Source organism: Ranitomeya variabilis, chromosome 6, assembly GCF_051348905.1.
Source record: "Ranitomeya variabilis isolate aRanVar5 chromosome 6, aRanVar5.hap1, whole genome shotgun sequence".
NCBI lineage: Eukaryota > Metazoa > Chordata > Amphibia > Anura > Dendrobatidae > Ranitomeya > Ranitomeya variabilis.
Window position 1 is genome coordinate 242856159 of NC_135237.1, and position 576716 is coordinate 243432874.

At 45.3% G+C, this 576716-nt stretch overlaps 3 protein-coding genes across 5 annotated transcripts; 2 read left to right on the forward strand and 1 right to left on the reverse strand.

Annotated features, from left to right (window-relative positions):
* Positions 1-6661: 6661 nt before the first annotated feature.
* Positions 6662-317233, reverse strand: LOC143782267 (uncharacterized). The gene is made up of 19 exons (XM_077269539.1): positions 317120-317233; positions 300782-300852; positions 299274-299342; positions 253867-253897; positions 248717-248803; positions 241616-241746; positions 189742-189864; positions 156542-156572; positions 142371-142496; positions 139861-139903; positions 123552-123588; positions 123287-123376; positions 123157-123213; positions 113726-113827; positions 57290-57371; positions 43919-44032; positions 43755-43808; positions 25867-26121; positions 6662-7116 (listed from the first exon to the last, which is right to left on the reverse strand). The coding sequence occupies exons 2-19, from the start codon at positions 300836-300838 to the stop codon at positions 7031-7033; spliced, it is 1575 nt and encodes a 524-aa protein (XP_077125654.1). The 5' UTR covers positions 300839-300852; positions 317120-317233; the 3' UTR covers positions 6662-7030.
* Positions 32047-40022, forward strand: LOC143782102 (uncharacterized). The gene is made up of 4 exons (XM_077269216.1): positions 32047-32399; positions 32567-32729; positions 33503-33930; positions 39877-40022. Exons 1-4 carry the CDS (start codon positions 32303-32305, stop codon positions 40020-40022), a joined length of 834 nt encoding a protein of 277 aa, XP_077125331.1. The 5' UTR covers positions 32047-32302.
* Positions 317234-332819: 15586 nt separating the features above from the next.
* Positions 332820-481502, forward strand: BAG1 (BAG cochaperone 1). 3 transcript variants are annotated; one of them, XM_077269543.1, is made up of 7 exons: positions 332820-333178; positions 401054-401182; positions 415292-415374; positions 465313-465426; positions 465637-465744; positions 477069-477131; positions 479337-481502. In XM_077269543.1, exons 2-7 carry the CDS (start codon positions 401125-401127, stop codon positions 479424-479426), a joined length of 516 nt encoding a protein of 171 aa, XP_077125658.1. In that variant the 5' UTR covers positions 332820-333178; positions 401054-401124; the 3' UTR covers positions 479427-481502. The 3 variants fall into 3 exon arrangements, with proteins under 3 accessions (XP_077125658.1, XP_077125656.1, XP_077125655.1); XM_077269541.1 differs by lacking the exon at positions 332820-333178 and adding an exon at positions 398061-398197; XM_077269540.1 differs by lacking the exon at positions 332820-333178 and adding an exon at positions 398235-398394.
* The last annotated feature ends 95214 nt before the right edge of the window (positions 481503-576716 follow it).

The following is a 576716-nucleotide window of genomic DNA, read 5'->3' on the forward strand; positions in this document are numbered from 1 at the left end:
GATTACATCCCCTAGTCAGTTTATCTGTGTTACTTGTCATCAAATCACAACCAGGGATCAGTGGTCACATGATGTGCAAATGTCACTGCGGAGGCAAATGACTGGCTGCAGTGGTCACATAATCAATCAGCTTTACCTCATAACAGGATTTTTAGATGATTCACCAGTGTAGTGTTGCTACAACAGAGGGGGATTTATGTTTTTTGTAATTCTATGGAAATCATTGCTGCTAATAATATTTTATGTTTAAATAGATCCAATGTGGTGACAGATTTCCTTTAAACTATTAATATATGCATACAGGCTACATAATGCTGGAAAAGCCCTACCTGTATGTTTCATATTAGCTGTGTTGCTGTTGAGAAATAATCTTTTAGCCCTTTATGTAAATGACCTCTTCCAGGCTCTGGGGCAGATGGTGCCTGGAAGAAAACACTGCCCACCCAGAGCTTGTTTTACATGAAGGGGAGTTACCAGGGAGACAAGTAACCAACACAGAACAGAAAAAAATAAATTGGTCTTCATGCAAACACATTTTTTGCTTGGCTCTCAGCTCTGCTGTATTGTAAAAATATTGCAACCCTATGTGCCTGTGAGATGGAAGCTGGAGCTGAAAGGAACCTGCAGATGTGTCAGTTATCACACACAGCTCTGCAATGAGAGCAGGAGAGCAAAGACTGGCCATAACACATCACACTGGTAACTTTGCCTTATACTTAAAGCAAGCTCTGGAGGCTGAATTATCTCCAGGCACCATCCACCCAAGAGCCTGGAAGAGCTCATTTACAGCTCTCACAAAAATTAAGAGACCTCCACATCAAAACCCTGTGAAGGGCAGCGCAATCTCCAGACCTGAACCCCATTGGAAACCTCTGGAATGTAATCAAGAGGATGATGGATAGTCACAAGCCATCAAACAAAGAACTGCTACAATGTTTGTGCCAGAAGCAGTGTCAAAGACTGGTGGAAAGCATGCCAAGACGCATGAAAGCTGTGATTAAAAATCATAGTTATTCCACAAAATATTGAATTCTGAACTCTTACTGAGTTACAACATTAGTATTGTTGTTTATTAAAGGAGTTGTCCACTACAATAAAAAAATTTTTTTTCATAAATCTTGCTATTATGTGCCACTGAAAACATCCACTGTCTTTATTTTAGCAATATTACCTCTTATGCTGTAGCAGCACATCTTCAGTGCTGGATCCAGCTCTCATGGGGTTAATCGACAACTTCCTTTCTCCTGAGTTATTGTGCTCCAATACTACAAGCTCCATGATGCATTGCACTACCACTAAGCACGAACCTACCACACCCACTCCAAAACACACCCAAACCCCTCCCTCCTCTCTCTTCAAAAAGATTTGTCATGTCATTTCTGTCCAACCTCCTCTTACATTTGTCCAACCCACACTCCATTACACATAGATAGATAGATAGGGGATGGATAGATAGACAGATATATAGATATATCTGTATGTATTTCCATAGATATGTCCATATCCATGTTTCTAAACCCCTTCACCACTGGAGCTTTTTTCGTTTATCGCTCCCCTTCTTTCCAGGGCCATAATTTTTCCATCAATATGGCCATGTGAGGGCTTGTCTTTTGCGGGACAAGTTCTACTTTTGAACGACACCATTGGTTTTACCATGTCGTGTAACAGAAAATGTGAAAAAAAAGTCAAAGTGCGATGAAATTGCAAAAAAGTGCAATCCCACACTTGTTTTTTTGCTTGGCTTTTTTGCTAGGTTCACTAAATGCTAAGGCCGTGTGCACACGTTGTGGATTCGATTGCAGATCCGCAGGGTTTTTTGCTGCACAGAATTGCATCAAATCCGCAGTGTAGTGCACAACCAATAAGTCTACGGGAGCCGCAGACTTGTTGTGCACATGCTGCGGAAAAGGCCGCACCGAAACGCAGCTTTTTTTTCCCGCAGCATGTCACTTCTTTTGTGCCGAACTGCAGCATTTCTGCACCCATAGACTTTCATTGAGTCGGGCACATCCGCAGCAAAACCGCAGATGTAAAAAGATCTGCAGTTTAGATGTGGGTCTGAGAAACGCTACAGTTCGGGAGGATGGAAGTGTGTGGGCGGTGACGGTGTGCGTGTATGTGTGCGCGGGCGGGGTCTGTTCGGATGTGTGCGACGCTGTGCGGGACTGTTCAGGTGTGAGCGGGGTCTGCGGGCTGTTAGGATGTGTGCGGGTGTGTGCCTGGCTGTTCGGGACTGTTTGGATGTCTGCGGCGCAGTGTGGGACTGTTCGGGTGTGTGCGGGACTGTTCGGGTGTGTGCGGGGGGTCTTTTGGGGTGTGTGTGCAGGCATCATCCAATGGGACTACTGTATCCAATCTGCAGCTAATTCGGATGTAATCCGGACAGTGGACACGCACCCTACACTATCTATACATCTATCAATAGATATATCTATCCACATATATCTATAGATAGATAAAGGAATAGATAGATGTATGCATCTATAGATCTATCTATATGTAGCTCTGTCTATCCATTTCATCTATCATCTATATGTCTATCTGTGTAATTGAGTGTGGGTTGGACAAATGTAAAAGAGGAGGTTGGACAGAAATGACATCACAGATTTTTTTGTTTTGTTCAATAATACGTGTTTATTTAGCTTTCAAAAACGCATACAAAAACGCACAAAAAACCGCACCAAAAAAAATAAAAAAAATGCATGAAAAGTGCGCAAAAACTGCACCAAAAACTGCATCATAACCGCACCAAAAACTGCATCATAACCGCACCAAAAACTGCATCAAAACCGCACCAAAAACTGCATCAAAACCGCACCAAAAACTGCATCAAAACCGCACCAAAAACTGCATAAAAAAAGCATCAAAAACCTGAATCAAAACCAAGCAAAAAACCGCACCAAATACTGCAGCAAAAACTGAATCAAAACCGCGCAAAAATCGCACCAAGAACAGCATCAAAACCACAAAAAACCCGCATCAAAACCGCGCAAAAACATGAAAAAAAACGTGAAAAAAATGCATCCAAAACGCAGCTGCGTTTTCCGCAAGCAGATGCAGATTTTGTGTAGACAATTCTGCACCCAAATCTGCAACGTGTGCATACTGCATAAAACTGACCTGCCATTATGATTCTCCAGGTCATTACGAGTTCATAGACACCAAACAAGTCTAGTTTTTTTTTTACCCCTTAGATAAAAAGTATTTCAAAACTTTGCTAAAAAGAAATAAAATAATTGCGCCATTTTCCGATACCCGTAGCGTCTATATGTTCGGAGATATCGGGTCCGGTGAGGGCTAATTTTTTGCGCGCCGAGCTGACGTTTTTAATGATACCACTTTTGTGCAGATACGTTGTTTTGATCGCCCATTATTGCATTTTAATGCAATGTCGCGGCGACCAAAAAAACAATTTTGGCTTTTGATTTTTTTTTTCTTGCTATGCCGTTTAGCGATCATGTACATATTTTTTTTGTTGTATTGAAAACAGCTGACATGTTGCGGCTTTGAAGTGAGCTCACCGCCGAAGCCCACCTCAAAGAGTGGGGATACTGCCAGCTGACGTACTGTTCCTTCAGCTGGCAGAAAGGGGTTAATGAACAATATGTTTCAGTAAAAAAAAAAAATATGGCGTGGGCTCCCGCGAAATTTTCTGCGCCAGAGGGGGAAAGCAGACGGCCGGGGGCCAATATTTGTAGCCTGCTATGAATATCAGCCCACAGCTGTCTGCGTAGCCTTTACTGGCTATTAAAATAGGGTGACCCCCAAAAAATGACATGGGGTCCCCCTATATTTTATAGCCAGAAAGGCTAACTGCGGGCTGACATTCATAGCTTAAGAGAGAGGCCATGGATATTGCCCCCCCCGGCTACAAATACCAGTCCGCAGCCGCCCCAGAAATGGCGTATCTGTAACATGCGCCAATTCCGGCACTTAGCCCCTCTCTTCCCACTCCCGTGTAGCGGTGGGATATGGGGTAATAAGGGGTTAATGTCACCTTGCTATTGTAAGGTGACATTAAGCCGGGTTAATAACGGTGAGGCGTCAATAAGACACCTATCCGTTATTAATCCAATAGTAATAAAGGGTTAATAAAACACACACACATTAGGAAAAAAGTATTTTAATATTCTTCATTTAACCATACTTGCCATACTTCAGCGCCTGTAAAAAACGTAAAATAATAAACCGTATACTACCTGTCCGCCGTAGTCCAATTAACAACGAGTGTCCCACGACGATCTCCCCTATAGAACAGTGACATCGGGTGATGTCACTGCTCTATAGGACCTTCAGTGACACACTGACATGAGACAATGGCTCCTGCTGTGTATCACTGAGAGGTTACTATAGTTCACTGGTCTCACTTTATGGCAAAAAGCTGCGTGGGAACTTTCTCACACAGCAATGCCAAAAGTGAGACTAGGGACTATTTTCTCACAGGGGCGTAGGAATACATTGTGAGGAATACATTGTGGAAGGATACCTTCCATCATTGTAGTCCTGGAGCCCCTGGAGAGCAGTCGCATCAGCTGATGCTCCTGCTCTCCACGGGAGATCGTCGTGGGACACTCGTTTTAATTGGATTTCTGCGGATCAGGGAGTGTTTCTTTTTTTAAATTTTTTTTACAGATGACACTGGCTTCGGGGTACAAAGTGATAAGTGATGGTGAGTATGTAATCTATGTTATATGTACTGTATGTCTGTACTGTATGTGGCATGTCACATGTTGCATGTCGCATGCTGCATGTCATCGCATGGTGCATGTCGCATGCTGCATGTTGTCACATGTTGCATGTCGCATGTTGTCACATGTCGCATGGTGCATGATGTCACATGTTGCATGTCGTCGCATGCTGCATGTCGTCGAATGTCGCATGTTGTCGCATGCCGTCACATGTCGCATGATGTCACATGTTGCATGTCGTCACATGGTGCATGTTGTTGCATGCTGCATGTCGTCACATGTCGCATATTGTCACATGTTGCATGTCGCATGCTGCATTTCGCATGGTGCATGTGATCGCATGTCATCACATGGTGCATGTCGCATGTCACATGTCGTCGCATGTCGCATGGTGCATGTCGTCGCATGGCGCATGTTGTCAAATGTCATCACATGTTGCATGCTGCATGTCATCGCATGGCGCATGTCGTCGCATGCTGCATGTCGTCGCATGGTGCATGTCGTCACATGGTACATGTCGCATGCTGCATGTTCTGTATGTGTGTTGTATGTATGTATGTATTGTATATGTGTGTGTTTTTTTTTAACATTCAACACATTAGCCGGATGATGGGACTACTACTGTCCCATCATTGGCTAATGTGTCACTCACCGTCACTGTAGCAGGCAGAGCCCGATGGGACTTTTAGTCCCATCGGTCGATGCCTGCACACAGATGCCGCCACCACCACCACACAGCCCCGCAGACCCCCCCACACACTCCAGCACCTTCGGCACAGACCTTCACCGCGCAGACCCCCGCCGTCGCAGCGCCCGCCGATGCACCGGCCGCCGCCACGGCATCGGCCGCCGATGCACCAGCCGCACATCTATTCTCGGCACATGAGCGCGGCCGGCCAGCAGATCCCAGCACACAGACACCAGCACAGCCCCGCCCACCCCCAGCACCCCCAGCACAGCCCCGCAGGCAGCCCACAGCCCAGTCACTCTTGAGTGACTGCTGACTGTGCGGCTGGGTCACGCCTGTTGCTGACGTCACGTCAATTTCCAGAGTCGTGGACAACCCCTTTAATGATTATGAACTTTTTTCTTTGAATTATTTGAGGTCTGAAAGCACTTTTTTTTTATTTTGACTATTTCTCCTTTTCAGAAAAAAAATACAAAATGTATTGCTTGGAAATTCGGAGACATTTCAGAAGTTTATAGGCTAAAAGAACAATTTACATTTTACTCAAAAATATACCAATAACGAGAAAAATTAGGCAAGCTGAACATTTTGCAGTGGTCTCTTCATTTATGCCAAAGGAATGTATAATCTAAATATCTAATATCTAAGAATCTAACAATGGGCTATTGGACTTTTATTCTTCCTGTGATCTTAGTAAATATGTAATGATTAAAGCTGCTGAAAATTCACATTTTAATTAATACTGGTTGTGCTAATATTCAAGAAGAATTCTCTTAAAATGGAACCTGTCAGCAGGATTGTGCACAGTAACCTACAGACACTGACAGGTCCGTGCCGTTACACTGATTAAAATGATACCTTGGATGATGAAATCCCGCTTGTGGTTATTCTTTAATCTTTATGTTCAGTGTTGTGTTAATGAGATTCTCATGCCCTAAGGGGGCCGGTGGATGTGGTGCTCTGATTAGATATTCATAAGGCAGACTGCCGATAGGTCACTGATCCCTCACTGACATGCCCCCTAGTTTGCATAATGAAAATTGAGTACATACGTAAAAAAAAAAAAAACCTTCTGTAGGGAGATGCCGGCCGTGGCACCTGCCCTGCAGCAAAATCGCATATTTTATGTGCCAATAATAAGTTTTATTCAAGTTATTCAGCTAAAGAAAAAAAAACATAACACCACAATTTGAAAAAAGCGCTTGCGCAGTAGCTGTAATCGGTGTAACTGTGATCCGATATCTGCTACTGCACATGCGTCGGCGGCACCATCTTACACTATAAATGTATTTAGAGAGTAAACCATTTCTTGGGAGTTCTTTAATAGGCTTCTACTGGTTCTAGCATGTAGAGGAACATAAATGTAAGCATTTCACTGGCAAACAACTTCTGGTTTTCAATACATAAATGAAGTCTACCATAACAGTACAAAACGGTTTACAGAAAACAAACCCTCTGCAAGGAAAAGTCATGCAACATTAAAAAAAATCCTGACAAAATAGAAAACTCTTACATCAATTAAGTCGTTTTATAAAAAATATGTATGTATTTACAGTTAATTACAAGACAGTTCATTGTAATATTTTCAAAGTTGAGGCCAAATAGCAAAATATGTTACAGGAAATTATACAACCATACTAAAGATAGCTTTCTTTTATTGATTCTGCTGTTGCACACTTTTTGCCGACTTCAGTTTTCCAGTTTCCGTTAAATAGCGTACAAGGCTTGGGACATGAATTCCTAAAAACAAATAAACCATTAATTATTAATTTACAACATTTTAAATGTAGAACTCCTTGCTTTAAAAAAGAAAAAAACTATTTCCAATGTTATGTGAAAACATACATGTCCATTGCTTTACTATGAGCATCTTTACTACTTCGGAACTTTCTAGGCACAACTGTCAGTATTCTGCTATGTACAAAGTATGATGGAATGTGGCATTACACAAATTCTTAAAATCTATGACAACGTAGTGAATACCTACGGTGGGGAAAATAAGTATTGATAGACTGCAGATAATGCAAGTTATCCCACCTACAAAGAATGGAGGGATTTGTAATTTTTATTGTAGGTACACTTCAACTATGAGAGACAGATTCTTTAACCCCTTTCTGATATCAGAAGTACTATCCCGTCGAGATCACCCGGGCCCATATGACCATCGACGGAATAGTACATCATACGTGATCAGCAACGCTCCAGGGGGGCAGCACAGCCGCGTGTCAGCTGATTATCACAGCTGACATCTGCCACTATGTGCCAGAAGCGGTCACTGACAGCTCCCGGCACTTTAACCCCTGGAACATTACGATCAAACAAGATTGAAGCGTTCCGGTGGCATAGGGAAGCATCGCACAGGGTGGGGTCTCCCTGTGTGCTTCCCCGAGACCCTCAGAACAACCCGATATGATCACGCTGTTCAGAGGGTCTCTTCCCTGCAGGCCCCGAATCCAAGATGGCCGTGCGGTCCTTCAGGGAGGTGGCTTGTCAGTGCCTGCTGAGAGCAGGCGCCGGCAAGTCTCCTGCACTGCCTGTCAGATCGCTGATCTGACAGTAATCTGCAAAGTGTCAGATCAGCAATCTGACTTTATTACAGTGATGTCCCACCCAGGGAAAATGTAAAAAAGTAAAAAAAAAATATATACTGTGTAAAAATATTTTTTTTAAATTCCTAAAGAAAAAAAAAAGTATATTGTTCCAATAACTACATTTCTTTATGTAAATAAAAACAAACAATAAAAGTACACATATTTGGTATCGCCGCATCCGTAACGACCCGACTTATAAAACTTTCCCACTAGTTAACCCCTTCAGTGAACACCGTAAAAAATAAATAAAACACGAAGCAAAAAACAATGCATTATCATACCGCCGAAAAGTGGAATAACACACAATCAAATAGACAGATATAAACAAACATGGTACCGCTGAAAACATCTTTTTGCGCAAAAAACGAGCTGCCATACAGCGCCATCAGCAAAAAAATTAAAAAGTTTTAGCTCTCAGAATTAAAGCGATGCAAAAACATTTTTTATATAAAATAGTTTTTATTGTATAAAAGTGGCAAAACATTAAAAAATGATATAAATGTGGTATCGCTGTAATCGTACCAATCCGAAGAATAAAACTGCCTTATCAATTTTACCACATGTGGAACGGTATAAACGCGACACCCCCCCCCCCAAAAAAAAAATAAAAAATTAATGAATTGCTGTTTTTTGTTCATTCTGCCTCCCAAAAATCGTAATAAAAAGCAATCAAAAAATGTCATGCGCCCGAAAATGGTACCAATAAAAACGTCAACTCGTCCTGCAAAAAACAAGACCTCACAAAATACGGAAAAATTATAGCTCTCAAAATGTGGTGATGCAAAAACTATTTTTTGCAATAAAAAAGCATCTTTAGTGTTTGAGAGCTGCCAAACATAGAAACCTGATATAAAAAGTTAATCAAACCCCCCTTTATAAGCCCCTTAGTTAGGGGAAAATAATAAAATGTATTTATTTCCATTTTCCCATTAGGGTTAGAGTTAAGGTTGGGGATAAAGTTAGGGTTGGAAGCTAAAGTTAGGGATAGGGTTGGGGCTAAAGTTAGGGTTGGGGCTAGAGTTGGGGTTCTGGTTTGGATTACGTTTACGGCTGGGATTAGGGGTGTCAGGGTTAGGGGTGCGGTTAGGGTTATGGTTGTGTTGGAGTTAGAATTGGGGGGTTTCCACTGTTTAGGCACATTAGGGATTCTCCACATGCGACATGGTGTCCGGTCTCAATTCCAGCCAATTCTGCGTTGATAAAGTAAAAAGGAGCTCCTTCCCTTTTGAGCTCTGCCGTGCGCCTTTTGAGCTCTGCGTTATAAACTTTTGCGGTCCAATTTCTCCTGTTACTGTTGGGAAAATAAAAATTTGGGGGCTAAAAAAAATAATTTTTGTGGGGAAAAAAATGATTTGTTATTCTCATGGCTCTGCGTTATAAACTTTAGTGAAACACTTGGGGGTTCAAAGTTCTCAAAACACATCCAGATAATTTCCTTGGTGGGGGGTCTAGTTTCCAATTTGGGGTCACTTGTGGTGGTGTTTCTACTGTTTAGGTACAAACGCAACGTGACGCCAGGGCTGTGGAGTCGGTAAGCCACAGTTGCGACTCCCGACTCCTGGATTTTATCAGGTTCCGACTCCGGCTCCGACTCCTTCATAAATGGCCAATTCGTAGCAAAAAATTTACTGTTGTAAAATATTAACATCGTGCTTATTCAGTTTCTCACCATCATATAAGTAATCAGACCACTTAGAGCAAAAACTATATTTATTAGAATACAATTAGAATATAGCAAATAACTAGTATAAACTTTTCTAAACTCTTGTAAGTAAATATGCAATAAACACTGTTATGCAGTTAATAAGAAGAAATCTATAAATTTGTCCTCAGAAAAAGTATTGCCTCTGTCAGATCCTCCTTCATGGATGCCCTCAAATCTGATCTAATTATTTTGAGAGCAGAGAACAACCTCTCTACACTAACTTGGGTTGGTGGCAAAGCAGTAACCACTCGGGCAACATCTCTGACAATGTCAGGATACAGAGGAATCGCTTGTTGCACTGTTATTTTTGATGAACGGTCAAATTTCTCAATTTCTTTTAGTGCACATGAAAAATTCTGCTGAAATGTACTGGCTGTGTTCTTTGATGGGGATGACTCTTCTATGCGGGAACGCTTTGCACGGTCCTTATGATCCAAATATTTTTCGAAATTAAATTCTTCATCAGTTGATGAGGGTGAAGATGTGGCAGGACGACCAAATTCTTCTTGTTCCTCCTGACTGTTCTGCAACCCTTTCATCCTTACTGCCATTTCAAACAGAGCTTCTTTTCCTTAAGTTAGCTGTTGATCATCTAGAAGATTCCGATGCATTGGGTCTACATAAACAGCTGCCAAAAGAATATTATTTTGTAATAGTAGCTCCTCTCTCCGTTTCATTGATGTAGCACTGCCACTTGCAATTAACCCTCTTCTTTGGGACAGGCGAAACATCAGGATCTTCCACTCCTTTAAGAAAATACCTGGAGTTAAGTCCTCTGCTTGTAATTTTTTAGTCACTGTAAATGGGTGCTCTAGCAATTTTCCAGCTCAGTCACCTGATTCCACTGACTTTCATTTAGCGTCAGTTGAGGGTTAGCCATGTCTACAAGAAAGGTTTTCAGTTCAACCAAGCGCTGAATTATTAAGTAAGTACTGCCCCATCGTGTGGCTTGATCAATAATTGCCCCTTTTCCAGCACGTCTCTTCAAAATTGAGTCAACTTTAGGGGTTCTTGCATCAGTAGCTAATTTTCTCACCTTGATAATCAGCGCAGCAGCATGTCCTTCTTGCAGACTGTCTCTTATAGCCAGCTGTAGCATATGCACAACACATAAAATGTGATGAATGAAAGAACGTATTGACACAGTTTCAACAAGATCATCTAAACCATCATGTTGCTGTTCATCTGAAGCAACTTCAGTTTGCTCCTCAGTTACAATACTGTGTTACTCTATTTCAAACATTTCTGTGTCTGTGGACCCAGAATGTTCTTCTAGCTGCTGGTCACCATCATTACTCTCATTCATTAGCTTAATAGTACTTATTATATTTGAAGCATTGTCAGTTACGACAGAAAGAACTTGTTCTTTTTTAAGTTCATAGTCTTGCAGAACCTTTTCCACCAAGACCTGGAGAAACTCACTGGTGTGCTGAGCTTTGGTGTCTTTTACTGCCAATGTCTTGGTAACTATTTCATTTTTGTCACAAACAAATCGGACATTGATGGCAAAATAGTTCACTCTGTGACATGTGCAGGCATCCATTTTAAGAAACAGATAGCGTCCCTTGAGGGTTTTTTTAAGTTCTTCCTTTTGTTTAAAAGCTTCTTCGATTACTAATTTTCTAATACTCGCTCTCTCTCCAGAGAAACACCAAGCTTGCGGGCCATTTCCCCATTCAGACACATAAAAGCTGGTCGTGAAAATAATGAAATAGGCACACTATCCTTTACAACAAGCTCTATGATCTGTTTTTTAAATGTATCTACTGTCATTGTCACAGTAACTTTGTCACTGACAAAATATCTTGCAACCGATTGCTGCAAAGTTCTCTGCTCCTTTGTTTGTCTGGAAGAGCTGGGCACTGGTTCATTGGTTTGGATGCAGTCTTTCTCATCCAGTGCTTTCAGTACTTCTGGATGAAAGCGCTGTAAATGTCTCTTTAGATTAGAAGCTCTGGTAGGAGCATTTTTATCTTTGCCTGAATATGCACTGATCTTGCCTTCACAGCATTTGTTTTCGTCTGGATCATTTGTCATACACTGACAGACAATGTTTTCTATCTTGAGTGATGGTGAAATGTTCAAATACAGCTGATTTAATGTGACGCTTCTTTGACATTCTCAGGTTTTTAATTCTGCATTCACAATCCAAATGACAATTGTTTTTCCTAAAAACAATTGTACAAAATTATTGCCAGGTCGTACAACTGATATAGTGGTCAGTAATACTGTTATTCCTCATGTACTCACAGTTAACTGATGCAAAGTTTGTTGAAAGGATAATACTTCTTACAGTCTTCCTCTTCTGAGTAGTAGCTGTGAGATGCTTGGAAGACGCACACCTAGTAAACATCTAGTCTAGAGGAGGAGCTTTACTACTAAAAATTTGCAACACATTTTCACTTTCATACATTGTAAGTAGGGGGGTTGGGGCAGCATGAGGTTAACCAAGTATAAGATTAGATAAGGGCAGTGGAGAACAATGACACACGAGAAGTAAGAAATGTCTCTATCTCCAGCAGAACTGCTCATCACTGTTGTTCATAGTTTGATAGAACATACTGTATATATTTGAGTAACATTTATAAAATTCATATGAAAGTTCAATTATGAAATATTAATACATTTTTTTTTAAACCTGGAGTCGGAGTGGGTACATTTCTACCGACTCCAACCAAAACTAAACTCCGACTCCACAGCCCTGCGTGACGCCCACAGACCATTCCATCAAAGTCTGCATTCCAAAACGGATCTCCTTTCCTTCCAAGCTCTGCCATACGCACAAACAGTGGTTTACCCCCACATGTGGGGTATCAGCATAATCAGGACAAATTGCACAACAACTTTTAGGGTCCATTTTCTCCTGTTACCATTTGGAAAATAAAAAATTGGCGGTGAAAAATCATTTTTGTGAAAAAAATAGGATTTTATTTTTATAGCACTACCTTATAAAACTTATGTGAAGCACTTGGGGGTTCAAAGTGCTCACCACACATCTAGATAAGATCATTAGGGGGTCTACTTTCCAAAATGGTGTCACTTGTGGGGGGTTTCCACTGTTTAGGCACATCAGGGGATCTCCAAACACGACATGGAGTCAGATCTCAATTCCAGCCAATTTTGCACTAAAAAGTCGAACGGGGCTCCTTCCCTTCCAAGCTCTGCCATGCGCCCAAACAGTGGTTTACCCCCACATATGGGGTATCGGCGTACTCAGGAGAAATTGAGCCCCAAAAGTTGTTGCACAATTTGTAGTGTTACTTTTGGTAAAATAAAACAAATTGGATCTGAAGTAAATTTGTGAAAAAAAGTTAAAATGTTCATTTTTTTTTTTTTTAAACATTACAAAAATTCCTGTGAAGCACCTGAAGGGTTAATAAACTTCTTGACTGTGGTTTTGAGCACCTTTAGGGGTGCAGTTATTTTCATGGCTCAACGTTATAAACTTTTGTAAAGCACCTGGGGGCTCATGGTGCTCACCACATGTCTAAATACATTCCTTGAGCGGTGTAGTATCCAAAATGGGGTCACTTGTGTGGGGTTTCCACTATTTAGGCAGAACAGGAGGCCTCCAAACGGGATATAACATCCGCTAATGATTCCAGGAAAGTTTACATTCAAAAAGTTAAATGGCGCTCCTTCCCTTCCGAGCTTTAATAAACTTCTTGAATGTGGTTTTGAGCACCTTGCGGGGTGCAGTGTTTAGAATGGTGTCACTTTTGGGTATTTTCTATCATATAGACCCCTCATAATGACTTCAAATGTAATGTGGTCCCTATAAAAAAAAAATAAAAAATGGTGTTCTAAGAATGAGAAATCGCTAGTCAACTTTTAACCCTTATAACTCCCTAACAAAAAAAATGTTGGTTCCAAAATTGTGCTGATGTAAAGTAAAGTAGACATGTGGGAAATGTTATGCATTATGTATTTTGTGTTACATATCTGTGTGACTTAAAGGCATGAAAATTTAAAGTTGGAAAATTGAAAAATGTTCTAAAATTTTGCCAAATTTCAGTTTAATTCACAAATAAATGCAAGTCATATCAAAGATCTAAGAAATTTTACCACTGTCATGAAGTACAATATGTCACGAGAAAATGTCAGAATAAACAGGATCCGTTGAAGCGTTCCAGAGTTATAACCTCAAAGTGACACTGGTCAGAATTGTAAAAATTGGCCCGGTCATTAACATGTAAACCACCCTCGGGGGGTAAAGGGGTTAAACCCCCCCCCCCCCCCCAAAAAAAAAAAAAAAAAAACAGAAAATCACATTGTATGATTTTTATATAATTAAAAATTGCATTTTATTGCATGAAAGTATTTTTATCACCTACCAACCAGCAAGAATTCTAGCTCTCACAGACCTGCTAGTTTTTCTTTAAGAAGCCCTGCTACTATGCACTCATTACCTGTATTAATTGCACCTTTATGAACTGGCTACCTGTATAAAAGACACCTGTCCACACAATCACACTCCCACCTCTCCACGATGGCCAAGACCAAAGAGGTGTCTAAGGACAACAGGAACAAAATTGTAGACCTGCACAAGGCTGGGATGAGCTACAGGACAACAGTCAAGAAGTTTTGTGAGAAGGCACAGCTGTTGGCTCAATTATTTGACAGTCATCTTGTGTTAATTCCATTGTCTATCTTCCTTGGTCTGGGGCTAAAAGCAAGGTCTTGCCTCGTGGGGTAAGCATGATTCTGAGAAAGGTCGGGAATCAGTCTTGAACTACACAGGAGGACCTGACCTGAAGAGAGCTGGGACCACAGTCTCAAACATTACAGTTAGTAACACCACAACACAGTCATGACGATGACCCGAAACACACAGTCAAGGCAACTAAGCAGTGACTCCATAAGAAGCATTTCAAGTTCCTGGATTGGACTAGCCAGTCTGCAGACCTGAATCCAATAGAAAACCTTTGGAGAAAGCTGAAACTCAATGTTGCCCAACGAGAGCCCTGAAACTTGAAAGATCTAAAGATATATAGAGATGTATAGAGGAGCAAGTCAAAATCCCTGCTGCAGTGTGTGCAAACTTGGGACAAGAACTACAGGAAATGCCTGACCTCTGTAATTGCAAACCAAATATTAAAGTTCTGCTTTTCTATTGTATCAAATACTTATTTCATGCAATAAAATGCAAACTAATTATTTAACCCCTTTCTGTCATTGGACGTACTATTCCGTCCATGTGGGGTGGGCCCTACTTCCCAAGGACGGAATAGTACGTCCAGCACGATCGGCCGCGCTCACGGGGGGAGCGCGGCCGATCGCGGCCGGGTGTCAGCTGACTATCGCAGCTGACATCCGGCACTATGTGCCAGGAGCAGTCACGGACCGCCCCCGGCACATTAACCCCCGGCACACCGCGATCAAACATGATCGCGGTGTACCGGCGGTATAGGGAAGCATCGCGCAGGGAGGGGGCTCCCTGCGTGCTTCCCTGAGACCCCCGGAGCAACGCGATGTGATCGCGTTGCTCCGAGGGTCTCCTACCTCCTTCCTCGCTGCAGGTCCCGGATCCAAGATGGCCGCGGCATCCGGGTCCTGCAGGGAAGGAGGTGGCTTACCGAGTGTCTGCTCAGTGCAGACGCTGGTAAGCCTGCAGCCCTGTCAGTGAGATCGGTGATATGACAGAGTGCTGTGCACACTGTCAAATCACCGATCTGTGATGTCCCCCCCTGGGACAAAGTAAAAAAGTTTAAAAAAATGTCCACATGTGTAAAAAAAAAAAAAAAAAAACCTAAATAAATAAATAAATAAAAAAAAATTATTCCCATAAATACATTTCTTTATCTAAATAAAAAAAAAATCAAACAATAAAAGTACACATATTTAGTATCGCCGCGTCCGTAACGACCCCACCTATAAAACTACATAACTAGTTAACCCCTTCAGTGAACCGTAAAAAAACCCAAAAAAAACGAGGCGAAAAACAACGCTTTATTCTCATACCGCCAATCAAAAAGTGGAATAACACGCGATCAATAAGACGGATATAAATAACCATGGTACCGCTGAAAACGTCATCTTGTCCCGCAAAAAACGAGGCGCCATACACCATCATCAGCGAAAAAATAAAAAAAGTTATAGTCCTCAGAATAAAGCGATGCCAAAATAATTATTTTTTCTATAAAATAGTTTTTATCGTATAAAAGCGCCAAAACATAAAAAAATGATGTAAATGAGATATCGCTGTAATCGTACTGACCCGAACAATAAAACTGCTTTATCAATTTTACCAAACGCGGAACGGTATAAACGCCTCCCCCAAAAGAAATTAATGAATAGCTGGTTTTTGGTCATTCTGCCTCACAAAAATCGGAATAAAAAGCGATCAAAAAATCTCCCGTGCCCGAACATGTTACCAATAAAAACGTCAACTCGTCCCGCAAAAAACAAGACCTCACATGACTCTGTGGACTCAAATATGGAAAAATTATAGCTCTCAAAATGTGGTAACGCAAAAAATATTTTTTTGCAATAAAAAGCGTCTTTCAGTGTGTGACGGCTGCCAATCATAAAAATCCGCTAAATAACCCGCTATAAAAGTAAATCAAACCCCCCTTCATCACCCGCTTAGGCTACGTTTACATTTGCGTTGTGCGCCGCAGCGTCGGCGACGCAACGCACAACGCTGCGTTTTGCAACGCATGCGTCCTATTTTTGCTTGATTTTGTACGCACAAAAAATGCAACTTGCTGCGTCCTCTGCGCCATGACGCGTGCGCCGCAGTGACACATGCGTCGCAAAACGCAAGTGCAACGCATGTCCATGCGCCCCCATGTTAAATATAGGGGCGCATGACGCATGCGGCGACGCTGCGGCGCCCGACGCTGCGGCGCAGAACGCTAATGTGAAGGTAGCCTTAGTTAGGGAAAAATTAAAAAAATTTAAAAAATGTATTTATTTCCATTTTCCCATTAGGGTTAGGGCTACATTTAGGGTTGGGGCTAAAGTTAGGATTAGGGTTGGGGCTAAAGTTAGGGATTGGATTACATTTACGGTTGGGAATAGGGTTGGGATTAGGGTTAGGGGTGTGTCTGGGTTAGAGGTGTGGTTAGGGTTACCGTTGGGATTAGGGTTAGGGGTGTGTGGATTAGGGTTTCAGTTATAATTGGGGGGTTTCCACTGTTTAGGCACATCAGGGGCTCTCAATTCCAGCCAATTCTGCGTTGAAAAAGTAAAACAGTGCTCCTTCCCTTCCAAGCTCTCCCGTGCGCCCAAACAGGGGTTTACCCCAACATATGGGGTATCAGCGTACTCGGAACACATTGGAGAACAACTTTTGGGGTCCAATTTCTCCTGTTACCCTTGGGAAAATACAAAACTGGGGCTAAAAAATAATTTTTGTGGAAAAAAATTTTTTTTTTATTTGCATGGCTCTGCGTTATAAACTGTAGTGAAACACTAGGGGGTTCAAAGCTCTCACAACACATCTAGATGAGTTCCTTAGGGGGTCTACTTTCCAAAATGGTGTCACTTGTGGGGGGTTTCTACTGTTTAGGTACATTAGGGGCTCTGCAAACGCAATGTCACGCCTGCAGACCATTCCATCTAAGTCTGCATTCCAAATGGCGCTCCTTCCCTTCCGAGCCCTCCCATGCGCCCAAACGGTGGTTCCCCCCCACATATGGGGTATCAGCGTACTCAGAACAGATTGGACAACAACTTTTAGGGTCCAATTTCTCCTGTTACCCTCGGGAAAATACAAAACTGGGGGCTAAAATATAATTTTTGAGGGAAAAAATTTTTGTTTTATTTTTACGGCTCTGCATTATAAACTTCTGTGAAGCACTTGGTGGGTCAAAGTGCTCACCACACCTCTAGATAAGTTCCTTAGGGGGTCTACTTTCCAAAATGGTGTCACTTGTGGGGGGGTTTCAATGTTTAGGCACATCAGTGGCTCTCCAAACGCAACATGGCGTCCCATCTCAATTCCTGTCAATTTTGCAGTGAAAAGTCAAACGGCGCTCCTTCCCTTCCGAGCTCTCCCATGCGCCCAAACAGTGGTTTACCCCCACATATGGGGTATCAGCGTACTCAGGACAAATTGCACAACAACTTTTGTGGTCCAATTTCTTCTCTTACCCTTGGGAAAATAAAAAATTGGGGGCGAAAAGATCATTTTTGTGAAAAAATATGATTTTTTATTTTTACGGTCCTGCATTATAAACTCCTGTGAAGCACTTGGTGGGTCAAAGTGCTCACCACACATCTAGATAAGTTCCTTAGGGGGTCTACTTTCCAAAATGGTGTCACTTGTGGGGGGTTTCAATGTCTAGGCACATCAGTGGCTCTCCAAACGCAACATGGCGTCCCATCTCAATTCCTGTCAATTTTGCAGTGAAAAGTCAAAGGCGCTCCTTCCCTTCCGAGCTCTCCCATGCGCCCAAACAGTGGTTTACCCCCACATATGGGGTATCAGCGTACTCAGGACAAATTGTACAACAACTTTTGGGGTCCAATTTCTTCTCTTACAATTGGGAAAATAAAAAATTTTGGGGCGAAAAGATAATTTTTGTGAAAAAATATGATTTTTTATTTTTACGGTTCTGCATTATAAACTTCTGTGAAGCACTTGGTGGGTCAAAGTGCTCACCACACCTCTAGATAAGTTCCTTAGGAGGTCTACTTTCCAAAATGGTGTCACTTGTGGGGGGTTTCAATGTTTAGGCACATCAGTGGCTCTCGAAACGCAACATGGCGTCCCATCTCAATTCCAGTCAATTTTGCATTGAAAAGTCAAATGGCGCTCCTTCGCTTCCGAGCACTGTCATGCGCCCAAACAGTGGTTTACCCCCACATATGGGGTATCGGCGTACTCAGGACAAATTGTATAACATCTTTTGGGGTCCATTTTCTCCTGTTACCCTTGGTAAAATAAAACAAATTGGAGCGGAATTAAATTTTGTGTGAAAAAAAGTTAAATGTTCATTTTTATTTAAACATTCCAAAAATTCCTGTGAAACACCTGAAGGGTTATTTTTGAATGTGGTTTTGAGCACCTTGAGGGGTGCAGTTTTTAGAATGGTGTCACACTTGGGTATTTTCTATCATATAGACCCCTCAAAATGACTTCAAATGAGATGTGGTCCCTAAAAAAAAATGGTGTTGTAAAAATGAGAAATTGCTGGTCAACTTTTAACCCTTATAACTCCCTAACAAAAAAAAATTTTGGTTCCAAAATGATGCTAATGTAAAGTAGACATGTGGGAAATGTTACTTATTAAGTATTTTGTGTGACATATCACTGTGATTTAATTGCATAAAAATTCAAATTTGGAAAATTGCAAAATTTTCAAAATTTTCACCAAATTTCCATTTTTTTCACAAATAAACGCAGGTAATATCAAAGAAATTTTACCACTATCATGAAGTACAATATGTCACGAGAAAACAATGTCAGAATCACCAGGATCCGTTGAAGCGTTCCAGAGTTATAACCTCATAAAGGGACAGTGGTCAGAATTGTAAAAATTGGCCCGGTCCATAACGTGCAAACCACCCTTGGGGGTGAAGGGGTTAAAAATCATACAATGTGGTCTTTAAGATTTTTTTTCGATTTGGTCTCTCACAGTTGAAGTGTACCTACGACAAAAATTACAGACCTTTACATTCTTTGTATGTGAGAAAAATTGCAAAATCGGCACTGTATCAAATACTTATTTTCCCCACTGTATGTGGGGCCTTTCAACTGACAACAAACAGAATCACTTACTGTAGAACTTTCCATTATAGGAATTGTCCAGAGGTCTAGTCAGATGTTTTGCCACCCTTCCTCCAAAACCCATCAGAAAATTAAGCTATCCAGAACCATGCTACTGTGCCCTATTACTAGACCAGACAATTTTTTTTCTAAGCGCAGTTTTACCAGCTTTAACAATTTTCGACACATGGGGGCTAATTTTATATTTATTTTTTGCTCATACAGGGAGCAGTGGGGACTTGGGGGAAATTTCCACATCTAAATTTCTTACCATGTTATTTATTTTGCTGATTTTTCACTAGCCCCTGTTGTAGAATAAATTCAGTTTGATAGAAATCAGCTCCCTCCCTGCTCCCTCTGGGCAATAACTTGATCACTGGGACCAGAGGAGGAAGTGCAGCCAGTGCTTCCTATACTGTATATAACACAGGGCTCGTTCAGTACTGTGTATACTGTGATCAGGAAGGTAGAGCTGGTAAAAAAGCAACTCTACCTTCTCTATGGGGAGTCCTGCTGTGTCAGATAGTCAGCTGCCAGATCCTACAGTCACAGGTTCTCATGCATCTGCTTACTTTGCAGTGACATTCTAAAATGTCACTGCAGAGTAATATGGGTACTGCTCAAGACGTTTATAGTCTATGGACGGTCTGCAAGTTAAAACAATTGGGGCAAAAGAAAAAAAAACAAGTTGCCATCTTCATTCTCTTACAGATGTTCAGTATAAGATCACATACTACAGCTATCCTGATATTGGCCCTGCAGTAAACCAGTAGTCTGTTTCCACCAGGGTTACAATAGCATCCTAAATTTGCTGCAGCTTAAAGGGGTTCTCAGAAAATTGAAAAAAATAAATTAAAATTATATATACATATATATTTTTTGTGAAATGTTACCACAAATACATGTCTAATTACTTATCACAATAGTAGTGGCCTCTACCTCATCAAGTCTAGGAAAATTTGCACCCACTAGCAATTTTGAGCTAACAAGGGAGATACCAACGGTGCAAATGCAGGAAGAGGCTGATCCCACTGCTTGGCCAACCTGTCTGTCTGAGTGACAGTACATGGTATATGTATACTATGGTTACAGAAGAGGAGCTTCGAACTGCACTTGCTCACTGGCTCCTGTTCTAACATTCCAGGCAGGTTTTTGTATGTAACAAGGCAATGGCCATTTTAATTCTATTTAGTGATTACCACCCTAGAAAAAACTATTTTAATTTATTCGCTAAATAAAAGTATTTAGGAGTGTATTTATAATAACATTCATGTAGTTCTCTTTTCTTCTAGTCTTGGAATACAACCAAGATGTATGTATGCTGTATACTCATTTTAGAGGAGAAAAAAAAAAAATAACGGTCAGCAAAAGCAGCTGTCATATTGTTCGAAATTTGTGTTTTTGTTTGTCAGAAACGTACAAAACAGGTAACAGATTTCGTTTAAAATGCTCCTGCCCATGTACCTGGGGGAAAGGTGCAGAAAAATACTACTGCAAGCTGGTCAAACTATGTCCTACCAGTGCTACACAGAAAAGGAAACCACTTATACAGCTAGAAAAATAGATCCAGCTATAAATGGAAAGAACAATCTGCTAACCTTACTTTTAGTTTAATTTAAACTGTATAAATTTAGAAAATTACAGGCTTTGAGCCCACAAGAGGAAAGTTTGATAAATTTTAGGTTTAGGGTCCCACCAAAGAGAGGTTGTATCGTCATGGCTGGTGGGCACACATGCTGGACAATTTATCCCCTAAACGACCACCGATACGCCTTTTAACGGCTCAGTTAAATGTACTTATTCCTCAGCGCCACTATTTAACTGCGCTGAGAAATAAGTGTATAGCGCCCCCCATCTACACCGAGGATAGCTGAGACCCCAAAGAACTTGATTCGGGTCGGTTTTTACCATCTCCTGTCACGTGATCGCCGTTATTCACGAAATAAAGGCGATCACAAAAAAAAAAGTCTGCTTTTCCATTCCTTTCTCTCTCCTCCGATATGACCTAGTATACCAGAGGAGAGAGAAACGGGGTATTCAGAGTCCACCCAGGACCTCCGCCATCCAAGATCTTCCTGCTCTGTCCCTCCACGTCATCTACCTGGAAGAAAATGGTGGGTGCACCCGCAGTGCGCCTGCCGAGATCTGCCAGCTGGTACCTAGCAGCAATAGATTTTTCCTATTGGTTCATTTTTATCACTGTGATAGGCTATCACAGTGATAAAAAAAGTAAATCAACCCCTCTTTGACACCCCCCTTAGTAAAGTAAAAATAAAACATATATATATATTTTTCCATTCTTTGCAGTTAGGGCGGTGTTTGGGTTAGGGGGTGTTGGGGATAGGGGTGGGTTTAGGGCTGGAGTTAGAATTGGAAGGGATCCAGTGTTTGAGCACATCACAGGATCTCCAAATGAGACATGGTGGCTGCCATCGATTTCCAGTCAATTTTGTGTTCAAAAAGTCAAATGGCGCCCAAACAGTGGACTTCCACCACATATGGGGTATAGTTGTACTCAGGAGAAAATGACCACAAAATATGCTGCGCAATTTCTCCTGATACCATTGTGAAAATAAAAAAAAAGTTTGGATCTAAAGTTAATTTTTTGTGAATTAAGAGTTAAATGTTGATTTTCTCCTTCCACATTTATTTAGTTCTCGTGAAGCACATGAAGGGTTACTAAACTTCTTGAATGTGGTTTTGAGCACCTTGAGGGGTGCAGTTTTTAGAATGGAGTCACTTTTGGGTATTTTCTGTCATATCTGACATCAAATTTGAGGTGGTCCCTAAAAAAATGGTTTTGGAAATTTTGTTGGAAAAATGAGAAATCGTTGGTCAACTTTTAACCCTTATAACTTCATAAAACAAATTATGTTTCCAAAATTGTGCTGATGTGGAGTAGACATGAGGGAAATGTTATTAACCATTTTGTGTGACAAGACTGATTTAATGGCACAAATATTAAAAGTTTAAAAATTGCAAAATTTTCTACATTTTTGCCAAGTTTCCTTTTTTTTCCATGAATAAACTCAAGTCTTATCGAAGAAATTTTACCACCAACATGAATTACAATATGTCACAAAAAAATAAATTCAGAATCAGCGGGATACGCTGAAGCATTCCAAAGCTATAACCTCAAAAATTCTATAAGGCAGCAATGCAATGGTTATATTTTCTATGTTTACATACATCTTCGTACTGAGTGCTGCTGTATTCGTTTGCTTGCATAATATGCAGTCATAGCAGTTTGGACCTGTTCACACTTTATTCTTTTAGATGGTGCTACTCAGTTTTGTTTTATGTGTTTAACCCTTTCACGACATGCGCCGTACTATTACTGCGCATGTCGTGTCTCCCCCTTTGATGTGGGCTCCGGCGGTGAGCCCACATCTAAGTCGCGACATGTCAGCTGTTTTGTACAGCTGACATGTGTGCGCAATAGCGCAGGTGAACCTCTATGGTTACTAATGCCGGCCTGCTGTGAGCGCCACCCTGTGGACGGCGCTCACAGCACACCTGCATTTCTGCTACATAGCAGTGAACATCAGATCGCTGCTATGTAGCAGAGCCGATCGAGTGGTGCCAGCTTCTAGCCTCCCATGGAGGCTATTGAAGCATGGCAAAAGTAAAAAAATATATATATATAAATCACCCCCCTTTCGCCCCATCCAAAATAAAATAAAAAAAAAAATCTAATCTACACATATTTGGTATCGCCGCGTTAAGAATCGCTCGATCTATCAATAAAAAAAAAGCATTAACCTGATCGCTAAATGGTGTAGCGAAAAAAAAATTCGAAAACGCCAGAATTATGTTTTTTTGGTCGCCGCGACATTGCATTAAAATGCAATAACGGGCGATCAAAAGAACGTATCTGCACAAATGTGGTATCATTAAAAACGTCAGTTCGGCACGCAAAAAATAAGCCCTCACACGACCCCAGACCACTAAAAATGGAGACACTATGGGAATCAGAAAATGGCGCTTTTTTTTTTTAGCAAAGTTTTGAATTTTTTTTCACCACTTAGATAAAAAAATAACCTAGACATGTTTGGTGTCTATGAACTCGTAATGACCTGGAGAATCATAATATCAGGTCAGTTTTAGCATTTAGTGAACCTAGCAAAAAAGCCAAACAAAAAACAAGTGTGGGATTGCACTTTTTTTGCAATTTCACCACACTTGGAATTTTTTTTCCCATTTTCTAGTACAAGACATGGTAAAACCAATGATGACTTTCAAAAGTACAACTCGTCCCGCAAAAAACAAGCCCTCACATGGCCATATTGACGGAAAAATAAAAAAGTTATGGCTCTGGGAAGGAGGGGAGCGAAAAACGAAAACAAAAACGGGAAGCGGCATGAAGGGGTTAAGGAAATGACGTGCATATTAACTTAAATTCGTATCAGTAGAAATAAAGAACTGAATTACTTCCTAAAAACAGCCAAATGAACCTCAGGTAACTAATCTTAAAATGTTGAAATTTGGTGTGTGTTTAAGAGCAACCCACCATTTCAGGACTACAAATATGACTATACACTTCTAATCTATAGTCACTATATTTCATGGCCTTCACTCTGCTGCCAATCTGTCCATCACAAATCGGTGCACTAATCTCATGTCAAAAAGAACCTCTGCTGTATAGGATGGGGAGCCCTGAGGCAAGCCGAAACTACACCTTCCCTGTTAATCCTCTGATCTGGGATGGACAACGAACAGTTTTCAGCATTGGTCCATTTGAAATCAATGGAAAGGCAGTGGAGCAAAGCACTGGCTTACCATAGCACTTTCCCATAACTTTGGAGTGGCCATTTTGAACATGGAGAAAGAGGAACCAGTCCCAAATACTAAAAGAGTAACACCCATAAGGTATAGTGACTAAACTTAACCCTCCCCTCAGGGGCAACTGCTCTGACAGGCGCAGCTCACTTAGTTTCATTTCTCTATTTTCAGTGGTTTGTCTGGGAAACACCCTCCTCCCAGTACCTTCCGAAGGCTACGTTCACATTTGCGGCGTTGTGTGCTGCGTCGGCGACGCAACGCACGCAAAACGCAGCAAAACGCAGTGTTTTGTGACGCATATGTTCATTTTTTTTTAGCTAAAAAAAAAAATGCAACATGCTGCGTCCTCTGCGCCCTGAAGCTTGCGCCAAAAAAACGCATGCGTCACAAAACGCAACACAACGCATGTCCATGCGCCCCCCATGTTAAATATAGGGGCACATGACGCATGTGTCGCCGCGGCTGCGCCTGACGCAACGCAAATGTGAACGTAGCCTAACTTAAAAGGCTGTGTGAAACTGAGAAGCCTCTTGTGCTGCAGAGCTGCAGGAGATCAGATATCAGTGTTATGGCTTCTCCGGCTCATTGCCCCTGAATGCGTCACACCTTTGATGGTTAGCATTTGCTGTTTTTATTCATCCCAATTGATTTTTTAGCTTGTTTTATGAATAGCTAGTGCTAAATTTGTGGATTTGTCATAGAAGGTTTTGTTAGAACTAAGAGTGTGCTTCTCAAGCACATTGCGCCCTAACACATGTTCTCTCTCTTGCTTCAGCTTTTCTTCTGAAATGGCGAGGAGAGTATTTGACTTGTCCAATGCCCTTCATGTTGAGCAAGTGCAAAATATACTGCTTGCTGATGAGACAGACCCCTTACAGCTAGAAGATTTAGGGGAAGAAAGTGACATTGCTTCAGAAGATGATGTGGAAGAATGTCCAGATGTGCCTGATACAGGTCAAGATGGAGAGAGTGAGGAGGATGCTCAAGACATAGAAACATATTACTTTTCTGGTTATTAAACATTTTTTTCCACCTGATTATGTGTATTTTCATTTATTACATTCCTATTAAGGTAACTGATCACTTTTAGACCATTGAAATTTTAAAAAAAGGAAAATATAGCCAATTTTCTAGCCTGTGCCGGACAGGCGCCATGCCCCTAAACTCGTTATGAAACATATTGCCCCTGACGGAGGGTTAAGGAATGTCAGTTCACATTTACAATGGAGGGGTGGTAAGTCACTTTAATAATATCTGTCAGGTCTCAAATGGTTTCAGGGTTTTTTTTTTGCTAGTGGACACTTCTCTGTATATTGTTGCATTACAAACCAATGATGTTTAATTGCACAAAATATCTATAAGCAACTGAATTTTCATAGTTGATAAGGATCAAAAAGACAGAGATCCATCAAATGCAGCCTATTAAAAGTGCTGGTTTAGAGGTGGGCAACCAGGCAGACGTCAGTTACCTCGAATTAAAAGAAAAAAACAATCTTCATTTAACTGCAATTTTGACACACAAAATAAATCCCTGAATCAACATATCACCTACGAAATCTATTAGCCATAACTTGAATGTCAGTTTAATACATTCATCCTAACCCCTCTCTAAGTTCAGACAATGTCATCTCTAAATCTTAGTTTAAATAACCCAGGCTTTTTTTCACTCAACATTCATTTAAATATGCAAGATTTACCTTTGAAAGCAGGATTTGTAGTAGTTATTTTATTCAATGTTGTAACTACTTCAGCAACTTCCATATTCTTGATGCTTTCAAAGAATGTCTTCACTATATCATCCTTTGGTATAGGGAAGACTGGTGGCGCAGGCCCTGGTGGAGCAGATCCTGGTGGCGCAGGCCCTGGTGGTGCAGGCCCTGGTGGCGATTGTGCTGAAGAAGGGGTAAATGTGGTAGCACTAGGAGTCTCTCTATTTACCTGGGCATCTTGAACTGAAAACAGAACAAAATAAAAGCACAGTCAAAACAAATGGACTTGGGAATAAAAAGAAACCATGAAGTCACAAGAAATTACCGTACATAAGATGTTCACAAGTGATCTTACATTTTAGCTGTACTGAACCCGGTAGAACGTAAAAAGGAATTATTTGCAATGCTAATCCACCAAATCTAAGCTGGCAGTGCATGTACAGTTACTGTCATATTTAAAAAAAAAAAAAAAAGAAAAAGCTCTGCTTCACCTGTGCGCGCTGTCAGAGCCGTGTGGGCGCGACTGCAGAGACAGACGCTCCCGCACTTGCACAGGTTTAGCAGCACACACGGAATGCCGAGAACTGTGTGCAATGATTGCTGACAGACACTCCCGCACACATGTCAGACAGCTGGGCGAGATCGTACTCCACCTGCGCACACTGGTCTTCTCTCATCACCCACAGTCAGAAGAAAAGTGCGCTGTGCAGTCTATGAAGAAGACAACACTGAAAAGTGTAGGTGATCCTGAGAAGAGTACAACTAGATCACGTATTTTCTATGATATCTCTGATATTTAAGGAGAGCAGCAAGTCTTCAAGGCATGGAATGAACAAGTTGACATTCTTGCAAAATCTTTTTCCATTATTCTTAAAGGGAACCTGTCACCCCGTTTTTTCAGTATGAGATAAAAATACCATTAACTAGGGCCTGAGCTGTGCTTTACAATAGTGTATTTTTTGTCCCGATTCCCCACCTATGCTGCTGAAATACCTTACAAAAGTCGTCATTTTCGCCTGTCAATCACGCTGGTCTGGTCAAAAGGGCGTGGTGAAATGGCTGTTTCTCCCCCACCTCTTGCTTATCTTCCCGGCATTGGCGTAGTGTTTTGCGCATGCGCAACAGCCGAATGCACTGCGCAACGGCAAAAAAAGTGCGCGATCTGTGTTATTCAGAGGGTTATCGGTGGGGGCGGCCATCTTCCTGAGGCCACGCGTGCGCAGATGGAGTGCTCTGCTTCCTGAGGCTTCAGGAAAATGGCTGCGGGATGGCAGATGGAGATCGTGGCGGCCATTTTCCTGAAGCCGAGTTCGCATCTCGGCTTCAGAAAAATGGTCGCCGCGATCTCCTTCTGCGCACGCGTCCCATCCCGCGGCCATTTTCCTGAAGCCTCGGGAAGCAGAGCACTCCATCTGCGCACGCGCGGTCTCAGGAGGATGGCCGCCCCCACCGATAACCCTCTGAATAACACAGATCGCGCACTTTTTTTGCCGTTGCGCAGTGCATTCGGCTGTTGCGCATGCGCAAAACACTACGCCAACGCCGGGAAGATAAGCAAGAGGTGGGGGAGAAACAGCCATTTCACCACGCCCTTTTGACCAGACCAGCGTGATTGACAGGCGAAAACGGCGACTTTTGTAAGGCATTTCGGCAGCATAGGTGGGGAATCAGGGGACAAAAAATACACTATTGTAAAGCACAGCTCAGGCCCTATTTAACGGTATTTTTATCTCATACTGAAAAAAACGGGGTGACAGGTTCCCTTTAAGAATTCCCAATTAGGTGTTCAATTGGGTTCAGACCAGGATACGTACTCGATGACAATCACTTTCACCCTTTTCTTCAGAAAAGCAACAGATATGCGTTTTGGATAATTGCCATGTTGGAACAGTGCACATCCACCAAAGGCAAGGAGGGATGATGGCATTTTCTCTTTCAATAAACAGCAGAACGTCAGTGAATTATTGAAATCTTTAATGAAATGTAGTTTTCCCAACACCAGCAGCATTCATTTAGCCCCACATAAAGACACTGCCACCACCATATTTCACTTTAGGCACTATATATTTTTCATTGTAGTCCTCATCTTAGAGACGCCATACACTTCCAAAAAACATTTATCATTGTCTCATCACCCCTGAGTAGAGAGTCCCAGTAGTCTTCATAAATCTTCAGTGATATTACATTTTTTTATTTTTTTTTTAACAGCTTTGTTACAGTATTCTGACTGATAAGTTAAGCTTTTCTGATTTTATCGTGGTTTACACCTTCCCTGTGTAATGTAAGGACTTGCTCTCTCAGGTGTCTTGTGACATTTTTCTTCCATGTGGTGCAATTGCTGAAAGCATGCAAAAGAAAGGGATTTTCTTTGTTAAATCATACATACACATACCATTTTTTTTGGACTATAAGGCCGGCGTCACACTTGCGAGTTTTACGGACGTAAGAGCGCAGAAACTACGTCCGTAAAACTCGCATTACATACGGCACAATTATTCTCAATGGGGCTGCTCCTATCAGCCGTATAGTACGGATCCGTAATATACGGCTTTCTACGGCCGTACAAAATCGCAGCATGCTGCGTTTGTCAGCGTATTGCGCAAAAAAATCGCCAATGAAAGTCTATGGGGGCGAGAAAAATACGGATTCCACACGGACCAGCAGTGTGACTTGCGAGAAATACGCAGCAGTGTTAGTGAAAAGTCGGTAATTCAATTGCCGGCTTTTCATTTCTCCTGCACAAACCCGACAGGATATGAGACATGGTTTACATATAGTAAACCATCTCATATCCCCATTTTTTTTGCATATTCCACACTACTAATGTTAGTGTGTATGTGCAAAATTTCAGCGCTGTAGCTGCTAAAATAAAGGGTTAAATGGCGGAAAAAATTGGCGTGGGCTCCCACGCATTTTTCTCCGCCAGAATGGTAAAGCCAGTGACTGAGGGCAGATATTAATAGCCAGGAGAGGGTCCATGGTTATTGGCCCCCCCGTGGCTACAAACAACTGCCCCCAGCCACCCCAGAAAAGGCACATCTGGAAGATGCGCCTATTCTGGCACTTGGCCACTCTCTTCCCACTCCCTGTAGCTGTGGGATATGGGGTAATGAAGGGTTAATGCCACCTTGCTATTGTAAGGTGACATTAAGCCAGATTAATAATGGAGAGGCCTCAATTATGACACCTATCCATTATTAATCCAATTGTATGAAAGGGTTAAAAAACACACACACACACACATGATTTAAAAGTATTTTAATGAAATAAACACAGCGGTTGTTTTAATAATTTATTGCTCTCTCAATCCATCAGCAACACCCTCGCTTGGCAAAATAATAAACGCACAAGATACATACCTTCTGATGTCCTATCACGTCCAACGAGGTAATCCATCTGAAGGTGTTAACTAATATTACAGGCACGAGCTGCGATAAACCACTCGCTCGTGCCTGTAATCCCCCGGGTGCTGAAAGGAAAGCTGGATCTGTACTTACATTGAGTCGCGGTGATGCGCCCCTGCTGGATGTTCTCATGAACTGCAGCCTGGGAACTTTTTCCCACGCTCCAGGTCATATGAGGACATCCACCAGGGGGCGCATCACCGCGACTGAAGGAAATGTAGGTCAATGACCTACATTTCATTCATTCGCCGGGGATTACAGGCACAGCTGCATTTGCAGGGCTCCTGCCTGTAAAATAATTAACCCCTTCAGATGGATTACCTCGTGGGACGTGACTGTTCAGCTGAGGGTATGTATCTTGTGCGTTTATTATTTTGCCAAGCGAGGGCCTGCAAATGGATTGAGAGAGCAATAAATTATTAAAACAACCACTGTTTATTTCATTAAAATACTTTTAAATCATGTGTGTGTGTTTTTTAACCCTTTCATACAATTGGATTAATAATGGATAGGTGTCATAATTGACGCCTCTCCATTATTAATCTGGCTTAATGTCACCTTACAATAGCAAGGTGGCATTAACCCTTCATTACCCCATATCCCACCGCTACAGGGAGTGGGAAGAGAGTGGCCAAGTGCCAGAATAGGCGCATCTTCCAGATGTGCCTTTTCTGGGGTGGCTGGGGGCAGCTGTTTTTAGCCACGGGGGGGGGGGGGGGGGGGGGGGCCCAATAACCATGGACCCTCTCCTGGCTATTAAAGCTACGTTCACATTTGCGGTGTGCGCCGCAGCGTCGTCGCCGCAACAAAACGCATGCGTCGTGCGGCCCTATCTTTAACATTGGCGCCGCATGTACATGCGTTGTCATGCGTTTTGGTGCGTTGTACGCCGCATGCGGCGTTAGGGCGCACCTGTCAGGGCGCGGCAAACGCAACATGTTGCATTTTTTGGGCGGCGCAGACTTTGTAAAAAACGCATGCGTCGTGTTTGCGTCGTCGATGCACCTTTTTTCCCATTGACTTGTATTGACAACACAGACGACGCAAGTACTTGCGTCGTGGTGCGTTGTACGACGCATGCGTTTTCCAATAAAAAATGCAAAACATTGTCTAGACTTTGTCTAGACACAAAAAAAACACTATATATATATATAGAAAAAAAAGGGGTTTGGCATTGTCTTTCACAAGGCTACTCATCAGACAAGTCACTGAGGAGAAACCTGCTTTCAAAACCTGTAAGTATATATATTTCTCTTTGCATATTTTTTATTCTGTGTTTTATTTCTTGATTTTGATTTAATTTGTGCAATGTTTGGTCTGTGCTATTGTACGGTTATGGCACTGTGGGTTGTTATTGAAAAATTGTGTTTTTTAATCTGGTTTTGATGTACTTCTGGCGTTATATGATGGCGTTTATGGTCTTCGGCCTTGCTTGGTTTTGGATTGGTTTTATGGATTTGGGGTTGTTCTGGTGTCATGCGGTTGTTCAATGTCTTTAATTTGGCAGATTTTTATGTTAAATTTCTGTTGCATGTCTTTTTATGGTTTCTATTGTTGGGGGTAACCGGTATTGTGTTTTCTTGGCTCATGTCTTGCTGTGTTTTATTATGCTGTTGGCATTTTTTTTTCTTTCCTTGAGTGTCTTTTCTTGCTGGTGGGGGGGCTACATTTATGATGTTTCATTTGTATTGTATTGTTCTGTGCTGCAATGCCATTCTATTTTCAATTGTATTTTCCCTTTTTTTTTTTTTTTGTTTTATCTATGATGGTTTTACGTCGTTTTCCGTATGGCTTCCGTATGTATCTCCTTTCTTGAATGTTTCCATTGCCAAGTGTGTAGTATGGCCTTTATTTTTTTTTAGTTGGGGCCTTTTTTTTTTAAAATTTCTTGTGTTTTCTTTTCTATTTGACTATGGTTTATCTTTTGGGTTGCTGTATATTGTAACAGCGGTTGTCCCGTAATGTTTATTGCTTATTATCTAGAATTGTATTTATCGCCTTTTTCTGATGTATTTAGGTGGATGTCACCAGATGGTGTTGTTTTGGATCATGTCTTGTTGTAATTGTAAATTATGGCGTTCATTAGTTTGCTATTTAATTGTGCCTTTTTTTCCTGTAAGGTTTTTTTTGTAAGTTTTTATATTTAAAAATTTGGACATAGGTGTCTATTTTTGCTTAATTTTGTTTGGGTCTATTCTTGTATTGTTTCTTCTATTGTTTTCTCTTGCAATGTATGGCGTTGTGGTGTTGCTTTTTGAGTTTACATTGTCCTATCAGTCAACAGTCAATTGTGGTTGTTTTAATGTTTTGGGCCTATTTTATTGTATGTGGCATTGTTAGCTTTTGATGTGATTTTTTTCAAATTTTTTCATTGCAGAAGAAACTTGCAAACAAAAATGGCGAGTGAATCGGAACACAGCCAATCGGCGCGGGGGAGTGCGGTGAGTAATTATGTCCAGTTGCTTACTATTCGCTGCCATTTGTAGCATTGACAATAATTTTTGTATACAATTTTTCCAGGCTTCTTCAAGTGAGGGAGAAGGCACACAGCGGGAGCAGAGAGATCGGGGCCAAGATGTGGCGTCAGGCCAGCGAGTGAGTATTTTTTTTTTTTTTTCATCTTTTTTTTTTCTTGACTAGCATCCTGCTGTGAGGAACATTACATTTGAGGAGCATCCTGGTTTCACTAGGGATGTTTACTAAGCTTAATTACATTATAGCTTTTCAGGGCAGCAAGTATTGGGGTAAGGTAAAATAAAGTTGAACTCCCTGCACACAAACATTCCAAAATACAGGTGTAGAAAACATCAATATACATACATCAAATGGCAAAGGATAGGGCAAAGGTACCTATCATGCCAGGTGCTGGTGGTTGTTAATATTTGCATATTTGTAACCTATTTGTTTTCTAATTTTTCTAGGTTTCACAACGGGACCAAGGAGACAGTATAGATGTGGACCTCCTGATCTCCAGCATCCAGGAGCGTGGCACGTTGTGGGACAGCCGTGACCCTCGGCACATGGACCAGGTGGTGTTGAGGCGTTTGTGGGCAGAGGTGGCAAAGTCGCTGTGGGATGGCTTTGACAGTGCCTCAGCGAAGGACAAAGGCAACTTTGGTGAGTATTGCTGATACGCCCTGCTGATACGCTGCTATGACCCATCTTGCCAGGATAAACACAACCGTGTGTGATGCGATCAACGCCTAAACTTTGCATCGCACACGGTTGTTTTATCCTTTTAAAATGCTAAATATGTAACCATTTTTTTTTCTTTACATTCACAGTTAAAAAGTTGAGGACCAGATGGCGATCCATGAAGGACCGTTTCAATAAGGGGATCCGTGCTGCGGAGGAGCAAGCTCGGAGTGGTGCTGCTGCGTCCAAGTCGGTGCCCTACAAATATAACAGGGCACTACAGTTCCTAAGACCGATCCTTGGCCGCCGACAGTAAGTATTTTGTCCACATACCATATTGCACATCCACATTGTACATTGCCCAGCCACATAGTACATTGCCCAGGCACGTACATTGTGCATCCACATAGTATATTGCCAGGCCACTATATCGCAGCCACATAGTACACGTTATAGCCACGTATCCACATAGTATATTTCCAAAGGAACATAGTGTATTGGCCATCCATGTAGTCAGCGTAGCATATTGGCCATCCTTTTACCCTAGTGGAATGGTATATAGCCCATTAGTAATTTTTTTGGTTAGGCGTGAGTCATTGTAGTCCATGACAGGTTACGTTCTGAGTCAGGGTAGTTCTGAGTCAGGGTAGTTCTGATCGCAGGAATAATGATGACGTCTCGATCACATGATCCTAACGTCATGGCCGTTCCTGCGATCAGATCAGCAAAGTGACTGTTTTTTTGGGTTTTTTTTTTTAACTTTAAATTTTATACTATTTTGGCGGCATAGGCAGCATCAAGAAAGATTTTTTGACAAAATTTTTTTAAAAACGATGACAGAGGTATGCATTGGCTTTGGCAGCGGGAATGAACAGTCATTTTCTGCCGTAGGTATGTCCATGATTGTTATAGTCAGCCCTAATGGTCAGCTGGCGATAACAATCAGCAAGTTATTATAGGTCACACAGACAGAGACAGAGGATTGTAATGTATTGTTGTGTCATGTAATGTTAATTTTAATACAGGAGTTGGCGTATGTGATAGGTAATTAATTGAAGACTAATTCTTTCCTTATCTTTTCACAGGACACACAGCAGCACCCTCGAGCGAGCTCGCCCCGCAGGAGCGGACCTTCATGAATCGCCATCTGACCCGTCACAGCCCTCCCACAGCGACAGCAGGCTTGCACCACCATCTGGAGAACCGGCAGCCGGTCCATCAGGTGTTCCCCTGCCCGAGGCCTCTGGCGCACCTTCGTTCGGGAATTCCCGACAGCGCCAGCGGGCCTCGGACAGGCCAGCCATGCCCGAATTTTTGCATTTGAGCACGGTTTTCCAGAACTGTTTCAAGGCGTTGAGCGATAAAATGGACACTCGTCTGTCCAGTATCGAACGGCGCCTTGAAAATCTGGAAGCCGAGCTCTCGAATCCAGCCAAACATTTTTTAAGTACTATTGGTAAGGGCATGGTGGAACACCTTACGCCGGAACTCCAGATTTCGGTGATGCAGTCCTGTAACAATGCCTACGTGAGGGCTCTACAGCAGGCTCGGGTCATGCAGTCAGCGACACTGCCCGTAGTACCGTCGCTGGCTAGCATGACTCCGACTCCTGCTGCAGAGCCACTCCAGCCACCCCACCGAGGTCCACGTGCCGAGCGACGCCACCACAGCCACCATAGCATTATGCTGCCGACTCCTGCTCCTGCCAGGCCCTCATCCTCCCGTAGCAGTCATTCTGGGGGAGCTGCCCCGGGAGGGGGTAAAAAAAGGAAGAGGACACACACGGAGGCTCTGGCTGCTCCAATACCGACACCGAGGTCGCGTCAGGGCTCTAGTCGCAGCAGGAGCAGCCAGGGCCAACCAAGAAGCTGGCAAAGGCTTGTGTTGCCTCCTCCCTCCCCTACAGATGAGCCGGTTTCCCCAGTATACCCTGCGGAGGGTTTGGACCTGCCTTCCAGCCTCCTGGATTATGGCTCATCCTCCTCTTCCTCTCCCCGTCCCCAAACATCACAGACGTACCATTCACCGCTGGTAGCGGATGTTGATACAGGGGGTATCAAGTTTCTTTCCCCTTTTTTTTTCTGTTTCCCCCCAATAAAAATTATTCTTTTGAAAACAATATTTGTTCTTATTTTACAGTATACTTCTCGGCAATTCACGCCGTGCGCCGTCTACACAAATTTTGTGCTTCAAACACCTCATATATGCAATGTCAGACAGTATTTTTGGGTTTTTTAATTTTACCTTTTTTTTGTTGTCTCTCATTGCTGTATGAGGTGTTTCCAAACACTAACGGTATGTGTCCACGCTCAGGTTTGCATCAGGATTTGGTCAGGATTTTACATCAATATTTGTAGCCAAAACCAGGAGTGGGTGACAAATATAGAAGTGGAGCATATGTTTCTATTCTACTTTTCCTCTAATTGTTCCACTCCTGGTTTTGGCATACAAATACTGATGAAAAATCCTGACCAAATCCGGATGCAATCCTGAACGTGGACACATACCATAAAGGTACCTGACACTTATGCTGCAGCGAAACAGACAATGATGCAGATCACTGCAGCATCGCTATTTGGTCGCTGGAGAGCTGTCTGTGTGACAGCTCTCCAGCGACCAACTATGCCGAGGTCCCCGGGTAACCAGGGTAAACATCAGGTTGCTAAGCGCAGGGCCACGCTTCCGATGTTTACCCTGGTTAACAGTGTTAAATGTAAATAAAAACAGTACATATACTCACAATTGCGTCCCCCGGCGTCCGCTACCCTGCACTGACTGAGTAACGGCCCTAACAGCAGAGCCGTCACATCACCGCTGTGCATTCACTTTACAGCCGGCGCTCAGTCAGTGCAGGAAGCGGACGCCGGGGGACGCGAAGATGAGTATATGTACTGTTATTTTTTTTACATTTAACACTGCTAACCAGGGTAAATATCAGGCTACTAAGCGCCGCCCTTCGCTTAGGCTAGTTTCACACTTGCGTTTTTGTCTGCATGCGTTTTTAAAAAAAACGCATGTGTGAAAAACGCATGTAAACGCGGTAAAACGCATGCGTTTTTTAGACGCATGCGTTTTTATAGAAAAACACAAGAAAACACAAGAAAACACAAGAAAAAACAAGAAAAAACAAGAAAACCCTAACCCTACCCCTAACCCTAACCCTAAACGTGACTGAAATACGTGGCACTGAAATACGTGCAACTGAAATACGTGGTACTTAAATACGTGGCACTTTAATACGTGGCACGTGGCACTTAAATACGTGGCACGTGGCACTTAAATACGTGGCACGTGGCACTTAAATACGTGGCACGTGGCACTTAAATACGTGGCACGTGGCACTTAAATACGTGGCACGTGGCACTTATATATGTGGCACGTGGCACTTATATATGTGGCACGTGGCACTTATATATGTGGCACGTGGCACTTAAATACGTGGCACGTGGCATACGTGGCACTGAAATACGTGGCACGTGGCACTTAAATACGTGGCACGTGGCACTTAAATACGTGGCACGTGGCATACGTGGCACTGAAATACGTGGCACGTGGCACTTAAATACGTGGCACGTGGCACTTAAATACGTGGCACGTGGCACTTAAATACGTGGCACGTGGCACTTAAATACGTGGCACGTGGCACTTAAATACGTGGCACGTGGCACTTAAATACGTGGCACTTAAATACGTGGCACGTGGCACTTTAATATGTGGCACGTGGCACTTATATATGTGGCACGTGGCACTTATATATGTGGCACGTGGCACTTAAATACGTGGCACGTGGCATACGTGGCACTGAAATACGTGATACGTGGCACTTAAATACGTGGCAATATGACTGTCAGAAAATGTTCATTAAACGGTTAGGGGTGAGGTTAGGGGTAGAGTTAGGGTTAGGGTTTGGATCCCTTTATCACCTTGATGGTGGTGGGTGACTTTTTAGTGTGTTTTCTGGTTTTTTCTATAAAAACGCATGCGTTTTTAGCGCAAACAAACGCATGTGCTTAAAAACGCATGCGTTTACATACACAGCAATGCATTTTTTTGCCGCGAAAAAACGCATGCGTTTTTTCGCGGCAAAAAAACGCGCAAGAAAATACTGCAGGTAGCATTTTTGAAAATGAACGCATGCAGTCAAAAAACGCATGCGTTTGAAAACGCGACCAAACGCATGTGCAAAAAAACGCATGCGTTTTCAATGTTAAATATAGGAAAAAAAAACGCATGCGTTTTTTGTGCAAAAAACGCTGCAGACAAAAACGCAAGTGTGAAAGCAGCCTTAGTAACCCGATATTTACCCTGATTACCATTGTAAAACATCGCTGGTATCGTTGCTTTTGCTGTCAAACACAACGATACACGGCGATCTGACAAACAAATATGTTATATGGTATGGTCTAAATTTATTCTTTGAAGCAGGGTAGAAAAATTAGAAAAAACTTTTATTGAACAACAACATTTTTAAAACAAAGGGTTCCAAGTTTTTTACATAAGGCACATTACATTAGTGAACTATAGGTAGATGCCAAATCTGACATAACCAAACCAACCTAAACGGATTACATTTATTGCACATTTACTGGAGAATGAGTTTATTATTATATTACATTTTTAGCACAGTCACAGTAGAGGTATTTATTGGTGTAGTTAAAACCAGAACACAGTCCAACAGTAACATCTACACCATTTGATCTTGCCATGACACACGGCCAACATCTGACACAAAATAGGCCGCAAAACGATCCCTCATCTGCGCAATTTCCACACTTGTCCTCAGAGGATGATCATGGTAATCGGGCAATGGGTTGGCTATGGATTCATCCAGTTCCACATTCAGTCTCTCTTTGGCCATAATTAATTGTGGAGCACCACACAAGCCTTCACCACCTCATCCACTGTCTCAGTTTTCAGATTAATGGTGGATCCTAATATCCACCATTTGGAGACAAGGATGCCAAAGGCGCACTCCACAGTCCTTCTGGCCCTGGACAGTCTGTAATTGAAAACCCTTTTTGTATGGTCCAAGCCCCGACTGGAGTAGGGTTTCAATAGGTTGGCAGACATTTGGAATGCCTCATCCCCAACCACAACAAATGGCATCGCAGGGGCCTTCGGTGTGGGGAAGAGGTCGTGGCTGTGGGAAATTAAAATTGTTCCCATATAATTTTTGGCCCATATCCGAGTCTTTAAATGTGCGCGAGTCATTTGCACGGCCAAACGCACCAATGTCCACTGCGAGAAAACGGCAGTCCGCACCGGCAATTGCCATGAGAACAGTGGAAAAGTATTTTTTATAGTTGTAGAAAAGGGATCCACTTTTCGCAGGCTTGGTAATCCGAATGTGCTTTCCATCCACCGCGCCAATACAGTTTGGAAAAGAACACACTTGCTCAAATTTCTGTGCGTTGGCCAACCAGATTTCGCTTGTAGGGACGGGTAAAAATTCCTCCCGGAGATTATCCCACAAAGCGCGGCATGTCTCGGCAATAATTCCGGAAAGAGTGGAGACTCCAATCCGGAACTGAAAATGAAGGGATCTCAAGGTCTCTCCGGTAGCCAGGAAACTGCCAAGAAGATAAAGAAATTACATTAAAGTAAAGCTAGAGTCACCAGCAGCCGTTCCTCTGCGGAAATAGCTCTCCGGAGCTGCGTGTCCTGCCTGCTAATGGATCCTTCCACCCGACGCAGAAGACAGCGGAAGCTGTCCTGAGACATCCTGGTATATTCGACATATTTCTCCAGGTTGTCATTCAGTTCGCCAAACAAGCTATGGTATGCTCCACGGCTCTCCCGGACTTCCACGATAGGGTGTATCCAAAAGTGGCGACGACTCCATCTCCGTTTTTCCCTTTCCCTTTGATGAAAACAGGCGACAGCATAGGCATGAGCCAAGGCAAATTCCATCTCCATATCCATGTAGATACTGTCCATGGGACGCTCCATCATGAATACCAGCAAAATGGGAGGAATTCATCTCTGCCAGGGTATATATACACAATTACATAAACACCAACCCTCTTCTAGCCATTGGTGGTCCTTATCTATTGTGTAGAGTTTTTTTTTTTGGTGGGTGGGAATAAAGAATGACTCACTGCACAAAAACCGCATGCGGCGCAAAACGCTGCGTTTTTTGTTCAAAACGCAACTGCGTTTCCAAAAAACGCAGCGTTTTGCGCCGCATGCGTTGAACGCATGCGGCGCAAAAAGCAGCGTTGTGCATGCGTTTTTGTTTGCGTTGTGCGTTGCGGCGACGACGCTGCGGCGCACAACGCAAAATGTGAACGTAGCCTAATATCTGCCCTCAGTCACTGGCTTTACCATTCTGGCGGAGAAAAATGCGCGGGAGCCCACGCCAATTTTTTCCGCCATTTAACCCTTTATTTTAGCAGCTACAGCGCTGACATTTTGCACATACACACTACTAACATTAGTAGTGTGGAATATGCAAAAAAAATGGGGATATGAGATGGTTTACTGTATGTAAACCATGTCTCATATCCTGTCGGGTTTGTGCAGGAGAAATGAAAAGCCGGCAATTGAATTACCGACTTTTCACAGATATCGCGCTGAATGAAATCTAAATACAGAATATATATATATATATATGTGTCTCAATGACATTATATATATATATATATATATATATATATATATATATATATATATATATACACACACACACATACATACATATACATACATACTGTATATATGTTTTAATGAACATTTGAGCACATAAATCCATTAGATGTCGGTTTTGCAAGCCTGCGCGAAAATCTCGCAGTACGGATGCCATACGGATTACATACGGAGGATGCCATGCGCAAAATACGCTGACACACCCTGACTACGGATCAATATTTTGGGAACATTTCTCCGTATTACGGCCGTAGTACGGACGTATAATACGTGGCGTATTGTCTTACGCCAAGTGTGACCCCAGCCTAAGACGCATGTTTTTTCCTCCAAAAATGTGGAGGAAAATAGGGGGTTCGTCTTATAGTCCGGATGTACCTGCTCTGGTTGTGGTGGGGAGGTGGGGGAGCGTGTAACAGGAGGCAGGAGTCAGCGGCTGCCGCCAATTCCTGTGCCCACTGCTAAAGAGAAACGAATATTCACTGCCTCCCACGCAGGAGTGGAATGCAGTGAATATTCATTCCCTTTAGTAGCGGCATGCGTGAATGCCCGGCAGCAGTAGGAAGCCAGCGGCTGTGGTTAACACTGTGCTCGATATTAAAGAGCAATGAATCTTCACTGCTCTCCACACACATAGCCCTGGCATGGAGAGCAACGAGTATTCTGGCAGCTGTTTTCGGCTTGTAAGTAGAGCATGAAGTTCCTTCCATGCGCTGCTTACAAGCATAAATCAACTGCTGGCATCGGGACAAGACGCTGCAAAGGAGAACAGGGAAGGTAAGTATAATGGTTTATTTTTTCAACTTTTTTTTTCCAGATGGGGCCCATACCTACCAGGCTGGGATTAAGGATGGGGCCCATGCCTACCAGGCTGGGATTAAGGAGGGGACCAGTGCCTACAAGGCTGGGATTAAAGAGGGGGCCAGTGCCTACTGGGCTATGATTAAAGGAGGGGGGCCATGACTACAAGGCTGGTGGGATTAAGGAGGTGGTCCATGCCTACCAGGCTGGGATAAAAAAGGGGGCCCGAGCCTACCAGGCTGGGATTAAGGAGTGGGCCTGAGCCTACCAGACTGGGATTAAGGAGTGGGCCCATGCCTACCAGGCTGGTAATAAGGAGAGGGCCCGTGCCTACCAGGATAGAGATGAGGGGGCCATGTATACCAGGACAGAGATGAGGGGGCCATGCATACAAAGATGGTGAGATGAGGAGACCATATAAACCAGGATAGCGGATATTAAGTACAGAATTGATCACATTTTTGCTTCAATTTTTTTTCTAAGTTCCTCCTCCTAGGTGCGTCTTATAGTTAACAAAAAAAAGGTATATACACACACCATCACATTTATCAAAGATAAAAGTAAATAACCCCTTTAAGCAAACACTATAAATGTATACAGCATCCTCACTGTGACTTCTATGCCTTCAAAACAATTGGATGGCAACTGATACAATATGGAACGCATGATATACTGAAATGGTCAGATCGCCACATGCCTACTGAAAAGGTGACCACAGCAAACCAAAGGATAGCGAATCTGCGCTTCGAGTCTATTGGAAGAAAAACGCACAACACATGTATATTGTGCAGTTCTATAGGAAGCTTTCCCTATTCTGTCAGCAGAAATTTTGATACAGATAACAAAGGGGCATGCATTCAGGGTGACAGCAATTGTAATATGTGATAAGATCTTTTTCAGAAATTTATACCTCAAATCTATAGAACAAATCATTGCACTTTTTATTTACAAAAAATACTACCATGGTGTACCGTAAAGTTAGCCATAGTGCCCTATATAAAGCATCAGATTGCAGACAGTTTAAGAACATTAATGGTTTGTGTGCTGCTGCCGCACGTAATAACAGAAGTACACAGAAGTCACTGTCAATCAGTGCCAATATCATTAGAGGGCAGCACAAAGAGTAAACATCTCCCGCAGCACTGTTCTTTTCCTACTCCTGTTGGATAGCTCTGTCCCAACTTCTTAATTGGAGACCACATGTCAGGTATAAGAAGTCAACAATAAATAAGAATTCCACGCAGAATTTAGTTGGAATCTGCTGAACATATCAATGTTTCACAACAAGAAAAAGTATGGCCGTTTTAACCTATTCAAGACCAAACCATTCTCTCCCATTCCTGAACATGTACATTTTCAGTTCTTTTTAGTACATGCAGTTTTACAACTGAAATTTTTCTAATTCAGAAATTCAAAATATTTTTTTCATTATATTTGAGGCCTATGCCATTTTCATTATATACATAGGCACATATTAAAATGCTGCACCTGGGCAGCAGACACCTAGACTGAAACCAGAGAACAATGGTAGCCCCCATAGGCAGTCTGACAACTGCCAGAGCATATCGAGATGACCCACAAGGCATTAGGCTTTGTTCACACGATGCTGTTTTCGCTGCGGATCCGCAGCGGATTTGCAGCTGCGGATCCGCAGACGTTTTCCATGCAGGGTACAGTACAATGTTACCCTATGGAAAACGAAATCCGCTGTGCCCACTATCCTTTTTTCGGCATGAAAATCAGCGCGGATTTTCAGCGGAAAAAAAGAAGTAGCATGTCAATTCTTTCTGCGGATTCCGCAGCGGGTTTCCACCTGCACCAATAGGAAAAAGCAGCTGGAAACCCGCAGTGGAATCCGCAGTAGAAAAAGGACTGAAAACCGCAGTGAAAACCACCGCAGGTTTTGCACTGCGGTTTTCACAAATCAGGACCTGAAAAATCCGCAGCGAAAAAAGGATAGTGTGAACAAGCCCTTAGAGTTTCCAAATGGAGCTGATGCCACATTGTGTAATAACTATTGATGAGCGAGCGTGCTCGGATAAGGTGTTATACGAGGACGCTCATGTGCTAATACAGTATTTTAAGTGTCCTCGAAAACCATTTTCGAGTCTCTGTGGCTGCATGTCATGAGGCTGTTCGACACATGCAGGGATTACCAGTTCGTTAGGCAATCTGGTTCCGTTGTTACAGCTAATGCTACTGTTATTGTGCAGAACTACAAGAATTCAGCTTGAAAATAAACCTTCTTCTGGAATCTTCATGTGTGCCTCCTGCAGTTGAGGTTGAGTCAAGCTAGCTGATGAAAACTCTGGCCAGCATTGTAGTGCACTTTCACAGGGATAAGACTAAATTAGTTGATCAGTACATAAAGTGATCTACAAAATTCCTATTTAAAGCAAACCTGTCATGTCAGATAACACTATTATCCGGTATGTATAGGGTTGACCTGCAGGTTAAAAGTTGTAAGGAGGTGCCTGGTCGGAATAATAAAGTGTGGCACCAGGGAGAAAATTAAGTATTTTTACTGGAAGCAGATTTCAGTCATACAGATGTATCCGAAGCAATTTACAGTCGCCACTGTATATTTCCCGGAGAGAGCCATTACAGTCAAATGTGCCTTGTCACAACTTGTTATTTTGACAGACCAGCACTTCACAAAAAAAACACAAAACAAAACCGATGCATCCTACTTTTATTCTTATTACGGATCAAACTCAAACAATGTTAGTCATTGACCATACGAAGGGAGCAATGGATGTGATCAGTGTGCTATCCTTATTTTACCATCTTCTGCTACTTAATGGGTAAGAGAAGTTTTTTTTTCTATCACAAAATAAATGCAAAAAGGATTGCTAAAAGGGACACATCAAAAATGGATCCAGCATACTGGGGGAAAAAAACTAATGTGAATATTTAACATTGAAAAAACGTAATAGAAAGTAACAAATTAATTTGTGAATGTTTATTAGGGCTCATACTCCTCTGTGAGGAAAACGGACAAGTGCAATGCAATGAGAAAAAAAAAATTTGTATTGCACTGTGAACAATGTTAACCTATGATTCCCTGCTCATCAGCTATTTTTGTCTCAACTGAAATCTCAAGTGTTATCTTGGACGAGACTCGCCAATGCAAGTCAGTGGGTGTGACAACCGCGTACAGTAAAATCACAGTAAAAGGTTAGCGACAAATAATTAGTACAATGCTTGTGTAGCTTACTATACATGTATTTAATAAAATATATCTGAAAAAAATGGCATGTGATTCCCCCAACATTTTATTAACCAGCAAAAGGAGAGCTGATGCTTTAAGTCTGGGAGGGGGCCAATATCCATGGCCCCATTCTAGGCTATAAATATCCACCCGCAGCTGTCTGCCTAGCCTTTGCTGGTTAATTATAGGGGGACCCTACATCTTTTTTTTGTAGTCCCCCATTATAGTAACCAGGAAATGCTAAATATACAGCTGTGAGCTGATATTAATAGCATGGGAAGCTCCATTGGTATTACCACCTTCCCATGCTATAAAAATCTGCCCCCAGCTGTCAGCTTTCCTTCTGCTAGTTAATAAAATGTCGGGGAACCTCAAAGCCATTTTTTCCAAAAGTAATTTACTTTCTATTGGAAAACTGAGTGTAAATAACAGAATTGCTTTATGTAAAAGCTCATGTTAAAATCACATTCGCATGAAAATTTAATGTAAAAAGGATGCTAGATGTTAATCAGATTGTACTCGTGTAAAAATCGCATGACACTCGTCCCACTATTCTGGACCGATATCGGATTTTTTTTTTTTTTTGCTTTTCTTTTTTAGTTTTTTTTAAACGGTGATGGGCATGAGCCCTTTGATCGACTCTTACAGTTATAGCAGATATCTACTTCAAACTGAATACATACCTTTTTTTCCGAATATATTTGTTGTTGGGTTAAAACTGCTTGTAGCATCAGATTCTGAAACAATTTTCAAAGGCGAATTACATTGAAGTCTATAGTAATATTTAAAAAATGGTTTTTTTACATAAAGCACATTTATGGCATGAGGACTACAAACTTTCACATACCTTGGGCCTTATTTGATGATAAAGTAAACATCAGTTTATTTCGCTGACTGAGAGGTTCAATTTCACTGGGCTTTGAAATGGGAAATAATGGTTTCTTACACTGCGTCTTTGGGTCTGTAAAGGAAAACATGTCACATACAAATAATCTTATATACAGTATATATGCAATTTATATTGTTCTATAACACAGGGGAACAATTTGAAAAAAAATTTCTGTTGAGTTAGGTTTTTGAGCTGATTTATACTAAAATTGGCATGCTGATTCCAAAAATGTAGTCAGTTTTTTTCTAGCACGTCAAGTTTTTCCTCCACAACTTACCTGCCAGAGAAGCACAATTGCACTGATATCTGTAATAAGACTTGTTATCTGATTACAATTCAACACATATAGAGCTACATGGCAACTTGTAAGAGTACTCACTACTTTGTCATGCCTATTTCTTATATATTTCATTTTTTGTTCATATTTGTACTATTTTAAAAAAAACAAACCACTTTTTAGGCACAGTAGTTTACATAGTTTTGAGAAGACAAAAATCCTCAAAAACTTGACGTGATAGAGAAAAACTGAGATCATTTCTGGATTCAGCATCCAAAAATTAATTAAGAACAGTTGTCTGACCTAACTCTTAAAAAATTGTGTTCCCCAGTGTAATTTAATGAGAACATTATCCCAAGACGAGAGTTGCGGATTTTAATTGACAACATTTAACTACAACTATTTTCGCAAATGTACAGTGCTAAAATAAAAAAATCCATCCTTTAGAAATATATTTACTACGAAAATTGTTGACATTCTATATCATATACCATATTTTTTTGCTTTGTAAGACACTACAGATTATAAGACGCACCACAAATTTTGATAAGAAAAATATTTTTTTTTAATAAATGGTGGTGCTTCTATTAATCCATGCGTCTTATTGCTTACCGGGGTGGGGCTGCGGTTAAGCGGGGTCCCGAGGGTCGCTGCTGAAGAAGTCACCCTGGGCAGCGGCAGACACCCTGGGCAGCGGTCACCCCCTCATCCCAGCCTGCAACGGTATCGCTAAGCGGTATATCCACATTGTAAGATGCACCCCCATTTTCCCCCCCCCCCCAATTTTTTTTGGGGGTGGATAGTGCGTTTTACAAAGCGAAAAATACGGTACAAACATACATACATACAGGGGGTGAAATAAGTATTGAACACTTCACCAATTTTCTTCGTGAATATATTTCTAAAGATGCTATTGACATGAGAGTCTCAGCAGAGGTCGGTAACATCACATCCAAGCCACATAGGCCAAGAAACCAAACCATAGAGGTTCATAAAATAAAGTTGTGTGTAATAATGAGGACAGGAAAAAAAAAGTATTGAACATGAAATAAAGAAGCAAAAAGCCATGGAAAGTCATGACACCAGCTGAAATCAATCAGTAATAAGAAAGCATCACAAAGGAGGAAACCCAGTGTTTGGTGACATCCATGGCTTCCAGACTTCAGGCAGTCATTGCCTGCTAAAAATTTTCTACAAAGTATTAAATATGAACATTTTATTTATGGTAAAATTAATTTTTCCAATTACATTTGAGCACCTGAAATGAAGCTTTGTACAAAAAATGGTTGCAATTCCTTAACGTTTCACAAGATATTTTTGTCCAACCCCTTAAAATTTAAGTGTTGACTTTCAGGTTTAATTTATCTCAGTTGTTTAATTTTAAATCCAAAATGGCAGCATGCAGAGCTCAAATCATGAAGATTAGGTCACTGTCCAATTATTTATGGACCTATTGGTAATTCCTATTTTTTTAGTTTGGAAAATGTAAATTTAAAAGAGGTTTTCTGCAGTTTGTAGTAATACGCTAGGACTTTTAAAAAAGATAATTTATTCAGAATTTTAAAAAATATATGTTAGACCTTTCATTCTTTTATGGGCCCTTTTCCAAGACTCAAGCTTTTTTTTTTTTTTTTTTTTCGACAGAAAAAAAGCAGTTCACTTGTGTCCAGACATTACAAAATAATGTAAAAGGTTTCTGGCGGTCTATTGTGCTCAGAGCTGCAGCTCTTTCGTCCTGCCTCATCAGCAATTTAGATGCTTTGCTTAGTCACATCACATAAATTAGCCAATCCCCTTGTCACGTTTCTGTGATGTTTCAACAAAAGTGTGAGAACCATTTTATTTTGTGTCGAGACATTAGAGACATTAGAGACTGTCATATCCCGTCTGCATAAGAAGACAAAATTGGCATAAAGTGATTTGAATTTTACTGTAAATAAATATAAAAAGCATAAGGAAAAAAAAAGTCCCAACATGTTAAATACAATTTATATTCTCGGCAAGAAATGCAAACCGTAAAGACCCCTTTAATCTTACAAAATTCATGAGAGGTAAAAGGAGTTGTCACGCATTGCTATAAAAGTCTGCAGACTTTAGAAGCATGAGTTTTCAGCCATTGTCAAGATTCCCCAGTATGCAAACAAGCAGTCACGTCACCGCATTGTATGAGATTTGCATATTTGCAGTGACACACAGACTAGACTCAATTCTCTTTTATTGGGGATACCAGGAAATTGTGACAACACACAAGTTGGGGTAATAGCAGGTTATTTATTTTTTAATATAAGAAAGGGATGGCTAAAACAACAACGAAAAAAAAAATCTTATTTCACATTTTCCATCATTTAGGTAAGCGTTTTTTTTTTTTTTAATTTACAGCACAGTAATTCCTTACTTAAATAGGCTTGGAGAACATTACTGCACTGCATACAGATTTAATAGTGATTTTTAAAAATTGTATTCCCGTGTCAGAGAAAACAGTTTAATGGTTTACTAGTGAAAAAATAAATATTTTAAGTACTTAATGTAAAATCTCCTTCTTGGAGCCTTCATTGAGGAACACATGTAACCATGGGTGTATGCTGCTGTTGCTAGGAGGCTGACACTAGGCGAAAATAGAGTTCGCTCCTCCTCAGCAGGGTACAACTACCAAATGGCGCAAAGCTTGTCAGTTTAGTGAAAAAGCAGTAGGAGAAGCAACAACAAGAACTGTAAACAGGCCCAACTGAGGCACTCAGGTCCAACAAAGGCACAAACGACCAGGGAGAGTGGTGTGCCCCCAATTAAGGCTTCAAGAAAGATTTTACAGAAACTAAAAAAATCCTTTCTTTATTGCTTCATTGGGGGACACTGGTCACCATGTGATGTAATAAAGCAGTCCCCAAGACAAGGAACATAAGAAAAACTTGCTTAAATCTGGTTGGGTGATTATTTAACACCACTTGCATCACCTTCCTACCTAGGCCAGCATCAGCCAAGGCATAAGTATGTACCCTGTAAAATCTTGCAAATCTATGAAAAGATGACCAGGTAGCGACCTTGCAAATCTGAGTTGCAGAAGCCTGGTAGTGAATGGACCAGGAGGCCCCCACTCCTCGGGTGTAATGAGCCCACACATCCAGAGGTGGTGGTCGTCTATTCTTGACCGGATAAGCCTCCAGTTTAGCTGAGGAGGTCAAACAGATGATAGTAGACTTGGAGGCAGATACCACTTTAGAAAGGAAGGCAGGTACTGGACGAAGGATCATCTTGTTGGAAGACTAAGAAGGGGTAGTGGAAAGAGTGCATCTAAGTCTGAGACCAATCTGGTGGAAGTGATCGCAACCAAAACAGCAACCTTCCAGGAGTGAAGAGAAAAAGAGATGTCCTGAATGGGTTTCGAAGGGGGATCACTGAAGAACGCTAAAAACTAGGTTAAAGGGAACCTGTCACCCCGTTTTTTGAAGATAAGCTAAAAATAGCGTTAAATAGGGGCAGAGCATGAGCGTTACATTAGTGTCTTTGTGTGCCTTTATTACCCACCTATGCTGCTGAAATACCTTTGTAAAGTCGCCGTTTTCTGCTGTCACTCACGCTGGTCTGGTCCTATGGGCGTGGTGACAGCGCTGTTTCTCCCCTAGATCAGGCTCATCATTCCATTGGTGGCGTAGTGGTGTGCGCATGTCCAACAGAGAATATCCACTGCCCAGGAGATGAAAAAGAGCGCGATCTGCGCTATTCAGCCGTTTACCGGTGGGCGCGGCCATCTTTCCTGTGGCCGCGCATGCGCAGATGGAGCGCTCTGCTGCCCGGGGCTTCAGGAAAATGGCCGCGGGACAAGAGGCCAAATTTAATCGAAATAGAATTGAGAGTGCAGTGACCTGACACTTGAGGATACTAAGACAAATCGGACTCTAATCCTGATTGTAAGAACGCCAGGATAGATGGAAAAGAAAACGACATGGAAGCCCCCCCCCCGACAAGGTAGGTGGCCACCTTCTCTGAGAAGGGTGACCAGTCATGCAGAAGAAAATCTATTGGATTTGGAACCTGAGGACTTGCCCAATGGCCCTTTTGGTGCCATGCCAGGGCTGGTTTGAAGGGCAGCTTCTTTCGCGCTCGCTGGGTAGGGGAGGGGTCTCTCTGAGAGGAGGCCCCGTAGGAGGAAAACAAAAAGGACAAAAGGGGCAAAATTGAAGATATTGTCTCCTAGTAAATGTGCCTAGGATGGGGAACAGAGGTAACTTATCGCCTTTGTTGTCCGAGATAAGCTGATCAAGCTTAGACCCAAATAAACGTAATCCCTCTAAGGGGAGTTGGTAAGGAACTTCTTGGATGTTGGGTACGCATTCCAGGCTTTGAGCCAGAGGATTCTGCATATGGCTACAATATTGCTAGTAAAGAGGGCAAAACTGCTGGCAGCATCCAGAGAAGCAACAAACAAATATTTGCCTGCGTGGGGCATGGCTATGTAAGCTAGGAGAGAGGACGCACCTTCTGGAAGCACCCGTTATCCTGGACCTAATCCTGCCAATAATCCCCGATTCACAGTCCACACCGGCTGGAACGGTGCCTCTGGACCTCGGGAGACCGGTGACCCTCTTGAACGGCGACTTTGGAGTCCCAGGACGCCGGTAACAGCAGCGGCCTGAATAAGCGGTAAAGTCTCTGGGCTGCGGCGGCCATCTTTGAGCGTGGCTCCGGCGGGAAGGACACAGCGCCGGCGGCGGCTGAAGCCGGGTGCATTCCCCTGAGACGGAGCAGGCATCTGCATACAGCGGGGACGCTGTGGAACGCCGAGGAGGAAAACAGGTGCCGGGTCTGGGGCGGCGGGCGGTCCCTGGAGAGGCTGCAGCCATCATTACAGCGCGCACTCCAGCAGCAAGGAGAGCGGCGCTATATATGTACAGTCGCGGTGCAGTTCAGGAGGGGAGCCAACAGCCTGCAATAATAGAGGGGTGGTGCGGTGTGTGCCCTGGAAGATTGGGCCCTGCACCCCCCTTATCAGATAAACTCCTGTCTGCGCCATAACCCTGGAGGGATTATCCCCCCTCCCTGCTGTTTTGCCTGTGGGGGCTGTGGGCTGCTCTGGGACTGGGTGCCTAGATGAATTCTTAGCTGCTGCTCCTGCACATACTTGGCAACTCCCTGCCTGACTAAGGCTACGCACAACGCAAACAAAAACGCAGCAAAACGCATGCACAACGCTGCGTTTTGCGCCGCATGCGTCCTTTTTTTCATTGATTTTGGACGCAGCAAAAATGCAACTTGCTGCGTCCTCTGCGCCCGGACGCGTGCGCCGCAGTGACGCATGCAGCGCAAAACGCAAGTGCGACGCATGTCCATGCGCCCCCATGTTAAATATAGGGGCGCATGACGCATGCGGCGACGCTGCGGCGCAGACCGCAAATGTGAACGTAGTCTAACTGCCTCCTTGAGGTATATCCTGGTATCTGACCCTGCCCTGCTATTGGAGAATAGACTACCATAACCACAAGCTTGATCCTTTTGTGGAGACCTTCTATTAATCACCATGCAACATTCTAAAGGAGGGGGGGCTGCTGACAAGTTAAAGAAATATGCCAGAGAGGATGCCCCTGATAATGTACGTACCCTCAGAAATAACCCCTCGCAGAATCAACGCAAAAGTCGCCCTTCTGACAGTAATGAGGAGGGGGAACAAGGCGAACTAACTCTTAAGCAAGCATCTGAGCAATTGATGCAAGCTATATCCCTCACCAGGTCCTCTCTCACTGAGAAAATAGAAGACGTACATACTGAAGTGGGCCGTCTGCGACATGATATGCAGGCTATGAGAGGGCGTATCTCAGAGGTTGAAACAAGAGTGTCTCAGATAGAGGACACCGTTGCCCCAATGGAGGCTAAGCTTTCAAAGGCCGCCGGCTCTGTGAATGCCTGGAAGCAAAAGGCAGACGACCTGGAAAACAGATTGCGCCGTAATAATATTCGAATTATTGGCCTACCAGAACGCTCGGAGGGTCAGCAACCTGAGCAATTCTTAGAAGATTGGCTTAAAACCTCCCTGGGAGATGGATTCTCCTCAACATTTTCCGTGGAGAGGGCCCATCGGGATCAAACGAGACCTCTACCTCCCGGAACTCCACCTCGGCCCTTCTTGGCGCGTCTCCTCAACTGCAGAGACAGAGATGCGATTCTCCGCTTGGCAAGGCAGAAGAGCCCTATTAAATTCAATAACGAGAGCTATTTCAATCTTCCCGGATTTTTCCATGGAACTTCAAAAGCAACGAGTCCGATTTGTGGAAGTCAAAAAGCAGCTCAGGGATAAGATCATCATCTATTCCATGCTTTACCCAGCTCGACTCTGCATTGTCCATGAAGGCTCCTCCTTGTTCTTTACTGATCCGGCGGAGGCAACCGAATGGTTGCGGTCATACAGGGGGTCTAGTGTGCCGGACTCCTAAGTTGTTCTCCTCACCTAATGGCAACAAAAATTGGAGCTCTCCTTATTGGTGCTGAGCTTATCAACAATACCGGACGCTGGTTCCAGTGAGGGTATCCCCTTTTCTATCTGACTGTAGGAGTATAAGATTATACTCCTCCACTGTTCAAATTTTGTTTTGTTTGGGTTTTTACACCAGTTTTGACTGTTTGATATGTTTGCTAGTCGCCAATGATAATTTTATGCTCTGCGTGATGTTCCTGATCCCTGCTCAGATTGCGATGCATGTTATTCTTTTTTTTAAGCGTAGATATGGGGTCTGAGATCATATATATGACGTGGAATATACGGGGTATTAAGACCCCCCGTAAGAAAATCAAGGTATTTTCTCAGATTAAAAGGTATCATCCCCATATTGTAGCACTTGTAGAGACACATCTGACCAGAGACAAAGTTAAATGTACACAAAAGCCGTGGGTGCAGTGGTCCCTTCACGCATTCCATACTAGTTACTCCAGACGGAGGGGTCTCTCTGTTGATACATAGGAATGCTAGGTGGGAGGCTAGGGAAGCACGACGGGATCCCGAGGGTCGCTTTGTTTTGTACATGCCTTTATTAATACGCGAGAATATGTGATACTATGTGTTTACAACCCACCCCCGGCTAATATATCGGTTCTCCGCATGGCAATGGGTTTCTCCCTAAATTATCCTAATGCTAGTGTTATTTGTATGGGAGATTATAACTTAGTCATGGATAATTTTAAAGACAGATTGAGACTAGACGGAGGGACGTCTGGGGGACCTCCTCCTCAATCCCCCTCTCAATTGGCGCTATTTATGAGCAGTAGCGGATGGTTAGATCTATGGAGGACACGCCACCCTGAGACAAAAGAATACACCCGTCATTCATCAACTAGACAGTCTCTATCTCGCATAGATTACATATTTGGATCTAGTGACCTGGCATTATGGGTGGATAGTATCGAACACAGTAATAGGGGAATATCAGATCACAGTCAGTCATTCTCAAATTTAAATACAGTCAGCCAAACAACCATATACCTTGGAAATTGAATCCTTTCTGGTTGAAATTGATAGATTCTAGTGATAGAACGGTTGATCAGTTGAACTGTTTTGTCTCTACTCACCCAGACCCCTCGAATCTTAATCTGTTTTGGGACACTCTAAAGGCATATTTAAGGGGATGTTTGTCCTCCACAATTTCCTACATAAAAAGGGTGACGGCAGGGGAGGATGATGAGATGGAGCGGCGACAGAGGGATTCGGAGGCTGCCTATGTGGCTAATCAGACCAGTGGTAACAGGGTGGAATGGCTTACCTCCCAAAGAATATACACCCAACATATAGACACTAAATCGAAACGCAAATTATTTTTTACCCGTCAATCCTATTTTGAACTGGGGAATCAGGCCAGTACACTCCTAGCCTTTATAGTACGCCAGCATAATACCTCCAATACAGTACTACAGATTCGGGCACTTGATGGTTCGTTGGTATCCTCTACTGAGGAGATCCTTCGATGTTTTTGTAATTACTATAAGTCATTGTACGAATCTGGTAGTGGTTTTGGTGTCCCTGAGTGTGTGGACTATTTATCGGACATAGCGTTCCCCTCACTGAGTCCAACCCAGCAGGCTTTTATGGAGGTCGAGTTTACTCTGGAGGAAGTGGAACATGCCATAGTGGACATGGCTACCGGGAAGGCCCCTGGACCTGACGGGTTTCCCGCTGAGTTCTATAAAAAATATCGGAGCCACCTGGCACCACTTTTATTGAAGGTACTCCGGAGTATATGGGAGGGAGAGTTTATGCCTGAAACATTCTACGATGCAAATATTATTGTACTTAAGAAGGAGGGAAAGGACCCCCTGGAGTGTGGGTCGTATCGCCCCATATCATTGGTGAATGTAGATTATAAGATCTTCACTAAAATCTTGGCCACTAGGCTAAATATGATCATACTAGACCTTATACACCCAGATCAAACTGGCTTTATGCCCGGGAAAAGTACCTCCATCAATATTAGACTGGTCCAATCAGTGATTCAATATAGCTCCTTAGAACTGGATAATAACTGGGCACTGGCGTCACTAGATACAGCCAAAGCATTTGACTCTCTTGAGTGGCCTTTCCTCTCCGCATGCCTACGGAAATACGGTTTTGGGGACAAATTTATTAGAGGGAAAGATACACTATATAGGAATCCTAGGGCACGGGTAATTGTGAATAACTATCTCTGATTCTTTTACCTTGCACAGGGGAACCCGTCAAGGATGTCCTTTATCCCCGGCTCTCTTTGCCCTTGCGATAGAAGCTTTAGCAATACGCATAAGGTCCTCTACGGATATTAAGGGAATTAATATTGCGGATCGTGTGGATACCATCGGTCTTTATGCCGACGACATGATCATATTTATGGATAAAATAGAAGAAACCCTACCGCAAGTAATAACGACCATCGACAAATTTAGTAGATTCTCCGGTCTCTATATAAATTGGGACAAGTCTGCCCTGATGCCTCTGTCTCATGTTCCGATACCCTGTCTCGAAAATCTCTCGTCACTACCTGTAGTCTCCAGTTTCAAATATTTGGGTATTCATATGTCCCAATATAGTCGGCTAAACCTACAACTTAACATTTACCCACTATTAGACCTGGTCAAATCTAAATTTATAACTTGGAGCAAACTCCCCCTCTCTGTTGCAGGCCGCATCAATTTAATTAAAATGATATTGCTCCCCAAACTTAATTATTGTCTCCAACACAGTGCCATGCCAATACCCAAGTCTTTCTTCGCAAATTTAAATTCCCTAACCACATCCTTTATATGGGGGAAGACCAGACCCAAACTTAAACTATCTACTCTGCAGAGACCAAAAAGGAGGGGTGGGGCGGCTTTACCAGATTTTTATCTGTACTATCTTAACGGACAGGATAAGGCATTGAGCAAATGGATGCCTAATAACTCTTTACCTAATTCAGAGAGTCATTTACTCCACTCTGCCCGGATTGATTGTCCATTGGGATTTTTGGAAACAGAGAAAGTCAATGCTCCCCGTTTGCTGCCTTTGCTTCGACTGGCGAGATTGATATGGAGACAAATCAAAAAAGTTATTAAATTTGCAGATGTAATAGCTGAAATGCCACTATGGCATAATAGTTATTTCCCAGAATTACTGAATCACCCATCTACTGAGTTCTGGATCTTGTGTGGTGTTCTTTCAGTGGGCAATGTACATGACCAAGGGGTTTTTGTATCCTTCGAACAATTGCAGGATACTTACAATATCCCAAGATCTCAATTCTTCCGCTATTTACAGCTAAGGTCAGCTTTCCAATCATATATGCGAAATATAGGTGCGGGTCGAGCGATCTCATCTCTACCTCTGATAGGCATTCTTAATTCACAAGGTCCTCAGGGACTCATTTCCTCTTTATATACATATCTGTTATCCGTGGGGGATGGGTCTACTATTAACTCTCTTAAAAAGAAGTGGGAGGGACTTCTCTCCGATACAATGGGAGAGGAATGGGAAGATATTCTAGAGTCTCCAACTAAAGTTTCTCCTTCAGTTAATAACAGGATGACCCAGCTGTATATTGTATATCAGACCTATTTGACCCCAACGCGACTCTTTAAAATGGGTCGCCTCCATTCGTCAGATTGCTTGCGATGTCATGCACGAGATGCAGATTTTATCCATATGATTCGGAGGTGCCCGGTAATTTCTCACTATTGGAAAGAGGTCACGACATTATTAACATCTTTATTGTCAGTCCCTGTTCCACTTGAGCCATTGACCTGCTTATTCGGGGTGTGGGATACAGGGGCCTGGGATCACTATACTGAGATCTTTCTTCGAGAGACGCTCTTCTTAGCACGGAAGGTGCTGGCGTTAAGGTGGATGGGTGGTTCCTCCCTGTCTCTCAGAGTTTGGATTGACTTGGTGAACTCGGTCATTCCATATGAAAGAACACTGTACCAAAATAGAGGATGCCCAGGTAAATTCGAAAAAATCTGGGGTAGATGGAACTCCTCTTATCATACTCTGTAGTCTGCGCTGATTAGATATATGCACGGGAGAATGGGCTTGTGGTTTTGGGACATCGCTTGTGGAGTAGGATTCCAATCTGTTTTTCCTTTTGGCGACTTACTGTTAGCGGTTAAAGTTGTATAGTAGGTATTTTATAGGTGCTAGTGATTTAGCATACACAGTATACTACCCCTGTAAGTTCTGGATATGATGATATTCTGTAATTATTGTATCCGGTGGTATAATTGATGATAAATGCTAATGTATGCATTATTTGTTTATTCTGGAATTAAACGAATTAAAAAAAAAAAATATTTGCCTGCGTAAGCAATCCGGTCCGCAAGATTTGCCAGTTTGTCCAGCGAGGCCGCTGATAAAATGCGCTGCTGAACAAGTTTTGCCCAGCAGGAAACAGACTTGGCTACCAAGGGAATGCGAAGTCGGGACAGAGGAGCGCCAGCAGCCTCAAAAGGCAGACTTAGCTAGGGCTTGAGGGAGGAACAATCATGGGAGAGACAGGACAATTTTAGGGGACAAGCGAGAGACTGGTGGGTCCACAGCTAAGGGTTCTAACCATTTGCTGAGAAAATCAGAAACAAAAGGGATATCTGGTAAGAGCTTTTCCGGGTGTTCCCAATGTTTGGCAACTATTCCCTCAAACTCCTTGTGATTGGAAAACACCCGGGGAGGGTGCTTAGCCTTTTTGAATGAGAAGGAGTGATCCTGAGGGGGACACCCCTCATCCCTAATATGGATGGTATGATTAACAGACGAAATAAGGCTGTTGACCATATTCTGGAGTTTTGAAGATTGGTTGGTCCGTGTAGAGATCAGATTCAGACTGGGAATCCTGTTCGGATCCTGGGGTCACCTCTGGGTAGGAGTGGGATATGGAAGGGATACTGAAGGAATCCTGAAGGATGTGGAAGGGGAAGGGAAACCAGACAAGGAGTTGGGTGTATGTCCACTTCTTGGACCTCACCCTGGATGTGTCATGACGAAGGTGGCAGATAGATGGGAGAATGCGTTTTGTTCCGAGAAAAGATCAGAGCACTGGAGGTGGCTGAAATGTTAGGTAAAGGTTCAAGGACCTGTATCAGGGACAGAGACACCTTGGTTAGGTCAGTTACTGATTGAGAAATAGCAACAGCCCACTCTGGGGGAGGGAGCGTGCGCTCGTCCCGAGCAGCTCCTGTGAGGCTTGCATGGTGGAAGGGCTGCAATCTGGGGAGGAAGCCGATCCATGTCCTGTGGGCCACAGTTTCAGAGAACACAAGTATAGTAATTAAGTGGAGGAGGGACAGGAGTGATTCTCCCTGGAACTGTCCATATGTATGGCCACTAGGTGAGAGGAGCTTCTGAGGAGGATTAAGCATAGGAGGGGAGAAGTAAACAGTCTGGATAGAGCCTACCCATGGATGTAGGGGAAACATGTCCTTGGGAGAGACTGGTACAGCAGGCAACGTGATGTTGCAGCAGGACATGAAGCACCATCTGAGATGGAAACAGAGTGATGGAGATTGAAGGGACAAGCTCAGAAAAGGCACGCTGAAAGCCCGAGCTGCCAGAATAAGGCAAGCGCTCCACATAGAAGAGAAAGCGTGCAAACCTGCACACGCCAATTAGGTGGCACGCACAAGGGGGTGGAAACAAGCCTGCCCTGGAAATGAATGAAGCACTCCCACGGGAGGGAAAGAGTGTGCAAACCCTCAAGCGCTGACTGGCCATCACGCATGGGGAAAAGGGGGCGTGACTAAAATATGCACACAGAGGAGTGCTGCGATCCCCTCTTTCTAATGCCTCTCCAACGTCTGAAGAGGGACTGTGGAGAAAAATGAGGGACAGTACCTGTCTGGTCAAGGTCCCAACTCCTCAATCTCAAAGACGACATCAGGAGCCCTCAGGTGAGAGGGAGGAAGGGGCACTGGAAAACAATGTGTCCTCCTTCCTGCACTGTAGTGGTCCAGGGTGGTGCAGAAGACTCTCAACCCTGAGAGGGGAGGGTCACTGAGGAGCACCATTTTCCATCCATCCAGCTAAAGAGGGCTGAGGTGGGGAAAAGGCAAGAACTGGCCACCATGAACCACTCTAAGACGCACTTGAAGTGTTGGGGAAAGATCCTGCATCGCAGACCAGAGAGGGTGTGATGTGGATGGCGCCACACCATTCTCTCAGTTGCTATTTTTGGAAAACAGGGTGAGACATTACACCTTGTAACCCTGAAGAGAAGAATCTGAAAAACAAATGGGAAAAGATTAACACCACACAAAAAGGTCACCTAATGAGAAAAAGACAGATCTGGGATCAGATCCAGGTCTGCCTCCTACTGACACTAAACTAAAACTGATGAGCTTTGTACCAGTCTGGGTGTACCCTGCTGAGGTGGTGCTAATTTTTTTGCTTGGCACCAGCCTCCTAGCAACAACAGCATACACCCATGGTTACTTGTGTCTGCCATGAAGTGCTAAAGAAAAATTATCTTCATGTAATAAACATCAGCAACCATGATATGCGATATACATCTGTTTGTCATCTAACTTGTCAAAAAAGTCTAAACAAAGCAAGAACATACTGAAAATGCTGACTAAATTACCTTGCTTTGGTGGCACAACAGAAGGTGCTAGATCCTGCTTTTGAGATTTTTGCTCTTCTTCATCATCAGATAAGGGTACGCACTGTTAAAACCAGTTAAAAAGTGTTTACACATCATAACACGTGTTGCATCAAAAATACATTATTGTAATATTACTTTTTACAAACTATATGTGGAAAAAAAGGATCATGAGTCACGCAAAGACATTGACTTATGAAGGAAGATGACTGACTGCTCATTTTAATAGTGAAGGAAGCCCCTCTCCACCTATACATACATATATATATATATACATGTACATACACACACACACACACATACCGTATTTTCCGGCGTATAAGATGACTTTTTAACCCCTGAAAATCATCTCAAAAGTCGGGGGTCGTCTTATACGCCGGGTACGGCGTGTGCAGGGAGCGGTTCTGTATGGTTCCCAGGATCTGGAGGAGAGGAGACTCTCCTTCAGGCCCTGGGATCCATATTCATGTAAAAAAAATAAAATAAAAATAAAATAAAATTAAAAAATAAGGGATATGCTTACCCTCCGACAGTCCGTGGCTCTCAGCGGTGCAAGCGGCGGCCTCCGTTCCGAAGGATGCATTGAGCGAAGGACCTTCGATGACGTCATGCGTCATGAGCTTTGAACTTCATAGCTAGGTGTATGCAATCATGAGAAAAGCTACTTAAAGTGGCCACTTGCAAGTTTTTCTCCTGTTTGAATCTCCTCCGAAGAGTGGCATCATGGGCTCCTCAAAACAACTGTCAAATGATCTGAAAACAAAGATTATTCAACATAGCTGTTCAGGGGAAGGATACAAAAAGCTGTCTCAGAGGTTTAACCTGTCAATTTCCACTGTGAGGAACATAGTAAGGAAATGGAATTACACAGGTACAGTTCTTGTTAAGGCCAGAAGTGGCAGGCCAAGAAAAACATCAGAGATCTGCAGCATTAACTTGCTGCAGATGGTGTCACTGTGCATCGGTCAACTATACAATGCACTTTGCACAAGGAGAAGCTGTATGGGAGAGTGATGCGAAAGAAGCCATTTCTGCAAGCACGCCACAAACAGAGTCGGCTGAGGTATGCAAAAGCACATTTGTAGAAGCCAATTTCTTTTTGGAAGAAGGTCCTGTGGACTCATGAAACCAAGATTGAGTTGTTTGGTAATCCAAAAAGGCGTTATGCATGGCGGCAAAAAAACACACCGCGTTGTATAGTTGACCGATGCACAGTGACACCATCTGCAGCAAGTTGATGCTGCAGCTCTCTGGAGATGGTCTGAGGATTGTCCTTGACTGATCTCACCATTCTTCTTCTCTGCCTTTCTGATGTTTTTCTTGGCCTGCCACTTCTGGCCTTAAGAACTGTACCTGTGTTCTTCCATTTCCTTACTATGTTCCTCACAGTGGAAATTGACAGGTTAAATCTCTGAGACAGCTTTTTGTATCCTTCCCCTGAACAACTATGTTGAATAACACCGGGGAACACAATTTTTTAAGAGTTAGGTCAGACAACTGTTCTTAATTAATTTTTGGATGCTGAATCCAGAAACGATCTCAGTTTTTCTCTATCACGTCAAGTTTTTGAACTATAGGATTTTTGTCTTCTCAAAACTATGTAAACTACTGTACCTAAAAAGTGTTTTTTTTTTTTTAAATAGTACAAATATGAACAAAAAATGAAATATATAAGAAATAGGCATGACAAAGTTGTGACTACTCTTACAAGTTGCCACGTAGCTCTATAGGAGTCGAATTGTAATCAGATAACAAGTCTTATTACAGATATCAGTGCAATTGTGCTTCTCTGGCAGGTAAGTTGTGTAGGAAAAACTTGACGTGCTAGAAAAAAACTTACTACATTTTTGGAATCAGCATGCCAATTTTAGTATAAATCAGCTCAAAAACCTAACTCAACAGAAATTTTTTTTCAAATTGTTCCCCTGTGTAATCTTTGTTTTCAGATCATTTGACAGTTGTTTTGAGGAGCCCATGATGCCACTCTTCGGAGGAGATTCAAACAGGAGAACAACTTGCAAGTGGCCACTTTAAGTAGCTTTTCTCATGATTGCATACACCTAACTATGAAGTTCAAAACTCAATGAGGTTACAAAACCAAAAAAAGTGCTTTAGTAAGTCAGTAAAAAGTAGGTAGGAGTATTTAAAACAAGAAAATGATAAGGGTGCCCATACTTATGCACCTGTCAAATTTTGTTTGAATGCAGATTGCACATTTTCTGTTAGTACAATAAACCTCATTTCAAGGCAGAAACATTACTGTGTCCAACAGTTATTAGATATATGAAACTGAAATAGCTGTTGCAAAAAAAAAAACATTTTTATAAAACATTAAGCTTAAGATTAATAGGGGTGCCCAAACTTTTTCATATGACTGTACATACATACATACATACATACACACACACCGTATATACTAGAGTACAAGCAGAGATTTTTTCAGCCCAAAAAAGGGCTGAAAGTGCCCCTTTCGGCTTATATTCGAGTCATGGTCGGCGGGTGAGGGGGAGTGATGACTGTCACATACTTACCTGCTCCTGACGCGGTCCCTGCGTGTCCCATGGTCCCAGCTTCTTCCCCTGTTCAGCGGTCACGTGGTACCGCTCATTAAAGTAATGACTATGGACTCCACTCCCATAGGGGTGGAGCCACATATTCATTACAGTAATGAGAGGTACCAGTGACCGCTGAACAGAGTAAGAAGCTGCCGCGCCCGGAGACCATCTGTCCGGGAGAAGCTGCCAGGGACCGCGCCAGGAGCAGGTGAGTATTTCATATTTACCTTCCCTTGTTCCACCGCAGCTCCATCTTCCCCGTCCTCTGCAGTGACTGTTCAGGTCAGAGGGCGTGATGTATTCGTGTGCGCGCCGCCCTCTGCCTGAACAGTCAGTGCGGACTGAGATGGCACGCCGAGGAGCAGCGGGCAGCAACGAGAGGTGAGTATGTCTTATTTTTTTGTTATTGCAGCAGCATTATATGTGGCACATTTTTATATGCAGCATCTTATGGGGCCATAATCAGCATTTGTGCAGCATTATATGGGGCATATTTTAATATGGAGCATCTTATGGGGCCCATCAAATTTTATGGAGCATTATATGGGGCTCCTGATTCAATATGGATATTCAAAAACACAACCTACTGATGTCTCAATTAATTTTTCTTTTATTGGTATCTATTTTTGATTTTTGACATTTACCGGTAGCTGCTGCATTTTCCACCCTAGGCTTATACTCGAGTCAATAAGTTTTCCCAGTTTTTTATTGCAAAATTAGGGGGGGGTCAGCTTATACTCGAGTATATACGGTATATATACACACACATACATACTGCTCAAAAAAATAAAGCGGGAACTTAAAAAAAAAGAATATAACTCCAAGTATATCAAAAATTCTGTGAAATCATACTGTCCACTTAGGAAGCAACACTATTTGGCAATCAATTTCACATGCTGTTGTGCAAATGGTCAGACAGACAGATTGCAAAGGAAAGAATACTCACGTATAAAAATATATAAAATAATATGTAAAAATTATATATATGACTGGTAATAATATGTACCGTATATACTCGAGTATAAGCCGACCCGAGTATAAGCCGACCCCCCTAATTTTGCCACAAAAAACTGGGAAAACTTATTGACTCGAGTATAAGCCTAGGGGGAAAAATGCAGCAGGTACCGGTGAATTTCAAAATTAAAAATAGATGCTCCATACCGTTCATTATGGCCCCATAGATGCTCCACATAAAGCTGTGCCACATATAATGCTCTGCACCGTTCATTATGGCCCCATAGATGCTCCACATAAAGCTGTGCCATATATACAATGCTCTGCACCGTTGCCCCATAGCTGTGCCACATATATAATGCTCTGCACCGTTGCCCCATAGCTGTGCCATATATATAATGCTCTGCACCATTGCCCCATAGCTGTGCCATATAGTGCTCTGCCCCATTGCTGTGCCATATAGTGCTCTGCCCCATAGCTGTGCCATATAGTGCTCTGCCCCATAGCTGTGCCATATAGTGCTCTGCCCCATAGCTGTGCCATATAGTGCTCTGCCCCATAGCTGTGCCATATAGTGCTCTGCCCCATAGCTGTGCCATATAGTGCTCTGCCCCATAGCTGTGCCATATAGTGCTCTGCCCCATAGCTGTGCCATATAGTGCTCTGCCCCATAGCTGTGCCATATAGTGCTCTGCCCCATAGCTGTGCCATATAGTGCTCTGCCCCATAGCTGTGCCATATAGTGCTCTGCCCCATAGCTGTGCCATATAGTGCTCTGCCCCATAGCTGTGCCATATAGTGCTCTGCCCCATAGCTGTGCCATATAGTGCTCTGCCCCATAGCTGTGCCATATAGTGCTCTGCCCCATAGCTGTGCCATATAGTGCTCTGCCCCATAGCTGTGCCATATAGTGCTCTGCCCCATAGCTGTACCATACAGTGCTCTGCCCCATAGCTGTGCCATATAGTGCTCTGCCCCATAGCTGTGCCATATAGTGCTCTGCCCCATAGCTGTGCCATATAGTGCTCTGCCCCATAGCTGTGCCATATAGTGCTCTGCCCCATAGCTGTGCCATATAGTGCTCTGCCCCATAGCTGTGCCATATAGTGCTCAATGTGCCATATAGTGCTCTGCCCCATAGCTGTGCCATATAGTGCTCTGCCCCATAGCTGTGCCATATAGTGCTCTGCCCCATAGCTGTGCCATATAGTGCTCTGCCCCATAGCTGTGCCATATAGTGCTCTGCCCCATAGCTGTGCCATATAGTGCTCTGCCCCATAGCTGTGCCATATAGTGCTCTGCCCCATAGCTGTGCCATATAGTGCTCTGCCCCATAGCTGTGCCATATAGTGCTCAATGTGCCATATAGTGCTCTGCCCCATAGCTGTGCCATATAGTGCTCTGCCCCATAGCTGTGCCATATAGTGCTCTGCCCCATAGCTGTGCCATATAGTGCTCTGCCCCATAGCTGTACCATACAGTGCTCTGCCCCATAGCTGTACCATACAGTGCTCTGCACCGTCCATTATTGCCCCATAGCTGCTGCTGCAATAAAAAAAAATAAAACACATACTCACCTGTCTTGCAGCTCCTCGGCGCCATCTTCCCGGCGTCTCCCTGCACTGACTGATCAGGCAGAGGGCGGCGCGCACACTATATGCGTCATCGCGCCCTCTGCCTGAACAGTCAGAGCGGAGAGAGAGACGCCGGGAAGATGGCGCGACGCCCGGCGTGTGGAACCAGGATAGGTGAATATGCGATACTTACCTGCTCCCGGCGTCCCGCTCCTTCCCCCTGCCTGTCTTCGGTGCCGCAGCCTCTTCCTCTGTCAGCGGTCACCGGCACCGCTGATTAGAGAAATGAATTATGCGGCTCCGCCCCTATGGGGGGTGGAGCAGCCTATTCATTTCTCTAATGAGCGGTCCCACGTGACCGCTCAGGGGAAGAGGCTGCTGCACCCGGAGACCGTGTAACAGGCAGGGGGAGCGCCAGGATCGCCGGGACTAGGTAAGTATATGACAGTGCTCACCCGCCGACCCCACCACCGATCATGACTCGAGTATAAGCCGAGGGGGCACTTTCAGCCCAAAAATTTGGGCTGAAAATCTCGGCTTATACTCGAGTATATACGGTATATATAAAATGCTATCTGTGAGTTTGGACCAATAACTGAAAACATGGATAGTCGTGAGACACCACGGAAAAAACACACTAGAATTAGAGTAGAATTTCAATATTTGCAGATGACACTAAACTCTGCAGGGTAATCAATACAGGGGAGGACAATTTTATATTACAGGCTGATTTATGTAAGCTAGAAGCTTGGGCTGATAAATGGCAAATGAGCTTTAATGGGGATAAATGTAAGGTCATGCACTTGGGTAGAAGTAATAAGATGTATAACTATGTGCTTAATTCTAAAACTCTGGGCAAAACCGTCAATGAAAAAGACCTGGGAGTATGGGTGGATGACAAACTCATATTCAGTGGCCAGTGTCAGGCAGCTGCTACAAAGGCAAATAAAATAATGGGATGCATTAAAAGAGGCATAGATGCTCAAGAGGAGAACATAATTTTACCTCTATACAAGTCACTAGTGCGACCACACTTAGAATACTGTGCACAGTTCTGGTCTCCGATGTATAAGAAAGACATAGCTGAACTAGAGCGGGTGCAGAGAAGAGCGACCAAGGTTATTAGAGGACTGGGGGGGTCTGCCATACCAAGATAGGTTATTATACTTGGGGCTATTTAGTTTGGAAAAACGAAGACTAAGGGGTGATCTTATGTTAATGTATAAATATATGAGGGGACAGTACAAAGACCTTTCTGCTGATCTTTTTAATCATAGACCGGTGACAGGGACAAGGGGGCATCCTCTACGTCTGGAGGAAAAAAGGTTTAAGCATAATAACAGACGCGGATTCTTTACTGTAAGAGCAGTGAGACTATGGAACTCTCTGCCGTATGATGTTGTAATGAGTGACTCATTGCTTCAATTTAAGAGGGGACTGGATACCTTTCTGGAAAAGTATAATATTACAGGGTATATATATTAGATTCCTTGATAGGGCGTTGATCCAGGGAACTAGTCTGATTGCCGTATGTGGGGTCGGGAAGGAATTTTTTTCCCCATGATGGAGCTTACTCTTACCACATGGGTTTTTTTTGCCTTCCCCTGGATCAACATGTTAGGGCATGTTAGGTTAGGCTATGGGTTGAACTAGATGGACTTAAAGTCTTCCTTCAACCTTAATAACTATGTAACTATGTAAGAGAAAACGACCATTAATCCACTAAAATCATGTTTATTGATTATATGTTTAAACACATATGGGGTGGACGCTGTCTTGGAGCCCTGGGTCATACAGTTTATCTAGTAAGTTTCACTTATCTCTTATTAGTATTGAACTACTGTTACTATTTATACCCAGCGTATACCATTTGGCATTATTGGTTATTATACCAATCTCCTTACATGCTAGCACATTTTTATGCCCTCTGTTCTATTGCACCCTAGCACTTTTTTTCACTTGAATTGAATAGTGAGTTATCTAAATAACTTTTTTTGCTCTTAATAGCTTACAACTTTTATATGGTTTTTTTACACATAATCTTGTACATTCCTTTGTTATCACTTTTTAGTAAATGGGCTGTTTTTTTAGCTCTATTTATAAGTATTTCTTTGTAACAGCGTCCTATTTGTATAATAAACTGTGAATTTTCCCCTTACCATGGTTTTTAAACATATAATCAATAAACATGATTTTAGTGGATTAATGGTCGTTTTCTCTTAGTGTGTTTTTTCTGTTGTGCAAATGGAATAGATGGAAATTATTGGAAATTATCAAGACACACTCAAAGGAGTGGTTCTGCAGGTGGGGACCACAGATCACATCTCAGTACCAATGCTTTCTGGCTCATGTTTTGCTCACTTTTGAATGTTGGTTGTGCTTTCACACTCGTGGTAGCATGAGACTAAAGGTACCTTCACACTAAACGATATCGCTAGCGATCCGTGACGTTGCAGCGTCCTGGCTAGCGATATCGTTTAGTTTGACACGCAGCAGCAATCAGGATCCTGCTGTGATATCGCTGGTCGTTGAACAAAGTTCAGAACTTTATTTGGTCGTCAGACCGGCGTGTATCGTCGTGTTTGACACCAAAAGCAACGATACCAGCGATGTTTTACACTGGTAAGCAGGGTAAACATCGGGTTACAAAGCGCAGGGCCGCGCTTAGTAACCCAATGTTTACCCTGGTTACCAGTGTAAAATGTAAAAAAAACAAACAGTACATACTCACCTTCGCATCCCCCGGCGTCCGCTTCCCTCACTGACTGAGCGCCGTAAAGTGAAAGTACAGCACAGCGGTGACGTCACCGCTCTGCTGTTAGGGCCAGCGCTCAGTCAGTGTGGGAAGCGGACGCCGGGGGACGCGAATCTAAGTATGTACTGTTTGATTTTTTTACATTTTACGCTGGTAACCAGGGTAAACATCGGGTTACTAAGCGCGGCCCTGCGCTTAGCAACCCGATGTTTACCCTGGTTACCCGGGGGCCTCGGCATCGTTGGTCGCTGGAGAGCGGTCTGTGTGACAGCTCTCCAGCGACCAAACAGCGACGCTGCAGCGATCGGCATCGTTGTGCCTATCGTTGCAGCGTGGCTTAATGTGAAGGTACCTTAACTCTACAACCCACACAAGTGGCTCAGGTAGTGCAGCTCATCCAGGATGGCACATCATTGCGAGATGTGGCAAGAAGGTTTGTTGTGTCTGTCAGCATAGTGTCCAGAGCCTGGAGGTGCTACCAGGAGACAGGCCCGTACACCAGGAGACGTGGAGTGAGCTGTAGGATGACAACAACCCAGCAGCGGGATTGCTACCTTAGCCTTTGTGCAAGGAGGAACAGGAAGAGCACTGCAAAATGACCTCCAGCAAGCCACAAATGTGCATGTGTCTGCACAAACGGTTAGAAACTGACTCCATGAGGATGGTCTGAGAGCCCGACATCCACAGATGACGGTTGTGCTCACAGCCCAACACGGTGCAGAACAATTGGCATTTGCCACAGAACATCAGGATTAGCAAATTTGCCACTGACGCCCTGTAGTCACAGATGGAAGCAGGTTCACACTGAGCACATATCCAACAAAGCTAAGTCAAACCGCACCCAATACTGACGTGGTCTCCACGGACTTCCACGGACATCGGGGCGCACGTCCACACCAGGGGGTCCATCCCAGTAGAAGAGTCCATGATAAAAATTGAAGAAAAGGACAGCGCCACACCAGGAAGTGACAGACAGCAATACACTTTATTCTGCCTCCTGCGGCAACTTTTCGGTCCGAAGACCTTTTTTCAAGCACAGTACAAACATGTTTCAACCACCATTATATATCATTAAGACCGCCCCCATGGTTAACAAAACCAATAGGGGTGTCACAATCAGATAGAAAAAAACAATATTCCAAACACTATAAAAATACATAAAAACATTACAAAATGTACAGCAAACAGTACTCACCCCCCCTACATATAAGAAAACACCTCTTGATCGCTCCCCTTAGCATATCCCACCTCATAAATCCAGTATAAACGCTCCCGGCTTCCCTCATGTAAACATACACCGTCATCCTATTAGAGCAGTGCATCGGCGGTTGCTATGGCTCCGTAGGTGTGTGCAGGATAGGCGCAGCCCAATCAGGCAACAGCGCTGGTCCCATGTGACCGCACTGTACCCAGCATGCAGCGCCCGCCACCACCCAGACCCATAGAAGCCACCACCACCGCGCATGCTCCAGTGAAGGATCCGCCCACTGAAGTCCCAATGCAGGGCTTCCATTCACCGCGCCGCAGAGATCATCGCAAGCACTATGTTCCACAGCGCAAGTCCAAGGGCAGTCTATCAGTGCGCATGTCCTTAATGTAGAAACCACCCATCTTAATCCAGGACCGATATTACAGTGCACATGTCCGCAATGCCATGGTCTCAGTTCCGCTCAGTGCAGCTCCAGTTCCACAAAAGGTTCCAATGCGCATGGCATATAATGTCCATAGCCATATGACTTTAACTTCATGCGCATATTCAAAAGAGTGGGACCACCGAGGGCCTTTTAATCCTCCACTTGCAGATGATAAATAGGTGTAGATATCGCACCAAATCCGTCATATATTGTGTGCAATGTTCATATTTCAGTATAAACATGAAGTATCCTCTTATTCCTTGGACCTTATTCAGACCCTATAATAATACATTAAGAGGGAAAGAAAAACTGTTCCGATCGCACAATATACATCACATATTAGAATGACAAAACATACATCATATGTCATAATACAGCCTAACATGGACATATAAATATCCTACCATATTAACACACACTATCTAGTAAAGATGGATACATAATATGTCAAAATTATGTTTCAAAATAGACGACAACATTCAAAACATCTTTCACATATACCACCGTATCAAGGAAATACAGGAATATCCAAACTCACATAACACACATAACAGGGGAAGGTGGGGATACCTAATCGTAGGGGGTATTGTACCAGTACCACTTATTCTAAAAAACAAAACCAAAACAATAATATGGTTAAAAACAATACACTAATGAGGACCCACAAGGCATTTCCATGAAATGGGACATTCGGTTAATCAGTTAAGATATAGGATTATAGATGATGTTCCTGTACCCAGGCGCGGTGGAGACCGGGTTTCAATTCTGAAAAAGAAAGAGCTTAAATGGATATTTGAGCTTGATACGCTCTTTCCAAGAGGTATGAATATTGAGTATCAACAGAGTTGTCTACTGTAGAGTTGTCCCCTTTAGCGCCCATGGGATTGATTGTGGGTCCTCATTAGTGTATTGTTTTTAACCATATTATTGTTTTGGTTTTGTTTTTTAGAATAAGTGGTACTGGTACAATACCCCCTACGATTAGGTATCCCCACCTTCCCCTGTTATGTGTGTTATGTGAGTTTGGATATTCCTGTATTTCCTTGATACGATGGTATATATGATAGATGTTTTGAATGTTGTCGTCTATTTTGAAACATAATTTTGACATATTATGTATCCATCTTTACTAGATAGTGTGTGTTAATATGGTAGGATATTTAGATGTCCATGTTAGGCTGTATTATGACATATGATGTATGTTTTGTCATTCTAATATGTGATGTATATGGGTGCGTATATTGTGCGATCGGAACAGTTTTTCTTTTCCTCTTAATGTATTATTATAGGGTCTGAATAAGGTCCAAGGAATAAGAGGATACTTCATGTTTATACTGAAATATGAACATTGCACACAATATATGACGGATTTGGTGCGATATCTACACCTATTTATCATCTGCAAGTGGAGGATTAAAAGGCCCTCGGTGGTCCCACTCTTTTGAATATGCGCATGAAGTTAAAGTCATATGGCTATGGACATTATATGCCATGCGCATTGGAACCTTTTGTGGAACTGGAGCTGCACTGAGCGGAACTGAGACCATGGCATTGCGGACATGCGCACTGTAATATCGGTCCTGGATTAAGATGGGTGGTTTCTACATTAAGGACATGCGCACTGATAGACTGCCCTTGGACTTGCGCTGTGGAACATAGTGCTTGCGATGATCTCTGCGGCGCGGTGAATGGAAGCCCTGCATAGGGACTTCAGTGGGCGGATCCTTCACTGGAGCATGCGCGGTGGTGGTGGCTTCTATGGGTCTGGGTGGTGGCGGGCGCTGCATGCTGGGTACAGTGCGGTCACATGGGACCAGCGCTGTTGCCTGATTGGGCTGCGCCTATCCTGCACACACCTACGGAGCCATAGCAACCGCCGATGCACTGCTCTAATAGGATGACGGTGTATGTTTACATGAGGGAAGCCGGGAGCGTTTATACTGGATTTATGAAGTGGGATATGCTAAGGGGAGCGATCAAGAGGTGTTTTCTTATATGTAGGGGGGGTGAGTACTGTTTGCTGTACATTTTGTAATGTTTTTATGTATTTTTATAGTGTTTGGAATATTGTTTTTTTTCTATCTGATTGTGACACCCCTATTGGTTGTTTGTTAACCATGGGGGCGGTCTTAATGATATATAATGGTGGTTGAAACATGTTTGTACTGTGCTTGAAAAAGGTCTTCGGACCGAAACGTTGCCGCAGGAGGCAGAATAAAGTGTATTGCTGTCTGTCACTTCCTGGTGTGGCGCTGTCCTTTTCTTCAATTGTTATCACACACTGAGCACATGTGACAGACGTGAGTCTAGAAACGCCGTGGAGATCGATCAGCTGCCTGCAACATCCTTCAGCATGACAGGTTTGGCAGTGGGTCAGTAATGGTGTGGGGTGGCATTTCTTTGGAGGGCCGCACAGCCCTCCATATGCTCGCCAGAGGTAGCATGACTGCCATTAGGAACTGAGACGAGATCCTCAGACCGCTTGAGAGACCATATGCTTGTGCGGTTGGCTCTGGGTTCCTCCTAATGCAGGACAATGCCAGACCTCATGTGGTTGGAGTGTGTGTCAGCAGTTCCTGCAAGATGAAGGCATTGAAGCTGTGGACTGGCCCGCCCGTTCCCCAGTCCTGAATCCGATTGAACACATCTGGGACATCATGTGTCGCAACATCCACCAACGTCACGTTTCACCACAGACTGTCCAGGAGTTGGCAGATGCTTTAGTCCAGGTCTGGGAATAGATCCCTCAGGAGACCATCCGCCGCCTCATCAGACGCATGCTCAGGCGTTGTAGGGAGGTCATACAAGCACAAGGAGGCTACACACACATCTGAACATCATTTTCTTGTCTTGAGGCATTTCCACTGAAGTTGGATCAGCCTGTAATTTGATTTTCCACTTTGATTTTGAGTATCATTGTAAATCCAGACCTCCATTTTGTTTTACTTTGATCATTTTTATGTTTTATTTTTCTCAACACATTTCACTATGTAATGAATAAAGATTTGCAACTGAAATTGTTCATTCAGTGATATCTAGGATGTGGTATTTTAGTGTTCCCTTTATTTTTTTGAGCAGTGTATATATATATATATATATATATATATATATATATATATATATATATATATATATATATATATATATATACATACATACATACATACACACACACACAAACACACACATATATAGGTGTCAGGAACATGAGGTATTTGATTGTGTATTATCACGCATACTGAGCTCTGCTACAACCAAGAGCAGAGAACAGACGCTGCGGGCCATTCCGACCCCCCGCCTCTTCTGTTCTGCCTGCTGCTATGTGGGTAATTCAAAACCCTCACTAGAATTCATGGCTGTAGCTCCAGATAGTCTCTGTGAAGGCTGCTCATTTCCCCATCCCAGCTAAGACTAGTTGGAACTGGTGTAGAAGCCCTGAGTTCCTTTGTTCTATTAACGTGATATATATGGGCACCGACCCGGGCTAGAAATATACGAATTACATATTCCGGATGTCCCTCGATAGATCTATCACTCACTGAAACAGCTAGAAGCTAAGCACGACGAGTGCAAAGAGTGGCTTTCTCCATAAGCGGTTCAGGTAATTGCTCCGTATTTACATTTAAAAAAACCGCCCCTGAAGTGGGGAACATCATGAGCATGGTGTCTTACTTATGGAGGGGTCATACAACGAGATTTGCGTAAAAAATGGTTTTCACATTCTGAGAAAAGAGGAGTGCATGTCATAACTCAGCCCACTCAGTGATGTCACCTCAAGATGGCATATATCCTATTCCTGCTGAGTTGTGAGTGAGTCTTGGCCCAGGAAGCAAGCTTTTCTAATGCAGATGGATGTATCTCCTGAGCACATGGCCGCCATGCTGATGTGAAATGACATAAGGAAGTGTAAAAGTGTCTCTTCAGTTAATCCTTTTTTATTTGTAATTGCAATGTACATACGAATTGTCTCCTTTATAATATCTTTTTATACCTTGTAAACACTGCCTACCTTTTTTTGGAGTAAAATATATAATTTGCTAGCTTGTCTCTGCTCTATAACGAACTGTGCGTCCTCTGAGGTGATTTACGCTACTGATTTGGGGTTGGCTCCAGACCTGTTAACCCTTGTGGAATCGGAGCTGGTGGCAGCATACCTTGTCCTGTGCAATCGGGCATCTCTGCAGTGACATTGATAATTATTGCTCCCGCCTGTGTGGGAGTAGTTATATCGCCCTCGCTGTAGTGTGCCCAATAGCCAGTACATAGCAGGCAGCCTTTCTGGCGACTAATTACCCTAGGTGCAGTACCCCGACTGACCTGAGGGTAAGGAGGGACGCCAGAGAGCTGCAAGTTCCAAAGGGAACTGGGATATAGATAAACCCTCTTCAGAAGGAACCAGGGGCAACCAAACAACCCCAGTTTGAGACAAATTGGTGAGTGTGGTGGGGATGAAAAAGGTATCCTCCCCGGGATCCCTGACAAATTGTTGGGATCCATGACTGTGTTGGCAGCAAGGTGTGTGCCAGGAGTGATTCTGGCACAACACCCCTCCACAAATCACCATCACCTCTATGACAGCAAACACCTGATCAAGCTAGGGGTCAGTCTTCTGCCCAAAGAGCTGAAGGACATTGTACTAAACAGGGACCCTAGGCCTGAATCCAACACCAACCAGAATCTCATGGAAAAACCCTCAACAAAGAAAAGGCAGGAAGCCACAACTATATCTAAGGAAATTAGAACCAAATACCACCCTCACCTAAAATCAGACCATCAGAGGAGAAGACTACCATGGAGGAAACCACCGACCTCACACAGACATACAAAACAGAGGCATTCAGAGCAGAGATATAGAGCAGAGACATGGAGGATAAGGACTCTGCTCAACACATTGTGCAGGAAACTAATGTGATTGGATGGAGCAAACATCATTACTAAACCAGTCAGAGATCAGGTGTGTCCTACACAGCCACACTCATTACAAGGTATACACACATACAAGTGATATACATAATAAAAAAAATGACCACTTAAAATTAGCAGCTGGAACATCCAAGGCCTGAGCACCTCGGTGTTTGGATGTAAGACAAATGACCCAGATTTTTTACATAGACTGAAAAACAGATCGATTCTACTAGAAACATGGACCAGGGCCGAAAATGAATCCCTGGTGCTCATCGGATACAGGGAAATCTGTGTACCTGCCCTGAAAAATAACATTTAACAGGGCCGCTGCTCAGGAGGAATATTGATCTGGCATAAAGAGCTCCACCAGTACATCAAACCAGTGTAGAGAGGAGAATCAGCAGCTCCATCCTCACCGCTCAAGTCTGATGTCCAAGTCTGTGCCATCTATATACCACCACCAGAGTCACCCTACTTCAATCCAGAAAGCTTTGAGATCTTACAAGGAGAAACCGCCCATTTTCAGGCCCTGGGCAAAGTTCTCATCATCGGAGACCTCAACGCAAGAACTGGGAGAGAAAAAGACTTTCTGACCACAGATGGAAACATCTACATTCTTGGAGCAGAGACTGACAGCCATGACTCAGTACACATAGAGAGAAACAGCTACGACAGTACAGTCAACAATAGTGGCAAAAAGATCCTGAACCTATGTAGAAGTTTAGGACTTCATATTCTTAATGGCCGCACCAAGTGAGACTCCCTAGGAAGATAGGTACACATTAAACTCCCATGTAGGAAGGAATGTAGTAGACTACACCATTACAGATATGGAAAATATCGGCGACTTCATAGTCACCCCACAAACACACCTGTAAGATTATAGCCAACTTCTTCTGTACATAAAATCTACAGAGAAACCATCGGCACAAAAGCCTCAGCAGAGCGGCCTCTTTAACCTGCCTCCATCCTATAAACGGTCCAAGACGTCAGCAATAAAATATCAAGAGGCTCCCAACAGACCCAGAATACAGGAGATGCTCCACCACTTCTACAACTATGAGTACAAGTCTAACCCAGGAGTGAACCAAGCTACAAAAGACCTCGATGATATATTCTACATGATGGCCGATCTGTTCGACCTTAAAGAAGTCAACTATAAAAAGGCCAAAAGAAAAACAGACCAATGGTTGGTTTGACAGAGAATGTAAAGCCATAAGGAAGACCCTTAACAGCTTCAAACAAGAAACACAGAGACCCCAACCATCCGAGTCTGAGGGATGCCTACAACACCATACAAAGGCAATACAAAACCATCCTCAAGAGGAAGAAACAGAGTTACATCTCCATCAAACTTAAACAACTCCAAGACGCCCTCCAGGACAACTCCTTCTGGGAACTATGGAACCACATGGACACAAAAATCAACAACATCATTCATATCCAAAAAGGCAATATCTGGCTTCAGTACTTCAGAGATCTCTACAAAGGCATCCCGAAGGAAGAACTAAACCAAGAACAGAAAAACATAACGGAAAAACTAAAAGCTATGAAGGAAAAAGTCCAACACTTCCAAAACCCACTGGATACACCAATCACACTACAGGAAATTACAGAGAGATTCTCTTCCATAAGGTGTAGAAAAGCCAGTGGCCCGGATCAAATCCCACCAGAAATGCTGAATTAGAGCCCACTGGAAATACAGGCAGCAATAGTTAAACTGTTCAATATTGCACTGAGTGCTGACTACTTCCATCATACCTGGAATCAAGGCCTCATCTTACACATTCACAAGAGTGTGGACAGGTACGACCCTGCCAAATACAGAGGAATATGTGTCAGCAATCTTGAACAAAAGGATCCTTAACTTCCTCACCGAGCATAATGTCCTCAGCAAAAGCCAAGCAGGGTTCATGCCAAACCACCACACTATCGACCACATCTACACCCTGCACAGCCTCATTCAGAGCCACGACCACAACACAAAGTACGGGAAGATGTACGCTTGTTTTGTGGATTTCAGAAAGGCTTTTGACTCAGTGTGGCACCCGGGCCTATTTCTGAAACTGCTGGAGAGCAGAATAGGAGGAAAGACCTTTGATGTCATCAAAAGCTCCTACACCGAGAACCGCTGCAGCATGAGCGGTAGAAGAACAGCTTATTTCCAGCGGAGTCAGACAGGGCTGCACCCTAAGCCCAACACTCTTCAATATCTACATCAATGAGCTGGCCACCGCTTTGGAATCTTCCACGGCACCAGGTCTCACACTCCATGACACCCAGGTGAAATTTTTGCTGTATGCGGATGACCTACTGCTGCTGTCACCAACTGAGAAAGGTCTCCAAGAAAACCTGAAAATCCTGGAGAAATTCAGCTCCACATGGGCACTATCGATCAAGACAAAGAAAACCAACATCATGGTGTTCCAGAAGAGTAAGCCAAGAATGAACCAGCACATTCGATTCGTGCTAAACAACTGCGCTCTTACAGAAACAGACAAATACACCTACCTGGGCCTGGAAATTCACCAGTCAGGGAGCTTCAAACAAGCCATAGAGACCCTGTAGGCAAAGGCCTGCAAAACCTATGCCATCCAAAGGAAACTACCATCTGAAGCCATCAGTGAGGGTCTGGCTAAAAATCTTCGATACCATAATCACCCCAATAAACCTGTACAGCAGTGAAGTCTTGGGCCCTCACACATACCCAGACTGGTCAAAATGGGATTCCAGTCCAACAAATATTCCACCTGGAATTCTGTAAACACCTTCTCCAGGTCCATCGGAGCACCACCAACAGTGCCTGTCAGGCTGAGCTGAGCAGATTACCACTGCACCTAGCAGTCCTGAAGAGGGCGCTGTCCTTCCAGGCTCACCAACAGAGTAGCAACCAAAGCTCCCATCACCATAAAGCCATGCCACAAATAGGTGGTCCCCACAAACCAGGACCCCCCAGAACAGCTCACCCAAACCCAACCTAACCGAACTGTAAACCAAAACAACCTGACAAAATCCACAATCAGAAAGATGATCGTGTACCAGAGTCTACAGTGAGACTACAGACTGGCACCATATCTGGAGAAACTCTCAGACCCCAGAGACCGCCAGATCCTGAGCCGGTATAGACTTCAGTGCCCACAATCTGGCCACCGAGATCGGTCAACACAGACAGAGCTACAAGCCCAGAGAAGACAGACTGTGCCTACACCATGACCTGGAGGCCCTGGAAGATGAGACCCACTTCCTGCTACACTGCACCAAATACTCAGCAGTGAGGGACACTCACTTTCAGGAGACTCTCCGATCTCTTCCTGGATTTCAGCTCCATGAAGGAGGAAGAGAAAACATATCCTGCTGGGGGAAGAAGAGAGTGCGGGGGAGATAGCAGCGCAGTATGTGAGTGCGTGCCATAGGTTGCGAGAAAGACAGTTACGATATGCCATGGACTTCCTTAGCCCCCCATCCTGTACCCAATTCATCATCCCCACAGTCTCTACTTCCTGTTCCCTACTGTATACGTGCTTTGACAAAACTAATGTTTACTTGGTCCTGCCAATAAAGCTTCTTTGAACTGAAAAAAAAAAAAAAAAATTATATATATATATATATATATATATATATATATATATATATATATATATATATATATAAATTGTCTAAGGGATACTTCCGTCTTTCTGTCTGTCCTTCTGTCTGCAACTTCCGTCACGGAAATCCCGCGTCGCTGATTGGTCTCGCCGGCTGCCTGTCATGGCTGCTGCGACCAATCAGCGGCGGGCACAGTCCGATTAGTCCCTCCCTACTCCCCTGCAGTCAGTGCCCAGCGCCTGCATACTCCCCTCCAGTCACCGCTCACACAGGGTTAAAGGCAGCGGTAACGGACCGCGTTATGTCGCAGGTAACGCACTCCGTTAACGCTGCTACTAACCCCCTGTGTGTCCCCAACTTTTTACTATTGATGCTGCGTATGCAGCATCAATAGTAAAAAGATCTAATGTTGCAAATATTAATAAAAAAAAAAGGTTATTCTCACCTTCCGACGTCGCGGCTGTCCTCGGCAGTGCAAGCGGCAGGTTCCGGTGCCAAGGATGCTATGCAAGAAGGACCTGCCATGACGTCACGGTTATGTGACCGCGATGTCATCACAGGTCCTGCGCTCATACCAGCCCTAGCTGCCGCGTGCACAGCACACAGGTGCCAGGACTTCAAGGGGCCTTCGGAGGTGAGTATATGTTTATTTTGTATTTTAAGTCTTTTTTAACCACGCATATAGTGCCCACATTGCTATATACTACGTGGGCTGTGTTACATACTGCGTGGGTTCTGTTATATACTACATCTCTGTGCTATATACTATGTAGCTGGGCAATACACAACGTGACTGTGCAATATACTACGTGGCTGTGCAATATACTACGTGCTCTGTTATATACTACGTAGCTGAGCAATATACTATGTGGCTGTGTCGGTTCTGTTATATACGTCGACTGTGCAATATACTACGTAGCTATGCAATATACTACGTGCCTCTACAATATACTACGTGGCTCTGCTATATACTACGTTGCTGACCAATATACTACATAGCTGTGCAATACACTACGTGACTGCTATATACTACGTGGCTGTGCAATATACTATGTGGCTCTACAATATACTACGTGGTTATGTTATTTACTATGTGGCTCTGCTATATACTACGTGGCTGACCAATATACTACATACCTGTGCAATACACTACGTGGCTATGTTATATACTACGTGGCTGTGTTATATACTACGTAGCTCTGCTATATACTATGTACGCTATGTTACATCCTACGTAGCTGTTATATACTACGTAGCTATGCTATATACTACGTCGGTTGTGCTATATACTACGTCACTGTGAAATATAGTACGTAGCCTGTGCTATATACTACCTACATATTCTAGAATACCCGATACGTCAGAATCAGGCCACCATCTAGTATACACACACACACATATATATGTGTGTGTGTGTGTGTGTGTGTGTGTGTGTGTGTGTGTGTGTGTGTGTGTGTGTGTGTGTGTGTGTGTGTGTGTGTGTGTGTGTGACAAATATATACACATCATGAGCAGAGTTATTAGGCAAGTTGTATTTTGATTACATTATATTTTTTATACATGTTGTCCTACTCCAAGCTGTTCAGGCTTGAGAGCCAATTACCAATTAAGTAAATCAGGTGTTGTGCATCTCTGTAATGAGGAGGGGTGTTGTCTAATTACATCAAAACCATATATAAGGTGTGCTTAATTATTAGGCAACCTCCTTTCCTTTGGCAAAATGGGTCAGAAGAGAGATATGCCGGGCTCTGAAAATACCAAAATTTTGAGATGTCTTGCAGAGGGATGCAGCAGTCTTGAAATTGGCAAACGTTTGAAGCATGATCACCGAACAATCAAGCGTTTCATGGCAAATAACCGTGTCGCAAGAAGCGTGCTGGGCAAAAAAGGCACAAAATAATTGCCCATGAATTGAGGAAAATCAAGTGTGAAGCTGCCAAGATGCCATTTGCCACCAGTCTTGCCATATTTCAGAGCTGCAACGTTACTGGAATAACAAACAGCACAAGGTGTGCGATACCCAAAAACGACCACCTTTGAACAAGAAACATAAGACAAAAAATCAAGACTGGGCCAAGAAATATCTTAAGGCTATGTGCACACGTTGCGGATTAGGGTGCAGAATTTTCTGCACAAAATCCGCAACTCCTGGCAGAAAACGCAGGTGTGGATTTGACGCTTTTTTATGCGGATTTTGTGCGTTTTGTTGCGGATTTGCTGCAGATTTCTTGCGTTTTTTACTCCTGCAGATTGCTATAATGGAAGGGTTCAGAAACACACAAAAGAAGTGACATGCTACTTCTTTTGATCTGCAGCGGTTTTCATGCGGATTTTTCCACACCATTAGAGCAGGAATTTTTTTTTCTGTTGAATAACATCTAATATATAATTGCCTAGAATACTACTTCCTGCAATTTGTGCCAACTTCCGTGGCTTTGTCCGGAGCTAATGTTCGGAGCTAATGTCCGGAGCTAATGTCCGGAGCTAATGTCCGGAGCTAATGTCCGGAGCTAATGTCCGGAGCTAATGTCCAGAGCTAATGTCCAGAGCTAATGTCCAGAGCTAATGTCCGGAGCTAATGTCCGGAGATTAATTGCCTAGAATACTACTTCCTGCAATTTGTGCCAACTTCCGTGGCAATGTCCGGAGCTAATGTCCGGAGCTAATGTCCGGAGCTAATGTCCGGAGCTAATGTCCGGAGCTAATGTCCGGAGCTAATGTCCGGAGCTAATGTCCGGAGCTAATGTCCGGAGCTAATGTCCGGAGCTAATGTCCGGAGCTAATGTCCGGAGCTAATGTCCGGAGCTAATGTCCGGAGCTAATGTCCGGAGCTAATGTCCGGAGCTAATGTCCGGAGCTAATGTCCGGAGCTAATGTCCGGAGCTAATGTCCGGAGCTAATGTCCGGAGCTAATGTCCGGAGCTAATGTCCGGAGCTAATGTCCGGAGCTAATGTCCGGAGCTAATGTCCGGAGCTAATGTCCGGAGCTAATGTCCGGAGCTAATGTCCGGAGCTAATGTCCGGAGCTAATGTCCGGAGCTAATGTCCGGAGCTAATGTCCGGAGCTAATGTCCGGAGCTAATGTCCGGAGCTAATGTCCGGAGCTAATGTCCGGAGCTAATGTCCGGAGCTAATGTCCGGAGCTAATGTCCGGAGCTAATGTCCGGAGCTAATGTCCGGAGCTAATGTCCGGAGCTAAGTGACGTCACCAGTGTCCTACACCCAGGCAGAGCACAGGGGCCCCAGGCAGCATATGGGGCCCCAGGCAGAGCACAGTGGCCCCAGGCAGAGCACAGGGGCCCCAGGCAGCATATGGGGCCCCAGGCAGAGCACAGTGGTCCCAGGTAGAGCACAGGGGCCCCAGGCAGCCTATGTGGCCCCAGGCAGAGCACAGGGGCCCGAGCCAGCATATGGAGCCCCAGGCAGAGCACAGTGGCCCCAGGCAGAGCACAGGGGCCCCAGGCAGAGCACAGGGGCCCCAGGCAGAGCACAGTGGTCCCAGGCAGAGCACAGTGGTCCCAGGCAGAGCACAGGGGCCCCAGGCAGCCTATGGGGCCCTAGGCAGAGCACAGTGGACGAATTTCGTCAAAAAAATGATAATACCATTTACCAAAACTATATATATTTAGTTGTGAAGTGGTTCAGTGACATTTTCACACCAATTTTGAACTTTTGTTTGGTGTTTTCTCCATATACTGCCTATTATTCACTGACTGTTATACTGAGAGACTGCCGTTTATTAACCTCTTCTTTGCCACACTGGGTATATTGCTCTATTATTTGCCACATAAGGACATTGTCCATTATTGCCCAGCAATTTCTCTGCAATATAAACTGCCTATTTATTAATATCTGTATTCCTGCAAAGAACTATTGCCTATTATTAACTGGCTATTTTCCTACTACCTGACACTGCCTCTTATTAACCTGTTGTTTGCCACCACCACGCTTAAAGCTGTTTAGCTTAGCCAACATGAGCTCTAATAGTAAGGATACTAATGACACAGAGCCCAAAGCTGCTGATGGCGCACGTAAGATTAGGTCTGATATAAAGTATACTAATAATGCAGAGCAAAAAGACGCCGATGCCGCACGTAAGCGTAAACAGCGTGCTAACAAGAGTACAGAGGATAGATGCAAGCGCCTGGACACTGTTAAGTATAGTAATGACACAGAGTCCAAAGCTGCTGATGGCGCACGTAAGATCAGGTCTGATATAAAGTATGGTAATGATGCAGAGCGAAAAGCCGCCGATGCCGCACGTAAGCGTAAACAGCGTGTTAACAAGAGTACAGAGGATAGATGGAAGCGCCTGGATACTGTTAAGTATACTAATGACAGAGTGTAAAGCTGCTGATGGCGCACGTAAGATCAGGTCTGATATAAAGTATGGTAATGATGCAGAGCGAAAAGCCGCCGATGCTGCACGTAAGCGCAAACAGCGTGCTAACAAGAGTACAGAGGAGAGATGCAAGCGCCTGGACACTGTTAAGTATACTAATGACACAGAGCCCAAAGCTGCTGATGGCGCACGTAACATCAGGTCTGATAATAAGTATACCAATGACGCAGAGCGAAAAGCCGCCGATGCTGCACGTAAGCGTAAACAGCGTGCTAACAAGAGTACAGAGGATAGATGCAAGCGCCTGGACACTGTTAAGTATACTAATGACACAGAGCCCAAAGCTGCTGATGGCGCACGTAACATCAGGTCTGATAATAAGTATACCAATGACGCAGAGCGAAAAGCCGCCGATGCCGCACGTAAGCGCAAACAGCGTGCTAACGAGACTACAGAGGACAGACAGAAGCGCCTGGACACTGTTAATGCTGCTTGCAATAAACGCATTACTAATGAGTCTTTTGAGGACAAAACTAATCGATTAAATAATAAAGCTGCTGCTGTACGCTCTCAACGTTGCAAACATAATATTTCCACGTCCTCAGTCATAGATTCTGCCCACAATACAGCTTCTTTGTCTCCATTCATAGAATGTGTGCAGCCTGAAGCTCCTTTAACCGTTGGTAAATCTGCACGTAAGCGCAAACACTGTCCTACTTACACTCCAAATGATAAACGCCGTCGCCTGTACACCGTTAAGTCTGCTTATAAGACATGCTTCACACCTGACTCTTCTAAGGCAACAAACAAACCATTACCAAATGCAGCTGGTGCACGCCGTGAACGGCGCAAAAAAACCGCTTGCACCTCCATATTAATAAACCCTGACCACGATACACCTTCCAACTCCTCAGTGATTGAATCTGTGGACAGTGAAGATCCTCTACCAGGTCCACGCTTTATATATGTTGGCTTAAAGAAACATTCCAATGCTCCGTTACCACAACCTGTACCTCAACATCCTACAGGTTTTACTAATGATGACAGTACCATAGTAGAACACTCCTGTGGTCCTATGAACTATTTATGTGAACATTGTCAAGCATTACATTTTAATGCTGAGATACCAGCAGATAAAAATTTTACTCTGTGTTGTCACAAGAGTAAAGTGCATATACCTATATCCCAATATCCCGAGGTCTTTAAACGATTGCTGACAGGGGAGAGTGAGTTCAGTAAGAATCTCATGGAAAATATTCGTAGTATTAACAGCTCATTTGCTTTCGCCTCCATGGGTGCCAATATATCCCCTCCACCTGGACATGGCCCTTACTGTTTCCGTATACATGGACAAATATATCATCGTACTGGAACCCTACATCCCAGTGATGATCAAGTTCCAGCTTATGCCCAACTGTATATTTTGGATACCGCTACCGCGAATGAACAACGTTTAAACTGTGAACAAAATCAAAAATGTCATCCCACTTTGATGAGTATAATTGCTCTTCAGTTAGACAATGTGAATCCCTTTGTTGCTGCCTACAAAATGTTACGAGATGTGGAACATGAAGAACATCTTAAAGCTGAAGCTAATGGCACTCTCATGCCAAATATCATCATGGCCCTTAAACAAGATCGGAATCAAGACCCTCGCCGATATAATAATCTAACTGTCAATGAAGTTGCTGTCGTATTTGAAAATGACAATGGAGAGCCACCATTTAATCGTGATATTTTAATACATTTACAACCGGACCCCAAAAATCCTTTAGCGCCAAGAACACAACAGGTCAGCATTCTACACAGTAATTTAGATGCTTTACTCTATCCTTTATTTTTCCCTTACAAAGACCAGGGCTGGCATGATGGCCTCAAGCAACAAGGGCAAAGTCCACGCAGAGTTACACAACTGCAATATTACTGCTATGTGCTGTCTGTCCGTAATCAGTTTAATCCACTCCTGAATGGTGGCAAACTCACTCAGCAGTACTTAGTGGATGCTTATGTGAAAATCGAGGCAAATCGCCTAAATTATATCCGTCAACACCAAAAGGATTTGAAAGTAGAGGATTATTGTGTACTCCAGGAACATCTCCAGAAAAAATCCATTGAGAAGGGCATCCTTTTTGGAAGTGCATCTGAACAGCAAGGTGGATTGCTGTTGAGGGGAGATAGAGAGAAAAAAAAAAAAATCTATAAATCTTCAGCACAGCGAGTGTGAGCGAGCTGAGTGTGACCTGAGCGTAAGTGTGAACGGCGGTAAGTGTGTGACTTGTGATTCAGTGACTTTGGAATCAGGGAGTTTCCAAGGGAGGAATTGCTTCTGTTTTTTTTGTTTGGTTTTTTTTTGGGGGGGTTTAATTAATACTTTGTATTTATTTTTAATTAACGTTTCTGTGTGCTGCAATCCCCATTAGGAAATGTGCTCCACAATTGTTAATGCCATCCAGTGTACATCTTGCCACATGTATGCAGTCCTTGACCAGCCGGTCGAGGGTGCATACTGCTGTGCGAGATGTGAGCACATTGTGCATTTGGAAACCCAGATACTGGATCTAAATGTGCAGCTGGCAACACTGAGATCCATAGACAATATGGAGAGGAGTCTTCTGCTCACAGAGCAGACGCTCAATGGGATAGATGAGGAGGGGGATGGTAGGATGGAGCTGCAGGACAGTGTGGCAGTTAGCTGGGTGACAGATAGAAGGCGGGGTAGAGGGAAGAGTGCCAGGGAGGCTAGTCCTGATCTGGCACACCCCAATAAGTTTGCTAAGTTGGCAGATGAGGGGGGTGCCAGTACAGGGGTAGCACTGCTGCAGCCAGGCATGTCCTCTGAAAGCCGGAGGAGTGACTGCTCCAGTAAGGGGGGAAATAGGAGAGCAGGGCAGGCCAGACAGGTGCTGGTAGTGGGGGACTCAATTATTAGGGGAACAGTTAGGGCAATCTGTCACAAAGACAGGGATCGTCGGACGGTGTGCTGCCTACCTGGCGCTCGAGTCCGACACATCGCTGATCGGGTGGACAGATTACTGGGAGGGGCTGGTGAGGACCCAGCGGCCATGGTGCACATTGGCACAAATGACAAAGTTAGAGGTAGGTGGAAGGTCCTTAAAGATGATTTCAGGGAATTAGGCTGCAAGCTGAAAGCAAGGACCTCCAACGTGGTATTTTCCGAAATACTGCCTGTACCACGTGCCACGCCAGAGAGGCAACGGGAGATTAGGGAGGTTAATAAGTGGCTCAAGAATTGGTGTAGGAAGGAGGGGTTTGGGTTCCTGCAGAACTGGGCCGACTTCTCAGTTGGCTACAGGCTCTACGCTAGGGACGGGCTGCACCTCAATGGGGAAGGTGCAGCTGTGCTGGGGGAGAAAATGGTTAGAAGGTTGGAGGAGTGTTTAAACTAGGGAATGGGGGGGGGAGGGTATTCATTTTATAGGAGGGGAAGATAGTGCAGATAGAGACCTGGGCACAAATAAGGAAGTTGGGGGTGGCGGTGGCATGGGGGGTGGGGTTAGAACAGTTAGTAATTTAAGAAAGAATAGAGGTACAGAGAGTAACATCAAGTGCATGCATACTAATGCCAGAAGCCTCGCCAACAAAATGGATGAATTAGAACTAATGTTGTTGGAGCATAATTATGACATGGTGGGGATATCTGAGACGTGGCTGGATGAGAGCCATGACTGGGCTGTTAACTTGCAGGGCTATAGCCTGTTCAGAAATGACCGTACAGATAAGCGAGGGGGAGGGGTGTGTCTATATGTAAAATCTTCCTTAAAACCCATCCTGCGTGATAATATAGATGAATTTAATGAAAATGTAGAGTCCCTGTGGGTGGAGATAAGGGGAGGGGGAAAAATAATAAATTACTGATAGGGGTTTGTTATAAATCTCCAAAACTAATGGAAGCAATGGAGAATATCCTCGTAAAGCAAATAGATGAAGCTGCGACTCAAGGAGAAGTCATTATTATGGGGGACTTCAACTACCCTGAAATAGCTTGGGGAACAGAAACCTGCAGTTCCAGCAAAGGTAATCGGTTTTTGACAACTATGAGAGACAATTACCTTTCACAACTGGTTCAGGACCCAACAAGGAGGGGGGCACTGCTAGACCTAATATTAACCAACAGGCCAGACCGCATATCAAATATAAGGGTTGGGGGTCACTTGGGGAATAGTGATCACAAAATAATAAGTTTTCATGTAACCTTTAATAAGATGGGTAGTAGGGGGGTGACAAGGACACTAAACTTCAGGAGGGCAAATTTCCAACGGATGAGAGAGGATCTTGGTGCAATTAACTGGGACGATATCCTGAGACACAAAAATACACAAAGAAAATGGGAGACATTTATTAGCATCCTGGATAGGACCTGTGCACAGTATATACCGTATGGGAATAAACATACTAGAAATAGGAGGAAACCAATATGGCTAAATAGAGCTGTAAGGGGCGCAATAAGGGACAAAAAGAAAGCATTTAGAGAATTAAAGGAAGTAGGTAGTGAGGAGGCATTAAATAAATACAGAAAATTAAATAAATTCTGTAAAAAGCAAATCAAGGCAGCAAAGATTGAGACAGAGAGACTCATTGCCAGAGAGAGTAAAAATAATCCCAAAATATTCTTTAACTATATAAATAGTAAGAAACTAAAAAATGACAGTGTTGGCCCCCTTAAAAATAGTCTGGGTGAAATGGTGGATGAGGATGAGGAAAAAGCCAATATGCTAAATGACTTTTTTTTTCATCAGTATTTACAAAAGAAAATCCCATGGCAGACAAAATGACTAGTGATAAAAATTCCCCATTAAATGTCACCTGCTTAACCCAGCAGGAAGTACAGCGGCGTCTAAAAATAACTAAAATTGATAAATCTCCGGGCCCGGATGGGATACACCCCCGAGTACTGCAGGAACTAAGTACAGTCATTGATAGACCATTATTTTTAATCTTTAAAGACTCCATAATAACAGGGTCTGTACCACAGGACTGGCGTATAGCAAATGTGGTGCCAATATTCAAAAAAGGGGCAAAAACTGAACTCGGTAATTATAGGCCAGTAAGCTTAACCTCTACTGTGGGTAAAATCCTGGAGGGCATTCTAAGGGATGCTATGCTGGAGTATCTGAAGAGGAATAACCTCATGACCCAGTATCAGCACGGGTTTACTAGGGACCGTTCATGTCAGACTAATTTGATCAGCTTCTATGAAGAGGTAAGTTCCGGACTGGACCAAGGGAACCCAGTGGACGTAGTATATATGGACTTTTCCAAAGCTTTTGATACGGTGCCACACAAAAGGTTGTTACATAAAATGAGAGTAATGGGGATAGGGGAAAATATGTGTAAGTGGGTTGAGAGCTGGCTCAGGGATCGGAAACAAAGGGTGGTTATTAATGGAGCACACTCGGACTGGGTCACGGTTAGCAGTGGGGTACCACAGGGGTCAGTATTGGGCCCTCTTCTTTTTAACATATTTATTAATGACTTTGTAGGGGGCATTCAGAGTAGAATTTCAATATTTGCAGATGACACTAAACTCTGCAGGGTAATCAATACAGGGGAGGACAATTTTATATTACAGGATGATTTATGTAAACTAGAAGCTTGGGCTGATAAATGGCAAATGAGCTTTAATGGGGATAAATGTAAGGTCATGCACTTGGGTAGAAGTAATAAGATGTATAACTATGTGCTTAATTCTAAAACTCTGGGCAAAACCGTCAATGAAAAAGACCTGGGTGTATGGGTGGATGACAAACTCATATTCAGTGGCCAGTGTCAGGCAGCTGCTACAAAGGCAAATAAAATAATGGGATGTATTAAAAGAGGCATAGATGCTCATGAGGAGAACATAATTTTACCTCTATACAAGTCACTAGTTCGACCACACTTAGAATACTGTGCACAGTTCTGGTCTCCGGTGTATAAGAAAGACATAGCTGAACTGGAGCGGGTGCAGAGAAGAGCGACCAAGGTTATTAGAGGACTGGGGGGTCTGCAATACCAAGATAGGTTATTACACTTGGGGCTATTTAGTTTGGAAAAACGAAGACTAAGGGGTGATCTTATTTTAATGTATAAATATATGAGGGGACAGTACAAAGACCTTTCTGGTGATCTTTTTAATCATAGACCTGAGACAGGGACAAGGGGGCATCCTCTACGTCTGGAGGAAAGAAGGTTTAAGCATAATAACAGACGCGGATTCTTTACTGTAAGAGCAGTGAGACTATGGAACTCTCTGCCGTATGATGTTGTAATGAGTGATTCATTAATTAAATTTAAGAGGGGACTGGATACCTTTCTGGAAAAGTATAATGTTACAGGGTATATACACTAGATTCCTTGATAAGGCGTTGATCCAGGGAACTAGTCTGATTGCCGTATGTGGAGTCGGGAAGGAATTTTTTTCCCCATGGTGGAGTTACTCTTTGCCACATGGGGTTTTTTTGCCTTCCCCTGGATCAACATGTTAGGGCATGTTAGGTTAGGCTATGGGTTGAACTAGATGGACTTACAGTCTTCCTTCAACCTTAATAACTATATCCCCATTGGAAAAACGGTCATTTTACCATCTTCGCTTGAAGGCAGTCTCAGGAATATGCAGCAGCGGTACCAGGATGCCATGGCTATTGTGACTAAATATGGTCGTCCTGATCTATTCATCACCATGACCTGTAATCCGAAATGGAATGAGATTACTGAGAATTTGGAACCTTGGCAGCGTGTGGAACATAGACCTGATTTGGTGGCACGTGTTTTCAAAATAAAACCGGAAGCACTCTTAAAAGACATTAACAACGGATTATTTGGGAAAGTTTGCGCTATGGTTCATGTAATTGAATTTCAAAAACGTGGCCTTCCACACGCTCACATTTTGATTATTCTGGACAGCAACTCCAAATTAAGGACTGAGGAGGACATAGACAATACAGTGTGGGCTGAAATTCCCAATCCTACCCACTACCCTCAGCTCCATAAAATTGTTCTCCAACATATGATTCATGGTCCGTGTGGAGAACACAACCCAAATTCTCCCTGTATGGATCTGGGGAAGTGTACAAAAGGTTTCCCTAAAGTTTTGCAACCAAGAACCATCATAGCGAAGGACGCCTATCCTACTTATCGCAGACACTTTGGCCCATCTTTTCAACACCATTCTAACATGATTGACAATTCGTGGGTGGTTCCATATAATCCGTTCCTGCTATTAAAATACAAGTGCCATATAAATGTCGAAGTTTGTGGTTCCATTCAGGCTGTGAAATATTTATTTAAATACGTCTACAAAGGACATGATAAAGCCAATCTTGAAATCTGCCAGACTAACATCCAACATGATGAAACACACCAATTCATGGATTCAAGATATGTCAGTGCACCAGAGGCAGCTTGGCGAATATTCTCATATCCAATGCATAAACAATCTCATAGCATCATTCGCCTTGCTGTACATCTACCGCATTCTCAGCCACTCTATTTTCATGAGGATGACTCTATTGGAAACATCAAACAAAAGCTCCATCAAAATTCTACACTTATGGCCTACTTCAAGCTTAATCAGAACGACCATCATGCTCATATTTATTTATACCGTGAAATTCCCGAAAACTATGTTTGGAAAGAAGGTTCTTGGGAAGTTAGAAAGCGAGCAGGTGGTTCTGTGATTGGACGAATGTATACTGTCAGTGTGAAAGACCAAGAACGCTACTATTTAAGATTGTTATTGTTACATGTCAAAGGTGCAACCAGTTTTGACAGCATAAAAACTGTACACGGAGTCACACATGAAACCTTCAAAGATGCGGCATTAGCTCTTGGCTTACCATTTGATGATAGTCTGTGGAGAAATACATTACTTGATGCCAGTATTCTCAACATGCCAGCACAGCTACGTGACATGTTTGCCTACATTTGTATTTTTGGTCCTACAGCTAAACCTCGGGACTTATGGGATGAATTTAAGGAACACTTTGTAGAAGACTACTGCTATGCATACCACTCCGACACTCTGGAGTGTGTCAATTGTGAAGGCTATGCTATGACAGATGTCCAACATGTTCTTAAAGCTCATGGCAAAACTTATACTGATTTTAATTTGCCACGTCCAGTCAAGAAACAACACCTCCTCCCACAGTATGATAAAGATTATGAGTTATCAGCAGCTGCTGAAAGCTACTCTAAATGAGGACCAGCTTTTTGCTTTTGATGCTATCACTCAAGCTTTAGAAGACACTAATTTTACAGCAAAGTGTTTTTTCCTTGATGGTCCTGGTGGCAGCGGAAAAACGTACCTATATCATCTACTCCTACATCAGCTAAGAGGACAAGGAGACATTGTGTCACCTGCTGCCACTACTGGAATTGCCGCCAACTTGCTACAAGGTGGACAAACCATTCATTCTCTTTATGGGATTCCAATTCCTGTGAATGAAACATCTGTTTCCAGGATTAAGAATGATACCGATGCAGCAAAAGATTTGCACAGCACTAAACTTTTTATTATTGATGAGTGCACAATGCTATCCAAATATGCATTGCATGTCATTGATAGAGTTTTACGTGATGTCATGACAACAAATGTAGCTCACAAAGAAAAAACACCGTTTGGAGGTAAAGTGATTGTTTTTGGAGGCGACTTTAGACAATGTCTTCCTGTCATCCCTCATGGGACAAGAACTGATGTTGTAGAGAGCTGTATAAAATAGTCACAACACTGGCAACATTTTACTCGCCTGCCACTTATTAACAACATGCGCTCCATTGATCCTCACTACAGCAGTTGGTTGCTTCAACTGGGAAATGGTGAACTATCTAATGAACATAACCTTGGAGATGATGTAATTGAAATTCCTCCAGACATGGTATGCACTGGCTCTTTAACCCCTTCCTGACATCCGACGTACTATCCCGTCGAGGTGGGGTGGGCCCGTATGACCGCCGACGGGATAGTACGTCATACGCGATCAGCGGCGCTCACGGGGGGAGCGCCGCCGATCGCGGCCGGGTGTCAGCTGATTATCACAGCTGACATCCGGCACTATGTGCCAGGAGCGGTCACGGACCGCCCCCGGCACATTAACCCCCGGCACACCGCGATCAAACATGATCGCGATGTGCCGGCGGTGCAGGGAAGCATCGCGCAGGGAGGGGGCTCCCTGCGGGCTTCCCTGAGCCCCCCGCAGCAACGCGATGTGATCGCGTTGCTGCGAGGGTCTTACCTCCCTCCCTGCAGCTCCCAGACCCGGATCCAAGATGGCCGCGGATCCGGGTCCTGCAGGGAGGGAGGTGGCTTCACAGACGCCTGCTCAGAGCAGGCACTGTGAAGCAGCCTGCACTTTCCTCAGATCGGTGATCTGTCAGAGTGCTATGCAAACTGGCAGATCACCGATCTGTATTGTCCCCCCCTGGGGCAAAGTAAAAAAGTTAAAAAAAATTTTTTCCAAATGTGTAAAAAAAAAAAAAAAAATATTCCAAAATAATGAAAAAAAAAAAAAAATATTATTCCCATAAATACATTTCTTTATCTAAATAAAATAAAAAAAACAATAAAAGTACACATATTTAGTATCGCCGCGTCCGTAACGACCCAACCTATAAAACTGCCCCACTAGTTAACCCCTTCAGTAAACACCGTAAGGAAAAAAAAAAAAAAACGAGGCAAAAAACAACGCTTTATTACCATACCGCCGAACAAAAAGTGGAATAACACGCGATCAAAAAGACGGATATAAATAACCATGGTACCGCTGAAAACGTCATCTTGTCCCGCAAAAAACAAGCCGCCATACAGCATCATCAGCAAAAAAATAAAAAAGTTAGAGTCCTGAGAATAAAGCGATACCAAAATAATTATTTTTTCTATAAAATAGTTTTTATCGTATAAAAGCGCCAAAACATAAAAAAATTATATAAATGAGATATCGCTGTAATCGTACTGACCCGACGAATAAAACTGCTTTATCAATTTTACCAAACGCGGAACGGTATAAACGCCTCTCCCAAAAGAAATTCATGAATAGCTGGTTTTTGGTCATTCTGCCTCACAAAAATCGGAATAAAAAGTGATCAAAAATGGTCACGTGTCCGAAAATGTTACCAATAAAAACGTCAACTCGTCCCACAAAAAACAAGACCTCACATGACTCTGTGGACCAAAATGTGGAAAAATTATAGGTCTCAAAATGTGGAGACGCAAAAACTTTTTTGCTATAAAAAGCGTCTTTTAGGCTGGTTTCACACTTGCGTTTTTATCTGCATGCGTTTTTAAAAAAAACGCATGTGTGAAAAAACGCATGTAAACGTGGTAAAACGCATGCGTTTTTAGACGCATGCGTTTTTATAGAAAAACACAAGAAAACAAACAAACAAAAAAAAACCCTACCCCTAACCTGAAATACGTGGCACTAAAATATACGTTTATATACGTATATAAGTGCCACGATATTTCAGTGGCCACGTATATAAGTGCCACGTATATAAGTGCCACGTATATAAGTGCCACGTATATAAGTGCCACGTACTTAAGTGCCACGTATTTACGTGCCACGTATTTACGTGCCACGTATTTACGTGCCACGTATTTACGTGCCACGTATTTACGTGCCACGTACTTAAGTGCCACGTACTTAAGTGCCACGTACTTAAGTGCCACGTACTTAAGTGCCACGTATTTACGTGCCACGATATTTCAGTGCCACGTATAACCACATAGTTATAGTATTTATAGTACGTGGCACTGAAATACGTGGCACTGAAACACGTGGCACTGAAACACGTGGCACTGAAACACGTGGCACTTAAATATGTGGCACTTAAATATGTGGCACTTAAATACGTGGCACTTAAATACGTGGCACTTATGACTGTCAGAAAATGTTCAGTAAACGGTTAGAGGTGAGGTTAGGGGTAGGGTTAGGGTTACCGTTGGGATTAGGGTTAGGGGTGTGTTTGGGTTAGGGTTTCAGGTAGAATTGGGGAGTTTCCACTGTTCAGGCACATCAGGGGCTCTCCAAACGCGACATGGCGTCCGATCTCAATTCCAGCCAATTCTGCGTTGAAAAAGTAAAACAGTGCTCCTTCCCTTCCGAGCTCTCCCGTGCGTCCAAAAAGGGGTTTACCCCAACATATGGGTTATCAGCGTACTCGGGACAAATTGAACAACAACTTCTGGGGTCCAAGTTCTCTTGTTATCCTTGGGAAAATAAAAATTTGGGGGGCTAAAAATCATTTTTGTGGGAAAAAAATATGTTTTATTTTCACGGCTCTGCGTTGTAAACTGTAGTGAAACACTTGGGGGTTCAAAGTTCTCACAACACATCTAGATAAGTTCCTTGGGAGGTCTAGTTTCCAATATGGGGTCACTTGTGGGGGGTTTGTACTGTTTGGGTACATCAGGGGCTCTGCAAATGCAACGTGACGCCTGCAGACCAATCCATTTAAGTCTGCATTCCAAATGGCGCTCCTTCCCTTCCGAGCTCTGTCAGGTGCCCAAACAGTGGTTACCCCCCACATAGGGGGTATCAGCGTACTCAGGACAAATTGGACAACAACTTGTAGGGTCCAATTTATTCTGTTACCCTTGTAAAAATACAAAGCTGGGGGCTAAAAAATCATTTTTGTGAAAAAAAAAAAGAATTTTTATTTTCACGGCTTTGCGTTACAAACTGTAGTGAAACACTTGGGGGTTCAAAGTTCTCACAACACATCTAGATAAGTTCCTTGGGAGGTCTAGTTTCCAATATGGGGTCACTTGTGGGGGGTTTGTACTGTTTGGGTACATCAGGGGCTCTGCAAATGCAACGTGACGCCTGCAGACCAATCCATTTAAGTCTGCATTCCAAATGGCGCTCCTTCCCTTCCGAGCTCTGTCATGTGCCCAAACAGTGGTTACCCCCCACATAGGGGGTATCAGCGTACTCAGGACAAATTGGAAAACAACTTTTAGGGTCCAATTTATTCTGTTACCCTTGTAAAAATACAAAGCTGGGGGCTAAAAAATCATTTTTGTGAAAAAAAAAAGAATTTTTATTTTCACGGCTTTGCGTTACAAACTGTAGTGAAACACTTGGGGGTTCAAAGTTCTCACAACACATCTAGATAAGTTCCTTGGGAGGTCTAGTTTCCAATATGGGGTCACTTGTGGGGGGTTTGTACTGTTTGGGTACATCAGGGGCTCTGCAAATGCAACGTGACGCCTGCAGACCAATCCATTTAAGTCTGCATTCCAAATGGCGCTCCTTCCCTTCCGAGCTCTGTCATGCGCCCAAACAGTGGTTACCCTCCATATATGGGGTATCAGCGTACTCAGGACAAATTGGACAACAACTTTTGGGGTCCAGTTTATTCTGTTACTCTTGTAAAAATACAAAAGCTGGGGGCTAAAAAATCATTTTTGTGAAAAAAAAAAGAATTTTTATTTTCACGGCTCTGCGTTATAATCTGTAGTGAAACACTTGGGGGTGCAAAGCTCTCAAAACACATCTAGATAAGTTCCTTAGGGGGTCTAATTTCCAAAATGGTGTCATTTGTGGGGGGTTTCAATGTTTAGGCACATCAGGGGCTCTCCAAACGCAACATGGCGTCCCATCTCAATTCCAGTCAATTTTGCATTGAAAAGTCAAATGGCGCTCCTTCCCTTCCAAGCTCTGCCATGCGCCCAAACAGTGGTTTACCCCAACATATGGGGTATCTGCGTACTCAGGACAAATTGCACAACATTTTTTGGGGACCAATTTCTTCTCTTACCCTTGGGAAAATAAAAAATTGGGGGCGAAAAGATCATTTTTGTGAAAAAATATGATTTTTTATTTTTACGGCTCTGCATTATAAACTTCTGTGAAGCACTTGGTGGGTCAAAGTGCTCACCACACATCTAGATAAGTTCCTTAGGGGGTCTACTTTCCAAAATGGTGTCACTTGTAGGAGGTTTCAATGTTTAGGCACATCAGGGGCTCTCCAAACGCAACATGGCGTCCCATCTCAATTCCAGTCAATTTTGCATTGAAAAGTCAAATGGCGCTCCTTCACTTCCGAGCTCTGCCATGCGCCCAAACAGTGGTTTACCCCAACGTATGGGGTATCTGCGTACTCAGGACAAATTGCACAACATTTTTTGGGGACCAATTTCTTCTCTTACCCTTGGGAAAATAAAAAATTGGGGGCGAAAAGATCATTTTTGTGAAAAAATATGATTTTTTATTTTTACGGCTCTGCATTATAAACTTCTGTGAAGCACTTGGTGGGTCAAAGTGCTCACCACACATCTAGATAAGTTCCTTAGGGGGTCTACTTTCCAAAATGGTGTCACTTGTAGGGGGTTTCAATGTTTAGGCACATCAGGGGCTCTCCAAACGCAACATGGCGTCCCATCTCAATTCCAGTCAATTTTGCATTGAAAAGTCAAATGGCGCTCCTTCCCTTCCAAGCTCTGCCATGCGCCCAAACAGTGGTTTACCCCAACATATGGGGTATCTGCGTACTCAGGACAAATTGCACAACATTTTTTGGGGACCAATTTCTTCTCTTACCCTTGGGAAAATAAAAAATTGGGGGCGAAAAGATCATTTTTGTGAAAAAATATGATTTTTTATTTTTACGGCTCTGCATTATAAACTTCTGTGAAGCACTTGGTGGGTCAAAGTGCTCACCACACATCTAGATAAGTTCCTTAGGGGGTCTACTTTCCAAAATGGTGTCACTTGTAGGGGGTTTAAATGTTTAGGCACATCAGGGGCTCTCCAAACGCAACATGGCGTCCCATCTCAATTCCAGTAAATTTTGCATTGAAAAGTCAAATGGCGCTCCTTCCCTTCCAAGCTCTGCCATGCGCCCAAACAATGGTTTACACCCACATATGGGGTATCAGCGTACTCAGGACAAATTGTACAACAACTTTTGCAGTCTATTTTCTCCTGTTACCCTTGGTAAAATAAAACAAATTGGAGCTGAAATAAATTTTGTGTGAAAAAAAATTAAATGTTCATTTTTATTTAAACATTCCAAAAATTCCTGTGAAACACCTGAAGGGTTAATAAACTTCTTGAGTGTGGTTTTGAGCACCTTGAGGGGTGCAGTTTTTAGAATGGTGTCACACTTGGGTATTTTCTATCATACAGACCCCTCAAAATGACTTCAAATGAGATGTGGTCCCTAAAAAAAAATGGTGTTGTAAAAATGAGAAATTTCTGGTCAACTTTTAACCCTTATAACTCCCTAACAAAAAAAAATTTTGGTTCCAAAATTGTGCTGATGTAAAGTAGACATGTGGGAAATGTTACTTATTAAGTATTTTGCGTGACATATGTCTGTGATTTAAGGGCATAAAAATTCAAAGTTGGAAAATTGCAAAATTTTCAAAATTTTCGCCAAATTTCCGTTTTTTTCACAAATAAACGCAAGTTATATCGAAGAAATTTTACCACTATCATGAAGTACAATATGTCACAAGAAAACAATGTCAGAATCGCCAAGATCCGTTGAAGCGTTCCAGAGTTATAACCTCCTAAAGGGACAGTGGTCAGAATTGTAAAAATTGGCCCGGTCATTAACGTGCAAACCACCCTTGGGGGTGAAGGGGTTAATAATTGAAATTTTTGGAGATAATCTTTGTATTGATGTGAATGACACCGAAAGCATAAATACAGCTGCATCTCATGCAATTTTATGTCCAAAAAATGAGGCCGTTGAGAAAGTCAATTCCCAAGTCATGGATTTATTGATAGGTGACTATACTGAATATATCAGTGATGATTCCATCGATCCTGATGAAGCTGATGACCTCGATCAATACCCACTTGAGTTTTTGAATTCACTAACACCAACTGGAATGCCTTCACATCGGCTGAAACTTAAAATTGGCACCATTGTCATGTTATTACGTAATCTGAACACGAACAAAGGTCTCTGCAATGGTACGCGGCTCATTGTCACTGCCTTACATGCCAATATCATACTGGCTAAAGTAATTAGTGGGTCAGCAGCAGGAAATGTGGTATTCATTCCACGAATTGATTTGTGTCCATCAGAGACTGGATTACCTTTTAAATTAAGACGGAGACAATTTCCCATTAAGCCCGCATTTGCAATGACCATAAATAAATCTCAAGGCCAGACCCTCCATCGAGTTGGCATTTATCTACCAGAACCTGCTTTTGCCCATGGTCAATTGTATGTTGCTTTTTCCAGGGTGAAGCAACGTTGCAATGTGAGGGTTAAAGTGGTTAATACACCACTTCAAGGACAATTATTGGCTGATAGTACTAAAGTCTTCACACGTAATATTATCTACAAAAATATTTTAGTTTAAAGTTACTTTTCTTTTTTTTCATTATTCAGTTTTTCTAATAACAGACAGCAATAGGCAAATTCTATGTATAGAGATAAGGAAAAAAAACAAAAACAAAAAAAAATTAGTGTAGCCATAGACATATAGATTTTAAGTACTTATGTAGGAAAATAGACTGTGGCCCGATTCTAATGCATCGGGTATTCTAGAATATGCATGTCCCCGTAGTATATGGACAATGATGATTCCAGAATTCACGGCAGACTGTGCCCGTCGCTGATTGGTCGAGGCAACCTTTATGACATCGTCGCCATGGCAACCATTATGACATCTACGTCGATACTGTGCCCGTCGCTGATTGGTCGAGGCGAATTCACGGCAGACTGTGCCCGTCACTGATTGGTCGAGGCAACCTTTATGACATCATCGTCGCCATGCTGTGCCTCGACCAATCAGAGACGCGGGATTTCCAGGACAGACAGACAGACAGACAGACAGACGGAAAAACCCTTAGACAATTATATATATAGATACGTATATAACATACGTACTCATTAGCATATAGGGTTAATAACTCTATATCATATCTACATAAATTTAGAAATATGATAATATCAATACATATTTTTATAGGTAAGTAGAACACACATTAAGTACAAGATGTAAGATGTGTATCATCCAAATGCCTGTATTTGGTGATAGGAACCTGTATTTGAAGCTCCAGCAGTATAGCTGCTGAGAGATTTCATTTTGTTTTTAAAAAGGGTGAGGTTTTTGTGAACAGGTAAGAGATGGGTGGGATGGCTGTTCACACACATCTCTATCTCCAGGTGTGTTCTGTACATAGAAATAGATATATAGATAGGTACATATTTAGATAGATAGGGAAAGAATAGAGATTTTGCTTTCACATCAACATTTTTCTGCCATTTGGAGAATTTATGGTGGAAAAAAGGCTATTTCTGCACTTCCTGCCTAAGGGCTGACCCACGCCACTCTTGCTGTAAGTTGCATGCAATGTATAGGGAATTTGTACTTCACTTGCGGCAGGTGCGGCACATGTGGTTTCTGCAGTTTTCGCCACAAAATCTCCACTTACCAGTGTTTTTGTTGTGGCTGCATTTAATGCAATTGTCGAAGCCGCGTTTGCCGCATTTACTGCAAGTTAACTCCAAGCTTCATCTACATTGCATGGCACTTGCTGAAAGTGTGTTGTAGGTCAGGTCTTTGGTGCCAAGTGTGGAAGTTGTATTGTTTTTAACATTACTTCTGCAAATATCAGAAACATGCAGATGTGAAAGAGGTATTAAGAAATAGGAATCAGTTAGGACCCATCAGTTCAAAGGCTACCGTGACGTGGTTGATGGGCATGCTTATATTAGCCCATCGGTGTACTATGAACGTTGATTTCTTAAATTTTACACTTCTGTAAAAATAAACACAAAAAATTTGGATACACAAAAAGGCTTTTATTTCTGTTGCACTTATTAGAATTATTTAAAATGAAGGCTTAGCTAAGCCCAAGAGATGATTAAAAACGTTTCATACCAACCCATCAGATGTAAAATTACTGTGAAAATACCTGATGGGCACACAAGTATGCGCCAGTATGGGTACTAAGAGCTTTTCCACATAATAATGAAATATTTTAAAATGTCATAGAACATACCAATATACATAGTTATTGATACATATTATTTATTATTTACATTATTGTTCTTAAGCAAAGAACCGTTGTTGTGGCATTTGCCACAACACGCAAAGTTGTTGTCTGATGTCTTTCATCACTCCCCTCATAAGCATGTTCATGGATCCTGTGTAACTGTACCTTAAATAACAAGAATTGTCAAGAGCTGGTGAGTGCAGCCATTTTTTGTTCTTTCTTACTATTATTTATTAATTGTATTATTCTTACATTTGAATAAATAAAGTATATATGGATTCTAGACTCCCGATTCTTTAGAATCGGGCTGCCATCTAGTTGTACTATAAATCCCTTTGCGGAACTGCAGCGTTTCTGCGTGAGAAAAAAAGCTGTGGATCCGCACTAAACCCGCATCATGTGCACACAGCCGAAGACTGACTTTTCAAAGGTTTTATGGACTGATGAAATGATTGACTCTTTATCGGCCAGATGGATGAGCCAGAGGCTGGATCAGTAAAGGGCACAGAGCTCCACTCCGACTCAGACACCAGCAAGGTGGAGGTGGGGTACTGGTATGGGCTGGTATCATCAAAGATTGTGGGACCTTTTCGGGTTGAGGATGGAGTGAAGCTCAACTCCCAGACCTACTGCCAGTTTCTGGAAGACAACTTCTTCAAGCAGTGGTACAGGAAGAAGTCTGTATCGTTCAAGAAAAACATGATTTTCATGCAGGACAATGCTCCATCACATGCCTCCAACTACTCCACAGCGAGACTGGCCAGTAAAGGGCTCAAAGAAGAAAAAATAATGACAGGGCCCCCTTGTTCACCTGATCTGAACCCCATAGAGAACCTGTGGTCCCTCATAAAATGTTAGATCTACAGGGAGGGAAAACAGTACACCTCTCAGAACAGTGTCTGGGAGGCTGTGGTGGCTGCTGCACGCAATGTTGATCGTAAACAGATCAAGCAACTGACAGAATCTATGGATGGAAGGCTGTTGAGTGTCATCATAAAGAAAGGTGGCTATATTGGTCACTAATTTATTGGGGTTTTATTTTTGCATGTCAGAAATGTTTATTTCTAAATTTTGTGCAGTTACATTGGTTTACCTGGTGAAAATAAACAAGTGAGATGGGAATAGATTTGGTTTTTATTAAGTTGCCTAATAATTCTGCACAGTAATAGTTACCTGCACAAACATATACCGTATATACTCGAGTATAAGCCGACCCGAGTATAAGCCGACCCCCCTAATTTTGCCACAAAAAACTGGGAAAACCTATTGACTCGAGTATAAGCCTAGGGTGGAAAATGCAGCAGCTACCAGTGAATTTCAAAAATAAAAATAGATGCTCCATACCGTTCATTATGGCCCCATAGATGCTCCACATAAAGCTGTGCCATATATAATGCTCTGCACCGTTCATTATGGCCCGATAGATGCTCCACATAAAGCTGTGCCACATATACCGTATTTTCCGGCGTATAAGACGACTTTTTAACCCCTAAAAATTGTCCCAAAAGTCGGGGGTCGTCTTATACGCCGGGTACGGTGTGTGCAGGGAGCGATCCTGGATGTTCCCAGGGGCTGAAGGAGAAGAGACTCTCCTTCAGGCCCTGGGATCCATATTCATGTTAAAAATAAAGAATAAAAATAAAAAATATGTATATACTCACCCCTCCGAGAAGCCTGGCTGTCAGCGGTGCAAGCGTCTGCCTCCGTTCCTAAGAATTGCAGAGCGTGAAGGACCTTCGATGACATCACGGTCAGGTGACTGGTCACATGAGCGGTCACGGACCAATCACAGGCCAGTCACCTGACCGTGACATCATCGAGGGTCCTTCATGCTGCAATTCTTAGGAACGGAGGCAGACGCTTACACCGGTGAGAGCCAGGCTTCTCGGAAGGGTGAGTATATCCATATTTTTTATTTTTATTCTTTATTTTTAACATGAATATGGATCCCAGGGCCTGAAGGAGAGTCTCCTCTCCTCCAGACCCTGGGAACCACACGCTGAATAAGATGACTGGGCATATAAGATGACCCCAGTCTTATACAGCGGGCATATCCCAAATTCCATATTTTATATGGAAAAGTTGGGGGTCGTCTTATACGCCCAGTCGTCTTATACACCAGAAAATACGGTAATGCTCTGCACCGTTCATTATGGTCCCATAGATGCTCCACATAAAGCTGTGCCATATAGAATGCTCTGCACCGTTCATTATTGCCCCATAGATGCTCCATATAAAGCTGTGCCATATATAATGCTCTGCACCGTTCATTATGGTCCCACAGATGCTCCACATAAAGCTGTGCCATATAGAATGCTCTGCACTGTTCATTATGGCCCCATAGATGCTCCACATAAAGCTGTGCCATATAGAATGCTCTGCACCATTCAGTATGGCCCCGTAGATGCTCCACAGAAAGCTGTGCCATATATAATGCTCTGCACCGTTCATTATGGCCCCATAGATGCTCCATAGAAAGCTGTGCCATATATAATGCTCTGCACCGTTCATTATGGCCCCATAGATGCTCCATAGAAAGTGGTGCCATATATAATGCTCTGCACCATTCAGTATGGCCCCATAGATGCTCCTTATAAATCTGTGCAATATATAATGCTGCTGCAATAAAAAAAAAAAAAAATGACATACCTCTCTTGCTGCCTGCAGCTCCTCAGCGTCCCGTCTCGGCGCCTCTCCGCACTGACTGTTCAGGCAGAGGGCGGCGCGCACACTAGTACGTCATCGCGCCCTCTGAAACAGTCAGAGTAAGAGGACGGGAAGACAGAGCGGCGCCCGGCGTGTGGAACGCGGACAGGTAACTGACATACTTACCCGCTCCCGGCGTCCCTGGCTCCTTATCCCGGACAGCTGGTCTCCGGGTGCCGCAGCCTCTTCCTCTGTCAGCGGTCATCGTTACCGCTGATTAGAGGAATGAATATGCGGCTCCAACCCTATGGGAGTGGAGTCCATATTCATAACTTTAATGAGCGGTCCCACGTGACCGCTGAACAGGGGACGAGCTGCGGCACCGAAGACCATGGGACGGGCAGGGGGAGCGCCGGGACTAGGTGAGTATGCGACAGTCCTCTCTCCCCCTCACCCGCTGACTCTGCCGCCGACCATGACTCGAGTATAAGCCGAGAGGGGCACTTTCAGCCCAAAAATTTGGGCTGAAAATCTCGGCTTATACTCGAGTATATACGGTATCCTCCTAATAAAGCCAAATCTAAAAAAAAAAAACTTACAAAAATATTAAGCTTTGATATTTATGAGTCTTTTGGGTTGATTGAGAACATAGTTGATTATCAATAATAAAAATAATCCTCTAAAATACAACTTGCCTAATAATTCTGCACACAGTGTATATCTAGCTGAAAAAAAACAAAAGGGAACACTAAAATCTCACATCCTCGATATCACTGAATAAAATATTCCAGTTGTAAGTCTTTACTTACTACATAGTGGAAAGCGTTGAGAATAATAAAACAAAAATTATCATTGAAAATCAAAATTAATCTCTCATGGAGGCCTAGATTTGGAACGATACTCAAAATGAAAGTGGAAGAATCAAATTACAAGCTGATCCAACTTCAGTGGAAATGCCTCAAAACAAGGAAATTATGTTTAGTAGTGTGCGTGGCCTCCACGTGCCTGTATGACCTCCATACAATGTTTGCACATGCTCCTGATGAGGCAGAGGATGGTCTCCTGAGGGATCTCCTCCCAGACCTGGACTAAAGCATCTACCAACTCTTGGACAGTCTGGGGCAACGTGACGTTGGTGGATGGGGCGAGACATGATGTCCCAGATGTGTTCAATCGGATTCAGGACTGGGGAACGAGCGGGCCAGTCCATAGCTTCAATGCCTTCATCTTGCAGGAACTGCTGACACACTCTAGCCACAAGGTCTGGCATTGACCTGCATTAGGAAGAACCCAGGGCCAACAGCACCAGCGTATGGTCTCACAAGGGGTCTGAGGATCTCATCTCGGTACCTAATGGCAGTCAGACTACCTCTGGCGAGCACATGGAGGGCTGTACAGCCCTCCAAAGAAATGCCACCCCACACCATTACTGACCCACTGCCAAACCGGTCATACTGAAGGATGTTGCAGGCAGCAAATAGTTCTCCACGGTGTCTCCAAAATCTGTGAAGTCTGTCACATGTACTCAGTGCAAACCTGCTTCATCTGTGAAGGGCACAAGTGGCAAATTTGCCAATCCTAGTGTTCTGTGGCAAATGCCAAGCATCCTGCACGCTGTTGGGCTGTGAACACAACCCCCATCTGTGGACATCGGGCACTCAGACCATCCTCATGGAGTCGCTTTCTAACCATTTGTGCAGACACATGCAGATTTGTGGCCTGCTGCAGGAAATTTTGCAGGGCTCTGGCAGTGCTCCTTCTGTTCCTCCTTGCACAAAGGCTGAGGTAGCGGTCCTGCTGCTGGGTTCTTGCCCTCCTACTGCCCCCCATGTCTCATGGTGTACTGGCCTGTCTTCTGGTAGGGCCTCCAGCCTCTGGATACTGCACTGACAGACAGCAAACCTTCTTGCCACAGCTCGCATTGATGTACCATACTGGATGAGCTGCACTACCTGAGCCACTTGAGTGGGTTGTAGCTTCCGTGTCATTCTACCACGAGTGTGAAAGCACAAATAACATTCAAAAGTGACCAAAACATCAGCCAAAAAGCATTCGTACTGAGATGTGGTCTGTGGTCCCCACCTGCAGAACCACTCCTTTATTGAGTGTGTCTTGATAATTTCCAATGATTTCCATCTGTTGTCTATTCCATTTGCACAACAGCATGTAAAATTGATTGTCAAACAGTGTTACTTTTTAAGTGGACAGTTTGATTTCATAGAAGTTTGATTTACTTGGAGTTATATTCTGTTGTTTAACCCCTTAGTGACAGAGCCAATTTTTACAATTCTGACCACTGTCACTTTATGAGGCTATAACTCTGGAACGCTTTAACAGATCCCGCTGATTCTGAAACTGTTTTTTCGTGACATATTGTACTTCATGTTAGTGGTAACATTTCTTCGATATTACTTGCGATTATTTATGAAAAAAACGGAAATATGGCGAAAAATTTCTAAATTTTGCAATTTTCAAACTTTGTATTTTTATGCCCTTAAATCAGAGATATGTCAGAAAAAATAGTTAATAAATAACATTTCCCACATGTCTACTTCACATCAGCACAATTTTGGAAACAAATTTTTTTATTGTTAGGGAGTTATAAGGGTTAAAAGTTGACCAGCAATTTCTCATTTTTACAACACCATTTTTTTTTTTAGGGACCACATCACATTTGAAGTCATTTTGAGGGGTCTATATGATAGAAAATAACCAAGTGTGACACCATTCTAAAAACTGCACCCCTCAAGGTGCTCAAAACCACATTCAAGATGTTTATTAACCTTTACGTGCTTCACAGGAACTAAAACAATGTGAAAGGAAAAATGAACATTTAACTTTTTTTGCAAACATTTTACTTCAGAGCCATTTTTTTTAAATTTTCACAAGTGTAAAAATAGAAATTTAACCATAAATTTTGTTGTGCAATTTCTCCTGAATAAGCCGATACCCCATATGTGGGGAAAACCACTGTTTGGGCGCACCGCAGAGCTTGGAAGAGAAGGAGCGCCATTTGACTTGTTCAATGCAGAATTGGCTGCAATTGAGATCGGATGCCATGTCACGTTTAGAGAGCCCCCGATGTGCCTAAACAGTGGAAACGCTCCACAAGTGACACTATTTTGGAAACTAGACCCCTTAAGGAACTTAACTAGATGTGTGGTGAGCAGTTTGAGCCCCCAAGTGCTTCACAGAAGTTTATAAAGTAGAGCCGTGAAAATAAAAAAAATTCGAATTTGTTTACACAAAAATTATCTTTTCGCCCACAAATTCTTATTTTCACAAGGGTAACAGGAGAAATTAGACGACAAAAGTTGTTGTGCAATTTCTCCTGAGTACGTCGATATCCCATATGTGGGGGTAAACCATTGTTTGGGCGCACCGCAGAGCTTGGAAGAGGAGTGCCGTTTTGCTTTTTCATGTAGAATTGGCTGGAATTGAGATGGGACACCATGTCGCGTTTGGAGAGCCCCTGATGTACCCAAACAGTAGAAACTCCCCACAAGTGACCCCATTTTGGAAACTAGACCCCTTAAGGAACTTATCTAGATGTGTGGTGAGCACTTTTATCCCCCAAGTGCTTCACAGAAATTTATAACGTAGATCCGTGAAAATAAAAAATCCATTTTTTTCCCTCAAAAATAGTTTTTTAGCCTGCTATTTTTTTTTTCTCTCAAGGGTAACAGGAGACATTGGACCCCAAAATCTGTTGACCAGTTTGTCCTGAGTACGCTTATACCCCATATGTGGGGGGACGGGGGCACTGTTTGGGCACCCATCTGGGCTCGGAAGGGAAGGAGCGCCGCTTGGAATGCAGACTGATGGGATGGTCTGCGGGCGTCATGTTGCATTTGCAGAACTCCTGATGTACCTAAACAGTAGAAACCCCCCACAAGTGACCCCGTTTTGGAAACTAGACCCTCCAAAGAGCTTATCTAGATGTGTGGTGAGCACTATGAACCCCCAACTGCTTCACAGAAGTTTATAATGTAGAGCCATGAAAATAAAAAAAATATTTTTTATATATTTTTTTTTCCACAAAAATGATATTTTCACGCCCAAATTATTACTTTCACAAGGGTAACAGGAGAAATTGGACCCCAAAATTTATTGTGCAATTTATGCTGAGTAGGCTGATACCCCATATGTGGGGGTATACCACTGTTTGGGCGCATGGCAGAGCTCGGAAGCGAAGGAGCGCCGTTTTGGAATGCAGACTTTGATAGAATGGTCTGCGGGCGTTATGTTGCGTTTGCAGAGCCCCTGATGTACCTAAACAGTAGAAACCCCCCACAAGTGACCCCATTTTGGAAACTAGACCCCCCAAGGAACTTATCTAGATGTGTGGTGAGAACTTTGAATGCCCAAGTGCTTCACATATGTTAATAATGCAGAGTCATGAAAATAAAAATGTTTTTTTTTTTCCACAAGATATTTTTTAGCCCACAAGTTTTTATAAGCCGGTATAAGCCGACCCGAGTATAAGCCGACCCGAGTATAAGCCGACCCGAGTATAAGCCGACCCGAGTATAAGCCGACCCGAGTATAAGCCGACCCGAGTATAAGCCGACCCCCCTAATTTTGCCACAAAAAACTAGAAAAACTTAATGACTCAAGTATAAGCCTAGGGTGGAAAATGCAGCAGCTACTGGTAAATTTCAAAAGTAAAAATAGATACCAATAAAAGTAAAAATAATTGAGACATTAGTAGGTTAAGTGTTTTTGAATATCCATATTGAATCAGGAGCCCCATATAATGCTCCATACAGTTCATGATGGGCTCCATAAGATGCTCCATATTAAAATATGTCCCATATAATGCTGCACAAATGTGGATTATGGCCCCATAAGATGCTCCATACAGATATTTGCCCCCATATCATGCTGCACATGGCCCCATAAGATGCTCCATACAGATATTTGCCCCCATATCATGCTGCACATGGCCCCATAAGATGCTCCATACAGATATTTGCCCCCATATCATGCTGCACATGGCCCCATAAGATGCTCCATACAGATATTTGCCCCCATATCATGCTGCACATGGCCACATAAGATGCCCCAAACAGATATTTGCCCCCATATAATGGAGCACATGGCCACATAAGATGCCCCATACAGATATTTGCCCCCATATCATGCTGCACATGCCCCATAAGATGCCCCATACAGATATTTGCCCCCATATCATGCTGCACATGGCCACATAAGATGCTCCATACAGATATTTGCCCCCATATAATGCTGCACATGGCCCCATAAGATGCTCCATACAGATATTAGCCCCCATATCATGCTGCACATGGCCACATAAGATGCCACATACAGATATCTGCCCCATATCATGCTGCACATGGCCACATAAGATGCCACATACAGATATTTGCCCCCATATCATGCTGCACATGGCCACATAAGATGCTCCATACAGATATTTGCCCCATATGCTGTTGCTGCGATTAAAAAAATTAGATACTCACATCTCCGGCCCCTGGCACTTGCTATAGTCACCTGCTCCCCGTTCCATCGCTGACCGTCGCTGTGTCTTCCCCGTCCTGTGCACCGACGATCAGGAAGAGGGTGGCGCGCACTGATCGCGTCACCGCGCCCTCTGACCTGAGAGTCACTGCAGAAGAGACAGTGGCGCCGACGGTGGAACGAGGAGCAGGTGACTATAGCGCACTGCCCCCCGTCATACTTACCTGCTCCTGGTGCTGCACGTCTGTTCCCCGGCGCCGCATTTTCTTCTTGTAGTGAGCGGTCACCGTTAACGCTCATTACAGTAATGAATATGCGGCTCCACCCCTATGGGAGGTGGAGCCGCATATTCATTACTGTAATGAGCGGTACCATGTGACCGCTCACTACAGGAAGAAACTGCAGCACCGGGAAGCCAGGGACCTGCAGGGACCGCGCCAGGAGCAGGTGAGTATTATTAGACAGCCCCCGCTCCCCCTCCACTGCCGACCCCTGGGTATGACTCGAGTATAAGCCGAGAGGGGGACTTTCAGCACAAAAAAGTGGGCTGAAAATCTCAGCTTATACTCTAGTATATATGGTAATTGATTTTTTTTATTGTTTTATTTTGAATGGGGCGAAAGGGGGGTGATTTGTACTTTTTTTTTTTTAAGTTTTTAACTTTTTGCATGCTTTAATAGTCTCCATAGGAGACTAGTAGCTGCACTTCTTCAATCGCCTTTGCTACACCGAAGTAATGATCAGATCGCCTCTGCTACACCCAGGCGATTATCAGAAATGCTCACTTGCTATGAGCGCCGACCAGCGGCAGCGCTCATAGCAATTCGGCTATGACAACCAGAGAGGTCTGCTTGAGACCTCCGATTGTCATGCCAATCCGATACTAATCTGATGGGCAGGATTAGTGATGGACTTTCGGTAAGCACAATTTAAATGCCCTGTCAGAAATTGACAGCTACATTTAACTAGTTATTATTTATTATTTATTTATATAGCACCATTGATTCCATGGTGCTGTACATGAGAAGAGGTTACATACAAATTACAGATATCACTTACAGTAAGCAAACTAATAATGACAGACTAATACAGAGGGGCAAGGACCTTGACCTTGCGAGCTTACAGTTCTAAATAGTGGATTGTGATTCCACACACAGCTGTTCTGGGCACATGTCAGCTGCATATATCAGCTGATGTGTGCCTGGAAAGGGGTGGGCTCAGCGCCAAACCTCGCACTAAACAGTGGGAGACCGACATCAGGGAATCTGTCAGCAGGTTTTTGCAACCTCTTCTGAGAGCAGCAGGGTGTAGGCAAAGACACCCTGGATCCACCTATGCACCATTTAAGTTTACTGGGTGCAGTAGTTGTGACAGTTCTTAGATTTAGCATGTCTATTGACCTTAACTGCTTATCACAAAAAGGGGTGGAGTCAGACCAGTTAACACAGGCCAGCTAGTCACAGCAATAATAATGTCATCGTGAGAAAACCACCATTATAAGTAAACAACTGCACATAGCTAGGCAAGTACACATCCTAGAAATTTGTGTTTTCACCCCTACCTCATGCTGTCCTCAGATTAGATAGCAAAATCTGCTGACGAATTCCCTTTAATAGCCAAGCCAACTCTCTTCTATGCCACAGCCAGTCACTGTCGTCACACACAGCTCTAGTCTTCTGCTGACAGTAGAGCTATGTGCATACGTTGCGTATTTGCTTGCAGAAATTTCTGCAAGGTTTCTGAATCACTTGGCACAAAAACGCAGATGAAAATAAATGCATTTTTGATACTTTTTTCTTTTTTTTTTTTTTAAGTGTCTTGCATGCATTTTTGCAAATACATATACCGTATATACTCGAGTATAAGCAGACCCGAGTATAAGCCGACCCCCCTAATTTTGCCACAAAAAAACTGGGAAAACTTATTGACTCGAGTATAAGCCTAGGGTGGAAAATGCAGCAGCTACCGGTGAATTTCAAAAATAAAAATAGATGCTCCATACCGTTCATTATGGCCCCATAGCTGTACCATAGAAAGCTGTGCCATATAGTGCTCTGCACCGTTCATTATTGCCCCATAGCTGTACCATAGAAAGCTGTGCCATATAGTGCTCTGCACCATTCATTATTGCCCCATAGCTGTGCCATATAGTGCTCTGCACCGTTCATTATTGCCCCATAGCTGTACCATAGAAAGCTGTGCCATATAGTGCTCTGCACCATTCATTATTGCCCCATAGCTGTGCCATATAGTGCTCTGCACCGTTCATTATTGCCCCATAGCTGTGCCATATAGTGCTCTGCACCGTTCATTATAGCCCCATAGCTGTGCCATATAGTGCTCTGCACCGTTCATTATTGCCCCATAGCTGTGCCATATAGTGCTCTGCACCGTTCATTATTGCCCCATAGCTGTGCCATATAGTGCTCTGCACCGTTCATTATTGCCCCATAGCTGTGCCATATAGTGCTCTGCACCGTTCATTATTGCCCCATAGCTGTGCCATATAGTGCTCTGCACCGTTCATTATTGCCCCATAGCTGTGTCATATAGTGCCCTACACCGTTCATTATTGCCCCATAGCTGTGCCATATAGTGCTCTGCACCGTTCATTATTGCCCCATAGCTGTACCATATAGTGCTCTGCACCGTTAATTATTGCCCCATAGCTGTGCCATATAGTGCTCTGCACCGTTCATTATTGCCCCATAGCTGTGCCATATAGTGCTCTGCACCGTTCATTATTGCCCCATAGCTGTGCCATATAGTGCTCTGCACCGTTCATTATTACCCCATAGCTGTGTCATATAGTGCTCTACACCATTCATTATTGCCCCATAGCTGTGCCATATAGTGCGCTGTGCCATATAGTGCTCTGCACCGTTCATTATTGCCCCATAGCTGTGCCATAAAGTGCTCTGCACCGTTCATTATTGCCCCATAGATGTACCATAGAAAGCTGTGCCGTTGCTGCTGCTGCAATAAAAAAAAAAATGACACACCTCTCTTGCTTACAGCTCCTCAGCGTCCCGTCCCGGCGTCTCTCTGCACTGACTGATCAGGCAGAGGGCGGCGCGCACACTATATGCGTCATCGCGCCCTCTGACCTGAACAGTCAGTGCGGAGAGACGCCGGGAAGATGGAGCGGCGCCCGGCGTGTGGAACGCAGACAGGTGAATATGTAATACTTACCTGCTCCCGGCGTCCCGCTCCTTCCCCCGGACAGCTGGTCTTCGGTGCCGCAGCCTCTTCCTCTATCAGCGGTCACCGTTACCGCTCATTAGAGAAATGAATATGCGGCTCCACCCCTATGGGAGTGGAGTTCATATTCATTTCTCTAGTGAGCGGTCCCACGTGACCGCTGAACAGGGGAAGAGCTGCGGCACCCGGAGACAGTGGGACTGCAGGGACAGTGCCAGGAGCCCCGGAACCGGATGAGTATGCCTCAGCGCCCTCTCCCCCTCACCCGCCGACCGTGACTCGAGTATAAGCCGAGAGGGGCACTTTCAGCCCAAAAATTTGGGCTGAAAATCTCGGCTTATAATTGAGTATATACGGTAGCTAAATAAAGATATATTAAAAAAAAATTGTGATGCAATTTCCTTGTTCAACCTCTTCAGCCAGATACCCTCAATAATATTAAATAAACACTCAGTCACCAGCCAATGTAGGAGCAATAACAATTAACCTACATATGCTGTAAGAAAACAGCAACTGTCAAATCTGCGTGAAATGCAATGTGTGGATTTTTTTAAAAATTAAAAAAAAAAAACAAACAAACAAACGAGTGGGCATAATTTTCATAACCAGCAGAGGGAAAGCCGACGGCTGATGTTAATATTCTGGGAAGGAGCCAATAGCCAAAGGTTCCCAGGCTATTAACCCCTTTCTGCCATCTGACGTACTATCCCATCCATGTGCCCTGGGCCCGTCTGACAATGGACGGGATAGTACATCATCGGCGATCGAGGTCGGGTGTCCGCTGATTCTCACAGCAGACACGGACCGCTCCCAGCACTTTAACCCCTGGAATACTGAGATCAAACAAGATCGCAGCATTCCGGTGCTGGCAGAGCCATAGAGCAGCATGAGCAGGGAGAGGGCTCACTGTGTGCTCCCCTAAGGAAAAACAAGATGTGATCGCGCTTGTCCTGAGGTTCTTATTTCAGACCCCCTGAGGTTCTTATTTCAGACCCCCTGCTCCAAGATAGATATAGTGATGTCCCATCCTGGGACAATCTAAAAAAGTTTTTAAAAAAATATTAGCATGTGTAAAAATATATATTGTTTTAATTCTTAAGAGAAAAAAATATACGTTTTTCCAAAAAATAAATGTAAATAAAACTAAAAGCACACATTTAGCATCACCGCGCCAGTAACGATCCGACCTATAGAACTGTCCCTCTAGTTAACTCCATAAAAAAAGTCAAAAAAACAATGCTTTATCATCATACTGCTGAACAAAAAGTCGAATACAACGCGATCAAAAAGACAGATATAAATAAACATGGTACCGCTGAAAACGTCATCGTCTCGCAGAAAACGAGCCACCATACAGCGTCATCAGCGAAAAAAAAAAAGTTATAGCTCTCAGAATAAAGCGATGCAAAAATATTTCTTATATAAAATAGTTTTTATTATATAAAAGCGCCAAAACACAAAAAAATTATATAAATGAGGTATCGCTGTATTCGTACTAACCTGAAGAATAAAACTGCTTGATCAATTTTACCACACGCAGAGTGGTGTAAACAAGCCCCCCCCCCCCCCCCAAAGAAATTCATGAATTGATTGTTTTGTTCATTCGGCCTCCCAAAAATCGCAACAATAAGCGATCAAAAAATGTCATGTGCCTAAAATTGGTACCAATAAAAACGTCAACTCGTTCCACAAAAAACAAGACCTCACATGACTCCGAGGGCCAAAATATGGAAAAATTATAGCTCTCAAAATGTGGTGATGCAAAGACTGTTTTTGAAATAAAATGCGTCTTTTAGTGTGTGACAGCTGCCAAACAAAAACCCGCTATAAATAGTAAGTCAAACCCCCCTTTATCACCCCCTTAGCTAGGGGAAAAATAATAAAATAAAAAAAGTATTTCCATTTTCCCATTAGGGTTAGGGCTAAAGTAAGGGTTGGGGCTAAAGTTAGAGTTAGGGCTGCGGGTGTGTTGAGGTTAGGGTTGGAGTTAGAATTGGAGGTTTCCACTGTTAGGCACATCAGGGGCACTTCAAACGCGACATTGTGTCCAATCTCAATTCCAGTCAATTCTGAGTTGAAAAAGTCAAACGGTTCTCCTTCCCTTCCGAACTCTGCTGTGTGCCCTAACAGTGATTTACCCCCACATATTGGGTATCAGTATACTCAGGACAAATTGGACAACAACTTTTGCTGACCAATTTCTTCTGTTACCCTTGGGAAAATAAAAAATTGGGGACAAACAATTTTTGTGAAAAAAATATAATTTACTTTTACTCAGGGCTGTCGAGTCGGAGTCTTGGAATCGGAGTTAGTTTTGTTGGAGTCTGAGTCGGTAGAAATGTACCAACCCAGACTCCAGCTTTAAAAAAATGTATTAATATTTCATAATTGAACATTCATATGAATTTTATAAATGTTACTCAAATATATATGTTCTATCAAACTATGAACAACAGTGATAAGCAGTTCTGCTGGAGATAGAGACATTTCTTACTTTTTGTGTGTCACTGTTCTCCACTGCCCTTATCTAATCTTATACTTGGTTAACCTCATGCTGCCCCAACCCCCCTACTTACAATGTATGAAACTGAAAGTGAAAATGTGTTGCAAATTCTTAGTAGTAAAGCTCCTCCTCTAGACTAGATGTTTACTAGGTGTGCGTCTTCCAAGCATCTCACAGCTGCTACTCAGAAGAGGAAGACTGTAAGAAGTATTAATCCTTTCAACAAACTTTGCATCAGTTAACTGTGATTACATGAGGAATAACAGTATTACTGACCACTATATCAGTTGTACGACCTGACAATAATTTTGTACAATTGTTTTTAGGAAAAACAATTGTCATTTGGATTGTGAATGCAGAATTAAAAACCTGAGAATGTCAAAGAAGTGTCACATTAAATCAGCTGTATTTGAACATTTCACCATCACTCAAGATAGAAAACATTATGTCTGTCAGTGTATGACAAATGATCCAGACGAAAACAAATGCTGTGAAGCCAAGATCAGTGCATATTCAGGCAAAGATAAAAATGCTCCTACCAGAGCTTCTAATCTAAAGAGACATTTACAGCGCTTTCATCCAGAAGTACTGAAAGCAGTGGATGAGAAAGACTGCATCCAAACCAATGAACCAGTGCCCAGCTCTTCCAGCCAAAGGAGCAGAGAACTTTGCAGCCATCAGTTGCAAGATATTTTGTCAGTGACAAAGTTACTGTGACAATGACAGTAGATACATTTAAAAAACAGATCATAGAGCTTGTTGTAAAGGATAGTGTGCCTATTTCATTATTTTCACGACCAGCTTTTGTGTGTCTGAATGGGGAAATGGCCCGCAAGCTTGGTGTTTCTCTGGAGAGAGAGCGAGTATTAGAAAATTAGTAATCGAAGAAGCTTTTAAACAAAAGGAAGAACTTAAAAAAACTCTCAAGGGACGCTTTCTACATCAATGAAACGGAGAGAGGAGCTACTATTACAAAATAACATTCTTTTGGCAGCTGTTTATGTAGACCCAATGCATCGGATTCTTCTAGATGATCAACAGCTAACTAAAGGAAAAGAAGCTCTGTTTGAAATAGCAGTAAGGATGAAAGGGTTGCAGAACAGTCAGGAGGAACAAAAAGAATTTGGTCGTCCTGCCACATCTTCACCCTCATCAACTGATGAAGAATTTAATTTAAAAAAATATTTGGATCACAAGGACCGTGCAAAGCGTTCCCGCATAGAAGAGTCATCCCCATCAAAGAACACAGCCAGTACATTTCAGCAGAATTTTTCATGTGCACTAAAAGAAATTGAGAAATTTGACCATTTGTACATCAAAAATAACAGTGCAACAAGCGATTCCTCTGTATCCTGGCATTGTCAGAGATGTTGCCCGAGTGGTTACTGCTTTGCCACCAACCCAAGTTAGCGTAGAGAGGTTGTTCTCTGCTCTCAAAATAATTAGATCAGATTTGAGGGCATCCATGAAGGAGGATCTGACACAGGCAATACTTTTTCTGAGGACAAATTTATAGATTTCTTCTTATTAACTGCATAACAGTGTTTATGGCATATTTACTTACAAGAGTTTATAGAAGTTTATAAAAGTTATTTGCTATATTCTAATTGTATTCTAATAAATATAGTTTTTGCTCTAAGTGGTCTGATTACTTATATGATGGTGAGAAACTGAATAAGCACGATGTTAATATTTTACAACAGTAAATTTATTGTTACGAATTGGCCATTTATGAAGGAGTCGGAGCAGGAGTCGGAACCTGATAAAATCCAGGAGTTGGAGTCGGAGTCGCAACTGTGGCTTACCGACTCCACAGCCCTGCTTTTACTGTAGGTTACAAACTTCTATGAGTACTTGGGGGTTTAAAGTGCTCACCACACATCTAGACAGGTTCCTTAGGGGGTCTACTTTCCAAAATGATGTCACTTGTGGGGGGTTTCCACTGTATAGACACATCAGGGGCTCTCCAAACGCAACATGGCGTCAATTTTGCATTGAAAAGTCAAACGGCGCTCCTTCCATTTCGAGCTCTGCCATGCGCCCAGCGGTTTACCCCCACCCCACATATGGGGTATCCGCGTACTTGGGACAAATTGTACAATGACTTTTGGGGTCCAATTTCTTGTTACCCTTGTGAAAATAAACAAAAAATGTATCTGAAGTAATTATTTTGTGAAAAAAAGTTGTGTTAATTTTTTTAAAAAACATTCCAAATATTCATGTGAAGCACCTGAAGGGTTAATAAACTTCTTGAATGTGGTTTTGAGTACCTTGAGGGGTGCAGGTTTTAGAATGGTGTCACTTTTGGGTATTTTCTTTCATATAGACCCCTCAAAGTGACTTCAAATGTGATGTGGTCCATAAAAAAAAAAATGTTGTAAAAATGAAAAATCGCTGGTCAATTTTTAACCCTTATAACTTCCTAACAAAAAAAAAAATTTTGGTTCCAAAATGGCGCTGATGTAAAGTAGACATGTGGGAAATGTTACTTATTATGTATTTTGTGTGACAGATCTGTGTGATTTAAGGGCATGAAAATTCAAAGTTGGAAAATTGCAAAATTTTCACCAAATTTCCGTTTTCTCCACAAATAAGCTTAAGTCATATCAAAGAAATGTTTCCACTATCATGAAGTATAATATGTCACGAGAAAACAGAGTCAGAATCACCAGAATCCGTTGAAGCGTTCCAGAGTTAAAGCCTTATAAAGGGACAGTGGTCAGAATTGTAAAAATTGCCCCGGTCATTAACGTGTAAACCACCCTTGGGGGTATAGAGGTTAACATACAAACCACCTTTTTGGGTAAAGGGGATAAAATACATTTTTTGTAATTTTGCTGGATAAACGAAAAATTGCTGGTTAACTTTTAACCCGTCTAACGTTCTAACAAAAAATATGTTTCCAAAATTGTACTGATGTAAAGTACACATGTGGGAAATGTTATTTATTAACTATGTTGTGTGACAAGACTCTGATTTAAGGCCATAAGAATTTGAAAATTGCTAAATTTTCGCCAAATCTCCATTTTTTTCCCCCCACAAACGCAAGTTATATCAAAGACATTTTATAACTATCATGAAGAACAATATGTCACAAAAAAAGTCTCAATCAGTAGGATACGTTGAAGTTATTACCTCAAAGTGACACTGGTCAGAATTTTAAAATTTGGCTTGATTATTAAGGGGTTAAAGCTCATCATTACATAATCACCACTGACAAAACTTTGCAAACACTATCATAACCAAGTAGGAATGTATATATAAAATGACATTATATATATATTAAAAAATAAATAACTAAAAAAAAAAAAAATCACCTCACCAACATTTTTTCACTCTGGTACTGGATTAAAGCAATTGATAAAATTTCAACAGCTTTGATGAGAAATGTAGCGTCGTCAATCTCCACAATTCTAAAATGTTCCTGCAAGAGATGGTAACCATTAGGTATAATTTTCATTTACGACTTTAATGCATTCCGTAACATAAATGCCTATCATAACTAGCAAAGCATGTTGCCCAGTACAAATGAGCATTTAGAAGCATCTGCCAGTTGCTGGATGTATGTGGGATCAGAGAAGCAAACAATTTCAATGAAAGAGCAGCCACAAAAAAAAAAAAGTACAATAAGCACTTTTTCCACAGGAAAACCAAAACATGTATCTATTTACATACCCCGACAGAATTGTTTGCTTTCTTGGACATTTTTATTCCGAGAATATGAATGATAACACCAAAACTTTTTCTCCACTCATGGTTAGTGGTTGGGTGAAGCCATTTATTGTCAAACTACTGTGTTTTCTCTTTTTAAATCATAACAACCCTGATCAAAAGTTCACATACCCTGGTGAGTTTGGCCTGATAACAGGCACAGAAATTGACACAAATGGGTTTGAATGGCTACTAAAAGTAACATCTTCACTTGTGACCTGTTTGCTTCTAATCAGTGTGTATGGCTGAGTGAGCTTCTGGGATCCAGACAGACTTTTGCATCTTTCATCCAGCCACTTTTCTAGATTGTGAGTCATGGGGAAAGCAAAATAATGGTCAACGGATCTACGGGAAAAGGTAGTTGAACTGTATAAAACAGGAAAGGGATACAAAAAGAGATCCAAGGAATTGATAATGCCAGTCAGCAGCTTTTAAACTGTGGTTAAATGGAAAATCAGGGGCTCTATAAAAACAAAACCAACTAAAATGTTGTGCACAACTGCCAGGAAAATTATTCGTGATGCAAAGAAAAACCCACAAACAACATCAGCTGAAATACAGGACTCCCTGAAAACTAGCGGTGTGGTTGTTTCAAGATGCACAATAAGGAGGCACTTGAAGAAAAATGGGCTGCATGGTCGAGTTGTCATAAGAAAGCCATTACTGCACAAATGCCACAAAGTATCTGGCCTAAAATACGCAAAACAGCAAAAAGTCAAGTCTCAAAACATCTGAAGCAAGATAATTTGGAGTGATGAGACTTTTTGGCCACAACTATAAGTGTCAAATTTGGAGAGAGGTCAACAAGGCCTATGATGAAAGGAACACCATTCCTACTGTAAAGCACGGAGATGGATCGCTGATGTTTTGGGGATGTGTGAGCTACAAAAGGCACAGGTAACTTGGTAAAAATTGAAGGAAAGACAAATGCAGCACGTTTTCAACAAATCGTATTTGGACGTTCCAACATGACAAAGATCCAAAACACAAGGCCAAATCGACCCCTCATTGGCTACAGCAGAACAAAGTGAAGGTTCTGGAGAGGCCATCTCAGTCTCCTGACCTCAATATCATTGGCTCACTCTGGGGAGATATCAAACGAGCAAGTTCATGCTAGACAGCCCAGCAATTTACAGGAACTGGAGGCTTTTTGCCAAGAAGAGAAAAGAACCTTATCTACAACTACCACAAAAAACTTCAAGCTCTCATTGATGTTAGAGGGGGCAAAACACGGTATTAAGAAATGTGGTATGTGAACTTTTGATCAGGGTCATTTGGATGTTTTGGCTTGTCATTGTGAAAAGAGAAAAACCAGCAGTTTGACAATAAATGGCTTCACCCAACCACTAACCATGAGTGGAGAAAGTTTTAGCGTTCATATTCTCTGAAAAAAAAAAGGCTAAGAAAGCAAAAATTCTGCTGGGGTACGTAAACTTTTGAGCACAACTATATACTGTATGTCTGCTCCAAACTACAAGATATACACAAACAAATATACAGTTGAAACCAGAAGTTTAAATACACTATATAAAAAGACACATATGCATGCTTTTCTCAATATCTCACATTAAATCAGAAAAAACTTTCCAGTTTTAGGTCACTTAGGATTACCAAAATTATTAATATCTGCCAAATGCCAGACTAATGAGAGAGAGAGAGAGAGAGAGAGAGAGAGAGAGAGAGAGAGAGAGAGAGAATGTTTTAAGACATTTTTATTACTTACATAATATGTTTCAGGTTATCCAGATATTCCTCCCAAAAAATGTACTTGAAAATGGAGCTCGCAGCGCCTGTGCAGGAGCAGCTGTGATCTGATAGCTGCAACTGTGCATGCGCCAGCGTCACCATCTTAGAGAAAAAAAAATTTCCCTAGCAAGATAGTGCCGCTGGCGCGTGCGCAGTAGCAGCTATTGGATCACAAATAGCTGCTACTACGCAGGAGTGGCGGGCGTCATTTTCAAATGGATGTTTTTTGGGTTTTTTCTTGGGGGGGGGGGGGAATATCAGGATAACCTCAAACATTATATACACAGTAGATATGCGCTTATTGCTGCAGCGCAGGTGCTACGGCTGGCACCTGCCCTGCAGAAGGTTTTTTTTTTTCAATATATATATAATTATTCATTATGCAAACTAGGAGGCAGGTCAGTGAGGGATCAGTGACCTGTCAGAAGCCATATAGAGGAATACCTAGGCAGAGCACTACATGAAGACCCACACACACACACAAACAGGCCGCCCCGAAGCACTGGCATATCATTAACTCAAAACTGAAAATAAAGATTAAATAACAACCACAAGGCAGATTTCATGAACCAAGGTATCATTGTAATCAGTATAACGGCACCGATCTGACACACTAGGTTACTGTGCACAATATTCCGGACAGGTTCCCTTTAATATGTGATCATGCATTAGTTTCTTGATTTCAGAGCCAATAAAAAGTGCGGAGCTTATTTATCCTCAGGTTTTCAGAATGTTAAACTTCTCCTTCAAATACTAGAAACCATTTCCAACATGATCAATTGGAACTACAACATTCTTTATTACATCAAGTTTAATGCAAAGTGGTGGAAGATAAACTTGAAATGCATTGAATAGTTATTTGTGTTGTACACTGTACCAACCAACCGTGTGCTCGACTCAACATTCCCGGGCTCATTTTGTTATTATTGCTTTCATCACGACTGCTCCATAGGCACAAAAAACACATATGCTTTGTGTGCCCCAACTGTAGGCAGAGCAGCAGTGCTACCACTTTCAGGTCAGCCCAAATTTTCCATTTACGTTTTGAGTATTTGACCATTTTCAAAACTAACTCCATAGAAGCATGGGTCTTTTACATTCCAACCGTATGATCCAATGGAACACAGTTTTTGTGCTACCATTGTGCAACAAGACAGCTTTCAACCTTGTTATGCTAGAGTCTAAGAATAGCTGCCATTCGTCAGAAACATGTGTACCATCTAACCCCATCATAAGAACATTTACATTGCTACAGAGTCAGAAATCACTATCCATTGCATAGTATGCAGCTAACTTGGTGTGTCGATGGCACAAGCGTGAAGTTGTAGAAAATAGAATTCCGAAGTCTAGAAGCTAGAAGTTCTGACTTTTCTTTAGATAATGACAGATCTCTTACCAGATCATCCAAATCTGATTAGCTCAGCAAGTGTGGCTGACCCTGCAGCTCTGCATCAGGAAATAAATCCTATAAATCAAAATCTTCATCAGATTCAGAACCATCATTTTCAATTGCCGTTCCTGCTGCAGGAGGGGCAGGCACTAGCTTATCTACATAGTGTGCTCCTGGTTTAAGAGTAGTTTCGCAGGCCAGATACATAATTTGTGACTTATTTCTCTTTGAATAGCTGGTGATTTGAGTCATGCAAATAAGAGTCTGTATGGTGAGGTTTCTGCTCACGCCAAACCATCAGCACTGTAAAAGCCATTCCTTTCCCCATTCAACCACTGCATTAGCCCAGAGTAACACACAGTGCAACAAGCATGAGGGGCACAGCTTTTCTCTTCATTTACAATTTGACAGTCAAAGGAATACTTGTAAGCAAGACACATTCACTTTGTTAAAATCTTGCGCTGATCGTAAGTACTGTGTTTGCCGCATATGTAGCAGAAATTGTCTGGATTATTTGCGAATATCGATCTTCAGTTTCAAAAAACAGATAGCAATATAACAAATCACTTTATTGAACTATATCAAGCATGCCTTAGGCTAGGTTCACATTGCGTTAAGAGCAGCCCGTTCAACACATGCGTTAACGGGCTGCTGTTAATGCAAGCGCCGACATGCCATCGCGCTAGCGCAGACAGAACTAGCAGATGCTCTATCTGCGCTAGCGGTGACGGACCCGGCACATCGCTAGCACAAGCCCATTGTGGGCGTGCGCTAGCGATGCGTCCAAAATTGGACTAAATAGCGGCGTTAACGGACTACGTTACACCGCGTTATGCTGCAGTGTAACGTAGTCCGTCTAACGGACGCCAAAAACGTAATGTGAACCTGGCCTTATATACGTACTGCTGACATCAGCCAATAGACCTGTCTGAGTGTCCGAACACGTACGTTGAAATATTTTTCCAATACATAATGCATTAAAATAAGTGAATAGGCATTGCAATTAGAATTTAAAATCCAGACGTCTCAGGCAAATTCATATCTGGAATCTTTGTGTTCAATTTACTATAAAATCGCATGTTTTTCTCTCAGTAGCAAAATCATTGTTGATTCTGAACACCACCACATATTCCCAGAGAGGGTAAACAGCAATTAAAAGGGGACTAAAAATCCTCCAAAAATTCAAAAAACAGCAGAAAAAAGGCAGTGATGTTGTACCTGCCTAGGCCTCCAGATAAATGCACTCTCGGGGTGCAGCAGGCCCACATAGTCAAGATGGCGGCAACAGGTGCAAAGATACTGATGAAACAACCACTCGCTACCTACCAATCCATGGAGGGGGCGGCTGCTTATGTTATTGCACAATGAAGACTTGTATGCAGCACTGGTCACACAATGAAAATGGTGTAATGGTAGTGGATGTCATGAAGGTGTCTACACTTCTGCAACCATATTATTTTAGTTTTTATTATTTTTATTTCCCCCCTAAAAGGATTTGTTTCTCAAGGGATTTGTACAGACATTAAAAGTGGAAAAAGTTCTCAAATGATTTTTCTTTTAACAAGACAAAAACCTTGCATTTTAACAGGGTTGCGTGGTTGTGTATGAGATATACACGACATACACATTTAATACATATACACACACACATATATATATATATATAAATATATATATATATATATATATATATATGTATATATATATATATATATATATATATGTGTGTATATATATATATATATATATATATATATATATATATATATATATATAGAGAGAGAGAGAGAGAGAGAGACATATATATATAGATACATATATATAGAGATATAGATATATATAGTCTGTGTGTATGTATGTGTGTGTGTGTATATGTATATATATATATATATATATATATATATATATATATATATATATATATATATATATATATATACACATACACACAAACTATCTATATCTATATATATATCTATATATATGTCTATATATATCTATATCTATCTATCTATCTATCTATCTATCTATATACGCACCGTATATACTCGAGTATAAGCCGACCCGAGTATAAGCCGACCCCCCTAATTTTGCCACAAAAAACTGGGAAAACTTATTGACTCGAGTATAAGCCTAGGGTGGAAAATACAGCAGCTACCGGTGAATTTCAAAAATAAAAATAGATGCTCCATACCGTTCATTATTGCCCCAAAGGAGGTTCCATATAAAGCTGTGCCATATATAATGCTCCATACCGTTGATTATTGCCCCATAGATGCTCCATATATAGCTGTGCCATATAGAATGCTCTGCACCGTTCATTATGGCCCCATAGATGCTCCATATAAAGCTGTGCCATATATGCTCTGCACTGTTCAGTATGGCCCCATAGATGCTCCATATAAAGCTGTGCCATATATGCTCTGCACTGTTCATTGTTGCCCCATAGATGTGCCATATAAATCTGTGCCATATATAACGCTGCTGCTGCAATAAAAAAAAAAAAACACATACTCACCTCTCTTGCTTGCAGCTCCTCAGCGTCCCGTCTCGGCGTCTCTCCGCACTGACTGTTCAGGCAGAGGGCGGCGCGCACACTAAATGGGTCATCGCGCCCTCTGACCTGAACAGTCAGAGCCAGAGGACGGGAAGACAGAGCGGCGCCCGGTGGTTGGAACGTGGACAGGTGAATATAAAATACTCACCTAGTCCCGGCGCTCCTGGCGCTCCCCCTGCCTGTCACACTGTCTCCGGGTGCCGCAGCTCTTCCTCTGTCAGCGGTCACTGGCACCGCTTTTTAGAGAAATGAAGATGCGGCTCCACCCCTATGGGAGTGGAGTCCATATTCATAACTTTAATGAGCGGTCCCACGTGACCGCTGAACAGGGGAAGAGCTGCGGCACCCGAAGACAGTGTGACAGGCAGGGGGAGCGCCAGGACTAGGTGACAATCCTCTCTCCCCCTCACCCGTCCGCCGACCATGACTCGAGTATAAGCCGAGAGGGGCACTTTCAGCCCAAAAATTTGGGCTGAAAATCTCGGCTTATACTCGAGTATATACGGTATGTATCTCTCTCTATCTATCTATATATATATATATATATATATATATATGTATCTCTCTCTCTATATCTATATCTATATATATCTATATATATCTATATCTATATCTACACATATATACATACATATATACACACACACACGCACAGGGGTTGGACAAAATAATGGAAACAACAAACATTTTGGCATCATAATCTTCGAACATGTGATAAACATGGAGACAGTGACATATCGTAATGTTTTGTAGTTGGATTATTTGTGTTATGTGATAAGTGTATGTAAATTAACTGTTTGTTTTGCATAATTGTAAGAACATTGATGAGAACCTGATACCAATGGCAGACCTCTCGGATTTTCAAAGAGGCCAAATTGTTGGTGCTTGTATGGCAGGCGCTAGTGTAACAGAAAGTGCCCAAATGCTTGGCGTGTCAAGAGGTACTGTCTCCAAAGTAATGACTGTTTGACAGAGAAGGAAAAATGTCCGCAGCAAAGCACAGGTCCGGCCGAAAGTCAAAGTTGACTGAGCGAGACCGTCAGACTCTAAAGCGAATTGTGAGAGAGGATCGCCAGACCACGGCTCCGAAAATCACTGCTGAGCTCAATGAACACCTACAGAACCCAGTTTCAACGAAAACTGTTCGTCGGGAGCTGCACAAAACTGGATTCCATGGAAGGGCTGCAATTAGAAAACCACTGCTCTCAATGACAAATGTTTCCAAGCGTTTAGAGTGGTGTAGAAACCTCCAGAATTGGTCCCATGAGCAGTGGAAACATGTGATATTCTCAGACGAATCATTGTTTACCCTATTTCCGACCTCCGGCCGAGTGTACGTTTGGAGACAGCCGAAAGAAGCAATCCATCCAGACTGCCTTCTCATAAACCGTAAAACATGATGGACGTTCTGAGATGATCTGGCGTGCTATTACATAAAGATCCGCCGGGCCAATGATATCCTTTCATGGAAGAATTAACAGCCGAGATTATTTAGGCATTTTGGGCGACCAAGTGCATCCAATGGTTCAAGCACTGTTCCCGGAGGCGAACGCCATCTTTCAGGATGATAATGCACCAATTCATACAGCTAGAATCGTTAAAGCATGGCACGAGGAACATTCTAATGAAGTTGAGCATCTCATCTGGCCCCCACAATCCCCAGACCTCAACGTTATTGAGCATTTATGGTCGATTTTAGAGATTCAAGTTAGACGTCGATTTCCACCGCCATCGTCGCTCAAAGAACTGGAGGGTATTTTAACTGCAGAATGGGAGAAAATTCCTTTGGAAACAATTCACACCTTGTATGAATCCATACCTCGGAGAATTGAGGCTGTAATCGCCGCAAAAGGTGGACCTACACCATATTAAACTAACTTTTGTTGATGTTTCCAGGTGTTTCCATTATTTTGTCCAACCCCTGTATATACATACATATATACATGTATACACACACCTTCTCTGTTCATGACTATGAAGGCATCAAAACTATGAATTAACACATGTGGAATTATATACTTAAAAAAAGTGTGAAACAGACGAAAATATATGTCTTATATTCTAGGTTCTTCAAAGTAGCCACCTTTTGCTTTGATGACTGCTTTGCACACTCTTGGCATGCTCTTGATGAGCTTCAAGAGATAGTCACCGAGAATGGTCTTCCAACAATCTTGAAGGCGTTCCCAGAGATGCTTAGCACTTGTTGGCCCTTTGCCTTCACTCAGCGGTCCAGCTCACCCCAAACCATCTCGATTGGGTTCAGGTCTGGTGACTGTGGAGGCTGCGATTTCTGAGGCTGGTGACTCGGATAAACATCCTCAGAAGCAGAGGTGACTCTTGGTCTTCCTTTTCTGGGGTGGTCCTCATGTGAGCCAGTTTCTTTGTAGCGCTTGATGATTTTAGCCACTGCACTTGGGGACACTTTCTAAGTTTTCCCAATTTTTCGGAGTGACTGACCTTCATTTCTTAAAGTAATAATGGCCACTGTTTTTTCTTTACTTAGAATTTGTATTATGGCAAGAAAAAAGCAACAGTCCATTCAGTAGGACTATCAGCTGTGCATCCACCAGACTTCTGCATAACACAACTGATGGTCCCAACCCCATTTATAAGGCAAGAAATCCCACTTATTAAACCTGACAGGGCACACCTGTGAAGTGAAATCCATTCCCAGCGACTACCTCTTGAAGCTCATCAAGAGAATGCCAAGAGTGCGCAAAGCAGTCATCAAAGCAAAAGGTGGCTACTTTGAAGAACCTAGAATATAAGACAATTTCAGTTGTTTCACACCTTTTTGTTAAGGATATAATACCACATGTGTTAATTCATAGTTTTGATGCCTTCAGTGTGAATGTACAATTTTCATAGTCATGAAAATACAAAAAAATCTTTAAATGAGAAGGTGTGTCCAAACTTTTGGTCTGTACTGTACAAACACAGACAAAAAGATTAGAATTAGAATATACATTATATACTCAGTGTATATGACAATAGTGTGCACAGTTAAAAATAATCACATTTTGCATGTGCATATCTATCTATACATCAATATCTATATATCACCTTTCTTCTATGCGTCAGCACAAAACAAAACTTCTGCTGTACACGCTGAGGACTTAAATACCAACCATATACTAAAATAGTGTCTTCCTGACATAGACCAGATTTGTATGCTTCATCCTACATTTTTTGCTGTATAGAATAGAATGGTAGATTCAGTGGTATATTTTTTTCCATAAAATTGGTGACCAAGGCTGTATATTTCAGACCACTTTGGGGCCAAGGATAACCCATGCACAGTCACATGGCCCAAGAGTTAAATTTTACTCAGCTGCAGAAAAATACTTACCAAATAGTCTAATAGATCTTCGTTTCTTGTAAAATCCTGGTTAGACTCGCAAGGCTCCTGCAAAATAAACATGGATTTATATCACAAGTAAACATGAACAAAGAGGTCTAGGTATAAATTTGGAACGTACCTCGCTTGGCACCTCTTCCTCATCGGTGTCTCCTCTACTTTCCTCTGTAACAGTTATTTCCTGCTCTGTATCATTTATTGGCTTAACTTCCTGAAAAATATAAATAAAAAAATAATTAACAATTGTTAAGGGTGTGAGTTACTATGATATGCCTCCTCAATATCCATCACCTGCAATTATGTAAGAAACTGGAGTCCCATGTATTATATACACATAAAAATGTAACTATCTACAGTGCTGCCATTCCATCAGTAACAAATCTTACCTCAGACTCTCCTGTGTTATGTGCAACAACGCCACTGCTTACAAAAGAAAAACAAAACATACACATTACATTTATTTCTTCACAACAGAAAAACATCTACATCTATAAGAAGACATAAAAAATAACAGAAAATTACAATTTTTGCCACATATGATTATTGGCATTTGAGCAAGCAAAAGAGTTTCTTAAAACAAAATCCAGAGATTAGGATTAGCTCAAAGGCTTCAAACCTCAAACTACTGACAATTGTCTTCAGTGATGATGCCTGAGATGTATAATTAAAGGGGTCATCTGGCCTTTTTAAAAAATGGCAGCGGCAAGTTATGGGAATAAAAGAATATATATATTCTGCCCAGGATTCTTCACGGCTCCAGTGCTGGGGTTCTGATTTTCTCCACCAGACTAAGTGATGATGTCAGGATTACGTTCTGCAGACACAGGAGACAGATAGTTGTGATATAATCACGTCCGATCTGGCAGAAATCATTGGAAAGGCAGTGCTGGAGCAGAGAGCGGTTTCCCAGGCTTATTAGGTCTTTCTCTTATCCCCAAAGCTGCTATTTATTTTAAAACAAGCTAGAAAACACCTTTAAAAAGAGTGAAGATCCAGTAAGAGATGTGCAAGACCAACATTAAGGGAATAGACTTTTTTCCACAAACCAGGTTTGGTAATGATGGTTTCAATCATCAGACATTAAAGATATCAAAGTCCGTGCAGTAGAGAAAAGTTATGCGTTCTCTGTTGTGTAAACTTTGTCTTTAATGTACTGTGAGTTTGATATGTATCAAGGCTATCGCTTAAACTAATGTAAATCAAAATGTTTGGTGTTGAGACGAAGATTAATGATTAATAGACACTGTGACAATGAATTTGGACTTAGAGTGAAAAGTTTTCTCCAGATTGAAATCGCCTGTCCATAGGATAAAGGATATTTGGCTCACCGCCAATGTCTGCTTGCTGGGATGCAGAAATGGCCTTTACATTTTCCATCCGTCAACTTAACAGTTCCCAATGCAGGTAATTTTTTGGTGTTGGTTTCATTTCATTCTCTTTTTTCCTCAAAAGCCACTCCTTTTTTATTTTATTTTTATATATTCTCTCCTTTCATAATGACTTTTGCAAAAGCTCTTTTGAGATACGTCAGTACAAATGATATGGTCGAGGTCTGACTGCGGGCATGAACAGGTATTATTCCATAAAAAAAAAAAAAACTAAGTTAAAAAGGCTAAAAAAGCCCCAGTCACCAATGTGAAACCTGCAAGATTTCTAATTATTTGACTTAATATAGATTGTAAAATATATATATATATATATATATATATATATATATATATATATATATATATATATATATATATATATATATATATATATATATATATATATATATACACACACATACATACATATATATACACACACACACCATATGTACTCGAGTATAAGCCGAGATTTTCAGCCTTTTTTAGGCTGAAAGTAACCCTCTCGGCTTATACTCGAGTCATACCCAGGGGTCGGCAGGGGAGGGGGAGAAGAGCTGTGTGATAATACTCACCTGCTCCTGGCGCGGTCCCTGCACGTCCCTGGTTCCCCGGCAGCTTCTTCCTGTAGTGAGCGGTCACATGGTACTGCTCATTACAGTAATGAATATAAACCCGACTCCAATCCCATAGGGGTAGAGCCACATATTCATTACTGTAATGAGCAGTACCATGTGACCGCTCACTACAGGAAGAAGCTGCCGGCGCCGGGGAACAGACGTGTAGGGACAGCACCAGGAGCAGGTGAGTATGACTCTGTGCCCAATATTCACCTGCTCCCCGTTGCACTGTCGGCGCCACTGCGTCTTCCACGTCCTTGGCAGTGACGCGCAGGTCAGAGGGCGCGATGACGCAATTAGTGCGCGCGCCGCACTCTGCCTGAACGTCAGGACAGAGGACGGGAAGACAGCGGCGTTCGGCGGTGGAACGGGGAGCAGGTGAATATAGCAAGTGTCAGGGGCCTGAGAGGCGAATATATAATTTTTTTAGTTTTTTAATCGCAGCAACAGCATATGGGGCAAATGTCTGTATGGAGCATTTTATGGGGCCATGTGCAGCATTCTATGGGGCAAATATCTGTACGGGGCCATGTGCAGCATTATATGGGGCAAATATCTGTATGGGGCCATATGCAGCATTATATGGGGCAAATATCTGTATGGGGCCAGGTGCAGAATTATATGGGGTAAATATCTGTATGGAGCATCTTATGGGGCTATGTTCAGCATTATATGGGGCAAATATTCTGTATGGGGCCATGTGCAGCATTATATGGAGCAAATATCTGCATGGAGCATCTTATGGGGCTATGTGCAGCATTAAATGAGGCAAATATCAGTATGGGGCCATGTGCAGCATTATATGGGGCAAATATCTCTATGGAGCATCTTAAGGGGCAATGTGCAGCATTATATGGAGCAAATAACTGTATGGAGCATCTTATGGGGCCATAATCCACATTTGTGGAGCATTATACGGGGCAAACGTGCCTATAGAGCATCTTATGGGGTCATAATCAACATTTGTGCAGCATCATATGGGGAATATTTTATGACCCAGCCTACCAGCCGATTTTGACCTTAATGACCTGGCCATTTTTTGCAATTCTGACCAGTGTCCATTTATGAGGTAATGACTCTGGAACGCTTCAACGGATCCTAGCGATTCTGAGATCGTTTTTTCATGACATATTGGGCTTCATGTTAGTAGTAAATTTAGGTCATTAATTTTTGCATTTACTTGTGAAAAAAATCTGAAATTTGACGAAAATTTAGAAAATTTCAAATTTTTATTTTGTTAACTCCTTTCTGACATCGGACGTACTATCCCGTCGAGGTGGGGTGGGCCCGTATGACCACCGACGGGATAGTACGTCCAGCGCGATCGGCTGCGCTCATGGGGGGAGCGCGGCCGATCACGGCCGGGTGTCAGCTGATTATCACACAGCTGACATCCGGCACTATGTGCCAGGAGCGGTCACGGACCGCCCCCGGCACATTAACCCCCGGGCACACTGCGATCAAACATGATCGCAGTGTTCTGGCGGTATAGGGAAGCATCGCGCAGGGAGGGGGCCAGGCCCCGGATCCAAAATGGCCACGGGGCTGCATCCGGGTCCTGCAGGGACTACTTCCGGGTCCACAGCAGGCGCTGCTAAGCCTGCAGCGCTGTAAGTCAGATCACTGATCTGACAGCGTGCTGTGCAAACTGTCAGATCAGCGGTCTGTGATGTCACCCCCTGGGACAAAGTAAAAAAAAAAAAAAAACTCCACATGTGTTAAAAAAAAAAAAAAATCCTAAATAAAGAAGAAAAAAAAATATTCCCATAAATACATTTCTTTATGTAAATAAAAAAATAAATAAATAAAAGTACACATATTTAGTATCGCCGTGTCCGTAACGACCCAACCTATAAAACTGTCCCACCAGTTAACCCCTTCAGTGAACACCGTAAGAAAAAAAAAAAAGCAAAACAACGCTTTATTATCATACCGCTGAACAAAAAGTGGAATAACACGCGATCAAAAAGACGGATATAAATAACCATGGTCCCGCTGAAAACGACATCTTGTCCCGCAAAAAACAAGCCGCCATACAGCATCATAAGCAAAAAAATAAAAAAAGTTATAGTCCTCAGAATAAACCGATGCCAAAATTATTTTTTCTATAAAATAGCTTTTATCGTATAAAAGCGCCAAAACATAAAAAAATGATATAAATGAGATATCGCTGTAATCGTACTGACCCGAAGAATAAAACTGCTTTATCAATTTTACTAAACGTGGAACAATATAAACGCCTCCCCCAAAAGAAATTCATGAATAGCTCGTTTTTGGTCATTCTGCCTCACAAAAATCGGAATAAAAAGCGATCAAAAACTGTCACGTGTCTGAAAATGTTACCAATAAAAACGTCAACTCGTCCCGCAAAAAACAAGACCTCACATGACTCTGTGGACCAAAATATGGAAAAATAATAGGTCTCAAAATGTGGAGATGCAAAAAACTATTTTGCTATAAAAAGCGTCTTTTAGTGTGTGACAGCTGCCAATCATAAAAATCCGCTATAAAAACGCTATAAAAGTAAATCAAACCCCCCTTCATCACCCCCTTAGTTAGGGAAAAATAATAAAATTAAAAAAATGTATTTATTTCCATTTTCCCATTAGGGTTAGGGCTAGGGTTAGGGTTGGAGCTAAAAAGTTAGGGTGAGGGTTGGGGCTAAAGTTAGGGTTGGGGCTAAAGTTAGGGTTAGGGTTGAGGCTAAAGTTAGGATTAGGGTTGGGGTTAAAGTTAGGGTTAGGATTTGGATTACATTTACGGTTGGGATTAGAGTTAGGGGTGTGTCAGGGTTAGGGGTGTGGTTAGGGTTACCGTTGGGATTAGGGTTAGGGGTGTGTTTGGATTAGGGTTTCAGGTAGAATTGGGGAGTTTCCACTGTTCTGGCACATCAGGGGCTCTCCAAACGCGACATGGCGTCCGATCTCAATTCCAGCCAATTCTGCGTTGAAAAAGTAAAACAGTAAAACAATGCTCCTTCCCTTCCGAGCTCTCCCATGCGCCCAAACAGGGGATTACCCCAACATATGGGGTATCGTCGTACTCAGGACAAATTGCACAACAACTTTTGTTGTCTAATTTCTTCTCTTACCCTTGGGAAAATAAAAAATTGGGGGCGAAAAGATCATTTTTGTGAAAAATTATGATTTTTTATTTTTATGGCTCTGCATTATAAACTTCTGTGAAGCACTTGTTGGGTGAAAGTGCTTACCACACATCTAGATAAGTTCCTTAAGGGGTCTACTTTCCAAAATGGTGTCACTTGTGGGGGTTTCAATGTTTACGCACATCAGGGGCTCTCCAAACGCAACATGGCGTCCCATTTCATTTCCAGTCAATTTTGCATTGCAAAGTAAAATGGCGCTCCTTTCCTTCCGAGCTCTGCCATGCGCCCAAACAGTGGTTTACCCCCACATATGGGGTATCAGCGTACTCAAGACAAATTGTACAACAACTTTTGGGGTCCATTTTCTCCTGTTACCCTTGGTAAAATAAAACAAATTGGAGCTGAAATAAATTTTGTGTGAAAAAAAGTTAAATGTTCATTTTTATTTTAACATTCCAAAAATTCCTGTGAAACACCTGAATGGTTAATAAACTTCTTGAATGTGGTTTTGAGCACCTTGAGGGGTGCAGTTTTTTGAATGGTGTCACACTTGGGTATTTTCTGTCATATAGACCCCTCAAAATGACTTCAAATGAGATGTGGTCCCTAAAAAAAAAAAGAATGGTGTTGTAAAAATGAGAAATTTCTTGTCAACTTTTCACCCTTATAACTCCCTAAGAAAAAAAAATTTTGGTTCCAAAATTGTGCTGATGTAAAGTAGACATGTGGGAAATGTTACTTATTAAGTATTTTGCGTGACATATCTCTGTGATTTAAGAGCATAAAAATTCAGTTGGAAAATTGCGAAATGTTCAAAATTTTCGCCAAATTGCCATTTTTTTCACAAATAAACGCAGGTAATATCAAAGAAATTTTACCACTATCATGAAGTACAATATGTGACGAGAAAACAATGTCAGAATCACAGGGATCCGTTGAAGCGTTCCAGAGTTATAACCTCAAAGGGACAGTGGTCAGAATTGTAAAAATTGGCCTGGTCATTAACGTGCAAACCACCCTTGGGGGTAAAGGGGTTAAACCAGAGCGTTACGCGACACAAAATAGTTAATAAATAACATTATCCACATCTACATCAGCACAATTTTGGAAACAAAACTTTTTTTTTGCTAGGAAGTTATAAGGGTTAAAATTTGACCAGTGATTTCTCATTTTTACTACAAAATTTACCTTTTTTTTAGGGACCACCTCACATTTGAAGTTAGTTTGAGGGGTCTATATGGCTGAAAATACCCAAAAGTGACACCATTCTAAAAACTGCACCCCTCAAGGTGCTCAAAACCACATTCATGGAAGTTTATTAACCCTTCAGGTGCTTCACAGCAGCAGAAGCAACATGGAAGGAAAAAACGAACATTTAACTTTTTAGTCACAAAAATCTTTTAGCAACAATGTTTTTATTTTCCCAAGGGTAAAAGGAGAAACTGGACCCCAAAAGTTATTATACAATTAGTCCTGAGTACGTCGATACCCCATATGTGGGGGGGAACCACTGTTTGGGCACACGACAGGGCTCGGAAGGGAAGGAGCGCCATTTGACTTTTTCAATGAAAAATTGGCTCCAATCTTTAGCGGACAGCATGTCGCGTTTGGAGAGCCCCTGTGTGCCTAAACATTGGAGCTCCCCCACAAGTGACCCCATTTTGGAAACTAGACCCCCCAAAGAACTTATCTAGATGTATAGTGAGCACTCTGAACCCCCAGGTGCTTCACAAATTGATCCATAAAAATGGAAAAGTAATTTTTTTTTTATTCACAAAAAAATTATTTTAGCCTCAATTTTTTCATTTTTACATGGGCAACAGGATAAAATGGATCCTAAAATTTGTTGGGCAATTTCTCCTGAGTACACCGATACCTCATATGTGGTCAGAAACCACTGTTTGGGCTCACGGCAGGGCTCGGAAGGAAAGGAGCGCCATATGACTTTTTGAATGAAAAATTAGCTCCAATCGTTAGCGTACACCATGTCGCGTTTGGAGAGCCCCTGTGTGCCTAAACATTGGAGCTCCCCCACATGTGACCCCATTTTGGAAACTAGACCTCCCAAGGAACTAATCTAGATGTGTGGTGAGCACTTTGAACCCCTAAGTGCTTCACAGAAGTTTATAAGGCAGAGCCGTGAAAAATTATTTTTCTTTCCTCACAAATTATTTCCATCTGCGCACGCGGCCTCCCGTGGCCCGGGAAGCAGAGCACTCCATCTGCGCACGCGCGGCCTCAGGAGGATGGCACCGCCACTGATAAAGCCATGATTCACCCGGCTCTGCTGCTTACCGGGCCGCTGCGTCACCTCACCTGTGGAAGGGACTTTTCTTCACTTCACAATGGTATAAAAGTTTATGACACACCTGTGGTGTCAAAAGATTAGTGAACCCGAATAGTATAGTTCGGCGTCCGTACCGAACACCTACTGTTCGGGCATGGACACCCAACATGGACTTCACCAGGAAGTCCATGTTATTGTTTGGCTGTCTTAACACCTGGTGTTTGTCGTGCTGTCATCTGCAAACACCGCTTCTGATTGGCGGGGAAATCATCCCCGGCCAGTAAGAGAGCCGTGGATCCCACGCTGTCAAATGACAGTGAGTGCGCAGCTGTGATCGGAGGTATAAAGTTTACCTCCGGTCACTAATGTCAGCTGATGGGACTACAGCTCTTATTAGCTGACAATTGCTGACGCTAATAACAGCGAGAGCAGGAGCTGCGCATGGGAGTGGTCATCAGATGCTCCTGTGCTGTAAATAAATAATTAAACAACAAACCAGAGTGGGTTCCCCTTTATTTTTGCTAACCAACCAGACAAAACTTACAGCTGGGGGTTGCATCCAGGTGTCCGTATATATAATCACTGCACCCCTAGATTAATTCATTGAGAGGTTTAATTGGTAAAATGGTGTCACTTATGGGGGAGTTCTGCTATCTCGGGGGCTCGGTCAATGTAACATGGCACCCTCAAACAAGTGCAGCAAAATCTGCACTGTAATATGACGCTACTTCCCTTCTGAGCTTTGCACTGTACCTCAAAAGTAGTTTTCAACCACATATGGGGTATCGGTTAACTCAGGAGAAATTGCACAATAAACTTTGGGCTCCATTTTCTCCTTTTGCCCTTGTGAAAAGACAAAATTTGTAGCTAAAAAAGATTTTTGTGGGAAAAATGTGATTTTTTTTTTTTTTAATTTCACAACTTAACATTATAAACTTATGTGAAGCACCTGGGGGTTGAAGGTGCTCAATACACATCTAGATAAGGTCACAGAGGGGTCTACTTTACAAAATTGTGTCACTTGTGGGGGGTTTCTACTGTTTAGGCACATCAGGGGCTCTTCAAACGGGACATGGCATTCCCTAATGATTAAATCAAACTTTGCATTCAAAAAGTGAAATGGCGCTCCTTCTCTTCCGAACCCTGCCGTGCGCCCAAACAGTAGATTTCCTCCATAGATGGGGTATCGGCATGCTCAGGAGAAATTACACGAAATGTATGGTCCATTTTTTCCCGCTACCCTTGCGAAAGTAAAGAAAAAAAAATTATGTAGGTCTAAAGGAAAAATATTTTGAAAAAAGTAAATGATTATTTTTTTTCCTTCCACATTCCAAAAATTCCTGTGAAGCACCTGAAGGGTTACTAACAAACTTTTTGAGTGTGGTTTTGAGCACCTTGAGGTGGTGCGGTTTTTAGAATGGTGTCACTTTTGGGTATTTTCTGTCATACAGGCGCCTCAAAGTCACTTCAAGTGAGAGGCGGTCCCTAAAATAAATGGTTTTGCAAAATTTGTAGTAAAAATGAGAACTTTGCTTGTCAACTTTTAACCCTTATAACTTCCTAACAAAAAAAATATGTTTCAAAATTGTGCTGATGTAAATTAGACATGTGGGAAATGTTATTTATTAAGTACTTTGTGCGATGTGACTATGATTTAAGGGCGTAAAAATTAAAAGTTCGAAAATTGCGAAAATTGCCAAATTTGTTTTTTTTTCCACTAATAAACGCAAGTCATATCGAAGAAATTTTAATGCTATCATAAAGTACAATGTGTCACAAGAAAATCTTAGAATCACCGGGATCCAATTAAGCCTTCAGGAGTTATTACATCATAAAGTGACAGTGAGCAGAATTGTAAAAATTAGCCTGGTCATTAAGGTGAAAACAGGCTTCGTCTCAAAGGGGTTAATGATACCATTTTGGCATAGATATGATGTCTTGACTGTCTCTTATTACGCTTCATTGCTTGCTTCATGTTAATAAAGACAAAAAAAAAAACAAGTAGTGATTTGGGGGTTTTGATTTTTTTTTCTTGTTATGCCAATTGCTGATCAGATTTATTTACTTTATTTTGATAGATCAGATTTTTAAAGGTATGGAAAAGATCTTTTATGTGAAATAAAAAAAACAAACCCAAAACATTAAAACAAGAACAGATAAAAATAACTGAATAAAATAAAAGGCACTGGCAGTCCAAATCTGCTACTGGTCCCACCACAAAAAAAAAAAAAAAAAAATTTCCAATACTTACAAATTATTTTAAAGAGGGAGGGCTTTTTTAAAAAAAAAAAAAAAAAAAAAAAAAAAAAAAAACACTGACCCTATGTGGTTTGCATAGATATAACAAAATATAGGCCCTATGTATCAGGGGAAAAGAAAAAAAAACTTTTTTGAATACCCAAATCGAGAAAAAGTTTTACAGCCCTTTAAAACACACTTATGAAATAAGATGGAAATGAGCATGGTCAGGAACACAGAAATATTGCCTAGTCTTGAAATGGTTATATCCGATAGTTGAAAGAGGTAGGTGCCTATGATTCATCCAGCACCCATCATGTATGGAGCAGGACAAGAAAACCAGGCAACCCCCACATGTACTTATGCTGGCTAACAGATGTAAATCATTCAGCTGCGGCAAGAAAAACTAAATCTCTGAGCACTAAAAAAGCATGCTCGAGAAATCTCAAGTAATGAGTATATTCACTGATCACTAATAATTACATACAATATACATACTCACCAAACAACGATTCCCCGATGCACGCGTCTCCTGCGACAAAAATAAAATATACCAACATATACTCCCTGTCCGCTGTAATCCATTTAATAATGAGTGTCCCACAACGATCACACGTGTAGAACAGTCACATCGGGTGATGTGACTGCTCTACCCGGCCTCCGGAGATACACTGACAGGAGGTGATCCCTCCCGTAGTGTACCACTGGACTGCAGTGAGTTCACCGTAGATCATCAGCTGATCAGCTCAGGTTCTCACTTGCGGCACCGCTGCGTGAGAAAACTCTCACGGAGCAGTGCTGTAAGTGAGAGCACGAAGGCTGGTGAACTCTAAGCGATACACTGAAAAGAGGTAATCCTTCTTACAGTGTATCACAGGCGGCCGGGTAGAGTGGTCACAGCTCCCGATGTGACTGTTCTACATGCAAGATCGTCATAGGACACTCGGTAAATGGACGTCGGACCGGATAGTATTATATGTCGGTTTATTATTTTATTTTTGTTGCAGGAGATTGAGGGAGTCGAAGATTAGGCGATGCAGTAAGTATAGTAAACTAAGATTCAAAAAAGTAGCCTGTGTGCTTATTTCAATTAACCCCTTTACCCCAAGGGTGGTTTGCATGTTAATGACCGGGCCAATTATTATAAGTTATAACTCTGGTACGCTTCAACGATCCTGGTGATTCGGACACTGTTTTCTCGAGACATATTGTACTTCATGATAGTGGTAAGATTTCTTTGATATGACTTGTGTTTGAGGAAAAAAAAATGGAAATTTGACAAATTGTCACTTTTCCAACTTTGAATTTTCGTGCCCTTAAATCACAGAGATATGTCACACAAAATACTTAAGTAACATGTGACACGTCTACCTTTACATAAGCACAATTTTGGAACCAATTTTTTTTTTTTTTAGGGAGTTAAAAGGGTTAAAAGTTGACCAGCGTTTTTATTGGTACCATTTCCGGGCACGTGACAATGTTTGATAGCTTTTTATTCCGATTTTTGTGAGGTAGAATGACCAAAAACCAGCTGTTCATTATTTTTGTTTTTTTTTCATTGGGTGGGGGGGGGGTGCTTATACCGTTCCACGTGTGGTAAAATTGATAAAGCAGTTTTATTCTTCGGGTCAGTATGATTACAGCGACACCTCATTTATAAATAAAAACTATTATATATAAAAAAATAATTATTTTTGCATCGATTTATTCTGAGGGCTATAACTTTATTTTTCTGCTGATGACGCTGCATGGCGGCTTGTTTTTTGCGAGACAAGATGACGTTTTCAGCGGTACCAGGTTAATTTATATCCGTCTTTTTGATCGCGTGTTATTCCACTTTTTGTTCGGCGGTATGATGGTAAAGCATTGTTTTTTGCCTCGTTTTTTATTTATTTTTTTACGGTGTTCACTGAAGGGATTAACTAGTGGGACGGTTTTATAGGTCGGGTCGCGATACTAAATATGTGTACTTTTGTTGTTTGTTTTTTTTACTCAAAGAAATTTATTGGAACAATTTTTTTTTTCTTTATTTAGGAATTTAAAAAAAATATTTTTACACTTTTTTTTTTTTTTTTTTACATTTTTACTTTGTCCCAGTGTGGGACATCATTATATATGGTATATATATTATACATTGTGTCAGATCAGTGATCTGACAGGCAGTGCTGGAGGCTTGTTGGCGCCTGTTCTCAGCAGGCGCCGGCAAGCAACCTCCTTGCAGGACCGGGAAGGACCCCGTGGCCATCTTGGATCCAGGGGCCTGCAGGGAGGAGAACCTCGGAACGTGATCACATTGCGTTGTTCTGAGGGTCTCAGGGAGGCACGCAGGGAGCCCCCTCCCTGCGCGATGCTTCCCTATGCCGCCGGAACACTTGTTGGATCGCAGTGTTTTGGGGGTTAAAGTGCCGGGAGCAGTCCATGACCACTCCTGGCACATAGTGCCGGAAGTCAGCTGTGATAATCAGCTGGCACCAGGCCGCGCAACCCCCGTGAGAGCGGCTGATTGCGTTGGACGTACTATTCCATGGGAATTAGGGCCCAGGACACATGGACGGAATAGTATATCTGACCGCAGAAAGGGGCTAATATAAACAAATTATATATATATATATATATATATATATATATATATATATATATATATATATATATATATATATATATATATTTTTTTTTTATTATTATTTTTTTTTTTTCACATTTGTTTTGCGTGTAAACATTTGAACATTGTATGTAATGATATTATGGTCTTCAATGGAGAATGAAAAAGAAGAGAATGAACAAGGAAATGACATCACAATTTTTTTTTTGGTTAAATAATTTTGTATCATTATTTAGCTTACAAAAACGTATACAAATCCATATGAAAAAAATAAACGCATGAAAATCAGCATTAAAAACGCATAAACAAACTAGAGGAATTTCAACTGTTTTCTGCCAAGAAAGGCAGAGTCTGCACAGAATTTTACAAAAGCAAATACGCAACGTGTGCACATAGCCTAAAGGTTCGGTTTACTGCTGGTGAGGTACAGTCCATAAAATTCTTATGCTTGATAACATACAATAGAGGGCTCAGGATTACAAAAGGAAAGCCTTAATATGACTACTGTGTGGGTGTTTGATATTTAAGCCACAGTCTGCTTAGCAAGTAGATGGCTTTGCTGGGATAAAACTTCTACAATGTAAAGGAAGCGGAGGGGAGCTTGTGTAACATGAAAATCATGAAATCAGAATCTGCATGTTATACAGATTCTCAAGGATCTGTAACAAATTTCACAGCTGATTTTGCAAAAAAAAAAAAAAAAATTTTATATATATATATATATATATATATATATATATATATATATATATATATATATATATATATATATATATATATATATATATATATATATATATATATATATATATATATATATATATCTCTGAATGTGTGTATGTATGTATGTATGTATGTATGTATGTATGTATGTGTGTATGTATGTCCGGGATTGGCATCTGACCCATCGCAGCTACAGCCACAAAATTTTGCACAGTCACGTCTGGACCCCGAGAGCGTCATAGGCTATATTGTGAGGTGAAATTTTAACCCCGCGCTTTCCAATTCACCAAACAATTTTGCCCCTATCTACATAATGAGGAAAAAGTGAAAGGAAAAGTGTTGGAGGCGTCGCAGCTACAGGCACAAAATTTTGCAGTGTCACACGTCTGGACCCCGAGAGCGTCATAGGCTATATTGTGAGGTGAAATTTTAACCCCGCGCTTTCCAATTCACCAAACAATTTTGCCCCTATCTACATAATGGGGAAAAAATTAAAGGAAAAGTGTTGGAGGCAAATTAACAGCTGCCAGATGTGAACAAGGGGGACTTAAAGAATGAGAGCGATGGCGCCAAAGAGTATATACTGTACAGTTGCTAAGGTGGGGCCCCGACATGGGATAATCACCACACCACCACGGGGATATGAACACACACACAAAATGTGCCACACACTACCACGTGCTCGAACACATATACCACCCTCAGCGTACATTTCACCACACATACACCAACCTCGCCACATAAAAGTTGAAACACAAAAGTCGCCGCTCAAAACTTGCCACGCGCAAAACTCTCCACATGAAAAACTCGCCACACGTGCAAAACTCACCTCATGGAAAACTCGCCACACGCAAAACTTGCACACGCGGAAAAATTGCCACATGCACAAAAGTTGCAACACATGCAAAAGTTGCCTCACACAAAACTTGCACATACTCAAAAGGCACCACACATAAAACTCGCCACGCGCAAAACTCGCCATGCGCAAAACTTGCTGCACACAACTTACTACACTAACCTGTCACATGCAACTCGACACACAAAAAGTTGCTACACGCATGTTGCCACACAAAACTCAACACACACAACTCGCCCTAAAACACACACAAGTCTGGTATTATCCTTCAAAAATAAAAATCTGATTAATAAGCTGACAAACTACAAGAGCAACAAATGTATCATATAGGAATCCGGCAGCTGTCAGTCACATGACCAGTCTATTATGTGTATGTGTGAGCTAATATATACTGCCAGTGGGTGGGCTTACTGTTGGCTGGGGATTTATCAGGCTGCCAATTTAGCTTACAAATACTGAGGTAAAAATAATGACCAAATAACGTGTGAACGAGGTCTAATACAGGAGGAGATGACATACAGATATATACTATATACAGGAGGAGATGACACACAGGTATATACTATTTACAGGGGAGATGACACAGGTATACACTATATGCAGGAGGAGATGACACACATATATATACTATATACAGGAGAGATGACAGGTATATATATATAGAGGAGGAGATGACATACAGGTACATACTACATACAGCAGGAGATGACATACAGGTATATACTATATACAGAAGGAGATGACACAGGAATATACTATATACAGGAGCAGATTACCTACAGGTATATAGTATATACAGGAGGAGATGACATACAGGTATATACTATATACAGGAGGAGATGACACACAGATATATACTATATATAGGTGAGATGACACACAGGTATATACTATATACAGGAGGAGATTACATACAGGTATATACTATATATAGGAGGAGATGACATACAGGTACCGTATTTTTTGGCCTATAAGACGCACCGTACTATAAGACGCACCCCAAATTTGGGGTGAAAAATGCAGAAAAAAAGATTTTTTTTTATAAGATGGGGGTCCGTCTTATTGTCCGAATTTAAGATCTCTTACCTGAGGGCAGGCAGTGGCAGAGCAGGGTCACAGGAGGCATGGTGGTGGCAGAGGTGAGGTGATGCTGAGGTGCGGTGGGCGGAACGGCGTGCACCTGAGCAGGGTCCCATCCTGCGTAGGTGGGCGACGCCATGGCCTGGTGTCCATGGGGAGGTTGCTGTGGCGGTGGCAGACGTGCGGTCACTTCCTCAGGTGGCAGCGGCCAGGGTCCCTTCCACATTTGAGGTGACGCCACAGCAGTAGTGAAGGAGAGCAGCAGAGCTGGGTGGTTTTCCTGGTGGCGGCGGGCTTACCGGCATTGTAGCGGCGACAGGTGCGGGCATGATGTGGCACGGTGAGCTGTATGGCGTGAGCAGGTCCCATCCATATTTGAGGTGAATCCGCGGCCCGGTATTGATGGAGAGCAGCAGCGCAGGTGAGTTACGGTATTTTCCGGTGGCGGCGGCCATCTTGCTGAGGCCGCGCGTGCGCAGATTCACTACTCTGCGTCCCAGGGCTTCAGGAAAATGGCCGCCGCGATCTCCATCTGCGCACGCGCGGCCTCCCGCGGCCATTTTCCTGAAGCCCTGGGACGCAGAGTAGTGAATCTGCGCACGCGCGGCCTCAGCAAGATGGCCGCCGCCACCGGAAAATACCGTAACTCACCAGCGCTGCTGCTCTCCATCAATACCGGGCCGCGGATTCACCTCAAATATGGATGGGACCTGCTCACGCCATACAGCTCACCGTGCCACATCATGCCCGCACCTCTGTCGCCACCACAATGCCGGTAAGCCTGCGTTCCGAATATAAGACGCACCCCCCATTTTCCTCACAATTTTTTTGGGGAAAAAGTGCGTCTTATATGCCAAAAAATACGGTATATACTATATACAGGGGAGATGACACACAGCAGGTATATACTATATACAGGGGAGATGACATACAGGTATATACTATATACAGGAGATGACATACAGGTGGATACTATATATAAGGGAGATGACAAACATGTATATACTGAGGTGAAAATGAGAGGTGTGAGGTGAAAATGAAAAGGTGTGAGTGCAAAATGAGAGGAGTGAGGGAAAATAGTGGAGTGCTCGGAAAATGACAGATGTGAGGTCGAAATGACAAGTGTTAGGGGGGAATGAGAGGAGTGAGGGGGAAAATAAGAGGAGTGAGGGGGAAAATGAGAGGTGTGAGGGAGAAAATGAGATGTGAGGGGGAAAATGAAAGATGTGATGGGGAAAATGAGAGGCGTGATGGGAAAATAAGAGAAGTGAGGTGCTATAACTAACCACAGATATTTACTATGCCCAGGCAACGCCGGGCTCTTCAGCTAGCTTAGATTTACAATCTCCATGCTTTTCTCATGGTCAACTTTATGTGGCCTGTTCAAGAGTTGGAACAGCCAAAAATCTGTTTGTCTTTGCACCTGAAGGAAAAACTAAGAATGTCGTTTATCAAAAGGCTCTCGAATAAGTAGTAGAAGATTACTTCACATTACTTGGCCAATTTAGTTAAATCTGTGTGGAATATCTCTGGTGTTGAAATATATGTTGTAAAATGCTTCTATTAGCTTAGTTTTTGCCTTTTAATAATTACATTTCTATCTATTTGTTTTGTGGTTTTTTTGTGCAGAATAAATTTTTGTTAACACATTCTATTTTGCTAACAGCAGTTATTACCCCGGGCGAAGCCGGGTAGTACAGTAAATATATATATATATATATATATATATATATATATATATATATATATATATTTTTTTTTCCATAAGTATGTATAAAATAAAAGGCAATTGTCTAATAATATTGCTCATACTTACCTAGATGCTGCACGCTCATCCGCTTCATGCGCTGCCTTTAATTCTACAAAGAATAAGCAGTGTATGTACATAGTCAAAGGAATTTTAAATAAGGTTAGTAATCTGGAAAATAAATAAATCACTTGCGTTCACAGCTAGTTTTTACACACTGCATGTATAAATCAACATGTATCTTACAAGTCCTCTGAAGGAGGTATCTGATGCCAAGATGTCAGCAGCATAGTATACTGTTGACATATCAGTGGGATAGGTAATCAATTTCAGAAGAGTGGATGTGTCTGACATCCCTACCAATTGGCTATTTGCCTCAGTAGCTGCCAGTTGTAAACAATTAGAGGAACAGCAAAGCTTTTGAATGGAAGCTGTTCTGCAGCACCTGGTAGCCACCACTACACACTGAATGGAGCGATGCCTTGTAGCCAAGTTTAACCACCCGGATAACAGGTCAATAGCAGGTCATCGGTTAGAGTGCCGAGGTGATGGAAAAAAACAAATCTGATATTGATGACATATAGAATGGAGACAAGACATCATTTTGTTATAACTAGACAACCCTTTAAAGGGAATCTGTCACCTACTTTTTTGTATATAAGCTTCGGCCACCGCCATCAGGGGCTTATCTACAGCATTCTGTAATGCTGTAGGTAAGCCCCCCGATGCAACCTGAAAGATAAGAAAAACAAGTTAGATAATGCTCACCAAGGGGCGGTCCCGATGTGGTCCGGTCCGATGGGCGTCGCGGTCCGGGTCCGGTGCCTCCCATCTTCATGCGATGACGTCCTCTTCCTTGATTCCTGTTGCGGCTCCTGCACAGGCGTACTTTATCTGCCCTCTTTAGGGCAGAGCAAAGTACTGCAGTGCGCGGGGCCTCTTTGACCTTTCCCGACAATTGCGCACTGCGGTACTTTGCTCTGCCCTCAACAGGGCAGACAAAGTACGCCTGTGCCGGAGCCACGACAGAAAGCAAGGAAGAGGACGTGATCACATGAAGATGGGAGGTGCCGGACCTGGACCGCAACGCCCATCGAACCGGACGGCAGCGGGACCGCCCCTGGGTGAGTATAATATAACCTGTTTTTCTTATCTTTCAGGATATATCGGGGGCTTATCTACAGCATTATAGAATGCTGTAGATAAGCCCCTGATGGCGGTGGCCGTAGCTTATACATGAAAAAGTAGGTGACAGATTCCCTTTAAGTCCAATAAATAACCTATTGGGGCTCTGTAAACCCAACTTGCTTTTATAACACATACCAAACATGCTTGATCAGAGATCCTGTAAATTTGAAGGTCAAGTCTACTCCTTGAAATTTTTGGCATGGAGATCAAACAGTTCCTGAACAAGAAATGCAGTCCACAGGGTGAATTATCCTGCTGAATTATCTCTGCCATTAAGGGGACTACTTGGTCCACTTATGCATGTAACAGTCACATGAAAGGACAAGCAGTACATTGCCCAGAGCATTATACTGCCTCATGTTTCCCTCTCCCTCTACAAGTGCATAATAGCACCATCTCTTTCTCATGAAAGCAATGTACATGCACATGGCCATCCAATTAATATTAGACAATATGGTTAATTAGCCCAACTTTCCACTTATTGGTTCTTTCAACAGTAAACAAGGGTAAGTATGGGGTCACAACTATATTCACCCATTACCATCATGCTGAGAAGCACTGTATGTTTTGACACCTTTTTTAATCACACCCAGTATTTGCTTTATAGGCTACAATAGCACTTCTGTGGCACTGGACCACAGGCCATCATTCATTTCCCAACTGCATAACTGAACCTTAGGCAACCATGACCTGCTGTTTTTCCTTAGATCATTTTGATATTTTGACCAAGTCATATACTCCTCAATGTAAAAAGATTAAAGTGTTCTAGCTCCTTAGTAAAATCCAGACTTTATTCAATCCAACTTTAAAATGACAGAAGCTCCAGAGTCATGTAAGGACTGAGGGAAAAAAGTGATAAATTTCAATCTCATCAGTGATCTTTATCATAGCTGGTTTCCCCCTGTCCAATTTTTCCAGCTACCAAAATCAACTGAATTTACTGTTTGCTTGACACAAAATGTTCCACCCCTGACAAACAAAATGAAAAAAACCAAACAAACAATAATAGGAATCCGTCACGAGGTTTTTCCTACCCCATCTCAGAGCAGCCTGATGTAGCGTCATTCCAGCGATGGATTGAATTATATACCATAAATCCCTGCTTTATCTGCTGCAGAATCTCCAGTTTTCACAACTCTGAGCTCTATATAATCCCACGCACAGCACTGATTGGCAGATTTCTGTGTACAATATGCATAGTCAGAAAGCCACCAATCAGTAGTGGGGACAGAGTTATGCAGAGCACATGCATATGGAGGATTTCATGGCAGTACGTCTATTCCTTCAATCAATCTGCTGATACAACTGAATTACCTGGTGACAGATTCCCTATGAATTCAGGGGCAACTTCAGATACAATGAAGGCAAATCAATATTTAGCAGATGATTACCTAGAAAGGTTATGTGTTCAGAAACTTTAGGCTTCTTACTGGTTCCAAAGACATCATCACTGGTGTAGTCCATCTGATTCAGTTCACTGTCTGGATCGTAGTTAAGACTTGATCCACCATTAAGATCTATGTGGTAATAATCACAGAACATAATCTACAATAGTATATTGAGTGTTATCATAATGTGAAAATTATACATGAAAATTTCTGAGAGCAAAAACTAGATTTTTTTTGCAGGTTCAAGTGAGGTGGCGAGGGTTTTCAATTTCAAAACCAAAACTATTTATATGCTCATGTAGCTCTATCAAAGATAAGTCTGGAAATAGTCTCACGCCAACGCTATTCCCTGTCCAGTGCCATCTCCTCCTGCTTGACTGAGTCTATATGCTGTGCGACTTCAGCTCTAATACCCACCCAGCACCTGGAGTGGCAAAGGCCTCAAATTTACATTTAGTTCTTCAGCCTCATTTGGATATCAATTCAAGAGCTGGCTTCTTAGTAAGAGGTACGGTCTGGCCATGGAAAAGTATTTCTGGATTTATCTTTGAAAAAGCTACAAGACCATATAAAAAGTGAGGTGTGAAATACAACTGACAAGTTCCCTTTAAAAGAGGTATTCTCAAGTTTGGAAATAATCGCTTACCCAAGAATAAGGAATACCATATATCCTGGAGTATAAGCCGACCACAGTATAAGCCGAGGCACCTAATTTTGCCACGAAATACTGGGCTAGCTTATTGACTCAAGTATAAGCCAGGTATGCATTGGTCCCTCATCCTGGTATGCATAGCTACCCCGAACCCGTCATTGTATGCATGGCTATTTACCCGCTATCTTTATATGCATGATTACGGTAAAAAAACAACAACAAAAAATCCTATTTACCTGCCTGTGTGCCCGCGGTGGCACTGCATTTCGTTCCTTTAGGCGCCAGCAACTCTGTCTTCCGGCCGAGCTTTCAGGTGGCCTCGCTCATTAAGGTAACGAATATGCACTCCACGGCTATGGAGATGGAGAGATGCATTACCTTAATGAGCGGGGCCACGTGATCGCTTGGCACAGGAAGAGCTGCAGGCAGGCGCTGAAACGAAGCAGTGCCAGCAAGGGCGTGCTAGTAGGCGAGTAGGATATGCGCTAGAAGCTGGTGGCTGCGGCTGGCACTGTGCGCTATTACGGCAGCGGCACAGGCTTTAGGCACACCCGCCGGCTCCTGCCTCTGACCCGCTGCTCCCTTTTCGGCGACAACTGACTCATGTATAAGCCGATGGGGGCGTTTTCAGCACCAAAAAATGTGCTGAAACACTCAGCTTATACACGAGTACATACTTTAACTTCTCAAATCGCTTGGAGTTCAACCGCTGGTTCCTCCACTGATGCAGAGAACTGTGGCTCTGAAAAGCACTATGTGAATGGACCGGTGGGTAAATCATGCGCACTGTTGCTCCATTCATTCTTAATGAGATTGCCGGTTATAGCTGAGCAATACTTTCAGCTGGTCTTCTGCACTCCTATAAAATAAAGTTGAAGAGAGCATTGTCGACTATTCATCCCTTCATACAGTGCTCTTCAGAGCCACAGCTCTCCAGATTGGTGGGGCTACTAGCAGTTGGACCCTCAGTGTTCAGAAAGGGATTTCCTATCCGATGAATAGGGAACTACATTTAAAGTTTAAAAAAAAAGTTTTGACCATTTTAAAACAAAATGTGGTGTCATGCAATTGTTTTTATCTTCATTTGCCAGGACTATTTCTTTCTTAAATATCCAGGGAAAAAAAAAAAAACTACGATTCTTTTTTTTTTTTTCTTTTTCAGTACATGTTGTACATGTCATTTTTTCACTGGTGTCAGTTTAAAGTACATAAGACTTAGGCTGTATAAGCAAAAACATCAATTCTAAAAAAAAATTTATTTACTTTTTTTTTTTTTTAATTGTGCTCACCAAGTGGAAAAAAATTATTATATGGTCTTACATTATGTGTTGATATGATTATAACATTACACAACTTGTAACTTTTAGTGTTATGCTTTGTTGGCAAGAGTAAATTCTTTAATCACTTGCCAACTGGAAGATAATCCATTTTTGTACTTTCATTTTTTCCCTCCCGGATTCCAAGTTATAAAATTTATGCGTGTTCACATCCAAATTGCGGTAGAAGGGCTTGTTTTTTTAATAATGCAAGTTACTGTTTACTATGACACTATTCACTTTACCAATCAATGTACTGGCTGGAAAATGGCAAAAATACTTCAAAAATGATGAAATTGCCCAAATGAGCTCAATACCACAAAATAAAATGTATGTAAAATAAAAATATTTTACATACACACACCCTTGCTGACATGGTAACCCATTGGACACCTGCAGCTTGCTTCACACCCGCCCTATAAGATGACACCCAGCATATAAGCTATCCCCCAACTATTGAGAAGATTTTATATTTTAACTGGAAAAGTAGGGGGTCATCATATACACCCAGTCTCATACGCCGAAAAACACAGTATATGTAGTCAAATACTAGCTATAACCATTTTCATTCTGTAGAGCTGTACAGCTTTTAACAGTAAGCTGTAGCTATTAGTACCATTTTGGATGAATAAGACTTGATAATTTAAAAACTCCTCTCTTTGTTGAACCCTCCTCCCATAAAATTAAACTATTTGTAATTTACTTATAGCAGAAGATATAGGATAAATAATTGCATCGTTTTACAGATTGGGCAATGCCAAATGTGTGTTTTGAATTTATTTGCATTTTGCAGTGAGAAATAAGTATTTGATCCCCTACCAACCATTAAGAGTTCTGGTTTCTACAGACCAGTTAGAAGCTCCAAATCAACTCATTACCTGCATTAAAGACAGCTGTCTTACATAGTCACCTTTATAAAATACTCCTGTCCACAGATTCAGTCAGACTAGCCTCTACAACATGGGCAAGACCAAAGAGCTTTATTAGGATGTCAGGGACAAGATCATAGACCTGCACAAAGCTGGAATGGGCTAAAAAAACAAAAGTAACACGCTGGGTGAGAAGGAGACAACTGTTGGTGGAATAGTAAGAAAATGACTGTCTCACCTCTTGGGGTATCCTTGATCATGAGGAAGGTGAGAGATCAGCCTAAACCTACACGGGGGAACTTGTTAATGATCTCAAAGCAACTGGGACCACGGTCACCAAGAAAACCATTGGTAACACATTACGCCGTAAAGGTTTAAAATCCTGCAGTGCCTGCAAGGTCCCCCTGCTCAAGAAGGCACATGTGCAGGGCCATCTGAAGTTTGCCAATAAACACTTGGATGATTCTGTGAGTGATTGGGAGAAGGTGGTGCTGTGGTCAGATGAGACAAAAATTTAGCGCTTTGGTATTAACTCAACTCACAGTATTTGGAGGATGAGAAATGACGCCTATAACCCAAACACCAACCCCCCTGTCAAGCATGGAGGTGGAAACATTATGTTTTGGGGGTGTTTCTCTGCTAAGGGCACAGGACTACTTCACCGCATCAATGGGAGAATGGATGGAGCCAGGTACTGTAAAATACTGAGTGACAACCTCCTTCCCTCCACCAGGACATTAAAAATGGGTCATGGCTGGGTCTTCCAGCAAGGCAATGACCCAAAACATAAAGCCAACAAAGGAGTGGCTCAAAAAGAAGCACATTTAGGTCATGGAGTGGCCTAGCCAGTCTCCAGACCTTAATCCCATAGAAAACTTATGGAGGGAGTTGAAAATCCAAATTGCCAAGCAACAGCCTCAAAATCTTAATCATTTAGAGATGATCTGCAAAGAGGAGTGGACCAAAATTCTCCCGACAGGTGTTTAAACCTCATCGTCAACTATAAAAAACGTCTGACTGCTGTACTTGCCAACAAGGGTTTTGCCACCAAGTATTAAGTCTTGTTTGCCAGAAGGATCAAATACTTATTTCTCACTGCAAAAAGCAAATACATTTATATAATTTATACAATGTGATATTCTGGATTTGATTTTTGATATCTCATTTTTAAAAAAACCCTACCCTTAAAAAAATATAGACTTCATGTCTTGGTCAGTGTGCAAAAATACAAAGTCAGCAAGGGATCAAATAATCATTTCCTTCACTGTATACACACACATATATACATACAAGCATGCATACAGTGTCATGTTTCACACCACACGAGAGCCCCAGGACCACAGACACTGCGGGAACGGAGCCCGTGCGGGGTGTTGGGGTATGGGGTATAGAGAAAGTGCAAGCTTTGTTATTTTCATGGGGACAAACATTTTGATCAAGAAGGGGTTGTTCTAGTAGTGGACAACCCCCTTAAGTTGAAAACTAAAAATAATCAGTTAAAAGGCCTAGAGTTAAAGATAACACACACACACACACATATAAATATGCATATCTATATAGGATATATAGATAATATATATAGCCTTATATCTATTTTTCTTCTTTCTGCACAAATTTTAAAAGCCATAAGTTTTTCATGTCTTCATTTATAGAGCTGTATGAAAACTTTTTATTGAGTTATGAGGAAGGTCAAACAGAAATTAAGGCATTGTTTTACCTAATATTTTGTTTTGCAGTGATCACTGTGCGGGATTAAGATTTTTGGTACTCACCGTAAATTCTGTCTCATAACCTTAATTGGGGGACAAAGGGAATGAATAATAAAAAAATAAAAGTTGACTCATCCCCTGGGCATGCGAAACCCAGTTATTCAATCAGTACAAAAGCAGAAGTAAGAGCAAAATCCAGACCACCCCAACAAGGGAGTGGGCTGTGTCCCTCAATGAAGGCTATGAGAAAGATTTTAAGGTGAATATCAAAAATCTTGACTTCTCGGTTGCTTCATTGGGGGACACTAAAATCATGGCATGTCCTACAACTGTCCTGGGGTGGGAAAACAAATACCAGTACTGCAGAAGGAAGACTAGCAATTTCTCAGGTTACTGCCCGAGCCGCTGCAGCTTGTAATTTCTGCAAAGATCTGCATCCTTAAACGCAAAGGTAAGAGCTCCACAACGATGCAGACACAAGACTAAAGAAGTAGCAAAATCTGATAGAAAAACAGACGTCTGGAAGCGCAAGACCTGGAGGTTTCTACCCAGCGGGGGTAGACAGCCTGGAAGAGGCACTCTAGCTTAGTCAGACCATCCGCATTGTCAGATCGAAACCAGAGAACAATGGTAGCCATAGAGATGGTCAAACCTCTGTCAGAGTAAACCATGATAACTCACAAAAGGTAAGCAAAAGTCGAAATAGATCTTTTAGAGACAGGTAGAGTTGCACAGATCTGATTACATCAGATTGTGGAGGAACCTCAAGGAAAGGACAGGCAAATTATCTAGAGGAGAGCAGTGTCATTATGGAGACGAAAGACAGAAAGGCGTAGGGAGGGAGCAGAATGTCAGAAGACTCTGTCCCAGAAAAGGAGAAAAATAGGAGCGCGTCCTCTTTGGAGGATTGCTTGAGAGCTTTACAGAGGTTGAAAAAAAAATAAAAAATCTCCGATGGGCACTCAACCATGACTCAAGACAATCATTCAAAAATGAAAGAGGAGGATATCGCCATAAGGGCTTGTTCACACTTTGCAGATTTTGCTGCGGATTTTTCCGCAGCGGATTTTGAAAATCCGCAGTGCAAAACCGCTGCGGATTTTCCTTCGGTTTCTTCTGCGGATTCCTCTGCGGGTTTTCAACAGCACTTTCCTATTGGTGCATGTTGAAAACCGCTGCGGAATCCGCAGAAAGAAGTGACATGCTCCTTTTTTTCCGCAGCAATTCCGCGCGGTTTTTAAAGGGATTTTCCGCAATGTGGGCACAGCGTTTTTTGTTTTCCATAGGGTAACATTGTACTGTACCCTGCATGGAAAACTGCTCCGCAGCAAAAACCGCAAAGTGTGAACATAGCCTAAGAGTGCTGCAAAAAAGGTTCTCACCCAAGAACAAGAGGCTTTCTAAATGTAATGGTAGAAATGTGACATCTAAGGCCCTTGGTCCCTAATCATAGTTGGACAAAACTAATCCGAAATGCCTGAAAATTTCAAAACAGCAAACTCAAAAGCCTACTAATGAATTAAATGTTAAAGAAATTGGGTATAAAAGGAGACAGTTGGGAAAGGTCTATTTGGAAACCACGGATGATGCCCAGGGCTCAATAAAGAGCGAAAGTTTTGGACTCAAAATTTTGACTGCCTTTTAAACTCAGGATTATTCAAATGGAGTCCAAGCTGTGGAAAGAGAATCCCCGCCCTTACAGGAAAAAGACAGATTCCCCTGGAATGTAGAAAGGAACATACCTCCGCCCTGACTCATCACCTACCAGCGATAAACTCTAGAGGAGGAGGTAGACTTCTTTGGTGACCATTTGAGAAGTAAAATCTCCAAACATCTTGGCCGTCCATGCAAAGTAACAAAAGTCAATCTTATCAGCAACCTGCCTTGACGCTTGAATAAGATGACCTGGCCAGCGCTCAACATAGGAGGTAAAAAGATGGAAGCACTGCTGCATTCTCCAACCCAGCCATTAAGGACTGTAGGCAAAAAAGACTAGGATAGACTTAAGACCACCCTATGGATCGAGTTATCATGAGGGATGGACTCGCAGCCTCAAAAGTGAGGCCACAATAGCCACTAAATGCATCTAAAAGTGGCCCCTTGTTTAGAGACAAGAACGCCACAAGGGCAGAGCAAAAAACAAAATGAAGCCAACTGGCAAGAGGGTCAGCTGTCAAAGGGATACGTTTTGACGTGACTAGAACTCAGGAAGCGCAAGCCGCGGAGTATCTGATGAATGATATTACAAACAAAGGATTCCAACTCGCTGAAGAAGCTTGATACTGTAGGTAGATGTCAGGAAATCCAGGCTTCACCTTCTGGTTTGTGCAAATATGACATAGGTTATTATCTGATGACATGATCACATATTCCCTGAAAAGTGCTTTCATTTGGAATGGTTGGAATTTTAAAAAATACATTTTAACTTTTAATAACATTTTTTAAAATCTTCTTTTACAATATTAGTTCTACAAGATAACATACACAGATAATACACTACTTATATGCATCGTTTGTCTAAATAGTTTGTGCACTGGCAATTAAAATATGCTTCCTGTCTGTCTGTTTGTCAAACACCCCAAATGCTGCAATCCCCATTTACCATGGCTCTGATAACTTCTTATATGCCAATCTGTTGCTGCCATGTTAGTGAAAACAGAAGTGAATGAGCAGTGTCAGAAAGATGGTGCTCGTAGACTTTAAAGGGAACCTGTAACCCCCCCCCCCCTCCCCCAGGCGTTTGAAACTAAAAGAGCCACCTTGTGCAGCAGTAATGCTGCATTCTGACAAGGTGGCTTTTTTAGTTATTGGTGCTGTAACTAGAGAAATAATCAGTTTACTAATTTGTCCTAAATACCTTTCTTCAGTCCTGAAGGCAGGTCTTTCCCCCAATGCTGCAGACGCCACACAGCAGTCATTCAAGTCTTCATGGCGCCGCCTCCTCAGCACTGTTTTGAGATCAGCCGGCGCCTGGGCTCTTTTGTCATGCCTTGGGCAGGCGCAGTGAGCGCTGCCCGTCTGTCCTCATATGCAGTCTAGCTAACTGCGCCTGTGCGGACGCCCTGCCTGTGAATCCCAGCCCTGCAGTGTGAATAAATCAGAAGACACTGCGGAGATGGGATTCACAGGCAGGGCGGCAGCACAGGTGCAGTCAGCTAGACTGCATATGAGGACAGAGGACGGGCAGCGCTCACTGCGCCTGCCCAAGGCATGACAAAAGAGCGCAGGCACCGGCTGATTTTAAAACAGCGCTGAGGAGGCGGCGCCCAGCGCCAAGAAGACTTGAGTGACGGCTGTGAGGCGTCTGCAGCAGGGGGGAAAGGCCTGCCTCCTTGTCTGAAGAAAAGCTATTTAGGACAAATTACAAAACTGATTATTTCTGCAGTTACAGCACCCAGAACTAAAAGAGCCACCTTGTCAGAATGCAGCATTACTGCTGCACAAGATGGCTCTTTTAGTTTCAAACGCCTGGGGGGGGGGGGGGTGACAGGTTCCCTTTAACTCTGGGATGAAGACAGGACTGTGTCACTCAATGAGCACATGAAAGCAGTGCTGTGGCATGAAGAGATAACTTTTACCTTTAAGGCATGTTTCCACGTTCAGTAAAGGCTGCGCTTTGGACGCAGCAGCTTCCTGTTCCATCCAAAGCACTGCCAACTTTTGTACACGCGGTGATTCCGCATGTGTTCATTGAACCATGCGTAATCACCGCATCCTATACATAGGTTGGTGTTATTTATCTTGTGGAAACTGAGCGTCTCCGCAAGATAAATAGACATGCTGCGGCCTATAAAGACGCGCCGCATGTGTGTATACGCAGATCTGCCACCTGCGTCTGAAAGCATAGTGGAGATGGGATTTCATAAAATCCCATCCACTATGCTGTAACATCTGGCCGCTGCAGATTGGACTCAGCGGCTGAACACAGCGTCTAATTCGCAGCGTTTCCTGACCGTGAAAACTTACCAGAAAGTATTAAAATGCATAAACAGAAGTCAACATTTATGAAATATTTAAATAGAGCATTTACAAAAACACACACAAAAAAAAAACAGTAAAGAGTTAAAATAACGTTAGTGCTGAGCGAGTGTGCTCTACACTCCAGGTTTCCGAGCATGCTTGAGTCTCAACAGAGTATTGCCGGGTGCTCAGATACGATGTTCGGATCCATGCCCCGCATGTTGAGTGGCTGTAATACAGCCAATAAACATGGCTACAGCTTAACCGTGTATGGCAGGCAATCCCTGCATCTTTCTTTAAGCCACTCAATATGCAGAGCAAGGATCGGAGCATCGCATCCGAACACCGGCAATATACTCGGTTGAGACTCGAGCATGCTCGGAAAACTCGAGTAACGAGCACACTCGCTCATCACTAAATAACATGAATAAACTTTTTAGATGTAACAAGTTTATTAGGCACATAATTTTGTGGCACTTACAAATAAAAGTTTTACAAGCTCTCCTGTAGTCGTTAGTAGAACCTTCCTCACAGGTTGCATGACACTCCTGATCTAAAAATGGCAGTATGAAGGGGAACCTGATAAACCTGTTCTAAAGCTTACATATACACATTATGGAGTAGTTATTAACCCCTTAACCCCCAAGGGTTCCTGATGATTCTGACATTGTTTTCTCGTGACATATTGTACTTCATGGTATTGGTAAAATTTATTTGATATTACCTGTGTTTATTTGTGAAAAAAATGGAAATTTAGCGAAAATTTTGAAAATTTCGCAATTTTTTAACTTAGAATTTTTATGCCCTTAAATCACAGAGATATGTCACACAAAATACTTAATAAGTAACATTTCCCACATGTCTACTTTACATCAGCACAATTTTGGAACCCCCCAATTTTTTTTTTTTGTTAGGGAGTTATAAGGGTTAAAAATTGACCAGCAAATTCTCATTTTTACACCACCTTTTTTTTTTTTTTTAGGGACCACATCACATTTGTAGTTACTTTGAAGGGTCTATATGATAGAAAACACCCAAGTGTGACACCATTCTAAAAACTGCACATCAAAGGGTATGTGTCCACGTTCAGGATTGCATCAGGATTTGGTCAGGATTTTCCATAAGTATTTGTAAGCCAAAACCAGGAGTGGAACAATTAGAGGAAAAGTATAATAGAAACATATGCACCACTTAAGCATTTATCACCCACTCCTGGTTTTGGCTTACAAATACTGATGGAAAATCCTGACCAAATCCTGATGCAATCCTGAACGTGGACACATACCCTAAGGGACACCATGTTGCGTTTGGAGAGCCCCTGATGTGCTTAAACAGTGGAAACCCCCCACAAGTGACAATTTTGGAAAGTAGACCCCCTAAGGAACTTATCTCGATGTTTTGTGAGAACTATGAACCCCCAACTGTTTCACTACAGTTTATAACGCAGAGCTGTGAAAATAAAAAATCTTTTTTCCACAAATATTTTTTAGCCCCCAGTTTTGTATTTTCCCAAGCGTAACAGGAGAAATTGGACCCCAACAGTTGTCCAATTTGTCCTGGAGTACGCCGATACCCCATATGTGGGGGGGAACCACCGGTTCAGAAGGGAGGAGCGCTGTTTGAAATGCAGACTTAGATGGATTGGTTTGCAGGCGTCACGTTGCATTTGCAGAGCCCCTGATGTACCTAAAAAGTAGAAACCCCCCACAAGTGACCCCATATTGGAAACTAGACCCCCAAGGACCCTATCTAGTTGTGTTGTGAGAACTTTGAACCCCCAAGTGTTTCATTACAGTTTATAACGCAGAGCCGTGAAAATAAAAAACTTTTTTTTTTTTTTCCCCTTAACAAAAATTATTTTTTTAGCCCCGGTTTTGTATTTTCCCAAGGGTAACAGGAGAAATTGGACCCCAAAAGTTGTTGTCCAATTTGTCCTGAGTACGCTGATACCCAATATGTTGGGGTAAACCACAGTTTGGGCGCACAGGAGAGCTCGGAAGGGAAAGAGCACTGTTTTACTTTTTCAACGCAGAATTGGCTGGAATTGAGATCGGACGCCATGTCGCGTTTGGAGAGCCCCTGATGTGCCTAAACAGTGGAAACCCCCCAATTCTAACTGAAACCCTAACCAAAACACACCCCTAACCCTAATCCCAACCCTAACCATAACCCGAACATGCCCCTAGCCCTAATCCCAACCACATCCTTAACCTCAACACACCCCTAACCCCAACACACCCCTAACCCCAACACACCCCTAACCCTAACCACACCCCTTACCCTAATCCCAACCGTAAATGTAATCCCAACCCTAACTTTAGCCCCAACCCTAACTTTGGCCCCAACCCTAACTTTGGCCCCAACCCTAACTTTGGCCCCAACCCTAACTTTGGCCCCAACCCTAACTTTGGCCCCAACCCTAACTTTGGCCCCAACCCTAACTTTGGCCCCAACCCTAACCCTAATAGGAAATGGAAATAAATATATTTTAAAATTTTTTATTATTTTTCCCTAACTAAGGGGGTGATGAAGGGGGGGGCGGGGTTGATTTACTTTTACAGCGGGTTTTTTAGCGGATTTTTATGATTGGCAGCCGTCACACACAGACGCTTTTTTGCGTCTCCACATTTTGATAGCTACAATTGTTCCATATTTTGGTCCACAGTCACGTGAGGTCTTGTTTTTTGGGGGACGAGTTGACGTTTTTATTGGTACCTTTTTCGCACAAAACGTGACATTTTTTTGATCGCTCTTTATTCCAATTTTTGTGAGGCAGAATGACCAAAAACCAACTATTCATGAATTTCTTTCCTTTTGGGGGGGGTACTTCAAGTGCTCATTTTGCCCTTATACCCAGGTAATTCTTCTGTTTTCTCTGCTCTATGTAGAAACTGGAAGCCTGTTGTCCCTGGAGAAATTACTGTATATACTCCAGTATAAGCCAAGATTTTCAGCCCATTTTTTTAGGCTGAAAGTGCCTCTTTCAGCTTTCACTTGAGCCACTGTCCCAGGGGGTCGGCAGGGGAGGGGAAGCGGCAGCTGTCACATCATACTCACCTCCTCCCGGCATGTCTCTGCTTCTCTGATGGTCTCTGGTGCCTGCAGCGCTTCCTGTGTTCAGCAGTCAGGTGGTACCGCTCATTAAAGTAATGAATATGGATGTGACTCCACTCACATGGGCGTGGAGCGCATATTCATTATTTTAATGATCGGTACCATGTTACCGATGAACACAGGAACAAGCTCCTGGCACGTGCCAGAAACCATCGGAGAAGCAGGGATGTGCAGACCACACCAGGAGGGCGAGTATGATGGGGAAGGGTGAGCCAGTCATCTGTCCCCGTTCCACCGCCGCACTCTGTCTTCCGCATCCTCTAGCTGTGACATTCAGGTCAGAGGGCGCGATGAGGTGTTTAGTGTGCGCCCTCTGCCTTAACAGTCACTGCAGAGACCCGGAAAACAGCGGCGCACGGCGATGGAACGGAGACAGGTGAATATCACAAGTGCCGGGGACCTGAGCCAGCGGCGACTCCTGCACCTGGCGCCCAGCGATGAGAGGCGAGTATGCATTTTTTTTTTTTTTAATCTCAGCAGCAGCATATGGGGCATATTCTATTGAGCATCTCATGGGGCCATCAACCTTTTATGGGGCATATTATTCTATGGAGCATCTCATGGGGCCATCAACCTTTTATGGGGCATATTATTCTATGGAGCATCTCATGGGGCCATCAACCTTTATGGAGCAGCATATGCGGCCTATTATTCTATGGAGCATCTTATGGGCCATCATTAGCCTTTTATACAACATTATATGGGGCATATTTTTGTATGGAGCATCTTATGGGGCCCATGATGAACTGTATGGAGCATTATATGGGGCGTAGTTTGTATGGAGCATCTTATTGGGCCCTTCATGAACTGTATGGAGCATTATATGGGGCGTATTTTGTATGGAGCATCTTATTGGGTCCATCATGAACTGTATGGAGCATTATACGGGGCTCCTGATTCAATATGGATATTCAAAAACATTTAACCTACTGAGGTCTCAATTAATTTGAGTTATTGGTATCTTTTTATTACTGAAATTTACCAGTAGCTGCTGCATTTCCCACCCTAGGCTTATACTCACGTCATTAAGTTTTCCCAGGTTTTTTTGGCAAAATTAGAGGTCTCGACTTATACTTGGGTCGACTTATTCTCAAGTATACACAGTATTTATCTCAACTGATGGACCAGCTCTCTGCCAGGGACTTTTGCAGAGACTCATGAGTCATACAGGGAAAATTGGATCTCCTGTTTCTACATAGAACTTAGAAGGATTCAGCTAGTCAGTTTTGAATCACGTGATGTCATATACCTAATGGAAAACAGAAGAATTATAGAAAGGCAAACTGAGCATTTGCAATTACACAGTGCCATAAAATAGGATTACTGCAATAGATTAAGAAGATAAACTTTGAAGGACTACAGCTTTTACTGTTTAATTATTAGATTGTCCAGTTTATCTTTGCACTATCTTAAAATATGCCAGATTTTTTTTAGTGATTCATGCGGTTTGATAAATTAATTTTAATCTACCATGAAAAGGGAAAAAGGTGAGTATTAGCACTGTACATAACTGCTTATTTTAGAGCTGCATACTCAGAAGCACCGTTAGCATTGGTGTACACAGGACTGCGTCCGATGAGAATACAAAAAATATCAAATTAAATCTGAGATGCGCTAACTAGAAATAAACAATGGTAAAATTAGAAAATTGTCCCAATTTTCTAGATTTACCATTCTAAACAATCCAGAGTGCAGATTTGTATTTTCTTAAAATTGTTGTGTTAGCTGGCACTTGTTCACACAAGTTGGAATGTGCTGGTCAGTTTTTTTGTTTGTAGAAATAAAGAATGTTTGAAAAATATTAGCCTGAATTGCTTCCCTACCTGTTCACGATATAATGCATTGGAGATGCCTTTTGTCATATATAGAGGAATCTTTTTTGGTGTCCTTATACAATTTATTAGTTGCCTTACCTTTGTCTAAAAGCCGTCCAGAAAGGTACTGCCACTTTTTTTTTTTTTTTTTTTTAACAAGGCGCAAAAAGAAATTAAAAAAAATAAATAAATAAACCCACAAATCACATAAATCTGGTGGAATTTATGTAACACTGATGTTTCTTGCACACATTTTAAACCCCTTTTTGAGCATTTAGCTTGATAAATATGCCCTAGAGAGGCAGCCGATGGCCAGGTCCTGTCACATGCGCCTCCCATCAACTGACATTTTGAGAACAGGAAACCTGTACAGTCTAGGAGGAAAGTTGAACAAGTACAGGTAGATAATATGCAATATAAAAAAAGGTGAGGGAGAGTCAGCTCACCAAATTCTGCATATGCATTAGCATTAGGGAAGAAGGCGCATGGAACGGTCAGATTCACTCAAGAAATCCAGTAAAATGGTACTTCGAGAGGCTGAAACGCATATGTAAGCTGAGTGTCTAGTGCGAGTAGAACATATTTGATGACATTTTTATTTAAAATAAACGTGAAGTTTTACAGTTTCGCAGGAATATATTTCTCCCTTTTTCCAGAACATATACTTACAAACTAGCAAATGCCACAAAATTATTTCCACAAAGTATGAAAATAAAAGTTCAAGTGTTCAACTCACTTACCGTAACCCCACCTTTGAAATCCTTCCAGAACCTAAGCAAAGAAAAAAAAATAAATAAGTTGGACTGTCCAAAATAGAATTGCCATATTTAGTGATAACTTAAGAAGCAACAATAAAACTGTACAGTGAAGAGAGAAAACGTCAGGCTAATACTTTAAAAAGGTAAAGGTGAAAACAGGCTAAAAAAGCAAAAAGGACTATCCAAGATCAAAAACAAAATAAAATGTTTACCAGTAATAAAAGGAGATGTATCAGGTATATAATTATTCCCTGTAGAAACGATAGGGATTAACTTAATGATCGCAGGGGTCAAAACCACTTTTAGGCTGTATGCACACGTTCAGGATTTTTAGCTATAGAAACGCAAAAAAAAGCATACATTAAGCATCCTATTAGAATGCATTCCGCAATTTTGTGCACATGCTGAGTTTTTTTCTGCAGTGGAATCGCATTCCGGAAAAAAACGCAGCATGTTCATTTTGTGTGTGGGATCGCGGTGATTACGCACACATAGGAATGCATTGATCCGCTTTCTTCCCGCATGGGGCTATGCCTAGCATGAGGGAAGTAAGCGGATCATGTGCGGTTGGTACCCAGTGTGGAGGAGAGGAGACTCTCCTCCAGGCCCTGGGAACCATATAACTAAAAAAAAAAAAAAAAAAAAAATTAAAATTAAAAAATTGTGATATTCTCACCTTCCGGCATCTCCGGCAGCCTTCCCACTCCTTGCGATGCTCCCGTTCCCAGGGATGCTTTGCGGCAATGACCTGTGATGATGTAGCGGTCTCGTGAGACCGCCAAGTCATCTGGGGTCATTGCCGCGAGGCAACTGGGAACAGAAGATGCCAGGAGCATCGCGAGGAGAGGGAAGGCTGCAGGGGACGCTGGAAGGTGAGAATATCATGATTTTTTATTATTTTTTAGCATTCTATCTTTTTACTATTTATGCCGCATAGGCAGCATCAATAGTAAAAAGTTGGTCACACTATGTTTGACAAGTGTGACCAACCTGTCAATCAGTTTTCCAAGCGATGCTACAGCTTGCTTGGAAAACGCTAGCATTCTGCAAGCTAAATACGCTTGTAAAACGCTAGTGTTTACAGGGAAAACGCATGCCCATTCCGCATGCGTTTTACCCGCGGCAGTCGCGGAATTGCTGCCAAAATTTCGGAGGCAATTCCGGACGTGTGCACATAGCCTTACACTCATTAATAAAGAGAGCAAGGCTCTACATAGCCCGACAGAATGAAGCAAAGGTCGAGCACAAGCAGCTGAACTCCATTCATTCTCTATGGGACTGCTGGAAATTGACAAGCACAGCACTTGTCTCACTCTTAAGAGTTAACCCATCATTAATCTACTGTGCTGGCAGCACATGAAGTGTTTGACAGAGGAAGAACGCTCCCCTCCGTCAGGCCATTGGTATCTGCACTGTGTTACCGCAGTGTGCGAATGGTCTGTAAATTCAAACGGAGGCCTAACAATGGTCACCGAGTCAGACTCAGCCTATCGGGTGCTCTTACAAGCGGGGTTTGATATAAAGTGCAGTGCACTACCTATGTGATCACAGGAGCACATGTTCAAGTCCCTTTGGTGAACTGTTAGGTAATTTAAAAAAACATTTTTAAAAAACCTCCCCAACATAGCAATTTTCTCAATAAAACATTACTTCCTCTGACCTATCCTCTCCCCCCCCCCAAAAAAAAAAAAAAATAAAATTACTTATATTTGGGATTGCCTCATCTGCTGAAAACCTACATCACTATCCCAGATGGTGAACACCGAAGAGCAGACCAAGAAAAAGACAAAACATATACTTCCCTCCCACTGTTCTAGGGATGTCACCATTGCTATTACAGGCGGATCATGTTAGGCCGGGTTCACATTAGCGTATCTGTGCTCAGCGTATGGCTGCGTGTAGATCTGCATGCGTCTTGCGTACATATATTTAACATAGCGTAAGCAGGGACATGCATTTGCACCAGTTTGAATGCAGATGCATCCGCATGCGTTGTTTCGCGGTGTGCGGCGAACGCAACATGTTGCATTTTTTGAGGCGTCAAATATGTGCAGGCATGCGAATGCGGATGAGTGCGTATAAACAACGTATTATTGTCTATGGGAACGCATTGGTACACAAGGACATGTGGTCGATACCCTTGCGTACTTCGGACTGCGCACATCCAGGAACCGATTGAGACACGCCCTCCTGGAAATATCGAATGCATGCGCATAACCAACGCAAACGAAGACAAAAACAAATACAAACGCATGCACACGCAGCATTTTTTTGGCGTCATGCATTTTGATATGACTTGTGTTTAATTGTGAAAAAAAAACGGAAATTTGGTGAAAATTGCGCAATTTTCAAACTTCATTTTATGCCTTTTTGTTAGGAAGTTATAAGGGTTAAAAGTTGACTAGCGATTTCTCATTTTTAAACAAAAAAATGGTTTTGCAAATTTTGCTGCGAGGACCATCTCACATTTGAAGTTACTTTGTGGGGCCTATATGACAGAAAATACCCAAAAGAGACACCATTCTAAAAACTGCACCCCTCAAGGTGCTCAAAACCACATTCAAGAAGCTTATTAACCCTTCAGGTGCTTCACAGGAATTTTTGGAATATGGAAGAAAAAATAAACATTTTACTTTTAGAACCAATTATTTTGTTACTTTATTTTCACAAGGGTAACAGGAGAAAATGGACCATATTTGTTGTGCAATTTCTCCTGAGCATGTCGATACCCCATATGTGGGGGAAATCTATTGTTTGGGCACACAGCAGGGCTCGGAAGGGAAGATGCGCCATTTCACTTTTTGAATGTAAAATTTCCTGGCATAATTAGCGGATACCATGTCATGTTTGGAGAGCCCCTTACATGACTAAACAGTGGAAACCCCAAAACAAGTGATACCATTTTGGAAACTAGACACCTTTGGGAATTTATCTAGATGTGTATTTAACACCTTGAACCCACAGGTGCTTCACATTAGTTTATAACATTAAGCTGTGAAAATAAAACTTAACAAAAAAAAAAAAAATCAAATTATTCCCAGATTAATCTTTTTTAGCTCCAAATTTTGCATTTTCATAAGGGTAACAGGAGAAATTGCTCCATACAATTTGTTGTGCAATTTCTCCTGAGTGCGTGCAGATACCCAATATGTGAAGGAAAACAACTGTTTGGGTGCACAGCAGGGATTGGAAGGGAATAACCGCCATATTATAGTGCAGATCTTGCTGCACTTGTTTGAGGGTGCCATGCTACATTGGCACAGCAACTGAGGTGCCAACACAGCAAAACCACCCATAAGTGACCCCATTTTACAAACTAAACCTCTAAATGAATTAATCTAGGGGTGCAGTGATTATATTAACACCACGTGTGTCACAGACTTTTATACCATTGGGCAGTGAATATAAAGTAATTTACATTTTTACCACCAAGATTGCAAGTTAGCCCCAAGTTTTCCATTTTCTTACAAGGAAATGGGTAAAAATGATACCAAAATTTGTCTCACAATTTCTACTGAACGTGTCAATGCCCCCATATGTGGCTGTACAGTACTACTTAGCTATATGGAGAAACTCGCTATTGCATCCTGGAATGCAGATTTTCCTGGAATAGTTAGCGGTTTCCATATAAAGAGCCTCTAAGTGATAGAAACACAGAATCCCCCTCCAAGTGATACCATTTTGGAAATTATAAACCTTTGGGAATTTATCCACCGATGTAGTGACAATTTTGACTCCATGGGCGCTTTCCAGAAACTGGCAGTAGTAGATGTTGCGGAGTGAAAATTGCAAACTGCCGTTGTAGTGAACAGTATGCTGTAGTGACCAGTACATTATGCCCAGCTCATGCTTCTGGAAACGCGCACCTGTAAATTAGATGGGCTCTTATCACTACAAAAATGCTAAACATGTGGGCGTTAAATGGGAATTAGGCACACTGGCGCTCAAAGGAAGTGGGCATTTGGATTTGGAAGTGGAGATTTTGTTGAGATTTTTGGGGGGAGCAAGTAGGCATTTCGCTTTTCCAGAGCCTTTGTGCTACCAGTAACGTGGAAGCCCAATATATTTCCGTTAACAGATGACGGACTTGAGTAGGGACTTGCTTTTTTTGTGGATTGACGCTTTCATTGGAAACACTTTTCATAACGTTTGGGATCACATTTATCTAGTGCTCTACGCTGAGCACTTACATCGGGGTTTCCATCTAAATCTCCAAGTGACATGACAGAGGAAACCACCAAGGGATCTATTCACTATAATGAGGCAGCAGAGTTACTCTGGATTCCATGTGGCCTCTGTTCAGCGTTGTCATTTTCAGAAGTGCACAAAACTGTGGCCAACAGCACTTTCACGCAATCCTAACAAGACGGACACCGCCAGATCACAGGTCCCATGACGTCCACAGTGCCTCCACCTGTCTCACTACAGGGAATCTTCAGCCTGTGGTTCTGTCTGAATTACGTATTTCAGAGTTACACAGAAACCCCAGTACAAGCACTCCGCACAGAGAGCATGATAAATGTGCCAGGGCTGTGGAGTCGGTAAGCCACAGTTGCGACTCAGACTCCTGGATTTTATCAGGTTCCGACTCCTTCATAAATGGCCAATTCGTAACAATAAATTTACTGTTGTAAAATATTAACATCGTGCTTATTCAGTTTCTCACCATCATATAAGTAATCAGACTACTTAGAGCAAAAACTATATTTATTAGAATATAATTAGAATATAGCAAATAACTTTTATAAACTTTTCTAAACTCTTGTAAGTAAATATGCAATAAACACTTATGCAGTTAAGAAGAAATCTATAAATTTGTCCTCAGAAAAAGTATTGCCTCTGTCAGATCCTCCTTCATGGATGCCCTCAAATCTGATCTAATTATTTTGAGAGCAGAGATCAACCTCTCTACACTAACTTGGGTTGGTGGCAAAGCAGTAACCACTTGGGCAACATCTCTGACAATGTCAGGATACAGAGGAATCGCTTGTTGCACTGTTATTTTAGATGAACGGTCAAATTTCTCAATTTCTTTTAGTGCACATGAAAAATTCTGCTGAAATGTACTGGCTGTGTTTGATGGGGATGACTCTTCTTCTATGCAGGAATGCTTTGCACGGTCCTTGTGATCCAAATATTTTTCGAAATTAAATTCTTCATCAGTTGATGAGGGTGAAGATGTGGCAGGACGACCAAATTCTTCTTGTTCCTCCTGACTGTTCTGCAACCCTTTCAACCTTACTGCCATTTCAAACAGAGCTTCTTTTCCTTTAGTTAGCTGTTGATCATCTAGAAGAATCCGATGCATTGGGTCTACATAAACAGCTGCCAAAAGAATGTTATTTTGTAATAGTAGCTCCTCTCTCCGTTTCATTGATGTAGCAATGCCACTTGCAATTAACCCTCCTCTTTGGGACAGGCGAAACATCAGGTTCTTCCACTCCTTTAAGAAAATACCTGGAGTTAAGTCCTCTGCTTGTAATTTTTTAGTCACTGTAAATGGGTGATCTAGCAATTTTCCAGCTCAGTCACCTGATTCCATTGACTTTCATTTAGCGTCAGTTGAGGGTTAGCTATGTCTACAAGAAAGGTTTTCAGTTCAACCAAGCGCTGAATCATTAAGAAAGTACTGCCCCATCGTGTGGCTTGATCAATAATTGCCCCTTTTCCAGCACGTCTCTTCAAAATTGAGTCAACTTTAGGGGTTCTGGCAACAGTAGCCAATTTTCTCACCTTGCCAATCAGTGCAGCAGCATGTCCTTCTTGCAGACTGTCTCTTATAGCCAGCTGTAGCGTATGCACAACACAGCGCATGTGATGAATGAAAGAACGTATTGACACATTTCAACAAGATCTAAACCATCATGTTGCTGTTCATCTGAAGCAACTTCAGTTTGCTCCTCAGTTACAATACAGTATTCCTCTATTTCAAACATTTCTGTGTCTGTGGACCCAGAATGTTCTTCTAGCTGCTGGTCACCATCATTACTCTCATTCATTAGCTTAATAGTACTTATCATATTTGAAGCATTGTCAGTTACGACAGAAAGAACTTGCTCTTTTTTAAGTTCAAAGTCTTGCAGAACCTTTTCCGCCAAGACCTGGAGAAACTCACTGGTGTGATGAGCTTTGGTGTCTTTTACTGCCAATGTCTTGGTAACTATTTCATTTTTGTCACAAACAAATCGGACATTACTAAGCGCGGCCCTGCGCTTAGTAACCCCATGTTTACCCTGGTTACCAGCGAACCTCGGCATCGTTGGTCGCTGGAGAGCGGTCTGTGTGACAGCTCCCCAGCGACCACACAACGACTTACCAACGATCACGGCCAGGTCGTATCGCAGGTCGTGATCGTTGGTAAATCGTATAGTGAGACGGTACCCTAAGAAATGTCTCTATCTCCAGCAGAACTGCTTATCACTGTTGTTCATAGTTTGATAGAACATATATATTTGAGTAACATTTATAAAATTCATATGAAAGTTCAATTATGAAATATTAATACTTTTTTTTTAAAGCTGGAGTCGGTACATTTCTACCGACTCCAACCAAAACCGACTCCACCTCCACAGCCCTGAAATGTGCGCCGAGCCTTACTGTGATCTTTGGGAGGCAGAATGAAAAAAAAAATCAATAGCATGTGAAGAATTGGTATTTATTTTTCATACTGTTCCTTGTGCGGTATAAGTGATTAGGTGACTATTCTTTGGGTCGATGTAATTACAGCGATATCAGGTTTATATCGGGTTTTTATTCTTGGTTGCTGTCACACACTAAAAGACGCTTTTTATTGTGAAAACTAGTTTTTGCATCACCACATTTTTAGAGTTACAATTTTTCCATATTTCAGCTGACAGTCATGTTATGGCTTGTTTTTTTGCGGGATGAGACAGTTTTTATTGGTATCATTTTCGGGCACATGACATTTTTTGATCACTTTCCATTTCGATTTTTGGGAGACAATCAACAAAACCAGCAATTCAGAAATTGCTTTATTGGGGGGAGTTTATACTGTTCCACGCATGGTAAAATTGGTAAGGCAGCTTTATTCTTCGGGTCAGTACGATTACAGCGATACCAAAATTATATCTTTTTTTGGGTTTTAGTGCTTTTACAGAAAAACTATTTTATAGAAAAATAGTTTTTTTCTTGCATCGCTTTATTCTGAGAGCTATAACTTTTTTTTTTGCTGATGGAGCTGTATCTCAGCTAGTGATGAGCGAGTGTACTATTTGCTCGGGTTTTCCCCGAGCACACTTTGGTGATCTCTAAGTATTTATGACTGCTCTGAGATTTGGCCCCTTAGTGACAGAGCCAATTTGGTACTTAATGACCGAAAAAAAACACCATAAGAGGAAAAACCTCCACTATTCTAGACAAAAAAACACCAGTATGCACGCAGAGATGCCTACCTGTCCAAGGCCTCCAACAATTGCACTAACCAACGTGCAGCGGACCCAAGTTAAGATGGCAAATACACAGGTGCAATACTACCGATAAGGCTGCCTCTGTTCACACAGGATACATTAAGGTGGGCCCGCTACATGGCGTCATTAATAGGCTTTGAGCCATATACTTTGCATTCCTGTGTTAACACGCCACATACAGACTATTTGTCTGCACAGGTGCACCAAGCGGCTAATTCATGATTGTAGGGTGGCTGCCTTATCGGTATTATTGCACCTGTGTAATTGCCATCTTAACTTGGGTCGGCTGCACCTTGGTTAGTGCAATTGTTAGAGGCCTTGGACAGGTAAGCATCTCTGCCTGTATACTTGTTTTTTTTACTTAACCCCTTAAGCCCCGAGGGTGGTTTGCACGTTAATGACCGGGCCAATTTTTACAATTCTGACCACTGTCCCTTTATGAGGTTATAACTCTGGAACGCTTCAACGGATCTTGGCGATTCTGACATTGTTTTCTCGTGACATATTGTACTTCATGTTAGTGGTAAAATTTCTTCGATATAACTTGCGTTTATTTGTGAAAAAAACGAATATTTGGCGAAAATTTTGAAAATTTCGCAATTTTCCAACTTTGAATTTTTATGCCCTTAAATCACAGACATATGTCACACAAAATACTTAATAAATAACATTTCCCACATGTCTACTTTACATCAGCACAATTTTGGAACCAAAATTTTTTTTTGTGACGGAGTTATAAGGGTTAAAAGTTGACCAGCAATTTCTCATTTTTACAACACCATTTTTTTTTTAGGGACCACATCTCATTTGAAGTCATTTTGACGGGTCTATATGATAGAAAATACCCAAGTGTGACACCATTCTAAAAACTGCACCCCTCAAGGTACTCAAAACCACTTTCAAGAAGTTTATTAACCCTTCAGGTGTTTCACAGGAATTTTTGGAATGTTTAAATAAAAATGAACATTTAACTTTTTTTCACACAAAATTTATTTCAGCTCCAATTTGTTTTATTTTACCAAGGGTAACAGGAGAAAATAGACCCCAAAAGTTGTTGTACAATTTGTCCTGAGTACGCTGATACCCCATATGTGGGGGTAAACCACAGTTTGGGCGCATGGCAGAGCTTGGAAGCAAAGAAGCGCCATTTGACTTTTCAATGCAAAATTGACTGGAATTGAGATGGGACGCCATGTTGCATTTGGAGAGCCCCTGATGTGCCTAAACATTGAAACCCCCCACAAGTGACACCATTTTGGAAAGTAGACCCCCTAAGGAACTTATCTAGATGTGTGGTGAGCACTTTGACCCAACAAGTGCTTTACAGAAGTTTATAATGCAGAGCCGTAAAAATAAAAAATCATATTTTTTCACAAAAATTATCTTTTCACCCCCAATTTTTTATTTTCCCAAGGGTGAGAGAAGAAATTGGACCCCAAAAATTGTTGTGCAATTTGTCCTGAGTACTCGGATACCCCATATGTGGGTGTAAACCATTGTTTGGGCGCAGGGCAGAGCTCGGAAGGGAAGGAGCGCCATTTGACTTTTCAATGCAAAATTGACTGGAATTGAGATGGGACGCCATGTTGCATTTAGAGAGCCCTTGATGTGCCTAAACATTGAAACCCCTAACAAGTGACACCATTTTGGAAAGTAGACCCCCTAAGGAACTTATCTAGATGTGTGGTGAGCACTTTGACCCAACAAGTGCTTCACAGAAGTTTATAATGCAGAGCCGTAAAAATATAAAATCATATTTTTTCACAAAAATGATCTTTTCACCCCCATTTTTTTATTTCCCCAAGGGTAAGAGAAGAAATTAGACCACAAAAGTTGTTGTGCAATTTGTCCTGAGTACGACGATACCCCATATGTGGGTGTAAACCATTGTTTGGGCGCATAGCAGAGCTCAGAAGGGAAGAAGCGCTATTTTACTTTTCAATGCAAAATTGACTGGAATTAAGATGGAATGCCATGTTGCGTTTGGAGAGCCCCTGATGTGCCTAAACATTAAACCCCCCCACAAGTGACACCATTTTGGAAAGTAGACCCCCTAAGGAACTTATCTAGATGTGTTTTGAGAGCTTTGAACCCCCAAGTGTTTCACTACAGTTTATAACGCAGAGCCGTGAAAATAAAAATTATTATTTTTTTTCACAAAAATGATTTTTTAGCCCCCAGTTTTGTATTTTCACAAGGGTATCAGGATAAATTGGACCCTAAAAGTTGATGTCCAATTTGTCCTGAGTACGCTGATACCCCCTATGTGGGGGGGGGACCACTGTTTGGGCGCATGACAGAGCTCGGAAGGGAAGGAGCGCCATTTGGAATTCAGACTTAAATGGATTGGTCTGCAGGCGTCACGTTGCATTTGCAGAGCCCCTGATGTACCCAAACAGTACAAACCCCCCACAAGTGACCCCATATTGGAAACTAGACCCCCCAAGGAACTTATCTAGATGTGTTGTGAGAACTTTGAACCCCCAAGTGTTTCACTACAGTTTATAACGCAGAGCCGTGAAAATAAAAATTATTTTTCTTTTTCACAAAAATGATTTTTTAGCCCCCAGTTTTGTATTTTCACAAGGGTATCAGGATAAATTGGACCCTAAAAGTTGTTGTCCAATTTGTCCTGAGTACGCTGATACCCCCTATGTGGGGGGGGAACCACTGTTTGGGCGCATGACAGCGCTCGGAAGGGAAGGAGCGCCATTTGGAATGCAGACTTAAATGGATTGGTCTGCAGGCGTCACGTTGCATTTGCAGAGCCCCTGATGTACCCAAATAGTACAAACCCCCCACAAGTGACCCCATATTGGAAACTAGACCTCCCAAGGAACTTATCTAGATGTGTTGTGAGAACTTTGAACCCCCAAGTGTTTCACTACAGTTTACAAAGCAGAGCCGTGAAAATAAAACATATTTTTTTCCCACAAAAATGATTTTTAGCCCCCCAAATTTTTATTTTCCCAAGGATAACAAGAGAACTTGGACCCCAGAAGTTGTTGTTCAATTTGTCCCTAGTACGCTGATACCCCATATGTTGGGGTAAACCCCTTTTTGGACGCACGGGAGAGCTCGGAAGGGAAGGAGCACTGTTTTACTTTTTCAACGCAGAATTGGCTGGAATTGAGATTGGACGCCATGTCGCGTTTGGAGAGCCCCTGATGTGCCTGAACAGTGGAAACTCCCCAATTCTACCTGAAACCCTACCCCTAACCGTTTACTGAACATTTTCTGACAGTCATAAGTGCCACGTATTTAAGTGCCACGTATTTAAGTGCCACGTATTTCAGTGCCACGTATTTCAGTGCCACGTATTTCAGTGCCACGTATTTCAGTGCCACGTATTTCAGTGCCACGTATTTCAGTGCCACGTATTTCAGGCACTGAAAAATACGTGGCACTTAAATACGTGGCACTTAAATACGTGGCACTTAAATACGTGGCACTTAAATACGTGGCACTTAAATACGTGGCACTTAAATACGTGGCACTTAAATACGTGGCACTTAAATACGTGGCACTTAAATACGTGGCACTTAAATACGTGGCACTTAAATACGTGGCACTTAAATACGTGGCACTTAAATACGTGGCACTTAAATACGTGGCACTTAAATACGTGGCACTTAAATACGTGGCACTTAAATACGTGGCACTTAAATACGTGGCACTTAAATACGTGGCACTTAAATACGTGGCACTTAAATACGTGGCACTTAAATACGTGGCACTTAAATACGTGGCACTTAAATACGTGGCACTTAAATACGTGGCACTTAAATACGTGGCACTTAAATACGTGGCACTTATATACGTGGCCACTGAAATATCGTGGCACTTATATACGTATATACGTATATAAACGTATATTTCAGTGCCACGTATTTCAGTGCCACGTATTTCAGGTTAGGGGTAGGGTTAGGGTTTTTTGTTTTTTTCTTGTTTTCTTGTGTTTTTCTATAAAAACGCATGCGTTTTACCGCGTTTACATGCATTTTTTCACACATGCGGTTTTTTTAAAAAACGCATGCAGATAAAAACGCAAGTGTGAAACCAGACTAAAAGACGCTTTTTATAGCAAAAAAGTTTTTGCATCTCCACATTTTGAGACCTATAATTTTTCCACATTTTGGTCCACAGAGTCATGTGAGGTCTTGTTTTTTGCGGGACGAGTTGACGTTTTTATTGGTAACATTTTCGGACACGTGACCATTTTTTATCACTTTTTATTCCGATTTTTGTGAGGCAGAATAACCAAAAACCAGCTATTCATGAATTTCTTTTGGGAGAGGCGTTTATACCGTTCTGCGCTTGGTAAAATTGATAAAGCAGTTTTATTCGTCGGGTCAGTACGATTACAGCGATACCTCATTTATATCATTTTTTTATGTTTTGACGCTTTTATACGATAAAAACTATTTTATAGAAAAAATAATTATTTTGGCATCGCTTTATTCTGAGGACTATAACTTTTTTATTTTTTTGCTGATGATGCTGTATGGCGGCTCGTTTTTTGCGGGACAAGATGACGTTTTCAGCGGTAACATGGTTATTTATATCCGTCTTTTTGATCGCGTGTTATTCCACTTTTTGTTCGGTGGTATGGTAATAAAGCGTTGTTTTTTGCCTCTTTTTTTTTTTCTTACGGTGTTTACTGAAGGGGTTAACTAGTGGGCCAGTTTTATAGGTTGGGTCGTTACGGACGCGGCGATACTAAATATGTGTACTTTTATTGTTTTTGTTTTTTTTTTTTTTAGATAAAGAAATGTATTTATGGGAATAATATTTTTTTTTTATTATTATTTATTTAGGAATTATTTTTATTTATTTTTTTACACATGTGGAAATTTTTTTTTTTACTTTTTTACTTTGTCCCAGGGGGGGACATCACAGATCGCAGATCTGATAGTGTGCACAGCACTCTATCAGATCTGCGATCATACTTTCATCGGAGCAGGCTGCAGCTTTCATCTGCAGCCTGCTCCGACCCGGAAGTGCTCCCTGCAGGACCCGGATACAGCCCCTCGGCCATTTTGGATCCGGGGCCTGCAGGGAGAAGACGTTCGGTACGAGGTGAGTACATCACCTTGTACCGATCGTCTCAGGGAAGCCCGCAGGGAGCCCCCTCCCTGCGCGATGCTTCCCTGTACCGCCGGTACACCGCGATCATGTTTGATCGCGGTGTGCCGGGGGTTAATGTGCCGGTCCGTGACCGCTCCTGGCACATAGTGCCGGATGTCAGCTGCGATATGCAGCCGACACCCGGCCGCGATCGGCCGCGCTCCCCCCGTGAGCGCGGCCGATCGCGTATGACGTACTATCCCGTCACCGGGAATTAAGGCCCACCCCACCTCGACGGTATAGTACGTCATATGGGATTAAGGGGTTAATGACCGAGCCAATTTTTACAATTCTGACCACTGTCACTTTATGAGGTTATAACTCTGGAACGCTTTAACGGATCCCGCTGATTCTGAGACTGTTTTTTCGTGACATATTGTACTTCATGTTCGTGGTAACATTTCTTCGATATTACTTGCGATTATTAATAAAAAAAATGGAAATATGGCAAAAAAAATTATGTCACAAAGATAGTTAATAAATAACATTTCCCACATGTCTACTTCACATCAGCACAATTTTGGAAACAAATTTTTTTATTGTTAGGGAGTTAAGGGTTAAAAGTTAACCAGCAATTTCTCATTTTTACAACACCATTTTTTTTTTTTAGGGACCACATCACATTTGAAGTCATTTTGAGGGATCTATTCTATATGATAGAAAATAACCAAGTGTGACACCATTCTAAAAACTGCACCCCTCAAGGTGCTCAAAACCACATTCAAGAAGTTTATTAACCCTTTTCGTGCTTCACAGGAACTGAAACAATGTGGAAGGAAAAATGAACATTTAACTTTTTTGCAAACATTTTAATTCAGAACCATTTTTTTTTTTTCGCAAGTGTAAAAACAGAAATTTAAATACGCAGATACCCCATATGTGGGGGTAAACCACTGTTTGGGCGCACCGCAGAGCTTGGAAGAGAAGGAGCGCCGTTTGACTTTTTCAATGCAGAATTGGCTGGAATTGAGAGTGGATGCCATGTCATGTTTAAAGAGCCCCTGATGTGCCTAAACAGTGGAAACGTTCCACAAGTGACACCATTTTGGAAACTAGACCCCTTAAGGAACTTAACTAGATGTGCGGTGAGCACTTTAATCCCTCAAGTGCGTCACAGAAGTTTATAAATAAGAGCCGTGAAAATAAAAAAATCGCATTTGTTTACACAAAAATGATCTTTTCGCCCACAAATTCTTATTTTCACAAGGGTAACAGGAGAAATTAGACCACAAAAGTTGTTGTGCAATTTCTCCTGAGTACATCGATACCCCATATGTGGGGGTAAACCACTGTTTGGGCGCACCGCAGAGCTTGGAAGAGAAGGCGTGCAGTTTTACTTTTTCAATGCAGAATTGGCTGGAATTGAGATCGGATACCATGTCGCGTTTGGAGAGCCCCTGATGTGCCTAAACAGTAGAAACCCCCACATTTTCCCATTTTGGAAACTAGACTCCTTAAGGAACTTATCTAGATTTGTGGTGAGCACTTTAAAAAGTGCTTCACAGAAATTTATAAAGTAGAGCTGTGAAAATAAAAAATCCTTTTTTTTCCTCAAAAATTATCTTTTCACCCCCAAATTTTTACTTTCACAAGGGTAAAAGGAGAAATTGGACCCCAAAATTTATTGTGCAATTTATGCGGAGTAGGCTGATACCCCATATGTGGGGGTAAACTACTATTTGGGCGCATGGCAGAGCTCGGAAGGGAAGGAGCGCAGTTTTGGAATGCAGACTTTGATAGAATGGTCTGCGGGCGTTATGTTGCGTTTGCAGAGCCCCTGATGTAGCTAAACAGTAGAAACCCCCCCACAAGTGACCCCATTTTGGAAACTAGACCCCCCCAAGATGTGTGGTGAGAACTTTGAATGCCCAAGTGCTTCACAGAAGTTTATAATGCAGAGTCATGAAAATAAAAAATATTTTTTTTTCCACAAAAAAGATTTTTTAGCCCCCAAGTTTTTTGTTTTCACAAACTGGATAAATTGGACAACAACTTTTGGGGTCCAATTTCTCCTGAGTACGCTGATGCCCCATTTGTGGGGGTAAACCACTGTTTGGGCGCACGGCAGAGTTCAGAAGGGAGGGAGCACCATTTGACTTTTTAAGCACAAAATTGGCTGTGACACTTAGAGACCCCCTGATGTACCTAAACAGTGGAAACCCCCAATTCTAACTCCAACCCTAACCCGATCTACAATCCTAATCACAACCCTAACCCCCAAAACACCCCTAACCCTAATCCCAAAGCTAACCATCACCCTAATCAAAACCCTAAACCCAACACACCCCTAATCCTAATCTCAAACCTAACCTCAAAACCTAACCCTAATCCCAATACACCCCTAACCCTAATCCCAAATGTAACCCTAATGCCAACCCTAATCCAAACTCTAACCCTAACTTTAGCCCCAACCCTAGCCCTAACCCTAACTTAAACCCAAACCCTAACTTTAGCCCTAAACCTAGCCCCAGACCTAACCCTAACTTTAGCCCCAACCCTAACCCTAGCTCTAACCCTAATCCTAGCTCTAACCCTAGCCCTAACCCTAAGGCTATGTGCACACGCTGCGGATATTGCTGCGTTTCCGCAGCTACGGGTCCGCAGCAGTTTCCCATGAGTTTACAGTACAATGTAAACCTATGGGAAACATAAAACACTGTACCCATGCTGCGGAAAAAAACACGCGGAAACGCAGCGGTTTACATTCCGCAGCATGTCAATTCTTTCTGCGGATTCCGCAGCGGTTTTACACCTGCTCCATAATAGAAAACCGCAGGTGTAAAACCGCAGGGGAATCCACACAAAAACTGCGGTACATCCACGATAAGTCCGCAGGAAAAACGCTTTTTGGCCCTGCGGATTTATGAAATCTGTTGCGGAAAAATCTGCAGAGAATCATTCTACGTGTGCACATATCCTAACCCTACCCCTAACCCTAATTGGAAAATAGAAATACATACTTTTTTTTTATTTATTATTTTTTCCTTACTAAGGGGGTGATAAAGGGGGGGGGGTTATTTACTATTTTTTTTTATTTTGATCACTGTGATAGGATCTCACAGTGACCAAAATAAAACAAGAAGAATCTTCCTCTGCCAGCCGGCATATCATGGCGGGCGCACTGCGCATGCGCCCGCCATTTTCTTACCGGAGCAAGAAGCCGGCGGCCAGCAGAAGAAGCAGGAGGAGGACCCAGGGACACCGGTAAGTATAACAGGGTCCCCGATCCCCCTATTTCTCTGTCCTCTGATGTGCGATCACATCAGAGGACAGAGAATGACATCGCTTTTTTTTTTGCGGTCGCCGGTAAACAGTTAATTACCGGCGATAGCAAAAAGAAAAAAAAAAGTCGGTAAAAACCGACCCCGATCATGTTCTTTGGGGTCTCGGCTACCCCCGGCAGCCGAGACCCCAAAGATCTTCCGGGTACCGGGCGCACTGCGCATGTGCCCGCCATTCTTTTTCTGGAAAAAGATGGCGGCGCCCATCGGGAGCCACGAGGAGTACCGGGGGAGATAGGCAAGTATCAGGGGGCGATTGGGGTCCCCATTTCTCTGTCCTCCGATGTGCGATCACATCGGAGGACAGAGAAATTAAATGGCAAATTGCATTTTTTTTTGTTGCGACCGCCGGTAAACGGTTAATTACCGGCGATCGCAACTCGGGGGTCGGTAAAACCCCCCCGAATCATGTTCTCTGGGGTCTCTGCTACCCCCGGCAACCGAGACCCCAGAAAAAATCCAACTCTGGGGGGCGCTATTCACTTTTTACACAGCGCCGTTAAGTAACGGCGCTGTGGTTTAAGTACCCTTAACTGCCGCTGTTAAAAGGCGTATCGGCGGTCGTTAAGGGGTTAGTATTCATTGCCTCCGCAGCTGAATGATTTACAGCTACTATCCAGCTTGATTACATGTGGGGATTCACTAGCAACCAGGCAACCCCCACATGTACTCAGCATGGATAATAGCTGTAAATCATTCAGCTGGGGTGATGAAAACCAAGTCTCTGAGCAGTCAAACACTCGGAGACCACCTGAGCGTGCTTGGGAAAACCGAGCAAGGAGTACACTCACTCATCACTAATGTCAGCTTTTATTTTATGGGAGAAGATGACATTTTCAGAGGTACCATTTTTACTTACATTCTTTTTTTATTGCATTTTTTTTACACTTTTTTTCAGCGGTATGATAAAGAACAAGGCAAAAAATGCTTTATTTTTTTATGGTGTTCCCTGAAGGGGTTAACTAGTTGGATAGTTTTATAGAGTGGGTCGTTACGGAAGCAGCTTACCCAACTGTGTACTTTTTTTATTTACATAAAAAAAATGTATTTATTTGAAAAAAAAACCTGGATTTTTTGGTTGCTTACCGTAAAATCTGTTTCTCGGAGCCTTCATTGGGGGACACAGGAACTATGGGTGTATGCTGCTGCCACTAGGAGGCTGACACTATGCACAAAAAAAGTTAGCTCCTCCTCTGCAGTGTACACCCCACCGACTGGCATTATGAACTTCAGTTAGTGAGAACGCAGTAGGAGAAAAACAATAAGGTTGAAATAACCACAAACATGAGAACTGTACACATGAGTACAGTCATAGAACACAAAACAACAGTAACTGAATAATATGGGAGGGTGCTGTGTCCCCCAATGAAGGCTCCGAGAAACAGATTTTACGGTAAGCAACCCAAAAAATCTTCTCTATCACCTCATTGGGGGACACAGGAACCATGAGACGTCCCAAAGCAGTCCCTGGGGTGGAAAAACAGACTTCCATCAGGTCAGAGGACTCACCACTGCCGCCTGCAAGATCCTTCTGCCTAGGCTGGAGTCACCCGAAGCGTAGGTATGGACCTTGTAAAATTTGGCAAAAGTGTGGATGGAAGAACAGGTTGCCGCTTTGCAAAGCTATAGGGCGGAAGCCCTGTGGTTCACCGCCCAGTAGGAGCTGACTGCCAGGGTAGAGTGAGCCTTAATCCCGGGAGGGGCACTCTGTTCTTGACCCGGTAAGCCTCCAAAATTGCCATTCTGATCCAGCGAGCAACAGTCACATTGGAAGCCGGCAGGCCCCTACGCGTGCCATCAGGAATGACAGAAAAGAGAATCCATCTCCCGGAAAGAGGCTGTTCTAGCCAGGTAGATCCTCACCGCCCTGACGAGGTCCAGCTTGTTCAACGATCGCTCCAGAGGAGGAGTCGGAGCTGGACAAAAGGAAGGTAGAACAATGTCCTCGTTGAGGTGAAAGGTGGAAACCACCTTAGGAAGGAATGAAGGCGGAGGCCTCAGGACCACCTTGTCCTGGTGGATAACCAGAAAAGGAGGTCGGCAAGAAAGGGCCGCCAACTCGGAAAAAGGACGGATAGAGGTGATGGCCACAAGAAAAGCCACCTTCCAAGATAGAACGGACAGGGAGACCTCCCTGAGAGGCTCAAAGGGGGAACCCCTCAGAACCTCCAGCACAAGATTAACATCCCATGAAGCCACAGAAGCCCTGTACGGAGGGACAGCATGGGCTACTCTCTGAAGGAAGGTCTTGACCTGTGGCCGAGAAGATCGCGTCTTCTGGAAGAGGATAGATAACGCAGAAACCTGGCCCTTTAGGGAACTAAGGGCAAGGCCCGCATCCAGTCCTGCCTGAAGGAAGGCCAAAATGGAAGGGAAAAGGACATGGGTGAAACGTGGTTGGACTCGCACCAACGGAAGTAAGCCTTCCAGGTACGATAGTAGATCCTGGAAGACGAAGGCTTCCTAGCCTGGATCATAGCGTGAATCACCCGATCCGAAAGGCCAGACGCTCTTAGAACTGCGGTCTCAACAGCCACGTCGTTAAACTGAGCGACCGAGAATTCGGATGGCAGATCGGACCCTAAGACAGCAGATCGGGTCTGTCTGGAAGCCGCCAGGGGGCGTCCACAAGAAGATTGACGGTCTCTGCAAACCAAGATCTCCTGGGCCAATCCGGGGTGATCAGAATGACCAGCACCCCTTCTGCCTTGATCTTTAGCAGCTTGGGAAGCAGGGGAAGGGGTGGAAATAGTACGATAGTAGATCCTGGAAGACGAAGGCTTCCTAGCCTGGATCATAGCGTGAATCACCCAATCCGAAAGGCCAGACGCTCTTAGAACTGCGGTCTCAACAGCCACGCCGTTAAACTGAGCGACCGAGAATTCGGATGGCAGATCGGACCCTAAGACAGCAGATCGGGTCTGTCTGGAAGCCGCCAGGGGGCGTCCACGAGAAGATTAACGGTCTCTGCAAACCAAGATCTCCTGGGCCAATCCGGGGCGATCAGAATGACCGGCACCCCTTCCGCCTTGATCTTTAGCAGCTTGGGAAGCAGGGGAAGGGGTGGAAATATATAGGGGGGCACGAATTGCAATCAAGGAATGGCCAGAGCATCGACACCCACTGCGAGAATGATCGCGGGACCTGGAGACGAACCGAGGGACCCTCCTGTTGATTCGGGACGCCGTGAGGTCCATATCCGGAGTCCCCCATTGAAGACAAATCTGATGGAAGACCTCCTGATACAAGGATCATTCCCCTGCCGCGAGGCCCTCGCGGTTGAGGAAGTCGGCGGCCCGATTGTCCACGCCGGGGATATACACCGCGTATATCACCGCAACCGTTGCCTCTGCCCAAATGAGGTTCTTGGATACCTCGGCCGAGGCCAGAGAGCTCCGAGTCCCCCCCTGGTGGTTGACATATGCCACTGCTGTGGCATTGTCCGTCTGGATTCGAATTGGCAGACCCTTGAGAATCCTTTCCCAGTGAAGAAAAAACAGAATCTTGAGGACATTGATCGGCAGAGATGACTCCTGCGCCCACCAGCGACTCCGAACAGTCAGGTGACGAAACACCGCACCCCAGTCGAGCAGGCTGGCGCCCGTCGTCAACCACCTGCAAGTAAACTGGAAGGAAGGACCTGCCCTGGGATATGAGAGGTGACAACCACCAGTTGAGGGATCGTTTGACCGGGGAGAAAGCCGAATCGGACGATCCAGGGAGAAGACAGACTTGTCCCACTGTGATAGAATAGCCTGCTGAAGAGGTCTTGAGTGAAATTGGGTGAAGGGAATCGCTTCCAATGTTGCCACCATCCTCCCCAGAACCTTCATGGCCGATCGGAAGGAGGGAAGCAGAGGACCCTGGAGCAAGCGAACCTCCCGAAGAAGGATGGATCTCTTGTCTGCAGGAATTAAGACTCTGGTCTGATGAGTGTCGAAGAGCATGCCCAGAAAAACGAGGCGCTGAGAAGGAACAAGACAGGATTTCTTCCTGTTGACAAGCCTCCCGAAACGGGCTAGAGTGTTGAGGACAATGGGCAGACTTTCGTGAGCCTGAGAAAAGGACGGGGCCTTGATGAGGATGTCGTCGAGGTACGGAAAAAAAAAAAACAACAACAGGCCCCTGACCCTCAAGATGGCCATCAGCGCTGCCATGATCTTCGTGAAAACCCTGGGAGCGGTTGCGAGACCGAACGGCAGGGCGACAAACTGAAAATGCTCCTGAAGTACTGCAAAACGCAGAAATCGGTGATGTTCCGGGAATATCGGGACATGGAGGTAGGCGTCCTGGATGTCTATGGAGCACAGAAATTCCTGAGCCTCCATGGAAGCAATTACTGGAAGAAGGGATTCCATCCTGAAATGTCTCAGATGAACCCTCTTGTTCAGCAATTTCAGATCCAGAATGGGACGAACTCTGCCGTCTTTTTTCGGTACCACAAAAAGAATTTTATAGACACCTGTGAACCGTTCTTTTTCTGGGACGGGAACGATTACCCCAGATTTGAGGAGAGAAGCGATGGCTGCTGAGAAACCCTGAACTAGAGCAGGATCTCTTGGAGGTCGGGAGTCGAAGAAATAATCCCGGGGCCATGAAATGAACTATTTTGTATCCTGAGGATACTACTTCCCTGACCCAAGCGTCCTCTACTGAGGAGATCCAGATGTCTCTGAAGAAGAGAAGATGGGCGACCAGCCTGGGAAGTGGTCTGGGGTCTTGTCGTGAGTCATGCCGAGCTGGATCTTCCAGTCCTAGACCTGGAAGATATTCCTTGGGAGTAGCGAGAATGCGAGGAAGGAGTGGGTCTAAAGGATACCTTCTTCTCTTGACGTGCCGGTGGGAAAAGGAATCAGATGCCGCGAAACGACGAAAGGACCGAAATTGACGCCTAGGAGGAGGGCGGCGAGGTTTTGACTGTGGAAGAAGGGAACTTGTGCCCCCGGTGGCATCCTTAAAAATTTTGTCAGGCTTGGAACCGAAAAGACGTGATCCTTGAAAAGGCAGGCTGGTAAGGGACTTTTTTTGATGATAGATCCTCTTGCCAGCCTTTGAGCCAAACGGTGCGACGTATGGCAACATTACTAGACGCCTGAGAAGCACAAGACGCGCCGTCCAGGGAAGCGGAAACCAAATATTCCCCTGCTCTGGTGGAGCTCCAGCCAGAATGCCCCGACGGAGTTGATTGGCCCATTCGGATACAGACTTCGAAACCCAGGCGGAAGCAAAGGCCGGCATAAGGGAAGAAGCCGCCGCTTCGAAAGCCGACTTCACAAAGGATTCAATAATCCTGTCGTTGGAAACTTTCAGAGATACCACTCCGGACAGCAGAAGGGCTGTGTGGGTGGAAAGTCTAGAGACGGGAGGATCCACAGAGGGTGAAGTCCAGTTGGCGATGAGATCCAGAGGAAAGTGATATAAGACGCCAAGGCGCTTTCCTCTTTGAAAACGTCTGGTAGGATTCTCCCTTTCTCTGGCCAGAAGCTGATCAAATTCAGGATGAGGAGCGAAAACCTTGGGAGGTGGTTTGGACCGTCTAAACGAAACCGCCTGATCTGCGGGTTCCGTAGAGAAATCTTTGATGCCACAGGTCTGATTGATTGCTCCAATGAGAATCTGAACCATATCCCTCAATGCTAGCGATTTGGTTCGAGTCCAGCTCCAAATTATCCTCCGAAGGAGCATCAGAGAACGCCTCGCCTGACTCAGGGGAGGAGGACCGGGGGGGAAGTCGACCGCAGAGAAGGACCGTGAGGCGAGATGGAACGGGAAGAGGAATCAGACCGGCGTTCCTGTCTGGATCTTTTGTGGCCTATAGTGGAAGGCTCGGTTGGGGCGACCTGCTGGCTACTGCGGCGGCCTGTAGGGGTAATTTATCAAGCACGGAGACAAGGGCCTGTGACACCAGTGTTAGGTCCGCTACCGATTGTGACAGAAGTCCAAACTGGAGCGGGGCTTCACTCAAGCGGGGCAGCTGGGGGATCCTGGACAGTGGGCATAGTGGGGTAGCTGCAGGCCTGACAGAGGGGAGAGGACTGACCTGAGGGAAGTTTGCAGTTACAAGACGAACACACAGTGTTTGACTAAGGCAGAGGAAGTAGAGGAAGAAGTAGGAGAGCAAGAGCGACCTCCCTTAGAATTACACATGACGAACGGGTCCCTGACAAATGCCAGAAGGTTAGGGGACAGGAGGGCAGAGGAGAGTGTCAGTCTGCAGTGCAGAGCTACTCACGGCAGACGATTTGGTGTCCACTGCACGGCTAGAAGATGCTCAAGGAATTCAGTCAGAGAAGGTTTCCGGGTTCGGTGCTTGGTGTGGGCAACAGCAGGGAGATGTCGACCGCAAGGGAGGTGTGGACGCCAGGAATCGCGCTCTTGTAGGGCGCCGAAATGCTTCCTGCAGTGGCACAGGAATGGTGGGCAGAGCTAAACCGCCTGTACAGGAGCACCAAGATGGCGCCGGTGGGCAGGCTATGACAGTCGGGCGAGAGAAAAGCCCGCCCGAGAGAAAAGGAAGTGGGCAGAGTCGTGGCACCGGAAGTAGGCCCGGGCTAAAGCCAGGGCCTAAATTAAAGGCCGGCGGCCGCCGGAGAAAGCCGCGGCGCCGGAACAGTGTGGACGCCGGGGGCGAAGAAGCAGCGCCGCTGCCTGCAAAGGCTGCCGCGCCGGGAAAGACCATGTGGCCGCCGGATAAAGGAGCAGCGCGGCTGCCTGCAAAGGCAGCCACGCCGAGAAGGCAGTGCGGCCGCAGGGAAAAGGGGGAGACGCGGCTGCCTCCAAAGGCCGCCGCGCGGATGAGGGGAACTGTGCCTGCAATGGCTGCCTGCAGCGAAGATCCCTGCCCCCTGCGACCGCCGATGGCCACAAGAAGCGACAACCAAGCCAAGGTAGCCTGGGAAAAACTCTGCACCCTTTAGTAAAATAAAAAATCCAGGGGGACCTCTTATTAACGTCTGCTCCCTCTTTGCCTAATCTGGGACTGGTGGGGGAAATACTCACATAAAACATCCCACGTCGTCCGTTACTGACCTTAATGCGAGGAAGGTATGAGACGTCCGGGGAGCTGGTGATGGACGTCCTCGTCTCCTCAACCGACAGGCTCTGGTGGGCGAGTCTTGGTCCTGCTGTCGGAGCTATGAGGATACGGGGTGGCAGTACACACCGTACTCAGTCCGTAATGTGGGATTACAGTTGTGACTTCACACTGTATCCCTCCGGAAAACCTGAAAAAAAAAAAAAAAGACGCACATTGGAGGTAGATAAGGGTCTAATGAAAGACCTGTGTCCACTTCCTACTGACACTAAGCTAAACTGAAGTTCATAATGCCAGTCGGTGTGGTGTACACTGCAGAGGAGGAGCCAACTTTTTTTGTGCATAGTGTCAGCCTCCTAGTGGCAGCAGCACACACCCATGGTTCCGGTGTCCCCCAATGAGGCGATAGAGAAATATTTGTTCTATTTCTTTCTTTGGGGGATTTAATAAAATATATTTTTACACAAATTTATTTTTTTTTTTTTAAACATTGTCCCTTCCTGGGACATCACTGTATGGTGTTAGATCGCTCATCTGATACTCTGCACTGCAGAGTATCACTTCAGCATCTGACAGGCAGAGAAGAAGGCATGTCAGCGCCTGTTCTCAGCAGCCGCTCACAATCCACTTTACATACAGTACCCCACGGTCTTCTTGCGGCCGGAGGCCTCCATGAAGACCATCAAAACAACCCGATCGCACCTCTGTCCTGATGGAACTGCGCTGGGGGTCTCCATGGAGACCATCAGAACAGCGTGATCGCATCGCGTTTTTCTGAGGGAAGCATGCAGGGAGCCCCCCTCCCTGCGCGATGCTCCTCTGTCGCTGTGACTACTGACAGCAGCATCAGAGGGGTTAAAAGCACATGATCAATGCTCGCACCGATAATGGGCTCTGCTGAGGGATGTCAGCTCTAACACAGAGCTGACATCTGCATCAAATCGCCGCACCACTCAGCGTGAGCCCGGACAATCGTTCTACTGTAAATATACCGCGGTTTGAAGGAATGCAGCTCACGCAGAGCAGTACATTTACGGAGTGTGTCGGGAAAGGGTTAGTTTTACTTTTTTACTTAGTTCCTGGTGCAGTGTAAGGGATTAGACTACTTTATTCTTCGGGTTGGTGTGATTACAGCGATACCAGGTTTATATTGTGTTTTTCTGTTTAGCTGAAGTCACACATAAAAAGACAATATTTAAAAAACAAGTTTTTGCATCGCCATTTTGATAGCTATAACTTTTCCATATTTTGTCAGACAGTCATGAGACTGCTTGTGTTTTTGTGGCATGAGTTGTCATTTTTATTGGTATCATTTTAGGCCACACCACTTTTTGATCATTCCGCATGTGGTACAATTGATAAGACAGTTTTATTCTTTGAGTCAGTACTATTACAACGATACCATATTTATATAGGGTTTTTTAGGCTTTGGTGCTTTTACACACAAAAAAAAAAAAATTCTAGAAAAACTAATTTTTGCATTGCTTTATATTTGAGAGCTATAACTATTTTCCGCTGTTGGAGCTGTATGGCAGCTTTATTTTTTTTTTTTTTTTGCGGAACAAGATGATGTTTTTGCGATACCATCGCCAGTGCACGTAGGATGTGATGTATATATACTGCATCGATTGGGAATTGTTTCGCAACCATGATGTATATACAGTACATACTGCAATTATCGGGAAGGAATTATATTATTATATGGAGAAGAGCAGAGGAGGACGCCCGCGATATCTGCACCATGAGAAAAAAAGCCTTCCATGTGCAGTGACATATACGATGTAGTTTTCCGGGCGCTAATCATGGTGGAAACCACTGATTGGGAAAGGCCAGCATGGATTAGGACCCAGGATTTAATGGCCAAGCCGTTAAACACAGGGCCACTGAGTTCTGGTGGCAAATCGGACCCTGGGAAAGAAGATCTGGTCGATACGGCAGTCGCCAGGGCACATCAGCGACGAGATGCCCCAACTCCGCGTACCACGCCCTGCGTGGCCAGTCCGTAGCGATCAGGATCACCGGAACCCCCTCCGCTTTGATCTTCCTGACGACTCTCGGTATCAACACAATCAGTGGAAATACGTATGGGAGACAAAACTGAAGCCATGGAAGGACCAGTGCGTCCGTCCAGATGGACCCGGGAATCCGAGAGCAAGCTGCAAACTCTTGGACCATGGCGTTTAACCTGAACCCCATTAGGTCCACATCTGGAGTCCCCCAGCACAGACATTTCTGGTGGAAAACCTTCGGATGAAGAGCCCACTCTCCTGAGGCGAGACCTTGGCAGCTGAGGAAGTCTGCCGCCCAGTTTTCCACGACTGGAATGTGAACTGCTGAAATGACCGAATGGTATTTTTCAGCCCAGCAGAGGATGTGAACTACCTCGCGCATTGCCGACCAGCTACGGATGCCCCTGATGATTGATATATGCCACAGCTATGGCATTGTCCGACTGAATCCGGACGGGGCGACCCGCTATAAGATGGTGGAACTATCGCAGGGATAACCAGATCGCTCGAATCTCCAGAACGTTGATCGGAGGACGCGTCTCCCAAGAAGACCAACTCCCCTGGGCAGTGTGGTAACGGAAGGCAGCTCCCCAGCCGAGGAGACTGGCGTCGGTAGTGACCACTAGCAATTGAACTGGAAGAAAGGAATTTCCCTGGTTGAAGGAGGCCCGCAGATTCCACTGCTTGGTTGCTTGCCTGACCCGCATTGACAGACAGCACAACCGGTCGAGGGAGAACAGATTCTTGTCCCAGGTCGCCAAAAGCGCATGCTGAAGAGGGCGGAGGTGTTAGCTGGGCTAAAGGAACAGCTTCCGTTGCTGTTACCATTCTCTCCAGGACCCTCATGCCGAAACGGATGGAACAAGGGAATGGGCGACAAAGTGCAGGGCTAGGACATTGTCGAAGGAGAATCACCAATCCTTGGGAGTTGCCCAGGAGCATTCCTAGAAAGAATATCTGCTGAGCCGGAATGCGAGAGGACTTGTTTAGATTTATTAACCAGCCCAGGCGAGAAAGAGCATCTAGAGTGACATGTACGCACTCCGCGCAGGCCTGGAAAGACAGTGCCTTGATCAAGAGGTCTTTTAAGTATAGCAAAACAACCAAGCCCCGATAGTGGAGAACGGCCATGACCGGCGCCATGACCTTTGTGAACACTATGGGAGCGGTGGCAAGTCCGAAAGGCAAGGCTGTGAACTGGAAATGCTCTTCGCAAACTGCGAAGCGCAGGAACTTCTGGTGAGGGGCAAAAATCGGAATATGAAGTTAAGCATCCCGTATGTCAATGGATGCTAGCGAACTCCCTCTTCTACGTTGAGTAGCTTCAGGCCCAGGATGGGCCATACCGCTCCGTGCTTCTTTCTCCATGTTTGAACCATGTTGTAGGCAGGGAGTAAACACTGTCTTGAATGAAAGACACCAGGAGGTTGGCTCATTCGTCATGAAAGAGCCAGATATGACAAGATAGGAATAGACTTTGCCTAGGAAAGGATGCCTAGACTTTTGCTAGGGAGGGAATTTTGTTTTCTCCTATAGCATCATATACAGGTCCTTCTCAAAAAATTTGCATATAGTGTTAAATTTCATTATTTACCATAATGTAATGATTACAATTAAACTTTCATATATTATAGATTCATTATCCACCAACTGAAATTTGTCAGGTCTTTTATTGTTTTAATACTGATGATTTTGGCATACAACTCCTGAAAACCCAAAAAACCTGTCTCAATAAATTAGCATATCAAGAAAAGGTTCTCTAAACGACCTATTACCCTAATCTTCTGAATCAACTAATTAACTCTAAACACATGCATAAGATACCTGAGGCTTTTAAAAACTCCCTGCCTGGTTCATTACTCAAAACCCCCATCATGGGTAAGACTAGCGACCTGACAGATGTCAAGAAGGCCATCATTGACACCCTCAAGCAAGAGGGTAAGACCCAGAAAGAAATTTCTCAACAAATAGGCTGTTCCCAGAGTGCTGTATCAAGGCACCTCAATGGTAAGTCTGTTGGAAGGAAACAATGTGGCAGAAAACGCTGTACAACGAGAAGAGGTGACCGGACCCTGAGGAAGATTGTGGAGAAGGACCGATTCCAGACCTTGGGGAACCTGAGGAAGCAGTGGACTGAGTCTGGTGTGGAAACATCCAGAGCCACCGTGCACAGGCGTGTGCAGGAAATGGGCTACAGGTGCCGCATTCCCCAGGTAAAGCCACTTTTGAACCATAAACAGCGGCAGAAGCGCCTGACCTGGGCTACAGAGAAGCAGCACTGGACTGTTGCTAAGTGGTCCCAAGTACTTTTTTCTGATGAAAGCAAATTTTGCATGTCATTCGGAAATCAAGGTGCCAGAGTCTGGAGGAAGACTGGGGAGAAGGAAATGCCAAAATGCCTGAAGTCCAGTGTCAAGTACCCACAGTCAGTGATGGTGTGGGGTGCCATGTCAGCTGCTGGTGTTGGTCCACTGTGTTTCATCAAGGGCAGGGTCAATGCAGCTAGCTATCAGGAGATTTTGGAGCACTTCATGCTTCCATCGGCTGAAATGCTTTATGGAGATGAAGATTTCATTTTTCAGCACGACCTGGCACCTGCTCACAGTGCCAAAACCACTGGTAAATGGTTTACTGACCATGGTATTACTGTGCTCAATTGGCCTGCCAACTCTCCTGACCTGAGCCCCATAGAGAATCTGTGGGATATTGTGAAGAGAAAGTTGAGAGACGCAAGACCCAACACTCTGGATGAGCTTAAGGCCGCTATTGAAGCATCCTGGGCCTCCATAACATCTCAGCAGTGTCACAGGCTGATTGCCTCCATGCCACGCCGCATTGAAGCAGTCATTTCTGCCAAAGGATTCCCGACCAAGTATTGAGTGCATAACTGAACATTATTATTTGATGGTTTTTTTGTTTGTTATTAAAAAACACTTTTATTTGATTGGCCGGGTGAAATATGCTAATTTATTGAGACAGGTTTTTTGGGTTTTCAGGAGTTGTATGCCAAAATCATCAGTATTAAAACAATAAAAGACCTGACAAATTTCAGTTGGTGGATAATGAATCTATAATATATGAAAGTTTAATTGTAATCATTACATTATGGTAAATAATGAAATTTAACACTATATGCTAATTTTTTGAGAAGGACCTGTATAAGCTAATACAGCTTCTTGCTGAATAAGCACCCGATCTGGTCGAGCAGAGACGTCAAGGTCTTTTTTTCCTTTCTTTTTGGACGCAGCGTCCGTTCGCCATCCCTGAACCACAGTGTCCATCGGAAGGTGATGGCAGTTGCGGATGTAAGCACAGCATAGAGCAGAGCGTAGGAACGCGTGCAAGAGATTAACCCTGGCCAAGGAGATCTGATTGGAAAGTTCTGCTGCTTCCAAAAGAAGGACAGTGTCCTGTATGGTCCTGCTCAGAGTATCGGCCCAAGATACCATAGCATTAAATACCCACACCATGGCAAAAAAGGGAGGAGTGCCGAGCCCGAAGCCAGGAAAATGCTTAGCTACTTACCGGTAGCTGTGTATTTCAGAGCCGTGACAGCACTACGAGAGGGGGAATCTGACTTCAGGGACAGGAAACCTACAGACATAAAAAGGGCGGCACCTCTCTCCCGCATCAGTTGGATTACATAGCATGATGGGACCTACTAGGTTAGTAACAAAATATATACAACATCTTTAAACTAAATAACTTTCACACGTGTAGAAACTTCCAAAGCCCCAAAGAATGCTCACCCACAAGTGAAGGGAGGGAATATAAGGGTGCTGTTATGGGCTCCGAAAAACACTGCTACGGGTAAGTAGCTAAGCATTTATTCGGTCTCCCATGACAGCACCACAAGAGAATTACAGAAATGTAAAGAAACTAGGGAGGGACTACAGCCTCAAGCACCCTTCTCCCAAATGTGAGATTGGAGGAGTCACCCAAATCCAGCCTATAATGTTTAAAAAACGGGGATGGAGAAGACCACGTAGCCACCTTACGCTTGTCCTCAATCAACACTTCCGACCTCTCTGCCCAGGATGTCGCTATGGCTCATGTGGAGTGAGCCTTTAGGCCCATCGGAACTGCCGCGCCACCTGCTGTATAGGCCAAAGAAATTGCCTCCCTGACCCACCTAGCTAAGATGCTTTTAGAGACTCTAAACCCCTTCCTAACCCCCTGAAAAGATACAAATAAAGAATTTTCCTTCTTCCGAAGATAAGTTACTGAAATATAACTAAGTAAACACCTTCTAACAGCTAATGAATGGAGCTTTTTCTCCTTTTGATTGGTAGGGTTAGAGCAAAAAAAAAAGACTATTTCCTGCAGTCTGTGGAATTTTGAAGCCACCGTTAGCAGTTAGAAGGGTTCCGGCTTCAAAACAACTCTATCCTCCCTAAACTGAGTGTATGGAAGCAGTCTAGAGGGCCTGCAGATCACTAATCCGCCGGGCCGAAGTCAGTGCAACTAAAAGGGCTGTTTTAAAAGATAAAAATTCTATCGGGGATTCCTAAATAGGTTCAAATGGGGCCTCCGTCAACGCTGTTAGCAACAGATTTAGATCCCACGGAACCACCCCCTGCCTTAATTAATCTGGCAACCAAGTACTTGCCTGCTAGATTATAATTATACAGAGTACCAACCGCCGACACCTGAACTCAGTACTCGTGGCTAGACCCATGTCTAACCCCTTTTGCAGGAACTTCAACACCTGTTTAATCTTAAGGTACCTTCACACTAAGCGACTTTGCAGCGAGAACGACGACGATCCGTGACGTTGCAGCGTCCTGGATAGCGATCTCGTTGTGTTTGACACGCAGCAGCGATCTGGATCCCGCTGTGATATCGCTGGTCGGAGCTAGAAGTCCAGAACTTTATTTCGTCGCTGATCACCCGCTGTCATCGCTGGATCGGCGTGTGTGACGCCGATCCAGCGATGTGTTCACTTGTAACCAGGGTAAATATCGGGTTACTAAGTGCAGGGCCGTGCTTAGTAACCCGATATTTACCCTGGTTACCCGGGTGCTGCAGGGGGACTTCGGCATCGTTGAAAACAGTTTCAACGATGCCGAAGTCGTTCCCCTGATCGTTGGTCGCTGGAGAGAGCTGTCTGTGACAGCTCCCCAGCGACCACACAACGACTTACCAACGATCACGGCCAGGTCGTATCGCTGGTCGTGATCGTTGGTAAGTCGTTCAGTGTAACGGTACCTTAAACCTTCCCTCCAATCTCTCTTGGGATCTCATGGCACCATACCAGCTGAGGAGGGCCGGCCAGGTGGAAAAAGAAGGCCCTCGGGAGTTGTGGCATGCGGAAATCTCCCAGTGAGCGAGAAGCGCCATTTTGGGGACAGGGCTACAGGCACAGCATCTTCCGGTGGGCGGAACCTCAGATTGCTCCTTGTATAGGCCCAAACCGAGGCCTAAATTTCTGCGGCCGGCAGGAACGTTACCCTAGGGAGGGGGACGCCACGGTGGAGCGCGCTGCAGCCAGATACAATCAGAGGAACTCTGATACAAATGCCTGCAGGATCTTTTAAGTCATGTTTGCGCTGAGGGCAGCTCTTGGGGTGCTCGCCACGTGTGGGGTCCAGGCACCCTGTGCACATAATTCTGCCCAGACACCGAAGGTGTCCCATACAAGGCCCATTTTTCACTCCCACATATGACAGGCGCTCGAACTGGGAATCTGCTGCAGGGGCCCACTGCCGACCTGGATTCTCTTACCAGCGGTGCGTGTCCCGGCATGGCGCCGCCGCGGATGACTGGGCTTCAGCGTTGTTGCAATGTGGACTGTGCCGAGAACCCTCCATCCAACATCCCGTTGTCTGCAAGGTGGAGAGGAACCATCCGCCTCCTTCCATTGCCACTGTTTGTCAGGGTTGACTCCCTTAGGATGGAGCAGGGCTGTTGGTCCGGCTGAAATAAGAATGGCTCAGAAGAGGGTACATGGAAACGACACTCCATGTTCTAGTCCATTGTTGGTGTGAGGAGATCGAAACCCTGAAGGGAACAGTCACCCCTAAAGAAGCTCGGGAATACCTTTTAACGCTGCAGGAGGGTGTACGTGGAGGCGACACTCCACATTCCCACCTGTTGGTTTGGGGAGATCGGAACCCTGAAAGGATCTGTCACCCCAGTAATCCATTAGAAGAAAAAAATTAAAAAGTAAAAAATTAAAAATAAAATTGTGGTCTGAATAGCAGACCCATGTGCCTCCTACAGACACTAAGCAAGAACTGGTTTAGCTAGAGCTAGTGTGTGGGTGTATACTGCAGAGGAGGAGCCAACTTTTTTTGTATTCACTTAGTGTCAGCCTTCTAGTCACAGCAGCATACACCCGTGGTCCTGTGTCCCCAATTAGGCAAAGGAGAAAGAAGAATTTACTGGGTAGAAAAACAAAATGAGCAATTGTAAAAGTACACAGTGCTATATAATATGATGACTGCAATATATTAAGAGGATACAAACTTTGATGGGAGTGCTTCTGTAATATGTAAATGAGAAATGCAAACAAAATTCTAAAAACATCTTATATTATTCACTATTTAGAACATAAATGTCAAACTCTGGCCCACTGGCAAAATCTGGGTGCTTATACTTGGTACTGTATGTGGGGCCCATTATGCTGCATGGAGGACTATGTGGGGCCAATTATTCTGTGTGGAGGGCTGTGTGGGGATCACAGGGAGCATCATACTGTGTGGGGTGTCTCCATACTTTGCCTGTGGGGCTGGGGGTACAGTAAGGTCATCATACAGTGCGTGTGGAGGATACTGTGGAGGAACTCACTGTGGTGACCTACCGTGTTTGGGGGGCATTTGATGAGTAATCAAAGGGCAAGTTTATAGTGAAAGTTTCCCAGAAGCCATTTTTTTTGTTCTAACGATCTCAGGTCACATGTTGCTAGTATAGCCTGCGTGGCCTAATTGATTGTCAGAAATTATATAAAGAGCTGCCAGCAGCAGATCTTGATGATTTGCCCAAGTGCATTTAGAGTGACAAAACCTTCCTCAGACAATCTCAAAAAACCTCATTGATAGATAGCATGCTAAGGTCTGGAAGTGCTTGTAATTTTAGGTGTGAAGCTCATATTTAATGCTGAATATATTGACATGTTCTGAATATGTGGTTGCCATTTTTAGTCATTTACAAGTATCGATCCTGTGATTTTCCTTCTTGGTGTTAATGAGTAAAGAATCACAAATTGTAAATGTAAAAAAGAAAAAAAACAAAGGACAATCAATACAGGCTCTTTAATTTGGAGACGGAAAAAAAAAAAAAGTATGTATTTTATTCCCGACTCATTGCAGAAATACCAAACTTTTTGCCAAGAAAAATGCATAAAAAAGAAGCAGTATGTGAACATACGTGGAAATACCATATATACTAGAGTATAAGCTGACCAGACTAAGCCGGGGCACCTACTTTTGCCACGGAAAACTGGGTATGCTTATTGACTCGAGTATAAGGCGGGTATGCATTGCCCCCTCATCCCTATCCTGCTATACATGCCTCCCCATCCCTGTCCCTGTATGCATTTCTCCCCTTCCCTGCCCCTGTCTGCATGCCCCCCCTTCCCTGTCCTGGTATGAATGCCTCCCCATCCCTGTATGCATTTCTCCCCTTCCCTGCATGCCCCCCTTCCCTGACCTGGTATGAAATCCTCCCCGGTTCCGTCCATATATGCATGCCTCGTTATCCCCTATCCCTGTGTGCATGTTTCCTATAGAAAAAAAACTAACATCATACTCACCTACCAAGGCACTGCATCTCGTTCCGGCCACCGGCGCCTGCCTGCAGCTCTTCCTGTGCTCAGCAGTCACGTGGTACCGCTCATTAAGGTGATGAATATGAGCTCCACCGCTATGGGAGTGGAGACGCGTCCAAATTCTTCACCTTAATGAGCGGTACCACGTGACCGCTCAGCACAGGAAGAGCTGCAGGCAAGCGCTGAAGGGCCGGAATGAGATGCAGTGCCAGCACCGAGAGTGCTTGGTAGGTGAGTATTATGAGTGCGCTGTATCCTGGCATCCACTGCTCCCTCCCCTGCTGGCTTTCTGGACCGTGACTAGTGTACCAGCTGATAGGGGCGTTTTCAGCACTAAAAAAGGTGCTGGAAAAACTCAGCTTATACATGAGTATATACGGTATGTCTAATATGTCGAGTACAGAAAGGTGAAAAACCGTCTAGAAGAGGCCTAATTACTACAAAATTTCATAACTGCATTGATAATTCATAAATAAAAATATGTTTCCATAGTAATTGCTGCATTTTACTTAAAATTGATTAAATGCAAAAACTTACATTTATTTTTTGTCTTCCAAATTCCTTTTCAACATTAATGCAGATTTCTTTTAATTTTGCAATTTTTTTGGAACCTGTCGGTATATATGGTCCAAAAGTATCAAGCTTAGGATGGTGTTTACACTAGAAAATGATGAAAGTAAAGAAATTGTAATAGCAATACACACTGATGTATACAGTATAAAATGAAGTTTAACATATAAAGCAAATAAAAAAAAAAAAAAAAAAAAAGATATTCACAACAGTTTAGTACCATGTTAGCCATTTTTTTTCAAAAGATTATTTATTTTTCCCCCCAAAAAAATGTTTTTTTAACAATTACAAACTGTACATGTGGAATATCACTTCTATCTTTTAAGTTTATCTTCTCTCAATATTTTACTATACTTAAGACGTATTTATTGTACTGGGAGAGAGACGGGAAGGGCAAGGAGGGGGGTTAGAAGGGTAAAGGAATGGGTATATCCAAATCTAGGATAAAAACAGGAGTAAATGCTGTATAGTCTATTTTCTCAAAAAAAAAAAAAAAATTATCTGTTTAAACAGTTATATATACTATACTATTACCTATTAATTATACCAACTTTATATCCACTAATAGTACACAATATATTTACTTCTAAATAGGTTTCTAATAATTCTACATTTAATAAAACACATTCTTGTATTCCAAGCCTACATTTCTTTTTCCCTTTCCTTCTCTCCTGTGATTAGAGGGATCAAGGTGAATGGTGTTGTGAATTCTTTATTCCAGGGGGCCATATTTGCAAAATCTATTGTCAATCTTATGGCGTGATTAAATTCATACACATTATGCCTAGCTATTCTTTCTATGATGTCTTCTATTTTTAGAGGATCTTTCTTTTTAACCCCTTTCTGACCTCGGACGGGATAGTACGTCCGAGGTGAGAACCCCCCGCTTTGATTCGGGCTTCAGCGGTGAGCCCGCAATAGCGGCGGGTTAAATCGTGATCCCCCCGTCGCTATTAGCTAGTTAAATGCCGCTGTCAAACGCTGACAGCAGCATTTGACTACCGCTTCCAGCCATCAGGCCGGAAATGAGAGCATCGCTGACCCCCATCACGTGATCGGGGGTCAGCGATATGTCGGCATGACAACCAGAAGTCTCCTTGAGACCTCCATTGTTGTTGGTGCCGGCATTCTGTGAGTGCCATCCTGTGGTCGGCGCGCATAGCAAGCCTGTAATTTAGCTACATAGGAGGGATCTGAGCCGATCGAGTGGTGCCAGCTTCTAGCCACCCATGGAAGCTATTGAAGCATGGCAAAAGTAAAAAAACCAAAACAAATGTTTTAAAAAAATATGAAAAAAAAAAAGTAAAAGTTTAACCCCTTTCTGCCATATGACGCACTATCCCGTCAAGGTGACCTGGGACATAATTCCCAGGGAGGGGATAGTTCATCATGGGCGGTCAAAAAAAAGATCTAAATGAGGTATCGCTGTAATCGTACTGACCCGAAGAATAAAACTGCTTTATCAATTTTACCAAACGTGGAACGGTATAAATGCCCCCCCCCCCCCCCCAATGAAATTCAGGAATAGCTGGTTTTTGGTCATTCTGCCTCACAAAAATCGGAATTAAAAGATCAAAAAAATGTACTATCCCGTCCGAGGTCAGAAAGGGGTTAAAAGGAAAGATCCTCCAAAAATACGGTATAAGACATCATAGAAAGAATAGCTACACATAATGTGTATGAATTTAATCACGCCATAAGATTTAGAAAATAGATTCTGCAAATTGGGCCCCCTTTTTTCATATTTTTTAAAACTTTTTTTTTTTTTTTTTTTTTACTTTTGCCATTCTCCAATAGCTTTGATGCGGATTTTACGAACTCTGTCTGCATCATCTAATTTATATTTTTCTTGTAGTATATAGAAAGGTAACAGTTCTTTAGTTCCTTCTTGATATACCGTTTATTCGGACTATAAGACGCACCTTGTCCCAAATTTTTTTGGGGGGAAATGGGGATGCGTCTTATAGTCTGAATATACTTACAAATGCTGCGGTAGCGGTGCTCTGTGTGGCAGCGGCGCTCTGTGCTGGAGAGGCAGTGCTCCGCCGGAATTTTGTCAAAGCCTGGAGGCCCCCGCAGCTCCATTGCTGCAATGCGGTGGCCTCTGGGAAAATGGCCGCTGGGGCGGCGCATGCTCAGATTCAGATCTCGGCAACGATCAGCTGCGGTGACTTCTGCGAGATCCCCGCTAGCACCGTGAGCGCCGACGGTGACTGTGCTAGCAGGGATCTGATCGCAATTCAGCCCGGCTGGGAATGGAGCTCAGTGACCAGAGGCAACCTCTATGATGTCACCCCAGTCACTGAAACTCTGCTCCCAAGCAGCTCATTCACCAGTAGTTTTCATCCGGGTTGGTCAGATCTTAAAACTGTGTATCCCCCACATATGGATTACGGCGTGGGATAGAACGACAGACAGGTATGAGTATATTGTTTTTTTAATTTACTTTTATTACAGGAGATCGAGGGCCTCGCTTGGATTAGCCGTTGCAGTAAGTATGGTTTAATTGAGAATACTAAAAGGAGTGTCATTTTTTAAAATAAAAGACTTTATTCTGGCTGTGTCTTTAACATTACAACTATAGGATTAGTAATGGATAGGCGTCATGTAGACGCTTCCCCATTACTAAGCCATGGGCTTCATGTCACTGGTGACATCAACCCCACAACTATTACCCCACTTGCCGCCGCTACAGAGCAAGTGGAAAGAGCTGGGCAAAGCGACAGAATTGACGCATCTATTAGATGTACCTTTTCTAGGTAGCTGTGGGCTGCTATTTTCAAGCTGGAGGGGTCAACATCCATGGCCCCTTGCCAGCCTGAGAATACAAGCCCCCAGCTGTGAGTTTTAGCAAGGTTGGTAGTCAAAAATGGTGGGGGGGACCCCACACTTTTAATTAATTTAAAAATATGGCGTGGGGACCCCTCTATTCTTGATATCCAACCTTACTGAAGCTGACAGCTGAGGCTTTCAGCCCCCAGCTGTGAGTTTTATCTGGCTGGTTATCAAAAATAGGGGGAACCCACGCCATTTTTATTTTTTTAATTACTGTATTTATTTACAGAGCAGGAGCGGCAGATGAATACTCCCATCCGCCACTCCTGCTGTCACTGTTATTAGCAGCAGCAGGGGTAGGCTTGATGGGAGTAATAGTCCCATCACCTGCCGCCTGCTGTCTCTTATTACTTAAATGCAACTCATAATTCCCCCCTGCTCGTGGTGATCGCCGGCAGAGCAGGGGAGAATGATGAGAGCTGTGTTCAGCACCCGGCGCCGGTGAACAGCTCTTACTGTAACACTTCTAACCTGGCACTTGTCCTTGTGGTTCTGATGCGGCACATGCATGCCACACATGTGCAGCAAGTATTACACACACGGACACTGACATCTCCGGTACCAGAAATATCAGGAAGAGTGAAAGAGACCTTATAGCGGCTTTTTATGCTTGGCTGCTGTCACACTAAAAGACTGTTTTTATTGCAAAAAATAGTTTTTGCATGGCCATATTTTGAAAGCTATAATTTTTTCATATTTCGGCCGACAGTCATGTGAGGTCTCATTTTTTGGGGGACGACTTGACGTTTTTTATTGGTACCATTCTCGGGCACATGACATTTTTTGATCGATTTCTGTTCTATTTCTGATTTTTGGGAGGCAGAATGACCAAAGACCAGCAATTCATGATTTTTTTTTTTTCTTTTTTTTTTTTTTTTTTTTTTGGGGGGGGGGGGGGGGGTGTTAGCGTTTATACTGTTCCATGTGTAGTAAAATTAATAAGGCAGTTTTATTAGTCGGGTTAGTACGGTTACAGCAATACATCCAAGCTCCTCTCCTCTTCTTGTCCGACTACATGCACTACCGACCCTATTCCCTCACACCTCCTCCAGTCTCTCTCTCCAGTTGTCACATCTCACCTAACCACAATCTTTAATCTCTCCCTCTCCTCTGGCATTTTCCCCTCCCCCTTCAAACACTATCATTACTCCATTACTAAAAAAAAACCACCCTCGACCCATCCTGCACAAACAACTACAGACTTGGAGCACCTGATCTACTCCCGCCTTACCCGTTACCTCTCCACTCATTCCCTCCTAGACACTTCACAGTCTGGTTTCCGCCCCCTACATTCGACAGAAACTGCACTCATCAAGGTGACCAATGACCTTCTGACAGCAAAATGTAACGGTGACCACACTCTGCTCATTCTTCTCGACCTTTCTGCAGCTTTTGACACTGTTGACCACCCTCTCCTACTCTCTAGGCTCCAGTCACTAGGCATTAAGGACACTGCTCTCTCCTGGTTCTCCTCCTATCTTTCTGACCGCTCCTTCAGTGTTCTGTTCTCTGGTTCCATTTCATCTCCTCTTCCTCTCACTGTCGGGGTACCCCAGGGCTCAGTCCTTGGCCCCCTTCTCTTCTCCCTCTACACAGCCCCAATTGGACAGACCATCAGCAGATTTGGCTTTCAGTACCATCTTTATGCTGATGACACACAACAATACATGTCATCCCCTGACCTTACCCCCGCTGTACTACAGAACGCCACTGACTGTCTGTCCGCAGTCTCCAACATCATGGCCGCTGTTATGGTTACTGAGGCAGGAACAAGAGTGGACCTACTGGACCGTGGAAGGCGACCCTCCGGACGAGCGAGCCCGGTGTTAACCAACCCCTACACAGGGACTGTTTAGGAGCAAGCCCGGAGTATACCAGACCACGGTAGCAGATACCAGGAGAGGCGGCTCTTGATAGGGAAATAAAACAGAAGAGGAGACAAAGCAAGAATCCGGGAGATGAAAACCAGTAGTGGGAATGAGCTGAAGATGACTAGAGACGGGGACGGTACTGTAGTAAAAAAGGAAAAGAAGGTTAATCAAGTAGAAGCTGGAGAACGAGCACAGGGCAAGGAGGAAGGAACGAGCGCAGAACCAGAGCGGAGATTCAGAGCTCAAAGACAAAGGCGGCCAGAGACAAAAGCAAAGAGCTAAAGACACTCAGGCACCTCCTAGCAGGGGAGGTGGCCTGAAATACCGTGCTCTCTTCAGGGATAGGTAGTTGGAAGCCCACGTGGAGGAAAACATCCGGCGCAGGAATCCGGGGCCGGAGAATGATCTAGCGCCAAATCCTGCGCGCCTGCGCAGAAGCAGACATCCCACGGCGAGGAGGAGGCACGCGTCGGGGACGAGCGTGCCACTGACCGGAAGCTGGAGCGCGAGGAAGAGCGGCGACGGGGGAAGGTGACGCAGCCCAGGAGGAGGAAGGGACAGTGCGCTGGGACCCGGAAGAGGAGCGGGTGCTGTGAACAGAGGCGGCAGCAGAAGCAACAAGCCGGGAGCCAGGAACGGAGCGGTGAGTATAAGTCGTAACAGCCGCTCTCTATCTGAAACTCAACCTCTCCAAAACTGAACTTCTGCTCCCGCCATCTACTAATCTCCCTAAATCTGACATTTCCCTCTCCGTGGGTGGCACCATAATAACACCCCGACAGCAGACACCCCGACAGCAGGCACGCCGTCTGGGTGTTTTGTTTGACTCCGATCTCTCCTTCACATCCCATATACAATCCCTTGCCACTCATGCCGCTTACACCTAAAGAACATCTCTAGAATCTGCCCTTTTCTTACCATGGAGACAACAAAAACCCTCAATGTCGCCCTGATCCACTCCCGCCTGGATTACTGCAATGCTCTATTAATTGGCCTCCCCCTTACTCGACTTTCCCCTCTCCAGTCCATCCTTAATGCAGCAGCCAGGGCTGTCCATCTGGCTTATTGTTACTCAGATGCATCCTCTCTTCGCCATTCATTACACTGGCTGCGCATTCATTACAGGATACAATTCAAAGTTCTTGTTCTCACCCACAAAGCTCTCCACAGTGCGGCACCCCCATACATCTCCTCCCTCATTTCGGTCTATCAGCCTAACCGACCGCTGCGCTCTGCAAATGACTTTCGACTAACCTCGGCATTAATCCGTACCTCCCACTCCCGACTCCAAGACTTCTCCCGTGCTGCTCTGGAATGCTCTACCACAAGATATTAGGACCATCCACAACTTGCATAGTTTTAGGCGCTCCCTCAAAACACATTTGTTCAGAGCTGCCTACCACATTAACTAATCAAGGTCATTTTATGTTTGTGTGTGTGTGTGTGTGTGTGTGTGTGTGTGTGTGTGTGTGTGTGTGTGTAGCCCTTTCACTATCTCCATCTATCCCCCACCCCCTGAAGATGGCTGGACCATCATTGTAAATACATCATTGTAAATACACACATGTACTTTGTATCTCCCCCACCTCATTGTAGATTGTAAGCTCTCACGGGCAGGGTCGTCTTATTTTGCTTTATTATTGTATTGCTAACATTGTTACCTATGATTGTTGTTTGAAACTGTTAAACTGTAAAGCGCTGCGGAATATGTTGGCGCTATCTAAATAAAGATTATTATTATTATTATTATTAATACATTTATATAGTTTTTTATGTTTTGGCACTTTTATACAAGAAATACTTTTATATAAAAAATATTTTACATCCTTTATATAAAAATTGTTTTACATCCCTTTATTCTAAGAGCTATATCTTTTATTTTTACGTTGTTGGAGCTGTATGGGGCTTGCTTTTTTGAGGGACAAGATGACGTTTTCAGCGGTAGCATGATTATTTATATCCGTTTTTTTTGATCGTGTGTTACTCCACTTTTTGTTCGGTGGTATGATAAAGCATTGGTTTTTGCCTTTATGGTGTTCACTAAAAGGGCCTGTGCACACGATGCAAATTTAGTGCAGATCTGCAGCGTTTTTTTCTGCTGCAGAAACGCTGCAGATCTGCACTGTGATTTACAGTACAATGTAAATCAATGTGAAAAAAAAAAAGCTGTGCACATGGTGCAGAAAAATCCGTGCAGAAACGCTGCAGATTTCAAAGAAGTGCATGTCGCTTCTTTTGTGCAGTTATGCAGCGTTTCTGCACCCCTCCATGATAAAAATCCGCACTGGTAAAATCTGCACAAAAACTGCACAGAAACTGCACAAAAACTGCACAAAAACTGCACAAAATCTGCAACAAAAACGCACAAAAACTGCATCAAATCTGCACCTGCGTTTTCTGCCAGGAGATGCAGATTTAGTGCAGAAAATTCTGCACCACATTTCCTACGTGTGCACATAGCCAAAGGGTTAACTAGTGGGACAGTTTTATAGGTCGGGTTGTTGAGGAGAGCCATAAGATCAAATACTTAATTAACCTCAACACATAAGGTAATTGAGGGAAGCAACCTATAACATGTATTGTTTAACCTTACATAAGTTTTCCTCAGACAAAGTAAGACACTTAAGATGGCTGCCATCTCCTGTACCAGAGCCATGTGCTCTGGTATCCAAGATGAACAATGAAGACACTGAAGATGGCCGCCATTTCCTGTTTCAGCAGACCGTGTGGTCTGGTATCCAAGATGACGCCCACCCGGATGACCTCATGGATCCACCCACAGCGACGCCCACCCTGATGACCTCACGGACCAACCCACCTTGATGACCTCATGGATCCGCCCATGGACTTGCTCATGCCCAACCCACTAACCAATGGAATACATCCGATCACTCCCATTTTAGAGCTAACCGAGCCCCCTTACAGGAGATATATAACATTGTGTTTGACTAATAAATCTCTTCTTGGAGCTGAGCCACACATTGATCAAGGAGAGTTACAGCTGACTGTGTCTGGTGTATTTCTTTAGTGCACATGATCAATATATCCATTAGGCCAGGAGTAGGCAACTAGAGAATTGAACATTTATATTAATTGTTCAACCCTAATATTTGGCCGCCCAACGTGGGGCCAGCAGAGGAGAGCCCTGAACCCTGAAAACCGGTGGGTGGAACGGCTGGATGCACTGAGTACCCCGAACCTGGAGACTGATCACCTCTTTAACAGAACACGGTAAGTCTGCTGATTTTTTATAATCTGTAGTCTTTACCTGTGTCCTTCGGGGTATCCTGTGCAGATTGCCTGACCGTGTCCGGTTTTCTTGGTATCTGTAAGACGGCAGAAAGGGTATCTCCGCTGCTGGTCATTTAATTGCAAGAACCGTCACGTTTTAGTTGCCTACTGCCTGTTACATGTTGTGAAGAAGGGAGATGACTAGTAGTTAAAGAGAAGCATTGTGTTTGGAGCAGGAAGAACAGGTTTCTAGGAAAGTTAAGCAAGTGTTTATAGAAGGAAAAGCATGTGGTAGGACGGGAAAAACAAGTTTGTTTTTTTAGGGAAGGATAAGCAAGCAAGTGTAGAAAAAATAAAATAATTTTTGTCTGTGGTATACGGTTGTCGCCTGTGATAAGATTTTCAGTTCTGTACAAGAGAGACTAGGACCTGGAGTAATTGACTCGGCCTAGGGGGGCCCGGTAAATCTTGGAGCAATTGGCTCAGTTCGGGCATAATAAATTGTGTAGCGGCTCATTGAAACTTGGAGCAAATTGGCTCAGTTTGAGGCAATTAAATTTATAGTTTTTCTTTTTTTTTTTTGCCCCGTGACATCGAGTAATTGACTCTGCACGGGGACCGGTAAGTTAGGGAGCAATTTGACAAAGTAGGGAATAATTGGTTTGTAAAGTACGGAGCACGGAAGTCAGACAGGGACCACGTGACAAGAAGGAATAGGAACTGAGTACTGCAGACTCAGTTCCCTTTAGAATTTTAGGTTTGAGTCATCTCCCCCGTCTTATTGTTTGTTTGGTGTTTGTTATCTTGATAGATATATATATACTGTATATCTATAGAAAGATGGAGAAATTAATGCAGTTCTGCTGTATAGGCACTAAGCCAAATTCAGATGGCAAGTTAGACTCATGCACATTAGTAGCGACTCGTGAAGGGAAGAGTCATATTAAGCAATGTAAAAAGCTTATGAAGTTGTGTGGAATGCCAGAAGGGGGAAGGTTGCAGCCCCTGGACTGGAAGCTTGTCTTGAAAGAAAGAAAAGGTATCCTAGAAGATAATGGATTGTTGTCTACTGCTAGGGCATGGGAAAGAGTCTCTGAAAGTCTGTATAGAGAAAATTGGATAGAGGAGGAAAGGAAAAAAAGAGGTAGAGTTTTGACCTATGTGTATTACAAAAATATATCCTGTGAGCGGCCACCACCGTATAATGGTGGCCCAGAGCCATGTGCTAAATGTAATGGTGGCCATTTTGTTAATGGCGAATGTGTTAAATGTAATAGCAGCCAAAATGGTGGCCCAGAGCCATGTGCTAAATGTAATGGTGGCCATTTTGTTAATGGCGAATGTGTTAAATGTAATAGCAGCCAAAATGGTGGCCCAGAGCCAGGTGCTAAATGTAATGGCGGCCATCTTGTTGGTGGTAAATATAATTCTGATGGCGGCCATCTTGTTGGTGGTAAATATAATTCTGATGGCGGCCATCTTGTTGGTGGTAAATATAATTCTGACGGCGGCCATCTTGTTGGTGGTAAATATAATTCTGACGGCGGCCATCTTGTTGGTGGTAAATATAATTCTGACGGCGGCCATCTTGTTGGTGGTAAATATAATTCTGACGGCGGCCATCTTGTTGGTGGTAAATATAATTCTGACGGCAGCCATTTCATGGATGGCAAATGTAATTCTGACGGCGGCCATGTTGTGGATGGCGAATGTGCTGCTCCTGGTGGTGAACATCTCAGATTAAGGCTACACGCCACATCACCAAATCCTTGTTACCCAGTAATGACCACTAACGGCCAATACTATATTCCTTCGGGAAGTGAACAGGCTTTACCCATGTTTCCTGTCTCAGTTGTTTCCAATGGGGCACCAACCCTTTCCCCTATCACTCCTGTTGTGAATCCAGCAGTCCTCCCACCTGGATCGTCCCCAGCACCTACCCTTTCTACTATCACTTCCAATGCCAATTTAGCCGCACACCCACATGAGATGCTCCAAGCAGCGGCCTCTCCTCCCAATGCTTCCACAACAGCACTCTCACGCAGCCTACATATGCCCAGTACCTCACAGGCTGTCTCGCAGCCAAGCGCACACCTGTATGGGACGGTGGCGACTGTATCAAGGGGGGGCTCAATGTGGGAGGGGGATACCAATAGCACAGGAAGCACAAAGGGGAGGGAATGTTGGCAACCTATTTTTGAAAAAGAACTTCCTGAGGGACCCTTGTTAGTGGTGGGAAAGGGTGACATAACAATGGAGACAGACGCTATTGTTAATGCTGCCAATTCTCGGTTAGAGCACAATGGAGGTGTAGCTAGAGCTATAGTGGAAGCAGGAGGGGCGACTATTCAAGCTGACAGTCATATCATTGTTGAGTCACGTGGTCAGATAGCTGTTGGGGACATAGCGGTGACTAAAGCTGGCAATCTTCCATGTAGAATGATCATACATGCTGTGACCCCTACTTATGACCCTATTCATCCAGACGTTAGTGCTCAACAACTTCGTGCAGCAATAACTCGCATTTTAGAGTATGCAAATATTAGTGAGCACATTGAGACCTTGACAATTCCCGCCATTGGTGTTGGCATTTTCGGTTTCCCTGTTCATGCATGTACAAGGGAAATTGTTGAAATTATAATAAACAAGTGTAGCCCCCCAAGCATTTGCTGCCTCTCTGAAATCAGGTTAATTAGTAATGAGGACAGGACTGTTAAAGCTTTTAAGACTGCCTGCATCACCTGGACCCCACACCATGATACTGGAGCTGCCCAAATAGGGCCCCTCATTCCAGGACTGTTACCTCCTCCTGCTCCTCATAAACAAGGGATTACATCTGTACTCGCGGTGCCATCTCTACTCCCGCCTCAGGTGCCACCACCAACAGTGCCGATGCTCATGTCTGAAGAGCCCACCCTCTATGTCAAGTTTACACCCCAGCAAGCTGCTACTCTGTTGAACCAGCTTCCAGATCCAGAAAAACAGCCGATGCCTTTCTACAGGAGCATGCTTCAAATACAAAGGAATTACTCAGCCACGTGGCAAGATCTCATTTCCCTGGCAAATCTTAAAGCGGGCGATGCATATTGGCCTGTTATGGAGGCCGCATTCAATGATGCCTCACTTGCCAGTGACACCACATGGGACTCTGGTATTTTGTTTTGCCAACAACTTAAGACATGGGCCTCGGATAAGTTGGCGGATCAGTCAACATCTTTCAAGGATGTCACGCAGGAACCAGGGGAATCAGTGGAGAGATATCATGCTCGTTTAGCCCAAATGTTTAATGACCTCGGCTTCAGTAACCAAATAAAAGTTCAACGGACACTGCTCGTCTCCTCTTTTGTTGAAGGCCTACGAGAAGCCCTGAGGAAGCAATTTCAAGCAATCAGACCTGAATATGCTACATTGGATCCTAAGGATGTTTTAACAATAGCTAAGGGATTCGAAAAAACACTCCCTGAGAAATCGATACCCTCAAACAAAAAGACCCATATTCTATGGACTGATGTGCAATATCAAAACCAGCAACTTCTATCACCTCGTAGCAAAAACGTCTGCTTCAATTGTGGCAACCCAGGTCACCAAAAACGAGATTGTAGGGTCCCTTTTCCAAGACGCAGATTCAGGAATTACAACGAGGATAATCGCAGATTCAACTATCCTCGTTACAATGACCAATACTACGAACCACCACTACAAGCTCAGATGCATCCCGATGTCAATCAAACCGCAGCTCTGATGGATCTAAGCACCCGATAGGACAAGGGCAAGCCCGTGTCCACTACTTTGGCTTCCATGTCTGGTCCTATAGCTAAAGTAACTATCAACGTTCAAGGCAAACCCTTACCGTTTCTTGTGGATACAGGTGCAGCCAGAAGTGTTATCAGATTACAGGACCTGCCTTTTCCCGATCTGATATCCTCTGAAGCCGTGACATGCGTGGGAGTGGATGGCAAGCCTACTTCTAACAAGCTCACCCGTAAGATACAGGTTGGACCATACGAAGATATGTTTATGCGTCTAGTAGTGTCCCCCACTTGTCCTACCAACCTTCTGGGAGCAGACCTTCTCCAAAAGCTGAGAGCAACTATAGCTTATTCATCAGATGGTCTCACCATCACTGACCCGCTCGATCCGAGCGAAGAGTGTCAACTTCAAGCTGCACCTCTGCTTATGATGATGGATGAAGCTGCTAAAACAGTCTCGTGTTCCGCCAGAAGTGATGTCACAAGTTCCATCTACTCTATGGTCTACTGGCCCTGAAGATATTGGACGTCTTGCTGTGCCCCCGGTGCGGGTCATTCTTAAACCTGGAGCTCAGCTTCCAAGGGTGCCCCAATATCCACTCAAATCTGTCCAAGAAGAGTCTTTGGCCACTCAAATCAAGACTCTCTTGGAGAACGGGGCACTAGTCAAATGTAACTCTCCCTGTAACACACCTTTGTTTCCAGTAAAGAAGAGGACATTAAAAGGAGAAGCTCCAAAGTATCGTATGGTTCAAGATCTCCGGGCTGTTAACGCAGCAACTGTACTAGAAAGTCCAATTGTGCCCAATCCACATACATTGCTGTCGGAAATACCATCAGATGCAGAACGTTTCACTGTCATAGACCTGGCCAATGCTTTCTTCAGCATACCACTGCATTCAGAAGATTGGTACCTGTTTGCTTTCACTTACAGAGGATCACAATATACCTGGACGGTCTTACCACAAGGAGCACAGAACTCACCAAGTCATTTCTCTCAGGCCCTTGTCTACAGCCATGGAGAGAGATTAACCATCAAGTTGTCCTCCTTCAATATGTGGATGATCTCCTACTATGCTGTCCTAATCAGGTGACCGCTGAAGAGTCAAGTCTCAGTCTTCTTCATCTTGCACAACAAAACTGTAAGGTGTCCCTCAACAAAGTCCAGTGGTGTCAGCCTAAAGTCGTGTTTTTAGGCCACTGTCTCTCTCCGAAATTGAAACACCTAACGGATGAAAGGAAGCTTGCTATTAAGACCGTTCCTCTACCAAAAGGACCTAAGCAGTTACAAGCTTTTTTGGGACTTATCACATATTGTCGCCAATGGACTCCAGACGCCTCCAAGCTGATGCAACCGTTGTACGATGACCTTAAGACGTCAGCATTTCCACTATGTCCCAAATCTGTTGAAGCCTTCTATGCTCTTAAACAGGCCATACAGTCTGCACCAGCTCTTGGAATCCCAAATTATCAACTACCTTTTTACTTGTTTGTCAGTGAAGTAGCAGGACATGCTTCCGGAGTCCTAGCACAAAAACATAGGGGAAGAACAAGACCAATCGGCTACTACTCTGCCCACCTGGACTCTGTGTCTCAAGCTTCCCCGACTTGCCTCAGAGCTGTTCATGCTGCACATATGCTTCTGGACAAAACTTCTGATATCATCTTAGGACATCCGGTTCTCTTAATGGCTCCACACGACATAAAAGCTATTCTAGGCCAGACTCAACCAAAACACCTGTCGCTACAGCGTCATATGAGACTCCAATGTTCCCTCTTGATTCCGGATAATGTCACTCTTGTCCGCTGCACCATCCTCAACCCGTCCACGCTGCTTCCTCTTTCCAGGGGGGATGTGGATGATGATACTGATGCTCTCAGAGAAGATGCCTCTACACACTCAGAGGATCATGACTGTCTCGAACAAATGCAGGAAGAAGCAGCCTCCAAGAAAAACGTGTCTGAAGACCCACTCCCACATGCTGACCTGACGTTCTTCACTGATGGTTCCAGATTTGCAGATGAAACTGGAAGATTCCATACGGGGTATGCCGTGGTTACACATGACCAGGTCATCTCAGCTGGATCGCTACCACCGCACATGTCTGCACAAGAAGCGGAACTTAAAGCTTTGACGTTGGCTTGTCAGGAAGCGACGGAGAAGGTGGTCAACATCTACACGGATTCAAGATACGCTTTTGGAGTGGCTCATGACTTCGGCAGTATCTGGGCAGCCAGAGGATACCTAACGTCCAGTGGAACTCCTGTAAAACATGCTGCTATCATACAAGAACTTGTGGCCGCTCTAGATCTACCTTTGGAGGTTGCAGTAATCAAGATCAAAGCTCACGGGAGATTGGATTCTCCAGAAGCAAGGGGGAATTTCTTTGCTGACAAAACAGCAAAAACCTATGCTGTGCATCCATTCGGGAAAGAAAAAGCAGCGGTGTACGTGTCACAAGACACTGAAGAAGGGACTAAAGGCTCTCTTATGAGAATCATCCATCTACATCAAGACATCAGATGATGAAAAGAAGTCATGGCAAGAAGGAGGAGCTAAAAAGGATGAAGATGGAGTCTGGAGGATGAACAAAAAGGTCTGTCTACCCCGTAATCTGTACCCTTCAGTGACAGAATGGGCACACGGTATCACCCACAGAGGCAAGAATCAGATGAATGACCTAATTTGGAAGACTTATATGGCACCTGGAATCTCTACTGTTACCCAAAAATATTGCAAGTCCTGCCTTGTGTGTGCAACATGCAATCCAGCACCGCCTCAGAAAGTTACTCAGAAACATTTGGCTAAACCACTATATCCCTTTCAGAGGATTCAGATTGATCACATTCAAATGCCAAAAGTAGGGAAGTACGAGTATGTACTGGTAGTGACTGACATGTTCTCAGGATGGCCCGAAGCCTATCCAGTAACAAACATGACTGCCAGAGTGACTGTTAAGAGACTGATGACTGAAGTAGTCTGCAGATATGGGGTCCCAGAGGTAATTGAGAGTGACCAAGGACCTGCGTTCACTGCAGCACTGACTAAGGAACTATGGACACTGGTGGGAGCGGATTTGGGTTTACATACTCCATATCACCCTCAGAGCAGTGGGAAAGTAGAAAGATTGAATGGCACCTTGAAAAATAAAATACTGAAAGCCAGTCAGGAGGTCAGACTTCCTTGGACAGACATTTTGCCCATTGCCTTATACTCAGTCAGAAACACTCCAAGGGGTCCCATTAAACTCACACCATACGAGATTCTTTTTGGGGGGCCTCCAAGGTTGGGTCAATATTTTCCACAACAGCTAGCCTTAGGAAGTGATACTTTGGTACTTTGCCCTTACTAAAGAACTGTCAGTAACACATGCACGAGTTTTATCATCCATTCCAGATCCAGATTCCATTGAAGGTACCCATACTTTCCAACCCGGTGACTACGTGCTGGTTAAGAAGTACGTCAGAAAGACTTCCCTGGAGTTGAGATTTGAGGGTCCCTACCAAGTGCTCCTGACTACTCCTACTTCGGTCAAACTTGAAGGAAGACCGACGTGGATACACGCCTCTCACTGCAAGAAGTTCGTGCCTCCATCAGAACCCTCTACATAATGTTGCATATCCTTTACTTTGTGTGATGTGCCATTCTATACTCCTTTGTAGGAGCACAACAGGTCGCAATCACCCAAACTGGGGGGTGATCACATTCTGGTACAATACTACTGCACACGTTGCTTCTTTTAAATTTGATTATTGTGATGTAGTACAGTGCGACACTAAGTGGGTTTCCTCACCTTCCACAATGAGTCAACCGGCACAGCTGAGATCAGGACAACAATATATATGTGTTACAGGTGATGGATGGGGACGAACATGTAGTTCATGGAGGGCGGTCGGGTGGAACACTGGTGAAGATTGGGGGTATAGACCAAACACAGCCTCAAGAAAACAGGACTCACAGGGCAAATCCCTACTCACTAGGATGACACTCTCCCGTACAAAAGTCCTCAAACCCTGTGATACCATTGGCCAATGCAACCCTTTAGTCCTCAACCTGGAGAACCCTCAACCTGGCGATAATGGCACCTATCTGCTGGGTACATATGTAAATGGTGTGTGTGCCAGTTGTGCCCATCTAGGTCAATTCATATTAGCAGATATAAAAGAAATGTCCCCAAAAGATAAAAATAAGCATTCAAACCCTCTTAACAAGGTGACAGCCATTGCAAACCCCACATTTGAAGATATTCTTGCCATTGAAACAGGATACACTGAGACCAACTTATGGTTGAAGTGGATGAAATATACAGCCAATCAATATAATAAATCTAATTGCTTTGTCTGTGCAGGAGCGAGACCCCACTTGGGTTCTGTCCCTCTAGATTTACCCCCAGATGTGGAAAAATGTTTCCTGAGTCTGTTTACTAACAAATCCCTTAATGAAACAAATTGCGAAAATTGGAAAAAGAAGTATCCCATAAGGCCCCGTCTCACTAAGCGATTTACCAACGATCACGACCAGCGATATGACCTGGCCGTGATCGTTGGTAAGTCGTTGTGTGGTCGCTGGGGAGCTGTCACACAGACCGCTCTCCCCAGCGACCAACGATCAGGGGAACGACTTCGGCATCGTTGAAACTGTCTTCAACGATGCCGAAGTCCCCCTGCAGCACCCGGGTAACCAGGGTAAACATCGGGTTACTAAGCGCAGGGCCGCGCTTAGTAACCCGATGTTTACCCTGGTTACCAAAAAAACCAAACAGTACATACTCGCCTTTCGGTGTCCAGGTCCCTTGCCGTCTGCTTCCTGCTCTCACTGACTGCCGGCCGTACAGCGAGAGCAGAGCGCAGCGGTGACGTCACTGCTGTGCTCTCATTTCTCACTGTACGGCCGGCAGTCAGTGAGAGCAGGAAGCAGACGGCAAGGGACCTGGACACTGAAAGGCGAGTATGTACTGTTTGTTTTTTTTTACATTTACGCTGGTAACCAGGGTAAACATCGGGTTACTAAGCGCGGCCCTGCGCTTAGTAACCCGATGTTTACCCTGGTTACCAGTGAAGACATCGCTGGATCGGTGTCACACACACCGATTCAGCAATGTCAGCGGGGCCTCAACGACCAAAAAAAGGTCCAGGCCATTCCGACACGACCAGCGATCTCGCAGCAGGGGCCTGATCGCTGGTACGTGTCACACATAGCGAGATCGCTATGGAGGTCGCTGTTGCGTCACAAAACTTGTGACTCAGCAGCGATCTCGCTAGCGATCTCGCTATGTGAGACGGGGCCTTTAGTCACAAAAACACCTAGTCCAGGTGAAGGCATCACCATATACCCAGGAAAGTACACCTGTTACACTAATACTGAAGGGAGCATATTTTTGGGTAATTTCACAAAGGGATATTGCAGCAGATACAGTAATGCAAGCAGGGGGGACCTGATTAACCAAACCCAGTCTATTTCTGATGTTTTCTGGATATGTGGAGACATGAAGATCAGAACTCATTTAGAAGGAGAGTGTATAGGAGAATGTACACTAGCCAAAGCCATAATGCCTTTCTACATAGCAGCAGAAGGTGAGGAAGCCTTAACTTCAGAAAATCTCCACAGAACAAAACGGGAAACAAATTTGGAACCAAGAGGCAGTTTTGACCCCCACATTTATGTCGATGCTATAGGAGTCCCAAGGGGGGTACCAGATGAATTTAAAGCCAGGGATCAAGTCAAAGCAGGTTTTGAATCGTTTATCTTACCCCTAGTGACTATAAATAAAAATGTAGACTGGATCAATTACATCTATTATAATCAACAGAGATTTGTCAATTACACTAGAGAAGCTCTTCAAGGTTTGGCAGACCAACTAGGCCCTACATCAATAATGGCTTTTCAAAACAGAATGGCCCTTGACATGATATTGGCAGAAAAAGGAGGTGTTTGCAAAATGGTGAAATCTGCATGCTGTACCTATATTCCAGATAATACAGGTCCCACAGGGAAGGTTACAGTAGCCATAAAAAAGCTGAACTCCCTACAAAAAGAATTAAAGAAAAATTCAGGTGTAGAAGATCCCTGGGACCAATACTTTTCATGGATGAAAGGGTGGCAGAGATGGCTAGCTCAGATAGGCGTAGTTATCCTCGTCGTCCTAATCATTGCAGCTATTATTGTTTGTTGTGTTCTTCCCTGTGTAAGGAAAATGATCGAAAGAGGAGTAAAAACATCAGTGCCCATTTTCATAGCTCAGGAGGTGAGTTATTCTGCAGACATAGAACAGCTAGGCCCTCTTCGGTCTTTTACAGTCCACAACTAGGCAGTCAGAGCAGCTGTATGCAAGTTTGTGCCTACTTCAGTCAGGGTTGCTGAGTGCCTCCTGGATCCATCTCTCACATTGTAAACTTCTTAGACAGGTAGGGACAGAGTAGGATCTGACCTGCTTGTCAAAGTCCAGCTACAAAGGGAGGTTTTCCACAAGGGAAAACTTGTCTCAAACTGGTGAAAACTCCAATTCCCCCTCCCGGGCAAGACGGTCAGATCTAGGATGTGTACAACAGGGTTAGTCGCACATGTGTATTTTATGTAACCATGGAGATGGAAGATTGGAGAGTAATAGATCCAGCAGGTTGGGAAGTCCCGAGGACACTGGTAACACGCTCCGATATACCTCCTCAGTATACCCATAATCGGTCACACATTCTCTGGTGTCTATAGCATCCATATTGTCATGAAGCCTCTGATGTCATAATAACACTTAACATCGATGGGTTAGGGAACCACGGTGGGATCAAGATAAAAGAAAAGGTTAATAAAGTATTTAGGGGGGACTGTTGAGGAGAGCCATAAGATCAAATACTTAATTAACCTCAACACATAAGGTAATTGAGGGAAGCAACCTATAACATGTATTGTTTAACCTTACATAAGTTTTCCTCAGACAAAGTAAGACACTTAAGATGGCTGCCATCTCCTGTACCAGAGCCATGTGCTCTGGTATCCAAGATGAACAATGAAGACACTGAAGATGGCCGCCATTTCCTGTTTCAGCAGACCGTGTGGTCTGGTATCCAAGATGACGCCCACCCGGATGACCTCATGGATCCACCCACAGCGACGCCCACCCTGATGACCTCACGGACCAACCCACCTTGATGACCTCATGGATCCGCCCATGGACTTGCTCATGCCCAACCCACTAACCAATGGAATACATCCGATCACTCCCATTTTAGAGCTAACCGAGCCCCCTTACAGGAGATATATAACATTGTGTTTGACTAATAAATCTCTTTTTGGAGCTGAGCCACACATTGATCAAGGAGAGTTACAGCTGACTGTGTCTGGTGTATTTCTTTAGTGCACATGATCAATATATCCATTAGGCCAGGAGTAGGCAACTAGAGAATTGAACATTTATATTAATTGTTCAACCCTAATAGGGCCATTACGGACGCGGCGATACTTTTTATTGTACTTTTATTGTTTAGATCTTTTTTCATTCAAATATTTATTTAGCAATAGAATAAATATTGATTTTCATTATTTTCTATTTTTACAATTTTAATATTTTTTTTTACTTTATTCTGTCTTTTACACTTTGCAGGCTGATCGCTTTTATACCATGCAGATGAAGCAGCATCTGCATGCTACAGAAGTTGTCAGCGCTGCACTGACAGACTTCCTGATCATGAACTGCACATGATCAGGAAGTTTCTTAGCTCTGGTAACCCAGATGTCGTCATGACGACATCGGGATACCATGGCAGCAATCAGGACCCTGCGTCACGTCACAGGGTCTCCGATGCAAAGGCAGAGGGAAATGTCAGCCCCTGCGCCAGCTTCCGAAATGCTGCAATCGTGTTCAATCACAGTATTATTTGGGGGTTAAAGTGCCGGGAGCGGTCCTTGTGCCTGGTGTCAGCTGATTCTCAGCCGATACGGCCGATCGCGATGATGTACTATTCCGTCCATGGGAAGCAAGTCCCATGTCACATGGACAGAACAGCACGTCGGATGGCAGAGAGTGGATAAATTGCTTTTCTATGTTTATTTGCATTGACTTGCCAAATGCTTTAAGGGATTCAGTTATATACTCTTCTGTTGATAAATTCTTCCCCATTGGTCTAATATTCTCCCATGGGTCTCCTTGATTTCTTTCTGAAGTGCAATGGTATTGCTGATGATTTTACGTTAGGCAAGTCACTAAAATCCCTTCTTATTCTTAGTTTGAACTATTTGAGGGAGATGAGTATTCAGAATCTTCATCTTGGTCAAAAACCTCCTCTGCTGCAGCTGCCGCTTTAAGTAAGGCACTGCTTGATTCCAGTGTTTTTCTTTTAACACTGTTTTTGAGGGGTTTCTGTTCCCTCTGTCTGTGAAAGCTGATATCTGCTACTGTCCTCAACTGTGCAGGAGGTTTGTGGACATAATGAGTAATCAGACAGTCTGCCCAGACTGCTTGTAGCTGCAGCCCTCTACTTGCTGATCCATGCTCCATGAAAGCTGCCTGATGTCATCCCCTCCTCTGCCTGCTGTAAAGACCTGTGCCTTGTCTGTGGCTGGTATGGGGGAGCAGACTGTGCCTCTGACTTTAAAAGTAAGTGGCGTAGCCCAGCTCCCCAAGAGTCCCTTGCTATGCTTGATTGGTGTGGCTGCGAGGATCACAGGTGTGTGGAAAGGTGGGCTCAGGCATCTAAGTGCATCTTCCCCCTCTGTTGCAGCATTCTCTGAGTGTGGGTGCTTTGATGTCCTATCTTCTTTTTCAGGCAGCTCTTATTAAAGTGTTGGTAGTGCTGGAAAGGAGTCTTGGACAGGAACCTGGACAGGGGTTGCAGCCTTCCCTTTATGCTGTGGGTGTCTCAGGCCGCTGTACTTTTCCCCCCAGGAAAGTTGCAGCCGAACAGCAAACCTCCTCAGCCTGAGGGTAATTGCTTTCGTCTTTGGGGCCCACAGGCGGCATCTTTGTAGTCCAGGAGGGTCTATGAACCTGGATGGCCACTTATTTTCTTCAGTAGTCTGCTTTGAAGGAGCTTTTTCCTTGGGAGCTCATTCTTACTGCTGCTGCACGGACTGAGTGCAGGCTGCACCCCCAACAATGTTAACCATTTTTAACACGCCTTACAGAAAAAAAAAATAGCATTGAAAATGTTTCTCTTATTGAGAGAAATAAAAGACATGCATTTTTCTTTTATATTTACTGGTACAATAAGCAAATATTCCTCATTACAAAATATTACAACATTTGTTTAAATAGCTCATGCAGACATTCGTCTATGGCTATAGATGGAAAAAAAAAAAAAACATGGTACCTTTCCGTTATCTGATCGGGAACAGATTTACCTTGGATAATCTCTCATTGTTAACAGGCTGCTGATCACCCAATGAACAGAAAACACTCGTCTTGGGTGAAATGGTCTTATGGCTTAAAAGATCGATCTCAACAGCACATGCCCATTGAATGATCAATTATTCTGCGCGCATATCATTAAGTTGTTTGCCAGTGTAAAAACATTAAACGGGCCACCGATCAACAAATATGTACCGATCGGCAGTCATTTAGTGCTGCAGATCACATACTGTAAACATATCTTAACATATAACTACAGGATCAAGATTTTTTTGCCAAGTTACTTTTGAAATTGATATCCCTTGGAGCAGGGATAAAAAAAAAAAAATTAAAAAAAAATTAAATATAAAAAAAAACTTCCTTCTCACCTCCCAATGTGGGTGGTCTTTTTTGTCCTCTATCATTCTCAGGTCCTGGGAGTTTGAGGGTTCTTAGTTGTTCCCAGCATTGCTCTTTTCTGGAGAGAGCTCAGATGTTGCTTCTGGGATATGTTGTAGCCATTTTCCCAACTTAGGGGTCACTGCTCCAATCACCACTGGAATCACTGTTTCCTTCATCTTTCACATCTTCGCCAGTTCTCTTTAAGGCCCTGGTATTTCTCCAGCTTCTCATATTCCTTCTTTCTGATGTTGCTGTCACTTGGCACTACCACATCTATTATCATTGCTGTCTTCTGATCCTGGTCTACTATCACAATGTCTGGTTAGTTAGCCAACACCTGCTTATCCGCCTGGATCTTGAAGTCCCACAGGATTTTAGCCCTTTCATTCTCCACCACTTTCTCTGGGGTATCCCACCTGGACTTAGGGGGACTTAACCCATGTGATGTGCAGATATTCCTGTATACAATTCCCGCTACTTGGTTGTGGCGTTCGGTATACGCTGTTCCTGCTTGCATTTTGCATTCTGCCACTATGTGATGAACTGTTTCTGAGGTTTCTTAGTATTGTCTGCACCTCGGGTCTTGTCTTGTGTGATATATTGCTGCTTCTATGGATCTGGTACTTAGTGCTTGTTCTTGTGCCGCTATGATTAGCGCCTCTGTGCTTTCTCAGAGTCCAGCTTTCTCCAGCCAGTGGTAGGATTTCTCCATGTCAGCCACCCTCATTATCCGTCGATGGTACATCCCATGCAGCAGCTTGTCTTGCCATGGTGCATGTCCAGATCTGTTGTTGCTGTCTTAGGCTTTCTCTCGGCATCTCATCTTTTGGTGCCATTTTTCTGATGTATTCCAGGATACTCGTGACGTCATTCGTGATGGTGGCTTGGATGCTTATCAAGCCTCGACCACCCTCCTTTCTGTTAGTATACAATCTTTGGGTGCTAGACTTAGGGTGGAGACCTCAATGCATTGTGAAGTGCTCTCGTGTCTTCACATCGGCAGCTGCCATCTCTTATTTGGCCAGCACACTATGCCAACAGGGTATCTGATAACTGGCAGGGCATATGTATTGATGGTGTGGATTTTATGCTTCCCATTGAGCTGGCTCTTCAGGACCTGTTTACCCTTTTGATGGTATTTGGATGTTGTCGCTTTCTTTGCCTTTTCATCATGGGTTACCGTACCCCTGTGGAATGCCGAGGTACTTCTTGCGTATCTCTACATCTGCTATGTGCCCTGCTGTTAATTCCACATCCATCAGTCTTGACTACCTTGCCTCTCCATTACCAATCGGCCGCACTTCTCTAGTCCGAAGGACATCCCAATGTCTTCGATGTAGATCCTTGTCATTTGGGTCAGTAAATTGATGTCTCACTCGTTTTTCACATATAGCTTGATGTCATCCATGTCGAGGAGGTGGCTGATGGTGCTTCCACTCTTGAACTTGTATCCATAGCCAGACTGTAATTATCTGACTTAGGGGGTTCAAGCTTATGCAGAACAGCAATGGGGACAGTGCATCACCTTGCTATATGCCGCATTTGATGGTCACTTGTGCTAGTTGTCTTGAGTTGACTTCCAATGTTCTCCATAGCCCATTGAATTTCTGAGGAAGGTTCTTATTCTCCTGTTGACATTGTAGAGAGTAAAGCATTCACAGATCCATGTGTGCGACATTGAGTCATAGGCATTCTTGTAGTCAATCCAGGCTGTGCGGAGATTGGTCTGTCTGGATCTTGGAGTCTTGAGTGACTGTACCATTACTAGGAGCTGGTGCTTAGAGCCTCTGGTGTTGGTCCCAATGCCTTTCTGAGCTGGATTCATGTGCTGGTTCATATGGTTCTGCAGCTTGGTGGCTATGATGCCTGACAGGAGTTTCCATTTTGTTGTAAGGCAGGTTATTGGGCAGTAGTTGGATGAAACTGTTCATTTGTGGTGAGGATTCTTCATGATCAGCACTGTTCTTCCTTGTCTTAGCCAAGCTGGGTGGTGGCCTGCTCCTTACAGTTGGTTCATCTTCTCATGCGTTCATGTACCGCTGTTAATTTTCTTAGCCAGTAGGTGTGGATCATGTCTGGGCCAAGTGCGGTCCAGCTCTTCACGTTCTTGACCTGCTGTTGGATGTCTGCTTTTATAATGGTGTCTGGTTCTTGCTCTAGGTGGTTGCTGTGTTTCATTCTCAGATCTTGCAGCCACATTGCACTGGTGTTGTGTGTTTTTTTCTTATCCCATATGTTCCTCCAGTATTGTTCTGTCTCTGCTATTGGTGGAGTCTCTGCCCTTGTGCGGTTACTCTGTAGTTGGGAGTACAAGTTGGATGGTTCTTTGGAGAACAAGCATTTATCATCTTGCCCTCAGCTTCTCTAGTGTATCTCCCTAGTCTTGCAGCGAGTGCTGTGAGCCTTTGTTTAGCAGTCTCTAGGGCTTCAGTTTGGGTCAGGCCTTTGTACTTGTGCAGCTTGGTCTTATTCTTTATCTTTACACTCTGCGGTATTTGTGTTAGTTGTCTGACTTCCCTTTGTGTCACCTTGATATTTGTCTCCAGTCTTCTTTTCCAAGAGGAGCACATACTTCTGTACTTGCTGGTTGTATAGCCAAGCATTTCCATGATTGCTGAGGCAGTAGCATAGATCAGTTTATTAGTGTAAGTCATAGTGGTGGTAGGTATTGATGCAAGTGCTCTATTGGCATCTTCTAGCATACCGACTGGTGGTGTTACTTTGAGCCTTGGCAGTCGATCTCTGGTATTGATGGTATATAGTTTATCTAAGATCTTCTGTTTCAGATCAGTTGCAGTGCTATCAAGTTGCAGGATTGAATCAGGACTTTCAGGGGGTTGCACATGTTGTTCATCCAGGTCTTCATGTGAGGTGGATCTGCAGTGCAGTTGATCCAGCTTAAGTTGGGAAAATAACTTTCTCTATGACATTGAAAAATTAGGCGACTAGTGGTTTCTCAGTCAGTGGACATGCAGGTCTTGTATCCATTCAGAGTTTCCTCATACGCTTCATATATCCTCTCTCATTTGGTCTGCTGTCATAGTAGCATTTCATCAGATCCAAGTACTCTTGCCTTGTGTATGTACTTGTTCCTGTAGCCCATTTATCATCAAACTGTCCTGGCTCCTCAACATCTGAGGCAGACCTTGTTAATCAGGGCGACGAACGAGTCAGCATGACTCTTTGTTCGTGACACTCATGTTTATTGAGGTAGGCACTATAGTGTTAGTAGTCTTGCCCAAGGACCACTACTGGTATATTATTTCCAATAGGGAAGAGCCAGGATTTGAACCCCAGTCTCCCACATTGGTGGTTGTGCACTTTAACCACACGTTACAGCGTAGTGGTTAAAGTTCACAACCACTAAAGTGGGAGTCTGGGGTTGAAATTCCGGCTCTGCCCTGTTGGAAATATACCAATAGTGGTCCTTGGGCAAATTACAACACAAATTAAATTATACCCCACATTTAGCTTGATGTAAAGATAGCAAAGAGTACTTTACGGTCATTGAGGCAATTTTTTTATCAGCGTTTTATAACAATGCACTCAAGTAGAAGTTCAAGATGTCCAGAATTGATAAATTCTGGTCATGCCTATCTCTCCACACATATACCAGACTTAAGTAGACCCAAGACTTTGCACGATCCAGATGACAAACATTTGAGCTAATCAGGACATAGGGAGTGATGAGAAGATTTTTCAAAATTCAGTTCCGATTACGATAGGTGGCAAATATTGCATTTGCAATATTAGCCAACCATCATTGGCATCAAAGGAAGTAGAACTGAATGAATATGTTTGGAATTGCTCGTCAAACATAAATTCGGCACGAAGAGGGTACTAATATGGCAAATTCAGATTAAGTGACCGGTTTTGAACATATTCGCTCAACTCTAGTGATGAGCTGTGCAACCGATCATCTTCCAAACTGCTTATATTAGAATGCAGGTCATTGAAACAAAGCAATCTGTTCTTTATGCAAACTGTAGCTCCATTACTGATAAAATGATGCTTTTTCCCCCTTATCCAAATGAGGCAGAAGTGCTTTGGATATTAAAACACTTCCAAGCTTCTGCATCCATTGGATCTATTGCATACTACCACGTCCATCTTCTGCTTGACTATACAGTCGTAAGCCATCCGTATAGCAGTGGGCTGCAGTAGGCTTGGAATAGATGGGGAACACAGATTCTTTTCAAAAATAATTTAGAAAAAGCCCCTGCTAAACAAAACATGCTTTATGAAAGGTAAAAGGTGTAAACAGTCCCTGTATCTTTTGGCTGGGGTCACTGGAGACTGTACATGGGGAAAGGTGGTAGGATTTAGTTGTGTCTTTTTATCCTGATATCATTTGCAGCTTCCTTCATCTTGCTTACAGACACAGGACCAGAAAAACAAAACACTTTATAGTGCTTGCTATAGAAAACATTAAAATCTATAACATTTGCTGGAAAGGGGCCTTCACCCGCTCCTCTCACACATAACCTATCTAGAGGGACTAGAACTTACACTCCTTGAAGCAGAATTACACAGTTAACATAGAAGTGAGGAAATTACATATTGCTGGGAAGTGGAAAAAAAAAAAAAAATTACACTCCTTTTGAGGTCAGGACGGCCTGCGGTGACAGAATAGGAAAGACGTTTTCTGAGGTCCAGATAGAAAAAAAAAATGTGTTTAGGTGGAGAAGTCTTTGTCCTCAGGATGTCTTTCCTGGGGACAAAGACTTCTCCACCTAAACACATTTTTTTAAAGGAAACTTTTGTTCCCTTCAATGGAAATGTTACATCTGCAACTAAACATTTTGGCAGCGGTGGAAAGTTATGACTTTTGGGGTTTGTATACATCCGATATTGTGGGACATCTTCAATTTCATGATCACCTGAGGAAGAACATGCATATTTTTTCATACCTGTGCACATGCCTATAAGCCCCAAATCAACAGTGGCCAGCTCACTGCCAACAGCTATGCCATGTTTATTTATCAATCTTGCGATCGTCAGGAATATAATTTTCTGAAACTGAAGCCATATCCCATCACCGGCTCTGTTTGGAGTCATCAATGGGAGGTGTGAGGGTGTAACACAGGTGTTGATAAAAGGACAAGGCGAATTATGATCTTTGTTCCATGCAGAGAGTTACATATCACTGTATGCCCTATTCCCATTCACTGGAAGTTTCCGATCGATGTGCTCTCCTTCGCCAAGCATGAGCCATCTGTGACCAGCGTAGTAAGTTCTTTTTAACCCCTTTGCGACCTCTGCCATACTAGTACTGTGCAGGTCGCTTCCCTCCCTTTGATGTGTGCTCCAGTGGTGAACCCCCATTGAAAGAAGCTCTTTAGCTAAATGGCACTGTTGGGGTAGGAGCACGGAGTAGCCAGGAGTTATGCACATGACACTTACACTTTGTAAGTACCATCTCTAAACTTTGATCAAACTTCATGATTCTCCTGTTTATTTTAAACAACATATTTTGTAAAGTGTTTGCACTGATCACTTTTTCAATGCACCAGTCACTTTCTAAGCATTTGACTCTGCAAAATCCTGTGATGTTCACATTGGCAATTCATTATTCCACACTGAAAACACCTGCACTATGTACCGTATATACTCGAGTATAAGCTGACCCGAGTATAAGCCGACCCCCCTAATTTTGCCACAAAAAACTGGGAAAACTTATTGACTTGAGTATAAGCCTAGGGGGGGGAAAATGCAGTAGCTACCGGTAAATGTCAAAAGTAATAATAGATACCAATAAAAGTAAAATTAATTGAGACATCAGTAGGTTAAGTGTCTTTGAATATCCATATTGAATCAGGAGCCCCATATAATGCTCCATACTGTTCATTATGGCCCCATAAGATGTTCCATATTAAAATATGCCCCATATAATCCTGCATAAAGGTTAATAAAGGCCCCATAAAATGCTCCATAGACACATTTGCCCAATATAATGCTGCACAAATGCTGATTATGGCCCCATAAGATGCTCTATAAAGATATTTGCCCCTTATAGTGCTGCACAAACGTTATGGCCCTATAAGATGCTCCATACAGACACTTGCCCCATATGCCGTAGTGCCCTACAAACGTTAATTATGGCCCCATACAGACACTTGCCCCATATAGTGCTGCACAAACATTATGCCCCTATATAGTGCTGCAGAAACGTTATGGCCCCATATAGTGCTGCTGTAATGTTATGGCCCCATATAGTGCTGCAGGAATGTTATGGCCCCATATAGTGCTGCAGGAATGTTATGGCCCCATATAGTGCTGCAGGAACGTTATGGCCCCCATATAGTGCTGCAGGAACGTTATGGCCCCCATATAGTGCTGCAGGAACGTTATGGCCCCCATATAGTGCTGCAGGAACGTTATGGCCCCCATATAGTGCTGCAGGAATGTTATGGCCCCATATAGTGCTGCAGGAATGTTATGGCCCCATATAGTGCTGCAGGAATGTTATGGCCCCATATAGTGCTGCAGGAATGTTATGGCCCCATATAGTGCTGCAGGAATGTTATGGCCCCATATAGTGCTGCAGGAATGTTATGGCCCCCATATAGTGCTGCAGGAATGTTATGGCCCCATATAGTGCTGCAGGAATGTTATGGCCCTATATAGTGCTGCAGGAATGTTATGGCTCTATATAGTGCTGCAGGAATGTTATGGCCCCATATAGTGCTGCAGGAATGTTATGGCCCCATATAGTGCTGCAGGAACGTTATGGCCCCCATATAGTGCTGCAGGAATGTTATGGCCCCATATAGTGCTGCAGGAATGTTATGGCCCCATATAGTGCTCCAGGAACGTTATGGCCCCATATAGTGCTGCAGGAACGTTATGGCCCCATATAGTGCTGCAGGAACGTTATGGCCCCATATAGTGCTGCAGGAACGTTATGGCCCCATAGATGCTCCATACAGACACTTGCCCCATATGCTGCGATAAAAAAAAAAAATCACATACTCACCTCTCCGTCGCTCAGGCCCCGGGCACTTTCAATAGTCACCTCTCCTCGTTCCGGGCGCCGATCTGTCTCCAGCACTGACGTTCAGCAGAGGGCGCGCACTAACTACGTCACCGCGCCCTCTGACCTCAGCGTCACTGCTGGAGACAGATCGGCGCCCGGAACGAGGAGCAGGTGACTATCACGCAGCGCAGCGCTCCCCTCCCCGTATACTCACCTGGTCCTGCCACTGTGTAGATACTGCTTCCCCGACGCCGCAGCGCTTCATCCTGTACTCAGCGGTCACATGGTCCCGCTGATTACAGTAATGAATATGCGGCTCCATCCCTATGGGAGGTGGAGCCACATATTCATTTACTGTAATCAGCGGGACCATGTGACTGCTGAGTACAGGAAGAAGCTGAAGCTGCTGCTGCCGGCGATGACAGGGACCTGCAGGGACCACGCCTGGACTAGGTGAGTATTTTTAGACAGCCCCCGCTCCCCCTCCCCTGCCGACCCCCGGTATGACTCGAGTATAAGCCGAGAGGGGCAATTTCAGCCCAAAAAAGTGGGCTGAAAATCTCGGCTTATACTCGAGTATATACGGTACTTTATATTTCATTGTGGATAAATAGCCCTCTACATGCATATTCAGATAGCATTAACACATCACTGGATTGTTTCATTTGAGTGCCAAAACAAATCTTTCATTAGAACTTATAATGGAATATTATTTGTGCATACTAACATTATTACTTTTTATGATTTACTCCCATGCTCATGTTTCTCTTCATGTTACATAAGCTTGATATATTTTTAATTCTGCTTTGTTTTTATTTTTTATAAACTAAATTATGATTTGTATTTTATCTTCACATATTGCAATATATCCTCTGGCCTCATTACATCACTTGAGGACGTGTGTACATTCTTTTCCATATTTTGTAGTATATTGAGGAAGTGACCAGCTCTCTGCTAGCCTGAATCATGGTTATGACCTGGTCTGACAACCAGGCCTGTGGAGTCGGAGTTAGTTTTGGTTGGAGTCTGAGTCGGTAGAAATGTACTATGAACAACAGTGATAAGCAGTTCTGCTGGAGATAGACATTTCTTACTTCTTGTGTGTCACTGTTCTCCACTGCCCTTATCTAATCTTATACTTGGTTAGGGTACTGTCACACAGTTCCATTTTCATCGCTACGACAGTACGATTCGTGACGTTCTAGCGATATCGTTACGATATCGCAGTGTCTGACACGCAGCAGCGATCAGGGACCCTGCTGAGAATCGTAGCAGATCGTAGCAGATCGTTTGGAACTTTCTTTCGTCGCTTGATCACCCGCTGACATCGCTGGATCGTTGTTTGTGACAGCGATCCAGCAATGTGTTCGCTTGTAACCAGGGTAAACATCGGGTAACTAAGCGCAGGGCCGCGCTTAGTAACCCGATGTTTACCCTGGTTACCAGCGTAAACGTAAAAAAAACAAACAGTACATACTCACATTCCGGTGTCTGTCCTCCGGCGTCTCAGCTTCTCTGCACTGTGAGCGCCTGCCGGCCGGAAAGCGAGCACAGCGGTGACGTCACCGCTCTGCTTTCCGGCTATGGTGCTTACACAGTGGAGAGAAGCAGAACGCCGGGTGACAGACACCGGAATGTAAGTATGTACTGTTTGTTTTTTTTACGTTTACGCTGGTAACCAGGGTAAACATAGGGTTACTAAGCGCGGCCCTGCGCTTAGTAACCCGATGTTAACCCTGGTTACCCGGGGACTTCGGCATCGCTCCAGCGCCGTGATTGCACCGTGTGACCGCAGTCTACGACGCTGGAGCGATAATCATACGACGCTGCGACGTCACGGATCGTGCCGTCGTAGCGATCAAAATTGCACTGTGTGACAGTACCCTAAACCTCATGCTGCCGCTGCCCCAACCCCCCTACTTACAATGTATGAAACTGAAAGTGAAAATGTGTTGCAAATTCTTAGTAGTAAAGCTCCTCCTCTAGACTAGATGTTTACTAGGTGTGCGGCTTCCAAGCATCTCACAGCTGCTACTCAGAAGAGGAAGACTGTAAGAAGTATTATCCTTTCAACAAACTTTGCATCAGTTAACTGTGAGTACATGAGGAATAACAGTATTACTGACCACTATATCAGTTGTACGACCTGGCAATAATTTTGTACAATTGTTTTTAGGAAAAACAATTGTCATTTGGATTGTGAATGCAGAATTAAAAACCTGAGTGTCAAAGAAGCGTCACATTAAATCAGCTGTATTTGAACATTTCACTATCACTGAAGATAGAAAACATTATGTCTGCCAGTGTATGACAAGTGATCCAGACGAAAACAAATGCTGTGAAGCCAAGATCAGTGCATATTCAGGCAAAGATAAAAATGCTCCTACCAGAGCTTCTAATCTAAAGAGACATTTACAGCGCTTTCATCCAGAAATACTGAAAGCAGTGGATGAGAAAGACTGCATCCAAACCAATGAACCAGTGCCCAGCTCTTCCAGCCAAAGGAGCAGAGAACTTTGCAGCCAGAGTTGCAAGATATTTTGTCAGTGACAGTTACTGTGACAATGACAGTAGATACATTTAAAAAACAGGTCATAGAGCTTGTTGTAAAGGATAGTGTGCCTATTTCACTATTTTCACGACCAGCTTTTATGTGTCAATGGGGAAATGGCCCGCAAGCTTGGTGTTTCTCTGGAGAGAGAGTATTAGAAAATTAGTAATCAAAGAAGCTTTTAAACAAAAGGAAGAACTTAAAAAAACTCTCAAGGGACGCTTTCTGTTTCTTAAAATGGATGCCTGCACACGTCACAGAGTGAACTATTTTGCCATCAATGTCCGATTTGTTTGTGACAAAAATGAAATAATTACCAAGACATAGGCAGTAGTGTTGAGCGATACCGTCCGATACTTGAAAGTATCGGTATCGGAAAGTATCGGCCGATACCGGCAAAGTATCGGATCCAATCCGATACCCATACAAGTCAATGGGACTCAAGTATCGGACGGTATCCCTGATGGTTCCCAGGGTCTGAAGGAGAGGAAACTCTCCTTCAGGCTCTGGGATCCATATTAATGTGTAAAAGAAAGAATTAAAATAAAAAATATTGCTATACTCACCTCTCCGACGCAGCCTGGACCTCACCGAGGGAACCGGCAGCGTTGTTTGCTTAAAATTCGCGCGTTTACTTCCTTGCGTGAAGTCCCGGCTTGTGATTGGTCGCGTGCCGCCCATGTGGCCGCGACGCGACCAATCACAGCAAGCCGTGACGTAATTTTAGGTCCTTCAGGATTTTAAAATTACGTTCTGGCTTGTGATTGGTCGCGTCGCGGTCACATGGGCGACGCGACCAATCACAAGCCGTGACGTCACGGGAGGCTGGACACGCGCGCATTTTAAAATGCGCGCTTGTCCAGCCTCCCGTGACGTCACGGCTTGTGGTTGGTCGCGTCGCCCATGTGACCGCGACGCGACCAATCACAAAGCCGGAACGTAATTTTAAAATACTGAATGCCTAGAAGGACCTGAAAATTACGTCACGGCTTGCTGTGATTGGTCGCGTCGCGGCCATATGGGCGGCACGCGACCAATCAGAAGCCGTGATGTCACGGAAGGAAGGAAAAGCGCGCAATTTAAGCAAAGAACGCTGCCGGTTCCCTCGGTGAGGTCCAGGCTGCGTCGGAGAGGTGAGTATAGCAATATTTTTTATTTTAATTCTTTATTTTACACATTAATGTTGTTTCGATACCGATACCCGATACCACAAAAATATCGGATCTCGGTATCGGAGTTCCGATACAGCAAATATCGGCCGATACCCGATACTTGCGGTATCGGAATGCTCAACACTAATAGGCAGTAAAAGACACCAAAGCTCATCACACCAGTGAGTTTGTCCTGGTCTTGGCGGAAAAGGTTCTGCAAAACTATGAACTTAAAAAAGAGCAAGTTCTTTCTGTCGTAACTGACAATGCTTCAAACATAAGTACTATTAAGCTAATGAATGAGAGTAATGATGGTGACCAGCAGCTAGAAGAACATTCTGGGTCCACAGACACAAATGTTTGAACTAGAGGAACACAGTATTGTAACTGAGGAGCAAACTGAAGTTGCTTCAGATGAACAGCAACATGATAGTTTAGATGATCTTGTTGAAACTGTGTCAATACGTTCTTTCATTCATCACATGTGCTGTGTTGTGCATACGCTACAGCTGGCTATAAGAGAGTCTGTAAGAAGGACATGCTGCTGCACTGATTGGCAAGGTGAGAAAATTGGCTACTGTTGCCAGAACCCCTAAAGTTGACTCAATTTTGAGGAGAAGTGCTGGAAAAGGGGCAATTATTGATCAAGCCACACGATGGGGCAGTACTTAATGATTCAGCGCTTGGTTGAACTGAAAACCTTTCTTGTAGACATGGCTAACCCTCAACTGACGCTTTGCCACCAGTCCCAAGTTAGTGTAGAGAGGTTGTTGTCTGCTCTCAAAATAATTAGATCAGATTTGAGGGCATCCATGAAGGAGGATTTGACAGAGGAAAAATTTATAGATTTCTTCTTATTAACTGCATAACAGAAAATATTGCATATGCAATGCGACGTTGCGGCGCACCGATGCATACTGTGGAAGCGCCGCACAACGGGGGCAGCGGATGCTGTTTTTCAACGCATCCGCTGCCCCATTGTGAGGTGCGGGGAGGCGGGGGCGGAGTTCCAGCCGCGCATGCGCGGTTGGAAAAGACGGGCACGACGCACCAAAAAAAAACGTTACAAGCAACATTTTTGGTGGCGACGGTCCGACGCAACCGTCGCACGACGGTTGCAACGTGTCGCACTGCGTCGCTAATGCAAGTCAATGGAGAAAAAACGCATCCTGCAAGCACTTTTGCAGGATGCGTTTTTTCTACAAAACGCCGCATAGCGACGTGCAGTGCACGACGCTAGTGTGAAAGTAGCCTTACTTACAAGAGTTTATAAAAGTTTATAAAAGTTATTTGCTATATTCTAATTGTATTCTAATAAATATAGTTTTTGCTCTAAGTGGTCTGATTACTTATATGACGGTGAGGAACTGAATAAGCACGATGTTAATATTTTACAACAGTAAATTTATTGTTACGAATTGGCCATTTATGAAGGAGTCGGAACCTGATAAAATCCTGGAGTCGGGAGTCGCAACTGTGGCTCACCGACTCCACGGCCCTGCTGACAACCCACGAGCTCTCAGGATATCCCGCCCAGGATCCAAGCTGATAGATGAAGCCTTTCCGGGTTTTGATTGATGGAAGACTGGACCCTGATGGATAATATCTTCCCTCTGAGGAAGCAGAACCGGGTCTTCTAACGTCATAGCTCTTAGCAGTGGAAACCAAGTCCGTTTTGGCCAATATGGAGCGATCAGATGTACCTTCGCCTGATCCTCTGTATCTTCCAGAGGACGGCTGGAATGAGCACCATTGGGGGAAAGGCGTAAGAAAAGGACCTGCTCCATTTCTGACTCGGCGCATTAACGGCTTCTGGATTGTCTAATGGATTCAGTGAGTAAAATCTGGCCGTCTTTGTATTTTTCCTGGTCACGAACAGGTCTGAGTTGGGCCCCATATCTGGTCAGGTACCAGAACACCTCCGTGGTGATCACCACACATGGAGACGGGATCCAAGGAATGCCCACCTGTAGGTGGTCTGGCTGAGTCCACCAAAGTAGTGATCTTCTGACCGCCAGGGATAAGGATATTGCTCTGTCGAGTGAAGACTGGCACCGATCCCAGACTGACAAGATTTCCCTCAGCAGGGCTTGTGAGTGGAACTGGGCCCGCCGGACACAGTAGATGCAAGCCGTCAGGAGGCCTAAAACCTTCATTGCAGACCTGATGGAAGCACGACTTCTCAGGAACTCTAACTCTGTTCCGCACCGACTCCTGTTTCACCAACGGTAAGAAGGATGTTCTGCAACTGGAGTCCAGCAACATGCCTAGGAAAAATCTTCCTGTTCTCTGGCATCAAATCCGACTTCTGTCTGTTGATAATCCATCCCAGGTACTCCATTGTGGATATGGTCTTTTCCCTGTGCAGTCGGAGTTTTTCCACCAAACTTGCCACCAAGCGGCAGTCGTCCAAGTACGGTACTATGATAATCCACTGGCTTAGGTAGGCTACCACTTCTGACACCAACTTAGCAAAAACTCGGGGAGCCGAAGCCAGGTCAAATGGAAGGCACTGAAAACTGGAAGTGGCAGGTTCGATTCAGTAATTTCACCGCAGACCTCAAGTATTTTTGGGATGACGGGTGAATAGGAACCTGGTAATAAGCGCTTTTCAGGTCGAGGGTGTACATAAAGAGTTCTTGTCTATAAGGTGAACCACAGGATTTTACCGTCTCCATCCTGAATCTCTTGTATTTGACCCAAAGGCTTAAGGGCTTTAGATTTATAATGGTGCAGGACTCTCCTGATGGCTTTATGATGGTGAACAGAGGAGTAATGACCCTTGCCCGCCTCTGCCTGGGTGACCAGGACTATGACAGCTGAGCTGACCAGCTCTTAAGTCCACAAACATATTAGATTCTGTCGCTAAGGTACCGGGCATGATAAACCTTTCAGGTGGAGGTGTAGTAAACTATTGCATAACCCTCTGCTATGGTTCTGAGAACCCACTGATCCTGGGTAATCTGGGACCAATTTGCCGCAAAGCGCTTGAGTCGCCCCCGATCAGAATGGCATCATTACCTTCTGGATCTTGACCTCAACCCAAATAGGGAACCCTTACACTTCCCTCGTCAGCTGTATGAGCGCTTGTAGGTTCCCCGACTGGACTTCCCCTGGCCTTTGTCTCCGAGAAGGGCCTGCTTTACGAAAGGACTGGTTCCTCCAAACCCTGTCTTCCGGGAACCCCTTTTTACCGGAAGCCTTATCTAAAATGTTGTCCTATGCCTGCCGGAACACCCTTAACCTGGAGAAGGGAATGGAGCAAAGCTTGTTTTTAGAGGAGTCATCCCCCACCCAGGTTTTCATCCAAATAGCTCTATGGGCTACATTGGACAATGAGCTATTTCTAGCAGAGAATCTTACAGATTCAACAGACGTATCTGCCAAAAAAGGCAGTAGCAGATTTCATCAGAGGGAGGGAAGCTATGATCTCCTCTCTCGGGATTTTGTTGGTTAACTGCTCCTCCAGTCGCACCATCCATAAAAACATAGAACTGGCAACTGAAGTAGCGGCTATGTTGGTCTGGATAAAGGCTACAGATGTCTCCCAAGCCAGTTTCAGAAGTTTATCCACCTTCCTGTCCATAGGGTCCTTTAAACTTGAAGAGTCCTCAAAAGGGATGGATGTCTTCCTGGCAACCTTGGCAACTGGCACATCAATCATGGGAATATCTTACCAGATTTTTATGTCCTCAGGATCAAAGGGTAGATTACTTAAATTCTCTAGATATCATCAGGGGCCACTCAGCATCCTCCCACTCCTCCAAGAACCATAGCATGAATGTGATCGTGTACCAGGAAAACGCGCTGCTTCTGAGCTCTGAGACCCTCAAACATTATGTCCTGTTTGGACTGTGGCTTTGGGACATCTTCCACCTGCATCATATTCCTGACAGCTTGGACTAGCTCGTCTGTATCCTTAGAGACAAACCGGTATTTCCTACCCTGTTCCTGACTAATAGTACTTACATAGTTACATAGTCATTAAGGTTGAAGGAAGACTAAGTCCATCTAGTTCAACCCATAGCCTAACCTAACATGCCCTAACATGTTGATCCAGAGGAAGGCAAAAAAAAACATGTGGCAAAGAGTAAGCTCCACCTTGGGGAAAAAAATTACTTCCCGACTCCACATCCGGCAATCAGACTAGTTCCCTGGATCAACGCCCTATCAAGGAATCTAATATATATACCCTGTAACATTATACTTTTCCAGAAAGGTATCCAGTCTCCTCTTCAATTTAAGTAATGAATCACTCATTACAACATCATACGGCAGAGAGTTCCATAGTCTCAATGCTCTTACAGTAAAGAATCCGCGTCTGTAATTATGCTTAAACCTTTTTTCCTCCAGACGTAGAGGATGCCCCCTTGTCCCTGTCTCAGGTCTATGATTAAAAATATCATCAGAAAGGTCTTTGTACTGTCCCCTCATATAGTTATACATTAACATAAGATCACCCCTTAGCCTTCGTTTTTCCAAACTAAATAGCCCCAAGTGTAATAACCTATCTTGGTATTGCAGACCCCCCAGTCCTCTAATAACCTTGGTCGCTCTTCTCTGCACCCGCTCTAGTTCAGCTATGTCTTTCTTATACACCGGAGACCAGAACTGTGCACAGTATTCTAAGTGTGGTCGAACTAGTGACTTGTATAGAGGTAAAATTATGTTCTCCTCATGAGCATCTATGCCTCTTTTAACCCCTTAACGACCGCCGATACGCCTTTTAACGGCGGCCGCTAAGGGTACTTAACCCCTTCATGACCTTGCCGTTTTTTGCAATTCTGACCAGTGTCCCTTTATGAGGTAATAACTCAGGAACGCTTCAACGGATCCTAGCGATTCTGAGATTGTTTTTTCGTGACATATTGGGCTTCATGTTAGTGGTAAATTTAGGTCGATAATTTCTGAGTTTATTTGTGAAAAAAACGGAAATTTGGCAAAAATTTTGAAAATTTCGCAATTTTCACATTTTGAATTTTTATTCTGTTAAACCAGAGAGTTATGTGACACAAAATAGTTAATAAATAACATTTCCCACATGTCTACTTTACATCAGCACAATTTTGGAAACAAATTTTTTTTTTGCTAGGAAGTTATAAGGGTTAAAATTTGACCAGTGATTTCTCATTTTTACAACAAAATTTACAAAACCATTTTTTTTAGGGATCACCTCACATTTGAAGTCAGTTTGAGGGTTCTATATGGCTGAAAATACCCAAAAGTGACACCATTCTAAAAACTGCACCCCTCAAGGTGCTCAAAACCACATTCAAGAAGTTTATTAACCCTTCAGGTGTTTCACAGCAGCAGAAGCAACATGGAAGTAAAAAATGAACATTTAACTTTTTAGTCACAAAAATGATATTTTAGCAAAAAATTTTTTATTTTCCCAAGGGTAAAAGGAGAAACTGGACCACGGACGTTGTTGTCCAATTTGTCCTGAGTACGCTGATACCTCATATGTGGGGGTAAACCACTGTTTGGGCGCACGGCAGGGCTCGGAAGGGAAGGAGCGCCATTTGACTTTTTGAATGAAAAATTATCTCCATCGTTAGCGGACACCATGTCGCGTTTGGAAAGCCCCTGTGTGCCTAAACATTGGAGCTCCTCCACAAGTGACCCCATTTTGGAAAGTAGACCCCCCAAGGAACTCATCTAGAGGCATAGTGAGCACTTTAAACCCCCAGGTGCTTCACAAATTGATCCGCAAAAATGAAAAAGTACTTTTTTTTCACACAAAATTTCTTTTAGCCTCAATTCTTTCATTTTCACATGGGCAACAGGATAAAATGGATCCTAAAATTTGTTGGGCAATTTCTCCTGAGTATGCCGATACCTCATATGTGGGGGTAAACCACTGTTTGGGTGCACGGCAAGGCTCGGAAGGGGAGGCGTGCCATTTGACTTTTTGAATGGAAAATTAGCTCCAATCGTTAGCGGACACCATGTCGCGTTTGGAGAGCCCCTGTGTGCCTAAACATTGGCGCTCCCCTACAAGTGACCCCATTTTGGAAACTAGACCCCCCAAGGAACTTATCTAGATGCATAGTAAACACTTATAACCCCCAGGTGCTTCACAGAAGTTTATAACGCAGAGCCGTGAAAATAAAAAAATAATTTTTCTTTCCTCAAAAATGATTTTTAGCCCAGAATTTTTTATTTTCCCAAGGGTAATAGGAGAAATTGGACCCCAAATGTTGCTGTGCAGTTTGTCCTGAGTACGATGATACCCCATATGTGGGGGTAAACCACTGTTTGGGCGCACGGCAGGGCTCGGAAGGGAAGGCACGCCATTTGGCTTTTTGAATGGAAAATTAGCTCCAATCATTAGCGGACACCATGTCGCGTTTGGAGAGCCCCTGTGTGCCTAAACATTGGAGCTCCCGCACAAGTGGCCCCATTTTGGAAACTAGACCTCCCAAGGAACTAATCTAGATGTGTGGTGAGCACTTTGAACCCCCAAGTGCTTCACAGAAGTTTATAACGCAGAGCCATGAAAATAAAAAATAATTTTTCTTTTCTCAAAAATGATTTTTTAGCCCACAATTTTTTATTTTCCCAAGGGTAATAGGAGAAATTGGACCCCAAAAGTTGTTTTCCAGTTTCTCCTGAGTACGATGATACCCCATATGTGGGGGTAAACCACTGTTTTGGCACACGTCGGGGTTCGGAAGGGAAGTAGTGACGTTTTGAAATGCAGACTTTGATGGAATGGTCTGCGGGCATCAGGTTGCATTTGCAGAGCCCCTGATGTGCCTAAACAGTAGGAACTCCCCACAAGTGACTCCATTTTGGAAACTAGACCCCCAAGGGAACTTATCTAGATGTGTGGTGAGCACTTTGAACCCCCAAGTGCTTCACAGAAGTTTATAACGCAGAGCCGTGAAAATAATAAATGTGTTTCCTTTCCTCAAAAATATTTTTTTAGCCCAGAATTTTTTATTTTTACAAGAGTAACAGGAGAAATTGGACCCCAAAAGTTGTTGTCCAGTTTCTCCTGAGTACGCTGATACCCCATATGTGGGGGTAAACCACTGTTTGGGCACACGTCAGGGCTCGGAAGGGAAGTAGTGACATTTGAAATGCAGACTTTGATGGAATGGTCTGCGGGCGTCACATTGCATTTGCAGAGCCCCTGATGTGCCTAAACAGTAGAAACACCCCACAAGTGACCCCATTTTGGAAACTAGACCCCCGAAGGAACTTATCTAGATGTGTGGTGAGCACTTTCAACCCCCAAGTGCTTCACAGAAGTTTATAACGCAGAGCCGTGAAAATAAAAAATAATTGTTCTTTCCTCAAAAATTATGTTTTAGCAAGTAATTTTTTATTTTTGCAAGGGTAACAGGAGAAATTGGACCCCAACAGTTGTTGCCCAGTTTGTCCTGAGTACGCTGGTACCCCAAATGTGGGGGTAAACCACTGTTTGGGCGCACGTCGGGGCTTGGAAGGGCGGGAGCACCATTTGACTTTTTGAACGCAAGATTGGCTGGAATCAATGGTGGCGCCATGTTGCGTTTGGAGACCCCTGATGTGCCTAAAACAGTGGAAACCCCTCAATTCTAACTTCAACACTTACCCCAACACACCCCTAATCCTAATCCCAACTGTAGCCATAACCCTAATCACAACCCTAACCCCAACACACCCCTAACCACAACCTTAACCGCAACACAACCGTAACCCTAATTCCAACCCTAATCCTAACCCTAATCCCAACCGTAACCCTAATCCCAACCCTAACCACAACTGTAACCCCAACACACCCCTAACCCTATCCGTAACCCTAACCACAAGCCTATTCTTAACCCTATTTCCAACCCTAGCCCTAATTCCAACCCTAACCCTAAGGGTATGTGCCCACGTTGCGGATTAGTGTGAGATTTTTCCGCACGATTTTTGAAAAATCTGCAGGTAAAAGGCACTGCGTTTTGCCTGCGGATTTACAGCAGATTTCCAGTGTTTTTTTGTGCGGATTTCACCTGCGGATTCCTATTGAGGAACAGGTGTAAACCGCTGCGGAATCCGCACAAAGAATTGACATGCTGCGGAAAATACAATGCAGCGTTTCTGCACGGAATTTTCCGCACCATGGGCACAGCAGATTTGGTTTTCCTTAGGTGTACATGGTACTGTAAACCTGATGGAAAACTGCTTCGAATTCGCAGCGGCCAATCCGCTGTGGATCCGCGGCCAATCCGCTGCCAATCCGCTGCGGATCCGCGGCCAATCCGCTGCAGATCCGCGGCCAATCCGCTGCGGATCCGCTGCAGATCCGCGGCCAATCCGCTGCGGTTCCGCAGCCAATCCGCTGCGGATCCGCTGCGGATCCGCTGCAGATCCGCGGCCGATCTGCTGCGGATCCGCTGCCGATCCGCTGCGGATCCGCGGCCGATCCGCTGCAGATCCGCGGCCAATCCGCTGCAGATCCGCGGCCAATCCGCTGCAGATCCACTGCGGATCCGCGGCCGATCCGCTGCGGATCCGCGGCCGATCCGCTGCGATCCGCGGCCGATCCGCTGCGATCCGCGGCCGATCCGCGGCCGATCCGCTGCGATCCGCGACCGATCCGCTGCGGATCCGCTGCGATCCGCGGCCGATCCGCTGCGGATCCGCGGCCGATCCGCTGCGGATCCGCGGCCGATCCGCTCTGTGTGCACATGCCATAACCCTACCCCTAACCCTAACCCTACCCGTAACCCTAACCCTACCCCTAGTTCTAACCCTAACCCTAGTGGTAAAAGAAAAAAAAATATTTTCTTTATTTTATTATTGTCCCTACCTATGGGGGTGATAAAGGGGGGGTTTATTTATTATTTTTTTATTTTGATCGCTGTGGTAGAACCTACCACAGCGATCAAAATGTACCTGTAACGAATCTGCCAGCCTGCAGATTCGGCGGGCGTACTGAGCATGCGCCCGCCATTTTCCAAGATGGCGGCGCCCAGCGAGGAGACGGCCGGACACCGGGAGGATCGGTAAGTATGAGGGGGTGGTGGGGGGGTGGATCGGAGCACAGGGGGGGGGATCGGAGGACGGGGGGAGCGGACAGGAGCACGGGGGAGCGAACAGGGGGACGGAGGGGGGTACCTGACAGAACGGACGACTGGGGAGGAGATCGGGGGCGGAGGGGGGGGCCAGTACATGATTTCCAGCCATGGCAGATGCTATTGCAGCATCGGCCATGGCTGGATTGCAATATTTCACCATTTTCATAGGTGAAATATTGCAAATTGCTCTGATTGGCTGTTGCACTTTCAACAGCCAATCAGAGCGATCGTAGCCACGTGGGGGCAAAGCCACCCCCCCTAGGCTGAAGTACAACTCCCCCTCTCCCTGCAGATCGGGTAAAATAGGAATTAACCCTTTCACCCGATCTGCAGGGATGCGATCATTCCATGACGCCGCATAGGCGTCATGGGTCGGGAAGGGGTTAAACCACAGCGCCGTTAATTAACGGCGCTGTGGAAAAAGTGAATAGCGCCCCCCAGAGTCGGATTTTCTCTGGGGTCTCGGTTGCCGAGGGTAGCCGAGACCCCAGAGAACATGATTCGGGGGGGTTTTTACCGACCCCGAGTTGCGATCGCCGGTAATTAACCGTTTACCGGCGGTCGCAACAAAAAAAAAAAAAAAAAACGCGATTTGCCGTTTAATTTCTCTGTCCTCCGATGTGATCGCACATCGGAGGACAGAGAAATGTGGTCCCCGATGGCCCCCAATAGCCCCCCGATACTTACCTACCTCCCCCGGTGCTCCTCGTGGCTCCCGATGGGCGCCGCCATCTTGTTTCCGGGAAAAAATGGCGGGCGCACGCGCAGTACGCCCGCCGCCCGGCAGATCTTTGGGGTCTCGGCTGCCGGGGGTAGCCGAGACCCCAAAGAACATGATCGGGGTCGGTTTGCACCGACCCCTGCTTTGCGATCGCCGGTAATTAACAGTTTACCGGCGACCGCAAAAAAAAAAAAAAAAAAAAAGCGATCAGTTATTTCTCTGTCCTCTGATGTGATCGCACATCAGAGGACAGAGAAATAGGGGGATTCGGGGACCCTAACATACTCACCCGGTGTCCCTGGGTCCTCTTCTGTCTTCTCCTGCCAGCCGGCTTTTTCATCATGGCGGGCGCATGCGCAGTGCGCCCGCCATCTGCTGCCATCTGCCGGCCGGCAGGAGAAGACGAGTTGGGGCTAAAATTAGGGTTAGGGTTAGGGTTAGAGTTAGGGTTAGGGTTGGGGCTAAATTTAGGGTTAGGGCTAGGGTTAGTGTTAGGCTACTTTCACACTAGCGTTTTTTGGCTTCCGTCGCAATGCGTCGTTGGAGAAAAAATCCTTGCAGGATGCGTTTTTTCTCCATTGGCTTGCATTAGCGACGCATTGCGACGGATTGCCACATGTCGCATCCGTCGTGCGACGGATGCGTCGTGCTTTGGCGGACCGTCGACACAAAAAAAACTACATGTAACTTTTTTGTGCGACGTGTCCGCCATATCCGACCGCGCATGCGTGGCCGGAACTCCGCCCCCGCCTCCCCGCACCTCACAATGGGGCAGCGGATGCGTTGAAAAAACAGCATCCGCTGCACCCGTTGTGCGGCGCTTACAACGCTAGCGTCAGTACGTCGGCCCGACACACTGCGATGGGCCGAGTACGACGCTAGTGTGAAAGTAGCCTTAGGCTTCTTTCACACTTGCGTCGGTACGGGGCGATCGCAATGCGTCGGCCCGACGTTCCGACGCACGTTGTGAAAATTGTGCACAACGTGGGCAGCGGATGCAGTTTTTCAACGCATCCGCTGCCCAGTCTATGTCCTGGGGAGGAGGGGGCAGAGTTACGGCCACGCATGCGCGGAAATGGCGGACGCGACGTACAAAAAAAAGGTTACATTGAACTTTTTTTGTGACGACGGGGGCTAAAGTTATGGTTAGGGCTAAAGTTAGGGTTGGGGCTAAAGTTAGGGTTAGAGTTGGGATTAGGGTTAGGGTTTGGATTAGGGTTGGGATTAGTGTTACGTTTGGGATTAGGGTTGGGATTAGGGTTAGGGGTGTGTTGGATTTAGGGTTTTGATTAGGGTTATGGTTAGGGTTGAGATTAGGGCTGTTTTGGGGTTAGGGTTGTGATTAGGATTATGGATCGGGTTGAGATTAGGGTTAGGGGTGTGTTGGAGTTAGAGTTGGAGTTATAATTTGGGGGTTTCCACTGTTTAGGTACATCAGGGGGTCTCCAAACACGACAGCCAATTTTGCGCTAAAAAAGTCAAATGGTACTCCCTCCCTTCTGAGCTCTGCCGTGCGCCCAAACAGTGGTTTACCCCCACATATGGGGCATCAGCGTACTTGGGATAAATTGGACAACAACTTTTGGGGTCCAATTTCTCCTGTTACCCTTGTGAAAATAAAAACTTGGGGGCTAATAATCTTTTTTGTTGGAAAAAAAAATATTTTTTTATTTTCACTACTCTGCATTATAAACTTCTGTGAAGCACTTGAGCTTTCAAAGTTCTCACCACATATCTAGATAAGTTCCTTAGGGGGTCTAGTTTCCAAAATTTGGTCACTTGTGGGGGTTTCTACTGTTTAGGTACATCAGGGGCTCTGCAAACGCAACATAACACCCACAGACAATTCTATCAAAGTCTGCATTCCAAAATGGCGCTCCTTCCCTTCCGAGCTCTGCCGTGCGCCCAAACAGTGGTTTACCCCCACATATGGGGTACCAGCATACTCAGGACAAATTGGACAACAACTTTTGGGGTCCAATTTCTCTTGTTACCCTTGTGAAAATAAAAACTTGGGGGCTAAAAAATCTTAATTATTAAAAAATATATATTTTTTATTTTCACGACTCTGCATTATAAACTTCTGTGATGCACTTGGGCATTCAAAGTTCTCACTACACATCTAGATAAGTTCCATGGGGGGTCTAGTTTCCAAAATGGGGTCACTTTTGGGGGGTTTCTACTGTTTAGGCACATCAGGGGCTCTCCAAACGCGACATGGCGTCCGATCTCAATTCCAGTCAATTTTGCATTGAAAAGTCAAATGGCGCTCCTTTGCTTCCGAGCTCAGCCATGCGCCCAAACAGTGGTTTACCCCCACATATGGGGTGTCGGCGTACTCAAGACAAATTGTACAACAACTTCTGGGGTCCATTTTCTCCTGTTACCCTTGGTAAAATAAAAATTTGGAGGCAAAAAGATAATTTTTGTAGAAAAAATGCGATTTTTTTATTTTCACGGCTCTACGTTATAAACTTCTGTGAAGCACCTGGGGGTTCAAAGTGCTCACCACACATCTAGATAAGTTCCTTAAGGGGTCTAGTTTCCAAAATGGTGTCATATGTGGGGGGTCTCTACTGTTTAGGCACATCAGCGGCTCTCCAAACGCGACATGGCGTCCGATCTCAATTCCAGCCAATTCTACATTGAAAAAGTAAAACAACACTCCTTCTCTTCCAAGCTCTGCGGTGCGCCCAAACAGTGGTTTACCCCCATATATGGGGTATCGACGTACTCAGGAGAAATTGCACAACAACTTTTGTGGTCTAATTTCTCCTGTTACCCTTGTGAAAATAAGAATTTGTGGGCGAAAAAATTATTTTTGTGAAAACAAATGCGATTTTTTATTTTCACGGCTCTACGTTATAAACTTCTGTGAAGCACTTGGGGGTTCAAAGTGCTCACCACACATCTAGATAAGTTCCTTGGGGGGTCTAGTTTCCAAAATGGTGTCACTTGTGGGGGGTTTCCACTGTTTAGGCACATTAGGGGCTCTCCAAACGCGACATGGCGTCCGATCTCAATTCCAGCCAATTCTGCATTGAAACAGTCAAATGGTGCTCCTTCACTTCCAAGCTCTTAGTTTAATTTTTTAGTTTTTTACTATTTATGTAGTTAAATAATATTTTGGGATTATTTTTACTCTCTCTGGCAATGAGTCTCTCTGTCTCAATCTTTGCTGCCTTGATTTGCTTTTTACAGAATTTATTTAATTTTTTGTATTTATTTAATGCCTCCTCACTACCTACTTCCTTTAATTCTCTAAATGCTTTCTTTTTGTCACTTATTGCACCCCTTACAGCTCTATTTAGCCATATTGGTTTCCTCCTATTTCTAGTATGTTTATTCCCATACGGTATATACTGTGCACAGGTCCTATTCAGGATGCTAATAAACGTCTCCCATTTTCTGTGTGTATTTTTATGTCTCAGGATATCGTCCCAGTTAATTGCACCAAGATCATCTCTCATCCGTTGGAAATTTGCCCTCCTGAAGTTTAGTGTCCTTGTCACCCCTCTACTACACATCTTATTAAAGGAGACATGAAAACTTATTTTGTGATCACTATTCCCCAAGTGACCCCCAACCCTTATATTTGATATGCGGTCTGGCCCGTTGGTTAATATTAGGTCTAGCAGTGCCCCCCTCCTTGTTGGCTCCTGAACCAGTTGTGAAAGGTACCGTATATACTCGAGTATAAGCCGACCCGAGTATAAGCCGACCCCCCTAATTTTGCCACAAAAAACTGGGAAAACTTATTGACTCGAGTATAAGCCTAGTGTGGAAAATACAGCAGCTACCGGTGAATTTCAAAAATAAAAATAGATGCTCCATACCGTTCATTATTGCCCCAAAGGAGGTTCCATATAAAGCTGTGCCATATATAATGCTCTGCACCGTTCATTATGGCCCCATAGATGCTCCTTATAAAGCTGTGCCATATACAATGCTCTGCACCATTCATTATGGCCCCATAGATGCTCCTTATAAAGCTGTGCCATTGCTCTGCACCATTCATTATGGCCCCATAGATGCCCCATATACAATGCTCTGCACCGTTCATTATGGCCCCATAGATGCTCCATATAAAGCTGTGCCATATACAATGCTCTGCACTGTTCATTATGGCCCCATAGATGCTCCATATAAAGCTGTGCCATAAATAATGCTCTGCACCGTTCATTATGGCCCCATAGATGCTCCATATAAAGCTGTGCCATATATAATGCTCTGCACCATTCATTATGGCCCCATAGATGCTCCTTATAAAGCTGTGCCATTGCTCTGCACCATTCATTATGGCCCCATAGATGCCCCATATACAATGCTCTGCACCGTTCATTATGGCCCCATAGATGCTCCATATAAAGCTGTGCCATATACAATGCTCTGCACTGTTCATTATGGCCCCATAGATGCTCCTTATTAAGCTGTGCCTTATATGCTCTGCACTGTTCATTGTTGCCCCATAGATGCTCCTTATAAAGCAGTGCCATATATGCTCTGCACTGTCCATTATGGCCCCATAGATGCTCCTTATAAAGCTGTGCCATATAGAATGCTCTGCACCGTTCATTATTGCCCCATAGATGCTCCTTATAAAGCAGTGCCATATATACTCTGCACTGTTCATTATGGCCCCATAGATGCTCCTTATTAAGCTGTGCCTTATATGCTCTGCACTGTTCATTATGGACCCATAGATGCTCCTTATAAAGCTGTGCCATATATGCTCTGCACTGTTCAGTATGGCCCCATAGATGCTCCTTATTAAGCTGTGCCTTATATGCTCTGCACTGTTCATTATGGCCCCATAGATGCTCCTTATTAAGCTGTGCCATATATGCTCTGCACTGTTCATTATGGCCCCATAGATGTGCCATATAAATCTGTGCCATATATGCTCTGCACTGTTCATTATGGCCCCACAGATGCTCCTTATTAAGCTGTGCCTTACATGCTCTGCACTGTTCATTATGGCCCCATAGACTCTCCTTATAAAGCTGTGCCATATAGAATGCTCTGCACAGTTCATTATTGCCCCATACATGCTCCTTATTAAGCTGTGCCTTATATGCTCAGCACTGTTCATTATTGCCCCATAGATGCTCCTTATAAAGCAGTGCCATATATGCTCTGCACTGTTCATTATGGCCCCATAGATGCTCCTTATAAAGCTGTGCCATATAGAATGCTCTGCACCGTTCATTATGGCCCCATAGATGCTCCTTATAAAGCTGTGCCTTATATGCTCTGCACTGTTCATTATGGCCCCATAGATGCTCCTTATAAAGCTGTGCTATATATGCTCTGCACTGTTCATTATTGCCCCATAGATGCTCCTTATAAAGCAGTGCCATATATACTCTGCACTGTTCATTATGGCCCCATAGATGCTCCTTATAAAGCTGTGCTATATATGCTCTGCACTGTTCATTATTGCCCCATAGATGCTCCTTATAAAGCAGTGCAATATATGCTCTGCACTGTTCATTGTTGCCCCATAGATGTGCCATATAAATCTGTGCCATATAAATCTGTGCCATATATAACGCTGCTGCTGCAATAAAAAAAAAAAAAAAAAAAAAAAAAAAACACATACTCACCTCTCTTGCTTGCAGCTCCTCAGCGTCCCGTCTCGGCGTCTCTCTGCACTGACTGTTCAAGTGGACAGGTGAATATAAAATACTCACCTAGTACCGGCGTTCCTGGCGCTCCCCCTGCCTGTCACACTGTCTCCGGGTGCCGCAGCTCTTCCTCTGTCAGCGGTAACTGGCACCGCTTTTTAGAGAAATGAAGATGCGGCTCCACCCCTATGGGAGTGGAGTCCATATTCATAACTTTAATGAGCGGTCCCACGTGACCGCTGAAGAGGGGAAGAGCTGCGGCACCCGAAGACAGTGTGACAGGCCGGGGGAGCGCCGGGACTAGGCGAGTATGCGACAACCTCTCTCCCCCTCACCCGCCGACCTTGCCGCCGACCGTGACTCGAGTATAAGCTGAGAGGGGCACTTTCAGCCGAAAAATTTGGGCTGAAAATCTCGGCTTATACTCGAGTATATACGGTAATTGTCTCTCATAGCTGTCAAAAACCGATTACCTTTGCTGGAACTGCAGGTTTCTGTTCCCCAATCTATTTCAGGGTAGTTGAAGTCCCCCATAATAATGACTTCTCCTTGAGTCGCAGCTTCATCTATTTGCTTTACGAGGATATTCTCCATTGATTCCATTATTTTTGGAGATTTATAACAAACCCCTATCAGTAAATTATTATTTTTCCCCCCTCCGCTTATCTCCACCCACAGGGACTCTATATTTTCATTAAATTCACCTATATTATCACGCAGGATGGGTTTTAAGGACGATTTTACATATAGACACACCCCACCCCCTCGCTTATCTGTACGGTCATTTCTGAACAGGCTATAGCCCTGCAAGTTAACAGCCCAGTCATGGCTCTCATCCAGCCACGTCTCAGATATCCCCACCATGTCATAGTTATGCTCCAACAACATTAGTTCTAATTCGTCCATTTTGTTGGCGAGGCTTCTGGCATTAGTATACATGCACTTGATGTTCCTCTCTGTACCTCTATTCTTTCTTAAATTATTAACTGTTCTAACCCCACCCTCCATGCCACCGCCACCCCCAACTTCCTTATTTGTGCCCAGGTCTCTATCTGCACTATCTTTCCCCTCCTATAAATTGAATACCCTCCCCCTAATCCCTAGTTTAAACACTCCTCCAACCTTCTAGCCATTTTCTCCCCCAGCACAGCTGCACCTTCCCCATTGAGGTGCAGCCCGTTCCTAGCGTAGAGCCTGTAGCCAACTGAGAAGTCGGCCCAGTTCTGCAGGAACCCAAACCCCTCCTTCCTACACCAATTCTTGAGCCACTTATTAACCTCCCTAATCTCCCGTTGCCTCTCTGGCGTGGCACGTGGTACAGGGAGTATTTCGGAAAATACCACGTTGGAGGTCCTTGCTTTCAGCTTGCAGCCTAATACCCTCGACCGGCTGATCAAGGATTGCATACATGTGGCAAGACGTGCACTGGATGGCATTAACAATAGTGGAGCACATTTCCTAATGGGGATTGCACCACACAGAAACATTAAATAAAAATAAATACAAAGTATTAATAAAGAACAGACAGCAATTCCTCCCTTGGAAACTCCCTCATTCCAAAGTCACTGAATCACAAGTCACACTTACCGCCGTTCACACTTACGCTCAGGTCACACTCAGCTCGTTCACACTCGCTATGCTGAAGATTAAAAGATTTTTTTTTTTTCTCTCTATTTCCCCTCAACAGCAATCCACCTTGCTGTTCAAATGCACTTCCAAAAAAAAACCCTCTTCCTCCTGGTCTGACCCCAGGGATTGGTTTCCTCATCTGAACTCCGCTCCATCTCCCACCAAGATCTCTTGGCACACGGACCCGGACTGGGAGGCTGCAGACAAGTAATGCTGGATATGGAAGCCTGGACCTCTTCCCGAATCAGGGACCTCATCTCAGACAGTAGTGAGTGCTGTTCTTCCCTCACTACTCTGGTGGTGCAGGTGCCACAGAGCGTTCTGCCATAAGTGTCTAAAAGTTTTATATATAGCATATGGGGCATCAAATGGCCTTTGCGGAGGCTTTACCAGACCGTTGGATGTAGGCAGGGGTGTAGCTGGGGTTTCCCTTATCCTGCACAGGGCAAAGAGAGGGAATAGTCAGGGGCTGTGTGATGTGGACGGGACTGTGCACAGCGCACTTGCCCCACCGTCCTACTCAACTTTGCCCAGATCCTCCATCGCACTGCTGAAAGCCCTGTGCCCTCATGAGATCCAGGTAACCGGCCTGTTGTCTGTCAGATCCAGGTAACCGGCCTGTTGTCTGTCTCATTCTGAACTTCCGCGCTCCACCGTGGAACCCACGCCGACCTTAAGCCCGGGCCCCCAGCTCTGACATCACCGGAAGTGCAACAGCCTTATGCACTGAGCGACTCCCGGAAGTAGCGGTGCTTTGCCGTACAGCATCCGAGCTGAGACACCCCCCCAATCAGGAAGAAGCAGCTTTACCAGGAGCCCGTCCACTGGACTGGTCTCTGTGGCTGAGGGACCCTCCCACCAGGAAGTGTCAGCCTCGGTCTGCTTGACAGGGGATGGATTGGACGTGCTGCTCGATCCCCCTGAGCTCATCCTCCGTTAAGCAGAGCATCTTCTCTGGTGCGTCCCTCCATGCAGGGACAGGAAAAACACAGAGAGTGGGGTGGTGAGGGGCTTTTTAACCTCTCGTGTGCTTTCCTGGCCCTGTAAGGAGGACGACCTCCATGGTGCTGTCAGGATTAACCTGGTCTCTAAACTGAGTAGCGAGAAAAAAGTAAAAAACACCAGAGTTATTTTTTTTATCGCCGTGACATTGCATTAAAATGCATTAACGGGCGATCAAAAGATCGTATCTGCACCAAAATGGCATCAATAAAAACGTCAGTTCGGCACGCAAAAAGCCCTCACCAAACCCGAGATCACGAATAATGGAGATGCTACGGGTCTCGGAAAAAGGAGCAATTTTATTTAAATTTTTTTTTTTTAAACTAACTTTGGATTTTTATTTTCACCATTTAAATAAAAAAGAACCTAGACATGTTTGGTGTCTATGAACTCGACTCGTAATAACCTGGAGAATCATAATGGCAGGTCAGTTTTAGCATTTGGTGAACATGGTAAAAAACAAAAAACCATTGTGGAATTTAACGTTATTTTGCAATTTCACCGCACTTGGAATTTTTTTTCCTTGTTTTGGAGTACACGATATGGTGAAATCATGGGGTCGTTCAAAAGTACAACTTGCCCTGCAAAAAAACAAGCCCTCACATGCCCATACTGCCGGAAAAATAAAAGTTATGGCTTTGGGAATAAGGGGAGCTAAAAACAAACGTAAAAACAAAAACAAATGCAAGGTCTCAAAGGAGTTAATCCCATTTACTGTATGTGCTGTATGGTTTTGTCCCTTTGTATATACACACGCACACTTTTTGTTAAACACTGCCTATCGTTCGGGATTAAATATAAAATGTATTAGTCTTGTTCCTTTTGTTCTGTAAACCACACTCTTGAAAGCCATACAGTACCAGAAATCAGGAAACTAGTCAAACTATATGACAACTGCTGGAGGCAGCTACAAGTTATTTGGTTATCGTGGAGCTATCAGTGTAGGTATGTGCGTTTTTGTCAAAACGTTGGAACCGGAGGTGTATATACCATACACTCACCGAGTTTCCCAATAACCAGCCTACTAGTGGAAAAAGCCTACCTCCTGTGTTAGTCGGTCAACTGCGCAATTGTCCGGATGATGAGGGCAGCAGAGGGCTGTTCATAATAAAAAGACACCAGCATGGTGGGGAGTGAAACACCCCCCCCAGGCTGTCATAATTGACAATTGGTGGGATCTGCATTCTCTCAGCATGATCTTTGACAGTGCTCCTTTTCAAACAGATATGTACTGTAAATATTGTACTCACAATACAGATTAGAAAGTTATGGCTGGGAGAAAAAAATAAAAAAACAAGTAAAGAGGGCGAGGTAGTGATTAGTGATGAGCTAGTGTACTCGATCAGGTTTTCCCGAGCAAGCTCGGGTGGTCTCCGAGTATTTATGACTGCTCGGAGATTACGTTTATCGCCTCAGCAGCATGATTTACAGCTATTAGCCAGCTTGATTACATGTTGAGATTACCTAGCAAACAGGCAACCCCTACATGTACTCAGCCTGGCTAATAGCTGTAAATCATTCAGCTGCCGCGATGAAAACTTAATCTCCGAACACTAAAATACTCGGAGGTCACCTGAGCGTGCTCGGGAAAACCTGAGCAATGAGTACACTCGCTCATCACTAGTAGTGATACAAAACATGTCTACCACATGTCCACCTTACTTAGTAATTGGTATATTTGAATATTAGAGTAAAATACATTTCGCACATCATAAAATTTCCTTACCAAATAGTTAAGTCTGTGCTTGGCTCCAACAACATGCATGAACATGTGAGTCATTCCCGACCGACATTCACACAGTTTGCATTCATATATACTGTAGGTAGGCTTTTTATATTGGTATATATACTCCAGACCTGGAAAAAAGTGTAAAAGAACAGTTAAAAGGGGTTGTCCTCAACTGGGTCAACCCATTCTTTATCAAAATGTATGGCACCCATAAAATAAAGCCTATATTCATTCCCCTCCCTTGCCAGCGCTGTTCCTGCGGTGTCCACACTCACTCTACCCGGGGCTCCCATGCGGTGTTGTGACACAGGTGCCCAATCAGATCTGGCGTCACTGTCTGCCTTCGGACGTTTTATAAACGAAGAGGAAGTCCGGGGCTGCAACTGATCTGACTTCCTTTTCATGCTGAAAACGTCCTAAGGCAGGGACAGCGACGCCAGCGCTGAATGGGCGCCGGCATGACAACACCGCACGACAGCCCCGTAGAGAGCAAGTGCCGACAGTGGGAATGGTGCAAGTACTGGAGGGGAGTATAATCTTTACTAGGTTATCGTGGGTCAAGCAAGGGGTATCGGAAAAAGCCCAAGTAGTGGACAACTTCTTTTATCAAACCCATTTATTACTGATCAAACCATGCTTTACAGCATTCTGAGAGATAAATAAGTGCACTGTCTAGTGATCTACAATTGAGGAGCGTGTAATAGGAATAGGCTAAAAAACAAGCTCCCCCAGTTTCAGAGCAGATTGCTGTTTCATAATTTTTGTGGAGCCATCACTGGGGCACAAGTAACCATGGGTACATGCTGCTGTCGCTCGGAGGCTGACAAAAAAAAAAAAAAAAAAAAGGAGTTTGCTCCTACCCAGCAGTATACACCCATTGACCAACACAAAGTTCGTCAGTTAATGAAAAAAGCAGTATGCTGCCGCAGCCAGCACCTTTCTACCCAGGCATCAGCCCGCATAGGTATGTACACTAGAGAATCTTGCAAATGTATGACAAGATAACCAGGAGGCGGCCTTGCAAATTAGTGTTGCAGAAGCCTGGTGGCGAACATGGCCAGGAGGCAGCCACAGCCCAAGTGGAATGAGCCCTCACAACCGAAAGGGGATGGTCTGTTTTAGACATAAGCCTCCAGAATAGCTCATATTCAGTGGCCTATAGTAGACTAGGTGGCATGGAGAACCTTCTGGCAACCCTTGATAACGACAAACAAGGAGTTCAATTGTCTGAAGGATGCTGTCCTTGAGAGGTAGAAACGCAGTACTGCGACTAGGTCCAGCTTGTGGAGAGACCTTTCCAGGGGATGGACAATATTCTTGTTGATATTGAACGGGGGTACCACCTTAGGAAAAAAAAGGAGGGCACTAAACGAAGGACCTTGTCCTAGTGAAAAACAAGAAAGGAGGAGCGGCAGGAGATGCTAATTCTGAGATCCATCTAATGGACGATGATATATCCTGGATGGGCTCAAAAGGGGATCCCTGAAGTAAGCTCAAAAACTACCGTATATACTCGTGTATAAGCAGGGTTTTCCAGCACTTTTTTGTGTGCTGAAAACGCCCCCCTCGGCTTATTCACGAGTCATAGTCCCAAAAAGACAGATGGGGAGGGGCGGAGCAGCGGGTCACAGAAGCAAGAGCCGGCGGCTGAAGCTAAAGCCTGTGCCCACTGCTAAAGAGAAATGAATATTCACTGCGCTGGCAGTGAATATTAACTTACCTTATAGAGCGCAGTTGCAGCCGCAGTTTCCAGCACACATCCTACATACATTCCCTGCGTGCCCTCGCTGCATCTCGTTCCGGCCGGCACCAGCAGCTCTTCTAGCCAAGCGATCACATGTCCCTCGATCATAAAGGTAATAAATATTCACGTCTCTGCACTCCCATAGGTGTAGAGTGAATATTCATTACCCTAATGAGCAGGGACACGTGATCGCTCGTCAGGAAGAGCTGCTGGAGCCGGAACAAGATGCAGCGAGGGCACACAGGGCATTGCAGGATTGTATGTTTTTTTGTTTGTTTTTTTTAAAGGAACCATGCATACAGGTATAGGAGATAAGGAGCCATGCATAGAAGGACAGGGATAAGAAGCCATGCATACATTGACGGGGAGCCATGCAAACAAGGACTCGGGTCGGCTTATACTCGAGTATATACGGTAGTTTAAAGGTCCACAGGGGTTGATATGCTGCTGCTAGACAAGCAACTACCTGAATGAAGTTTCTGACCCAGGGACGAGAGGCCAAACTTTGTTGAAAAGGGATTGAGAGTGCCGAGACCTGACCTGTGAGGGTGGATACTAAGACACAAACCAGACTCTAGCCCGGATTGTAATAACACCAGAATAAATTGAAGGAAAAAAAACATGGGAGCTGTGAGGCTGTCTTGACACCAGCGAAAAAATGTCTTCCAGGACCAATAAATGCATGAAGACAAGGGCTTTCTTGTCCTGATCATGGTCTGCATGACGGAGTGAAAAGCCCGCTTCCCTCAGGACTGCGGCTTCAATGGCCATGCCATTAAAGAGAATTCTGGTTGAAGAGGGGACCCTGGCTGTCTGGGAGCTTCCATGGAACATCTGCGAGCAGGTCAACTAGCTCTGCGTATCAGGCTCTTATGGGCAGCCATCAGAATGACTGGAACTCATGCTGCCTTTATAGTCTGGAGTCTGGGGTTTCTGGGGAAGGGGTGGAAAATGGTCCGAAAGTTGAAACAGAGTCCCGAATGTTCACTGATCAGAGGAACTCCTCAGGCTTCATGGAGGCAATTACCAAGCAGTGTGTTTCCATTCGGAAATGGCAGGAGGTGCACTCGCCTGTTTAGAAGCTTGAGATCCAGGGTTGAGCAGAGTTAGCAATCCTTCTTTTGGACCGCGAAACGGTTGGAATAGAAACTCGAGAAGCGTTTCTGGGAAAGAACAGGTATGAAGACCTCTGCCCGGAGTAATCGATAGCTTTGAAGAAGCAATAAATCAGAGATGTGACCCTTTGTGGGCAGGACATGAAAAAACAACTCCATGGAAGAGAAGACCATTCGATCCTTTAACCTACGGTAACGGTCTCCCAGATTCAGGAGTCGTCGACTGCAGGAGAGCCACGCTTTCCAGAAAAGCAGAAGACTACCACCCACCCCAAGAGGAGTCCCAGGTGGGGATACTCATGTCGAAGAGAATGTATTGGATCTTACACTGGAGGGTTTGGCAGAGCGACCTTTAAAGCGCCATGCTGCAGATGGTTTGAAGGACGGCTTCCTGGTGTCTCGTCGTGCAGGAGACCGGTCTCACTGAGAGGAGGTCCTGGAGAAGGAGAAATTACAAAAAGGGATGAAACTGAAGAGAACATCGCCTGGTAAAAGGATGTTTGGGGACAGGAGGTAATCTTACAATCAGTGGCGTCCGAGATGAGCCGATCCAGCTTAGCTCCCAAAAGACATGAGCCCTGAAAGAGAAGGTTGGTAAAGATGTTTTTGGCCGTAGGTTCCGCATTCCAGACTTTGAGCCAGAAAATTCTGCGTATGGCTACAAAATTGATGGTAACACAGGCAGAAAAGCTGGCAACGTCAAGGATCACGGCAAGCAAATATCTGCGTGAACTATCTGATCTGCTAGATCAGCAAGCTCATCTGGTGAGGCCGATTGCATAATGCAGCGCCAAAGAAGTTTTGCCCAGGCGGAAACAGACTTGGTGACCAAGGTGGAAACCAAGGCGGGGCAGAGAGAAGTGCCAGAAGCCTCAAAGGCAAACTTTCTAGGCTTGGCTTGGTCAGTGGAGTCCTTGGAGGGAAGAACCATCGGGGAGTGATAGAACAGTCTTAGCAGACAGGCGAGACGCTGGGGGAGGGGATGTCAACAGCTGGGGATTCTGCCCATTTGCTGAGGAAACCAGGACCAAAAGAATATAAAAATAACTATCTTTATCCAACTGCCTTCTGCCTGGAAAGCATTTTTCCGGGTGCTCACACTGTTTGGCATAGATTCCCTCAAACTACTTGTGCTAGGCAAAAACCCAGGGAGGGCATTTAGCCTTTTTGGAATGAGATGGAGTGATCTGAAGGTGACTCTCCTTGTCCTTAATATTGAGGGTCTGATTGACGGTGAGTATAAGACTATCGACCAGATCCTGGAATTTGGAAGATTGGCCCGTGTCAAGGTCAGATTCAAACTGGGAATCCAAATTAGACCCCAGGCCCCCCCAGGGGCGGAGGAGTGGAAAATCAAAGGCATCCTGGAGGATGTGGAGGGAGAAGGGGGACCAGATGAGGAACTGGAATGTGCCTGCTTCTTGGACCTTACCATTGATCTGCCAGGGACTGGGATACCTTGGTAAGGTCAGATACTGATTGAAAAATAGCCCATTCCGAGGGAGAGGTGTTCTCTTGTCCCGGGCAGCTCCTTTGAGGCTTGCATATTGGAAGGGCTGCAGTCTGGGTAGAGGACAGAGACCTGACCTGTGGACCACTTCTTTTTGTAGAGGGTGCAGGCATAGTGAATAGTATTGTGGGAGGGACGGGAGCAAGATGCCCTGGGTCTCTGCATGTGCAAGGCCAGGCACTCCCTGGAGCTAAGGGGATGATGAGGAGGGAAAAATAGCCTGGGCAGAGGCTACTCGTTCCTAGCTAAGGTGGAGATCGGTCCAGCAGTAGGATCAGAATTGTGCGGGATCCAAAGGAGAACAAGCGACTCCAAAGATGATATCAAGAGTGCAGGGGACAGAAAGGGCGGGCTAAAGCCAACGGTGCAGAGAAAAATAAAAAAAAGAACTCCTATAGGAGGAAACATGTGCGCTGGAGTCCTCAAACGCCGATTGGTTGGTGCTCAAGTGGGCGGGAACCAACCCAGCATGAAATGAAAGACAAGCTCCCAAAGGCCGGAAAGTGTTTGAGACTTCGTGCCCTAATTGGCTGGTGTTTGCGGTTGAGGGATGGGGGGGGAGGGGTTGTTTGGACGTGGACAAGCCCAGTCTGATAACGGAAGGAGGATTATATTTATAAAGAGACAACTGTAAAATGTTAAGCTTGTCTGATTTTTCACTTTATAGAATAATTGAACAATTTACACTTTACTCAAAAATATACCTATAAACTCCTGACAACATGTCTATGAAGTTCCAAGCAATGGATTCTGTAATTTTTTTCTGAAAGAGAAGAAATGCTCAAATAAAAAAAAAAAGTGCTTTCAGACCTCAAATAATGCAAAGAAAACAAGTTCATGATCATTTAGAAACAATACTCATGTTTTAACTCAGGAAGCGTTCAGAAATCAATATTTTGAGGAATAACCATGATTTTTAATCACAGCTTTCATGGCTTGTGACTATCCATCATCCTCTCGATTACATTCCAGAGGTTTTCAATGGGGTTCAGGTCTGAAGATTGGGCTGCCAGTGGTCTCTTAATTTTTGCCAGAGCCGTGTATATATATTGGCCCATGCGCACAAGATGGGGTGTGTGTGTGTGTGTGTGTGTGTGTGTGTGTGTGTGTGTGTGTGTGTGTGTGTGTGTGGTGCGTTGAGAGTATGCCTTAAGAGATTTCAGTGATCCTCTCTTCTTTGTGATGGCTCCCCCCTGCCTGAAGAGGGTCTGCGGAGAAAGAACAGTGGAAATGGAACCTCTCTAACGAGGTCCCAACTCCTTCATCCAGAGGACAACATCAGGAGCCCCCAGGTAAGGAGGAGGTCACTGGAAAACAAGGCTTCCTACTTCTCGTACAGTCGTGGGGTGGGGAACAGGCTAAGGACTAGCAGCAACGATCCGCCCTGAAACATGCTTGAAGTGTCGGGGGAAAGGTCCTGACTTGCAAACCAGAGAGAGGAACCATGTGGATGGCACCACACTGTTTTTTCAGTCACTATTTTGGAAAAACAGGGTGAGACTTTAAACCCCTTTACCCTGAAGAGAACTGAAAAACAAAGATAAAAGATAAATAACACAACAGGATGATCTAAAAGATGGATCTGAAATCAGATCTAGGTCCGTCTAATACTGATACAAAGCTAAAACCAACAAGCTTTCTGCCGGTCGGTGGGTGGACCCTGCTGAGGGGGAGCTAACTTTTTTTTTTTGCTTAGTATCAGCCTCCTAGTGACAGCAGCGTACACCCATGATTACCTGTGTCCCCCAATGAAGCGATAAAGAAAGAAGTGGATGGTGCGCAGCATCAATACCACACACATGTAGATATGGAGATGCAGGTTTTATACAAAGACAGACAATATTTTTTTTTTTAAATCTTGGACATGGATTGATAAAATATCTGAACTCTTCAAGTAGATGAAGTTAAAGGGAACCTGTCACCCCCAAAATCGCTGGTGAGGTAAGCTCACCGGCATCAGGGGCTTATCTACAGCATTCTGTAAAGCTGTAGATAAGCCGCCGATGTTACCTAAAAGAGGAGAAAAAGACGTTAGATTATACTCACCCAGGGGCGGTCCCGCTGCGGTCCGGTCGGATGGGTGTATTCGGTCCGCTCCGGCGCCTCCCATTTTCGTTCCATGACGTCCTCTTCGGGTCTTTACGCCGCGGCTCCGGCGCAGGCGTACTTTGTCTGCCCTTTTGAGAGCAAAGTACTGCAGTGCCCAGGCGCCAGGCCTCTCTGACCTTCCCGGCGGCTGCGCACTGCAGTACTTTGCTCTGCCCTCAACAGGGCAGACAAAGTACGCCTGCGCCAGAGCCACGGCGTAAAGAACCGAAGAGGACGTCATGGAACGAAGATGGGAGGCGCCGGAGCGGACCGAATACACCCAACCGACCGGACCGCAGCGGGACCGCCCCTGGGTGAGTATAATCTAACGTCTTTTTCCCCTCTTTTAGGGGACATCGGCGGCTTATCTACAGCATTACAGAATGCTGTAGATAAGCCCCTGATGCCGGTGAGCTTACCTCACCAGCCATTTTGGGGGTGACAGGTTCCCTTTAATTCACGGAAATGTGCACTTTTTATTTACAATTTACTAACTTCAACACATATCCTATGGGGTTTCATGATGTGATAGGTGCCTGAAAGAAAGTACTCTTGCTAAATTTTAGTCATGACTAAAGAAGCATGAAAATAAAAAATACAAAAAACTTAACCAGCATTAAAACAAAAGAGAAATACCTTACCTACAGCAGGTTCAGAATCTTTGCATGCATCAATGTGCTCTTGTAATGTAGTTAAGTCGGGTTCTCGTTTGGTAGTCTCATCTTTCTCTATAAAAAAAAAAAAAAAAAAAGAAAATTGGAGAATAATGCTCCAAACCTGGGACATACGAGCAATGGCTTTGGAAAGAGTTGCATACAACACTAAAACTTGAACAGCCTCAAAAGGCAAATTAAATCATGATATGATTTTACTTTCCCCGGATAATTGTTAGATATGAGCGATTTTGCAAGCTACTATTGTGCCAAACTATGATTACTACATGAGCTCTGCTGTTTATTGTTGTGGGGGCACACCAGAGGCCCCAGGAAGCGAGGTGAAACACACATCGGGGTGAGTAAACACTAGTTAGCTGACATCGATACCTGTGACTGTGTCACCAATCAATGGTTCTTATCTTTTACCTTTTGTTTGCACAGCAGTCCCCATATTCAATAGTTATGTGTGGAAGACAGACTGTATGACATCTAGTATGGTGCTATTATTGATGGCAAGTGGGTAGTGTGCAACTGTTGATAAACCTTGTGTCCAAGGTTGTGAAGTATTATATTTGCTAGTGGGCAATGTGAAAGTTGGATACTGGGTATATGGATTTCCTGAGATAGGAAATTGAATGTCATCTTATTTATTTAGCATTAGTATACCACTTATCAGTAATAACAAGTGCACCTGTTTGAACAAAGTATTCTAAGATCTAATAATAGTATATCTATTTTAGAACCATACTGACCGCACTGGGAATCAGTGTCAGTTATCTAATACTACTTATTTAATACCTCCATTGCATCTTCACTCACAGTGCAGGAATGCCACTAATAAAATTTACATTTCTGGTGGCATATGTGTTCTTGTATTTGGATAGATGTTATGGTGCTTATGATTAGGACATTAATCCACTCAAATTCCTCCCCCCTCTAATTATTAAGCAGCCCTGGAGTAAAAATAGTTACCAATTTTAGTACCTTTGAAGTTTACCTAATTTTCATTACCTCATAAGTCCTACAATTGATTCCCACCAACCCAATTTCCTCTATTTTTCGGACAATAACACACACTTTTTTCCTCCAAAAATGTGGAGGAAAATGGGGGGTGCATCTAATATACCGAATGTATGGTAGGGTATTGCTTATAGTCTGGCTGTGTTGGGATGGAGGGGGAACGGCATCGGCAGAGCAGTTGGTTACAGGAGGCCGGAGCTGGCGGCTGCAGCTAACTACTGTTCACGCTGCTAAAGAGAAATGAATATTCACTGCATTCCACACCCATGGGTGTGGAGGACATTGAATATTAATTTCTCTTAAATAGTATCGTGGTATGATTTCCCCCCCAAACCTGGTGTGCATGGCCCCATCCTTATAATTGGCCCCCATCCCCATCCTGGTATGCATGGCCCCATCAGAAAACATTTAAAAAAAAACACCAAACCATTACACTTACATATCAGGCGCTCCCTTGCAGCGCCCTGCTCCGGTGCCAGCCACTGCTTTATGCTTGTAAGCAGCGTATGGCAGGGACGTCATTCGCTGCTCACAAGCACAGCACAGCTGCCGGAATACTTGCCAGGACTGTGCACGCAAAGAGCAGTGAGTATTCATTGCTCTTCAATAGCGCACAGTGTCAGCCACCGGTTTCCTGCAGCTGCCGGCGGTCATGTGTGCCGCTACTTATGGGAAATGAATATTCATGAATTTATGCACTTTAGTGCAACCTCTTGCTTAAGTGAGAAATTTGGGGCTAAAGCAAGATTTTAGATTTTTTTTATTTTTTCTCACTCCACTTTGCATTAGCTTTTGTCTAGTACCTGAAGGGTTAATAAACTTATTGAGTGTTGTTTTGGGGACTATCAGGAGTGCAGTTTTTAGAATGGTGTCACCTTTGGGTATTTTTTGTCATATAGGTCCCCCAAAGTGAGATATTGGCACTAAAAAAAATTGGTTTGTAAATGGAGGGAAAAATGAGAAAAATCGCTGTTCAACTTTTAACTTCCTAATTTAAACAAATTATATTTAAAAAATGTAAAAAAAAGTTCGGAAATTTTTAAATTTACAACATTTTTGCCAAATTTCCGTTTTTGTTTTTGTTTTTTTCCACAACTAAACGCAAGTAATATAGAAGAAATTATACCACCACCATGAAGTACCATGTCACTAAAAAAGTCTAAGGCTATGTGTACACGTTGCAGATTAGCCTTAGGAATATCTGGAGCGAATTCTGAATGTCTTGGCAGAAAACACAGCTGCAGAATTGTCGCGTTTTTTGTGTAGATCCGCAGCGTTTTTGTGTGGTTCTGAGGCGGATTTTTTGCGGATTCAGTGTTTTTTTTACCCCTGCGGATTTCTATAATGGAATGCGTACAAAAACGTTGCAGAAACGCAAAAAAGTAGTGACATGCTACCTCTTTTAATCAGAAGCGTTTCCGCATGGAATTTTCCGCACCATCTGCACAGCGTTCTTTTTTTTCTCATTGATTTACATTGTACTGTAAATCAATAGCAGATCTGCAGCGTTTCTGCACCGCAAAAAACGCTGCGGACACGCAGAGAATCTGCAACGTGTGCACATACCCTAAATCAGTGGAATCCGTTGAAGCATTCCAGTTATTACCACAGAGCGACCATGTTCAGGTTAAAAAAAAATAAAATTTTGGCCCACTCAAAGCGAACCTGTCATCAGAATTATTATTATTATTTTATTTTTTTATTTATATTTTTTTAAGTAAACTACACACATTATCCGGTTGGCGTTGTTACACTGATTAAAATGATACCTGGGTTGAAGAAATCAGTCTTGTGGTTCTTGTTATCAGAAGAGAACAAATTGTACAAAAAACTAGAAGGTCTTGACCTTGCACAATTATAAATAGGGATCATACAAGAAAAAAGTGCAAAAACCAATAAGAAATATAGTCAACAAAACAGAATTTTATTTACGGTAATATTGAACAATAAAACTAAAATTAAAAAAAGCTGAGTCAGGTATGGAGCACGCAACACATAATGACTATATTTAATATATCACTATGCCCCTAGTTAGTTTATCAAGTATTGCATAATGCCCAAACTGATCCCGAAAAAATTATGGCACCTTAAATATACCACATATGTCAAAGAAACCAGTGAGAAATAATTTGGTTCTTATGTAATTAGTGTTAAAAGATTTTAGTTAATGAGATGATCGTGCTCTGGCCTCTTCACTATCATTCTGGTCTTAAATGACAGGTCACTGAATTCTATTTCAAATGCGTCAGAAGAGCATGTGCAGTAACATCTATCAGCAAGCAATGCTCCCAAACTGCACAAGCGCAACCCATCAGTGACTTGTCATTTAAGCCAGATTGATGCCGATGGGGCTAAAGCACCAAAAGTTAAAAAAAATAAAAAAATAAAAAAATTTAAAAAAAAGACCCGCCCCGAAGCATGAACCTCTCATTAACTGAAAATTTCCAACACCGATTACACAAGATGGATTTCTTCAACCCAGGTATAATTTTAATCAGTTTAAAAATGTCAACCTGACAAGGTCTTTAATATATTTTGCAAAATCCTAATGACAGGTGCCCTTTAAGGGCAAAATTGGTTCGGCTACTAAGGGGTTAATATGCAATAACGGTCCAGAGACACTGACCTTTTTATTTAGTGCTAATTTTTATATTCTTTATAGGAGGCGATGCTCACAGGATTTTCTGGGGTCATGAAATTACTTAGGTGAGCAGTGGGAATAAAATGAATGCAAAAACTGATCACTTCTGACCTGCACAAATTTAAACACGCATGTTTATGTAGACAACAAATAACCAAAATTATGCAAATTGTATTTAAATGGTTATATGCCCACCCAATTTACACTGGCAATACCAAAGAATCATGACAGCATGAATGGACAACCCCTTTAACGACCATCGATAAGCCTTTTAACAGCAGTAGTTAAGGGGCCTTATTTCTCAGCACCATTAAAAAGCTGAGAAGTGTACAACGCCCTCAAGCATTGGAAAATCTCCAGGGTCACGGCTACCTGGGGTAGTTGAGACTCCACATAAGATGCGGGTTGGTTTTTAGGTTTCCCAGTCACGTGATCGCCGTTATTAACCGAATAACAGCGATCACAAAAAAAAACAACTGGAGAGAGAAAGGGGGTCCCCTGAGCTACCCCCATGGGTGAATGTGGTTTTGAGCAGTTTTAGAATGGTGTCACTTTTGGGTATTTTCTGACATTGACCCCCCAAAGTCACTTCAAACGTGAGGTGGTCTCTAAAAAATGAAGTACAATGTGTCACGAAAAAACAAATTCAGAATTATTGGAATCCGTTGAAGCGTTCCAGAGTTATTACCTCAACGTGACAGTCAAAATTGTAAAATTGGCTTAGTCATGAAGGTCAAAATTGGCTTGGTCACTAAGGGGTTAAATATTGAATAGATTTAATCTGCAATGTGCTGTTGTTCATTTCAGGTTGTAGTTACCTAACCTTAAGAATTCTATTAAGTCGCGATATTTGAAAACATAGAATTCACTACATAATAGCAGTAAAATTGTGGCACAAGCTGACTATGTAGTGTGACTGCATACAGCGCTGCCATCAGGGCATTACTGCCCTTACTGCTGTATGGTGCCCGGTTAACAGCAGTACAGAGGGGCCCGCAGGTCCGGGGCCCCGCTTATGTGCTTCTGTCCATCGGGCCTCATCGCTGCAGCGCACACGACGGCGCTGGGGCTCAGGAGCTTTCTCGGAGCTGTGCATCACCGTCTTACCTTGACGGCTGTGCAGCTCCTGCTCCCTACGTCTTCTGTGTACTTCCTGTCAGGTGACGTCACGTGCACGATGACGTCATCGTTTACGCACCACACGATATGTACCGGACCCTGGAGGCAAAGCCGCGCTGCTGGGGAGCGACTGAGGTAAGTATACAAAACATTTTTGTTTTCTGTTTTAAAGGAGTTTTATACAGACTGGCAGATAGTCAGCTTATGGTTAATAATATAAGTGACTGCAGTGGGGTAAGGCAACACACTAGGGTCTGTAGCACATCTCAAGCCCTGCAGTCAAGGCCCACACTACTTGTTCCACAGCACTCTGGAAGAAATCATTTTTGGTGCAGGATACAAATGTTATAGTCACCTTTTTTGTAATTTTTAACAGCCTCTTCTACCTAAAATATAAAAATAAAAATTAGAATCAGGGGAAAAAAAATCAGCAGTGCTAAACACATTAAATTAATAAAAGTGACATACGGTAATAAACAATTTAGCTTGAGGATCTTTTTTCAATTTACGCCTCAGCAGACAAAGCCAGTTAACACAGATAAGAAAATAATGAACATGAAGTCTCTTGGAAAGAAAGCCTATCAGGTGATTGTCAGGGTATGTGCAGACAATCCAGAACAAGCAACACTTTGGACGCAGCGTCCAAAGTGATGTAGGGCTAGTGAATGCAAGCGATTCTGCATATGTTCACTGAACTGGCCCGATTCACAGCATCCAATACCGAAACCATCACTGATTGTGGAAACTTCACACTAGACCTTGGAAATCAAGGTCCCAGAGTCTGGAGGAAGAGAGTGGAGAGACAGACGATCCAAGCTGCTTAAGGTCTAGTGTGAAGTTTCCACAATCAGTGATGGTTTGGGGAGCCATATCATCTGCTGGTGTAGGTCCACTGTGTTTTATCAAGACCAAAGTCAGCGCAGCCGTCTACCAGGAAATTTTAGAGCACTTCATGCTTCCCTCTGCCGACAAGCTTTTTTGGAGATGGAAATTTAATTCTTCAGCAAGACTTGGCACCTGTCCACACTGCCAAAAGTACCAATACCTGGTTTAAAAACAACAGTATGACTGATTGATTGACCAGCAAACTCGCCTGATCTTAACCCCATAGAGAATCTATAGGGTATTGTCAAGAGGAAGAGGAGAGACACCAGACCCAACAATGCAGACAAGCTGAAGGCTGCTGTCAAAGTAACCTGGGCTTCCATAACACCTCAGCAGTGCCACAGACTGATCACCTTAATGCCATGCCGCATTGATGCAGCAATTGATGCCAAAAGGACCCCCGACCAAGTATTGAGTGCATTTACTGAATATACATTTCAGTAGGCCAATCATTTTTTCAAGCTGGTATTCTAAATTACTGAAATAATGACTTGTGGGTTTTCATTGGTCGTAAGCCATAATCATCAACATTAACAAATTAAAACTTGAAATAGATCACTGTTTGTAATGACATACGAGTTTCATTTTTTGTATTGAACTACTGAAATAAATTAACTTTTTGATGATAATTCTAATTTTGTGAGATGCCCCTGTATGTGAAAAACAGTTCTGGTATCAGTGTACCAGGGTACCATCCGTGCGTCATGCATTTTTTTCCTACATGGGTAAAGAAATATCTTAACTGACAAAGCTTCTCCTATACTTTTCAATGTTAAACACAGACAGTATTTGGATTGTACTCAGATATCATGCGTGTGGTGTACGCGTTTTTCATAGACCCATATTGCATTGGTTCTTATTAACCGTGCTGCTGGGAAAAAAAAAAACACAGGCATTTCTACATGTGGTCTGCACGGACACAGCCCGTGTGAAAACATGGACATGTGAGCCATCCCCATAGGTTATTTTTTTTTTTTTTTATGAATCCCAAAAGGTACCTAACCTGTAGGTAACCTTAAAAAAAAAATGAAGGAATACCACACACGCTATAAACACTGACATATGAAGGAGGCCTAAGGAATAGAAACTGACAGCTATAGTGGGGATAGAGGAAACGCCCATTGGACCGCATGACATATGGCGCAGGACAATTAGGTAGTGGCATAACTAGAGTCCGATGGGCCGCGATGCAAAATTTGGACCGAGGCCCCTCCCCCGGTGTACATACGTACGTGTACACACACACACACACACGGGATATGGGGTATATAATATAATACATACACACACACTAATTATAAATTCTAGATTGGCGGGGGGTTTTCATGCACATGAAAAAAAATGTCTTGCAAACCATGGTAAATATATCCATTTTTTATGTTATGAATGTACTTATTCATCCTGCAATGTATTGGCATAATTTTCCATCCCACATATTGCAATTTTCTTTGACAATGCAATACATTAATGACATCCTGTTACAATTTTAACCCCTTCCTGACCTTTGACACAGCGTATGCGTCGTGAAAACCTGTGCCAATCCGACCTGTGATGCAGCATATGTGTCATGGTCGGATCGCACTCCTGCAGGTCGGGTGAAAGGGTTAACTAATTTTTACCTGACCCGCAGGGACAGGGGTACTTGAGCCGTGGGGGGTGGCTTCGCCAACCCCCCCTCGGCTCCGATCGCTCTGCTCTGATTGAAAGTGAAACGTCAGTTTCAACAGCCAATCAGAGCGATAGTAATATTTCACCAATGAAAATTGGTGAAATATTACAATCCAGCCATGGCCGATGCTGCAATAGCATCAGCCATGGCTGGAGACCACGATCTGCCCCCACCACCGATCCCCTCCCCTCCGTCCTGTCATCTGTTGTCCTCCGTTCCCCTCCGTCCTCCTGTCCGCTCCCCCCGCAGTCCGATCTACCCCCCCCCCCCCACAGTCCGAACCCACCCCAGCATACTTACAGAGCTCCGGTGTCCGTCCTCTCCACGGGCGCAGCCATCTTCCAAAATGGCGGGCGCATGCGCAGTGTGCACGTCGAATCTGCCGGCCGGCAGATTCGTTCCAGGTACATTTTGATCACTGTGAAAGGTTCTATCACAGCGATCAATATAAAAAATAAATAAATAAATAACCCCCCCCTTTATCACCCCCATAGGTAGGGACAACAATAAAATAAAGAAAATATATTTATTTTTATTTTTCAACTAGGGTTAGGGTTACAACTAGGGTTAGGGTTACAACTAGGGTTAGAATTAAGATTAGAACTAGGGTTAGAATAAGGGTTGCAATTAGGGTTAGGCTATGTACACTGTGCGGATTTGGTTGCGGATCCGCAGCAGATTGGCCGCTGCAGATTCGTAGCAGTTTTCCATCACGTTTACAGTACCATGTAAACCTATGGAAAACCAAATCCGCTATGCCCATAGTGCGGATAATACTGCACGGAAATGCTGCGTTGTATTTTCCGCAGCATCTCAATACTTTGTGTGGATTCCACAGCGTTTTACACCTGTTCCTTAATAGGAATCCGCAGGTGAAATCCGGACAAAAAACACTGGAAATCAGTGGTAAATACGCAGGTAAAACGCAGTGCATTTTACCTACGGATTTTTCAAAAACTGTGTGGAAAAATCCTCACAAATCCGCAACCTGCGCACATAGACAGGGATGGAATTAGAGTTAGGGTTGGAATTAGGCTTAGGGTTGGAAATAGGGTTAAGATTAGGTTTAGGGATGTGTTGGGGTTAGGGCTGTGGTTAGGGTTGGGATTAGGATTAGGGTTATGGCTAGCAGGGCTGTGGAATCGGAGTCGTGGAGTCGGAGTTAGTTTTGGTTGGAGTCGGAAGAAATGTACCGACTCCAGCTTTAAAAAAAATGTATTACTATTTCATAATTGAACTTTCATATGAATTTTATAAATGTTACTCAAATATATATGTTCTATCAAACTATGAATAACGGTGATAAGCAGTTCTGCTGGATAGACATTTCTTACTTCTTGTGCGTCACTGTTCTCCACTGCCCTTATCTAATCTTATACTTGGTTAACCTCATGCTGCCCCAACCCCCCTACTTACAATGTATGAAACTGAAAGTGAAAATGTGTTGCAAATTCTTAGTAGTAAAGCTCCTCCTCTAGACTAGATGTTTACTAGGTGTGCGTCTTCCAAGCATCTCACAGCTGCTACTCAGAAGAGGAAGACTGTAAGAAGTATTATCCTTTCAACAAACTTTGCATCAGTTAACTGTGAGTACATGAGGAGTAACAGTATTACTGACCACTATATCAGTTGTACGACCTGGCAATAATTTTGTACAATTGTTTTTAGGAAAAACAATTGTCATTTGGATTGTGAATGCAGAATTAAAAACCTGAGAATGTTAAAGAAGCTTCACATTAAATCAGCTGTATTTGAACATTTCACTATCACTCAATAAAGAAAACATTATGTCTGTCAGTGTATGACAAATGATCCAGACGAAAACAAAAAAGCTGTGAAGCCAAGATCAGTGCATATTCAGGCAAAGATAAAAATGCTCCTACCAGAGCATCTAATCTAAAGAGACATTTACAGCGCTTTCATCCAGAAGTACTGAAAGCAGTGGATGAGAAAGACTGCATCCAAACCAATGAACCAGTGCCCAGCTCTTCCAGCCAAACAAAGGAGCAGAGAACTTTGCAGCCATCAGTTGCAAGATATTTTGTCAGTGACAGTTACTGTGACAATGACAGTAGATACATTTAAAAAACAGATCATAGAGCTTGTTATAAAGGATAGTGTGCCTATTTCACTATTTTCACGACCAGCTTTTATGTGTCTGAATGGGGAAATTGTCTGCAAGCTTGGTGTTTCTCTGGAGAGAGAGAGTATTAGAAAATTAGTAATCGAAGAAGCTTTTAAAAAAAGGAAGAACTTAAAAAAACTCTCAAGGGACGCTTTCTGTTTCTTAAAATGGATGCCTGCACACGTCACAGAGTGAACTATTTTGCCATCAATGTCCGATTTGTTTGTGACAAAAATGAAATAGTTACCAAGACATTGGCAGTAAAAGACACCAAAGCTCATCACACCAGTGAGTTTCTCCTGGTCTTGGTGGAAAAGGTTCTGCAAGACTATGAACTTAAAAAAGAGCAAGTTCTTTCTGTCGTAACTGACAATGCTTCAAATATGATAAGTACTATTAAGCTAATGAATAAGAGTAATGATGGTGACCAGCAGCTAGAACATCATTCTGGGTCCACAGACACAAATGTTTGAACTAGAGGAACACAGTATTGTAACTGAGGAGCAAACTGAAGTTGCTTCAGATGAACAGCAACATGATAGTTTAGATGATCTTGTTGAAACTGTGTCAATACGTTCTTTCATTCATCACATGCGCTGTGTTGTGCATACGCTACAGCTGGCTATAAGAGACAGTCTGCAAGAAGGGCATGCTGCTGCTCTGATTGGCAAGGTGAGAAAATTGGCTACTGTTGCCAGAACCCCTAAAGTTGACTCAATTTTGAAGAGACGTGCTGGAAAAGGGGCAAGTATTGATCAAGCCACACGATGGGGCAGTACTTACTTAATGATTCAGCGCTTGGTTGAACTGAAAACCTTTCTTGTAGACATGACACACCCTCAACTGACGCTAAATGAAAGTCAGTGGAATCAGGTGACTGAGCTGGAAAAATTGCTAGAGCACCCATTTATAGTGACTAAAAAATTACAAGCAGAGCACTTAACTCCAGGTATTTTCTTAAAGGAGTGGAAGAACCTGATGTTTCGCCTGTCCCAAAGAGGAGGGTTAATTGCAAGTGGCATTGCTACATCAATGAAACGGAGAGAGGAGCTACTATTACAAAATAACATTCTTTTGGCAGCTGTTTATGTAGACCCAATGCATCGGATTCTTCTAGATGATCAACAGCTAACTAAAGGAAAAGAAGCTCTGTTTGAAATAGCAGTAAGGATGAAAGGGTTGCAGAACAGTCAGGAGGAACAAGAAGAATTTGGTCGTCCTGCCACATCTTCACCCTCATCAACTGATGAAGAATTTAATTTCGAAAAATATTTGGATCACAAGGACCGTGCAAAGCGTTCCCGCATAGAAGAGTCATCCCCATCAAAGAACACAGCCAGTACATTTCAGCAGAATTTTTCATGTGCACTAAAAGAAATTGAGAAATTTGACCATTCATCTAAAATAACAGTGCAACAAGCGATTCCTCTGTATCCTGACATTGTCAGAGATGTTGCCCAAGTGGTTACTGCTTTGCCACCAACCCAAGTTAGTGTAGAGAGGTTGTTCTCTGCTCTCAAAATAATTAGATCAGATTTGAGGGCATCCATGAAGGAGGATCTGACAGAGGCAATACTTTTTCTGAGGATAAATTTATAAATTTATTCTTATTAACTGCATAACAGTGTTTATTTCATATTTACTTACAAGAGTTTAGAAAAGGTTATAAAAGTTATTTGCTATATTCTAATTGTATTCTAATAAATATAGTTTTTGCTCTAAGTGGTCTGATTACTTATATGATGGTGAGAAACTGAATAAGCACGATGTTAATATTTTACAACAGTAAATTTATTGTTACGAATTGGCCATTTATGAAGGAGTCGGAGTCGGAGCCGGAGTCGGAACCTGATAAAATCCAGGAGTCGGAGTCGCAACTGTGGCTTACCGACTCCACAGCCCTGATGGCTACAGTTGGGATTAGGGTTAGGGGTGTGTTGGGGTTAGTGTTGGAGTTAGATTTGAGGGGTTTCCACTGTTTAGGCACATCAGGGGTCTCCAAACGCAACATAGCGCCACCATTGATTCCAGCCAATCTTGCATTCAAAAAGTCAAATGGTGCGCTCCCTCCCTTCCGAGCCCCAACGTGCACCCAAACAGTGGTTTACATAAACATATGGGTTATCAGCGTACTCAGGAAAAATTGCACGACAACTTTGGGGATCTAATTTCTCCTGATACCCTTGGGAAAATAAAAAAAATGGGGGCTAAAAACTTATTTTTGTGGAAATACAATAAGATTTTTTATTTTCACGGCTCTGCGTTATAAACTTCTGTGAAGCACTTGGGGGTTGAACGTGCTCACCACACATCTAGATAAGTTCCTTGGGGGGGTCTAGTTTCCAAAATGGGGTCACTTGTGGGGGGTTTCTACTGTTTAGGCACATCAGGGTCTCTGCAAACGTAACATGACGCCCGCAGACCATTCCATCAAAGTCTGCATTCCAAAACGTCACTACTTCCCTTCTGAGCCCTGATGTGTGCCCAAACAGTGGTTTACCCCCGCATATGGGGTATCAGCGTACTCAGGACAAACTAGACAACAACTTTTGGGGTACAATTTCTCCTGTTACCCTTGTGAAAATAAAAAATTGCGGGCTAAAAAATTATTTTTGAGGAAAAAAAATTTTTTTTTTCAAGGCTCTGCGTTATAAACTTCTGTTTAGCACTTGGGGTTTCAAAGTGCTCCTCGCACATCTAGATAAGTTCCTTGGGAGTTCTAGTTTCCAAAATGGGGTCACTTGTGGGGGAGCTCCAATGTTTAGGCACACAGGGGCTCTCCAAACGCGAAATGGTGTCCACTAACGATTGAAGCTAATTTTTCATTCAAAAAGTCAAATGGCACTCCTTTCCTTCCGAGCCCTGCCGTGAGCCCAAACAGTGGTTTCTGACCACATATGAGGTATCGGTGTACTCAGGAGAAATTGTCCAACAAATTTTAGGATCCATTTTATCCTGTTGCCCATGTGAAAATTAAAAAATTGAAGCTAAAAGAAATTTGTGGGAAAAAAAAGAAGTACTTTTTCATTTTTACTGATCAATTTGTGAAGCACCTGGGGGTCAAAGTGCTCACTATGCATCTAGATAAGTTCCTTCGGGGGGGTCTAGTTTCCAAAATGGGGTCACTTGTGGGGAGCTCCAATATTTAGGCACACAGGGGCTCTCCAGACGCGACATGGTGACCGCTAAAGACTGGCGCCAATTTTTCATTCAAAAAGTCAAATGGCGCTCCTTCCCCTCCGAGCCCTGTTGTGCGCCCAAACACTGGTTCCCCCTTACATATGGGGTATCGGTGTACTCAGGACAAATTGCACAATTACTTTTGGGGTCCAGTTTCTCCTGTTACCCTTGGGAAAAAAAAAATTGTTGCTAAAAGATCATTTTTGTGACTAAAAAGTTAAATGTTCATTTTTTCCTTCCATGTTGCTTCTGCTGCTGTGAAGCACCTGAAGGGTTAATAAACTTCTTGAATGTGGTTTTGAGCACCTTGAGGGGTGCAGTTTTTAGAATGGTGTCACTTTTGGGTATTTTCAGCCATATAGACCCCTCAAACTGACTTCAAATGTGAGGTGGTCCCTAAAAAAAAAAAAAATATATATGGTCTTGTAAATTTTGTTGTAAAAATGAGAAATCACTGGTCAAATTTTAACCCTTATAACTTCCTGGCAAAAAAAAAAAAAAAATTATTTTCCAAAATTGTACTGATGTAAAGTAGACATGTGGGAAATGTTACTTATTAAGTATTTTGTGTGACATATCTCTGTGATTTAAGGGCATAGAAATTCTAAGTTGAAAAATTGCGAAATTTTCAAAATTTTCGCCAAATTTCCGTTTTTTTGGGTAATGTTTTTTATTAACTATTTTGTGCCACATAACTCTCTGGTTTAACATAAAAATTCAAAATTTGCGAACTTTTCAAAATTTTTGCCAAATTTCCGATTTTTTCACAAATAAATGCAAAAATTATTAACCTAAATTTACTACTAACATGAAGCCCAATATGTCACGAAAAAACAATCTCAGAATCGCTAGGATCTGTTGAAGCCTTCCTGAGTTATTACCTCATAAAGGGACACTGGTCAGAATTGCAAAAAATGGCCAGGTCATTAAAGGGAACCTGTCACCCCATTTTTTCGGTATGAGATAAAAATACCGTTAAATAGGGCCTGAGCTGTGCATTAAAATAGTGTATTTTGTGGACCCCGATTCCCCACCTATGCTGCCGAAATACGTTACCAAAGTAGTCGTTTTCGCCTGTCAATCAGGCTGGTCTGGTCAGATGGGCGTGGTGTCCTCCCCCAGATCTTGCGTAGTGTTCCGTTGGTGGCGTAGTGGTGTGCGCATGCCCAAGGTCCCGAATCCTCTGCCAGGTGTGTGAAAACAACAGCGATGTCCGTTATTCCATTGGTGGTCGGTGGGCGCGGCCATCTTGCTTTGGCCGCAGAATCGGCGCTCTGCTGGCCGCGGCTTCAGGAAAATGGCCGCGGGCATCCGCGCGTGCGCAGATGGCTATCGCGGCGGCCATTTTCGTGAAGCAGAATTCGCATCTCGGCTTCACGAAAATGGCCGCCGCGATAGCCATCTGCGCACGCGCGGATGCCCGCGGCCATTTTCCTGAAGCCGCGGCCAGCAGAGCGCCGATTCTGCGGCCAAAGCAAGATGGCCGCGCCCACCGACCACCAATGGAATAACGGACATCGCTGTTGTTTTCACACCCCTGGCAGAGGATTCGGGACCTTGGGCATGCGCACACCACTACGCCACCAACGGAACACTACGCAAGATCTGGGGGAGGACACCACGCCCATGCGACCTGACCAGCCTGATTGACAGGCGAAAACGACTACTTCGGTAACGTATTTCGGCAGCATAGGTGGGGAATCGGGGTCCACAAAATACACTGTTGTAATGCACAGCTCAGGCCCTATTTAACGGTATTTTTATCTCATACCGAAAAAACGGGGTGACAGGTTCCCTTTAAGATCAAAATAGGCTGGGTCATGAAGGGGTTAAAGAACTTTTTACAAAAAAAAACCAAAACTTTACCCTGTAGCAACTGATACAAATTGCTTTCTATCTTAATGCATCCATTTACAGCTCTTATCACATTTGCAGGTTCCACCAGTTTTCAGATGAGTAGCCTCATATTTATAACTCCATGCTCCATAATTTTTCTTGTTAATTTGACAGAGTGCTATCATATCATAAACATACGTACGCTACTTACCTGGTAGCAGTGTTTTTTCAGGAGCCCATGACAGCACAACGAGAGAGGGAATCCGCCCTTCAGGGACAGGAAACCTACAGACATAAAAGGGCGGTACCTCTCTCCCACGTCAGTTGGTTCCAGAGCATGAGAGGACCACCTTGGTTAGTAACACAGATGCAGCATACAATTATGTACATTTTATTATGTGAGTGAACATGGAAGAGGAAAACACGAAAAAGTGTTGCATTATCCAAGAAAAGAATAGGGTTGGGAATATAAGGGTGCTGTCATGGGCTCCTGAAAAAACACTGCTACCAGGTAAGTAGCGTACGTATTTATTCAGTCGCCATGACAGCACAACGAGAGACTTTCAGAGAAATAAGAAAGATTAGGGAGGGATAACAGCCTCAAGAACCCTTCTCCCAAACGTGAGGTCTGAGGAACTACCCAGATCTAATCTGTAGTGTTTAAGAAAGGTAGATGGAGAAGACCATGTGGCCGCCTTACATATGTCTTCTATCGATACTTCTGATCTCTCCGCCCATGAAGATGCTACGGCCCTCGTGGAGTGTGCCTTTATACCATCTGTTACTTCGTTACCACCTGCTGTATAAGCGAGAGAGATCGCCTCCCTGATCCATCTGGCTAAGGTGTTTTTAGATACTCTAAGACCCTTCCTCACTCCCTGATAAGTTACAAACAAGGAGTTATCTTTTTTCCAAACATCCGAAACTGAAATATATCTAAGGAGACATCTTTTTACATCTAAGGAATGGAATTTACGTTCCTTATTAGTAGGATTAGAGCAAAACGAAGGTAGGACTACCTCTTGTAATCTATGGAATCTTGAAGTAACTTTTGGAAGATAGAGGGGATCAGGTTTCATGATTACTCTATCCTCCCTAAACTGCATGTATGGTGGATGTCTGGAAAGTGCCTGCAGATCACTAACCCTTCTTGCAGATGTGAGTGCGACCAAAAGGGTTGTTTTGATTGAAAGGATTTTTACAGGGATAGTATCGATAGGCTCGAATGGGGCTTGCGTTAAGGCTGAGTGTACAAGATTTAGGTCCCATGGGACTAAGTTTTGTTTTATGATTGGTCTGGACCTAGTCACTGCTTTGAAAAACCTAGAAATCCAGTGATTGCTGGCTAAGTTAAAATTGTATAGCGCCCCCAGAGCCGATACTTGAACTCAGAGTACTTGTGGCCAAGCCCATCTCTAGACCTTTCTGTAAAAATTCAAGAATCTGATTTATACATGGTTTTTGGTCAATTTGAGCCCCTGTACTTGATAGAAATTTTCTCCACACCCTAACATAGATGTTTATTGTGGAGGGTTTTCTACTCTTAAGGAGTGTATTTATTAGATCCTGAGAGAATCCCTTCCCCCTTAGTAACAACCTCTCAAACTCCACGCCGCTAGATGTAAGTTGGCCACTCGTGGATGGAGGATTGGGCCTTGGGAGAGCAGATCTGGCAATTCTGGAAGAGTCCACGGTTGGCAGACAGACATCTTCCTCAGCCAAGGGAACCACGATCTTTTGGGCCAAAATGGGGCTATTAAGATTACCCGGACTCTGTCCTCCCGAATCTTCCTCAGAACTAATGGGATTAGGTTTAGAGGGGGGGGAAGGCATAAGCGAGACTGAAGTGCCATGATATCAGAAAAGCGTCCACTGCATACGAGTTGTCTTTTGGATTTAGGGAGCAGAACTGGTGTAATTTTTTGTTCCCTCTGCTGGCAAAAAGGTCTATTTCTGGACAACCCCATATTTGTATGATTTGCTTGAAGATAGCTGGATTCAGTGACCACTCTCTCTGTTTGAGCTTGTTGCGGCTTAGATAGTCGGCTTTGGTATTGAGACTTCCTTTTATATGAAGAGCCGTTAGAGAGAGAAGATGTTCTTCGGCCATCTGAAAAATATGATTTGCGACCTTCATTAACGAACTGGATCGCGTACCTCCTTGACGATTAATGTAGGCCACGGTTACCCGGTTGTCCGATAACAGCCTGACGTGTCGACCCTGTAGGGGTATAAGGAACCTATTTAAGGCGTGTTCTACGGCCAATAGCTCTTTCAGATTGGAGGATGAGTCCTGCTCAGACTGAGACCATAGCCCCTGAACCCAATCCTCCCCTAAGTGAGCCCCCCATCCCTTAGGGCTAGCGTCTGTAGTCAATACTCTAGATATGATTTGTCCAAGGGACCCCCCCTACGAAGATTTGAAGTGTGTGTCCACCAAACGAGTGAATGCGTAGATTCCGCAGAAAGTGAAAATTTACTGTCGAGGTGAGCCCCTAGACGACAGGAATTGTGTAAGACGTCCCATTGTAGTGTTCTGGTGTGGAACTGAGCCCAGAGAACCGCCGGGATACAAGATGTGAGGGAACCCAAGAGAGACATAGCACTTCTTACAGACACTAAGGGATTGCCAATTGCCCTGGTGACTAGCCGTTGAATCTTAGCTACTTTTGTATCCGGCAGGCGACATTCCTGCCGACTAGAGTCTATAACAAACCCCAGAAACTCTTGAGATTTTAGAGGCTGTAGACGCGATTTTTTAAGGTTGATAATCCAGCCTAGCCTGTGCAATGCTCCCATCACCTTCTCTAGCTGGTCCCTGCAATGTGATTCTGAATGACCCACAATTAGTAAATCATCAAGGTATGGAACTATTAATATGTCCTGTTCATGCAGGTGTGCCATAACTTCCACCATAATTTTTGTGAACACCAGGGGTGCGACAGCGACTCCGAAGGGAAGTGCCTGATATTGAAAATGCTCTACCGTGCCGGCAAGTGAAACGGCCACCCTAAGAAATCTTTGATGCTCTACATGTATTGGAACATGGTAGTAGGCATCTTTTAGGTCCAAGACGACCATAAAGCAATGGTTAAAAAGTAATTTTATTGCTGTTTTAACCGATTCCATCTTGAAGGACGGAACCAACAAAAAATTGTTCAGGCCTTTTAAATTAATAATGGTGCGATATGAACTGTCTGGCTTCTTGATCAGGAATAGAGGGGAATAGAACCCCCTACCTCCCTCTTCTGTAGGGACCCTAATCAGAACTTTCTTCTGTTGAAGTTCCCGGACCTCTGACTCCAGCGCCAACTGTTCTGTAGAGGAGGAACGAACAGGTGTCAACATAAACTTGTCCCGAGGAATATGGTGGAAATCGAACCTTAGGCCCTTTTCCACAATGCTCAGAATCCATGGACTGTTCGTGATCCGTACCCAGGCCGGGTAGAAGGCCAAAAGCCTACACAACTTAGTTCTGGCCTGTAAGTCCCCTGGCCAGCATTTTATCCATAGCGCTCTCTGGGCTGCGTTAGATAACGCTGAGGATCTGGCGGCAAATCTGACCGAATCCGCTGATGCGTCCGAAAGGAAAGCTGCAGTATCCTGGATTATAGGCATAGAGGATAATATCTCAGTCCTGGGAACTTTATCCCTGAGCTGATCTTCAATGTGACCTAAACACACCATCAAGGACCGAGCTGTACAGGTGGCTGCTATAGCCGGTCTCAAGGATCCAGCCGAAGTCTCCCAGGCCCCTTTAAGGAAGATATCAGCTTTCCTATGTAATGGGTCCTTTAGGTTCCCCAAATCATCAAAGGGGAGAGATGTCTTTTTGCATGCTTTGGCAACTGCCGCATCTAACTTCGGAACCTTATCCCATGAGGATGAAGCCTCCTCCTCGAAAGGATATCTCCTTCTAAATGCCGGCGGAAGTGACCCCTTCCTCTCGGGTTTCTTCCACTCTTTTGAGATTAATGTCTTAATTTTGTCCACCACTGGAAAGGCCCTTCGGGACTTTCGCTCTATACACCTGAACATAATGTCCTGAATAGAGCACTCCGACTGGGTGTCCTCTATCCCCATTGTACTGTTAACTGCTTTGACCAGATGGTTAACCCTATCAAGGGACAAACAGGCTCAACTAGATTCCATTTCCTCAGAGGAGGAAGAAGACGGGAGGGACCCTGAGCTGAGCTCCCCCGAGTCCGAACCCACTTCTGAAACAGGGGATGACTTTCCAATTTCCGTTACACGAGACCTGAACCTCACAGAACTTCGGACTTCTTGTCTGACCATCTTTCTAATTGTAGAGGTCAGATCAGGAGCCTCTTCCTCTAGTAATTGTTGAACACAGGATTTACACAATCTTTTTACGTGCCCATCCGGAAGCGGCTCCGCACATTCGACACACTGCCTATGTTTGGCCTTAGTTACACACTTCCTCCCCTAATAAGGAGAGAGGGAATATAAGGGGAACAATGATCAATAAGTGAACATTCACGTAGATCACTTACCCCGCCAGCAATGAGTGGTACCGTATTCGGGGGGGTCCTTCGTAGCCGACAAACTTTTACGGCTTGAGGACTTTGATGATCGGGACTCCTTAGCTCCACCAGCGCGACTATCATTAGAACGTCGCTGGGAGCTCCTCAAAGGCTTTTCTGCCTGAGGCTGATCTAGTGGCTGCTGTTGCTCACCGCTTAGCTGCGGTGTTCCTTCCGGCGACTCCATAATGGATGGACGGTCAGGAACACGCTGTGGCCCACGTGCAAGGCTTAAATCCCCCTGGGTACTGCCCCCAGACGGGGGTCAGCAGGGAAACACTCCAGGTGCCGCTGATCCGTCCTGCCGATTAGTTCCGGTCCACCGCTCAAGCCGCGCCCTAGTGCCAGAGACCCCGAGGTCCAACCCCCCTCCAAGACGCCGGGCGCTGCCATTAGCCGGGAACAAAGCGCTACCGCGCATGCCCGGCCGCGTCATCCACCCGCGCCGCCCGCCGCGTCATCCGGACACGCCCCTTCCAGTCGCGGCCGCGGCGCAGAGAGCAGACGCGCCGGACAAGGACGGCCGCACTCCCCAGCCGATGCCGGCACAAGCGCAGGTGGCGGTAGACCCCAGGCTCCAGCAGACACGGCCCTACGAGAACACAATACTCACCAGGCGCGGACACCGCAGAAGCCAGCCCATTCATCCAGAGCTGCTTCCTCCTGCTGCCACCTACACGAACAGTCCCCCTGCCGTGTGGTGCATCCATTCTCCAGACCAGGCCGAGGTAGGGGACCCCCGCTACCTGTACCGGTCTGTCAGGAGTGGGACCTTCTTTCTTCGACCTTCACGAGGCCTGTCTGAAGAGGTACCGCTGTCAGGGACAGGAAACCAACTGACGTGGGAGAGAGGTACCGCCCTTTTATGTCTGTAGGTTTCCTGTCCCTGAAGGGCGGATTCCCTCTCTCGTTGTGCTGTCATGGCGACTGAATAAAGTTCTAATATTAACCCCTTCACCCCGAAGCCTGTTTTCACCTAAGTGACAGGGCCAATTTTTACAATTCTGACCACTGTCACTTTATGAGGTCATAACTCTGAAACGCTTCAACGGATCCTGGTGATTCTGACATTGTTTTCTCGTGACATATTGTACTTCATGATAGTGGTAAAACTTCTTCGATATGACTTGCATTTATTTGTGAAAAAAACAGAAATTTGTTGAAAATTATGAAAATTTAGCAATTTTCAAATTTTTCATTTTTATGCCCTTAAATTAGTGAGTTATATCACATAATATAGTTAATAAACAACATCTCCCACATGTCTGCTTTACATCAGCACAATTTTGGAAACAATTTTTTTTTTGTTAGGGAGTTATAAGGGTTAAAAGTCGACCAGCAATTTCTCATTTTTGCAACAAAATTTGCAAAACCATTTTTTTACGGACCACCTCACACTTGAAGTGACTTTGAGGGGTCTATATGACAGAAAATACCCAAAAGTGACACCATTCTAAAAACTGCACCCCTCAAGGTACTCAAAACCCTATTCAAAAATTTTATTAACCCTTCAGGTGCTTCACAGGAATTTTTGGAATGTTTAAAAACAATTGAACATTTAACTTTTTTTTTTTCACAAAATTTTTACTTCAGATCCAATTTGTTTTATCTTACCAAGGGTAACAGGAGAAATTGGACCACAAAAGTCGTTGTACAATTTGTCCTGAGTACGCCGATACCCCACATGTTGGGGTAAACCACTGTTTGGGCGCATGGCAGAGCTCGGAAGGGAAGGAGCGCCATTTGACTTTTCAATGCAAGATTTGCTGGAAATGAGATTGGAACCCATGTCGCGATTGGAGAGCCCCTGACGTGCCTAAACAGTGGAAACCCCCACAAGTGACACCATTTTGGAAAGTAGACCCTCTAAGGAACTAATCTAGATGTGTGGTGAGCACTTTGAACCTCCAAGTGCTTCACAGAAGTTTATAATGTAGAGCCGTAAAAAAAATGTCATTAATTTTCACAAAAAATTATCTTTTCGCCCCAAATTTTTTATTTTCCCAAGGGTAACAGGATAAATTGGACCCCAAAAGTTGTTGTGCAATTTGTCCTGAGTACGTTGATACTTCATATATGGGGATAAACCACTGTTTGAGCGCATGGCAGAGCTCGGAAGGGAAGGAGCGCAATTTGACTTTTCAATGCAAAATTGGCTGGAATTGAGATCGGAACCCATGTCGCGTTTGGAGAGCCCCTGACGTGCCTAAACAGTAGAAACCCCCCACAAGTGACCCCATTTTGGAAAGAAGACCCCCTAAGGAACTTATCTAGATGTGTGGTGAGCACTTTTAACCCCAATTGTTTCACTAAAGTTTAGAATGTAGCGCCGTGAAAATTAAAAAATCATTTTTTCTTTCCACAAAATGATGTTTTAGCCCGCAATTTTTTTTTCCCAAGGGTAACAGGAGAAATTGGACCACAAAAGTTATTGTCCAATTTGTCCTGAGTACGCTGATACCCCATATATGGGGGGGAACCACTGTTTGGGCGCACGGCAGAGCTCGGAAGGGAAGGAGCGCCGTTTGAAATGCAGACTTAGATGGATTGGTCTGCAGGCATCATGTTGCACTTGCAGAGTCCTTGATGTATCTAAAAAGTAGAAACCCCCCACAAGTGACCCCATATTGGAAACTAGACCCCCCACGGAGCTTATCTAGATGTGTTGTGAGAACTTTGAACCAACAAGTGTTTCACTACAGTTTATAACGCAGAGCCGTGAAAATAAAATATTTTTTCCACGAAAATGATATTTTAGCCTCCACATTTTTATTTTCCAAAGGGTAACAGGAGAAATTGGACCACAAAAGTTGTTGTCCAATTTGTGCTGAGTACGCTGATACCCCGTATATGGGGGGGAACCACTGTTTGGGCGCACGGCAGAGCTCGGAAGGGAAGGAGCACTGTTTTACTTGTTCAAAGCATAATTGGCTGGAATTGAGATCGGACGCCATGTCGCGTTTGGAGAGCCCCTGATGTGCCTAAACAGTGGAAACCCCCCAATTCTAACTGAAACCCTAACCCAAACCCTAATGGGAAAATGGAAATAAATACATTTTTTTAAATTTTATTATTTTTCCCTAACTAAGGGGGTGATGAAGGGGGGTTTGATTTACTTTTATAGTGGTTTTTTATGATTGGCAGCCGTCACACACTAAAAGATGCTTTTTATTGGAAAAAATAGTTTTTGCATCACATTTTGAGAGCTATAATTTATCCATATTTTTGCCCACAGAGTCATGTGAGATCTTGTTTTTTGCGGGACGAGTTGACGTTTTTAATGGTACCATTTTCGGGCACATAACATTTTTTGATCGCTTTTTATTCGATTTTTGGGAGGCGGAATGGACAAAAACCAGCAATTCCTGAAATTCTTTTAGGGGGGGGGTTTATAGCGTTCCACGTGTGGTAAAATTGATAAAGCAGCTTTATTCTTCAGGTCAGTACGATTACAGCGATACCTCATTTATATAATTTATGTTTTGGCGCTTTTACATAAAAACTATTTTATACAAAAAAATAATTGTTTTTGCATCGCTTTATTCTGAGAGCTATAACTTTTTTATTTTTCTGCTGATGATGCTGTATGGCGGCTTTTTTTTTGCGGGACAAGATGACGTTTTCAGCGGTACCATGGTTATTTATATCCGTCTTTTTGATCGCGTGTTATTCCACTTTTTGTTCGCCTGTATGATAAAGCATTTTTTGCCTTTTTTTTCTTTTTTGCGGTGTTCACTGAAGGGGTTAACTAGTGGGATAGTTTTATAGAGCGGGTTATTACGGATGCGGCGATACCAAATATGTGTACTTTTATTGTTTTTTTTAATTTACATAAATAAATGGATTTACTGGGAAATGCTTTTTTTCCCCTCTATTTGGGGATTTTTTTATTTTGTTTTACTTTCTACTATTGTCCCAGGGTGGGACATCACTGTATTAGATCAGATCGTTGATCTGACAGTGTGCATAGCACTCTGTCAGATCAACGATCTGACAGGCAAGTTTAGGTGGCTTTCCGGCGCCTGCTCTCAGCAGCTCTCAGCAGGCGCCGGCTAGCCAGGTCATTTCATGACCCGGAAGGAGTCCCGCGGCCATCTTGGATCCGGGGACTCCTTCCGGATCACCGGAGCAACGCGATCTCGTCGCGTTGCTCCGGTGGGAGAGCGCAGGGAGCCCCCGTCCCTGCGCGATCCCCCTCTATGCCGCTGTCACTACTGACAGCGGCATCAGAGGGGTTAAATGCCCGCGATCGGCGCTAGCGCCGATCGTGGGCATTGCTGCGGGGTGTCAGCTGTCATATACAGCTGACACCCGCACCCGATCACCGCGGCGCTCAGCGTGAGACCGCGGTTATCGGTGCGCCGTACTAGTACTGCTGCTGGCACAAATGCAGTGCTGGCAGCGCAGTACTAGTACGGCGCATGTCGCGAAGGGGTTAAAAAATGGAATTATGAACCATAGTTTATCAAGCTATTTTCTTCATGTGCATAAAAAAAACCCTGCCAATCTAATAATAATTTTATTTCTATGGCACCAACATATTCCGCACCACTTTACATTGTAGAGGGGACTTGTACAGACAATAGACATTACAGCATAACAAACACAGATCAAAACAGATACCAAGAGGAGTGAGGGCCCTGCTCGCAAGCTTGGCTGCAGCTTATATACGAAAAGTAGGTGACAGATTCCCTTTAAAATTGTCTACGTTAGGCTGGTTTCACATTTGCGGTTGTGTCCACAGCATTTTGTACCGCATATATCCGCATGCGTTGTGTATTGCTATATTTAACATTAGGGACGCATGCATGTTTATTTGTTCACGTTTTGCCGCATTTGACGACGCATGCGTCGTCTCGTCGTTTGCGGCTTGGCGCGGAAATGCAACATAGTAATTTTTAGAGGCGTCAATTTGCCGCCTGGAAACGCATGCGGTCGATTGCGACAAAAAAACGCATTGCTGTCTATATAAACGCATGCGTTTACAAGCACATGCGTTTGGTTGCGTTCATGAACGCATGCGTTCCACAAGAGAAAAACATGTCTAGACACTGATAAGCCACCCCCCACATACAAGGTGATAACGGGAGGGTGTGGACAGTTGCAGGTCACTTCTCAGCAGACACTGAAGCAGACGAGACACAGGCTACATCTTGGAGGAAAACATGACACTGAACAATGTGAGTATATCCTAGACAATGCCTTTATATTCTGTCTCTACATGTCCTAATTTCTGCAATTTCTTTCTTTGTACATGCATCAGAATGTCTTCAGATTCTTCCCATGAGGAGTTTTGTCCAGGACAGTCGGAAGTGGAGCATGTCAGTGAGGTGAGTACTTGCCTCGTCAGATTGGTTAAGTATTCATTGTCACATCGACACATGTGACAATTTGAATTTTTCATTTTTTTAGAGCTCTTCTACTGCGGCAGAGACAGGGCAGGAGCAGCGGAGTCAAGGTTCGGTGGAAAGACGGCAGCGGGTACGTATACAAGGCTGACTGTTTACTGTATCCTCAGTTGAATATTCTTGAATCTTTCTTTCTATTCGTATTTCTTTACTTTTTTCTTCTGGAATCCTTTTGTATGTTGACTTTCCTATTCATGCCATTTCTCAGCATCTTTTTTCTTTCTTTTCCTTAAGTTAATTGAGCAAACTTTAATGACTTTATTTAATTTTTAGGTTTCACAACGGGAGGATGATCTAATCGAGAATGACCTCCTCATCTCCCTGGTCCAGGAGCGAGTCCCGTTGTGGGAAACCTGGGATCCACTGCACTCAAACAACGTCACGATCCGACGCTTATGGAATGAGGTGGCCTAAGCGATGTGGAAAGGCTGGGACAACGCCCCGACACGGGTCCGAAATGCATTTGGTAAGTATTGCACTGCAGTGTGAAGCAGCAGAGACCTTGGCCGTGCTCACTCGATTGTGTGTGATGAAAGAAACTCTCAGGAGTTTCTCTCATCACAACACAGTTGTGTGAGCACGGCCAAAAGTCCTTTTTCTGACCACAATTTTTTGTTTTTTAACAGTGGCCAAAGTCAAACCACGTTGGCGTTCGATGAAGGACCGCTTCAACAAGGACCTGCGTCAAGAGAGCCGTGTTCCCAGTGGTTCAGGAGCAAGGATCAGACGATACAAATACCATCGAGTTCTGGCATTTTTAAGACCGGTCCTTGCCCAGAGAACGTCAGTATTTATCATGTGCATTAGGTTGTATTGTATTGCCATAAACTGTATTTTTATATTCCACAGGATTTTGCGTCTGGTAAATTTTTTATATTAATTTTCTTTTTCCTTTTTACACAGCACATACAGCACTACTGTTGGCCCAGGTTCTGGAGCAGTCCTTCATCCGACAGCCACGGACCAGTCCCAGCCATCCAGCAGCGCAGCAGCAAGTGGGCATTCCACACTAACTGAAGACCAGGGAGCTGGTCATCGGGTCTTCCCCTTTCGCAGTCCTCTTCCACTACTCCATTTTTGGGCTCCTCCCGGCAGCGGGCTTCGGACAGGTCACTCATGCCCGAGTTTTTGCACTTGAGCTCGGTTTTACACGAAGCAATCAAGGCTTTGGGTGACCGAATGGATGTTTCACATAGCCTCTTGAACGCACGTATCCAGGTGGTCAGTAAAAGCCTTGATCAAGTGAAAGCCGACCTCCAGAGGCCAGCACATCATTTTTTTAACCAAATTGAGCAGGGCATGTCGGAACACCTTACTCCTGATCTCCAGCTGAGTGTCATGCAGGCCTGCAATGCTGCTTACGTGCAGGGTGGATTGATTTAAATCACGCCGATTTAAATCATGATTTAAATCACGATTTAAATCAAAAGATTTTTTTCTATTTAAATCGGATCGATTTAAATCATGATTTTAATCATGATTTAAATCACTGATTTAAATCAAAAGGTTTTTTTTAATATAAATCACGATTAAAATGAGAAGTGAGAGCAGTGCGCATGTGCGCCCATAGTTACACGGACGAAACTAGGGGCAACGATCTAACGCCAGGGTGAGGGGGGGACCCCAAAGTAAGTAAAAATCTTTTTTGTTTTACTATATGGCAATAGGTAGGTGTTTAAAAGCAGCATGTCTTAATTGTATAAACTATTAATAGCCTCCACATTTTGTTCATACTGCCCCTTTAATTCCACACTTCTAGCTTGGTTTCACTTTTGGTTTAGTTTCTTTTTCCATTCAGTTGACATGCCCAAACTTGTTGGATAGTCAGCATCCTACAGAAACCTCTGGAAGAGCATGGCATTGTGAATGTTACACATATACAGCCTTTATTCTACTGAGTTAAACAACTCAGCTTTATCTCATGATGGAAGAACCTTTGGATGGTAAAATATTTTCCTCAAAAAGCAGTTTATTGAAAAAAATCCGATTTAAATCAAAAAAATCCGATTTAAATCAAAAAAATCCGATTTAAATCAAAAAAATCCGATTTTTTTGATTTTTTTTAAAAAAACATTGATTTTTATCCACCCTGCTTACGTGCAGGCTATGCAGCAGAGTCGGTATTTCCAGCAGACAGTGGCAGCATATCCACCTGTGCCTTCACTGTCACGATTGACCTCAATGCCGACCTCTGCTGCATCCCACTGCACGGCCACCTCAATTCCTTCCACAGCCGGACACCACTACAGCACCACCACCATGCCGAATGCAGTTGGACATCCCACCGCCACCACCATGACATCCGCTGCTCCTGTTTGGACCTCCTCCACTGACACGATGCAGCAGGACCCTGGCATGGCCTTCCGTACTGCCACCACCACGATGCAGCAGGACCCTGGCATGGCCTTCTGTACCGCCAGCACCACGATGCATGGCCTTCCGCTCTACAAGCGCTATGGACTCTGGCATGGCTGCACGCTCTACGAGCACTATGGACCCTGGCATGGCTGCACGATCTACGAGCACTATGGACCCTGGCATGGCTGCACGATCTACGAGCACTATGGACTCTGGCATGGCTGCACGATCTACGAGCACTATGGACTCTGGCATGGCTGCACGATCTACGAGCACTATGGACTCTGGCATGGCTGCACGATCTACGAGCACTATGGACTCTGGCATGGCTGCACGATCTACGAGCACTATGGACTCTGGCATGGCTGCACGATCTACGAGCACTATGGACTCTGGCATGGCTGCACGATCTACGAGCACTATGGACTCTGGCATGGCTGCACGATCTACGAGCACTATGGACTCTGGCATGGCTGCACGATCTACGAGCACTATGGACTCTGGCATGGCTGCACGATCTACGAGCACTATGGACTCTGGCATGGCTGCACGATCTACGAGCACTATGGACTCTGGCATGGCTGCACGATCTACGAGCACTATGGACTCTGGCATGGCTGCACGATCTACGAGCACTATGGACTCTGGCATGGCTGCACGATCTACGAGCACTATGGACTCTGACACAGTGCATCCGGACCCTGACAGGTCACCCACCACCACGCCATATGAGCTCACCAAGACCTCCCACAACCAGGCAAAGCAACCCCCCCCCCCCCCCCCCCCAAAAGAAAAAAAAAAAAAAAAAGAGCACTCTAAGGCTGGTTTCACACTTGCATTTTTATCTACATGCGTTTTTTTTTTTTTAAAACGCATATGTGAAAAAACGCATGTAAACGCAGTAAAACATGCGTTTTTTAGACGCATGCGTTTTTATAGAAAAACACAAAACAAGAAAAAAACAAAAAACCCTAACCCTAACCCGAAATACGTGGCACTGAAATACGTTTATATGTATATAAGTGCCACGATATTTCAGTGGCCACGATATTTCAGTGCCACGTATATAAGTGCCACGTATATAAGTGCCACGTATATAAGTGCCACGTATATAAGTGCCACGTATATAAGTGCCACGTATACAAGTGCCACGTATTTAAGAGCCACGCATTTCACGTAAATGCCACGATATTTCAGTGCCACGTATTTCAGTGCCACGTATTTCAGTGCCACGCATTTCAGTGCCACGCATTTAAGTGCCACGCATTTAAGTGCCACGCATTTAAGTGCCACGCATTTAAGTGCCACGCATTTAAGTGCCACGCATTCAAGTGCCACGATATTTCAGTGCCACGTATAACCATGTAGTTATACGTGGCACTATGACTGTCAGAAAATGTTCATTAAACGGTTAGGGGTGAGGTTAGGGGTAGGGTTTCGATCCCTTTATCACCTTGATGGTGGTGGGTGACTTTTCAGTGTGTTTTCTGTTTTTTTTTCTATAAAAACGCATGCGTTTTTAACGCAAACAAACGCATGTGCTTAAAAACGCATGCGTTTACATAGACAGCAATGCATTTTTTTTGCCGCAAAAAAACGCCGCTAGAAATTACTACAGGTTGCATTTCTGCAAATGAACGCACGCGTCCAAAAACGCATGCGTTGCCGAAAACGCGTCTAAACGCATGCGAAAAAACGCATGCGTTTTTTAATGTTAAGTATAGGAAAAAAAAGCATGAGTTTTTTAGCGCTAAAACGCAGCGTCCAAAAACGCAAGTGTGAAACCAGCCTTAGCATTCCTCCCCCTTCACCTCCCAATGTGTCTGTAATGTCATCTCATGTGTCAAGCCCCATCCCCGAACTTCCAGACCCTTCTAGTTTCATTGCCCCTTCTCCTGCCACCTCTGCGTCGTCCACGGTTAGCCAGGCCTCAGTGCTTCACACCCCCCGTTTACATCACTCTACCCCAAGCCGGCGCAGTAAAGACATTTTTGTGTTAAAAAATAAAAAAAATTTGATTTGCCACAATTATGTTTGGTTTATTGTGTCTTCTGCCGCCAACACACTTACTTTTTGGCCCACATCATATCTCCAGTAGTTAAAAAGAAAAAAAAAAAAAAAGACTGCAGCTTTGTGTGTCTTTAGTTTACAGATATGAGGTGGGCCAAAAAATATTACACGTATCTCCATAATCTATTTTTGTCTGTGACTAGTGTGGCAGTCTGAAGAGAAAATGGTGGCAATACAGTGCAGACCTCTACTGAACAGGTCAGGTGTCAAAAAACTCACTAGTTATGACACCTGACCTGGTGAGTAGAGAACTGCCTTGTATAACCACCATTTTCTCTTCTTTATACATAATCTATTACACACAAATTGAGGGGACAATGGTGGTCACACACTGCATATCTATGCTCACCTGCACAGGTGTCAGAAATAGTGAATTCATGAAGCTGTTATATGTGCATCATGAATTCATTATTTCTGACACCTGTGACTTGATGAGTATAGATGGTGTGACAGTCAGTGTCTCTTCAGTCTGTGTCCAATGGATACAGCAGAACAGAATCAGGACGCAATGACATCAACAAGCTTACCAATAAAGCAACATGGCTGCCTTAACACTAGCAGTATGTGGCCAGTGTTTTATATCAGTATTTGTAAGCCAAAACAAGGAGTGGAACAATTAGAGGTAAATTATGATATTAACATAATAACTAGCCCCTGTGCCTTTATCACCCACTCCTAGTTTTGGATTACAAAAACTGATATTAAATACAGAACAAATACTGGCAGTTTTAGGACAGCCTTGGTTTGGAGAGGAAAAAGATAGGAGACACGGTCAACACAACCAAAACTAAAGTTTATTAATGAGAAATATTTTCATATCAGAAAATTACTGGTACAGATCTAATTACAACAGGACATTTACACAACATTGTCCTGCCATGACACGTCCAATATCTGAATCAAAAAAGGCAGCAAATTGGTCCCGCATGTGACCAACTGCTGCAGTTGGTGATGCTGGAAATCGGGCAGTGGGTGTGCAACTGGTTCATCCAGTTCAATGTTGGGTTGCTCCTTAGCCATTATATAATTATTCAGAACCACACAGGCTTTGACCACCTCGTCGACTGTTTCCACTTTTAGATTTATGGCTGATGCAAGAATGCGCCATTTAGCGACCAGAATGCCAAAGGTACACCACAATTCTTCGGGCCCTGGTCAGTCTGTAGTCATAGATCCTTCTAGTGTGGTTCAAGTCCCGACTGGAATAGGGCTTCAGTAGGTTTTCACACATCTGAAAAGCCTCATCCCCAACCATAACAAATGGCATCGGTGGACCTTGAGTGTTGGGGAGAGGTTGTGGTGAGGGAAAATTGAAATTTTTGCCATACAAACGGCGGCCCATATCCGAGTTCTTGAAAGTTTGGGAATCGTTGCCACGGCCAAAAGCTCCAATGTCCACAGCGATGAAGCGACAGTTCGCATCAGCTATTGCCATGAGCACAACAGAAAAATATTTTTTATAGTTGAAATACTCCGATCCTGTTCTGGCAGGTTTGATAATGCGGATGTGATTTCCATCCATCGCTCCCAAACAGTTGGGCATATCACAAACACTCCAGAATTTTTCTGCAATTTCAAGCCACATGTCGACGGTGGGTAGGGGTATAAACTCATCCCGGAGTACATTCCACAAAGCCCGACAGGTGTCCGCAACTATTCCGGACAGGGTGGATATTCCAAGCCGGTATTGGAAGTGGAGGGATGATAAACTCTCTCCGGTTGCCAGAAATCTCTAAAACAAACCCAAGAAACATTACAATCTATTCTACTTATGGTTGGTTACGCTAAAGAAAGAAAGGAAAATACCCCAAAAATTCATGTCAGAAGACAAAAAATTTGGACTGTCATTGGTTTAGATTTGGAACGTACCTTAATGTAACCAGCAGACGTTCCTCCGGTGGAATCGCTCTAGGGAGCAGGGTGTCCTGTCGCCCTATGGCTCCTTGGACACTAGCAAGCAAATCCTGGAACGAGTCTTGCGACATCCTTGTGTATTCCTGGAATTTCTCCGGGTTGGCATTAAGCTCACCATACAGCGTGTGATAGGCTCCACGGCTCTCACGTAGTTCGATAATGGGGTGCCTCCAAAAACGCCTACGTTGTCTCCTTCATCTTTCGCGATTTCTGTCTTGCTCCCAAGCAAAAGCATAGGCAAGAAACAGCTTGATGCTTAAATCCAGGTTGAAATAAAAGCTCTCCATGCGAAGATCCATCATGACACAGGATACAGTAGCACACTTAAGATTTCAGTAGCCCTAGGGTCTATATATAGAGATTCCATAATACATGCCCTCTGTAGTCCCATTGGCGGTGTCTGGTTATCTTGATTTTTCTCTTGTGAAATTTCTCATCATGCGCACCAAAAACGCAAAAGCAGGGAAAAAACGCATATAAACGCGTACAAACGCGGCGTTTGTACACGTTTATATGCGTTTTTTCCACCACTTGCGGATGCGTTTTAAACGCTGCGGATTTAAACGCTAATGTGAAACTAGCCTAAGTTCCTGAAGGATTGAATGTGCAAGTGGGTTGAGAGCTGGCTCAGGGATAGGAAACAAAGGGTGGTTATTAATGGAGCACACTCGGACTGGGTCGCGGTTAGTAGTGGGGTACCACAGGGGTCAGTATTGGGCCCTCTTTTTAACATATTTATTAATGACCTTGTAGGGGGCATTCAGAGTAGAATTTCAATATTTGCAGATGACACTAAACTCTGCAGGGTAATCAATACAGAGGAGGACAATTTTATATTGCAGGATGATTTATGTAAACTAGAAGCTTGGGCTGATAAATGGCAAATGAGCTTTAATGGGGATAAATGTAAGGTCATGCAATTGGGTAGAAGTAATAAGATGTATAACTATGTGCTTAATTCTAAAACTCTGGGTAAAACTGTCAATGAAAAGGACCTGGGTGTATGGGTGGATGACAAACTCATATTCAGTGGCCAGTGTCAGGCAGCTGCTACAAAGGCAAATAAAATAATGGGATGCATTAAAAGAGGCATAGATGCTCATGAGGAGAACATAATTTTACCTCTATACAAGTCACTAGTGCGACCACACTTAGAATACTGTGCACAGTTCTGGTCTCCGGTGTACAAGAAAGACATAGCTGAACTAGAGCGAGTGCAGAGAAGAGCGACCAAGGTTATTAGAGGACTGGGGGGTCTGCAATACCAAGATAGGTTATTACACTTGGGGCTATTTAGTTTGGAAAAACGAAGGCTAAGGGGTGATCTTATGTTAATGTATAAATATATGAGGGGACAGTACAAAGACCTTTCTGATGATCTTTTTAATCATAGACCGGTGACAGGGACAAGGGGACATCCTCTACGTCTGGAGGAAAAAAGGTTTAAGCATAATAACAGACGCAGATTCTTTACTGTAAGAGCAGTGAGACTATGGAACTCTCTGCCGTATGATGTTGTAATGAGTGATTCATTACTTAAATTGAAGAGGGGACTGGATGCCTTTCTGGAAAAGTATAATGTTACAGGGTATATACACTAGATTCCTTGATAAGGCGTTGATCCAGGGAACTAGTCTGATTGCCGTATGTGGGGTCGGGAAGGAATTTTTTTCCCCATGGTGGAGCTTACTCTTACCACATGGGTTTTTTTTGCCTTCCTCTGGATCAACATGTTAGGGCATGTTAGGTTAGGCTATGGGTTGAACTAGATGGACTTAAAGTCTTCCTTCAACCTTAATAACTATGTAACTATGTAACTATGAATGAATGTATAGACCATACAGGTTGAGTAGGGATACGTTGATATCTGGTAGTTATTGCTAATAGTTCTGTGTAGGGTTGAGCGAAACGGATCGGTCATTTTCATAAATCGGCGACTTTTAGGCAAAGTCGGGTTTCATGAAACCCAAACCGATCCTAGTGTGGGATCGGCCATGCGGTACACGATCAGAGTGCCAAAGTCGCGTTACATATGACGCTGTCACCGCCGTTTTTCATCCAATGAAGGAGGACGCAGAGTGTGGGCAGCGTGATGACATAGGTCTCGGTCCCCACCATCTTAGAGAAGGGCATGGCAGTGATTGGCTTGCTGTCTGCGGCGTCACAGGGGCTATAAAGGGACGTGCACGCCGACCGCCATCTTACTTCTGCCGATCTGAGCATAGGGAGAGGTTGCTGCAGTTAGTCAGAAGCAGGGACAGAGTTAGGGAGGAAATATAAACCCCCAAACCGCTTGTGCTGGAGCGATTTTCACTGTCCCACACCACCTTTTTGTGCAGGGACAGTGGAGGTCGTATTTTAGTGCAGCAGTTGCATAGCTGTGTGCACGGTGCTGTGCAAACCAACTGCTTTTTTAAAAGCAAAATTCCTGTTGCTCCTTTCTGCACAGTTACCCATCTTGTTTATTTGTCCACATTTTTGTGTTCAGCAGTCCTTTTTATTGCTGCCATACTTGTCCTGAGATCATTGTAGGGAGCTTGTTATTTATTTTTTTTTTTTTTTAAATAATAATTCCAGCCACTTTCTGGCACGTTCATAGTGTTGTGTTATACCACTCCACTGGGCCAGAGTTGTGGTTCTGTGTCTCCCCCCCCAAAAAAAGGGAGATTAAAATTCGCACACAGTGTATATTCTGCTGTACTGCTAGTGTGTACTATATATCAGGCAGCCACTTTCTGCCACGTTCATATTTTACTGTTATACCACTGGGCCAGAGTTGTGGTTCTGTGTCTCCCCCCCAAAAAAAATGAGGAAGTCTGGTGGAAGAGGCCATGGGCGGGGGTTGTCAGCTGGTACTGATGGTGGTGCTGCATCTGGTGGTAGTGGCAAAAGCACAGTAGCACCTAAGGCTGGAGGTGTTGAGCCTGCGTCATCGTCTGGCTACACAAGGCCTCGAAGGGTCCCTTACCTGGGAGTAGGAAAACAGCTTTTAAAGCCGGAGCAGCAGGAAAAAGTTTTGGCTTTCCTTGCTGACTCAGCCTCTAGCTCTTTGGCCTCCTCTTCCCAAAGTTCAAAATGTCACAGCAGCCAGTCGTCAGTGGATGCTCCCGGTCAGGAACAAGACGTTTCCTTGTGTCCTTCTCCCAAACCAAAAGTGAAGGATGCGTCAGGCGACACAACAGGTTACTCCATGGAGCTCTTTACACATACCGTGCCTGGGTTAGAAAGGGAAATTGTACCCTGCCCATTACAAGAAGAATCGGACATGGAGTGCACTGATGCACAGCCACAGCAAGATTATGATGCTGTTCCATTGAGTCAGATCACTACATTGCTCTCGCAGTTTGCTGAGCCAGAATCTGACCTTGATGAGACTATGGTGCCCTGTCCCGAACGCTATAGCACCTTACATGGTGACACTGAGGAAGGTGCACATGACATTGAGGAGGAGGAGGTGATAGATGACCCAGTTGTTGACCCAGATTGGCAGCCATTGGGGGAAGAGGGTGGCGCTGCCACTAGCTCAGAAGCGGAGGAGGGTTATCCGCAGCAGCACCAATCTACATCGCAACAGCTGTCATCTGGCAGGCCCGTATCAGGCAAAAAACGTTAGACAAAACCAGTTTTAGGACAGCGTGGCCATCCTGTGAAAGTTGCACAGCGTGCAATGCCTGAAAAGGAATTTCATAGGAAGAGTGCAGTGTGGCATTTTTTTGACCAAGATCCCAATGATCAGTCAAAAGTGATCTGTAAAAAATGCTCAAACACCTTTAGCAGAGGGAAGACTCTTAACAATTTAAATACAACTTGCATGCGAAGACATTTAAACAGCATGCACTTGCAAGCCTGGACTAACTACCTAACGTCCGGTACCGTTGGAGCACCAGGTCTGAATGAAGGTAGTCAGGACCGCAACATTGCTTCCTTCACTGTAAGCCCACCAGTTAGGACACCAGCAGCAGCAAATGTGGAGGGATCGTCGCTAGGCCAAAGCAGTCAGGGAGTCAGAAGGTTATTGGTAGGAAGCACTGTATGTAGGCCAACATCACCAACTCACTCAATCTGCCATGTCCACAACCACCACCACCACCGCTAGTTCCACCATAGGCAGCTCTCCAGTCCAGCTCACCCTAGAAGAGACTCTTGTTAGGAAACGAACGTACTCATCCTGTCATCCGCGTACACAGGGTTTTAAAGCCCACATTGCCAGACTTCTCGTTAGAGATGATGCCCTACCGGTTGGTTGAAAGCAAAGCTTTCAAAGCCCTGATGGCCTACGCAGTACCACGCTATGACCTACCCAGTCGCCACTTCTTTGCGAGAAAAGCCATCCCAGCCCTCCACCAGCATGTCAAAGACCGCATTGTCCATGCACTGAGGCAGTCTGTCAGTGGGAAGGTGCACCTCACAACAGATGCATGGACCAGTAGGCATGGCCAGGGACGTTACGTGTCCATCACGGCGCACTGGGTTAATGTCGTGGATGCAGGGTCCACAGGGGACAGCAATAGTGGGACAGTTCTGCCTAGCCCACGATCTAGGAAACAGTTGGCTGTAGACGTTCGCCACCCCACCTCCTGCTCCTCCTCCTCCAGAAGCGAAAGCTCGTCCACAGAGCGCTGTCACACGACCACTCCATCCGCAGCTGCCAGTGTAGCACACGAGGTGTCCCATTACGGAACAGCTAGTGGGAAGCGTCAGCAGGCCGTGTTTGAAATGAAGTGTTTGGGCGACAACAGACACACCGCCGAAGTTCTGGCCGAGTTCTTGCAGCAAGAAACTCAGTCATGGCTGGGCAGTGTACATCTTGAGGCAGGCAAGGTAGTCAGTGATAACGGAAGGAATTTTATGGCTGCCATAGCCCTTTCAGAACTGAAACACATACTTTGCCTGGCTCACACTTTGAACCTGGTGGTGCAGTGCTTTCTTAAAAATTATCCGGAGTTACCAGCCCTGCTCCTGAAGGTGCGAAGACTTTGCTCGCACATCCGCCGGTCGCCCGTACACTCCAGCCGTATGCTGAACCATCAGCGATCGCTCAATCTTCCACAGCACCGCCTAATTATCGACGTTGCAACAAGGTGGAACTCCACACTGCACATGGTTCAGAGGCTGTGTGAACAGAGGCGTGCTGTCATGTATTTGTGGGAGGATACGCATACACGGGCAGGCAGTTGGATGGCAGACATGGAGTTGTCTGGTGTGCAGTGGTCCAAGCTACAAGACCTCTGTCAAGTCCTTTAGTATTTCGAGGAATGCACACGGCTGGCAAGTGCAGACGACGCCATCATAAGCATGAGCATCCCACTTATGCGTCGGCTGATGCAAAGTTTGACGCACATCAAGGAGCTGGCGTCTGCAGCCGAGGAGGAGGGAATCCTTGATGACAGTCAGCCATTGTCTGGTCAGGGAACTGTCCAGGACGAGGTGGCGGTCGAAGAGGATGAGGAGGAGGATGATGGGGATGACTATGTATGGGAGGAGGATGCTTCTCAGGGGCCACTTGAAACTGGTGGCGTTGCAAGGTCAGGTACAGGTTTCTTGCGGGACACTTGTGATGTGGATTTCCAAGAAAGTGCTCCTCAACCCAGCAGGACCAGTGAATTGACACCAGGAACATTGGCCCACATGGCTGAGTACGCCTTGCGTATTCTAAAAAGGGACTACCAAACAAGGAACTCTTGTAGACCGTTTGGTTCAGGCATTCCCAGCACACAGAGGCAGTGATGGTCCTCACACTTGCCGTAGGGGGCAACATGACAGAGGTGCTAGAGGTGCCGAAATCCGAAGTGGCGTTGGACAGAGGGGTTTTCTGACAAGGTTGTGGAGTGATTTTTCAATGACCGCTGACACAACAGGGACTGCTGCATCTATTCAAAGTGACAGGAGACAGCATTTGTCCAGTATGGTTACAAACTATTTTTCATCCCTTATCGATGTTCTCCCTCACAGGTCATTCCCCTTTGATTACTGGGCATCCAAACTAGACACCTGGCCTGAATTGGCAGAATATGCATTACAGGAGCTCGCTTGCCCTGCTGCCAGTGTGCTTTCAGAAAGAGTCTTCAGTGCTGCTGGTTCAATACTGACCGAAAAAAGGACACGTCTGGCTACCCAAAATGTAGATGATCTAACCTTCATTAAAATGAACCAATCATGGATTGCCAATTCTTTTGCCCCACCTTCCCCTGGTGACACGTAGCTTGGGTGATAAATGACTCGCTTTTGCCCTCCTCTTACGGACTTTGCCAATTCCTCCATTTGCAGCTGCTGAATGTCCACCATAGGCCATTTTTATACCTCCCTAAATGGGCTGACTCCCCCCACAGGACCATGGTCACCAGTTGGCGCAAGCACCCGTGCAAGTGCCGTTTGCCTGGACAGGTGGGTGCGCCCACTCTACCTCTACTAAACAAAGCTGAGTTTGAATCTACAGGCTTTCGGCCTCTATCAACAATATGTAACTGCATTTGGCCTGGTTCTTGGTTTGGGCCTAGTGACGTCTGCTGCTGCCTCTTGGTTTCCTCAAAAAAACAAAGCTGAGTTTCAATCTACAGGCTTTCGGCCTGTATTGAGAATTTGAAACTGTATTTGGCCTACTAGTTTGGTTGGGCCCTACTAACGGTGTCTGCTGCTGCTTGTTGTTGTCCTCCACTGAACAAAGCAATGCTGCCTGTTTACTCCTGTTACCAATTTTTTCTGCTTTTAGCCTCCTTTTTTATTTTGGGCCTATATCTGTTTCCTCCTCATCCTGCCTATTACCCAGCCACTGCTTGATGGGTCTGCTGGTACATTGACCAAGACCACTACATTCCCCTTGCACTCTACACAGCCAGAATCTGACCCTGCTGAAAGTCAGGTCCCCCTTCCCGCATACTATACCACCTTACACGGGGACAAAGAGGAAGGTGCATATGAAAGTGCAGGTTCCTTCATCAGGTGGGGGGGCATACTCGTTGGCGACGTCACTGTCACAGGGTCCGTCATAGTACGCAAAAGTGTCACTGCCGGTGGGAGGCGCCCCCGCCGTCAAACACAACGCCGTACTTTGAGGGGACCTGTGAGAGTCGCAATGCGAACGAGTGTGCCCCCCCTGCTTGCTCAGGATCACAGCACTTGCGAAGTTGAAATACTTACCTCTCCCTGCTCCACCACCGTGACGTATTCCACATTTCCTGGGCCCAAGAAAAAATTGAGCCAGCCCTCCCCCCCCACAACTTTAACCAAATGACCCCCAATTTTCAATACCTAACTATTATTATAAGGTCAATTAAGACTGACAAGCTTAAGTAACAATAATTGATGTTTTTGACATTAAAATGGGCTCTGTAAGTGTTTTCCTGTCCTCCACTCACTGCCGACTTTTATTCCCCATTGACTTGCATTGGGTTTCGTGTTTCAGTCGGCCCCCAACTTTTCGCAATGATCGGCCGATTTCACCCGACCCGACTTTTGATCACGCGAAACCCGACTCGATCCTGAAAAAGTAAGTCGCTCAACCCTAGTTCTGTGTAGTATCTGGGGGTATTTGTTTATACTGACATATGACAACATGGTAAGGGTTAAATCATTCATCACTAGAAATACCTACACTTGGTTTATGTGCTTAAAGGATTATAATTAACTATGTATGAATGTTTTTATTTATATTTGTACCTGATAAAGCGAGCGGTTCATTCAAGACACACTTTATTTTATTAATAAATACAGAATTTTATACTATATCTGGTGAGACAGCACCTTCTGATAGTCATTTATTTTCCTCCCTGTTCTTTGGATTTTTTTTAGGCCTGCTGGGACTGACGAGTGTGGTAGTCTGCCTTTACCAGAGTAGTGCCTGTGATTGCCAACTCGTCCAGATGTGCCTGTCCATTTGGCTTCACCACGTCAGTCTGAGCGGCTCACACATGGCAGCGCCCATTTCTTTTCTTGGTACAGATTAATGGAATCTCTGGATCTCTGCATGTTTTACCAAAGTTTCAGGAGAGCAGCTGGTGCAGCATCTTCAGTTACCAGTGTCCGCATTGTCCTGGCGGTATCTTACATCAGCTGCCCGCGTCTAAATCTGTCTGGCGTTATTTCTGACAAGCTACATCATCCTGGCGGTATCTCTAATCAGCTACTTACATTTAATACCTCTTGGCGAGATTTCTTATCTTATACCCAACATTGGATTACAGTTTTGTGTGATAATCCCTCCAGCTTTTATACTTGGCAATCAGCTCTAGTCTGGTAGTGAATGTAAGGATTGGGGTACACATCAAATGGAATCAGAATTCAGTATCTGGACTCACCTCTGGCAATTTTTAGAGGTAATATTCTGAATTAAGAACTAAAAAGGTTTTTCTTTTTGCTCTACGGACATTTCTGAATATTACCGTATATACTCAAGAATAAGACGAGAATTTCAGCCCATTTTTTTGCCTGAAATTGCCCCTCTCGGCTTACACTCGAGTCATACCCAGGGCTCGGCAGGGGAGGGGGAGCGGCAGCGGCCTAATACTCACTTGCTCTTTGCGCGGTGCCTGGTTCTCCGGCGCCGGCAGCTTCTTCCTGTAGTGAGCGGTCACATGGTACCGCTCATTACACCCATAGGGGTGGAGCCGCATATTCATTACTGTAATGAGCGGTACAATGTGACCGCTCACTACAGGAAGAAGCTGCCGATGCCGGATAACCAGGGACTGCACCGCGCCAGGATCAGGTGAGTATGACGCAGTGCGCAATATTCACCTGTTCCCCGTTCCACTGACGGTCGCCGCTGCGTCTTCCCCATCCTCTGCAGTGACGCTCAGTTCGGAGGGCGCGGTGACGCGTTTAGTCTGCGCGCCACCCTCTGCCTGAACAGTCAGTGCAGAGGACGGGGAAGAGACAGCGGCGGCTGTCGGTGCAACGCGGACCGGTGAATATAGCAAGTGCCGGAGGGCCTGAGAGGTGAGCATGTGATAATTGCAGCAACAGCATATGGGGCAAATGTCTGTATGGAGCATCTTATGGGGCCATGTGCAGCATTATATGGGGCAAATATCTGTATGGGGCCATGTGCAGTATTATATGGGGCAAATATCTGTGTGGGGCCATGTGCAGCATTATATGGGGCAAATATTTGTATGGGGCCATGTACAGCATTATATGGGGCAAATATAATAATAATAATAATCTTTATTTTTATATAGCGCTAACATATTCCGCAGCGCTTTATGGAGCATCTTATGGGGCCATGTGCAGCATTATATGGGGGAAACATCTCTATGGAGCATCTTATAGGGCCATAATCAGCATTTGTGGAGCATTGTACGGGGCAAATGTCTGTATGGAGCATCTTATGGGGTCATAATCAACATTTGTGCAGCGCTATATGGGGCATATTTTAATATGGAGCATCTTATGGGGCCCATCAAACTGTATGGAGTATTATATGGGGCTCCTGATTCAATATGGATATTCAAAAACACAACCTACTGATGTCTCAATTACTTTTATTGGTATATTTTTGAAATTTACCAGTAGCTGCTGCATTTTCCACCCTAGGCTTATACTCGAGTCATTAAGTTTTCCCAGTTTTTTGTGGCAAAATTAGGGGTCTCGGCTTATACTCGAGTATATACGGTATATATAATTGTGTATTGAACCATTAGTTCTCTTGTTAATATTAATTATATTTAGGCTGCTGTGAATATAAATTATTGGAGTCAGGTATCTAATCAGAAAGGACTTTTTTGTATTTTTTTTTTCCTGTGGTGGATTTTTCAGTAAATTGAAGCGCCTTACTTAACACACGTAAGTATTTCCGGCACCAGAAAAAACAGTACCGGAGAGATCCGTGTCCGTAATGCAAAAAAAAAATAAAAATTCTTCTGCAGGAAGGTTCCAGCTGTAGCGCCTGTGCTGCAGCATAATCACGTGTACGATGTTTATAATTAATGTGGTTGAGATTATCCTGATATTAACACCTGTACATGTACGACGCATGTCATGTATCCCCCTTTGATGTGGGCTCCGACGCTGAGCCCAAATCTTTCCAGGCACATGTCTGCTGTTTTGAACAGCTGACATGTGCCCCTAACAGCTCTGGGTGGAATTGCGATCCACCTGGGGCTGTTAACCCGTTATTAAATGCCGCTGTCAATCTCTGACAGTGGCATTTAATGTTATCGCGCCGGAAGCGCATCACTAATCCCGCCCATCGGTGACCCCGTCACATACATGCGGGTGGTCGGTGCTCAGTAAATGAGCAATTCTGCTACACACAGGCGATCTGATTATCGCCTGTGTGTAGCAGAGGCGATCAGGTTATCGCCCATGGAGACTATTGAAGCAAGTGAAAAGCAAAAAGAAATGTTATTAAAAATACTACAAAATATACAAGTTTTAATCATCCCCCATTCAAACTAAAAAAAATATATATATATATATATATATATATATATATATATATATATATATATATATATATATATATATATATATATATATATATATATATATATATATATATATATATATATACATACATATACATACACATACACACACATATATACATACATACACACTTGGCATCGCCACGTTCAGAATCGACCAATCAAGCTATAAAGTGAATTAATCCGATCGGTAAACGACAAAAAAAATAAAAAAAAAGACAAGCCCCAGAATTATGTCTTATCTCTCCCCAAAACTGCATTAAAATGTAAAAATAAAACAACGGGCGATCAAAAGATTGCATCCACACACAAAAAATGTTATTAAAAATGTCAACTTGTCACGCAAAGAATAAGCCCTCACCGAGCCCCAGATCACGAAAAATGGAGACGCTAAGGGTCTCGGAAAATAAAAGCAATTTTTTTCTTCTTTTAACAAACTTTGGATTTTTATTTTTTTTTCACTATTTAAATAAAAAATACATGCTTGGTATCTATGAACGCGCAATGAACTGGAGAATCATAATGGCATGTCAATTTTAGCATTTGGTGAACATAGTAAAAAAATAAAAAAAAATAAAAAAACAGGGATTTTTGTGTACTCACCGTAAAATCCTTTTCTCTGAGCCAATCATTGGGGGACACAGGACCATGGGTGTTATGCTGCTGCTCTCACTAAATCCAGTGTGTGGAGGGCCTTCTCGATGCAATGTACTGGTGCCGGACAGAGACGGTAAGACAATCTCCTGATTGAAATGAAAGAATGAGACAACCTTTGGCAAAAAGGACAGGGATGTTCTCAAAACCACCTTATCCTGATGAAAATTCAGGAACGGAACTTGACAAGACAGAGCCGCCAGCTTTGAGACTCGTCTAATGGACGTGACCGCAACCAGGAAGGCAACATTCCATGAAAGAAAGGACAGGGAAACCTTCTGTACAGGTTCGAAAGGAGCTTCTTGCAAGACTCCGACGACCAGATTAAGGTCCCATGGTTCCAACGGCATCTTATAGGGCGGCACCCTATGGGACACTCCCTGAATGAAAGTCTTAACTTGTAATCTGTTGGCAATCCTGCGTTGGAACAGAACGGACAGGGCTGAAATCTGCCCTTTGAGAGAACTAAGGGCGAGACCCAAGTCCAAATCCGTTTGTAAAAATTCGAGGATGGAAGGAATGGAAAATTCAAGAGGAGAACGTCCCCGGTCGTTGCACCAGGAAAAGAAGGTTTTCCAAGTGTGATGATAAATGCACAGACATAGGCTTTCTAGCGCTGATCATGGTAGAGATGACTTCCGGAGAGAAACCTGCCTGGGTTAAAACCCAGGACTCAACGGCCATGCCGTCAAACACAGGGCCTCGGAGTTCTGGTGGTAAATGGGGCCCTGTGATAGCAGGTCTGTGCGATTCGGTAATCGCCAGGGAACATCGGCGACTAGTTGAACTAGTTCGGCATACCACGCCTGGCGCAGCCAATCTGGCGTAATCAGGATTACCGGTACTCCCTCCACTCTGATCTTCTTGATAACTCTCGGCAGTAAGAAAGCGGGGGAAATATGTACGGAAGCCGAAAATGATGCCACAGGAGTACGAATGCATCTGCCCCGATTGCTGATGGATCATGGGACCGAGCTTTGAAGTCGGGAACCTTGGAATTTAGCCGTGAGGCCATCAGATCCACGTCCGGAGTTCCCCAACGACAGCAGATCTGGTGGAAGATCTCCGGATGGAGAGACCACTCCCTGGAGTCGAGGCCTTGACGACTGAGGAAATCTGCCTCCCAATTGTCCACTCCCGGGATGTGAACCGCAGATATCATTGAGCGGTTTTCATCAGCCCAACGGAGAATGTAGCCTACCTCGTTCAAGGCTACCATGCTGTGGGTTCCCCCTTGTCGGTTGATGTATGCCACTGCAGTGGCATTGTCGGACTGAATCCTGATGGAACGACCCGCCAGGAAGGGATGGAATTGGAGAAGAGCTAACCTGATTGCCCGAATTTACAAGATGTTGATCGGAAGGCGCGATTCCTGAAGGGACCAGTGGCCCTGAGCAGTGTGGTGTAAGAACACCGATCCCCAGCCTAGAAGACTAGCATCTGTTGTCACAACTAGCCAATGTACTGGAAGAAAAGACTTCCTTTGATTCAGGGAGGACTTTAATGTTCACCGCCTGAGAGACTGTGACTCGATGGGGAAGGAAGAACGAGTTCCTGTCCCAAACAGCCCGGAGGGCATGCTGTAAGGGACGGAGGTGTAATTGGGCAAATGGAACCGCCTCCAAGGCTGCTACCATCCTGCCGAGGACTCATACTGAAGCGCAGAGAGTGAGTGCGAGGTTGAGAGCTTCTGAGCTTCACGCTGTAAGGCTGAGATCTTTTCCGGGGGAAGAAGCACCAACTCCTGGGACGAGTCCAGTATCATTCCTAGAAAGGAAATTTGCTGACCTGGTACTGGGGAAGATATTTTGAAGATTATCTTCCAACCCAGGCGAAAAAGAAATCTATTGTGATGTTTACAGCCTCCTTGCAAGCGCGGAAAGAGGGGCCTTTGATGAGGATATAGTCTAGATACGGTAGCACCACCACGACTCGGGTGTGAAGGATGGCCACGGCGGCCACCATGACCTTGGTGAATACCCTGGGAGAGGTGGCGAGGCCGAAGGGCAAAGCAACGAATTGGAAGTGTAGTTCCTGAACTGCGAAGCGAAGGAACCTCTGGTGAGAAGGGAAAAATGGAATGTGGAGGCAAACGTCCTGGATGTCTATAGACTTCAGGAACTCTCCTTTTTCCATGGAGGCGATGACAGAACGAAGCGATTCCATTCGGAACAGTCGTACCCTGACGAATTAGTTCAGAAGTTTTAGGTCCAGTAAAGCCGCACTGTACCGTCCTTCTTTGGAACAATGAACAGGTTTGAATAAAAACCTTGAAACCTTTCGCTTTGAGGGACCGGGATAATAACCCCGTCTTCTTTTAGAGAGCTTATGGCCTGGAAGAACTCTGATGCCTTTGCCCTGGAAGGAGAAGACAGGAAAAAAGCGATTTGGTGTAAGAGAAGAGAATTCTATCTTGTATCCGGAGGACCCTAGGTCGCAGACCCATTCGTCGTGAACGACCGAGAGCCACGCGTCGCTGAAGGAAAGCAGGCGGCCGCCTACTTTGAGTGTGTCCCCCGGATACCACAGGGAGTCATTGTGTGGGATATCTGCCCGGTCTGGACCCCCTGGATCCTGACTGCCTAGGCCTGCCTCTCCATGAAGGGGTTAGGTTTTGTAAGAGGTTTGGGGACCTCTATCCCTACGTTGTGTCCGGCCGGGTCCGGAAGTTGTGGAAGTAGAGGACCAATTTCAGTTGGAACGGGAAAAAAAAAAAAAAAAAAAAAACGAGACCGGGCCTGCTGTTGCTGGTTCCGAAAGGGTCTCTGTTGTTGGAGAAATTTACTCTTCCCTCCAGTCACGTCGGAAATTAATTGATCGAGTTTTTCGCCGAAAAGGCGACCGCTCTGATATGGTAAAGAAGTCAATGACTTTTTGGAAGCAGAATCCGCACGCCAGTCCCTGAGCCATAAGGACCTCCGAATGGTGATGGCGTTTGCTGCTGCTTGAGAAGCGCAGCCAGCGGCATCCAGAGACGCTGTCACTAGAAAATTCCCAGCTCTGGCTATCTGAGTAGCAAGGTCTGCTACCTTGGGGGGGGAGGGGGGGGGGGGGGGGGGGGGAGATTGGTATCCAGAACAGCTGAAGACAAGATCTCAGCCCAATGGGTCATAGCCTTAGCCACCCACGTAGCGGCAAAAGATGGAAAGAGTGCAGATGCTGAGGCTTCAAAAGCTGAACGAGCCATATTGTCGATCTGACGATCGGTGGGGTTTTTAATCGAGGTGCCCTCTGAAGAGGATAAAATAGATTTAGTAGCTAGGCGCGATACCGGAAGAGACTGTGACCAATCTTTTCTTAGATCAGGAGCAAAGGGATATTTTGACTCCATGGGCTTTTGCCCTGTGAAGCGTTTATCTGGACGGATCCTATGAGTTTCAACGATTTCCTTAAATTTGGGATTATTGGCGAACACTCTGTGAGCCCGCTTGGTCCTCTTAAAGGACACAGCATGATCCGTTTTAGATAAAGGTTCCTCATCTAGCTTCAAGGCCTTGTTTACTGACTCAATGAGAGAGTCGAGAGTCTCCTGATCGTGTTGAAATTCCTGATCTAGGGACATGTCAGAATCGTCCTCTGAGACAGGTTCTTTACTAACCCCAAGGGAGGGGGAGCGAGAAAAGGAACTCTCAGAACTCGATTCCCGGTGATGGTCTTGGGACAAGGCATGAGTCCTTTTCCTGGAAGAGCGAGAGCTCCTTGGTAAGGTACGACCCCTAGTGTACAAGGGGTTCTGATTATCAGAAGCGTTGTCCGTAAGAGTGCCCAGGTTAGAGGAAGGGTCTCGGAACGAGTCTAATGCTTTAGCCAGGGGTGCCATAGACCGGGTAAGGGAGGTAGCCTACTCAGGGGGACTAGGCTCACTGGGTTCGGTATCAGTAACAGGTGGTTCCTGAGCAGTCACCGGTTCACAAGCAGAACATAACGCAGTATTGTGACCCCGGGGTAGAGATACCTTACAAGAGGTACAAGCAGCAAAAAAAAAAAAAAAAAAAAAAAAACTGTGGGTTTTCCCAGATTTTTTGTTAGGTTTTGATTGAGACATGGTGTAGCCTTGAGGAGAGCGCTTACTAGCAGGGGAAGGGTTACACTATGTTTCTGCAGCTTACCCAGGTCCTGTGTCTTGAGTCCCCGGGGGAGGTCTGCAATATGTCCACCGAAATCACTTATCCCTGAAGCTGTGATTCAGAACGCTGGAGCAGCGCTGCAGCATCAGCCCTGTGGGTGTCCAAAGATGGCCGCCGAGATCAGGAAGAGAAGGCGCCTCTCGCAGAACGAGAAGTGCCAGAGAGAGTGGGCAGCGGTAACCGCTGGTGGGCAGAGCCCACGTTCCAGCCTGGACGAGAGAAAAGCCGGGGGCTAAATTTTAAGCTTGCGGTTGCGGCCTGGCGCGCCGCGGCCGCTATTTGTGCGGACCTACATGACCCGGGCTGCTTTAAGGTATATGCGGACCTCCCTTATCCCAGGGACCAGGACCTCCCAGCTCCTCTGCCCTGCAGGTGTACTCACGGTAGATGCGGTGGCCCAGTGCTCAATCCACCGTCGTCACAGTCAGGGAGGGGATGGAGAGCTTCTGCCGCCTTCCATCATCCGCTATAACAGTGGTGATGCAGTGGGGGGCTGCACGGACGCTATAAACATCATGTCCGGCTATGCACCTGGCTCCAGGAGAGGTAGATGGAGGGCTACTCCATGTGGTCGCCTGCTATGGAAGGGGGAGATCGGAACGCGAAGGAACCGTCGCCCGTAAAGTGAGCTCAGGGCTGGCATCCAACGGTGCAGGAAAGGGTACGGGGAGGGACGCTCAGCGTTCTTGCCTGTTGATGGTTCGGGGGAGATCAGAACCTAGAAAGGATCCATCGCCCCCATTCGCTCCGTTAAGGGAAAAATAGAATAAAAATAAAAACGGTGGGGTCTGAAAGCAGACCCAAGTGCCTCCTACGGACACTAAGCAAGAACTGGTTCACTTGGAGCCAGCAGGAGGGTATATACTGCAGGGGAGGAGCTATTCTTTCTGTATTTGCTTAGTGTCCTCCTTCTGGCAGCAGCATAACACCCATGGTCCTGTGTCCCCAATGAGGTGTAGGAGAAAAAAAAAATCCAAATAGAGTTGAGGAATTGCATTTTTTTTTTTTTTACAATGTCACCGCACTTGGAATTGTTTTTTCTTGTCTTCAAATACATGACATGGTAAAACCAATGATATTGTTCAAAAGTACAACTCGTCCCGCAAAAAACAAGCCCTCACAAGCCAAATTGACGAAAGAAATACAAAAAAGTTACGGCTCTGGGAGGAAGGGATGCCATCTTGGAGAACTTTTATTTTTCCTCTAGCAAGATGGCACCTTTGTTTGTTTTTTGGGGGTTTTTTTTCTCAGTGACCTGTCAGCAGTTTTCAGTATGAATAGCTAATCCAACCACCACGTGAAGACCCCCCTCTCCCCCAAAGCACGAGTTTCAAAACTGAAAATAAAGATTATACAACCAACCACCACAAGACGGATTTCATCAACCAAGGCATCATTTTAATCAGTATAATGGCGCCGTCCTGACACTGTCTGTAGGTTACTATGCACAATCCTGCTGACAGATTCCCTTTAATAATAGATGGTTCGCAGATGCTTCGCACTGATGAGGGCCATCAGCCTGAAACACCGTGTCTGGAATTGAGATACTGAGTTGGCTTTTATCTTAAGTCATATTGCAAGACTCGTTAAGGGGAACCTGTCACCCGCCCCCCAGTCTTTCAAACTAAAAGAGCCACCTTGTGCAGCAGTAATGCTGCATTCTGACAAGGTGGCTCTTTTAGTTCTGGGTGCTGTAACTAGAGAAATAATCAGTTTTTTAATTTGTCAGAAATACCTGGTCTTCAGTCAAGGAGGCCGGTGTTTCCCCCCTGCTTCAGACGCCACACAGCCGTCACTCAGATCTTATTGGCGCAGGGCGCAGCCTCCTCCTCGCCGCTGTTTTGAAAATAGCCGGCGCCTGTGCTCTTTTCCCCTGCCTGGTGCAGGTGCAGTGAGCGCTGCTCATCTTTCCTCATATGCAGTCTCGGTGACTGCGCCTGCGCGGCCGCCCTGCTTGTGATTCCCAGCCCCGTAGTGACTCATGATTTATTCACATTGCGGGGCTGGGAATCACAAGCAGGGCGGCCGCACAGGCGCAGTCACCAAGACGGCATATGAGGAAAGACGGGCAGCGCTCACTGCGCCTGCACCAGGCAGGGGAAAAGAGCACTGGCGCCGGCTATTTTCAAAACAGCGATGAGGGGGAGGCGGCGCCGGGCGCCAAGATGTGAGTGACAGCTGTGTGGCGTCTGAAGCAGGCGGGAAACGCCGGCCTCCTTGACTGAAGACAAGGTATTTCTGACAAATTAAAAAAACGGATTATTTCTCTAGTTACAGCACCCAGAACTAAAAGAGCCACCTTGTCAGAATGCAGCATTACTGCTGCACAAGGTGGCTCTTTTAGTTTGATACGACTGGGGGGACTTGTAGGATCGCTAATTACAACAGGTGGCGCTATAGAGTTCAAGTCCTCTTTTTCTCTGAAGAGGCAATTTGCATATTAAATTTCCCAGAGGACCACTGCACGGCGAATAAGCCTCCTTACCCTTGACAAGCCAGAGCTGGTATGTTCAAGTTCTCTTTTTCTCTGAAGAGGCAATTTGCATACATCTTCTATAAGGCCTCTTTCACACTGGCGTCGTGAACTGCACGTCGCTATGCGTCGTTTTGTAGAAAAAGACGCATCCTGCAAAATTGCTTGCAGGATGCGTTTTTTCTCCATAGACTTGCATTAGCGACGCAGTGCGACGCATTGCCACACGTCGCAACCGTCGAGCGACTGTTGCGTCGGATCGTCGCCACAAAAAAAGTTACATGTAACTTTTTTTGTGCGTCGTGACCGTCTTTTCCGACCGCGCATGCGCGGCCGGAACTCCGCCCCCTCCTCCCCGCACATCACAATGGGGCAGCGTATGTGTTGTAAAACTGCATCCGCTGCCACCGTTGTGTGGCGCTTTCACAGTTTGCGTCGGTGCGCCACAACGTCGCATTACGACGTGCAGTGCACGACGCTAGTGTGAAAGTAACCTAAGGGATTCATCCCAACTGATTATGGAACTTTATGAACTCCACATTCCAACTGAATCCCCACTCTTTATTTTAGATTAAAATTTGCTTTACTCTAATCCCATTTTGTGCTCTACATTAATGGCTGTTTATTATTTAAGTAGAGATACCTCGATTCCAAGCTATCAAAGGAAATTTATTTTGGATGGTATTTATTTAACAATATAGTCACATTTGAAGGAGCGACCTATTGGCAGCTAAGGGGCTGTGCAATGGGCACTAGATTTAGTTTATGGGCTTGTTCGAATCGGTGCACATCGCCCAGCCACTACAACAGATGGGTCGCACTTCATTTTACAAACGGTTAATAGATTTGTTTTTAATTTGGACTAGCGCATTAGAAGAGGCAAACATCTTTGTTCAAGAGCTAAATGGGGTTGGAATTTTACACCTACCTTTTCCACCACTTCTACTGAATTCCTGGATTTGGTTAATTCCATAAATAATGAGAGGACTATTCAGACATGCACTCATTTTAAAAAGGTAGATGTCACTAGCTATCCTGATTTTTTAAGAGAACATTACTTCATTGGGTGAAAAAATACCTTATAGCCAGTACTGGCAGATTTGTAAAAATTGTATGTCTGATGTTGATTTTTATTATGAATCCACAATTCTGAAGGGGAGATTTTTGGAAAAGGCTTACTACAAACAGCTTATAAAAGATGCCTTTGAAAAAACTAGAAAGTTGAAACAAAAAGATTGTTTTGCTAAGATTGCTGCAAGATCTGAGAAGACTGCCTGTTCTGGGGAAAAAAAATATTTCAATTTAGATTTGTAGCAACTTTTAATAAATCATATAAAAAAAAAGGAAAAATTCTGAAGACATTTTGAATTATTCTGGGTGGAGACCCTATTTTGTCAAAAAATGTGTCCGAGCATCCTGTTGTAGTAAATAGGCGTAATAAAAAAATTTTAAAAACTTTATAGCACCCAGTATGACATGCTGCTTGTGTTCCCCTGAAAGTTTAGAGCGGAATGGGAAATTATTCTATATTCGGTCACCATCCCTTCTGCCAGTGCTCTAACCCAGGGGTGCAGGATAGACAGATCGCAATGCCATTATTGTTGAACAAGAACGGCTCTGAGAAAGCGGATACAAGCCTCTCTGGCCTGTTTACCAAGGAGACCATGATGGGGAAGAGCAATCACTAACATGACAATTCTGTCCTCAGTCATGATATTGGCAGCAAATACTGTATGCTGTTCATTTGGAGGGATGTGCTGCTGATGGGGATGATACTTGTGCTGGCAGAAAAATCAATACACTGGCTGAATAAGCTTTTTGCTTGTTTGAGGAGCAACTGCTGGCCTTTTTGATAATCATATGAAATGTTAGTTCACCAGATAGGCCATTCATTACTCATGGGGACATAGACATGCTTGTTTAGGTATGGCCAGTATAGGCTTGCTCTGTGATGGTACAAACTGTTTGTTATAGGAAGCTGGCATTTATGTGCCTGGCCTTGTATAAGAGATGGGTGCACACTGTGCCTGGCTGTGATATAAAGGGGGGGGGGGCTATTGGATATTATACACAAGTTTCCATTAAGGGTTCTCACCTTTTTGTGCTTGGCACCCAAAAAGTGAGTTTGAAGATTGAGTGCTGACGCACAAGAAATACTGCACAGCTGTAAGAAAAAAAGAAACAAAGTTACAAACCGCTTTCATATATCAAATGAAAAAATCTTTGCAAACAGTTCATTAAAGGGAAGCCGTCAGCAGAACTTTTATATACAACCGGAGAGCTGCATGATGTATGGGCATAGACCCGGATTCCAATAATGTGTCTCTTGCTTAGCTGCTTGGTGCAGTTTTGATAGAATCCCTGTTTTTCCTACTGCAGATGTAGCAGTGGTCAGAATGCTGAGCTGTGTATGACCTTACCCACATGCCTGACTGGCTACTCCCTGTGCACACCGTGCATGGGGAAGTGTACACTGATTATCTGGGCTGCCCTACATGTGACACCTAGTCCAACAGTGATAATCTCCTGCTGATAAAACACCAATTGTGTTGAAACTACAGCAACCTGCTGAACAACTGACATAGACCTAGAATCAGGGTCTATCACTACAGTATGCTCTTTTCAGATTACATAGCAAAAATCTGCTGACAGATTACCCTTCATGTCATGGCACAGCGCAGATGGGTGATGCAAAAGAAAAAAAAAAAAATCAGACATCAAAATAATGTTAAGCATATATGCAAGACACTGTAGAATTTATTCTATACAGCATACAGTGTCTAAGGTCAGAGTCACACTACCGTACAATACGGCTGAGTGCTATGCGATTAAACATTGCATAGCACTCGGCCCAGCGTTGTACTATGGGGCAGCTCAGATCTGTGATTATTTTCTCATGTCGAATCGGCATGCTGTGATTTGCAGCGAGACTCGGCTCACTCGCACCCATACAAGTCTATGGGTGCAAGTGACAACGAACAGCACTCAGATATCATATCCGAGTGCAGTGCGATTTCAGCAGAAAGCGGAGAAGATGGAGAAGTTAATTTCTCCTCCTCCTCGGCAGCTGTGCTCCGATTCTGTCATGCGAGAGGCTCGGAGCACTGACACTTGGCTCCCACTCGCAGCAGAGCAGGAGACGAGGGTCATTAGCATATTGTATCTGATGCCAGTGTCACTGCAGCCTAATAATTATAATACTGCCAACATGCATTCGACAGTATCTGTATACTAGCACCAATAATTAGATTTACTTTGGATACCAGAAGTCTATATAGAAGTTACTGTTAGATCTATGACCTCTGTCATTGCCAACAAAGGATATATAACAAAATATGGAGATGAACTTTTGTTAATGACCAAATACTTATTTTCCACCATATTTTGCAAAATAAATCTTGCCAAATCAGACAAGGTGATTTTCTGGATTTGTTTTCTCATTTTGACTCTCATGTGGTCTATCTATGATGTCAATTACAGGCCTCTGTCATCTTTTTAAGTGGGAGAACTTGCACAATTGGTGGCTCACTGTTTTGCAACAACAGCAGAAAAGACTATTTGGAATAAGGTAATGGATATCGGTCATAGAAAATGAACCCTTACATGGCAATAAAATTCACGAGCCTCAGGTTTGACCTTGCTCCCAGAAGATTTCTCCATTTTTACTTTTTGTCCTAGAGAGAAAATAAAAACAAAACGACATTATCACCTTTCTTGCAGATATATTTTTGAAAAGCATTTTCATTTTAATAATTTCACTTTGAAATAGGAATCCACCCTGAAGGTGATGGCTGAGATGTGTAATGGTGTTACAAAAGCACCTTAAAGGGAACCTGTCACCTCCCCCAGGCGTTTGTAACCAGCAGAGCCACCTTGTGCAGCACTAATGCTGCATTCTGAAAAGGTGGCTCTTTTAGTTCTTGTTCCTGCCACTGCTGCCATCTCTCTGCAGTGACTGTTCAGGCAGAGGGCACGCACTAACCACGTCATCGCGCCCTGTGACCTGAACGTCACAGCCAGAGGTCGCGGAAGACAGAACGTGGCGGTGGAACACGTGAATATCGCATGGCTCACCCGTCATACCTCACCCTCCTGGCACGGTCTCTGCACTTCCCTGCTTCTCCGTTGTCCCGGGGCGGCAGCTCTTTCCAGTGCTGAGCAGTCACATGGTATCGCTCATTAAAGTAATGAATATGCGCTCCACGCCTATGGGAGTAGAGTTGCGTGCATATTCATTAATTTAATGAGCGCTACCACGTGACCGCTGAACACAGTAAGGGCTGCCGGCGCCCATCTGAGAATAAGGGAAGTGCAGACACCGCGCCAGGAGGGGGTGAGTATGATGTGACAGCCACCGACTCCTGCAGCTTCCCCTCCCCCGCCGACCCCTGGGACAATGACTCGAGTATAAGCAGAGATGGGCACTTTCAGCCTAAAAAAAAAAATGGGCTGAAAATCTCAGCTTATACGCGAGTATATACAGTAAATGGAATATTTTGTATTAAACACAAAAACATGCAACATTCCAATTAACTGTTATTTAAGTTACCTTAATCATGAATGATCTTTATTAAAATGGTAATTTTCATTGCTTACTACACGTTTGCTAAGGATAACAGGTAACAATGCAGTCTAGCAACAGAGGCTGCGCACATTACAGGGACTTGTATTAGATTAGAAGCACAGCACTGAGGCCTGCTGGGGTGACTGGAGAGCGCACTTATCTCCTGAACCAGGCCAGATCCAGGGCCACCGGGCAGCTACAATCCAGCAGACAAGACAAGCGAAATAATGCCGGTGATCCAACCCGTCAATTAAGCAGCAGCGCCCCCTCCAGCAAGCAGGAAACCAGGAGGCTGAGGAAAGGTGCCATCCTGAAAAGAAATCAAGGAACAAACCTTTTAAAAAAAAAGTTTTCCAGCTACACCAGTTTATCAGCAGCCGCCACATGATCAGCTGCAGTGAAAAACACAGACCAGCAGGGAATTTGGACATTTTGGAGAAGGGGCAAGCAATACATACCATATAAAATTACATTCCAAGCTGTTTTTATAAAAAAAGTAATAGCTACAAGGTTAACCCCAATCTCCTTATGGGTGCCAGGCGAGGTGAGATTCTCACCCAAACGTTCACACCAATTCAACCAGGGTACAAATACTACCAGCAAAAAGGACACAAGGCCCATTAGAAGACCTTCCTCTGAACACATCTGCTATCAATGACATGCCAGAACAAAGCCCAGTCTCGTGCCTGAGTGCAGGCTGTACATGTGTCAGCGTTACTGCAACCTCTACATTCATGGAAGAGACCGGCTGGCACCACAGTGCCACTTTGGCCATAATAAGGTATCGCATAACTTCTAATAGTGCAGGACAGTGGAAGTGAAAGGGGTCTCATTGCAGCCTGCAATGTGCAAGTGACAAGTCATAGAAGTTGGCATTATTTGGATCTTTCTGACTTGCTTGTTGCGGTTCCATGCCGCTAAGCAATGTGAACGCATTCACTATACTGTGATGTAGCAGATCTCTGGCCATGTGACCTGTTTTCCAGCTAAACATCAGGCAGGTTCACATTCTAGCGCATTCTAGAGCCTTCTGCTAGCATGCAAAGCTTATCAGCAGGTCTGGCATAAAAACCTGAAAGACTGCCATCCAGCTGTGGGCCAAGTTCACACTGCGTTTAGCATGTGTGCCGTAATGTAGACACTAGTGATGAGCGATTATACTCTTTGCTGGGGTTTTCCCTGAGCATGCTTGGGTGGTCTCCGAGTATTTGCGACTGCTTGGAGATTTAGTTTTTGTCGACGCAGCTGCATGATTTATGGCTGCTAGACAGCTTGAACACATGAGGGGATTCCCTAGCAACCAGGCAACCCCCACATGTACTCAGGCTGACTAGCAGCCGTAAATCATGCAGCTGCGTCGACAAACAATCTCTGAGCACTCACAAATACTCGGAGACCACCCGAGCAACAATGCTACTGGCCCATCACTAGTAGACACTGATCGGAGGACTCCTATGGAAGCTGTACTGTGGGAACTGTAGTGCACTGCCTAAGTGTGTACTGATGCATACTACCAAAACACCACAATTGCCAGATTCAGACTATGGCTAGGTTCACACGCTTTTTTTTTTTAATGCAAATTAAGATGCTTTTTACAGTACCAGCAAAGGCTGACATTTTAGAAATTATTATTATAGCGCCATTTATTCCATGGCACTTTACATGTGAGGAGGGGTATTCATAATAAGAAACAAGTACAATAATCTTAATCAATACAAGTCACGACTGGCTCAAGAGGAGAGAGGAACCTGCCCGCGAGGGCTCACAATCTACAATGGATGGTTACTGCAGGTTGTAGGCTTGTCAGAAGAGGTTGGTCTTCAGGTTCTTTTTGAAGGTTTCCATGGTAGGCGAGAGTCAGATGTGTTGTGGTAGAGCGTTCCAGAGTAGGGGTGATGCGCGGGAGAAATCTTGTATGCGATTGTGGGAAGAGGAGATAAGAGGGGAATAGAGGAGATCTTGTGAGGATCGGAGGATGCGTGTAGGTAAGTACCTGGAGACAAGGTCAAAGATGTGTGGAGGACACAGGTTGTAGATGGCTTTGTATGTCATGGATAGGGTTTTGAACTGGAGTCTTTGGGTAATGGGGAGCCAGTGCAGGGATTGACAGAGGGAGAGGCCGGAGAATAGCAGGGGGACAGGTGGAATAGTCAGGCAGCAAAGTTTAGAATGGATTGGAGGGGTGCGAGAGTGTTAGATGTGAGGCCACAGAGCAGGAGGCTGCAGCAGTCAAGGCGAGAGATGATGAGGACATGGACTAGGGTTTTTGCAGATTCTTTGTTTAGGAATGTACGGATCTGGGAAATATGTTCTTGTTGAAGTCAGCAGGAAGTGGAAAGGGGCTTGGATATGTGGTTTGAACGAGAGAGCAGTGTCAAGGATTACCCCGAGGCAGCGAGCTTGTGGGACTGTGGAGATTGAGCAGCCATTTACTTTAATGGATAGCTCTGGGGAGGGAGTCGAGTGAGATGGGGGAAAGATGATGAATTCTGTTTTGTCCATATTAAGTTTTAGAAATCTAGAAGAAAAGAAGGATGAAATAGCGGACAGACATTGTGTGATTCTGGTTAGTAGGGAGGCGATATCTGGTACAGAGATGTAGATTTGTATGATCAGCATAGAAGTGATACTGCAAGCCATGAGATTCTATGAGCTGTCTCAGGCCGAAGGTGCAAATGGAGAAGAGCAGGGGCCCTAGGACTAAACCTTGTGGGACTCCGATTCATAGGGGTTGAGGTGAGGAGGTGGTGTGCGATTGGGAGACTGTGAATGTCCGACAGTGTGTTAGGTATAATAAGATCCACGATAGGGCCAAGTCTGATGCCAAGAGATGAGAGGGTCTGTAGTAATGGGGAATGGTCCACAGTGTCAAAGGGAAAGGACAGGTCCAGGAGGAAGAGGACAGAGTAGTGTGACGCTTGGCTTTGGCGGCTAGCAGATCATTGGAGACTTTAGTCTGGGCAGTTTCAGAGGAGTGATGCGACAGGAAGCCAGATTGAAAGCAGTCGAAGAGGGAGCAAGAAGAGAGGTGGGAGAACAGTTCAAGATGAACATGTTCCAGTAGTTTTGAGGAATAGGGGATAAGCGATATGGGGCAATAGCTAGATGCAGAGGATGAATCAAGAGAGGGCTTTTCGAGGATAGGTGTGATTGAGGCATGTTTAAAGCTTGAGGGGAAAACACCAGTTGTTAGTGATAGGTTTAAGAGATGGGTTAGGGTTGGGATGAAGACTATGGTGAGGTTTGGGATGAAGTGGGATGGGATAGGTTCAAGTGCACAGGTAGTGAGATCTGATATTGAGGGTAGAGTGGAGAGTCGATCTTCTGTAATGGTGGAGAAGCTGGTTTTGGAGGAGGAGGGCTGAGCAATTAGGAGGTAGGGTTCTGGGAGTTGTAGACCAAAACTGTCTCTGATGTTATCAATTGTCTGCTTGAAAGCTGAGGCAAAAGGTACCTTCACACGAAACGACATCGCTAGCGATCCGTGACGTTGCAGCATCCTGGCTAGCGATATCGTTTCGTTTGACACGCAGCAGCGATCAGGATCCTGCTGTGATGTCGCTGGTCGCTGAATAAAGTCCAGAACTTTATTTGGTCATCCGATCGCTGTGTATCGTTGTGTTTGAAAGCAAAAGCAACGATACCAGCGATGTTTTACACTGGTAACCAGGGTAAACATCGGGTTACCAAGCGCAGGGCCACGCTTAGTAACCCGATGTTTACCCTGGTTACCAGCGTAAAAGTAAAAAAAACAAACAGTACATGCTCACCTGCGCGTCCCCCAGCGTCTGCTTCCTGACACTGACTGAGCGCCGGCCCTAAAGTGAAAGTGAAAGCACAGCGGTGACTGTGCTGTTAGGGCCGGAGCTCAGTCAGTGTCAGGAAGCAGACGCTGGGGGACGCGCAGGTGAGCATGTACTGTTTGTTTTTACTTTTACGCTGGTAACCAGGGTAAACATCGGGTTACTAAGTGCGGCCCTGCGCTTAGCAACCCGATGTTTACCCTGGTTACCCGGGGACCTCGGCATCGTTGGTCGCTGGAGAGCGGTCTGTGTGACAGCTCTCCAGCGATCAAACAGCGACGCTGCAGCGATCGGCATCGTTGTCGCTATCGCTGGAGCGTCGCTTCGTGTGAAGGTACCTAAAGTCTTCAGCTGAGATGAGAGGGTGCTGGGGGACAGGAGAGCATTGAAAGTGTTGAATAGCTGTTTATTGTTTTGAGTCAGGGAGGATTTGAAAGATGAGGTTTGTTTTGTTGCGAGTGTGGCCTTGAAAGTAGTGAGGGACTGTTGGAATGCAATGAACTGCTCGTTGGAGTGTGATCTTTTCCATCTCCGCTCAGCATACCTGATAGCCCGTCTCAGTTCTTTGGTCAGGCTGGTGTGCCAGGGCTGTCTGTTGATTTTGTGAGCTTTGCTTTGGTATGTATGAGAGGGGCCACCGATTCCAGGGCTGCAGCTATTGTGGTGTTATATAGAGCGGCAGCGGCATCGCATTGTGTAGGGAATTTATGTCTGTAAGGCTATGTGCACACATAGGAAATGTGGTGCAGAGTTTTCTGCATCTCCTGCCAGAATCCGCAGGTGCAGATTTTCTGCAGTTTTTGTTGCGGATTGTGCAGTTTTTGTGCAGATTTTTCCACTGTGGATTTTTATCATGGAGGGGTGCAGAAACGCTGCAGAACTGCACAAAAGAAGTGACATGCACTTCTTTTAAATCTGCAGCAATTCCGCACTGATTTTTCTGCACAGCTTTTTTTTTTACCATTGATTTACATCGTACTGTAAATCACAGTGCGGAACTGCACCTTTTATGCGCAGAAAAATCTGCTGCAGTTCTGCAGGAAATCTGCAACGTGTGCACATAGCCTAATGCCCCTTCACACATCAGGTTTTTGCCATCAGTCGCAATCCTTCGAATTTTTAAGGAAACTGATCCGGCAACTGATGCCGCCGGATCAGTTTTTTTCTCATAGACTTGTATTAGCGATGGATGGCCTCACGTTTCATCTGTCGTTTGCCGGATCCGTCAAAAATTGTTTCTGGCGGCCGGAGCCGACGGACTAAGTAACGTTCTTTGCCTCCGTCAAAAAAATTTGGACAGCGACTGATCCAACGCCGGATTCAGTTTTATTTATCTGCGCATGCTCCGATTTAATTTGGATACAAATGGCCAGCCCCCAATTAGGAAAGGTATACAAAGCCTGCCAGGTATGGCTTGACTCATCCATGTACCAGCCAGCCAGCAAGCAAGCCACAGAGCTAAAACCAGCCAGCCAGAGCTAAAACCTGCCAGCCAGCGGAACCCAGGCTACCAGCCACAGAGCCAGGCGAGCCAGCCAGCAGAAGCCAGGCTACCAGCCACAGAGCCAGGCCAGCCATCGGAAGCCAGGCTACCAGCCACAGAGCCAGGCCAGCCATCGGAAGCCAGGCTACCAGCCACAGAGCCAGGCCAGCCATCGGAAGCCAGGCTACCAGCCACAGAGCCAGGCCAGCCATCGGAAGCCAGGCTACCAGCCACAGAGCCAGGCCAGCCATCGGAAGCCAGGCTACCAGCCACAGAGCCAGGCCAGCCATCGGAAGCCAGGCTACCAGCCACAGAGCCAGGCCAGCCATCGGAAGCCAGGCTACCAGCCACAGAGCCAGGCCAGCCATCGGAAGCCAGGCTACCAGCCACAGAGCCAGGCCAGCCATCGGAAGCCAGGCTACCAGCCACAGAGCCAGGCAAGCCATCGGAAGCCAGGCTACCAGCCACAGAGCCAGGCAAGCCATCGGAAGCCAGGCTACCAGCCAGTTGCAGAGCCTATCAGCCAGTGTCAGTCTTCAGGTAAATAGCGGTCAACAGAACTCACCATTGGGATGTGAGAATACCAAAAGCACACAACTATTCGCGCTTGTGTTAAGCAGTAATTAAAAACTTTTTGTTGAAGTCAAGCCACTAAGGGTGTTCCGAGAGTTGGAACGCTTCATCTTCAACACATACAAATGGCATTGGTGGCCCAGAAGTTTCAGGCAGCTGTCTCGGTGGTGGAAATTGGAAGCTGTTTCCAAATAAATGACGCCCCATTGCAGACACATTAAAAACTTGATAGTCATTGGAGCGGTCATAGGCCCTAATACCGACCGCTATTAACTTGTATTGTGCGTCTCCAATGGCCATGAGCACAATGGAGAAATATTTCTTGTAATTGAAATATTCAGAGTCAGATGCAGCTGGTTTGACAATCCGAATACGTTTCCCATCCACTGCAGCAAAGTAATTGGGAAACTGACATTTTTTGAAAGTTTTCAGCAATTTTCAGCCAACTCTCCGTTGTGGGATATATTCCTCATGTAAACAGTCCCACAATGCGCGGCAGGTGTGTTTAACAAAACCCGATATGGTTGAAATCCCCAGTCGGAACTGGAAATGGAGGGAGGAAAGGGATTCGCCAGTTGCAAGGAATCTGTGAAATAAAGGCAAGGCAATAATTACTACAAAATACCAGCAACAACATTACAGATATAAGTCTGCTTTAACAGAAAGAGATACAATAAAAATGGCTTACCGAAGAGTCACCATCAGACGCTCAGCCAGTGAAATTGAGAAGCGGCAATACGGGTCATTTTTACGGATGAGTTGTCCAACACGTGCAACCAAAAAAGTCAACGTTCTCGGCTTTCATCCGAACGTAGTTAAAAACTTCTCGGGGTTTCCTCTCAACTCCATATATAATGTAGAATACACCCCACGTGTCATTTTCAGTGCAGTGATTGGGTGGATCCAAAATAGACGCCGGCGCAGACGCATGATGCGCTGTCTTTCTCGCTCCTTTTCAAGAACAATCGCTTCCAAACGATTCTCCTCAAAAGTAAAATCCACATAGAACTTCACAATGTTTGCAATCACACCTTCCATTTTTGCCACTTGCTCTACAACCTGTCAAAGACAGGCTGTAGAAACACGGTATATATAGATTTTCATTAGCCAATAACATTTGGGAGTCTCCCATTGGGCATTTTTTAAAAACGGATCCGTTGTAAAACGTATTAAAAAAAAAAAAAAAAAGGAAGAAACGGATGAAAAACTGATGCGACGGATCCGTTTTTTCGCCAAATCCGTTAGTGGAATCCGACAAAAAAACAGATACGTCGCATCAGTTTTTCACAATTTACGACCGATCCGTCGAGCCAGCAGATTGTGACTGACAGCAAAAAACTGATGTGTGAAAGGGGCCTAAGGCCTCTTTCACACTTCCGTCTGAGTTCCCATCGAGATACGTTGTTTTTTTGAGAATATAGACTTGTATTTGCGACGTATGGCCACATGTTTCGTCCGGCGTGCACTGGATCCTGCGTAATTTGACGGCTCGTCATTTGGAAAAACATTCAAAGGAACGTTTTTGTGTCTGCAGTGGAAAAAAGTGCCAGGAAGCCTCCTGCATCATACGTCATTCCACTGAATGGGAGCCTATGGACGCAGGATCCTGCGATCACTGTGAATCTCTCTCTCATCTCCCCAGAAATTTCTCCATTGAAATTCAGGCAAGAACACAAACGACGCTTTCGTCAAAACACTGGATGTGTTACACACGTTTTCACTATTTTCAAAACATCCGTCGCAACAACGCATTACGACGCCCGCCAGAAGACGGAAGTGTGAATGAGGCCTAAGAGGGAGAAGAGACTCAGACAGCGAGTGTAGATTGAGATTTCTGCAAGGGTGTGCAAGTTTGTGGGTTGGGGATTGTGGACCTAGAGAGGAGAGTGAAGAGAATGTGTGTAGGTTGTGGTCAGAAACAGAGAGAGGTGAGTAACGCTACGTTCACATTAGCGTTGTGCGGCGCAGCCGCGGCGACGCATGCGCCCCTATATTTAAAATGGGGGCGCATGGACATGCGTTGTCTTGCGTTTTGTGACGCATGCGTCATTTTGGCGCAACTGTCAGGGCGCGGAGAACGCTGCATGGTGCAGTTTTTTTCTGCGCCAAAAATCAAGCAAAAAAAATGAACGCATGCGTCACAAAACGCTGCGTTGTGCATGCATTGTGCGTTGCGTCGCCGACACTGCGCCGCACAACGCAAATGTGAACGTAGCCTTACAGAGGTTGGATAGGGAGCAGAGGCGGGTGAAGAGGAGGCCCAGTGTGTAGCCATCCTTGTGAGTGGCTGCAGAAGGCCATTGATTGAGAAATCTCATGCATGTTGTTCTTTCCTGACTGAATTGAAAACTGCTGCATGTCACTTCTATCAGAGTTTTTCCTCCCATAGAAAGCAATGAGTAAGTTCAAAAACGCATGTTTTGCTGCATTTTTGGGCAATAACCTAAGGAAGTTACAATCATGCTAATTGTTGGAGGGCACTATGTTTTATCAGCTTGCACAAAGACAAAAAAGCTGCAAAAATAAAAATCGCAGCAAAACCTGCCTTTAAACAGTTTCCTTAGGTTACTTTCACACATCCGTTTTTTGCTGTCAGGCAGGATCCGGCAAATTTTTGAAAAACGGATCCGTTGAAAATTGTTAAAACCTGATGTGACTGATCAGTTTTGTTTCTTCTTGTTTTGTTTTTTTTAAACCCGGGGATAGAGTTTGAACTTCCTGTTCTAGAGAGAGACCCCCAGAATGGAAAAATACCATTTCTGGACATGTGCAGTTGAAAAAAAACGGAATCAATCTAAGGATTCTGGCGCCATAGGCTTCCATTATAGGAAAAGCCAAACAGCGCCGGATTAGGTGCTGTCCAGTTTTTCGCTGGACACAAAAACGTTCATCTGTCCAGCCGCCGGATCCGAAAAACAGAAGGCCATCCGGCGCTAATACAAGTCTATGGGAAAAAACGGTTCCAGCTGCATCATTCTCCAGATCCGTTTTTTTGAAAATTCGCCAGACTGTGCCTGAAGGCAAAAACCTGATGTGTCAAAGTAGCCTTAGCGCCAAGAGAGCAGACTTTGCCTGCAGAAAAAAACGCATCGTGTGAACACAGCCACTGCACAGTATGGTTACAGGCATATGGAATCTGTGTCCGGTGGGTGAACAGAACCGAAGGAATACACCACGTATCTAATACATCCGCCACACAAGGCCTTGTAACTGCGAGCACGAGTCCATGCAAGAAGGCGGAACCAGCTACACAACAAGGCCCCGTGCACCCGACTACGACACCCGCTGTGCCAGCACAGGACAGCCCTAACCGCGCGCACTACACACATCCGCAGCGGAGCCCTCACCGGCACCACGAAGAGTCCTCAGCACAGGAACCCGCGGGCACAATCTCCATGCACCCCGTGCTGCGCCCGCTCCGTCGCGTCTAGAATGGAGCAGCTCCTGAGAGGCGATGATGTCACCGGAAAAGGCGGGGCCTCCTCATCCAGTCCTGTCCCTGTACCAGGAAGCAGTGTTGTGCTGGGGGAGATGCTGCGCAGCCGCACAATGGAGATGTATGGCGAGGGGAATGAGGACATACGACTAAAGAAAGAAGAATGATGTTGTTACTATCTGGCGCTGCATGTTAGAAGGTTGCACGTGGAAGGGGCGCTGTTGCTACTTGCATGGGGCTGCTTATTGGGGGGGGGCTTAGGAGGCTGAAGTTGGTTTCTTATTCGGCAATTTTCTCCTTTCTGTTTTTTATAGGTATAACAACAAAAAATAAGTATGACACTAATCACATACAATGCGGTGAGGAGCCGTGATGTGAATACACTTAAAAACAGCTACATAAACAATATAACTAGCACAAAAATGGGCATCAAAGTGGGCACCAAAGAGCGCTGAAGAAAGGGTTAAATGCTCTTGGGCCACTGATCTCACAGTAGAGCTATAGAGAAAAGGGCGCGCACATCAAAACCAGTTAGCTCCAGCCTGGCCCAAATGGGTTCTGGGCACCAGAATTGGCATCAAAGTGGGCAAACAGCCCATTTTCACAGATTTGAATAAGTGATGTTTATAAGGGTATGTGTACACGCTGCGGAACAGCAGCGTTTCCGCAGCTGCGGATCCCCATGAGTGTACAGTACAATGTAAACCTATGGGAAACGAAATCCGCAGTGCACATGCTGCGGAAAAAAACGCGCAGAAACGCAGCGGTTTATTTTCCGCAGCATGTCAATTGTTTGTGCGGATTCCGCCGCGGATTTCCAGCTGCTCAAATAGAAATCTGCAGGTGAAAACTGCACTAGAAACCGCGATAAATCGGCAGTAAAAACCGCAGCGGTTTTGCACTGCGGATTTATCAAATCCGCAGCGGAATCCGCGCGTGTGCACATACAATAAGGGGTTAAATTATTTTGGGCTACTGATCTGACACCATTATTACATGCATTTTGATGCCCTGCATGAAATTCATGTCACTTTAGCTTTTCCCAAATGGGTTCTGGCCATGTAAATTGGCATCAAAGTTGACATCGATTTTTGATGATTTCAATAACTGATTTTTTTAACCCCTTCATGACCCAGCCTATTTTGGCCTTAATGACCTTGCCGTTTTTTGCAATTCTGACCAGTGTCCCTTTATGAGGTAATAACTCGGGAACGCTTCAACGGATCCTAGCGATTCTGAGATTGTTTTTTCGTGACATATTGGGCTTCATGTTAGTGGTAAATTTAGGTCGTTAATTTCTGCGTTTATTTGTGAAAAAAATGGAAATTTGGCGAAAATTTTGAAAATTTTGCAATTTTCACATTTTGAATTTTTATTCTGTTAAACCAGAGAGTTATATGACACAAAATAGTTAATAAATAACATTTCCCAGATGTCTACTTTACATCAGCACAATTTTGGAAACAACATTTTTTTTTGCTAGGAAGTTATAAGGGTTAAAATTTGACCAGTGATTTCTCATTTTTACAACAAAATTTACAAAACCATTTTTTGTAGGGACCACCTCACATTTGAAGTCAATTTGAGGGTTCTATATGGCTGAAAATACCCAAAAATGACACCATTCTAAAAACTGCACCCCTCAAGGTGCTCAAAACCACATTCAAGAGGTTTATTAACCCTTCAGGTGTTTCACAGCAGCAGAAGCAACATGGAAGGAAAAAATGAACATTTAACTTTTTAGTCACAAAAATGATCTTTTAGCAACAATTTTTTTATTTTCCCAAGGGTAAAAGGAGAAACTGGACCACGAAAGTTGTTGTCCAATTTGTTCGGAGTACGCTGATACCTCATATGTGGGGGTAAACCACTGTTTGGGCGCACGGCAGAATTCGGAAGGGAAGGAGCGCCATTTGACTTTTTGAATGAAAAATTGGCTCCAATCTTTAGCGGCCACCATGTCGCGTTTGGAGAGCCCCCGTGTGCCTAAACATTGGAGCTCCCCCACAAGTGACCCCATTTTGGAAACTAGACGCCCCAAGGAACTTATCTAGATGCATAGTGAGCACTTTAAACCCCCAGGTGCTTCACAAATTGATCCGTAAAAATGAAAAAGTACTTTTTTTTCACAAAAAAATTATTTTAGCCTCAATTTTTTAATTTTCACATGGGCAACAGGATAAAATGGATCCTAAAATTTGTTGGACAATTTCTCCTGAGTACACTGATACCTCACATGTGGGGGTAAACCACTGTTTGGGCACATGGTAAGTCTCGGAAGGGAAGGAGCGCCATTTGACTTTTTGAATGAAAAATTATCTCCATCGTTAGCGGACACCATGTCACGTTTGGAGAGCCCCTGTGTGCCTAAACATTGGAGCTTCCCCACAAGTGACCCCATTTTGGAAAGGAGACCCCCCAAGGAACTTATCTAGATGCATAGTGAGCACTTTAAACCCTCAGGTGCTTCACAAATTGATCCGTAAAAATGAAAAAGTACTTTTTTTTCACAAAAAAATTCTTTTAGCCTCAATTTTTTAATTTTCACATGGGCGACAGGATAAAATGGATCCTAAAATTTGTTGGGCAATTTCTCCTGAGTACGCCGATACCTCATATGTGGGGGTAAACCACTGTTTAGGCGCATGGCAAGGCTCGGAAGGGAAGGCGCGCCATTTGACTTTTTGAATGGAAAAGTAGCTCCAATCGTTAGCGGACACCATGTCGCGTTTGGAGAGCCCCTGTGTGCCTAAACATTGGAGCTCCCCCACAAGTGACCCCATTTTGGAAACTAGACCCCCCCAAGGAACTTATCTAGATGCATAGTGAGCACTTTAAACCAACAAGTGCTTCACAGGAGTTTATAACGCAGAGCCGTGAAAATAAAAAAATAATTTTTCTTTCCTCAAAAATGATTTTTAGCCCAGAATTTTTTATTTTCCCAAGGGTAACATGAGAAATTGGACCCCAAATGTTGTTGTCCAGTTTGTCCTGAGTACGATGATACCCCATATGTGGGGGTAAACCACTGTTTGGGTGCACGGCAGGGCTTGGAAGGGAAGGCACGCCATTTGGCTTTTTGAATGGAAAATTAGCTCCAATCATTAGCGGACACCATGTTGCGTTTGGAGAGCCCCTGTGTGCCTAAACATTGGAGCTTCCCCATAAGTGACCCCATTTTGGAAACTAGACCTCCCAAGGAACTAATCTAGATGTGTGGTGAGCACTTTGAACCCCCAAGTGCTTCACAGAAGTTTATAACGCAGAGCCATGAAAATAAAAAATAATTTTTCTTTTATCAAAAACATTTTTTTAGCCCTGAATTTTTTATTTTCCCAAGGGTAACAGGGGAAATTTGACCCCAATAGTTGTTGTCCAGTTTCTCCTGAGTACGCTGATACCCCATATGTGGGGGTTAACCACTGTTTGGGCACACGTCGGGGTTCGGAAGGGAAGTAGTGACGTTTTGAAATGCAGACTTTGATGGAATGCTCTGCGGGCGTCATGTTGCGTTTGCAGAGCCCCTGATGTGCCTAAACAGTAGAAACCCCCCACAAGTGACCCCATTTTGGAAACTAGACCCCCAAGTGAACTTATCTAGATGTGTGGTGAGCACTTTGAACCCCTAAGTGCTTCACAGAAGTTTATAACGCAGAGCCGTGAAAATAATAAATACGTTTTCTTTCCTCAAAAAAAATTTTTTTAGCCCTGATTTTTTTATTTTCCCAAGGGTAACAGGAGAAATTTGACCCCAAGAGTTGTTGTCCAGTTTCTCCTGAGTATGCTGATACCCCATATGTGGGGGTAAACCACTGTTTGGGCACATGCCGGGGCTTGGAAGTGAAGTAGTGATGTTTTGAAATGCAGACTTTGATGGAATGCTCTGCGGGCGTCACGTTGCGTTTGCAGAGCCCCTGATGTGCCTAAACAGTAGAAACCCCCCACAAGTGACCCCATTTTGGAAACTAGACCCCCAAGGGAACTTATCTAGATGTGTGGTGAGCACTTTGAACCCCCAAGTGCTTCACAGAAGTTTATAACGCAGAGCCGTGAAAATAAAAAATCATTTTTCTTTCCTCAAAAATAATTTTTTAGCCCGCAATTTTTTATTTTCCCAAGGGTTACAGGAGAAATTGGACCCCAAAAGTTGTTGATCAGTTTCTCCTGAGTACGCTGGTACCCCATATGTAGGGGTAAAGCACTGTTTGGGCACACGTCGGGGCTCGGAAGGGAGAGAGCACCATTTTACTTTTTCAACGCAAGATTGGCTGGAATCAATGGTGGCGCCGTGTCGCGTTTGGAGACCCCCTGATGTGCCTAAAAAGTGGAAACCCCTCAATTCTAACTCCAACACTAACCCCAACACACCCCTAACTCTAATCACAACCCTAACCCCAACACACCCCTAACCCTAGTCTTACCCCTAATTCCAACCCTAAGGCTATGTGCTCACGTTGCGGATTTGTGTGGATTTTTCCGCAGTTTTTGAAAAATCTGCAGGTAAAACGCACTGCGCTTTACCTGCGGATTTACCACGGATTTCCAGTGTTTTTTGTGTGGATTTCACTTGCGGATTCCTATTATGGAGCAGGTGTAAAACGCTGCGGAATTGCACAAAGAATTGACATGCTGCGGAAAATACAACGCAGCGTTTCCGCGCTGTATTTTCCGCACCATGGGCACAGCGGATTTGGTTTTCCATAGGTTTACGTGGTACTGTAAACGTGATGGAAAACTGATACGAATCCGCAGCGACCAATCCGCTGCGGATCCGCAGCCCAATCCGCACCGTGTGCACATAGCCTAATTCTAACCCTAATTCTAACCCTAGCCCTAAGTGCAACCCTAGCCCTAAGTGCAACCCTAGCCCTAAGTGCAACCCTAGACCTAAGTGCAACCCTAAGTGCAACCCTAGCCCTAAGTGCAACCCTAAGTGCAACCCTAAGTGCAACCCTAGCCCTAAGTGCAACCCTAAGTGGAACCCTAGCCCTAAGTGCAAACCTAAGTGCAACCCTAGCCCTAAGTGCAACCCTAAGTGCAACCCTAAGTGCAACCCTAGCCCTAAGTGCAACCCTAGCCCTAAGTGCAACCCTAAGTGCAACCCTAGCCCTAAGTGCAACCCTAGCCCTAAGTGCAACCCTACCCCTAACCGTACCCCTAACCCTAACCCTAATGGAAAAACAAAAATAATTATATTTTCTGTATTTTATTATTGTCCCTACCTATGGGGGTGATAAAGGGGGTGATTTATTTACTATTTTTTTTATTTTGATCGCTGTGATAGAACGTATCACAGCGACCAAAATGTGCAGGAACGAATCTGCCGGCCGGCAGATTCGGCGGGCGCACTGCGTATGCGCCCGCCATTTTCCAAGATGGCGGCGCCCATGAAGCAGACGGCCGGACACCGGGAGGGACATCGGATCTAGGTAAGTATGGGGGGGTGGGACCGGAACACGGGGGGGGGGGGGGGAATCGGAGGACCTGGGGAGCGGACAGGAGGACCGGGGGAGCCGACAGGAGGGAGGAGGGGAGCGGAACGGAGATCGGGGCAAAAAGGACGACTAGGGAGGCGATCGGTGGGGTGGGGTGGGGGCAGATCGGGGTCTCCAGCCATGGCAGATGCTATTGCAGCATCGGCCATGGCTGGATTGTAATATTTCACCATTTTCATAGGTGAAATATTACAAATCGCTCTGATTGGCAGTTTCACTTTCAACAGCCAATCAGAGCGATCGTAGCCACGGGGGGGGTGAAGCCACCCCCCCTGGGCTGAAGTACCACTCTTCCTGTCTCTGCAGATCGGGTAAAATGGGAGTTAACCCCTTCACCCGATCTGCAGGGACGCGATCATTCTGTGACACAGCATATGTGTCACAGGTCGGATTGGCACCGACTTTCATGACGCATACGCTGTGTCACAGGTCGGGAAGGGGTTAAGGGGTTAAATCAGGGGTGGGATTCAAATTTTTAACAAAAGGTTCTGTGTTTGTGTGTAGGAAAACCACACCCATTTTTAAGCCACACCCATTTACACACACCTTTCCTCAAACATACAAGTAGGGGCGCAGTCAAATCATACCTGTTGTGAATTCTGCTTTTGGGCTCCCTCCGGTGGTTGTAGGTGGTAATGCAGTTGCCCCTGAGTTGCAGTCCTGGTCAGGTGTATCTGCTGATTGCAGTTCTGACTGGGGTATTTAGGCGTGCAGGATTCATTAGTCCTTGCCAGTTGTCCATGGTTGTTGGGAGGTTTTGGTCCTGGTTTGGTTCCTTCTGCCTTCTGCCAAATCAGCAAAGATAAGTGTCTGGTTTTGTTTCTGTGGCACACATACTGTGTGCTTAATAATTCTGTGCTATTCAGTGTTTTTTGTCCAGCTTAGATTGTGTCAGTATTTTCTCAGTCTTGTTGGATTCTCTGGAGTGGCAGATATACATTCCATGTCTTTAGTTAGATTGTGGAACTTTTTGTATTATCTGCTGTGGATATTTTTGGAAGGGTTTTAATACTGACCGCTTAGTATTCTGTCCTATCTTTCCCTATTTAGCTAGAGTGGCCTCTTTTGCTGAATCCTGTTTTCTGCCTGCGTGTCTTTCCTCTCCTACTCACAGTCCATATTCATGGGGGGCAGCCTATCCTTTGGGGTTCTGCGCTGAGGCAAGGTAGTATTCCTATTTCTATCTATAGGGGTATTTAGTCCTCCGGCTGTGTCGAGGTGTCTAGGGTTTGTTAGGCACACCCCACGGCTATTTCTAGTTGCGGTGTTAGTTCAGGTTTTGCGGTCAGTACAGTTTCCACCTACTCCAGAGAAAGTTCATGCGGCTCCAAAGTCACCGGATCATAACACATACCTCCCAACTTTTGAAGAAGGGAAAGAGGGATAAAGTTTGTGGCACGCTGAGCGCATCATGGCAAATTTTAGGCCACGCCTCTGTCCACACCCATTTCACAACTAGTCACACCCATATCCACATCCCAACCACACCCATTTAGCACTGCTGATCACACTTTCATAAACAATAATTATAAACAAAAAATATGGCCACACAGTGCTCTATACTGTATAATGGCCACACATGATGCTCCATACTATATAATAGACACACAGTGCTCCATACTGTATAATGGTAACACATGAAGCTCCATACTCTATAATGGCCACACAGTGCTCAATACTGTATAATGGCCACACAGTGCTCCATACTGTATAATGGCCACACAGTGCTCCATGCTGTATAATGGCCACACATGATGCTCCATACTGTATAATGGCCACACAGTGCTCAATACTGTATAATGGCCACACAGTGCTCCATACTGTATAATGGCCACACATGATGCACCATACTGTATAATGACCACACAGTGCTCAATATTGTATAATGGCCACACATGATGCTCCATACTGTATAATGGCCACACAGTGCTCCATACTGTATAATGACCACACAGTGCTCAACACTGTAAAATGGCCACACATGATGCTCCTTACTGTGTAATGGCCACACTGCTCCATACTGTATAATGGCCACACAGTGCTCAATACGGTATAATGGCCACACATGATGCTCCATACTGTATCATGGCCACACATGATGCTCCATACTGTATCATGGCCACACATGATGCTCCATACTGTATAATGACCACACAGTGCTCAATACAGTATAATTGCCACACATGATGCTCCGTACTGTATAATGGCCACACATGATGCTCCATACTGTATAATGGCCACACAGTGCTCCATACTGTATAATGACCACACAGTGCTCAATACTGTATAATGACCACACATGATGCTCCATACTGTATAATGGCCACACTGCTCCATACTGTATAATGGTAACACATGAAGCTCAATACTGTATAATGGCCACACAGTGCTCCATACTGTATAATGGCCCCACAGTACTTCATACTGTATAATGGCCACACAGCACAGTGCTCAATACTGTATAATGGCCACACATGATGCTCCATACTGTATAATGGCCACACAGTGTTCCATACTGTATAATGACCACACAGTGCTCAATACCGTACAATGGCCACACATGATGCTCCATACTGTATAATGGCCACACAGTGCTCCATACTGTGTAATGACCACACAGTGCTCAATACCGTATAATGGCCACACATGATGCTCCATACTGTATAATGGCCACACTGCTCCATACTGTATAATGGTAACACATGAAGCTCAATACTGTATAATGGCCACACAGTGCTCCATACTGTATAATGGCCACACAGTGCCTCATACTGTATAATGGCCACACAGTGCTCAATACTGTATCATGGCCACACATGATGCTCCATACTGTATCATGGCCACACATGATGCTCCATACTGTAAAATGACCACACAGTGCTCAATCTACTATATAATTGTCTAAGGGGTACTTCCGTCTGTCTGTCTGTCACTAATATTCATTGGTCGCAGCCTCTGTCATGGAATCCAAGTCGCTGATTGGTCCCGCCAGCTGCCTGTCATGGCTGCTGCGACCAATCAGCGACAGCCACAGTCCGATTAGTCCCTCCCTACTTCCCTGCAGTCAGTGCCCGGCGCACACTCCATACTCCCCGCAGTCACCGCTCACACAGGGTTAATGCCAGCGGTAATGGACCGCGTTATGCTGCGGGTAACTCACTCCGTTGCCGCCGCTGTTAACCCTGTGTGACCAAGTTTTTACTATTGATGCAGCCTATGCGGCGTCAATAGTAAAAACATCTAATGTTAAAAATAATAATTACAAAAAAAATCATTACATACTCACCTTCCGCCGCCTTTCCCGCTCCTCGTGACGCTCCGGTGACCGGTCCATGCAAGCGGCAGGTTCCGGTGCTATGGATGGTCTTAGAGAAGGACCTTCCATGACGTCACGGTCATGTGACCGCAACGTCATCACAGGCCCTGTGCGCCTGCGCGAGAAGGACCTGCCATGACGTCACGGTCATGTGACCGCGATGTCATCGCAGGCCCTGCGCGCCTGCGCGAGAGCGATGTCATCACACCCTGGGACCGGAAGCTGCCGCCTACACCGCACACAGGCGACAGAACTACAAGGGTACCCTCGGAAGGTGAGTATATGTTTATTTGTTTATTTTTTAACCTGTGACATACGTGGCTGGGCAATATACTACGTAGCTGGGCAATATACTACGTGACTGGCCAATATACTACCTGGCTGGGCAATATACTACGTGGCTCTGTGCTGTATACTACGTCGCTATGCAATATACTACGTGGCTCTGTGCTGTATACTACGTAACTGGGCAATATACTACGTCACTGGGCAATATACTACGTGGCTGGACAATATACTACGTGGCTGGGCAATATTCTATGTGGCTCTGTGCTGTATACTACGTCGCTGTGCAATATACTACGTGGCTCTGTGCTGTATACTACGTAACTGGGCAATATACTATGTAACTGGGCAATATACTACGTCACTGGACAATATACTACGTGGCTGAGCAATATACTACGTGGACATGCATATTCTAGAATACCCGATGCGTTAGAATCGGGCCACCATCTAGTACTGTATATTGGCCACACATGATGCTCCATACTGTATAATGGCCACACATGATGCTCCATACTGTATAATGGCCACACAGTACTCCATACTGTATAATGGTAACACATAAAGCTCAATACAGTATAATGGCCACACATCATGCTCCATACTGTATAATGGCCACACATGATGCTCCATACTGTATAATGGCCACACATATTGCGTACATATATATAAACTAGACTGTGGCCCGATTCTAACGCATCGGGTATTCTAGAATATGCATGTCCCCTTAGTATATGGACAATGATGATTCCAGAATTCGCGGCAGACTGTGCCCGTCTCTGATTGGTCGAGGCAACCTTTATGACATCATCGTCGCCATGGCAACCATTATGACATCTACGTCGATACTGTGCCCGTCGCTGATTGGTCGAGGCCTGGCGGCCTCGACCAATCAGAGATGCAGGTTTTCCATTATGACATCATCGTCGCCATGCTGTGCCCGTCGCTGATTGGTCGAGGCCTAGCGGCCTCGACCAGAGACACGGGATTTCCAGGACAGACAGACGGAAAAACCCTTAGACAATTATATATATAGATAGGAGAAAAACTGGAGTAACCAATAAATAAGTAAGAAAGTACAAAATTTATTTCAAAAAATCAAAGAAAAACACATATAATAAAATTGTCAATCAGGACAAGGACACGGAAGTACATACAGTAGTGAGGTGCACATGGGAGTTCAGAGGTAGTTCATCTATCTGATTTACATTTGAATGCTTGTCCATGTGCTAGGTAAGTAGAGCCAAAAATAAGGCACAATAAATAAAGCCCAAGTATTGTATAACAATGCGGGGATCCACAGAAGCAGCGGGAGCTCTATAGCAAGGTTTAAAGCCAAAAGTAAGGCAAAAAAAATAAAAAATCAGGGTAAATCAACATAGATCAAGCCCAGCTGGAGATCCGCAGAGTAAAGGGACTGTATCATAAATTAAGGGCAAAACTTACCAAGCCCAGTGCACAACACTACTCAGATGGTAATGAGCCCCAAATGATGGCGGGTGACCCCGACGTACGTTTCGTGTCTATACCAGACACTTCCTCAGGGGGTGTGATGTGTTGTGAATTTGCTTTTTGCTCCCTCTAGTGGTTACTAGTTTTTTGACTCTGGTTTTTCTGTCATTCCTTTTATCCGCACCTGGGTCGTTAGTTAGGGGTGTTGCTATATAAGCTCCCTGGACCTTCAGTTCAATGCCTGGCAACGTAGTTATCAGAGCTAGTCTGCTGTGCTCTTGTCTACTGATCCTGATTCCAGTTATATCAGCTAAGTCTGCCTTTTGCTTTTTGCTATTTGTTTTGGTTTTGTATTTTTGTCCAGCTTGTTCCAAATCTATATCCTGACCTTTGCTGGAGGCTCTAGGGGACTGGTGTTCTCCCCCCGGACCGTTGGACGGTTCGGGGGTTCTTGAATTTCCAGTGTGGATTTTGATGGGGTTTTTGTTGACCATATAAGTTGCCTTTCTTTATTCTGCTGTCAGTAAGCGGGCCTCTCTGTGCTGGACCTGGTTCATTTCTGTGTTTGTCATTTCCTCTTGCCTCACCGTCGTTATTTGTGGGGGGCTTCTATCCAGCTTTGGGGTCCCCTTCTCTGGAGGCAAGAGAGGTCTTTGTTTTCCTCTACTGGGGGTGGCTAGATTCTCCGGCTGGCGCGTGTCATCTAGAATCAACGTGGGAATGATCCCCGGCTACTTCTAGTGTTGGCGTTAGGAGTAGATATATGGTCAACCCAGTTACCACTGCCCTATGAGCTGGATTTTTGTATTCTGCAGACTTCCACGTTCCTCTGAGACCCTCGCCATTGGGGTCATAACAGTGATGTAAGTGTGAATAGAAGGACCTTATATTGCCATGACAATGGGTCACAGGGTGTATCACATGGTTGTGATCACCCTATGAGAAGCGGCGCTGTCGGCGCGTGTGCAGTGCGTCCCCGCAGGTCCTAGCATCCAGACAGAGCGTCAGGCATCACTGCGCATGCGCCGGTGAAAAATTCACCTAGGTCACACACAGGAGGCTGATAAAGACGCCCGACTGAATGCTGGAAGCGGGGGACAACAGCGCGCACGCGCACGGCCGCATACAAACAAAGGGGAGGTATATGAACTTACAAGATGTGCCAGAATATCAAATCATGTTGGTACACATAAAATCCATACATATTATTAATATAATAAGGTAGTATACAAATTCTGATATAAAGAGAGGACAGTATACTATATAAATATAATAAAATGATGGCACAATATATTTCTCCGCTTGTTTTTCAGTGATGGGTTGCACGGCAGAATGTTCATAATAGGGTCCAAAACAGAGACGAATAACCACATAAAAATATAACTAAAAATAAAGAGAATACATAGAAAGAGTTAAAACAATAATAAAACCACACACAAAAGAACCATCAATGGGTGAATATGTGAGCATAAATCAGGAAAAGAAGAGAGACTAATTATTCATAGAAATGAAGCAAAGCTCAAAAACTCATTAAGGCCCTTGGGGGCCACAGTATCCAGCTTAACAATCCACTTTGCCTCTCTTTGGGCCAGGATTTTCTTGTAATTACCCCCTCTAATACCTAGATGAATAATGTATATCCCCCTAATTTTCAACGTTTTGGCATCACAATTGTGATATGCCCTAAAGTGGCGGGGGATAGTTTTTAATTGGAGGGGGTCGACCACTGTCTTGGCCGCGCAAAGGTCCCGCACGTGCTCACGTACGCAGATGCGTAATTCTCTGGAGGTCAAACCTATATATATTTTAGAACATCCGCAAGTAGCGTAGTATATAACATTACTGCTACCGCAGGATATTCGTTGTCTTATCTGAAATTGTTGTGACCCATCTGAAGATTGAAAAGAAGAGCAGCGCTGGACATTTGCGCAGGCAAGACAGTGGCCACAGGGAAAGCAGCCCGGAATAGGGCCCTTAGTACCAAAAGGATTAGCCATTTTAGGTACATAATGGCTATTAACAAGGAGATCATTCAAATTTTTAGATCTCCTTGATGTCATCAGTGGGAAGTCGCCAATGGCGGGACCCAGGGAGGACTCAGCCCCAAGAACGGCCCAATGTTTGGCTAGGATGTCTCTCATTTTATACCATTCGTGGTTAAATGTAGAGATAAAACGAATTTTCTGACAGTCACTGCCAGTTAATGTTTCCTTTTTACGTGGATATAACAAATCACCTCGGGGGGTCTTCCTTGCTCTGTCGTATCCTTTCTTTATACACCTGTTACTGTACCCTCTATCTTGAAAGCGAGTTTTCAAGTCGAGGGCTTGTTTCTCAAATCGGTCATTGGTGGAGCAGATCCGCCTCATCCTCAGAAACTGTCCGACCGGGACAGCCCGAATAGTAGCAGGGTTATGTGATGAGTCGGCATGTATAAGAGAGTTTACAGATGTTGGCTTTCTGTAGACATCTGTCTGAACCGATCGGTTAGTATTGATCAGTACAGAGATGTCCAGAAAGTCAATAGTAGACGAACTATATTTATAACTTAATTTAATATTAAGTGTATTGTTGTTCAAAGATGTCATATATTCCTCGAGCTGATCCACCGTTTTTTTGCCTTACTTTTGGCTTTAAACCTTGCTATAGAGCTCCCGCTGCTTCTGTGGATCCCCGCATTGTTATACAATACTTGGGCTTTATTTATTGTGCCTTATTTTTGGCTCTACTTACCTAGCACATGGACAAGCATTCAAATGTAAATCAGATAGATGTACTACCTCTGAACTCCCATGTGCACCTCACTGCTGTATGTACTTCCGTGTCCTTGTCCTGATTGACAATTTTATTATAAGTGTTTTTCTTAGATTTTTTAAAATACATTTTGTACTTTCTTACTTATTTATTGGTTACTACAGTTTTTCTCCTATTTATATAGTTACATTACGGAGTCAATAAAATATTGTGAATGTGGGCTGATACTACTTAGTATCCGCACTTTTGGCATATTAAATATGCAATGGGTTTTTTTTCTTCTGTGTCTACATATTGCGTACAGTATAATGACCACACATAGTTACTCCTATACACACGGCTCCGCTCCATACACCTCATACACACCCGACTCCACTCCGTACACACGTGCCTCCACTGTGTACACCTTGTACACACGCGGCTCCGCTCCATACAACTCATAAACACGCGGCTCCGCTCCCTACACCTTGCACACAGGGCTCTGCTCCGTACAGCTCGTACACACACGGCTCCACTCCGTACACCTCGTACACACAGGGCTCTGCTCCGTACACCTCGTACACACATGGCTCCGCTCTGTACACCTCGAACACACAAGGCTCCGCTCCGTACACCTCGAACACACAGGGCTCTGCTCCGTACACCTCGTACACACACGGTTCCGCTCCGTACACCTCGTACACACACGGTTCTGCTCCGTACACCTCGAACACACGCGGCTCCGCTCCGTACACCTCGTACACACGCGGCTCCGCTCAGTACACCTCAAACACGCGGCTCCGCACCCTACACCTTGCACACAGGGCTCTGCTCCGTACACCTTGTACACACACGGCTCTGCTCCGTACACCTCGTACACACACAGCTCCGCTCCGTACACCTTGTACACACAGGGCTCTGCTCCGTACACCTCGTACACACATGGCTCGGCTCCGTACACCTCGTACACACATGGCTCCGCTCTGTACACCTAGAACACACACAGCTCCACTCCGTACACCTCGTACACACGCGGCTCCGCTCAGTACACCTCAAACACGCGGCTCCGCACCCTACACCTTGCAAACAGGGCTCTGCTCCGTACACCTTGTACACACACGGCTCCGCTCCGTACACCTCGTACACACACAGCTCCGCTCCGTACACCTTGTACACACAGGGCTCTGCTCCGTACACCTCGTACACACATGGCTCCGCTCTGTACACCTAGAACACACACAGCTCCACTCCGTACACCTCATACACATACGTTTCCGCTCCGTACACCTCATACACACACGGCTCGGCTCTGTACACCTCATACACACGGCTCCACTCTGTACACCTCATACACACAGACCTCGTACACACCTGGCACACACACACATGGCTCTGCTACATCCACACTGTAAACACCTCCTGACCCCACACATAAGCTTGCTTACCGTCATCCAGCACATGACAGCACAGCAGAGTCCTGCATACACGGAGGCCCCTGATCATGTGACTCCTGACTCCTCCCCTCCTGTGACCTCATCACAGGTCCTGTGCGCACAGAGCAGCGGTAGTAATACGGTTGCGTCTAGTTTGGAGTTGATTTTTTGTGGTTCTCAAAAAATCAACTCCATTCTAGCTGATTCACTAGTGAGCCGTCTAGATCGGAATTGATTTTTTGAGGCCTCATTTTATCAACTCCACTCTAGACGGCTCACTACTGAGGTGACTAGATCGGAGTGGATATTTTGTGGTCCTCATGCCAGCCACTCCACTCTAGCCGGTTCACTGGTGAGGTGACTAGATTGGAGTTGAATTTTTTTTTTTTTTCAACAATAAGTTTTTATTGAAACATTTTCAAGTTTACAAATGATGCAATAACTCAGGTATCATTACAAACTGTAAATCAACGTGTGCATAAAAAGCGTGTAAGCAAATAACACGTAGTTCTTAATCAAACAACTACAAGGGGTAGGGGGGAGATGGAGTAAGGCACGAATGGGGGAAAAGAAAAAAAAAGGGAGAGGGGGGGGGGGGGGAAGCCCGAGGGTGAGATTGCGTTGTGTACAGTAATTATGAAGGGTTATTCTGAATCAGACAGTTCAGGGTTGGTTAGATAAAGTACAGGTACCGCAAGGGGAGTGTGGTTGGTATATTCCGCCCAGGGAAGCCATATTCTTTCAAATTTACCGACTTTGTCCATGAGAATGGCCGACAGTTTCTCATTAATCATATACCAAGAGAGGCGAGACTTAGCTGCGGAAAAATCTATAGTTGTTTTTTTCCAGGCCAAAGCTATTGTTTGCTTGGTTGCTAGAAATATAAATGATATAAGAGCCTGGGTGTGTTTGGGAATGTTGGGGATGCGTTTATTGAGCAGAGCCTCCCAGGGGTTCTTTCTGAGGTTTATATTTGTGACCGAGAAAACTAAATGGTAGACTCTGATCCACAGTCTCCTAACCATCGGGCATAGCCACCAGGTATGGAACATATCTCCAGTAGAGTTGCATCCTCTGAAGCAGTTTGAGGGGTAGTTGGCCACTGCCTTAGCTACTCTTGCTGGGGTCAGGTACCAACGGGTTAATACTTTATAATTAGTTTCTAACATAAGGGTATTTAGGATTCCTCCAGTTGAGGAGGACCAAATTTGGGACCATTCGGAATCAGTCAGGGTAGATCCAATATCGGACTCCCATCGAGATGTATATTTTAGACAATTTCTATGTGAGGGGGAGTTGATTTGCGAATAGAGGAGAGATATAGTACCTGGGGCGTGGGGGTTTTGACGGCATCTTTGTTCAAATGGAGTGAAAGAGTATGGGGGATCAGAATTCTTCAGTAAAGAGCTGATAAAGTTCTTAAGTTGTAAATAACGAAATACCTCTCCGGGGGGGAAACCATATTTTTCTCTAAGGGTTGGGAATGGGATAATCCCGTCTACATTAAAGAGGTGGTGGACTTTAGTTATCCCCGCTTCAACCCACTTACAGAAGTATCTTAGGGGACCCATACCTGGGGGAAATAGAACATTACCCCAAATTGGGGCGAGAGGCAAAAAGGGTGAGATTAGTTGTGAGGAGTACTTGTGGGAGTCCCAGATTGCAAGGGAATGCTTTATTATGGGGTTTGAAATATGTTTACGTTGGGTTGGGAGAATCCATAGTATTGTGTCTAGAGTGTCGGGTTATAGTTCTGCGGCTTCTAGAGAAAGCCATAATGGGGGTTCGGTGTAGGCATGATACAGGGTCAGTTGGCCTAATTGAGCTGCGCGGTAGTATTTGGAGAGGTTGGGAACTCCCAAACCTCCTTTTAGGCGATGTCGGTAGAGAGTAGCTTTGTTAACCCTGGGGAGGCCTCCCCTCCAAACAAAAGCATCTATTGCTCTTTGGGCCATTTTAAGGAAGTGCGATGGGATAGGGATTGGTAAGACTCGAAATAAGTAAAGTAGCTTGGGAATGATAGACATTTTTAGGGCTCGCACACGGCCTAACCATGAAAGATGCAATTTTTCCCAAGACTGAAGCAAAAGGCGAAGTTTTCGAAACATGGGGGGATAGTTGGCGGTGTAGAGAGAGTCTAGGTTAGCCGTCAGTTTCACTCCCAAATAGTCCAAGTGTTTAGTAACCCACTGGAAAGGAAAGTCGTTTTGGAGATTTGTTATAGTTGATTGTGGGAGGGATATATTCATGGCGTAGGATTTGGTGGTGTTTATTTGTAGGCCGGATAATGCTCCGAAGTTTTGTAAGGTTTGGAGAAGGGCCGATAAAGACTTCTGGGGGGACGATAAAAGGAGCAGGATGTCGTCTGCAAACATGAGTAGCTTGTGTGGGACCGCCGCCACCTCCACCCCTTGTATGTTGGAGTTGAGGCGTAATTGGATGGCTAGTGGTTCGAGCGCCAGGAGAAACAGCAGGGGTGAGAGTGGGCAACCCTGTCGGGTGCCTCTGCTAATTGGAAAAAGCGTAGAGGAAAAGCCACTATAGCGCACATAGGCGGAAGGGGAACTATAGAGTGCGTGAATCCAGGAGAGGAAATTGTCGGGAAACTTCCATCTCTGCAGCACCGCAAACAGATAGGGCCACGATACAGAGTCGAAGGCTTTTTTAATGTCTAATGACAGTAGCATACTTGATATATTACGGTGCTTGCAGAGATGTAGTAGGTGGGAAATCCTCCGTATGTTGTCAGAGGCCTGTCGACGCGGAACAAAGCCTACTTGGTCTTTATGGATTAACGCTCCTAAGCCTGAGTTCAATCTTTGGGACAGGATTTTAGCCAATATTTTAAGATCAATATTAACTAGAGATATCTGCCTATAATTGGACCAGAGTAAGTGATCTGTGTTGGGCTTAGGTATCATAGAGATTGCAGCCATTAATGAGGCCGCACCTGGTTTGTTTCCGTCTCTTAGGGAATTAAAGTAATTGACGAGGTGGGGGATCAGTAGCGGGGCGTATTTCTTATAATAAAGGGCCGTGAACCCGTCGGGGCCTGGTTTTTTGTTAGTTTTCAAATTTTTAATGGCTATCTCAATTTCGCTAGGAGTTATAGCTTGATCAAGGAGTTGGATCATGTCGGGGCTAAGGGCTGGAAGGGGAACCGAGTCTAAAAAGTTCTTCAGGGTGTCTGTGTCTGTGGCAGCTGGGGCACTATATAGCTGTCTAAGTTTCTGTTGAAATAAACAGACAATTTGCTGTGGGTTGGTTGTGACACCTGTGGAGGTGCGGAGGCGTATGGGGGGTCTAGGTAAGGGTTGGCATTTCAAACGACGAGCGAGGTTAGAATTGTTTTTATTGTTAAGGGCATAGAAGTGTTGTTGTGACCAGCGTATAGCTCGGTCAGCCTTCTCGGAGAGGTGTAGATCTAGTTCCGTCCGTGCATGGAGAAGATCCCGATATGTAGCAGGTAGGGGTGCAGTTTTCATCTGGGACTCCAAGGTTGACACCCTGCTCTCCAAATCTGCTATCTTCGCGTTTCTATCTTTTTTCTTACGAGAGGCCTCTTGGATACAGAAGCCTCTGAGTACTGCTTTGTGTGCCTCCCATAGGGAAACTGGTGAAGAAGCTGATTGCTTGTTCAGAGAGAAATATTCGCCAATGTGGTTTTTCAGTTTTAGGGCGATGTCAGGATAGGAGAGCAGTGAGTCATTTAGGGTCCAGTTGAACGAGCGGGGCCGCGGGTGGAGTGTTGAGCATGTGACCAGGTATGGGGAATGGTCTGACCAGGGGGTAGATTGGATTGAGATGCTTGATATGTTGGGAATAAAGGAAGGATGGACTAAGACATGATCAATTCTGGTATATACTAGGTGGCGTGCCGAGAAAAAGGTATAATCTCTTTCGGTAGGGTGAAGTTCCCTCCATAAGTCTATCCAGTGATATTGGGAGAGAAGATTGTTGAGAACAGTCGAGTCAGCCGAAGAGTATGGGGGCGGAGTAGGAGAATGGGGGCTTGAGGATTTGTCTAGATTAGCTTTAAGTATGCAATTGGAGTCTCCACATAGAATTGTGGTGCCCTGTGCGTGTTCTGAAATTAGTTCTAGTAGTTGAGAGAAAAAGGCAGCCTGATGAGTATTGGGAGCATAGTAGGAGACAAAGGTCACCAATTCATCCGTTATAGTGCCCGTCACCATAATATAGCGGCCTTCCTTATCAACTACTGAAGACTTAAAAACAAACGGGACAGATTTCTTGAAACAGATAGCCACACCTTTGGTTTTGTTTGGGGCATTAGCGGAGTAAAAGAGCGGGTAAGAGGCGGACAAGAATCTAGGACAGGATTTAGTTGAAAAATGCGTCTCCTGGAGACATAGTACATCTGCCTGCTGAGATCTGTAATAGCGGAACGCCTTGGTGCGTTTATGTGGGGAGTTGAGTCCCCTCACGTTGTGCGATAAGATTGTGAGTGGCATTGTGGGAGGTTGGGAGGTAGGCTTGTGGTAATTATTACTTGCGGTATATCAATGGGGGTGGAGATCGTCTTACAGAATGGACTTGATGAGTAGTGTAAGCTCGGGCAGGTAGTTGGGTTAGGGGATGGGATAGATTGGAAAGTGCCTACAGTATAGGTGGGGTAAAAAGGCTTGTTAAGGGAAAAGGAGGAACTGTAATGTTGGCTAAGCACTATGTGCTGAGCGGCAGTGTGTGAGGACACTGTGGGGTCATTGGGGTCTGCTAGGGGCAGCGCGTGAGAAAAAATTGTATGTCGTCGTAACGGGGTACTGGAGTAAATGGGTAATAACGACGAGCTGGGGGTGTGATTCTGCTATCCTGGGGATATTCATTGATGGCCTATCTTGTCAACTTATTATAGCTGCTAGTAAACGGGAGGCATAGATCTGATAACAAACATAACAACTATGCCTAAGAATGTAACTAGCTAAGGCCAGGGTGTAATTTTAATACAGTTTAACATTACAGCAAGGTGGGATATGTGTAACCTGTCACTAGAGTGTAACCGTTAACAGATAAAAAGAAGAAGAAACAACACTGTATTAACTAGTGGATTGAGCATATTCACTTGTCTGCGGTGAAGAACAGGTCCGGCGATGAGTTCAATCCAGTCCAATGTCCCAGCCGGGATGAGGAACCAATAGTTTCCGGCAGAGGAGTGTTGAAGTTGCGCAGTTCAGGAGCGTCTATAGAGATAAACTAAGAAAACACATATAACCAAATTATCCTAGAACTGTGGAGAATCTGACAGGATAGTCAGTAGGGCATCAGGGGCCCAGAATAGGGCCAGCGGATGTTAAGCTTGTCACGGGGGGTCAGGCGGAGCTCGCAGACGGGACTGGCGGCTCTCAGGCCGAGGCCGAGAAGGGGCAGTCGGAGAATATGAAACGGAATCCATGAGCTGTAATTTGGCCAAGCAACGGCTCGCTCCTTCGGGGGAGAGAACCGTGTGGATCATATCGTGATGAGAGAATATCAATTTAAAGGGGAATCCCCAGCGATATTTGATATTGTTGGAACGCAGTACCTCCAAGTACGGCTTCATGGCTCGACGTTTGGCGATAGTAGTAGGGGCCAAATCTGAGAACAGCTCGTACGAGTGGCCCTGGAATGTTAGCGGTGCAGATTTTCTAGCCGCCTGCAGGAGCTGCTCTTTAGTTTTGTAGAAGTGCATTTTGAGAATGATGTCTCTCGGCGGGCCATCTGGCTTGCGCTTACTCAGGGCTCTGTGGATGCGGTCCATTTCTAGGCGCTCAATGGAGATTCCCGGTAGGAGTTCTTGAAACAGGGCAGTTGCGGTGGATTGTAGATCTGTGACCGTTTCTGGTATACCTCTGATCCTAATATTACTTCTACGGTCTCGGTTTTCAAAGTCCTCTAGCTTGCTATTGAGGGTGTGGATCTCGTCATGTAGCATCTCGATGTCTTTTTCGTGGGTTGCTAGGTTTGCAATGGTCGAGTCCATTTTGTCCTCGAGGTCAGAGGTACGGGAGCCGAGTTCTCTGATTTCTTTGGTTAGGTCCTTAGTCAGTTTGTCTGACATCTTGAGCAGTTCAGAATGTAAAATAGATTGGAACTGCGACAGTAGAGCCGATTGATCCGGGGTAGGGGTGCTAGGGGTCTTAGTTGTAGAGGCCGGGATCATCTCAGATTCTGCTCCGTCGGGTATGGAAGAGTTAGAGGACTCTGAGTGTGAGAGCGGGTCAGGAGACATGTCAGCCTCCAAGTCTGTTAATACGGCAAACCTGTTGCTGGGTTGTTTTGAAGTGGTTCTGCGCGCTTTAGGCATGAGGGCAATTAGAGTATGGATGGGAGTAAAACCCCGTGATATTTTTCCCCCGTATTAAGAAAGCTAAGGTCTAGGACAAGACATATTGCGCAGTGACCCCTAGCAGATGCGCGAGGGTATGGTTAAGGCATTGCAGCAATCATTATGCCATTCCGTATATTAAGTCTGGTTAGGTTGTGCCAGTGGAGATTGTCTCGAGTTAATGAACAGCGGGTCTGGAGGCCGGCAGAGCCAGAAGCTGTCCACAGGGGATGAGAGGGTAACCACGATGGTGACAGCTCGTCGCGGGCTATATGTATCTAGCCGGAGAGGACAGTAACCCCCCTGTGTTCAAGGCGCAGACCCCTCACTGATGACCCAGGTGGGGGAATATAACATGAGGCGACCTCTCACCTCTTCAGTCCGGCGTCGGGAGGCACTCCGCCCACCGGTGGGCTTCGAATTCCCCACAGCAGACCAGTGGAATGATGTGCACGGGCGTGCAGCCTCAGAGGGTCAGTGCGCAGCGTCTATCGCAGAGGGGATATCTTGTGGCACCAGGAGTTTGCTGCAGCTATTATGTGTATCACCTTGGAGAGGGGGCAGGGTAGAGAAGCGGAGTCAAATCAACAAGGCTCAATGTCTAACAAGAGTTGCAGGCTTTTCTCTCACACAGTGTTAGAATCCCAGAAAAAAGTATTGCGCAACAGACACCATTTGGCATTCAACTAATCAGCTATTTGTCAGAAACGGCAGGGTCTGTAAACACACTCCAGGTGGGGGGAGCGGAGGGGGAGGCAGCTGCTCAGTGACAAGCGCTGGGTCCAGCAGACGTTTTAGTGTTTTATGAGTGAGGGGGAGCTCGGGGCCCGTCTCTCAGGGCACACACCAAGCGGCCCCCCTGTCGTGCCTTCTCAGAGCTTTACTGGCGTTCAGCCAGCTCCTCCGAAGCCAAGTGCTTCTGCTTCTTATGCCTCACCACCGAACACGTGGTAGTAAAGATGGCTGCCGTCTTCTGCAGGGACCGTCTCCCACCTCAACTTCCCTGGCGCTTACCCGGCCGGAGCTGCGCTCAGCCTCTCCTCAGGGACCGGGTGCCTCCAGGTGTCCAGGGGAGTACAGTCGCCGATCAAAGGAGTCCTCCTGGGTGAGTACGGTGCAGGATTATTATCAGGATCGCAGGAGCTCCTTCCAAACACGTCCTCTTAGCTCAGCTACATAGCCACGCCCTATTGGAGTTGAATTTTTGAGGCCTCACTGCAGTCACATGCTTTTGATGACCTCATTTTAGCCACTCCACTGTAGACGGTTCACTGGTGAGGTGACTAGATCGGAGTGGATTTTTTGATGATCTCTCTGCAGCTTCTCCATTTTAGACAGTTCAGTTTCTACAGTGACGTTCCTCAAAAAATCAACTCCAACGTCCAGAATGGAGCTGATTCCAGGAGCCTCATAGACTGCAATGTAGTGGAATTGGAATGTATACACACACATATTGTGTGTGTGTGTGTGTGTGTGTGTGTGTGTGTGTACAAATATATCAGCTTTATAATTGTAAGAGTATAATACTTTTATTTTTTAGATACTTGCTTAAACTGTTATATTTGTTATGTATTTCCAAAGGGCCAATTTTTTTTTTTCATGATTAATCAAACTTGCATTTTATTATTGCTTTTTATAATATAAATAATTACACATAGCGCGGTTTGTTGATTTTTGCCTGAATTTTACTTTTGCTGTATTACCAGTCCTGGCCGCAGCACGGACATTGGAAGAGTGGACGGAGCCTCACGGGGAAAAACGTAACATAGCGCATCAACAGAGTCCTCATAATTAACATTGGATCGGAGTGGGTTTTTTGAGGACCTCATTTTAGCAACTCCATTCTAGCTGATTCATTAGTGAACCGTCTAGATCGGAGTGGATTTTTTGAGGACCTCCCTGTAGCCTATAATCGTGACAGTTTGGTGCTGAGGTGACTGGAATCGAGTTTTTCAAAGAGTGAACGGAGCTTCACAGGGAGAAAAATAACAGAGCGAAGCAACAGAGTCCTTGTAATTTACAACATTGGATCGGAGTGGATTTTTTGAGGACCTCATTTTAGCAACTCCATTCTAGCTGATTCATTAGTGAACCGTCTAGATCGGAGTGGATTTTTTGAGGACCTCATTTTAGCAACTGCATTCTAGCTGATTCATTAGTGAACCGTCTAGATCGGAGTGGATTTTTTGAGGAACTCCCTGTAGCCTACAATCGTGACAGTTTGGTGCTGAGGTGACTGTAATTGAGTTTTTCAAAGAGTGAACGGAGCTTCACAGGGAGAAACATTACAGAGCGAAGAAACAGAGTCCTTGTAATTTACAACACTGGATCGTAGTGGATTTTTTAAGGACCTCCTTTTAGCAACTCCATTCTAGCTGATTTACTAACTATTTATTACTAGATGGTGGCCCAATTCTAACGCATCGGGTATTCTAGAATAAGTATCTAGTTTATTTATGAAGATTTTAGAATAATACAATGAATGCACAGGATTCGGCTGGCCGAGCGCGACCAATTAGCGAAGTGTGGTTCAAATCCTACGCCAATTTGCGGCCGGACTGCGCGTGTCGCTGATTGTTCGCTGCTGCCGACGACGTAGTATATAGCACAGCCACGTAGTATATAACAGCCCACGTTGCATATAACAGCTCACATAGCATATAACAAAGCCCACGTAGTATATAGCACAGCCCACGTAGTATATAACAGCCCACGGAGTATATAGCACAGCCCACATAGCATATGACACAGCCACGTAGTATAAAACAGCCCACGTAGCATATAACACAGCTCACGTAGTATATAACAGCCCACGCAGTATATAACACAGCCCATGTAGTGTATAACACAGCCCACGTAGTGTATAACACAGCCCACGTAGTATATAGCGCAGCCACGTAGTATATTGCACAGCCACGTAGTATATTGCACAGCCACGTAGTATGTTTCACAGCCACGTAGTATGTTGTACAGCCACGTAGTATATTGCACAGCCACGTAGTATATTGCACAGCCACGTAGTATATTGCTCAGCCACGTAGTATGTTGCACAGCCACGTAGTATATTGCACAGCCACGTAGTATATTGCACAGCCCACGTAGTATTTTGCACAGCAACGTAGTATATTGCACAGCCCACGTAGTATATTGCACAGCCCACGTAGTATATAACACAGCCAACGTAGTATATAGCAATGTGGGCACCATATCACTGTTAAAAAAAGAATAAAAATAAAAAATCATATACTCACCCTCCAACGGCCCCCGAATACAGCCCAGGCATTCAGCAATGCTCCTCGCGACACTCCGGTCCCAAGAATGCATTGCGGTCTCGCAAGATGATGACGTAACGGTCTCGCAAGACCGCTACTTCATCATCTTGCAAGATCGCAATGCATGGACTGGAGCGTCGCGAGGAGCGGGAAAGGCGCCGGAAGGTGAGAATATAATGATTCTTTATTTTTTTTAATTATTTTTAACATTAGATCTTTTTACTATTGATGCTGCATAGGCAGCATCAATAGTAAAAAGTTGGTCACACAGGGTTAATAGCAGCGTTAACTGAGTGCGTTACACCGTGGCATAACGCGGTCCGTTAACGCTGCCAATAACCCAGTGTGAGCGCTGACTGGAGGGGAGTATGGAGGGGGCACTGACTGCAGGGGAGCGTAAGGAGCGGCCATTTCGCTGCCGGACTGTGCCAGTCGCTGATTGGTCGTGGCCGTTTGGCCGCGACCAATCAGCGACTTGGGATTTCCATGACAGACAGACAGAAAGAAGGAAGTGACCCTTAGACAGTTATATAGTAGATTATAATACATTTTTATAATGCCATTTATTCCACGGTGCTTTACATGTGAAAGGAGCAGATATAGGCAAGCACAATAAGCATTAGCAAAACAAGGCACACACAAGTACAGAAGGAGGACCCTGCCCGCGAGGGCTCACAGTCCACAGGGGATGAGTGAGGATACAGTAGGAGACGGTAGAGCTGGTCATGCAGCGGTTCAGCAGACTAAGGATCACTGCAGGTTGTAGGCTTGTCAGAAGAGGTGGATCTTCAGGTTCTTTTTGAAGGTTTCCGTGGTAGGCGAGAGTCTGATGTGTTGGGGTAGAGAGTTCCAGAGTATGGGGAGGCATAGGAGAAGTCTTGTATGCAGTTGTGGGAAGAAGAGATAATAGGGGAGTAGAGAAGGAGATCTTGAGAGCTTTGAAGGTTGTGTGTGAGTAAGTACCGGGAGACCATGTCACAGATGTATGGAGGAGACAGGTTGTGGATGGCTTTGTATGTCATAGTTAGGGTTTTGAACTGGAGCCTCTGGACAATAGGAAGCCAGTGAAGGGCTTGGCAGACAGGAGAGGCTGGGGAATAACGGGGAGACAGGTGGATTAGTCGGGCAGCAGAGTGTAGGATGGATTGGAAAGGTGCCAGAGTCCTAGAGGGGAGGCCAGTGAGTAGGAGGTTGCAGTAATCAAGGCGGTAGATGATAAGGGCGTGCACTAGCGTTTTTGTGGTTTCATGGTCATTGAATGCACGGATCCGGGAAATATTACTGAGTTTAAGTCAAAAGGAGGAGGCAAGGGCTTGGATATGAGGCTTGAAAGAGAGGGCAGAGTCGAGGATCACCCCGAGGCATCGAGCATGCGGGACTGGGGAAAGTGAGCAGCCATTGACATTGATGGATAGGTCTCATGGAGGGGCAGATTGAGATGGGGAAAGATGATGAATTCTGTTTTGTCCATGTTCAGTTTTTGAAAGCAAGCAGAAAAGAAAGCAGAAATAGCAGACATTGTGAGATTTTGGTAAGGATTTGAGGTCGGGTCCAGATTGGTAGCTCTGCGTGTCATCGGCGTAGAGATGATACTGCAAACTGTGGGATTCTATGAGCTGTCCCAGGATAAAGGTGTAGATGGAGAAGAGCAGGGGCCCTAGGACTGAGCCTTGGGGAACACTGACAGACAGGGGGCGAGGTGAGGATGTGGTGTGGGAGAGGGAGACATTGAATGTTCGGTCTGTTAGATATGACGAGATCCAGGATAGAGCCAAGTCTGTGATGCCAAGAGATGAAAGAATCTGTAGCAGGATGGAATGGTCTACAGTATCGAAGGCAGAACATAGGTCCAGGAGAAGGAGGACAGAGTAGTGTCGCATGCTCTTGGCAGTTAGTAAGTTGTTGGTGACTTTAGTTAGGGCTGTATCAGATGAGTGATGCGGTCAAAAGCCATATTGTAACCGGACAAAGAGGGAGCAGAAGAGGAAGGAGGACAGTTCAAGATGGACATGCAGTTCAAGTAGTTTTGAGGCATAAGGGAGAAGAGATATTGGGTGATAGCTAAACACAGAGGATGGGTCAAGGGAGGTCTTTTTGAGGATGGATGTGATCGAGGCATGCTTGAAGGATGAGGGGAATTTGAGAGATTGAAGGTGTGTTAGGATTGGGATGAAGACTGTGGCGAGGTTAGGGATGAGGTGGGACGGGAGCGGGTAAAGTGTGCAAGTGGTGAGATGTGATCTTGACAGGAGGGTGGAGATACGGGGTCAGTGGGTGCTCTCGTCCGCTGGCCCGGCTGTCTTTAGCAAGACTACATGGACCACGGCTCATACCACTGAACGCCCGCTCTATCTCCCAGTGGGCAATACACTACACAGACAACACAGGGTTAAGGTAAAACAGTGTGGCAATACTTTATTGAACCACAACACACAATAGTCAACAGAACACTCCCACCAATTACCCCAAGATGGTGCACATTACAGGGCCTCACCCTTCCGCTGACTCGCCGAGACAATGGTAGATGTTACGTCAGAGCTCCCAGGGTCGCTACTCCATCTGTGGATGCACGCACAGAGAAGGGATAACGACAAGCATAGGGAGATGACCAAGAACTGTCCATAGAGTCCATACAAGGTCCAAAGCCAGTTGACACGAGAGTCACCACCTGGCTTATCTGACCATCTCCATGGAACCAGGCGACCAGCGGGTCCCAAACCTGGCTTTCTCCAAACCTATCCATGGTTCAGAGATGGTCACTGGATCAGATCTGTGTCCTTCCAACCGGAGCCGAAAACCCCTAGGTTGTTTCCTATAGAATCATAGATCAGTGTCCCTCGTGATGGTGCCATGATGAATTGGCTGCAGCCCTTTCTCTTGTCTGTTGGGTGGTTTGCAGAATGTCTGGCTGATAGCTCTGTGTTACTTCCGTCCCCCAGGATGTGTTCTCTGAGTCTTTTTATACCCAAGGCATGCAAGCTATTTTTAGAATTACCCAGGGTCTTTCAGTCCAACATCAAGCTAAGGTAAACAATGGTGATGGGATTAAGTAGCACTATTAGCATATAAGCACACATCAATAAACAAAGCTTAACACTCTCAATGTACAGTCACTGTTACAGACTTACACAGTATGTTAGATAGTATATCAGTTGGCAAGTCTGTCTTCTTGACCCACCAGACATAAACACTTAAATTCACAAGCCAATATACAGCTAAAAAGCCAGTTCTTTTGGTTTTGCAAAAACATGGTTGTCTGGGAAATTAAGATACAATCTGGTTTCTTCACAACATCTTCTGTCATGGAGAAGCTGGTTTGGGGGGAACAGTGTTGAGCAGCTAAGAGGGGTATTGGAGGCGGTGGGCCAAAGCCTTCTCTGATCATAACAATCCGCTTAAAGAGGCAAAGTCTTCAGCAGAAATGAGAGGAGAGGGGGAGGTGCTGGGGGATGTAGTAGAGAATTGAAAGTGTTGAAAAGCTGTTTAGGGTTGTGGGACAGGGAGAATATGAGAGATGGGAAGTTTGCGTGAGCCTTGACTTAAAGCTGGCAAGGGACTGCTTGTATGCGATGAAGTGCTCGGCAGAGCGGGATCGCTTCTATCTCTGCTCAGTGTCCCTGGAAGCCCACCTCAGTTCTGTGGTCAGGCTGGTCAGCCAGGGCTGCCTGTTGATTGTAAGAGTTTTGCTATGAATGTGGGGGCAGCGGAGTCAAGTGTTGCTGTCATTGTGCTGTGATATAAAAAGTGGCAGCAGTATCTGTGTCATGAAGGGAAGCTATGTCTGTTAGAGGGAGAAGGGACTCAGTGATTGTAAATTGAGGTGTTAGATTTCTGCGAGGGTGAGTTTGTGGAGTAGGAGTTGCACACTAGGAGAGAGAAGAGAATGTCAGTAGGTTGTGGACAGACAGGGGGAGGGGTTAGTTAGTGAGATTAGTAAGGGAACAGAGGCGGGTGGAGATAAGGTCCAGCATCTTTGTGACAAAGAGGACCATTGAGTGAGGTCAAAGGAGGCAGTGAGTGATAGAAGTTTAGAGGCAGCTGGGGTGGAAGCATCAATGGGGATGTTGAAGTAGACCATGATGATAGTGAGGATGTCAGCAGAAAGGAAATGAAATAGCCAGGTGATGAAGTGGTCGAGAAAGGTGGAGATGGCTAGTTTTGGGGGGTGGCAGATGAAGGCCAGCTGGAGGGGGAGTAGATGCGGACGGAGTGCACCTCAAACGAGGGAAGAGTAGCTGAGGGTAGTAGTGGAATTGGGGTAAAGGAGCAGGTATCGGACAAAAGCAAGCCAACTCCTCCACCGCATTTGTTGCTAGGGCGAGGGGTGTGAGAGGTGGAATCTGCCATAGGAAAGTGCAGCTGGAGAGGCTGAGTCAGAGGTAGTGAGCCAGGTTTCAGTGATGGCAAGGAAGGAGAGTTTGTTGGTGATAAAGAGGTCATGGATAAACGGCAGTTTGTTGCAGACAGAGCGTGCGTTCCATAGAGCGCCAGCTAAGGGGACCGGATGAGTGGGTATGAGGTTATCATCATTGAGAAAACATGTAGAGGATCGTGGTAGGGTGTTCGAAATGAGTGTGGGGATGTGTTGAGGAGGGCCAGGATTTGGGGATACGTCGCCAGCAACGAGGAGTAGCAGAAAGAGCATTAGAAGGTGGGAGCAGGATAGGACATGATGAACTGTCTAGACTGGCCTCTATTCTGTAGTTTGGTGCTGAGGTGACTGGAATTGAGTTTTTCAAACAGTAAGCAGAGTTTTTCCTTGTAGCCTCTATTCTGTACAGTTCATTGCTGACATGACTAGAATGGAGTTGCTGGAGTGATGTCCTCATAGGATCAAATCTAATCTAGACGGCTCATGACTGAAATTTCCAGAATGGAGTTAATTCCAGGAGCTCCTCCTAGATTCCAATCTAGTGGCATAGGAATTATAAATGTATGCATGTATGTATTGTCACTTTTTGTAAAAAAAAAATAATTACACACAGCATTGATTGTTCAGTTTTGGCCGAATTTGACTTTTACTGTATTCCAACCAGTCCCAGCTCCGACATTCCTGGAGTGGGTGGAGCTAGACCGGCTGATAACCTCTGAAGGAGCATGCGACTTTTGCCATTTGTTGTGCCTGATTTTGCCTATCGGGACTTTGCGACGCGTCGGACCCTTCTGATGAATATGTGGAGAGCCATCCAGAGGCCGAGATCTGCGGCGGCTCGTATGTGAGCTGTGTCTGTGGTGGTATAGGGAGGAATGACTTTTAGAGGGGTAGGAGAAATGTTGGCGGGAATTATTAGATGATTGGGAAGACGTGTGGCATCTACGCTTGCGTCCGCTGTGGCTATGGGGTATGTTGGGGTAATTGAATGGGCAGCCAGGGGTGGGTTACTGGCCATAATCAGTAACGTTGTGCTGTTTAGCATTGGGGGTGTTATAGTGCTACTGTAATCAACATTATTGTTGGGATATGAAAGAGCGGGGGTTAATAGAAATTCTTTATTAGCTATTTGGGCTATAGGGAATGATGTAGGATGCCCCAAAATTGTCATAGAAACACAGCTGTGACCTAATAAAATAGTCTGTAGGAGGAAAAAGATCTACATTATTGCAGACCTATTATTGTGGCTATTTGTGTAAATATTTCTGGATTTTTTTTTAAAGATTTTGCAAGAAAACACATTTACATAGCTTGATAGAGATCAAACAGCCAGTAACCTGTCATTAATGCCCCAACAAGCTTTTCTCAAACTGTTTAATTAACCCCTTAGTGACAGAGCCAATTTGGTACTTAATGACCGAGCCAATTTTTACAATTCTGACCACTGTCCCTTTATGAGGTTATAACTCTGGAACGCTTTAACGGATCCCGCTGATTCTGAGATTGTTTTTTGGTGACATATTCTACTTCATGTTAGTGGTAACATTTATTTGATATTACTTGCGATTATTAATTAAAAAAATGGAAATATGGGTAAAATTTTTAAAATTTCGCAATTTTCAAACTTTGAATTTTTATGCCCTTAAATCAGAAAGATACGTCACACAAAAAAGTTAATAAATAAATTTTTAGGGACCATCTCACATTTAAAGTCACTTTGAGGTGTGTACATGAGAGAAAATACCCAAACTTAACACCCTTCTAAAAACTACACCCCTCAAGGTGCTCAAAACCACATTCAAGACGTTTATTAACCCTTTACGTGCTTGACAGGAACTGAAACAATGTGGAAGGAAAAAATGAACATTTACCTTTTTTTTTTTTGCAAATATTTTACTTCAGAACCAATTTTTTTTATTTTGACAAGTGTAAAAAGAGAAAATGAACCACAAAATTTGTTGTGCAATTTCTCCTGAATACGCCGATACCCCATATGTGGGGGTAAACAACTGTTTGGGCGCACAGCAGGGCATGGAAGAGAAGGAGCACCGTTTGACTTTTTCAATGTGGAATTGGCTGGAATTGAGATCGGACGCCATGTCGCGTTTGGAGAGCCCCTGGTGTGCCTAAACAGTGGAAACCGCCACAAGTGACACCATTTTGGAAACTAGACCCCCTATGGAACTTATCTTGACGTGTGGTGAGCACTTTGAGCCCCCAAGTGCTTCACAGAAGTTTATAACGTAGAGGCGTGAAAATCAAAAATCGTTTTTACACAAAAATGATTTTTTCGCCCTCAAATTCTTATTTTCACAAGGGTAGCAGGAGAAACTAGACCACGAAAGTTGTGCAATTTCTCCTGAGTACGTTGATACCCTATATGTGGGGATAAACCGCTGTTTGGGCGCACGGCAGAGCTTGGAAGAGAAGGAGCACCGTTTGACTTTTTCAATGCAGAATTGCAGAGCTCCTGATGTACCTAAACAGTAAAAACCCTCACAAGTGACCCCATTTTGGAAACTAGACCCCCCAAAGAGCTTATCTAGATGTGTGGAGAGCACTATGAAGCCCAAAGTGTTTCACTGCAGTTTATAACGCAGAGCCGTGAAAATACAAAATCATTTTTTTCCCCACAAAAATAATTTTAGTCAACATTTTTTTATTTTCCCAAGGGTAACAGGAGAAATTAGACCCCCAAAGTGGTTGTGCAATTGTTCCTGAGTACACTTATGCCCCATGTTTGGGTAAACCACTGTTTGGGCGCACGTCGGGGCTTGGAAGGAAGGGGAACACCATTTGACTTTTTTAATGCAAGATTGGCTGGAATCAATGGTGGCGCCATGTCGCGTTTGGAGAGCCCCTGATGTGCCTAAACAGTGGAGACCCCTCAATTCTAACTCCAACACTAACCCCAACACACCCGTAACCCTAATCCCAAACTTAACACACCCCTAACCCTAATACCAACCATAACCCTAACCACAAGCCTAAGCCGAACCCCAACACACCCCTAACCCTATCCACAAGCCTAACCCTAACCCTAATTCCAACCCTAACTCTAGTTCCAACCCTAACCCTAAGTGCCCACATTGCGGATTTTTCCAGTTTTTTAAAAATCGGCAGGCAAAACGCACTACATTTTACTTGCGGATTAACAATGTTTTCTGTGCGGATTTCACCTGCGGATTCCTATTGAGGAACATGTATAAAACGCTGCGGAATCCGCACAAAGAATTGACATGCTGCGGAAAATACAACGCGGTGTTTCCGCGCTGTATTTTCCGCACCATGGACACAGCGGAGTTGGTTTTCCATAGATTTACATGGTACTGTAAACGTGATGGAAAACTGCTACGAATCCGCAGCAGCCAATCCACACCGTGTGCACAGAGCCTAATTTTAACCCCAACCCTAATTCTAACCCCAATTGCAACCCTAACCCTAATTGCAACCCTACCCCTAGTGGAAAAAAATATACATATTTTATTATTTTGCCTACCTATGGGGGTGATAAAGGGGAGGGGGTATTTACTATTTTTTTTATTTTGATCACTGTGATCTGCGATCCTGCCATGACGCCACATAGGCGTCACAGGTCGGATTGGCAAAGGTCGGATTAACTCTCTATGTACCATTTTATTATGTTCATTACTAGGGTTGAGCGAAACGGATCGGACAAATTCAAAAATCGCCGACTTTCGGCAAAGTCGGGTTTCATGAAACCCGACCCTAGTGTGGGATCAGCCATGAGGTCGGCGATCTTCGCGCCAAAGTCGCGTTTCATATGACGCGTTCAGCGCCATTTTTCAGCCAATGAAGGAGGACGCAGAGTGTGGGCAGCGTAATGACATAGGTCTCGGTCCCCACCATCTTAGAGAAGGGCATGACAGTGATTGGCTTGCTTTCTGCGGCGTCACAGGGGCTACAAAGGAGCGTGCACGCCGAACGCCATCTTACTTCTGCCGATCTTAGCATAGGGAGAGGTTGCTGCAGCTTCATCAGAAGCAGGGATATAGTTAGGGACGGAAGATTAACTCCCAAACCGCTTGTGCTGTAGCGATTTCCACTGTCCAACACCACCTTTTGTTTGCAGGGACAGTGGAGGCTATATTTTTGTGCATCAGCTCTGTAGCTTATTAGGCTGCCTTATAAGGCTCCCTGACAGCTGCATTGCTGTTTGCACGCTGCTGTGCAAACTAACTGCTTTTTTAAAAGCAAAAATCCTGTTGCTCCTTTCTGCACAGTTATCTTGTTTATTTATCCACACTTTTGTGTGCAGCAGTCCTTTTTATTGCTGCCATAATTGTCCTGAGATCATTGTAGGGAGATTGAAATTGTACTACAGTCCTTGTATTTTTTCATATATCTTCCAGCCACTTACATTGTGTTGTGTTATACACTGGGCCTGAGTTTTGGTGCAGTCTCCTCCCAAAAAAAGGGAGATTCAAATTGTCACAAAGTGGATGTACTTCAGTCCTGTTAGTTTCTCGTGTATCAGCCAGCCACTTTCTGCCACTTACATTGTGTTGTGTTATACACTGGGCCTGAGTTTTGGTGCAGTCTCCCCCACCCAAAAAAGGGAGATTCAAATTGTCACAAAGTGGATGTACTTCAGTCCTGTTTGTCGTATATCAGCCAGCCACGTTCTGCCACTTACATAGTGTTGTGTTATACACTGGGCCTGAGTTTTGGTGCAGTCTCCCCCCCAAAAAAAAGGGAGATTGAAATTCTCAACAAGTTTATATACACCTTCTACCCTGTTTTACAGTACCATATAAGGGTTGTTATTTTGGTTAGATTTTCCCAAAAATGAGGAAGTCCGGTGGAAGCTGGTACTGATGGTGGTGGTGGTGGAGCATCTGGTGGTAGTGGGAAAAGCAAAATAGCACCTAAGGATGGAGGTGTTGAGCCAGCGTCATCGTCTGGCTACACAAGGCCTCGAAGGCTCCTTTATCTGGGAGTAGGAAAACAGCTTTTAAAGCCGGAGCAGCATGAAAAAGTTTTGGCTTTCCTTGCTGACAGCCTCTAGCTCTTTCGCCTCCTCTTCAGAAAGTTCCAAATATAAAAGCAGCGAGTCGTCAGTGGATGCTCCGGGTCAGGAACAAGTCGCTTCCTTGTGTCCTTCACCCAAACCAAAAGTGAAGGCTGCGTCAGGCAACACTACAGTTTACTCCATGGAGCTCTTTACACATACCATGCCTGGGTTAGAAAGGGAAATTGTTAACTGCCCATTACAAGATAAAGCGGACATGGAGTGCACTGATGCATAGCCACAGCTAGATTATTATGCTACTTTTCCTCCCTTATCGATGTTCTCCCTCACAGGTCATTCCCCTTTGATTACTGGGCATCTAAAATAGACACCTGGCCTGAATTGGCAGAATATGCATTACAGGAGCTCGCTTGCCCTGCTGCTAGTGTGCTATCCGAAAGTCTTCAGTGCTGCTGGTTCAATACTGACCGAAAAAAGGACACGTCTGGCTACCCAAAATGTCGACAATATAACCTTCATTAAAATGAACCAATCATGGATTTAAAATTATTTGGCCCCACCTTCCCCTGCTGACACGTAGCTTGCCTGAAAAATGTCTTGCTTTTGGCCTCCTCTTACTGACTGCTCCAATTCCTCCATTTGCAGCTGCTGAATGTCCACCATAGGCCATTTTTATACCTCTCTAAATGGGCTGACTACCCCCAAAGGGCCGTGGTCACCACCTGGCGCAAGCACCCGTGCGAGTGCCGTTTGCCTGGACAGGTGGGTGTGCCCACTCTTGGGCGACGGCACTGGCACAGGGTCCCTCGTAGTACAATGAAGTGTCTCTGACGGTGGTGGTGCACAACCGTCAGACACAGTCTTAATATGAGGGGCCCTGTGCCAGTACCGCCACCCACGAGTGTTCCTTCCCCAGCTCGAACAGTGCTATACCACTTGCAATACTTACCTCTCCCTGCTCCACCGTGTAGGCTGTGCTGATAAATCCTTCAATGGCACTGCCAATACAAATTTGTTGAAATGATAGATGATAGTTAAAATATACAGGGGCCCTGGCCTCCATTTAGACCAGTTAATACTTTGCGCCTACTATCACTGTCTGCTACTCAGCAGAGGAGCCCACCCCTGTACCTAGCTATGCCACCTGTTTATTTATGAACAATTTTTTGGCAGACATTTAGCCTACTTAATTATTTGGGCCTACTAACTGTGTCAGTCACTCATTACAGTTGTCGTCCACTGAACAAAGCAATGCCGCCTGTTTAGTCCTGTTACCAATTTTGAACTGCATTTAGCCTACATAATTATTTGGGCCTATATCTGTTTCCTCCTCATCCTGCCCATTGCCCAGCCACTGCTAGATGAGTCTGCTGGTACATTGACCCAGACCACTACATTCCCCTTGCACTCTACACAGCCAAAATCTGACCCTGCTGAAAGTCAGGTTCCCCTTCCCGCATACTATACCACCTTACACGGGGACAAAGAGGAAGGTGCAGATGAAAGTGCAGGTTCCTTCATCAGGTGGGGGGGGGAGGCATACTCGACAACGTCACTGGCACAGGGCCCTTCATAGTACGCAAGTGTCTCTGCCGGTGGGAGGCGCCACCTGCCGTCAAACACACCGCCGTACTATGAGGGGCCCTGTGCCAGTGCCAATGAGTGGGCCCCCACTGCTTGCTCAGGATCACAGCACTTGCAAAGTTGAAATACTTACCTCTCCCTGCTCCACCGCCGTGACGTATTCTGCGTTTCCTGGGCCCACGAAAATCTTGAGCCAGGCCTACCACCCAACTTTAGCCAAATGACCCCCAGTTTTCAAAGCCTATTATTATAAAGTATATTAAGATTGACAAGCTTCAGTAATAAGAATTGATGTTTTTGGCATTAAAATGGGTACTGTTGGTGTTTTCCTGTCTTCCACTCACTGCCTACTTTGATTCCCCATTGACTTGCATTGGGTTTCATGTTTCAGTCGGCCCCCGACTTTTCGCAATAATCGGCCGATTTCACCCGACCCGACTTTTGACAAAGTCAAACCCGTGAAACCCAACTCGATCCGAAAAAAGTAAAAGTCGCTCAACTCTATTCATTACTAAACATCGGGCTTGGTATTATCTATATATCTATCTATAGATTCATCTATTATCTATGTGTGTGTAAACATTATTCTCCAATGGAGTATATAAAGGAAAAGGTTGAACAAGAAATTACATCACAATTTTTTTGGGGGGTTAAATAATAGATCTTTATTTAGCTTGCAAAAACACACACAAAGCCGCATGAAAATCAGCATCAAATCTGCACAGATTTTTCTGCCAAGAGATGCAGAATCGGCACAGAAAATTCCACAGGCAGATCTGCTACGTGTGCACATACCCTAACGCACATTTCCCCCAAAAAAAAATTGGTGCGAAAACAGGGTGCATCTTATAATCTGAACCTAAAAAAAAAAAAAAAAAAAATTACTGAGGGGGGTTGCATGCCCCCTCACAACAGCCCCCTGGATGCCCCTCTACATACCCCATGCTCCCCTCACACTATGCAACACAGCCCCCTGGATGCCCATCTACATACCCCCTCACACCAGCCCCCTGCCCCCTCTATATACCCCATGCCCCTCACACCAGCCCCTTGGAAGCCCCTCTACATACCCCCTCACGCCAGCCCCCTGGATGCCCTTCTACATACCCCATGCCCCCTCACGCCAGCCCCCTGGATGCCCCTCTACATACCCCATGCCCCCTCACAACAGTCACAAGCCCCCTGGATGCCCCATGCCCCCTCACCTACATACCCCATGCCCCCTCACACCATCCACACAACACTCTGGATGCCCCCTCACCTACATACCCCATGCAACAGCCCCCCCCCCCCCCCCGGATGCCCCTCTACATACCCCATGCCCCCTCACAACAGCCACAAGGCCCCCTGGATGCCCCCACTCACACCAGCCCCCTGACACTATGAATCACAGCCCCTGGATGCCCCCTCACCTACAAACCCCATCCCCCTCACACTATGCAACACAGCCCCCTGAATGCCCCTCTACATACCCCATGCCCCCTCACACCAGCCCCCTGGATGCCCCTCTACATACCCTATGCCCCCTCACACCATCCACACAGCACTCTGGATGCCCCATGCCCCCTCTACATACCCCCCTCACATCAGCCCCCTGGATGCTCCTCTACATACCCCATGCCCCCTCACACCAGCCCCCTGGATGCCCCTCTACATACCCCATGCCTCCTCACAACAAACAAAAGGCACCCTGGATGCCCCTCTACATACTCCATGCCCCCTCACAACAGCTACAAGGCCCCCTGGATGCCCCCCTCACACCAGCCCCCTGACACTATGAAACACAGCCCCTGGATGCCCCCTCACCTACAAACTCCATGCCCCCTCAACAGCCACAAGGCTCCCTGGATGCCCCATGTCCCCTCACACTATGCAACAGCCCCCTGAATGCCCCTCTACATACCCCATGCCCCCTCACACCAGCCCCCTGGATGCCCCTCTACATACCTCATACCCCCTCACACCATCCACACAGCATTCTGGATGCCCCATGCCCCCTCTACATACCCCATGCCCCCTCACAACAGCCCCCTGGATGCCCCGCTACATACCCCATGCCTCCTCACAACAGACACAAGGCACCCTGGATGCCCCACTACCTACCCCATGCCTCCTCACAACAGACACAAGGCACCCTGGATGTCCGCTACATACCCCATGCCTCCTCACAACAGACACATGGCACCCTGGATGCCCCTCTACACACTCCATGCCTCCTCACAACAGACACAAGGCACCCTGGATGCCCCTCTACATACCCTATGCCTCCTCACAACAGACAAGGCACCCTGGATGTCCCGCTATATACCCCATGCCTCCTCACAACAGACACAAGGCACCCTGGATGTCCCACTACATACCCCATGCCTCCTCACAACAGACACAAGGCACCCTGGATGTCCGCTACATACCCCATGCCTCCTCACAACAGACACAAGGCACCCTGGATGCCCCTCTACATACCCCATGCCTCCTCACAACAGACACAAGGCACCCTGGATGCCCCTCTACATACCCCCCCTCACAACAGACACGAGGCACCTTGGATGCCCCTCTACATACCTCATGCCCCCTCACACCATCCACACAGCATTCTGGATGCCCCATGCCCCCTCTACATACCCCATGCCCCCTCACAACAGCCCCTTGGATGCCCCTCTACATACCCCATGCCTCCTCACACCAGACAAAAGGCACCCTGGATGCTCCTCTACATACCCCATGCCCTCACACCAGCCCCCTGGATGCCCCTCTACATACCCTATGCCCTCTCACACCATCCACAAAGCACTCTGGATGCCCCATCTACATACCCCCCTCACATAAGCCCCCTGGATGCCCCTCTACATACCCCATGCCCCCTCACACCAGCCCCCTGGATGCCCCGCTACATACCCCATGCCTCCTCACAACAGACACAAGGCACCCTGGATGCCCCACTACCTACCCCATGCCTCCTCACAACAGACACATGGCACCCTGGATGCCCCTCTACACACTCCATGCCTCCTCACAACAGACACAAGGCACCCTGGATGCCCCTCTACATACCCTATGCCTCCTCACAACAGAAAAGGCACCCTGGATGTCCGCTACATACTCCATGCCTCCTCACAACAGACACAAGGCACCCTGGATGCCCCTCTACATACCCCATGCCTCCTCACAACAGACACGAGGCACCCTGGATGACCCTCTACATACCCCATGCCTCCTCACAACAGACACGAGGCACCCTGGATGCCCCTCTACATACCCCCCCCTCAAAACAGACACGAGGCACCTTGGATGCCCCTCTACATACCCCCCCTCACAACAGACACAAGGCACCCTGGATGTCCCACTACATACCCCATGCCTCCTCACAACAGACACAAGGCACCCTGGATGACCCACTACATACCCCATGCCTCCTCACAGCAAATTACAACCTCAGAGCACTCATACTGAGTCCTGTGTCCTCATTCCCTTGTACAGCCCCTCGGTCCTCTCCTCACTGGCTCCATGCTGCAGCCCTTCGGTCCTCTCCTCACTGGCTCCATGCTGCAGCTCCTCTCCTCACTGGCTCCCTGCTGCAGCCCCTCGGTCCTCTTCTCACACGGATCCTTGCTGCAGCCCCTCGGTCCTCTTCTCACTGGCTCCATGCTGCAGCTCCTCGGTCCTCTCCTCACTGGCTCCATGCTGCAGCTCATGGGTCCTCTCCTCACTGGCTCCATGCTGCAGCTCCTGGGTCCTCTCCTCACACTGCTCCATGCTGCAGCCCCTCGATCCTCTCCTCACACGGCTCCTTGCTGCAGCCCCTCGGTCCTCTTCTCACTGGCTCCATGCTGCAGCCCCTCGGTCCTCTTCTCACACTGGCTCCACGCTGCAGCTCCTCGGTCTTCTCACTGGCTCCATGCTGCAGCCCCTCGGTCCTCTCCTCACACGGCTCCATGCTGCAGCTCCTCGGTCCTCTCCTCACTGGCTCCATGCTGCAGCCCCTCGGTCCTCTCCTCACACGGCTCCATGCTGCAGCTCCTCGGTCCTCTCCTCACACGGCTCCATGCTGCAGCCCCTCGGTCCTCTCCTCACACGGCTCCATGCTGTAGCCCCTCGGTCCTCTCCTCACACGGCTCCATGCTGCAGCTCCTCGGTCCTCTCCTCACTGGCTCCATGCTGCAGCCCCTCGGTCCTCTCCTCACATGGCTCCATGCTGCAGCTCCTCGGTCCTCTCCTCACACGGCTCCATGCTGCAGCTCCTCGGTCCTCTCCTCACACGACTCCATGCTGCAGCCCCTCGGTCCTCTCCTCACACGGCTCCATGCTGCAGCCCCTCGGTCCTCTCCTCACACGGCTCCATGCTGCAGCTCCTCGGTCCTCTCCTTACTGGCTCCATGCTGCAGCCCCTCGGTCCTCTCCTCACACGACTCCATGCTGCAGCCCCTCGGTCCTCTCCTCACACGGCTCCATGCTGCAGCTCCTCGGTCCTCTCCTCACTGGCTCCATGCTGCAGCTCCTCGGTCCTCTCCTCACACGGCTCCATGCTGCAGCTCCTCGGTCCTCTCCTCACACGGCTCCGTGCTGCAGCCCCTCGGTCCTCTCCTCACTGGCTCCATGCTGCAGCTCCTCGGTCCTCTCCTCACACGGCTCCGTGCTGCAGCCCCTCGGTCCTCTCCTCACACGGCTCCATTTCATTTCCCGCGTCTCTTCTACAGCAAAACGCAACTTCCAGCTATCGGCTGGTCATTGGACTAAAGGAGGCCCCGCCCCTTCCGGTGACATCATGATTTCATAGAATCACTCCTCCCCCTCAAGAAATCAACTCCAATCTAGACGCTACCGTAGTAATACACGTGATTTGCGGCTCTCTGCGGGTGGAGGGATGCAGCTCTGCAGTGCTGGACCACGGGGCACTCTCAAATCGGAACTCCTCAGCGGGATACGGGAAGGTTGGGAGGTGTGGCTTCTTTTTTAACAAGCGGCTCCATCGAACCAGGGAGAACTGGCTGAATCCCACCCCTGCATAAATAAATATTTGTATAAAAAAAAAGTAAGCATATCTAGTATCGTCGCATCCAGAAAGACCCGGCCTATAAAACTGTCCCACCAGTAAACCCCTTCAGTCAATACCATTAAAAAAAAAAAAAAAAAAAGGCAAAAAATGATTCTTTATCATCATACCGCTGAACAAAAAGTAGAATAAAATGCAATCAAAAAGACGAATTTAAATTGAAGGGCATATGCCAGGATGCGGGAACACATACCAGGGTGGGGGGCATATACCAGGATGGGGGCGCATATGCAATGATGGGGTGCCATTTACAAGGATGGGGTGACATATACAAGGATGGGGGCATATATATACCAGGATGAAGGGCATATACCAAGATGAGGTGCATATAACCGGATGGGGGCATACACATGGATTGGGGGAGCATATACAAGGATGGGGGAACATATACCAGGATGAAAGGAATATAACAGGATGGGGGAGCATATACATTGATTAGGGTAGTGTATACATGGGATGGGGACATATACATGGGATGGGGGCACATATACAAGGACGAGGGAGCATATACAAGTATGAAGGAGCATATACAAGGATGGGGGAATATACATGGATGGGGCATACACTTGGATTGGGGAGCAGACACAGGGATAGGGGAGCATATACTAGGATGGAGGAGACTACAAATATAGAGGCATGATATGCAAGGATGGAAGAACATATACAAGAATGGGGAGCATTTACGTGGATGGGGGAGCATATAAAAGTATGGGGGCATCATATGCAAGGATGGAGGGGCATATACAAGGATGGGGAGCATATACAAGGATAGGGACCATTTACATGGATGGGGAGCATAAAAAAGTATGGGGGCATCATATGCAAGGATAGAGGGGCATATGCAAGGATGGAGGGGCATATACAAGGATGGGGAGCATATACAAGGATGGGGGAGTATATAAAAGTATAGGGACACATATATAAGGATGGGGGAATATACAAGGATGGGGGCATGCACTTGGAGACCTCCGGTTGTCATGCCAACACACCGGTGACCCGCGATCACCATAACCACACCCCTAACCCGAACACACCCCTAACCCTAATTCCAACCCTAACCCCAACTCACGACTAACTCTAATCCCAACCCTAACAATAACCACAACCCTAACCCTGACACACCCCTAACCCTAATGACTACCGTAAACGTAATCCAAACCCTAACCCAATCTCTAGCCCCAACCCTAACTTTAGCCCCATCGCTAACCCTAACTTTAGCCCTAACCCTAACTTTAGTCCCAACCCTAACTTTAGCCCTAGCCCTAACCCTAACCCTAATGGGAAAACAAAAATAAATAGTTATCTTTTATTTTATTATTTTTCCCTAACTAAGGGGGTGATGATGGCAGGTTCGATTTACAATTTATAGCAGGTTTTTATAGCGGGTTTTTGTTTGGCAGCTGTCACACACTAAAAGATGCTTTTTATTGCAAAACATAGTTTTTGCATCACCACATTTTGAGAGCTGTATTATTTCCATATTTTGGCCCACAGAGTCATGTGAGGTCTTGTTTTTTGCGGGTCAAGTTGATGTTTTTATTGGTACCATTTTCGGGCACATGACATTTTTTGATGGCTTTTTATTATGATTTTTGGGAGGCAGAATGAACAAAAAACAGCAATTCATGAATTTCTTTTGGGTGGGACGTTTATACTGTTCCGCGTGTGCTAAAATTGATAAAGCAGTTTTATTATTCGGGTCAGTACAATTACAGTGATACCTCATTTATATCATTTTTTGTGTTTTGGCACTTTTATACAATAAAAACTTTTATATAAAAAATAATTATTTTTGCATCGCTTTATTCTAAGGGCTATAACTTTTTTATTTTTTTGCTGATGACACTGTATGGCAGCTCATTTTTTGCGGGACAAGATGACGTTTTCAGCGGTACCATGTTTAATGATAGACATCTTTTTGATCGCGTGTTATTCCACTTTATGTTCTTCAGTATGATGATAAAGCATTGTTTTTTTGCCTCATTTTTTATTTTTTATGGTGTTCACTGAAGGGGTTAACTAGTGGGACACTTTTATAGGTAGGGTCATTACGGACGTGGCAATACTAATATGTGTACTTTTATTGCTTTTTTTATTTTTTTTACACAAAGAAATGTATTTATTGGAACAATATTTTTTTTTCTTAATTAGGAATTTTTTAAAAAATATTTTTACACATGTTAACTTTATTTTTTTTACTTTGTCCCAGGGTGGGACATCACTATATAGTGTCAGATCTCTGATCTGACACTTTGCAGAGCACTGTCAGATCAGCGATATGACAGGCAGTGCAGGAGGCTTGCCGGCGCCTGCTCTCAGCAGGCACTGACTAGCCACCTCCCTGCAGGATCCAGAAGGACCCCGTGGCCATCTTGGATCCAGGGGCCTGAAGGGAGGAGGACGGAGGAGACGCTCGGAACAACGCGATCACATCGCCCCCCTGTGCGATGCTTCCCTATGCCGCCGGAACACTGCGATCTTGTTTGATCGCAGTGTTCTGGGGGTTAATGTGTCGGGAGCAGTCCGTGACCGCTTCTAGCACATAGTGCCGGATGTCAGCTGTGATAATCAGCTGACACCCGGCCGCGCTCCACCCGTGAGCGCGGCTGATCGCTTATGACATACTATCCCGTCCAGGGGAATTAAGTCCCAGGTCACATGGACGGGATAGTACGTCCGATGGCAGAAAGGGCTTAAACCCCTTCTTCTCCATGGTATTCACGATGGAAAATAAAAGGTTAAATGCCGAGAGACATAGAAAACCCTATATTAAAGGTCACCAATCTAAGCCAAGAAGAGGTGCGAAACCGGCTAAATAAGATTAAAATAGATAAATCTCCGGTTCCGAATGGCATACACCCAAGAGTACTAAGAGAACTAAGGAATGTAATAGACAAATGATTATTTCTTATATTTACGGACTCTATAGCGACAGGTCTGTTCCACAGGACTGGCACATAGCAAATGTGGTACCAATATTCAAAAAGGGCTCTAAAAGTGAACATGGAAATTATAGGCCAGTAATTCTGACCTCTATTGTTGGTAAAATATTTGAAGGGTTTCTGAGGGTTGTTATTCTGGATTATCTCAATGAGTATAACTGTTTAACTCCATATTAGCATGGGTTTATGAGGAATCGCTCCTGTCAAACCAATTTAATCAGTTTTTATGAAGAGGTAAGCTATAGACTGGACCAAGGTGAGTCATTGGACGTGGTATATCTTGATTTTTCCAAAGGGTTTGATACCGTGCCACACAAGAGATTAATACACAAAATGAGAATGCTTGGTCTGGGGAAAAATGTGTGTAAATGGGTAAGTAACTGGCTTAGTGATAGAAAGCAGAGGGTGGTTATAAATGGTATATTCTCTAACTGGGTCGCTGTGACCAGTGGGGTACCACAGGGGTCGGTATTGAGACCTATTCTCTTCAACATATTTGTTAACGATCTGGTAGAAGGTTTACACAGTAAAATATTGATATTTGCAGATAATACAAAACTATATAATGCAGTCAGTACAAGAGAAGATAGTTCCGAAAGGTGGCAGATGCGGTTTAACAATGATAAATGTAAGGTTATACACATGGGAAGAAGGAATCAATATCACCATTACACACTGAATGGGAAACCGCTGGGTACATCTGACAGGGAGAAGGACTTGGGGATCCTAGTTAATGATAAACTTACCTGGAGCAGCCAGTGCCAGGCAGCGGCTGCCAAGGCAAACGGGATCGTGGGGTACATTAAAAGAGGTCTGGATACACATGATGAGAGCATTATACAGCCTCTGTACAAATCTCTGGTTAGACTGTTATAGAGTACTGTGCACAGTTTTGGGCACCGGTGCTCAGGAAGGATATAACAGAACTAGAGCGAGTACAAAGGAGGGCAACAAAATTAATAAAGGGGATGGGAGAACTACAATACCTAGAGAGATTAGCAAAATTAGGATTATTTAGTCTAGACAAAAGACGACTGAGGGGTGATGTAATAACCATGTATAAGTATATAAGGGGACAATACAAATATCTCTCCAAGGATCTGTTTATACCAAGGAAGGTGACTTTCACAAGGGGGCATTCTCTGGTTCTGGAGGAGAGAAGGTTTTTCCACCAACATAGAAGAAGATTCTTTACTGTTAGGCCATTCTGAAATCTGGAATTCCTTGCCTGAGGAGGTGGTGATGGCGAACTCAGTCGAGGAGTTGAATAGAGGCCTGGATATCTTCCTGGAGCGTAACAATATTGTATCTTATAGTTATTAGGTTCTTTAGAAGGATGTAGCTCTGAGGATTTATTCTGACGGAATATAGGCTGAACTGGATGGACAAATGTATTTTTTCAGCCTTGTTAACTATGTTACTACTAGATGGTGGCCCGATTCTAACGTATCGGGTATTCTAGAATATGTAGGTAGTATATAGCACAGACTACGTACTATATTGCGCAGTGATGTAGCATATAACATAACCGACGTAGTATATAGCAGAGCTACGTAGTATATAACACAGCCACGTAGTATATTGTAGATCCACGTAGTATATTGCACAGCCATGTAGTATATAACAGTCACGTAGTGTATTGCACAGCTATGTAGTGTATTGCACAGGCACGTAGTATATTGGTCAGCCACGTATATAGCAGAGCCACGTAGTATATAACATAGCCACGTAGTATATTGTAGAGGCACATAGTATATTGCATAGCTACGTAGTATATTGCACAGTCGACGTAGTATATAACAGAACCGACACAGCCACATAGTATATTGCACAGTTACATAGTATATAACACAGAGCACGTAGTATATTGCACAGCCACGTAGTATATTGGACAGTCACGTTGCATATTGCACAGTCACGTTGTATATTGCCCAGCTACATAGTATATAGCACAGAGATGTAGTATATAACAGAGCCCACGCAGTATGTAACACAGCCCGCGTAGTATATAGCTATGTGGGCACTATATGCATGGTTAAAAAAGACTTAAAATAAAAAATAAACATATACTCACCTTCAGAAGGCCCCTTGAAGTCCTGGTGCCTGTGTGTGGTGCACGCGGCAGCTTCTGGTCCCAGGGTTGGTATGAGCGCAGGACCTGTGATGACGTCTCGGTCACATGAACGTGACGTCATGGCAGGTCCTTCTCGCATAGCATCCTTGGCACCGGAACCTGCCGCTTGCACTGCCGAGAACAGCACGCGACGTCGGAAGGTGAGAATAACCTTTTATTATTATTATTATTACTTGTAACATTAGATCTTTTTACTATTGATGCCGCATATGCAGCATCAATAGTAAAAAGTTGGTCACACAGGGTTAATACCTGCGTTAACGGAGTGCGTTACACCGCGGCATAACGCGGTCCGTTAACGCTGCCATTAACCCTGTGTGAGCTTTGACTAGAGGGGATTATGGAGCAGGCACTGACTGCGGGGAGGAAGGAGCGGCCATTTTACTGCCAGACTGTGCCCGTCGCTGATTGGTCGTGGCTGTTTTGCCTTGATGCCTTGGGATTTCCGTTACAGACAGACAGACAGAAGGACAGAAAGACGGAAGTGACCATTAGACAATTATATAGTAGATGTAAGTATATACATTGCTCCAAAAAATAAATGGAATGCTAAAATAGCACATCCTAGAGATCACCAAATGAAAGATTCCAGTTGCAAATCTTTATTCATTACATAGTGGAATGCGTTGAAAACAATAAGACATTAAAACGATCAATGTAAATCAAATATAATATCCCATGGAGGTCTGAATTTGGAATGATATTCAAAATCAAAGTGGAAAATCAAATTAGAGACTGACCCAACTTCAGTGGAAACACCTTAAGAGAAGGAAATGATGCTCAGTAGTGTATGTGGCCTATATGTGCCTGTATGACCTCCCTACAATGCCTGGGTATGCTCCCGATGAGGCAGAAGATGCTCTCCTAAGGGATCTCCTCCCAGACATGGATTAAAGCATGAGTCAACTCCTGGACAGTCTGTGGTGCAATGTGGAGTTGGTGGATGGAACGAGACATGATGTCCCATATGTGGTCGATTGGATTCAGGTCTGGGGAACAGGCGATCCAGTTCATAACATCAATGCCTGCATCATGCAGGAACTGCTGACACACTACAGCCACATGAGGCCTAGCATTGTCATGCATCAGTAGGAACCCAGGGCCCACTACACCTGCATATTGTCTCACAATGGTTCTGAGGATCTCATCCCGATACATAATGGCAGTCAGGATACCTCTGGTTAGCACATGGAGGGCTGTGTGGCCCTCCAAAGAAATGCCTCCCCACACTATTACTGACCAACTGCCAAACTGGTCATGTTGGAGGATGTTATAGGCAGCAGAACTCTCTCCATGGTGTCTCCAGACTCTGTCACACGTGCTCAGTGTGAACCTGTTCTCTTCCGTGAAGAGCACAGGGTGCCAATGTCGAATCTGTCAATCTTGGTGTTCTCTGACAAATGCCAATCACCCTGCATGATGTTGGACTGTAATCACAACACCTACTTGTGGACGCCGGGCCTTCATAACACCCTCATAGAGTCTGTTTCTGACAGTTTGAGCAGAAACATAGATGTCAGTGGCCTGCTGGAGGTCATTTTGCAGGGCTCTGGCACTGCTCCTCCTGTTCTTCCTTGCAAAAAGGAGGAGGTAGCTGTCCTGCTGCTTGGTTGTTGCTCTCCTATGGCCCCCTCCATATCACCTGGGGTACTGGCCCGTCTACTGGTATCTGCTCCATTCTCTGGTCACTGTGCTGCAGACACAGCTACCCTTCTTGTCACAGCTCGCATTATTGTGCCATCCTGAATGAGCTGCAGTACTTGAGCAACTTCTGTGGGTTGAAGACACTGCCTCATGCTACTGTACAGTACCTCTCAGGGTGAGAACAATGACAAAATGCAAAAGTGGCCAAAACAACAGCCAAAACGGATGAGAACAGAGAAATGGTCTTTGGTCACCCCCTGCAGAACCACTTCTTCATAAGGGTTGTCTTGTTAATTGTCTATCCTTTCTACCTGTTCCATTTGTACAACAACTAGATAACTTGATTCACAATCGGTGTTGCTTCATAGCTGGACAAGTTGATTTCACAGAAGTGTGATTGACTTGGAGCTACATTGTATTGTTTAAGTGTTCCCTTTATTTTTTTGAGCAGTGTATATTGGAAGAGTATAATATGTAGTGACTACAACACCCTCGTACTCCCTGCTGAATTCCTTGCCTGTCACCGAAGGTGATACCCTAATTTGTGGAAAATAGAGCCCCAGCAGAACCCTCATAAGTGACCTCATTTTACAAACTACACCTATCATTTAATTAATCTAAGGGTGCAGTGATCATATTGACACCACAGGTGTGTCACAGAATTTTGTACCATTGTGCAGTAAAGAAAAAATTATTACATTTTTACCACCACGATTTTGTTTTGGACACTGATTGTACATTTTCACACTGGGAAATGGGTAAAAATGGCACCAAAATATGTCCTACAATTTCTAATGAATGTAAAAATACCCCATATGTACAGTACTGCTTAGCAACAAGGCGAGACTTGGGAGGAACTGAGCGCTATTTGCCTTATGGAGCGCAGATTTTTCTAGAATAGTTTGTGGACTCCATATACAGAGCCCCTAAGTGCTAGAAAAGCAGAATCCCCCCTCAATCCCATTTTGGAAATTATACCGCTTTGAGAATTTATCTACAGATGTAGTGATGAATTTGACTCCATGGTGTTTCCAGAAACAAGCAATAGTGGATGTTGCGGAGTGAAAATTGCCAACTGCCATTGTAGTGCCCAGAGCTTTGTCGTCACCAATACATTGTAGTGTGCAGTACATGGTAGGGCCCAGGTCATGCTTCTAGGGTCATGCACCTGTAAATTAGGTGGGCTGTCATCGCTACAGAAAAGCAAACCATTTGATTCAAGGCCTAGACAGGTAAGTGTAGCGCCCCCACTGCCGCAGGGCCGAGGGGTACCCGGTACCGGGCCTCTGAGTCTCTGCTCTGGGGTTGTCACGGTGGCTAGGCCCAGTCCGTGACCCTGCCGAGGGGCGTACAGTGAAGAATAGATATGATGGATGTGGATGGTGGTGGTGGTGCGGTGCAGTAAAGGTCGTAGTAAATAACGAGGACACCAGGTTGCAGTCTCTTTACCTCTTTACTGAAGGTCTCTGGGTCCTCAGTCCGGAATCCGGATAACCAGGCTGCGCAAGTCCGGCCGGTCCAATGTCACCTCCAGAGTTCTCTTAACAGGTGGAAATCTGTGCCTTCCTTCTAGCGCTAGGTGTTGTGGTCCTTCCCTGCTGTGCTTACGGAAAGTCCCCACAACTGTTGTGTCCGTTTCTTAAGTTCCCTCACAACTCGATTAGATGATGTTCTGCTAATCCTCCGTCCCTCCCTGTTGTTACGGTTAGGACGGCACCCGTATGACGGGTAGGCTCGGAGCTCTTCCGGGACCCTAGAGTCGCCCCTCTCCACAAGTTGCCCCCCAAGACTGCTTAGGTGATTTGGGTGAGACAGCCCGCCTTAGACTGACTGTCCTGCCGTTGGTTTAGAGTATTACCTGAAGCTGAATATTGTAATACTCCCTCGGCGTTCCGGCCGCCGGTTGTGCGCCTCAGTAGGATGTTGCCTCGGTCTCACAGCACGACTCCTACTGGTATTCTCCTTCTTGCTTTGATCTCGTTTCTCACTCAGCACAATCTATCTCGCTTCTTATCCTTCCTTGGGCACCGCCGCTATGCTGAGCAGGCACGGTCCCGTTACATTCCTTCTTGTAGCCAGGCCTTTGTCAGGATCCCACCCCTGACAGGGACCCTACCGAATCTTCTCCCACAACACCCCCTGCCACAAGGTGTTGCCTGGTTCCAACCCAGTCAGCTTTCTGAACTAACTTCCTGCCTGACCCCCAGTTTACCCACAATGGTGGGGAGTGGCCTAGTGAATAGAACCCTTAGCTCCCCCTGGTGACCCGACTGTGAAATGTATTGGTGTCTGTGATACCTGGTCAGATGAACTTCTTCAGTGCCATCGGACGTACCATAGCTCCCCTTAGTGGCGGAGCCACAGTACTGCAACGACCAGGACTCTGGGGCGCTGCACTCCCCCCCGGTTAAATCCAGTACTCCTGGACTGGGAAGAAAACAACAATACAGGTTAGCAAAAAGACATACAATTTTGTTGAGTGCAATAACAATAAGTATACTTGAACAGAGCTTCCCTTTATGGGAGGTGAGGACACTTGAACGTTACAAAACATGGTTAAATATTATAGCAACATGCTATAGATAACTTTCTTTTACCCAACCGGGTATTCTACTTAGTGCAAAATTGTTGAACAATAATTTAACATTGTCTTTGGGGATGTACACTCTAAATCCATCAAAGACCTTCTTATAACACATTATAAGGCAATTAACTTTATACTCCTTCTTTAAATCTGCAGGACCGCCTGTCCTAACGGCTCCAGACCTACTGCCTCTCCTTTCTTTACAGGACCGCCCCTTTCAGCCCGGGCCTACTGCCTTTTCAACTACTATACACAGTATAGAACATAACATTTACCTTCGGTTTGAAATCACTGAGCCGTCTCTATCTGGCTCCTAAGAGGACTCACCACTAACCCCTACGGGTTCACTTCCTGTCCTCGTTCTTCCATCAACATTATCAAACACTTTTCACATTTAACTAGTTAGGTACATTTAACGTGTTCATATCAACATTATTACTTTCTCTTTCCAAGACATTATTGCCACCCAACTGTCTTAAGGCAATACGGTTCATCAGCGCAATACGTGAACATCCCCTTTAAGAGGGGACCAAGTCTTTATTAGGTAGCACATCTTCTCAAGCTACCAGTCCATACTCAGCAAAAGCTCCGGTGCGGTATCTTCGCAAAGAGTCTCTCTTTAAGTAAAACCAGTAGGGAGCACCCTTAATAAGGTGCGAACTATTTACAAGCAGTTTGTATCATGCACTGTTCATGATGGCGGCAGTTCTTGATAACAGGGGAAGGTAGGAAAAGCAAATAAAACAATAGGGATCCCGGGTCAACAAGGGATCCCTTTAAGAGTTAACCCTCAACGGGTTTAGCAGCAAAACAGTAGAAAACAAACAGTTTGAAGAACTATTTACAAATAATGCAGTGTCTTTACTCATTTGGTGGCTGTGCAGGAGGTGGTCTCCTTCCAGGCCTCACCCGGCCAACGGGTCGCCTCGGTGTATCAAGGGCCGGTCCTGGCTCCAACAGCGACAGGACCCCCCTGCGGGATGCCCTCCTTGCTTGTGGGCAAGCGCGACCCAGAGGCACGCGGTGGACCCGGACCTCCTGATGTTCCGCGGGGACGGGCTCCGGCACCTTCCCTGCAGAAGGCTCGTCCTCCGGCGTCCCGGCAGCAGCCTGGAGGGCGATGCACAGCTGGACGCCTCGAGCAATCCAGCCAGTTTCGCCAGCCTCCCTCCTCCACCGGGTGTAGGTCACTGCATCGCCAGGCTCCAGGTCGGAATCGTACCTTCCCCCGCAGGGCTCCACTTCTTCCCGATCCACACGGACCTGCAGTGGCTCCCCGATCTCCTGGATAACTCCCCTTCCTTTCCGGGAGTTGAAGGATACCACTACACCCCAGTGTGACGGTGGAACCTCCTCAACGCTCCTCAGATCAACCTGGGCTGCCGGTTGGGGTCTGTTCCGCCACGCTGTCATCAGGCGCTGCAGGTGCTCCGCCTCCGGCAGGATCCTCAGGCCCTGTGCCTGCAGCTCACACTCCGCCGCGGTCGGGATAAAAGAAGCGGGGGACACCGGAGACAGGCGGACCTCCGTAGGTTGGCCCAGCCGAGCGATCAAACGGGCATCGGCTTCCAGGCGGTAGGCTACCTGCCGGGCCTCGGCTGCTGCCGCACACTCCTCGGACATCGGCCATGGGGGTCGGCCTATCGGTAGCTCCGCAAGGGTCAATTCCCACGACGATGGCGTGTCCGGGGCTGTATCGGGTTGTGCAGCCTCTCGCTGGGTCGGGTCGTTCCCACGCGGTGCTCCCGGCGTCGCCATTTTCGCTCCTTCTCTGGTGTCCTCTTCCCGCGGTCTCTTTCGTGGGCGGCCCCGTCTCCATGGTCTCCATCCTCCAAAGAGAATGAGGAGGCGGACCTTGGCTGCTGACGGACACGACCTCAGGACACAGAAATATTTAGACTGGGCGGCCATTGTCGTTCGCGCTCTCCAGCTTGTCTACGCCCACTCCACGCCCCTCTTCTTCTCCTGCGCTCTTCTCAGCGCTGTAATGGCGGCGGATTTTGGCGGCAAGTAGCACAGCACAGTCTTTGCAATAAAGTACAGTCCAAGCACAATAAATCACAGTTCCAAGGCACACATGACCTGATTCTTCAGGCTTAAGTAGATCCTGTTCGTGACGCCAAGTTTGTAGCGCTCCCACTGCCGCAGGGCCGAGGGGTACCCGGTACCGGGCCTCTGAGTCTCTGCTCTGGGGTTGTCACGGTGGCTAGGCCCGGTCCGTGACCCTGCCGAGGGGCGTACAGTGAAGAATAGATATGATGGATGTGGATGGTGGTGGTGGTGCGGTGCAGTAAAGGTCGTAGTAAATAACGAGGACACCAGGTTGCAGTCTCTTTACCTCTTTACTGAAGATCTCTGGGTCCTCAGTCCGGAATCCGGATAACCAGGCTGCGCAAGTCCGGCCGTTCCAATGTCACCTCCAGAGTTCTCTTAACAGGTGGAAATCTGTGCCTTCCTTCTAGCGCTAGGTGTTGTGGTCCTTCCCTGCTGTGCTTACGGAAAGTCCCCACAACTGTTGTGTCCGTTTCTTAAGTTCCCTCACAACTCGATTAGATGATGTTCTGCTAATCCTCCGTCCCTCCCTGTTGTTACGGTTAGGACGGCACCCGTATGACGGGTAGGCTCGGAGCTCTTCCGGGACCCTAGAGTCGCCCCTCTCCACAAGTTGCCCCCCAAGACTGCATAGGTGATTTGGGTGAGACAGCCCGCCTTAGACTGACTGTCCTGCCGTTGGTTTAGAGTATTGCCTGAAGCTGAATATTGTAATACTCCCTCGGCGTTCCGGCCGCCGGTTGTGCGCCTCAGTAGGATGTTGCCTCGGTCTCACAGCACGACTCCTACTGGTATTCTCCTTCTTGCTTTGATCTCGTTTCTCACTCAGCACAATCTATCTCGCTTCTTATCCTTCCTTGGGCACCGCCGCTATGCTGAGCAGGCACGGTCCCGTTACATTCCTTCTTGTAGCCAGGCCTCTGTCAGGATCCCACCCCTGACAGGGACCCTACCGAATCTTCTCCCACAACACCCCCTGCCACAAGGTGTTGCCTGGTTCCAACCCAGTCAGCTTTCTGAACTAACTTCCTGCCTGACCCCCAGTTTACCCACAATGGTGGGGAGTGGCCTAGTGAATAGAACCCTTAGCTCCCCCTGGTGACCCGACTGTGAAATGTATTGGTGTCTGTGATACCTGGTCAGATGAACTCTTTCAGTGCCATCGGACGTACCATAGCTCCCCTTAGTGGCGGAGCCACAGTACTGCAACGACCAGGACTCTGGGGCGTTGCATAAGCACCTTTGCCTGTTTTTCTGGTGTTTTTTTCTAGAATAGTGAAGTTTTTTTCCTCTTGTGGTTTTTACTGTTAGAGTAGGACTGGCAAGTGTGAGGACCCTTGACGTGGGAAGTCAGCTTACGCATTGTGGCCATAATATTAACTAATACCTTACATATTTTGATATGTTTTTGTGCACTTTATTTTTATTGCTATTCTTCGGGGTGCAGTTGGGCACAGATGGCTTTGTAGACTGTGGCCTCTGTTCACACAGGACGCATTACAGTTAGCACTGGGCAGCCTGCCACAGGGCGTTACTAATAGGCTATGATCCAGATGCTTTGCATTCTCTGTGTGAACACTGCTGCAGATTATTTGTTTGCACTGGTGTGCCAAAAGGCCAATCCCTGACTGTAGGCTGGCTGTCTCATTGGTATTACCGCACCTGTGTAGTTGCCATCTTTCCTTGGGCACACTGTACCATGATAGTGCATTTGATTCAAGGCCTAGACAGGTAAGTACCTTTGCCTGTTTTTCTGGTTTTTTTTCTAGAAATGTAAACCATGTGGACACTAGATGTGGTTTAGGCACACAGTGGGGCTCAGAAGCGTGGGGGCATTTAGATTTGGAAGCATAGATTTTGCTGAATTTCTTTTGGGGGCAAGGAGCCATTGCACTTTTCCACAGCTGTTGTAATAATCAGTTACGTGGAACCCTCCTATATTTCCGTTAACAGATGACAGACATGAGTGGGGACTTGCTTTTTTTGTGCATTGAATTGAAGTTTTTATTGGGAACATTTTACATAACGTTTAGGATCCCATTTATTCAGCACTCTACATTGAGCACTTACTCTGGGGTTTCCATCTAAATCTCTGAGTGACGCGATTCAGATGAAACACCCGAGGGAGTCATTCACTATAATTAGGCATCAGAGTTACTGTGAACTCTGTTTGGCCTCTGTTCAGAGTCGTCCTTTTTTTTCAGAAGTGGACAAAACTGCTAGCTTGCGCTTTTATGAATGCGTGAAAAGACGGAGACCGGCAGATCACAAGTCATACAGTCCACAGTGACCCCATCTGCCTCAATATAGGGAGTCTTCCTTCGGAGGTTTCGACTGAATCATGTATTATGATGAATCTGTTAGTTGCGGTTTTACATCTCTCCACATGAAGCTCCATCCACTCTTCAAAATGTTGGTGGTGCCAGCCGAGATCAGTGAACAGATGGAAAAAGTCAAATTCTGAATAATTAGCGATATTTATATACAGTGGGGAAAAAAGTATTTAGTCAGCCACCGATTGTGGCCCCCGGAAGAAGCGGAAGCGAAACGTGCGTCGGGGTGAGGAGGGAATCTGGCTACCCACAGGGTTTCGGAGCAACACTGGAATAACCGGGTAATAACTTTGTATATTATTCCATTTAACTGCTAAAGGGTTTCTTACCTTCAGCATAAGTTTGTATTGTTTGGAGCACCATTAGGCCACATGACTTTGATATGAATGGTATGCTAATTTCCTTTCCTTGTACTGAATAGGGTCTTTTTTGGATTTGATACTGTGCTCGGCTGTGGCTAAGTGTTTTCACGCTCCTTATTGAATTTGCATTTTTTGATATATGTACCATTAGTTCCAGAATCCCTCCTAGTTGGGGTAGCTGTATATATTTTTAGATTTGTATGTCTAATTTTAAAATATCATAATAAAAATTGATTTTAATTTTAATGCTATCTGGATCTCGTCTTGCGGCTTCCAAGGGGTGTTAGTCCGCATTTTGTTTATGTACTTTTTTGAAGTGCCAGTTTTTTTAAATAATACTTGCTTGGACTAATTTTTGGTATTTATGTACTGGCTTAAGCAAGGGGACTTGTCTGACACTGCAGGATCTGAGTCCCTGGCGGAGTAGGGTGTTACTGATGGTAGCCTTTGTTACAGTGGTCCCAGCTCTATGCTGGTCATTCACTAGGTCCCCCCGTGTGGTTCTCGGATTTTTGCTCACCGTTCTTGTGATCATTTTGACCCCACGGGGTGAGATCTCACGTGGAGCCCAAGATCGAGGGAGATTATCAGTGGTCTTGTATGTCTTCCATTTTATTATTGCACCCACAGTTGATTTCATCACACCAAGCTGCTTGCCTATTGCAGTTTCAGTCTTCCCAACCTGGTGCAGGGCTACAAATTTGTTTCTGGTGTCCTTCGACAGCTCTTTGGTCTTCACCATAGTGGAGTTTGGCGTTTGATTGAGGTTCTGGACAGATGTCTTTTATACTGATAAGTTCAAACAGAAAAAAACGCCCGGAAATGCAGCGGTTTACATTCCGCAGCATGTCACTTCTTTCTGCGGATTCCACAGCGGTTTTACAGCTGCTCCTATGGAAAACCGCAGTTGTAAAACCGCAGAATAACCGTGGTAAATCCGCGATAAATCTGCAGCAAAAACGCAGCGTTTTTGCCCTGCAGATTTATCAAATATGCTCTGGAAAAATCCGCAGTGGACAAGAATACGTGTGCACATACCCTCACAATTCTTGCATCCATTGAATTTGTGAGTTTTTGTAGAGTTTCTGCTTGTATTTCTTTGCATGAAGTCAGAATAGCCTCCCAGAGCTGCTGTTTTGATGTGAACTGCCTCCCACCCTCTTAGATCTTTTGCTTGATGATACTCTAAAGGTTCTCTATAGGGTTGAGGTCAGGGGAAGATGGTGGCCACACCATGAGTTTATCTCATTTATGACCATAGCAGCCAATGACTCAGAGGTATTCTTGCAGCATGAGATGGTGCATTGTCATACATGAAGATGATTTTGCTCCTGAAGGCACGTTTCTGCTTTTTATACCATGGAAGAAAGTTGTCAGTCGGAAACTCTATATACTTTGCAGAGGTCATTTTCACACCTTCAGGAACCTTAATAGGCCCTACAAGCTGTGTCCCCATGATTGCGGCCCAAAACATGACTCCTCCACCTCCTTGCTGACGTTGCAGCCTTGTTGGGACATGGTGGCCTGTTATGGTTCTCAATGGCAAGAGAACATAGCCCAGCATACATAGGAACTAGCTCTTGGAAGGATGGAAACTTAAACTGACCATGAACTAAACCTGCCGCACAACTAACAGTAGCCGGGTAGCGTAGCCTGCGTTTTATCCCTAGACGCCCAGCGCCGGCCGGAGGACTAACTAATCCTGGCAGAGGAAAATATAGTCCTGGCTCACCTCTAGAGAAATTTCCCCGAAAGGCAGACAGAGGCCCCCACATATATTGGCGGTGATTTAAGATGAAAATGACAAACGTAGTATGAAAATAGGTTTAGCAAAATCGAGGTCCGCTTACTAGATAGCAGGAAGACAGAAAGGGTACTTTCATGGTCAGCTGAAAACCCTATCAATACACCATCCTGAAATTACTTTAAGACTCTAGTATTAACTCATAACATCAGAGTGGCAATTTCAGATCACAAGAGCTTTCCAGACACAGAAACGAAACTGCAGCTGTGAACTGGAACAAAATGCAAAAAACAAACAAGGACAAAAGTCCGACTTAGCTGGAAGTTGTCTGGTAGCAGGAACATGCACAGAAAGGCTTCTGATTACAATGTTGACCGGCATGGAAGTGACAGAGGAGCAAGGTTAAATAGCGACTCCCACATCCTGATGGGAACAGGTGAACAGAGGGGATGATGCACACAAGTTCAATTCCACCAGTGGCCACCGGGGGAGCCCAAAATCCAATTTCACAACAGTACCCCCCCCCCTCAAGGAGGGGGCACCGAACCCTAACCAGAACCACCAGGGCGATCAGGATGAGCCCTATGAAAGGCACGGACCAGATCGGAGGCATGAACATCAGAGGCAGTCACCCAATAATTATCCTCCTGACCGTATCCCTTCCATTTGACCAGATACTGGAGTTTCCGTCTGGAAACACGGGAGTCCAAGATTTTTTCCACAACGTACTCCAACTCGCCCTCAACCAACACCGGAGCAGGAGGCTCAACGGAAGGCACAACCGGTACCTCATACCTGCGCAACAATGACCGATGAAAAACATTATGAATAGAAAAAGATGCAGGGAGGTCCAAACGGAAGGACACAGGGTTAAGAATCTCCAATATCTTGTACGGGCCGATGAACCGAGGCTTAAACTTAGGAGAAGAAACCCTCATAGGGACAAAACGAGAAGACAACCACACCAAGTCCCCGACACAAAGCCGAGGACCAACCCGACGCCGGCGGTTGGCAAAAAGCTGAGTCTTCTCCTGGGACAACTTCAAATTGTCCACCACCTGCCCCCAAATCTGATGCAACCTCTCCACCACAGCATCCACTCCAGGACAATCCGAAGATTCCACCTGACCGGAGAAAAATCGAGGATGAAACCCCGAATTACAGAAAAAAGGAGACACCAAGGTGAACCCTCACCACACAAGGAATTAGACCGCAAAACCTGAAAAACCCTCCTGACCTGCTGGACATGAGAGTCCCAGTCATCCGAAAAAATCAGAATATCATCCAGATACACGATCATAAATTTATCCAAATAATCACGGAAAATGTCATGCATAAAGGACTGAAAGACTGAAGGGGCATTTGAAAGGCCAAAAGGCATCACCAAATACTCAAAGTGGCCCTCGGGCGTATTAAATGCGGTTTTCCACTCATCCCCCTGCTTAATTCGCACCAAATTATACGCCCCACGGAGATCTATCTTAGAGAACCACTTGGCCCCCTTTATGCGAGCAAACAAATCAGTCAGCAGTGGCAACGGATATTGATATTTAACCGTGATTTTATTCAAAAGCCGATAATCAATACACGGCCTCAAAGAGCCATCTTTCTTAGACACAAAGAAAAAAACGGCTCCTAAGGGAGATGACGAAGGACGAATATGTCCCTTTTCCAAGGACTCCTTTATATATTCTCGCATAGCAGCATGTTCAGGCACAGACAGATTAAATAAACGACCCTTAGGGTATTTACTACCCGGAATCAAATCTATGGCACAATCGCACTCCCGGTGCGGAGGTAATGAACCAAGCTTAGGTTCTTCAAAAACGTCACGATAGTCAGACAAGAATTCAGGAATCTCAGAGGGAATAGATGACGAAATGGAAACCAAAGGTACGTCCCCATGCATCCCCTTACATCCCCAGCTTAACACAGACATAGCGTTCCAGTCGAGGACTGGGTTATGAGATTGCAGCCATGGCAATCCAAGCACCAACACATCATGTAGATTATACAGCACAAGAAAGCGAATAATCTCCTGATGATCCGGATTAATTCGCATAGTTACTTGTGTCCAGTATTGTGGTTTATTACTAGCCAATGGGGTGGAGTCAATCCCCTTCAGAGGTATAGGAGTTTCAAGAGGCTCTAAATCATACCCACAGCGTTTGGCAAAGGACCAATCCATAAGACTCAAAGCGGCGCCAGAGTCGACATAGGCATCCGCGGTAATAGATGATAAAGAACAAATCAGGGTCACAGATAGAATAAACTTAGACTGAAAAGTGCCAATTGAAACTGACTTATCAAGCTTCTTAGTACGCTTAGAGCATGCTGATATAACATGAGTTGAATCACCACAATAAAAGCACAACCCATTTTTTTCGTCTAAAATTCTGCCGTTCGCTTCTGGACAGAATTCTATCACATTGCATATTCTCTGGCGTCTTCTCAGTAGACACCGCCAAATGGTGCACAGGTTTGCGCTCCCGCAGACGTCTATCGATCTGGATAGCCATTGTCATGGACTCATTCAGACCCGCAGGCACAGGGAACCCCACCATAACATCCTTAACGGCATCAGAGAGACCCTCTCTGAAATTCGCCGCCAGGGCGCACTCATTCCACTGAGTAAGCACAGACCATTTACGGAATTTTTGGCAGTATATTTCAACTTCATCTTGCCCCTGAGATAGGGACATCAAGGCTTTTTCCGCCTGAAGCTCTAAATGAGGTTCCTCATAAAGCAACCCCAAGGCCAGAAAAAACGCATCCACATTGAGCAACGCAGGATCCCCTGGAGCCAATGCAAAAGCCCAATCTTGAGGGTCGCCCCGGAGCAAGGAAATCACAATCCTGACCTGCTGAGCAGGATCTCCAGCAGAGCGAGATTTCAGGGACAAAAACAACTTGCAATTATTTTTGAAATTTTGAAAGCAAGATCTATTCCCCGAGAAAAATTCAGTCAAAGGAATTCTAGGTTCAGATATAGGAACATGAACAACAAAATCTTGTAAATTTTGAACTTTCGTGGTGAGATTATTCAAACCTGCAGCTAAACTCTGAATATCCATTTTAAACAGGTGAACACAGAGCCATTCCAGGATTAGAAGGAGAGAGAGAGAGGAAGGCTGCAATATAGGCAGACTTGCAAGTGATTCAATTGAAAGCACACTCAGAACTGAAGGAAAAAAAAAAAAAAAATTTTCAGCAGACTTCTTTTTTCTCTCCTTTCTCTGCCAATTAATTTAACCCTTTGAGGCCGGTCAAACTGTTATGGTTCTCAATGGCAAGAGAACATAGCCCAGCATACATAGGAACTAGCTCTTGGAAGGATGGAAACTTAAACTGACCATGAACTAAACCTGCCGCACAACTAACAGTAGCCGGGTAGCGTAGCCTGCGTTTTATCCCTAGACGCCCAGCGCCGGCCGGAGGACTAACTAATCCTGGCAGAGGAAAATATAGTCCTGGCTCACCTCTAGAGAAATTTCCCCGAAAGGCAGACAGAGGCCCCCACATATATTGGCGGTGATTTAAGATGAAAATGACAAACGTAGTATGAAAATAGGTTTAGCAAAATCGAGGTCCGCTTACTAGATAGCAGGAAGACAGAAAGGGTACTTTCATGGTCAGCTGAAAACCCTATCAATACACCATCCTGAAATTACTTTAAGACTCTAGTATTAACTCATAACATCAGAGTGGCAATTTCAGATCACAAGAGCTTTCCAGACACAGAAACGAAACTGCAGCTGTGAACTGGAACAAAATGCAAAAAACAAACAAGGACAAAAGTCCGACTTAGCTGGAAGTTGTCTGGTAGCAGGAACATGCACAGAAAGGCTTCTGATTACAATGTTGACCGGCATGGAAGTGACAGAGGAGCAAGGTTAAATAGCGACTCCCACATCCTGATGGGAACAGGTGAACAGAGGGGATGATGCACACAAGTTCAATTCCACCAGTGGCCACCGGGGGAGCCCAAAATCCAATTTCACAACAGTGGCCATCCACCAACCATCCAGTACTCCATCCATCTGGACCATCCAGGGTTGCTCGACACTCATCAGTAAACAAGACTGTTTGGAAATTAGTCTTCATGTATGTCTGGGCCCACTGCAACTGTTTCTGCTTGTGAACACTGTTTAGGGGTGGCCGAATAGTAGGTTTATGCACCACAGCAAGCCTTTGAAGGATCCTACACCTTGAGGTTCGAGGGACTCCAGAGGCACCAGCAGCTTCAAATAACTGCTGCTTTGTAATGGTATTTTGGCAGCTGCTCTCTTAATCTAATTCATTTGTCTGACAGAAACCTTACTCATTATGCCTTCATCTGCATGAACTCTGTCTATGCTCTGTTTCAGTCACAAATGTCTTCACAGTTTGATGATCACTCTTAAGTTTTCTTGAAATATCTAATGTTTTCATACCTTGTCCGAGGCATTGCCCTATTTAATGCTTTTCAGCAGCAGAGAGATCCTTTTTATTTCCCATAGTGCTTGAAACCTGTGGCATGCTTAATAATGTGGAACATCATTTTTAAGTAGTTTTCCTTTAATTAGAATCACCTGGAAAACTAATTATCACATGTGTTTAAGATTGATTTCAGTGATCCATTGAGCCCTGAGACACAATACCATCCATGAGTTTATTTGAAATACAAAACAATTAAATCTGTATGACACTTAAATCCAATTTGCATTATAATTTGGAACACGGTGTAAAAGCAAAGCATAATAATAATGCTAGGTTGGAGAGAGTATGAGGAGCTCCCAGAATCGCTTCCAGTCTGTCTGGTGTACGAAGAGCCCCCAGAATCATCTCCGGTCTGTCCTGTATATGAGGAGCTCCCGGAATCGCCTCCAGTCTGTCCGGTGTACGAGGAGCTCCCGTAATCGCCTCCAGTCTGTCCTGTGCACGAAGTGCTCTCAGAATCGCCTCCAGTCTGTCCAGTGTATGAGGAGCTCCCGGAATCGCCTCCAGTCTGTCCTGTGCACAAAGTGCTCTCGGAATCGCCTCCAGTCTGTCCTGTGTATGAGGAGCTCCCAGAATCGCTTCCAGTCTGTCCGGTGTACGAGGAGCCGCCAGAATCGCCTCCTGTCTGTCCTGTGTATGAGGAGCTTCCGGAATCGCCTCCGGTCTATGATGAGCTCCTGGAATCGCCTCCAGTCTGTCCTGTGCACAAGGAGCTCCCAGAATTGCCTCCAATCTGTCCTGAATGCTGCTGCCATGATCATATTCCTCACCAACCGTTACACCTATGCCTCTACCTTGTGCCAGTCATTACACTGGCTACCCATCCACTCCAGAATCCAGTACAAAACTACTACCCTCATCCACAAAGCACTCCATGGCTCAGCACCACCCTACATCTCCTCCCTGGTCTCAGTCTACCACCCTACCCGTGCCCTCCGCTCCGCTAATGACCTCAGGTTAGCATCCTCAATAATCAGAACCTCCCACTCCCGTCTCCAAGACTTTACACGTGCTGCGCCGATTCTTTGGAATGCACTACCTAGGTTAATACGATTAATCCCCAATCCCCACAGTTTTAAGCGTGCCCTAAAAACGCATTTGTTCAGACTGGCCTACCGCCTCAACGCATTAACCTAACTATCCCTGTGTGGCCTATTTAAAAATAGAAAAAAAACAAAACACATAATCAGGTTCCTTGCATCGTGTTCTCATACACTTTATGCAGTTAATAGCACTCTGTGTCTGTACTGCTACATACTTAGGCAGTTAACTGGTTCATGCAGCTTTACATGAACACCCGAGCCTTACACTATGGCTGGTCCAAATAACTAAAGCAATTGTTACCATCCACCTCTCGTGCCTCCCCTTTTCCTCATAGTTTGTAAGCTTGCGAGCAGGGCCCTCATTCCTCCTGGTATCTATTTTGAACTGTGATTTCTGTTATGCTGTAATGTCTATTGTCTGTACAAGTCCCCTCTATAAGTTGTAAAGCGCTGCGGAATATGCTGGCGCTATATAAATAAAAATTATTATTATTATTATTATTATTGCCTCTGGTCTGTCCTGTGTACAAGGAGCTCCCAGAATCACCTCTGGTCTGTCCTGTGTATGAGGAGCTCCAGGAATCACCTCCGGTATGTGCTGTGTATGAGGAGCTCCTGGAATCACCTCCGGTCTGTCCTGTATAATATGAGCTCCCGAAATCGCCTCTGCTCTGTCCTGTGTATGAGGAGGTCCCGGAATCACCTCCGGTCTGTCCTGTGTATGAGGAGCTCCTGGAATCACCTCCGGTCTGTCCTGTATAATATGAGCTCCCGGAATTGCCTCCGGTCTGTCCTGTCAGCACTGAGCCATATTGACGGAAAAATAAAAAAGGTATGGCTCTGGGAAGGAGGGGAGCGAAAAACGAAAAAAGCTCCGGTCATGAAGGGGTTAAGGGTATGTTCCCATGGTTAGTAAACGCTGTGGGTTAGACGCTGTGTACATCCGCAGCATCCAAATGCTACAGAATAGTGTATGAGATTTCAAGAAATCCCATGTCCGCTATGTGTTCACCAGCACCCGCGGCTTACCTGCGTATACGCACATACGGCGCATCTTTCCAGATTGCAGTATGTCTGTTTATGTTGCAGAGACGCTCAGTTTCCACAAGATAGATATCACCCACACAATATATTGGGGGTGGTGATTCCACACTGTTCAATGAACACGTGCAGAATCACCTGCGTTCAATAGCCGGCAGCGCTTTGGACGGAGCGGACATGTGCTGCGTCCAAAGTGCTGCCGATTACTGACCATGGAAACATACCCTTAAGGCTATGTGCACACGTTGCGGATCTGCCTGAGGATCCGCAGCGTATTTGACGCTGCAGATCTGCAGCAGTTTTCCATGCATTTTACAGTAGCATGTTAACCTATGGAAAACCAAATCCGCTGTGCATATGCTGCGGAAAAAAAGTGCGGAAACGCAGCAGTGTTTTTTCCACAGCATGTCAATTCTTTTTGCGGATCTGCAGCGTTTCTGCATCCATTGACTTGCATTGAGTCAGACACATCAGCAGCTAACCCGCAGATGTAAAAAAGATCTGCGGTTTAGCTGCAGATGAAACGCTGCAGATCGAGAGTGTGTGGGCGGTGACTGTGTGCGTGTAGTGTGTGTGGGGTTTGCGGGCTGTCCGTGGGTCTGCGGGGGTCTGCCGGGCTGTCCAGGGGTCTGTGGGGCTGTGCGGCGCTGTACAGGGCCTTTGCGGGCTGTCCGGGGGTCTGTGAGGCGCTGCCCGGGGGTCTGCGGGCTATGCGGGGGAGGGTCTTTGGGGGGTTGTGTGTGTGTGTGTGTGTGTGCAGGCATTATCCAATGGGACTACAAGTCCCACCCGGCTATGCCTGCTACAGTGACAGTGATTGACACATTAGCCAATGATGGGACAGTAGTATGTCATGATCTCAATGGCAAGAGATCATAGCATCAGCAAATATAGGAACTAGCTCTTGGAAGATGGAAACTGAGCTGACCATGAACTAAACCTAACGCACAACTAGCAGTGGCCGGGTAGCATGCCTACGTTGATTCTAGATGCCCAGCACCAGCCGGAGGACTAAATAAAGCTAGCAGAGGAAAATATTAGTCCTAGCTCACCTCTAGAGAAATACCCCGAAAGGAGACAGAGGCCCCCCACATGTATTGGCGGTGAATCAAGATGAAATAACAAACGTAGTATGAAAATAGGTTTAGCAAATTTGAGGTCCACTTACTACATAGCAGAAGACAGAAAGGACACTTTCATGGTCAGCTAAAAAACTCTATCAAAACACCATCCAGAAATTACTTTAAAACTCTGGCATTAACTCATAACACCAGAGTGGCAATTCCTGTTCACAAGAGCTTTCCAGACACAGTAACGAAACTACAGCTGTGAACTGGAACAAAAATGCAAAAACAAACATGGACAAGAGTCCAACTTATCTAGTAGTTGTCTAGGAGCAGGAACAAGCACAGAGAGGCTTCTGATAACATTGTTGACCGGCAAGCAACTAACAGAGCAGCAAGGTTATATAGCGACTCCCACATCTTGATGGGAACAGGTGAACAGAGAAGATGAAGACACCAGTTCAATTCCACCAGTAGCCACCGGGGGAGCCCAGAATCCAAATTCACAACAGTACCCCCCCCTCAAGGAGGGGGCACCGAACCCTCACCCGAACCACCAGGGCGATCAGGATGGGCCCTATGAAAGGCACGAACCAGATCAGAGGCATGAACATCAGATGCATTCACCCAAGAATTATCCTCCTGGCCGTATCCCTTCCACTTGACCAGATACTGGAGTCTCCGTCTGGAAACACGAGAGTCTAAGATTTTCTCCACAACGTACTCCAACTCACCCTCAACCAACACCGGAGCAGGAGGCTCAACGGAAGGCACAACCGGTACCTCATACCTGCGCAATAATGACCGATGAAAAACGTTATGAATAGAAAAGGATGCAGGGAGGTCCAAACGGAAGGAAACAGGGTTAAGAATCTCCAATATCTTATACGGGCCGATGAACCGAGGCTTAAACTTAGGAGAAGAGACCCTCATAGGGACAAAACGAGAAGACAACCACACCAAGTCCCCAACACGAAGACGAGGACCAACACGACGACGGCGGTTAGCAAAAAGCTGAGTCCTCTCCTGGGACAACCTCAAATTGTCCACCACCTGCCCCCAGATCTGATGCAATCTCTCCACCACAGCATCCACTCCAGGACAATCCGAAGATTCCACCTGACCAGAGGAAAATCGAGGATGAAACCCCGAATTACAGAAAAACGGGGACACCAAAGTGGCAGAGCTGGCCCGATTATTGAGAGCGAACTCCGCCAATGGCAAAAAAGCAACCCAATCATCCTGGTCAGCAGACACAAAACACCTCAGATATGTCTCCAGGGTCTGATTAATCCGCTCAGTCTGGCCATTCGTCTGAGGATGGAAAGCGGACGAAAAAGATAAATCTATGCCCATCCTAGCACAGAATGCCCGCCAAAATCTAGACACGAATTGGGTCCCTCTGTCAGAAACGATATTCTCAGGAATACCATGCAAACGAACAACATTTTGAAAAAACAGAGGAACCAACTCGGAAGAAGAAGGCAACTTGGGCAGAGGAACCAAATGGACCATCTTAGAGAAACGGTCACACACCACCCAGATGACAGACATCTTCTGAGAAACAGGCAGATCTGAAATAAAATCCATCGAGATGTGCGTCCAAGGCCTCTTAGGAATAGGCAAGGGCAACAACAATCCACTAGCCCGAGAACAACAAGGCTTGGCCCGAGCACAAACGTCACAAGACTGCACAAAGCCTCGCACATCTCGTGACAGGGAAGGCCACCAGAAGGACCTTGCCACCAAATCCCTGGTACCAAAAATGCCAGGATGACCTGCCAACGCAGAAGAATGAACCTCAGAGATGACTCTACTGGTCCAATCATCAGGAACAAACAGTTTATCAGGTGGGCAACGATCAGGTCTATCCGCCTGAAACTCCTGCAAGGCCCGCCGCAGGTCTGGAGAAACGGCTGACAATACCACTCCATCCTTAAGGATACCTGTGGGCTCAGAGTTACCAGGCGAGTCAGGCTCAAAACTCCTAGAAAGGGCATCCGCCTTAACATTCTTAGAACCCGGTAGGTATGACACCACAAAATTAAACCGAGAGAAAAATAATGACCAGCGCGCCTGTCTAGGATTCAGGCGCCTGGCGGTCTCAAGATAAACCAAATTTTTGTGGTCAGTCAATACCACCACCTGATGTCTGGCCCCCTCAAGCCAATGGCGCCACTCCTCAAAAGCCCACTTCATGGCCAAAAGCTCCCGATTCCCAACATCATAATTCCGCTCAGCGGGCGAAAATTTACGGGAAAAGAAGGCACAAGGCCTCATCACGGAGCAGTCAGAACTTTTCTGCGACAACACTGCCCCAGCTCCGATCTCAGAAGCGTCGACCTCAACCTGAAAAGGTAGAGCAACATCAGGCTGACGCAACACAGGGGCAGAGGAAAAACGGCGCTTAAGCTCCCGAAAGGCCTCCACAGCATCAGGGGACCAATCAGCAACATCAGCACCCTTCTTAGTCAAATCGGTCAATGGCTTAGCAATATCCGAAAAACCAGCAATAAATCGACGATAAAAGTTAGCAAAGCCCAAAAATTTCTGAAGACTCTTAAGAGAAGAGGGCTGCGTCCAATCACAAATAGCTTGAACCTTGACAGGATCCATTTCAATGGAAGAGGGGGAAAAAATATATCCCAAAAAGGAAATCCTCTGTACCCCAAATACACACTTAGAACCCTTCACACACAAAGAATTAGACCGCAAAACCTGAAAAACCCTCCTGACTTGCTGGACATGAGAGTCCCAGTCATCCGAAAAAATCAGAATATCATCCAGATACACAATCATAAATTTATCCAAATAATCGCGAAAAATATCATGCATAAAGGACTGGAAAACTGACGGAGCATTTGAAAGACCAAAAGGCATCACTAAATACTCAAAGTGGCCCTCGGGCGTATTAAATGCGGTTTTCCACTCATCCCCCTGCCTGATTCGCACCAAATTATACGCCCCACGAAGGTCAATCTTAGAGAACCACTTGGCCCCCTTTATGCGAGCAAACAAATCAGTCAGCAACGGCAATGGGTATTGATATTTAACAATGATTTTATTCAAAAGCCGATAATCAATACATGGTCTCAAAGAGCCGTCTTTTTTTGACACAAAGAAAAAACCGGCTCCTAAGGGAGATGACGATGGACGAATATGTCCCTTTTCCAAGGACTCCTTTATATATTCACGCATAGCAGCATGTTCAGGTACAGACAGATTAAATAAACGACCCTTTGGGTATTTACTACCCGGGATTAAATCTATGGCACAATCGCACTCTCGGTGCGGAGGTAACGAACCAAGCTTGGATTCTTCAAAGACGTCACGATAGTCAGACAGGAACTCAGGAATTTCAGAGGGAATAGATGATGAAATGGAAACCACAGGTACATCCCCATGAGCCCCCTTACATCCCCAGCTCAACACAGACATAGCTTTCCAGTCGAGGACTGGGTTGTGAGATTGCAGCCAAGGCAATCCTAGCACCAAATCATCATGTAGATTATACAGCACCAGAAAGCGAATAATCTCCTGGTGATCCGGATTAATACGCATAGTTACTTGTGTCCAGTATTGTGGTTTATTATTAGCCAATGGGGTGGAGTCAATCCCCTTCAGAGGAATAGGAGTCTCCAAAGGCTCTAAATCATACCCACAGCGTTTGGCAAAGGACCAATCCATAAGACTCAAAGCGGCGCCAGAGTCGACATAGGCGTCCGTGGTAATAGATGACAAAGAGCAAATCAGGGTCACAGATAGAATAAACTTAGACGGTAAGGTGCAAATGGAAACAGATTTACCAAGCTTTTTAGTGCGCTTAGAGCATGCTGATATAACATGAGTAGAATCACCACAATAGAAACACAACCCATTTTTCCGTCTAAAATTCTGCCGCTCGCTTCGGGACAGAATTCTATCACACTGCATACTCTCTGGCGATTTCTCAGTGGACACCGCCAGATGGTGCACTGGTTTGCGCTCCCGCAAACGCCTATCGATCTGAATAGCCATTGTCATGGACTCATTCAGACCCGCAGGCACAGGGAACCCCACCATAACATCCTTAATGGCATCAGAGAGACCCTCTCTGAAAGTCGCCGCCAGGGCGCACTCATTCCACTGAGTAAGCACAGACCATTTACGGAATCTTTGGCAGTAAATTTCCGCTTCATCTTGCCCCTGAGATAGGGACATCAAAGTTTTTTCTGCCTGAAGCTCCAAATGAGGTTCGTCATAAAGCAACCCCAAGGCCAGAAAAAACGCATCCACATTGAGCAACGCAGGATCCCCTGGTGTCAATGAAAAAGCCCAGTCTTGAGGGTCGCCCCGGAGCAAGGAAATCACAATCCTGACCTGCTGTGCAGGATCTCCGGCAGAGCGAGATTTCAGGGACAAAAATAATTTGCAATTATTTCGAAAATTCTGAAACCCAGATCTATTCCCCGAGAAAAATTCCGGCAAAGGAATTCTCGGCTCAGATACAGGTGCATGACAAACAAAATCTTGCAAATTTTGTACCTTCGTGGCGAGATTATTCAAACCTGCAGTTACACTCTGAAGATCCATTGCAAACAGGTGAACACAGAGCCATTCAAAGGAGAGAAAAAAAAAAAAAAAAAAAAATTTCAGCAGACTACTTATTTCTCTCCTTTCTCAGCCAAGGATTTTAACCCTTTAGTGGGCCGGTCAAACTGTCATGATCTCAATGGCAAGAGATCATAGCATCAGCATATATAGGAACTAGCTCTTGGAAGATGGAAACTGAGCTGACCATGAACTAAACCTAACGCACAACTAGCAGTGGCCGGGTAGCATGCCTACGTTGATTCTAGATGCCCAGCACCAGCCGGAGGACTAAATAAAGCTAGCAGAGGAAAATATTAGTCCTAGCTCACCTCTAGAGAAATACCCCGAAAGGAGACAGAGGCCCCCCACATGTATTGGCGGTGAATCAAGATGAAATAACAAACGTAGTATCAAAATAGGTTTAGCAAATTTGAGGTCCACTTACTACATAGCAGAAGACAGAAAGGACACTTTCATGGTCAGCTAAAAAACTCTATCAAAACACCATCCAGAAATTACTTTAAAACTCTGGCATTAACTCATAACACCAGAGTGGCAATTCCTGTTCACAAGAGCTTTCCAGACACAGTAACGAAACTACAGCTGTGAACTGGAACAAAAATGCAAAAACAAACATGGACAAGAGTCCAACTTATCTAGTAGTTGTCTAGGAGCAGGAACAAGCACAGAGAGGCTTCTGATAACATTGTTGACCGGCAAGCAACTAACAGAGCAGCAAGGTTATATAGCGACTCCCACATCTTGATGGGAACAGGTGAACAGAGAAGATGAAGACACCAGTTCAATTCCATCAGTAGCCACCGGGGGAGCCCAGAATCCAAATTCACAACAGTAGTAGTCCCATCATCCGGCTAATGTGTTGAATGTAAAAAAAAAAAAAAAAAAAACACATACACAGTACATACAGTACCCACATACAGTACATATACATATACAGTACATACAACATAGAGTACATACTCACCAATCACCTTAATCCCGAAGCCATTGATCACCTGTAAAAAATATTAAAATAATAAACCAACAATATACTCCCTGATCCGCAGTAATCCAATTAATACGATTGTCCCACGACGATCTCCTGTGGAGAGCTGTAACATCAGATGATGCAACCGCTCTCCAGGAGCTCAGGGATACAATGAAGGAAGGAATCCTTCCGCACTGTATTCCTCCACCGCTGTGAGTACAGTAAAGTTCATACTCTCACTTGCAAATTTCCCACGCAGCATTGCCATAAAGTGAGAGCAATTATCTCTTCAGTGATGCACTGCAGGAGCCATTGTCTCCTGTCAGTGTGTCACTGGGAGGCCCTATAAAGCAGTTACATCTCCTGATGTGACGTGACAGCTGTGTAGGGGAGATCATCATGAGACTTGTTATTAATTGGACTACGGCGGAAAGAGAGTATACGGTTGGTTTATTATTTTTTGTAGGTGATTGAGGGTGTTGCAGGAATTAGGCGTGCTTGTAAGTATAGTGGAATTAAGAATATTTAAATACTTTTTTCTGGCTGTGTCTTTTTTTTTAACTCTTCCACAACTATAGGATTAGTAATGGATAGGTGTCTTATTGATGCCTCTCTATTACAAACCGGGCTTAATGTCACCTTACAATACAAAGGTGACATTAACCCCTTTTTACCCCATATGCCACCACTGCAGGGCCTTCCTCCAGAGCCCTCTCACCAGGCAACCCCCACATGTACTCAGGCTGGGTAGTAGCTGTAAATCATTCAACTGCCCGGTGATGAAAACTAAATCTCCGAACACTAACAAATACTCGTTGACCAACCGAGCAACGAGTACACTAGCTCATCACTAATATCTATAGATATATCTATGTATGGATATATCTATCTATAGATATATTTATAGATAGATAGATATACATACATAGATATATGTATCCATATATCTATCCATATATCTACATCTATCCATAGATATATCTATAGATATATGAAAAGATATATCTATGTATCTATAGATCTATCTATCTCATTATATCTATCTGTGTGTAATGCAGTGTGGGTTGGACAAATGTAAAAGAAAAGGTTGGACAAGAAATGACATCACAAATCTTTTTTTTTGTTCAATAATAGATCTTTATTTAGCTTTCAAAAATGCATACAGAAAACACATAAAAAATGCATCAAATTTGCACAAAAAACGCACCTGCGTTTTCTGCCAAGAGATGCGGATTCAGTGCGGAAAAATCCCTACGCAAATCCGCAACGTGTGCACATACCCTAAGAATAAGAATGTTTTCCAGCGCCGGCAGATATCACAGCACTGACTAATGAAGAAACAATGCACAAATATCAGATATTAGAAAATAAAACAAGTCAGCAATAGACACTAGGAGTGAGGGCCTGATTCCAGGAGCTACAATCTGAGCAAATGGCAATACAAAGCCTTCACTTTTGCCATACTGGCAACATTTTTGGGCCCCCTTGAGGCTCCGCCCCTGCTCCACCCTTTGGACTTTCCACAATCCCACCGTCCACTCTTGGAAAAACTCAACTTCTCCACCACGTCCTCATCAATTAGATATTAAAGGGAACCTGTCACCCCGTTTTTTCGGTATGAGATAAAAATACTGTTAAATAGGGCCTGAGCGGAGCATTACAATAGTGTAGTTTGTGTACCCCGATTCCCCACCTATGCTGCCGAAATACGTTACCAAAGTAGTCGTTTTCGCCTGTCAATCAGGCTGGTCTGGTCAAAAGGGCGTGTTGTCTACCCCCAGATTTTGCGTAGTTTTCCGTTGGTGGCGTAGTGGTGTGCGCATGCCCAAGGTCCCGAATCCTCTGCCAGGGGATTTAAAAGAGCGCGCTGTTCGTTATTTCATTGGTGATCGGTGGGCGCGGCCATCTTCCTTTGGCCGCGCGTGCGCAGAAGCGGCGCTCTGCTGGCCGCGACTTCAGGAAAATGGCCGCCGCGATATCCATCTGCGCACGCGCGGCATCCTGCGGCCATTTTCCTGAAGCCGCGGCCAGCAGAGCGCCGCTTCTGCGCACGCGCGGCCAAAGGAAGATGGCCGCGCCCACCGATCACCAATGAAATAACGAACAGCGCGCTCTTTTAAATCCCCTGGCAGAGGATTCGGGACCTTGGGCATGCGCACACCACTACGCCACCAACGGAAAACTACGCAAAATCTGGGGGAAGACAACACACCCTTTTGACCAGACCAGCCTGATTGACAGGCGAAAACGGAGACTTTGCAAAGGTATTTCGGCAACTTAGGTGGGTAATAAACGCATAACAAACACACTAATGTAACGCCCACCTCTGCCCCTATTTAACGCTATTTTTATCCCATCTTCCAAAAACGTGGTGACAGGTTCCCTTTAACAGTTCCCATCAAAGACCAGATCACATTCATAACCAGCAGCTTTTGATCTGGACTGACCAAAATAATTTTTAAGCCGCCACAACGACACGGTAGACTCTTTTGGCCGGCCCTACTCTTCTCTAACCTCATTAAATATAAATATATTTTTATGTATTTTTCTTTAAGGGAATGAGTCACACACCGTATAAACTCTAGTATAAGCCGACCCGAGTATAAACTTTTTAACTCGAGTATATGCCGTGGGGAGAGATGCAGCAGCTACTTTGTATGTAAGTCTCCCCTCTCCATGTTGGTTCGTGAGTTTCCCACGGGGGGTGTTTCTTACCCACTTCTTCACAGTAGTGGCGGAGCAGCACCATCCTGTCATGTATGGAGTACCGGAGGTAGAGGCGTGTTGGTAACATATAGAGCAGTAGTGGCAGTCGTGGAGGCAAGTGGTAGCTGTACGGCAGGTGGAGGTTGCGGGCGGCCTGTATTTTCGCTGCGCAAACTTCACTTCCAATCCCGCTCATTATGGCTTATGAATATTCGTGACATCACCGGAAGTGAAGTGTGCGGCACTGAAAATACAGTCCGCCCGCAACCTCCACCTGCCGTACGGCTACCTCTTGCTCCATATGTTACCGGAACGCTGCTACCTCCGGCACTCAATACATGCCAGGATTGCGCTGCTCCGCCACCGCTGCTGCTGCTGTGAATGGGGGGGAAGAGAGACAGACCTGGGGAGAGGGGAGACAGACCTGGGGAGAGGGGAGACAGACCGGTGGGGGTGACTCGAGTATAAGCCGAGAGGGACACTTTCAGCCTAAAAAAAAAGGGCTGAAAATCTCGGCTAATACTCAAGTATATACAGCACTTTTTTTTTTTTAATGACGATTAATACAACATACAAGGGACAAATACCACCACACCATGACCAGACCGCATATTACCACTACATAGTCACCAAATAATACCACATACAAGGAAAAAATACCGCCACACCATGGCCGGACCACATATTACTACTGCATAGTGACTGAATACTACAATACTTAGCATTAATAAAAAACAAACAAAAACAAAACACAATATTAAGTGATGCTATACACAGGAACTCTGTAATTACGGTCGGTGTACAGGCCTGGGGTCCACCGTGCAGGAGACAACCTGCTGCTAGAAAATGAAGGCACTTTATGGAGGTATAAGTGAACTCAGTTACTTCACGGAGTCACACAGTAAAGAACATGCTGTGCCCTGTTAGGGTACGTGTCCACGTTCAGGATGGCCGGCGCTTTGGACGGAGCGGAAAACTCGCTCCGCCCCCTTCTGTAGACGCGATGATGCCGGATGTGTTCATTGCACACATCCGTAATCATCGCACCCCACACATAGGGCCCTGTGTTTTACCTTGCGGCAGCGTCGCCGCAAGGTAAACGGACATGCTGCGATCTAAAAAGACGCGCCGCATGTCCGGAATCGCAGGGCCGCCGGATGCGTGTTACCACGCATAGTGGAGACGGGATTTCATAAAATCCCCTCCACTATGCTGTAACATCTGGACGCTGCGGATTGAACGCCGCGGCTCCACACAGCGTTCAATCCGCAGCTATTCCGGATGTAATACGGCATGTGGACACATACCCTTAGGGTATGTGTCCACGTTCAGGATTGCATCAGGATTTGGTCAGGATTTTACGCAGGTAAAATCCTGACCAAATCTGCACCTGAGGTCACTGGCAGGTCACCTGCATTGTCCTTGTGTTGTTTCAGCACTGTAAGGACATGCTGCGTTCTTAAAAGACGCGCCACATGTACGTTTCCGCGGGTCTGCCGCATGCGTCTTTTAATGCATAGTGGAGACAGGATTTCATGAAATCCCCTCCACTATGCTGTAACATCTGGACACTGCGTGTTTGACGCTGCGGCTCTACGTAGTGTCAAACACGCAGTGTTTCCTGAACGTGGGAACATACCCTTAGCGTTACAGGGGAACACAGCTAACTGCTGAGCTGGTGGCAATCAGTGGTCACGCACACAGAGAAGCACACAAAAACTCCTCACCAGAGGTGTCGGTAGTCTAGCGGCTTATTTCAGCCGGGTCCCTGAATACAATTATACAGGCGCGACCACAATTAGCAAGCTCATAATATGAAGTGATACTAGCGCATGGCTGTGCGGCCATGCAAACCTTTTATAGCTGCAGCAGCTTCAGGACCTTCCTAGAGGACAAATGGAAGCTGCTACAATTAGGCTACGTTCACGCATGCGTCGTGCGGCCCTATCTTTAACATTGGGGCCGCATGGCGCCGCATGTACATGCGTTTTGGTGCGTTGTACGCCGCATGCGGCGTTAGGGCGCACCTGTCAGGGCGCGGCAAACGCAACATGTTGCATTTTTTTTGCGGCGCTGACTTTTAAAAAAACGCATGCGTCGTGTTTGCGTCGTTTTTGCGTCGTCGATGCGCCTTTTTTCCTATTCACTTGTATTGACAACGCAAGTACTTGCGTCGTGGTGCGTTGTACGACGCATGCGTTTCCAATAAAAAATGCAAAACATTGTATAGACTTTGGGGGGGCGCATGCGGCGCAAAACGCTGCGTTTTTTGTTCAAAACGCAACTGCGTTTTTGTTTGCGTTGTGCGTTGCGGCGACGACGCTGCGGCGCACAACGCAAATGTGAACGTAGCCTTACAGAGCAACTTCAGGACCTTCCTAGAGGACCAATGGGAGCTGCAGCAGTACCTGAGCATGTGACCCCTGACCTCCAATGAGAGGTCTTACCCTGGGCATGCTTAGAAGGGAAAAAGCAGGACTTAGTCCCAGAGACGTCTGCTCGCCGCTGACCAGTACAGGCTACAATGTCTGAGCCTGGGAAAGCAGCAGAAACCGCACAGTATCAGGCTGAGCCAGACGCTGGGACCGACGTCACCGCTGAGCAGGCTCCACTGCGGCTGGAGAGGAATGGCAGACTGCAGCGGAGATGGTTCAAGATTCCCCCTGTGCAGAGGTGGGAACTCAACCCGTAATACAAGGATGAGCTGTGGCATTACACAAAGAAGCTCTGAATATAGTGTAATAGTGATCACCAGTGACATTATACACAGGATCTCTGTATATAGTGTGTGTGTACAGGTAATACAGTGATCACCAGTGACATTATACACAAAAGCTCTGTACATAGTATACAATGTCAGTGTACAGGTAATACAGTGATCATCAGTGACATTATACATAGGATCTCTGTATATAGTGTCAGTGTACAGGTAACACAGTGACGTCCTTCATCTTTGCTTATCTTTTTTATGCAGCCCAGACTGCCATCACTTCTTCCAGCCTGGACTCGTCTCTGCATAAAATAACACATAGTTACCTAGATCACAGCTTCCAGAGCACATTCCCCACTCTTTCCCTTTCTTCTACACTACTGTTAAGTCCTTCTCAGTCCCTGGCTTACTAGAGGTAGGGATCCCATAGAAATGACACGCAGCACAAAAGGTTGTGTGATCATATACAGGGGAAGCCCAGGAGCACGTCTGACTCACTGGGCTCTACCCCCTCCTTTTATATAGAAAAAAAGTTAAACATTTTACAGACATGCGTACAAGCGCTCATATTTCACATCCTTATACAATAACAGTCTATACTAGAGATAAGGTTCAGCTTGGTATGTAGGTAAAAGGTTACAACACAGAAGGAATGCGTCCATAAAAGGAAATGTCAATTTTGCTTAAGTTTCTTGAAATAAGCCAGATGTCTCAGGAGAAAGACACAATGGATTCTTTCAGTCTAATCTCCACAATTCCCCCCTTTGACATATTCTTTTATTTTTATTACCATAGGGCCAAAGACAAAGCCTTTATTTTTGGTATTACACATGCACACACTTATATTATTAATAAGAGAATCAAATCTAGTATTAATTCTTCTATCGCAAATTATTTTCTTCTTTAGCAGTATACTAAAATATAAAAACAAAAATTAGTACGGTAATATTAATTTATACTCTTGCATCTATTACACAAAGTTTATCTGTGCATACTGAGATACCCTTTATACCTACGGGAAGCCATTTATATGCTCCTTCTCCGCATATCCAAAATGTACCTTCAGGCAGATCCCATAGAGCTGAGTGCTGCAATACCAATCTGTGAGCCAAATCCACAAATCTAGATACATTCTGAAGCATACACCAAGAGGGTTTTTGTCCCAAGGGGCTACAGTACCCGGCTGCGGGATTTCCACATACAGGCATTCCATTGACATACTCATCAGATTCATTACAAACCAGGTTCCCCGGTTTGCTTGTACAATCGCTTGCATTACCTTGGGGGAACAACTCAGAATGTTCCCATTTTCTATTATGTATGTATCTTTCCAATACTACAGGTTTGAAGGCATCAGAGGAAGGGACGGTTGTACTGAAACTGAGCTGTAGATTTTCAGTGGGGACCTGTCCTAGATCAGTTAATCCAGTCTTATTCCTAGGTACCCATTTTCCTCCCTTGAATGCTAAATATTGTAGATGTGTATTACTCCCTGAGAGATTACCCTGCCACCAAGGAAATTCTACCCATCCCACAATTGGTATGGCGATTGTAGTATTCCACAGCCTAGCATTACCAGTTTGTTTGTTGGCCAGGTTGTCTGAACAATTAGGCCAAGCGAATATTTCTTCTGCTGACACGGGAACTGCTAGATAAGGTATACTTGTGGCTGATACCGGGGAATGGGTACAGATCCAACAATCTGTCAGGGTTTGTGTATTGTTTAACAAGTCATGCACTAATTTTCTATGATGTTGTACGAATCTATTGTTCAAAGGGGTTAGAGAATTTAGTCTTTCCCATGCCTTTGTCGTGGTTAATACTATTAACATCAATATCATGAGTTTATACTGCTTTTTTTGCAATGGCTTGCATGTATCCATGATGCCTTTCCTTCAAGCTTGACTGATGTAGGTGTTGTCAACAGGACTTGGAAGGGTCCGTCAAACCTTGGTTCTAGAGCCTTTCTGGTGTGTCTTTTTACATAGACTTGATCACCTGGTTCCAACTTGTGACTTCCTTCAATGTTGTCAGGATCTGGAAGGGAAGCAAAAACTTGTGCATGCACCTTAGTTAATTGTTTCTGAAGATTTTGCACATAAGAAGTCAATGACTCAATATTTAACACAAGTTGCTGTGGAAAATAACATCCTAAATTGGCAGTCCTACCAAACAAAATTTCATATGGAGACAGTTTAGTCTTACCCCTTGGGGTATTGCGTATTGAGTAAAGGGCCAGTGGAAGGCATTCTGTCCAAGGCTTTCCTGTTTCAGCCATGGCTTTCTGTATTTTTAATTTTAAAGTTCCATTCATGCGTTCCACCTTACCAGAACTTTGAGGATGATACGGAGTGTGTAACTGACTTTCAACACCCAACATTTTCAGTACATTTTGAAATATTTCTCCAGTGAAATGAGTACCCCTATCTGACTCGATCACTTCAGGGAGACCGTAACGGGGTATCAGTTCGGCAACTAGCTTTACAGCAGTGTTTTTAGCTGAAGCCTTCCGAACTGGATAGGCCTCTGGCCACCCTGAGAACATGTCCACACACACCAACACATACTCATACCCATTACTTTTTGGCAGCTGGATAAAGTCTATTTGTAATCGCTGAAACGGATAGAGAGGTCGGACGTGGTGCTTCATAGGGGTCTTTGTTGTCTGTCCGGGATTATGTGCCAGGCATATAGCGCATGCAGCACAATAGTCTCTTGCATAGTTGCCAAAACCTGGAGCCAACCAGACTTGCTTTGCCAGTAGTGTCATTGCATTTGCAGACACATGAGTAGGGTGGTGCAGTCCACCAACTACAATCGGGTACCAGGCTCTAGGTAGACATATTAGTCCATCTTTCTTCCAAATTCCTGCTTGTTCTTCTGCCCCTTCCTTTTTCCATCTATCCCTCTCCTCTTCTCCTGCATCTTCCTGTGCTTGTCTCAGTCTATCTTCAGTATTTTCTGTGGGGTTTACAGTATGAACCTGCTGTAAGGGTTTGACTGCCGCTGCTTTGGCTGCTTTATCAGCCCTATCATTTCCCCTAGATTCCCTAGTGTCGAGTCTCACATGTGCAGCTACCTTGATTACTGCTACTTCTTTTGTTTCTTGTGCAGCCTCTAAGATCTGTTTGATCAAAGAAGCATGTTTTACAGATTGTCCTGACGCTGTCATGTAACCTCTAGCTCTCCAGATTACTCCAAAATCAAACACAATACCATGTGCATACCTAGAATCAGTGTATATATTAGCTGTCTGATTCTCAGCTATTTTTAGCGCTTCAATCAATGCTGTTAGTTCTGCTTCTTGTGCAGACTGTTTTGGTGGAAGTGGTTCTGCTTTGAGAGTTTCAGATTCTGACACAACTGCATACCCTGTATGAAAGTTACCTGTGTCATCTGCAAACCTATTACCGTCTATAAACAGCTCTAAATCTGGATTTTGAAGTGGTGTTTCGGATACATTGGGTAAGCCTGCTGTTTCTTGTAAAATGAGCTCTGTACAATCATGTGTGTCTGTAGGGAAAAAATTTGCGTGTGAATCAGTGTCCTTATTCCCCCCTTCAGACTCGAGAGGTAGCAGTGTTGCTAAATTAAGAGTCTGAAGCCTTGCAAATGTGATAGTAGAGGGGAGCAGCAAAGAACACTGCAGCCGCAAATGTCTGGCCATGGAAATGTGTTTTGGTTGGACCTGGTTTAATATCCCATAAACATCATGTGTAGTTTGAACTGTGAGTGGATACTCTAGGACAATTTCTGATGCTTTGTCCAACAATAGTGAGACAGCAACAACTACACGTACACAGGTTGGCGCTGCTCTAGCTACGGGATCTAACCTTGCTGAAAGATATGCAATTGGTCTTTGTTTCCCTGCATGCTTCTGGGTAAGAACTCCTGTAGCATGGGAATCAACTTCTGCAGCCATAAGCTGAAATGGTTTGGTGTAGTCTGGTAGCCCTAACGCTGGAGCTGAAACAAGGGCATCTTTTAATTGTTGGAACGAAATCTGACCTTCTTTTGTCAACAAATAAGGTTCACTTTTTACACAGTCATACAGTGGTTGCATTAGTTGACTGGCATGTATAATCCATTGTCTACAATGAGACACTATTCCTAAAAATGCTCGTAGCTGTTTATGATTTCTAGGCTCATTCATCTGTCTTATTGCTTCAGTTCTTTGAGGTGTAAGATGCTTTTTACCTTGAGAAATGCAATGACCTAGAAAGACCACTTTGGTCTGACAAACTTGTAGCTTTTGTCTATTCACTTTACACCCTTCTTTTTGTAGAAAACATAGTAAACTTACAGTGGACCTTTCTGCAGTTTCTAGATCTGGGCAGCAAAGTAGTATGTCATCCACATACTGTAAAATTACTACCTGTGGTTCAGGTTCAAACCTCTGAAGGACTGTTTGTAGGGCATTTGAATAAAGAGTAGGGGAGTGTATCATTCCCTGTGGAAGGCGTGTCCACGCCAACTGTTTGCCCTTAAATGTAAATGCAAACAAATGCCAACTATCTTGGTGTAAAGGAACCGAGAAAAATGCATTTGAAAGATCTATTACAGTAAACACTTGAGAACTGGCTGGTATCTGTGATAGTAACGTATGAGGATTGGGTACAACTGGGGTGATTGGATCTAGAACTTTGTTTATTTCTCTTAGATCATGTACCATACGATATTTGGGCATAGAACCCTTATCAAGAGTTCTCTTCTTGACTGGATACAGAGGAGTGTTAGCAGGTGATTGTATCTCTACCAAAACTCCTTTCTCTCTATATCCCTCTATCTGTTTTGTAATCGCTAATTCCTGCTGGGCACTCACAGGGTATTGTCTGAGCTGTGGGAGAACAGTTCCTGGTTGCACAGATAATTTTACAGGAGAAATATGCAATAATCCCACATCAGTGTCACCCTGTGCCCACAGTGTTTCTGGGATCATTGAGAGGTCTAGATCTGTGGTGTACTCTTTTTCTTCAGTATAATCCTCAAAAGCCTGAATTCTAACATATTGTTCTAATGTTTCTGCATCATCAGGGATAGTCAGCATAACTGTGCCATCTTCCCTAAAATTGATGTTAGCTTCTAATTTCTTTAGTACATCAGTTCCTAACAGACATGTTGGGGCACCTCTGGCATACAAAAATCTGGATGCAAAACATTTAGGTCCTAATGAGACCTCTAGGGGCACAGTATATGGCAGTGTTCGAATTACCCCATCATAACCCTCAGCAAAAGTTGTTTGTTCTGAAATATCTTCCGGATTCGGAAGAAAATCTTGATTCAAAATTGAGGAAGTTGCACCTGTATCTATCAAAAATGGAATCTCTCTCCCCCCCACATTCACCTGTATCATAGGTCTTCTAGCTGGTAGGGAAGTTTGTAACACATTGAGTCAATCTGAATCTGGTATGGGACCATCTATGATGGTAGATTTCTGCTGGTTGTCCATTTGGGGAGGGTTATTTCTGGGAACAAATTTGCCTGACTTTATATCTGCCAACTTCTTCCTGCACTCTCTTTGGAAATGACCTGGCTTTTTACAGTAGTGGCAAGGAAAATTGTGTCTCACTCTTCCTCCTGTATTAGCTTGTGCTATTCTAACAGGCTTACGATTCTCTCTCATATCCATGGCTATTCCTAAACATCGTTGTTTCACAATATTTGGTTGTTCAATTGTTCTCCAATCTGGAGTAGAGGATTTAAATTTTTCTCTGATTTTCGGATCTAGCCCCTCTATTAATTGTTTTGTAAAAAGTCTCCTTACTGAAGCATCAGTCAAATCCAATCCTTCATCCCTAAAGCTATTTTCTAGTTCTTGACTATATTCTTCAATACTTTGCCCAAATTTCTGCATAATCACACCCGTAGATCCCCTTTCCCTCTGTTTTCCTCTCATGAAAATTATTAATGCCTCTGTGAACTGGGTACCTGATGCTTCTGTCTGTAAGGCACCTCCTTCTGCCACTGGTCTATTGGGCTGTAGGTGTGTCAATAATTCCTGAAAAAGTCCGGGGGACATTTTCATTCTACATAATTCTTCCCCGTCCGCCCAGACCCCAGCATGAGTCTGCATGATTTGTTGTATATACTGCGCAAACCTTATGGGGTATTGAGTGGGATCAGGCGCATTATGCAGGAGGGACATACCCTCAGCAGGGGACCAAGGAAAGTATTGTCTGGTCTGATGATATCTGGTGTTCATTACCCCGTCAGCACCAGGTTCCCTAAAGGGTCTTGGTACTACCCTAACAGGGGCAAGTACAGCGCCATATCTAGGTGTACCACAGGCTAGGCAATCATTTCTCCAATCTGGATTTTGTTGTCCACAGTGTGAACATTCCCATCCTCCTACCCCACCAAGATTGGGATACAAGGCTGGAAATTGTTTTCCTCCTTCTACTCTTCCAGATGGTACAAATGATTGGGCATTTGGATCTAGGTAAGAAGGTGGAATACATCCTTTCCTTCCTATAGACCATTTGAAAGTGTCTGGATCATATCTCCAATTTTCTTCTCTTGCTGTTTTTGAGACTTTTATCATGCAGTGCACAATATCTTCCCACCCATTGTCTTTGATAATTCCACCTCGTTCTTTACTCAGTTTTTCCCATTCTGTACTGAACATAAGTGCTTCTGAAATTCCCAATTTTTCTCTTACCCTCCTAATCTGCCTTCTGACTATCTTTCCACATCTTTCCTGTATGATATCTGCTGCTTCCACTTGTCCTAAGACGGTTTTTGTCTGTTTATTTCCCATTTTTCTTTTTCAATATTAGCTATGACTACCCTAGGTGACGTTTGGACAACCACTTCCTCTGTTGGTGGCGTCTCGTTGCCTTCTCTCCTAGGGAGCTAAAATATTGAAAGGCTTGTCTGCTCCATTTCTTCTAATATGCAGGACGTACTTAAGTGCTATTATGCACGCAAACAGACCCAGCAACACCATACAGATCACAAAACTTTCTGTGTCAGTTAGCATACTTGTCCCAGGCTCATGAAACCGCGTCCTGGGCTCATTCTATCAAACCTTATCCAGAAATGAAGGAGGTTAAGCACTTAATTGAGAGTCAAGCATGGGCGGAGGTCTCCCAGAAGGACGCAACAACATGACCCAGTTAGGCTGACTTCCATGTATAAGGCTTATACCCCAACTATTTCGGCTTATTTTTCTACGCACTTTTGCTCTTCTTTCACAACATACCACAACCTTCACACTGTTCACACACTGCCAGGGACAGGACTCATAAATCTATACAATATGGTAACCCGAGTTTTATAGGTATCTACTCACTACTAGACTAACCCAGCGTGACACGGCTCATAGAGATCTTTCGGATAATACAGGGCAGATAAAAGAGAACTAATAATGTCTCTTACCTGGCCAGGTTTTTCAGTTCATTTGCCGTCCATTATCCCAGATCTCCGTTGTCCGTATCCGCAGGTAAATCTCGAGCAAATACTCTCACCTCAGGTCCCTGTTCGGTGCGCCAAAGTAATGTTAAGTCCTTCTCAGTCCCTGGCTTACTAGAGGTAGGGATCCCATAGAAATGACACGCAGCACAAAAGGTTGTGTGATCATATACAGGGGAAGCCCAGGAGCACGTCTGACTCACTGGGCTCTACCCCCTCCTTTTATATAGAAAAAAAGTTAAACATTTTACAGACATGCGTACAAGCGCTCATATTTCACATCCTTATACAATAACAGTCTATACTAGAGATAAGGTTCAGCTTGGTATGTAGGTAAAAGGTTACAACACAGAAGGAATGCGTCCATAAAAGGAAATGTCAATTTTGCTTAAGTTTCTTGAAATAAGCCAGATGTCTCAGGAGAAAGACACAATGGATTCTTTCAGTCTAATCTCCACACTACACATCTGAATACAAATATGCACCCACCATTAATACATGATTGGTTATTATGCAACCCACCATTCCAAATATTAATTATAATGCACCACTGTGCCCCAACTAACTATACATAGCCACTTTCCCCACCTAATAAATATATAAAATTAGCCCCTATACTCTTTCTCCCAATTCATTACCAGTCACTGCATACTCAACGCCCCCCACTATGTATCTTCCACTCCCCCTGACTCATTATATTTACATGCCCCTCCCACCCCAAATCATTGTCATGTCTTCTCTCCCCCCACATTTAATACATCATTTACTACCTCATCCTCCCTCCACCCTCAAAATTCATTATTTGCTCTCCCCCACCCCTCACGTTCAAATCAATTGCTGTCCCTCCCTCTCAATTCATCATTTGCAGTCTTCCGCCCCCTCCCCAGTTCATCATGTGTAGTAACCTTCCCCCACTATATCATGTTAAATCCCCTTTTGCCCCCACTTCATCATGTGCAGTCCCCTTTAACCGCCCATGTCATCATTTCTGGTTCTGTTTAACACCCCCCACTTAATCATTTGCAGTCCCCTTTAAACCCACTCCCCACATCATGTGCAGCCCCCCTTAGGGCTTGTTCACACTATCCTTTTTTTCCTGCGGATTTTTCAGGTCCTGATTTGGGAAAACCGCAGTGCAAAACCGCGGTGGTTTTCACTGCGGTTTTTTGTGCTGTTTCTACTGCGGATTCCACTGCGGGTTTCCAGCTGCACTTTCCTATTGGTGCAGGTGGAAACCCGCTGCGGAATCCGCAGAAAGAATTGACATGCTACTTCTTTTTTTCCGCAGAAAATCAGCGCGGATTTTCTAGCGGAAAAAAGCAAAGTGGGCACAGCGGATTTTGTTTTCCATAGGGTAACATTGTACTGTACCCTGCATGGAAAACGTCTGCGGATCCGCAGCTGCAAATCCGCTGCGGATCCGCAGCAAAAACCGCAGCGTGTGAACATAGCCTTACTCCTTAAACCCCCCTCCCCCAAGCCATCATTTGCAGTTCCTCCTCTTCCCCTCACACATTTAACTCCTTTTATACAGAAAACAAAAATGTTTTATATACTTACCTCAGTCGCTCCCCAGCAGCGCGGCTCTGCCTCCAGGGTCCGGTACATATCATGTGGCGCGTAAGCGATGACGTCATCGTGCACATGACGTCACCTGACAGGAAGTACACAGAAGACGTAGGGAGCGGGAGCTGCACAGCCGTCAAGGTAAGACGGCCATGCACAGCTCCGAGAAAGCTCCTGGGCCCCAGCGCCGTCGTGTGCGCTGCAGCGATGAGGCCCGATGGACAGAAGCACATAAGCGGGGCCCCGGACCTGCGGGCACCTCTGTACTGCGGTTAACCGGGCCCCATACAGCAGTAAGGGAGTAATGCCCTGATAGCAGCCCTGGCTGCGAGGCCCTGACTGCAGCAACCTCGGCATAGCCCAATGCATGCTTTCTGGTATAGTCATGTGACCACCAGCGCCACATGACTGTCTTTTGTTGTCACATCTCTTTCTATGCTAAGCCATTCTGGCAGTTCCTTAAAGGGAACCTGTCACCCCCAAAATCGACGGTGAGCTAAGCCCACTGGCATCAGGGGCTTATCTACAGCATTCTGTAATGCTGAAGATAAGCCCCCGATGTTACCTGAAAGATGAGTAATAAAGGTTAGATTATACTCACCTGGGCGGCGGTCCGATCCGATGGGCGTCGTGGTCTGGTCCGGGGCCTCCTATCTTCATAGGATGACGTCCTCTCCTGGTCTTCACGCTGCGGCTCCGGCGCAGGTGTACTTTGTCTGCCCAGTTGAGCGCAGAACAAAGTACTGCAGTGCGCAGGCGCCGGGAAAGGTCAGAGAGGAGCCGCAGCGTGAAGACCAGAAGAGGACGTCATCTGATGAAGCTAGGAGGCGCTCGAACAGACCGCGACGCCCATCGGACCGCAGCGGGACCACCCCTGGGTGAGTATAATATAACCTCTTTTTATCATCTTGCAGGAAACATCGGGGGCTTATCTACTGCATTGCAGAATGCTGTAGATAAGCCCCTGATGCTGGTAAGCTTAGCTCACCCTCGATTTTGGGAGTGACAGGTTCCCTATAAGTAAAATGGCCGGCCTCCCGATAGTAGTCGTGGTAACGGTCTTAGGCTACGTTCACATTTGCGTTGTTGGGCGCAGCGTCGTCGACGCATACCGACGCATGCGTCCCTATCTTTAACATGGGGGGCGCATGGACATGCGTCGGTATGCATTTTCTAGCGTTTTACGACGCATGCGTCATATAGACGCACAAGACAGGGCGCAGGGGACGCTACATGTTGCAGTTTTCCTGCGTCCTAATTTAAAAAAAAACCGCATGCGTCGCACTTGCGTCATAAATGCGCCAAAAAAAAACCATTAGCGTCTATAGAAAACGCATAGGGCGCAAGTGCCTGCGTCGTCCTGTGTTGTTCGACGCATGCGTCTTTTGAAAAAAAAAAAAGTGAAGTGTCAATTTTTGTAACGTTGGACGCATGCGTCACAAAACACTGCGTTGTGCATGCGTTTTGCGTTGCGTTGCCGACGCTGCGCCCAACAACGCAAATGTGAACGTAGCCTTAGGCTACTTTCACACTAGCGTCGGTACGGGGCCGCCGCGCTGCGTCGGCCCGACGCATACTGTGCAAGCGCTGCACAACGGGGGCAGCTGATGCTGTTTTTCCACGCATCCGCTTCCCCATTGTGAGGTGCGGGGAGGTGGGGGCGGAGTTCCGGCCGCGCATGCGCGGTCGGAAATGGCGGACCGTCGGCACAAAAAAAGTTACATGTAATGTTTTTTGCTGCTTTTGGTCCGCCACAACACGATGCAACCGTCGCACGACGGTTGCGACGTGTGTCAATACGTCGCAATGCGTCGCTAATGTTAGTCTATGGGGAAAAACGCATCCTACAGATGACTTTGCAGGATGCGTTTTTTTCGCCAAAACGACGCATTGCGACGTATGCAAAAAAACGCTAGCGTGAAAGTAGCCTTAGGCTACTTTCACACTAGCGTCGGGCTCGGTCCGTCGCAGTGCATCGGGCCGAGGTCCCCGACGCTAGCGTTGTCTCCGCCGCACAACGGGGGCAGCGGATGCATTTTTCCAGCGCATCCGTTGCCCCATTGTGAGGTGTGGGGAAGTGCGTGGAGGTGGGGGCGGAGTTCCGGCCGCGCATGCGCGGTCGGTAAAAACATGTAACGTTTTTTGGTCCCGACGGTCCGCCACAACACGGCGCAAACGTCGCACGACGGTTGCGACGTGTGGCAATGCGTCGCAAATGCGTCGCTAAGGTAAGTCAATGCAAAAAAACCCGCATCCTGCAAGCACTTTTGCAGGATGCGTTTTTTTCGGCAAAACGACGCATTGCGACGTATTGCAGTAAACGCCAGTGTGAAAGTAGCCTTAGGGTATGTGTCCACGTTCAGGTTTGCTTCAGGCTTTGGTCAGGATTTTATGCAAAATCCTGACCAAAACTGCACCTGAGGTCACTGGTAGGTCACCTGCGGTGTGCCTGCGTGTTTTGCTCATTGTAGCAACATGCTGCGTTTTGAAAAAACGCACCGCGCATGCGTTTTCGCGGCAAAAACGCATGCGTTTTTTAACGCATAGTGGAGTCGGGATTTCATGAAATCCCCTCCACTATGCTGTAACATCTGGACGCTGCGTTTTTGACGCTGCGGAAAAACGCAGCGTCAAAAACGCAGCGTTTCCTGAACGTGGAAACATACCCGAAGGGTATGTTTCCACGGTCAGTAAACGCTGCTTGTTTGACACTGCAGCGTCAAACAAGCAGCGTCCAGATGTTCCAGCATAGTGGAGGGGATTTTATGAAATCCCGTCTCCACTATGCGTGGAAACCCGCTCGCGGCGGCCCTGCGACTCCGGACATGCTGCGCGTCTTTTCAGAACGCAGCATGTCCGTACACCTTGCGGGGACGCAGCGTCCCCGCATGTCATATCACAGGGCCCTATGGCGAGGGGTGCGATGATCCCGGATGTGTACTGTACACATCCGGCACCATCGCGTCCCATTAAGGGGGCGGGGCTTAGCGCCGAGCGGCGATCCCGCCGGCGAAACGGACCGTGGAGACGTACCCTTAGGGTATGTGTCCACGTTCAGGATTGCATCAGGATTTGGTCAGTATTTTACATCAGTATTTGTAAGCCAAAACCAGGAGTGGGTGATAAATGCAGAAGTGGTGCATATGTTTCTATTATACTTTTCCTCTAATTGTTCCACTCCTGGTTTTGGCTTACAAATACTGATGAAAAATCCTGACCAAATCCTGATGCAATCCTGAACGTGGACACATACCCCTAGTTTCCCACGCGTTGGCCGTTCCATTGTGGGAACCGCCCTCATCAAAAATGGCCGCCTAAGCGCTTCAGTGACCTGCAGAAGACAAAGCCGGAAGTTGCGTTGCCCGGCATAGGAAGTAAGCGTGACTGCAAGCATCGGCATAGATTTAAGTGACGGACGCAGCGCTGTGCAGTGGCAGACATGGCCTCTGACAACGGCTTGGCTGTCACCATCACACATGGTAATAAATGTCAGTCCCTCGGAGCGGCCGGTGTGTTCACGGAGCCGGCGGCAGCACGTCGTGTGGCCGGCAATGTCATCGCTGTGCCGGCTCCTGTGGCGCCACTCGGGCTGCATGGTGCTCCTAGGAAATGCAGAGGGCTGTTCCTTGCTTGTCAGATTCACGGCCACCGCAGACGTTGTTAGAGTGCTGGCCAGGTCACGTGTTCGGCTGGTTTGTAATCTCATCCCAGTGTGGGCCAGTGAGCTGTCTCTAATGCTAGCCACTGCCACCCAGAGGCTCCTGGGGTCGCATGTTTCCGCGTGCCTTTGTAGCGTGGTGGCACCTAACCCTAGGCTGGGAAAGCCTCCATCTAGTTTATGTCACATGTTCCTCTTCATGTCTCACATCCAGACCTAAAATATTACCCCCATCAATGGCACCCAAGAAGCTGGACCTGCAAAGCAAATGCTTCCAAGTAACATGGCCGGACAATGAAGGCTGCGGGTAGTTGTACCCCAATAGTGCGGGACGCGGACCCCAGCCTCGTGTGACCCTTATATCTAGCAAGGTTTCCTATTATTTGCTTAATGATGCCAGAAGCCATGCTGTGCGCCCAGACCGCCTCGCCCTGACAGCCGTGTGCCCAGACCGCCTCGCCCTAACAGCCGTGCACCCAGACGGCAGTGTGCTGAGACAGTCGTGTGTCCGTGGGACTAGTTGTGAATTGTGTAATTGTGAATGACCCCATACAATGTACAGTAACCCACTGTGCGCCCAGACTGTTGTGTACAGACCGCTGTGTGCCCTGAACACCATACCCTGGCCGCTGTGGGACAAGTTGTGAATGACCCATACATGCACCCAGACCACCTCGCCCTGAATGTTGTACACCCGCTCCCTGACCGCTGTGCGCCCAGACCAATAGTGCCAAGACTGCAGTGCCCTGACCATTGTGCGCCAAGACTGCAGTGCCCAGGCCTCCGTGCACCCAGAGCGCCTCGTGCCCTAACCATCGTGTGCCCTGTTGTAGTTGTGAATTGTTTGTGAATGTACAGCAAACCGGCGTGCGCCCAGACTGTTGTGTACAGACCGCCATGTGTCCTGACTGCTGTGGGACTAGTTGTGAATTGTGTAATTGTGCATGACCCTCTACATGCATCCATAACACCTCGCCCTGAATGTTGTGCGCCCAGACCGCTGCTCCCTGACCACTGGGTCTAGTTGTGTAATTGTGAATGACCTCATGCAATGTACAGCATACCGCGGTGCGCCTAGACTGCCGTGCTGAATTGTGACAGTGTGCAATGCTCACATTCTCAATCCCCCTTATTCCCAGTGCAAGTGTGTGGTCACCAAACCATAGGTATGCAGTCATGTGCTAACTAGATTCTCATCTGCTTCTTCTCAGGAGGATCATGACAGTGTGTGCTTTACTTACTGTTACAGTTCCACAATATGAGTCCCATGGATGACTGCAGACATTTGTTTAGGGCCTGGAAACCTTTTTACATGTAGTTGTCAATCTTTGACAGCAGAGATCAGGGCTCTTGAGCCAACACACACCAGTGTGACAGATGTCTGGACATGTTTGTAGGAATTGTCTAAGAGTTGGACAACCCCTTCTTATCTGCTGGCATGCCCCATGTAAAATAAAGTTACTCTATTTTATTTGTTCATGTAGCGCTAGTAATTTCCACAGCGCTCCCAGATCGTCGCCAATCCTGTGATGTCAGCGCTCCAATTTCTGGCTTTCACTTAACATTTCGACACTTAAAATATATATATGGTAGTTGGCACACCAGATATTAACATTGGGGCACAGTGGCAGGGAAAACAGTCTGTGTGCAGTTTAGAAAATAACCACAACATTCAAAATTTGCTGGTGACGTAATGTATTAAAAAAAATTCCTGTTACCATAACGTTTCGGTCCAACCTGTACCTTTTTCCCAGTCAGGCTGTAGATGTGTAGCACATGTATAGTTGACTGTCCGTACTGTCACTGCAATGGATACATGATATACCAATCATGCCTTTCAGAGCCAACACCCGCTCTGTGTGATTTCCATTTTCTGAACTCTCCTACTTTGTCATCTTAGACAACATAGATGATTTCCTTATTCTCCATATTCCGTCCTGCCCAGTAGAAGCCTCGCCCTGCCCTGCAGAGAAAAGTGATTTGTAATTTTTTAAAATCTTTTGGCTTCAAAACCTACATAAAAAACCCAAACATGGAAGCATACTTTGTGAATGCATTCATGAGAACATTTGGCTAATTAATCGGACACATATTGAGGTGATTCCATACTTAGTTCTCGGATGGTCACACTACTGCTGCACATGAGAGATGTCGATCGCGCATGGCCGATTTTGGACTGCCAATCTCAATGGTCTCCCTGAGAGAGCCACTGACCGACGTGATAGTCGTCAGCTTTCTCATAGAGAATATGGGTGCTTGGACGAGCGAGTGCTCTTGGGTGTAGAAGAGTCGGCTGAGATGGCTGTCGGCTGAGATGACTGTCCGAAGAATTGTTCGGCCAACAGCTACCCAGTGTGTATGGCCAGCCTTATAAACACTACTAGCAAAATGCTTGGAAATGCTAATGCAGAATATTTGGAAGGTTGCTGGAAACAAATGACCGTCGGGTATGTGCACACGGGGAATACCTTGCTTGGGCTTTCTGGCTATAAATTCCATTGTGTATTATAGTACTAGCATTGTGGAAGAGATTTTTGGAAACTGCAGAATTTGGTGTAGATCCTGCTCAATTGTTCTATTCTGTGTGCACATGTCCTTGGACCATTAATGTACTACAATTATAGCCAAAAATGACTATTCTTTATGGCTGCAAATAATTACATATTTTTTTTTCCAGGAAGTGAAAAGCACAAACTGCAGATTGTGGCTGAAGAGGAGCATCAGGAGCCCGTTCTTCAGGACCTGGCAATGACTGTGGAGAAAGTCACCGGGGTACCAATTGCCTCACAGAAACTTATATACAAGGGTACATCTCTAATACGTTGTCTAATGTTAGTCTGCTAGGAATATGTATTCGGAGAACATAAGGGGAAAAGCCCTGAGGGGTTTCCCACCTTTTTATAATGGGTCTGATAGCCGCTTCTTGAGCTGACCCCAAGGTATATGCTGGTTTGCATCCCGCGTTGCTCTGTAAATTGTATTTTGCTGCATTTGAGGGTTTGAAGAATAAAAAGGTATAAAAGCAGTAACTTTTTCATAAATTTAAAATACATCTTTATAATCAGGTGCTCATACAGGGCTGGGAGTAACAGTATGAGAGGGCATTATAACAGATTAGTACTATGATTCAGAGATCATGGTCTTCTGTAAGTGCTGTGATCACTCGGTTTCCAGTCTAGTGTAAACAGTTTCTTTATTTTACATGTAATATTTCTGATCTACAAATTGGTAAACAAAATGTAATTTTACTAGGCCAAAGGAGCACAGATGAGGCTGCAATCACACGCAGCGACCCTGAGCTGCTACAGTCCTGCAAAGGGACTCTGTCAGCACACAATGACTGTTCAAACTAAGCCCTGCTGCTCAGTGCTTCATGGCAGTGCCAATCACTTATATACACCTTTCCACTTGCTTGTTTTCCCTCTATTTCCACCCCTTTATTTGATTGACAGCTCTGGCTTCATAGAGCCAAAGAAGGGTGGAGATAGAGGGAAACCAAGCAGGTGGGAAGGTGTATATAAATGATTGGCCCCACCATGAAGAACCGAGCGCCTGCACTTGGTTTGAACAGTCGTTCTGCGCTGGCTGTCCCTATAAAAGCTCCTTACACAATCTCTTAATGTTGCAAGAAAACAGCGGTTTCACATACAGCACATAATGACTGTTCAAGCCAAGTACAGGCTCTTGTTGCTTCACGGTGGGTCAGTTATTTAAGTACACCTTCCCTCCTGCTTGGTTTCCATTCTCCTCCCTTCTCTGGCTCTATAAAGCCTGAGCTGTCAATCAAAGAAGAAAAGGGCAGAGAAAGAGAGAAAACAAGCAGGAGGGAGGGTGCAATTAATGAATTTTCTCTATCCCCATGATGGCACCACGGAGAGAGGGGTCCGCCCCCAGGGACAGGAAACCTACAGGTGAAAAAGGGCGTACCTCTCTCCCACATCAGTTGGTTTCCTGTCCCTGACGGGGAACCTACAGCACGTACCTAAAGAATTCTTCGTGGGATTCCAGGGTGCTGGCCGGCCGGTTCCTGACAGGGGGCGCCCTGTCTCGGCTGTGTCCAGTAGGTTTTCTCCCCCCTTTTCATCCGACCCTGAGGCACCACCACGGGGGTCGGCGGGCCCTGCGGGTGAGTGTTGCAGGGGAAGGCAGTGAAGAGGTCCGAGCCTGTCTTCCTCAAAAAGGAAAAAAAAAAAAAAAAAAGGGGGAGGAAAGAGGCAGGTGGCGGCGGCCACCGTTACAGCCTCTACACCGCTAATCGGTGCATGGGGGTAGCGGCGGCTACGCTACCATTACAGAGGCGCATAAGCGCCGCAGATCACCGCTAAACCGCCGCCCAAACCGGAAGTACGGGCGGGCGGAACGTTGAAACGCGCGCACAGGCGTCCCCACTAATATCCTCCCTATAGGACGCCTGTGCAGCGAAACCGGAAGTGACGCGCGCGCATGCGCAGATGACCGCTTCTGCCGGCGGCAAGTTTAAAAAACGGCGTTCTCAACAGAGAAAACGTGGGAAACCCTCTCTTTTGGCAAAACGCAGCGCGTAGCCACTATGAGCGGCAAAGAACCGCAAGAGGCACAGGAATGTGCACAATCATCACCCGAACAAGTACCGCGTCCGCGCTCACAACATCAGCGCAAGGGGAACGCTTCATCCCAGCAACGCAGCAGCAGCGGACGATCAGGGTCTCAACGCAGTCGAGTCTCTGGAGGAAATACTCGGCCAGCGACAAAACCAGTGGACACAGTCCCGAGGCCAGAGACGGTATCTCTTAGCCGTAAAGGGTGAGTGATCCACGTGGAAGTGGTAACATAATACGAGATTACTTTTCTTTCTCTCTTAGGGAAGGAAATGTACAGCCAAATCAAAACACAAAGTGTGTGCGATATGTTCGGAGGAGCTATCTTCCTCGTGGGAGAAGAAGCTATGCGGGCCCTGCATAGAAAAAACCATCCAGGAGGAATCTCCGGCGTTCGCATCAGACTTAAAAACTCTTATAAAAAATCAAGTAGAAAATGCCCTCAAAAGCATTAAAATCCCGGTCAGGTCAGGTCATAAGTCTCCTGAGTCCAGTATAGACGAATCAGAAAATGAAACTTCTGACTCTAACGATTTATCAACGTCCGAAACCTCCTCATTATCATCAGAGGGGGGACGCAGTTGCTTCCCCATCGAGGAGACGGACGCGTTGATAAAGGCCATCAGAACAACTATGGGTCTGGTAGACGAACGCCCTAAAAGAACAGCACAGGACATAATGTTCAGCGGATTAGAACAAAAGAAAAGAAGAGTATTTCCAATAAATGAAAAAATTCATGCTTTGATCAAGAAAGAGTGGAAGAAACCAGACAAGAAAGTACTCCTGACCCCCAAGAGAAAGTACCCGTTCGATGACCCAGCCTGCTCATCTTGGAGCAAGGCACCTAAACTGGATGTGGCCATAGCAAAGGCCTCTAAAAAGTTCGCCCTGCCCTTTGAGGACATGGGTACTCTGAAGGATCCAATGGACAAAAAGGCAGACACCTTCTTAAAAAACTCCTGGGAAGCGGCAGGAGGGGGCCTAAAGCCAGCCATCGCAGCCACATGCACGGCCCGTGCTCTGATGGTATGGCTTGAGCATCTGGATTCTCAACTAAAAGAGAAAGTCCCAAGAGAGACATTACAAAAATCAGTGTCCATGATGAAAGGAGCAGCAGCTTTTTTGGCGGACGCTTCGGTGGACTCAGCAAGATTGTCAGCCAGGTCGGCTTCCTTCTCAAACGCCGCAAGACGCGCCCTGTGGCTGAAGTGCTGGCCGGGGGATCTGCAGACAAAGACCAAGCTTTGTTCAATACCTTGCGAGGGTGAATTCCTGTTCGGGTCTACGTTGGACGACATCCTCGACAAAGCGGGAGATAAAAAGAAATCTTTTCCCGGGTTCCCCAACCAGTCATATAGGCGCTCCTTTCGGAACAGAAAGTTCATGCGCAGAAGACCTCCAAAAGGAAATAAAGAAGGATGGGAAGACAGAAGAAACAAAAACAGGGGCTTCTTGTTTAACAAAACCCCTCCTCCAGATAACAAAAAATCTCAATGAAGGTACTTCCCGGGTCGGAGGGAGACTAGCGAAGTTTCTTCCAGCCTGGGAAAAAATTTCAAACAGCCCTTGGATTTTAGGCATTATACGAGAAGGCCTCAAATTCAAATTTCGCGTCCCTCCCGGCAATTTTTTCATGGTAACGCCTCAAAAACAGTCACTCGAACAGTCAGCTCTCCAGAAGGAAATTCTGAGCCTAATCCAGAAAGACGTATTGCAAGAAGTTCCATACCTGGAAAGAGGCACGGGATTCTATTCTCCCCTCTTTCTCCGGAAAAAACCGGACGGATCGTACAGAACGATCGTAAATCTCAAAAAACTAAACAGTTTCTTGGAGATACAACATTTCAAAATGGAAACAATAAAATCTTGCGTAAGAATACTCTTTCCTCGGTGTTTCATGACTGTTTTAGATTTACGAGACGCGTACTACCATGTGCCCATACACAGAGATTACCAAAAATATCTCAGACTGGCAGTGAATATCCAGGGGGAGATCAAACACTTCCAATTCCGAGCTCTCCCCTTCGGGATAGCTATCGCTCCTCGAGTATTCACGAAAATAATGTCAGAGGTGATGGCCCACATACGGGAACAGAACATCCTAATAGTTCCCTATCTAGACGACCTACTCGTGGTGGGGAACTCATTTCAACACTGCGAACAACAGTTGAATCTGGTCATTACTTCTCTATCGAGCCTAGGGTGGCTGCTAAACATACCCAAGTCCAAAATGGTACCATCTCGGGCACAGGAGTACTTGGGGATAGTCCTAGACTCGAACACGCAGACATGTTATCTTCCTCAGGAGAAGGTACAAAAAATGACACAAGCCGTATTACAGCTGACGGTATCCCCAGTGACCACTCTGAGGAGAGCAATGTCCCTCCTGGGCTCTATGACTGCCTGTATTCCGGCAGTTCAATGGGCACAACTTCATTCCCGGGATTTACAATGGGAGACCTTAAATTTAGGCATATCTCTACACGGAAATTTAGACGGGCGGTTAACTATTTCTCCAAACACAATACACTCCCTAGCATGGTGGGCAGACCCAGGGAATCTAGCCAAAGGGGTTCCTTGGGCGATACCGACAGAAAAGATTCTAACAACAGATGCAAGCCCCTGGGGCTGGGGAGCTCATATAGGCGATCAAGTGGCACAGGGGAGTTGGAACAAAAGTCAGGAGCCAGACTCGTCCAACATGAAAGAGCTACTAGCGGTAAAATTGGCCCTAACACACTTCCTATATCTCCTACACGGTCATCACGTAAAAGTGTTTTCGGACAACCAAGTAGTGGTGGCATATCTAAACCACCAAGGGGGAACCAGGTGTCGAGCTCTGATGGAGGTAACTCAATCCATCCTCCACATAGCGGAACACAGTCTAAAATCCTTGACAGCTCTCCACTTAAAAGGCTCCGAAAACCAAACTGCAGACTTCCTGAGCAGAACATGCTTAAAACAGGGAGAGTGGGAGCTAAACCAGTCGGTCTTCGATCAGATCGTGAATCTCTGGGGCCTACCAGTAATAGACCTATTCGCGAACAGCCAAAACCGCAAAGTAGAAACATTCTGCTCAATAGATCCCCGGGGGAACCCTGTAGCTCTAGACGCGTTGACAATTCCTTGGAACTATCACCTTGCCTACGCGTTCCCTCCAATGTCACTCATACCCTTAGTATTGAGGAAAATTCGGGAGGAGAGGTCTACAGTGATACTAATAGCGCCATTCTGGCCCCGCAGAATATGGTTTTCTTGGCTAACAAAAATGTCCATATCGAGTCCATGGGTTCTACCAGACACCCCGAAACTTCTGTCCCAGGGCCCAGTGTTTCACCCCAATGTAAAAAACTTACACATGACAGCGTGGCTTTTGAGAGGAGGTTACTAAGAGACAAAGGGTTCTCTCCTAACTTGGTGTCCACTCTATTACAAAGTAGAAAACCCGTAACCACTAGAATATATGGGAAGGTGTGGAAAAAATTCATATCGGTGTCAGGGGCAGACCCGTCCGGGGAAATTCCTATTGGGAAAATCCTTGAATTCTTACAGAAAGGCCTGGAAAGAGGTTTGGCTACAAGTACGCTAAAAGTTCAGGTAGCAGCCTTAGCAGCTCTGTATAATTACGATTTGGCCAGAAATCGTTGGGTCATGCGATTTATTAAAGCCTCATCCAGGTCCAGACCCATTCCCCTCCACAACTCTCCCCCATGGGACCTAAACCTCGTACTAAACGCTCTAACCAAACCTCCCTTTGAGCCCCTGACAGAAGTCCCCTTAAAGATCCTTTCTCTGAAAACCACACTCCTAGTGGCCCTAACCTCAGCTCGCCGTATCAGCGATATACAGGCGTTATCTTCATGCCCGCCCTTTACTCAGATACTGGACGACAGAGTTATTCTAAAAACCGACCCAGCTTATCTCCCTAAAATAGCGTCACAGTTTCACAGAACGCAAGAAATTTCTTTACCCTCCTTTTGTCCCAAACCTAAAAATGAGGGGGAGAAAACACTACATACCCTAGACTTAAGAAGATGTCTAGTTAGGTATCTATCAGCCACTAGGGAGTACAGGAAGGATAGGGCTCTGTTTGTCTGCTTCCAGGGTCCACGCAAAGGACAAAAAGCGTCAAAAGCAACCTTAGCAAGATGGATAAGAGACGCCATCGCCCTAGCCTACTCATCCTGTGGGACGGCCATCCCAGACAACATAAAGGCTCATTCGACCAGAGCAGTGGCAGCATCCTTGGCGGAGAGAGCTGGCGCTTCAATACAACAGATATGTAGAGCGGCCACTTGGTCTTCCCAGTCTACATTCTTTAAGCATTATCGCTTAGACTTGACTTCCTCTGATCCTACCTTTGGGCGAAGGGTTCTAGAGGCAGTGGTCCCTCCCTAATAGCTCTATCTATTCAAATCTCTCCGTGGTGCCATCATGGGGATAGAGAAAATGGTAGTTACCTGCCGATAACGGTATTTCTCTGATCCCATGATGGCACCCGTATATTCCCTCCCTTTTCTTTTCACACACAGGTGTGCACTGGATAATGTACTAGTAATTAATTTTAGTCACGGTGCTTCTATTAAGTTAAATAGGCTAAGTTTAATTTGCATAAATATTGAGTTGCAGCTGAAGTTCTGTATAAAGGCTCTGTAAACCAACTGATGTGGGAGAGAGGTACGCCCTTTTTCACCTGTAGGTTTCCTGTCCCTGGGGGCGGACCCCTCTCTCCGTGGTGCCATCATGGGATCAGAGAAATACCGTTATCGGCAGGTAACTACCATTTTTCATTACTTGGACAACTTCTGCTTATACTTGCAACGCCGGTGCCAAGTCAGCAGTGGCGTCACTGTCTACGCCTTTGTACAGTTCGAACATAATGAGGAAGTCTGGGCTGCAGCTGATTTCGGACTTCCTCTTTCTGCTCAATTTGACAGGAGGCGGGGACAGTGACGCCAGTGCTGATTGGGCTCCGGTGTCACAACAACCGCATGCGAGCCACAGGAGTGCTGACTGCTCTGGCACAGTAGGTGAGTATAGGCTTTCTTATTTTATGGGGGCCAAACATTTTGATCAAGAAGGGGTTGTCCCAATAGTGGACAACCCCTTTAAATCCTTGGCCACGTCATGATTTACCCAGCGCCTCTACCTGGTTTGAACATTCATTCTGTGCAGACTGCCCCTTTGTGGTTTTCTGACTACATTGTGGCAGTAGCATGGGAACACAGACTTCTGATCACTGATTACCATGAATCTCTCAATTGCTCATCACAATTTTTTTCTGCCACAGCAAAGGTGTGTAAGATAATTTGTTACACTTAGATTTGTAAATCCTTTGTATAGATTTAGAAGTTTGCAGTCCTCTTGTTATGTAACAAATAGGAAATAAAGTGTTTACTGGCCACCAGGACGTAAGCAAAGTAACCGTTCTATGCCCCATGACAATCTGTTACATCATAGGAACTGTGATGTAATGGCACAATCGGTTACTGTGTTTTCATGGCCTGGGATGGATTGGAGGTGCCCACTACTACTCAGATTGTCAGAAGGCAGTGTGCTCTTGATTGACAGTTCAGAACAATGATGTTGATGCTCCTCTGGCCAAAACTATTTACTCTTGATGCAGCAAGCAGAGGAGTAGTCCAGCAATGCGGAAAGCTTTGGAGCAGCTCTTACAAGCTCTATTGTAAAGAGGTTGAATGCACTGCACTCCTTGTGCAGGAGACCGATCAACAACAAGGCACTGAGCAGTTAATTATAAAATTAAAAATTCCCTTTGGGTCTCGTTCACAGGTTCAGTATTTGGTCAGTATTTTACATCAGTATTTGTAAGCCAAAACCAGGAGTGGGTGATAAATACAGAGTGGTGCATATGTTTCTAGTATACTTTTCCTCTGATTTTCCCACTCCTGATTTTGGCTTACAGTTACTGAAGTAAAAAAGTAAAAAATTGATCAACTATTAAATATGTGAACATGGCCTTACTGTCGAAAACAGAGGGCTTTTTTTTTAACTGGTAAATTGGCAAATGTTATCAAGTAAATTGCAGTTTTAGTTAATGATTTTATTGATGATATACTGTGGTTAGTGCTCATACAGTGCAATGTTTTTCTGGCAAAATTAAATATACACTTGAAAAGTCAATTATAAAATGACAATGTTTCCTGTCTCCCATGACAGCACACCTGAGAGAGGGATCCGCCCAGTCGGGACAGGAAACCTACTGAAATAAAAGGGCGGTACCTCTCCCTCGCTTCAGTTGGGTTTCCTGTCCTGATGGGAACCCTTGTGCTGAATCACGGCAGTATCTTGATCGAGGATTTCCACTCACCCACTCCTGTCCCGGCACTGGAAGGGCAGGCAGGGCGCCTGTATGCCAGCCTTCAGGATGCTGGAAGCGCCGTTCGCAGATCTTGCGGGCGTCGGGCCAGCACAGTCCGGGGTCCTGGGGCCCTTCTGTGTCTGCCACGCCGCTCTCTCCCCCTCTGTGGTCGGTGACTTCCGGGCACATGGCTGGCGTTGCGCGCAAGGCACGCTGGGAATGGGAGTGCCTGCGTGACGTCGGAACTGCGCGCCGGATCCAAGATGGCGGCGCCCATGGCTCGGACACTGGCGACGATTCAGGCTTCCCGGCGGGATACAGGAGGAGGGAGAGGTGCATAACAAGTACCGGAAGAGGCGATGAGCACTGTGGATCACCCTTTTTAAGGGTGAAGTTTGCATGGAGCGTCGCTCACTTCGATACAGCTCTCCAGATATGGAGGATCGTATGGAGCAGCAGCAGCCTTTACAGCAGCAGCAGCAAGAGCCCTTATCAGATGATGCACCTGCTCACCAACGTGTTAAGAAAAGTAGCCGCTCAAGTGGAAGGAGCGGCATTCGTCCTGGTCGGACGTCACAGGACTCTTCAGCTTCTAGGAGGGACGTTGTCCGTGCTCCTATTCAGCCTCAGAATCCGGTACCCTTCATGGTCAGCGGGTGGTGAGTGATCTTCGTGAATATCACCCTGGTGGTAATGGGCTACATTTTCTGTTTACTTGGCAGGCGCCGAGGAAGGCTAGCACCAAGTCAAGGAACAAGGAATGTGCCCTCTGTAGAGTTCCGTTGGCAGCCCAGTGGCAGAAAAGTCTTTGTGTAGATTGCATCCAAAAGACTATCCAGGAAGAGACCCCTGACTTTGCCTCTAGTCTTAGAGCCATAATTAGAGCCGAAGTTGAAGGCTCAGTAAAAACAGCCCTTAAGAAAAAGTGTAGTTATAACCCAGAGCCTATTTCAGATTCCGAAGTCTCTCTTTCTGACCAGGAATATCAGGAGGAACCATTATCTCCCTTCCCCTCTTCTTCTATATCCTCTGGCTCCTCTTCAGATAGCGATGTGGGGGGCCGTCCGTGCTTTCTAACTGAGAACACGGATAAGTTAATAAAGGCCGTCAGAGCTTCAATGTGCCTAAAAGATGAATAAACGACCAAATCCCTGTAGGACATTATGTTTGGGGGTTTAGAGGAGAAAAGAAAGCGTACTTTCCCAGTTAACTCCAAAGTAAAAGCCCTTATAGAGAAGGAATGGAAGAAGCCGGAGAAATCGGGTAATCTGCCCTCTGCTTCTAAAAGACGTTACCCCTTTGAGGAGAAAGATTCGGAGACATGGGATAAGGCTCCAAAAATTGATGGTGCGGTAGCTAGATCATCTAAAAAGTTATCCCTTCCCTTAGAAGACTCTGGTGTATTAAGGGACCCCTTAGACAAAAAAGCGGACGGGTTCCTAAGACACACCTGGGAAGCAACCGCAGGGGGTTTAAAACCGGCGATTGCGGGAACTTGTGTCGCACGCTCCCTTATAGTCTGGCTACAACAGATAGAGGAGCAATTAAAATCTAAAGTACCGAGGGAAGACATCCTAACCAATATAGCTATGGCTAAAGGAGCGGTAGCCTTTATAGCAGACTCCGTGAGGCTGGCCTCTAGAGCAGCGAGTTTATCCAATGCGGCTAGACGTGCTCTTTAGTTAAAGCGGTGCCCGGGTGACTTGCCTTCGAAGAATAGACTTTGTTCCATACCATGTGACGGCCATTTCCTCTTTGGTCAGAAGTTAGAAGACATTTTGGAGAAAGCAGGCGATAGGAACAAGGGTTTTCCTCGCTTTCCGGTGGACATTAGAAGACCCTATTTTCGGAGGGGGAAATTTAGTAGAGGCCGCCCCCCGGGAGATAGAAGGAATTGGGACTCCAGAGACAGAAAAGGATCTGGATTCATGTTTAGGGGTCCCTCAACATCAGCAAAAAAGCCCTCCCAATGACGCCAGGCCAGAGGTAGGGGGAAGACTCTCGTTCTTTTTCCCAGCCTGGGTAAATATCTCCCCCAGTACCTGGACTCTGAAGGTTGTCAAAGACGGCCTAAAAATAGACTTTGTTTATCCACCGCGACAGACTTTTGTTTTGACATCCCAAAGAAAATCCCCGGAAGAACAGCTAGCTTTGGAAGCAGAGGTATTAGAACTGGTGTTAAAGCGAGTTATGGTAGAAGTCCCGGGGGAGGAGGAAGGAAAAGGTTTTTATTCTACTCTTTTTTTTTTTTGATACGTAAACCGGACGGGTCATGAAGAACTATTGTCAATTTAAGAAATCTCAATCAGTCGGTAGTAAACTGCTCCTTCAAAATGGAGTCTATAAATACAGCAATAAAGCTCTTGTTCCCAAATTGCTTCATGGCGGCTATAGACTTAAAGGACACCTACTACCATGTCCCAATCCATCGGGACTACCAAAAATTTCTAAGAGTAGCAGTTTATGTCCAAGGAAGTCTCAGGCACTATCAATACGCTGCCCTCCCATTCGGCCTGTCTATAGCGCCAAGAATATTCACCAAGCTAATGTCAGAGGTCATGTCCTTCCTCCGTTCTCGGAATGTGGTTATAGTTCCATATCTAGACGACTTTCTTATAATAGGGAATTCGGCAGTACACTGCCGGGCACAAATAAAATAAGTCACGGCTACGCTAGAGGTGTTGGGTTGGAAAATAAATCTCACCAAATTAAGGTTGACGCCGGAGTTAGTTCAGTCCTTTCTGGGCTTGGTTCTGGACTCCAGGAGTCAACTTTGTCTCCTACCAGAAAACAAATTGGTCAAAATTCAAAATTTTGTGGAGTCAGCAATTCAACACCCTGTAATGACACTGAGAAAGGCGATGTCCCTGTTGGGTTCTCGGACATCCTGTATACCCGCAGTAAGATGGGCGCAGTTTCATCTAAGACAGTTACAGTGGGAGGTCCTGTCAGCACAAAAGTGGTTAAACGGGCGTTTAGAGGGGAAGCTACGCCTTTCATTGGAAGTAACAGATCATCACCACAGACGCAAGCGGTTCAGGATGGGGAACTCATTTAGGAACTCTCTCAGTTCAGGGATCCTGGTCCCGACTAGAATCACAGCAGACGTCCAATTTAAGAGAATTATGGGTTGTAGAGAGGGCTATAAAACATTTCCTCCCTATCCTTCAGGGTCACCATACCAGAGTCTTGTCAGACAATTATGCAGTGGTAGCATATATCAACCACCAAGGGGGGACGAGGTCCCCTTCCCTTATGAAGTCAGCGTCTGTCCTCCTACAACTAGCAGAGCTCCACCTGCTATCCCTCTCTGCTCTTCACATAAAGGGGGTCGAAAATACGAAAGCGGACTACCTAAGTCGCAAGACACTAAAACAGGGAGAGTGGTCATTGAATCCCCGCATGTTTCAACAGATAGTGCAGGCCTGGGGCATACCTGTAATAGATTTATTTGCCACTCTGCACAACAGGAAAGTGGAGAGTTTCTGTTCGTTAGACCCGAGAGAGAAACCTTTTGCAGTGGATGCTCTTCAAAACCAATGGAAATTCAGTCTTGCTTATATTTTTCCACCGATAGCGATGATTCCGGCAGTGGTAAGGAAGATCAGAATGGAGCAGGCGAGAGTAATTTTGATTGCTCCATTTTGGCCGAAAAGACCTTGGTTTTCCCTCCTAAGACAGATGTCAATAACCGACCCATGGATTCTACCAGAGATTCCGGACCTGCTTACCCAGGGTCCAATATGCCACTCTCAGGTGAAGGGCTTCCATCTTGCAGCCTGGAATTTGAGAGGGCATTACTGAGTCGGCAGGAGTTTTCACAAGGGCTAGTCCTCCACCTTGTTGAAAAGTAGAAAACCGGTCACGTCTAGAATTTATGGTAGAACGTGGAAAAAATTCCTAGATTTTTCAGGGCAACCTTTGGGGGATGAGGCTCCTGTAGGTACTATTTTAGAGTTTTTACAAACAGGTTTACAACTAGGGTTGGCAACCAATATGCTCAAAGTACAAGTGTCGGCGTTAGGAGCCTTATATAATTGTAATCTGGCCTCTAATAGGTGGGTGTCCCGCTTTATAAAATCTTGTAGTAGGTCTAGGCCGGTGATATTTCAGAGGGTTCCCCCGTGGGATTTGAATCTGGTCTTAGAAGCTCTAACTAGGAGTCCATTTGAGCCTTTACAGGAATCATCAGTAAAAATCCTCACTCTTAAAACAGTACTTCTGGTAGCATTGACATCAGCCCGTAGGGTGAGTGATTTGCAAGCCCTGTCTATTTCCCCTCCTTATACACAGATATTTGAGGACAGGGTAGTTCTGAGACCGGACCCGGCGTATCTGCCGAAAGTGGTACTTAAGTTTCATAGGAGTCAAGAAATTTTATTACCCTCTTTTTGTGATAATCCTAAGAACCCAGGGGAAGAAAAATTTCATACACTGGATGTAAGAAGAGCTATTTTACAGTACATATCTTTGACCAGTCAGTGGAGGAAGGATCAGTCCCTATTTGTAGCTTTCCAGGGTAGCAAAAAGGGATATGGGGTATCCAAAGGTACTATTGCTAGGTGGATTAGGGAGGCTATTTCCTTATCCTATGCTTCATGTGGTGCCCCGATCCCTGAAGGCATCAAGGCTCACTCCACCAGAGCTGTGGCTACTTCCTGGGCAGAAAAAGCGGAGGTATCCAATTGATCAAATTTGTAAGGCCGCTACCTGGTCCTCACCGTCTACCTTCTTTAGACACTACCGACTAGATCTATCCTCCTCGACTGACCTTACCTTTGGTAGAAGGGTGCTACAAGCGGTGGTCCCTCCCTAAGGTGTTTCTTTCTCCAAAAATCTCTCAGGTGTGCTGTCATGGGAGACGGGAAAACACCAAGGTTACTTACCGGTAGCCGGTTTTTCCGGAGCCCATGACAGCACCTGTATATTCCTTCCCTTCTTTTTCACCCTTTGGTACGCACTTTTAGCTGGGTGTTTTTTGTTGTTATTATAACGTGGTGGTAGATTGCCATGTGTACTAACCAAAGGGGCCTCTCATGCTCTGGAAACCAACTGAAGCGAGGGAGAGGTACCGCCCTTTTATTTCAGTAGGTTTCCTGTCCCGACTGGGCGGATCCCTCTCTCAGGTGTGCTGTCATGGGCTCCGGAAAAACCGGCTACCGGTAAGTAATCTTGGTGTTTTACATGTAAAAATGTTTTTTTTAATGATATTTTCAATAGGATGAATTTACAAACCAAAGAGTAAAAATATTTACCGTACTTGAAAATTGATCAAATCAGAAACGTAATTAGAGTAAAACAGTTCATCATTAGTACATGTGATAGATTCTCCCTAATTCCATTTCAGTGTAATTAGCCACCAAATTAAATGTTTGCCAAATTGAGTGCTGCCCAGCACCAGAACACGTTTTACTTGCCTTCCGTCTGGGTATACTGGAAAAGTGCTGCCCATGGCTCGTGCAATAAGTGCCCACCCACTAAGTAATCATACTAAACCTACCCTTATATACTATAAGTGTACTAAGTAATCATGTTGTTTTTATAAGTTTTCTTTGCACAGATGTCTGTTAAAGGGAATCTGTCAGTAGGTGTTTGCTACCTCATCTGAGAGCAGCCTGATGTAGGCAAAATATGCTGAGTCCAACTATGTATTACTTAATTTCCTGGGTGCAGCAAATCTGACACATTCGTAGCTTTTAGATTTACAATGAGCAGAGCTGGGAAAGCTGCCCCCACCCACACCAAGCTCTGTGTATACAAAGGCCATAGACAGTGAGCTGCTTATCACAGGAGGGGGCGTGGTCAGACTCCTGTAGTCCAGTAATGTTAATCTCTTAGGATAAATCCTCCATAGTTAGTAAACAACAGCATGTGCTTTGACGAGTGCTACATCCCTGAATTCTGTGTTCCAGCCTCTATTTCCTGCTGTCTTCAGCAAAGCAAAAACCTGCTGACACATTCCCTTTAAGAATACACCAGATTCTTATTTCATTGTGCATTGTTTCCATGTATTAAGGGAAATCGCTTAAGGAAATGGAAAAGACACTTTCATCGCTGGGCATCAGAAATGGCTGTAAAATAATGCTAATTGGAAAGAAGGTAAATTTAGTCTTGTCACTTGTCTCTGTTTAGTATATCTTCTGGACAACTGGTAGGTAATATGTGAACAAGTACTTAGTGAAAGGTAAATATTCCTTCTAAAATGGTTATATTAAATGCTATGGATGATTGGTAGGCTACACGATAACTTTGTGATTGTTCAGCTCCATCATCTGTGACCCCTTTTGATTTGAAGAATAGAACAACTTTCCATTGCATTTTGTTCTGTACAGTGTTGCTGGAAGTGTTTCAATGTGGGGAAACAGGGCTCAATCCTTCTAAGGCTCAGCAGGCGTCCAGAAAGATGGATCTCTCTGATCAATAAGTGACTTCATACCACTTGAAGATGGCCCTCTCCATTGATATCTATGGCAGTTACTGAAAGAACAAAGCAAATAGCATTTCTCTTGCTGTAACTTCCATTGCCTTCAATGGAAAATGCGACCACCACCCCTATTGATCTCAGTGTAGCATGCAGTGGACAAGAATCTGTGTATGGGACTAACTTTGGATTTTCTGTAAATATTGTAGATAGAATTACTCCTTTGAATCACCGAGTTCTATTTATTGCATGATGCATGTATCTGAGACATATGTAGATTGATAGTATCGTAGCTATGTAATACATAGGTATGTAATACATATTTAATGAGTTTTTCAGATAAAGGCCAGATTTTGCATGTCCATTGTTTTAATGTTTTTGAGCACCAAGATAATTTTAGATGTATACAAACTTGACAACTTTATCTTTTTTTTTCAATTCAAAACTTAAAATTTCTTTCCCCTTTATATTTGTGACAAAATGTACAAAATAAAACCTGAATTTACAAGTAAACCTAAAATCCTATTATACACCTATAACAATATAATTTTTGTAATACAGACACCTGGCACACTGTAAAAATGTCTACCAAGCACATTAGTGCCTTTATGCAATTTTGCATCAAAGCATAGTGTTGTAAAAAAGAAATAAAAAACACACCAATTCATGTGTATGGCTAAAAAGATAAGACCCATGCCAAGCTTTAGACACCCAGGACCTCCTAGAAATAAATTAAATATGCAAGGATGCTACATGTTGCTTGCATTAACATGCAAGGAGTCGAAAGATGGTCTTGACAAATGGGCAATTGGATATACAACTGCACATCTCAAATAAATCAGGCAAGCACATCTCTCTCATTGCTATGGGAGGTGGATCACGGGAAGGAAAGTTGTATCATTGCCCTTACAGATTGTTTATTAAAACCACACAATTGAAGGGATTTTGTCCGATTTTTGCTATCTCATCTGAGAGCAGGATAATAATATAGGTGCTGAGATCCTGATTCCAGTGATGTCACTGAGCTGAATGCTGTCATTTTGATAATCAGTTTTATCTGCTGTAGATCTAGCAGTTTTCTGAATGTTGAGCTCTGTATAACTCAGGCCACACCACTGATTGGCAGCTTTCTGCCCATGTACAGTGTACACAGGAAGCTGTCAATCACTGGTAGTGGAGTTATACAGAGCTCATCAATATGTCTGACTACCTGGCAGCAGGTTTACTATTCCTCTAATGATTATCTCTTATTGATAAGACTGTGATTTTATCAAAACAACACTAAGGGTACCGTCACACATTGAAATTTTCATCGCTGCGACGGCACGATTCGTGACGTCGCAGCGTCGTATAATCATCGCTCCAGCGTCGTAGACTGCGGTCACACGTTGCAATCACGGCGCTGGAGCGATGCCGAAGTCCCCGGGTAACCAGGGTAAACATCGGGTAACTAAGCGCAGGGCCGCGCTTAGTAACCCGATGTTTACCCTGGTTACCAGCGTAAACGTAAAAAAACAAACAGTACATACTCACCCGTCGGTGTCCTTCAGGTCCCTTGCCGTCTGCTTCCTGCTCTGAGTGCAGCCGTACAGTGAGAGCAGAGCGCAGCACCGCTGTGATCTGCTCTCACTTTCCGGCCGGCACTCAGAGCAGGAAGCAGACGGCAAGGGACCTGAAGGACACCGACGGGTGAGTATGTACGGTTTGTTTTTTTACGTTTACGCTTGTAACCAGGGTAAACATCGGGTTACTAAGCGCGGCCCTGCGCTTAGTTACCCGATGTTTACCCTGGTTACAAGCGAAGACATCGCTGGATCGCTGTCACACACAACGATCCAGCGATGTCAGCGGGTGATCAAGCGACGAAAGAAAGTTCCAAACGATCTGCTACGACGTACGATTCTCAGCAGGGTGTCTGATCGCAGTAGCGTGTCAGACACAGCGATATCGTAACGATATCGCTAGAACGTCACGAATCGTAACGTCGTAGCGATGGAAATTTCAATGTGTGACGGTACCCTAAGCAGTCAAGTAAAGGGCATATCGCTTGAACCAGGGTCTCTTTCTCTACCCTGTGCTGCCCTCAGTTTAGGTGGTAACATTCTGGTGACACATTCCCTTTAAAGGGAACCTGTCAGGTTCCCCATGCCCTCCAACCCAGCAGCATTCACTTATTTATGAGTAAATTCTCTGCTTAACCAGCCCTGTATAACATTTTTCCATACAAATGAGGTTTGAAAAAAGCATTTATATTGCCCCTGTTTCCTATGCTAATGAGGGCTTTGACTAGTCGATGGGGCATTAATTTTACCCAGACTAGTCAGCCCTCTTTCCATGTTATGCCACTGTCGGCGTGATGGCGCAATTTACTCGAGCGGCGTCATCACCACCGCACATGTAAATCTGGCACATGTGCACCGCTCATTCCAGCAATGTCACTGCGTCTTTAAAGCCGCTTGTACACTTTCCGACTTCAGAGGTGCCCATCGCGCATGACCGGAAGCTATCTTTGAGACTTTTGGACTTGTGCAGTGCACCCCTGAAGCATCGAAAAGTTCATGCTGCTTTAGAGACGCTGCTGGAATGATCAGAGCACATGCGCTAGAATCGCATGAGTGGCGATGACGTCACTCATGCAAATAATGTTATTACGCCCACAAAAATGGGATAAATCGAAAAAGGACTGAGTAGTCTGGGGCAACTAACAACTTATAGACTAGTCCAAGCCCTCATCAGCATAGCATACGGGGCAATGTAAATGCTTTTTTTAAACCTCATTTGTGCAGGAAAACATTATACAGGGCTAGTTAGGCAGGGAATTTACTCATAAATAAGTCAATGCTGCTTGGTTGGAGGGCATGGGGACCTGACAGGTTCCCTTTAAGTCTAGTTTTATACTAGTTTTTTACTGTCTCAAAATAGTAGTGGTAAAAAGTTGTGTTCACGGATTGTGTTAGATTTGGTATGAAGTCAAGGCACCTTGAGTGTAAATTGAATTTGTCAGTAGGATTAACCCTCCTAAGTATGTTGGCATGCAGGTTACAGGAAGCTGAATAAAATGACACCTTGATATCTGCAATCTGATGTATTATTCGAGTTAAATCCATGTTTTTCTTATATATAAATGACCTCTGTCAAGCTCTGGGGAGGACGCTACCTGAAGGATAACTCTGCCTCCAGAGCTTTTTTCACATGAAGGAGCAGTTACCAGTGTGAGACAAGTACCTGACACAGAACAGGAGAAATGAACTTGGTCTTCTTGCAAACACATTTTTTTTTGCAGCTCCTGAGCTATGCTGTATTGTAACAATATTGCAGCCTTGCCTGCCTGTTAGGGTGTGTGCCCACGATCCGGAGTTGCTGCTGGTTTGATTCTTCATATTTATGCAGCGTCAAATACGCAGCAGCCAGATGTGACAGAATAGTGGATGGGATTTCAAGAAATCCCATGTCCACGATGCGTCCAGAGACACCTGCAGGTCATCCGTGGACACTGACATGCGGCGTCTTTCAGGACCGCAGCGTGTCAATTTCTCTAGTCTCGGCAAGAAAAATTACCGTATTTTTCGGCCTATAAGACACACCGTACTATAAGACGCACCCCAAATTTGGGGTGAAAAATGCAGAAAAAAAGATTTTTTATAAGATGGGGGTCCGTCTTATTGTCCGAATTTAAGATCTCTTACCTGAGGGCAGACAGTGGCAGAGTAGGGTCACAGGAGGCATGGTGGTGGCAGAGGTGAGGTGATGCTGAGGTGCGGTGGGCGGAACGGCGTGCACCTGAGCAGGGTCCCATCCTGCTTAGGTGGGCGACGCCATGGCCTGGTGTCCATGGGGAGGTTGCTGTGGCGGTGGCAGACGTGCGGTCACTTCCTCAGGTGGCAGCGGCCAGGGTCCCTTCCACATTTGAGGTGACGCCACAGCAGTAGTGAAGGAGAGCAGCAGAGCTGGGTGGTTTTCCTGGTGGCGGCGGGCTTACCGGCATTGTGGCGGCGACAGAGGTGCGGGCATGATGTGGCACGGTGAGCTGTATGGCGTGAGCAGGTCCCATCCATATTTGAGGTGAATCCGCGGCCCGGTATTGATGGAGAGCAGCAGCGCAGGTGAGTTACGGTATTTTCCGGTGGCGGCGGCCATCTTGCTGAGGCCGCGCGTGCTCAGATTCACTACTCTGCGTCCCAGGGCTTCAGGAAAATGGCCGCCGCGATCTCCATCTGCGCACGCGCGGCCTCCCGCGGCCATTTTCCTGAAGCCCTGGGACGCAGAGTAGTGAATCTGCGCACGCGCGGCCTCAGCAAGATGGCCGTCGCCACCGGAAAATACCATAACTCACCTGCGCTGCTGCTCTTCATCAATACCGGGCCGCGGATTCACCTCAAATATGGATGGGACCTGCTCACGCCATACAGCTCACTGTGCCACATCATGCCCGCACCTCTGTCGCCGCCACAATGCCGGTAAGCCTGCGTTCCGAATAGAAGACGCACCCCCCATTTTCCTCACAATTTTTTTGGGGAAAAGGTGCGTCTTATATGCCAAAAAATACGGTACATCAATAGAAATGTATTGAATGAGGTAAATCCCCTCGGTTCAGTGAACACATGTGGAGTTAAGCCCCTTTCACACATCAGTTTTTTGCTATCAATCGCAATCAGTCAAATTTTTTTTCCTCATAGACTTGTATTAGCGACGGATTGCGATGGATGGCCTCACATTTCATCAGTCGATCTGTGGATCCGTCAAAAATTGTTTGTCCGGCGGATGGAGACAATGGACAAAGTAACTTTTTTTGTGTACCTCGAAAAAAACGACAGCGGTGGATCTGTCCCCGTCCATCGTTTGATCGAATGGAAGCCTATGGGCTCCGGATCCATCAAATGATTGAATCTGGCGACGGATTACGTTTTTTTTAAACTGAGCATGCTTCGATTTTTATTTTTATTTTTTTTTATTTTTTAGGATCCAATTAGCTGGATCCGCTAGTCGGATCTGGCGAAAAATTTGATCCGTCGCATTAGTTTTTCACTATCTGCGACGGATCTGTCGAGCTAACGGATTATGACTGACAGCAAAAAACTGTGTGAAAGGGGCCTTACCCGTGTTCAATAGAAGGCAGCACTTTGGACGCAGCGAACATACACTGCATCCAAAGCACTGCTAGTTCCAGATTGTGGGCATCCGGCCTTAGATGTAAGCTGAAGCTAAGAGGAACCTGCAGATTTGTCAGTTAGGCTATGGCCCACTACCAGTATATTGGGCAGCACGGTGGCGCAGTAGATAGCACAGCAGCCTTGCAGCGTTGGAGTCCTGGGCTCAAGCCCCACTAAGGACAACATCTGCAAAGAGTTTGTATGTTCTCTTGCGTGGGTTTCCTCCGGGTTCTCCGGTTTCCTCCCACATTCCAAAGACATACTGATAGGGAATTTAGATTGTGAGCACCAACTGGGACAGCGACGATAATGTGTGCAACCTGTAAAGCCCTGCGGAATATGTTAGCGCTATATAAAAATAAAGATTATTAAAATAAAAATTATTATTTTCCCTCAGCATTTGAAAGCCAAAACCAGGTGAGGAACAATGAGAGAAAAAGTATAATAGAAACAAGTGCACCATTTCTGTATTTTTGACCCACTCCTGGTTTTGAATTTCAAATGCTGAGGAAAAATACTGACCAAATACTGATAGTGGGGCTGGAGCCTTATAGTCACTCACAGCTCTGCAGTGAGATCAGGAGAGCAGAGAGCGGCCATTACACATGACACTGGTAACTCCCCTTCATGTAAAACAAGCTCTAGACATCTGGCTGACTGGTCGTCCATGTATTCGTGGTGATATATTAGCCAGGTCTAAACAGATGGGAGGCCTTGGTCTTCCGTATTGTAGAAAATACTACATGGCAGCAGTCCATGCTAGAATACTCGATTATTTTCACCATCCACATGGGAAGCTTTGGGTTCATATAGTACAAACTATTTGTCCAAGGGCATTAACTACACTCCCCTGTAAACCACATTCCTCAGCCCTTAACCCCTTAAGCCCCGAGGGTGGTTTGCACGTTAATGACGGGGCCAATTTTTACAATTCTGACCACTGTCCCTTTATGAGGTTATAACTCTGGAACGCTTTAACGGATCTTGGCGATTCTGACACTGTTTTCTCGTCAGATATTGTACTTCATGTTAGTGGTAAAATTTATTCGATATAACTTGCGTTTATTTGTGTAAAAAAACGGAAATTTGGCGAAAATTTTCAAAATTTCGCAATTTTCCAACTTTGAATTTTTATGCCCTTAAATCACAGAGATATGTCACGCAAAATACTTAATAAGTAACATTTCCCACATGTCTACTTTACATCAGCACAATTTTGGAACCAACATTTTTTTTTGTTAGGGAGTTATAAGGGTTAATATTTGACCAGAAATTTCTCATTTTTACAACACCATTTTTCTTTTAGGGACCACATCTCATTTGAAGTCATTTTGAGGGGTCTATATGATAGAAAATACCCAAGTGTGACACCATTCTAAAAACTGCACTCCTCAAGGTGCTCAAAACCACATTCAAGAAGTTTATTAACCCTTCAGGTGTTTCACAGGAATTTTTGGAATGTTTAAATAAAAATGAACATTTAACTTTTTTTCACACAAAATTTATTTCAGCTCCAATTTGTTTTATTTTACCAAGGGTAACAGGAGAAAATGGATGCCAAAAGTTGTTGTACAATTTGTCCTGAGTACGCTGATACCCCATATGTGGAGGTAAACCACTGTTTGGGCGCATGGCAGAGCTCGGAAGGAAAAGAGCGCCATTTGACTTTTCAATGCAAAATTGACTGGAATTGAGATGGGACGCCATGTTGCGTTTGGAGAGCCCCTGATGTGCCTAAACATTGAAACCCCCCACAAATGACACCATTTTGGAAAGTAGACCCCCTAAGGAACTTATCTAGATGTGTGGTGAGCACTTTGACCCACCAAGTGCTTCACAGAAGTTTATAATGCAGAGCCGTAAAAATAAAAAATCATATTTTTTCACAAAAATGATCTTTTCGCCCCCAATTTTTTATTTTCCCAAGGGTAAGAGAAGAAATTGGACCTCAAAAATTGTTCTGCAATTTGTCCTGAGTACGCTGATACCCCATATATGGGTGTAAACCATTGTTTGGGCGTATGGCAGAGCTCGGAAGGGAAGGAGTGCCATTTAACTTTTCAATGCAAAATTGACTGGAATTAAGATGGGACGCCATGTTGCGTTTGGAGAGCCCCTGATGTGCCTAAACATTAAAACCCCCCACAAGTGACACCATTTTGGAAAGTAGACCCCCTAAGGAACTTATCTAGATGTGTTTTGAGAGCTTTGAACCCCCCCAAGTGTTTCACTACAGTTTATAACGCAGAGCCGTGAAAACAAAAATTCTTTTTTTATTTTTACAAAAATTATTTTTTAGCCAGCAGTTTTGTATTTTCACAAGGGTAACATGATAAATTTGACCCCAAAAGTTGTTGTCCAATTTGTCCTGAGTACGCTGATGCCCCATATGTAGGGGGGAACCACTGTTTAGGTGCATGGCAGAGCTCGGAAGGGAAGGAGCGCCATTTGGAATGCAGACTTAGATGGATTGGTCTGCAGGTGTCACGTTGCATTTGCAGAGCCCCTGATGTACCCAAACAGTACAAACCCCCCACAAGTGACCCCATATTGGAAACTAGACCTCCCAAGGAACTTCTCTAGATATGTTGTGAGAACTTTGAACCCCCAAGTGTTTCACTACAGTTTACAACGCAGAGCCGTGAAAATAAAAATCCTTTTTTTCCCACAAAAATGATTTTTAGCCCCCCAAATTTTTATTTTCCCAAGGATAACAAGAGAACTTGGACCCCAAAAGTTGTTGTCCAATTTGTCCCGAGTACGCTGATACCCCATATGTTGGGGTAAACCCCTGTTTGGGCGCACGGGAGAGCTCAGAAGTGAAGGAGCACTGTTTTACTTTTTCAATGCAGAATTGTCTGGAATTGAGATCGGACGCCATGTCGCGTTTGGAGAGCCCCTGATGTGCCTGAACAGTGGAAACTCCCCAATTCTACCTGAAACCCTAATCCAAACACACCCCTAACCCTAATCCCAACTGTAACCCTAACCACACCCCTAATTCTAATCTCAACCCTAATCTCAACCGTAAATGTAATCCAAACCCTAACTTTAGCCCCAACCCTAACTTTAGCCCCAACCCTAACTTTAGCCCCAACCCTAACTTTAGCCCCAACCCTAACTTTAGCCCCAACCCTAACTTTAGCCCCAACCCTAACTTTAGCCCCAACCCTAACTTTAGCCCCAACCCTAACTTTAGCCCCAACCCTAACTTTAGCCCCAACCCTAACTTTAGCCCCAACCCTAACTTTAGCCCCAACCCTAACTTTAGCCCCAACCCTATCCCTAACTTTAGCCCCAACCCTAACCCTAACTTTAGCTCCAACCCTAGCCCCTGCCCTAACCCTAGCCCTAACCCTAGCCCTAATGGGAAAATGGAAATAAATACTTTTTTTTAATTTTTATTATTTTTCCCTAACTAAGGGGGTGATGAAGGGGGGTTTGATTTACTTTTATAGCGTTTTTTATATCGGATTTTTATGATTGGCAGCTGTCACACACTAAAAGACGCTTTTTATAGCAAAAAAGTTTTTGCGTCTCCACATTTTGAGACCTATAATTTTTCCATATTTTGGTCCACAGAGTCATGTGAGGCCTTGTTTTTTGCGGGACGAGTTGACGTTTTTATTGGTAACATTTTTAGACACGTGACAGTTTTTTGATCACTTTTTATTCCGATTTTTGTGAGGCAGAATGACCAAAAACCAGCTATTCATGAATTTCTTTTGGGGGAGGCGTTTATACCGTTCCACGTTTGGCAAAATTGATAAAGCAGTTTTATTCGTCGGGTCAGTACGATTATAGTGATATCTCATTTATATCATTTTTTTATGTTTTGGCGCTTTTATACGATAAAAACAATTTTATAGAAAAAATAATTATTTTGGCATCGCTTTATTCTGAGGACTAAAACTTTTTTATTTTTTTGGGTTATGATGCTATATGGCAGCTCGTTTTTTGCGGGACAAGATGACGTTTTCAGCGGTACCATGGTTATTTATATCTGTTTTTTTGATCGCGTGTCATTCCTCTTTTTGTTCGGCGGTATGATAATAAAGCGTTGTTTTTTGGCTCGTTTTTTTTTTTTTTTCTTTCTTACGGTGTTCACTGAAGGGGTTAACTAGTGGGACAGTTTTATAGGTTGGGTCGTTACGGATGCGGCGATACTAAATGTGTACTTTTATTGGTTTTTTTTTTGTTTTTTTTAGATAAAGAAATGTATTTATAGGAATAATATTTTTTTTTTTCTTCTTTATTTAGGAATTTTTTTGTTTGTTTTTTACACGTGGAAATTTTTTATTTTTTTTTACTTTGTCCCGGGGGGGACATCACAGATCGCCGATATGACAGTTTGCACAGCACTCTGTCAGAACGGCGATCTGACATACAGCCGTGCAGGCTTACCAGCGCCTGCACGGCACCCGGAAGTACTCCCTGCAGGACCCGGATGCAGCCCCGCGGCCATTTTGGATCCGGGGACTGCAGGGAGGAGACGCTCGGTACAAGGTGAGTACATCGCCTTGTACCGATCGTCTCAGGGAAGCCCGCAGGGAGCCCCCTCCCTGTGCGATGCTTCCCTGTACCGCCCGTACACTGCGATCATGTTTGATCGCGGTGTGCCGGGGGTTAATGTGCCGGGGGCGGTCCATGACCGCTCCTGGCACATAGTGCCGGATGTCAGCTGCGATAGGCAGCTGACACCCGGCCGCGATCGGCCGCGCTCCCCCCGTGAGCGCGGCCGATCGCTATGACGTACTATCCCGTTGGTGGGAATTAAGGCCCACCCCACCTCGACGGGATAGTACGTAATATGGGATTAAGGGGTTAAACTTTCTCAACAATCCTACAGCACATACCGTACAATCCTATCCCTACGTTGAGACAATAAGATCTCTCTAATTGACCCTCAGGGCCCATTATAACCCATATCAGACAGTCCCACCTTTTTACCGGGGCTATCTTCCAATCGATTTCTGGGTAGAAGTAAATATCACCCTCTTCACTTTGCCCTCAACAAGATATTTTGGGACTGCTCTTTCCCTCCAAGAGCCGACTATTACTATTCCCATGTTAGAAAAGATAGATGGCTCAATATGGATCTTACAATTTTTGAAAAACTTTGCCTGTCGTCGTCTCCACCCTTGCACTCCATCTCATCTATATATATTAGGCTTCGTGATTACCTGCTAATCCCGCCCCCTGCACAGCAGCTCCGCCCCCCACCACATCACCACACGCACATCACCACACACAAACCCGCCCCCCGCCACATCACCACACATAATCCTGCCCCCCCAGCACATCACACAAAATCCCGCCCCCCACCACATTACCACCGATAATCCCGCCCACCACATTACCACACAAACCCGCCTTCCCACCACATTACCACACAATCCTGCCTTCCCACCACATTACCACACACAATCCCACCCCCCAACACATCACCACACATAATCCCGCCCCCCAACACATCACCACACACAATCCTGCCCCCACCACATCACCACACATAATCCCGCCCCCCACCACATCACCACACACAATCCCGCCCCCCAACACATCACCACACACAATCCCGCCCCCCAACACATCACCACACATAATCCCGCCCCCCACCACATTACCACACATAATCCCGCCCCCCACCACATCACCACACGCACATCACCACACACAATCCCGCCCCCCGCCACATCACCACACATAATCCTGCCCCCCCAGCACATCACACAAAATCCCGCCCCCCACCACATTACCACCGATAATCCCGCCCACCACATTACCACACAATCCCGCCTTCCCACCACATTACCACACAATCCTGCCTTCCCACCACATTACCACACACAATCCCACCCCCCAACACATCACCACACATAATCCCGCCCCCCAACACATCACCACACACAATCCTGCCCCCACCACATCACCACACATAATCCCGCCCCCCACCACATCACCACACACAATCCCGCCCCCCAACACATCACCACACACAATCCCGCCCCCCAACACATCACCACACATAATCCCCCCCACATTACCACAGATAATCCCGCCCCCACCACATTACCACACACAATCCCGCCCCCCCACCACATAATCCCGCACCCCCACCACATTACCACACATAATCCCACCCCCCAACACATCACCACACACAATCCCGCCCACCCACCACGTTACCACACATAACCCCGCCCTCCACCACATCACCACACATAATTCTCCCCCCCCACATTACCACAGATAATCCCGCCCCCACCACATTACACATAATCCCGCCCCCACCGCATTACCACACACAATCCCGCCCCCCACCGCATTACCACACACAATCCCGCCCCCCACCACATTACCACACACAATCCCGCCCCCCAACACATCACCACACATAATCCGACCCCACCAACACATCACCACACACAATCCTGCCCCCCACCACATTACCACACACAATCCCGCCCCCCACCACATTACCACACATATTCCCGCCCCCCACCACATTACCACACATAATCCCGCCCCCCACCACATTACCACACATAATCCCGCCCCCCACCACATTACCATACATAATCCCGCACCCCACCACATTACCACTTATAATCCCGCCCCCCACATTACCACACGAGGCTCCGTCCCCACACATTACCACACGAGGCTCTGTCCCCACACATGGCTCCGTCCCCACACATTACCATACGAGGCTCCGTCCCCACACATTACCACACGAGGCTCCGTCCCCACACATTACCACGTGAGGCTCCACTTTGTTTTTGATTTTACACTGTGAATAAAATGTATTATTAGTATGCAGATTTTTAGTGATTATTATTATTAACTTCATTTTAAGTTTATTTACCACCTGCGTAAGCGCTATTGAATGTTTTCATTATTTACTTTAGTTTAATCACCAGCTGCGTTAATTAGATAGCAATGAGCGTGCCGAGCGTTAGCTGGCTGGAAACTGCTAGTCTACTATATAATTGTCTAAGGGTCACTTCCGTCTTTGTCTGTCCTTCTGTCGGCAACTTCAGTCACGGATATTCATTCGCTGATTGGTCTTGCCAGCTGCCTGTCATGGCTGCCGCGACCAATCAGCGACGGCCACAGTCCGATTAGTCCCTCCCTACTCCCTGCACTCAACGCCCGCTCCATACTCCCCGCAGTCAAAGCTCACACAGGGTTAATGCCAGCAGTAACGGACCGCGTTATGCCGCGGGTAACTCACTCCGTTACCGCCGCTATTAACCCTGTGTGACCAAGTTTTTACTATTGACGCTGCCTATGCAGCGTCAATAGTAAAAGGATCTAATGTTAAAAATAATTTAAAAAAATCATTATATACTCACCTTCCGCCGCCTTTCCCGCAACTCGCGACCCTCCGGTAACCGCTCCGTGCAAGCGGCAGGTTCCGGTAGCAAGGATCATATGGTAGAAGGACCTGCCGTGACGTCACGGTCATGTGACCGCGACGTCATCACAGGCCCTGCGCGAGAAGGACCTGCCATGATGTCACGGTCATGTGACCGCGACGTCATTACACCCTGGGACCGGAAGCTGCCGCCTGTACCGCGCACAGGCGACAGACCTACAAGTATGGTGAGCATGTTAGAACTACAAGGGGCCCTCGGATCGGGAGGTGAGTATGTTTATTTTTTAACCTGTGACATACGTAGCTGGGCAATATACTACATGGCTGGGCAATATACTACGTGGCTCTGTGCTGTATACTACGTCACTGAGCAATATACTGCGTCACTGAGCAATATACTGCATCACTGGGCAATATACTACGTGGCTGAGCACTATACTACGTGGCTGAGCACTATACTACGTGGCTGAGCACTATACTACGTGGCTGAGCACTATACTACGTGGCTGAGCACTATACTACGTGGCTGGGCTATATACTATGTGGCTGGGCAATATACTACGTGGGCTGTGCAATATACTACGTGGACATGCATATTCTAGAATACCTGATGCGTTAGAATCGGGCCACCATCTAGCTCTATAAATACCCAATAGCCCATACTACAACTGTCAGACCATTCTATTGCGATGCATGGGAAAGAGAACTGGGTAAATCTGTTGAAGACTCACAATGGGCTAAATGTTTTCAATTTGCTCACAAAACATCAATTGCAGAACATCTCCAGATGGTACCAGGTTCCCGTATTACTTCATAAAGGGTTTCCCGCAGTGTCCGATGCTGGAGATGTGGAAGAGGGGACGATGACACATTTGGTGGAGCTGTCCCATAATGAGAGGTTTCTGGACTCAGGTAATTCAGACTATGAAAAAATACTAGTCTCTCTGTTCCTGACTCTCCTGAATCTCTTTTGCTCTTTATGATCCCAACTACTTTCACCAGATACAAAAGATCTTTAATAAGCTATCTTATACAGGCTGCGAAGAATATCATTCCTCGTCACTGGAAAAGTACTTCTCTACCTACTTTGGAGGAGTGGTTCTGTGAAATAGCCCTTCTAAATAGGATGTAACATTTGATTGCCCAACCCCCACTGACAGTGATACTGTGAAACTTGGAGAGACTGGATTGAATTCCAAGAATCCGATGCCTACCATCTTGCATCAGACTGATGTGACCCACCCTTTATTCAGACTCCCATGACAGCACTACGAGAGAGGGGATCCGCCCTTAAGGAACAGGAAACCTACAGATACAAAAAGGTTGGTTTCCTGTTCCTAAAGGGACTGGATCCTACAAGAAGAATTCTAGGATTTCCAGGCCGGCCGGCCGATTCAGGTAGCGAGGGGTCCTCCTACCTCGGCCGGTGCGGGTACCTGAAGCGGTCCCGGTGGGGCTGCATGGCTGTGGCTGGATCAGCAGGGAGCGGTCGCCAGCGGATGGTGAGTATATTGGATCCCCTCCCTTGAGTGCTGTGGGGGCTCTGTTGGGGCGGCGGCATCAGGGTGGCACCACCCGGAGTGTAGCCGGCAAAGCCTCTGCGTCCCACGTTGTTCGCAGCGCCGAAAGGAAGCACTGTGAACTGAGGGTGACGTCAGTAGGCAGAGCCGATGATGACTTCCGGGTCGCGGAGTTTCTGCGCATGCGCGGGAGCTCCAAGATGGCGGCGCCCACCGGAGTTTGCACGCCGGTCACCCTCAGGCCCTTGGGCGATCCCCTGCAGCTGCGGGGGGGAGTGGACAACCGTGTTCCTTGCTTCTGGTCTCCAAATTCTTGAGGGAATGGAGTCTGATCAGGATCAGCAGCCCTTGCTGCTGGATGAAGCATCCCAGAAGCCTAAGGAGATGGAACACGAGAAAAGGAGCGATGGATCTGGCCGCAAAAGCTCCTCCAGACAGGGGTCTGGAGCGTCAGCCAGAAAGAATCCCCCTCATACTTCGGTATCTTTCTGGGTATGGGCAACCACTGGTAAGTGATCTTCGAGAAAGTTCACTTAGTGACCGGTCTCCCCTCGTATGTTTTGTTACAGGGAAGGAAAAGTGTCAGTAAGGCGAAGCATATGGAATGTGCCATCTGCGGGGTTCCCTTGCCTGACTCATACCCTAAAAAACTATGCGACCCCTGTATCCAGCAGACGATGAGGTCTTGGAGAGGGGTGGGGGATATGGCATTAGATCTTAAGAGACTAGTTTGCCTTACTTGCCCCCTCAGGTAGCGGAAGAATCTTCTTCTATTGCGGCCAGCCTGAAGGAAATGGTTAGAATGGAAGTTAAACAGTCCATTCGCAACCTTTCACAAGCAGGAAGTTCTAAGCAGAAAACTCAGTGGACATCCGATTCGTCTGTGGATAAGGACAAGAGCGAAATCTCAGACGATTCATCGGCATCATCCTCCTCGGATGAAGACGCTGCGTGTTTTTGCTTACCCCTGGAGGGGATAGATAAGTTAATAACATCAGTTACAGGCACAATGGGTATAACAGAACCCAAGCCTCAATTATTTAAAGAACAAATGAGGTTCAGTGGTCTAGAACAAAAGAGGCGTAGAGTTTTCCCTCTGAATGAAAAAATACAGGAGCTTATTAACAGAGTGGAAAAAAAACGAGAAAAAAGGTTCCTTACCGCCAGCGCAGAAGCGTAGGTATCCTTTTGATAGCCCAGCAGTAAGCAATTGGGAGAAAGCCCCTAAATTGGATGCAGCAATTGCCAAGGTGGCAAAGCGATCCTCTCTCCCATTTTAAGATATGGGAACTCTTAAAGACCCATTGGATAGAAAGGTGGACTCCTTCCTGAAGGGCACTTGGGAAATGGCGTCCGGCTCCTTAAGACCTGCGGTAGCATCAAGCTGTACGGCAAGGTCGATGATGGTTTGGCTAGACCAGTTAGAGACCCAGTTAAGTCAAGGGGCCTCTAGAGACTCTATACTTGCAGCGTTGCCAGTAATCCAGGAGGGGGCTGCTTTCTTGTCAGACGCTTCAATTGATTCTGTTAAGTTGGCAGCTAGAGCAGCAGGACTTTCTAATGCGGCAAGAAGAGCCCTATGGTTGAAATGCTGGCCTGGGGATATGCAAGCAAAAGCGAAACTCTGTGCTATCCCTTGTGAAGGCGAATACTTATTTGGGCCCACCCTGGATGAACTCCTGGAGAAAGCAGGAGATGATAAGAAAAAATTTCCCAATTTATTTGGCTCATATCGTCGTCCCTTCAACAAAAGGAGGTTCAATCGGGGAAGGAAGCACACCTTCTCACCGGTTAGAGATCGATCGAGATGGGATGATAAACGGAAACGAGGTACAGGTTTCATGTTTCGCCGTACCTCGGCAGAAAACAAAAAACAGGATCAATGACTAGCAAATCCAGTGGGAGGGAGATTGTTACATTTCTCTTCAGAATGAATCACAAATAGTGTTTGGATACAAGACACTATATCCCAAGGACTCAAACTCGAATTTATTCATACTCCGCAGAATAAATTTATGTTAATTCCCTTGCACTCATCTCCCACTGAACAATTTGCTTTAGAAGAGGAAGTGAGGACTCTTTGGTCTAAAAACGTCCTGGTGGAAGTTCCGTATTCTCAGACTGGAAAAGGGTATTACTCTCCCCTATTCCTAATCCAGAAACCTGATAAGACTTATAGAACTATTATAAATCTTAAAGGTCTCAATAAATTTTTGATCAAACGTACTTTCAAAATGGAATCCATCAATTCAACAATAAAAATGCTCTTTAACAACTGTTTCATGGTAGTAGTAGATTTAAAAGATGCCTACTATCATGTACCCATTCATGCGGATTTCCAACAATACCTGGGGGTGGCGGTGTTAATGGGGGGAATGGTTCGACATTTCCAGTTCAGAGCACTCCCCTTTGGGATCACCTCTGCCCCTAGAGTGTTCACTAAAATAATCGCTGAAGTCATGGCGCATTTAAGAGAAGCAAATATCCTTATAATCCCCTACTTAGATGATTTCCTCATTGTAGGAAAATCGGTAGATCACTGCCTGTCACAATGGGAGATTACTAAAACTAAATTAGAACACCTAGGTTGGGTCATAAACTTTGAAAAATTTAAGTTACAGCCCCTAAATATTCAAAAATTCCTGGGGTTAATAATAAATTCTAAAACACAACAGTGTCTTCTCCCTATAGAGAAAGTAGACCAGATTCAGAATCAAGTGTTGAAAGCGAGTAATACACCCTCCATGACGCCTCGACAAGCGATGTCCCTACTAGGATCACTCATATCATGCATTCCAGCCGTTAAATGGGCTCAATTTCATGCCAGAACCCTACAAAAATAAGTTTTGTTCCATGACAGAGCTTTAGGAGGCGCGTTAAATGAAAAATTAACGTTGGGGGTCAATGACATTGGAATCCCTTAGGTGGTGGTTAGATAGATAAACGAAATTTATCAGCAGGGTTTCCCTGGATAGTAGATATTACCCAGGTAATAACCACAGATGCCAGCTCTTCGGGGTGGGGAGCCTATATGGGGGACATGGTGGTCCAGGGGCAATGGGAACCCTTCACGACATTCTCATCCAATCAAAGGGAGTTGTTGGCGGTTGAATTGGCTGTTAAAAAATTCCTCATATATCTGCAGGGCCAGCACGTCCGAATTCTATCGGACAACAGAGTCGCAGTCGCTTATGTAAACCGGCAAGGGGGAACACGTTCCGAGACATTAATGCAAATCACGGATCGCTTGTTCCGGATGGCAGAGTCAAATTTTCAATCTTTGACGGCCCTTCACATCAAAGGGGAAGAGAATGTGGCCGCAGACTTCCTCAGCCGAAATATATTAAAGCAAGGAGAATGGTCTCTCAACAAGGACATTTTCAATCATATCGTCCACAGATGGGGTCAGCCAGTGGTGGATCTGTTCGCCACCAGAAACAACAAAAAAGTAAAAACTTTTTGCTCTCTAAATCCCAGGGAGAATCCCCTGGCGGTGGACGCATTCCTAATTAAATGGGATTTCCTGCTTGCTTACGCCTTTCCACCGTTGAACCTGATACCTCTAGTGGTGAGGAAAATCAGGGAAGATCGAGCAAAAGTCATCCTTATCGCCCCCTTTTGGCCCAGAAGAACCTGGTTTGCCTGGCTCAGGACAATGTCCGTATCGGTTCCCTGGGTACTACCAGAGATCCCGAACTTACTTTCTCAGGGACCGATCTCCCATCCACAAGTGGCAGCGCTCCATTTAACGGCTTGGATTTTGAACGGTCACTGTTAGTAGATAAAGGCTTCTCTCCAAACTTGGTAGAAACACTCCTAAAGAGTAGAAAACAAATAACTACGAAAATCTACTCTAGGACATGGAGGAAGTTCTTGACCTGTTCAAAATTTAATATCCAAGATGGGGTACCGATACAACAGATTTTAGAGTTTCTGCAGAAGGGGTTTCAGTTAAAGCTCTCTACTAGTACCCTAAGAGTGCAGGTTTCAGCCCTGGGTGCCCTATTTTCCTGTAATATAGCTAACAACTATTGGGTAGCTAGATTTATTAAAGCAGTCAGTAGAACTAGACCAGTACATAACGACAGAAAAGTTCCATGGGATCTAAATTTAGTTCTATCATCCCTAACAAAACCTCCCTTTGAACCTCTACAAGATGCCTCAATCAAAATGTTGACCCTTAAGACAGCCTTTTTGATTGCCATAACCTCAGCTCGCAGGGTAGGGGATATCCAGGCGCTTTCTAGACTTCCCCCATACACGGAATTCTTATCAGATAGGGTAGTCCTTAGGCCAGACCCAGCATATCTTCCGAAAGTAGCGACACGTTTTCATAGATCACAAGAGATAGTTTTGCCATCCTTTATTCCTAATCCTTCTAATCCTAAAGAACAAGAACTTCATACATTAGACGTTAGGAGAGCTCTTCTACAGTATATCTCGGTCACCAACAATTGGAAGAAAGATAATGCACTGCTTCTCTCCTTCCAAGGTCCGAGCAAAGGGTGTAGAGTATCAAAATATACACTAGCTAAATGGATTAGGGCAACTATCTCTCTGGCTTACACAGCAGGTGGGGGGCCAGCTCCGCAGAATCTGAAGGCACATTCCACCCAGGCCATGGCATCATCTTGGGCAGAAAGATCTGGAGTGTTGGTGAAACAAATATGTAAGGCGGCCACATGGTCATCCCCTTCCACCTTTTTTAAGCATTACCGGTTATATTTGGGGTCTTCCTCTGATCTCACCTTCGGGTTAAGGGTGCTACAAGCTATAGTCTCTCCCTAGGGTGGCTTACATCTCTGTAATTCTCTCGTAGTGCTGTCATGGGAGTCCGAATAAAGCATTAAGCTACTTACTGGTAGCGGCATTTTTCGGAGGCCCAACCTCAGTTCCCTCCCTATTCATGTGTGGGTAGCACTTCCAAAAATGTATATATGTATATAATGAGATATTTAGATCTCACGTGTGGTGTTTAGTTACAATGTAATAAAATATTTTTTCGGCATTTAAACTGTATATAATGTATATTTGTGTACCACTAACCGCGGTAGTCCTCTCAGGCTCTGAAATACAACTAATGCATGGGAGAGGTACCGCCTTTTTGTATCTGTAGGTTTCCTGTTCCTTAAGGGCGGATCCCCTCTCTCGTAGTGCTGTCATGGGCCTCCGAAAAATGCCGCTACCAGTAAGTAGCTTAATGCTTTTCTCCTGTGCGTTTCTTCTCTGCCCGGATTGTGCTACACGTTGGTTAGCGTCTGGCTATGTATGTATGGTTTCCATTGGATTTCAGTAGCTTCATAATTGTATTGCTGATGGCCTAAAATGCTCCTTTCCCTCTTTTTTTCTTCCTATAACTTGATGTTTTACTGGAGGTTATGCTTATACTAGATGGTAGCCCGATTCTAACACATCGGGTATTCTAGAATATATATGTAGTGTATTTATGAAGATTTTAGATTAATACATTGAATACACAGGATTCGGCCGTCCGGGCGCGACCAATTAGCGAAGCGTGGTTCAAATCCCACGCCAATTCGTGGCCGGACTGCACCTGTCGCTGGATGTTTTGGCCAGCCACGTAGTATATAGCACAGCCACGTAGTATATAGCACAGCCCACGTAGTATATAGCACAGCCACGTAGTATATAGCACAGCCACATAGTATATAGCACAGCCACGTAGTATATTGCACAGCCACGTAGTATATTGCACAGCCACGTAGTATATTGCACAGCCACGTAGTATATTGCACAGCCACGTAGTATATTGCACAGCCACGTAGTATATTGCACAGCCACGTAGTATATTGCACAGCCACGTAGTATATTGCACAGCCACGTAGTATATTGCACAGCCACGTAGTATATTGCACAGCCACGTAGTATATTGCACAGCCACGTAGTATATTGCACAGCCACGTAGTATATTGCACAGCCACGTAGTATATTGCACAGCCACGTAGTATATTGCCCAGCCCACGTAGTATATTGCCCAGCCATGTAGTATATTGCTCAGCCCACGTAGTATATAGCTCAGCCCACGTAGTATATAACACAGCCCACGTAGTATATAACACAGCCCACGTAGTATATTGCACAGCCCACGTAGTATATTGCACAGCCACGTAGTATATTGCACAGCCACGTAGTATATTGCACAGCCACGTAGTATATTGCACAGCCACGTAGTATATTGCACAGCCACGTAGTATATTGCCCAGCCCACGTAGTATATTGCCCAGCCCACGTAGTATATAGCTCAGCCCACGTAGTATATAGCTCAGCCCACGTAGTATATAACACAGCCCACGTAGTATATAACACAGCCCACGTAGTATATAGCACAGCCCACGTAGTATATAGCACAGCCCACGTAGTATATAGCAATATGGGCATCATATACCTGTTAAAAGAATTAAAATAAAAAATAGTTCTATACTCGCCCTCCGTTGGCCCCCGCATCCAAGCGAGGCGTTTACCGATGCTCCTCGCGCGCTATGGTCCCAAGAGTGCATTGCGGTCTCGTGAGATGATGTCGTAGCGGTCTCGCGAGACCGCTATGTCATCATCTTGTGAGATCGCAATGCATGGAGCGGTCACCGGAGAGAAGCGGGAAAGGCCTGTTCCTGATCCGATGGGCCGACGGACGGTAAATATATAACTATTTTTTATTTTTTTTATTATTTTTAACATTAGATCTTGGTCACACAGGGTTAATAGCAGCGTTAAGGGACTGCGTTACACCGCGGCATAACGCGGTCCGTTAACGCTGCCATTAACCCTGTGTGAGCGCTGACTGGAGGGGAGTATGGAGCGGGCACTGACTGCGGGGAGTAAGGAGCAGCCATTTTGCCGCCGGACTGTGCCCGTCGCTGATTGGTCGCGGCAAAACAGCCACGACCAATCAGCGACTTGGGATTTCCGTGACAGACAGACAGAAAGACAGATAGAAAGACGGAAGTGACCCTTAGACAATTAGTAGATTCTATGATATATTGATGCTGATATTGTCCTAGCTATTCTTTTCTTTTTGTTGTATTTTTGTGATTGAAAATTATTTAACCTTTCAATAATATTGAATTTTGAAAAAAACAAGCTCTGGAGGCAGAGTTATCTCCAGGCACCATCCTCCTCTGAGCCTGGAAGAGCTCATTTATATAAAGTGATACAAGATGATTTTTTTTCTTATCACCACGAGAGCACCCACTGAGAGAGGGGACCTGCCCACAGGAACAGGAAACCTACAGATAAAAAGGGGTGTTTCCCCTCGCCTACTCAGTTGGTGTCTTGTTCCTTTGGGAACCTGCAGAAGAAGAGGTTTGCAGGAAATAGAAAAAAATCCAGCTCGACGAGGTGGTGAAAAAGCAAAGTCTTGGTACTTTATTCACTTCATATCAAAAAATAGAGGATAAAACAACAGCACAATATAATTAAAAACACTATCTACGCGTTTCTGGTGACATAGCACCCTTAGTCATGACCTCGTCGAGCTGGATTTTTTTCTATTTCCTGCATTCCTCACGCCTTGACACAGTGTTTCCGTGCTCCGAGCCTCCAGGGACTACAACTATGGTGAGCTGGATTTTTTCTTTTGTCTTCAGAAGAAGAGGTTACCTGGGCCTTTTGCAGCTGCCTGTGCGGTCTCTGAGGGAACGGCAGGGTGTATGGCTCCAGAAACAGGGTCGCGGGAGCCCTTCCTCTCAGATTTCCCCCTCTGGCAGTGGATTGCGTGAGGCCAGGGCCCGGGAGCGGCTGCCCTGGCTCACGTCGGAGTGCGGCGCGGTCCGGAACAGCCGGCGCTGATCCTGGGGAAGCAGGGTGCGGGCATCGGCCTACCTGCTCCTCCGTCGGGCCTGGCTTCCGGGTTGCGGCCTCGCTCATGTGCAATGGCCAGTTAGCACTCCTGACCCGGAAGTGCCCAGGATTCACTTCCGGGGCACGGGGAGGCATGTCTTAAACTTGAAGGTGGATGAATCCCGCAGCTGCCGGTGTGCCCCAAAGATGCCCTTTCCAGGAGACTTAGAGGTGCACCCACAGGTGGTGGAAGTGCAGATTCGCAGCAAGTCCAAGAGCAACAGTGTGCGCTCCCATGAGGACGCTTCCACTGGAAAGAGTGTACAAATCAAGGAGTATGTGCAGTCTACATCTCATGCTGTGCCTCCGCCTCTAGAACCGGTACCACATTGACAAGTTTCACTGGGTGAGTGTTACATGACTGCCCACTAAGCTGATTACTCCCTCTTTCTGGGCACCACCTTTAGACTAAAAAAAAAATTAAACACAGAGAATGTGCCTTGTGCTCACAGCCCCTTCCTGACTCCTATGTAAAGAGACAATGTCAAAAGTGTATCAGCTAGACTCGAGGAGGAATCATCGGCTAGACTCGAGGAGGAATCGTCTGTCCACCGATATGCGGGCATTAATTAGGGAGGAGCTCCAATCCCTTAAAGGCTCGGGCAAAACTAAGAAGCATAGGTCCAGTGCAAGGAGTGTTACCCCTGTTTCTAGCCCCTCTTCTGATAGTGACTGGGTTAGGTCCGCTGGTTCCTCTCATTCAACGTCCTCATCTGATGAGGAAGGACGTTCCTGTTTCCCCACAGAGAGCATTGATAACCTGGTAAAATTGGTTAGAAGTACCATGGGAATTTCGGACGCAAAAGAGGCTAGGACTATGCAGGAGATCATGTTTGCAGGCCTCTTGCAATTGAAGAGGCAGACATTTCCAGTGATCACAGCGGTGAAAGACTTGGTCAGGAAAGAGTGGGAGAAGCAGGGGCAGCGAGGGTTCCTCCCTTCGGCTTCCAAAAGGGAGTATCCCTTTAATGATGATTTGGCAACCTAGTCCAAAGTTCCCAAAGTGGATGCTGCAGTGGGTTCGACTTCAAAATGTTCTACCCTACCCGTAGAGGACTCTGGGACTCTATCTGACCCCCTGGACTGTAAAGCGGAGTCGCTTCTTAAAAGATCATGGGAATCCTGTACTGGGGCCTTTAGACCAGCTATATCTTGCACATGTACAGCTAGATCAATGTTGGTCTGGGTTGATCAGCTAGAAGAGCAAATTAGAAATGGAGTTTTTAGAGAGAAATTGTTGTCTTCTATCCCATTGATCAGGGAGCCACGGAATATTTAGCTGATTCTTCTGCGGACTCCCTACTCCTGGCGACTAGATCAGCTGGGCTGGTAAATTCTGCTTTCCATGCCTTATGGCTGAAGGCCTGGAAGGGGGATGCGCAATCTAAATCTAAGTTGTGCGCAATTCCATGCCAGGGTGAGTACTTGTTTGGCAAAGTACTCGATGACATCCTCACCAAGGCAGGAGAGAGGAAGAAGGGGTTCCCTAACCAACAGGGGGGCCTTCAAGAAGCTTCCGTTTGGTAAAAGTAGGTCCCATAGAATCCAGGATCGGTGAGAGACTAGGGAGACCAAGCAAAAAGGTGCCCTGTTTAGTGCATCGTCCTCCAAGAGCGGAAACAAGTTAGGTTAACCCTGACTCTCCTGTGGGTGGCAGGTTAAGATTCTTTTACCACAAATTGGGAGAGATTACATCTAATCCCTGGACTCTGAGCCTAGTGTCATCTGGTTTGAGGTTGGAATTTCATCTAATTCCCCCGGATTCCTTTATATTGACCTCTCTTAATTCGCCTGCACAACAGGAGGGTCTTGAGTCGAAAAGTTTTAAATTTGTTGTCAAAACATGTCCTGGTTGAGGTCCCGGAGGAAAGGGGGTTTTATTCCCCATTGTTCCTGGTCTCCAAGCCAGATGGTTCTTATAGAGCCATAATTAATTGGAGGAGATTGAATAGCTTCCTTCGATTTCACACCTTCAAGATGGAGTCTATAAGATCGGCTATTAAACTTTTATTTCCCAGATGTTTCATGGCTGTCCTGGATATGAATGATGCCTACTACCATCTGGCCATACATGTCGAGTTTCAACAGTACCTCAGAGTGGTGGTCATCATAGGAGGTCGTGTCCAACATTTCCAATTCGCAGCGATGCCATTTGGTCTATCCATGGCTCCTCATATCTTCACAAAATTGATACTGGAGGTGATGGCTTATGTGTGTCTGATGGACTCACTAATTATTCCATTGGATGATTTTTTAATAGTAGGGAGATCTGTCTCCCAGTGTAGGGGTCGCCTTGATGACGCAATTTCTTCCTTACAGACGTTGGGCTGGATAATCAACCTGGACAAATCCAGACTGATCCCAGTAACTCTTCAGTCCTTCCTGGGTCTACACCTAGATTCAGTAAGTCAAAGGTGTCTCCTCACGGAGGTAAAGAGACTAGTTATAATGGATAAAGTTAGGGCGGCAATTGTTAACCCTCATATGTCCCTGAGAGATGCAATGTCCCTCTTGGGGTCCCTTACGTCCTGCATTCCCGCTGTTCAATGGGCCCAATTTCATACTAGGCGTCTGCAGCAAGAAATCACCTGTGCGGAGGAGCGACTGCAAGGTCACCGTAGAGGCAAAATAACTGTCATTGGAAGTAGTTAACTCCCTGTCCTGGTGGTTAGATTGGGATCATCTTTCTAGAGGGGTTCCATGGGTAGTGAGACCCTCTAGGGTAGTTATTACTGATGCTGGTCCCGATGGATGGGGGGACTCAACTGGGTGATAGCTTGACCCAGGGGCAGTGGTACATAGTAGAAGCTAGTGACTCCTCAAACTTAAGGGAATTAGAGGCAACCAGTCATGCGATACATCACTTTCTCCCACAGTCTCAGGGGTCTCATGTAAGGATCCTATCGGACAATTCCACGTCAGTCACATATATAAATCGACAAGGCTGAACTTGATCAAGAACTCTGATGCTTACTGCAGAGGAAATCCTCGAACTGGCCGAAACCTATCTCCTGTCCCTTCACATCATAGGAGTGAACAATTTCAAAGCAGACTTCCTCAGTCGCCATACTTTGTCAGTGAGAATGGGTTCTCAGTCACCAAATCTTCATGAAAATAGTGGACTTGTGGGGGCTTCCAGGGGTAGTCCTGTTCGCTACCAGAGCCAACAGACAAGTCAAAAAGTTTGCCTCCCTGAACAGGTGAGACCACCCGGACATGGTCGACTCCCTCCAGTTCCCTTGGCACTTCGATCTGGCCTATATGTTTACCCCGATGATTGTGCTCCCATTGATAATCAGGAAGATCAGGGCGGAAGCAGCGAGAGTGATCCTCATCGCTCCTTTTTGGCCCAAGAGACCTTGGTTTTCATGGCTCAGAGCCATGTCTATATCCGACCCCTGGCTCCTCCCATCAGATCCGGGCCTGCTCTATCAGGGACCATTCCATCACCCCCAGGTGAAGGGTCTCCACTTGACGGCGTGGAAATTGAGGCAGTTGTTGAAGTTAAGGGGGTTTTATGACAACCTAATTAACACCCTGCTGCAGAGTAGGAAGGAGTCCACGACTAGGATATACAGTAGAGTGGAGAAAGTTCATTGATTTCCGTACTGATCCCTTCTCTAATGAGGTTCCAATTTCTGCAATTCTTGAGTTTCCTCAAAGGGGTCGGGAGCTGGGCCTTTCAGTTAACACATTAAAGGTTCAGATATCTGCTTTGAGAGCCCTATATAGTCATAATATTGCAGGGGATAGATGGATTGCACGGTTTATTGCAGCATGTGATTGTAGCGACCCGGTACATATTGCTCATGTACCACCTTGGGACCTGAACTTGGTCCTTGATGCCCTTACTGGTCCTCCATTTGAACCTTTGGAGACTGCTTTTTTAAAGTACATATCATTAAAAACTGCTGTTAGTTGCATTGACATCAGCTAGGAGAGTTATTGACATACAGGCTCTACCTATTAACCCTCCTAACCTGTTAGTATTTCCTGATAGGATAGTGCTGAAACCAGACCTTTTCTACCTCCCTAAAGTATCTGCTAGATTTCACAGAGGTCAGGAGATTTTTCTTCCCTCCTTTTTTGCTAACCCTTCTACACCTGAGGAAGAGAGATTCCACACCTTAGATGTAAGGAGGACTGCTCTACATTATATAGACAGATCCTTTCAGGGCCACAGGAAGGGGCTTGGAGTCACAAATGCAATCTGTCTGGCCTACTCAGCGAAAGGTGAACTACCCCTCAATGGAGTAAGAGTCCATTCATCACGGGCTATGGCATCCTCCTGGGCTGAGAAGGCGGACATCTCGATTGATCTGATATGTAAGGCTGCAACATGGTCTACACCATCTACATTTTACAACCACTATAGACTGGATTTATCATTATCTTCTGACTTGGTTTTCCGGAGATCTGTCCTCAATACGGTGGTACCCCCCAGGTGATGGTTGTCTGAAAGTCTGTCAGTGGGTGCTGTTGTGGCAATAAGAAAAAAATGGATTACTTACCGGTAAGGCCGGCGTCACACATGCGAGTTTTACGGACGTAAGAGCGCAGAAACTACGTCCGTAAAACTCGCATAACATATGGCACAATTATTCTCAATGGGGCAGCTCCTATCAGCCGTATATTACGGATCCGTAATATACGGCTTTCTACGGCCGTACAAAATCGCAACATGCTGCGTTTGTCAGCGTATTGCGCAAAAAAATCGCCAATGAAAGTCTATGGGGGCGAGAAAAATACGGATTCCACACGGACCAGCAGTGTGACATGCGAGAAATACGCAGCGGTGTTAGTGAAAAGTCGGTAATTCAATTGCCGGCTTTTCATTTCTCCTGCACAAACCCGACAGGATATGAGACATGGTTTACATATAGTAAACCTTAATAGTGAAAACGTGTGCACAGCTGGAGGAGGTGCAAAGGTAGGTTCCCACACCTTACAATATTCTAAAGAAAAACCTTGCACTCAACTTAAAGCTCTTTTGTGATTTTTTATTGTAGTACTAATAAACGTTTCGGTCCTAAACACTGGACCTTCCTCAGTAACTACAAGAAGTGAAAATACATACATAAACCATAAGAAATAAACAACAAAATATAAACAGAACAGAAGTATATACAGAAATTCATATTGGTAATATGTATTAGAGCTATAACAAGATGACCCTGGTTACTAACAGAAAAGGTGGACACATTGTCATGCAGAGGGTGGCGTGTCTAATATATATGGCGCAACTTTGTGGTGGAAGAGAGGGGTATATATAATAACGTACCGTACTTAGTGAGGAGTAAAGTGGAGAGACAATCAAAGTCTCCTGGCACGCTAAACAGCAGTGTCTAGAAATAAAGAATGGTGTCATGACCGGGTTTTTTTTGTGATAGCAGCTAGAAGTGCTCTAATTATAATGTAACTGTCATACCTGTGACGTGGGCTGGCAAGGATTAACATCCACTATAGAGAAATAAAGATAGGAACCACTTTTAATAGCGTAGACCCAACTGGGGTGAATAAGTGCTATAGCCATGTGTTGTTACCTTAGCTTGGAAAGGAGAATAGGTGCCGCATGGGGACGCGGATTCCACCGCTCGTCTACTATGATACTGCGGTAGCCGCCTGAAATAAGAGCAGGGCGGGTACTCAGCAGGAACTATCAGCCTATGGGGTGCGCGCTCTCAGGGCGGAAGTGGTATGTAGCGTAGCAACAGTGGTGATGCCGGGTGCATCCCCGAACTATACCGGATGTGGCGTCATCGGCAGTGCAACGGGAAATGCGGTTCAAGTGGCTATGGACGAATGGTTCCTATTACATTAGGGCTGGGTACGTGTGGGAGCTGCGGGGAGGACCTGTTGTGAGGTGATGTCACAGAGTGGAGGAACGATATACAGACACAAGATAGGGAGGCGTTTCTCAGTTCCGGACCTGTGGACGTAGTAGGTGAAGTGAACTATGATCCGTGAGATGAAATTCAGTAGAGGGCGTGACCACAAAGCAGTGCAACATCAATAGAGACGGCTCTATAACAGAGAAAGCATGTGTTAGATATCGTTCACAATAAATCCCATATACAATAATGAATATAATATCATAATGCTGTAATATATAGTAGTAGACCATGTACCTCTGTCTGGGCTGAAACAGGACCCTGCTGGAAGATATAAGACTGTAACGTATGAGTCTGGCTACATTCCAAGATGCTTAGAAAATAAACCCAAAATATTTACATTATGGGAGTGTAGTTTATTATGTAGGTTTATTGCTTAGGAAGGGACATTAGAAGTACAGGGGTGTCTGGCTGTGTGTCATATCATAGAAAGGATGCCAGGTCATATTCCCTGTTAAGGCCCTTTGGATGGAGGGTCTCCAGGGTGTGGATCCAAAAGGCCTCCCTACGCTTTAACCGAGCGATCCTGTTTCCTCCCCGTCTGGAGGGGGGTATGTGCTCAATGATTTGGAATTTGAGCTGTGAAATGTTATGGCCCTGAGAGATAAAGTGAGAAGGAATGGGTAATAGTAGATTTTTGCAGCGTATTGTGGATTTGTGTTTAGAGATACGATTGCGTATGGGCTGCGTTGTTTCTCCCACATACAGTAGGCCGCATGGGCATTTGATTATGTACACTACCCAGGAGGTGTCACAGGTAAAAAACTCTGGGATAGGGAATATTTTACCTGAGTGTGGGTGATGGAATGAATTACCTTTAAGAACATTATGACATTGTGAACAGTGGAGACATGGAAATGTTCCCATGCGGGGATTTTGTAAAAAGCGTTGGCGAGATGTTGACTTGTTGGTGCCAATGTCGGCTTTCACCAATGTGTCCCTTAGGTTGGGTGCACGTCGGAAACAGGGGAGGAAAGGTTCCCTAAACTCTGGGACATCCGGATAGCCTTTATGTAGTAGGTGCCAATGTGTGCGGATGGATTTATGTAAGATGTAAGCAAAAGGGTGAAATGAGTGGACAAATGGTATCCGCTTTTTGGGATTCTTAGGCTTAGGTAGAGATGGTACATGAGCCTGTTGTAGTATTGATGTAGGATATCCCCGTTGAGAAAATTTGGAGGCCATTTCTTGTAGCCTAAGGGGACGGAGATCAGAGTCTGACACTATTTTAGAAACTCGGTGAAATTGTGATTTGGGAATCGATCGTTTGGTTGAGGGGGGGTGAAAGCTGGAAAAAGGTAACAAGCTGTTACGGTCCGTACTTTTAGAGTATAGGTCGGTGGTGATAGACCCATCTGGTTTAAGTATAACCATGGTATCTAAGAAATTGATCTTATGGAAGTCGTGTGACATGGTAAAAGTAATCCCTGGCCAGTGTTTATTTCATTAAAATACTTTTAAATCATGTGTGTGTGTGTGTGTTTTTTAACCCTTTCATACAATTGGATTAATAATGGATAGGTGTCATAATTGACGCCTCTCCATTATTAATCTGGCTTAATGTCACCTTACAATAGCAAGGTGGCATTAACCCTTCATTACCCCATATCCCACCGCTACAGGGAGTGGGAAGAGAGTGGCCAAGTGCCAGAATAGGCGTATCTTCCAGATGTGCCTTTTCTGGGGTGGCTGGGGGCAGATGTTTGTAGCCAGGGGGGGGCCAATAACCATGGACCCTCTCTAGGCTATTAATATCTGCCCTCAGTCACTGGCTTTACTACTCTGGCGGAGAAAATTGCGCGGGAGCCCACGCCAATTTTTTCCGCCATTTAACCCTTTATTTTAGCAGCTACAGCGCTGAAATTTTGCACATATACACTACTAACATTAGTAGTGTGGAATATGCAAAAAAAATGGGGATATGAGATGGTTTACTATATGTAAACCATGTCTCATATCCTGTCGGGTTTGGGAAGGAGAAATGAAAAGCCGGCAATTGAATTACCGGCTGTTCACAGATATCGCGCTGAATGAAATCTAAATACAGAATATATATATATACACTCACCGGCCACTTTATTAGGTACACCATGCTAGTAACGGGTTGGACCCCCTTTTGCCTTCAGAACTGCCTCAATTCTTCGTGGCATAGATTCAACAAGGTGCTGGAAGCATTCCTCAGAGATTTTGGTCCATATTGACATGATGGCATCACACAGTTGCCGCAGATTTGTCGGCTGCACATCCCAAAGATGCTCCATACAAGGCAGGATGGATCCATGCTTTCATGTTGTTTACGCCAAATTCTGACCCTACCATCCGAATGTCGCAGCAGAAATCGAGACTCATCAGACCAAGCAACGTTTTTCCAATCTTCTACTGTCCAATTTCGATGAGCTTGTACAAATTGTAGCCTCAGTTTCCTGTTCTTAGCTGAAAGGAGTGGTACCCGGTGTGGTCTTCTGCTGCTGTAGCCCATCTGCCTCAAAGTTCGACGCACTGTGCGTTCAGAGATGCTCTTAGGCCTACCTTGGTTGTAACGGGTGGCGATTTGAGTCACTGTTGCCTTTCTATCAGCTCGAACCAGTCTGCCCATTCTCCTCTGACCTCTGGCATCAACAAGGCATTTCCGCCCACAGAACTGCCGCTCACTGGATTTTTTTTCTTTTTCGGACCATTCTCTGTAAACCCTAGAGATGGTTGTGCGTGAAAATCCCAGTAGATCAGCAGTTTCTGAAATACTCAGACCAGCCCTTCTGGCACCAACAACCATGCCACGTTCAAAGGCACTCAAATCACCTTTCTTCCCCATACTGATGCTCGGTTTGAACTGCAGGAGATTGTCTTGACCATGTCTACATGCCTAAATGCACTGAGTTGCCGCCATGTGATTGGCTGATTAGAAATTAAGTGTTAACAAGAAGTTGGACAGGTGTACCTAATAAAGTGGCCGGTGAGTGTGTGTATATATATATATATATATATATATATATATATATATATATATATATATATATATATATATATATATATATATACATACTGCGTGTATATATATATACTGTATATATGTTTTCCCGAACATTTGAGCACATAAATCCATTAGATGTCGGTTTTGCAAGCCTGCGCGAAAATCTCGCAGTACGGATGCCGTACGGATTACATACGGAGGATGCCATGCGCAAAATATGCTGACACACCCTGCCTACGGATCAATATTTTGGGAACATTTCTCCGTATTACGGCCGTAGTACGGACGTATAATACGTGGCGTATTGTCTTACGCCAAGTGTGACGCCGGCCTAATTGTGTTTTATGGAGTCCACGACAGCACCCACTCACTTTCCTCCCTTGAGTCACACAATAAAAAAAAGAAGACAAAATGAATAGAGGTGTATGTGATTCACTACTGGTGGTGGTTGTATATATTGATGTGTATATCTACGTATATTTTTATGGGAATTATCTAATATTTTCTTGGCGGTTAGGCTAGGGTCACATTGCGTTAAGGCAGTCTGTTTAGGGCATAGCGCTACGGACTGCGCTAACGCAATGTCCCAAAAGGGATCGCGTTAGCCGATCCCGCTAGCGCAGATCCCCGATCTGCGCTAGCGAGGAACGGACCGCGAACGCTGCTTGCAGCGTTCGCGGTCCGTCACATCGCTAGCGCATGCCCAATGTGGGCGGGCGCTTGCGACACGTTCACCATTACAGGCTATGGCGGCGTTAACGGACTACGTTAACACCGCGTTATGCCGCGGTGTAACGTAGTCCGTTAAACGCGGTCACATAACGCAATGTGACCCTAGCCTTAATCTCATACTCTGTAATCCAACTGAGGAGGTGAGGGGGACCGACCCTTTTTTTCTGTAGGTTTCTTGCTCCAATGGGTGGGTCCCCTCTCTCAGTGGGTGCTGTTGTGGACTACATAAAACACAATTACCGGTAAGTAATCTGGTTTCTCCGCAACAAGGCATCAGATATGAGGCATACAAGTATCACTCTCCTCAGCATTCTGTAGCCTGCATGCCCATATTAACCCCTTAATCCCATATGACGTACTATCCCGTCAAGGTGACCTGGGACTTAATTCCCAGTGACAGGATAGTACATCATATGCGATCGGCCGCCCTCACGGGGGGAGCGCGGCCGATCGCGGCCGGGTGTCAGCTGCCTATCGCAGCTGACATCCGGCACTATGTGCCAGGAGCAGTCACGGACCGCCCCCTGCACATTAACCCCCGGCACACCGCGATCAAACATGATCGCAGTGTACCGGCGGTACAGGGAAGCATCGCGCAGGGAGGGGGCTCCCTGCGTGCTTCCCTGAGACGATCGGTACAAGGGAATGTACTCACCTTGTACCGAGCGTCTCCTCCCTGCAGGCCCCGGATCCAAAATGGCCACGGGGCTACATCCGGGTCCTGCAGGGAGTACTTCCGGGTGCCGTGCAGGCGCTGGTAAGCCTGCGGCGATGTGAATGAGATCGCCGATCTGATAGAGTGCTATGCAAACTATCAGATCGGCGATCTGTGATGTCCCCCCCAGGACAAAGTAAAAAAGTTAAAAAAAAGATTTCCACGTGTGTAAAAAAAAAAAAAAAAAAAAAAAAAAAAATTCCTAAATAAAGAAGAAAATAAATATATATATTATTCCAATAAATACATTTCTTTATCTAAAAAAAAAAAAAAAAAAACAATAAAAGTACACATATTTAGTATCGCCGCGACCGTAACGACCCAACCTATAAAACTGTCCCACTAGTTAACCCCTTCAGTGAACACCGTAAGGAAAAAAAAAAAAAAAAACGAGCCAAAAAACAACGCTTTATTATCATACCGCCAAACAAAAAGTGAAATAACACGCGATCAAAAAGATGGATATAAATAACCATGGTACCGCTGAAAACGTCATCTTGTCCCGCAAAAAACGAGCCGCCATATAGCATCATAACCAAAAAAATAAAAAAGTTATAGTCCTCAGAATAAAGCGATGCCAAAATAATTATTTTTTCTATAAAATAGCTTTTATCGTATAAAAGCGCCAAAACATAAAAAAAATGATATAAATGAGATATCGCTATAATCGTACTGACACGACGAATAAAACTGCTTTATCAATTTTACCAAACGTGGAACGGTATAAACGCCTCCCCCAAAAGAAATTGATGAATAGCTGGTTTTTGGTCATTCTGCCTCACAAAAATCGGAATAAAAAGTGATCAAAAACTGTCATGTGTCTAAAAATGTTACCAATAAAAAAGTCAACTCGTCCCGCAAAAAACAAGGCCTCACATGTCTCTGTGGACCAAAATATGGAAAAATTATAGGTCTCAAAATGTGGAGACGCAAAAACTTTTTTGCTATAAAAAGCGTCTTTTAGTGTGTGACAGCTGCCAGTCATAAAAATCAGCTATAAAAAACGCTATAAAAGTAAATCAAACCCCCCTTCATCACCCCCTTAGTTAGGGAAAAATAATAAAATTAAAAAAATGTATTTATTTCCATTTTCCCATTAGGGTTAGGGCTAGGGTTAGGGTTGGGGCTAGGGTTGGAGCTAAAGTTAGGGTTGGGGCTAAAGTTAGGGATAGGGTTGGGGATAAAGTTAGGGTTAGGGTTGGGGCTAAAGTTAGGGTTATGGTTTGGATTACATTTACGGTTGGGATTAGGGTTGGGATTAGAATTAGGGGTGTGTCAGGGTTAGGGGTGTGGTTAGGGTTACAGTTGGGATTAGGGTTAGGGGTGTGTGTTGGATTAGTTTCAGGTAGAATTGGGGAGTTTCCACTGTTCAGGCACATCAGGGGCTCTCCAAACGCGACATGGCATCCGATCTCAATTCCAGACAATTCTGCGTTGAAAAAGTAAAACAGTGCTCCTTCCCTTCCGAGCTCTCCCGTGCGCCCAAACAGGGGTTTACCCCAACATATGGGGCATCAGCGTACTCGGGACAAATTGGACAACAACTTTTGGGGTCCAAGTTCTCTTATCTCTGGGAAAATACAAATTTGGGGGCTAAAAATCATTAATTTTTTGGAAAAAAAATGATTTTTTATTTTCACGGCACTGCGTTGTAAACTGTAGTGAAACACTTGGGGGTTCAAAGCTCTCAAAACACATCTAGATAAGTTCCTCGGGAGGTCTAGTTTCCAATATGGGGTCACTTGTGGGGGGGTTGTACTGTTTGGGTACATCAGGGGCTCTGCAAATGCAACGTGACGCCTGCAGACCAATCCATCTAAGGCTATGTCTCCACGTTCAGGATGGCCGGCGGTATCGCCGCAGCGGCGAAGACGCTCGGCGCTAAGCCCCGCCCCCTTTCTGGGACGCGATCATGCCGGATGTGTTAACTCTTCACATCCGGGATGATCGCTCTGTCCCATAGCGCCCTGTGATATGCCTTGCGGGGACGCTGCGTCCCCGCAAGGTGTACGGACATGCTGCGATCTGAAAAGACGCGCAGCATGTCCGTAGTCGCAGGGCCGCCGCGTGCGGGTTTCCACGCATAGTGGAGACGGGATTTCATAAAATCCCCTCCACTATGCTGGAACATCTGGACGCTGCTTGTTTGACGCTGCAGCTCTGCGCAGCGTCAAACAAGCAGCGTTTCCTGACCGTGGAAACATACCCTAAGTCTGCATTCCAAATGGCGCTCCTTCCCTTCCGAGCTCTGCCATGCGCCCATACAGTGGTTCCCCCCCACACATGGGGTATCAGCGTACTCAGGACAAATTGGACAACAACTTTTGTTTGGAGTCCATTTTATCCTGTTACCCTTGTGAAAATACAAAACTGGGGGCTAAAAAATCATTTTTCTGAAAAAAAAAAAGAATTTTTATTTTCACGGCTCTGCGTTATAAACTGTAGTGAAACACTTGGGGGGGTTCAAAGCTCTCAAAACACATCAAGATAAGTTCCTTAGGGGGTCTACTTTCCAATATGGTGTCACTTGTGGGGGTTTTAATGTTTAGGCACATCAGGGGCTCTCCAAACGCGACATGGTGTCCCATCTCAATTCCAGTCAATTTTGCATTGAAAAGTCAAATGGCGCTCCTTCCCTTCCGAGCTCTGCTATGCGCCCAAACAGTGGTTTACCCCCACATATGGGGTATCGTTGTACTCAGGACAAATTGTACAACAACTTTTGTGGTCTAATTTCTTCTCTTACCCTTGGGAAAATAAAAAATTGGGGGCGAAAAGATCATTTTTGTGAAAAAATATGATTTTTTATTTTTAGGGCTCTGCATTATAAACTTCTGTGAAGCACTTGGTGGGTCAAAGTGCTCACCACACATCTAGGTAAGTTCCTTAAGGGGGTCTACTTTCCAAAATGTTGTCACTTGTGGGCGGTTTCAATGTTTAGGCACATCAGGGGCTCTCCAAACGCAACATGGCGTCCCATCTCAATTCCAGTCAATTTTGCATTGAAAAGTCAAATGGCGCTCCTTCGCTTCCGAGCTCTGTCATGTGCCCAAAAAGTGGTTTACCCCCACATATGGGGTATTGGCGTACTCAGGACAAATTGTACAACATCTTTTGGGGTCCATTTTCTCCTGTTACCCTTGGTAAAATAAAACAAATTGGAGCTGAAGTAAATTTTGTGTGAAAAAAAGTTAAATGTTCATTTTTATTTAAACATTCCAAAAATTCTTGTGAAACACCTGAAGGGTTAATAAACTTCTTGAATGTGGTTTTGAGCACCTTGACGGGTGCAGTTTTTAGAATGGTGTCACACTTGGGTATTTTCTATCATATAGACCCCTCAAAATGACTTCAAATGAGATGTGGTCCCTAAAAAAAAAAGTGGTGTTGTAAAAATGAGAAATTGCTGGTCAACTTTTAACCCTTATAACTCCCTAACAAAAAAAAATTTGGGTTCCAAAATTGTGCTGATGTAAAGTAGACATGTGGGAAATGTTACTTTTCTCCTTCGCCTCATTGGGGGACACAGACCATGGGTGTATGCTGCTGCCACCAGGAGGCTGACACTAAGTAATACAAAGAAAGTTAGCTCCTCCCCTGCAGTATACACCCTCCTGCTGGCTCCCAGTTCTTGCTTAAGGTACCGTCACACTAGGCGAGGTTGCAGCGATATCGCCAGCGATCCGTGACGTTGCAGCGTCCTGCATGGCGATATCGCTATGTTTGGCACGCAGCAGCGATCTGGATCCTGCTGGGATATCGCTGGTTGCAGGGAGAGTGGACGAACTTTCTTTCGTCGCAACTCTCCCGCTGACACCGCTGGATCGCCGTGTGTGACGCCGATCCAGCGATGTCTTCACTGGTATCCATGGTAAACATCGGGTTACTAAGCGCAGGGCCGCGCTTAGTAACCCGATATTTACCATGGATACCATGGTAAAAGTAAAAAAAAAATACACTACATACTCACCGTCTGTTGTCCGTCACGTCCCCTGGAGCTTGCCGTACTGACTGTCTCAGCGCCGTCCGGCCGTAAAGCAGAGCCCAGCGGTGAACCTGCAGTAACAGCGGTTCACCGCTGGGCACCGCTGTTACGGCCGGCCGGCGCTGAGACACAGTCAGTGCGGCAAGCGCCGAGGGACATGAAGGACGACAGAAGGTGCGTTTGTAGTGTTTTGGGTTTTTTTACATGGGGACTTCGGCATCGCTGAAGACAGTTTCAGCGATGCCGAAGTCGCTTGGTCGCTGGAGAGAGCTGTCTGTGTGACAGCTCCCCAGCGACCACACAGCAACTTACCAGCGATCACGTCGCTGGTCGCGATCGCTGGTAAGTTGCTTAGTGTAACGGCACCTTTAGTGTCTGTAGGAGGCACACGGGTCTGTTTCAGACCCCAACGTTTTTATTTTATTTTTTACTTTTCTGTAAATTTTTATTTTTTAATTAACGGAGTGAAGGGGGCGACAGTTCCTTTCAAGGTTTCGATCTCCCCGAACCATCAACAGGCGAGCACGGCGAGTATACCTCCCCGTACCCTCTCCTGCGACGTGGGAAGCCATGCCTGAGCTCAGTTCAGGGGCGACGGTTCCTTTCATGGTCCCGATCTCCCCACACCAGCAGCAGGCGACCACATGGAGTGTCGCCTCCATGTATCCTCTCCTGGAGCCAGGCCTAATGCCGGACAACTGGCCCTGTCCACCAGGTTTTACCCTCGGCTGTACAGAGGTTCCTCTCTATGGCGTCCGAGCAGCCCCCACTGTCCCACCACTGTGAAAGCGGATGGCACAAGGAGGCGGACGGTTCCTCTCCACCTCCCTAACATACGGATGATGGATTGAGGTTTATCCCTGCACCGTCCACGCTGCACAGAACAGCGCTGAAACCCACATCCGCGGCGGCTCCATGCCGGGACGCGCACCGATGGTGAGTGGATCCATCTTCAGAGGGATATCCACATGCTGACAGGCAGCCTCAGCCACTTTCCTGTGGCCCACCTCTCTGAGGTAACGCTCTGGCCGGCTGCAAAAATTTAGCCCCTGGCTTCGGCCAATGTGTAGGCCGCATCCCGGAAGTCTCGCCTGAAACGCCCCGCTGGTGTCGCCCGCCTGCTACAGAAATTTAGGCCCCGGCTTGGGCCTATTCAACATCGTGTCCGTGGCTCCGCCCCCTGAGTTGGCGCTTCTCGCTCTCTGCAAGATTTTATCAACTCTGCAACTCACGTTGGCCATCTTGGTCCACCCGGCCGGCTCACACTGGGGCAACGATTTTTAGCATTAAAGGGACACAGCCACTCTACATCACAATGACCGGTATTCCCTGGTCTTAAAGGTGCATGACCAGTATTCCCTGGTCTTAAAGGTGCATGACCAGTATTCCCTGGTCTTAAAGGTGCATGACCAGTATTCCCTGGTCTTAAAGGCACTCGGCCAGTATTCCCTGGTCTTAAAGGCACTCGGCCAGTATTCCCTGGTCTTAAAGGCGTATGACAAGTATTCCTTGGTCTCAAAGGCGCATGTCCAGTATTGTCTGGTCTTAAAGGCGCATGTCCAGTATTGTCTGGTCTTAAAGGTGCATGTCCAGTATTGTCTGGTCTTAAAGGCGCATATCCAGTATTCTCTGTTCTTAAAGGCGCATGTCCAGTATTGTCTGGTCTTAAAGGCGCATGTCCAGTATTGTCTGGTCTTAAAGGCGCATGTCCAGTATTGTCTGGTCTTAAAGGCACTCGGCCAGTATTCCCTGGTCTTAAAGGCGTATGACAAGTATTCCTTGGTCTCAAAGGCGCATGTCCAGTATTCTCTGTTCTTAAAGGCGCATGGCCAGTATTGTCTGGTCTTAAAGGCGCATGTCCAGTATTGTCTGGTCTTAAAGGCGCATGTCCAGTATTGTCTGGTCTTAAAGGCGCATGTCCAGTATTCTCTGTTCTTAAAGGCGCATGGCCAGTATTGTCTGGTCTTAAAGGCGCATATCCAGTATTCTCTGTTCTTAAAGGCGCATGTCCAATATTGTCTGGTCTTAAAGGCGCATGGCCAGTATTGTCTGGTCTTAAAGGCGCATGTCCAGTATTGTCTGGTCTTAAAGGCGCATGTCCAGTATTGTCTGGTCTTAAAGGCGCATGTCCAGTATTGTCTGGTCTTAAAGGCGCATGTCCAGTATTCTCTGTTCTTAAAGGCGCATGTCCAGTATTCTCTGTTCTTAAAGGCGCATGTCCAATATTGTCTGGTCTTAAAGGCGCATGGCCAGTATTGTCTGGTCTTAAAGGCGCATGGCCAGTATTGTCTGGTCTTAAAGGCGCATGTCCAGTATTGTCTGGTCTTAAAGGCGCATGTCCAGTATTGTCTGGTCTTAAAGGCGCATGTCCAGTATTGTCTGGTCTTAAAGGCGCATATCCAGTATTCTCTGTTCTTAAAGGCGCATGTCCAGTATTGTCTGGTCTTAAAGGCGCATGTCCAGTATTCTCTGTTCTTAAAGGCGCATGGCCAGTATTGTCTGGTCTTAAAGGCGCATGTCCAGTATTGTCTGGTCTTAAAGGCGCATGTCCAGTATTGTCTGGTCTTAAAGGCGCATGTCCAGTATTGTCTGGTCTTAAAGGCGCATGTCCAGTATTGTCTGGTCTTAAAGGCGCATGTCCAGTATTCTCTGTTCTTAAAGGCGCATATCCAGTATTCTCTAAAGGCGCATGTCCAGTATTGTCTGGTCTTAAAGGCGCATGTCCAGTATTGTCTGGTCTTAAAGGCGCATGTCCAGTATTCTCTGTTCTGAAAGGCGCATGTCCAGTATTGTCTGGTCTTAAAGGCTCATGTCCAGTATTCTCTGTTCTTAAAGGCGCATGTCCAGTATTGTCTGGTCTTAAAGGCGCATGTCCAGTATTGTCTGGTCTTAAAGGCGCATGTCCAGTATTGTCTGGTCTTAAAGGCGCATGTCCAGAATTGTCTGGTCTTAAAGGCGCATGTCCAGTATTGTCTGGTCTTAACCCCTTCACGACCTTTGACGCATACGCTGCGTCATGAAAGTCGGTGCCAATGCGACCTATGACGCAGCGTATGCGTCATGGAATGATCGCGTCCCTGCAGATCGGGTGAAAGGGTTAACTCCGATTTTACCCGATCTGCAGAGACAGGGGGAGTGGTGCTTCAGCCCAGGGGGGGTGGCTTCACCCCCCCGTGGCTACGATCGCTCTGATTGGCTGTTGAAAGTGAAACTGCCAATCAGAGCGATTTGTAATATTTCACCTAAAAAACTGGTGAAATATTACAATCCAGCCATGGCCGATGCTGCAATATCATCGGCCATGGCTGGAAATACTCAAGTGCCCCCCCCCACACACACCCACCGATCGCCCCCCCAGTCCTCCGTTATGGGGTCCGGTCCCCTCCGTCCGCCTGCCGGCTCCCCCGTCCTCCTGTCCGCTCCCTCCTTGCTCAGATCCCCCCCCCCCTGTGCTCCGATCACCCCCCCCCCTGTGCTCCGATCCACCCCCCCACCACCCCTTCATACTTACCGATCCTCCCGGTGTCCGGCCGTCTCCTCGCTGGGCGCCGCCATCTTGGAAAATGGCGGGCGCATGCTCAGTGCGCCCACCGAATCTGCCAGTCGGCAGATTCCTTACAAGTACATTTTGATCGCTGTGGTAGGTTCTATCACAGCGATCAAAATAAAAAAAATAATAAATAACCCCCCCCCCTTTATCACCCCCATAGGGACAATAATAAAATAAAGAAAATTTTTTTTTTCTTTTTCCACTAGGGTTAGGGTTAGAACTAGGGTTAGAACTAGGGGTAGGGTTTAGGGGTAGGGTTAGGGTTACGGGTAGGGTTAGGGGTAGGGTTATGGCATGTGCACACAGAGCGGATCGGCCGCGGATCCGCAGCGGATCGGCAGCGGATCGGCCGCGGATCGGCGGCGGATCCGCGGCGGATCCGCAGCGGATCGGCCGCGGATCCACAGCGGATCGGCTGCGGATCCACAGCGGATCCGCCGCGGATCCGCCGCGGATCCCCAGCGGATCGGCCGCGGATCCACAGCGGATCGGCCGCGGATCCGCAGCGGATCGGCCGCGGATCCGCAGCTGATTGGCCACGGATCCGCAGCGGATTGGACGCTGCGAATTCGAAGCAGTTTTCCATCAGGTTTACAGTACCATGTACACCTAAGGAAAACCAAATCCGCTGTGCCCATGGTGCGGAAAATTCCGTGCAGAAACGCTGCGTTGTATTTTCCGCAGCATGTCAATTCTTTGTGCGGATTCCGCAGCGTTTTACACCTGTTCCTCAATAGGAATCCGCAGGTGAAATCCGCACAAAAAAACACTGGAAATCTGCTGTAAATCCGCAGGTAAAACGCAGTGCCTTTTACCTGCAGATTTTTCAAAAATCGTGCGGAAAAATCTCACACGAATCCGCAACGTGGGCACATAGCCTTAGGGTTAGGGTTGGAATTAGAGTTAGGGTTGGAATTAGGGCTAGGGTTTGAAATAGGGTTAAGATTAGGCTTGTGGTTAGGGTTACAGATAGGGTTAGGGGTGTGTTGGGGTTACAGTTGTGGTTAGGGTTGGGATTAGGGTTACGGTTGGGATTAGGGTTAGGATTAGGGTTGGAATTAGGGTTACGGGTGTGTTGCGGTTAGGGTTGTGGTTAGGGGTGTGTTGGGGTTAGGGTTGTGATTAGGGTTATGGCTACAGTTGGGATTAGGATTAGGGGTGTGTTGGGGTTAGTGTTGAAGTTAGAATTGAGGGGTTTCCACTGTTTAGGCACATCAGGGGTCTCCAAACGCAACATGGCGCCACCATTGATTCCAGTCAATCTTGCGTTCAAAAAGTCAAATGGTGCTCCCGCCCTTCCAAGCCCCGACGTGCGCCCAAACAGTGGTTTACCCCCACATTTGGGGTACCAGCGTACTCAGGACAAACTGGGCAACAACTGTTGGGGTCCAATTTCTCCTGTTACCCTTGCAAAAATAAAAAATTACTTGCTAAAACATAATTTTTGAGGAAAGAACAATTATTTTTTATTTTCACGGCTCTGCGTTATAAACTTCTGTGAAGCACTTGGGGGTTGAAAGTGCTCACCACACATCTAGATTAGTTCCTTGGGGGTCTAGTTTCCAAAATGGTCACTTGTGGGGTGTTTCTACTGTTTAGGCACATCAGGGGCTCTGCAAATGCAATGTGACGCCCGCAGACCATTCCATCAAAGTCTGCATTTCAAATGTCACTACTTCCCTTCCGAGCCCTGACGTGTGCCCAAACAGTGGTTTACCCCCACATATGGGGTATCAGCGTACTCACAACAAACTGGGCAACAAATATTGGGGTCCAAATTCTCCTGTTACCCTTGTGAAAATAAAAAATTGCTTGCTAAAACATCTTTTTTGAGGAAAGAAAAATGATTTTTTATTTTCACGGCTCTGCGTTGTAAACTTCTGTGAAGCACTTGGGGATTGAAAGTGCTCACCACACATCTAGATTAGTTCCTTGGGGGGTCTAGTTTCCAAAATGGGGTCACTTGTGGGGTGTTTCTACTGTTTAGGCACATCAGGGGCTCTGCAAATGCAATGTGACGCCCGCAGACCATTCCATCAAAGTCTGCATTTCAAATGTCACTACTTCCCTTCCGAGCCCTGACGTGTGCCCAAACAGTGGTTTACCCCCACATATGGGGTATCAGCGTACTCACAACAAACTGGGCAACAAATATTGGGGTCCAAATTCTCCTGTTACCCTTGTGAAAATAAAAAATTGCTTGCTAAAACATCTTTTTTGAGGAAAGAAAAATGATTTTTTATTTTCACGGCTCTGCGTTGTAAACTTCTGTGAAGCACTTGGGGATTGAAAGTGCTCACCACACATCTAGATTAGTTCCTTGGGGGGTCTAGTTTCCAAAATGGGGTCACTTGGGGGGGGTTTCTACTGTTTAGGCATATCAGGGGCTCTGCAAACGTAACATGATGCCCGCAGACCATTCCATCAAAGTCTGCATTCCAAAACGTCACTACTTCCCTTCCGAGCCCCGGCATGTGCCCAAACAGTGGTTTACCCCCACATATGGGGTATCAGCGTACTCAGGAGAAACTGGACAACAACTTTTGGGGTCCAATTTCTCCTGTTACTCTTGCAAAAATAAAAAATTCTGGGCTAAAAAAATATTTTTGAGGAAAGGAAACACGTTTATTATTTTCACGGCTCTGCGTTATAAACTTCTGTGAAGCACTTGGGGGTTCAAAGTGCTCACCACACATCTAGATTAGTTCCTTGGGAGGTCTAGTTTCCAAAATGGGGTCACTTGTGCTGGAGCTCCAATGTTTAGGCACACAGGGGCTCTCCAAACGCGACATGGTGTCCGCTAATGATTGGAGCTAATTTTCCATTCAAAAAGCCAAATGGCGTGCCTTCCCTTCCGAGCCCTGCCGTGCGCCCAAACAGTGGTTTACCCCCACATATGGGGTATCATCGTACTCAGGACAAACTGGACAACAACATTTGGGGTCCAATTTCTCCTATTATCCTTGGGAAAATAAAAAATTCTGGGCTAAAAATAATTTTTGAGGAAAGAAAAATTATTTTTTTATTTTCACGGCTCTGCGTTATAAACTTCTGTGAAGCACCTGGGGGTTGTAAGTGCTCACTATGCATCTAGATAAGTTCCTTGGGGGGTCTAGTTTCCAAAATGGGGTCACTTGTAGGGGAGCTCCAATGTTTAGGCACACAGGGGCTCTCCAAACGCGACATGGTGTCCGCTAACGATTGGAGCTAATTTTCCATTCAAGAAGTCAAATGGCACGCCTCCCCTTCCGAGCCTTGCCGTGCACCCAAACAGTGGTTTACCCCCACATATGAGGTATCGGCATACTCAGGAGAAATTGCCCAACAAATTTTAGGATCCATTTTATCCTGTTGCCCATGTGAAAATGAAAGAATTGAGGCTAAAAGAAATTTTGTGTGAAAAAAAAGTACTTTTTCATTTTTGCGGATCAATTTGTGAAGCACCTGGGGGTTTAAAGTGCTCACTATGCCTCTAGATGAGTTCCTTGGGGGGTCTACTTTCCAAAATGGGGTCACTTGTGGAGGAGCTCCAATGTTTAGGCACACAGGGGCTTTCCAAACGCGACATGGTGTCCGCTAACGATGGAGATAATTTTTCATTCAAAAAGTCAAATGGCGCTCCTTCCCTTCCGAGCCTTACCATGTGCCCAAACAGTGGTTTACCCCCACATGTGAGGTATTGGTGTACTCAGGAGAAATTGCCCAACAAAATTTAGGATCCATTTTATCCTGTTGCCCATGTGAAAATGAAAAAATTGAGGCTAAAATAATTTTTTTGTGAAAAAAAAGTACTTTTTCATTTTTACGGATCAATTTGTGAAGCACCTGGGGGTTTAAAGTGCTCACTATGCTTCTAGATAAGTTCCTTGGGGGGTCTAGTTTCCAAAATGGGGTCACTTGTGGGGGAGCTCCAATGTTTAGGCACACGGGGGCTCTCCAAACGCGACATGGTGTCCGCTAAAGATTGGAGCCAATTTTTCATTCAAAAAGTCAAATGGCGCTCCTTCCCTTCCGAGCCCTGCCGTGCGCCCAAACAGTGGTTTACCCCCACATATGAGGTATCAGCGTACTCAGGACAAATTGGACAACAACGTCCGTGGTCCAGTTTCTCCTTTTACCGCTGGGAAAATAAAAAAATTGTTGCTAAAAGATCATTTTTGTGACTAAAAAGTTAAATGTTCATTTTTTACTTCCATGTTGCTTCTGCTGCTGTGAAACACCTGAAGGGTTAATAAACTTCTTGAATGTGGTTTTGAGCACCTTGAGGGGTGCAGTTTTTAGAATGGTGTCACTTTTGGGTATTTTCAGCCATATAGAACCCTCAAAATGACTTCAAATGTGAGGTGGTCCCTAAAAAAAATGGTTTTGTAAATTTTGTTGTAAAAATGAGAAATCACTGGTCAAATTTTAACCCTTATAACTTCCTAGCAAAAAAAAAAATTGTTTCCAAAATTGTGCTGATGTAAAGTAGACATGTGGGAAACGTTATTTATTAACTATTTTGTGTCACATAACTCTCTGGTTTAACAGAATAAAAATTCAAAATGTGAAAATTGCGAAATTTTCAAATTTTTTGCCAAATTTCCATTTTTTTCACAAATAAACTCAGAAATTATTGACCTAAATTTACCACTAACATGAAGCCCAATATGTCACGAAAAAACAATCTCAGAATCGCTAGGATCCGTTGAAGCGTTCCGGAGTTATTACCTCTTAAAGGGACACTGGTCAGAATTGCAAAAAACGGCAAGGTCATTAAGGCCAAAATAGGCTGGGTCATGAAGGGGTTAAAGGCGCATGTCCAGTATTGTCTGGTCTTAAAGGCGCATGTCCAGTATTGTCTGGTCTTAAAGGCGCATGTCCAGTATTCTCTGTTCTTAAAGGCGCATGACCAGTATTCCCTGGTCTTAAAGGCACATGACCAGTATTCCCTGGTCTTAAAGGCGCATGACCAGTATTCCCTGGTCTTAAAGGCGAATGACCAGTATTCCCTGGTCTTAAGGGCGCATGATCAATCCGAGGAGCCCTCTGCCGCCAACCCCAGCTTATCCTCTAGTTCCCCTCAGTGGACTTCGTCACTGACCGCAATCCATGGTTCTCTGACCAAGAGATTAAATCCCCTCGGGTACTCTCTGTGGCCCGGAGTGCTCGCAGGACTGATATACATGGTCCCTATCCTACATGGGAGCCGTCGGCTAGCAGGGGCCGCAAGTATTCTAGAAACGTACAGGCGTCTTGAAACATACAGGCATCTAGAAAACGGAAGTTTTCGTTTCCTGCTCCCTCACCAATGATTTGATAACAACAAGGCTCTGATTATATGATTGGATATTGCCTGAACTTGCCAGAGCTTCAGAGACGAGTAACCAATCTCGGTACATTGACGAAGACTCTGGTTCTGCTCTAGACTACGCAGTGTCCCTCATAAGGAGTTCACTGGACAGAAGCCTCTACGTGGGATGCCATGCCTGGCCTGATTTTTAAGGGCGACGGGTCCTTTTAAAAGGCCCCGATCTCCCCACACCATCAACAGACGAGCACATGGAATGTCGCCTCCATGTTTCCTCTTCTGCATCCAGGCCTAACGCCAGACAACCTGTCCTGTCCTCCGGAAACCTGAACTCTGTGGATATACAGAGGCACCCTTTTTTGGCGTATGAGCACCCCCCTCTGCATCACCACTATTTAGCGGATGATGCAAGAAGGCGGACAATTCCTCTCCACTTCCCTGTTAAGAGGATGATGGATCGAGGGTTCCTAAGTTTTATTTCTGCACTGTCAAAAGAGAGCGGCGATGGCAAGAGACTATGACCTGCTGGATGCAGCCGCACATTCCGCCATGGGGTAGATTAACCGGGTAGAATCTCCTGTGGTATACCTACCAGTATCCCTACCTGATAGGTCATCAATTAAAAATACCACGGACTGTCAGATAGCAAATCTGGTTCGTCCCGTCTTGCGCCTTCGGGTTCAGCTCTCGATCTTCCCTAGCCGCCGCATGGATTGCTAGAGCAATGGTCTCCTGGCTGGAGACCTTATCTACCTTGATTCTCACCAGTAACAACTGGCCAATCAAATCTTTTGAGCGGGAGACTGACAAAGGATTGTTTAAGGATTGTCCAGCACAGTCTAGACTGACCCTGGACCTCAAACTTCTAACAACCTTTGACATGGTCCTCCTTCTTCGGATGGAGCTCCTCAGCTCAGTCCTTACTTCAACAGAACAAGGTGCAGTTTTTTTGTTTTTTTTTCGGCATCCATCGACACTCGGGATGCTTACCCTCTTTAAAAAATTCCTTCGCCTTTCCATCCGTGAACAGCATTTTCAAGTCACAACCTTGTCCTTCGGCCTTGCTTCCGCACCCAGAGTGTTCGCACAGGTCATGGCGGATGTCATGTTTTCTCTTGCACCCTAGAGGCGTGCTCGTCCTGCCCTGTTTGGTCGACTGTCTAGCCGCCCTTCCAGGACTACGCTGAGTCGTCTAGATCACTTGCGATACCCTCTCACCTGGACTGGCAGCTACACTTAAACAAATTCTCCTCATTTCCAGCCCAGCAGATATCCTTTTTGAGGATAACCCTGCACACTTCTAGAAGGCTGGTAATTCTCCCTCGAGACAAGGTCATGGCCCTTCAACAGGGATCTCGCGCAAGGAGAGTTCTGAGGGCTTGATTACTCTCCCCCTCATTTCATTCGATTTGCTAGGAGAGTTCTGAGGAAAAATGGTGACGACAATGGAAGCGGTTTCCTTCGCTCCGCTCTTTTTCAGCAAGTCAAAAAGACTTTCAGGCGATAGTCTCTGAGCTCCTTCTTCATCCAGGGCCTTTCTCCTGGTTCAATGGTTATTAGTAACTACCAATGCCAGTCTTCCTCTCCCTATCATTGCTCTGGAGATCCGAACGGTAGTCCTACAGCAGGTCCACTGCCTTCTGGCGGGTCACCCTATCCAAATTCAATTGGATAATGCCACGGCAGTGCCATAAGTCAATCATCTAGCAGGTACCCATGGCCAGGCGCCATGACCGAGATACCTCACATTCTATGATGGGCCGAGATCTATCATTCAGTGATCTCGGCAGTATATATCCCAGGAGTAGAACTCTGGACGGCAAACAAATTCAGCCATCAGGGTTCCGCCTCAAGTCAGTGGGAACTTCCCCCCCGAGGTCTTCCATCAGATCTGCCTTCACTGGAGCTCTCCACTTGTAGGTCGGATGACGTCCAGACCGAATGCCAATGTACTCGTGTTCGTGGTTCGGCCTCGAGATCCAAGAGCCATCGCACTCCATGCTCTGGTTCTGCCGTGGTACCAGTTTCCATAACTCTCCTTCCACTACTTCTGAAAGCCTTTCGGAAGCAGAAAGGGGCCCCAGCGATCCTCCGAGATTCGCATTGACTACGTCAGTTTTTTTGTTTGCGGAGCTAGTATCATCCCGCCTTATCGCAGCAAAACTGCAATTAGGGACTTTCTCACAGGAAGTTTTCACACGTAGTTCTTCCCTATCGCATACCGTTAGGTCATTGGGACCTTAATGATCCTAGGAGTCTTACAGTAGACTTCTTTTCATCCGAGCAGACTTTACTATCAGGGAAAGTCGCCCTTTTTTCTCTGCGATATCCTCACTATGACGAGTCTTTGGAGCTAGCTGTTCTGCTCTTTCAGGTTTTTTTCCCTTATTACCTTCAAGGCAAGGTTGTCCTCAGGCCATCCCCTTCACTTCTTACCAAGGTGGTAATGTATTACCACTGTTATGAGGGCATAGATCTTCCCTCATCTCTTTCGGCACCAGTCCACAAAGTGGAACGAGTTCCCCATATTCTGGACGAAGTGAGTGCTCTGAGTAGGTACGTCTCGAGGACGGCGTCCTTCCGACGGTTGGACTCTTTATTTGGGCTTCCTGACGGTAGAGGAAGGCTTCCTGACGTTTTCAGGAAGGGTTTAGCCATTTCATCGGCCATGCTAACATGGTGAATCCGTTTCACCATCCAGGAGTCCTTCCATGCTAGATGTCAGCCTATCTCCCTGTCTGTCGAGGGTTCTAGGCACCAGGCGTCGGCAAGGCACGCCTGCAAGCTTGCGGATTCGTCCAGTCCGCATGCATTGTTGAAGCACTATAATTTCCACACTTCCACAGATGTGAGTCTGGGCAGGCGGACTCTGCAGGCCGCAGTGGCGCACTTGTAAGTAGCGGTTACACGGCCTGATCTGATGTTGTCCCCACCCAGGGACTGCTTTGGGACGTCCCATGGTCTGTGTCCCCCAATGAGGCGAAGGAGAAATAGGGACTTTTGTGTACTCACCGTAAAATCCTTTTCCCCGAGCCATTCATTGGGGGACACAGCTCCCTCCCTATTATTAGTTGTACTTGTTTTTATCATTTGATATGTTATACTCTCATATAATGTGACATGCTATACGCTTATATGTTGTTATTGATCTCCTACTGCTTTTGCACCGAACTGGTTAGCTGGGAGCCAGCAGGAGGGTGTATACTGCAGGGGAGGAGCTAACTTTCTTTGTATTACTTAGTGTCAGCCTCCTGGTGGCAGCAGCATACACCCATGGTCTGTGTCCCCCAATGAATGGCTCGGAGAAAAGGATTTTACGGTGAGTACACAAAAATCCCTATATTAAGTATTTTGCGTGACGTATCTCTGTGATTTAAGGGCATAAAAATTCAAAGTTGGGAAATTGTGAAATTTTCAAAATTTTTGCCAAATTTCCATTTTTTTCACAAATAAACACAAGTTATATCGAATAAATGTTACCACTAACATGAAGTACAATATCTCACGAGAAAACAATGTCAGAATCGCCAAGATCCGTTGAAGCGTTCCAGAGTTATAACCTCATAAAGGGACAGTGGTCAGAATTGTAAAAATTGGCCCGGTCATTAACGTGCAAACCACCCTCGGGGCTTAAGGGGTTAATAGTTTAGATAGGTCAAATGTAGTGACAGATTCCCTTTAAATTTGTAAAAAATATTTTCACGATAAATTATTTTCAGCCTGTAATAGAAACAAAAGTGAACTTTCATGTAATTAAAGGTAATCTTTCATGAGTATTTTGTTCCTCAAACTATTAACATGTTCCTTGCGCTTCCATGCTGATTAAATCCATACCTTGATTGACATCTTAAGAAATCTAGCATTTAAAATCCTATGTAAATGAGTCACAAGTGCTTTGGGGGGACATTGCACTTACAGCTCTCCTGCCTGCCCTTTCTCTCCCTATTCCCCCCCAACTGTTGTCTGACTGACAGGTCACTGTTGTTTCAGTGACTTGCCTCCCATGACAGCAACACTTCTTCTCTGCTGGTCATATCTGTGACCCTTTTTTCCTCAGATGGGAGGGCACATGCGCAGATTGATACACTGGGTCTAGAAACGTTATGAAGACGTGACTGCTCATGTTTTGCCCTTGGCACTGATGGCGCTTGTGAGAGATCTCAGTCAGGGCAGACATGTCATTGAAACAAGAGTGACTTGTCAGTCACGGGAGACTGGTGGCGGGCAGGGAATAGGATGTGAGGGCACGTGAGCTTCATGTGGTGTATCACCCCCGGAACACTTGTGGCTCATTTGCATATGATTTTAAACACTGGATTTCTCATAGATGGAAAAACAGATTTCTGCAATCAAGGTATGGATTTAATCAGCATAACCGCCTTGTAATCATCCCATTTTCTACTTGCAGGAAGCAAACAAACATTACATATGAGGCCTTGTTGAATGTTTGGGATGTTAAATGTCGTTTATTGTGTATTTATGATGGTATTTGTCCACTCCGAACCCCACACACAGCTAATTTCATGTTGTGATGTAGTCTTTTCTTCTTTTCTTATTATACTTATGATCAACAGAACTATCCAGAGGAAGAATCTGAATTAAAGAAGCTAAAGGATTTGGAAAAATCTGTTGAGCAAATCGCAACCAAACTAGAAGATGTTAGCAAGGAGCTATCTGGCATACAGAAGGTTATGTGTCCACCTACCGTATATATTAACATTTCTAGCTTTACCAGAACCATGTGCTGGGTGCTAAGCATAAGACATGTATTTAATCAGCAGAATTAGTATTAGTTTGTTAAATTGGGAGATTCCGAGTAATTATAAAATAGGCTGTTTGTTTTTTACATTTTTCAAATTCTAGAAAAGCCTTCCAAAATATTTTAATTTGTTCTATAGGGTTTTCTTAGTAAAAGTCTTCAAGTGGAAGCACTTGGCAAACTCGACAAAAGGATAAAGACAACTGTGGAGCAGTTCATGAAAGTCCTGGAACAGATGGATTCAATGGTAAGACATAGAATCATAGAATGTTCGAGTTGGAAAGGACCTCCAGGGTTATTCTGTCCAACCCCCTGCTCAATGCAGAATTCACTAAACCATCTCAGGCAGATGTCTGTTCAGCCTCTGAAGACTTAAATTGAAGGAGAGCTCACAACCTCTTGTGGCAGCCTGTACCGCTCATTGATAACCCTTCTCTGTCAAAATGTTTTTTCTAATATCTTATCTGTATCTTCTCCCTTTCAGTTTCATTCCATTGCTTCTAGTGTTTCCATGTGCAAATGAGAGTAATGATGATCAAACTACACTGTGACATCCCTGTTTGGGTTAAAGGGGATTTATATGACTTTTTAAACCTAAAGAAAAAAAAATGTGCATAAGCCTTAACAGGCAGGTACCGGGCTGTTGAGGTCCCGGCGCCTTTCTGCGCTGATACAGAGTGGTCACAAGCCGCTCCTGCTGGCTATTCAGCTGCTCCATGTGAACAGTTCAGGGCTGCTCTGTCGATGGAGCGCGATTGCCGACTTCATTCTGACAGCCTGCTGCTTCAGTTAGTCAGCACGGAGCCAGCTGTCAATCAGTATGACATCAGAAGTCCTGCCCTGTCAAAGCAGAGCGGAAAAGAAGCTACCAATCTTTTAACATGACAGCAGAAGCAACTGAATCGCTGGCAGGAGCAGTCTGAGACTGCTCTGTGAAGGCAAAGAACAGTGCTGAAAACAACAGGCAGGTAGGTTGGAACTACCTGCCTGTTACTGCTTAAGCACAATTTTTTTGCAAAGTCCCAGCTATCCCCTTTAACAGCTAATTAACAATTTGAAGCTGTCACAGTCTATCCCCCTTCATTGTTTACTGACAACAATTCCTTGCTTTACAGCTTTGTCACATTTTATAGTCATCCTGGTTCTAAACTTGATAGTCCTATCATAAGAATAGACCTTTAGAATTAATTTGTAAGTGGTTTTTGACTTTCAGCACCTCTACTGATGAGCTGATTGGATGAGCTGCAACTGATAGATATACACTGTGTGCAGAACTATTAGGCAAGTTGTATTTTGATCACATGATACTTTTTATACATGTTGTCCTACTCCAAGCTGTTCAGGCTTGAGAGCCAACTACCAATTAAGTAAATCAGGTGTTGTGCATCTCTGTAATGAGGAGCGGTGTTGTCTTATTACATAATCATCCTAAATAAGGTGTGTTTAATTATTAGGCAACGTCCTTTCCTTTGGCAAAATGGGTCAGAAGAGAGATTTGATGGGCTCTGAAAAGTCCAAAATTGTGATATGTCTTGCAGAGAGAGGCAGCAGTCTTGAAATTGCCAAACTTGAAGCGTAATCACCAATCAAGCTTTCATGGCAAATAGCCAACAGGGTCGCAAGAAGCTTGTTGGGCAAAAAAGGCACAAAATAACTCCATAAATTGAGGAAAATCAAGCATGAAGCTGCCAAGATGACATTTGCCACCAGTTTTGCCATATTTCAGAGCTGCAACGTTACTGGAGTAACAAAAAGCACAAGGTGTGCGATACTCCGGGACATGGCCAAAGTAAGGAAGGCTGAAAAACGACCACCTTTGAACAAGAAACCTAAGATAAAACGTCAAGACTGGGCCAAGAAATATCTTAAGACTGACTTTTCAAAGGTTTTATGGACTGATGAAATGAGTGACTCTTAATGGGCCAGATGGATGGGCCAGAGGCTGGATCAGTAAAGGGCAGAGAGCTCCACTGCGACTCAGTCGCCAGCAAGGAGGGGTACTGGTATGGGCTGGTATCATCAAAGATGAACTTGTGGGACCTTTTTGAGTTGAGGATGGAGTGAAGCTCAACTCCCAGACCTACTGCCAGTTTCTGGAAGACTACTTCTTCAAGCAGTGGTACAGGAAGATGTCAGTATCGTTCAACAAAAACATGATTTTCATGCAGGACAATGCTCCATCACATGCCTCCAACTACTCCACAGCAAGGCTGGCCAGTAAAGGGCTCAAAGAAGAAAAAATAATGACATGGCCCCCTTGTCCACCTGATCTGAACCCCATAGAGATCCTGCGGTCCCTCATAAAATGTGAGATCTACAGGGAGGGAAAACAGTACACCTCTCGGAACAGTGTGTGGGAGGCTGTGGTGGCTGCTGCACGCAATATTGGTCGTAAACAGATCAAGCAACTGACAGAATCTATGGATGGAAGGCTGTTGAGTGTCCGCATACAGAAAGGTGGCTATATTGGTCACTAATTTTTTGGGGTTTTATTTTTGCATGTCAGAAATGTTTATTTCTAAATTTTGTGCAGTTATATTGGTTTACCTGGTGAAAATAAACAAGTGAGATGGGAATATATTTGGTTTTTATTAAGTTGCCTAATAATTCTCCACAGTAATAGTTACCTGCACAAGCAGATATCCTCCTAAGATAGCCAAATCTAAAAAAAAATCACTCCAACTTTCAAAAATATTAAGCTTTGATATGTATGAGTCTTTTGGGTTGATTGAGAACATAGTTGTTGATCAATAATAAAAATAATTCTCTAAAATACAACTTGCCTAAAAATTCAGCACACAGTGTATTCTGCTATTGTCAGATCTGGCGAAAATATGGCAGTTTTGTTCCCACATTATACTTTCATAATCTCTCATCTGAAATGTAGTTTTGTGGGAATAACTTTTTTTTTTTCCTAACACCACGACAGCACCATACGAGAGGGGATCCACCCACCATCAGGACAGGAACCTACATGATAAAAAGGGGCGGTCCCCCTCGCCTCCTCAGTTTGAGTTCCTTTCCTAGATGGGAACAGACAGGTTGAAGATCTTACCCAGGTCCATCAGCCTCTGCTGCGGTGTCTGTGGGAACGGCAGAGACGGGGGCACTGGAAGCAGCGTCGGGGGGTGTCCTGCACGCAGACTCCTCGTCAGCTGGGCACATGGATGTTGTGATCCCAGGGTCCGTGGAATGCAGCGCTGGTGATCCCGGCATCTCATCCAGGAGCGGAAGGCAAAGCGCTTGTGACCCGGAAGTGGATCACAGGTACTTCCGGGGAGGAGGCGTGGCTGGCCTTCTTAGGACGGAGCCAATGCTGCGGAGAGCGTGCAGCAAGATGTCCTCTGTGGGGGACGCAGAGCACCTACAGGTGGAGGTGCCCGAGCAGCACAGGAAAAGCAGCGGTAGCAGCCGCTCAAGAAGCGGCAGCGGTGTGGTACAGGGGCGACAGCACTCGAGTGCCCCAGCGTCATGCGGTGATTCACCTCCTCCGGAACCGGTACTCTATTGAACAGCTTTGGGTGAGTGTGTGATGTGCACCTAGTAGCTGAATTGTCACGTTTTTGTGCTTTGTTGTAGGTTAAAAAAGCAACCAAAACTAAACACAAGCCGTGTGCTTTATGCACAGTACCTTTGCCAGACAGCCATGTTAAAAAGCTTTGTCAGGCTTGTATATGCCAAACTTTAGAGGAAGAGGCTCCCCTCCATACTTCTGACTTAAGAGCTGTTACCAGGGAAGAGATTAAATGCTCCCTTAAAAGCACACGGCATGGAAAACCTAGTGTTGGCTTAACTTCAGATTCCAGCCCATCTTTAGGAGATCAACGGGATGAATGTTCAGTATCCTCATCACCATCCTCCTCAGATGACGAGGGTAGACCATGCTTCCCTGTAGAGAATATGGACATATTAGTTAAAGCGGTTCACAGGACCATGGGGATCGCAGATAATAAGGAACCCAGATCAACCCAAGACATAATGTTTGTGGATCTGTTAGAAAAATCGTAAATCATTTTCAGTTGTTGAGACAGTTAAGGATCTTATTAGACATGAATGGGATAAACAAGGTAAGAGGTTCTTGCCATCATCCGCAAAAAGGAGATACCCCTTTGGTGACGAAGTACTAGCTGAATGGATAAAGGTCCCTAAGGTGGACGCAGCTGTGGCTTCCACATCAAAGTCAGCCGCTCTACCCCTAGAAGATGTAGGCCTTCTTAAAGATCCATCTGACAGGAAGGCTGACATGTTCTTGAAGAAGGTTTGGGAGTCGTCATCTGGAGCCTTTAAACCTGCAATCGCTAGCACCTGCACTGCCAGATCTGTTATGGTCTGGGTGGGTCAGCTGGAGGAGCAGCTAAAAGCTAAGATCCCTATAGACAAACTGCTTGATTCTCTATCTCAGATTCGTGAAGGTGTAGCGTATCTGGCGGATGCGTCAGTAGACTCTTTAAAACTAGCAGCCAGATCATCAGGCCTCTCGAATGCTGCCCGGGGGGCACTCTGGCTTAAGACCTGGAAGGATGATGCTCAAGCTAGGGCAAAATTGTGTACAATTCCATGCAGGGGTGAGTACTTATTTGGCCCCGTGCTGGATGATATCCTTGCGAAGGCTGAGGGTAGAAAGAAGGGATTTCCTAAAGTGTTTAATCCTACTTTCAGAAATACCTTAATGAGACGTATGCCCTTCCGGAAGACTTATTCAGACCGGGATTGGGAACCGGCAGAGCCAAAGAAGAAAGGTGCATACTTCAGTGGCTCTTCATCATCAAGACGTAGACGCATCTACCAATAAAACAGGCCTCCCTGTGGGGGGTAGATTAAAATATTTTTTTGACAAATGGGCCAAGATAACGTCCAATAGTTGGATCTTGGGTATAGTTGCATCAGGGCTAAAATTGGAATTTCAGAATGTACCTCCGAACTTCTATGTATCGACAGCTCTTAATTCTCCAGATCAACAGCAGGCCCTAGAAAGGGAAATTCAGCAGTTGAGGGAGAAGGAAGTTATTGTCGAAGTACCAAAGGATCAAGAAAAGGAGGGGTTTTATTCTCCTTTATTTTTAATTTCCAAGCCTGATGGATCTTTTAGGACCATCATTAACTTGCGGAAATAGAATAAATTTCTACAATATCATGCCTTTAAGATGGAGTCCATTAAGTCGGCAACTAAACTTCTATTTCCCAGGTGTTAAATGACAGTGCTGGATCTAAAGGATGCGTACTACCATCTACCCATTTACAAGGATCACCAGCAGTACCTCAGAGTGGCTGTGCGGCTAAACGATCAGGTCAGGCACTTTCAGTTTACGGCAATGCCATTTGGGCTGTCTATGGCCCCAAGAGTATTTACTAAAATTATTTTAGAGGTAATGGCCTTTATCAGGGAACGGGATACCCTGGTTATACCCTACTTGGACTTTTTCCTAATAGTTGGAAATTCAGTTATCCAATGTAGAGCCCGCCTAAACTGTATAATATCATCTCTGCAGGACCTTGGTTGGGTGATCAATCTAAAGAAATCAAAGCTAGAACCCTCAATGCACCCGATTATCCTCGGCATTCTTGTAGACTCAGAAGAGCAATTATGTTTCCTACCGGAGGACAAAAAACTAAGGATTATTCACAAGATCATGGCAGTAAGAAGAAATCCAAATCTAACTTTAAGAAAGGCAATGTCCTTACTAGGGTCATTGACATCATGCATACCGGCCGTTCGGTGGGCTCAATCCCACACTCGTGTGTTACAGTCCAAGATCCTCGAGGCAGACAGGAAACTTCAAGGTCGCCTAAGTGGAAGACTCAGATTGTCAGCCGCCACTCTTCGACCTGAAGTGGTGCCTGGACATTTGTCAAAAGCGGTGCAGTGGGGAATAAAACCGGACTACACAGTCACGACCAATGCCAGCCCAGTAGGATAGGGAGCTGTTAAATATGCTTATTTTGCACTTTTTTTTAATCAAGACTATTCACCAGGTGCGTTACTCTTAAAGTGAACCTGTCACCCCCCCAGGCGTTTTTAACTAAAAGAGCCACCTTGTGCAGCAGTAATGCTGCATTCTGACAAGGTGGCTCTTTTAGTTCTGGGTGCTGTAACTGCAGAAATAATCAGTTTTGTAATTCGTCCCACATACCTTCAGTCAAGGAGGCAGGCCTTTCCCCCCTGCTGCAGACGCCACACAGCCGTCACCCAAATCTTCTTGGCGCCGGGCGCCGCCTCCTCACCGCTGTTTTGAAATGAGCCGGCGCCTGCGCTCTTTTCTCCTGCCTTGGGCAGGCGCAGTGAGCGCTGCCCGTCTGTCCTCATATGCAGTCCAGCTGACCGCGCCTGTGCGGACGCCCTGCCTGTGAATCCCAGCCCCGCAATGTTAAATCAGAAGACACTGCGGGGCTGGGATTCACAGGCAGGGCGTCCGCACAGGCGCAGTATGCTGGACTGCATATGAGGACAGACTGGCAGCGATCACTGCGCCTGCCCAAGGCAGGAGAAAAGCGCGCAGGCGCCGGCTCATTTCAAAACAGCGGTGAGGAGGCGGCGCCCGGCACCAAGAAGATTTGAGTGACTGCTGTGTGGCGTCTGCAGCAGGGGGGAAAGGCCTGCCTCCTTGACTGAAGAAAAGGTATGTGGGACTAATTACAAAACTGATTATTTCGGCAGTTACAGCACCCAGAACTAAAAGAGCCACCTTGTCAGAATGCAGCATTACTGCTGCACAAGGTGGCTCTTTTAGTTAAAAACGCCTGGGGAGGGGGGGGTGACAGGTTCCCTTTAAAGAAAAAATTTAATGATATTCTCATAAAAAATGTAGTGGTTTATTGAATTGTCCACAGAAAAACCACATTGCAGCAAAACATAAAAATAGATGAAATAGTTACGAACAGATTGTCCATTTGTTCCTATCAGCGCTTGTTCCTCATAGTTTCTGAAATGGAATAGAAGTCATATTTCTTTCATGGAGAAAAATCATGGCTATCAGCTGTTCCTTTCTTCTGTGACTTGTCCGACGTCCATGGAGAATGATGGTGAAGGCAGGAGGTGACAGCCCCCACGTGACGACCCCACACCCTCCTTAGAGACGTTATTTATATGTCCCACAGACCACGTGTTCTCTCTATATGGTGTTAACTTATACTCTGAGCTACATATACAGTAATAGCTTTTTGTAATGTCAGCAAGAAGCAATGTGTTCTGTACTGAACACATTCAGAATAAGAATAATTCAATTAATAATTAATATTTAACAGGAGCTCACATGGGGAACGTTCTGGCCCAAGGGAGGTGGTCAGTCCTAGAAGCCCAAGGTTCTTCAAATTTAAAGGAACTCACAGCAGTCAAATTTGCACTCCTTCAGTTTCTACCTTCCCTGTGGGGTTCACATGTACGGGTACAGACCGACAACATGACAGTGGTAGCCTACCTCAACCATCAGGGCGGGACAAGATCAGAATCTCTGATGTCCACCACTGCAGACATACTCATCTTAGCCGAGACTCACTTACTTTCTCTATCAGCACTCCACATAAGAGGGGAACACAATGTGGAAGCAGATTATCTCAGCCGTCATTGCCTACGCCAGGGGGAATGGTCTCTAGACCGACAAATATTCAAACAGTTAGTCAGTTTGTGGGGTTTGCCGGTTATAGATCTGTTTGCCACTAGGAGAAACAGGCAGGTCGGGAAGTTTGCATCGCTTCAGACCATTCATAGTAGACTCCCTTCAAGTTCGTTGGGGTTTTTCCCTAGCGTATGCTTTTCTCCCAGTGTGCTTGATTCTTCTAGTTCTCAGGAAGATCAGGGAGGAGAAGGCGAGGGCAGTTCTAATCGCCCCCTTCTGGCCCAAGAGGCCATGGTTTTCTCTACTCAGAGCAATGTCAGTAAGCAATGTCAGTAACCGACCCTTGGGTATTGCCCTCGAGCTCGGAGCTTCTTTCTCAAGGTCCATTCTGTCATCCCAATGTGGAGGGCCTCCATTTGACGGCGTGGAATTTGAGAGGGAGTTACTAAGGCGGAGAGGATTTTCAGAGGCCTTGATTTCTACCTTGTTAGGTAGCCGGAAGGAGGTCACTACTAAAATTTATTCTAAAGCCTGGAAAAAGTTTCTAATGTTCCATCAACATCCCCTAACAGATCATGTTCCGATTCCAGCAATTCTGGAATTCTTGCAGAAGGGCCGAGAATTGGGGTTGGCAGTGACTACTTTTAGAGTTCAAGTGTCAGCTTTATGAGCTTTATATAACAGCAACGAGGCGGGAAATAGCCTAAATTTATTAAGGCTACTGAACGTAGTAACCCAGTTCATATTGCTAGATTGCCGCCATGTGATTTGAACTTGGTGTTAGATGCATTAACACAGCCTCCCTTTGAGCCGTTAGGTTCTGCCTCAATTAAGGTTCTGACCCTAAAGACATCCCTTCTGTTAGCCTTAACTTCTGGTAGACAGGTCGGTGATATCCAGGCGTTATCAGTGGACCCTCCCTATCTAATGGTCTTTCAAGATAAAATTGTTTTGAAGCCAGACCCAGCATATTTACCAAAGGTAGCTTCTAGATTCCATAGAAGCCAGGAAATATATTTGCCATCCTTTTATGATAATCCAGTTACAGCAGAAGAACAGAAGTGTCATACTCTAGATGTTAGAAGAGCAGTATTAGAGTATCTAGATAAGACACAAAGCTGGTGGCAGAGTAGGGCTCTGTTTGTTTGTTTCTTTCCAGACTCAGAGGAGGGGTTCGAGTGTCACAAAGAATTCTATCGCCAGATGAATCAGAGATGCGATATGTCTTGCCTATTCCGCCAAGGGGGAAACGCCACCAAAAGGCATCAAAGCTCACTCCACTCGAGCTATGGCTTCATCCTGGGCGGAGAAAGCGGATGTCTCCATTGACATAATTTGTAAGGCAGCAATGTGGTCATCTCCTTCCACCTTTTATAAGCACTACCGTCTTGATCTATCATCCAATTCCAGCGTAGACTTTGGGCGATCAGTACTTAGTGCTGTGGTCCCTCCCAGGTGAATAGTCTCTGAAAGTCTCTCGCAGGGTGCTGTCGTGGCGATAGGATAACCGGTTGTTACTTACTGATAATAGGATTTTTACAGAGTCCACGACAGCACCCGCACATTCCCCCCCGTAATTAATCACTGGATTCCTGCACTCTATTGGAAGGTGTGCTTTTTAGATTTCACTCTGTAGGGGTGATGGTACTTAGTATTGTTTAAGTGGAAATTATCTTGTACTAATTCGACGGCGGTGTCCCTTATACTCTGAAACACAAGCTGAGGAGGTGAGGGTGACCACCCCTTTTTAACCTGTAGGTTCCTGTCCTGATGGTGGGCGGATCCCCTCTCGTAGGGTGCTGTCGTGGACTCTGTAAAATCCTATTACCGGTAAGTAACAACCGTTTTTTTTTACTACATCAGTCTGTGCTGGGTTAAAATTATTTAAAAAAACCTGTCAGTACCCCTTCATGGGTCCAACATGGCCTCCTCAATAATGCTCCGGTCTTTGTCTCTGGCTGCAGCGGTAGCGTAACAACTTCAGAGCACATATCCGTTGCAACCAATCACTGAGTTCGGTGGTTTCTGCTTTGGCATAATCACTGAGCTTAGCGATTGGCTGCAGTGGTGATTTGCGCTGTAGTCATGGATGTAAGCAGCAATATACATGAAATAATATATTTTCAGTCTTTTACTTCCAGTTGGTCCTGCATCACCTCATGTTCCCCTCTTGTTTTCAGTTTACAATGGCTGCAGACATCACAGCCACATGACAACTCCTTAACCCCGTTCTGACATTGGGCGTAATAGTACGCCGATGGCAGACTCCACCTGTTTGGTACTGGCTCCGGCGCTGAGCCCGCACCTTTCCGGGCACATGAGAGCTGATCTATACAGCTGACGTGCCCTCAACAGCTGCGGGTGGAATCGCAATCCACCCGCGGTTGTTGACAAGTTAAATGCCATTGTCAATGTCTCTCAGCAACATTTAACTCGCGCTTACAGTAAGCACGTCACTAGTCACCCATCGTTGACCCCGTCACATGATCGTGGGTCACCAATGGGTTGGCATGACAAGCGGAGGTCTGTAGCAAACCTCTGGTTGTCATTGTCAGATTGCTGAGAGTGCCGCCCCGTGGTCGACACTTATAGCAAGTGAGCATTTCTGCTACACACAGGCGATCTGATTCGATGATCAGATCGCCTGTGTTTAGCAAAGGAGATCAAAGTACTGCAGCTTCTAGTCTCCCATGGAGAGACTATTGAAGCATGTAAGAAGTAAAAAAAAAATAAAATTTTAAATATAAAAAAAACCACATAAGTTCACCGGATAGCAGTGATCACAAAAAAAAATCAAATCAGATTTTCTATTCATTTCTCTCTCCTCTGATATGATCTAGTGTATACCAGAGGAGAGAAAAATGGGGTCCCTCTACAACAAGAGATTTTTCCTATTGGTTCATTTTGATTATAGTGATAGACCCCATCACGGTGATCAAAATAAAAAATAGCAAATCAAACCCCCCTTTGTCAACCCCTTCTTTAGATAAAAACAATAAAATTAAAAATTTTTTTTTTTTTGTTAGGGGTATGTTGGGGTTATAGCTGTGTTAGGGATGGAGTTGGAATTGGGGGGGTGGTTCTTGAATGTGGTTTTGCGCAGCTTCATGGGTGCGGTTTTTAGAATTGTCACTTTTGGTTATTTTCTGTTATATAGACCCCCCAAAGTCACTTCAAATGTGAGGTGGTCCCTAAAAAAAATAGTTTTGTAAATTTTGTTGGAAAAAATGAGAAATCGCTGGTCAAGTAACCCTTATAACTTCCTAAAAAAATTGTTTCCAAAATTAAGGGCACAAAAATTAAAAGTTTGAAAATTGCAACATTTTCTAAATTTTTGCCAAATTTCAGTTTTTTTCATAAATAAACACAAGTCATATCAAAGAAATGTTACCACTAACATGAAGTACAATATGTCGTGAAAAAACAGTCTAATAACCAGTGAGGTGTGTATATACTGACAGACCAGGTGACACTGAGATTGCAAACTGGTGGACTACTTTTCACTCAGTATGTGACTTATCAAGATAATTGGGGTGAATACATATGCACATGCCAAATTTTTACTTATTTGATCCCGTAAGTTTGATTTATGCCTATATTTTTCTCACTTCACCAACTTAGACTATTTAGTGCTGATGCATCACACACAAATCGAATTGCAAAAATATTTAAACACAGGTGAGTAATGTAACAAAATAGATATAAAACCAAAGGGGTGAATATTTTTGCAAGTCATTGTACCTTTTAAAAATAGTTTACAATTTAAGTGTATGTTATTCAGTGCAATTTTATATTCCCCTTAAATGGAACAGAGCAAAATTGTGACACATTCCCTGGTATTTTAGCTGTGAAATGGCCTGTAACGTGTAATTACATGCTTGTCTTTGTTTTGTAATAAATGTGTGATTTATGTCATTTAATTTAAGCTAGTTTTTTAATTTAATGTTCTTCTTTTCTTTTTGACTGCTAAGAAAATTGCTAATTTTAAAGTAATAATAATTAATGTGTTGCCTCTCAGACTATGCCAGAAAATTTCAGTGACTCTAGGATGAAAAGAAAAGGGCTGGTAAAAAAGGTTCAGGTAAGAAACAAAAAAGTCCTCGCAATTGATCTAGCAACAGATGACCAGGAAACTGGCGTAAATGAATGCAATCTTTCCTTAATAGACCATTTTTTATCCATTTTTCCTGGTGGCTCATGGCAGCACGGCACAATTGTCATGGCCAGCTTGGAACTCAGATCGTTAATACATAGTGGCTACAAGCCAGATGGGGCCTCATTACTGTCAATTTAATCTACTTTAGTTTGCATCAGTTTTATAATGGATTCATTTTCTACTTGAATTTCGTGTCTGTTCCATGAACAGAGAAATGTAATATAAAATACAGGTGTGTCTTGTGCATAGAAAAGAAAAAGTCAGTTGGCATTTATACACTCACAGTTCTAAAATGGGAACATTACTTGAAAACACCAGCAGTTATAATGAGGCTTATCACATCACTGAATATAGTCCATGTGAGAAGAGTAGTGGCAGCAGCTGAGGACCAAGGACTGGAAGTACTAACTGTGCCCCTGTCTCGAATGCGGTGTGTTACCCCATTTGGCACGCCAGAAAGTAGTGTGAATTAGACAGGAGGTCTTCAGTATCTGTGGCTCGCTCCACTGCACTTTATGGGAAAAGCACATGATCTACTGTAGAGAACCATGTGCATGGATGATCTCTTCTTTAGGGTGGATTTTATTCCAAATCTGCATTAAGAAATTCTTTGAATATGCTTTTTATTTTAATGCAAAATGCTCAAAATAATGTGAAAAAAATCCTGTGCACTAAAGGAGCTTTTTTCTTGAGGAGGCATTACAATCAGACATTTTTAGATCCAGCTGAGCGAGACTACTGTGCCTCATCAAGCATGTTCGGGACCTCCGTTTTCCCTCCTGTGGGAGTCCACGGGTGTTTTTTTGCAGAAGTAAAACCTGCATCTATCGTACACATAGGGCATACCCTCCCAATATGGCATGAATGTTTACTGGGGATACCACTTTACGGTATCATGTATGCGACTTAAAGTTTATTTTAAACATGTGAAAAACCAGTTGAAAACCGGTTTCCATAGAATGCATAATGAAAAGCTTCTGTAAGAATTCTGTAAATGTAGAAAATGTCTAAATAAAGTGTATTAGGCCATGTGCACACGTTCAGTATTTTTCGCGTTTTTTCATTTTAAAAACGTGATAAAAACGCTAACATATGCCTCCTATTATTTACAGTGTATTCCGCATTTTTTGTGCAAATGTTGCATTTTTTTCCGCGAAAAAATCGCATTGCGGAAAAAAAAGCAACATGTTCATTAAAAATGCGGAATTGCGGGGATTCCGCACACCTAGGAGTGCATTGATCTGCTTACTTCCCGCACGGGGCTGTGCACACCATGCGGGAAGTAAGCAGATTATGTGCGGTTGGTACCCAGGGTGGAGGAGAGGAGACTCTCCTCCACGGACTGGGCACCATATAATTGGTCAAAAAAAAAGAATTAAAATAAAAAATAGTCATATACTCACCTTCGATGGCCCCCGGAGTGTTCCCGCCTCTCACCGCTGCATGCTGCCGCTTCGGTTCCTAAAGATGGTGTGGTTCAGGACCTGCGATGACGTCGCTGTCTTGTGATTGGTCGCGAGACCGGTCATGTGACCGCTCACGTGACCGTGACGTTATCGAAGGTCCTGAACCACACCATCTATAGGAACAGACGCCGCTGAGGATATCGGCTGTCTGCAGAGGGTGAGTATAACCATTTTTTTATTTTTTTTATTATTTTTAAACATTCTATCTTTTACTATAGATGCTGCATAAGCAGCATCTATAGTAAAAAGTTGGTCACACTTGTCAAACACTATGTTTGACAAGTGTGACCAACCTGTCAGTCAGTTTTCCAAGCGATGCTACAGATCGCTTGGAAAACTTTAGCATTCTGCAAGCTAATTTCGCTTGCAAAATGCTAAAAAAGACGCGAAAAAAACGGGGAAAAAACGCAAAAATAAAAATGCGGATTTCTTGCAGAAAATTTCTGGTTTTCTTCAGGAAATTTCTGCAAGAAATCCTGACGTGTGCACATACCCTTACTGTAAATGTCATCTCGCCCGTTATCTGGTTACTGATGAACAGTAGATAAGACCGCTTATTCCTGGTGGCTGTATGGACAGTCGCCTCTGAGGGGAGGTTCAGGGAAATAACAGGGACCTATGGCTAAGTCATGACATGACAGTTAATGTCCTTTCTGTATTTTAGGGGCTCCTTGCTCAGTGTGACACCGTAGAGGGAAACATCAGCCAAGAGATGGACAAGCTTCAGTGCAAGAGTTTGGCTTTATCAAAGTAAACGGCTGGATGAATATGCGTTACTGTAGTAGAGGCGTTGCTCTATGAGCAATTCCTATCCTGGAGATTTGCTCTTTGCATTTCTAGTTTGCATTACTTCTTAGTTGCTGTTTGTAGCATTGCTAGATTTTGCCTTGGAGAGACCTGATGCAACGTTTTGGTTAGAATAGTACAATACATCAACTGTCACTGCAGAACAGCGGTGTAAATGATTTGGAGATTTTTTTTAAGCTACTGTGTTTCATTTCTGTAACACAAAATACCCGTCCTCTGCCCACCCCATTCAGGTAATAATAGCCAGGAAAATCTTTATGGCCCAGTATGCTGAGAACAGAGGCACCATGCTCTGAGCTAACGATCAGCCTTATCATAGAGAAATACTGCAGCTCACTCATATTGCTACCCATGCTTGTCAGGGGACTAAACAAGGGTTTCCTGTACTATAGATGTACATAAGCACTGAAACCGTATATGCCTCATTAGCTTTATGGACTTGTGCAGAAGGAAGCGTTGGGCCTTAGATTGGTTTCTCCAATCTACTTATGCATTGTCTTGTATATCAAGTCAAACAGAACCATGTGCAATCCAATTCTGGCTATTTATGCACAGTGTTACATTTACACGCATAAAAGAGTACAGCATTGTATCCATACCAAACCTCGAGCTGATAGAACACAAGTTAAAGGACCTCCAAGGTCTCCAAGACTCGTATTAGAGGAAAGTTAGCCAAACCTGCCAATTTTGGCAGGATGGGGCAACCATCTAATATGCATTGAGACCACCTCTTGATGTAGGTGTAGAATAGGATCAGGCATGTTTGATTTCAATGTCCAATTTTTTTCTCAGGTGTCTGTGAGCAGGAGATAATATGTATATATGGAGAAATCTAGGCTGTCTGGGCCAATCAAAGAGGGTGTGAGGGGGAAGAGAGATTAGATTGTGATCTGTTAGTATGTTATCCATTTGACCTTCGGGAAGAAAGGACTACTGCTGTTTTCTTCCATGAAATCGATGTCTCTCCCTCTGTTGAAACTCTGTAATTAGCTGCTTCTGCCAGCAACACTGATGCATTGCACAGTGACCACTAAAAGGATACATGTACATACTAAAACAATCCAGCAGGGGCTGTTAAAGGTCCCGAGCAGGGGCCATTTCCTTCTGTAATGCCCTAATAGGACATGAAACAATAATTGAAGGCTTTTCTGTGAACACCTCCTTTAAGCGGTCCCAAGAAAACGCTATCTTAACTATGTAACAAAGATGTAGAACTTGAAGGGGAAATTAAAGCAAAGTGATTTTCTAATACATGATACCAAACCATTCTGACACTGCTGCAAGATTTCAGCTACAGGAAAACTGAGCCTGCATAAAGGGTGCTGAAGGTGGTGTCAAGCAGAAATATGTCAGCAGTGCAGAAGGCTGTGAGAACTATCCAACATGACATACCTTACCATACCTTACAAGGCTGTGAGAACTATCCAACATGACATACCTTACCATACCTTACCAATGTGTTCTCAGTAAGAAATATTATTTCTTCTTTAAAGGTTATGCTCTAGAGGTATACATAATGTATTCCAGTGAGCCTTAAAGAGGTTATCCACGGCTAGACACCCCGTTCTTAACTGCTAACTTGTTCATAATGAAGTAAAAAAACAACATATTCTTGTCTTAAGGGCATCTGCTCAGACCGAGTACTGAAGGCGCCAGTTGATCAGCAGTCGCTGATTGACTATAGCGATCTTATGATGCAATGTCACGTGACCTCTGAGAGACACCAGTGACACTTCAGCCGTTAACAAAGGGTTGTCTAGTAATGGTCTAACCATTTAATCCATTGAAATATAGGCTTTTCTTGTAAAGATTGAGGGACATATGAAAAGCATAGCATATAGTCACTTAGCAAAGATGATTACAAATATAAACGTGTTTACATTCTAATTTGCAAAAAACAAAGGGGTGTAAATTTTTATTCTGCAGACTGATATTTTTTTTTGTAAAATATTATGTTTATGTAGAATGTATTCACTATTTGTTTCTGTAACTTGAAAATTAAATGAATGTTAAAGTTCTGGAAGATTTTGTTGCATTTAATCTTTACATTGTCCTAAAAGGTTTTGTTCACCTTTTCAGTCACCTCTTCTAAAATGTAAAATCAATTTTGTTTAAAGAAAAAAAAAATCCAAATCAGTAAGGTGTTTGCTTTAAGATGGTGTAGCTGATTTCTCTTGGTTACAGACTACAAACTGTATGTGGTCTCAACCTCTTCATTCTTCTTTTGAGTAACCTGCTCCTCAGCATTATATACAGCATCTGAGGTTAGTGGAGGCCTGTGTTATTTCTGAAGACTGCATATTATTGCTTTCAGGGGACTGCAGTTGGCAGTATTAGTGTGGGAGAGAGTCAAGGTGAAGATACTGTAACCTCATCCTGATGGGACCATTTTTTAATTTACACGTTCATTTTTCCTCCCCTTTTGTCAAAAGACCTAATGTTAAAGGGAACCTGCCATGTCATTTGTAGCATATAAAGTGTCCCCAGTGCGTTGCTTATGCATTGTCCATCGGTGATGCACGCATGCGGTGTGACGAGCGTCTCCTCGACACGGCACATGCGCGGATCCCCGATGGACAATGCACAAACGCGGGTCAACAATTACATATTACTCATGCGTGGCTCCCTCAATAGACATTGCGCCAATGCTGCAAAACAATAGACACTGCCCAAGCGCAGGATTCACAGTGACATCGACTCAATCCCGAGGAACATAATTCAAATTGCGTGGATAACCCTGACTGAACGGAATGAAGCACACCTCTGTGACAAAACGAGCAGGTAAGATATAGCTATAGAAAGTGCTTTTTTATAAGAATTACAGCTGCGATTTTAATGGAAAAAGCGTATTAGTGCACCACTATCCATGCACTGGGGACACTTTAGATGGTATAAACGACATGACAGGTTCCCTTTAACTTTTCCATTAACACAGCCTTGTGAGTGCTTGTGCAGCAGTGGTAGCACACGGAACGTATCTGTGCACTGTCCGTGAATATCACAGACCTGTAGACTGTGTGACTCGGATCAAAATTGGATATGTCTGTTATTTTTTCACACACACAGTCCGTGAAAAAAAGCACTGTCATGTGAACGGCCCCATAGACAGAACAAGTACTCAGTTTGTCACATACATAGAAACCGTGCATGAATAGTCTAAAACCTTTTAAAACCTTTTTTTCATTTATATTAATTTCACATTTATCATGATGATTTCCACTTTTTAGTGCACCTTTTTATAAAATTTGCCATGCAAGTACCTCCTATAAAGATCCTACTATTTCCCATGTCACTGGTTTTACTAAATATAAACCCTGTCCAGCACTTGGTAGCATTCAACTCTGGGGTTCCTGTAACTGGAGTTTATTAAATGTTCTCGGGTTCCCTGCTTATTCGGCAAGCTATAGCTCTTGCCGAATAAGCTGCCTTGGGAACGTGGCCTCCTGGATTGTGCCGGCTGAACAGCTGATTGGCACGGCAGCGTCATGTGTTGTGGATGTGTCACAGTCACAGCACATGCATGGAGAGCCCAACACACAGGCTGTCCATGTATGTGCTGTGACAGTGATGCAGCTGCCGTGCTGATCAGCTGTTCAGCCGGCACAATCCAGGAGGCCGGGTTCCCAAGGCAGCTTATTCAGCAAGCACTATTTCTTGCTGAATAAGAGGGGAACCTACAATATTCACTCAACTCTACCTGTAACCCTTTATACACTCAATGTAAAGGGGCCCACCTGGTAAGCTTGGTTCTCTGAGCCATAGACCGGAGTGAGCAGCACAGCCTGAATGCGATGGTGCCACAGAATTGATCTTGCTGGATGACACGTGGATCGGCGAGGGCCAGAACACACCAAGGTATGCATGACAGCAGACAAAAGTGGAGTGGATAGCACAGATAAAGCAGCAAGAAGCATATAATAAATTATTTATATAGCGCCAACATATTCCACAGCACTTTTACAGTATGTCTTTGGAATGTGGGAGGAAACCAGAGTACCCGGAGGAAACCCATGCAAACATGGGGAGAACTTACAAACTCTTTGCAGATGTGTCCTTGGTGGGACAGAGCCGCCGTGCTGCCCCTTTATCCTTCAGCTAGGCAATGGTTAAACAACAGGAGCAAAAGAGCAATAAATTAAATGTGCTATCTTCCAGAAGGTTAATGGTTGATATCAGCGATATTTGCAAACTAGGACTTGTAGCAAGTAAGTGGTTAACCCCGGGAGAACATTTAAGTATAAACAAACTATAAACTCACATGGAGGGATGCATTACCTTGATTGCAGAGGCTAGATGTAAACATGACCAATAATAGTTGCAAGTGAATGGAAGATAATTGGCAGGTAAATATGAACAACACCTAGCAATCTGGACAGAGCTTGGAAATCACACTGGCCATAGCATGGAAGTCATGAGTAGCATCAGTTTGTGGTTAGACACCTAGCTGGAACTCAGATAAGTGAAGCAGACTCCTGACAAGCTTGGGGCATCTTTGAGCAATGCTACTTAGTACGCGAGCACTTAACCTCTGCCTGAACCAGTCTTAAAGGGAGTTAGTCACCCACAAAATGCATTTTAAATGGGCTATTCAGTGTTGTAGGGGACTTGGCCCATATAAAAACCATACTAGCACTGTACCTATTACTGGTACAGTGTATGAAAAAATAACTTATGGTAATTTGTACACAAATGACAGAGTTTCAGTGAAGTCTGGTGCACGGTTATGCTTCCTCATATGCATGTTTGGTCCTTGCCTTCCTTTTGATTTACAGTGCTTATTTTCCAGTGTGAGCACTGTTCGAATTGTGCCAGCCTGTGTACATGCGCACTGCTTGTTCCTGGCCGTAGGTATAAAATGGCTGGATGCATTCTCCTCTCTGTCTTCTTTCTGCTGATGTCGCTCACTACACTAAAACATTTGGAAATGCAGGAGGCGGCTTTAGAGAACTCCTTCTTTGAAGATGCTGGCTACACTTCCTGGTGTATTAGGGTATGTTTCCACATTCAGGAAACGCTGCGTGTTTGACGGTGCGTAGAGCCGCAGCGTCAAACACGCATCGTCCAGATGTTACAGCATAGTGGAGGGGATTTCATAAAATCCCGTCTCCACTATGCGGTAAAACATGCAGACGGCAGACCCACGTAAACGGACATGTGGCGTGTCTTTTCAGAACGCAGCATGTCTTTACAATGCGGCGACGCTACGTCGCCGTGCCGTAAATTTACCATAGACTATCATTAGATGCGTAAACGCAGCTTACTGCGCATGTCCATACTGGCTCACCTGTCCCGCCGCCGGAAGTCCCTCGTCCACTGCAGTTCTCGCGATAACTTATCGCGAGAACTGCCGTGCATGTGGCCGGGAGTTATCTCCGCTCACTAGTCTGGTTCTCACAAACAGCTGATCAATTGATAGTGAGAACGCTGCAGTGTAGGTGATCGCTGGAAAGTTATCTCCGGCGATCATCTACTGGCTCTGCTACATCTGGATGTCAGGCATCAAGATGTAGCAGAGCTGGACTAGTCTATACTGTGCACATACAACATGCGACATACAACACACATACCCTACATACAACATACATATAACATAGAGTACATACTCACCATCACCTTGTCACCTTGATCCCCGAAGCCATTGTCACCTGTAAAAAAATATTAAAATAATAAACAAACAATATACTCCCTGATCCGCAGAAATCCAATTAAAACGAGTGTCCCACGACGATCTCCCGAGGAGAGCAGCCACATCAGCGCTCCAGGAATACAATGAAGGAAGGTATCCTTCAGCAATGTATTCCTCCGCCTCTATGAGAAATAGTCCCTACTCTCACTTGTGGCACTGCTGTGTGGGAAAATTCCCACTCAGCTTTGCCATAAAGTGAGACCCTGAACTCAGGTCACCTCTTCAGTGATGCACTGCAGGAGCCATTGTCTCCCTCAGTGTGTCACTGGAGGGCCTATAGAGCAGTGACATCACCCGATGTCACTGTTCTACACTGTGTTCCAAATTATTATGCAAATTGGATTTAAGTGTCATAAAGTTTTAATTGTTTTGTTTTTCAAATAAACTCATGGATGGTATTGTGTCTCAGGGCTCAATGGATCACTGAAATCAATCTTAAACACATGTGATAATTAGTTTTCCAGGTGATTCTAATTAAAGGAAAACTACTTAAAAATGATGTTTCACATTATTAAGCAGGCCACAGGTTTCAAGCAATATGGGAACTAAAAAGGATCTCTCTGCTGCTGAAGGAGTTAAAAAGTGCAATGCCTTGGACAAGGTATGAAAACATTAGATATTTCACGAAAACCTAAGAGTGATCATCATACTGTGAAGAGATTTGTGACTGAAACAGAGCACAGAGTTCATGCAGATAAAGGCAGAATGAGGAAGGTTTCTGCCAGACAAATTCATTGGATTAAGAGAGCAGCTGTCAAAATACCATTACAAAGCAGCAAACAGATATTTGAAGCTGCTGGTCCCTCTGGAGTCCCTCGAACCTAAAGGTGTAGGATCCTTCAAAGGCTTGCTGTGGTGCATAAACCACCGCTAAACAGTGTGGTATAAAAAGCCGAAACGTGCCTTCAGGAGCAAAATCATCTTCATGCATGACAATGCACCATCTCATGCTGCAAAGAATACCTCTGAGTCATTGGCTACTATGGAAATAAAAGGAGATAAACTCATAGTGTGGCCTCCATCTTCCCCTGACCTCAACCCTATAGAGAACCTTTGGAGTATCATCAAGCAAAAGATCTATGAGGGTGGGAGGCAGTTCACATCAAAGCATGGGAGGCTATTCTGACTTCATGCAAAGAAATACAAGCCAGAAACTCTCCAAAAACTCAGATGTTCAATGGATGCAAGAATTGTGAAGGTGATATCAAAGAAAGGTTCCTATGTTACATGTAACTTGGCCTGTTAGGATGTTTTGGAGTTAAATAGCTTTTTTGTTCAGTGAATGTGACCTCCTAATGCTGCAAATTCCACAAATGAGCATTTTCAGTTCTTTAAAACATATCAAATGTTTAGAAATTCTACTGTGCCTAATAATTTGGAACAGTTATTTTGAGTTTTTATTCATTTTGGAGATTATACTGTTATCATTGGGAGGTTTCTTAAATAAAATTCGGTGTATACTCTAACGGGTGATGACTTTTATTAGACTGACTGTCATTTGCACTGACCATTTAGGAAAATCCAAGAAAAATATCATTTGCATAATAATTTGGAACAAAGTGTATAGGGGAGATCGTCGTGGGACACTCGTTATTAATTGGACTATGGCGGAAAGGTAGTATACGGTTGGTTTATTAGTTTTAATTTTTTGCAGGTGATTGAGTATGTTAAAGAAGTTGTCCACTACTATAACTTTTTTTTTTTTTTTTTTTCATAAATCTTGCTATTATGTGCCACTGAAAACATCCACTGTGTTTATTTTAGCAATATTACCTTTTATCATGCTGTAGCAGCACATCTTTAGTGCTGGATTCAGCTCTCATGGGGTTAATCGACAACTTCCTTTCTCCTGACTTACTGTGCTCTAATACTACAAGTTCCATGATGCATTGCACTCGCCTGTAACTCTGCACCTGGCACACTCAACCCCTCCCTCCTCTCCCCCCTCTAGCTTCAAAAATATTTGTGATGTCATTTCTGTCCAACCTCCTCTTTACATTTGTCCAACCCACACTCCATTACACACAGATAGATGGATAGATAGATAACAAATAGATAGATAACAAATAGGTAGATGAATACATACAGATATATCTATATATCTATTTCCATAGATATGTCCATATCCATGTTTCTAAACCCCTTCACCCCCTGGAGCTTTTTTGTTTTCGTTTATCGCTCCCCTTCTATCCAGAGCCATAATTTTTCCGTCAGTATGGCCATGTGAGGGCTTATTTTTTGCGGGACAAGTTCTACTTTTGAACGACACCATTGGTTTTACCATGTCGTGTAACAGAAAATGTGAAAAAAATTCAAAGTGCAATGAAATTGCAAAAAAGTGCAAATCCCACACTTGTTTTTTGCTTGGCTTTTTTGCTAGGTTCCCTAAATGCTAAGGCTGTGTGCACACATTGTGGATTTGATTGCAGATCCGCAGCGTTTTTTGCCGCACTGAATTGCATCAAATCCGCAGTGTAGTGTACAACCAATGTAAGTCTATAGGAGCCGCAGACTTGTTGTGCACATGTCACTTCTTTTGTGCCGAACTGCAGCGTTTATGCACCTTTAGACTTTTATGGAGTCGGGCACATCCGCAGCAAAACCGCAGATGTAAAAAAGATCTGCAGTTTAGATGCGGATGTGGGTCCGAGAAACGCTGCAGTTCGGGAGGAGGGAAGTGTGTGGGCAGTGACTGTGTGTATGTATGTGTGTGCGGGCGGGGTCTGCGGGCTGTTCGGATGTGTGCGGCGCTGTGCGGGACTGTTCAGGTGTGTGCGGGGTCTGCGGGCTGTTTGGATGTGTGCGGCGCTGTGCGGGACTGTTCAGGTGTGTGCTGGGTCTGCAGGCTGTTCGGATGTGTGCGGCGCTGTGCGGGACTGTCCAGGTGTGTGCGGGACTGTTCAGATGTGTGCAGCGCTGTACAGGACTGTTTGGGTGTGTGCGGCGCTGTGCGGGTGTGTGCGGGACTGTTCAGGTGTGTGCAGGGGGTCTTTTGGAGTGTGTGTGCAGGCATCATCCGATGGGACTACAAGTACGCAGCATCCAATCTGCAGCTCATTCGGATGTAATCCGGACAGTGGACACACACCCTACGCTATCCATACATCTATCAATAGATATATCTATCCAGATATATCTATAGATAGATATATGAATAGACAGATGTATGCATCTATAGATCTATCTATATGTAGATCTGTCTATCCATTTCATCTATCTATCTGTGTGTAATGGAGTGTGGGTTGGACAAATGTAAAAGAGGAGGTTGGACAATAATGACATCACAAATCTTTTTTTTTTTTTGTTCAATAATACATCTTTTTTAAGCTTTCCAAAACGCAGAAAAACAGGGCAAAAACCGCACCAAAAGCGAATTAATAAATGCATTAAAACCGTGCAAAAAACTGCATCAAAACTGCACCAGTTTTTGGTGCAGTTTTGATGCAGTTTTGATGCTTTTTTTGGTGCGGTTTATGCGTGATTTTAATGCCGTTTTTGGAAATAAATAAACGTAAAATGTGCATGATTTGCATGGAAACATGCATGAAAAAACGGATTCCAAGGCCGGATTCATAATTTCACATTTCAGTTTCGTACGTTTTTTGCCGGATCCGTCGTTGTGCGTTTTTTTGCCGGACAGAAAAAAACGTTCCTCTGTATGTGTTTTCTGTCTGGCGGAAACAGCCTTTTTGACGGATCCGGCAAAAAACGGATGAAACATGTGGCCATCAGGCGCAATCCGGGGCTAATACAACTCAAAGAGAAAAAAACGGATCCGGCGGAAAAAAATGGATCTGTTTTTTTCAAAACTCGCCGGATTGTGCCTCACGGCAAAAACCTGATGTGAAAGCAGCCAAATATATGGATAGAAACATCTATGTATCTGTAGATATATCTCTATAAATATATCTATAGATAGATATATCCATAGATATATAATAGAAAGGCCGATGTTTCTAAGGCTACTTTCACACTTGCGTTTTTAGCAATCCGTCTTTTTGGGGAAAAAAACGGATCCTGCAAATGTGCCCGCAGGATGCGTTTTTTACCCATAGACTTGTATTAGTGACGGATCGTGACGGATGGCCACACATCGCATCCGTCGTGCAACGGATGCGTCGTGTTTTGGCGGACCGTTGGGACAAAAAAACGTTCAAGTGAAAGTTTTCTTTGTCTGTTGCGTCCGCCATTTTCTACCGCGCATGCGTGGCCAAAACTACGCCCCCTCCTCCCTCGACTTCAGAATGGGCAGCGGGAGCGTTGAAAAACTGCATCCGCTGCCCACGACGTGCACAAATTTCACAACGTGCGTCAGTACGTAGGCCCGACGCATAGCGATGGACCCGTACTGACGCAAGGGTGAAATAGGCCTTTGAGCGTTAAATAAAAAAACGGCGTGGGCTCCCGCGCAATTTTCTGCGCCAGAGGGGGAAAGCCGACGGCCAGGGGCCAATATTTGTAGCCTGCTATGAATATCAGCCCACAGCTGTCTGCGTAGCCTTTACTGGCTATTAAAATAGGGGGACCCCCCCAAAAAAATGACGTGGGGTTCCCCTATATATAGCCAGAAAGGCTACGCAGACAGCTGTGGGCTGATATTCATAGCCTAGAGAGGGGCCATGGATATTGGTCCCCCCCCCCCCGGCTACAAATACCAGTTCGCAGCCGCCCCGGAAATGGCACATCTGTAAGATGCGCCTATTCTGGCACTTAGCCTCTCTCCTCCCACTCCCGAGTAGCGGTGGGATATGGGGTAATAAGAAGTTAATGTCACCTTGCTATTGTAAGGTGATATTAAGCCGGGTTAATAACGGAGAGGCGTCAATAAGACACCTATCCGTTATTAATCCAATACTAATAAAGGGTTAATACAACACACACACATTAGGAAAAAGTATTTTAATATTCTTCATTTCACCATACTTCAGCGCCTGCAAAAAACGTAAAATAATAAACCGTATACTACCTGTCCGCCGTAGTCCAATTAATAACGAGTGTCCCACGACGATCTCCCCTATAGAACAGTGACATCGGGTGATGTCACTGCTCTATAGGACCCTCAGTGACACACTGACAGGAGACAATGGCTCCTGCAGTGCATCACTGAGGTTGCGTTAGGACAAAGTCTCACTTTATGGCAATTGCTGCCTGGGAAAATTTCTCAACAGCAATGGCATAAAGTGAGACTAGGGACTATTTTCTCACAGGGGCGTAGGAATACATTGTGGGGAATACATTGCGGAAGGATACCTTCCTCCCCTCATTGTGTTCCTGGAGCCCCTAGAGAGCAGTCGCATCAGCAGATGCTCCTGCTCTCCACGGGAGATCGTCGAGGGACACTCGTTTTAATTGGATTTCTGCGGATCAGGGAGTATATTGGTTGTTTATTATATTAATATTTTTTACAGATGACAATGGCTTCGGGGATCAAGGTGACAAGTGATGGTGAGTATGTACTCTGTTATATGTACTGTATGTCTGTTGTCTGTATGTATGTTGTATGTATGTACGTACTGTATGTGGCATGTTGCATGTCACATGTTGCATGATGCTGCATGTTATTGCATGTTGCATGCAGCATGACACATGTCATCGCATGGTGCATGTCGCAATGCGTCACATGGTGCATGTCGTCGCATTGTGCATGTCATATGTTGCATGTCGTCGCATGGTGCATGTCGTCGCATGTTGTCGCATGTCGGCGCATGGTGCATGTCGACGCATGGTGCATGTCGTTGCATGGTGCATGTCGTCGCATGGTGCATGTCGTCGCATGGTGCATGTCGCATGTTGGCGCATGATGCATGTCGTCGCATGGTGCATGTCACATGTCGTCGCATGGTGCATGTCGATGCATGGTGTATGTATGTTGCATGTTGTCACGTGTCGCATGTTGTTAAATGTCACATGGTGTGTGTTGTATGTATGTATGTATCTATGTACTGTATATGTGTATTTTTTTATATTTTTTTTTTACATTCAACACATTAGCCGGATGATGGGACTACTACTGTCCCATCATTGGCTAATGTGTCAATCACTGTAGCAGGCAGAGCCCGATGGGACTTGTAGTCCCATCGGACAATGCCTGCACACAAAGACATAGTGAAAAAAGACCTAGCACTCAACTTGCTGCTTTAGTGAAGTATTTATTGTAGTACCCAACAAACGTTTCGGTCCGTCATATGGACCTTCATCAGTAACTACATGTGAACAAACAATCAAAATGAACCAAACAAAACTAAAAAAGAGTGACAACACAAATAAAGTATATACATCGCATAGGATAAGAAAAGTAACAGCATCTATATTATGACGGGTTCAATAAGAAAGCTGACAATATGCTGTGAGAGACCGTATAGAATAAGGTGGCACCGTCTAACCCACTAGGTGGAGTGCTGGATATAGTGAGACGTACCGTACTATGGTGAGACTTGCATATAGAGACAATATGGTCCCGGGGTACATGTGGCGCCTATAAGTAATTTTGGAAGAACATAAGAAAACTGCCAGTACTGCAGTGATCTGTGTAGGTGCTAATGTGGGCATACCTTAGGTAAACGCTGAACCTGTATGGAGACTGGAGGGGAATCAGGGAGTAAAGAGGGAGAAATGGCGATGAATATAAAATAATATAATATAAGCAGGAGCTAGTGAGGTGCCTAGCCGCACTGGAAGATGATTTACCTGTGGAGGATGTCCTGTGAAGCGCCGTCATCAGACGCGGTGTCCACCGCTAGTCTGGTGTGGGGGTGGGCTGACCGCCAATAAATATACAAAGGGAGGGGCCGTGGAGGTTACACGGACCAATGTTGTACTGGTGTCCGGAAACCGGAAGTGTACTCGTCAGGGTATAGCACCGAGAGGAGAGCCGGCATGCGGCCGGATATGCGGCACCTAAGAAGGAGCCGGTGGAAGTGACGTCAGTGAGTGTCACCGGCCTCCGGAACATAGTAACGGTCAATACAGTTCCCATTGTGCAAGTGCGATGTATCTGATTGCTGTACAGGCGCAGAGAGGCGGTGCTTAACAGAGACGGTGCTTGGCAGGGATCCAGTGTAGTGAAGGATTCCTGTAGTGCCCATGATGAATCCGCACAGTGTTCAGCCGTGTGGGTGGTGGACCCGTGGAGGAGAAAGACTGAGTCCAGTGCGATCTGTGGCTATGTCGGTGGATCATAGCAGAAAAAAACACCTCAATAAAGTCGGCTCTAATAACACAAAGATACATAGTTACATATTATAGGCACATAAACATGTCCAAATGAAATAAGCTATTACCACTATGACAAAAGAATATATATTGTGCAGATTGTGATGGATCATAGACTCATACGAATAAATCACTGGGGAGAAAGCTGTTAATAAGTAATACACGTAAACATTCTTGATAGTCATCAGTGAAGAAATACACAGTTGGATAAAAAGACTGATTTGTAATGTGTACTATGATTGCACTGGGATGAGTAAAAAATAGTGTCAAAGGGTGAAGACGTAATCAAATGTAATGGAATAGAGGTCCTGGAGACTACTATGGACTCTGTAATACGGGAATGAGTGAAGGAGCAGTAAGACTGTGTGCTCAAGATGGTCAACTATCTAAGGGAAGAGTCAGAGAAAAGACGCTAAGTCATAGTCCCTATTAAGGCCTGATGGGTGGAGAGATTCCAACGTGTGGATCCAATACGCTTCCCTCCGTTTTAAACGGGCCACACGATCACCACCGCGTCTTGAAGGTGGGATGTGTTCGATAACCAGAAAACGTAACTGTGAAACGTTATGGCTAAGGGTGTTGAAATGCGACGGGATGGGTAATAGGAGGTGTTTACACCGAATGGTGGATTTATGTTTTGAAATCCGATCGCGAATGGGTTGGGTGGTTTCCCCTACGTATAACAATCCGCAAGGACACTTAATGAGGTAAATGACCCAAGATGAGGCACAGGTGAAATATTCTGGAATGCGGAACAGTTTCCCTGAACGAGGATGGTTAAAGGAAGATCCCTTGAGAACATTATGGCATTGTGCACAATTAAGGCACGGAAAGGTCCCCGTACGGGGATTGTGCAGAAATTGTTGTCGTGGAGATGACTTACTCGATCCCAGATCTGCCCTAACTAAAGAGTCCTTGAGATTGGGAGGACGTTTAAAACACGGTAGGAATGAATTTTGAAATTCCGGGATGTGAGGATGAGCTTTGGCCAGTAGGTGCCAATTCTGGCGTATGGACCTGTGGAGGATATATGTGAATGGGTGATAGGAGTGGATGAACGGAACCCGGTTAGTGGCTCTATTGGATCTTGGAAGAGGGGGTGAAGCCGCCTCTTGGAGAATCGCTGGCGGGTAGCCGCGTTGGGCAAATTTAGAGGCCATTTCCTGTAAACGGAGAGGACGTAGATCTGTGTCAGACACAATATTGGAGACCCTGTGGAATTGAGATTTAGGTACTGACCTCTTGGTTGCAGGTGGATGGAAACTAGTGAAATGAAGTAGGCTATTACGGTCAGTGGATTTGGTGTACAGGTCTGTGGAAATAGAGCCATCGGGTTGAAGAATGACCATAGTGTCAAGAAAATTGATCCGAGTAGGATCCTGGGACATAGTAAACGAAATTCCCGGCCAGGCTGTATTAAGCCAGTCGAAAAAACACGCGAGGGCTTCCAACGAGCCCCCCCATATGCAGAAGACGTCATCTATGTAACGTCTCCACAAGAGTACGTTACTACGAAACAAGGAGTGCGGATATATCCGACTTTCCTCGAAGTCGGCCATGTAGCAGTTAGCATAGGGGGGCGCTACGTTGGAGCCCATCGCGGTGCCACGGATTTGAAGGTAGAACTCATCCTGAAACATAAAGAAATTTCGAGTGAGAATGATAGTCAGTAACTCGACACAGAAATTAATTTGGTCAGGTTGCAAGCCAGATTGGGAGAGGAGTCTGTGGACTGAATTGATGCCATCTATGTGTGGAATAGATGTATATAAGTCTTTTACATCCATGGTGACCAATGTCGACTGTGGGGGAATAGGGCCCATTTCTTTCAAAGTGTTTAAGAAGGATCCTGTGTCCAAAATGAAGGATTTGGATATGCGTATCAACGGAGTCAAAATTTTTTCTAGGTAGACCGCCAGAGGGGAGAGAATAGAGTCAGTGGAGGCTACTATTGGCCTCCCTGGTGGTTTTTCCAAGTTTTTGTGGATTTTGGGAATAGTGTAAAAAACCGGAGTAACCGGGTGTAGGTTGGTAAGAAATTCACACGTTTTTGAATCGAGAACCCCTAAATGAGTGTATTTTTGAAGGGTATCAGAGATTATTTGCCGGGTAGCGGCCGTAGGGTCCCTCGATAGTTTCTCGTAAATAGTAGAATTATCCAACTGACGTCTAATCTCTGAGAGATAATCAGTCCGATTCATTACCACTAGAGCACCCCCTTTATCAGCCGGTTTGATAACCAGACTATTATCATTTTGTAGGCCTTGTAGGGCCTGACGCTCCGTGGGGGTGAGATTGGGAGGATATGATAGTCTACCCCTTCTAATGTCCTCACATAGTGTTTTAAATGATTTTTGTATAAAGCCAATAAAGGTTTCCATGGCGTGGGAGCCATGTGGTGGCCAAAAATGGCTTTTAGTGTGTAGACCCAGACTACAGGAGGAAAGAATGGAGTCAGACGGTATATCATTGGATTGGGATGGAGCTAATTCTGAGGGATTAGCAAAAAAGGCTTTAAGTCTGAGGGTGCGAAAAAATCTTTGGAGATCCATCTCCAGGTCAAATGTGTGACATTGGTACGAGGGACAGAATGATAATCCCTTCTGCAATACCTTATATTCCGCCACCCCCAATAGTCTATCAGAAATGTTTATCACCAGCGGGTGGATACCTGAGATCTCGTTGTCCTCGCATGGTCTAAGTCTCTTCCTGTGTCCGTGGCCGCGCCTCGTGGTTTTCTTCGCGGGTAGCGTTGACGTTGTCCTAAAAAACGTGGAGGAATGGTGGTGGATGCCCCTTGTTCCTGTTCCGAACCAGAAGTCGAATAATCGAGGGAGGAGCGAGGAGCCTGACGGGATGTGTTTCGTCGGACATAGAAGTTGTCTTGCCATTTATATACCTGTTGTCGCTCGTAGTCTTCCGTGTCTCTATTAAATTTGATCCGCTTCCTTTCCTCCGTCTCCCGTCGATGTTTTTCTATGTTCTTAGATATCTGATCTCGGAGGGCTGTAAGTTCCTCAGGAGGGCCGGACGAAGATAGCTGCGCCTCGATGGATTTGATAGCCTCTGAACTGATGGAGATCGCTCTCTGTAGGTGCTCAATTGTCAGGGTGATAATATCAAAAGAACATTTGTTTAGTATCTGTTCATACTTAGTACAGTAATCAGAGGAGTCCCGAAAGAGTGTGGGACGTAGTGGTACTCGCAGACCCCTAGGGATCCGTTGTGCACGAAGATATTCGGTGAGTGTGGCACAGTGAAGCTCGATGTTGGTGAAATGGCGAAGCTCACGCTCTAGATCTCTCCCCTTAATCTCCCGTGGTGGGATTTTAAGGAAATCACTGTTGAATGTGGAGCGTGCCAGAATATTCGAGGTCTCCTCAGCATTGTAGGAAAATGTGGTCATGACCCGGCAGTGTGCTCCACGTAAGGGAAACAATGCCGTAAGAGAAAGGCGTGTGCACGAACTGCTAGGATGGTGCTAAGGTAGGCTCCCACACCTTAATGTAATAGTGAAAAAAGACCTAGCACTCAACTTGCTGCTTTAGTGAAGTATTTATTGTAGTACCCAACAAACGTTTCGGTCCATCATATGGACCTTCATCAGTAACTACATGTGAACAAACAATCAAAATGAACCAAACAAAACTAAAAAAGAGTGACAACACAAATAAAGTATATACATCGCATAGGATAAGAAAAGTAACAGCATCTATATTATGACGGGTTCAATAAGAAAGCTGACAATATGCTGTGAGAGACCGTATAGAATAAGGTGGCACCGTCTAACCCACTAGGTGGAGTGCTGGATATAGTGAGACACGTACCGTACTATGGTGAGAAATTTGCCCAACGCGGCTACCCGCCAGCGATTCTCCAAGAGGCGGCTTCACCCCCTCTTCCAAGATCCAATAGAGCCACTAACCGGGTTCCGTTCATCCACTCCTATCACCCATTCACATATATCCTCCACAGGTCCATACGCCAGAATTGGCACCTACTGGCCAAAGCTCATCCTCACATCCCGGAATTTCAAAATTCATTCCTACCGTGTTTTAAACGTCCTCCCAATCTCAAGGACTCTTTAGTTAGGGCAGATCTGGGATCGAGTAAGTCATCTCCACGACAACAATTTCTGCACAATCCCCGTACGGGGACCTTTCCGTGCCTTAATTGTGCACAATGCCATAATGTTCTCAAGGGATCTTCCTTTATCCATCCTCGTTCAGGGAAACTGTTCCGCATTCCAGAATATTTCACCTGTGCCTCATCTTGGGTCATTTACCTCATTAAGTGTCCTTGCGGATTGTTATACGTAGGGGAAACCACTCAACCCATTCGCGATCGGATTTCAAAACATAAATCCACCATTCGGTGTAAACACCTCCTATTACCCATCCCGTCGCATTTCAACACCCTTAGCCATAACGTTTCACAGTTACGTTTTCTGGTTATCGAACACATCCCACCTTCAAGACGCGGTGGTGATCGTGTGGCCCGTTTAAAACGGAGGGAAGCGTATTGGATCCACACGTTGGAATCTCTCCACCCATCAGGCCTTAATAGGGACTATGACTTAGCGTCTTTTCTCTGACTCTTCCCTTAGATAGTTGACCATCTTGAGCACACAGTCTTACTGCTCCTTCACTCATTCCCGTATTACAGAGTCCATAGTAGTCTCCAGGACCTCTATTCCATTACATTTGATTACGTCTTCACCCTTTGACACTATTTTTTACTCATCCCAGTGCAATCATAGTACACATTACAAATCAGTCTTTTTATCCAACTGTGTATTTCTTCACTGATGACTATCAAGAATGTTTACGTGTATTACTTATTAACAGCTTTCTCCCCAGTGATTTATTCGTATGAGTCTATGATCCATCACAATCTGCACAATATATATTCTTTTGTCATAGTGGTAATAGCTTATTTCATTTGGACATGTTTATGTGCCTATAATATGTAACTATGTATCTTTGTGTTATTAGAGCCGACTTTATTGAGGTGTTTTTTTTCTGCTATGATCCACCGACATAGCCACAGATCGCACTGGACTCAGTCTTTCTCCTCCACGGGTCCACCACCCACACGGCTGAACACTGTGCGGATTCATCATGGGCACTACAGGAATCCTTCACTACACTGGATCCCTGCCAAGCACCGTCTCTGTTAAGCACCGCCTCTCTGCGCCTGTACAGCAATCAGATACATCGCACTTGCACAATGGGAACTGTATTGACCGTTACTATGTTCCGGAGGCCGGTGACACTCACTGACGTCACTTCCGCCGGCTCCTTCTTAGGTGCCGCATATCCGGCCGCATGCCGGCTCTCCTCTCGGTGCTATACCCTGACGAGTACACTTCCGGTTTCCGGACACCAGTACAACATTGGTCCGTGTAACCTCCACGGCCCCTCCCTTTGTATATTTATTGGCGGTCAGCCCACCCCCACACCAGACTAGCGGTGGACACCGCGTCTGATGACGGCGCTTCACAGGACATCCTCCACAGGTAAATCATCTTCCAGTGCGGCTAGGCACCTCACTAGCTCCTGCTTATATTATATTATTTTATATTCATCGCCATTTCTCCCTCTTTACTCCCTGATTCCCCTCCAGTCTCCATACAGGTTCAGCGTTTACCTAAGGTATGCCCACATTAGCACCTACACAGATCACTGCAGTACTGGCAGTTTTCTTATGTTCTTCCAAAATTACTTATAGGCGCCACATGTACCCCGGGACCATATTGTCTCTATATGCAAGTCTCACCATAGTACGGTACGTGTCTCACTATATCCAGCACTCCACCTAGTGGGTTAGACGGTGCCACCTTATTCTATACGGTCTCTCACAGCATATTGTCAGCTTTCTTATTGAACCCGTCATAATATAGATGCTGTTACTTTTCTTATCCTATGCGATGTATATACTTTATTTGTGTTGTCACTCTTTTTTAGTTTTGTTTGGTTCATTTTGATTGTTTGTTCACATGTAGTTACTGATGAAGGTCCATATGACGGACCGAAACGTTTGTTGGGTACTACAATAAATACTTCACTAAAGCAGCAAGTTGAGTGCTAGGTCTTTTTTCACTATTACATTAAGGTGTGGGAGCCTACCTTAGCACCATCCTAGCAGTTCGTGCACACGCCTTTCTCTTACTGCACACAGAGACACACACACATCCCAGAGACCACCCCACCTCCCGCAGCAGACCCAGCACATACCGGCGACAGCAGCAGAGCCCCGGCCCCCACATACCGGCGCCGGCACGCAGAGCCCCGGCGCTGGCCCCCCCATACCCGCGCCGGCACGTAGAGCCCCGGTGCCGGCACGCACATACACACCCCAGCGCCCTCACAGATTCCCTGCCTAGCCCCGCCCGCCCCCAGCACAGCCCTGCATGCAGCCACCAGCCCCGCCCCCAGCCCAGTCACTCTTGATGAGTGACTGCTGACTGTGAGGCTGGCTCACACCTGCTGCTGTCACGTCAATTTCCAGAGTATGGAAATTGATGTGACGTCGGCGGAAATAAGCGGCGCCTGCAGCCTGGGGGTCACGTGACCCGGACTCAACCGCCGGAATAGCGCCGCTCACAGGCGAAAACGGCAACGGAAGGTATTTGCACAATTCATCAGGGGCCCCGGGGGGATACATTGGGGGGTTAACTGAAAGTAGTGGACAACCCCTTTAAGTATGGTTAAATAAAGAATATTAAAATACTTTTTTCTGGCTGTGTACTTTTTTTTTTAACCCTTTCACTACTATAGGATTAGTAATGGATAGGCGTCTTATTGACGCCTCTCCATTATTAACCCGACTTAATTTCACCTAACAATAGCAAGGTGACATTAACCCCTTATTACCCCATATCCCCTTGCTACAGGGGAGTGGGAAGAGAGGGGCTAAAGGCCGGAATTGGCTCATCTAACAGATGCGCCATTTCTGGGGTGGATAGGGGCTGGTATTTGTAGCCGAGGGGGGGGGGGGCAATAACCATGGCCCCTCTCTGGGCTATGATTATCAGCCAGCAGCTGTCTACGTAGCCTTTCTGGCTATAAAATATAGGGGGACCCCACGTCATTTTTTGGGGGGTCCCACTAATTTAATACCCAGTAAAGGCTACGCAGCAGCGGGCTGATATTCATAGCCTAGAGAGGGGCCATGGGTATTACCCCTTTCCCAGGCTACAAGTATTGGCCCCCGGCCATCGGCTTTCCCCCTCTGGTGCAGAAAATAGCACAGGAACCCACGCCATTTTTTATCCCGTTTTTTTTTTTTTTTTTTAAATTAAACGTTCCTTAATAAACATCGGCATTGCTATTATTATTATTATATTATTATAGCGCCATTTTTTCCATGGCGCTTTACATGTGATGAGGGGTGTACATAATAAAAACAAGTACAATAATCTTGAACAATACAAGTCACAACTGGAACAGGAGGAGAGAGGACCCTGCCCGCGAGGGCTCACAATCTACAATATTACAGATGTTCTACATGGTGGCCCGATTCTAACACATCGGGTATTCTAGAATATGTATAGTTTATTTACGAAATGGTGTTTAAATCCCGCTGCAATATCGCTGATTGGTCGCGGCCAGCCGTGGCGACCAGTCAGCGAAGCGTGGTTTAAATCACGCGCCAATTCGCGGCCGGACTGCGCCTGTCGCTGATTGGTCGCAGGCGGCTGGCATGACCAATCAGCGACACGGGATTTCTGATACCCATAGAGATTATATATAACTAGATGGTAGCCCGTTTCTAACACATCAGGTATTCTAGAATATGTATGTAGTTCATTTATGAAGATTTTAGAATAATACATTGAATACACAGGATTCGGCCGGCAGCGACCAATTAGCGAAGCGTGGTTCAAATCCCGCACCAATTCGCGGCCAGATTGCGCCTGTCGCTGATTGTTCGCTGCCGGCCATGTAGTATACAACAGCCCACGTAGTAAATAGCACAGCCACGTAGTATATAGCACAGCCCACGGAGCATATAGCACAGCTCACGGAGTATATAGCACAGTCACATAGTATATAACACAGCCAACGGAGTGTATAACAGCCCACATAGCATATAACACAGCCACGTAGTTTATGACAGCCCACATAGCATATAACAGCCCACACACGCAGTATATAACACAGCCCACATAGTGTATAACACAGCCCACGTAGTGTATAACAGCCCACGTAGTGTATAGCACAGGCCACGTAGTGTATAGCACAGGCCACGTAGTATATTGCACAGCCCACATAGTATATTGGGCAGCCCACGTATTCTATTGCACATCCCACGTAGTATATTGCACAGCCCACGTAGTATATAGCACAGCCCACGTAGTGCATTGCACAGCCCACGTAGTGTATTGCACAGCCCACGTAGTGTATTGCACAGCCCACGTAGTGTATTGCACAGCCCACGTAGTGTATTGCACAGCCCACGTAGTATATTGCACAGCCCACGTAGTATATAGCAGCCCACGTAGTATATTGCACAGCCCACGCAGTATATAGCACAGCCCACGCAGTATATAGCACAGCCCACATATTATATTATATAGCAATGTGAGCATAATATCCCTGTTAAAAAAAAGAATTAAAATATAAAATGGTTATATACTCACCTTCTGTTTGCCCCGGATCCAGGCGAAGCGGTTACCGACGCTCCTCGCGCGCTCTGGTCCCAAGAGTGCATTGCGGTCTCGCGATATGATGACGTAGCGGTCTCGCGAGACCACTACGTCATCATCTCGCGAGACCGCAATGCATGGAGCGGTCACCGGAGCGTCGCGAGGAGCGGGAAAGGCCGGTTCTGGATCCGAGGGGCCGATGGACGGTGAGTATATAATGATTTTTTATTTTTTTTTTAACATTAGATCTTTTAACTATTGATGCCGCATAGACAGCATCAATAGTAAAAAGTTGGTCACACAGGGTTAATAGCAGCGGTAAGGGAGTGCGTTACCCATGTCATTTTGCCGCCAGACTGTGCCCGTCGCTGATTGGTCGTGGCCTTTTTGCTGCGACCAATCAGCGACTTGGATTTCCATGACAGACAGAGGCCGCGACCAATGAATATCCATGACAGACAGACAGGAGGACAGACGGAAGTGACCCTTAGACAATTATATAGTAGATATGGATAATCTATCTATAAACTCGTACATAGATAAACTAAACATCGGGCTTGGTATTATCTATCGTATCGTATCTATTATCTATCATTTATCTGTCATTTTTCTATCATCTATCATCTCTCTATCAATCATCTATCAATCATTTATTTATCATCTATCTATCTATCATCTATATCATCAATCTATCATCAATCTATCATCTATCTATCTATCATCTATATCATCTATCATCTATATCATCTATCTATCATCTATCAATCATCTATCTATTTATCATCTATCTATCATCTATCTATCATCTATCTATCATCTATCTGTGTGTGTAAACATTATTCTTCAATGGAGTATGTAAATGAAGAGGTTGGACAAATGACATCACCATTTTTTTTTTATATCTTTATTGAGCTTACAAAAGCACACACAAATACGCATGAAAAAACGCATGAAAACGCAGGTGACCTGCCAGTGACCTCAGGTGCAGATTTGGTGCAGATTTTACCTGCATCAAATCCTGAACGTGGAAACATCCTGATGCAATCCTGAACTTGGAAACATACCCTTATTGTATGTTTCCACGTTCAGGATTGCATTAGGATTTGACGCAGGTAAAATCTGCACCTGAGGTCACTGGCAGGTCACCTGCGTAATTCATGCGTTTTTTTCATGTGAATTTGTGTGTTTTTGTAAGCTCAATAAAGATATACAAAAAAAGCATTGTGATGTCATTTCTTGTCCAACCTCTTCATTTACATACTTCATTGAAGAATATACACACACAGATAGATAGATACGTTAGATGGATACCATAGATAAATACGATACATATCTATCGTATCTATCTATCGTATTTATCTATGGTATCTATCGATATATCTATCTATAAATATATATCTATATATAGATATATCGATAGATATATTGATAGATAGATAATAGATAAATAGATAATAGATAGATACGATAGATAGATGGATCACACAAGCTAGAAACTCGGACGAGTCTCGCATCTTAACACCCGGCACTGCCGCCGGCACTCGGGAGCGGAGCGTGCTGTTGCATGTATTTCTATGCAGCTGCACGTTCCACTCCCGAGTGCCGGCGGCAGTGCCGGGTATTAAGATGTGAGACTCATCCCGGCCTTAAATAAAAACACACACACGAAATCTGCATTAGGCCAGGGTCACACTCGTGAGAAACTCACACAAGTCTCTCGCTTCAATACCTGGCACTGCTGCGGGCACTCGGGACCGGAGTGTGCGGCTGCATGTATTTCTATGCAGCTGAACGCTCCGGTCCTGAGTGCCCGCAGCAGTGTCTGGTATTTACCCTGGCGTTAAATGCAATATTTTTAATTAAAAAAAAAAAATGGCGTGGGCTCCCGCACAATTTTCTGCGCCAGAGAGGGAAAGCCAGCGACTGGGGGACTGATATTTGTAGCCTGGGAAGGGGTTAATACCCATGGAGCTTCCCAGGCTATGAATATCAGCCCGCAGCTGTCTGCGTAGCCTTTACTGGCTATAAAAATATGGGGACCCCCCCCAAAAAAATGATGTGGGGTCCCCCTATAATTTATAGCCAGAAAAGCTACGCAGACAGCTGGGGGCTGATATTCGTAGCTTAGAGAGGGATATTGCCCCCCCCCCCCGGCTGCAAATACCAGCCGCCCCAGAAATGGCGCATCTATAAGATGCGCCAATTCCGGTGCTTAGCCTCTCTCTTCCCACTCCCGAGTAGCGGTGGGATATGGGGTAATAAGGGGTTAATGACACCTTAGGTGACATTAAGCCCGGTTAATAATGGTGAGGCGTCAATAAGACGCCTATCCATTATTAATCCTAGTAAAGTGTAAATAAAACACAGACACTAGAAAAAAGTATTTTAATGAAATGATTACACACACTTATTGACCATATCTTTATTGTACGCTCAATCCTCTTGAAGACCCTCGTCAAGCAAATAACAACAAACCAAATTCATACTCCCTGTCCGCAGATATCCCATAACGAGTGTCTAGCTATGCTACATCTGGATACCTGACATCCAGACATAGCAGAGCTTGTAGATGATCAGTGGAGATAACTCTCCAGCGATCACCTACATTCTAGCACCCATGGTCAGCTGACCGTGAGAACCAGCCTAGTGTGACCAGAGATAACACCCCCCCCCCCCCCCGTCACATGCACGGCAGTTCTCGTGGTAAGCTAAGTTATCGCGAGAACTTATCTTACCGCGAGAAGTGCAGTGGACGCGGGACTACCGGCGGCAGGACAGGTAAGCAGTCATGTGACATGCGTAGTAAGCTGCGGTTACGCAGTTACTACACATTTCACTAATCATTAGATGCGATTTTACCGCAATGATTATCTATGGGAAATTAACGGTGTGGCGACGGAGCGTCACCGCACTGTAAACAGACATGGTGCGTTCTGAAAAGACGCGCCACATGTCCGTTTACATGGATCTGCCGCCTGCGTGTCTTACCGCATAGTGGAGATGGGATTTCATGAAATCCCCTCCACTATGCTGTAACATCTGGACGCTGCATGTTTGACGCTGCGGCTCTACGCAGCGTCAAACACGCAGCGTTTCCTGAACGTGGACACATACCCTTAGTGCAGCGAGCAGTATCAGCAGAAATAAGACTGGGTGGAGGACTCGTCCGACCACTGCGCACGGCTGGGGAAAGGCAATGTCCGTACACATGCACACATGCTGCCAGCATTCAGACAGTATGTGCTCTTGGAAGCAAGCACTGACGGAAGCAGGGGGAGGCCCCCAATATGCAAATTAGGAGGCATACCTATGCACCAAAGTTTTGGCCATGCCATGGGTGCACCGTAGCCCTCCATTTGCATACAAATTAAAAGTTATTTTCTCAGGCGCTGAACCAGTAACAGGTAAAGTACTAGTAAGACTTTTATAGGTGCCATGTCCCCTTCAACACTGCGTAACCCATTTAATATGCATCTTAGTGGTGACGAACTTGGTGGATTTATTATTTTACCACTATTTCCATAGAAACTTCATTTTATGATTTCAATGAGATTTTTTGCCCAGGCCTAGTTGTACTGAGATTTCCATTTGCATGGCAGTAACACCATCTACTGTATAAATAATTTCTTGCCTTTCTTCTTCTTCTGTCAGTTTGGCAACAATAATATCTCAATGAAAGTACACGAACATCCTCAAAAGCGATGTAGAGGCCAAGCAAAAGTTGGAAATTATTGGTTGATTAATATTATGCACAACTTAATTAATGCATCACGGTACAAGGTAACAATGAATGGTGCAAGGAAGCGGCAAGAACTGCAATTCCCACCATCATCAGAACGGGAAGACATCACCATTATGCCAGGATCCCACTAGATTACAATATATCCAGGCTTCTTAAGATTTATTGTGTCACAAGCAACAGTATAATAAAAGAATTGCAACGTTGGAGCAGAGGTTATTATGAAAACGGATCATTCATCGTTATTCGCTGTGTAGCAGCTGTAAATCATTCAGCTGAAGCGACGAAAACGTAATCTCCGAACACTTACAAATACTCGGAGACCCAGGGCTGCCACTAGGAATTTCAGGGCCCCATTCTGTAAACATTTTTGGGCCCACTTGAGACTCCGCCCAGGCTCTACCCCAGCTCGGCCTCCATTCCTCAAATCTTCCACAGTCCCATCGCCCACTCTTGGAAAAACTTCACTTCTGCACCATGTCCTCATACCTCCCAACCGTCCCGGATCCCGCGGGACTGTCCTGATTTTGACAGTCAGCCCCGCGATATCGGGAGGGACATTAGTTGTCCCGCACTACGTGCCTAGGGCGGGGACAATGCAGGGGGCGGCACCTGAGCAAGGTTTGTGGCTGTTTTTTTTTTTGTTTGTTTTTTTTATATAAGTTGGGTCACCTCCCGCCCCCCTGCCCGCCCGCATCCCACCCACCCTCCTTGAAGACAATACTCACCCTGCTCCAGCGATGGCTGGTCTCGGCTTCTGCAGCGCTCCTGAATGAGCGGTCACGTGGTACCGCTCATTTAAGGTCATGAATATGCGCATATTCATGACCTATAACAAGCGGTATCACATGACCGCTCACCCAGGAAGAAGGTGCTGAGCCGGGAGTCGGGACACAGCGCGAGAGGGATGACCGCGCGGTGAGGAACAGGTAAGTATGAGGGACGGGGGACAGGGTAGGGGGGATGAAGGAGGATGGTAAACCGCGCCGTCGCCATTCAAGATGGGAGTGGGGGGTGGAATATGAGCCATGCATAGGGTGGGGGGGAGGAATATGAGCCATGCATAGGGTGGGGGAAATATGAGCCATGCATAGGGTGGGGGGGGAATATGAGCCATGCATAGGGTGGGGGGGGGAATATGAGCCATGCATAGGGTGGGGGGGAAATATGAGCCATACATACAGGAGGGGGGTCAGTATACAGTATTAAGCATCTTGTGGGATCATTATACATGGAGAACTGTGTGGCCATTATACAGTATGGAGAACTGTGTGGCCATTATACAGTATGGAGCATCATGTGCAGTCATTATACAGTATGGAGCATCATGTGCAGTCATTATACAGTATGGAGCATCATGTGCAGTCATTATACAGTATGGAGCATCATGTGCAGTCATTATACAGTATGGAGCATCATGTGCAGTCATTATACAGTATGGAGCATCATGTGTGGCCAGTATACAGTATGGAGCATCATGTGCGGTCAGTCATTATACAGTATGGAGCATCATGTGCAGTCATTATACAGTATGGAGCATCATATGCAGTCATTATACAGTATGGAGCATCATGTGCAGTCATTATACAGTATGGAGCATCATGTGCAGTCATTATACAGTATGGAGCATCATGTGCAGTCATTATACAGTATGGAGCATCATGTGTGGCCAGTATACAGTATGGAGCATCATGTGCAGTCATTATACAGTATGGAGCATCATGTGCAGTCATTATACAGTATGGAGCATCATATGCAGTCATTATACAGTATGGAGCATCATGTGCAGTCATTATACAGTATGGAACATCATATGCAGTCATTATACAGTATGGAGCATCATGTGCAGTCATTATACAGTATGGAGCATCATGTGCAGTCATTATACAGTATGGAGCATCATGTGCAGTCATTATACAGTATGGAGCATCATGTGCGGCCAGTATACAGTATGGAGCATCATGTGCGGTCATTATACAGTATGGAGCATCATGTGCAGTCATTATACAGTATGGAGCATCATATGCAGTCATTATACAGTATGGAGCATCATGTGCAGTCATTATACAGTATGGAGCATCATGTGCAGTCATTATACAGTATGGAGCATCATGTGCGGCCAGTATACAGTATGGAGCATCATGTGCAGTCATTATACAGTATGGAGCATCATGTGCAGTCATTATACAGTATGGAGCATCATATGCAGTCATTATACAGTATGGAGCATCATGTGCAGTCATTATACAGTATGGAGCATCATGTGCAGTCATTATACAGTATGGAGCATCATGTGCGGCCAGTATACAGTATGGAGCATCATGTGCGGTCATTATACAGTATGGAGCATCATGTGGGGTCATTATACAGTATGGAGCATCATGTGCGGTCATTATACAGTATGGAGCATCGTGTGCGGTCATTATACAGTATGGAGCATCGTGTGCGTTCATTATACAGTATGGAGCATCATGTGCAGTCATTATACAGTATGGAGCATCATGTGTGCTCATAATACAGTATGGAGCATCATGTGTGGCCATTATACAGTATGGGGCACTGTGTGGCCATATTTTTTTGTTTATAATTATTGTATATGAAACAGTGTGATCGGCAGTGCTAAATGGGTGTGGTTGGGTCGTGGATATGGGTGTGACTAATTATGAATGGGTGTGGTCAGAGGCGTGGCCTAAAATTTACCGCTTCGCGCGCCGCAAACTTTGTCCCTCTTTCCCATCTTCAAAAGTTGGGAGGTATGCGTCCTCACCAACCACACATTAACAGTTCCAGGATCATATATATATAGCCATCAGCTTTTGTTCTGCCCAAAAGAATCTTTAGCCGCCATCACAACAAGGTAGACTCTAGCCTATTAAACCTTTGTTAAACTACCCAATACTCTTTTTAGGTATATTTTTCTTTTTCTTTAAGGGAATGAGTCACATACACTTTTTTTTTAAATAATTGAAACCAGATTGTGACTTTTTTTTATAATCTGTGTTTCTGATTGCAGATTATTGTATTCTATTTTCTGTACATTTATGGAAGCTGTCAGTGGATATCGTCTGCACTTGGACCGCAGTGCATAGATGGGCCACGGGTCTCCTGACCTGAACTTAGCAGCCTCATAGCATGTATGAGGATGCAGGCCGGGAGATCAGCGCCAGTCCATGCACTGCAAGCCCAGACCACTTTCTCAAACAAAGATGTTTCCCAATCATATATACCTACTTTTTATTTTTCTATCAACATGGCCATGTGAGGGCTTGTTTTTATCTGGACAAGTTGTACTTTTGATGGACAGGATTGGTTTTACCAAATAGTGTACTGGAAAATGGGGAAAAAAATTGTGCAGTGAAATTGCAAAAAAAAAGTGGAATTCTACAATTGCTTTTGGTAGTTTTCATTACCATGTTCACCAAATGCTAAAACTGACCTGCCATTATGATTCTCCAGGTCATTATGAGTTTGTAGATACCTAACATGTATAGATTATTTTTTATTTATGTGGTGAAAAAAAATCCAAAGTTTGTCAAAAGAGAAAAAAAGATGTCATTTTCTGAGACCCGTAATGTTTCCACTGTTTGTGATCTGAGCCTCGGTGAGGGCTTAGGCCTCTTTCACACTAGCGTCGTGCACTGCACGTCGCTATGCGTCGTTCTGTAGAAAAAACGCATCCTACAAAAGTGCTTGCAGGATGCGTTTTTTCTCCATAGACTTGAATTAGCGACACAGTGCAACGCATTGCCACACGTCGCAACCGTCGTGCGACGGTTGCGTCGGACCGTCGGCACAAAAAAATGTTGCATGTAACGTTTTTTGTGCGTCGATAGCGTCTTTTCCGACCGCGCATGCGCTGCCGGAACTCCGCCCCCGCCTCCCGGCACATCACAATGGGGCAGCGGATGCGATGTAAAACAGCATCCGCTGCCCCCGTTATGCGGCGCTTCCACACTATGCGTCGGTGCGCTGCAACGTCGCATAGCGACGTGCAGTGCACGACGCTAGTGTGAAAGTAGCCTTATGTTTTGCATGCCGATCAGGCGTTTTTATTGATACCATCTTGGTGTAGATGTGATCATTTTATCTCCCATTATTGCATTTTAATGCAATGTTGCAGCAACCAAAAAAAGTAATTCTGTTGTTTTTTTTATTTTTCCGTGTTACACCGTTTACCGATCAGATTAATTCTTTTTATGTATTGATAGATCGGGCGATTCTGAACATGGCAATGCCAAACGTGTATTTTATTTTATTTTATTGTTTTATTTTGAATGGAGGGCGATTTAAACTTTTATATTTTTTTTTTTAAACTTTTTTTTCACTTTTTACTAGCTTCAATAGTCTCCATGGGAGACTAGAAGCTGTGATCATCCGATCGCCTGTGCTACACAAAGCAGGGCCACAGCCTTGCTCTATGTAGCAGAAATGCTCACTTTCTATGAGTGCCGACCACTGGTTGACGCTCATAGCAGAGCAATGACAACCACAGGGGTCTGCTGAAGACCCTAGGTTGTCATGCCAACCCATTGGCGACCCACAGTCATGTGACACGAGCGCCGATGGGTGGGGTTTGCAAAGTGTGCATGTTAAGTGCCGCTGTCAGACGGTGATCATAGCTATCCGGCAATAACAACCACAGGGGTCTCCTGCAGACCCCGGATTATCATGCCAACCTATCTGCGACCCGCAGTCATGTGACACGGGCGCCGATGGTTATGGTTTTCTACGCGCGTATGTATGTTAAATGCTGCTGTCAGAGATTGACAGTGGCATTTAACACATTAACAGCTACGGGTGGATGGCGATTCCTCCTGCATCTGTTAGGGGAACATGAGAGTTGATCAGATCAGCTTCCACGTGCCCCTATCAGCTGTCATGTGCCGAAAAAGGCGGGAGGCATCCTATGATGGACACTGCACGTCTTTAGGTGTTAAGGGGTTAATAAATGTAAACAGTGTATATTATTGCATATATATTCACAGTACCAAAAAATCTCTTTATTGGTATTCATTAAAAACCTATAAATTCTAGAATATACTGTAAATACACCCAAAATAAGAGAACTCAAAAAGTGATATAATAGGAAAAATAGCAAGTAGTCAAGCATTAAGGGAGATCACCCTATTTGTCAACTACTCTTGTTCCTACCTGTCCACAGAGGATGGCACCCTTTTAAAACGCAGTTGGCGCCGCCGTTCCTTGTCAACCAGCCATAGTCATCATCGCTACCCCCTCCTCAGCCTCACCCTGTTGGATGCAGGACGCAGACTTCCCTCAGCAGCCTCTCCTCACTCCCGTAAGCAGCCTCCACCTGCCAGATGCAGCCTCCCATCACTAGCCTCCCCCGGCCAGATGCAGAATTCCCTCACCAGCCTCCCATCTCCTCACTCCCATCAGCAGCCTCCCATCTCCTCACTCCCGTCAGCAGCCTCCCATCTCCTCACTCCCGTCAGCAGCCTCCCATCTCACCTCAGCAGCCTCCCCTCTCCTCACTCACCTCAGCAGCCTCCCCTCTCCTCACCTCAGCAGCCTCCTCACCAGCCTCCCATCTCCTCACCTCAGCAGCCCTCCCCTCTCCTCACCACAGCAGCCTTCCCTCTCCTCACTCACCTCAGCAGCCTCCCCTCTCCTGACCTCAGCAGCCTCCCATCTCACCTCAGCAGCATCCCATCTCACTCACCTCAGCAGCCTCCCCTCACCTCAGCAGCCTCCCCTCACCTCAGCAGCCTCCCATCTCCTCACTCACCTCAGCAGCCTCCCCTCTCCTCACCTCAGCAGCCTCCCATCTCCTCACCTCAGCAGCCTCCCCTTTACTCACCTCAGCAGCCTCCCCTTTCCTCACATCAGCAGCCTCTCATCTCCTCACCTCAGCAGCCTCCCATCCTCACTCACCTCAGCAGCCTCACCTCAGCAGCCTCCCCTCTCCTCACCTCAGCACCCTCCCATCTCTTCACCTCAGCAGCCTCCCCTTTACTCACCTCAGCAGCCTCCCCTTTCCTCACCTCAGCAGCCTCTCATCTCCTCACCTCAGCAGCCTCCCATCTCCTCACCTCAGCAGCCTTTCATATCCTCCCCTTAGCAGCCTTCCCTCTCCTCACTCACATCAGCAGACTCCAGTCTCCTCACCTCAGCAGCCTCTCATATCCTCCCCTTAGCAGCCTCCCCTCTCCTGACTCACATCAGCAGACTCCCGTCTCCACACCTCAGCAACCTCCTCTCTCCTCTCCTCACTCACATCAGCAGATTCCCATTTCCACACCTCAGCAGCCTCCCCTCTCCTCACCTCAGCAGTCTCCCCTCTCCTCAGCAGCCTCCCCTCTCCTCACCTCAGCAGCCTCCCCTCTCCTCACCTCAGCAGCCTCCCATCTCCTCACCTCAGCAGCCTCCCATCTCCTCACCTCAGCAGCCTCCCATCTCCTCACCTCAGCAGCCCCCCTCCTCACCTCAGCAGCCCCTCATATACTCCCCTTAGCAGCCTCCCCTCTCCTCACTCACAGCAGATTCCCATTTCCTCACCTCAGCAGCCTCCCCTCTCCTCAGTCACCTCAGCAGCCTCTCCTCACCTCAGCAGCCTCCCCTTTCCTCACCTCAGCAGCCTCCCATCTTCTCACCTCAGCAGCCTCCCATCTCCTCACCTCAGCAGCCTCCCATCTCCTCACCTCAGCAGCCCCCCTCCTCACCTCAGCAGCCCCTCATATACTCCCCTTAGCAGCCTCCCCTCTCCTCACTCACAGCAGACTCCCGTTTCCTCACCTCAGCAGCCTCCCCTCTCCTCAACTCAGCAGCCTCCCATCTCCTCACCTCAGCAGCCTCCCATCTCCTCACCTCAGCAGCCTCCCATCTCCGTGCCTCCACAGCCCCCTCACCTCACCAGCCTCTTATATCCTCACCTTAGCACCCTCCCCTCTCCTCACTCACATCAGCAGATTCCCGTCTCCTCACCTCGGCAGCCTCCTCTCCTCTGCTCAGCAGCCTTCCCTCTCCTCACTCACATCAGCAGACTCACATCAGCAGACTCCCATCTCCTCAACTCAGCAGCCTCGCATCTCCTCACCTCAGCAGCCTCCCCTCTCCTCACCTCAGCAGCCTTTCATCTCTTCACCTCAGCAGCCTATCCTCACCTCAGCAGCCTCCCATCTCCTCACCTCCGCAGCTTCCCCTCTCCTCACCTCAGCAGCCTCCTCTCTCCTCAACTCAGCAGCCTCACCTCAGCAGCCTCCCCTCTCCTCACTCACCTCAGCAGCCTCACCTCAGCAGCCTCCCCTCACCTCAGCAGCCTCCAATCTCCTCACCTCAGCAGCCTCTCATATCCTCCCCTTAGCAGCCTTCCCTCTCCTCACCTCTGCAGCCCCCTCACCTCAGCAGCCTCTTATATCCTCCCCTTAGCACCCTCCCCTCTCCTCACTCACATCAGCAGACTCCCGTCTCCTCACCTCAGAAGCCTCCTCTCTCCTCAGCTCAGCAGCCTCCTCTCTCCACACTCACATCAGCAGACTCCCATCTCCTCACCACAGCAGCCTCTCCTCACCTCAGCAGCCTCTCCTCACCTCAGCAGCCTGTCATCTCACCTAAGCAGCCACCCCTCTCCTCACCTCAGCAGCCTCCCATCTTCTCACCTCAGCAGCCTCGCATCTCCTCACCTCAGCAGCCTCCCCTCTCCTCACCTCAGCAGCCTCCCATCTCCTCACCTCAGCAGCCTCCCCTCTCCTCACCTCAGCAGCCTCCCATCTCTTCAACTCAGCAGCCTCCCATCTCCTCACCTCAGCGGCCTCCCCTCTCCTCACCTCAGCAGACTCCCATCTCCTCACCTCAGCAGCCTCTCCTCACCTCAGCAGCCTGTCATCTCCTCAGTCCTCACCTAAGCAGCCTCCCCTCTCCTCACCTCAGCAGCCTCCCATCTTCTCACCTCAGCAGCCTCCCATCTCTTCACCTCAGCAGCCTCCCATCACCTCAGCAGCCTCCCCTCTCCTCACCTCAGCAGCCTCCCCTCTCCTCAACTCAGCAGCCTCCCATCTCCTCACCTCAGCAGCCTTCCATCTCCTCACCTCAGCAGCCTCCCATCTCCGTGCCTCCACAGCCCCCTCACCTCACCAGCCTCTTATATCCTCACCTCAGCAGCCTCCCCTCTCCTCCCCTCACCAGCCTCCCATCTCCTCACCTCAGCAGCCTCACTTCTCACCTCAGCAGCCTCTCATATCCTCCTCTTAGCAGCCTCCCATCTCCTCACCTCAGCAGCCTCTCATATCCTCCCCTTAGCAGCCTTCCCTCTCCTCACTCACATCAGCAAACTCCCGTCTCCTCACCTCAGCAGCCTCCCCTCTCCTCACCTCAGCAGCCTCCCCTCTCCTCACCTCAGCAGCCTCCCCTCTCCTCACCTCAGCAGCCTCGCATCTCCTCACCTCAGCAGCCTCGCATCTCCTCACCTCAGCAGCCTCGCATCTCCTCACCCCACCAGCCTCCCCTCTACTCACCTCTGCAGCCTCCCATCTCTTCACATCAGCAGCCTCCCCTCTCCTCACTCACTTCAGCAGCCTCCCCTCTCCTCAGCTAAGCAGCCTCCCATCTCTTCACCACAGCAGCCTCCCCTCTCCTCACCTCAGCAGCCTCCCATCTCCTCACCTCAGCAGCCTCCCATCTCCTCACTTCAGCAGCCTCTCATATCCTCCCCTTAGCAGCCCCCCTCTCTTCACTCACCTCAGCAGCCTAACCTCAGCAGCCCCCCTCTCTTCACTCACCTCAGCAGCCTAACCTCAGCAGCCTCCCCTCACCTCAGCAGCCTCCCATCTCTTCACCTCAGCAGCCTCTCGTCTCCTCACCTCAGCAGCCTCCTATCTCCTCACCTCAGAAGCCTCCTCTATCCTCATCTCAGCAGCCTCCCATCTCCTCACCTCAGCAGCCCCCTCTCCTCACCTCAGCAGCCTCTCATATCCTCCCCTTTGCAGCCTCCCCTCTCCTCACTCACATCAGCAGACTCCCCTTTCCTCACCTCAGCAGCCTCCCCTCACCTCAGCAGCCTACCATCTCCTCACTTCAGCAGCCTCTCATGTCCTCCCCTTAGCAGCCCCCCTCTCCTCACCTCAGCATACTCACCTCAGCTGCCTCCCCTCACCTCAGCAGCCTCCCATCTCTTCACCTAAGCAGCCTCCCCTCTCCTCACTCACCTCAGCAGCCTCACCTAAGCAGCCTCCCCTCACCTCAGCAGCCTCCCATCTCTTCACTTCAGCAGCCTCTCATATCCTCCCCTTAGCAGCCCCCTCTCCTCACTCACTTCAGCAGCCAAACCTCAGTTGCTCCCCCTCACCTCAGCAGCCTCCCGTCTCATCACCTCAGCAGCCTCCCCTCTCCTCACTCACCTCAGCAGCCTCACCTCAGCAGCCTCACCTCAGCAGCCTCCTCTATCCTCACCTCAGCAGCCTCCTCTATCCTCAGCTCAGCAGCCTCCCATCTCCTCACCTCAGCAGCCCCCTCTCCTCACCTCAGCAGCCTCTCATATCCTCACCTTAGCAGCCTCCCCTCTCCTCACTCACATCAGCAGACTCCCGTCTCCTCACCTCAGCACCCTCTCCTCACCTCAGCAGCCTCCCCTCTCCTCACCTCAGCAGCCTCGCATCTCCTCACCTCAGCAGCCTCGCGTCTCACCTCACCAGCCTCCCCTCTACTCACCTCAGCAGCCTCCCCTCTTCTCACCTCAGCAGCCTCCCATCTCCTCACCTCAGCAGCCTCCCCTCTCCTCACCTCATCAGCCTCCCATCTCTTCACCTCAGCAGCCTCCCATCTCCACCTCAGCAGCCTCCCATCTCCACCTCAGCAGCCTCCCATCTCCACCTCAGCAGCCTCCCCTCTCCTCACCTCAGCAGCCTCCCATCTCCTCACCTCAGCAGCCTCCCATCTCCTCACCACAGCAGCCTCCCATCTCCTCACTTCAGCAGCCTCTCATGTCCTCCACTTAGCTGCCCCCCTCTCCTCACTCACCTCAGCAGCCTCACCTCAGCAGCCTCCCCTCTCCTCACTCACCTCATCTGCCTCACCTCAGCAGCCTCCCCTCACCTCAGCAGCCTCCCATCTCCTCACCTCAGCAGCCTCCCATCTCCTCACCTCAGCAGCCCCCTCTCCTCACCTCAGCAGCCTCTCATATCATGCCCCTCCCTTTAGCAGCCTCCCCTCTTTTCAATCACATCAGCAGACTCCCGAATCTTCACCTCTACAGCCTCCTCTCTCCTCTCCTCAGCAGCCTCCCCTCTCCTCACTCACATCAGCAGACTCTCATCTCCTCACCTCAGCAGCCTCTCCTCTGCAGCCTCCCCTCACCTTAACAGCCTCTCATCTCCTCACCTCAGCAGCCTCCCCTCTCCTCACCTCAGCAGCCTCCCTTCTCAACTCAGCAGCCTCCTATCTCCTCACCTCAGCAGCCTCCCCTCTCCTCACCTCAGCAGCCTCCCCTCTCCTCACTCACCTCAGAAGCCTCCCCTCTCCTCACCTAAGCAGCCTCCCATCTCTTCACCACAGCAGCCTCCCCTCTCCTCACCTCAGTAGCCTCCCATCTCCTCACTTCAGCAGCCTCCTCTATCCTCATCTCAGCAGCCTCCCATCTCCTCACCTCAGCAGCCCCCTCTCCTCACCTCAGCAGCCTCTCATATCCTCCCCTTAGCAGCCTCCCCTCTCCTCACTCACATCAGCAGCCTCCCCTCACCTCAGCAGCCTCCCATCTCTTCACCTCAGCAGCCTCCCCTTTACTCACCTCAGCAGCCTCCCCTTTCCTCACCTCAGCAGCCTCTCATCTCCTCACCTCAGCAGCCTCCCATCTCCTCACCTCAGCAGCCTCCCATCTCCTCACCTCAGCAGCCCCCCTCTTCACCTCAGCAGCCTTTCATATCCTCCCCTTAGCAGCCTTCCCTCTCCTCACTCACATCAGCAGACTCCCGTCTCCACACCTCAGCAACCTCCTCTCTCCTCTCCTCACTCACATCAGCAGATTCCCATTTCCTCACCTCAACAGCCTCCCCTCTCCTCACCTCAGCAGTCTCCCCTCTCCTCAGCAGCCTCCCCTCTCCTCACCTCAGCAGCCTCCCCTCTCCTCACCTCAGCAGCCTCCCCTCTCCTCACCTCAGCAGCCTCCCATCTCCTCACCTCAGCAGCCTCCCATCTCACCTCAGCAGCCTCCCATCTCCTCACCTCAGTAGCCCCCCTCCTCACCTCAGCAGCCCCTCATATACTCCCCTTAGCAGCCTCCCCTCTCCTCACTCACAGCAGATTCCCATTTCCTCAACTCAGCAGCCTCCCCTCTCCTCAGTCACCTCCGCAGCCTCTCCTCACCTCAGCAGCCTCTCCTCACCTCAGCAGCCTCCCCTTTCCTCACCTCAGCAGCCTCCCCTTTCCTCACCTCAGCAGCCTCCCATCTCCTCACCTCAGCAGCCTCCCATCTCCTCACCTCAGCAGCCTCCCTCCTCACCTCAGCAGCCCCTCATATACTCCCCTTAGCAGCCTCCCCTCTCCTCACTCACAGCAGACTCCCGTTTCCTCACCTCAGCAGCCTCCCCTCTCCTCAACTCAGCAGCCTCCCATCTCCTCACCTCAGCAGCCTCCCATCTCCTCACCTCAGCAGCCTCCCATCTCCGTGCCTCCACAGCCCCCTCACCTCACCAGCCTCTTATATCCTCACCTTAGCACCCTCCCCTCTCCTCACTCACATCAGCAGATTCCCGTATCCTCACCTCGGCAGCCTCCTCTCCTCTGCTCAGCAGCCTTCCCTCTCCTCACTCACATCAGCAGACTCACATCAGCAGACTCCCATCTCCTCAACTCAGCAGCCTCGCATCTCCTCACCTCAGCAGCCTCCCCTCTCCTCACCTCAGCAGCCTTTCATCTCTTCACCTCAGCAGCCTAGCCTCACCTCAGCAGCCTCCCATCTCCTCACCTCCGCAGCTTCCCCTCTCCTCACCTCAGCAGCCTCCTCTCTCCTCAACTCAGCAGCCTCACCTCAGCAGCCTCCCCTCTCCTCACTCACCTCAGCAGCCTCACCTCAGCAGCCTCCCCTCACCTCAGCAGCCTCCAATCTCCTCACCTCAGCAGCCTCCCATCTCCTCACCTCAGCAGCCTCTCATATCCTCCCCTTAGCAGCCTTCCCTCTCCTCACCTCTGCAGCCCCCTCACCTCAGCAGCCTCTTATATCCTCCCCTTAGCACCCTCCCCTCTCCTCACTCACATCAGCAGACTCCCGTCTCCTCACCTCAGAAGCCTCCTCTCTCCTCAGCTCAGCAGCCTCCCCTCTCCACACTCACATCAGCAGACTCCCATCTCCTCACCTCAGCAGCCTCTCCTCACCTCAGCAGCCTCTCCTCACCTCAGCAGCCTGTCATCTCCTCACCTAAGCAGCCACCCCTCTCCTCACCTCAGCAGCCTCCCATCTTCTCACCTCAGCAGCCTCGCATCTCCTCACCTCAGCAGCCTCCCCTCTCACCTCAGCAGCCTCCCATCTCTTCAACTCAGCAGCCTCCCATCTCCTCACCTCAGCAGCCTCCCCTCTCCTCACCTCATCAGCCTCCCATCTCTTCAACTCAGCAGCCTCCCATCTCCTCACCTCAGCGGCCTCCCCTCTCCTCACCTCAGCAGACTCCCATCTCCTCACCTCAGCAGCCTCTCCTCACCTCAGCAGCCTGTCATCTCCTCACCTAAGCAGCCTCCCCTCTCCTCACCTCAGCAGCCTCCCATCTTCTCACCTCAGCAGCCTCCCATCTCTTCACCTCAGCAGCCTTCCATCACCTCAGCAGCCTCCCCTCTCCTCACCTCAGCAGCCTCCCCTCTCCTCAACTCAGCAGCCTCCCATCTCCTCACCTCAGCAGCCTCCCATCTCCTCACCTCAGCAGCCTCCCATCTCCGTGCCTCCACAGCCCCCTCACCTCACCAGCCTCTTATATCCTCACCTCAGCAGCCTCCCCTCTCCTCCCCTCACCAGCCTCCCATCTCCTCACCTCAGCAGCCTCACTTCTCACCTCAGCAGCCTCTCATATCCTCCTCTTAGCAGCCTCCCATCTCCTCACCTCAGCAGCCTCTCATATCCTCCCCTTAGCAGCCTTCCCTCTCCTCACTCACATCAGCAAACTCCCGTCTCCTCACCTCAGCAGCCTCCCCTCTCCTCACCTCAGCAGCCTCCCCTCTCCTCACCTCAGCAGCCTCCCCTCTCCTCACCTCAGCAGCCTCGCATCTCCTCACCTCAGCAGCCTCGCATCTCCTCACCTCAGCAGCCTCGCATCTCCTCACCCCACCAGCCTCCCCTCTACTCACCTCTGCAGCCTCCCATCTCCACATCAGCAGCCTCCCCTCTCCTCACTCACTTCAGCAGCCTCCCCTCTCCTCAGCTAAGCAGCCTCCCATCTCTTCACCACAGCAGCCTCCCCTCTCCTCACCTCAGCAGCCTCCCATCTCCTCACCTCAGCAGCCTCCCATCTCCTCACTTCAGCAGCCTCTCATATCCTCCCCTTAGCAGCCCCCCTCTCTTCACTCACCTAAGCAGCCTAACCTCAGCAGCCCCCCTCTCTTCACTCACCTCAGCAGCCTAACCTCAGCAGCCTCCCCTCACCTCAGCAGCCTCCCATCTCTTCACCTCAGCAGCCTCTCGTCTCCTCACCTCAGCAGCCTCCTATCTCCTCACCTCAGAAGCCTCCTCTATCCTCATCTCAGCAGCCTCCCATCTCCTCACCTCAGCAGCCCCCTCTCCTCACCTCAGCAGCCTCTCATATCCTCCCCTTTGCAGCCTCCCCTCTCCTCACTCACATCAGCAGACTCCCTTTTCCTCACCTCAGCAGCCTCCCCTCACCTCAGCAGCCTACCATCTCCTCACTTCAGCAGCCTCTCATGTCCTCCCCTTAGCAGCCCCCCTCTCCTCACCTCAGCATACTCACCTCAGCTGCCTCCCCTCACCTCAGCAGCCTCCCATCTCTTCACCTCAGCAGCCTCCCCTCTCCTCACTCACCTCAGCAGCCTCACCTAAGCAGCCTCCCCTCACCTCAGCAGCCTCCCATCTCTTCACTTCAGCAGCCTCTCATATCCTCCCCTTAGCAGCCCCTTTCTCCTCACTCACTTCAGCAGCCAAACCTCAGTTGCTCCCCCTCACCTCAGCAGCCTCCCGTCTCTTCACCTCAGCAGCCTCCCCTCTCCTCACTCACCTCAGCAGCCTCACCTCAGCAGCCTCACCTCAGCAGCCTCCTCTATCCTCAGCGCAGCAGCCTCCTCTATCCTCAGCTCAGCAGCCTCCCATCTCCTCACCTCAGCAGCCCCCTCTCCTCACCTCAGCAGCCTCTCATATCCTCACCTTAGCAGCCTCCCCTCTCCTCACTCACATCAGCAGACTCCCGTCTCCTCACCTCAGCAGCCTCCCCTCTCCTCACCTCAGCAGCCTCCCCTCTCCTCACCTCAGCAGCCTCGCATCTCCTCACCTCAGCAGCCTCGCATCTCACCTCACCAGCCTCCCCTCTACTCACCTCAGCAGCCTCCCCTCTTCTCACCTCAGCAGCCTCCCATCTCCTCACCTCAGCAGCCTCCCCTCTCCTCACCTCATCAGCCTCCCATCTCTTCACCTCAGCAGCCTCCCATCTCCACCTCAGCAGCCTCCCATCTCCACCTCAGCAGCCTCCCATCTCCACCTCAGCAGCCTCCCCTCTCCTCACCTCAGCAGCCTCCCATCTCCTCACCTCAGCAGCCTCCCATCTCCTCACCACAGCAGCCTCCCATCTCCTCACTTCAGCAGCCTCTCATGTCCTCCACTTAGCTGCCCCCCTCTCCTCACTCACCTCAGCAGCCTCACCTCAGCAGCCTCCCCTCTCCTCACTCACCTCATCTGCCTCACCTCAGCAGCCTCCCCTCACCTCAGCAGCCTCCCATCTCCTCACCTCAGCAGCCTCCTCTATCCTCACCTCAGCAGCCTCCCATCTCCTCACCTCAGCAGCCCCCTCTCCTCACCTCAGCAGCCTCTCATATCATGCCCCTCCCTTTAGCAGCCTCCCCTCTTTTCAATCACATCAGCAGACTCCCGAATCTTCACCTCTACAGCCTCCTCTCTCCTCTACTCAGCTGCCTCCCCTCTCCTCACTCACATCAGCAGACTCTCATCTCCTCACCTCAGCAGCCTCTCCTCTGCAGCCTCCCCTCACCTTAACAGCCTCTCATCTCCTCACCTCAGCAGCCTCCCTTCTCAACTCAGCAGCCTCCTATCTCCTCACCTCAGCAGCCTCCCCTCTCCTCACCTCAGCAGCCTCCCCTCTCCTCACTCACCTCAGAAGCCTCCCCTCTCCTCACCTAAGCAGCCTCCCATCTCTTCACCACAGCAGCCTCCCCTCTCCTCACCTCAGTAGCCTCCCATCTCCTCACTTCAGCAGCCTCCTCTATCCTCATCTCAGCAGCCTCCCATCTCCTCACCTCAGCAGCCCCCTCTCCTCACCTCAGCAGCCTCTCATATCCTCCCCTTAGCAGCCTCCCCTCTCCTCACTCACATCAGCAGCCTCCCCTCTCCTCACCTCAGCAGCCTCCCCTCACCTCAGCAGCTTCCCATCTCTTCACCTCAGCAGCCTCCCCTTTACTCACCTCAGCAGCCTCCCCTTTCCTCACCTCAGCAGCCTCTCATCTCCTCACCTCAGCAGCCTCCCATCTCCTCACCTCAGCAGCCTCCCATCTCCTCACCTCAGCAGCCCCCCTCTTCACCTCAGCAGCCTTTCATATCCTCCCCTTAGCAGCCTTCCCTCTCCTCACTCACATCAGCAGACTCCCGTCTCCACACCTCAGCAACCTCCTCTCTCCTCTCCTCACTCACATCAGCAGATTCCCATTTCCTCACCTCAACAGCCTCCCCTCTCCTCACCTCAGCAGTCTCCCCTCTCCTCAGCAGCCTCCCCTCTCCTCACCTCAGCAGCCTCCCCTCTCCTCACCTCAGCAGCCTCCCCTCTCCTCACCTCAGCAGCCTCCCATCTCCTCACCTCAGCAGCCTCCCATCTCACCTCAGCAGCCTCCCATCTCCTCACCTCAGTAGCCCCCCTCCTCACCTCAGCAGCCCCTCATATACTCCCCTTAGCAGCCTCCCCTCTCCTCACTCACAGCAGATTCCCATTTCCTCAACTCAGCAGCCTCCCCTCTCCTCAGTCACCTCCGCAGCCTCTCCTCACCTCAGCAGCCTCTCCTCACCTCAGCAGCCTCCCCTTTCCTCACCTCAGCAGCCTCCCCTTTCCTCACCTCAGCAGCCTCCCATCTCCTCACCTCAGCAGCCTCCCATCTCCTCACCTCAGCAGCCTCCCTCCTCACCTCAGCAGCCCCTCATATACTCCCCTTAGCAGCCTCCCCTCTCCTCACTCACAGCAGACTCCCGTTTCCTCACCTCAGCAGCCTCCCCTCTCCTCAACTCAGCAGCCTCCCATCTCCTCACCTCAGCAGCCTCCCATCTCCTCGCCTCCACAGCCCCCTCACCTCACCAGCCTCTTATATCCTCACCTTAGCACCCTCCCCTCTCCTCACTCACATCAGCAGATTCCCGTCTCCTCACCTCGGCAGCCTCCTCTCCGCTGCTCAGCAGCCTTCCCTCTCCTCACTCACATCAGCAGACTCACATCAGCAGACTCCCATCTCCTCAACAGCCTCGCATCTCCTCGCCTCAGCAGCCTCCCCTCTCCTCACCTCAGCAGCCTTTCATCTCTTCACCTCAGCAGCCTCTCCTCACCTCAGCAGCCTCCCATCTCCTCACCTCCGCAGCTTCCCCTCTCCTCACCTCAGCAGCCTCCTCTCTCCTCAACTCAGCAGCCTCACCTCAGCAGCCTTCCCTCTCCTCACTCACCTCAGCAGCCTCACCTCAGCAGCCTCCCCTCACCTCAGCAGCCTCCAATCTCCTCACCTCAGCAGCCTCCCATCTCCTCACCTCAGCAGCCTCTCATATCCTCCCCTTAGCAGCCTCCCCTCTCCTCACCTCTGCAGCCCCCTCACCTCAGCAGCCTCTTATATCCTCCCCTTAGCACCCTCCCCTCTCCTCACTCACATCAGCAGACTCCCGTCTCCTCACCTCAGAAGCCTCCTCTCTCCTCAGCTCAGCAGCCTCCCCTCTCCACACTCACATCAGCAGACTCCCATCTCCTCACCTCAGCAGCCTCTCCTCACCTCAGCAGCCTCTCCTCACCTCAGCAGCCTGTCATCTCCTCACCTAAGCAGCCTCCCCTCTCCTCACCTCAGCAGCCTCCCATCTTCTCACCTCAGCAGCCTCGCATCTCCTCACCTCAGCAGCCTCCCCTCTCCTCACCTCAGCAGCCTCCCCTCTCCTCACCTCAGCAGCCTCCTCTCTCCTCAATCACATCAGCAGACTCCCGAATACTCACCTCTGCAGCCTCCTCTCTCCTCTCCTCAGCAGCCTCCCCTCTCCTCACTCACATCAGCAGACTCTCATCTCCTCACCTCAGCAGCCTCTCCTCTGCAGCCTCCCCTCACCTTACCAGCCTCTCATCTCCTCACCTCAGCAGCCTCCCCTCTCCTCACCTCAGCAGCCTCCCTTCTCAACTCAGCAGCCTCCTATCTCCTCACCTCAGCAGCCTCCCCTCTCCTCACCTCAGCAGCCTCCACTCACCTCAGAAGCCTCCCCTCTCCTCACCTAAGCATCCTCCCATCTCTTCACCACAGCAGCCTCCCCTCTCCTCACCTCAGTAGCCTCCCATCTCCTCACTTCAGCAGCCTATCATATCCTCCCCTTAGCAGCCCCCCTCTCCTCACTCACCTCCTCTATCCTCACCTCAGCAGCCTCCCATCTCCTCACCTCAGCAGCACCCCATCTCCTCACCTCAGCAGCCCCCTCTCCTCACCTCAGCAGCCTCTCATATCCTCCCCCTCCCTTTAGCAGCCTCCCCTCTCCTCAATCACATCAGCAGACTCCCGAATCCTCACCTCTGCAGCCTCCTCTCTCCTCTCCTCTGCAGCCTCCCCTCTCCTTAACAGCCTCTCATCTCCTCACCTCAGCAGCCTCCCCTCTCCTCACCTCAGCAGCCTCCCTTCTCAACTCAGCAGCCTCCTATCTCCTCACCTCAGCAGCCTCCCCTCTCCTCACCTCAGCAGCCTCCCCTCTCCTCACTCACCTGAGAAGCCTCCCCTCTCCTCACCTAAGCAGCCTCCCATCTCTTCACCACAGCAGCCTCCCCTCTCCTCAGTAGCCTCCCATCTCCTCACTTCAGCAGCCTCTCATATCCTCCCCTTAGCAGCCCCCCTCTCCTCACTCACCTCAGCAGCCTAACCTCAGCAGCCTCCCCTCACCTCAGCAGCCTCCCATCTCTTCACCTCAGCAGCCTCCCCTCTCTTCACTCACCTCAGCAGCCTCACCTCAGCAGCCTCCCATCTTCACACCTCAGCAGCTTCCCATCTCCTCACCTCAGAAGCCTCCTCTATCCTCATCTCAGCAGCGTCCCATCTCCTCACCTCAGCAGCCCCCTCTCCTCACCTCAGCAGCCTCTCATATCCTCCCCTTAGCAGCCTCCCCTCTCCTCACTCACATCAGAAGACTCCCCTCTCCTCACCTCAGCAGCCTCCCCTCTCCTCACCTCAGCAGCCTCCCCTCTCCTCACCTCAGCAGCCTCGCATCTCACCTCAGCAGCCTCGCATCTCCTCACCTCACCAGCCTCCCATCTCTTCACCTCAGCAGCCTCCCATCTCTTCACATCAGCAGCCTCCCATCTCTTCACCTCATCAGCCTCCCCTCTTCTCACCTCAGCAGCCTCCCATCTCCTCACCTCAGCAGCCTCCCCTCTCCTCACTCACCTCAGCAGCCTCCCCTCACCTAAGCAGCCTCCCATCTCTTCACCTCAGCAGCCTCTCCTCTCCTCACTCACATCAGCAGCCTCCCATCTCCTCACTTCAGAAGCCTCTCATATCCTCCCCTTAGCAGCCCCCTCTCCTCACTCACCTCAGCAGCCTAACCTCAGCAGCCTCCCCTCTCCTCACTCACCTCAGCAGCCTCCCCTCACCTAAGCAGCCTCCCATCACTTCACCTCAGCAGCCTCCCCTCTCCTCACCTCAGCAGCCTCCCCTCTCCTCACCTCACCAGCCTCTTATATCCTCACCTTAGCACCCTCCCCTCTCCTCACTCATATCAGCAGACTCCCGTCTCCTCACTCACATCAGCAGACTCCCATCTCCTCACCTCAGCAGCCTCGCATCTCCTCACCTCAGCAGTCTTTCATCTCTTCACCTCAGCAGCCTCCCCTCTCCTCACCTCAGCAGCCTCCCATCTCACCTCAGCAGCCTCTCATATCTTCCACTTAACAGCCTCCCCTTTCCTCACTCACCTCAGAAGCCTCCCCTCTCCTCACCTCAGCAGCCTCCCCTCACCTCAGCAGCCTCCCATCTCTTCACCTCAGCAGCCTCCCCTCTCCTCACTCACCTCAGCGGCCTCACCTCAGCAGCCTCCCCTCACCTCAGCAGCCTCCCCTCACCTCAGCAGCCTCCCATCTCACCTCAGCAGCCTCCCATCTCCTCACCTCAGCCGCCTCCCGTCTCCTCACCTGAGCAGCCTCCTCTATCCTCACCTCAGCAGCCTCCCCTCTTCTTACCTCAGCAGCCTCCCATCTCCTCTCTTCAGCAGCCTCTCATGTCCTCCCCTTAGCAGCCCCCCTCTCCTCACTCACCTCAGCAGCCTCACCTCAGCAGCCTCCCCTCACCTCAGCAGCCTCCCATCTCTTCACATCAGCAGCCTCCCCTCTCCTCACTCACCTCAGCATACTCACCTCAGCAGCCTCCCCTCACCTCAGCAGCCTCCCATCTCCTCACTTCAACAGCCTCTCATGTCCTCCCCTTAGCAGCCCCCCTCTACTCACTCACCTCAGCAGCCTCCCCTCACCTGAGCAGCCTCCCATCTCTTCACCTCAGCAGCCTCCCCTCTCCTCACTCACCTCAGCAGCCTCCCCTCACCTCAGCAGCCTCCCATCTCCTCACCTTAGCAGCCTCCCATCTCCTCACTTCAGTAGCCTCTCATGTCCTCCCCTTAGCAGCCCCCCTCTCCTCACTCACATCAGCAGCCTAACCTCAGCAGCCTCCCCTCACCTCAGCAGCCTCCCATCTCTTCACCTCAGCAGCCTCCCCTCTCCTCACTCACCTCAGCAGCCTTACCTCAGCAGCCTCCCCTCACCTCAGCAGCCTCCCATCTCCTCACCTCAGCAGCCTCCCATCTCCTCACCTCAGCAGCCTCCCATCTCCTCACCTCAGCAGCCTCCTCTATCCTCACCTCAGCAGCCTCCCATCTCCTCACCTTAGCAGCCTCTCATATCCTCCCCTTAGCAGCCTCCCCTCTCCTCACTCACATCAGCAGACTCCGTCTCCTCACCTCAGCAGCCTCACATCTCACCTCAGCAGATTCCCATCTCCTCACCTCAGCAGCCCCCCTCCTCACCAGCCCCTGATATACTCCCCTTAGCAGCCTCCCCTCTCCTCACTCACATCAGCAGACTCCGGTCTCCTAACCTCAGCAGCCTCCTCTATACTCACCTCCGCAGCCTCCCCTATACTCACCTCAGCAGCCTCCCCTCTCCTCACCTCAGCAGCCTCCCCTCTCCTCACCTCAGCAGCCTCCCCTCTCCTCACCTCAGCAGCCTCCTCTATCCTCACCTCAGCAGCCTCCCATCTCCTCACTTCAGCAGCCCCCTCTCCTCACCTTAGCAGCCTCTCATATCCTCCCCTTAGCAGCCTCCCCTCTCCTCACTCACATCAGCAGACTCCGTCTCCTCACCTCAGCAGCCTCACATCTCACCTCAGCAGCTTCCCATCTCCTCACCTCAGCAGCCCCCCTCCTCACCAGCCCCTGATATACTCCCCTTAGCAGCCTCCCCTCTCCTCACTCACATCAGCAGACTCCGGTCTCCTAACCTCAGCAGCCTCCTCTATACTCACCTCCGCAGCCTCCCCTATACTCACCTCAGCAGCCTCCCCTCTCCTCACCTCAGCAGACTCCCGTCTCCTCACTCACATCAGCAGACTCACCTCAGCAGCCTCCCATCTCCTCACCTCAGCAGCCTCGCATCTCCTCACCTCAGCAGTCTTTCATCTCTTCACCTCAGCAGCCTCCCCTCTCCTCACCTCAGCAGCCTCCCATCTCACCTCAGCAGCCTCTCATATCTTCCCCTTAGCAGCCTCCCCTTTCCTCACTCACCTCAGAAGCCTCCCCTCTCCTCACCTCAGCAGCCTCCCCTCACCTCAGCAGCCTCCCATCTCTTCACCTCAGCAGCCTCCCCTCTCCTCACTCACCTCAGCGGCCTCACCTCAGCAGCCTCCCCTCACCTCAGCAGCCTCCCCTCACCTCAGCAGCCTCCCCTCACCTCAGCAGCCTCCCATCTCACCTCAGCAGCCTCCCATCTCCTCACCTCAGCCGCCTCCCGTCTCCTCAGCTGAGCAGCCTCCTCTATCCTCACCTCAGCAGCCTCCCATCTCCTCACCTCAGCAGCCTCTCATATCCTCCCTTTAGCAGCCTCCTCTCTCCTCACTCACATCAGCAGCCTCCCGTATCCTCACCTCAGCAGCCTCCTCTCTCCTCAGCAGCCTCCCTTCTCCTCACTCACCTCAGCAGCCTCTCCTCACTTCAGCAGCCTCTCATCTCCTCACCTCAGCAGCTTTCACTCTCCTCACCTCAGCAGCCTCCCATCTCCTCACCTCAGCAGCCTCCCCTCTCCTCACCTCAGCAGCCTCCTCTATCCTCACCTCAGCAGCCTCCCATCTCACCCCAGCAGCCCCCTCTCCTCACCTCAGCAGCCTCTCTGTTATGATCCCGTGACTTTGGAGCCGCATGAACTTTCTCTGGAGTAGGTGGAAACTGTACTGACCGCAAAACCTGAACTAACACCGCAACTAGAAGTAGCCGTGGGGTGTGCCTAACAAACCCTAGACACCTCGACACAGCCGGAGGACTAAATACCCCTATAGATGGAAATAGGAATACAACCTTGCCTCAGAGCAGAACCCCAAAGGATAGGCAGCCCCCCACGAATATTGACTGTGAGTAGGAGAGGAAAGACACACGCAGGCAGAAAACAGGATTCAGCAAAAGAGGCCATTCTATCTAAATAGGGAAAGATAGGATAGAATACTAAGCGGTCAGTATTAAAACCCTTCCAAAAATATGCACAGCAGATAATACAAAAAGTTCCACAATCTAACTAAAGACATGGAATGTATATCTGCCACTCCAGAGAATCCAACAAGACTGAGAAAATACTGACACAATCTAAGCTGGACAAAAAAACACTGAATAGCTAGTGTTGAGCATTCCGATACCGCAAGTATCGGGTATCGGCCGATACTTGCGGGTATCGGAATTCCGATACCGAGATCCAATACTTTTGTGGTATCGGGTATCGGTATCGAAACAACATTAATGTGTAAAAGAAAGAATTAAAATAAAAAATATTGCTATACTCACCTCTCCGACGCAGCCTGGACCTTACCGAGGGAACCGGCAGCGTTCTTTGCTTAAAATGCGCGCGTTTACTGCCTTCCGTGACATCACGGCTTGTGATTGGTCGCGTGCCGCCCATGTGGCCGCGACGCGACCAATCACAGCAAGCCGTGATGTAATTTTCAGGTCCTGAATGCCTAATTCTAGGCATTCAGGATTTGAAAATTACGTTACGGCTTGTGATTGGTCGCGTCGCGGTCACATGGGCGACGCGACCAATCACAAGCCGTGACGTCACGGGAGGCAGGAAACGCGCGCATTTTAAAATTACGTCACGGCTTGTGATTGGTTGTGTGCCGCCCATGTGACCGCGACGCGACCAATCACAGCAAGCCGTGACGTAATTTCAGGTCCTGAATGCCTAATTCTGCATTCAGGACCTGAAAATTACGTCACGGCTTGCTGTGATTGGTCGCGTCGCGGTCACATGGGCGGCACGCAACCAATCACAAGCCGTGACGTCACGGAAGGCAGTAAACACGCGCATTTTAAGCAAAGAACGCTGCCAGTTCCCTCGGTAAGGTCCAGGCTGCGTCGGAGAGGTGAGTATAGCAATATTTTTTATTTTAATTCTTTCTTTTACACATTAATATGGATCCCAGGGCCTGAAGGAGAGTTTCCTCTCCTTCAGACCCTGGGAACCATCAGGGATACCTTCCGATACTTGAGTCCCATTGACTTGTATTGGTATCGGGTATCGGTATCGGATTAGATCCGATACTTTGCCGGTATCGGCCGATACTTTCCGATACCGATACTTTCAAGTATCGGACGGTATCGCTCAACACTATGAATAGCACAGAATTATTAAGCACACAGCATGTGTGCCACAGAAACAAAACCAGACACTTATCTTTGCGGATTTGGCAGAAGGCAGAAGGAACCAAACCAGGACCAAAACCTCCCAACAACCATGGACAACTGGCAAGGACTAATGAATCCTGCACGCCTAAATACCGCAGTCAGAACTGCAATCAGCAGATACACCTGACCAGGACTGCAACTCAGGGACAAATGCATTACCACCTACAGCCACCGGAGGGAGCCCAAAAGCAGAATTCACAACACCTCTCATATCCTCCCCCTCCCCTTAGCAGCCTCCCCTCTCCTCACTCACATCAGCAGCCTCCCGTATCCTCACCTCAGCAGCCTCCTCTCCTCAGCAGCCTCCCCTCTCCTCACTCACATCAGCAGCCTCCCCTCTCCTCACCTCAGCAGCCTCCCCTCACCTCAGCAGCCTCCCATCTCTTCACCTCAGCAGCCTCCCCTTTACTCACCTCAGCCACCTCCCATCTCCTCACCTCAGCAGCCTCCCATCTCCTCACCTCAGCAGCCTCCCCTCTCCTCACCTCAGCAGCCTCCCATCTCTTCACCTCAGCAGCCTCCCCTTACCTCAGCAGCCTCTCATATCTTCCCCTTAGCAGCCTCCCCTCTCCTCACCTCAGCAGACTCCCGTCTTCTCTCTCACCTCACTCTCTCTGCAGCTTCCTCTGAGTCCTCACACACTGCCTGCATCCTCACCTCTAGGGGCTCTAGCTGTTAAAATAAAGGGTTAAATCACGGAAAAAACTGGTGTGGGCGCCCGTGCAATTTTCTCCGCCAGTGTGGGAAAGCCAGTGACTGAGGGCAGATATTAACAGCCTAGAGAGGGATCTTGGTTATTGGCCCCCCTGGCTAAAAACATTTGCCCCCAGCTACCCCAGAAAAGGCACATCTGTAAGATGCGCCTATTCTGGCACTTAGCCTCTCTCTTCTCTCTCCTGAGTAGCGGTGGGATATGGGGTAATAAAGGGTTATTATCACCTTGCTAATGTATGGTGACATTAAGCCTGGTTAATAATGGAGAGATGTCAATAAGACATCTATCCATTATTAATCCAATAGTAGTAAAGGGTTAATAATACACACATTATGAATAAAGTATTTTAATGAAATAAATACACACATGGGGTTGTAAAATCTTTATTGTAACCTTAATCCACCTGAAGACCCTCGTTCTGTAAAAGAAAAAAAAGAAAAAAGCAACAATATCCCATACCTCTCCGGCGCTCAGTCATGTCCCACGCTGTAAATCTATCTGAAGGGGTTAAATACATTTATAACCAGGAGCCTGTAAAAACTGGGGAATGAATGGAGTGCAGGGAAACGTAGCATTGTAGACTTGCGGTGATGTGCCCCCTGCTGGTATAAACTCATATGAACTCTAGCATGGGAATTTTTCTGAATATTTTCTCACACTAGAGTTCATATGAGTTTATGCCAGCAGGGGGGCAGCACCACAAGTCTACGATACTATGTTCCCCTGCTTTCCATTCATTCCCCAGTTTTTACAAGCAGGAGCAACAGCTGCATTAGCAGGCTCCTGGTTGTAATATTACTTAACCCCTTCAGATGGATTTACAGCGTGGGACATAACTGAGCACCGGAGAGATATGGGATGTTGTTGCTTTTTTATTTTTTTTATTTTACAGAACAAGGGTCTTCAGGTGGATTAAGGTTACAATAAAGATTTTACAACCCCATGTGTGTATTTATTTCATTAAAATACTTTATTCATAATATGAATAATGTGATAATGTGTGTGTGTATTATTAACCCTTTACTACTATTGGAATAATAATGGATAGGTGTCTTATTGACATCTCTCCATTATTAACCAGGCTTAATGTCACCTTACATGTCCCCATAAGACCCATTAATAAATAAAATGACAAGACACAATTATTGGTGGAATAAAATATGGCCGTGAGGTTTTATTTTGGGTAACTTACAACTTGAACAAATACCAATAAATAAATTTAATAAGTTAAAAAGTCCATAACCAAACTCATCCATTAGCCAAATCCACCCAAGGAAGGGTGATTTTTACCCCACAAATAAAACCAAACGACAGTCAAAGTGCTAACATAACGGGAGGGCAGGTGGGCTCTTCTCTCTTCAAGTGCCAGCGGTGTGACAGGCGCTGACAGGAACCTGGCTAATCAATCAGAAAAAAGACCGCCAAAGCGGCCTAAACCAATCACCATGCAGGAAAAAATGAGCGCACAAAAAACAGAAAAAAATGGTTTAAGCCACTTTACCATAAATAGAAACAAAACCTGACCTTCCAATGACCCTTGTTTATAAGTGTATGAGGTAGTGTAGGTCTATGTGGACATGAGACCCCCGCCATATTGCATATGTTCGAGCGGGGGGGGGGGCAAACATTACCAAGGTTACATTAACCCTTTATTACCCCATATCCCACCGCTACTCGGGAGTGGGAGGAGAGAGGCTAAGTGCCAGAATAGGCGCATCTTACAGATGTGCCTTTTCTGTGGTGGCTGGGGGCAGATGTTTTTAGCCAGAGGGGGGGGGCAATAACCATGGTCCCTCTCTAGGCTATTAATATCTACCCTTAGTCACTGGCTTTCCCACTCTGGCAGAGAAAATTGTGCGGGAGCCCACGCCAGTTTTTTCCATGATTTATCCCTTTATTTTAACAGCTAGAGCCCCCAAATTTTGCACACTTACTCTTTGAACATTATTAGTGAGGAATATGTAAAAAAATAAGGGATATTGAATGGTTTACTGTATGTAAACCATGTCTCATATCCTGTCGGGTTTGATAAGGAGATAGCTTAAAAGCCGGTAATTCAATTGCTGGCTTTTGCTATCTATCGCTGTATGAAATATATATATACTGTGTACTGTGTATATGTTTTCACGAATATTTGAGCCCATGGATCCATTCTATGTCCATTTTGCAAGCCGGTGAGATTTTCGTACGGATGCCATACGGATGCCATATGGAGGTTTACATGCGAAAAATACGCAGACACACCCTGCCTACGGATGACATACGGATCACTGTTTTGGGATAATTTCTGCGTATTACGCCTGTAAAAAGTGGACCGTATTTTCCTACGCCAAGTGTGACGCCGGCCTAACTCTTTAGCCATCAAAAATAGTCCCTCCATTGTCTGGGGTCAGGCAAGCAAAATACAACAGAATATGCAAGACCAGTTATTTAGAAAAAAACAATTACCAAGATAAAATGTAAATTCTGGAGCCTTACAGATAATGTTCATATATCAAATACAATGGACACGACATTTGTCTTCCAGGATTTTTCTGAAAAGATGTCTGTAATCTTGCCAGCAAAGTGTAAAGCCTCCTCTCCTATCTGCCAAGACGCAGCCAAGCTTTGAGTTTTAAATGAAAAATTCCACTTTTTTGAAGATCCAGCTACTGCATAGGCTAAACTTCAGGACTTATCAAAGGCCTCATCACCGCTTGCCTGGATATCAGACAAAAGTACATTCTCCCCTTGGAAGTTGACTGTTCCCCCCTGCTGAATATTTATAATGATCTCTTTATTAACTTACATTTTTTAAGAATAGTACTCGGATGGGTTATCCTGCATTTCAATGTTGTGTGTTGAAGAGAAATAGGAGAGTTTATGGAGGTGGGGGGTTAGTTGATTTAATTTGATAATTATTACAAAATATATAAAAATAAACTAATATCAATGTGTGCTGTGATCTCACCTCTATATCTCTGAATATTAAAGCTGAGTATGCTGGTTACTTTATGACCCACTTACTACTAGCTTTAAAGGGGTTGCCAACTACTAGGACAAGGACAACCCCCTTCTTGATCCCCTTCCTTGCCGGTGCCGTTCCCGCGGTATGGTCCAGGGCTCTCGTGAGGTTGTTGTGATACGCGATGCTCGCGCCCAGTCAGCATTGGTGTCCCTGTCCTTGCCTTTGGAGAAATCAAACATGAAGAGGAAGTCAGAGCTGCAAATGGTCTCGTACATCATCTTCATGCTCAATTCGACAGGAGGTGGTAACGGTGATGCCGGCACTGATTGGTCGTCGACGTCATGTGTCACAACAGCACGGGAAATGAGTACCGGCACCGAGAGAACGGCGCCAGCATGGGAGGGAAGTATAAGCCTTATTATTTTATCGGGGCCAAGCGAGGGTTATGAGAAGTTGTCCAAGTAGTTTACAACTTCTCTAATAGTCTGGAGTTCAAATTGTCCAAAACGTAAATGAATGACTCTGTAATGCACAGTATCTCCACACGCTCACTGACAATCGTGTTGTGGGTTGCTGGTATCCGTGCAAATGGTCCAAAATGGACAGTACAATTGGAGTAAAATATATCCGATACTCCCTGCAGTATCTGAGCGGCACTCCAGCCGGCAGCACAACACACTGAAAGTAGCTAAGCAATCTGCTCCATAATTTGTGACATCACTGAACTACGGAAGGTTCAGGAAACAAAGGGAAACCAATGATCCTATGCGTTACGAAGGTATCGTCCTCTTTTCTCAGGGGATAGGCTTCCTCCATGTTAGGTAAGTATGTGTAGATGGCCGTTCACTCAGACAAATTGTTAACCCTTAATTGGCCATTTTTTAAATCTACTGCATAAAGGGGAATAATTCTATTTTACTATTAAGTCCAGTGGGTTTCATATCACTACTCAGTTGGAATATCCAGTGGCACGCCGCTCTTGACATTTCATGTAGATAATTTCCACCTCTCCAGTGATGTTGCTTCAATTCACCAAAAGGATGTTCCCTCCATTTTACTATTATGAACCTCCTTAAAATGTTTGGATTGGGGATGATCTTTTAAACCTTTTTAGCATGTTCTTTAAGTCTCACTTAAATGTCAATGTCCTTTTACCTTTTACTGTGATCACAGGTGTGAAGAAATTGGAGAACTGAAGTTCTCCATCTTATCCATTGTCTCTGCGTCTGCGTGAATCGGACTGCACTCAGATGACATGAAAGTGCAGTCTGATATTTTACATGCACCCATAGACTAGAATCCGTGTGTGGTCCAATTTGCGGAGCCAATTGCAGCATGACTAATCGGCATGAGAAAAAAAAAAGTACCTTATAGTATAACATTAGTCTGAGTGATGTCTGATGTTTTATGTTAAAGGGAACCTGTCACCCCCAAAATCGCGGGTGAGGTAAGCCCACCGGCATCGGGGGCTTATCTACAGCATTCTGGAATGCTGTAGATAAGCCCCTGATGTATCCTAAAAGATTAGAAAAAGACGTTATATTATACTCACCCAGGGGCGTTCCCGCTGCTGGCCCGGGTCCGGCACCTCCCATCTTCATGAGATGACATCCTCTTCTGGTCTTCACACTGCAGCTCCTGCGCAGGCGTACTTTGTCTGCCCTGTTGAGGGTAGAGCAAAGTACTGCAGTGCGCAGGCGCGGGCCTCTCTGACCTTTCCCGGCGCCTGCGCACTGCAGTACTTTGCTCTGCCCTCAACAGGGCAGACAAAGTATGCCTGTGCCGGGGCCGCAGCATGAAGACCAGAAGAGGACGTCATCGCATGAAGATGGGAGGTGCCGGACCCGGACCAGCAGCGGGAATGCCCCTGGGTGAGTATAATCTAACGTCTTTTTCTAATCTTTTAGGATACATCGGGGGTTTATCTACAGGATTCCAGAATGCTGTAGATAAGCCCCCAATGCCGGTGGGCTTACCTCACCTGCGATTTTGGGGGTGACAGATTCCCTTTAAGTTTTACGCTTGTGTGAGAGCCCTAAAGGTGAGTAATATATTTGCCGGCTTGCTGGTTGCGAGGATGCAGGAGCTCCTCATGAGACAGTTCAAGATCATTGTCATTGCAGAGGCAGTGGGACAAACTTTTTTTTTACTTTTTGTCCCCAGTGCTGGAATCTTTGCCACTGCAGCATCTGTGAAGCTCAGGGGACTGAAGTTGGACCCAGTGATCTGGCCAGTGCTAAAAAGCTGTACAGCAAGCACTCTCTCCTTAGCTATGAACCCAGCCTCTGCTGACTGACAGGGATGTTGGCTAAGTAGCCTTTGCAACGAGCATTAAACTAGACCTTTCAAATCCCTCCATTCTTGAAAAATGAGGATTTTTTTTTTTTTTTTTTTTTTAAAAAGAGGTAAGTAGCAGGGGTTTACAAGCACGTGGCGGGTTTACAAGCACGTGGCAGATTTACACATTGCATAAGTTTAGACAGCCCTTTATAGATTATTTTCATTTGACACAAACAGAATGAAAAACTCCAGCATTCCCAAACGAAAAAAAATATTCAAATTCGACATTAAAATTACTAGCTCTATTATTAGAGAAGGAACAAAAATATACAGAAAGTTTTTCCACATGTTTCGAGCCATATATATGGCTGTTGTTTTCGCTGGCATAGGTCACTGTTTCTTTACGTTTTTATTCATTTCTAATTTAAGCGCAAGTATGATTAAACTGGAATTTCAATTTTTTTTTGTTTGCAGAAGCTGGAGCTCTCCATTCTGTTTACATCTGCTATTACTTACGAACCGGCCTATCAGGGCCGCATTTAGAGTTTCTGCTGACCTAAGCACTTTCAGTGCTGCCTCCCCCTTTGGTGAGTATGACACTATCAGCAGTGACTTTCTTAAAAATCGCTGATGTGAAAGTAGTCTTTTGCAGCAGATCGGCAGTTTTTCCGCATCTGCCGCGCAATGGATCACTTACGGTAATACTGCGTTCGGCCTCATTCATTCCCTATGGGATTTGCGGACATTTGCGGCACTTGCCGCGATCTGGCAAATGCGGTATCATACCTCCCAAGTTTTGAAGAAGGGAAAGAGGGACAAAGTTTCACAACTAGTCACACCCATATCCACGCCTCAACCACACCCATTTCACAACTAGTCACACCTATATCCGCACCCCAACCACACCCATTTAGCACTGCTCATCACACCGTTTCATAAACAATAATTATAAACAACAAAAAAATATGGCCACACAGTGCTCCATACTGTATAACGACCCCACATGATGCTCAATACTGTATAATGGCCCCACATGATGCTGCGTACAGTATAATGGCACACAGTGCTCTATACTGTATATTGGCCACACAGTGCTCCATACTGTATAATGGCCACACATGATGCTCAATACTGTATCATGGCCACACATGATGCTCCATTCTGTATAATGACCACAGATGATGCTCAATACTGTATAATGGCCACACAGTGCTCCATAATGTATAATGGCCACACATGATGCTAAATACTGTATAGTGGCCGCACAGTGCTCTATACTGTATAATGGCCACACAGTGCTACATACTGTATAATGGCCCCACATGATGTTCAATACTGTTTAATGGCCACACAGTGCTCTATACTGTATAATGGCCACACATGATGCTCAGTACTGTATAATGGCCACACATGATGCTCCATACTGTATAATGGCCACACAGTGCTCTATACTGTATAATGGCCACACATGATGCTCCATACTGTATAATGACCTGACATGATGCTCAATACTGTACAATGGCCACATGATGCTCCATACTGTATAATGGCCACACATGATGCTCCATACTGTATAATGCCCCCCTCCCATCTTGTATGCATGGCTCATCTCCCCTTCCCATCTTGTATGCATGGCTCATTTCCCCCCATCCTGTATGCATGGCTCATCTCCCCCCTCCCATCCTGTATGCATGGCTCATCTCCCCTCCCCTCCTGTATGCATGGCTCATCTCACCCCCCCATCCTGTATGCATGGCTCATCTCCCCCCTCCCCTCCTTCATGCATGGCTCATTTCACCCCCCTCCTCCCATCCTGTATGCATGGCTCATCTCACCCCCCCTCCCATCCTGTATGCATGGCTCATCTCACTCCCCCTCGCATCCTGTATGCATGGCTCATCTCCCCTCTCCTCCTGTAAGCATGGCTCAGCTCACCGCTCCCATCTTGCATGGCTTGGCTCCCCGTCTCCTTCATCCTCCCCCCGTCCTCCCTCGTTGTCATACTCACCTTTCCCACACCGCGCGCCGAACATCCCTCCATCTCTGTCCCAGCGCAGCACCTTCTTGCGTCCATATTCATCACCTTAATGAGTGGTAATACGTGATCACTCACACAGGACGAGCTGCCGGCGCTGAGACCAGGCACATCGCTGGAGTAGGGTGAGTATGACGTCTTCAAGGAGGGGGGGGGGGGCAGCGGCGAACGGTCAGGAGGTGACCCCGGACTTCAATTAAAAAAAAGAAAACAGAACAAAAACTTGCTCAGGTGCCGCCCCCCGCATCGTCCCACCCTAGGCACATGCCCTCAAGTGCCTACTGGCAAATACGGCCCTGCGGCCTACAGTTCTTGTCTGTACTCCGGAATCAGAAAGATAATTCCTTTTAAATCCTGTAAGCTGATTTTCTTTTCTATTTTTCTATGGTTTCTACTCTTATCTGAGTGCCTTTCATGGTTAAGACAGAATAATTCTTTCCAGGGTCTGATTGCTGAAAATGAAGACTACAAATCGGCTGAGAGCAGCAGCACTATGCAGTTTCCATGATATACATGAAAATGAATGGGGGCTACAGAAATTATGTAGTAGGATAGAGATGGCCGTGTCTTAAATATGAGGTTAAAATGGGAATAATTATAAAATGTACAATAAGAAACAATATACATGTGTAAAATGGAGAAATCAAAATGAGTCCACAACATAGCTGCCAGAGATGAGATATCTCACTGCGACGTTATCCAAAGCTATTAAGATAGTCGGCTCCATGTGCTAAGGTTCCTTCTTTCCTCTAAGGCTGGGTCAGACTTCTGTAAAATCAAGTAATTTACAATATGAGATGTAGACAAGTTAAAGATTGTCCAACATGATTGAGCTGCACGTCTTACTAGAGTATATTAATCACAGGTGTTTTCCATGGATGTCTAAAATTGACCTCCAGGAGCAAAGAATAGAAGTGACAAAATAAAAATAGTTAGAACAAAATATTTATTTCATTTCACATATAATGCTTATAAAAATCAGTTATTGTTTTAAAATTCAGGAACAGGTACTGCTTAAGACGTGCCCTGCAAAAAAACGGGGAAACGTGCGAGTCGGGCCAGAGGCAGAAGCTCCAGTATCTCTTCATATAGCGGCTGAGGTATATTAACCATTCGCCATCATATCATTTCTTTAAGTTTTGTGCCTGAGACTTAGCTGTGGGTATTGTATAGGCATGATAAGTTATTTATATATATTATGGTGAAAAAATATTGTTACCTTTGGCAATGAAGCCAAACCCAAATATTAGGATTAGTTGTATTCCAAATTTATATCCATTATATAGGTCATAAAAGCACACGCACTTTGGTTTTATTGAGATATATCGCCATCTTGTGGCTAACTTTTATAGTGACATCTGTGAATATAGAATGACTTTTAAAATTCTCACTAGATGGTGGCTCGATTCTAATGCATCGGGTATTCTAGAATATGTATGTATGTATGTATGTATGTATGTATATATATATATAGCAGCCACATAGTATATAGCAGAGGCCACGTAACACAGATAGCCACGTAGTATATAGCACAGCCATGTAGTATATAGGAGGCACGTAGTATATAACACAGCCACGTAGTAATAGCATAGCCACGTAGTATATAACACAGCCCACGTAATATATAGCACAGCCCACACAGTATATAACACTGCCCACATAGTATATAACACAGCCCACACAGTATATAACACTGCCCACATAGTATATAACACAGCCCACGCAATATATAACACTGGCAATACAGTACATAACACTGGCCACTTAGTATATAACACAGCCCAGGTAGTATATAACACTGGCCACGTAGTATATAACAGTGGCCACGTAGTATATAGCACAGCCCACATAGTATATAGCAGCCAGGCAGTATACAGTACAGACCAAAAGTTTGGACACACCTTCCCATTTAAAGATTTTTCTGTATTTTCATGACTATGAAAATTGTACATTCACACTGAAGGCATCAAAACTATGAATTAACACATGTGGAATTATATACTTAACAAAAAAGTGTGAAACAACTGAAATTATGTCTTATATTCTAGGTTCTTCAAAGTAGCCACCTTTTGCTTTGACGACTGCTTTGCACACTCTTGGCATTCTCTTGATGAGCTTCAAGAAGTAGTCACCGGGAATGGTCTTCCAACAATCTTGAAGGAGTTCCCAGAGATGCTTAGCACTTGTTGGCCCTTTTGCCTTCACTCTGCGGTCCAGCTCACCCCAAACCATCTCGATTGGGTTCAGGTCTGGTGACTGTGGAGGCCAGGTCATCTGGCATAGCACCCCATCACTCTCCTTCTTGGTCAAATAGCCCTTACACAGCCTGGAGGTGTGTTTGGGGTCATTGTCCTGTTGAAAAATAAATGATGGTCCAACTAAACGCAAACCGGATAGAATAGCATGCTGCTGTAAGATGCTGTGGTAGCCATGCTGGTTCAGTATGCCTTCACTTTTGAATAAATCCCCAACAGTGTCACCAGCAAAGCACCCCCACACCATCACACCTCCTCCTCCATGCTTCACGGTGCTAACCAGGCATGTAGTCCATCTGTTCACCTTTTCTGCGTCGCACAAAGACACGGTGGTTGGAACCAAAGATCTCAAATTTGGACTCATCAGACCAAAGCACAGATTTCCACTGGTCTAATGTCCATTCCTTGTGTTCTTTAGCCCAAACAAGTCTCTTCTGCTTGTTGCCTGTCCTTAGTAGTGGTTTCCTAGCAGCTATTTTACCATGAGGGCCTGCTGCACAAAGTCTCATCTTAACAGTTGTAGAGATGGGTCTGCTGCTAGAACTCTGTGTGGCATTGACCTGGTCTCTAATCTGAGCTGCTGTTATCCTGCGATTTCTGAGGCTGGTGACTCGGATAAACTTATCCTCAGAAGCAGAGGTGACTCTTGGTCTTCCTTTCCTGGGGTGGTCCTCGTGTGAGCCAGTTTCTTTGTAGCTCTTGATGGTTTTAGCCACTGCACTTGGGGACACTTTCAAAGTTTTCCCAATTTTGCGAACTGACTGACCTTCATTTCTTAAAGTAATGATGGCCACTCATTTTTCTTTACTTAGCTGCTTTTTTTCTTGCCATAATACAAATTCTAACAGTCTATTCAGTAGGACTATCAGCTGTGTATCCACCAGACTTCTGCATAACACAACTGATGGTCCCATCCCCATTTATAAGGCAAGAAATCCCACTTATTAAACCTGACAGGGCGCACCTGTGAAGTGAAAACCATTCCCGGTTACTACCTCTTGAAGCTCATCAAGAGAATGCCAAGAGTGTGCAAAGCAGTCATCAAAGCAAAAGGTGGCTACTTTGAAGAGCCTAGAATATAACACATAATTTCAGTTGTTTCACACTTTTTTGTTGATTTTTTTGTATAATTCCACATGTGTTAATTCATAGTTTTAATGCCTTCAGTCTGAATTTGCAATTTTCATAGTCATGAAAGTACAGAAAAATCGTTAAATGAGCAGGTGTGTCCAAACTTTTGGTCTGTACTGCACATCAATCCAATACATTATTCTTTTTTACATTATATGCTTTTTTATTTACAGTTCTGTATAGTATAATAGTTCCACAGCTTCTCTAAATACAATAATATGGCACCCCGGCAACTCTATAGTCAATAGCATGGCCCCACAGCTCCTCTATATTCAATAGGATGGCCCACAGCTTCTCTATATACAATAAGATGGCACCACATCAACTCTATATTTAATAGGATAGCCCCACAGTTCCTCTATATGCAATAGGATGGCCCCATAGCATCTATATACACAGAGAGAAGAACCTACAGCTCCTCTTTATGCAGTATAATGATCACACATCTCTTTTATATACAATAGGATGACACCACATCTCCTCTATATACAATAAGATGGCTTGACAGCTTCTCTATATACAATAGGATAGCCTCTCAGATCCTCTATATGCAATGGGATGGCCCCACAGGTCCTCTTTACACCATAAAATGCCTTCAGTGTGAATGTACAATTTTCATAGTCAAATAAATAAGGCAGCACACTGCGGCGCTAAAACATGCAAACATTAAACATGCAAATTGAACTGCATTACTGCACTAGAAATATGAAAAAATGAGAGCGTTTAGCGCATAAATTGGCCAATTCATGTGTACCTGGTACATTAAGGCATCTCTTGTATACCAGGTCCTAAACTTTCCTTTCCTCGCTGAGAATAAACGTCTTCATCTGAATGGGAACCTGTGAATCCTCTTCTTAGTCTAAATTTCTCTCTCTCTGCGGAGGGGTATGGACCTGCTGCGATTAAAACACCTGTGGCTAAAGAGGTGCTCAGTCAGAAGGCTAATGAATACAAATTTCAAAAAACTGAACGTCACATCCAAACATAGACTAAGTGTGAACAGGTGCTGAACCTAGAGTCACCAACTCGTATACAGTCAAATAAATAAGGCAGCACACTGCGGCGCTAAAACATGCAAACATGAAACATGAAAATTGAACTGCATTACTGCACTAGAAATGTGAAGAAATGAGAGCATTTAGCGCATAGTCATGAAAATACAGAAAAATATTTAAATGAGGTGTGTCCAAACTTTTGGTCTGTACTGTATATATAATGTCAGTGAGACACATATATATATATATATATATTCATATTTCATACCGAACTAGATAGCAGAAAAGCTGGTAGTTCAGTTGTCGGCTTTTGCTAAATAATTCCCGAACCCGACAGGATATGAGACATGGTTTACATACAGTAAACCATTGCATATCCGTTATAATTTTATATGTCCCTCACTAATAATGTTAGTAGTGTGTGTGTTTGCAAAATTTGGGCGCTCTAGGTGTTAAATTAAAGGGTTAATTCACAGAAAAAGCTGGCGTGGGCTCCAGAAGATTGGCTCCAGAAGATTGGCGCAGCGCAGGAGAAGTCTTGGAATCAGGAGTGGAAGGTACGGATTAGTGCAGAGGTTAGTCGAAAGTCATTTGCAGAGCGCAGCGTTCAGTTAGGCAGATAGAATTGAGGGAGAAGATGTAAGGGGGTGCCGCACTCTGGAGAGCTTTATGAGTGAGTACAAGTACTTTGAATTGGATCCTATAATGAATGGGCAGCCAATGTCTATTGATGAAGAGTGGACGCATCCGAGTATCGATTAGCCAGATGGATGACCGTGGCTGCAGCATTAAGTATGGACTGGAGAGGGGAAAGTCGAGTAATGGGAATTAAAAGATCTTTGCAGTAGTCTAGGCGGGAGTGGATCAAGGCGATAGTGAGGGTTTTTGCTGTTTCCATGGTGTGAAAAGGGCGGATTCTAGAGGCATTCTTTAGGTGTAAGTGGCAAGATCGGGCAAGATCGGGCAAGAGATTGTATGGTATATAGGATGTGAAGGAGAGATTGGTGTCAAGCATAATACCCAGACAGCATGCCTGCTGCCGGGGTGTTGTTATGGTGCCACCCACGGAGAGGGAAATGTCAGATTTAGGGAGGTTAGTAGACGGCGGGAGCAGAAGAAGTTCAGTTTTGGAGAGGTTGAGTTTCAGATAGAGTGCTGACATGATGTTGGAGACTGAGTGTCAGGAATATCGCACTGCACTTGCTTACTGAGCCAGTGCACGTGTCCTGAGTTGAACAAACTATGCTCAAAGATACCTGTGGAGCGGGGGCGGCAGCGGTGGAGATGCGTGCTTTAGGCAAACAGGACCTGAAGCATGGGGGAGTGCCTGGTGGCGGAGACAAGCCCCCACACTCTGGACACCGGCACTTGGGCTAGAGATCCCCAGAGAGTAGTTGGACAGACGCGGGTCTAAACCATGAGATGGCACGGTACAGGAGGAGCAAGATAGGGACAAGGTCAGTCACAAAGCAGAGTCTGGAAACCAGAGATAGCAGCGCGGTACAGGCAGGAGAAACGGAAGGTCACGGACAGGCAAAGGTCATAACAGAGAGGCAAAACAAGTACAGAGTCCTGCAAAAATATCAGAAACAGGAACAGATCGAGTCATACACGAGCATGCATACACAGGCAGATTGTATCCACAGATGCACAGGGGTCAGGAATTAAGCCGAGGTCAAAAGTATCACTGACAATGGACAGAGCCCAATTGAGGCTATTTAAAGCACTCCCAGAACAAGAGAGAGGTCAAAATCATTAACCCATGCAGCACAATACCAGAATTCACATACAGACCATGACACTGCGGACAGACAGTCACTGGCACTCAGTAGTACAGCGAGGGTAAGGTCAGGGGATGACGCGAATAGTTGTGCATCATCAGCATAAAGATGGTACTGAAAGCCAAATCTGCTGATGGTCTGTCCAATTAAAGCCGTGTAGAGAGAGAAGAGAAGGGGGCCAAGGACTGAGCCCTGAGGTAACCCGACAGCGAGAGGAAGAGGAGATAAATTGTAGCCAGAGAACAAAACACTGAAGGAGCGGTCTGAAAGATAGGAAGAGAACCAGAAGAGAGCAGTGTCCTTAACCCCTTCACCCCGAAGCCTGTTTTCACCTAACTGACACGGCCAATTTTTACAATTCTGACCACTGTCACCTTATGAGGTCATAACTCTAAAACGCTTCAACGGATCCTTCTGATTCTGAGACTGTTTTCTCGTGACATATTGTACTTCATGATAGTGGTAAAACTTCTTCGATATGACTTGCATTTATTTGTGAAAAAAACAAAAATTTGTCGAAAATTATGAAAATTTAGCAATTTTCAAAAATTTAGTTTTTATGCCCTTAAATTAGAGAGTTATATCTCATAATATAGTTAATAAACAACATTTCCCACATGTCTGCTTTACATCAGCACAATTTTGGAAACATAATTTTTTTTTGTTAGGGAGTTATAAGGGTTAAAAGTTGACCAGCGATTTCTCATTTTTGCAACAAAATTTGCAAAACCATTTTTTTTACGGACCACCTCACACTTGAAGTGACTTTGAGGCGTCTATATGACAGAAAATGCCCAAAAGTGACACCATTCTAAAAACTGCACCCCTCAAGGTACTCAAAACCACATTCAACAAGTTTATTAACCCTTCAGGTGCTTCACAGGAATTTTTGGAATGTTTAAAAAAAATTGAACATTTAACTTTTTTTTCCACAAAATTTTTACTTCAGATCCAATTTGTTTTATTTTACCAAGGGTAACAGGAGAAATTGGACCAAAAAAGTCGTTGTACAATTTGTCCTGAGTACGCCGATACCCCACATGTTGGGGTAAACCATTGATTGGGCACATGGCAGAGCTCGGAAGGGAAGGAGCGCCATTTGACTTTTCAATGCAAGATTTGCTGGAATTGAGATCGGAACCCATGTCGCGATTGGAGAGCCCCTGATGTGCCTAAAACAGTGGAAACCCCCACAAGTGACACCATTTTGGAAAGTAGACCCTCTAAGGAACTAATCTAGATGTGTGGTGAGCACTTTGAACCTCCAAGTACTTCACAGAAGTTTATAATGTAGAGCCGTAAAAAAAAATTCATATTAATTTTCACAAAAAATGATCTTTTTGCCCCAAATTTTTTATTTTCCCAAGGGTAACAGGATAAATTGGACACCAAAAGTTGTTGTGCAATTTGTCCTGAGTACGCTGATACTTCATATATGGGGATAAACCACTGTTTGGGCGCATGGCAGAGCTCGGAAGGGAAGGAGCGCCATTTGACTTTTCAATGCAAAATTGGCTGGAATTGAGATCGGAACCCATGTCGTGTTTGGAGAGCCCCTGACGTGCCTAAACAGTGGAAACCCCCACAAGTGACACCATTTTGAAAAGAATACCCCCTAAGGAACTTATCTAGATGTGTGGTGAGCACTTTTAACCCCCAATTGTTTCACTAAAGTTTAGAATGTAGCGAGGTGAAAATAGCCCGCAATTTTTTTTCCCAAGGGTAACAGGAGAAATTGGACCATAAACGTTATTGTCCAATTTGTCCTGAGTACGCTGATACCCCATACATTGGTGGGAACCACTGTTTGGGCGCACGGCAGAGCTCGGAAGGGAAGGAGCACCGTTTGAAATGCAGACTTAGATGGATTGGTCTGCAGGTGTCACGTTGCATTTGCAGAGCCCCTGATGTACCTAAACAGTAGAAACCCCCCACAAGTGACCCCATATTGGAAACTAGACCCCCCCACGGAACTTATCTAGATGTGTTGTGAGAACTTTGAACCAATAAGTGTTTCACTACAGTTTATCACGCAGAGCCGTGAAAATAAAAAATATATTTTTTTCCACGAAAATTATATTTTAGCCCCCACGTTTTTATTTTCCCAAGGGTAACAGGAGAAATTGGACAACAAAAGTTGTTGTCCAATTTGTCCTGAGTACGCTGATACCCCACATATGGGGGGAACCACTGTTTGGGTGCACCGCAGAGCTCGGAAGGGAAGGAGCGCCGTTTGAAATGCAGACAGATGGATTGGTCTGCAGGTGTTATGTTGCATTTGCAGAGCCCCTGATGTACCTAAACAGTAGAAACCCCCCACAAGTGACCCCATATTGGAAACTAGACCCCCCACGGAACTTATCTAGATGTGTTGTGAGAACTTTGAACCAACAAGTGTTTCACTACAGTTTATCATGCAGAGCCGTGAAAATAAAAAATATATTTTTTTCCACGAAAATTATATTTTAGCCCCCACGTTTTTATTTTCCCAAGGGTAACAGGAGAAATTGGACAACAAAAGTTGTTGTCCAATTTGTCCTGAGTACGCTGATACCCCACATATGGGGAGGAACCGCTGTTTGGGCGCACCGCAGAGCTCGGAAGGGAAGGAGCGCCGTTTGAAATGCAGACTTAGATGGATTGGTCTGCAGGTGTTATGTTGCATTTGCAGAGCCCCTGATGTACCTAAACAGTAGAAACCCCCCACAAGTGACCCCATATTGGAAACTAGACCCCCCACGGAACTTATCTAGATGTGTTGTGAGAACTTTGAACCCCCAAGTGTTTCACTACAGTTTATAACGCAGAGCCGCGAAAATAAAAAATATATTTTTTCCATGAAAATTATAATTTAGCCCCCATGTTTTTATTTTCCCAAGGGTAACAGGATAAATTGGACCCCAAAAGTTGTTGTGCAATTTGTCCTGAGTACGCTGATACTTCATATATGGGGATAAACCACTGTTTGGGCGCATGGCAGAGCTCGGAAGGGAAGGAGCGCCATTTGACTTTTCAATGCAAAATTGGCTGGAATTGAGATCGGAACCCATGTCGTGTTTGGAGAGCCCCTGACGTGCCTAAACAGTGGAAACCCCCACAAGTGACACCATTTTGAAAAGAATACCCCCTAAGGAACTTATCTAGATGTGTGGTGAGCACTTTTAACCCCCAATTGTTTCACTAAAGTTTAGAATGTAGCGAGGTGAAAATTAAAAAAATCATTTTTCCTTTCCACAAAATGATATTTTAGCCCGCAATTTTTTTTCCCAAGGGTAACAGGAGAAATTGGACCATAAACGTTATTGTCCAATTTGTCCTGAGTACGCTGATACCCCATACATTGGGGGGAACCACTGTTTGGGCGCACGGCAGAGCTCGGAAGGGAAGGAGCACCGTTTGAAATGCAGACTTAGATGGATTGGTCTGCAGGTGTCACGTTGCATTTGCAGAGCCCCTGATGTACCTAAACAGTAGAAACCCCCCACAAGTGACCCCATATTGGAAACTAGACCCCCCCACGGAACTTATCTAGATGTGTTGTGAGAACTTTGAACCAATAAGTGTTTCACTACAGTTTATCACGCAGAGCCGTGAAAATAAAAAATATATTTTTTTCCACGAAAATTATATTTTAGCCCCCACGTTTTTATTTTCCCAAGGGTAACAGGAGAAATTGGACAACAAAAGTTGTTGTCCAATTTGTCCTGAGGACGCTGATACCCCACATATGGGGGGAACCACTGTTTGGGCGCACCGCAGAGCTCGGAAGGGAAGGAGCGCCGTTTGAAATGCAGACTTAGATGGATTGGTCTGCAGGTGTTATGTTGCATTTGCAGAGCCCCTGATGTACCTAAACAGTAGAAACCCCCCACAAGTGACCCCATATTGGAAACTAGACCCCCCACGGAACTTATCTAGATGTGTTGTGAGAACTTTGAACCCCCAAGTGTTTCACTACAGTTTATAACGCAGAGCCGCGAAAATAAAAAATATATTTTTTCCATGAAAATTATAATTTAGCCCCCATGTTTTTATTTTCCCAAGGGTAACAGGATAAATTGGACCCCAAAAGTTGTTGTGCAATTTGTCCTGAGTACGCTGATACTTCATATATGGGGATAAACCACTGTTTGGGCGCATGGCAGAGCTCGGAAGGGAAGGAGCGCCATTTGACTTTTCAATGCAAAATTGGCTGGAATTGAGATCGGAACCCATGTCGTGTTTGGAGAGCCCCTGACGTGCCTAAACAGTGGAAACCCCCACAAGTGACACCATTTTGAAAAGAATACCCCCTAAGGAACTTATCTAGATGTGTGGTGAGCACTTTTAACCCCCAATTGTTTCACTAAAGTTTAGAATGTAGCGAGGTGAAAATTAAAAAATCATTTTTCCTTTCCACAAAATGATATTTTAGCCCGCAATTTTTTTTCCCAAGGGTAACAGGAGAAATTGGACCATAAACGTTATTGTCCAATTTGTCCTGAGTACGCTGATACCCCATACATTGGGGGGAACCACTGTTTGGGCGCACGGCAGAGCTCGGAAGGGAAGGAGCACCGTTTGAAATGCAGACTTAGATGGATTGGTCTGCAGGTGTCACGTTGCATTTGCAGAGCCCCTGATGTACCTAAACAGTAGAAACCCCCCACAAGTGACCCCATATTGGAAACTAGACCCCCCCACGGAACTTATCTAGATGTGTTGTGAGAACTTTGAACCAATAAGTGTTTCACTACAGTTTATCACGCAGAGCCGTGAAAATAAAAAATATATTTTTTTCCACGAAAATTATATTTTAGCCCCCACGTTTTTATTTTCCCAAGGGTAACAGGAGAAATTGGACAACAAAAGTTGTTGTCCAATTTGTCCTGAGGACGCTGATACCCCACATATGGGGGGAACCACTGTTTGGGCGCACCGCAGAGCTCGGAAGGGAAGGAGCGCCGTTTGAAATGCAGACTTAGATGGATTGGTCTGCAGGTGTTATGTTGCATTTGCAGAGCCCCTGATGTACCTAAACAGTAGAAACCCCCCACAAGTGACCCCATATTGGAAACTAGACCCCCCACGGAACTTATCTAGATGTGTTGTGAGAACTTTGAACCAACAAGTGTTTCACTAAAGTTTATAACGCAGAGCCGCGAAAATAAAAAATATATTTTTTCCACGAAAATTATAATTTAGCCCCCATGTTTTTATTTTCCCAAGGGTAACAGGATAAATTGGACCCCAAAAGTTGTTGTGCAATTTGTCCTGAGTACGCTGATACTTCATATATGGGGATAAACCACTGTTTGGGCGCATGGCAGAGCTCGGAAGGGAAGGAGCGCCATTTGACTTTTCAATGCAAAATTGGCTGGAATTGAGATCGGAACCCATGTCGTGTTTGGAGAGCCCCTGACGTGCCTAAACAGTGGAAACCCCCACAAGTGACACCATTTTGGAAAGAATACCCCCTAAGGAACTTCTCTAGATGTGTGGTGAGCACTTTTAACCCCCAATTGTTTCACTAAAGTTTAGAATGTAGCGAGGTGAAAATTAAAAAATCATTTTTCCTTTCCACAAAATGATATTTTAGCCCGCAATTTTTTTTCCCAAGGGTAACAGGAGAAATTGGACCATAAACGTTATTGTCCAATTTGTCCTGAGTACGCTGATACCCCATACATTGGGAGGAACCACTGTTTGGGCGCACGGCAGAGCTCGGAAGGGAAGGAGCACCGTTTGAAATGCAGACTTAGATGGATTGGTCTGCAGGTGTCACGTTGCATTTGCAGAGCCCCTGATGTACCTAAACAGTAGAAACCCCCCACAAGTGACCCCATATTGGAAACTAGACCCCCCCACGGAACTTATCTAGATGTGTTGTGAGAACTTTGAACCAATAAGTGTTTCACTACAGTTTATCACGCAGAGCCGTGAAAATAAAAAATATATTTTTTTCCACGAAAATTATATTTTAGCCCCCACGTTTTTATTTTCCCAAGGGTAACAGGAGAAATTGGACAACAAAAGTTGTGTCCAATTTGTCCTGAGTACGCTGATACCCCACATATGGGGGGAACCACTGTTTGGGCGCACCGCAGAGCTCGGAAGGGAAGGAGCGCCGTTTGAAATGCAGACTTAGATGGATTGGTCTGCAGGTGTTATGTTGCATTTGCAGAGCCCCTGATGTACCTAAACAGTAGAAACCCCCCACAAGTGACCCCATATTGGAAACTAGACCCCCCACGGAACTTATCTAGATGTGTTGTGAGAACTTTGAACCCCCAAGTGTTTCACTACAGTTTATAACGCAGAGCCGCGAAAATAAAAAATATATTTTTTCCACGAAAATTATAATTTAGCCCCCATGTTTTTATTTTCCCAAGGGTAACAGGACAAATTGGACCCCAAAAGTTGTTGACCAACTTGTCCTGAGAACGCTGATACCCCATATGTTGGGGGGAACCACTGTTTGGGCGCACAGGAGAACTCGGAAGGGAAGGAGCACTGTTTTAGTTTTTCAAAGCAGAATTGGCTGGAATTGAGATCGGACGCCATGTCGCGTTTGGAGAGCCCCTGATGTGCCTAAACAGTGGAAACTCCCCAATTCTAACTGAAACCCTAACCCCAACCCTAACCCCAGCCCTAACCCTAGCCCTAACCCCAGCCCTAACCCTAGCCCTAACCCCAACCCTAACCCTAGCCCTAACCCTAGTCCTAACCCTAGCGCTACTTTCACACTAGCGTTTTTTTGCATACGTCGCAATGCATCGTTTTGGCGAAAAAACGCATCCTGCAAAGTCATCTGCAGGATGCGCTTTTTCCCCATAGACTAACATTAGCGACGTATTGACACACGTCGCAACCGTCGTGCGACGGTTGCGTCGTGTTGTGGCGGACCGCCGGCAGCAAAAAACGTTACATGTAACTTTTTTTGTGCCGACGGTCCACCATTTCCGACCGCGCATGCGCGGCTGGAACTCCGCCCCCCACCTCCCCGCACCTCACAATGGGGCAGCGGATGCGTGGAAAAACAGCATCCGCTGCCCCCGTTGTGCGGCGCTTGCACAGTATGCGTCGGTATGTCGGGCCGACGCAGCGCGACGGCCCCGTACCGACGCTAGTGTGAGAGTAGCCTAACGGGAAAATGGAAATAAATATATTTTTTAAAATTTTATTATTTTTCCCTAACTAAGGGGGTGATGAAGGGGGATTTGATTTACTTTGATAGCGTTTTTTGGGCGGATTTTTATGGTTGGCAGCCATCACACACTAAAAGACGCTTTTTATTGCAAAAAATAGTTTTTGCATCACCACATTTTGAGAGCTATAATTTTTCCATATTTTGGTCCACAGAGTCATGTGAGATCTTGTTTTTTGCGGGACGAGTTGACGTTTTTATTAGTACCATTTTCGGGCACATGACATTTTTTGATCGCTTTTTATTCCGATTTTTGGGAGGCGGAATGAACAAAAACCAGCAATTCCTGAAATTTTTTTAGGGGGGGCGTTTATACCGTTCCGCGTTTGGTAAAAAGGATAAAGCAGTTTTATTCTTCGGGTCAGTACGATTACAGCGATACCTCATTTATGTAATTTTTTTATGTTTTGCCGCTTTTACACAATTAAATCTATTTTATATAAAAAATAATTGTTTTTGCATCGCTTTATTCTGAGAGCTATAACTTTTTTATTTTTCTGCTGATGATGCTGTATGGCGGCTTTTTTTTTGCGGGACAAGATGACGTTTTCAGTGGTACCATGGTTATTTATATCCATCTTTTTGATCGCGTGTTATTCCACTTTTTGTTTGGCGGTATGAGAATAAAGCGTTGTTTTTTGCCTCATTTTTTTTTTTTTTTTTTTTTTTTTTTACGGTATTCACTGAAGGGGTTAACTAGTGATATAGTTTTATAGGTGGGGTCATTACGGACGCGGCGATACTAAATATGTGTACTTTTATTGTGTGATTTTTTTTTATTTAGATAAAGAAATGTATTTATGGGAATATTTTTATTTTTTTTTCTTTATTTAGGAATTTTTTTTTATTTTTTTTTTTACACATGTGGACATTTTTTTTTTTTTACTATGTCCCAGGGGGGGACATCACAGATCGGTGATCTGATAGTGTGCACAGCACTCTGTCAGATCACCGATCTGACAGGCACTTTGCAGAGGCTTGCCGGCGCCTCCACTCAGCAGCTCTCAGCAGGCGCCGGCAAGCAGGGTCATCTCATGACCCGGAAGGAGTCCCGTGGCCATCTTGGATCCGGGGACTCCTTCCAGGTCACCGGAGCAGCGCGATCTCATCGCGCTGCTCCGGTGGGAGAGCGCAGGGAGCCCCCGTCCCTGCGCGATCCCCCTCTATGCCGCTGTCACTATTAACAGCGGCATCAGAGGGGTTAAATGCCCGCGATCGGCGATAGCGCCGATCGTGGGCATTGCTGCGGGGTGTCAGCTGTCATATACAGCTGACACCCGCACCCGATCACCGCGGCGCTCAGCGCGAGACCGCGGTGATCGATGTGCCGTACTAGTACTGCGGCTGGCACTAATGCAGTGCCGGCAGCGCCGTACTAGTACGGCGCATGGCACGAAGGGGTTAATACCTAGTGACTAGAGCCTAGAAAGTAGGAGACGGTGGTCAATGTTGAAAGCTGCAGAAAGGTCGAGAAGAATGAGCAGAGAGTGTTCACCGTTACATCATGCTGTTAGAAGGTCATTAGTAACTTTGATGAGTGCAGTTTCAGTCAAATGTAGAGGGCGGAAGCCGGATTGTGAAGGGTCAAGGAGGGAGTGAGTAGAGAGGTAACGGGTAAGCCAGGAGTACACTAGGCGCTCCAAGAGTTTAGAGATGTAGGGGAGATTGGATACTGGTCTGTAGTTGTTTGTGAAGGATGGGTCGAGAGTGGGTTTCTTTATTAATAGAGTAACGATAGAGTGTTTGAAGGAGGATGGGAAAATGCCCAAGGAGAGGGAGAGATTAAAGATTGTAGTTATGTGAGTTGCGACGACTGGAGAGAGAGACTGGAGAAGACGTGAGGGAATGGGGTCAGTAGTGCATGTAGTCTGATGAGAAGAAGAGAGAAGTCTGTAGACTTCTTCTTCTGTGATGGGATCAAATGTGGAGAGTGAGACTGGGAAAATGCAGGGAGGGATGGGAGTCACAGCACTTACTTGTTGGGAGCGTATTTCCTGACGGAGGTTATCTATTTTCTCTATAAAGTGGGAGGCCAGGTCATCAGCAAAAATGTCTGTGATAGGGGTTTGTGCTTTTGGCCTGAGGAGGGAGTGAAAGGTGTCTTGGGGTTGTTGGATAGTGAGGAGATCAGGGTGGTGAAGTAGGCCTGTTTGGCGAGGTGAAGGGCAGAGTTATAGGTTCTTAAAATAAATTTGAAGTGGATGAAGTCTTCTGGTGTGCGGGTTTTCCTCCATAAGCGTTCAGCACTCCTAGAGCATCACTGGAGAAGTTTAGTTTGCGATGTGAGTTTTACTCTGTGTTTGGAGATTCTGAGGGTGAGGGGCGCTACTTAGTCAAGGGTGCTTGAAGGGGTTGAATTTTCATTTCTATATTTCTAAAGCTCAGGGTATGTTCACACATTGCAATTTGTTGGGGAAATGATCTGCAGAAAAGTCCTCACCAGTAGCCAGACCTCGCTAACAAATTTCTTTCCTGTGTTCAGCAGTATTTAGCATATTTTTCAGACTACAAGATGCAATTTTTTCCCAAAAAATTTGTGAGGAAAATTGGGGTGTGTCTCAAAGTTCAAGTATAGCTTGCAGGGAGGGGGGCCAGTGGCAGCAGTAGTGGAGCGGGGTCACAGGAGGCAGGGTCCCTGCTGCAGGAAGCCAGTTGCAGAAGTGGGGTGAGGCTGCTGGATATCAGCTGAGATCCCAATCTGCACATGCGTGTCGGAGGTGGCAATCTTCCTGAAGCCCACCACCAGGAAATCAATGCACTCTGTTCTGCTTCACCGCTGAGAAATCCCCTCCTCCCACCCAGGGCCTGCAGCATCACCCCACCACCACTGGTTTCCTTCCTGTGAATGTCAGCCTTCTGTGGTCACTTATCATTCTCTGTGACCCATACAGCCTGGTAAGTTGTAGAAGTCATATAGGAGTTTTTTATGGATTTTTATTAAAGGGCCATCAGTTGCTGAGGGTCTGACGGCTGGAGGCCCCTCTGCTCCAAAGGATAGGCTCTGGCAGAGGTCACACTACATATTTTACAGAGGGGTAAAATACTCCTTTTAAATTTAAGGAGTATCTTTTGCCAAGAAATAACTTACAGTAACTCAAATCTATGTACATAGTATAAATTAGACCTGTGCATAGTGCAGCACGCAGGAGCTCCAACTATCTGGCTGTTCCTGTCTTGCTCATGGACCGAGGCAGTCAAAGGGCCTGAAAACAGTGGCACACGAGCTGCACCATGCGATCGCCCTCTCGGCAACCAAAGTGCCAATCGTTCAGAAATTCAAGGACAGTCTATGAAAATATGGCAATTTTTTTTATTATTTTTATTTTTACCCAGTCTGTAAAAAAAAAAAGTAAGATGTCCATGATTTTTTTTAAGCTGAAGAACCTTATGCAGATAATTTAGAGTAATTCTCATAATTTTACAGTGAATACAGCTATTGTCTTCATATCAGAATTATGGTGTGTAGATATGTACCATTTGCAGCCATATTGACTATGATTTTTCAATGTGTCCATGAAATTTTTTTTTGCCTGTCTGATTTTTTGGTAAGCTGTCCAGAAAAAATAAATCAAGTTGGCAATCCTACCGGTGTCCCAATGTATAGTAGAGGAATTAACCATAGCGGCGTCCCAATATATAGTGGAGGAGGCAACCCTAGTGGCGTCCTGATATTTAGTGGAGGAGGCAACTCTACTGACGTCCCAATATATAGTAGAGGAGGCAACTCTAGGGGCGTCCCAATATATGGTGGAGGAGGCAACCCTACCAACATCCCAATATGTAGTGGAGGAGGCAACCATACCGACTAGTGATGAGATGTGCTCATTACTCGGGTCGAGCAATTTGTAATACTCGGGTACTCGACCAGAAGAACAAGCCCAATGTAAATCATGGGAAACTCAAGCATTTTTACCGCGATCATCCCGGGGGTCCTTTTAAGGTCTAAAAACGTCTGACAGTGATGGAAACAGAGCTCAAATGACACAGGAACATCATGGGGAATGCCACTGGAAGCATTTCTGACTCACAGGTAACTTGTTTGATCAATGTTGTCAGAGTCTTACGCCATTTTTACAGGCACACCAAAAAACATACAAAAACAAAACGAAAATGGATTTTCCTGGGAAATATGTTAATGAACATCCTTTCCAGAGTAATCAATTATATATAAGGCAAAATAATTAACCCAAAACAAAAATGTTCCTCCACCACTTTGGCTATGTTCACACGTAGCATTTTGATGCGTTTTTCAACTTGATCATTGCTTTCAACCAATACAAATGCATTCACTGGAAAATGTCCTTGTAACATTTAACAACCCTAGCTGGCCATGTAGTGTGTGACACATAAGCAGACACATCTTGTTTCATTTCTGAAGGAGGGACTTTTAAAGTCACAAAGCCTATTTGGCATCAGGCGGCATTAATATTCTTAAAGGGCCATTATTATACAGTGGGTCTCCTATACTGTTATTGCCTATGCAGTGAGTGGCTGGTGGCCAAAAATTAGGAAGCACCCCAATACCTCTTTCACAAGACGTACAAGAGGGCCTCCTGAAAAAATGTTCCCATTATAAGAATGTGGGTGTCCCATAGTGTTTGCCTATGCATTGAATGCAAGGCCTGCCCTGCACCAAAGTAACACGCACCCTAAGGGTATGTGCACATGCTGCGGAATGGTGTACGGACTTTTCCGCACTGATTTTGGTAAATCCGCAGGTAAACCACACTGGTAAACATATATCCCTAACCCATTCTCCTACATATAGGGTGGGCAACACTCTATCAAATGTATAAACATATTGACCATTTGGTCATTAAACCAAATTAAATCAAGAAGTGCCTTGTTTTTTTTATTAAAAATTATTTTTAAACTTTATTTACATTTATTAAAATTACACACAAACAATAAAATAGTACCTCTAAACCAATGACAATTATATCTAAACAGGTCAGCTGAAGCATGTGTAGATGCCTACCTATACAAACAAACAGTTGAAAATAGACACACTATAATAGTTGACTGCTGCTAGAGTGATTGCAGACCAGTAGCTGATAATATATGTCTATATTATCATAGGAGTATTTCCTTATGGATTTAATTAGTCTGTATATCTGAAAGCAACGTCTCCTGAGCACCTCTATTAGATATTCAACTGCTCCTAACGTGATTGCAGCCTAGTTACTACCAGTGTATTCATATATTACCCAGGATGTGAAAACATGAGCATTGCCTTCAGGTTAAATAATCTTTAATCCTGTCAGTAACTACTCCACAATATGCTATTTTCCATCTACACTATTGAACATAGTCCTAGGGAGCAAAAATAGAGAGCAAAAAAATGGCGTAACATCCAGGGTGCGGATATTTATCACTTGTAACAGAAACATGCATATGAGTAGCAACTCTACTATGCGTGTAAGTCACCCTTTAGATTCCTGAGTACACTGCAACAACACCGATCGTGCGCCATAAACGGCTTACTGGATCATACAAGTTCCAAACTAATCAATACATATTACCTGGTAAGTACACAGCTCCTCAAATAAAGCGCTGAGTGCGCCATAAACAGCTTACTGGATCATACAAGCTCCAAACTAATCAATACATATTACCTGGTAAGTACACAGCTCCTCAAATAAAGTGCTGAGTGCGCCATAAACAGCTTACTGGAACATACAAGCTGCAAACTAATCAATACATATTACCTGGTAAGTACACAGCTCCTCAAATAAAGTGCTGAGTGCGCCATAAACAGCTTACTGGATCATACAAGCTCCAAACTAATCAATACATATTACCTGGTAAGTACACAGCTCCTCAAATAAAGTGCCGAGTGACACGCTGCACCTGCAAATCCCCGACTCGCGTTTCGCATTAGCTTCTTCCTGAGGAGCTGTGTACTTACCAGGTAATATGTACAAGTGATAAATATCCGCACCCTGGATGTTACACCGTTTTTATGCTGTCTATTTTTGCTCCCTAGGACTATGTTCAATAGTATGGATGGAAAATAGCACATTTGCACTGCGGATTTTGTTTTTCATAGGTTTACATGGTACTGTAAACTCATGGAAAACTGCTGCGAATCCGCAGCGTCAAATCCCCTGCGGATGCGCAGCAAAATCTGCAGCGTGTGCACATAGCCTAAGGCTGGTTTCACACTTGCGTTTCGATCTGCAGTGTTTTTTAAAAAAACGCATGTGGTGAAAAACGCATGTAAACGCAGCAAAACGACGCGTTTTTTAGACGCATGCGTTTTTACATGGAGAAAAAAAAATGCGGCGTTTTGCCGCGTTTACATGCATTTTTTCATGCGTTTGCATTTTTTAAACGCATGCTGAGAAGTGTGTGACAGCTGCCAATCATCAAAATCAACTAGAAAACCCACTATAAATAGAAATAGCTAGGGTTAGGGTTATGGATAGGGTTAGGGTTAGGATCCCTAGGGTTAGGGGTAGTTTTTTATTAGAATGTCCTGGTCACCAGGTCACTGATAAGCCACCCCCCACCATCAAGGTGATAAAGGGATCCAAACCCTAACCCTACCCCTAACCCTGACAAGCCACCCCCCACCATCAAGTTGATAAAGGGATCCAAACCCTAACCCTGACAAGCCACCATCCACCATCAAGGTGATAAAGGGATCCAAACCCTAACCCTGACAAGCCACCCCCCACCATCAAGTTGATAAATTGATCCAAACCCTACCCTAACCCCAACCCTAACCCTGACAAGCCACCATCCACCATCAAGGTGATAAAGGGATCCAAACCCTAACCCTGACAAGCCACCCCCACCATCAAGTTGATAAAGGGATCCAAACCCTAACCCTAACCCTGACAAGCCACCATCCACCATCAATGTGATAAAGGGATCCAAACCCTACCCCTAACCCTGACAAGCCACCCCCCACCATCAAGTTGATAAAGGGATCCAAACCCTAACCCTGACAAGCCACCATCCACCATCAAGGTGATAAAGGGATCCTAACCCTAACCCTGACAAGCCACCATCCACCATCAAGTTGATAAAGGGATCCTAACCCTAACCCTAACCCTAGGGATCCATAGGAATTGGTTATTATGTTGACCTGGTGACCAGGACATTCTTCTAATAAAAAGCTTTCAAGCGTTCAATGTGGACACCCCAAGATATACGGTATTACTATAGAGTACTAAAAATATAAACTCGTAGAGTATGGACTGTCATATAGGGTTAGGGGTAGGGTTAGGGGTAGGGGTAGGGTTAGGGTTTGGATCCCTTTATCACCTTGATGGTGGGGGGTGGCTTGTCAGGGTTAGGGGTAGGGGTAGGGTTAGGGTTAGGGTTTTCTTGTTTTTTCTTGTGTTTAGGGTTAGGGTTAGGGTTTTCTTGTTTTTTCTTGTGTTTTCTTATGCTTTTCTATAAAAACACATGCGTTTTTAACGCAAGCAAACGCATGTGCTTAAAAACGCATGCGTTTACATAGACAGCAATGCATTTTTTTGCGGCAAAAAAACGCCGCTAGAAATTACTACAGGTTGCATTTCTGCAAATGAACGCACGCGTCAAAAAACGCATGCGTTGCCGAAAACGTGTCAAAACGCATGTTAAAAAAACGCATGCGTTTTTAATGTTAAGTATAGGAAAAAAAAACGCATGCGTTTTTTAGCGCTAAAACGCTGCGGATCAAAACGCAAGTGTGAAACCAGCCTAATAAGCCTTTGAGCCCATGTACTGGATGACCACATGAAACCAAAGTTCCCATTATTAGGAATATGTTACTGCATTACTGTTAGCGTATGCATTGAATGCAAGGCCTGCCCTTCACCAAAGTAACACGCACTCCAATAAGCCTTTGAGCCCACGTAATGGATGGGCACATGAAACCAAGTTCCCACTTTTTTCATTCGGTACTGCCATACTGTTAGCCTATGCATTGAAGGCAAGGCCTGCCCTGCACCAAAGATACACGAACACCAATAAGCTTTTGAGCCCACGTAATGGATAGCCACATGAAACCAAAGTTCCCATTTTTGTCATTCATTACTGCCATACTGTTAGCCTATGCATTGCATGCAAGGCCTGCCCTGCACCAAAGTTACACGCACCCCAATAAGCCTTTGAGCCCACGTACTGGATGGCTGCATGAAACCAAAGTTCCCATTTTTTTCATTCGGTACTGCCATACTGTTAGCCTATGTAATGCAAGACCTGCCCTCCACCAAAGTAACATGCACCCCAATAAGCCTTGGAAGAGACGTAGAGGTGGGTCTCCTGAAAACAATGTTCCCATTATTAGGAAGTGGGTGTCCCATAGTGTTTGCCTATGCAGTGAATGCAAGGCCTGCAAAAAATTAGAAGGCACTCCAATGCCCCATGAAAGAGATTTGGAGGAGGGCCTATTAAAAAAATGTTCCTATTAGAAAGGAGTGGGTCTCCTATACTTGTAATGCCCATACACTAAGTGTATGGGCTGACAAACATGTCCCCCTGTGGGGGTACACATTTTTTTATTTATTTAATTAGTTACGGGCATCATAATCACCCTTGCCAAAAAATAGAATGACTGTTGCATCACGGAATACGTTCACCCTCGTATTCTAATGGTGGTGTCTGAAGAGATGTGGAGGATGTGCTCCTAAGAATCTATTCCAAATTTAAAGGAGCGGGTCTCCTATATCCAGATTGCCTATATACTAAGTGTATGGGCGGACAAACATTTCCCCCTGGGGGTACACATTTTTTTTCTTTATTTAAGGACATCATAAACACCCTTGCCAAAAAATAGAGTGACTGTTACATCACGGAATACGTTCACCCTCATGTTCTAGTGGTGGTGCCTGAAGAGACGTGGAGGATGTCCTAAGAATCTATTCCCAATTTAAAGGAGCGGGTCTCCTATATTTGGAATGCCCATACACTAAGTGTATGGGCTGACAAACATTTCCCCCTGGGGGGTACACATTTTTTTTTAATTATTTACGGGCATCATAAACACCCTTGCCAAAAAATAGATTGACTGTTGCATCACGGAATATGTTCACCCTCATGTTCTAGTGGTGGTGGATGATGAGGATGAGGAGATGGAGGAGGATAACACCAAATAGCCAAAATCAGGAAGCGTATACATATGTGTGGGTGTGGAGAGGTGCATGGGAATACACCTCCCAAAAAAAGACACTGTATTGGAGGTTATGTTTCGCTATTATCATTCGGTGGTGTAGAGAAGTCTTGCCCAATCCAGCCCTTGTTCATTTTCATAATTGTCAGCCTGTCAGCATTTTCAGCTGACAGGTGGATGAGCTTATCAGTTATAATTCCACCAGAGGTACTAAAATCCCGCTCTGACAAAACGCTAGCGGCAGGGAAGGCCAGGTTCATGCCACATGTCCAGCTTGGATACCCAGTAATTAAAAGGCACAGATGACTCACGGAGGGCGTTGGTACTGTCAGCTAGGTACTCCCTCAGCATCTTCCAAAACATTGCACTCCTTGTGACAGTACCCTTTGCCTCTTTGCCAGGGTGATGGGAGGGTCTGAGAAAACTATCCCAGAACTTTGCCAGTGTCCCCCTCTGCTGGATTGGAGTTGTGCGCAGCGGTGGGACCAGTGCTCTCACCTGTCAGTTCCCTACCTAGGGATTAGAGCAGGGCAAGTGAGAGATTAGGTGTCCTGCTCAGCGACGGGTTGAAAGAATCCATATAGGGATGCTAGTAAGAGCAGGGCACATCCTCAGGTGAGTGCAGGAGGTGTACTCTTGTGTGTTTTGCCTTTTTGTGACCGTCCACTCATTGGGTCGTGTCACGCTAGGACAGTCCCTTCGTGACAGTGTCTCTCTTGCCTGTACTCCTTGGTTGTCCAATGAACTATGACATCTGCCGCCAGCGTTCTCAGATGGGATTTTTTTTAGTAATTCCCCAACAAGGGCCCTCTGGTACTGCACCATTTAAGTAGACCTGTCTGCCTCTGGAAAAAGAGATTGAAAGTTCACCTAGTAGTGTGGGTCTAGAAGTGTCACCAACCAGTAATGAGTGTCACCGAAAATTTTCATAATGCGAGGGTCACGGGAAAGGTAGTGCAACATAAAATCAGCCATGCGTGCCAGCCTGCTAACAGGCAAGACTTCCGTGTCCTCACCAACAGGACGACTAACCATGCTGACCTCCTCCCTGTCCTCAGGCCATCCACGCGTTATAGACGGTATGACAGTTGTGCTTGTAGTACTGTCCATAGCGTATGAAAGTATCTCCTGTTCTTCCTCCTCCTCTTCCTCATTGTCTACCAATCCACGTTAGGACGACATGAGGCTGGGCTGTGTGTAATCACCCTGTATGGTTCCTCTATCCATGTCCTCATGCTCCGCCTGCAATGCATCCTCTTTCATTGTGAGCAGAGAGCTTTTCAAAATGCAGAGAAGCGGGATGGTGACGCTAATTATGGCATCATCGCCGCTCACCATCTTGGTGGAGTCCTCAAAGTTTTGTAGGATGGTACATATGTCTGACATCCATGTCCACTCCTGAGGTCTTATGTGTGGAGTCTGAACTGAATAACAACGGCCTTGTTGATGCTAGTAGTCAACATCTGCTTCTTCTGCTCACAAATCCTTTCCAACATATGCAGCATAGAGTTCCAATGCATGGTTATATCACACACCAGTCGGTGAGCCAGAAGCTGCAAACGCTGCTGAAGCATGGCAAGGGCGGCTAAAGCTGTAGCTGACTTTCTAAAATGGGCACACAGACGGCGTACTTTCACAAGCAGATCCAGCAGCTCTGGGTAGCTTTTGAGAAACCGCTGAACGACGAGGTTAAGCACATGGGCCAGGCATGGTACGTGTGTTAGCTCACCTCACCTCAGAGCCGCCACCAGGTTCCGGCCATTGTCACACACAACCATGCCTGGCTGCAGGTTCAGCAGTGTCAGGCACAAATCTGACTTCTCTTTCAAAACTGTCCACTACTCCTCAGCATTGTGCGGTTTCTCACCTAAGCAGATTAGCTTCAGCACAGCCTTTTGCCGCTTGGCTGAGGCAGTGCTTCCAGCTTGTGATTGATGTGCTCATTTCAGAGATGGAGGCTGAAGAGGGGGAGGAGGAGGTGCAGGAGCTGTAGACTGTGGGGGCAACCCTGATTGATGTTGGGCCCGCAATCCTCGGCTTGGGGAGGACATGTTCCATCCCAAGGTCCGACTGGGTCCGGCTTCCACTATGTTAACCCAGTGTGCCGTCAGTGAGTTGTACCATTCCTGCCCACAAGCACTTGTCCACGTGTCCGTGGTTAGGTGGACTTTTCCATTAACAGCATTGTTGAGGGCATGGGTAATGTTGTGGGACACGTGCTGGTGTAATGCCGGTATGGCACACCGGGAGAAATAGTGGTGGCTGGGGACCGAGTACCTTGGGACGGCCGCCGCCATCAGGTTGCAGAAAGCTTCTGTCTCCACGAGCCTAAAAGGCAACATTTCGAGCGCAAGCAGACGAGAAATGTGTGAATTTAGTACTGTGGCCTGTGGGGCAATGGCTGTGTATTTCAGCTTGCGTTCCAATGAGTGGGGTATGGACAACTGAAGGCTGCGCTGGGACAAGGATGTGCTTGATGACTGTGCTAGTTGACTGAGGGCAACGACAGGTGCAGAGCACGAGGCATCTTCGCATGCACCATGGACAGGGGATTGGCTTGCATGCAAAACAGTGGAAGAAGCAGTGGTGTCACCCGCAGACACTGTTCCTGCAACCTGGGGTTCGGCCCACAAAGTCAGGTGCTTTGCTGCCATGTGCCTGATCATGCTGGTGGTGGTCAGGCTGGTAGTTTTGCTACCCCTGCTGATGCGGGCATGGCTGGTGGTGCAAATGACCTGTTTGGGGTTATCGGCAGTCTTTAAAAAACAACTTGGGAAGACTTAACAGTTGGACTGGCAACGTCCATCATGTTGGTGTTACGGGGAATGGATGCACGCCTTCTGTCTTCGGCCACCACACTGCTTCTTCCTGCCTGTTGACGTGCTATGCCTCCTTCCCCATGTGTGCTGCTGTCCTCACTCTGCATGTCCTCCTGCCAGGTTGGGTCAGTTACTATATCATCCACCACCTCGTCTTCCACATCCACACACTGGTCCTCCTCCTGACTTTCTGGAAATTGTGTCTCATCATCATCCACCTCTTGTGACACTTTCCCACTGTCGCCTTTGTGTGACCGTGGCTGCTCAAATATTTGGGCATTGCTACATGCAATCTCATCTTGCCCCACTTCAAGTGGACCGGCCGAGATCCCGAATCTATAAATGGAAAAGTGAACAGCTCTTTGGAGTGTCCAAGTGTGGGATCAGTTGTCTCCAGGCAATCGGCATGGGGAGGAAGGACGATCAGGGTGAGTAATATGCGGTCCAGACTCATGGCTACTCAGACTTGACCGTGAGGAAGATGTGGTGGTGGTGGTGGCAAAGTGACTGGAAGCATTATCTGCTATCCAACCAACAACTTTTTGACACTGCTCTAGGTTCAATAGTGGTGTGCTGCAGTCCCCTAGTAACTGGGACAGGAAAGTCGAGTGAGAAAATGTGGGTGTTTGTTGTGGCCCACTTTCAGCTTGCCCACTGCCTCTGCATGCAACATCAGCATCACATCCACTTCCCCGTCCCTTGCCACGCACCTTGACCATTTTAAATGGACTACTAAAATATTTTCCACGTTCACTACAAATGGCTGAAGTTGGAGCAAACTTATATGTGATCAGAGTGCGTAAAAACCACAGTTTTAATTCTCTGGAATGTAGGTAATTTTTTTTTAAATGTTGGTAATAACTAGGGTAAGACACAGGAAAACTAGTTCAAAGGAGCCCTCAAATGCCACAATTTTTAGCCCACAGATAGAAGAGGCGTTTGAGGGCGTACCAGACTGTTCAATATGTGGCCTGTATGTTTCTTCTTTTAACGAAAAATACTGTCTAGAATTACGGTGAGACTCAGGCAAAAAGGAGAATGTAGGCCTGAAATGCCACAATTTGTAGCCTACAGATAGATCAGGCTTCTGACGGATATACACTCACCGGCCACTTTATTAGGTACACCATGCTAGTAACGGGTTGGACCCCCTTTTGCCTTCAGAACTGCCTCAATTCTTCGTGGCATAGATTCAACAAGGTGCTGGAAGCATTCCTCAGAGATTTTGGTCCATATTGACATGATGGCATCACACAGTTGCCGCAGATTTGTCGGCTGCACATCCCAAAGATGCTCCATACAAGGCAGGATGGATCCATGCTTTCATGTTGTTTACGCCAAATTCTGACCCTACCATCCGAATGTCGCAGTAGAAATCGAGACTCATCAGACCAAGCAACGTTTTTCCAATCTTCTACTGTCCAATTTCGATGAGCTTGTACAAATTGTAGCCTCAGTTTCCTGTTCTTAGCTGAAAGGAGTGGTACCCGGTGTGGTCTTCTGCTGCTGTAGCCCATCTGCCTCAAAGTTCGACGCACTGTGCGTTCAGATATGCTCTTAGGCCTACCTTGGTTGTAACGGGTGGCGATTTGAGTCACTGTTGCCTTTCTATCAGCTCGAACCAGTCTGCCCATTCTCCTCTGACCTCTGGCATCAACAAGGCATTTCCGCCCACAGAACTGCCGCTCACTGGATTTTTTTTTCTTTTTCGGACCATTCTCTGTAAACCCTAGAGATGGTTGTGCGTGAAAATCCCAGTAGATCAGCAGTTTCTGAAATACTCACACCAGCCCTTCTGGCACCAACAACCATGCCATGTTCAAAGGCACTCAAATCACCTTTCTTCCCCATACTGATGCTCGGTTTGAACTGCAGGAGATTGTCTTGACCATGTCTACATGCCTAAATGCACTGAGTTGCCGCCATGTGATTGGCTGATCAGAAATTAAGTGTTAACAAGAAGTTGGACAGGTGTACCTAATAAAGTGGCCAGTGAGTGTAGCACACTGTTAAATATGTGGCCTGGATTTTTTTCTTATACCCAAAATACTATATAGAAATAGCGTAACAGACAGCAAATACAGTGGAATGTAGCCCTGAAATGCCACAATTTGTAGTCCACGGATAGATTGGGTGTTTGACGGAGATACCAGACTGTTTAATATGTGGCCTGGATTTTTTTTTTTGCCCACCAAAATTGTGTCATTAACTAGGCTTACAATCAAATAAATAAGGCAGCACACTGTAGCGCCAAAACCTGCAAACATGAAACATGAAAATTGAATTGCATTACTGCACTAGAAATATGAAAAATTGAGAAAGTTTAGCGCATAAATTGGCCAATTTATGTGTACCTTGTAGCCACAATAAGGCATTTCTCGCATACGAGGGCCTAGCAATGCCTGTCCTCTCTGAGAATAAAGTCTTCATCTGAATGGGAACCTAATGTGAGTCCTCTCTTTGACTAAAATCTCTCTCGCTGTGGAGGGGTAGTGGTCCTGCTGTGATTAAAAACACCTATGGCTAAAAGGAGGAGTGCTCAGTCAGAAGGCTAATGAATACAAATTTTAAAAAACTGACCATCACATCCAAACATAAATTAAGTGTGAACAGGTGCTGAACCTAGAGTCACCAACTCATATACAGTCAAATAAATAAGGCTGCACACTGTAGAGCCAAAACCTGCAAACTTGAAAATTGAATTGCATTACTGCAATAGAAATATGAAAAATTGAGAAAGTTTAGTGCATAAATTGGCCAATTTAGGTGTACCTTGCAGCCACGATAAGGCATTTCTCGTACACAAGGGCCTAGCAATGCCTTTCCTCTCTGAGAATACAGCCTTCATCTGAATGGGAACCTAATGTGAGTCCTCTCTTTGACTAAAATCTCTCTTGCTGTGGAGGGGTAGTGGTCCTGCGGTTATTTAAAACACCTATGGCTAAAAGGAGCAGTGCTCAGCCATATTTCTAGTGTAATAATGCAATTCAATTTTCATGTTTCATGTTTGCAGGTTTTGGCGCTACAGTGTGCTGCCTTATTTATTTGACTGTATATGAGTTGGTGACTCTAGGTTCAGCACCTGTTCACACTTAGTCTATGTTTGGATGTGTCGGTCAGTTTTTTTAAACTTGTATTCTTTAACTAGGTTATGACACTACAAAAAAATTACTTGGAGGACTAAAATTGTAAAATATTTAGCGAACTAATATGCGATGCGTGTGGCGGACAAAACAAAGTGTTAAATATAAATATTAAATATACTTATCCCATTACTATTAGGCCATGTTCACACGGTCAATATTTGGTGTGTATTTTACCTCAGTATTTGTAAGCCAAAACCAGGAGTGGGTGATAAATGCAGAAGTGGTGACGTGTTTCTATTATACTTTTCCTCTGATTGCTCCACTCCTGGTTTTGGCTCACACATACTGAGGTAAAATACTGACCAAATACTGAATGTGTGAACGTGGCCTTACTCTGTTAATACTCCCTTCTGTTCACTTTTCACAGCCCCCCCCCCCGCCTTGGGAGCACTGTGGTAATAGCCTAATCTACAGGAATCTTCAAGTCTGTTTGTCAGTCTCTTTTTTCATCTACATCTGGGTTCTCCTTATTATGGATCCCATTATAACAGTTCCTTATTGTGTTGCTCTCCGCAGCCCCACCCCTTTTTCTCCCCCAAGCTTGAGAGCAGCAACACTACTTCCCAGCCTACAGTTAAGTCTAGGTCTGTAACTCCCTTTATATATATTCATATAGTCACTCTCCAGGATGCTTCATTACCCTAACTTTAGGCTCTATGCCTCCTCTTGTATTCCCTTATCACCTGTACTGTGAGCTTCTTTTTTATCTTACCCCTTGTGTCCCCCCCTTTAACTCCCCACCCCCCTTTTCCTCTCTTCTTCCCTTGCCTTTTTTCATCTTCCATTTGAGGTTACACTGTCTCCCACAGTGTCTCTTCACTCTGATTTATGCTTCATCATGTATGTTTTATTGACGCATTACTTGTTTGTAGTTTGTCATTTTTTTAATATGTCTTTTCATTGTTGTTCTTATATTGTTATTTTCTATGGGTGTACGTTAGTGCCTGTATTGTTCTATGCATGTCATTATATACAAAATCGCCATTTCTTATGTCCTCATTCATTTATATTATTTGTATTTATTTTTTAGTGATGTTTGAAAAAGACCGGGAGGAGGTCGAAACGTTACTCGCTACTTAACATATCTTTCATTCACCAATTTTGCATTATTTTGATTTTGGTATAATTTCCTGCACAATAATTAAAATTATTCACTTTGCATGTACCTGAGTGTGGCTGATTAACTTTCTCTAAATATTTTTTTAGCATCTAAATATTTTTTTGCAGCTAAATCTTTTTTGAGCAGCTAAGTATTTTTTGGGCAGATAAATATTTTTTGGAAGCTAGATATTTTTTTGCAAGCTAATTTTTTTTTTAGCAGCTAAATTTTTCTCTTCGCCACGACAGCACCCACAGAGAAGGAATCCGCCGCTTGGAACAGGAAACCTACAGAGAGATAAAAGAAGCGGCCTCCCTCGCTCCCTCAGTTGGTTTCCTGTTCCTAAAGGAACAGATCGCAAGAGGATACCTGGGCTGTGATGCCGCCTGTGCGGTCTTTGCGGGATCAGCAGCGGCTCCAGCGCCAGATGCAGCACCGGGGGACTCCTGTGGCATTTCCCCCATCAGCTGATAGGACTCCGTGAGGCCAGGGTCCGGGATGGGCCGCCCTGGCTCACGTGGAGAGTGCGGTACAGCGGGATGGGCCAGTACTTGTCCGTGACTGCTGCAGGGTGTAGGCATCGGCCGCCCTTTTTTCTAAAAAAAACAGCGGTCCGGCGGTGGGAGCTGCATCCTGTACTCAGCGGCTATGCTGCAGCAGCCGTCCGGCGCACGCAGCCCCAGAGTGCGCACTCACCCGGAAGTGCCTCCCTTAACTTCCGTGGGTACCGGGGAGGCAGGGGACTCTGGGCACCTGTGCAGAGCAGCTATGCCGTGCAGGCGCACGGAGCAGGATCGCAAGACCCCGAAGTGATGTTACCACTATCGGGTGAAGATTGAAAAAAAAAATTTTGTATGTGCATCGCTAATGGGGGAAGCTGTATAAAGACACCGGCTGCATTCCTACTGGTGTGCAGCAATGTCGTCCCCAGATGACCCCACTTTGCACCCACTTGAGGAAGTGGTGGTGCCCACGCATGGCAGCAGGAAAGGTGACAGTGAACATTCCAGACAGAACGGTTCCACGTACAAGAGTGGAACAAGCAAGAAGTCAAGCCACTCTACACCTCAGTCTGCGCCTTTGCCTCCACAGCCGGTCCCCTTCATGACCTTGGGATTTTCCGCTTTTCCATGTTCGTTTTTCTCTTCCCTCCTTCCCAGAGCCATAACTTTTTTATTTTTCTGTCAATTTGGCCATGTGAGGGCTTATTTTTTGTGTGACGAGTTCTACTTTTGAACGACATCATTGATTTTACCATGTCGTGTACTACAAAATGGGAAAAAAATTCCAAGTGTGGTGAAATTGCAAAAAAAGTGCACACTTGTTTTTTGTTTGGCTTTTTTGCTAGGTTCACTAAATGCTAAAACTTACTGGCCATTTTGATTCTCCAGGTCATTACGAGTTCATAGACACCAAACATGTCTAGGTTCTTTTTTTATCTAAGTGGTGAAATTTTTTTCCAAACTTTGCTAAAAAAAAATAAATAAATAAAAATTGCGCCATTTTCTGATACCCATAGCGTCTCCATTTTTCGTGATCTGGGTTTGGTGAGGGCTTATTTTTTGTGTGTCGAGCTGACGTTTTTAATGATACCATTTTGGTGCAGATACGTTATTTTGATCGCCCGTTATTGCATTTTAATGCAATGTCGCGGCGACCAAAAAAAAAGTAATTCTGGCGTATCGAATTTTTTTCTTGCTACGCCGTTTAGCAATCAGGTTAATCCTTTTTTTAATTAATAGATCACGCTATTCTGAACTCGGCAATACCAAATATGTGTATATTTGATTTTTTTATTGTTTTATTTTGAATGGGGCGAAAGGGGGGTGATTTAAACTTTTATATTTTTAAATTTTTTTCATATTTTTTAAACTTTTTTTTTTTTTACTTTTGCCATGCTTCAATAGCCTCCATGGGAGGCTAGAAGCTGGCACAACTGGATCGGCTAAACTACATAGGAGCAATCATCAGATCGCTCCTATGTAGTTGATGAATTACAGGCTTGCTACGAGCGCCGACCACAGGGTGGCACGCACAGCAAGTCGACATCAACAATCATAGAGGTCTCAAGGAGACCTCAGGTTGTCATGCTAACGCATTGCTGACCCCCAATCATGTGACGGGGGTCGGCGATGCGCTCATTTCCGGCCCGATGGCCGGAAGTGGTAGTTAAATGCCGCTGTCAGCGTTTGACAGCAGCATTTAACTAGTTAATAGCGGCGGGTGGATCGCGATTCCACCCGTCGCTATTGCGGGCACATGTCAGTTATTCAAAACAGCTGACATGTCCCGGCTTTGATGCCGGCTCATCGCCGGAGCCCGCATCAAAGCAGGGGATCTGACCTCGGACATACTATCCCGTCCGCGGTCAGAAAGAGGTTAATGACAAGCTTCACTGGGTGAGTGTTACTATTGTGAGGGTGATCCCTTAAAGTGAGATCTATATGATTGCTTGTACCTGATAAGCTGAGTACGTGCTTAGAGGCCAAAGAATGTATCAGATACACAGAGACAGATACACACTACTCTCTCAGCCAAAGATGGCACAAAACTGAACTTTATTTTCAGAAAAAAAGATCATGCGACAGGCAGGAAATGGGGGTTGCACAACTTCTGAACAGCTAGTCACTTTGTAATTGGTCCATTCCAACTTCATTTACAAATATGGTGTCTTTGTGTATCTTCCAGTGCCTTCACTCCTGCATTCCAAACATTCCTTCCAGGACAGTTACAAGGACACAATCGCCATCTTGCTACACCATATCTGAACTGACTTATATTAGGTTTAATAATTGATTTCATTAGCCATTCTATCCTTCACACTATCACACCTATTAAGCTAAAAGCCGCTTCTTTCTATATACTCCTTCAGGCTAAAAGGACCGAGAAAACCAAACATAAGGAATGTGCCCTGTGTTCCCAGCCCCTTCCGGATAATTATCCCTAGAGGCTGTGTCAGATTTGCATTGCACAAACTCTGCAAGAAGAGTCCTCAGTAAGAACAGAGGACGTTAGACTTATGAGTAGGGAAGAGCTACCAGGGCCGTTTCTTCAACAGGGCGGGCAGGGCGGCCACACGGGGCGCCGTGGGGCCGGGGGGCGCAGGAGAGGCCTCGGGCCCCGGTGGTCCCCTGCCCGCTGCTGCTGCTGTTTAAGGGCTGTCAGGGGCGCGGATGCCGCGCTCAGTGCTGAGCGCGGGCGCGCCCTGCCCGAACTCAGCTGCAAATCTGACAGCTGAGCGGTCAGATCATCGCCTCGCGTCGCCGCGCCCCCCCCCCCGCACCGCACATAATGGTTGCGGCCACCTCGGCGCCGCCACTCACCCATACCTCCCAACCGTCCCGATTTCAGCGGGACAGTCCCGCTTTGGCACCGGGGTCCCGCTGTCCCGCTTCGGGCATTTAAAATCCCGAATTTGCGGCCGCCGGTGAAGCCCCGCCCACTTCCGGGACGTAGAGAGAGCCTGTTTTTTTTTTTTTTTATATAAAAGCTGCCTCCTGACCGCCCGCGCAACACCCCCCCCCCCTCCCGCCCCCTGTGCGGCGCTGCCACGCTGAAGGAGAGAGCCTGCAGCAATCAAGAAGAAAGGTCAGCGATTCACTACCTCTGGCTGTGTGTGCACGGAGCTCCGGCTTCTGCTCTTAGCTGCTATCCCGGCAGAGAAGGAGAGACGGGGGAGGTGCCGGGATAGTGCAGAGCTGTGAGCAGGAGACTGAAGACTTCAGCAGAGAGCTGCACATGGACATCAGCCGCCCCTGCATCACAGAGGAGATTGTGTGTGTGTGATGTGTGTGATGGCTGCGTGTGTGTGTGTGTGATGGCTGGGTGTGTGTGTGTGATGGCTGTGTGTGTGTGATGGCTGCGTGTGTGTGTGTGTGATGGCTGCGTGTGTGTGATGGCTGCGTGTGTGTGTGTGATGGCTGTGTGTGTGTGATGGCTGCGTGTGTGTGTGTGTGATGGCTGCGTGTGTGTGTGTGTGATGGCTGCGTGTGTGTGTGTGATGGCTGCGTGTGTGTGTGATGGCTGCGTGTGTGTGTGTGATGGCTGCGTGTGTGTGTGTGATGGCTGCGTGTGTGTGTGATGGCTGCATGTGTGATGGCTGCGCGTGTGTGTGTGTGTGTGATGGCTGCGTGTGTGTGTGTGATGGCTGTGTGTGTGATGGCTGCGTGTGTGTGTGATGGCTGCGTGTGTGTGTGTGATGGCTGCGTGTGTGTGATGGCTGCGTGTGTGTGATGGCTGCGTGTGTGTGATGGCTGCGTGTGTGTGATGGCTGCGTGTGTGTGTGATGGCTGTGTGTGTGTGATGGCTGCGTGTGTGTGATGGCTGTGTGTGTGTGATGGCTGTGTGTGTGTGATGGCTGTGTGTGTGTGATGGCTGTGTGTGTGTGATGGCTGTGTGTGTGTGATGGCTGCGTGTGTGTGATGGCTGCGTGTGTGTGTGATGGCTGCGTGTGTGTGTGTGTGTGATGGCTGCGTGTGTGATGTCTGCGTGTGTGTGTGATGGCTGCATGTGTGTGTGATGGCTGCGTGTGTGTGTGTGTGTGATGGCTGCGTGTGTGTGTGTGATGGCTGCGTGTGTGTGTGTGTGATGGCTGCGTGTGTGTGTGTGTGATGGCTGCGTGTGTGTGTGATGGCTGCGTGTGTGATGCATTTGTGTCAAAGCTGCATGTGTTTGTGAGCTGCGTGCGTGTGAGCTGCGTGCCTGTGTGTGAGCTGCGTGCCTGTATGTCATTATACAGTATGGAGCATCATGTGTGGTCATTATACAATATGGAGCATCATGTGCGGTCATTATACAGTATGGAGCATCATGTGCGGTCATTATACAGTATGGAGCATTATGTGTGGCCATTATACAGTATGGAGCATCATGTGCGGTCATTATACAGTATGGAGCATCATGTGCGGTCATTATACAATATGGAGCATCATGTGCGGTCATTGTACAGTATGGAGCATCATGTGCGGTCATTATACAGTCTGGAGCATCATGTGCGGTCATTATACAGTCTGGAGCATCATGTGCGGTCATTATACAGTCTGGAGCATCATGTGCGGTCATTATACAGTCTGGAGCATCATGTGCGGTCATTATACAGTCTGGAGCATCATGTGCGGTCATTATACAGTATGGAGCATCATTTGCGGTCATACAGTATGGAGCATCATGTGCGGTCATTATACAGTATGGAGCATCATGTGCGGTCATTATACAGTATGGAGCATCATGTGGGGTCATTATACAGTATGGAGCATCATGTGCGGTCATTATACAGTCTGGAGCATCATGTGCGGTCATTATACAGTATGGAGCATCATTTGCGGTCATACAGTATGGAGCATCATGTGTGTTCATTATACAGTATGGAGCATCATGTGCGGCCATTATACAGTATGGAGCATCATGTGGGGTCATTATACAGTATGGAGCATCATGTGCGGTCATTATACAGTATGGAGCATCATGTGCGGTCATACAGTATGGAGCATCATGTGTGTTCATTATACAGTATGGAGCATCATGTGTGGCCATTATACAGTATGGAGCGTCATGTGTGTTCATTATACAGTATGGAGCATCATGTGTGGCCATTATACAGTATGGGGCACTGTGTGGCCATATTTTTTTGTTTATAATTATTGTATATGAAACAGTGTGATCGGCAGTGCTAAATGGGTGTGGTTGGGATGTGGATATGGGTGTGACTAATTATGAATGGGTGTGGTCAGAGGCGTGGCCTAAAATTTGCCGCGGCGCGCAAAGCGCGCCGCAAACTTTGTCCCTCTTTCCCATCTTCAAAAGTTGGGAGGTATGACTCACCTCCGCTCCGCGCTGGATGAACAGCGAGAATGAACAGCCAGGATGAGGCAGCTCGGCCACTCCCACACTGATAGCAGGGGCGCCGCGCTCTCGGCTGAGCACGGGCGCTCCCTGAGACAGTGATCAAAGAGCTAAGCACACACACTATCACTGTCAGACTAGGCTGCCTGGCTGTTGCCAATTTCAATGCTGGACAGGACAGGCTGCAGTCTAGTCTGACAGTGGTAGCAGTATAGCAAAAATGCCCACCCCCTGCCTATGGATTAGTCCTTCCCTTCCCAGCAGCCCCATTTAGCAGTCTGAGCGCGCTCAGACTCAGAGGGCAGAGGGCACTGACACACTGAACAGGTGAGGGGGTCTGAGGGATGGGATGGGTTGGGCTAGCCTTTTTTTTTGGATGGGGACCCCCACACCTGCCCCCCCCCCAACCACCCTTGGGGCATGCTGATTTGGCATGCCCCACAGCATGAAACCCGGGAGGGGGCCCAGCTGACTTACCTCATCTTTGGCAGTCTGGTGGCATCCTCACCCAGGCGAGAAGTGTTGGAAAGAGTTATGGCAGTAACTGTATACCTGGCAACCAATAATTTAGCTTTTCGAGGATCGTCAAATACATTGTTTACACCAAATAATGGACATTTCCTTGGGCTTATAGAGCTTCTTGGAAAATTTGAACCAGTAATGAGAGATCATTTAAAACGAATTACTTCCCAGGAAATCCATACACATTACTGTGGAAATTTAATTCAAAATGAAATTATCTGCTTGATGGCCTCTCAGGTGAAGAAATGTATTCTAGAAAAAGCCAAAAGATCTAAGTATTTTTCAATAATGTTGGACTGCACACAAGATGCAGGTCACACTGAACAGTTGTCATACACCTTAAGATTTGTTGATATAGATGATGATCACGTAGCAATAAAGGAACATTTTATTGGCTATCGTCCTGCTACTGATACATCTGGGGAAAGTCTCGCCAATCTCCTTTTAGAAGAGATTAGTAAATGTGACCTGGAATTAGAAAATGAACTGGCAGAAAAGCTGAATTATTCGGAAGCTATTAATGCTTTTGCAGCGGCTAAATCTAGAAGAGTCAGTTTCTCATAAATCTGCAACCTACAATTTTTAGGATCTGTTTCCAAAATAATTAATAGATATTATTTACCTACAACTTTGTTCTCACCGTTAATAATTAGCATACTTGTCCCTTTTCCCCAAGTTCTATATAAGTTAAAGGCAAATTATAATTTATTAAAAAAAGGGAAGATACAAGCCTGCTCTCTATTTATTACTCAAGCCCACAAAAATAATGTTTATTATTTTCGGTGCCGGGGGGGGGGGGGGGGGGGGGGAGAAATTTCCTACTCTCGCCCTGTGTCATTTTTGGGCTAGAAACTGCCCTGAGAGCTACAGTCCCTGGGGGGTTCCAATAGAACTAAAAGACAGAGGCCCAGCAGGGAATATACCTCCCCTAGGTCCAGATCATCTTCGGATAGTGGCGAGCTTGGCTCAGATTCTTTCCAGGATTCAGTATCATCAGAAGAGGAAGAGCAGACTTCTTTTCAGACCGACAGCATTAATAACATTGTCAGATCGGTGCGGAATACTATGGGGTTGACGGATAACAAAGATCCCAAAACTCCCCAAAGAAATTATGTTTGCAGGTCTCTCTCAGCTGAAGAGGCGCGCATTCCCGGTAATACCAGAGATAAAAGAACTGGTGAAAAAAGAATGGGAGAAGCAAGGGCAGAGAAGTTTTCTTCCCTCATCATCTAAGCGGTGATATCCCTTTGATGAAGATCTAGCTTCTTGAGTAAAAGCTCCTAGAGTTGATGTTGCCGTAGCCTCCACCTCACGTTCATCCTTACCAGTGGAGAACTCCGGAATGCTAGCCGACCCCCTGGATCGTTAAGCAGATACAATCCTTAAAAGGTCCTGGGAGTTATGCACTGGAGCCTTCAAGCCAGCGATATCGGCCACCTGCACCCACGATCCATGCTGGTATGGTTAGACCAGTTGGAGGAGAACATTAGAACTGCTCTTTCTAGAGACAGAATTGACTCTAATCAGAGACGCAGCAGCCTTTTTAGCAGATGCCTCAGCCGATTCTCTGTGTTTTTTTTTTGTTTGGTTTTTTTTTTTTTTGGGTTTAATTAATACTTTGTATTTATTTTTAATTAACGTTTCTGTGTGCTGCAATCCCCATTAGGAAATGTGCTCCACAATTGTTAATGCCATCCAGTGTACATCTTGCCACATGTATGCAGTCCTTGACCAGCCGGTCGAGGGTGCATACTGCTGTGCGAGATGTGAGCACATTGTGCATTTGGAAACCCAGATACTGGATCTAAATGTGCAGCTGGCAACACTGAGATCCATAGACAATATTGAAAGGAGTCTTCTGCTCACAGAGCAGACGCTCAATGGGATAGATGAGGAGGGGGATGGTAGGATGGAGCTGCAGGACAGTGTGGCAGTTAGCTGGGTGACAGATAGAAGGCGGGATAGAGGGAAGAGTGCCAGGGAGGCTAGTCCTGATCTGGCACACCCCAATAAGTTTGCTAAGTTGGCAGATGAGGGGGGTGCCAGTACAGGGGTAGCACTGCTGCAGCCAGGCATGTCCTCTGAAAGCCGGAGGAGTGACTGCTCCAGTAAGGAGGGAAAAAGGAGAGCAGGGCAGGCCAGACAGGTGCTGGTAGTGGGGGACTCAATTATTAGGGGAACAGATAGGGCAATCTGTCACAAAGACAGGGATCGTCGGACGGTGTGCTGCCTACCTGGCGCTCGAGTCCGACACATCGCTGATCGGGTGGACAGATTACTGGGAGGGGCTGGTGAGGACCCAGCGGTCATGGTGCACATTGGCACAAATGACAAAGTTAGAGGTAGGTGGAAGGTCCTTAAAGATGATTTCAGGGAATTAGGCTGCAAGCTGAAAGCAAGGACCTCCAACGTGGTATTTTCCGAAATACTGCCTGTACCACGTGCCACGCCAGAGAGGCAACGGGAGATTAGGGAGGTTAATAAGTGGCTCAAGAATTGGTGTAGGAAGGAGGGGTTTGGGTTCCTGCAGAACTGGGCCGACTTCTCAGTTGGCTACAGGCTCTACGCTAGGGACGGGCTGCACCTCAATGGGGAAGGTGCAGCTGTGCTGGGGGAGAAAATGGTTAGAAGGTTGGAGGAGTGTTTAAACTAGGGATTGGGGGGGAGGGTATTCATTTTATAGGAGGGGAAGATAGTGCAGATAGAGACCTGGGCACAAATAAGGAAGTTGGGGGTGGCGGTGGCATGGGGGGTGGGGTTAGAACAGTTAGTAATTTAAGAAAGAATAGAGGTACAGAGAGTAACATCAAGTGCATGTATACTAATGCCAGAAGCCTCGCCAACAAAATGGATGAATTAGAACTAATGTTGTTGGAGCATAATTATGACATGGTGGGGATATCTGAGACGTGGCTGGATGAGAGCCATGACTGGGCTGTTAACTTGCAGGGCTATAGCCTGTTCAGAAATGACCGTACAGATAAGCGAGGGGGAGGGGTGTGTCTATATGTAAAATCTTCCTTAAAACCCATCCTGCGTGATAATATAGGTGAATTTAATGAAAATGTAGAGTCCCTGTGGGTGGAGATAAGGGGAGGGGGAAAAAATAATAAATTACTGATAGGGGTTTGTTATAAATCTCCAAAACTAATGGAAGCAATGGAGAATATCCTCGTAAAGCAAATAGATGAAGCTGCGACTCAAGGAGAAGTCATTATTATGGGGGACTTCAACTACCCTGAAATAGATTGGGGAACAGAAACCTGCAGTTCCAGCAAAGGTAATCGGTTTTTGACAACTATGAGAGACAATTACCTTTCACAACTGGTTCAGGACCCAACAAGGAGGGGGGCACTGCTAGACCTAATATTAACCAACAGGCCAGACCGCATATCAAATATAAGGGTTGGGGGTCACTTGGGGAATAGTGATCACAAAATAATAAGTTTTCGTGTATCCTTTAATAAGATGTGTAGTAGAGGGGTGACAAGGACACTAAACTTCAGGAGGGCAAATTTCCAACGGATGAGAGATGATCTTGGTGCAATTAACTGGGATGATATCCTGAGATATAAAAATACACAAAGAAAATGGGAGATGTTTATTAGCATCCTGGATAGGACCTGTGCACAGTATATACCGTATGGGAATAAACATACTAGAAATAGGAGGAAACCAATATGGCTAAATAGAGCTGTAAGGGGCGCAATAACGGACAAAAAGAAAGCATTTAGAGAATTAAAGGAAGTAGGTAGTGAGGAGGCATTAAATAAATACAGAAAATTAAATAAATTCTGTAAAAAGCAAATCAAGGCAGCAAAGATTGAGACAGAGAGACTCATTGCCAGAGAGAGTAAAAATAATCCCAAAATATTCTTTAACTATATAAATAGTAAGAAACTAAAAAATGACAGTGTTGGCCCCCTTAAAAATAGTCTGGGTGAAATGGTGGATGATGATGAGGAAAAAGCCAATATGCTAAATGACTTTTTTTCATCAGTATTTACAAAAGAAAATCCCATGGCAGACAAAATGACTAGTGATAAAAATTCCCCATTAAATGTCACCTGCTTAACCCAGCAGGAAGTACAGCGGCGTCTAAAAATAACTAAAATTGATAAATCTCCGGGCCCGGATGGGATACACCCCCGAGTACTGCAGGAACTAAGTACAGTCATTGATTGTTGTGATTTTGCTTTTTGCTCCCTCTAGTGGTCATTAGTGATTTGACTCTGGAGCGTCTGTCTTTTCCTATATCCTCACCTGGGCCGTTAGTTCAGGGGCGTTGCTATATAAGCTCCCTGGACCTTCAGTTCAATGCCTGGCATCGTTGAAATCAGAGCTAATCTGTTGTGCTCTTGTCCTCTGATCCTGGTTCCTGTTTTTCAAGCTAAGTCTGCTTCCTTGCTTTTTGCTTTTGTTTTGTTTGGTATTTTTGTCCAGCTTGTTCCTATCTGTATCCCGACCTTTGCTGGAAGCTCTAGGGGGCTGGTTTTCTCCCCCCGGACCGTTAGACGGTTCGGGGGTTCTTGAATCTCCAGCGTGGATTTTTATAGGGTTTTTGTTGACCAGATAAGTTATCTTGCTATATTCTGCTATTAGTAAGCTGGCCTCTCTTTGCTGAACCTGGTTCATTTCTGTGTTTGTCATTTCCTCTTACCTCACCGTTATTATTTGTGGGGGGCTTGTATCTTGCTTTGGGGTCCCTTTCTCTGGAGGCAAGAGAGGTCTTTGTTTTCTTCTCCTAGGGGTAGTTAGATTCTCCGGCTGGCGCG

What these genes read in the sequence shown, in the direction of transcription:
- LOC143782102 (XM_077269216.1), top strand. Translation starts at nt 32,303, where the DNA reads ATGGACCAGGTGGTGTTGAGGCGTTTGTGGGCAGAGGTGGCAAAGTCG. An exon ending in GAAGGACAAAGGCAACTTTG is followed by an intron (nt 32,400 to 32,566) that starts GTGAGTATTGCT and finishes TTACATTCACAG; the next exon opens with TTAAAAAGTTGAGGACCAGA. An exon ending in CCGATCCTTGGCCGCCGACA is followed by an intron (nt 32,730 to 33,502) that starts GTAAGTATTTTG and finishes ATCTTTTCACAG; the next exon opens with GACACACAGCAGCACCCTCG.
- LOC143782267 (XM_077269539.1), bottom strand. Translation starts at nt 300,838, where the DNA reads ATGGAGAAATCTTCTGGGAGCAAGGTCAAACCTGAGGCTCGTGAATTT. An exon ending in TGTTAAAAATTACAAAAAAG is followed by an intron (nt 248,804 to 253,866) that starts GTGACTATAACA and finishes TTTTTTTTATAG; the next exon opens with AGAAAGATGAGACTACCAAA. An exon ending in AAATATATTCGGAAAAAAAG is followed by an intron (nt 26,122 to 43,754) that starts GTATGTATTCAG and finishes TTCTGTTTTCAG; the next exon opens with TTCAAGATGCCCAGGTAAAT.
- BAG1 (XM_077269540.1), top strand. Translation starts at nt 398,328, where the DNA reads ATGCAGAGGGCTGTTCCTTGCTTGTCAGATTCACGGCCACCGCAGACG. An exon ending in TAATGCTAATTGGAAAGAAG is followed by an intron (nt 415,375 to 465,312) that starts GTAAATTTAGTC and finishes TATGATCAACAG; the next exon opens with AACTATCCAGAGGAAGAATC. An exon ending in TGGAACAGATGGATTCAATG is followed by an intron (nt 465,745 to 477,068) that starts GTAAGACATAGA and finishes GTTGCCTCTCAG; the next exon opens with ACTATGCCAGAAAATTTCAG.